This window comes from Dipodomys merriami, unplaced genomic scaffold (assembly GCF_024711535.1).
Source record: "Dipodomys merriami isolate MVZ:Mamm:240054 unplaced genomic scaffold, mDipMer1.0.p SCAF_25, whole genome shotgun sequence".
NCBI lineage: Eukaryota > Metazoa > Chordata > Mammalia > Rodentia > Heteromyidae > Dipodomys > Dipodomys merriami.
In genome coordinates, this window is record NW_027203937.1 from 15,012,501 (window position 1) to 15,420,000 (window position 407,500).

General features: G+C 41.3%; 3 protein-coding genes and 1 non-coding gene across 5 annotated transcripts in view; 2 read left to right on the forward strand and 2 right to left on the reverse strand.

Annotated features, from left to right (window-relative positions):
- The first annotated feature begins 25,255 nt into the window (after window positions 1-25,255).
- On the forward strand, window positions 25,256-44,688 carry Wnt11 (Wnt family member 11). Its single transcript, XM_070034662.1, has 6 exons — window positions 25,256-25,520; window positions 28,845-29,025; window positions 36,851-37,086; window positions 38,532-38,809; window positions 41,386-41,678; window positions 43,918-44,688. Exons 2-6 carry the CDS (start codon window positions 28,943-28,945, stop codon window positions 44,090-44,092), a joined length of 1,065 nt encoding a protein of 354 aa, XP_069890763.1. The 5' UTR covers window positions 25,256-25,520; window positions 28,845-28,942; the 3' UTR covers window positions 44,093-44,688.
- A 30,057-nt stretch (window positions 44,689-74,745) lies between these two features.
- LOC138836655 (U6 spliceosomal RNA) lies at window positions 74,746-74,852 on the forward strand. Its single transcript, XR_011374976.1, has one exon. It is a non-coding gene; the product is annotated as a U6 spliceosomal RNA (small nuclear RNA).
- Window positions 74,853-79,884: 5,032 nt separating this feature from the next.
- Window positions 79,885-396,514, reverse strand: Uvrag (UV radiation resistance associated). Of its 2 annotated transcripts, XM_070034982.1 has the most exons (16): window positions 396,210-396,514; window positions 356,342-356,459; window positions 350,907-350,941; window positions 329,713-329,805; window positions 327,799-327,960; window positions 315,969-316,043; window positions 293,077-293,159; window positions 241,152-241,257; window positions 230,736-230,862; window positions 215,146-215,230; window positions 212,017-212,104; window positions 210,655-210,715; window positions 203,079-203,244; window positions 155,421-155,499; window positions 112,015-112,106; window positions 79,885-81,777 (listed from the first exon to the last, which is right to left on the reverse strand). In XM_070034982.1, exons 1-16 carry the CDS (start codon window positions 396,324-396,326, stop codon window positions 81,075-81,077), a joined length of 2,190 nt encoding a protein of 729 aa, XP_069891083.1. In that variant the 5' UTR covers window positions 396,327-396,514; the 3' UTR covers window positions 79,885-81,074. The 2 variants fall into 2 exon arrangements, with proteins under 2 accessions (XP_069891083.1, XP_069891084.1); XM_070034983.1 differs by lacking the exon at window positions 329,713-329,805.
- A 10,383-nt stretch (window positions 396,515-406,897) lies between these two features.
- The window catches only part of Dgat2 (diacylglycerol O-acyltransferase 2), a 35,057-nt gene continuing 34,454 nt past the window's right edge, over window positions 406,898-407,500 (reverse strand). The window contains exon 8 of the mRNA XM_070034984.1: window positions 406,898-407,500. This exon is cut by the window's right edge and continues 457 nt beyond it. The gene's annotated coding sequence lies outside the window, so the exon portion shown is untranslated.

Genomic DNA, 407,500 nt, shown 5'->3' on the forward strand with positions numbered 1-407,500 from the left:
GTAGTGCAATGCTCTGGCGATGATCTCATTAGACAGAGGGGCGGCAGGGCAGGAGCAGGCCCCAGTAGGTGAGAAGGTGACTTTTCACCCAGAAGGGTTCAGGCTCTGAGTTCTCAGTATCGAGCGAGCAGTCTAGTAGAAAGGCTAGTGCAGTGGTTGAGAGCATAGAGAGGGACCACCTCGGGTGGGTGCCCAGTATGTGATCCCCTAAATGTGCAGAGAGAAAGGTGGGTGTGCATATGTGCTGGGGACAGAGGGACACCCCTCTGTGGGCCTGTTGAGCCAGGAGGTGGCTGAAGGCCAGTCCTCCAGGAGAATTGGGCTGCTTGAGGGCCTCTTGAGTACATGGCGTGAAGTAAATATTTAGGTCCCAGGGGCTGTTTTCGTTGCACTCTGGGGAGGCCTGGAGACTTCACAGATGCAGGGCTCTGATTGATACCATGCGCTTGAAGGCGGCTGGAGAAGTGCCTGGACCTGGCCAAGCAGAGAATTAGGAGATTCTTGGCCCAGGAGCAGAAAGGGGAGGCAAAGGGAGAGAGAGAGAGAGAGAGAGAGAGAGAGAGAGAGGAAGGAAGAAGGTATCCTTCCTTCATTTGCCTCTCATTTGTATGTTCCTTCAGCTCAGAGCCCCTTGAGAGACAGAGCTAATGAATTCCAAAGGGGCCAAGGTGCTGTGATCCAGCCAGAGTTCACGAGGTCCAGAAAGGAAAGAAGGGAGAATGAAGGGGAGAGGGAGGAAGGGCTGGGGAAGGGGAGGGAGGAGGAAAACCCAGCCTGTTGGTGGTTTCTTCTTCTTCTTCTTCTTTTTTTAAAGAGCCACAAGCTGAGATCAAAGGTGATATTTTTACAGCAACTGAAATAGAAAACCACTGGACACACAGTGGGAGGTGAGTGGCGGGGACACAGGCCCCTTTATGTAGGCGGCCACAGCAAACAACTGCCCATGGGACATGGGGGACAGTGGTGAGCTTCCCAGCTCAGGTTCAAGGAAGAAACAGGGATGCACTATACCTCTTGGTGCTGGGAGAAGAGAAGGACAGCCATGAGGATCATAGTCAGCACTCAGGGCCAGGCCCCTTCCTCCCAAGTCTACTCTTGTCGCCGTGCTGGGGTATATTAGGTTGTTTCCCTGTGGGAAAGGATTATTTTTGCTCTTTTTGTTGTTGTTGTTTGTTATTGTTGTTGGTCATGGGGCTTGAACTCAGGGCCTGGGCACTCCCCCTTAGCTTTTGTGCTTAAGGATAGTGCCCTTCCACTTTGAGCTACAGCTCCACTTCCAGTTTTCTGGTGGTTAATTGGAGATAAGAATCTTGTGGGCTTTTCTGCCTAGGTGGCTATGAACTGTGATCCTTAGATCTCAGTGTCCTGAGTAGCTAGGATTACAAGTTTGAGTCACCAGTGCCCGTGTGTTGCCCTGTTTTATGGAAGAATAAACCCAGGCTTCATGGTCAAGTTGACCTGGGCCCACGCCATACAGGATCTGGGAGCAAATTTAGGACAAGATGCCAAGGGCTGCTTGTCCAAGGGTCTTTTCTGCTCTCCCTAATCTCTAAATCCCTAATCTCTCACCCACCAACAACATACCGAATCACTTACTGGTCCCAGCCCACCCTGCCATCACAAAAGCCACAGTCCCATTCACTAGATTGGTACATCCCATTCCCAGGAACATGCTGGAAATACACCTTGTCTGGTCTCACTTAACCCAGACAGCAGAACCAGAACCTGTGGAGTGGGGTGGAGTCTTCAGAACTTTAGCAAACTCTTCAGGTGGTCTGGATGTACACTAAGATTGAGAATCACTGTTGAAACAAGGATACAGGTTGACCCATTGTAACAATGAGATGTACAAGACACTATGTTGAAAATGAACTTTATAACTTTGGTGGGGGAGGAGTTCGGGAGGCTGGGAGGAAAGGGATGGTAGGGGAAAAAGGAGGGGGTAACAATGCTCGATAGGAAATGTACTTATTACCTTACTCATGTAACTGTAACCCCTCTGTGCAATATCTTTACAATAAAAATATTTATTAAAAAAAGATTGAGAATCACTGAACTGCATGACTTCAGTTTCCACATATATACTCTGGGGCAATGAACCCCAACCTCACAAGGTTGAGCCTACAGTAGCTAATATACACACTGGATGTGCCAAGCATCCTTCTAGCCCATAATATAAATATTAACTCACTTTACTGCCCTATGAGATAGATAGGAATTGCTGGCCTCATCTCACTGATAGAGAAACTGAGGTTAAAGGGTCACATAGCTAGCTAGAAAGCTGTAGAGCTCTAGAATGCAGGCTCTTTGCAGCTAACCAGGGGAAAGGCCCCACAGTAGCAAGTCTGGCTCCTAGACCTTGTATTCTGGGCTCAAAGGAGAATGTGATGATGGCAGTTGTTACTTACAACTTCATCTGAACTTAGATGATGATCCTCCCCACACACATACTTTACAAATGGGAACTCAGCCTTGTCAAGATCCAGTGAGTCAGCTGCACCCCAGCCTCTGAGCAGAGCCTGGAGGCTGGAGGACCACTGTGCAGGGCAGTGGAACTCCCCCTCCCCCCACTTGCCACAGGGATTCTCATGGGGGTGGGGAGAGGGTTGGACCCTCAACTGGCCATTCAGAGTCTTACAGGCCATTCAGAGTCTTACAGCATCTTTGAGCCTCCATTTCTTCTTCAGTAAGCTGATGGATGATAAGCCACAGGGTTCCTTTAAGGTGGGAGGGGGTGACATTTGTCCCAGCCCAGAGCACTGCAGAGCCGGCTCTCAGCAAGCTCCTTACCTCTCTCTTCCACCTCCCTGCTGCTAATTCAGAGAACACCAGCCACATCAGGACTCTGAAAAGGTCAGAAGAACTAAATTTCCAGATGCTCTAAATGCATTTGTTCCCCCATCCTTTCTGTTCCCTTCCTGACTCCCCTTTGGCACAGTCATCTACCCAGCCCAGATGTGGGCTTTCAGTATGGGGTGCCTGCTGCCTCCATGTCATTTCAGTCACCTGCAGAGAGCAGCAGCTTCCTCTCCAGCCCCACCGGCCAGGCCAGGCATCCATCTGCAGTCAGTGAGTATCTGAGTACTGCACGCTGCCAGGCCGTGGACATCTGAAGCTCGTTAGTGGCCTGCTCCCGAGGGGCTGACCCCGGCTTGGCTTGGTGAGAATTACTCCAGACAGAGCTACAGAGGACTCGGCAAACAAAGACCAGGTGAGGGGTGGCCATGGGTGGGGGTAGCCTCTGGAGACCTGCGCAGAGTGCATGGAGAAGGTTGGGAGGGAGCCAGCTCCAGCTTGCAGCTCTGCAGATCCACAGTGGGTGGGGGGACTGGAGTAAGGCTTTCCTTCTCTAGGCCTCAGTGTCCCCATGTGTATACCACTGGGCAAAGACAAGCAAGGAATACACAGAGGTCTGACCTTGCAGCCCTAACATTGCAGATTCCTGCCTGACCGAAAACTCTAGGCTCTTGAGGTCTAGCTTAGTGCTGGCAGGGGATGAGCAGGGGGGTGAGGGAGGACAACCCAGGGGGTAGGGAGTCAGGATCCCCACTCAGACCTCTAGATCTAGAGATTGGGGTGGAGCTGGGAGGGGAAGACTAGCCAGGGGTAGCACAGCTCAGAACAGTCAGATGGGTGTTCTTGAGTTCAGGGCCAGTGTGCAGCACAGACAGCCACAGTGGCTGGAGGTAAGAGAGGTGTGAGCTAAGCCTTCCAGAAAGTGGGATTTCAGCCGTGTGTGGGCCAGAACTCAGTGGCCACACCTTAGGACTTACTGCTCCACCCTGTTGTCCAGACAGACCACAGGTGATTTTAAATTTAACCAAGCAGGGTGTGTGTGTGTGTGTGTGTGTGTGTGTGTGTGTGTGTGTGTGTGTGTGTGTGTGTGTGTGTGTGTGTGTGTGTGTGTGTGTGTGTGTGTGTGTGTGTGTGTGTGTGTGTGTGTGTGTGTGTGTGTGCATGTTGGTCCTAGGGTTTGAACTCAGTGCCTGGGCACTGTCTCTGAGCTGCTTTTGCTCAAGGCCAAAGCTCTACCACTTGAGCCACAGTGCCACTTCTGTTTTTCTAAGTGGTTTATTAGAGATAAGTGTCTCACAGACTTTCCTGCCCCAGCCGGCTTTGAACAGCAATCCTCATATCTCAGCCTCCTGAGTAGCTAGGATTTACAGGCATGAGTCACTAGTGCCCAGCTTACTTCCAGCTGTTAAAAAATTATTGTATAGGGGGCTGGGAAGGTAGCTCAGTGGTAGAGTGCTTGCCTTACATGCATGAGGCCCTGGGTTCGATTCCTCAGCACCACATAATAAATAAATAAATAAATAAAATAATTATATAGGCTAGTTAATTGGAAATAAGAATCTTACAGATTTTCCTACCCAGGCTGGTTTTGAACCAGGTTCCTCAGGTCTCAGCCTTTTGATTATAGGTGTGAGCCACTAGCACCCAGCTACCAAGGAGGTTTTACCATCACTTATTTTATTTTATTTTTTTTTATTTTTTTGGGTCCAGTCGTGGGGCCTGAACTCTGGGCCTGGGTGCTGTCCCTCAGCATTTCAGCTCAAGGCTAGTGCTCTACCACTTGAGCCACAGCGCCACTTCCGGCCTTTTTCTTTTTGCTTATGTGGTACTGAGGAATCGAACCCAGGGCCTCAGGCATGCAAGGCAAGCACTCTACCTCTGAGCCACCTTCCCAGTCCCTTATTACTTATTTTATATCAGGCTCAATTCTAAGCACTGAAAACCATTTAAGGGGCTGGGAAGGAGGCTCAGTGGTAGAGTGCTTGCCTTGTATGCATGAGGCCCTGGGTTCAATTCCTCAGCACCACATAAAGCAGAAAAATCTGGAAGTGGTGATGTGGCCAAGTAGTAGAGTGCTAGCCTTGAGCTGAAGAGCTGAGGGACAGCACCCAGGCCCAGAGTTCAGGCCCCACGACTGGCAAAAAAAAAAAGAAAGAAAGAAAACCATTTAACCTTGCTACTGGGTACTAAGTCCTGGGTGACTGACCGACCTGGTGCCTGGCCCTTACCAGACCTCCCCCCCCCAGTCCTGAGGGGCAGTTTTTCTCAAGGATAGTGCTCTGCCACTTTGAGCTACGGCTCCGTTTCTGGCTTCTTAGTAGTTAACTGGAGATAAGAATCTCACAGACTTTCCTGCCTGGGCTGGCTTTGAACCATGATCCTCAAATCTCAGCCTCCTGAGTAGCTAGGATGACAGGCATGAGCCACCAGTTCCTGGCCAACATTAATTTTTCTCAGGGCAGCTAGAGGTCATTGGGCTGACCCTCACTATGTTACTCAAGATGGTAGCACCTCTCAGTGCTGCCATACATGACATTAGCTGTGCCTTTCCCAGTCTCCCTCCCTGCTGGAAGCCAGGTATCTAGGAAGCTGTGGCCTGGTGACACTGGAATGTGCACACAGGCAGAGCCTGATGAACTCTGGCCAGCCAACCACACCTTCCTCAGGGAGGCTTGCTGTGGTGACTGGATGGGTGTCACATAGACTCTATCACTGACCTGGACAGCACCAGATGTGCACATGTCCATGGGGGCTTCTCAGAACTTTGTCTTTGCCTTACTCCTTGGCTGCTGTACCCTGTCTTTTGAGGGGCAAGCATCCCTAGTGGACTGGCTGCAGAGCTGTTTGCTGAGCTGAGTCCTTTGATTCATTTACCTCTCATGGTAGCCTTTCTGAGAAAGGCCTCTATTTATAAAGTGGGACAGGGCCAGGACCATCTTGGATTCCAGACTATCCCTAATCATACAATTTTATCATTTTCAAATACAAAAAGTTAATTATAGAGCTATAACAAAGTTAGAAAATTCAGACAATTGTCAAAGTGAAGACACCTTTGGTTTGTTTTGCAGAGAACTTTCCCACCCCTTCTTGCTCCCCTAAGCCTCACTCACTGACCTAAATCACCTTCTCGGATTCCAGCCATAATCAATATCTTGCCTGCTTTTGCCAACAGCTGTTCCCTGGGGGCTAAGCCTTGACGGCAGATCCTGGAAGACAGCCCTAGAACAGATTCTGGAAAGGCCTGCAGTATCTAGTAAGAAATCCTCCCAGCCAGGATTCCAGAGACTGCCTCCAGCCCTGCCTAGTCTTCAGATTGGCTATATGACCTTGAGCCAGTCCCTCCCCTTTCTGAACGTCAGTTTCTTCATAAAGTGAAGATTTGGACTTGACTAAGTAGTTACAACCAACCTCAGGATACTAGCTTCACTTAGGCAGAAGCTATCTCTCCTCTTTCTCCTCCTCCTCCTCCTCTTCTTCTTTTTGATGGTTGTGGAGCTTGAACTCAGGGCCTGGGCGTGGTCCCTGAGCTCTTTTGCTCAGGGATAGTGCTCTTACCGCTTTGGGCCACTGTACCACTTCTAGTTTTTGAGTGGTTAATTAGAGATAAGAGTCTGGGACTTTTCTGCCCCAGCTGGCTTCAAACCACCATCATCAGAACTCAGCCTCCTGAGTAGCTAGGATTACAGGTGTGAGCCACCAGTACCTGGCTTCCCTTCTCTTTTTAACTTTACAGAATTTACATGAGAGGCCAGGGCTGGAGCACAGTGCAGTTGCTGCCTTGCTATGACAGTGACCACAGAGAGGGCCCTATATGTCTTAGTGCCCTCCCTCTCCCCATGTCTTCATGGCACAAACCAAAGTGCTCAGCACTGTAAATTCTCTGGTGTGCTTGGAGCCCACAGGATAGATGTCCAGGGCTTTGGACCACAGCGTAAAGGATTCCTCTGGTGCCAGCCCAGCACCTGGCTCCATCCTGGCTCCCTCCTGGCTCAGGGGCCTGAGCCCAGGCTTGTCAATGGAGCTGCTGTCTGCCTGTAATGTTCACAGTGCTCTGGAAGCATGTGTGGACCCTGGCCCAGCCCACAGCACCAAGTGTTAGAAACGCTGCCCAGAGGGCCTCGGGGCCCATGACGTCGTGGACAGCAGTTTCTGTGTTGGAGCTCACACAGCTAAGGCTTTTTAAAAAACCAGCACTTCCTTTTTCTTCTTCTTCTTTTTTAATTCCCTTTTTCCATTTTGGCTGAGGCGTGGAATGTGAGAGCTACCAAGTTACTGCAGGAAAAGCTGGATTCTGAAACCAGCTCTGCTTGTTAGGCTCCTAAAAAGTCCCAGCAGTCTGGCCCCTCAACTGCTTCAAGTCCACTGACTCCACTCTAGGCTCCCCTGATAAGACAGAGATTTGGGGGCAGTCCGCAGCCATCTGTGCTCAGATGAACTCTCGGGACCTTCCATAAAGCAGGCTTAGTAGCTTTCCACCTAACTATTACTGACAAGAAGCGATACTAGCTGTCCATTAATGTATTAATTCAATTAATAAATGCCTTCTGTTACCTCGCACCATTCTAGGAACAGGTAGAGCAGTGAGCAAAGCAGGCAAGACTGCTGCCCTCATAAAGCTGACATTGTAGTAGGGAAGGACAGAGAATGACAAGATGAAGATGATGTCTCACTCTAATGTGACAGTAACTAAATGCCCAAAGATTGTGGGGATTTATAAAGAAGAGAGGTTTAAATTGGTATGTGATTTTAGATGTTGGGAATTCCAGGACTGGATAGTTGCATCCAGTCAGCTCCTGATAACTGCTTCATAACAGCTCATAGTAAAGAAGTGGAAAGGGGAAGTAGGCACTCCAAGAGCATGTGTGTAGGAGAGGGACGCACTTTCTAAGAACCCACTCTCCAGTAATTGATCTAGCCTGAAGAGACCAAGCTCACTCCTAATTCAGTTTCTGGTGAAAGTAATTAATCCATGCAAGAGGGTGGGTGTCCAGGGACCTGATCACTTCCCAGCAGATCCCACCTTTTCTTTGATTATTTATTTTTAGGTATTTATATAGTTATGTATGCATGTATTTATTTTGTAGTGGTATTGGAGCTTGAACTCAAGGCCTCACACTTTTGCTTGGCTTTTGATTAAGGCTGGAGATCTACTACTTGAACCACAGCTCTACTTTCAGCTTTCTTCTGTAACTAGAGATGAGAATCTCACAGATTTTTCTGGCTTTGAACTATGATCTTCAGATCTCAGCCTCCTGGGTTGTTAGGATTACAGGCATGAGCCACTAGCACCTGGCTAGACCCCATCTTTGGAAGGTTTTACCACTTCTCAACAACATTACCTGGAGGATCAAGCTGCCAGCACATGGCAAAGGTCATGCCCTTTCATGGGTGCACCCTACCCAAACCACAGCAGAAGGAAAGGATGACGTGTGAAGGGCGGATGGTAGCCAATGCTACAAAGGAAAAGTCCATCTGGAGGAAGAGCAGCAGGAGACAGGGAGTGGCAGGGACTGGGTGCTTTCACATAGGGTGATCAGGGCTAGTGGCATGGAGAAGGGAGACACTGAAGGGGGTGAAGAGGAGGCCCTGTGGTTCTGTGGGGGAAGAGAGGATATTGGCTGTTATGAACATGTCTCTCTACCTCATCCTCAGCTCCACTCTGAACTCAATGGTGTTATCACGAATGCATGGGCATATCTGTGTGGTAGACTCCATTAAATGCATCTCTTCTGTCAGTACCAGAGCATACCTGTGGTGCAGAGAGACTCAGCCCTGGCCTGATAGTGGCAGGTAGCAGGGGGCTTGGGCTCTACTACCAGCTCCGCTCCCAGCAGGCAAGTGATGTGACCTTAGGTAGAGTGCCGCCCCTCTCTGAGCCTTAGTGTCTTTAAAATAAGATCATTGGCCATTGCCAGGGGGTGAGGAAAAGGGAACATGGCTACTATTGGATTTGGGATTCTTTATGAGGTGATAAAATGTTCTGGAATTAGAAAGTAATGATGGTTGCACAACTTTATGAGCATTCTAAAGTAAATTGTACACTTATTAAAAATCTTATTTGAAAAGATGGCTGAAGCAGGGCACCAGTGGCTCACACCTGTAATCCTAGCTACTCAGAAGCCTGAGATCTGAGTATCACAGTTAGAAGCCAGCTTGGGCAGGAAAGTCTGTAAGACTCTTATCTCCGATTAACCACCACAAAGCCTAAAGTGAAGCTATAGCTTAAGTGGTAGAGTGCTAGCCTTAAATGAAAAAGCTAAGGGACAGTGCCCAGGCCCTGAGTTCAAACCCTAGTACACACACACACACACACACACACACACACACACCACTCACATATGATGGGTGATTAGCTAGTACACACACACACACACCACTCACATATGATGGGTGATTAGGAAACTCCCATTGTACAACTACTATATAATAATTTTTAAAGTCTTAATAAGGTGGCTGATTGGACAAGGCTACCTATAAGGAGTAAAAGGCTGATATTTTTGTGCCTACAGACTCCTAGGCTAGCTGAGGAACTTCTAATCTCTAGGTCCTCCCACTTCTGGCTTCCCAGGGTTCACAACAATGATATCCATGCCAAAGCCAAGTCATTCAGTCCAACCTGAGTTTCTTATGTGGCCCAAAGGAAGGCTAGAGATGGGAAGAAAGGACAGGCACCCAGGTTCCTCCTAAAGGGACTCAGAATCTGTGGAATCAGTTACAAGTATATATTGTGCTGGGAGCCAATTTTCTTTAGGACTTCTTCCTTCTTTTCCTTCCCTGTATAAGAAGGAACAAAGGAGCTAGGTACTGAGTTAGCTCACGACTGTCATCCTAGCTACTCAGGAGGCTGAGATCGGATGATTGCGGTTCACAGCCAGCCTAGATAGGAAAGTCTGTGAGCCTCTTATGTACAATTTACTACCAAAAAGCCAGAAATGGAGCTGTGGCCCAACTGGTAGAGTACTAGCTTTAAGCACAAAAGCTCAATGACAGTGCCTAGACCTGGAGTTCAAAGCCCTATGACTGGAACAAAAAGAATAAATAAACAACAACAAAAAAAAGAGTATTAGGTAGGCACACAGCTCTGATACCACCAGGATCCAGGAAATGATTCAGGCATTTACGCACTCCGGCCTTTGTGCTAGGTGATCAGCACGCAACAGTGGATATCACACCCAGCTTACACTCAGCCCCTGTTTAGGCAGGAACATGGACTGTAAAACAATCAAACACATACTCAAGAGTGGAGTTGTTTCTGTGATTGGTGCCTTTGCCGTGGAAGGAAAAGCATCCAATGTTCTGAATAGTTTACCGGTGGCAGGGCACTGTTCTTGGCTGAGGCTGATTTTGAGGGTGTGTAGGAAGAATAAAAGGATATGGGAAGGTGTTAGTGGTGATGTAAGCCAATATACTCCAAGAAAGCGAGGGCTCCCAGTCTCTGTAGAGGAAGGCCAGTGTAGATGAAAAACAGAACCCTGGGCATACCGCTGCTTCTGGCTTTTTGCTGTTAACATTGTCTCTGGATTGAGGCAGGTGCTGGTGGCTCATGCCTGTCATCCTAGCTACTCAGGAGGCTGAGATCCGAAGATGGAGGTTCAAAGCCAATCCTGGCAGGAAAGTCCAGGAGACTCTTATCTCCCATTACCCACCAGACAACCAAAAGTACAGCTGTGGCTCGAAATGGCAGAGTGCTAGCCTTGAATGAAAAGGAGCTCAGGGACAGGCCCCGAGTTCAAGTCCCAAAACAGACCGAAAAAAAAAAAAAAAAAAGGTCTGCCATATTTATCTGCCAGGAGGTGGCTTTGAACCTTGATCCTCAGATCTCTACCTCCTCAGTAGCTAGGATTAGAGGTGTGAGCTCCTAGGCTCCTTCCCATTCGTATCCAGCTTGAATGATCAACTACAGAGCCTCTCTTCTCACACATAAAAGACTTTGTTCTCAGTGCAGCCAGCATTCCAGGAAAGCCGGTCACTGCTCCCCCTGTCCCAGCTCCAGGCCTGACTCTGGCTCTGCATGTCAGGAGTAAGGCCTGCCAGCCTAAGGGCCGCAGCGGCTACTTAAGCAGCATGTTGGCCCTGCTTGGCAGCCTCTGGCCATCCGGCCCTGCTGCCCTCTTTCCAGGCAGACCCTGTTCCCCTTGTGCCAGCTACTGTCTGCAGGATCTTGAGGTGAGAGCTTTTCCACCACACCACAGGCCAAGTTGTGTTCTTGGCTCCAAGGTTCGGTGAGCCGGTTTCCGGCCGTCCCCACCCTCAGCTACTCCCCAAGGACCCGCTCCAGGCCTCGGCTGGGCCAGGGCCTCATGCTCTTTCCACACTTGTGTTTTATTTTTGCCTCTCCTTTGCCTTCCTCAAAATGTGACCTCTCCTTTTCTGCCAGGCCTCTCTCTGTCTTACCTTCCTTCTTTTTCTCAATGGTAGGTTGGCAGTGTAAGATCATCATGTGCCCTGGGACACGTGGAAGAGGGCTCAGACCCCAGTTCCTCTGCTGGCTGTGAGCTGCTGGGCAAATATACCTTCCTGTCTGCCTCAGTTTCCACTCTTAGGAAGTGAGGGGGCATCTCCTAACTCCTCTTCCTCTGGATATAAGGTGAGTTGAGTCCAGAGAGCCTTCTGTTAGCAGGTGTTCAACAAATGTGTGTGTGTGTGTGTTTCTTTTTAGTGTCCTTTTGCATCTCTTGCTCACACATACAATGGACCCCCCAATGACCATGTTCTGAGCAACCTTCTCCAGCCCCAGAATCAAGTGGAAACAACAGCATCACATGTAGTCTGTTCATGGCTGGCTTGGTGATGGTAGGCGTGTCTAGATATCATGGCCTGGCCTCTGCTGTGGGGCTCCCAAGTGGGAGGTAGCTTCTTCTGAGCTGTGACTCAGGCACCAGAAGTTTTTGTGCTTTTCACCAACTTTTTGTCAGTTGACAAAACTTGAACTGAGGGCCTGGGTGCTGGCCCTGAGTTTTTCACTAAAGGCTAGTGCTCTATCACTATGAGCCACAGCTCCACTTCGTTTTCTGGTGGTTAATTGAAGATAAGAGTCCCTGGGACTTTCCTGCCTGGTCTGGCTTCCAACCATGATCCTCAGATCTCAGCCTCCTAAGTAGCTAGGATTACAGGTGTGAGCCACCAGCTTTCACTTTAAAAGAACCAAGAGAGGCAGCCTGTCCATACCACCTCTTGGCCTACACGGATCCTTGACACTATATCACACTCTTGGCACTTCCCAAACACCCAGAGAGGGTCCTTCACCCTACTTTTCCTTCTCTTTTGCCTCATAGGCCTTACACTAGCTCTGGGGCTTAGATTTACCAGAGGAAAAAATTGAGGCAGGAGGGCATTGCCTTGTGGACATTTTTGAGAATGTATTCAATTAGGTATATTGTGTCCTTTCTTTCTTTCTTTCTTTCTTTCTTTCTTTCTTTCTTTCTTTCTTTCTTTCTTTCTTTCTTTCTTTCTTTCTTTTCCTTCCTTCCCTCCTTCCCTTCTTTCTTTCTTTCTTTCTTTCTTTCTTTCTTTCTTTCTCTTTTTTCTTTCACTTGAACTCAGGTCCTGGGTCACAGTCTCTGAGCTCTTTTGCTCAAGGCTAGAGCTCTACCACTTTGATCCCCAGTGCCACTTCTGATTTTTTTGAGTAGTTAATTCGAGAGTCTCAGGGAGACTTTTCTGCCCTGGCCTCAAACTGCAATCCTCAGATCTCAGCCTCCTGAGTAACTAGGTGCTTGGCGCCAGGTGTTTATGTCATTTCTTTTTTCTTTTTTCTTTTTTCTTTTTTTTTTTGTCAGTTGTGGGCCTGAACTCTGGGCTTGGGAACTGTCCTTGAGCTCTTTAGCTCAAGGCTAGTGCTCTACCACTTGAGCCACAGCACCACTTCTGGCTTTTTCTGTTTATGTGGTGCTGAGGAATTGAACCCAGGGCCTCATGCTTGCAAGGCAAGCGCTCTACCACTGAGCCACCTTCCCAGCCCCTATATCATTTCTTAAAAGACATAGTGAAATATATTGTCTGGAGTTAAATCTAGAGTTCTAGATTTTTTTTTCTTTTTTTGTCCATCATGGGGCTTGCACTCAGAGCCTGGGCACTCTCTCTGAGCCTCTTTGTGCTCAAGGCTAGTGCTCTGCCACTTGAGCCACAGTGCCACTTCCAGTTTTTGAGTGGATAACTGGAGATAAGAGTCTCATAGAGATAAAGAGTCTCATGGAGAAATTTTCTGCCTGGACTGACTTTGAACTGCGATCCTCAGATCTCAGCCTCCTGAGTAGCTAGGATTACAGATGTGAGCCACCAGTGCCTGGTGGACTCTAAATTACAAATTCTCTTTTTTTTTTTTTTTGTCGGTCGTGGGGCTTGAACTCTGGGCCTGGGCGCTGTCCCTCAGCTCTTCAGCTCAAGGTGAGCGCTCTACCACTTGAGCTACAGCGCCACTTCCGGTTTTCTGGTGGTTTATTGGAGATAGGAGTCTCACGGTCTCTCCTGCCCGGGCTGGCTTTGAACCGCGATCCTCAGATCTCAGCCTCCTGAGTAGCTAGGATTACAGGCGTGAGCCACCAGCGCCCGGCTAAATTCTCTTTTCTCTACCATACCACATGATTGGAATTGTAGGGACTCTACAGTAACTTACTTCCTGGCTACTTGTATAAGTTTATCCACATTTAGTATACTTTTGTTTGTGTGTGCTGATCCTGGGGCTTGAACTCAGGGCCTGTGTTCCTGAACTTTTTGGTTCAAGGCTAGCTGTTGAACCACAGCTCCACTTTCAACTTTTTGGTGGTTATTTGGTTATTTTTTGGCAGTTAAGTCTTGTGGACTTTCCTGCTCCAGCTGGTTTTGAACCCCAATCTTCAGACCTCAGCTTTCTGAGTAGCTAAGATTACAGGTGTGAGCCACTGGCACCCAGCTAATTTGTTAAGTTTTGTACATGTGTAAGGTAGAGTTCCAACTTCATTCCATTGTCTGCTCCTTCTCCATTGAATTATCTTGGTATTCTTGTCAAAAACAAATTACTCAGAAGGCTAAGCTCTGAGAATCAGGGTTCAAATCCAACCAGGGCAGTAAAGTCCATGAGACTCTTATCTCTAATTAACTACCAAAAAGTCTAGAAGTAGATCTGTGGCTCAAGTGGTTGTATGCTGTCTTTAGTGAAAAAAGCTCAGGGACAGCACCCAAGCCCTGTAGTCAGGACCCAGTACCATCAAACACACACACACACACACACACACACACACACACACACACACACACACACACACACACACAATTGATCAAGGTCCTGAATGTAAGTTCTTGGAAGGAAACAAAGGTGTAAATCTGCATGATCTTGGATTAGCAAATGATTTTTGTTGATATGATATCAAAAGTACGTAGAATGATGCTCCATATGATCAAACATTGATGAAATGCATATCAGAACTGTAATGAGATATCACATCACACCTATGAAGCTGACTGTAATAAAAAAAAAAAAAGACAGAAACTAACAAGCATTGTCAAGGGCATAGAGAAACTGGAACCCTCATCCAGTGCTGGTAAAAATGTAAAATGGAACAGCCACTGCGGAAAACGGTTTGGCAGTTCTCCAGAAGTCATATAGAGTTACCATATAATCCAGCAATTCCATTCCTAGGTATATCACCAGAGAACTGAAAAGATATAACTCATGTAACTCATGCATGTAAATGTTCATGGCAGCATTATCTGTAATAACCAAATGTCTGTTTTTTTTTATTACAGGCATGAGCCACTGGCACCTGGCTACCATTATTAATCTTGTTCTTTCTAGAGAGGCAGTACAGTGTGGGCACAGTGAAGGGGCTGTGGGCTGGACTATTCCCACCGTCTAGGGTAGGTAGAAACCCACTTCCGGAAAGCTCCCTGGCCTGGGTAACTGCTAGCACATGGCCGCATAGAGGCTCCAATGATTTCCCCATCTTGTCCCTATTTCTTCTTTTCCTTCTCCCTTCTCCTATCTTCCTCTCATAGCAGGGCACAGTGGGGGTCACCAGGCCTGGGCTCCCACCATTAGAGCCCACATTCCAAGGGGGCTGGCAGTGTCTCTCAGGCCTGCTTATGCAACCCTCAGACCTCTCAGTTGCTTCTGGGTCAGCTGTAGAGCTAGGAAGGTAGAATCCTCTAGAAGGCCAGGCCTATTCAGGGTACTGAGCTCTGTGACTGGCAGCTCCATAAGAACCTCAGAAAATGGAGAACATGGAGGGAGGGGTGCTTTGACCATCAGCAGTGGGATATTTATCAGCTGTCCCTTCCCACAGGGACTGAGGATGTCAGGGGACCAGCCAGTCAAGAGAAGAGGCAGTGGTGGGGTCTGGACACACAAGACCCAGCTGCTTTACTTTCTGGCTGTGTGCAGGAGGACAAGGAACCCTTGGAGCCTCCATTCCCTCAAATGCAAATGAGAACAATAACTCCCAGCTTGTAGAGGTGAAAATGTTGGAGTAAGAAAACAGTGACAGCCCAGAGCCTGGCTTACTGGAGGGGCTATGCAAAGGACTGTTGTCATTGTTACCATGGACTGAGGTTTAGCCCCGGCTGGGAGCTGAGGTTTATGAGTAGATGCTTCAGACAGTGGGGACTTCCCACAGTCCAGGTCCTTTCATGGCAGTGAGAGGCCATCCCTCCTGGGTCAGGATTACTGCCAATGTCACCTCCGTGAAGCCTGATTAGAAATGTCACTCCTGAAAGTCTTTTTTTTTCTCCCTGTGCCACTCCTGGGGCTTGAACTCAGGGCCTGGGTATTGTCCTGTAGTTTCTTCATTCAAAGCTACTACTCTACCACTTGAGCTACAGCTCACTTCTGGCTTTTTGCTGGTTAATTGAAGATAAGAGTCTCATGGACTTTCCTGCCGGGGTTGACTAAACAGTGATCCTCACATATCAGCCCGAGTAGCTAGAGTTATAGAAGTAAGCCACTGGAGCCTGATACTCCTGGGAGTCTTTGACTTAGAGATAGCCCAAAACTGCTCCAACCTCCTGGGTGACTTGGCCTGGTGACTTTGGCCTTGTAACTTGCCCTTTCTGAGCTCAGCATCGCCAGAGCCAGTGAGAATGCCCTCAGTGGCTGCTCACAGCTCCTGTTCATTTGTGGTTGCTATGGATTCAGCAGTGTCACCTCCTGAAGTGGCCTGCACTCCCTGCTTCTGAGAGAAACCAATAATCCCTTGCTGCAGAGCAGAGCTGAGCATCCGCTCTTTGCTAGGTCCTGTGCTGGGCCCAGGGATTTACTCGTAGTAGGTGACTCTGACCCAACTCTGACTCCATTGTGCCTGAAGTTGCTTGATGAACAGACTTCCTCTCCTGGACCTCAGAATCTGACTGCCTGTGTGACCTTGACTAAGTCCCCACCTGCCCCTGAGCCCCCTGTGAGGGAAGAGGTTAAAAGTAAGGACAGCAGCCTGAGGCTAGGCCCAGCCCCCTATCTTGGCTGGAGCCTAGTGACTTCATCCCCAACTCTTTCCTGTTGCCCTAGCAACTGGGGTGCTGGCTGAGGCTCCTCAGGGGAACCCAGACCGTCTGGATTTCCTTCAGTCACTGTACCTCATCCACATTTTCACAATTAAATTGTCAGTTTGGTTTAAGCGTTGTCTGCTGATGGTTGTCAACTTTCCCCTGGCTCACCTCACTCTTCCCGCAGAGTGGTTCTTGCTCCCTTCCTCAATGCTGGGGACAGATCCCTGGGCGGGAGTAACAGGGGGCCTGGGTTCCAGTCCAGCTTGGCACACACCTGCCATGTGGTCTTGGGCAGTTGCTTCCTCTTCCTGGGCCTAGATAGGTCCATCTTAAAAATGAGACTAATCAGCAGAGAGCTGGTAGTTCACACCTGTAATCCTTGATACACAAGGAAGCTGAGAATTGAGGATCACAGTTTGAAGCCAGCCAAGGCAGGAAAATCAGTGAGACTTTGTCTCCAATTTAAAAACAAAGCCATAAGGAGAGCTGTGGCTCACATGGTAGAGTACTAGCCTTGAACAAAAGCAGCTCAGGGGCAGCACACAGGCCCTGCTTGAGTTTATGCCCCCAGGAAGGGCACATAAAAAAGAGGAAGAAGGAGGAGGAGGAGGAGGAGGAGGAGGAGGAGGAGGAGAGAGAGAGAGAGAGAGTGAGTGAGGGAGGGAGGGAAGGAGGGAGGGAGGGAGGGAGGGAGAGAGAGAGAGAGCGCGCTTATCCGCAGAGTACATAGGAGCTCATAACTATGAGTAGGCTTAGAAAACTGACAGGCATCTGGGTCCAGGATGGCTAAGAAAATGAACTGGCATACCCTAAGAAGCACCTCTTCAATTCTCACCATAGAAAACCAGGTAAGGTTAGCTCCCTCTCTGTCTTCCCTGCATCTCTCTAAGCTTCAGACCTGGCCCAGATCTTCTCCCCTGGTCTCCCCACAGACTGTTCTGAAGTGGAAAGGATGCTTTCCCCACAGACACAGAGTAGAGGCACTAGGCCAGAGGCTCAAGGGCCCTGTCCTGCTTCCTCTGACAGCTGTGCCCCCACCAGCTGCTCCCTGCTGACCATCAGTACAGGAGCCTCCTGTTGCCATCCCAGCCTCCCAGGAGCCCCTTCTCACCTTTCTTTCCCATCTAGGCCCATGTCAGCCCTAGACAGGAGGCCCACACCGCACCTTACCCATCCCTCCCCTCTGCTTATCTGTCTCCCTTGGCTGAACCCAGGCTCCTGAGCCCGGCATGCCAGGCCTCCATGGGGCTGGTCCTCATCCCCCTCATTTTCCTTCCCATCACTCTTCCTGCCAGCAGCATGAGCCACTCACTTACCCTTCCCTGACACCACCCTCCTCCTCCCTCTAGTCTTCACTTACCCTGGGCTCCTGCCTCCCCTCTCCCCCACCGGCCACCTGACAGCTTCTCTCCACCTGCACATTATTTATACAGACACGAGCACGGAGCTCAGATGAGCTTTCCATCTGGAACGGTTTATGTACCTGGCAGAGAAGGAACTAACCTTTATCAAGGCATTTCACATACATCATCTCCTCTAGGCCCCACAGCAACCCTGGGCAGGAAATTTCACTCCTCTTGTTTTCCAGGTGAGAAAACTGAAGCTCAGAGACAAGAGGTGGGTGGAAACTAAAGCCCTACATGGTGTGATGGGATGATCCTGGAGGCTGGTTCTAGGCCCTGGTGGACACATTCCCTTATTTCTAGGAAGTAGCCACAGTGCTGCTCCATGAAAACACGTGCAATAAGCCAGATGGTGTTGCTTCACAAATCCCCAGGGTCGTTATATAGCAGAGGAGAGGCCCAGGAAGACAGCCAGGGTCCCCAGAGGAATGGAAAGGGAGGAGGATCCTTCCCCAGAGTGACTCCATAATGGAGGAGGTGTGAGCTCCCACCTCTGAGGAAACACAGGCAGAGGCCATATGAGCAGCATTGACTTGTTCACCTGGCACTTTGGAGCAGCGTGGATGTTTCACTTGGGGATACAGCCGTGCATGAGACAGAGCTATTGCAGGCCCCCTAGGCCTTGTGCCACTCCTAGATCACTGGAGAGACAGTATAGAGGCTTTGATGGCCAGGAACTCAGCGGGTATAAGAAGGATGGCCCACTTCTGAGATGCTAAGATTGGGACATGGCATTAGCAAATAAGCACATCTTTTAGTTATGTGTGTGTGTGTGTGTGTGTGTGTGTGTGTGAGAGAGAGAGAGAGAGAGAGAGAGAGAGAGAGAGAGAGAGAGAGAGGTCAGAACTGAGGCTTAACCCTAGGGCCTGGCACTCTTGCTCAGCTTTTTCACTCAAAGCTGGTACTCTACTACTTGAGCCCTTCTTCCACTTCTGACTTTTTGTGCCAGGCCTTGGACTTGAACTCAGGGTCTGGGCACTATCCCTGAGCTGTTTTGTTCAAGGCTAGTACTCTACCACTTGAGCCACAGCCCCACTTCTAACTTTTGTGGCGCTTCATTGGAGATAAGAATCCCATGGGCCTTCCTTCCTGGGCTGGCTTTGAACTGTGATCCTCAGATTTCAGCCTCCTGAGTAGCTAAGATTAGCTAGGTGCCCTGCTTGCTGCTGACTTTTTGCCAGTTAATTGGAGGTAAGAATCTCACGAACTTTTCTGTCCAGCTGGCTTCAAACCATGATCTTCAGATCTCAGCTTCCCCAGTAGCTAAGAGTACAACATGAACCATCAATGCCCGGCTCTCTTTTTCTTTTTTTTTTTTTTCAACTCTTAAACTCTGGTTGCTTTGTGTGTGTGTATTGACATATAACAAACCACCATACCCAGGTTTAGTGGCTGTGAACAACAAATGAGGGTGATCCTGCTTCTGTGAGTCTAATGGGCTGCTCTGCTGACCTCACTGGGTTCCCTTACTGCATTTGGCTGGTGGATCAGGCCCCCAGTAGGGTCTCTCTCTGCCTTGGCCTCTAACCAGGCTGGACCCTGACATGGCAGCCAGACTAGGCTTTGAGAACTGAAAGGAAACTGTAAGACCTTAAGGCCTGGGCTCTAGCACTGGTACCACTTGCTTCTGCCATACTCACTGGATAGAAACAACCAGCTTGCCCAGAGGTAGAGAGATAGACTTCGCCTTTGATGGAGTGTGTTAGTCAAATGTTTCATCAGTGTGGCAAGTACCTGAAAAAAAAACAAAACCTAAGGCAGGAAAGATTTATTTTGGCCCCTGGTTCTACAGGTTTCAGTCCATGATCACCAGACCCTAGTGATGCAGGACATCATGGTAGAAGGGTATATAGGAGCAAAGTTGTGCACCTCATGGAGCCAGGAGACAGAGAGAGAGAACAAAAGGTCAAGGATAAGGTCTATCTTTCCAAGATGCACTCCCAGTGACCTATTTCCCCCAACTAGGCCCCACCTCTAATGGTGCTATCCCATTTTGAATCCATCAAGGGACTAACCTATTGATTAACTCAGAGCCCCTTAATTACTTCCCGTAAGCCCATCAGCTGGCAATCAAATCCCCACCTAATGTCCCCTTCAGAGGACATTTCATATTCAAACTAATAACATGGAATCATGGCCAAAGGGGTTCCCATGTCCTGAGAAGGAAGGAATTGGTGCTGATAAAAAAAAATTTTTTAAACAAACAAAACAAAAAACTCCAACTGTCTCACTGGGTACTAGTGGCTCACTCATGCATGTAATCCTAGCTACTGAGATCTGAGGACAGTGGTTGGAAGCTAGTCTGAGTAGGAAAGTCCATGAGACTTATGCCCAATAAACTACCCAAAGAAAGCCAGAACTAGAGCTGTGGTTCAAGTGGTAAAGTTCTAGCTTTGAGCACAAAGATTCAGTGACAGCACCCAGGCCCTGAATTCAAGCCCCAGTGTGTGTATGTGTGTGTATGCTGCCTCACCAAGCCAGATACTGGTGTCTCACACCAGTAGCTACTTGTGAGTCTAAAAATGGTAGATCTTGGTTTGAGGCCAGCCTACGGAAAAAAAAAATTCTGGGGAAAAAAACAAAAATAACAAAACAAACAAACAAAAAAGTTCTTGACACCCCTTTTCAGTCCCTACCCTGTGCCCAGCAGAACATGCCTATCATGCCACCTATAACAAGAAGCCAAAAATAAGCAATGGCCATCCAAGTATGGGTCTCAGCAGAAAGAAAGACGCTATTTAAAAACTAACCAGTGAACAACAGACTCAGTGGTAGAGCTCCTGCCTAGCATGCACAGGTCCTGAGTTCAAACTGCAGTACCACAACCAACACACACACACACACACACACACACACACACACACACACACAGAGCTGCCTCACTTCCCTTCCCTACCTTTGTGGAAAAGGTCTAGAACCAGTGACAGAGGACCTGAGTTCCTTGTCTGACCCCTATTGCTTTCTATATAACGATGCACAGGTCTCTGGTCCTATGCTGGCCCTGTACCTTGGAGGGCTGTGCATTGGCAGGGGAGCCACTTGGACCACATGTCCCCTTTTCCTCCATGTGTAGTGCTACTAACTTTTATTGAAACCAGGTTAAGTGCAGACACAAGTCCCACCTGGTGACAGGGGCTTCCCCTGGACTTTCCCAGGGTCTCTCCCTGTATTGGCTCAGAGGGAGGGGCATGACTCAAGGAGCCAACCAGCCCCCTTTGCTGGAACTGACACCTGAGAACAAGAAGACAGAGCCCACTTGACTGACTTCCTAACCCAGCCTATCAGAGGCCTCATCCCAGAGGGAGGGATGGGACCTGGTGGGCTCAGAGCAGCAAGAAGCCAAACCAGTTTCTGAAGCACAGCACCCTGGGGGCCTTGACGAGCACAGCCCTTCCCTCCAGGTCTCCTGCAACAGCCTGAGCCAGTCAGTCTGTGTCAGCTTTGCTGGGGTCCGGTTTCTCTCCTGCAGCTGAAACAGGCCTGAGTTTACATAAACACTGTCGCCTGAGCAGCCACCACCACCATTAAACAATGGAGAGCTGAAAGCAGTCTTTCAAAGGCAAGGCCTCAGTAGAAGTGACAGGTAGTGTTTTGTTATGTGGTTCAGAAGAGAAACCTCTCAGGCCCCAGCCCAGGCCTATACCTTGAGAGCTATGGAGAAACAATGACTCCCCAGAGGTCCTGAGGAGGAGGACAGGTCCCTCCTGGGTGGTATGCAGAACTGGATTTGTCGCTGGTGAGGCTAGACTCACCTGGGTTGCCAGATCTTGCACAAATTCCCCACCAAGCCTGGGGTTTGGTCATTTTACCTTCAGTGCAACTTATGCCTCCTGCACCAGCTGGCACGTGTTTTCCTACTACCATTATTATCCTGTTACCATCCAATGGTTTGGTGTGTTGTTCTTTTGGCAGGGGGTGGGGTGGGGGAGAGTGAGTGATAATTGCTCAAACCAAGGTTTGCAGCAGCTGGGTGGCTTCCTGGGACCCACACACTGAGGAAGAGGGAGAGAAGGTGGCAGACCTGTCCCCTTCTATCTCCTCACCTTGCTCGGAAGATCTGGCCTCTTGGAGTATGGCAAAGGGTATGATCAGGAGACAGAAGCTTAGGCCCCTATGCTCAGATCTTTGCTTACTGGCTTTTAGGCAAGTCTTCCTCAAAGCCCGCTGAGTTCTAAACCATACCTTGGATCTTCTCCATGTCCACTTGGGTAAGTTTCTGCCCATGTTGAACAAAAGCCCAACTGAGGATCTTTTTATTTATTTTGCTGGTCTTAAGCCTTGAACTCAGGGTCTGGGCACTGTCTACAAGTTTTTTTTTTTTTGTTTTGTTTTTTTTGCTCAAGGTTAGTGCTCTACCACTTGAGCCATAGTTCCATTTCTGGCTTTTTGGTGGTTAATAGGAGATTAGAGTCTCACAGACTTTCCTGTCTGGGGTTGGCTTTGAACTGTGATTCTTAGATTTGGGCCTCCTGAGTAGGTAGGATTATAGGCATGAGCCACTGGCACCTGACTAGGACTGAGGGTCTTTAAAACATGGTTCAGGGAAGCCAGCACCTACCAAATCCCTGGGGTTGGGAGAGGGAGATATGTCAGCTTCCTTCTTTCACATTAATGGCTTGTCCTATGACATAGGTCAGAGGCAAAAAAAGGCTCTAGAGATGGGAAAGCCCTTGCAAGTTATCTAGCTTATCTCCCTCTAGCCTCTCCCTCAGTCTGCCAGCCCTCACCACCTCCTCCAGGGCTTTGGTCTCCAGGGAAGGAAGCTGAGGTGTGTAGAAGGGTCAGTAGATATGAGATGGCAAAGAGAACTGTAGCCACTCTTCTCACCGTCCCCCCCCTCCCCCCAATTCAGTCTGAGGGCTGAAGGCATGTGCAGGGTGGATCTGGAAAGGTGTGTGCCTGGCTAGTGGTGGTCAGGCAGGGGCTGTGCACATGGGCAGCCGGAAACCTGGGCATGGCTGAGAGATCAGATAACCAGTATCACCTGGGTGACTGAGGAGGAAGAAAATATCTTCATAACCCCCTACAGCAGCCACAGGAGTGTGCTAGCCCTGACCTGCCTGGAGCCTCATCCCTTCTAGAGAGGACCTGTAGCCCAGGTACCAGCACAGGCCTGCCACACAGTGGCCAGGAGGAGGCTTAGGAAGAGGGAAGGAAGACAAAACCAGGGAGGAAACATTGCGATCTCAAGAAAAGTATCAGCCTCTCTACTGTACAAATAGGGAGACCCTGGCCCCAGTTTCCCCTTGTCTCTCAGTCCAAACTTTTAGCATCACTTCCACAGAGCCCTCCAGCCCACCTCATAGCAGGTGTCTAGCCCTAAGCTGAATCCAGATCTTCATCCTCTGAACAGAGTTGAGCAGCTGGGAGATGCCAGGGCTGGCTGGGCTTCTGGAGTTCTGGGACCATCGTCTAGCCTCTTTCAATCCCATGAGACAACAGGAACTCATCCTTCACTTTGGGCACAGCTGGAGTCTACCCAGAGCTAGACAGATCTGAGTTCAGGGATTAGTTCCAAAGCTGGCCAATATCCCTTTTATGAGCCTCAGCTTTGGCATCTGTGAAACAGGACTACTAATCCTGATGTGGAAAATGGAGAGGATTCTGTGGGATTATGTAATAACCCCTTATGGATGAGCAAACTAAGTTTTGAGGGATATAAGATCACACAGCTGGGGCTGGGAAGGCGGCTCAGTGGTAGAGCGCTTGCCTTGCATGCCTCTGAGGCCCTGAGTTCGATTCCTCAGCACCACATAAGCAAAAAGAAAAAAAGCCGGAAGTGGCGCTGTGGCTCAAGTGGTAGAGCGTTAGCCTTGAGCTGAAGAGCTGAGGGACAGCGCCCAGGCCCAGAGTTCAGGCCCCACGACTGCCCACCCCCAAAAAAATAATAAGATCACACAGCGTGAAATAAATTCAGTCAAAAAAATCAACATTGTGATTTCAAATTGCTTCTCATTTCTATTCCATCTGGGAACCAGCAAATGTTTGGAGCAACTGACTTCCATTCTCAAAGGAGCCTCTGCCTAATGAGACAGAGGTCAATTGGAATGGTTCTGACCCTGGTGGACGGAATGACTCAGGACAGAGAAACCCTGGAAACCTTTGTCCCCAGCCTTTTGCAAGGGGAAAAGCTTTGCTCTTTCCCACTCCAAACCCCATTGCCTCCTAGCTTTTCTAATGGGACTAACCCCAGGACTGTGTAATGAGAGGTGGGGACGACTCAACATGTTTACAAGGGTATTTCCTGACTGTGTAGGAGTGTATATGTATTTGATGTATATGTATTTGGGAACTGTGTGTGTGTTCTGTATGTATGGACATGTGTCTTTGCACAGGAACCGGTTTGGTGCAGGTTGTGTGGTCAACCTCATCCTAATGATGTGTGTGGTCATTTCACACTCATGTGCTAACTCATGACTAACTCACCGTATGTAGTTATATTTACATGTTGTTGGGGAGGCTATGTAGGCATTGTGGTCCCAGGTGTATGTGTGTGTGGGGGGTGTGCATGAAGATGTGTGTTGCTGGGTAAGGGACAGCCTGTGAAGGTCACTTCATTTGCAGCTGCAAAGAACCGGGAAAAGAACACTGGTACTTCATACCTGTAACTCTAGCTATTCAGGAGGCTAAAATCTGAGATCATGGTTTGAAGCCAGCTGAAAGTTCAAGAGATTCCTATCTCCAATTAAGCACCCCCAAAAAGCCAGAAGTGGAGGTAGGGCTCAAGAAGTAGAGCACCAGCCTTGAGCAAAGGAGCTAAGGGACAGCTCTCAGGCCCTGAGTTCAAGCCCTAGTAACACACAAAAAAGGGAGAGAAGCAGGCATTTGAAGGTGCTCCTTAGAAGGAAGACACAAGTCCTTGGTTCCATCATGCCTGAGGAGAGGTGGGAAGAGGGGAGTTACGGGAGGGCGGGCTGGGGTTTGCTTTGGTCTGGTTTGGTGCCCTCAGCCACAGGCTGACCTAGACTTCATGGGAGGCCTTCTGTAGTCTCCTTTAATTTCTCAAACCTATTCCGAGGCGGCAACTCCTGGGGGGGGGGTGCGTTGTCCAGAGAACTCTCCAGTCACTCCCAGAGACTGGGGACTAGTGTACCGCGTGTTTCACGGAGCACAGTCCTAGCACCCCCATTCTCTGAGATGGCTAGGTGAACCAGAGGCTTTAGAGCCCCGCCAAGGGCCAGAACCCAGACAGGGAGGACAGGACTCAGGACCTCCGATGCCTTGGGAGCTAAGCCTAGGTTGCGCTCCAGCCAGAGACACCCAAGTCAGACTCCGCAGGTTGTGGTTCCTCGCCCCGTTGCTTCGAGGATTCCAGATGGCCCTTACCTGCGCCCCGCACGCCCGGCGCGATCGGCACGCGTAAACACCAGATGTGTTGAGCGACTTTTCTTCTGTAGCGCAACAGGGTGCGAATTCTTGTGGCGCGGGGCGGGCTCCGCGGGCCCGAGCCTCGGCGGGACCCCGCCCCGCCCCCGCGCCCGGCGGGAGCCACCCGGTGGGGTTTCGGCGCGCTGACGTGGGCGGATCAAAGCGGCCGCCCGCACTTTATAAAGCAGTTGGGGAGGCGGGCAGCGCAGATCTCGCCCGGCCCGGGGAGAGTTCCAGCGAGCGGCGAGCCCAGGCCTACCCCTCCCACCCCCCATAGCAGAGCTCAGCCAAAGGCAGCCCCGATCCGCACCGCCCCGGAGCCAGCCCCCTGCTTGCCAGGATCCCCGGCGTCTTTCTCCCTCCGCTTCACCGAGAGGGCGCCCTCTCCAATCGCCCGGATCCAGAGCGCTCCAGCCCACTGGGGGCCGCGCTTGCCACTCCGGAGGCCGGCCGGGCAGCGGGGCGCACGCAGGGCGCGCCCGGAGAGCGCCCGGGGAGGTGAGCAGTGGTCGTGGGCAACGGGCGGACGCTTAGCAGGGATCCGCTAGGGCCTGGGACGCCCAAGTCCGAGGGACGGGGCGACACCCCCTGAAATACCCTCTCCTCTTTGCAAAGCTCTCTCGCTTTGCCCTTTCGTGGCACTCCGAGAGTTGCCCTTAGCAAGACGCAGGGACCCTGGGCTTGGGGCCGGGGACGGAAAGGGGATGCGGGATGGGGTGGGCTGCACAGTTCCCGAGGCTCTCCCCGATCTCTCCAGCCCGGTCCGCCACCTCCAAGCTCGGCCCCCTCCCTCCCAAGTCGGTCGGCTGATGAGGTCATGCCCGAGTCATCCCGGGGGTGGGGGACTTGGATCCTGCGGTAGAGGGTTTGCGGTGGTGAGGCGGGGACTACGGGGTGGCCAAAGGCCGGAGGTGGGGGCAAAACAATCAGCAGCTCCTACCAAATCGGGAGATGGGGGGGGGACGCCTCCCAAAGGCAGCGGGGGTTAGGCAGGAACCGAATTTGTTTACAGACCTGAGCTCCAAGCTGAGGGCTGGGGAAGGAGAGAACCCTCCCCCACCCCTACCCCGGGGCACGTCTGGAGCCACCCCGAACATCTGGCCGAGCTCGACCCAGAGCCCCGCACCTCTCAGCCCCGGCGCCGCCGCCGAGGTGCCTCGGTTCCCCACCCTCTGTTTCCACTTGGCAAACACCGTGTCTCCGCGGTGACCCAGCGCCGCATCCGCAGCTTAGCAGACCCATCCCGAAAGATTCTTGGCTGGGGTCACAGCCGGGTTGCGGGCCGGGGCTCGCTGCGCCTCGCAGGTAACCTTGAAGTGGTCTCTGGGCTCCGCTTGGATCGGCCAGCTCCGTCCTCGCTCGCGCTTTGGACGCGGCCGCTCGCGCGGCCCCGGCGCCCGGCCCGGCCCCGGCGCGCTGGGGCCGGGGAAGCTCGGGCAAACGCTCACGGGCCCCGCTCGGGGGACACTGCCCCCCGCGGCGAGGTTTCTAGAGACCTCCAAACTTAAAGCCCTACGACCACCTGTTGGAGGCGCAGGGCTGGGGCGACGGCGATCGCGGTGCCCGACGTGTGCGGCTGTCCCGGGCGGGGACAGTCCCGGGGTTGCTTAGACCTGTTCTCCAGCGCCGAGAGGAAGGGACATCTACCTCTCCGCAAGCGCTTTGGGGCGGGCCCTCTAATGCGCCTGGCGCCGAGGGGGCCGCCACCCGGCTTAACGCCAGGGTCTGGGCAGTTCAGGACCGGCCAAGGCACCATAGATTGTCTTTCAGCGCCGAGAGGGCGCCCTCTGTACGCCTCATCCCAGGTCGGGACGTGGGGGCCCGGGAAGCGGAGGGGACTTGCCCCAAAGCCCCACAGCACCCGAGGCGCCTGCAGATCCCACCGTGAAGCCCTGTTTAGCGCCCCCTGGCGGGCCGGGGGCTCCGAGCGGCGAGGGCGCGCTGACCCGCAGGGAGCCGCAGGCTGAGGGTGACCCGGCGGCTCGCGTGGCTGTCCTGGATGTTCTTACATGGGACAGGAATAATCTGCAAGGCCCGCAGGCCCAGTCCAAGAGCTGCCTCCCCCAGCCACGAGCGGCGGTGGCGGAGGGAGCTTCTGGGACCTTTGAGGCTTCTCGGAAAGAGCCAGGCGTAGCTGGAGAGGCCTGGGTCCCTGTGTGACCCTGGGAGAGTTGGGCCGGACACTGATCCCCTGCTGTAAGTCCTGGAACCCGCCTCCGCCGCCCCCCCCTGCAATGCCAGTCCCCTCCCCACCCAGGAATTCTAGGCTTCTTGTGGGAAGCCCACACTTGTAGAAGAGGTACAAGAAAGGACAGTGATTGGATTTGCACGCACGCGCACACACACACACATGCAGCAGATAGATATTTTCTGATGAGGGCAATCGACATCTAGAACTACTGGAAAAGCGTTTGGATTCGGGATAGGGAGAAGGAAAGTGTTCTCATTCTTCCCCACCCAGGCTAGACGCATGCTTAGGCCAGGAACCTCCTTACTGAGCGTGTAGCTGCAGAGTGGGGTTTCGAATTGAAGTGGTGCTCGTGTGTCCGCGCGCGCGCACTGCGCAGGTGTACGGCCTGGTGAGGAAAGGCCGCGGGGAGAGCTCCGAGACGTTGGGAGATGCGTCCTTTGTGTCTATAGCAGGGGAAATGGGAGGCTGGGGTGGTCGAGGGGTTGCCCCAGCTCAGAGCCCGAGGAGTGCGCTCCTCCCGTTCCAGCGCCCCCCCATCACCAAGTCTGATGCCTCCTTTTTCCAACTCTGCCAAGCCCTTTAGAAAGGAATGCCTTTGTCTTTGTTTCTTCCTGAGGGAAGAAGGGCTGGGGGCAGCGGATGACTTCGGGGGGCGAGCGCCAGGTGTTGGTAAATTTGGGAGAAGCTGGGAAGGGAGTTAATGAGGTGAGAATGAAGAGAGAGGGGAAGAGCCGCGGAAAGCAACTCCGCGAGCCGCGGGCGGGCGGGCGGGCGGGGTAGCGGCTCCTCCACGGCTCTAGGGCACCTCTTGGTGGCCGGAGGCGGCATCGCGTGGGTTCTGAGCTCCTCCAGCGCCGCCAAGGTCCGGAGACCAGGCCAGTAGACTGCGAGATCCGGGACCCCTGGGCAGCCCTCGGTATAGAGAGCCGTGCCTTCCCCTTTCCCGCCCTGACGGAGAAACTGATGCCCAGAGCGATCTCCCATCTCCTCCTCCCTGCCCTCGTCTCACCGGGCATAGATAGACGTAAGGGCAAAGCGCCAGGCACGCAGCGACGCTCACTAGGCTGAGCGGCCCCGTTCCCATCTCCCAGCCTCAGTTTTCTCGTCTGTAAGATGGAAGCAGTGGTAGTACCCATCGGAGGACTGGTAGCTGTGAAGAGAACGTTCGATCGTGCCCAGTGCACAGAAGGGGCAAACAAGGAGCAGTGCTAAGGTCAAAGTAACGAATGAGATTGCGGGGATAACAACTCCGATCGCGGGACCCGGGGCCCGGATCTGCTGCCTGCGCCCGGGACCCCTGGCTCTCCCCAGCTTTTGGTCGGTGTGTCTGTGCCGGCTTCTCACTCAGCCTCCAGCGGCTTCCAGCTTCGATCTCTTCCACGCCGCCGGGTCTCTCGGTCGTCTCTGGTTTAGATCGTACCCTTCCCATCCCGGGCTGGTGGAGTCGTTCCTCACCAAGCGGACCCGCCCTCGGCCAGGCCCGGGCGAGCCCGGCGCGGTGCCGTGCGGGGCGGGAGGGGAGGCCCGGGACGTGCGGCCTCCCGGGTCCGACCCCTCCTTTGTAATTTGAATAAAACGCCTCCCCGCCCGGGCGCAGCCTTAACCCGCCACCCCGCTTTCCCCGACTGCAGGCGGCGTGCGCGCAGGACCGGCGGCGGTGGCTTTCGGGCGACGGGACTTCGGCGCGGCTTCGGCGGGGTGCGATCCCCGGGCGCTCCCGGGCGCAAGGATGAGGGCGCGGCCGCAGGTTTGCGAGGCCCTGCTCTTCGCCCTGGCGCTCCACACCGGGGTGTGCTATGGCATCAAGTGGCTGTAAGTAGAACAGGGGGACCCCCCCCCCCCAACACACACACATCTGATGGGACCCGGGCGGACAGCTAGGTCAGCCTTCCTGTGGATTGGGCGTGCGCGACAAAACCCGGGCGCCGGGGTGGGGTGGGAGAGGGGGGTCTCAGGCAAGTCTTCGTTAAGCTCCATTCCCTCCGCTGAGGGAATTGTCCGGTCCTGGACAGGGTTGATAAAGATTACAGATGCGTGGAAACCCTCCTCAGGGTTTCTGGGAAATGACATCCTCTCCAAGAGCCACAACCAAGAGGTTCTGCTCCTGGCACTGGGGCAGTTCAGGAGCTGGAGATCTGCCCAAACCCGCCTCACCCCTTCACCTGGGCCACCTCGGGGAAGCCTCCCTCCCCCTCCTGGACCCTTGTGGGGCTTCCATCTGTCAGAGGTGACTCTCTCTGGCTGCCTTGGATCTGATAAGAGGCCCCTGGGAGCATCCTGAACTGTTAGCGATGTGTCTGTGTCTAAGGGTCCTGTGAGTTTAAATGATCCCTGGAGAGTGTGGGTGTGTGGAGGGTCCCCCGGCAGCAGGCAGCAGGGGCCGTTCTGTTGGCTGATATGGAGATACAGGACAGAGGAGTGAAACCTAGCCTGTTCCTGGAGGAGCTATCCCTGAGCTGGGAGAGATAAGCTCAGGCTGTAAATAACTTCACCAGTGTCCCACTGCTTTGGGAGAGAGCAGTGTTCTTGGTGTGAGGGCCCTGAGGTCAGGAGACTTTCTGAGGGGTCACGCTCAGGGACCTGAGGAAGAAGATCCAGGGCTTGACTGTTGTAGAGCTGGGGGCTTTCAGCAGGTGGGAGCATGAAACTCACTCAGCAAAAGACCAGGGTGGAGAGTCCAGGACAGGAGCAGATCTGGAGCTGGGATCCTGCAGACCAAACAGTGGAGAAAGATTAAGGGGGCTAGAGATGCATGGGGTGGGGGGAGGGGCTGTGGATTAGTTAGAAGACTGGGCAGCATAGCATTGGGCCACCAACAGAGTCTCAAGGTCAGTGGCCAGCCTTCTGGGGCTGAGTTATCAATTAATTGATGACTCAGAGGGGACCCCCATTTTCCTGGGCTTCTTGTTTGAAAAGAGGTACCTGGGCCACAGGGCTCCACCCCAACACACCTCCAAGTTGTCCCTGTAAACTTGGAGAAACCACCACCTCCTTCTACTGGGAACCCATCCAGCAAGGCTCTGGTCAGGGCTCCAGAAGACTCTCACCCCATTTTGTAGACAAGGAAGTAAGATCCAGAGAAGGAAAGGGTCTCAGAGGCTAAGAATCGGGCTTGGGTGACATAGAGTCCATCAGGAAGCCTGCACTCATCCTGGCTCTGCAAAGGGGAAACTGAGGCTCTGAGACCCATGTGACTCATAGCCCCAACTTGATATGTGGTTTATGTATGCGGCCTGTCTAAATCTCCTGGTCTGGGTGGTAGGTTCTGCTGTTCTTTCTCCCTCTCCCTTTAGTCCCCCCCCCCACACCCATACACACTATGGGGTTTCTTACCTATAAGGCTGTCCTCAGTCAGTGAGGAGTAGAGGCGAGGTTTGTGTGGGCTGGCTGGCTGTGGCCTGTTGGTGGCCGGAAGCCGCAGGGTGAGTTGTACAGTGCTGGAGGGAGGCTGAAGACTCACCCCAGAGGATCAGCAGACCTGAGGACTAGGGTGCCTGGGCTTACTGGAGATGACATGGACTGAAACCATGTGGCTGACCTAAGGCACCCCTGTATTGTAGGCGCCCCCATCTGGTGGGCACCTGGGACAGACTAAGCAGGTGGGGTGGGGAAAAACGTAGAACAGATACCTGACTGCCCCCAAAATAATCTGAGACCCTTTAACACCTTACCACCGAAGCCAGCAAGGAGGGAGACAGTTCTCGGCCATCTACTCTTGGTTGCCATGATGGTATAGAGCAGAGGAGGATCACTCTGTAAACCTTGGTGGTTGCCCCATGGGAATAAAGACCCCAGGCTGGCTGGGATGCCCCTAAAGTCTGTCCTCTCTACTAGCAATGAGCTTGCTGCTCAGCAGGGGCAGGGTCTCTCTAGGAAGGGTCTCAAGTGACTAGAAGGCAGCTGCTGCCAGTCAGGGTATAAGTATTACTGGAGTCTGAGTTCCAGTCAGCAACACCAGGCCACTAGCCACTAGGCAGCGCTCAAACAAGACCCACCTCTCTGCATCTCAGCTTCTGCAGCTCCTCAGTGAGCTGGAAAGAGGCTTGGTTTGGGGTCTCAAAGGCCTGGTCTGTATATACTATGAGCAAGTCCTGCCCTTCTTCAGCCTCAGTTCCCCACTTACACACCAGGAGCTGGCAATGCTGTGAGAATTGTCTGCCAGCTTTTTGGTTGGCAAACATTACCGAAAGGGATGCACAGTGGGATTTGCATGCATAGCACTGGGCAGGGGTCTTGTAAGGTCAAGGCAGAACTGGATCTACAGGTTCCAGACCCTTCATTTGCCTCAGTTTCCTTAACTTACAGTATAGGAAAGGAGCTGGTCTAGTCCTCTCATGGCTTTGAAGTTCTGGAACAAATTCCTAGTGGAATTAGGACTCGTGTAGGCTCTGTGCTTGGAAGTTTCTCTTTCTTGGTCTTGTGCTGGCCCCTACCCAGCCTGACATGTAGGCGAAGAGGGGCAGGCATGAGGACCCCCAATTCCTAGGTCTAGGGGCTCACTGAGGAGTCCTGACTTGTCCTGAAGGGTCAGTGTCACCCAGGCCACCCAGGAGTAGCTGGAAGCCCAGAGTGGGAAGAGCATGAGGGTCAAACTAGATCCCAGGCTTGTGTTCCATCCCCCTTCCCTCAGGGCTCCAGGTTGGACCTGTGGATCAAGACAACTTGAAGAGTGGTGGGCAGGAAACAGTATTTCCACAGACTCTATTACCCTCCCATCCCCGAGTCAGCAGAACCATGGGGCCTTCCTGTGCAAGATCTAAGGGCCTCTATGCCAGTGTACAGCCCTGCCCAGGATCCTGCTCACTCTGAAGTGTAGTTATTCATCTCAGGATCTACTCAGCACCAGACTGTTGGTCTCTTTCCGACTCCCTGTGGGGGACACATGGGCCACAGAGTATGTTTCTGAGGCCTTGTGAGCCTGGCTGTGCTCCAGTGGTACCAACCTGAATGAATGGGTTGGTATCAGCACTGTGAGAGGCCAGATGGAAGAATTTTAGTGGCTTCAGGCCCTTTAGGGACTGTGAGATCTTTGGCCTGGGACCCATCACATTCCCAGGAGAGAGGGATGCTGTGGCAGGCAGGTTCAGGAAGGTGACTTTAGGGCTGGGTGCCCTAGAGCTTCCTGAGCATAGGAAATGAGCTCAGTTGACAGAGACTGGACAGGGAACGCAGGAAGGAGGCTTTATAGTATTCCAGGCCCAGATAACATCGTCCTGCCTGAGACCTTAGGCAGGAAGGCTAACCTAGGTGTGGAGATGGGCAGGCAGAGCGGAAAGGAGAGGCAGGATTGTGTCTTGGGTGATGAAGGGGTAGATGAAGCCATTTGCCCATCTGTATTAGCAAAATAATGTCCTAACCATGGGCATTGAATGTTGTGGACTGGGAAACCGAGACTGAACTTGCCATAGTCACATGGTAGGTGAGTGGCTGAGTCAGAACTTGAACCGAGAGACCCTCGACTCCTGAGTGAGGGAAGCCAATGGCCCCCTCAGAACTCCTGGCACAGGCCTCCCCTGTGAACTCTCTGTTCCCTCTTGTCCTTTCCTCCACCCTCTCCCCTATGCCCCCTCCCCTAGATAAACCAAAATGTTTCCAATTAGGGGTCTGCTGGAGCAGGCAAGCCTGGAGAGATGTCCATGCTGGTGACTCCCCCGCCTCCCGCCTTAATCCTTGATTACCTCCCCAAGGGGGATTTAGTTAGACTCGGTCATTACCACTAATCACCAGATGACCGCAGCGCCGGCCCTCCCCAGCAGTACAGCCGCTGCCTCCGCACGCTCCAAGGCCTCCTCCCTGCACACCGGCCATTGCTACCGACTGGCCAGGCCAGCACTCCTGTCCCAGCAGCAGTTTGCTGGGCACTGGCCTGGGCCTTTGCCCTGTCTCCGGCCCCCACCACCAGGAGCCCCAGAATGGATCCCACAGGTCCTCTTGCCCTCTGAGAGGAATTCTCCTAGCACCCTGCTTCTGGCTGGCTGGAGAGAGGGAAGGTGGGATGGAAGGGTTCATGGGGTCCCCACAATTTCCCTTCAGCCAATGAGATGGAGGCCTCAAGAGCCCAGACTGACCCCTCCTTGAGACAGACACTGCTCCTGGCTTTTAGGCACCGCCTGCCTGCCTGCCTGAGCTCCCTAGTAAAGGTTGGACTCCCATCGCCCTGCTTCTGAGTTGTGCAGGGGCCCAGGGAAAAGCCGGAAACATAGTGAGCTGCTTGAACACCCACTGGGCACTTGCTATGGACCAGATACTTGGTCCTCTATCCCTCGTGGGATCCTTCCATTTTAAATGGAGAAAACTGGTCCAGAGGGAAGAAAATTAGCCAGAGTGAGTCAGGGCAGGCTCGGGACAGGCTTTGTGGACAGCTCAGTGCAGATCAGGAAGACCCCCCCAAGAATAGGCTACACCCACCAGGAGGGACCACTGTAGAGGGCTGGATCTACTGGGCTGTCTAGCCTCAATGTCCTTGTCTGTGCCAGCAGGCTTGGCTAGGCTGAGCCAGGGCTTCCAGGGAGGGAGCTGTGGTACTGGGGGCTGGGCACTGCTAGCCACCAAGAACCCTGGGAGCTAGGCTGTGTGTGTGTGTGTGTGTGTGTGTGTGTGTGTGTGTGTGTGTGTGTGCAGAGCCCACCCAGACAGGGTTGTGGGGATGCTGACAGACTCTCTAGAAGGTGCAACAAGAGCCTTTGAATGGTTCCACTTAGGCTTAGAATCTAGGTAAGTCCATGCTGCAGTGGCCACTGCTGGCTGCTGGAGCTAGGGCACACCCAGCATATCCTTATTCATGATTTGGGGGTAGGGATGGGCCAGGGCTGGAGGGAAGGGGGACTGCCCAGGACACTCACAATGGGCCACAGGCCAGCTGAGTTATGGTGTCCTCACATCAGACTGCCAGCCCAGGCCCGCTGCCCTCTGTCTGCTTCCTAGGTCTACATTAGGTTAATGTATTTAGGGGGGTGATGTGTTATGGTAGGGCATCTTACAGGGAGAACCAGGAGGAATAAAACCAACCTACTGCCGGGTGCTGTTGGCTCACGCCTGTAATCCTAGCTACTCAGGAGGCTGAGATCTGAGGATCATGGTTCAAAGCCAGCTGGGGCAGGAAAGTCTGTAAGACTCTTATCTATAGTAAACCACTAGAAAACCAGAAGTGGCACTGTGGCTCTAGTGATAGAGCGCTTGCCTTGAGCTGAAGAGCTGAGGGACAGCGCCCAGGCCCAGAGTTCAAGCCCCATGACTGACAAAAAAACAAAAACAAACATACCAAAAAAACTACTAAGCCATGCACCAGTGGCTCTCTCCTGTAACTATATTCTTTTTTAAAAACTCACAATATAGGGAAGCTGCAATAAGTGAACTGCCATAGAGTGAGGGAAGACTAATCCTAGCTACTCAGAGGGCTGAGATCTGAGGATCAAAGTTCAAAGCCAGCTCACAGGAAAATCTGTGAGACTCTTATCTCTAATCAAAAGCGGAGCTGTGGCTCAAAGCAGTAGTGTGATAGTCTTGAGCACAAAAGCTTAGGGACAGTGCATAGGCCGGAGTTTAAGCCCCATGACCACTACCACCAACAAAATCAAACAGAACAACCTACTTTGTATTCAGCATAATATATTATCTCATTTAGCCCTTGCCTGCATTTTGTATTTGATGCTCAGAGAAGAGCATCAATTTGTCTAACACTATACAGTACATAGAGGGCAGGGCTTGTGCTAGAACCTAGGTCTACTCATTTACTGCAGTCCAAGATTTAATTGGCTCCAAGTCTGAGTATTCCAAACACTTGGAATTCATTATCTCATTTAAGTCTTTTCATAGAGAGACTTAAGTAGGAATGGCTATTGAAATAAATGAGGACTGTGAGACCCAGAAAGATTAGGTCACTTATCTAGGTCACACAGCTGGTGCTCAAATCTTGTTTTCATCTTTGGACCAGCCCAGAAGTTGGAACAACTGAACCTTTCCTGTTACTTGATGGCTTTATCCAGCCACTGAACTAGTAGCTCCTGGAGAAAATGATCTGTGTCACACACATTATAGATCATTTGGCTACAGGAGGAAACCAAGCATCAGGACAAACTGGATGAAGGCAGGTTGGTTGGAAAGTACCTTTTTTTTTTTTTTGGTCACGGGGCTTGAACTCTGGGTCTGGGTACTATTACTGAACTCTTCAGCTCAAGGTGAGCACTCTACCACTTGAGCCACAGTGTCACTTCCAGTTTTCTGTGGTTAATTGGAGATAAGAGTCTCATGGACTTTCCTGCCTGGGCTGGCTTTGAACCTCAGTCCTCAAATCTCATCCTCCTGAGATAGCTATGATTTTAGGTGTGAGCCACTGGCACCCAGCTGAAAGTCCCTATCTTATTTGAACCCATATTGGAAAATACTGTTTGTAGGTATAGACACTGAAGCTCAGAGACAATCAGTGATTTACTTAAAGCTCCACAGAAAGATAATGGCTAAACATGGGTTTCTAAGTTCTGGATCAACACAGAATTGAGTGTTCATTAACCCTTTAGTGGTAATCCTTTTTTGTGGGTATGAACTTGACAACATAATAAATGGGTTTAAACAACAAAGACAGAACATTGCTAACTTCTGTTGTGCAAATGGTAAGGACTCAATTAATAATACGAATAATTATATTATTATAGTCTAGCAGTTTGCATGGTTTCTAGCACAGAGCTGCCCAGTGCTGGATACATGTTGAATAAGGAGTAATAATTTACAGGTGTAAGAGAGCTAAATTAAGCAGTGGATGAGCATGCTTGGTGAACTGCAGACGTGGTCACTGTTAGTACAATTATCATGTAGGCAGGATGGGGATTATGATTATACATATGGTGAGAACTTGAGGCCCAGTCAAGGCCAGTGATGGGAGGGGGGCTCATTGCTCTGTGAGGGAAGCCTTTGCCTCCTGGTTTCCTGACTTCCTTCTAAGAACTATTCCAACGTCATCTGAAATTGATCAAGATGCATTGTTCTCACAAGCTGACATGTTGAATTGAAACCCCTTTGTACAACTACTTAAGGAGAATAATGACAATAATAATAATGAACCAGGTGCTGGTGGCTTGAGATCCTAGTTACTTAGAAGGCCGAGCTAGCCTGGGAAGGAAAGTTCTTGAGACTTTTATCTCCAATTAACCTCTAAAAAGCAGGAAGTGGAACTGTGGTTCAAGAGGTAGAACACTAGCCTTAAACAAACAAACAAAAAAGCTCAGGGCCGGGCACTGGTGGCTCACGCCTGTAATCCTAGCTACTCAGAAGGCTGAGATCTGAGGATCACAGTTCAAGACCAGCCTGGGCAGGAAAGTCCGTGAGACTCTTATCTCCAATAAACCACTAGAAAACCGGAAGTGGCGCTGTGGCTCAAGTGATAGAGCACTTGCCTTGAGCTTAAGAGCTTAGGGACAGCATCCAGGCTGAGTTCGAGCCCCACGACTGACCAAAAAAACAGCTCAGGGACAGAACCCAGGCCCTGAGATCAAGCCCTGGTCTATCACATAATATCAACAACAACAGCAACATTATATAATAAAAGTCCACCGAAGGGCTGGCTGGGACCAGTAGAGAATGTGGAGGCCTCTTACCTCTCGTTCCCTGATTTTCTTTCACTGATTGTTTTTGGGGTATGCAGGGCACTATCCAAGACACCTGCGGCCTTGGCGCTGAACCAGACGCAGCACTGCAAGCAGTTGGAGGGCCTGGTGTCTGCGCAGGTACAGCTGTGTCGCAGCAACCTGGAGCTCATGCGCACCATCGTGCATGCCGCCCGCGAGGCCATGAAGGCCTGCCGCAGGGCCTTTGCTGACATGCGTTGGAACTGTTCCTCCATCGAACTCGCCCCCAACTACCTGCTTGACCTGGAGAGAGGTAGGGACTGCAGGGTTGCTCCTTGCCTGTGGGAATGAATGAATGGATCCAGGCATAACTTCTGTGTTTGGATAGGTGGGTGAATTCACGGGTGGATGGATGAGTGAATAGATGGATGGATGTGCAGATGGACAAGGCATGGCTGGCTGGCTGGCTGGACCATGAATCATTCATGATTTGGGGAATGCATTCATGATTTGGGGAATGAATAAACATCGACGAGGGTATATATCAGTGCATATAAATGAACAACGGTGGCTGCAGTGTGCCCCAAGGCCACTGCCTGCTGTACTGAAGGCTCCCAGGAGAGGATCATATAGTGAGACTGCTACAGAGCCCACCTTCAGGCAGGCGGCGGTCCTAGGTGGTCTTCAGTCCAGCTGCTGGAAATTGCTATGAGGCACAAAGTGGTTAAGGGCAGAACAGCTGTGGAGCAGACTTCCTGGAGGAGGGAGGTTTGTGGGGAGGGGGGGTGGAGGGGGGGCAGGTACACAGTTTTAACTGCAGAAGCACCCCAAGGGATCTTGTCTCTTCTGCACGGTAAGACCTTCTCTCACGTATTTTCAGCATGGCAACTTTCCTTCCAGAGTTATCTGAACCACAGGGCAAGTCTGCAGGCTGCGTGTTATCACTGAGTTCTGCAGCTAAGGGAACTGAGGCTCCAGAAGGAGAAAGAACTGCTGGTTAAGAGACTCAGGAACTCTGGACTTAGGACTCAGCCAGGGCCCATGGCTCCCCATTTATTTCCTAGGATGATGTCACTGCTACATTGCTGACTTCAAACAACAAACAACAAAAATGTATTGTCTTGGGTTAGCCTGTGGCATAGTGCACCCCTGTAATCCTAGCAATCTGGAGGCTAAGGCAGAAGGATGATGAGTTTGAGGCCAGCCTGGGCCCTGTAGCTGCATCACATGGCCCATGCATACCTTGCCATTATGGTGTCTGTGTGTCCACATTTCCCTCTTCTTCTGAGGCATTGGTTCAGGGCATTTCCAATCCACTATAATCTCATTTTAGTGCAGTTGATCAGCAAAGAGCAGATTTCTAAATCAGATCACGCTCACCGGTCCTAGGATCCAGGACTTGAATCTATCATTTGGGGAATACAATTTAAACCCACAGCAGGCTCTCTGCATACTTGTCTGGTCCATCGGGATACAACTTCTTGAAGGACCTTAAAGTCTGGGCCTTCATTTCTATAAAGCATCCCCTGACACTGTATAGTGCACGGAGATGGGCATGCACAAGGGAGAGAGAAAAAGAGAGAGAGGGAGAGGGAGGGAAGGTGGGGGCCAGTTGTAGGTGCGGATGTAGGTGGACCAATACAATGCACCTGACCATCCTGGTGACCAACCCCAACCTGCACGGCCCCACAGTGAGGTGCGGTCAAGCAGGTCCTATGTCTGGGTTGGTCTTGCTGACCCGCACCTCGCATCCTGCAGGGACCCGGGAATCTGCCTTCGTGTATGCGCTGTCCGCCGCCACCATCAGCCATGCCATCGCCCGGGCCTGCACCTCTGGCGACCTGCCGGGCTGCTCCTGCGGGCCTGTCCCAGGTGAGCCCCCCGGGCCCGGGAACCGCTGGGGAGGATGTGCGGACAACCTCAGCTACGGGCTCCTCATGGGGGCCAAGTTTTCCGATGCTCCTATGAAGGTGAAAAAAACAGGATCCCAAGCCAATAAACTGATGCGTCTACACAACAGTGAAGTGGGGAGACAGGTAACCACCCACCCCACCCGCCCCAGAGGGTGTGCTTGGGCCATCGGCCAGAGAAGTGCCATGGTGGGCCCTATCGGGGTGGGGGATGGGCCCTGGCCACCCACACCCATTGTGTCTGCTGACCTCCCTCTGCTCTCCACAGCAGCTTGGGCTTGCTTGGCAGCCGCTGCTCCCACCCCTCTTCCTCCTCTTCTTCCTCTTCCTTCTCCTCCCCTCTCTCCCTCCCCCCCAAAAAATAAAGAACGCGGAGCTAGGAAGAGGATCAGGAGCTCTGAGTTCTGCCCTTGGCTGTCTGGCTGTAAGCTTCCTCTCTAGCCTCTGTTGTTCCCATCTATAACATGGCAATGGGGTGCTCAGCCCTTCCTGTAGAGAGAGGAGGGGGCTGGGGATGAGTGAACCTTACACCAGCAGTGGTCAGCTTGGACTGACTCAGGAGCTTCACCCATGTCCATCCACTACTAACCCCAGCCTCCAGGAATCTACTGTTACCAATGTTTCACTCATGTCCCAGCAATTGAACAGAAGCCTGGGTGATCGAGTGTGGTGGTGAATGATCAGACCTTTTTATTTTTTGAAAATTAAAAAAAAAAAGTCATGCCAATCTGCGATGCAGGCACTGTGCCAGGCACTTGCGTTTCTCTCCCCTGGTTGCAGCAACTCTGGACAGGTACTAATCCTCATCTTTCCACAGATGGGTGGGGAGAGACCCCAGGAGGACAGAGGGTTGTGTGCCCCAGCATCTCCTAGGTTTGTTAGCTCATTTTATAAAGGCATTGGATGAGGCCAAAAGGGTGTAGAGGGCTTAGCCGGGACACCTGGCACAGGAGAGCCACGTGGGTAGGGCTTTGTGCCCTCACCTCTTGATGGCTTCCCTCTTGTTGGCATTCTAGGAGTCCAGGCTAACCTTGGACAGTCTAGGAACTTGAGGCCAAATCCCCACCTTTGCTGGGGACTCAGTGCTCCTATCTCCCAGCTCTGTGAATGTCCCTATCTATGGGGACCCCTCAGAAACCCTGTACGCCCTGTTCTCACCCCATGGGCCATCCCTGAGCCTCCTCTGGAGGACCTTCCCCTACCTCAGTGAGAAGAGGGTGCTGGGGCTCAGGGCATGTCAGGCCAGCTCCTGGAGCTGCCATTCCCACCAGCGATAGGGCTATGTAAAGAGTAAATGAGACCACAAGTACAATGGCTTCCGCTGGCCCAATTGGTCTTAGGCTACTTGGGTCCTTCCCCCACCTTACACTGAGTCTGGTTTACCTTAGCCTGATGACTCACAGGCCTGAAGCCTGGGTTCTGTTCACTTCATTCCTCTGCCACTCCTAGGTTTGTGTAGCAAATTTCAGACTTCATACCCAATGCATTCTCTGGCTCCATACTAGCAGATGATGAAGGGAAAGAACTCCAAGTTTCCTTCCTTCCCTCTCTTCCTCCCTCTTTCTCTCCTTCCCTTCTTTCCCTTCCTTCCTTCCTTCTTTCCTTCCTTCCTTCCTTCCTTCCTTCTTTCCTTCCTTCCTTCCTTCCTTCTTTCCTTCCTTCCTTCCTTTCCTTTCTTGCTTGCTTCCTTCCTTCCTTCTTTTTCTTTCTCTCTCTTTTTTCTTGTGTCAGTGCTGGGGCTCTCTCTTAGCTCTTTGGCCCAAGGCTGGTGTTCTACCACTTGAGCTACCCCTCTACTTCTTGCTTTTTTGCTGGTTAGTTGGAGATAAGAGTCTCAGGGACGTTCCTGCTGAGGCTGGCTTTAAACCCACATTCTCAGATCTCAGCCTCCTGGGTAGCTAGGTAGGATTATAGGCATGAGCAGCTGGTGTCTGGCCTGAACATGAGTTTTCAGAGCCAATATTGATTTAACTTTTATAGCTTTTACCCCCTTTTGTATGTATCATCTCATTTAATCCTTTTAGCCTCTGCCAGGCAGGAATATAACAAAGAGCAGGAGAGAACAGGCCAGCTGGGAGTGGGAGGGGCCCCCAAGTACTCACCCTGCCTCTTCCTCGCTCCCTTCCCTTCCTCTCTCCTGTCCATCCTTCCCATTCCTCCTTATTGCCTTCCTTCTTGCTCTTCTTTATTGCACTCTGTCCCGGCAAGTGTTTAGTGAGCTCCAGGTTTGTGGGAGAGAAAAGGTGAGGAACAGTTAAAAGGCTGAAGCTTTGGAATCATCCCCTAGGACATGGATTAAAAAATCCCAGCTTCACAGTTTTCTAGCTGTGTAACCTTGGACCTGAGGCTCAGCCTCTCTGAGCTTTTGTTACCTCTGTTCTAAGAAGCGGAAACAGCATCCTTCTTGGAAGGGCAGTGTGATGATTAATCCTTATTATGTGTCAGTCAGGTGGCACACAGTAGCCACTTGATACGTGGAAGGTTTCAGCCCAACTAAGTCCACTCTTTCTGTCCTTCTCAGCCACTCTTGCCCCCAGAGCCAACATGACCTACAACCCTTTCATTAGAGCCAATCCCTTCATTCCTTGAGGCTGGAATAGGTGGTGAGTCTTTAAGAGCACCCAGCCATGTGGTGAGCCAGGGTCCCAGACAGGCCAGGGAAGGCCTTCTGGCTGTCCAACCAACACCCCGAATGTCTGCAGGCTCTGCGCGCCTCTCTGGAAATGAAATGTAAGTGCCATGGAGTGTCCGGCTCCTGCTCCATCCGTACCTGCTGGAAGGGGCTGCAGGAGCTCCGGGATGTGGCTGCTGATCTCAAGACCCGCTACCTGTCAGCCACCAAGGTAGTACACCGACCCATGGGCACCCGCAAGCATCTGGTGCCCAAGGACCTGGACATCCGGCCCATAAAGGACTCAGAACTCGTCTATCTGCAGAGCTCACCTGATTTCTGCATGAAGAACGAGAAGGTGGGCTCCCACGGGACCCAAGACAGGTAAGGGTTGTGCCACCCCAGCAGGCATACAATAAAGACTTCCTCCCCTGCTGCCCAGGGGAGGGAGGAGGCCTGAGAGGAGATTGACAGTCTAAGGCGCCCCCTTCAGGGCTCATAGGAAGAGTGCTCACTCTGGCCTGGGGAATGGACATTGGTGAGGTTCCCAGCATGTATTTCCCCCTGGATGAGAAGGGGTAATGACTGTGTAAGGAGACAGGGAATAGGAAAGGGCTGCCCCGCATGGAACAGGGGCAGAGGAAATGTGTGTCCAGTGACCACGTGAAGGAGAAATATCCTACAATCCATTACTGAGCAAAAAAGGATCTTACAGGCACAAAGGAAGGTAGAGGTGGGGAAGGGTCTGCCAGCCATAGCCCGTCAAGGAAGTGTGTAGAGCAGAGGGAAATGGAGGCCTCTGATCTATGCAAGCTTCTCCCATGCCTGGGCTGGAGCTAGGGTCTCCACAGCTAACCCAATCTTGGCTCTCAAATAGGAGAGAGGAGGGATCTATTGGTGACTACAGACCTACTATGTGCTCTGTGGGGCCACTGAGTATCCCAGTGGGCAACACTTCCTAAAGAAGGTTCTGGAGAAAGCTAGTCCTGAGATGAGTAAAATGAGTTCTGTGATCAGGTATTTCTGGGAAGTTCTCTTTGACCATCTACAAGGTACAAAGACGTATCAGAGGCCCTGGGGAAGCCGCAGTAAAGGACCCATTAAGCGAGTGTTTCCCAGAGATGCTTGGCTGGGGAAATCTTTTATTAAGGAGCCCCTAATAGCATTCCACAAAACTGGTGCTCGGCGAGGTTAAAGGAATATTGAGTGGAGAGCGGGTGTCTGGGAATGTGTTTGGCACATACTTGGTACCTAGCCAGCATCTGCTTCCTCCGCAGCCCACTTCCCTGTGTCCAGGAGGGGAGGGGTGGTTTGGGGCTCCATCCCCACAGGCCAGGGCAGCAGGCTCTGTGAAGAGGCCCAGGCTCCCATCTGGAGGCCAGATTGAGGGGTTCGGTGGAGTGAAGATGGAATAGGTCAGGCCAGGGAGACAGGAAAGAGCCAGAATCTGGGCTGGTGTGAGGGTGAGGGTGAGGGATTTGCAAAGGGGAGAGGATTCTAGAACACGGAGAGGCTGGGTATAGCCCACTGAATATTTCCATAGTGAAGAGAGAGTTCCCCTGGATCTGTGAATGGTTGTGTCCGAGAAGGGAGCAGCTTCAGAGCTGAGTGAACTTGAATTTGTCTTTCAGGGATCTGAGGCTCAGGCTCACTTCCTGCAGTGGGGGCAGTGAAAGTCCAAGTTCACTGTCCTAGCATCACCTCTTGGCTGATCCCAGTCTGCTCTAGGGTTTGCCCTGCACACTGGAAAAAACGAAGCTGCCCCACACCCATATTACCCTGGTTTCCTTAGCCTTCCCTCCAGGTCCCTTACAGCCCCCTCTAGGGACAGGCTTTGTGTCACTAGACTTTTACTTCAATAGCAAATACCCCAAACTTTGTATCTCTGCCTGCCCTGCCTACCTAGCTTGAGGATGACCCCCCTGAATCGCTGGCTTTTCACTACGTGGGCTGATGGCAGCAGAAGGGATTTCACAGGAACCTTTCCTGGCTCCTCCTGTAGCTTAGGGAAGGGAGTTAGGCAATTGCCTTAGTACCAGAGTTGATTGTAGACCATAGCCAAGATTGTCACTGAGAGCTTGAGCAGCCTCCACCCTGTGCTGGAGCTGCTTCATCTGTATAATGCACAGGAGTGGACTCTCAAGCCTCAGGGAGGTAAGACTATCCCTTTCTGAAGGACAGGGACACACAGGTGACTATCCTGTAGTAGATGCTTCTCCACACACAAGGACACTCTCACTCTTCCTGTGTCATGTTCGGTGTTTCAGAATTTATCCTGGGATTCTAAATGTAAAAACAGACAAGCACACACGACTTGCCCATCCATTCCAATACAATGAAAGGCTATCTATGAAGCCAAGGTTATTAGGGACACTGTTTTGTGGGTCCTTCCAATATTCAGAAGAAACAGAAATGAGATTATCTTCCAGGGAACAAACCAGCCCTAGCAGCTTATTAAAAACATTGAGGGAAAGTTAAGCACCCTTAGGGTCAGATTACCTAAAAGTTCCCTAATACCTTGCCACTTTTAAAGGGGCTCAGTGGGCAGGCTGCTGGGAGATGACCCCAGGCGCTGGGGGTAGGGGTGAATGGCACTGACCTCCTCTTCCCCCCCCACCCCCAGACAGTGCAACAAGACGTCCAACGGCAGTGACAGCTGCGACCTCATGTGCTGTGGGCGCGGCTACAACCCCTACACGGATCGCGTGGTCGAGCGGTGCCACTGCAAGTACCACTGGTGCTGCTACGTCACCTGCCGCAGGTGCGAGCGCATGGTGGAGCGCTACGTGTGCAAGTGAGGCCCCGCCCACAGCTGCTCCATCAGCGGCACGCGTGCGCTCTGGACTGGTGGTAGGGGGCACTGCCCCACCCGCAGGGGCACTGGAGCCCTATGGACTTCCTTGCAAATTCTGCATGCCCAGCGTGCTGTGCTTCTACTTGGAAGCCACCAGGAACAGAAGGCCTGGACAGAAGGGCCAGGACATCAAAGAAAACCGATAGGATTAAAAATAACCTGGCAGCCAGAGGCCCCCCGGAGTGCCCACACCACGCTGCCTTCCAGGCTGGCCTAAGGAGCCAGGGGCAGAGAGAGATGGGTGAGACTGTGCGGACTTGACCTTTGAAGTCCAGAGAGAGAGAGCAGCTTTCTGGAATGTTCTGCGGGGCCCTGGGCCCACCACATGGAACCACTAGCTTGGGTTGTAAATTTTTCTTTTTTTTTTTTTCCTTCTGGGATGTGGGAGCTACAGAAATATTTATAAAACAGCTTTTTTTGTGGGGGGTGGTGGCTCACTCCAGCTCCTCTTTATATATTTTATATATATAAATATATATAATCTATATTTTAAACAAGCTTTTGAAACAGCTGTACAAAATAAATGGTGAGCGAGCCCCAGCCTGCTCCTGCAGTCTCTGGCCTCCTCTAGTGAACCCAGCAGATCCTGAGGCTGGTGGAGATGAGTCTAAAGTTTCCAGGCAAGGCGGCTTCCGATTGATGTCCTGACAGCCACCTCCCCCTTCCTCTCACCAGGCCTTGGCCCCACTTTCTCTGTTAAGATCTCTTGGTCAAGGGTGAGGACAGACGTCTTGAAACATAAACCCAGCTGGCAGCATCTTCATTCCTCAGGGACACACACGCTGTGTAGCCACTACCGGCCATGTGGTCAGCTGCAAGAGGAAACCCATCCCAGGGGCTGGGCACCTTCAGGAGATGGTGGCAGACCCAGGTTTCAGCTAGCCCTAATGGGTTTTCTGTGCCACCCCGAGAAAGGTCCCCTGCCTCATTTCCCCATTTGTGAAACAGGGCTGGTGATGATTAAGTCTAGAAGTTGGGAAAGACCCTGGGCTCAGGCTTGGGCCAGGCTGATGGCTGAGAAGCAGTTGGATTCTGGTTCTGTTTTGAAAGTGGAGCCAACAGCATGTGTTCTCTTTTTTCCTGTGGGGGTGTGAGGGGTAAGAGGCCCGAGAACTGCCAGGGTTTGGGCCAAACCACGAGGGAGGATATCAGGCTGATTGCAAGATGGGGCAGAAAGAGGACCAGGGCTCAGAGTTGGAGGCATGGTGATGAAGGCGTGGATTAGATTCCCAGTGGAAAGTCTGATGGAAAGGCAGATGGTTGATGTTCTGGAAAGAACTCCAGGACTGAAGAGACATATTTGATGCCGTCACTAAGGGTGTGGGGTAGGCTAAAAAAGCCACAAGGTTCAAAGCCTGGGCCTGGGGTTGCCCTGTCTTAGAGGTTGGAGACATCAAGAGGAAAAGGGATGAAAGTCAGATGAACAAAGAGGAAATAAGAACCGGATGGGCACTGAGGAGAAGGATCACCTCTGGCACATCACCACCCCTGCCCAACCCTCAGAGGCAACACCTGCACATGGGCAGCTTGGCAGTGCCCTCAGGCCTGGACCCCAGAAGGTGCCCCTAAGGAGGAAGCAGTTATCATTGTTCTGCCCATAGGAAGGCCACAGAGCAAGGATATCCATAAGAGAATGTTCTGTGTAATTTTTCTGTGGGGCTCTCGCACATGGATACGGAGAGGCACCCAGGGATTGAGACCTGGAGAGAATTTGGTGAAGTAGAAATTCCAAGAAGTGGGATGGCGTGGACAAACACCAAGGGCTGGCCTGATCGCAGGGTGGGGAGAGGGTGGGCTTTTATGGCCATCTCCATACTCTGCCTGAAGTCTTGCTGTGGGGCCCCAGTGGCTGAATCATGGGCTGGAAAGAACTGTGAGATAAATCTTGTAGTCTCTTCTCTTGTTTTGTGGACAAGGACGTCAGAGGTGGGAAGGGCTTTCCCCAGCTGGGGGTTGGGGGTCAGGTGAGAACCTTCCAGGCTGATATCTCGGCCTCCACTGTGCCTGGAGTATGTTCCTTCTCTGGCCCAGGGCTCCTTGGGTCTATGGCCCTCCAAAACCAGTTCCAGCTCCCTGGCTTGGCACCTTGAACTTCAGGGGACTCTTCTAGTCTTATTTCCTGTAGTCCTCTGGTCCCCCCTCAGCTTTAGCCAGAGCACAACTCTCATAGCTGTGAAAAGATCTAGCCAGTTACCTCTGACATGGCCTGTTCCCTTAGCTGTCCAGAATATCATTGTTCCTGTTGGATTCCTCCTTCTCAGACCTCTCTGCAACGCCCAGCCAGTGCTCTGGGTGCAAGAAGGTGACTTCCTCCTTGTAACCCTTTGAACCTTGAAAGCAGCCATCATGCTCATTGTCCCATGACCAGACAATGTTCTTTCTCCTTCAAGGCCCAGGTGAATGGATGCCTCCTCCAAGAAGCCTTCCCTCACCACGGTCAGCCCCAGGAAAGCCTCCCCTAGGTTCCCCCAGCCTCTGCACTGTTCTGAGGCGGGGTATGTAGAAGCCTGTGGTGTGTCTTTATCTGCCTTTCCTGCTTTCTGGGGTTTCACTATGAGGCGGGACCAGCCTGGCGTACCTGTCAGGCCCTAGTTGTTGAGTACAAAACACTTCTCAGTAATGTTGAATTAGAGGGTAGTCTTTGGGCTTCCTCTAGACAAGGAAATAGGCCAAAGACACCCAATGGTTCTGCAAAAGGGTGGACATAGGAATATAAATGACACCATTTAAAATTCATCTCTCAGGAGCAAAAGCATCAGATACCAAGTTTGAGTCCCAGTGTCAGATCCCCGTCCCCCCTCTCCCCTCCTGCAAGAAAAAACAGAGCTCATCTTCTACCTCTGCATTTCTCAAACAAGAGGCACGTCTCTCTCCCTTCTTTCCTATTTCTTTCTATATTGTTAATATGACAGTAAGTCCTTGCTAAGACTTCACACACACACACACACACACACACAAGTGATACCATTAATTGTGCGCTTGCTATGTGCCGGTCTAAATACATTGTCCCAAGTAATCTTTCCTGGAACCTCTGCCAGGTGGATGTTATTATCATTGTTTGATTGACAAGGAAACTGAGGCAAATGGAGTGTGGCAGGAGTGGGGGGAGGGGTCTTGCTCCCAATCTCATGTGAAGGGAGGCCTCACTGGGCACACAGTCCTGGGACAAAATTCTGCACCTCTCTGGCTGGGCAGGAATTGGGGAGCAGAGGAAACATGGACAGCTGGTACCTGGATTTCTCATCCTACCAGGCAGGTCAGGCTCTCTAGACTGAAGCCACTCGAGGGGGTGGGGCTCCCTGCAGCGAGAAACCCAGATTCTCCTATAAATCACAAGTTCAGTGTGTTTGGAGATTTCAGAGAACCCTACAATCTCGGTACCTGGGAAGTCTAAGGTAGGACCCTCAAACAATGGCACTGGGAGCCTGGCTAAGGGCTCAAAGAACTTAGATTTGTGGCTAACAGATCTCTAGTGGAGGCAGAATTCTCCACACACACCAGTGGCACTCATATGGCACACAGAATGCCAAAGGTTCTGTGTGGCTCAAAGCCCTGCAGAGAGGCAAAAGCACCAACCAAGCTTCACTGAGTGGGTTTGGAGCAGTGTGGGAGGCTGGCTGGAGACATAGTTGAAATCACAGGAGAGACAGGGAGACAAGAAGGCGGCAGGGAGGAAACAGGAACTCTTGAAAAGAAGGAGAGATTAGTCTGGTGGGAAAGGAGAGAATGGACAGATAAGGCCCCATGGGGAATCTGGCTCAGGCCAAAGGAACCACTAAGGGGGGCGGGGTGCTCAAGGCCAGCCCAGAGCAGCTCTGGCTGTTGTTCTTGAGATCATAGAAGCCAGCTGCCAGGGTACAAAGGCCAGGCCTCTGGCCCAATGCAAACCTGAGTCCAGGACCTCAGACCCAAGAGATGCCAGATGGGATAAGGTGAGATCTGAGCTAACCCCAGCATCTTTTCTGTTCTCTTGCTATGCAATTCTGGGTGACTACCAGTCCTCTCTGGTCTCCTGCAATGATTATCTCATCTGATTTTCATACCATTCTAAAGGATAAAGCTCAGGATATGTTTTTATTGAGGAGGAAGCTGGTTAAATCCAAGAAGGAAGCACTTGGCCCAGGGTTACAAGGCTGGTAGTGGCAGTGCCAGGATTCGAGCTCCACACTGTCAGGCTCCAACTCCTAAGCCTGCTTTCAGCCTGCATGCTGGGCACCTGAGAGATGATTTGGCTGGTTGGGGATCGGTGCCACCCAGAAGGGAGAAGACAATCCGATATATGACAGAGACTGGGAAATGCTACCCAGTTGGGCCACAGCTCAGCCTACGCTTTCCTGTCCTGTGCACTTCAAATGAGCTGCTGGGCTTGTCCACGCCTGCTCACCAGACCAGCCGCCCGCCTGCAGAGATGGCTAGCCGAATGCAGTGCAGTTTAACAGCCACAAGTTTAACAGGTCCCCTCGCTCCCATAGACCAGATTGGTTCCCCCGGCCAGTGGCTGCTGAAGACATTTTCCCCATCATTTTCCTGGATCTCATGGCCTCACCTGCTTTCGGACTCAGGGCTGAGGTAGGACAGGAAGAAAAGGGTGAGGTTGAAGGGCAGGACCGGCAGGCCTGACACCCTCAATCAGGCTACCAGAAGGACCAGACCTCCGCTTTGTCACAATTGCCAGATGAGGACAGGGCCTTGCCCAGGGGCCTGAACGCCAGTGTTCCAGCCAGGGGCAGTTAAAATCCAAGTGTTTATTTTATGTCTTCACTGCCTTCACCTCCATAAAAGTGTTAGAGAGCCATGGAGAAAGAGGCTGTCTAAAGAGGTGTTGGGGTATCTTGGTAGAGAGGGCAACCTCCAAGCTTCCTTCCAGTTCTATGTAGACTCAGTGACATTTTCTTTGACTCTGGGACTTTATTCAGAAACACTCCTTGATCCTGGGGCTTCCAGAGGCAGGAATCAAGAACACTAAGAGTCGTATTATATCTACTGGGCATCTGTGACTCATCCCTGTAATCCTAGCTACTCAGAGAGCTGAGATCCCAGGATCAAGGTTCAAAGCCAGCCCAAGCATAAAAGTCCATTCGATTCTTATCTCCAATTAACCAGCAAAAAGCTAGAAGTGGAGCTTTGGTCCAAGTGGAAGAATGACAGCCTTGAGGGAAAAAGCTAAGGAACAGTATCCAGGTCCTGAGTTCAAGCCTTGTTACTGACACATACACACACATACTAAAGGTCTACTATATCTGCAGTTTCAAGCATTTCAATCGCCTGCTAATTTTTTCTCTACCTGCTGAGAGAGGTTTATTTTTTCCTGTCTGCCTGGTCCGTGGATTCCCCCACATCCCTTTTTTGGGGGGTGGGGGGGTCCAGTCATGGGCCTGAACTCTCTGGGCCTGGGCGCTGTCCCTCAACTCTTCAGCTCAAGGCTAGCGCTCTACCATTTGAGCCACAGTGTCACTTCCGGCTTTTTTTCTGTTTATGTGGTGCTGAGGAATAGAACCCAGGCCCTCATGCATGCAAGGCAAGCGTTCTACCACTGAGCCACCTTCCCAGCCCTCCCCCACATCCCTTTCTAAGTGCTGTCCTCATCCCCAGCTGATCTCATCCATCTGGCCCTGGTTCCTTTTGGCCCAAGCATTTTCCTGGGCATTCCTGGGCAGAAGGATGGGCAACCTAGGCACCATGTGATCCAAGGCCAACTCCAGGGTACTAAGGGATTGACCCTGTGGGCTAAGCTAGGACTTGTCCTTGGTACCCCAAAGTAACGTTCACCAGCAGCTCCAGTCCCTTGAGGCAGTTCAGCGATTGTTTCTGGCTTGCCTTTTCTCCTGCTGTCCTTAGGGGAGACCAGCAGCCTCTGAGACACCTCTCCCTGCAGTTTCTACCTGCCTAACCCAAGGCTGGATTTTTAAAAATTTCTTTTTAATAATTGCTATTATAAAGGTGATATACAGAGGGTTAACAGTTACATAAGTCAGGTAATGAGTACATTTCCTTTTGGACAATGTCACCCTTTCCCTCGTTCTCTCCCAGTTCTTCCCTCCTCTTCCCACCCACAGGTTGTATAGTTCATTTCCAACATAGTGTCTAGTATCACTGCTCTTCCCCCTTTGTCCCTCTATTTTTCTGCTCCCTTACCCTAGAAAGATAAATGAACAAACAAGAAAAAGAAAAGAAAACAAAAACAGCAAAAACAAAAACCTATTGTTTCCATTTCCTGGAGTTCTTTTTTTTGTTTGTTTGGTTGGTTTATTTGGGGGTTGTTGTTGTTGGCCATGGGGCTTGAACTCGGCCTGGGCACTGTCCCTCAGCTCTTCTGCTCAAGGCTAGTACTCTACAACATGAACCACAGTGCCACTTCCGGTTTCTCTAGTGGTTTATTGGAGATAAGAGTCTCATGGACTTTCCTGCCCAGACTGACTTTGAACCACGATCCTCAGATCTCAGCCTCCTGAGTAGCCAGGATTACAGGTGTGAGCCACCGGTACCCAGCTCCTGGAGTTCATTTTTTTGTTTGTTTGTTTGGTCATTTTTTTTGTCAGTCATGGGATCTGAACTCTGGGCCTGGGCGCTGTCCCTCAGCTCTTCAGCTTAAGGCTAGCACTCTACCACTTGAGCCATAGCACCACTTCCAGCTTTTTTTTTTTCTGCTATGTGGTGCTGAGGAATTGAACACAGGGCCTCATGCATGCAAGGCAAGCACTCTACCACTGAGCCACCTTCCCAGCCCTGGTGTTCATTTTGATAAACATTATTTTATATAAACAGATGCATATAGGCATTGCGCCTTTATGTTCCTATCCTAAGAGTATCCTCCTTTGGTCTTACTGTGTGTGAATACCTAGAGTCCTAAATAAGTCCTCATGCCCCCATGTATTTTAGATCTAGTTCTGCAGAGGAGAGAAAACATGCTTGGCGTACCTCACTTAACATGATTTGTTCTAGGTCCATTAAGGCTGGGTTCTTTGGAGTGAAGAGGCCTATGGTACTTCCAGGCCAAAGCCTAGCTTGGTTTAATATCCATTTCTGGAACAGAGGGAAACAGAAGCCTTTTCCCTCCACTACCCACATAGCACACTTGCTACTTTGACACTGGTCCTCTCCCACTAGAACACATGCAGGCAGCTTCCTGCACAGCAGGTGGGGCCTGGCCTCACAGGGACATGTGGCTCCTTACAAACTGAGTGACACTGGACACATTGCAGCACCCAAGACTCGACTTCCTCAGCTGTACGGTGGGTGAAGATGGGCTTATCCTGCCACTCACAGAAGCCAAGCATCTAACCCCACCCAACCCCCACCCTCTCCCACCCCCTGCCCAGCACTGAGCCTCTAAGCCCTGGTGTAAGTGATTGAATTCTGAAGTCTCAGTGTGTTAATTGGGAAAGCAGAGTTAGTAGCAACACCCACCTCTTTGGGTGTTTTTTGTCTTGAGGGTTTTTTTTGTTTGTTTGTTTGTTTTGTTTTTTCTGGTCGTTCGTAGGGCTTGAACTCTGGGCCTGAGTGCTGTCTGTCTCTCAGCTTTTCAGCGCAAGGCTAGCGCTGTACCACTTGACCCACAGGGCCAGTTCCAGTTTTCTGGTGGTTTATTGGAGATAAGAGCCTCATGGACTTGCCTGCCTGGGCTAGCTTTGAATCTTGATCATCAGATCTCAGCCTCCTTAGTAGCTAGGATTATAGGTATGAGACACTGGTTCCCTGGTTGAATTTTTATTTATACCCAGATTTGGCAAATTAGTGACTGAAGTGCTGAGTTATAACACCCAATTGTGATTGGGAAAATAAGTATGCTTTAAATTTGTGACATTACAAAATGAAATATCTGCAATAATGAAAGTCACACTTAGAAACAGAATGCCTACTTAGGATATAAAAACAAAGCATATTCAAAGAAGTAATACTTTTGCTGGGTAGAGTATGACAGATGCAAAAAATAGGTACATGTTTTTTAAATTTTTATTTTATTTCTTAATTTATCTTAATTTTTTAAATTAAGATAGTTTTCTTTAAGCTAATTTAAGAAAATTATAATTTTCTTAAATTATCTTGTTATTTTATTTCTTAATTTATCTGGTATAGCAGCTGTTACTTGAAATTTTTAGTGTGTCCACATGGATACTAAACTAAATGAGATGGAAAACAAAAGACAGAAGGAAAAGGAGACATTTAGAAAGAGTTTTACTTGCAAGTATTTAGAAAATCTCTCCAAATTTCCTCACCATCAATCTTCCAATCATATTCTATCCAAGTCCCTGATTATCCAGCCAAACCACTGATCAATCACAGTCTTTAGATGGACTATTCCTCCTTTTAAGCAAAGAAATGAAAATTAACTGCTTGAAGTTCTAGCCACGTGAAGGATTTCCTATACTGTTGTTTTCTGGTATGTCTCACAAAGGGGCTACAGTGCTATAGCTGTCCCCTTTTGGGTAGGGCCTACTTTTCATGCAGAACTGTCTGTAAACCATACCAAGCTTTGTCATTCCCTGTCAGGAATGAGAAATTTCAGGGAGCTCCCTGAGGCCATGCACACAGGCAGGACACTCAGCTCTTTGTATTGCTGCAAGCTTCCAGGGGCTGAAGAGAGTCAAGGTGGCCTCCCCAGAGGAGACCTATGGGTGCTATAGCCGGATCCAGAAGGACAGGGAAAGGAACCTAGCTAGGAAGGACAGAGGCACAGGCTCGGGGATGGAAGGCAAGGTCTCTCTTAGCATCTTTGGGATGATGGAGACTATAGCCTGGGAAAATCTCATGGATGGGGTTCTGCAAAGCCTAGTTCCAGCCTCCTACCTCTGTGATATCTGGGACAGATAGGAAGTCTGAGGAGAGAGAGGCTTTTCCTAATATTTGATGAGTCCTGGAATCCTCCACCTCTATTCCCAGGAAGCTGTAGGCCTGTGAGGGATCCATCTCCCCTACCAGAACCCTGACAGCAGCAGCCCCTCAAAACAGCAACCCTGAAGACACCAGCTTGTTCCCACTGACTCTTAGGCCCCAGCCCAGGCCTGGCCCAGAGTCAAAGCAGAAGTACAGGCCTGATGTGGTAAGGGCACAACTCAGGAGCCAGGGATCCCCTCCCCAGAAACTCCTACCTGGCATGTGGGGACACACATAGCTTTTGAGGATTCTACTCAGCTGGTGACTAGAGGGCACCCAGACCCCATCCTCCTCCAGGTGAGCCTGTTTACGGATAGGATCTGAATGGAGACACCACACTGGTCCCTCTCCTGTCTGCCTCCCACTGCTTTAGGCTCAGCAGCCCTGTGTGAGGCAAGGCTCTGTGCTATGCCCTGTTACCTCACTTTACCCTGGGTGACGTCTTGGGCCATGAAAGGCTTGAGGCAGAAGCACCAGAGGACAAGACATCTTTCTCTTGGGAGAAGCTTCCAAAGGAGCTCCCAAAGTCTTCCAAATTGAGAATCATAACAGAATCTCAGAGCCACCTCTTCACTTGTGGCTGAGCCCCTTCCAGACTTCCAGACTCATGCCTCATAACTCCTGAGTGTGTGCCTGCCTGCCATCCCTCCCTGCCTTCCCTCCCTCCCTTCCTCCCTCCCTCCTTTCCTGTCTTCCTTCCTCCCTTCTTCCTTCCTTCCTTCCTTCCTTCCTTCCTTCCTTCCTTCCTTCCTTCCTTCCTTCCTTCCTTCCTTCCTTCCCCTGATGTAATATTAACAGAGAAAAACAAGTCATGAGCCAGATGCCAGTGGCTCACACCTGTAATCCTAGCTACTCAGGAGGCTGAGATCTGAGGATCAAGGTTCAAAGCTAACCCAGGCAGGGAAATCTGTGAGATTCTTATTTCTAATTAATCAGTAAAAAGCTGAAGTGGTGCAGCGGAGCTGGGCTCAAGTGATAAAGAACTAGCCTTAAGCACAGAATCAGTCCTTCCTTCCTTCCTTCCTTCCTTCCTTCCTTCCTTCCTCTCTTTCCTCTCCCCCCTCTCCCCCTTTTCTGTCTTTCTCTCTCCCACTCCTTCTGTTTCTCTTTTTTATGCCCCAAGGTTTGTCCCAAAGCTTTCTTGATCAAGGCTAATGCTCTAAAACTTAAGCCAAAGTTCTGCTTCTGGCTTCTGTTGATTAATTAAAGATAAGAGCCTCACAGACTTTCTTGCCTGGACCAGCTTTGAAAATTGTGATCCTTAGATCTCAGCCTACTAAATAGCTAGGATTATAGGCAGGAGTCATTACCTCCTGGCTCTGAGTGTTTCCTGGGTTTTAGGTACCAGGCTCTCATCCATGTGTCCAGATGGCTTAGCCACTACACAACAATGGTGCCTGGTCAGACATAAGTTACCCCAGACCTGGACCAAGACTCAGCTCCACCATGTCACTCCACAGGAACCTGTGTCACTTTTATGCCTCAATCCTTTTACTTGTAAAATGGGGACTATGAGTTAGTCCTCCTGCCAGATGTTGAGAGAAGGGGGTAAGTCTCTGCCTAGGGCAGCTATGAGGCCTTGTGAGTAATGACTGTGGTGATTATGGTGTCAGCGTTATGCAGACATAACTTCCGTGTGTGTGTGTGTGTGTGTGTGTGTGTGTGTGTGTGTGTGTGTGTGTGTGTGTGCCAATAATAGTATTTGAACTCAGGGCCTGGGCCTGGGTGCTGTTCCTTAGCTTTTTCACTCAAGGCTTTTTTTCTACCACTTGAACCACAGTGTCATTTCTGGATTTTTTGGGGGTGGTTAATTAGAGATAAGAATCTCATGGACTTTCCTGCCCAGGCTGGCTTTGAACTGTAATCCTCAGATCTCGGCCTCTTAAGTAGCTAGGATTACAGGCGTGAGCCACCACCAGTGCCTGGCCAACTCTTTCTCTGTCTGGTCCTATCAGACTGCATCCCCCGCGGCCTGGGACACTTCTGACTTGACCTCATGCCACAGTCCTTGCTGCAAGGCCAGGCACAGGGTACAGCCTTACAGACAGCCCTGGGGTTTACTATTTAAAGGAGTGGGGGAAATGTGAGCAGCATTTTGGGAAAGCTCTGAGCAAGCTTGACTCTCCCCCTATAAATATCACCCTGGGGCCTCCCATCCTTCGTGAGGGATGGCCAGTGTAGTGCCACTGGATTCCCTTTTTTAATGCCACCACTGGGAGCCCTCTCTGTAAGTGGCAGCCCATGGAAGGGGTTCAGGAAGTCCGAGTCACTGGAGAGAGCTAGCGAGACTTTAGAGGGTCTGTTCAACTCTTCTTCCCCTCTCTACAGATAGGGAAACTGAGGCTCAGAAGAGTAGGACTATCTCAGGGTGACCCACTGTGGGTCAGAGGCAGCGTCCCTGGTCCTGCTGGGGCCTCCTAGAGACTGGTGTGCTGAAAGGCCCAGAGCCTGCCTGCCACTGTGTTTTCCTGCCTCCCCAGCTGGCTGCTCCAAGGAAGGCGGGTCCTCCATTCCCCCACTAGAGTGGGGCCTGGGTCCTGTCAGGCTGAGGAAGGAAAAGCCCAAATATTTAGTCTGTGTAGAAGGGAGCAGGGCTCAGCTCCTGGCCTAGTGGCTCAGTCCAGGCCCCATGCCAAGTGTCACATCATAGAAGGACAAGACTTTGTCCCGAAGCCCCATCTCATGCTCTTTTCACACAAATCTATTCCGGAAATGTCACCCCTTCATATTTCCTTGGGGTTAAGCATCATATCTGCTGTTAGGTTCCCTTTCCCTGATGTAATATTAACAGATAAAAACAAGTCATGAGCCAGGTGCCAGTAGCTCATGCCTGTAATACTAGCTACTCAGAAGGCTGAGATCTGAGGGTCAAGGTTCAAAGCCAGCCCAGGCAGGGACGTATGTGAGACTCTTATTTCTAATTAATCAGTACAAAGCCAAAGTAGAGCAGTGGAGCTGTGGCTCAAGTGGTAGAGAACTAGCCTTCAGGGACAGCGCCCAGGCCTTGAGTTCAAGCCCTAAGACTGGCACACAACACACACACACACACACACACACACACACACACACACATGCACGCACGAAGTCAAGGGTGCATAGTATGTACAGAACCTCAGACCCTGCAGCAACCCCCAAAGCTCTGTACGTTAGACACTCTGGTGGCCATTTTGCCTGGGAAATTAGGGTTGGCATGTGTGACGGAGCTGGAGGGAAGCAGGGCTGAGGTGCCTCAGTCCCAGTTCCAGCTCAGTGAGGCAATGGCAGCTAGAAGTCAGGGGTGTTGAGGAGTTCCCTAGGGAAGGAGACATCCACTGTTAGCTGGGGCTCATATCAGCCCCAGGCTCCTCCCGGGAGAGAGGCTCCAGATGTTCATCAGGCCCCTCCCCTTGTCCATTCTTCTTCTTTTTTTTTTTTTTTTGGGTCCAGTCGTGGGGCCTGAACTCTGGGCCTGGGCGCTGTCCCTCAGCTCTTCAGCTCAAGGCTAGTGCTCTACCACTTGAGCCACAGCGCCACTTCCAGCTTTTTTCTTTTTTCTTATGTGGTGCTGAGGAATTGAACCCAGGGCCTCTGGCATGCAAGGCAAGCACTCTACCACTGAGCCATCTTCCCAGCCCTTGTCCACTCTTTACTGGCCTTCTCCCTTCTCCACAGCTCAGAGATGTCAAGTCACCAACAGCTGAGAGTATCTAGCCCCACTGGACTGTGGTTGTCTCCACCCTGCCCTCAGCCTTCCAACTGATGGCCCTCAGTTTGAATCCCAGCAATAACTGCTCCTAGCCATGCAACGTTGGAGTCTCTTCTCAGAACTGCTGATAACTCTGGCATCTGTCACCAGCATGAAGGGGATAGGCCAATGATGGTTCTAGAAGGGAACCTGACTCTATAGCTCCTTCCCCTTTTCTCTGTCAGCATGTGATTTTCTGTCCCCTCTACCCCTTCCACCCCCCAGCTGCTGGGCTTGCTGTATAACTTAGAGTATTACATTTCTTCAGAAACAAGAAATTAATCACAATCATTCCACAAATGGTGGACAGGTTGTTGCCTACTCCAAGGAGTTTTGGTTTTGCCTGGGCTAATCTCAAGCATGGTCTTCCTATCTCTGTCTCCCTTATAGCTGGGATTACAGGTGTGAATCAGCACCCTTGGCCTGCATCCTTTCTTTTCAACTGCGATCTTTAGGAACTCCTGTGCTGACAATCAATACGCAGCTCTGTGCTGTCTACCTAGCCTGCTCACTCTCTTCTAAGCTGCCTAGTCTCTCCAGCCTCTCTTTGGTTGCCTCCTTTCCTGAGTGTGTCAGATATGCCTGTACTCACATACATTAGTTAGTCTGAGCCTCCAAATACAATGCCTTTCCCATCTGACCAGTGCCCACCCTCTTCCACCCCAGGATGAGTCTCTGGCATCTGCCCACAACTTCCCACCCATCCATAGCAATTTTTACCATCTACTCTGTCCTGGGCACTGTTCTCAGGCCCCTGCAGTAGACAAGAGGCAAACTCTCAGCCACCCCCACCCGAGGGAGAGGCATTGGGGCAGAGTGCAGTGAGATTGAGGGACCAGTCCTGTGCTGCTGGTGGAGGCGGAGAGCATTCCAGGCAGGGAGCCCCAGGACTAGGGGCCAGAGCTGAAGTCATATGGGGAAGAGGGCCAGTCTGGAGGAGCCTGGGAGCCACGGCAGGATAGGGGAGAGTGGCATGGTATGATTTCCTCCATGCCAGGCTCCGCTTTGGGTGCCTGATGTCCAACTTTTCTTGCTTAATCTCTTAGCCATTTGGTGATTTGTGGCTGGCTTTTACACAGATTTCAAAGAGTGCAGAGACTTCGCCAAGGTCACACAGCAGGAGGGCCCTTCCTTTTCTGAGCCTGGGGAGGGCAGGGGATGGGACTGGCTCTCAGAGTGCTTATTTTCCTCAGCTCTTTCTCTCAGGATCTGCCCATAAATCACTCTGACACCCCAATGAGGGGGGCACCGGCAGATTCAACAGCACCTCCGTGGGTGAGCAGTTCCCAGACCTCCGCACTCCACTAGGCTTGTGGTTCTTGGCTGTGGACACTGACTGCCCAGCCCAGGGCTCTGAATGCCAGGCCCAGAACACCAAGGGAGGCATATTTTCCCTGGGTTGGGAAGGGGTTCGGGAAAAAGGGGAGGGCACCCCCCCCAGGATTTCAGAGTCTGGCTACCACATGAAGGGCTGGGAGGACTAAGTCGGCTGCCCAGAGGCCTGGATGAGCCCTTCTCCCAACATTGAGTTGTGGGGGCACAGTGTGGCCTGTAACTCTCCCTCCCTGCATCACTGCCCACTTAGGCCGACAGCTCTGGGTGGTAAGAGGTGTCAGAGGTTTTTGAAGCATGCACAAGGAGATCCCTTTGAACACAGGAATCCCCAACTGCTTTCATCACAGTGGGCTGGGGGCTGTTTGGAGCAGGCCTTGTGGTGGTCCAGGGTCTCTGGAGGAAAGTGGACAAACCTGGGGGCTTAGGGACACTTGTCCCAGGCAGGGTTCTGAGCTATGCTGAGAAGTATCAGGAATGCTGCATCCACCCTCAAGGAGCCCAGTCCCCTTCTCAGCCTAACATGAAAGTACAGGCCATGTCCCCACCCACTATGCCCCACTGATAGGGAGCTCTCTGCTCTCTACCTGGCACTGTTTCCTCCTGCTATGCCTCCCTCACCCCCGGCTTGTTCATAGGCACCCGCCTGCCCCTCACCTCTGGTCTAGGCCTATGGTCACGTGCCTGGATCACATCATACTGTGGAAGGCAGCGCGGGGGTGAAGGGAGGCAAATCTGGGTTCTGCCAGCTAGCAGAAGACTCACTGGGCAAGTCTCACACCCGCTGAGCCTCGGCTTCCCACATCTTGTGACCTCAGGGGTCAGCAAGGGCCTCAGCACAAAGGTGGCAGTCATTAGTCCTTTTCACAGGTACAGCCTGAGCCCACAGGCCCAGGTGGCCAGGTTGCTCCTGAAGCCCTGTCTGCCTGGTGCATGTGAGTGTAATGTGTGTGTGTGTGTGTGTGTGTGTGTGTGTGTGTGTGTGTGTGTGTGTGTGTGTGTGCAGGGCAGCCAGCATTTCTCTTCTGTTCCAAAGACCAGGAGGGGTGTGGCTGAGCTTGACTTGGGAAGATGAGTCCAAGGTGCTACCTGATCAGCCAAGGTTACAGAGTTCAGGAAGGTTGAGGATGACACCCGCCCCTCCCCGGCGGGCCTGAATCCTCTCTACTTCCAGAGCTGAGGACAGGTAGAGGCTGACCCTGTTTGCCTGTTCCTCATGCTTGCCCCTGTCCTGCTCGGGTCCTCTCCCCCTGCTTTTCCTGTAGCTTATTTCTCAAGAAAGAAGCTGTGTCCCTGTGTCCGCTTGCCCTGTGGCCTCTTTGAGCCCAGTTTGGTGACATGTTGACCTGCCATGTGACCAGGCCAGGTGGGGAAGAGGAGCAAGCCACATCTTTATGGAGTTTGTATCACTTCTGATCCTTTTCAGATGTCCTGGGGAGGAAACTGATCTGAGCCAGCTTCATGTGTGGCCTTCTCTGGGCCTTGGTTTCCCTTTGGCTTGAGGTAGGGCCAGTCCAGGGCTATGGTGCAGTCAGTCTATCCCAGGAGCCAGAGTCTGAGCAGAGAGCCACCATTCACCTTACCTTACTCAGTCAAAGCTGTCCCATGTACTGACAGCTCTGACTGAGTGAGGTAAGGTGAAGGACAGAGGTGGTAGGGCCTAACAAGTACTAGCAGGGACCTTCTGTGGGTCTCATGGGATGACGGGAGTGAGCATGAGTGGGCAGTAGGGAATGATGAGGATGGATTGGCAGGTGGCCAGCCCCTCTGCACACTCCCCCCACCCCCCAGGATCACTAATTGACCCCACAGAGGCTGCTTGTCAAGGCCACTTGTCTAATTATCCAATCATTCCCAGATCTCTCCTAAAATTCCCCCCCTCCCACACACTCACACCCACCCCTGCTCCCAGCCTGGGTCTGCTAGAGAAGCCAGCCCCAAGGAAAGGTGGGGATCTGCACCCTGGCTCCCCCAACAAGGTTGGGGGACAACCCTAGGTGGGGCTGGTGGAGGATTAGGAGGGTTAGGAGCCAGCCCTATCTAGGGCTCCTGCCTGACCTCCCTAGGTTTGTGTGTGTGTGTGTGTGTTTTAATCTTCTGTGGGACAGTGGTTCACTTTAAATCCCTGAGGGACATCGGGGACATTAGGTTGTGCTGACTCTTTGTACCCGTCACTCATGTGCTGCGTCCAGTGCATGCTCTCACATACATGTGCACACCACACACTCCTGCTCGCATGCGCGCGCGTGCGCGCGCACACACACACACACACACACACACACACACACACACACGTAGGATCCAGCAGGGTGAGAGAAGTCAACATCTGCCCACCAGGTGCAACCCAGCTGCTAATCAGTGCTTGGAAGAAGCCCTGGTGCAGTGATCCTCGGGGAGATGAGGGCAGCCAAAGGTCACCCAGGGTTCCCACATCCCCTCACGGTGGCCACATGAAGTGAGCCAGCAGCAGCCTGTCAGCCCCTCGGCCCCAGTGGAGCTCAGAGAGGGCAGGGGCTTGGTGGATCAAACCTTGGCAGGTGAGACTGTACTTCCTGCCCACCCTTAGGGCCTGAGCCTGGACTCTCCAGCCCCAGATACCTGGACTCCTGCCTGGAGAGGACCTGTGGGGTGTGGGAGGCTGAGGGTCTTCCAGTTAGAGGGGTCTCACCAGGCCACGACTGTCACAGGTGGGAGGGAGGGAGCTCCCTGTCCCTGGAGGTGTTCAAGCAAGGGCTGGAGGCTGCCAACGAGCAGATGGTGGGTTCGGTGACCCTCAAAAGTCCTTCCAGGCATGGTGGTTCTGCCTGTTAGAGACCTCCAAAGTTGAACACTCCCTCTGAAGTTTGGATGAAATGCAATCTTCTCCCCAGACTCCCCCCACCCCTCCACTCCCGATCCACGGTTTCCTGACCCTCTGGAATCCTTATGGCCAAGCCCCACAGCACACATTAGCCTTCCAAGGACTTTGAAGCTCCAAGCCTCCATGTCTTCACTAGACAGATGCTCCTTGCTTCACCAGCAGTGGCCAGGGACAGTGTGAACACCCTGGGGGAACAGTCCACGTGCTGGTGGGCTTGGCTTCGGCCTGAAGGGCCTGCAGGAGGCAGTGTGGCTAGAGAGCTAACGGGGGGAGGGGGGGGGGAACAGATACAAGGCCCAGGAGCCATGATGAGCTGAGGCTGCTTGGGCCTGCATGCTGGACATTTATTCCTCAGCGGGATGCCAGTGGGCACACCCAGCTGTGTTGGATCTCACCAGTGTGGGTTGTAGCCTCAGAAGGCTTGGGCAGATCAAAGGGCCTGGAGGCAGTGGTGGGTAGCTGGGCCAGGCCCACTGACCTTGCTGACCCCAGTTGGTGTCTGGGACCTCAAAAAGGAGGGGAGGGGCCTGAGAATGAGACTGGGGTGACAGATTCTGGTTCAGAGAATGGAACCTTCTGGGTGCAGCACTCTGGTGGAGTTAGGCCCTTGTCATTGTATTGGACACCCACGATATTTCACACACAAGGACATAAAAGCCCTCTTCTGTCTGAGTATCCTGCCTGGCTCCCAGCCACAAAGGTGAGGTACGTCCAGGGAAATGTAACAAAAGCCTCCATGTGGCTCCGGGGGAGGGGCTGGAAGGCAAGGCCAGGGTGACGGTGGGGTGCTGCATACCAGCATAACATCTCTGGTCCTCATCATCTGCTTAAGACAGCACCAGGACCCCAGTTCCCCACAAGCCAGCTTGGCTCTCCCGGACCCACAATGGCCACAGTGGGTTTGGAGAGGTTTCTGTGGGCCTCTGTCTCCCCATCTGTCTGTGAAACGGGTGGGTGGGACTCACTGTTCCCCGAGGGGCCATCCAGCCCTGAGGTGGGAGGGGGCCGAACTGGGTTCCAGAAAAGAGGCCCCATCAACTCAGATTTAACAAGCCGCCTGTTGGGTTGTAACTGATCAAAACCAGATTGGAGCTGAGAAGCGTTGTCGCGCTGATTCGCACACACTGAAGCGGCCAAGAATGCATCCCTCAGTGTTTCCAGTAAATAATTGGGCTCCTGGGGGGTCTTAGGGTGGGCCGGAAGTCTCACCTCATCTCTTCACCCTGAACTTGACCAGGGGAAGCTGAGTAGGAAGGTGATCCACAGCCAGGCCTCTAATGATGCTCCTACAACACCACCCTACCGTGGGTGGGGGTCTGGCTGGGGGCACCACACTCATCTTACAGCCAGAACGGTAAAGACCCTACAAGGGCCCACAGGTCAGGGAGCCTGCCCTGCTGTTTCCTCATTCATGTAGTCAACAAACCTTCAGAAAGCTAAGAACGGTGTCTGGAGGTTGGGGCCTGTCCAGCACCCATTCCAGCCCGTCAGGGTCCTGAAAGGGGGGCGGGGAGTCACCTATTCCTCCTTGTTTATAAAGAAATGTCCAAGCTTCAGAGTGACAGTGTGTATGGCACACAGTCATGGGGATCCCAGTTTGAGAGATAGACCTAAAAAATTCAAGGCGCCTGCACTACTTCTCCCCCCACCTCTCTCTCTCTCTCTCTCTCTCTCTCTCTCTCTCTCTCTCTCTCTCTCTCTCTCTCTCACATACACACACACACACACACACACACACACACACACACACACACACACACACATACTTTGTGTCAGGATTGATTCATATACAGGATTTCTGGCCAACCTAGGAGGGTAGGTTAGGTCTAGGAGGCTGCAATTACAGCTACTGGGGCTTGAACTCAGGGCCTGGGCACTTTTTTACTCAAGGCTGGCACTCTATCATTTTAGCTATAGTCCATTTCTAGTATTTGGTAGTTATATGGAGATAAGAATGTTAAGGACTGTCTTAACCAGGGCTGCCTTTGAATCTCAATCCTCAAATCTCAGCCTCCTGAGTAGCTAGGATTACAGGCTGCCTTTCAATGAGGGTGATTCTCCCTCCCAGCCCTGTTTGGGAACTGGCCTTAGAAGGATGATGCTCTATTTCTAGGGCTATACGCTTTGAGATCTATGGCCCTCATATTCATTCTTTTTTGGTCTTCAAAAAATAAAATAATATAATATAAAACTAAGACCCACAAAACGTGTATTTCCAGGCATTCGTTTTGAGTGCCAGTACATGAGGTTCTGGGTCACCCAATGTGTGAGCCCCAGATTGGGGCTCTTTTTGGCAGGGACTCAGAAACCCAGCTCCCCCTTTAGTGCTTCCACCCCGAATAAGTCTATGTTTCCAGTGGACTTCTTGCCCCGTAGCCTGATATGAGCCCCGGCGGCTGCTAGGGGAGCCCAGGGACTTCACTTCCCAGGAGCTAGCCTGGTTTTGCGTCATCTGCACTTTAACCTGTAGCCAGGTGGCAGACCTGGTGTCTTGGCCATCTTCCTGTCTTCCCTAGGCCCTGCCATAGAAAGACACTATCTTTATTGTTTGCTTTGAGGTAAGGATCTATGTAGCCCAATTTCCAATTCTTCTACCTCAGCTTCCCAACTATTGGGATTACAGGCATGCATGCACAGCTAAGTTGCTAACTTGTAAGTATGTGGCCAAGACATGAGATTCTGGGTCACCCAATGTGTGTGTGAGGGGGGCTGCCAGGCTGGGTACAGCTGGTATATAAAGACTCACATGTGACTTCACCCAAGTCCAGGCCCACCTCTGGCGCTGCAAGACAGGCCTGTACCTGCCTTTGGGCTGTCTGGCTCTGATCCTGACATCCTCTGATCACAGCCATACTCACCAGGAGGGGAAGGAAGGACTCTGCCAAGGTTAGTTTGAGCGAGGGTGTAGGAGGTAGACTAGGAGAAGACATTGTGGTTCCCAGGCTGCCCTACCACTTCCAGCCTGCAGAGATGTTTCCATGACAGATCAGGTCCTTACCCCCTCACCTCCACCCTGCTCCCAGGGGTGGCTCTGCTCAGAAGGCTGGCAGGTGGCTTCATGACAGGCCCTGGCCAATCCTGCAGAACATCACAGCCTGCAGGCTTATACCCAGATTCATGATTATACCCAGTGCATGATTCCACTCACCATTTGGCTCCTCTTCCATGAAACATTTTTATTTCCTTCCTTCCTTCCTTCCTTCCTTCCTTCCTTCCTTCCTTCCTTCCTTCTTTCCTTCCTCAGTGTGTGTGTGTGTGTGTGTGTATATGTGTGTGTGTGTGTGTGTATGTGTGTGTGTGTGTGTGTGTATGTGTGTGTGTGTGTTGTGTGTATGTGTGTGTGTGTGTGTGTGTGTGTGTGTGTTGTGTGTATGTGTGTGTGCTGGGTCTGGGGCTTGAACTAAGGGCCTGTTCCCAAGGTTTTTTGCTCAAGGCTAGAACTCTACCACTTGAATCACAAGCTTCACTTCCAGCTTGTTGGTAGTTAATTGGAGATAAGAGTCTCATGAACTTTCCCATCTAAGCTGGCTTTGAACCACAATCCTCAGATCTGATCCTCCTGAGTAGCTAGGATTATGGGTGAGAGCCACTGGCAGCCAGCTTCACCAAACATTTCTAAGCCTTTCCCTTTGCCTAGCCCTTACAGACCTCATAGAGAAAGAACTAGAATAAGGACTGACTTTGCAACCCTGGATCAGACATAATTGCTGTGTGACCTTGGGAAGTCACTGTCCTCTGGTTCTTACTAGATTCTGGGTCTATTCTTCACATTCCACCTTGTGAGTAAGCAAGACTTTAGTCTCGCTACTTAACAGGTCTGGGCTGGGAAGGTGGCTCAGTGGTAGAGTGCTTGCCTTGCATGCATGAGGCCCTGGGTTCGATTCTTCAGCACCACATAAGCAGAAAAAGCTGGAAGTGGCGCTGTGGCTCAAGTGGTAGAGGGCTAACCTTGAGCTGAAGAGCTGAGGGACAGCGCCCAGGCCCAGAGTTCAGGCCCTCAACCGACAAAAAAAACACAAAACCCTACTTCACAGGTCTAGGGGTGGAAGGAAGGTCCAGTGGGCATTGCTCTAGAGGTTCCTCACAGAGAACTAGATCCTCTGAAGGCTAGATCAAAGATTCCATCCCAAAGACAAGCCCATGCCTCCAGGGGTTAATGCCTAGCCACAGCAGTAGTCAGCCAATAGAAGGGCCTATTGCAATGGATGCCTAAGTGCTCTATAGTGGCAAGGACTCATCTTTGAACACTGAGGTCCAGAGAGGGGCAATGATTGGCTCACTGGGTGGCTACAAAGCTCCCAATTCTGTGTCTTAGAAAGTGTTGCCACCTGCTCCTCCCCTAGCCTAGTTTCTACCCCTGAGGATGGAGCCAGCCTGCTGGCTGGCTCTGGTCCAGACTCTCCCTGCATCAGGCAGCTTTGCCAAGCAAGAAGCCAGGAGGGTGACATGGGTATCCCCCCCCTCCCCCAGGCTCTGTGGTCTTTGATAGGTCATTCAGCTCTCCAAGTCTCCTTTGATCACATAGGAATGTTCCCTTAGACATCACAGTTGGCTCCAAAGTTTGAGTGAAAGAAGATGCACAAGGGTTCTAGGTCACATGCTGCATTTTCAGAGAGAGGAATTTTGGAGAAGAGTTGGAACACAAGAATTCTTTGCCTGCTGCCTTTTGAGGGACCACAGACCTCAAAATCTAGGGCTGGTCGAATTCAGTGTCCTCCACTGTACTCTCCTGTAGCAGGTGGTATGAGAGCTCTGGATCCCTTCCCATGCTCCCACTATAGTAATCCCACTGCAGTGCCAAAGTGCATGTGCACAGGGATGCTGGTCCTACCTCCATGGAGGAGGAAGCTGGACAGACCTTCATCACTGATGAGGTGAAGCTAGCCCTGAGAGTTGGAGGTGGGACTGAAGGAGGCAGGGCATACCTCCATGATAAGGAGAAGTGACTTCAGCTTCTCAACCCAGCCTGGTGCTTATGGTACAGTGTGCTCATCTGTCTCAGCTTCGCTGTTGTATGAAACATCCTTGTGGGAGGTCTTGGATAAGTTCAAGAATAGGGGAGAGGAACTGATCCTGGTGTCTCATAATGGCAATCGTAGCTACTCAAGAGGTTGAGATAGGAGTGTTCAGGTTCAAAGCCAGTCCAGGTAGGAAAGTCTATGAGATTCCTATCTCCAAGGAGCCACCAAAAACTCATATGTGGAACTTCTGTGTCTCCATTTTATTTTATATTATTTTATTTTTTGAAGCAAAAAAGAATGAATATGAGGGCCCATAGAATGCAAAGTTTACAGCCCTAAAAGTAGAGCAAAATCCTCACAAAGCCAGGCTAATAATATCAATAAGGGAAAGGCTTAGAAATGTTTCATGAAGCTGAGTGCTGGTAGAGTAATAAAGCAAAAGAGCTAAGGCATCCAGCCCAGGCCCTGAGTTCAAGCCTCTGTACTGGCACATGAGTGTGCATACATGAGCACACACACACACACACACACACACACACACACACACACACACACACACACAATAAAGGAGAGCCCTGGACCTTCCCAGGCCTTTCTCTCTCTGGGTCTCTAGCTGTCATCTGCTCAATGGGGAGATTGGGTGGAAGGATGCAGAAGGCTGTCTCTTGCTCTTCAAACTTACCTGTCAATTTTGCTGGCCTGGGAGCCTAGCAGAACTGAGGGGGAGGATCCACAGAGCATTAGGGGTTGCTTGGGTCCCCAAGAGTGAGATTCTAGGGCCTTCTTAAAGTCTGAAGAGTCCACAGAACCCCTCCCATCTGGGGCAGCCTGGAGCAAGTCCAAACTGCCTGCTGGAGATGAAAATGGCCCTGGGGTCTGGGCTGGGGGCTGGGAGGAATGGGGGTTTGTCACCCGCCGGGCGGGCTGGATGAGCGAGTCTAAATAAATCACTAACACACGGGTGGAGAATTCCTTGAACGGGCGCCCAGGATTATGAACAACAGAACAGAGGAAGGGGGTGGGGGGGGGACAGACTTTCAGGGGAGCGATGCCTGCATCCCTCCCCCTCACGCACAAGACCTGGCCCTCTCCCACTTCAGGGTTGTGACTGTCTGACTACAGGCTGTTGCAGGCTTGGGGCGGTCTCAGTTGGGGGGCCTCCTCTGGCCAGGCCCAGCCCCTTGATCCATGCGTGAGAAACTCCAAAAGCCTGCGCCAGTCCGAGGGGAGGGAGGTGATGAAAGCCGCATCCTGCTCTGAGGGCCGAGCCTGGGCCAGAGATAACATCATGCGTGCGCTGGGGAGCAGCAGGCTGGGCTGGGCTGCCTGCACCCCTCCTCATCCCCAGCACCGGCCCCCTCCCGCACCCTGCCTGCACCCCTCCTCATCCCCAGCACCGGCCCCCTCCCGCACCCTGCCTGCTCCTTGGACTGGGGAAGTGGCCAAGCTCTCCCCTGTCTGGGAGGTGGCTTGGCCCCTGTCTCAGTGGACTTTAAGCCAGAGAAGTCCAGCTAGCCAGGGCAGGGGCATAGATGGCCTGGAGGGCAGACAGTGGTCTGAGGATGAGAGAAAGCCCCTCCTGCTCCTGTCTGATGATCACTTCCCATATTTGGGAAATGGAGTGCCCCCTCCCCCCACCAAGGTCAACTCTCAGTGTCCCCAAGTTGCCTATAGTCTGCACTGGGGCAGCCCCATTCAGCTTTAGCTGCAGTTCCTGGGCAGGGCTTGGCACCGCAGGATGGACAAATGGCTGGCTGGCTGGCTGGATCAATGAATAGATGGATCAGTGGATGGATACATTGATGGATAAATGGATGGATAGATAAACAAAAGGCAGCAGAGTCTGCAGCCAAGCACAGTAGGGGATGAGATGCAGAGGAAAGTGGCCCCATTGCCCTGTGTGATAATACATATACCTTGCACTTCACAGTCGACAAGGGACTTTGGAAGGCAACCCAGGGAGGATCTGTCATCCCCTGTAGCAGACAAAGAAACTAAGAAAGTTTTACCCATATTCAGCTCCTAAGCAGCCTACATGAGGTGGCCGTGTCCTCTGTCCTGAGTGCCTGGGGACCCAGAACTGAAAATAGGTCAGCACCCACCAGCCCTGACTTAAGAATGATACATGCATGCCCAGGGAAGGCCAACCCAGGGGACCGAAGGCCAGCCAGCATCCAAGCCTGGCTCCGTCTAGGTCCTTTGTACCTGCTTTGGGAGATACTGAAGCTGAAGCTGACGATTTCAGCCTGGTCAGGGCCCTCCAAAGAGGCAAGCCCCAGCTCTCTCTATAACCAGTTCTTGCTTAGGCTCTAAGCATAGTTTCATGCCAATTTTTGTGACATGAAAGTGCTCATGGAGGAGGGGCTCTCAATGCATTGTCACACAGACCACAACCCAAGCCACTGATTCAAACTTTGAGTTCCCTGCCATATTCCAGGCCCTGAGAGGCTCTATGAGTTTGAAGAAAGCCTGCCTTGGAACTATGCCCATATCACTGGGTGCTCTGGGTCTGTCTACTACCTTTCTCTGAGCAGGTTTCTTCATCTATAAAGTGGGATGAAAAGAGAGATGTATATTGGGCATCTGTGGCTCATACCTGTAATCCTAGCAACTCAGGAGGCTGGGATCTGAGGGTCATATTTGAAGTAAACAGGCAGAAAAGTCTGTAAGGCTCTTACCTCCAATTAACCACCAAAAAGCTAAAAGTGGAGATGTGGCACAAGTGATAGAGTGCCAGCCTTGAGCAAAAAAAGAGGATGCACTAGTGATGTGTTCACATCTCTGTGTGTGTGTATGTGTCCTGAGGCTTGAACTCAGGGCCCCGGTGCTGTCCCTGAGCTTTTGTGCTAAAGGCTAGCGCTCTACCACTTGAGCCACAGCTCCACTTCCAGCTTTTGGTGTTTAATTGGAGTTAAGAGTCTCACGGGTTTTCCTGTACCAGCTGGCTTTGAACCATACTCAGCTTCCTGAGTAGCTAGGATTAAAGGCAGAAGTCACTGGTACCTGGTAATGTTTCTGTTTTAACAATGCTCAGTTAAGACTCCTGTCTCTCCCAGAAACACAACAAATCAAAGAAAGGTTGTACAGATGGGATTGCATGAAGCTGCAGAGCTTCTGCATGGCAAAGGACATAGCTAGTGAGATCAATAGAAAGCCCACGGATTGGGGGAAGATCTTCACTAGCTGTACAACGGACAAGGGTCTCATATCGAAAATATACTTGGAACTCAAAAAATTAAATCCCCCAACAACAAATCCCCATGGCTGGGAAGGTGGCTCAGTGGTAGAGTGCTTGCCTTGCATGCATGAGGCCCTGGGTTCGATTCCTCAGCACCACATAAACAAAAAGACAAAAGCTGGAAGTGGCGCTGTGGCTCAAGTGGTAGAGTGCTAGCCTTGAGCTGAAGAGCTGAGGGACAGTGCCCAGGCCCAGAGTTCAGGCCCCACGACCGGACCCCCCCCAAAAAAAAAAGAAACAACTGCCAAATAAATAAGTGGGCCTAAGACTTAAAGAGGAACTTCTCTGAAGAGGAAATAAGAATGGCCATTAGACACATGAAGAAATGCTCAACCTCTCTAGCCATAAAAGAAATGCAACTCAAAACAACATTTACATTCTACCTCACCCCAGTTAGAATGGTTATAATCAAGAAATCTAATAACAGATGCTGGAGGGGATGTGGCCAAAAGGGAACCCCACTGCATTGTTGATGGGAGTGTAAATTTGTTCAACCACTTTGGAAAGCAGTATGGAGGTTCCTCAAAAGACTCCACAAAGAGCTCCCCTATGACCCAGAAATCCCAGTTTGGGGCATATACCCAAATGATCACAAACAAGACCAAACTAAAGCTACCAGCACGACTATGTTTATTGCAGCATTATTTACCATAGCTAAGATATGGAATCAACCCAGATGCCCCTCAGTAGATGAATGGATCAAGAAAATGTGGTATGTATGAATATATATATATATATATATATATATATATATATACATATGTATTTATATATGGAGGCATAGAATTCCATTATATATATATATATATATATATATATATATATATATATATATATATGCCTCCATCAGAAAGAATGATATTGCCCCAATTGTTAAGAAATGGAAAGACTTGGAAAAAATTATATTAAGTGAAGTAAGCCAGGCCCAAAGAAACATAGGTCCAATTGTTTCCCTTATTTGCAATAACTAGTATATGTCTGGGACAAGTAGAAAAGGTCAAAAGCTATGTACATATGACCAGATAAGATGAAGTTAAACGAAATGAACCCCAAGTTAGGGACATAAGTGGTTTTTTTCTTTCTTGCTATTGTTTCTAACATATTTATAAGGTACCATGTGATTTTTTTTGTTGCTTTGTATGTTCCTTCCCCACAGTACAACCCCTGTTTTCTCTGTATTTGATGTCGGTATAATTTGAGGAGGGGAAGGGAAAAAACAAAATGTTTAAATAGGGATACAGGTGGACCCATTGTAACAATGAGATGTACAAGGCACTATGTTGAAAAACGAACTTTACAACTTAGGTGGGGGCGGGGGAGAGTGTAGTTGTGGAGGTGGGAGGGAGGGGATGCTAGGGGGAAAACAAAGGAGGAGGCAACAATGCTTGATATAAAATGTGCTCATTACCTTACTCATGTAACTGTAACTCCTCTGTACAGTATTTTCACAATAAAAAACTTATTAAAAAAAGACTCCTGTCTCTCTACCCTGACATGCTTAGTGCATTCTTCTCCAAAGCAGCTGTAGGTATTTGGGCATTGGGCTGGGAGAGAGTGGAGCAGCAGAGCCTCTGGTTTAGATGCATTCATATGGTCACAGTTATTTGTGTCCATGGCTCTGTCACTGCTAGTGTGGAGCAGCTACAAAATATTCCTCTCTCACCCAGCATCATGACACCATGGGGAGAACCAATGGCATCCTGTGGGTTCAACATATCCAACATACCCAGAAAGTAGGAGGGAAGCAAAGTTTGGAATGGACAGAGCCCACGCTGCCCTATGGTGTCTTAACATCCGCTTGTGGGTCGGGTTCCAGTGGCTGATACCTGTAATCTTAGCTTCTCAATCTCTGAAGGTTGAGGTTTGAAGTCAGCTGGGGCAGGAAAGTCCATGAGAGTCCGATCTCCAATTAACCACCAAAAGGTCAGAGGTGGGAGTGTGGCTCAAGCTCCAACCTGACACATAAAAAGCTAAGGGACATTGCTCAGACCTTGCATTCAAGCCCCAATACTGGCACAAAACAAAAAGCCATCAGCTTGTGGAAGTGCTTAAGGGGCAGCTTTGGTTCTCTCTGTTTGAGTCCTGTCAAGGATGCACTTGGTAAATGCACTGGCCATTTCTATGGCCACTGCACCAAATGTAATTTATCAGATTGCTGCCTCTCTGCTCATACTCTCCTCTAATCAGTGCTAATTCTCTGCCCAGGCAGTCGCAGTCATCTAGGAAGCTGCGTCTGCACACTTCCTCCTCCACAGCCTGCATACCTTCCTCACTAGGCCTCTTTGTGCTGGAGGACAGCTTAGCAGGTAGTACCTCTCTGGAAAGGGCCAGGAGAGCAGGGGTTATGTAGAAGCAGATGTGAGTCCAGCCCCCCAGCCTCTGCAGCTGGGCTGCACGTGGCCCAGGGAATCCCCCGAGTGCAGCCTGTAGGAAATGAACCTGGCAAGGCGGACAGCAGTGATTGGCTCAAAGGCCAGTGTGCTGCTGTTGTCAGACTCCTGTGGCCTCCCTCCTCTCTGCGCTCAGCCTCAGCCCCCACACCTGTCCACAGCTCCGTAGATGAGTGCTTGTCCCCTCGCCAGGAAGGCTCTCACACCCTGTCCAGCCACAGCACTGAGAAAGCTTGTGCAGAATGAGTGTCTGCCTCCTGGTGTCCTGCATCATCCACCTGTAGCCCTCGCGCTCACTGTCTGGAAAGCCTGCACTCCTTCCTCTTCATTTGTCTCAGCTTGAACCAACCATTGCTCCTTGTTATTCACCCACATGTCCCAGACTGGGAGCCCCAGGGTAAGAGCCAGGAGAGTCTTCTCTATGTCCCAAGGACCAAGCAGCAGAGGCTGATCACTAAGGATCGGCTCAGAGAGTGTTGGCCAGCTGCCTGCCTACCTGGTAAGCATGCCTGGTTAAGGGTGTGGCAAGGGCCACACTGAAACTCCTCAGCACTCTCCAGGACTTACCCATCATCCCCTGAGGCAGATGCCTGGCTCCCATCTTCTGCCTCCCACAGCTCCAGGCTTAGACTGGACTTCTCAGTGCATTGCTTACTGCTGACCACACTTGCTTCTCAAAACTCCTTTTCTCTCTGTCACTGTTTCTCTCTCTGTCTGCCTCTGTCTGCCTCTGTCTCTGTCTCTGTCTCTCTGTGACTCTGTGTCTCTCTGTCTCTGTCTCTCTGTCTCTGTCTCTGTCTCTCTCTCTTACTGTATGTGTGTGTTTTAACATGGGATTTCCTGTGCTGTCCAGGCTTTTGAGCTCAAGTGACCCTCCTGCTTCATTATCCCAAGTAGCTGAGATTACAGGAGTGTGCTACTACTCGGCTCTCTGATTTCCTCTTGATTCCTTAGCTCCTTCCTGGCTCTCTGGACAGTTTTTTTTAGTCCCCTAGGATAGATTTTCTCCCCTCTTCCTTGCACATTTGCATCCCCAAAGGAAGCTCAGTTCTATGAACACTCTGCCCTCTCTTCTGCACATCTGGCCACCAATGTTTCCTTTCAAGTTCCATAGGCCTTTCAAGCCTACCACATCCAATTCTGACATCGGAATCTGTTTCCATCTGCCTTTCCTCTTTGCTCCATAGCCCCATCCTGAGCCAGGATACTTCCCTGTCTACTCTTCTACCCCAGCATCCACTCCACTTTCTTTAAAAAAAAATCAAGCAGAAACAGGGAAACGGGAAAACATATAACAGTGGGACCCATCAGCTGCACTGGACGTTGATCAAAACAACCTAAGCAACTCAATGGCAGTGATAGGAGGGAGGGAATGAGCAGAAAAAGGGAACAGCTGACACTAAGCAAAAGGAAAGAAATGTACATATCATCTGATGTGGAAGAAATAACTGTATTGTCAAAGCTCATAGAATTCACAAACTTTATAGACAACGATAAAGACAATTTGCCCCATGAAGGTTAGAATGTGTTTGTGACTTTAACTATCACTATCCCACAATACTGTGAAATTTATGTAATCACTTAATCACAATAAAATTGCTATAAAAATCAAGCAGGGAATGATGGTGTACACCTATAATCCCAAGATTAAGGAGACACAGATAGGAGGATCATGAATTTGAGGTCAGCCTGAGTGCTACATAGTGAGACTCTATCTGGAAAGAAATGAGCAAAAATCAACTTAACTGAGGCATATTCTATATACAATAAACTATCCATTTAACACATACATTTACCATCTTTATACTTTTCAACATATTGAGCTTTTTATTGTTGTTACAAATACTCTTTTTGCCTAGTAATATCCTTATTCTCAAGTTCTCAAGACAACAGATAAAGATCTGTTGTCTCAGATTTGCATAGGGTTCCACATTCCATCTTCCTAATTCATCCTGTTTGTATCTTTGCAGTTAGAGTATATCTCTCAGGCAAAGTAGGTCTTATTCTTTTGTTAACCCAGTTGGGCACAGTGGTGCCATGTATAATCCAAGCACTTGGGAGGTAGAGGTAAGAAGATCATGAGTTTGAGGCAGCTTGGGCTATGTGGTCAGTTGAAGGCCAGTCTGTCCGTAAAGTGCCATACCATGTCTCAAATGTGTACACACACACAGAGAATCCAGATTTCATAACTGATGTGTGCAGAAAGATTCTTGTAACACTTTACATTGCTATTATTATAAAATGTTTCTCATACTGTGTTCTTTTAAACACATTTACTAGAACATGCCATTCTCCTTGCTTAAGATCCTTTGGAGATTTCCCACTGCCCTGAAGATCAAGTACAAAATCCATCATGAGACCTCCACCACCATACAAAATGTACAGATTCTTTTACAGTTAAGCATTCCTGCAGCCCTCCTGTCCCATGGTTAAAAACTTGTTTTTATTTGTAATGTTGCCTAATAAGCCTATGCTAGATTGGCTCTTTCCTTCTCCATTTTCTTCCTGGGGCCTGGCACACACTGAAGCCAGACACAGAGTGGGGCTTTGGGATCAGAGCCAAGGGAAGCGAAAGATGGACACTTTTGGCATAATAATGCTAGCAGAGGCACCATTTGTTTCTGAAAATGGTCAGTGGGTCTGGTGGATATTCCACCAGCAGGACCCAAAGCTCCTTTTTCTGCTTGACCTCTCTCAGGGATGACGGGAGGAAGCCTGGCCCCACAAGGTGAGTGAGGTTAATGATCTAGAACACTGCTCTAAGGAGCTAGAACAAAGACCAAGGTTCGGGATAGGTAAATTCAGCTCCTCCTGTGACCACCTGTTTCCTGTTGCCTAGATGGACAGGTCTGCCCCAACACTGAGGGAAAGCCTCCTTAAATTTCCTCCTGAGTCATTGTTTTTATCAGGCAGGGAGAGGGAGAGAGATGGTAGACAACTTCAAGGAAGAATTGTTCACGTAAGGCTCCAGTGGCTCAAGCCAGTAATCCTAGCTACTCAGGAGGCTGAGATCTGAGGGTCGAAGTTCCAAGCCAGCCCAGGCAGGAAAGTCTATGAGACGCTTATCTCCAATTAACCACCAAAAAAGGCAGAAGTGGAGCGGTGGTTCAAGTGAAAGTGAGTCAACCTTGAACAAAAAAGCTCAGGGACAGTGCCCAGGACCTAAGTTCAAGCTCCAGTACTGGTATCAAAATTTAAAAAAAGAATTGTTGTGTATGGTACTTGCTTCTGCAGCACCTAAACTAAACTTAGTAAGATACAGAGAAGATGAGCATGGCTCCTATGCAAAAATGACATGCAAATTGGAGGGCATTCCTCACTTTTCATTTATTTGTCTAAAAGCTCCATATATCCTATTGCACCACTACTCATTTTCACTCTTAAGCATATTTTATTGTTAAACACCCCTAAATATAAATGGTTTATAGCTCTCCTACAACCACGAAACCAAAACAAGTATACAAATTAAAACCACACAAAAGTACTAAGTGAATTAAATTTGTCTTAGCCATATTAATTTAATGGGATGGATGATGCTTTACTTAAACCAAATCATCCATCCATGTGTGCCTGCCCGCCTTGTCACACGCACACATACGCACACATGCACATGCTGTCCCCATGCACCAGGCCATGGCTTCCCCCACCATCTCCCTCCCTCTGACTTTTGGGATTTGTTGGGACTGCAGCCTTCACATCATTTGCCCTTCACTCAACAGGGGTGCCTTCCTTTCTATCTTTCTCCCTCCCTCCCTCCCTCCCTTCTTTCCTCCCTCCCTCCCTCCCTCCCTCCCTCCCTTCCTTCCTCCCTTCCTATACTGGAGTTTGAACTCAGGGCCTTGTGCTTACTAGTCAGATACTCTTACCACATGAGCCATACTTCCAGTCCTTGGTTTAGCTGTCTTTTGAATAGGGTCTTATGTTCATGTCTGGGCCCAAATCTTCCTATCTATGCTTTCTGCATAGCTAGGATGACAGGCATGAGCCACTATGCCAAGCTGATGTAACACTTTTCTGATGATGGGGTTCTTATCTTTAGGAATAAGACATAGTACTTGCAAACTGATTTTTATCAGTTTTTCAGTATTTCTTTTCAGTACTGAGGATCAACCCAGGGCTTCATGCATGCTAAACAGGTGCTCTGCACTTGGACTTCTAGTCCAAGCTGAAAGTTGTTGTTGCTTTTTTTAATGGTCCTGGGGCTTGAACTCAGCCTGGGCACTGTCCCTGAGCTTCTCTGCACTCAAGGCTAGCACTCTACCACTTGAACCACAGTACCACTTCCGGCTTTTTTTTTTGCTTAGGTGGTGCTGAGGAATCAAATCCAGGGCCTCAGGCATGCAAGGCAAGTGCTCTACCACTGAGCCACCTTCCCAGCCTCTTGTTAATATTTTTACAAGTCTTTGTGTTAAGGATTTTGAGAAAGCGGCAGCGTGGTGTCTATTCTGGTACTGCAAACCCTGTTCAGAAGCAAGCTGCCTGTTAATTCTTCATAAACAGGGAGAAGAGCAAGTCAGTTCTCTTTTGCTGGACCCCAAGGCAGTCTGAGGCAGGTTCTGAAGAACAGTTACAAAGAGGCAAGAGGAGCCTCTGTCCAGGCTGAAAGGAAATCCTGATGTGGTTTTATAGAGGAGCCTTCCAAGCAGGCAAGCGCCTTTCTTGGCTCATACAGCTCAGTGGCTGGCTGCACTGGGTGTGAAACCTCTTGACTGGCTCTTCTAGCAGGCTGTGGGTTTCTCCCTTCTCCCTCAAGTCTCTGGCTGTCCCTTTTGTTTGTCATAGTCAGGTTATCCAATATTTTACCTTTCCAACTTGTTGCTGTAATGGGGACTGAAACAAGTTGTTTTATGTATAGCAGTGAGAAGGCTGTGAGCTAGCCACCCTCTTCTGATTTTGTGACTGGGCTTATCTATAGCTACTTGATCAATTGGCTGTCTTTTTTTCAGGTCCTGGGATTTGAAGTCAGGGTCTTGCTTTGGTTGTTTGCTTGGCTGGAGCTCTACCACTTGAGCCATGGCTCCAGGCATGCTGTCTGGTGGTTATTTTGGAAATGGAGTCTCATGAACTTTTCTGCCTTAGCCTTGAGCCAGACAGAGCTGTCTTCTGAGTAACTAGGATTATAGGCACAGGTTACTAGCAGCACCTGGCTGTCATTTTCATTTTTGTCTATCTGCCTGATCATTATTTTTCTGGCTTGCTGACATAACCAGTCTCTAAAACACTGTAGAATTATTTTTTTAAATAGATATGTAGTTTTTCCTCAGTCATTTAAAATCCACAAGGCTGAGCTGTCTACCTACAAAATGAAATTAGATGCGCTAAGAGGAAAAAGAGAGAAAGTCATTGACTTTGAACAAAAATCTAAAATTCTAGGCACCAATTCAGTACCCAGTCAGTAGTGAGAAGCTGTGCTGGTGAGCATTTAGGGACAAGACAGACGCTCATTTGTGGGTGTGTGACATGAACACCAGGCAAGCAAAGCTTAGCCATGTGCAGTTCCGTGTCCACCGCACGCTCCCATCCCTCCGAACATATCCTATCAGTTGAAAGCTTAGTTTCCCGAGTTAGCACACAGAGAAAAATGTCAGTGACTCGGCCGAAGCCTGATGCAACCCACACAAGAAATCTTGGTTGAATGACTATTTCCTTCTCATGGCAGGGTGCTTGTATTCAAAGGTTTATCTTTTGTATCAACTCTGGGCTTGGAGATATTATTTCTATGTAACATTTAGAAGCCAGATTCAGAGAGATGGAGTCTTCAGAGAGGTTAAGTAGCTGTGTTTGTTACCACGGGGGAAAGCATGACCAATCCCCTCAGCCATCTTTACTATCACTGTGAAGTAGCCACCTACTTTCTACACTGCTGCTAGAGCTTCAGGGAAATGACAGGCTGCCTTGGGAACTTCAGAAGAGCTTCTAAAGAGAAGCTTCTCTGCCATAAGGCACAGTAAAACCCAGCTGTACTCAACCTGCACCCTGAAAATGAAGGGACATTATGATGCACTTCTGTGTCCTGAACAGAAAGGAAAGGAGAATAACCAGACACAAGCTAGTCTCACTGGAATCTGGCCTCTGCTGGGCTGCCAGGCATGCGCAGGTCTGACCCAGCTGCTTTTCTGCTTTAAAATCTGGGGAAAGGAGCTAGGCACCTGTAATCCTAGCTACTCAGGAGGCTATGATCTAAGGATGGTAGTTTCAAGTCCACCCAGACAAGAAAGTCTGTAAGGCTTTTATCTCCAATTAACCACCAAAAAACTGCAAGTGGAGGTATGGCTTAAGTGCTAGCCATGAATAAAAAAGCTCAGGGACAGCAACTAGGCCCTGAGTTCAAGTCCTAAGACCAACATAAAAACAAAAGTTGGGAAAAGATACTTAGCAAGACACACACACACACACACACACACACTTAGCAAGACACACACACACACACACACACACACACACACACACACACACACACACACAGTTTTGCCTCTGGGCCTTAGTTCATGTGCTTCCCTCCACATAATTTCCACCAATCTTCAAGTTTCAGTTAGAACGAACAGTTTTTTTCTGTGCTGTGCATTTTCTCCATCATACTCCCATCACAGATCACATTGAGTTGGAATTGCTAATAAACCTTTGCTTCCACTAGACAATGTGGCCAAGGGCAAAGGCCAAGGTCAGATTTCTGTATTAGTTGTTTGGTCCAGCCCATGTGCACATGTGTACACTCATGTGCATGTGTATGTTCACCCACACTCAGTGTGCTCTATATATGCAGGATGGCTGACTGGTTGTTTAAGAACAAGGTTTTCATACTTAACTCAGTTTCAGTATGAAATTCAAAACAATGAAGACAGGGCTCAAACACAGCAGGGAAAAAACATACGCTTTTAACTCTCAAAATAAATACTAATCAATTTTATTTTATAAATACAGATGCTAAATTTTCTTCCAATTACCAAAAGATCAGTTTCACATGCCATTTATTATTGGTGGTGGTTTAAAAAATTATTTAAATAACCAGTTAGGTCAGGATAAATGGGCACCATTAGAACCACTAAAAAAATATAGCTGGGTACACTCTTCCAAAACTAATATTCCAAAGGGAAAAAAATTCTGGAATTTTTAAAGTGGTTAAGGGGAAATGGAGAGAAAAAACACAATCAAATATTCATTTGCTAATATTTGCAGGCTGTTAAGAGTGTCCCAGCTGTATGAACATTCAGAGTGCTTAGCAGCTCAGAAATGGACAATGGTGAGTTTCCATTTCAACTTATATCTTTGAGAAAACTGTTTTAGTGATTTACAAGACTAGTTACAAAGATTAGCAAGACAGATTATACTGTACTTTGCCATGGCCACTTTAAATAGAAGCAAAATGGATTCTGAAGCTTTTCGTTCTATCCAGCTCATGGCAGAAGTGGCAGATATCAACTAAATGCAAATGAAGACCCCCCCCAATCTAAACCTACTTGGTGTTTCCATGCAGTTATCATTGGACAGTGGGGGTCCATGTAAAAGTGAAGCAAGTTCTGATGACTTCTAAGCAATCTGATCAGTCAAGAGCTGTAGAAATACAAATCCATGAAGTCCAGACCAGGGAGCCTATGGAGGAACTCAGAGCTGTAGGCTCTATTCCATTGTGTGGAACCCGTGATGAACACTAGCCAGGGGGTTCTCTATATATGGTCCTCCTGCTCAATGCATGTAGTTTGAATTTGCATAAAGTTTAAAGTTTACTCTTGCATCAGGGAAAATCACAGATCATTTTGCAATACTAACTGACCTTCAAATGCCCTTTAATTTTTCAGATATCACCTAAGTGGAAAACTCTACAGCATGATGTCTACATCTAAGACAGAGACTCTCTCCACCTATTAAGACTCGAAAATGAGTAACAAGACCTAGCAAAAAGACTCCTCCAAGCCATGGCTGCAGATCTCAAGTAGACAGACATGCATCTTTGAGTGGAATAAGATAACTTTCATCAGACTGAGTTAAAGCTTCCAATTGTATGCAGGTTGGATCTGTCTGCTATGTAGTGGCTCGTGAACTCTACGCAGGATAACTACTTGCATGAGTCCCTTGTACAATGAAGCTATCAATTAAAACTGAGCCCAGGGATGTTTGAACATAATATAGACATAACTGTGAGACCCCTATGCTAGGTAGGACAAACGGCTATGGAGAGCGCACATGTGAAGCATATGTGCTGCTATCCATAGGATTTGTAAACTCAAACCAAGTCATCAGCATCAGTTTAGATGCAGCCATGGCTTTTGTTCCGGCTAAGCCTGTCATGATCTATCATAAGGAGATATAGGATTAAGAATTCCAAAACTGAGGGTAAAAAAACCCCAAACAAAACTAAGTGAAGTAAACTCAATTTTTATTTTTCTATACAATACATGGATATATGGATAAATTTTCCTTAAAGAGCTTGCAACCCTGAGGCATCGTCCTTGGGTACATAATGTATAAAGCAACAGCAAACAAATGCAGGAATGACAAATTGGACTTCAAAACCATAATTTAACACTTTATGAAATTGCACAATAACACTCTATGCCTCATATAGTCTCTTAACTCACCCATTTCAACTCCTTTGCAGTGGACAGCCTGACTCTCTACATATATTTTGTCATATACAATGCCTTCCTTCAGATTGAAATGTAATAAATTAATATGGAGTTTACATTTAAAGCTTTTTTTTTTGTCTGGTGAGTAGAGTGCTAGAAGGCTTGCCTAATTTTTGACCAACTACATCTACCCATGTAGAACTTTGGACCCCACGGGAAACTGGATGCCATCTGACTATGGTTAATTCTTGGGAGTCTCTTGGGCCCACCAAAGGAATGCTCATCCAAGGGTACAGCAGTAGGGGAATGGTCTTGGCTGAGTAGAAGAGAAGGAATGACCTGATAATAGTTTGGGCCTGTGAGTGTTGATGTCCTGGGGTTTAGGAGGCATAGTCCATCCACTAGGAAGACAGGCCAACAGTGGGTCTCTACTTGACTGGGGTGCTTGGGAGCAAGGGTTGGAGCACAGGACCCTGGGTAAAGGGTAACACTAACTTCTCATTTATCAACCTGATGGATGGTCATAGACGCTTACGAAAATGGTCGAAAGCTATTCCTGAATATCCCATCTTTCCAACGTTTTATAAACTGTGGTGAACGCCAATGCTTATGGGAAACTAAAGGTGAGTTCATTATATTATTTATATATTATCATCTTCCCTCTGAGGATAACATAGAAGTGTAAATAAAAAAGCAGACATATAAGGTGACTCGAGCTGTAAGCTCTTTCAATTAGGGGGTGACTTTTGCCTTAAAACAATCATCAGGCCTGAAAAGCAAATCTTGAAAGCAAAATCTAACTTTGTCTGGCCCACTGATACACAATGATCCTGAGTCCCTCTTTTCTTCCCAAAGTTGTTTTTGCTGAGGAATATCCTCCATTAATATTCATTTTGTATCATAATTATGAAAAAGGGTGAGTGCAGCTTTATTCTCACTGAGCCAGTAGTTCTGCTCTGGTCCTCCTGTCTGGTCTGCTCACTTTATTTATCAGAACTCCTGCGTGGCCGCCGGAAGCTGGATACATTTTCATTCAGTGCATAGATCCTTCGGGAGAACTCTTCAAATTCTCCCAGAACTTGCTCGTCACACTCAACTGCCACGGCACTGTCCACAGGGATGCAGTTAAATGCTTCTAGCTGATCGCCTGACGTGAAACCTGTGGCTTCCAGCCCGATGATTTCTTCTGCTTGCTCCACGGCACAGCAAACCTCAGCCCCTGAGGCCAGGTGAAACTCACCAGGAAGCTGGACACTGGTGGGGCCAGGCTGCTCACTGGATGGCAGGGTGCCATTTACTGTGGCTGGGTGCCCAGAGAGGGCTTCTCTTTGTTCTTGGCTAGTGTCCACACTCACATGGCCTCCGTGTAAAGTGTCACCCAAATCCACTCCCTTTTTCTTGTTTTCTTTGGAGAAGTCCAAGGAGGTGTCCAAGGAAGAGGACAGAGATGCTGTCTTTCTCTCGGACTCTCTCATGGGAGGGGTGGCGGTCCCAGGCTGTGCTAATGCTGAGTTGTAACTGGGTGGAGGGGTTTTGTACTGGAGTCTTTCGTTCTCTGAGCTGGCCCGTTTTCGATGTCCTTTGTCCGGTGAGGGGATCTCCCTAGAGAAGCCCACATCTGTGCCCCCAAAGATGGAACTTTGTCTCTTTGGAACAGGGATTGCACTGGAGGTGTGATGTCTGTCACTAGAAGACAAACAAAAAAAAAAAATGAGAAGTTACTTTCTGCATTAGAATTCAGCTTATGTATTCTGGGTCCAGACATAGGAAATAGCATCTTTTAGGTGTGAGACAATAAAATTAGATGATAACCAATCTTAGCGTTTATTACAATGAATGCATGCAAGAATGGGCATGAAGCATGAAGCTGGGTCCAACCTTTGGAGCTTCCTTCAGGAAAAGTACAGATATAACAATATACTTAAAAGAAGGCCGTAGGACAGGGTGGGGCACCGAAAGCGTGTCACCTGGGGAACAGTTCACCGAACTGGATGGACCAGACCTGGAAATGAAAACATGTGAAGGCTACTCAACCTCATAGATGTCTGCGGGGCTATCAGAATTCTTGCTTTTAATAGTTCATTGGTATTTTATCTTCGAAAGCAGTCACCTCACTCGGCAGAGTAGTTCAGTGACTTGCCGATGATAACTCAGGAAGGTAGGAACACACCAAGTCCTGTGACTTGTGACCAGCTTTTCAAGCTCCCCAAATATTAATCACACTGCATTAAGAAAACCGGCAAAGGAGAGAGAGAGCATCAAGGGGGATTTTTTTAAAAGGAAAAATTAATTTGGAAATGTTTTCTCTTTTATGAGACTAGCCACACACACGTTTTACAACACTGAATCCTTGGTGCCTTCTTTCGAGCCTGAGTTCCTTGTCAGGAAGATTTCTTTGAGCCAGCAATAATAATCACTGTTCAGCTAGACAAAGCTTTATAGGTTCTGAAGTCATTTCACAAACATCCTTTCACTTGGTCCTTACAAAAATCCCATTAAAAACCCTGCTTTAGTACATTTAAGTCAGAAATAATAAATAATAATCAGTTGATGGAAACAGAGTCTCCAGACCAGGGAAATGATGGTTATATTATATTCTATGTTAGTTAAGCCACTCCCAGAGTGTTGATCATAGTTCTAGATGTTATTATTTGCAGATGAAACTATCTTTAATACAACCTTATGAAGACTGGGTTGAGAGGCACAGGGAGGTACAAACACAAGAACCAACTGACTTGTTCTAAACAGGAGGAAACTCTGAGAAGTGGCTGGTAAAAGAGCAAATCAAGGCAGGAATTGAAATGATACACAACTAGAACTTTCTATGCCAGGCTGTGGGAAGGACAGATGGAAAGCAGAGGAGGTCCTGCCTCAGTTTGCAAAACTGTAAGAAAAAAATTTGCAATAAAGGCCCTGTTTCCAAGGAGATTCCAATCCTGCAAGAGAAAGATAACCTAATAGGGGCTGGAGGTGTGGCTCGGTATTAGAGAGCCTGCCTACCAAGTATGAGGCCTTGAGTTCAAACCCCAGCACTGCCCAAGTATGTATTATATTAAAGACTTAATAAACCAAATAATATTTTAAAAGATAGTTACAATAGCTTCAATAACACATTTTCAAATTACAATTTCAGTAAGTGCCCTGATAAAGAAGAATATGTAGGATCCCTTCTACCTGTGACCACAGCCACGACAGCCACAGCCCTGGACCTAACTCATTCCCTCTTCCCTCTGATGTTTTTCTGAGCTGGATTATACCTGTGGTCTCAGATAATACAGAAACATTCTTCCTCTTGAGAAAAAGCACCGGGAGGCTTCATGGGCTGCCACACTTTCTCACTTGACCCTAAGTATTGGTGCCAAAAGATTAGGGGTGGTCCCTGGGATGCAGATCAAACTGGGCAAGTAGAGCAGCAAATCGCTGTTTTTCATGCTCAAGAAAAACCGAAGAAAACAGAGCAACATCTGCAGGCCTTAATCTAGGTTTTCAGTTATTGTGTGGTCAAAACTCATAGTAATTGGGTTGGCCGCATATTTTGCCAACCTTTGCTGACAGTGTCCTTCTCTAAATGATTTTGCAGGCTGACTGGGTAAGCACACTGAAAGACAGCATTAGCCCCATCCACAACCATCTATGCAATACATACAGCCAAGGATACTGGGAAACTGGTGAGCCCGCCTGAAACCCTGGAGGAGGTTGCTCGGGTATGAGCAGGTATCACTGCTACTTGTAGGTGAAAGATGATGCTTTTCACTTCCCTTCCTGTTGTTCTTCTCTGTAGGGCTTCCAGTGGGCTGAGAAAAGGCACAGCCAGCCTCCAGGATCAGACTCAACACACCTAGGAACAGGGGTCTTCATAGCCCTGTTTTCGAGACTCTCTTTAGACCTTTTTTTCGTGTGTGTGTGTGTGTGTGTGTGTGTGTGTGTGTGTGTGTGTGTGTGTGTGTGTGTGTGTGTGTGTGTGTGTGTGTGTGTGTGTGTGTGTGTGTGTGTGTTGTTGTTGCTTTTTTTCTTTTCTTTTTGACTTGTTTATTTGTCTTTGGGAGGGTAAGAGGGGACACAGAAATGGAAGAACAAAGGGTGAACAAATGCAATAGAGGTTTTCAATGGTCACTATGTTAACTATACAACTTATGGGAATGGGAGGGAAAAATCTGGGAGAGAGCGAGGGAAGGGTGACATTGTTCAAAAAGAAATGTACTTTTTACCCGAGTTATGTAACTGTAACCCCTCTGTATATCACCTTTATAACAGCAACAACAACAATAATAATAAAGCTTAGGGACAGCGACCAGGCTCTGGGTTCAAGCCCTAGGATCAGTACAAAAAGAAGAAAATAAAAAGAATACTAAAATTTGAGCCAAGTAAGGTGGGCACATGTCTATAACCCCAGTACTGAGGAAGCCGAGGCAGAAGAATGATGAGTTCAAGGCCAGCTTGGATTACAAAGTAAGAGCCTGCCTCAAAAAAGTTATTTTTAGGGGGTGGGGTGGGGGGAGATGGGAAGGGGAAACAAAGGAGGAGGCAACAATGCTTGATAAGAAATGTACTCATTACCTTGCCCATGTAATTGTAACCCCTCTGTACAGCATTTTCACAATAATAATAAAAAAGAATGTTTATAAAGATAAAAAAGTTATTTTTGATAAAGAATTACAATGTTTCTATGTCTAATGTTTACTTTTTTATCAGTACATTCTCAGTTTTTCCTCTTTTCTGCTATGTAAGATAAAACTTAATTTTTAATAATAAAGTCTTACAGTTTTAAAAAGCTGAGCAGCCCCCCCCCCCCACTTTCTTAATTAACTTCAAACCACAGAAACAAACATGGATCATGAAGTGATGCCTCAATGAAGGATGTGCAGGATTTCAGGGTCATCAGCTCTCAGGACCTAAGTTTTCTGTGTCTCCACTTACTGTGGGGGCTTGGTGTGGCAGTTTTGGGGCTCCTGCATGCAGTGTCTTCTCTGATCTGAGGGTGATGTCTGGAGACCTGAGTGCAAGGGAAGTGCAGGCAGGGAGCACATGATGGGCCTGAGGATTTAGTGAGAGTTCTGGGCAGTAAACTACAGGAGGTCTTGGGGATAACAAACTGTATGAGATGAGCTTTGTAGCATTGGTTTGGGCTGTTCAGAACTGATTTGTTTAAATTACTTCCAGGATCTTAGCTATAATAGTGCAGATTTTTTAAATAGCCGAGACCTAAACAGCTGAAGGAGTGTAATTATTAGATTAAAGATTTATATATGTATAAATACACATGCATCTTTAATTAGTATAATAATTTATACTCACAGGAAAACTAAAAAAGTAAGCTATATAAAAAGATAAAAACCATGACAAGCCTATTACTCATCAAACAACTACTATTAACTTTGGAAATTTTCCTTTTATGCTTTGATTTTATGTATGTATGTGTGTTTAATAAAATGAAAACCTTACAGTTTTGTTTGTGGTTTATCTACATAATTCTGTATCCTGCTGTTGTATATTATTAAAATATCTGGGCAAACATAATTTTAAGTGGCTGTTCTACTGAATGGAATATCATAATTTGCTTAATTATTCCCTTATTTTTTAAGAAACAGATTTAAGATACCTTTGAACTTTTACTGTTCAAAAACTAACTGAATAGCTCTGTATAAAAACACAATGCATAGATTTTTAATAAATAATCTTGTTTTTTTCATATTTAATAGAAGGTTCTGAGAGCCTTTTCATTACATGTTTTAGTACAAGTTAAAATTTAAAAAGAGCACTTTATTTCTATGATTGCTTAAAAGAAATACTGGCGTGCTTGTAATCCCAGCACTTTGGGAGGTTGAGAAAAATGATTCAGGAATTCAAGGCCAGCCTGGGCTACATAGTGAGACCCTGGCTCAAACAGCAAAAACTAAACATAACTGATTACAAATATGAGCCAGGTGCCAGTGGCTTACGCCTGTATTCCTAACTACTCAGGAGGCTGGGATCTGAGGATCACAGTTTGAAGACCACGAGACTCTTATTTCAAATAAACTACTTAGAAAAAGCTGGAAGTAGTGCTGTGGCTCAAGTAGTAGAGTGCTAGCCTTGAGTACAAAGAGGCTTAGGAACAGTACTCAGCCCCTGAGTTCAAGCCCCAGGACTGGCACAAAAAAAAAAAAAAAAAAAAGAGTACAAGCATGTTAAAGTAGAGCCTGGCCTATCTCTTGTTATTACTAATCCATAGGCCAAAGTTTATAAGCCTAATAAATTATAGCATGAATAAGAACATAAAGTTTCTTGATCTGGGGGCGGGTGGCTCACGCCTGTAATCCTAGCTATTCAGGAGGCTGAGATCAGAGGACTGCGGTTCAAAACCAGCCCGGGCAGGAAAGACCGTGAGACTCCTATCTCCAATAAACCACTAGAAAACCAGGAGTGGCGCTGTAGCTCAAGCCCCATGACAGACAAAAAAAAAAAGTTTCTTGATTTTAAAAGTAATAAAGATACCAAAATTAAATGATATATCATTCAAAAAGGGCTAGTAAAAGCATTATTAGTTTTTGTAGCAAAAAGATAAGTTTGAAGCATGGTTCAAGTGATAGTGTGACAGTGAAGCAGTTAAGTAAGCCTGAGATCTGGCAAAAAAAAAAACCCAACAACCCCCAAAATGATTTTTTTTTTTTTGCCAGTCGTGGACCTGAACTCTGGACCTAGGTGCTGTCCCTCAGCTCTTTAGCTCAAGGCTAGCGCTCTACCGCTTGAGCCACAGCGCCACTTCCAGCTTTTTCTGTTTATGTAGTGCTGAGGAATCGAACCCAGGGCCTCAGGCATGCAAGGCAAGCACTCTACCACTGAGCCACCTTCCCAGCCCCCAAAATGATTTTTTTTTGGTATATAATCTGATTATTCTGAAGCAAACAACTTGACCAGAGTAATACGTGGCTCAATGAAAAAAAAAAAGGCCATAGAGATTAAAAGAAAAGAATGCTGTTTTTATATTTTTGTCTCTCAAATCTTGTTTTATGATTATTTTATTTCAATGAAGTTTGAAATTCATATTCACCAATTATAAATATTTGAAAATGCTGTTGATGATGTACTTATCAAATGAAATGAGTATATTATATAAAGTGTGATGAAAAACTTACAGAGTTTTTACTTGTAAAACCAACCTCAGGGCCTGGGAAGGCAGCTCAGTGGTACTGTGGTAGGGTGCATGCTAAACATGGGTGAGGCCTTGAGTTCAATCCATATATAAAGGAGGGAGGGAGAGAATGGGGAGGGGACAGGGGGGAAGGAGGGGGAGAGAGAGAGAAAGAGAGAGAGAGAGAGAGAGAGAGAGAGAGAGAGAGAGAGAGAGAGAGAGAGAGAGGAACAACCCTGAAATGTGGGTATAGCAGGAAATATGGTTGCTCTCCCTCGCTCTCCATGCCTGTCACACACGCTGTTGTGAGGCTCTAGGTTTAGGGGGTGCAGAGCCTGAGATTCAAGAGCTGAGTGGACAAGGTCACTGAACACTTCTCCCTCCTCAGTCATTTGCCTGGTTGGATGTCTTCCAGCTTGGAGGAGCCCCAAGTTGGAAACCTGCTATCTGGGTTCAATGCTACAATGAAAAGGAATTCATTAAAAACAACAGGCCACAGATATGAAAACTGCAGATTTACTAGGCTACAGCTTATTGAAATAGGGCCCAGACAGTGGGATAGCCGAACCCTATCAGGGAAGGTTACCTGACTCAAAAGTAACCTCTTGCTGTAGGTGAAAAACAGGGAGAGGTAGGGAAGGTGGGGGGCGGGGGGGTATCAGAAGCCAAGGAAAGCAGTCTGGTTTAGATTTGTCTTTCTTGGATCAAGTTTTTTCTGAGCTTTCTCAATTAGGGTAATTAATTTCTTGCGCATTCTGCGAGTCCTAATTTATTACTTTCAGTTACCTTTTCATCTCTATCTAAAGAGTGCGCTCTGAAGAAGAGGGTTGCAAGGCCTGGAACCTACTCTCAGCATGACAATCTCATGTATGTGGAGCTACAACTTCACTGTTTATTGGCTATATGACTGTGGCAGTTTTCTCCTTTGCACAATAGATCACTGGACTATGGTTAGGATTAAATACAGTAATATACTTCAAATTGTAAGGTCTGCCCCCAGCCGTGCAGGCCCCGTGCAGATACCTCCCTACCTCTTGACTAAGTTTCCACCCAGTATCTGTTACCTAGGTAACTGGCAGTCACCTCCCCCTCCTGCTAGGTTACATCCTGGGCCACCTCTGGTCACACATCCTAACTTACCATAGGAAGGTCCCAGGTTGCTTCTTCTATGTCATTGAAGAATGAGGTTGGAATATTGATAGGTATTGCATTGAATTTGGCAGTGCCATTTTCCCAATCCTGGAGTATGGGAGGTTTTTCCACTTCCTTAATTCTTTAATTTCCTTTTTCAGGTTTTTAAAGTTTTCATCATAAAGATCCTTCTTTAGTTAGGCTAACTCCTAGGTATTTTTTTTGTGGGGCTATTACAAAAGGAATTGCTTTCTTGATTTCAGCCATGCTCTTCTCATTGTTGGCAAACAGAAAAGCCATTGATTTTTGAGGGTTAATTTTATACCCTGCTACTTTGTCAAAGTTTCAGATCAGCTCAAGTAATTTGGGAGTAGAGTCCATGGGGTTCTTTAAATACAAGATCATGTCATCTGCAGAGAAGGAGAGTTTCACTTCATCTTTCCCTAGTTGGATCCTTTTTATTTTTGCATCTTGGCTTATTGCTGTAGCTAGGCATTCTAATACTAAATTGCAGAGAAGTGGAGAGAGTGGGCATCCTTGTCTCGTTCCTGAGTTTAGATGAAATGGCTTTAGTTTTTCACCATTAAGTATAATGCTGGCTGTAGGTTTGTCATATACAGCCTTTATTATATTGAGGATTATTCCATGGATTCCTAGTTTTTCCAGAACTTTTTATCAGAAAGGGTGTTGGATCTTGTCAAATGCTTTTTCAGCATCTACTGAGATAACCATGTGGTTCTTATCCTTGCTCTTGTTGATGTGATGAATTATATTAATTGATTTGCATATATTGAACCAGCTTTGCATCCCTGAAATGAATCTTGTTTGATCATGGTGTATGATTTTTTTTGATGAGTTGTTGAAGTCAATTGGCCAAAATTTTGTTGAGAAGTTTTACATTGATGTTTATCAAAGAGATGGGTTTATAGTTCTCTTTCTTTGATGAGTCCCTGCCTGGTTTTGGGATGAGGTTACAATGGCTTCAATAAAAGACTACCAATTATATTGAGTGAAGTAAGCCAGGCCCAAAGAAACATAGGTCCCATGGTTTCTCTTGTTTGCAGTGACTAGTATATGTCTAGGACAAGCAGAGAAAGTCAAAGGCCATGTACATACAGCCACATGAGATAATGTTAAGCAAAATGTACCCCAAGACAGGAACACAAGAGGTTTGGTTTTTTTTTTTCTCTTTCTTGCTAGTGTTTTTAATATATTTACAATGTACTATGTGATTCTTTTGTTTCTATTGTAGGTTCTTCTCCCATGGTATAACCCATTTTCACTGGATTTGATGCCTGTGTTCTGCATCTTGTATATACATTTTTGTAATTTGGGGAGGGGAAGGGATATTGCAGAACGCTTAAATGCTGTGATGATGAGATATACAGGACACTATATTGAAAATGAATGTTACAATGGGGGGGTGGGATGAGTTGTGGAGGTGGGGAGGGAAGTGAAGGTAGGGAGAAAATAAAGAAGGAGGTAACAATGCTCGCTATGAGATGTATTTATTACCCTATTCATGTAACTGTAACTCCTCTGTACAACATTTTTTTTTTTTTTTTTGGGTCCGGTCATGGGGCCTGAACTCTGGGCCTGGGTGCTGTCCCTCAGCTCTTCAGCTCAAGGTTAGCGCTCTACCACTTGAGCCACAGCACCATTCCGGCTTTTTTCTTTTTTCTTATGTGGTGCTGAGGAATCAAACCCAGGGCCTCAGGCATGCAAGGCAAGCGCTCTATCACTGAGCCACCTTCCCAGCCCTGTACAACATTTTTATAATAAAAAAATTACCAAAAAAAAAAAAGACTACCAATAGCAAAAACAATCCTTAACAGAAAGAACAGTGCTGGAGGGAATATCTATACCAAATTTCAAACTCTACTACAAAGCCATAGTAACCAAAACAGCTTGGTACGGGCACAAGAACAGACCTGAGACCAATGGAATAGAACTGAAGAACCAGAAATGAACCCACAGACCTATAGCCACCTAATCTTCGATAAGGAGCTAAAAAAATAGAATGGAAGGAAGACAGCCTCTTCAGTAAATGGTGCTGGCAAAATAGGTTAATCACCTGTAGAAAACTAAAGCTAGATCCTTATATATTACCCTGTACCAGAATCAACTCCAAGTGGATCAAAGATCTTCAAGTCAAAGCAGACACCCTGAAAACATTACAGGAAGGAACAGGAAAATCTCTAGGGCTCCTTGGCACAGGCCAAAATTTTCTTAATAAAGACCTGGAAACACAACAAATCAAAGAAAGGTTGGATAAATGGCATTGCATGAAACTGAAGAGCTTCTGCATGACAAAGGACATAGCTAGCAAGATCAATAGAAAGCCCACAGATTGGGAGAAGATCTTCACTAGCCATACAACAGACAAGGGTCTCATATCTAAATATACTTAGAACTAAAAACATTAAATCCCCCCCAACAACAGATCCTCAAAGAAACAACTGCCTGATTAATAAGCAGGCTAAAGACTTAAAGAGAAACTTCTCTGAAGAGGAAATAAGAATGGCCATTAGACACATGAAGAAATGCTCTCTAGCCATAAAGGAAATGCAAATCAAGACAACACTGAGATTCTACCTCACCCCAGTTAGAATGTCTATAATCAAGAACTCTAATAACAACAGATGCTGGAGGGGATGTGGCCAAAAGGGAACCCCACTGTATTGTTGGTGGGAGTGTAAACTTGTTAAACCACTGTGGAAAGCAGTATGGAGGTTCCTCAAAAGACTCCCCAAAGAGCTCCTCTATGACCCAGCAGTCTCACTTTTGGGCATTTACCCAAATGTTTACAAACAAGACCACACTAAAGCTACCAGAACGACTATGTTTATTGCAGAATTATTTACAATAGTCCAGATGCCCATCAGTAGATGAATGGATCAAGAAAATGTGTTATATATATAACGGAATTCTATGTCTCCATGAGAAAGAATAACACCACCCCATTTGTTAGGAAATGGAAATACTTGGAAAAAATTATATTAAATGAAGTAAGCCAGGCCCAAAGAAACATAGGTCCCATAGTTTCCCTTATTTGCAATAATTAGTATGTGTCTAGGACCAGTAGAAAAGGTCAAAAGCTATATACATATGACCCTATAAGATGATGCTAAGGAAATGAACCCCAAGATAAGGACAAAAGTGTTTTTATCTTTCTTGTTGTTGTTTTTAATGTATTTATAATGTAACGGGTAATTTTTTTTTGTTTCTTTTGTATGTTCTTCCCCCATGCTATAACTCCTGTTTTCATTGTATTTGATTCCGCTATAACTCCTGTTTTCATTGTATTTGATTCCAGTGCCCTGTATCTTGTATATATGTTTTTCTAATTTGGGGAGGGGAAAGGAAATAACAAAATGCTGAAATAAGGATACAGGTTGACCCATTGTAACAATGAGATGTCCAAGACACTATGTTGAAAACAAACTTTATAACTTGGGGTGGGGGGGGGGAGGGAAGGAGTTGGGGAGGGAAGGGATGGTAGGGGAAAAACAAATGAGGAGATAACAATGCTCGATAGGAAATGTACTCACTACCTTACTCAGGTAACTGTAACCCCTCTGTACAGTATTCTTACAATAAAAAATATATACAAAAAAAGGGGGAGCTGGGAAGGTGGCTCAGTGGTAGAGTGTTTGCCTTGTATGCCTCAGCACCATATAAGCAGAAAAAACTGGAAGTGGTGCTGTGGCTCAAGTGGTAGAATGCTAGCCTTGAGCTGAAGAGCTGAGGGACAGAGCCCAGGCTCAAATTTCAGGGCCCACAATCACCACTACCACCACCACCACCAACAACAAAAGTGAGGTCTCAGGCCCTGAGGTCACATCCAGATCCAATGTGGCCATACCTTTCACTGGCCTAGATAAGTCTTGGCCTGGAGGTGGGTCTCCCCTTTTGGCCACACCTCTCAAGCATTCTTGGAGGGGGCAGCAGTTTGGTAAATAAACTTCTTTTTGTGACCGAATCGCATGTGGTGTTCTCTTCATCGGTTAACTGATGAAACCTACCTACTTAATGTACCTTATACAAATCTTTGGCAGAATGCCTAGCATATAAACTGCTTTTTTTTTTTTTTGGTTGGTTGTGGGGCTTGAACTCAGGACCTAGGCACTGTCCCTGAGTTCTTTTGCTCAAGGCTAGTTCTATCTCTCTGAGGTACAGGGCCACTTCCCTGGCATACACACTAAGTGGCGTAGTAGCCAGAATTACGATTAGTGCTTATGCGCTTCACAATTCCAAAAGTATTATCCTTATTTTACTGAAAAAGGGGCAACTGAAGCTCAAAGACTCTCGCGTCTGCACAGTTGCAGTGACAGAGTGGAGTCTTAACCCTCTTTCTGATGTTCTTGCCCAGGGCTGGGAAGGTGGCTCAGTGGTAGAGCGCTTGCCTTGCATGCCTGAGGTCCTGGGTTTGATTCCTCAGCACCACATAAGCAAAAAGAAAAAAGCCGGAAGTGGTGCTGTGGCTCAAGTGGTAGAGCGCTAGCCTTGAACTGAAGAGCTGAGGGACAGCGCCCAGGCCCAGAGTTAGGCCCCATGACCGGACCCAAAGAAAAAGAACTCTGCTGTGTGATGTTCTTGCCCAGCAGTCTAAGCAGGAACAGGACACTTGCTACCACCTACAGCTCCAGGAGCTAATGTGAATAAATAAATACATAAATAAAGGAGCTGGGCATTGGTGGCTCATGCCTATAATCCTAGCTACTCAGATGGCTGAGATCGGAGGAGCAGGAAAGTCTGTGAAACTCTTATCTCCAATTAACTACCAGAAAAGCCAAAGTAGTGCTGTGACTCAAAGTGGTAGAGCACTAGCCTTGAGCAAAAAAGTGCAGTGACAGCACTTAGGCCCTGAGTTCAAGCCCCAAAATGAGACCAAAAAAAATAAACAAAAGTAAAAAAGGCAAGGGTCAAAGAGCATTACAGAAAAAAGTTTCAACCAATCAATTTATTCTGCCTGCCGTGAATGGGCATTTAGTTTTTTCTTGATGGTATGAGGTAGGGAAAGCTCTGAATAAAAAAAAAATACTCAAACTGTTCCCTTGTAAGATGATCTGACCTACCAACTACTTAGGGACCACAAGAATTTCCAGGGTATATAACTGCAGAAATGTATATCCTTTAGGATACTCCAATGGTCCCTAAATCCCTGATGCATCATTTTCTTTCTCTATGAATTTAGCTTCAAAGAGACTTTTTATAAGAGAGGGACTTCCTTTATTGGTTAACCTAAATGATGAGAATCATGGTCAGTACTTCCTAAACTATGAATTCCTTACCATGAAGCTGGCCCAAGAAATGGCAGAACCAGTTCACTCTACTCTACCATTTTTTCCCTACCACCTCTTTTTTGCCTCTTCATTTTTCTGCCTGAAGTAGAAAGTAAGAAAGGACAGGTGATGTTCTCTACAGGCAGCTCCACCCCTGGGAGACTTGGAAAAAATGGGTCACTGGTAAGGCACCATGTTCTGTATAATGGGCATGTTGTCTCAGGATTAAATGAGACATATAAGTAAAATTCTTAGTACAAGGAGTAGGTTCATAAATTATTATTCAAGAAGCAAACAGTTTAAGTAAGTACCCGTCAACAGTTTTGAATGCCTTGTCACATTTAATTCTCCCAATGCAACTATGAAGTACAAACATCCCATGCCATAAATGAGGAAGGTGAAGTCCAGGGAGTAGGTAACTTGCCCAAGGTCACAAAGCCACCAGGAAGTTTAAAGCTGTGACATAACCAACTCAACAGATGTTACCTTCCTTCTTTGGCCCGATCCCAAGGGCCTTTAAGGTTTCTGGTGCCACCAGAAACATCTAGTGAGGGAGGGATGAGGTTAAACACTGTTGAGGTCCAGTGGATTGGAACATTTTTCTTCTCCTCCTGCCTATGTTAGTTTATCTGGCTTTCTGGACATTGTAGGATTAAAAAAAATACTTTCAAGCATTTTAGACATCATTATTACCAAAAAAATTCTATAAAAAAATGAAGCAGGGACAAATTGCAAAGATTCACCACATCAAAAGTATTGATGGGGCTGGGAAGGTGGCTCAGTGGTAGAGCGCTTGCCTTGCATGCCTGAGACCCTGGGTTCGATTCCTCAGCACCACATAAGCAAAAAGAAAAAAAGCCAGAAGTGGTGCTGTGGCTCAAGTGGTAGAGCGCTAGCCTTGAGCTGAAGAGCTGAGGGACAGCGCCCAGGCCCAGAGTTCAGGCCCCACGACTGGACCAAAAAAAAAAAGAAAAAAAAAGTATTGATGCCAGGCCCTGGTGTCTCATGTCCATAATCCTTGCTACTCAGGAGGTTGAAATCTAAGAATTGTAGTTTGAAGCCAGGTCAGATAGGAAAGACTGATGTTCTTATGTCTAATTAACCAGCAAAAATCCGTGGAAATGGAGCTCTAATGCATGTGGTAGAGCACCACCTTTGAGTGAAAAAGTCAAGACCTTGAGTTTTTAGCCTTAGTATGAGAGAAAGAGAGAGGGAGAGATAGAGACAGAGACAGAGAAGAGAGAGAGAGGAGACAGAGCAAGACACAGAGAGAGACAGAGAGAAAAGAATTCCTGAAGTGGAGATGGATTAAAAAACCCATCTCCTACAGATTCTTTCTGATTCACTTGGGCCTGTTTTGTGGGTAGAGCTCACACACACTGCACAGTTCACAGACTCCTCCCCTCCGAGCGTTTCCTCAGAGGACCTCACTGGATCACAGCTGGTCAAAACACTAAATCTTGATTGTCTGGATCAATGCCAAAATCTACAGCTACAACTTGGTGGAATAAGAATACTTAAAATTTAAAAAAAGTTTTTTAAACAACATTTGATCTTCTTCTTTCTCTCCCCTATAGCAAGCCATGACCTCATGGCAGCAAGGCCTCTACCCGAGGTGTTTAGGTTGGTTTACAGCCATCAGGAATGTTTGAAGCTCTAGGTACTAGCCCACGCCAATATCATGTCAACTGAGCTAAAAAGCAATAATAGTTTCTCACCTTCTTAAAGATTACTGCTTAAATAATGCAGAGCAATGACAGGGCTGTGCAGGGTGCCAAAAGGAGGTTGCCAAGGCATAGCTGAAGTAGAATTACGTCTCTTGGCAGCTAAGAAATTATGACATAAAGTTAGTTTTTTCAAAAAACAACCTCCATAAATTAGGCTACTATCCTTTTTCAAAATGTAGCAAAGGGGTGGGGGTTTTTATCTTCCTTCTTTCCCTCTCTCAGATCAAATGGAAGCACTGAGCTACCTTTTGGAAAAACCAAAGTTAATAGTTAGAGCCCATCTCCCAGGAGGTAGCTAAGGTTAATAGTTTGAGGTAAGTATCTCCTGGCCATAGCAGGTGATCTAAAGACCTCTCACCATTACCAGATAAGTACAAGCACTTAATCTTTGCTCTGCAAGTTAACAAAAGCACTGAACAAAACAAAAATAGAAACAATCTTGAGGCCCAAGGCAGAGGCTGTGGTCACCTTTCCCGAGTTCAGTTTGGAAAGTTTCTTGCCAAAGTCTGACTAAATAAAAACAAGAGTATGTAAAAAGGCCTAACAAGGGAACCTTTAGATTTTACTTAAGCTGACTAGTGATGGAAAGGTGAATCTGTGAAAAAGTTCCACAGGCAGAGGACAAAATAAGTAAGCTAAGAGGGCCTAGACACAGGGTCTCTACAGCCATGGACATCAGAGACCAGCTTAGAGAAGCACAGGCCAGGGCCCAAGGGTGAGGGTGCACCCCCAGCCCAGGATCCACCAGAGCCAGCTTGTTTCCAGGCAGAGCTCCCTGGGACAGGGGAACACACAGTGATCTCTCAGGGGCCAAGGAGAGGTCGTGGGAAGGGTCAAGTCAACACGTCACCCATCAGCTTTCACTTTGAGAAATCATCACACAAACGAACATAGTGAAATTACAGTCAGGCAACCATCATTATGAGGACTATAAAATGGTCTGTAGAAACAGACATAGCCCATCTTGATGTCATTTATACTGCGCGTGAGGAACATCGTACAAGAGGACACGGGAAAACGAGGGAAGCGATGCCAGGAAGGTTACCTGGGGACCCCTTGCAGTGTCTGGACAGCACAGGGGACTTGGGAATAATAAATTGTTTATGCTGAAAACTAGAAAAATAGAAAGCTCTACCTTTGCCAGGGAAACCAGAGAAATAGCGATCTCACAGAACCCAGACCCAGAAAGAACTCAACAGGGAAATTAAAACCCTGGTCAGAGAATGCTTTAGGAATTTTAAAACTTGACTTGGAAGGAAGCTAAAGGAAGCGTGAAGCTCCTGAGGCCAATGACAGAAACTGTGAAATGAAGTCTTTGAAAGATGCTGCTAAAGCTCAGCTACCATCCAATCTCTAATAAACTCTGACATGAGTCAAAACTACGGGACTTTAGTTTGTTGTTTTAAAAGAAAAACGATGGTGCTTCTACCACCATTTTCAGAGACTCTGTGGTCAGTCATACGAGTGCCCAAGTTACAGTGGCTGCCCACTAGCCACTGAGATAGTTTTAGCCACTGATGTGTCAGAGACTGTGGGTCTCTCCTAAGAGACCTAGTGACACTATTGGGGTTTCTCCATACTGCTAAAAGAGGCATGGCATAAGACAGTGATGGGACATTTACAAATTAATTGATTGGCTCCCTTCTTCAAGGATGTATCATGCTTCAGGTGCTGTACTAACTCTGGGGACATAGTTGTGATGGAAAAGCCAGAGATCCTACTTCCACGGAGCTTATTGTCTAAGGGGGTGGGCAGACACGTGTCACAAAACCCCAGACACAAATGTAAACCGACCACTAGACACACGCCACACAGGAGAGGGCCTGGGCTGAGAGCCTACAATGGAAGGCTGAACCAGAAAAGGCTAGGGTTCTTTACTGGGTGAAGGCTAGGCTGGTTGAGTATTTTCTAGCAGAAAAACAGCAGATGACAAGACTCTGTTAAGAAAAATGATGGTGGGGGACCCAAAAGGGCAGTGAGTGGAGAGGGATATGTTGAAAGGCAGATGATGCAAGAGTCTAGAACATGCAACAGTCCACAATACATGTTTAGATTTTTTATCTTTAAATGTAAGTGTGCTATAATATGGATTTGTAATGCCCCTCATGTGTTAAAGGCTTGTTTACCAGCTTGTCACTACTGGGAGGTCTCAGGTCCTTAAAGGTATAACCTTGAATGGTTTAGTAGGTCCTGGTCCCTTCCTCTTTCTCTTTTCTACATCCACATCTTGATAAGAACAATTTTGCTATGCCACATGCTCTGTCACTGATATTCTGTCTTATCCCCCAGCCCTATCAAAGACCCAAAAGCAGCATATCTGCCCTACATTGATCAAATTCTCCAAATAAACCACCCTTTCTCTTTTAAGTTGATTTGTCTCAGATTTGACACAGTGACAGAAAGTTGATTAACACAATGTGTATCAGGCAAGTTTGTGTCTGTGTATTGGGAGGGGAGAAGAAGACAGAGATACTCACTGATTTTGGAAAGTAAGCTCTGGTTGCAGTTAGAAAACAGAAGAGGCAGGGGGAACAAGAGTGGATGCTGGGAGACTTTAGGCTACTCAGTTGTACAGATGAGAGATGATGGAGGCTTCTGTATTTAGGGAAGTTCAGCTATGGACAAATAGAGTGGGAAAAATAGGCAGGAATCACCAGAGTTAGACACAGGGTGAGAGGGATGAGGAGAGAAACCAAGGGTTCTGCCTGACTTTCTGCTGGTGTAAGGGAATAGATGCAGGTTCCATGTACTGAAAACAGAGTCCTACAGACCACTAGGCTTATGGTGCCTAGGATGGGATGATAGGCAGATACTCCCCCGACCCCTGCCGAGTATGCACTATGTACTGTGAAGATGTATGTATACAAGGCAATTTATTTTACTTTTAATTTTTGGTGGTAGTAGGGTTTGAACTCAGTGCTTTATGCTTGTTAGGCAGGTGCTCTACACTTGGGCCATACTTTAGCCCTTTTTGCCTTATATTTTGAATAGGGTCTCATGTTTCTTTCCTGGGCAGGTTAGGATTGTGATTCTCCTGTTTTGCCTCCTGTATTACTGGAATTACACAAGTGAGCCACTGGGCCCAGCCCCAAAGGCAATTTAAATACAGCTCTGCCACCAACTTATATGCACAAAGAATAATGAGGAAAAAGAGGACCCATGACTGATGCTTAGAAACCCTAAGATGATGAGACTATGAGGGAGGAGCATCCAAATGACCTAAAAAGGAGCAGGCTGAGAGGAATGAAGAAAACCAGAAGGTGGTAATAACAGGACTCTTTTTTTTTTTTTTTCTGAAAATGCCAGATGTTAATGATCCCCTGGGTACAACACCTGCTCTTAATACAGTTATGAGATACTGTACTGTGTGATTTAAATCAGGGGTTCCAAAACTGTTCTTGCCCAGTTTCAACTCTTGGCTCCCTTGCTTGATGGCTGTGATATCCTTATATTATTCTGACCCTTCAGTTCCTCAGATTCTTCATTTGTAAGATGGGAGAATATGATGGGTCCTAACCACAGGATTATTGAGAGGATTAAGCAAGTTAAGTAAATAAACACACTTAAAGTGCTTTGGAAGAGGGTCTGGCCACAGCAACAAACATTCACTATTAGCTATAATGCTGTTACTTCTCATGTATTCTGCTACTAACAGGAAAATGGTGGGATAAGCAACATTAACAGCCTCAACATCAACACTCAGAAAATCATATCTGAATCATCCCAAAGGTCAGTGAGCAGTGTCATTTCCAGTGCTTGTCAGTTTTAGTGGGCAAATATCTTATTGCCTAGGCTTCTTGACACTCAGTATAGGAATTAGATATAGAAGAATGGCTATCTACTGGTACCTGTTAGTACATGCTATAGAACACCTCCTAAAAACAGTGACTTTTTAGTGCAGAGTAGCCAAAGGATCTTCTGTTAATTTCCTCTCCCTCTTCACTTAAGCATGCCCATCTTCAAACACCCAGCTCAAGTTCTACCTCTTCTTTAGCCATGACAATCTAAAGAGATCTCCTTGAACTCGGAATAGCAACAGTACTTATGCTTGATATGATTGCTTGTGTTTCAATACATATTTCAGTAGACATTACTGACACTCACTTGACAAGTCTGAGAGGCTCTGCTGTACAAAATAATGTTCCTATCATTAAGGAGTTCCTCCTTTGTGTACAGTATATAGCTTTGCATATTATAATGGAGGAGGGAGTCAGTAATCAATCATCTGATGGCTCAGCAGAGAAGGCTGTATTTGGCCACTTAAAACATGTTAACAGTGCAGATTTAGTGACTTTATGTGTGTGTGTGTGTGTGTGTGTGTGTGTGTGTGTGTGTGTGTGTGTGTGTAAATGTGTGCAGGGGGGTGGAAAGGAAAGGGAGGATACTTTTTTTTTCTTTCTGGTGTGGGGCTTGAACTGAGGGCCCGGGTGCTATCCTTGAGCTCTTTTGCTCAAGGCTAGTGCAATACCACTTTGAGCCACAGCACCACTTCTGATTTTTTGATAGTTAATTGGAAAAAGAGTCTCATGGACTTTCCTGCCAAGGCTGGCTTTGAACCCTCAGATCTCAGCCTCCTGAATAGCTAGGATTACAGGGATGAGCCACCAGTGCCTGGTTTAGGCAGGGTATTTAAGGCAGAATTAAACACAGTATGTATGAATCCAGCTGTGATGCCAGGTCTTATAAAGTGTATAGGAAGGACCTAATCTTCTTTTTCACCAACACAATTCCTGTTGACAAGATATGATTTTGGATATAACATAATTTGGATTTTATTTGGGTTAAATAAAAAAATGTTACCAAAGTGACTTATTTTTTGCTTTTTCAAATATGGCTGTCATGGTCTGGGAATGTGGCTTAGTGGTAGAGTGCTTGCCTAAAATGCATGAAACCTGGGTTTAAACCCTCAGTACCACAGAAAAAGCTGGAAGAAGTGCTGTGGCTCAAGTAGAAGAGTGCTAGTCTTGAGCAAAAGAACCTCATGGATAGTGCCCAGGCCCTGAGTTCAAGCCTCAGGACTGGCAAAATAAATAAATAAATAAATAAATAAATAAATAAATAAATAAATAAATAAATAAATAAATAAATATGGCTGTCCCATGTGACTCACTGTATTTCTGCTCAATAACACTGGTATAGAAGATTGGATTTTAGTTAGATAAGAAATATCTAGGGGCTGGGATGGTGCTCAGTGGTAGAGTGCTTGTCTTGCATGCATGAGGCCTTGGGTTTGATTCCTCAGCACCACATAAGCAGAAAACGCTGGAAGTGGTGCTGTGGCTCAAGTGGTAGAGTGCTAGCCTTGAACTGAAGAGCTGAGGGACAGTGCCCAGACCCAGAGTTCAGGCCCCATGACTGACAAAAAAAAAAAAAACCCAAAAAACAAACAAACAAAAAACCCCCCCAAAACAAAACCAACCTAGCTGGGTGCTGGTAGCTCACACCTGTAATTCTATTTACTCTGGAGGCTGAGATTTGAGGATCATGGTTCAAAGCCACCCTGGGCAGAAAATCCAAGAGACACTTATCTCCAATTAACCACCAGAAAATTGGAAGTGAAGATATGGCTCAAGGTTGTAGAGTGCTAGCCTAGAGCAGAAAAGCTCAGGGAGTTCCCAGGCCCTGAGTTCAAGTTCTACAATGGATGAAAAAAAAAAAGAAAAAGAAAAAGATTAATACCTAAATACCTAGAAAACTGGTTTGTGAGCCTGTTCCCCTGACCCTCACCCATTTTGCTTTTTTTTTTTTTTTTTTTTTTTTTGGGCCAGTCCTGGAGATTGAACTCAGAGTGAGTGATGCCCCTAAGTTTTTGTTTTGTTTTTGGTCAAGGCTAGTGTCCACTGTTTGAGCCACAGTTCCATTTCTGGCTTTTTGGGTGCTTAAGTGGAGATAAGAATGTCAGACTTTCCTGACCAGGGTAGCTCTGAACTGCAATTCTTAGATCTGAGCCTCCTGAGTAGTTAGGATTAGATTATAGGCATGAGCCGCCAGCCCATGGCTGGCTCTCTTTTGCATATTTTTACAACTTCCCAATTTTATTCATTGGATATATTATTTTGTAATCAAAAAGGAGAAATAAAGAAGACGGAGAACAGAAAGGAAAGATCTGGGTTTGGCTCCAAGGCTTGCTTACTGGAGGAGAGGAGAAGTGGCCAGGGATACCCAAATAGCTCCCTGTCACTGGTAGGTTAGTGCACAAAAGGATGTTAGACAGCTGTTCTCCATCCTGACTGAAGACAGAAAAAAGCGGAAATGGGTGTTAACCGCAGGAGGGGGCCTGTAAGTTAAATATAGGGAAGAATTTCCTGAAGGGAGGGTGTTTAAACTCTGGAATGAGTTATGGAAGAAACCTGGTCCCCCAAGGTCTTTTAAAATACTACAGATACCCATATGCCTTGTGTGTTCTTGTCTAGAGGCAAGGAGATGACTTGTCACGGTTCCTTCTAAAATAGCCATCTTAAGAGTAAATAACTCCAATAAAACTTTCTTTTTCATTTACTTTTCACTAGGTTGTACTTCTGTATTAGAGATGCCAGCCTCAAGCCCATGTAATATGTAAGTAGGACTCCTGAGACTTCAAAGACAATGCTATGTGACCAAGTTTAAAAGCCCATGGGCAATGAGACTTGTTTTTTTAAGTTCCTCAGAGGTCACCTGCCAGAATTCAGTTCTGTATTCAGCAGAAGCATGATGGAGGGGAAGGAAAGGAAGACTGATTTTTAAAAAGTAATGCTTTTAGCAGCTTTTAATATTAGATTTTCTCATTACTGTTCCATCATTGCTGTGACTTTAAAGAATGCAGGCTGGCTCACTTATTTTAGGTTTTTATTATTCTTAGAAGACTGAAAATAATTTTTCTAAACTCTTACTTTCTTTTTCTACACATTTACTTGAAGCTGATGAGTTTGATCCTCTCTATTTTCAAAAATGAAAGGAAGATGAGATCTGAAGCACAGCATCAGGAGCACCTCATGGAGAGTCCAGCACTAGGGTGAGAGGCCCCTCCCACTACTCCTATTGCAAAGGGTTTTTCAGAACAGCTTGCAACACTACTGTCCACAGAATACCACACAGGTCTGGAGGAATGTTCTAGCACACTCAGATGGCCAGGGATTCTCCTCAGTACTCAAGCCCTGTTTGGCTCCAAGGTCCACTCAGTCTCCTGAATTAAGTCTGTCTTCTGCTGGCCTCCATCACTGTGGTAAACTGCCCACTGAAGCTGGGGCTCAGGTGCTGAGAATGAACACCACATAGGAATATTTCTGTGCGTGACATGATCCTTCAAAACATTTCTTCAGAACATTTCATTGTTTTATCTGTTCCTTTAGATAAGAAACTAAACAACTGTCTACTAGCCAAAGGCAGGGAAATCTTATACATTTGAATCTCCCTTGTCCCTTGAACAGTACTATATGCAGGAAGACAATGAGTTGCCAAATGCATGAGTAATACTTAATAATACATTATATAGTTCTTTTCAGTTTATAAACACTTTTATAAACATTATCTTATTGGTTCCTTACAGTTATGCTTGGGAAACAGGGTGAATGCTATTAATTTCACTTAAAAAAACCTAATACTTGTGGTGTACTGATAACTCCCATCTATAATCCTAGCTACTCAGGAAGCTGAGATCTGAGGATTATGGTTCAAAGCTAGCCCAGGCAGGAAAGTCCATGAGACTCTTTTCTCCAATTAACCAGCAAAAAGCCAGAAATGGGGGTATGGCTCAGATGGTAGTACCAGCCTTGAGGAAAAAGCTGATACACCTCAAGGCCCTGAGTTCAAACTTCAATACACACATACACACAACCTACCCCCAAACAAAAACACAAAACAACTGATATTTAGCTACCATACAAGCTATATCCCAGTTATAAGGGAGGTATAGGTAGGATCACAACCTGAGGCTGGGAAAGAAGAGAGCCTATCTGAAAAGCAAAGCAAAAAGAGGGGTGGGGCTGAAGACATGGTTCAAGGGTTACAATACCTGCCTATCAAGTGCAAACCCTGAGTTCAAACCCCAGTAATATTTCAAGAATACCCCCAAAACGGATACACAAAAACAATTTTAAAACAATGATATTATAGCTAAAATAAGAACCCACATTTTCTGTTCCCAAACTCTAGTGTTCCCTCCTTTATATCACACACTGCCTTGCATGATGATGTTAGTTTAAGCTTGCATTCAGGAAAGAGTCACAATTTCCACCAATACAATCAAGCGGAGTGCTTGGAAATACTGCTTTTTTTCCTCCTCCTTTTTAACCATTTCTTACTTTGAGAAAAGAACCAACTATTCATGGAAGATAGAAACTATAGGCAACTAACCTCCTTTTTAGATCACTCATCCAATCCCAATGCCTTCTTTCCCCCTGTTCTTGCTTTTTAAGCAATAGAGCTGGAACAAATAAGCATTTTTTCTTTCAGTGTTAAGACTCTTAAATTCTTTTCCAAGTCTTATGACTTGCAATTTCCTTTCTCCCTGAGGTAAATGGGGTAGGACAAGCAACAGGATGCTTTCACCAGAACCACTGCCTATACTTAACGTTGTCTTCCCAGTGCTCTCAATGATTCTGGTGGGTGGAAGACGATAGGGCTGAGATAGGAGATCTGCTGAGGGGCAGAGAAGGAACAAAATGACTACTAACATACACAGGCCATCTTCTACCACATCGTGGTGGAGAACAGGGACCCAGAAGCCTGGGTTTCTGGCCCCAGTTCTATCACCGATTATCCTCTGATCTTGGCAAGTAATTTTGTTTTTCTGAGTCTCAATTTTCTGACCTGAAAAATAGTGCTCATGGTCACTGCCTTACTTTCCTCATCAAGGTGGTACTAGCCTGAATAAGAACCAAAAAATTTATAAGTAAGACATTTTCATAAATCATAACTTTTAGAATATGCAGAGAGTAAGAATGCAAGTGCTAAAAATGTTGTAGGCAAACAGATCTGTAGGTACTATCTTTCCACCTTCAGAAGGCCTCAAAAGGACTTAGAGAAAGTAAGTGGGAAATGGTGGTGATTTTGAACCACTAATGTACAAGAGACTATGAGCCACTATATATAAAAATGTGACAAAAGCCAGGTGCCAGTGTGGTTTATGCCTAAAATCCTAGCTACTTAGGAGGCTGAGATCTTATGACTGTGGTCCTAAGCCAGCATGGGCAGAAAAATCCAAGAGACTTTTTATCTGTAACTAGCAAAAAAGTCATTAGTGGAGGTATGGCTTGAATGGTAGAGCACCAGCCTTGAGTGGAAAAAGCCAAGTAAGAAGGCAAAACCTTGAGTTCAAGCCCTAGTACTGGCACAAAAAATGTGAACAAGAACCATATTTTATATCTATTTCCAAGGTGACTATAGAATTGAAAAAAAAACCAAAACCCCATATAACAAAGAGTGGATTTAAATTTTAAAACAGATAACACCTATGATTCATTTATTCATTACATTTTTATAATAGCTACCATTTATTGGGTATGACTAAGTGCTAGGCTGTATGTTATGCACTTAAAAACTTAATCTTATGGCACTATCACCAAATTGGCACTATTATCTTTGTTTTATAGGTAAAGAGGGTGAGGCAGACAATCCACCTCTGCCTGAAGTCACAGACACAGTAAAGTGTTGGTATTGATATTCAAATTCCCAGTCTTACTTGTTCTATTTAACTGGGCCACTGTTTCATACCCCAGTCCTCAAACCCTACCACACAGTTCTTATACTTCAGTCCATTTAAAAATGTCATCTCTGGAGCCCTCAAGCTATGAAATAAAGGGCTGCTTCTCAGTATTGGAGATGACATATTTCTTCCTTATCTCACTTTATACATTCTATTACTTGTTTGTTACTATTTTATTCAAGGAGCTATAAGCTCCTTGAATGCAAATTCAAGGGTTGTATTCCATAAAAATAAGAGAACTGATGACTTCTTCATTCACTTCCCAGGTGGCAGGTTGGAACTACAGAGATGAGTAAGATACATCCAAGCTCAAGTTGCTCACAAGTCTCAAGGTTAATATGTGGATGCAGAAGTGACCTAATCAACTGAGGGAACACCTTTGTGTCTAATGTGCCATTCTGCCTGCCCACAGAGTGGATGGATGGATAAGGGAAGACATGGGCTGGACTGAGAAAGCATCTCCATAGGGCAGACAAAGGGGTGGACTATTTTGGGTACTGGGAACTCATCAACTGAAGAACTGAGATCAGAAATGAGTGTTATGTCTGGGGGTCAGTTGAGTCAGACTGGAAGGGTGGTGGGAACATAATTGAGGCACTGTCTGGGGACTCGGATGTGAGGCCCCATCACACAGCAACCACAACACATCATCTTTTCAGCTCAGTGCTGGGCTTATCATCTTTTGGCAGCCATCATCAACAGCTTTCGAGTACATTCTTCCCTGAACATAACTCAGCACAAGCAGCAGATCTGGACAGGGATGTCAACTTGGACCTTAGACCACTTCGAAGTCAGTAGAAAAAGAAAGAAAAATGGAATATTTAAGTGGCATTCTGATGAGTTTTAACCAAAGTATGCAGGAACACAGGATCTGAGCTGAAATTCTGCTTTGCAAAACTGTGATGCTTGCCCATCTAACTGGGTTCGTGATCCTGGGATGAGAACTGGGGACTTCTTTTGGAAAAAGCTGGTATAAAACAGCTGAGAACTGGGTTCATGCTACAGTGTGTGTCAGACAAAAAGGAGTCAATTTTAGGATGAATCAGGTAGGAAGATGCTTCTAACACTGGTTAAAAATTTTGTGATGTGCAAGAAAAAAATCATTTTGTTACAAGACTTTTATCTTTTCTTTACAAAACAAAAAAACCCCAGCTGTCCTATTAACACCAAAGCTTCACCATAAGGAGGAACTCAGTGAATGAAGGTGCTGATCTTCAGCCAGTTTGAAATCCTCAATACCAAAGAACTAACAACAGTGTGCCTCCACAGGGAGCAATCTGTGAATGGAAATGACCACGTGGAAAATGGGAGTGTGGCCTTCCCCAAGAGATAGAAGAGCCTCCCTTAGGAGCTGAGTTTTTTTACCCTTTGCCCTAAGGAGCACAGGCTGGGGAGGTAACTCCTCAGTGTAAGGCTGCTTTCGGAAATTCTCAGATTTCCTTGGAGGCTGGAAGTGCTTGTTTCAGCTTTGTTTAGATTTGTAACTTCCAGCCTGACTTCCTGCAGTGGTCTTGACTCAGAGCCATTCCATAGCATTCCTTTTCCCAGTACTTTGCTTGGAAAAATAGTAGCTTGTTTCTATCAGAGCTCCATAAAGTGGCTATTACTGTTCACTCCTGTTAATGTGCTTGGCACAGCAGGTATTGAAGGGCACAATGGAAATGTGTAAGTCTGGGGCATAATGGATTTTTTTTTTTTTGGTTCCAGTCATGGGGCCTGAACTCTGGGCCTGGGCACTGTCCCTCAGCTCTTCAGCTCAAGGCTAGCGCTCTACCACTTGAGCCACAGCACCACTTCTGGCTTTTTTTTCTTTTTGCTTATGTGGTGCTGAGGAATCTAACCCTGGGCCTCATGCATGCAAGGCAAGCGCTCTACCACTGAGCCACCTTCCCACCGGCATAATGGATTTTATATCAATGTCAGGTAACCTAAATTCTAGTATTATTGTGACAGGTTCATGGGTCAACCATGATCAGAAAGTCATTTAATTTCTCTATACCTAAGAATTGAGGGTTACTGGAAATTATAGAAAGGGTAGTCAGGCTTCTGTGAGGAGCATTTCGATGTAAATATTTTGGTTATACTGTCTAAAGACATCTCAGAAAAAAGGGGCCTTATCTGTGTGGTTTCAGTAATTTGTTCCTCATAATACCTTTTCTAATTTTATGTTGTACTCATCTTAAAAAAAAAAGATTGGAAAATTATATAAGCTTTGTCATACCCAGGTCCTAGGCTTGAACTCAGGACCTGGGCACTGTCCCTGAGCTTTTATACCACTTGAGCCACAGCTCTACTTCAAGCTTTTTCGTTGTTTAATTGGAGATAGGAATCTCATGGATTTTCTGCCTGGCCTGATTTGGAACCTTGATCCTCAGAGCTCAGACTCCTGAGTAGCTAGAATCATAGGCATCCTTCCACCCTCCGCTTCTCCCACCCCCCTGGTCTTTATTACTAAAATGAATGTGTACTCTAGCTTTGCCAATAAAACCTGTGTGTGTGTCTTTTCTTAAGTTTTGATGAAGTGCTAGGATAAGGAGGAAGATGTAGGATGATGAGGAAGAGGGGTGGCGGGATGAGGAGACAGAAGTGGAGGAGTAATGACAAGAACTTTGGACAGAAGGAGCAGTAAGGAGGACAGTTCAGACAGCAAAGAGCTGCCATGTCACTAAATGAAGACCAATGTAGCAATGACCACCAGAGTGGAGAAGAGTGAGGTCACATGAGACAGGGGACAGGAAGCCCTTGGGGTGTGGGGAGGGAGTCTTAGAATTATCTCAGAATGTGATATCCAGTGAAGCTACAGAGTAGTTAAACCATATGTAGAATTTAAAAAGCTCACTCTGCTCCTAAGGAGAATAAGTGGATGGGACAAGAGTAGAGTCAGGGAGATGAATGGTGCTAGCCCTGCTGTCTGAATTAGGGAAGGTGGCAGCCTAGACTGGGTGGTGATGACAGAGGAGGTGGGAAGCAGCCAGAAAGATAACCTATGGTTATGTACCTGGCAGGTAGACATGGAGGGTTTGCTTATGAATGTGATTGGGTTTGGTAGGGATAAAGAAAAAAGAATCAATGATAACTTCCCAGAACAACTAAGCAGACTGGATGTCTGTGCTGGGAGGAAGAGGATGGGAAGCAGGACAGCTGAGGCGGATGCCTGTGACACTGTAAGGAGTAGTGTCCCGATCATTTATTTATTCATTTATTTAATTTTGAGATGGTGGGAATGAATGAGAGGAATACAAGACAGAGAGAAGCTAAGATGCAGACCTAGAAAACTGTGCCACTTGGCCATCACGTGGAATGAAAGAAATATGCCAGAGGGAGAAAAAAAACATTTCAGATGAGGAGGCCAGGAGGGAGAACTGTGGAAGTCAGTAAGGACTGTGTTCCAAGAAGAGTGGAGGCCTTGGAGACACTGGACAGGATGAGGTCAGAAAAGGGACCTTTGGGTTTGGCAGCAGAGCTGAATAGGCTCCTGGCTAGATAAATGGAACCTCAGCAGAATGACAAAAGGAACCAGACTGCAGTGAGGTAATGGGGTATTAAACATCAACTTAACAGAACATAAAGAGATCTGTAATCATTACAGAAATTGAACCAGTAGTTAAAAATCAACACTGCCCCAGCAAACAAAAAGCACCAGGTTTTTGCTAAGTTCTCTGAGACCTTCAAGATACTGATAATTCCTATCTTCTATAAATGATTTCAGAGAATAGAAGAGGAAGATCCTCCATTTAGCTCATGGCACAGACTGCCTCATGTTTGGTCTTGTGAAAGCCAAGATCAGACAAGGATTTTTAACTAAAGGAAAAAAAATTATAGGCCAGTTTCAGTTTGCAGATTTAGACATTCTAAAAAGTTAGCAAACAAATCCAACAATGTAAGGAAAAAACTGCACCAGGACAAGTAGAGACAAAGATGGTTTTACCTTAGAAAACACACTAATTTCAATACATTAGCATGCTATAGTAGAAAAAATATAGTATACTTCCAATAGATTCAGAATAAGCATTTAATAAAATTAAAAAAATATATTCATGATTTAAAACCAACTTTTAGCACACAAGGAAAGGAAAAACTTCTCTTCATTAAAGGGTATCTATTAGATCTGTAATGAGCATAGTCTTTAATGGTGGAAAATTAGATTTTGTGAAGTCAAGGGCAAAGCAAGGAATCACTGTTGGTTCTATTTCACAGTAAAATGCAAGAAAAAAGCTGCAAAAATGGAAATAGCACTGCCACTGAAATTATAACTGTATACAGAAAATTTAAGGGCACTAAGATAAGCTACTGTAATCAATGTTATTAATTAATAAAAACCAGTGGTATTCCTGTACGTAGTCACAAAAAAGTTGAATAGTTTAATAAAACATTGATAATAGTAGAGAAAGTTGTAAGGTACCTAGGACCTAGGACCTAATAAAAGATGTATAAGATCATTGTGAAGAGGCGTGTTAAAAAATGACTAGACACCATGTTAGTAGGAAAACTCGTAAAACTTCCAAATCACTCAAATGATTATATATAAATATAATATATAACTAAATATATTATATTATATTATATTATATTATATAATATATATATATATATATATATATATATATATATATAATTTGCTAGACAGGAACTCTCACTTGAGCCACATTTCTAGTCTTTTCTTTTTTCATGATTATTTTCTGGGTAGGGTCTTTCATTTTTGCTCAGGGCTGGCCTCTGACTGTAATCCTTCTACCTATACCTCCTTAGTAGGGGAGTTTCATGCCTAGGCTGTTTGTTTACATAGGATCTGGCTAATTTTTTTTTTTTTTAATTCTAGTTGGCTTCAAACAGTGATCTTCCTGATGTGTGCCTCTTGAGTAGCTGAGATTGCAGATGTAAACCACCATACTCGCTTTAAAACAAGATTCTTAAGAAAAGGCATGAGTTTTGAAGAGGCACTTAGTAGAAGCTTCTCCCTGAAGGTTAGCAAGAAGGTTGGGAACATTTTCCTTTTCTCTCCTATGAGAGTCTGGCTTAGGAATGTCTCTCCATCCTCTGGCTAGAGGAGGACTCTTCTGTTGGTGACTTAGAGGCTCAGCAGGATCTGGGTAATTTTGGCTCACGTCTCCTGCAGAGGAGCCAGCCAAACACTCTCTGCTCTCTGCAGTGTGTTAAGGCTTCCTCTGCAGGGGAGGCAGTGGCTCTCCAGCTCACGTGGTGATGGTGAGAGTGAGTTCAATTTTGAGTGATATCTTCCTAAGCCCCTTTTATTACAGATCTAAAGCCACATTTTCCAAGTGGCTTTATCAGTACTAAAACTGACATTTTGATTGTACTAGTCTGTCTTTTGTATCCTCTCTCTAAAATGGTTCCAAATGTCAGGGGAGAGGAAAGTTACATCTTTCAACTTCAATGACAATGATAAAAGTTATGTCTCATAATAATTAAGAATGTGGTACTAGCCCAGCCCATGGGCAGACAGATGAAACAATGCAGAAGAACAAGGGATCTGGAGACAGAGAGTTGTATATTAGGGAACTTGGAGCTTGAGAGGAGTCAGAAAATGATACAGGAACGATCTTCCATTAGTATTGAGCAAGCTTCACTTATTGACTCATCAGGTAGTGCTGTGGGCTGTCCCTTTCTTCTTTATTTCAGGTAATTTACCAATTGTGTTAGGAAACATTCCGTTTCCAATCAGACCACAACTTCCTTGAGTGCAGGGAGGAGCTGGATACCTCTCATCACCTCCCAGAGTGCTTAGCTCAGTGTTTGCTTAAAAGGAGTTCTGCCTGCATCCAGATGTCTGAAACCTGTCATTTTGAGAATCAGACTGGACCAAAAACAAATTAAAAATGTCAGATGTCACTTTCTTATCATCCTTAAAGCCCATCCTTATAGAAGCAAAGTTTTATTCTTTTCTCCTCACAGTTTTTCTACCTCATACCTTGTTTCATCCTCACAATTAACCACAGAGGAGCAGGGAGGAATTACAAGTAAGAAAATCAAGTTTCAGAGAGGCAGGATTTCACATTAAGCCAGCAGATGAGAACAAAGGTCTGTGATCAGAATCTCTCTTGCCCCCCTCTCCCTCTCTTCCTATCTTACCTTTCCCTCCTTCCCTCCCTCTCTGTATGTGATCAGAATCTCTTTTTCTCTGTTTCTCTGCTGGTACAGGGACTTGAACTCAGAGCCTCACATTTTCACTAGGACTGTTTGCTCATGGTTGGCAGTCTACTATCTGAACCAGAATCTCAGCCCAGCTTGTGTGTGTGCATGCGTGTGTGCGTGCTCTAAACTAGGGCTTGTTGGTTAACCAAAGGTAAGTGTTACCTGGATTTGTCTGCTTGGGCTTGCTCTAAAGCTTGATCCTCAGATCTTAGCCTTCTGAGTAGCTAGGATTATAGGCTTGAGCCATTGGAGTCTGGCCAGCTCAGCTTTTTGCTGGTTAATTGGATGGAGATGGAGTCTAGCAGACTTTTCTGCCTCAGCTGGCTTCAAACCTCAATCCTTCATCCTTGTGGGAAGCTAGGATTATAGGTGTGAACTACTGATACCTAGCTTCCCTTGTCTTTTCTCTCTCTCTCTCTCTCTCTCTCTCTTTTTCTCTCTTCCTTCCTTCCTTCCTTTCTTCCTTCCTTCCTTCCTTCCTTCCTTCCTTCCTTCCTTCCTTCCTTTCTTTCTTTCTTTCTTTCTTTCTTTCTTTCTTTCTTTCTTTCTTTCTTTCTTTCTCTCTCTTTCTTTCTTTCACCAAGTCTTGAAGATTCAGTGTCTATTCAACTCTCCAAAGTTCTTTGCTCTAGATGTTCTCTTCCTCAAAGGGTGTACTACCTACTTACCCAGCCAAGCTCAGAACTACCCAAGTAGGACAGTTCCCTTTCCTTTACTTCAGACATCTCGCTGCAGAAGGATATCCAGAAGGCTAGTGAAGAGCAACATGGAAGTCAGGGAAGTCTCCCAGGTTCACTACCTACATGAAAGATTCTGGTTCTCAAAGATACTCACCACCTGACCATCAGCCCATGCTCCATGAAGTTTTTCAGGTTAGGAAGGGTTTGCCTCAAGTCTGGAGTCCCTAGTCCATGTTGGTATCTTAGCTGCAAAAGGGAAGAATAGAATTAGAAGACATTTTGGCAGACAGTTGGCAACAAAATAGAAAAGTGAACTACTCAACACTTTTTTGAACTCTGAAAGAGGAGATGTAAATGGATGATCTCCATTATCAAGCACCCTCTTGGGATGGTATTTTTTTTTATCTACTGTTCCCTTGTGTGCTAAAAACACGGTGTCTGTATACTTCAATGGCTCAGGTATCCGGTCTTCTAGTCAGTTCTCAGAGCATGGGAGTGTTTGCTAATACCACTTCCAAGCACACATACCATAAAACCATAATTTCATTTTAGAGACAGTGGCTTTCTTTGTTTCTCTAGCACTTTCCTTTGTGCAAACAAGGATAAGGACTATCTTGTACCCATCTCTGAAACCATCTGTCTGTCTGGTGTAGGCAATGTGTAGAAATCAAGCATTCATCCTTTTCTTTTTTTTTTGTAGTGGAGGTCTAAATTCAGGACCTCAAGATTGCTTAGCTTTCTTGGCTGATTGGTGCTTTTACCACTTGAGCCATGACTCCAAGCTGGCTTCTTGCTGATTGTTTTTGGAGTCTCACGAACTTTTCTGTTTGAGCTGGCCACTGTGATTCTCCAGCCTCCTGAGTGGCTAGAATGGTGCTCGGCAGGAAGTCATTTTGATGGGGCTATGCTTTATAATTTTCTTCAGTCTCCACCTCTCTTTTTTGTCCAAAATCGGAACATAGAGCTAAGAATCTAGTAGGAAGAAAACTATAGCTCTCCCTCTCTTGGGACTATTTCTGTCAATGGCATTAAAAAAAAGAAGTATCCTTTATACCTTGGTGTTTACTCCTACCTCCTAGCAGTTTCTCACCATTTGCTTCCTCACCTGACCATAGTGGATGGGCAGACACACACAGTGCTCACCTACACATTAGATGTGCACAGACTATAAACCATACTCTTGCATCTTTTCCAGCCATATACTACATTTAAAGATGTTTATAAAGTGTAGATGAGATTGAGTATATTCAGTATAGCATGGCCCTAGATGAAAGTTGGGTGTGTAAACATGAAGGGGTAACTTTCTTGTTTTACTTTTAAGTTCTTAAATTTAAGGGTGTCTAAGTAAAACTTCAAATATTTTCTTTTCTTAAAAATTAAAAACTAGGCTGGGAAGGTGGTTCAGTAGTACAGTGCTTGCCTCCCATGTATGAGGCCCTGGGTTCGATTCCTCAGCACCACATAAACAGAAAAAGCTGGAAATAGTGATGTGGCTCAAGTGGTAGAATGCTAGCCTTGAACTGAAGAGTCGAGGAACAGCGTCCAGACCCAGAGTTCAGGCCCCACAGTCAGCAAAAAACAAAAACAAAAGCAAAAAACTAATGAGCTGGGTATATGTGGCTCATGCCTGTAATCCTAGCTACCCAAGAAGCTGAGATCTGGAGGATCATAGTTTGAAGCCAGCCCTTGTAGAAGTCAGAGAAATTCCATTTCTGATTAACTAACAAAATGCTCGCTAGGGGTATGGCTCAAGCAATAAAGTATCAGCCCAAGCAGGAAAACAGAACAGTAAGGGCTCCAGGCCCTGAGTTCAAGCCATGGTATTGGCATACACAATGAAATTAGAACCATTTCAAGCCTGCAAACCTAGCTACACAGGAGGCTGAGATCTGAGGATCATGGTTCAAAGCTAGCCTAGGCAGGAAAGTCCATTGAAACTCTCATCTCCAATAAACCGCCAAAAAAATGGAGCTGTGGCTCAAGTAGTAGAGCCCTAGTTTTGAGCACAAAGCTTGGAGACAGTGGCCAGCCCCTGAGTTCAAGCCCCAGCTCCGGCACACACACGCAATGAGAACAATTACTAATAAGAGTAACTTTTCTCTAGCATGAGTCTATTACTTATTTGATTTCTGTCTGTCAGTGACTGAAAACTAGCAGAGAGATTTTGGTATCTGTGAATTGAAGCCCAAACATAGCATGGGCTCTGCAGCCTAAATGAACAATGAATACACACATTAAACAAGGAGGCAGAAACATTCACTGACTGGCCTACACATTGAACAAGCCCTATTCTAATCACCAAGAGTAAGATACTACATCTCTACTCAGCTCTAAAATGGAAATAGAAAAAGATGGAAAGGCAGGTGGTGCTGGTGGTTGGCTCATGCTTGCAACCCTAGCTACCCTCAGGTGGCAGGATTATGGTTTGAAGCCAGCCTGAGTAGAAAACTCTGTGAAACTCTTATCTCCCATTAACTACCAAAAGCCAAGCAAGGTTGCATGGCCATGAGTTCAAGTCCCAGTACTGGTGCAGAACCAGCAACAACAACAACAACAACAACAACAACAACAACAGAGAAACCAAAAGCAAAAAGGTACCACGAATACTATGTAAACCAATCCTTTCCTTCTCCAGATGGGGAAATGGAAGTGTATGAAGGGAAGTAAATTCTCCAGGGCCACAGTGTCCATTACACAGATAAATTAAGCCAGGGCCACTTTCATAAACCATCCTACCCTCCATCTGCCCCAAAGTATGAGGAGGAAATTGGTAACAGTACATGAGAAAGACAAGGAAAATATTATTTTCCTTTTTCCAATCTAGCTTGGTGACCTAAATTACCTCCTGAGATTTGCTAACCTTGAATTATAAAATCTACTCCATATTAAATGACATCATTTCTTGTTTTAATATAAAAGTATTTCTCCATACATTGATAAAAGCAAAATGGCCGATATTTCAATATGACATTCCTGAATTCATTGTTTCAATAAAAAAGTGAAATTGTTTACACATGGCATGAAAATTTCACCTGTGATTCATACTGAAAAATATTAAACATTAAAAAAAGCCAATACTAAAGTAACAACAAGTGCTGTGTCTCTGAGCCAGTACTTAGTCAACTGTAGGCCCCTATCCCCAGGCTCCACAATGGAGATGAATTCTTCTCAGAGACCATAATGAAAGTTTCTCTCCAGGTTTGATTTCAACCAAAAAAGGGAAAATGCTAACCTTTGAGCCGCCACCCAGGTTTTAACTCTGTAATTGCTGTATAGCCCTGTATTTTAATCACAGGATTTTTACAGCTTAAAGACATCTTGGAGCCAAGCATCAGTGGCTCACACCTGTAATCCTTGCTACTCATGAGGCTAAGAGCTAATGATGCTAGTTTCAGGTTAGCTTAGGCAGAAAAGTCTAAAAAACTCTAGCTTTAATTTAAAAAAATAATCAGGTTAGAAGCTTGGCTCAAAGAATCAACCAAACAAGTATTCTGAGCAAGAGCTTGAGCCACTGAATTCAACCCCAAACTTGCATAAAACAAAACTACAATATGATATTGATCTAGGTGTATCATATATATCAGTATCAGATAATTTATCAAGTCCATTTTTCCTTTAGAGACTCTTTATCCTATCATCATTCTAGCATTCAGGTTAAGCTTAAACTTGGTGCTCAAAATGGTTAATTACTTACTAATTGGAGTGGACTCAGAAAAGGAGGAAAAAAAATGAATAACTTCAAAGGAAAAAATATTAAGTATATTGTTCACTTCTTTTAAATGCTAAAGCACAGACATATGTCAGTATCTTCAAAATAATTACACAGGGAATGGAAAGATTGACGAAGTGGGTGGTGGGAAAAGCTGAGTGACAAACCTAGCTCAACTTCGTGGCCATGTGCAAATTCCTTCTTTGATTGGGCTAGTTAAAAAGTTTTCCAACTTTAACAAAGGAGGAGGCTACAATGCTTGATAAGAAATGTACTCATTATCTTGCCCATGTAATTGTAACCCCTCTGTACAGTATTTTCACAATAAAAAAAAAAGTTTTCCAACTTTTTAAATTAAGTACTTAAATTTTTTTTTGGTGGTACTGGGATTTGAACTCAGGGCCTCACACTTGCTAAGCAAGTATCCCACCACTGAAGCTTGTATTATTATTATTACTTTATTGTTGTTTTAGAGGTGACATACAGCAGGGTTACCTTCACATACCTCAGGTTAATAAGTACATTTCTTTCCTTTTGCTTACTGTCACCTGTTCCCTCATGCTCTCCCATTCCTGCCCCCCCATCGCAGCCCAGGAGTTGCTTGGTTCACTTCCATCAATGTTTAGTGCAGCTGGTGGGCCTCCTGCTGCACTTTTTCCACAAGCTTTCCACTGATTCTGTGCCCTCCCCCACCTTCCCTCAGATGTGCACATGCATACACCATATATGAAGTAAAGAATAGAGAGTCATCTAAAAACAAAAAGACAAATTAAGAAAAGGTCCTTTGTTTCCTTATCTTTGGAGTTTGTTTCAGTATGCATAATGGTTTATAGTCATATGAAGAGGCACTTGGGTATTACAACTTGGTGTTTTTTCCTAAGACTATCCTCTTTTGGTCTCACGTTAGTCTCTTTTTGAGCTGGTTATTTTTAAGACATTTTAGGCCTGGGCTGGCCTAGACTGCAATGATTCTCCTATTTGGGCTTCCCTAGGTTGCTGGATGACAGGCCCCCAGCAATGGACTGACAATCAGTCTAGCAAACCTTTACGCCCTCACACCACAATCGCCAGATCGCCACTTCTCCCTCTCACTGGGCCTGGGCTGTGAAACTGAAGAGTTCTTTATCCTTCTTGTTAACAGTCATAGCTGATTCCAGGGCTCTCAGGAGAGAATGAGAGAGAACAATTCCAGAGGCAGCTGTGAAGGACAGCTTAAAAAGATGAAGTTCTCTTTTCACTACAAAATCTCAATGCAGCTCCACCCAAATCCATGTTCCACATTTCTCTAAACCTGGAAGTTTAAACTTGGACACTGCCCTTGCTTCTCACCCAGGCAAATAAAATATTGCTTAGGGTCTAACTGCCTCAAATTAGTCTCTGAAATAAACACCTTTGGTAATAACTTCCTATTGCACCACCAACCAGAGTGTAATCAATTTTTAAGGGGAATTTTGGTTTCAATTAGCTTGAAGTTCAGCTTTTTTCTCACTGGTTCAGGATTCTATGGAAGCAATTATTTTTTTTGTCTCACTTAATGCTTAGTAGGCAACTAGGGTGAAAGCTACATGTAGATGATAAATTAGCTGGGAAGTAGGAGAAGCAATGTTCAGTGATTTCCTTGGAGAACATAACATGTGGTATTGTCTAGTAGCAAAAGAGAATCCCATATAACAATAGCCAGGAGGATCTGGCTTTTGAGTTACTGGAACAAGCAGAAAGAAAACCAGAGCAAAGAGCACATCAACCTCAATAGACAACTACAGCAATGTCAATTCCATTAACTATCTTGTTTTTCTCTCCTACACCCCTTTTAATAGAGAAAAATACAGCATTTTTCCAAAGCCACATGCTGGTCTCATTGCAAATCACTATACACCCACTGTGAGTTTCACCAAATAAGACAGATCAACTACAATTCTACACATCTTCTGGCATGGAAGTAAGCCATGCATGCTTAATGCTGCTCTGACTAGGTGAGACCAATTGCAACCCTATAGGTCATATTTAAAAATAAAACATGGTTGTACTTCTGAGAAATAAATGCTGAGTTCTTCTTCCTATTGAGCTGAGAAGTCTAATTTAATATCAAAGCACTCCATTTGATTTTTATTTTTTAACCACATAAATTTTCCAGGCCAGGAAAGACTCTGGGGGTTCAGGAATAATTTTGTCATTTAGGATTTGGCAATGGTGAAATTCACTTTGGACAATGCACATGTGTGTGTGTGTGTGTGTGTGCGCGCACACACACACACACAGCGCACACACACAGCGCGCGCGCGCGCACACACACACACACACACACACACACACACACACACACACACACACACACAACCTCCTCAAACTCCATTCATCCATACAAGGCCACTTATTGAGAATCTTATTAATTCCATATGGTGCTTGAACTAAGCAGCATGGTATGTTTGATACAAACCGTCTGTTACCGTGAGGGAATGTGGATGAATATAATGCTTCAATAAAGGTTACTAAAAGATCAACACTTTCGTGATGGGATTACAATGAATTTGACTACAAAGAGAATTGGTCTGGAGGAACTGAAAAATAAGAAATTAAAAATGTACATATGCATCAAAGACTTAACTTTAGAACTCAGGCTTATGTAGTCAAAGTCTCTGCAGTTCTGGTTACCAATATTTCACTTCATTTTTAAATACTAAAGTTTCAATGACATGAAAAACTAGATTATGAGCTTTAAAAAAAGGATTCCATCATGTCAAAAATAAAATCTGCCTTTCTAGAAGAAATACAACTCTTTCAAAGATGTGGAAAAACTACTTAAAACATATTTAATATAAGCAATAATGTTGTTTCCTTTAGTGAGTCATTGCAATATATACCTCTGAGGAAAAGAATAAAAACTTGATTATGAGCCTCCTGTTGCAAAGAACAACTTAAATATGTTCCCAACCCCATCTACAAACACTTTTGTCAGTGTTTTCCAGTAGAGATATATTGTAACATAAACACCGGATATGGCTAAAGCGTGCCACCATGAGGTCTAAAGACAGAGTACCAAATCTAAAAGCTCTACGGTCTAAGAAGTGGAAAGGCTCCTGCCATTCCTCTTCCCTGCCACACTTATAGCTGCAGTCACAAGTAAGGAATTAATATTAGAGGCAAGCCAGGTGCAGTGGCTTATGCCTGTAATCCTACTTGGGGTGGGAGGTTAAGAATAGGAGGATTGAGGTTTGAGGCCAAGGCAGGCAAAAAAGTTCACATCTCAATTAATAAGCTGGGTGTATTGGTGTGCTCTTATCATTTCTATTACTTAAGACATGTAAACAGGAAGATTGCAGTCCAGATAGCCTGGGCAAGAAGGGAAACCTAAACACTTCAAAAAATAATAAAAGCAAAACAAAAAGACTGGGGGCAAGGCTTATAAGTGATAGAGCATCTGCTTGGCAAAAGCAAGCCCATGGTTTTAGAGATTCTTGTGTATGATCAAGTGGACTCACTGCTTTTGCCTCTGTTGAGGCAGCATACCATGGTGGAAGCATGTGGCAGAGCCCTGTTAGTCAGGAAGCCTAAAGAGACGATGAAGAGACAGGAGTCCCATAATCCCCTTCAATAGGATTCCTAAGATGCACCTCAAAGCTCCATCTCCTAAAGATTCTACTCTTTGCCAACAGTACCACCTTGAGGACCAAATCTTTATTACTTGGACATTTAGGGCTAGTCACCAAATTATTGCTATACTGAATATGCACTACTTATAAGGTTTGTGTGGTATAACGGAATATCATAAAACAACTTAGCATAGCCTTCTGTAAGAACAGTGGGTGGTAGGTATAACTTTTAAAATGGTCATTATCACCCTTATGGTGTTACTCCTGATAATTTGTTTTTTGGGGGGGTCCAGTCGTGGGCCTGAATTCTGGGCCTGGGCGTTGTCCCTCAGCTCTTCAGCTCAAGGCTAGCACTCTACCACTTGAACCACAGTGCCACTTCCGGCTTTTTTTTCTTCTGCTCATGTGGTGCTGAGGAATTGAACCCAGGGCCTCATGCATGCAAGGCAAGCGCTCTACCACTGAGCCACCTTCCCAGCCCCCTCCTGATAATTTTATGTGTATAGTAAATACAGATTAATTGGGTGGGCCTCACCAAATCACATAAACTCCTTCAAAAGTAGTCTTCTCTGGCTGATAGAAAAAAAAAAGTCAGAGATCTGAAGCAGAAGAATGGCTTGAATCGTACTGATGTGAAAAAGAATATGGATAGCTGCTAGGGCCAAAAAGTGGCCCCTGAGTGAAAGCCAGCAAGTAAATGGGAACCTCAGACCTACAGCTGAAAGGAAATGGATTCTGCCAACAATTCCAAGGAACTTAGGAGTAGATTATTCCCAAGAGCATCCAGATAAGAGTTAAGCTTGGCCATCACCTTGATTTTGGCCTTTATGACCCTAAGCAGAGAAATCAGTTGAATCTACCCAGACAGCTGACCACAGAACTTGAGATAGTATGAGAGCTGTTTTAAGTTGCTAAATTTTTGACAACTTGTTATGAAGCAAAGCAAACTAATACAGGTGGAAATTACTTCTGAAGCCATCAGGGGAGAATTCATAAGAACGTGACCTGAGCAGTTCCTTTATGGACAAATAATACTTATATGTGGAGAGATTGGGGGAGAGCATTCTGGAACTTCATTCAACACTTTGAACAAACATTTTTGTGTTTGTATCTATTATGCATCAGGCACAATGGAGCTAGCTCTAAGTAAGAGAATAGAGCTTTTTAGTTAGCAAGCAACGTTTTACATGCTCAACGTATACCTGATATACTATATAATGGCTAATTTAAGTGCTCCTGGAGTAGGGTTTGAAAACATTGAAGAATCATCCCTAGTTTTATTTTGGGAAACCAAGTTCCTATTCTCTATAGGTTATTCTTCTCTAAAATATTATTAAGAATTTTGTCAAGCTAAGAGTCAAATTTGGATATTCAAGTCATGGAAGACAGATTGGACAACTTAAAACCACGGAAATAATTGGCTCAGAACAGAACAAAATTGAAGCCCAGCAATAAGTTATCCTGCTCATCAGAAGGGGACAGCTCAACATGTATAATAATCTTCTTAAGTATAATAGTTGCAACAAAAATCACTTCATAAATAAGAGAGATATTTACTATTATCATTATCAGTATCAATTAGACAATACTCGTTGGAAAAGAGAAAAAGTTAAAAGCCATAAAAATGAAAATAGACCAGGTGATATACATTATTATATATAAAATAACCAAGTAAAACAAGAGAAAACTCACCATAAACTGCGAGATAGTTCAGTAAAAAATTAAAAATAGTATTATTTTATATAAATAACAATGAACTAGATTATATGGTACCAGTATAAATAGCAACAAAGATAAAAAGCTAGAAATGAAAATAACAAAAAAGACAAGCTTCATATTAAGAAAATTTTACTATTCCATTATAGAAGGTCTTATTAATAAGTAGAAATTCACCCTTATTCTTGGCTAGGAATATATTATAAAGATGACATTTCTGTATAAACTAAGTATTTACTATGTTTTTTTTTTAAACTTGAAAACAAATTCCAAAGCCTAGATTTTTATGCTGATGAATAAAAGTACTTCTACTGCATTTTAGGCCATATTTTATCAATTAATTTAATCATAAAAACTTTAACAGGAGCTGGGAAGGTGGCTCAGTGGTAGAGCGCTTGCCTTGCAAGCCAGGGGCCCTGGGTTCGATTCCTCAGCACCACATAAGCAAAAAGAAAAAAGCCAGAAGTGGCGCTGTGGTTCAAGTGGTAGAGCGCTAGCCTTGAGCTGAAGAGCTGAAGGACTGCACCCAGGCCCAGAGTTCAGGCCCCACGACCGGACCCCCCACAAAACAAAACAAAACAAAAAAAACAAAACAAAACTTTAACAAAGGCAGTATTATCTTCATACTACAGAAGAAACTGAGGTGCAGCAACATTAAATAATTTACTCATACAGTCTTTATACAAGACCTACAAGATGATAATAAATGTTTAATGGCAGAGAAGTTATCATACTTACTGTTAGGTAAGTATGATAGTACTTAGGTCAGCACCTAACACAAATCACATGCATGGCAGTTAATACACATTTTTTGCAGTACTGGGATTGAACACAGGTGCATATGCTTGCAAGGCTGGTGCTCTACCACTTGAGCCATGACTCTAAGCTTAAAATACCTTTTTTTGGGGGGGGATTGAATTGTAAATTGCAGATGTGAAATGCAATTTCTTTACTTGAATTATGGAGAGTAACTGTAGGAAAAACTTTCATAAGGCATGGGACCTATGCCCTAATTTGACATGAAGCAAGCTGAACTGGGTAGTTAAACAGTGATCTTCTATATGAAAATTATCACTTTCACATTTACTCCCTTGTTAGCTTCCTTTTAAAATTTGTATTCTAGCTAGTTTCCCTTTGTGTGTGTGCTGGGTTTGATCTCAGGACCTTGTGCTTACTAAACAGATGCATTACCACTTGAATCTATGTCTACATCCCTTCTTTTGCTTTAATTCTTTTTCTCAGGCTGACCTAGACCATGATCGTGTTTATGCCTCTTACAAAGCTGACAGGTGCATACACCATGCCCAGCTTATTTGTTGACAGGGGGTCTAGCTAACTCAATCCTCCATTTTTCTCTCCCAAATTGCAAAACCTTATTCAAAGTTAGCAAACATCTGTATTCCCAGCACCTAGGAAGCTGAAGCAGAAGGACTGAGATGTTCAAGGACAGGCTGGGCTCTTTAAAGAGAACCTATTTCAGAAGAAAAACAAACAGCAAGAAGAAAAAGTAAAGCCTGTTCACAGGAAATGGCACAGTCAAAATAAAAAACTGACAATGTCTTGGGTTGGAATTCTAGGTTTGATGGCTACTACTTGTGGTGATCTTGGGCAAGTCACTCAGTAACAGCCTCTTCTCCCTCTAGTGCCTGTCCTATATAATAAATAAAATAATATCTGCTTCATATAGTTATTGTGTGGGTAAATTAAAATGCTTTATGTAAGCTTCCCAATAGTCTGTCCTTGTCTCTTTCCTTCAATAGCTATTTGTAAGCTATTTATCGGTTTTCACACTAAGCCGTTAATGCTATACTTTTTCTATGTCATACATCATTTGTTTTTCTAACTTCCTATAGTTAAGATCATATATTGCTCTTATGGTACTTGATTTGACCAGACACGTCTAAAAAGATAAGACCAACTAAAAAGACAACATCTAGGATAAACAATAAAATTCATAGCACTTTGAAGATAAATACTAAAATCCAGTGAGAGGAGACTGCAGTCAGAGGATTGTAAACTGGCAGAAAAATGCAAGTAGGATGACAGTGGCAGGACTATCAGGGAGAGAGCATAAAACTATAGGAGACAAAGGGCAGGCTTATATGTGGAACCTAAGTTTTATATATATATATATATATATATATATATATATACACACACACACACACATAAAACATATCTCTCTATATAATGTATGTATGTATGTGTGTATATGTATACACATACATATATATGTTTTTTGGTGTGTGTGTGTGTGTGTGTGTGTGTGTGTGTGTGTGTGTGTGTGTGTGTGTATGTGGGTATGTGGGTATGTATGTGTGTTGGTACCGGGACTTGAGCTTGGGCCTGGGTACTGTCCCTTAGCTTTTTTCCTCTATCACTTGAACCACACTTCCACTTCTGGTATTTTGCTGGTTAGTTAGAGATAAGGGCCTCTCAGTTTGACTGCCTGGCTTCAAACCTTAATTCCCCAGATCTCTATCCTGAGTAGCTAGGATTGAAGGCATGAGTGACCATTGCCCGCCTTATTATATGTATTTTTAAAGCAAATATGATACTCATATTCATGTTTAAAACAGAACTTAAAATTAGCTATATCAACTAGCTGTGCTAACCACAAAGCTAGTTGTTCTGCCTTCAGTTCCATGAAAGCACAGATAAGACAAGCAGCTAGAACCACCTGTTCATCCAGTCCAGTCACTGAACACTTTCTAGTGTCAACCTACGGACTCAATTACAAAGAAGAAAACAGGCAGTTCCTGCTTTTAAAGTAATCAATGTAATGAAAAAGGTATTTAAAAATCCAAAGCATAGTTATATTCAAAACAGTATTGATTAAAGAAAAATCTAGGATCTCAGAGGAGGGACCACTAACTAAGTCCCTGGGAGATAAGGAAGTTTGAGAGGATAGATAAACAGTATTCCTCAGAAAAGACACTGCACTTGCAAATAACCACAAGCAAGAAGAAACATGTGATCAGCAAGGAGCTTGGTATAGGGGAAGCAATGCAGATTACTAGAGAAGTAGCAGCTGGGATAGGGAAACCTTAAGCAAGGCTCCAAAGGGATCTGCTTAGGCTCAGATCATCTGGAGTGGAGCATGACCTTCAAAGGCACTTTGGTTTTAGGGCTCTACAGCATCCCTGATAATCACTGAGCTTCAGCATGCACACATTATTGTGATGACTTACTGACTTAATTCACCCCAGGCTTCTCACTACATTGTTTGGCAGCTGTTAAAAATGTGATCTCTCTCATGAGCTAAAAACCTTCCCTTTCTGATCTGTAACCATTTTTATTAATTCAGTACCTCACCAGTTTAACTTTACTGCCCTCCCCCGCCTTTCAAATATGAAGATAGCTATCTCCTTCTCTTAGATGCTTGATGCTTTTAACTTGTCTGGAATAACCTGCATTTCCAGGCTTATCAATAAGTTCCATTACACTTTCATTCTCCATCAGATTAAGCTGTTACAGAGCCTCACTAAGGAAATTTCAACAGAGAGGGACCCCTGATTCCCCAGTGAGTCTTTGTTTTGTCTGTATCTCTCTGAGTGGTGCAATATGTGAGAACATTAGTTGTTGTTTGCCAAACTGCCATGCCAAGACCCCAGCCTCGCTTGCATGACACTGTGTCCCATTATGGGTCTACAATAAAACATCAACTTGCCATTTTTGAAAGAAGCCTCAGACATCCCTTGACACAGTTTATGTCATGCTACTCCTGGAACATCATTCCTCATTCTTTCCTGGCCGATGTGGCTTGAATGTTTGTGCTCTCCCAAATTTCTATGGCGAGTCCCTGTTCTACATTACGATGGTATTTGGAGATGCAGCCTTCGGGAGATAATTAGGTTTTGAGTGTGGGGCCCTTGTGGCACGATTAGTGCCCCTGTAAAAAGAGGTGGGAGAGAAATGCTTCATCTGCCTATCTCTTTTTAATATTGTGTCTATTTACAGTTCATAAAGCCTTCAAAGTATTGCCATCTTTGCTTTTCAGACAACACTGAGGTTCAGAGGATTATACAATTCTTTAGGTTAAACAACTGTCCATAGGTAAGATGATACTCAAACACTGGTTTGATTTCAAGCCCGTGACTATCAGCACTGCTGCTCCCACAACATTCTAGGTACTGTATATTATGGATAAATACTATAGAGACACTACTATTGCTTCAACATGAAGAACCAACCTCCCTCCCTCCCTTTCTTCCTCCCTCCCTCCCTTTCTTCCTTCCTTCCTTCCTTCCTTCCTTCCTTCCTTCCTTCCTTCCTTCCTTCCTTCCTTCCTTCCTTCCTTTCTTCCTTCCTTCCTTCCTGGCACTAGGGTTTGAACTCAGGGACTTACACTTGCCAGGCAGGCACTCTATTTTCAGATATAGTCTCATGCCTTTGTTTTGCCACTGAGGTCTGGCCTCAGACCCCCAACCCTCCTATCTATGACTTTCAAAGTAGATGGGGCTGTGGGATGTATTCCACCATGCCTGCCTTATTGGCTGAGATGGTGTCTTGCTAACTTTTTGGTATCTGGGTTGGCCTCCCAATCTCCACCTCCAAAGTAGCTGGGATTACGAGTGTAAACCCCTGTACCCAGATCCTCCTTTAGTTTTGATTGTAGCCATTGGATTGTGATGTGCCTTGGTGTGTGTGTATGTTGTAGTTAGTCCACTTTTAGTTTCCTGAATCTATACATTTAAGTCCTCCTTAAAATCAAATTAGGAAAAAAATGACCATTTTATCTTCTAAAAATTTCTTTGTCCTCATTCTTTTTTTCTTCTGATCACATATGTGCCAGGTCTTTCCATACTGCATACCACAGCTACCTAGAAATCTAATCAACATTTCTTTTCTGTTTTCATTTTCTTCCTCCTCCTGTTGCTTGTAGGTGAGATGTTTTTATCCTTGTTCCATCGGCCCCTGGGGCTTTAATTATTTAATTTTTACTTATTATCTTTTCATTTTTGTTTATTGCTTTATCATTTAAGTTCACTGAGTTGACTTTGTCATCTCTATTTTGCTGTTAAACTTATCTAGAGATTTTATTTTAGATATTGTTTATTTTTCAGTTTCCATATTTGTTTCTTGTTTTTTTTTTTTGTTGTTTAGAGTCTGTTTCTCTGCTGAGGATTTCCTTGTCCCCCAGGATGCATGGGAGATTGGTTTCAAGATTCCAAAATCTACAGACACCAAAACATGTGCATGTTCAAGTCCAATGTATGCTATGGTACAGTACCTGCATCTGACATCACCTCTAGTTCATTTCTAATACTAATACAAGTACTACATAAGTAGCTATCATACTGTATTGTTTAGGGATTAATGACAAGAAAACAAAATCTTGGGGCTGGGAAGGTGGCTCAGCAGTAGAGTGCTTGCCTTGCATGTATGAGGCCCTGGGCTTGATTCCTCAGCACCACATAAACAGAGCACTGTGGCTCAAGTTCAAGCCCCACATCCAAAAAAAAAAAAAAAAAAAAAAAGTAGTATTCAAAGAAAACAAAAGCATGCACATGCTCAATATAGATGCATGTTTCTTTCAAATGTTTTCTACCCATGGCTGGATCTGTAGATGTGGAACCTATGGATATGCAGGACCAACTATATCTACTTTCATTAAAAGCATATTCTTCTATATCCTTGATCATCATTATAATAGTTGTTTTAACATTTTCGTCAGCTAATTCCAACATTTGGGTCATCTTGGGGTTGGTCTTCATTGATTTCTCTTGAGAATAGTTCAAATTTCCTGTTTCTTTGTATGTTGAACAATTTTAAGTTAATATCCTAGACATTGGGACCACATTGAATTTTTAGTTTAGTTTAGCAGGAAATTAACTTGGCTAAACTCAAACTGCCAACTCTGTCTTCCTTATAGCAAAGGTAGGGGATTTTTCAGAGTCCAGACTGCATGAGGGCTCAGTTAGAAATTTGGGCAGAGGTTATATATAGAAGATGGGACTCCTTTCTCTAGTTCTCAACTTTATATAATTTCTCCTTTTATTTCCCAGTAACTGTGGTTCCCTGGAATTCTGTTCTCCAATGTTTCAAGACCTTAAAGACTGTTAAGTGTCTAAAAATTTTTCACTTTATTTATTTATTTAGGCTGATCTTGGGGTTGAACTCAAGGACTGGGCACTGTCCCTGAGACTTTTTGCTCCAGGCTAGTGCTCTACCACTTGAGCTATAGCTCCACTTGACCTTTTTTGGGGGAGTTAATTAGAGATAAGAGTTTCACAGGGGCTGGGAAGGTGGCTCAGTGGTAGAGCGCTTGCCTTGCATGCATGAGGCCCTGGGTTCGATTCCTCAGCACCACATCAGCAAAAAGAAAAAAGCCGGAAGTGGCACTGTGGCTCAAGTGGTAGAGTGCTAGCTAGAGTGCTAGAGAGCTGAGGGACAGTGCCCAGGCCCAGAGTTCAGGTGTCATGACCGGACCCCCCCGCCCCCCCCCCCAAAAAAAAAGAAAAAAGAAAAAAAGAAGAGTTTCATAGACTTTCCTAACTAGACTGGCTTGAACAGCAATATTCAGATCTCCTCCTCCTGAGTAGCTAGGATTTTATAGGCATAAGTCATTGGCACTCAGCTTTTTTTCTTAAAGTTTATTTTTATTTATTTTTCTTGAAGATCCCTCACTGGTCCTTCTTCCATGAATGGTTAAGATCAGGAGCAAGGAAGAAGCATCAGCATGGGAAGAGAGGATCATCTAACATTCCATTTATTTATTTATTTATTTATTTTTGGTCCGGTCGTGGGGCCTGAGCTCTGTGCCCGGGTGCTGTCCCTCAGCTCTTCAGCTCAAGGCTAGTGCTCTACCACTTGAGCCACAGCGCCACTTCCGGCTTTTTTCTTTTTGCTTATGTGGTGCTGAGGAATCGAACCCAGGGCCTCATGCATGCAAGGCAAGCGCTCTACCACTGAGCCACCTTCCCAGTCCCCTAACATTCCATTTATAAATAGAACTAAACAGACAAACACAATCAGTATTATGATTAGAAATTGGCAGTGTGGGCCAGGGGAGGAACAGGTGGGAGTAGGGGGTGTCTTTAAAACAACAACAGTATCTAAGAGAATTTTAGCTGTCCTGCAGTATTACAGATTAGGGCTTGCTCTCAGGTTAAGAGCTATGCAAATGAGACACTTACCACATCCCCTAGAGGTTTACTCTCCCCTAGTAATTGCTTCCCATTGGCTGTTCTCCAGTATTTGTCTTTATTCTTTTATCCAATATTTGTGTTTTTTAATCTACAGAAGGGGTGATCTGATAAGAGCCACTTTGTAATACCAGAAGTAGAACTTTCAAGGGATTTTTAAAATAAAATATGCTTACTTTTATATGTATTAAGATTATATATATGTATATATATATATATATATATATATATATATATGAATAAAACAAAGACAGAGAAGATACAATAACAAGAAAATTTTGCAAGTTAAAAAGCAAATGGACAAGTGGTAACTAACTTAGTAGACCAAAAGTGGGGAAAATGGAGAGGCAATCTGAGCTATACCTCAGAATCCCCAAAGGCTCAGGAACTGATGGCCCCAGGCACTTCTTGAAGTGACAGTCAAACTAGGGTCAAGAACAGGAAGACTGGCTGGAAGTCTATAATCCAATTATATCCCCATATCCTCTCCCAGCTTCATGAACCAACAACTTCTGTCTTATTCTGACAAATATGCTAGAATTTTATTCTCTGGAGAGGAAATGTCTGACACAATTAAAGGTAAAGGCACTGTACTAAAACCAGGATGATTTAGTGAACACACACATATTAAATAGGATGAACCTCTAGTCTTTTTCCTCAATTATACTTGCAGAATGCAGGATGATTGTAAAATCATGGACAAGCCCAAGAAAAGTCTAAATAAGACATTAGTTGTTCCTCAATGAAAGAGACAAGCCATATAATCCTAGAGTGAACTCTACTATGAATCCTAGTAACAACCCTTATCTACTCAAAGTGCTTCCAACTACTATTCAAATCACTCTTTACAATGCTATACAATCAAATATCACTAAACTTTTTTTTTGTACAAAGCTTTTAATACAAATGATATGTCAAGACAAAAACAAGGATATAATTTTTAAAAAACAATGACTATGTTGACATATATAAAAGAAGACATTAGTCACATGAAATAACAACAGGCTGCTAGTCAGGAGAAGCATTCTTAGAACTTCAAATGAAAGAAGAAAAAAAATGGAAGAGTAAGACAAAAGCAAGAGAATCTCTTAGAAGGTAAAAGAAAATGGAAAGAGATGGAAACTAGGAGAGAAGAGAGAAATGAGAGGGTCAGTGCAGAAAACCTGAGAGATTTGCAAAATAAAGGGAAGATATTATTAATGAAAGAATTCAAGGAAATTTCCTAGAATGTGAGTATCCAGTCTAATAGATAAATAAACCATCAGTCTGCAATTTCAAGTACTGATGACAAGTTTTTGAGTCCCTACAAATTTTCAGGAAGAAAACAAGGCAAAGCAAAATAAACAAAGGAAATAGGACATACACAAATAAGAAGGAAATCAAGAGTCACTAGATTTCTCAGTAACCCTGGAAGCTAAAATACTACTTAACAATGACTTCAAAATTCTTACAGAAAATGGTTTCCAGCCTAAAATCCCATATATAGCCAAAGACTAATACAGATATTTTCAGGAATTTACCTCTATGTTCCCTTTCATAATAAATTACATACGTATGAGCTCCAACAGAATGTAGGAGTGAAATGAGGAAGAGAAAAACAAGGACTCTATCTAGGATACAGAGATTTCAATATAAGAAAAATTATGGGAATCCCAGGATTATGATAAAGACAGAATAATATGAAACATTAGAACAGATATGAAGGTTGCAGGAGAGAATTCAATCCAGTTCAACCCAAGAATGATACTGTTTAAATCTTATGTGTGTATATATATGTATATCTATATATATAGATATACATATATAATTGATTATGTATCTGAGATATCTGAATAGCTTGAGATTTATTAAACTGGTAGATAATTGGAGATAGAATTAATTGTTTACATATTAAAAACTAAAGAGAATCAAGAAAAAATAAAACTAAGCAGACAAAAAATTAAATAAGAAAAAAGTAAGTACACTACATACTACTTGCTTACTATTAGTTATAGACAGAGCAATTTAAATAATAACTATTGGTAGAATGTGGGAACTGAAAGGGCCTATGAATGTGGTAAAAGGGAGCTCAATTCTCATTCTCTACTGAAGAAATCAGTGATAGTCTAAAAACAAAATTCAAGAAGTAGCCATCCTATCTATTATTATTTTGTGACTTGGAGGCAAATTCTTTTTTCTTTTGTGGTACTGGGTTTGAACTCAAGGATTTATGCTTGCTAGACAGGTACTCTACCATTCGAGCCACATGCTAGACCCTTTTTAGTTTTAGTTATTTTTCAGGAGGGTCTTCTATGTTGGCTTGGGGCCAGCCTCAGACCTTGATGCTTCTAATTGCAGCCTCTTGAGCAACTGGGATGCTAGCACCATCATGCCTGACTTACTGAAATGGAGAGTCTTGCTTGCTAACTTTATACCTGGCTTGGAAGCTTGATTCTCCTAATCTCTAATTCCAGTGTAATAAGAATTATAAAGGTGAGCCACCCAGCCCAGCTATGCAGGCAAATTCTAAGAGAATTTCCTAAAATTGTTGAAAGTGATTCAGTTTAGAAAATACCACAAACAAAGTACTGATGGGGCAGAAACCTAGGTACAAATGTGTGAATTGATACTTTTAAGTCCAGGTGGGAAGGGGACTGATTCAACCTACCTTCTATGTTATGTGCTAGGCCCTGTGTTAGGAGAAAGGGTTGAGTAAGTTCTAATCTCTGGTCCTTAAGGAACTGACTAGGGTCAGGAGGGAAGACACACAAGAAAAACAAGAGAAATATGATTAAGACTGATACATTTGATTGATTGCTTGGTTTTACAATAAGTCCTGCCAGGAGAAAAGATGACAACTGAGAATGCTGCAGGAAGGTTAAGTGAATTTTCATAGAAGAGCAGAGGCCTAGTCAGATAATGAGTCAGAGAATGAGTGAGTGTTTCAGGCAAAGGCAGTATAAAAGCAAAACAGAAGACTGGTCTTTCCATGAGTAGATCAGCTTCTGGCATAAGGGGCATTGCAGGAATCTTGGGGGTGGGAGGAAGTAGTATTGGGATTCTGAGCTGTGATAGTAAGGAAGAAGATAAGTGATCCAAAGCCTTTGCATTGCTCCTCTGCATTGCTCAAGAGTTTATTTGAGGGAGAGAAGAGGATGGGGGAATGTGGCATGTGGAAAATTATTAGAAGGCTTTAAACGAGGGGTTGACATGAATAGATACACCAGGCTGTTTCCCCATACTGCTTTCTCTCCTCATAAAACAGCTCACTTAATGACATGTATGTGAGCAGGCAATTCACTTGGGAGGCAATAAAGAAGCTCTTTACTGACAAAAAACAGCCAATGGGAAAGTACAGGAGCACTACAATAGTGTGACTGACCTACACATTTTTACAAATGAGTAGTATCAGGGTTCAGAGGATATCCTTGGACTGAACCAAGCATGCTACAGTGGCCAAGGGTAAAGTACTAAATCTATACTCGGCTCTAAAATGAGAATAGAAAAAGATATGAATCATCCACTTCAAGGACTGTTATCAAATCAATAACATACATAAGCTGGGTGCTGGTGGCTCACACCTGCAATCTTAGCTACTCAGGAGGCTGAGATACGATTATCACGGTTTGAAGCCAGCTGTCAGAAAGTCCATGAAACTCTTATCTCCAATAAACTACTCAGAAAAAGGTAGAAGTGATGTTTTGGCTCAAATGGTAGAGCACTAGCCTTTATCATCAAAGCTCAGGGACAGCACGCAGGCCCTGAGTTCAAGTCCCATGACTGGGAAAAACAACAATAACAATAACAAAACCCCAACAAAAACCATACATAGTAATTTTTGTATTAAAGTATCCTGATCTTCTGCTTCAAGTGTCTAACTTGTACAAGTTGTTTAATTTTTCTGAGCTTTAAGATGACTGTAAAGTATAGACTATTTCATCTCTGCTACTGGGCCGAGAATTGAGGACTTTGCTGACAGTCACCATGACTATTACTATCGCAGTATCTTAGCTATATGTGGTTTAAGGAATAGTGACCATAGTGGCTATACAGTCAAAAAGCATTGTCTGAGAATATGTAACATGATCTCATGGTCTCTGATTTATCAGAATCTTTAAGAAAAATAAGCACAAAAGGGACAAGATTTAAAAAAACAGCATAATACTACCTATGATAAGGTCAATTTTAGAACAAAATGACCATTATCTATAAGTGTATTTCTCAAGAATTGCATGTAGGGATTTACCAAACATATATCTAACTTTGGTCATTGGCATTCCAGTGTACCCACACACATTCACAAAGGTGTGTGTGTGTGTGTGTGTGTGTGTGTGTGTGTGTGTGTGTGTGTGTGTGTGTGTGTGTGTGTGTGTGTGTGTGTGTGTGTGTGTGTGTGTGTGTGTGTGTGTGTGTGTGTGTGTGTGTGTACGTACATATGCACACATATAGAAACATTAGGACTCACAAAGGAAAAATAAATCTCTCACACTTGAAAATTAAGGAACTGTGCAGGCAGCAAATCTCTGAGTGAAGCTGATGCTGTAGGTTATACAAGCCAATAATTTATGTTAGGGTTTCACAAACTGCTAGACACTAGGAAAGAAACCAAATATGTCAAATTACATCAATAAAAAGGTATGACTAGCTGGGCTGTCTCAGCTGGGATGCTGTTTCTTGCAATAAACAGCAATGGCTAGAATTGAGATGACTAATGAGGCAGTGCGATAACAAAAGCAAAACATGGGATAATAGTTGCTGCTAGATCTACAACATTGGGGATCAATGAAATAATGCCTGTTGCCATATTTACACAATCTTGTGGGGTTATTTTGGCGGAGGGGAGGGAAGAGGGAGAAGAAAGTTCAAATCATTTCTAAACTAGCAATTTGTCTGCCTAGATTTTGTTAAGGCTGTTACAGTTACAATAAAATATGATCTTTCATATAAAATCACTTATGACCTTGGTAAAATATTGCTTTATATTAACTGGCTCTTGGGGCACTTTAATTTTATGAAACATGCTCTTTAAGTTTTCAAAAGTATGAAAGCTAAACTAGATATTCCTAGTCTACCACATCACATTAACAAGCTATCAAAGACATGGGAACACACACAAAAAAATATGTCAAATCCCCACCTAATTAGTTTCAAATACTAAAGGATACTTAACTTACAACTAAAAGCAAAGTACTGTCAAGAATTTAAATTCTAAATACCTAGGGGATGGATGTGAGTATCTCCCAGACCATGGAAGAAAGTAACCAAAATGAAAGATTGTTGGAAATTCCCACACCCCTTTAAGACAGGATGAAGCAGTTTTGAAGATGTGAAATGGGAAGTATTTGTAGAATGCCTGGTGAAAAGTGCTAAAGAAAGGTTCAAGTTTGCAGGTTAAGTGGGAGGTATTTGTAGTTCAGAATATGTGCCATAAACAGGCCCACGTTTTAAACTACAAATATATAATTAAGAGGAGAGTCACCTTTGTATGACTTACTTAAGTCATATTATCTTCCTTGTAAGCTAGTTAGTTTGCTATCTTCTTACTGAGAGAATGGCATTTTGTGCCTTTGGACTGATGAGGGAAAGTGGACTGTGCTGAGCATACCTGTAGGGCTCAAGACTGTAAGAACAGCCTGTTTTGCTTACTATTGTTAATGAAATACATATTATTTAAAGCTCACAATAATGCTGTGCTGGATTTCAGAGAGGAGCTATACTCACATAAAGTCATGGAAGCCACAACATGTGCTCCTTGGATCTCCCACAGAGGGAGTAGGACAGATGACAGATGGCTACGGATCCTGACTGCATTCATGCAGTGATGTCATTGTAGTCATTTGCTAAGGCAGGGCTTGAGAGACATGAGAATCTAGCTTGAGGGCTTTAGAAAAACTTGGAAGAAAAATTCCTAGAACTGAATTATAGTCTGAAACTCTTCCTACTCAGTCCTCCTTCCTTTTCTCTCATTCTATAGGTAGCTATATGCATTATAGTCTGAAAGCTCTTCGGAACTACAAGAAATGTTTTGGATAGCTAACTATTCTTGGAGTCTACTTCTTATTGGATCCAAATAAATGAAGATAAGAGTCTGACGCAAAGGTCCACTGCCTGCCTTCCTCTTCCTGAACCCCAGGTTCACACTGGGAGTAAGGACTCAAATATGGAAGGAAATGATGCTGGGAGATGAGAGGTGTGCATGTCGGCAGTTTTGCAAAATTGTTACTTCTTTATTTTATTTTATTTTTTTTGTCAGTTGTGGAGCTTGAACTTTGGGCCTGGGCACTGTCCCTGAACTTTTTAGCTCAATGCAAGTGCTTTATCACTTGAACCACAGGGCCACTTCAGGTTTTCTGGTAGTTAACTGGAGATAAGATTCTCATGGACTTTCCTTGCCTGGGCTGGCTTTGAACCGTGATCCTCAGATCTCAGCCTCCTGAGTAGCTAGGATTACAGGAGTGAGCCACTGGCACCCAGATAAATTGTTACTTCTTGTGGTCCATTAGGAACTTCATAGCTCTAGTTCTAAACAACAATAAAAGCAAAAACTGATAACACAACAAAAGGGTACCACACTACCAAGGATAGCCCTAGTGTCTGAAGGCAGTCGTTTATCGATTCCTCAAATGAAAAAAATCACATTGACATCTTTGGCAAATGGCCCAAAGGGAGACGATAATGAATTAAGGAGATGTTTAGTCAATAGATACTTTGGTTAAGGTAATGTGGCAGGCAATTCATCAGAATAATTAGATTTCATACAGATGTGAACTATTTCTCCTAAAGAGAAACTTTGTTTAAACTCCTCCATGCCACCCAGAGCCTATTATAATACTTCTGGCTCACATATCTAAAAGGCTCACATTTCTGGCTCACATATACAAAACTCTGTATATATTCTGAGTTTCAGATTAAAATTGGAAAATTAAGATAACATATATAAGTATATATTACTTATAAAATATAGGGAAAGTAGGATGTCAATTTTTTTTTTAAAAAAAGGGTTCTTATATACATGTAAGAAATGAGTTAACTGAAAATAAATGATATTAAGTATATCATAATCACTATGTTTTAGAGAAGGAAAGAGAATAAAAATGACAACATAATAATGAATGTCTTTGGCTTTTCACATCTTTTACATCTTAACCAGAATAAAAGATCTTAGACCATTACTAAAAGCTCTGCATTCTCTGAGACTCTTAAATCCAGATATTAATACTACCTTTATAGAAATAAATAAAAGAGCACTGATGGAGGACATAAAGTGCATTAGTGCTAGTGTTATCTCTCCTGGTATGAATTTAATGGGTATCTTAATAAGGAGATATAAACTAATGTCACTGATTAGGAAATATATCTACTCACATCACTTAGTAGCCTCCAGTGGGGCTTGATGCTCATGTCTGAGTGGAATTACTATAAAGCAAATGATGAATTAGTGTCAGGGGCAGAGGGACACATAAATGTGCCTCAGAGATGAAGCAATTACATTCTGGTACATCACAGGCTACAGGTCAACTCAAAAGATCATGTAGTCGATCCTCAGGCGGCCCTCACCAACCTGGCTAAGCCCACTCACTTGCTGAAGCTAAGCTGTTTTGATAGCTGGGCTACAGGCTTCCTTGGCTATAATAATCTGAAAGAAACATTTACGTGTTTTAAGTCTCTTTTAATCTCCTAAATACCATGAAGTGATGTTTATCAGATTTTAAGACACAGGCACATTCCGCTCAGATGATTTCATTCTCAGGGGATCCTGTCATTATGAAGTCTTATTAAAAGAAGGCAAAGGGTCATGTCTAAGAATCTTAAGTGACATTACAAACTCAATCTAAACCAAAAAAAATTGGCGTTGGCTACACGAAGCAATTTCCTTTTTGTGGTTAGTTTAATGGTCAAAATTCAGCAAACTTTGAATACAGTGACCACCACAATTAGTGTATCAAAAATGTGGACACTGTCTCTCCTACTTTCTCTTCTAATTAGGTTTGATTTCAACACTCAGTGCAGAGGTTTGACTTACAAGTGGTAAATGCCCCCAAATACCCACAAATGCTTTACTACTAGGCATTGGGGAAATCTTACATACGTTTAGGAGCACTGGAAAAGACATCTGTCCAAAATTCAGTCTACTCATTTGTTTAGAGCTTGTTTTCACATTTCATACCCTTAAAATGGTCACAGATGTTACTTCCCATTTATTTTTCTGTAACATGAAAGAGAAAAAAATACCAAAAGTATTCCATACAGATTTGTTTCAGTGATTTTATTTTTTTATTGTGCCAGTACTGGGCTTGAGCTCAGGGCCTGGGTGCTGTCCCTTAGTGTTTACTGCTCCAGGCTGGCATACTCATACTTGAGCCACAGCTCTACTTCTGGCTTTTGGGTGATTGACTGGAAGGTAAGAGTCTCACAGCATTCTATGCTTCCATCAGAAAGAATGGCATTGCCCCATTTGTAAGGAAATGGAAAGACAGAAAAAATTATATTCAGTGAAGCAAGCCAAACCCAAAGAAACAGAGGCTGCACGGTTCCCTCATTTGCAATAACTAGAATATGTCTAGGATATTCCTAGCAGAGGATCACAATAGCTCAATAACTATGTGCGTATGACTACATAAAATGATGCTTATTGAAGTGAACTTCAAGAAATGGAAACAAGACTATTTTTTTCTTTTTTTTTTGTGTGTGTGTGTTCCTTCAGTTTATCCCCTGTTGTTACTGTTTTTAATTTCTGTACACTTTGTCTTGTATGTAAGTTTATCTGATTTGGGGATGGGAATCATACAAACAGTGGGACAAAGGGGAACCAATACAACAGTCATATGAACTTTATAATTTGGGAGTGAAGGGAGTTGGGGGAGGGGGTGGATGATGATGTAACTGTAACTCATCTGTATATCACCTTTATAATAAAATAAAATTTAAAAAAAAGTCTCACACACTTTCCTCCCTGCTTGGCTTTGAACCATGATCCTGAAATTTCAGCCTCCTAAATAGGATTAGAGGTATGAACCACTGGCAAACAACTTCAGCAATTTCTTTAAAATTCCTCCATTTCTGAATTTATTTCTGTCAAATGAAGGCAACAATAAAAACCCCAAGCTCTATTGTGAATATTAGGGAAAAAGAGTTTAAAAATTTGCTCTGTATATAGGCAAAATAACATTAGATATTTTTATTTGTGAAGCTAAGACAAATGAAATGCTCTAGTTCAAAGTTCTTTCTTTTTTGATATACAACAACACAATATGAAGCCACTGGTAATGGCAATTATTTCTCAAGCAATGACAAGAATTCAAGGATCCAGGGCTTAGGAAGAGTGTGATTAGCCTAATGTTACAAAGAAGAAGAAGCATGTTGAGTTAGATAATCAAACGGAGGCAACTCTGAGGCTATAACACAATCTCAAGCGCTTTCCAAGATCTTGTGCTACTTTGCAAGACAGTCTGGAAAGAAGGTAAGACTATTGGGGTTGGAAGCATGGATCAGGTGGTAGGACACCAGTCAATGAGCAAAAGTGTCAGATACGGAGTTTGAGTCCTGGTCTTGGGCCAAAAATGTGAGACTACAACTAGATGAAGACAGAAATGCTTGAGAGCAATTCAGAGAAATCTAACCATATTACAGTGTACAACAGAGTTGTGAGCCCCTAATTACTTAAATAGGGACACTGAAGCCTAGAGAGAAATTCCTTGTACAGTACCCCTCACCAAATGGCATCGCTGGCCAGAAAATAAACCCAGTTCCAGCTGTGTTGTGTTCCTAGCCATATACACTGCCCAAAGACGTGCTCAGTCTTGGTAATATGGCTGTAATTAGAATGTAGAGGAAAAAAAATCACACTGATAGCAAGGTGATAGTGGCTCCCGTAACTCCAGCTACTCAAAAGGCTGAGATCTAAGGATTGAAGTGCTTTCTGTTTAGTTATTGCCAGTCCTGGGTCTTGAACTCAGGGCCTGAGTACTGTCCCTGAGCTTCTTTTGCTCAAGGCTAGTACTCTACCATTTGAGCTACAGCTCAAGTTTTTCTGTGTATGTGGTATTGAGGAATCAAACCTATGGCTTCATGCATGCTAGGCAAGCACTCTACCACTAAGCCACATTCGCAGCCCCAGGATTAAAGTTTGAAGCTCAGCTAGGCAAAAACCAAACAAACAAAAAGTACATGACTGATCTCCAATTAACCAGTAAAATGCCAGAAGTTGAGGTATGACTCCAGTGGTAGTCTCAGCTTTGCATAAAAAAGCTAAGCAAGAGCATGAAACCCTCAGTTTAAACTCCAGTACACACACACACACACACACACACACACACACACACACACACACACACACACACACACGCACGCACGCACGCACGCACGCACGCACGCACGCACACACACACAATTTTACTATGAACTAATGAATTTTAAACGTCAGCTTTGAAGAGGTTTCTTCAAAGTAGAAATCTCTGCATCTGCTGGCACATCCTACAGTTTGATAGTTGTAGCCACATGCTAACCAACAGATGAAGGAGAGAAGTCTGGCTGCTAGGCCCAGGTTTATCACTGAGTATTTGAGTCATAATTATATACACACATACACAATTCTACTATGAAGCAAGATGTGCTTAATAAAAAAGTCAGGAATAAAAAGACAAGTAGAAAGATTATCTAAATCTCACAAAACAAATACTGTATAACAATTTTGGCATGCACTCTCTACTTCCCCCTACAGATAGGAAAAATAGTTTGGTGCCTAAAGGTTTTATTTTAATAACTATAATCAGAGTATGTTTTCAATTCCATCCTTTCCTTCCTTCACTATTAAAAAATATTTCTGGGCCACATAATTATTATAAAAATTTAATTAAAGTGGATGCCCTCTGTTTATTTAATCTACTTTAGATAATTATTTTTGGCTATGATAAACATGTTCAACTGTTTTCAAGAAGTTATATTTCTTCATGATAGAGTTTCTAAGAGGAACTATTAAATCCAAGTCAAAAGCTCTGATCAAATCTTTCTTTCTCAAATAAGAAATTCTGAGGATAACTGCTCAGTTTTTTGTGAAAGGTTTAAGTGCTGAATAAAATGCAAGATAGTATTATCATTATTTAAGTCCATGTTGGATTGGGCATACATTGTGATGTTACATACCTGACATAGTCATCCATAAATCTCCGAATAGAGTATGTGGTTTGTAAGTTAATCTTTTTAATCAGTGTGTTGAGTCAAAACACTTGAAGGCAATTTTAAAAAGTAATGAACAGATTCAATGAATATTGAAATAATGACACTTAGGGTATATTATGCCCAACTCCTTTATTTTTTTCTGCACTACTAGGGTTTGAAATCTGCGATTTGCACTTGTCTGAACCTCACCTCTGGCGCTCCTTTACTTGTGCACATGTGTGTGCTGAGCACAGCTCCTGGGCACTGTCTCTGAGTTTTTGTGTTCAAGATTAATGCTCTACCACTTGAGCCACAGATTTACTTCTAGCTTTTTCCTGCCTGGAATGGCTTTAAACTATAATTATCAGGTCTTGGCCTCTGAGTAGCTAGGATTACAGGCATGAGAACCAGCACCCAGCTTCTTCTTTATTTAGATTGAGAAGACAGGCACGGTGCAAAGAGACTATTTTCTATCTGCCACATTTATTCTGAGAATGTGTATATGCGCAGAGAGACAATTTACATTGGTTATCTATCAAAGCTATTAATGTAAATAGAGAATAATAATAATTATTATTTGGATCCATTCAGCAATAACTAGGATTACTAGAGAAGATAGGTTTTCATTTTTTAAAGAAATATACAATATCATTAGAAGTGCCAAAATCTAGAATTTCAAGTCAACTTTGCTATTCTCTTTTAAGCGCTAGACTTTGGGTTTGACTGGGAAGACCTAAGTTCAAGTTTTTGCTCTACCACTCAACAAATCTGTGTGACCTTGGAGAAAAACTTTACCTTTCACAAGCCTAGTTACTATGTTAGTAAAAAGACAACAGAAATTCTGTATCTCAGAAAAAGAAAAATATCCTGTAGTGTATACAATGGCTTGCTATAAGCATGTTGTTACTATTATCTGTATAACTATTATACTGGGAAAGGTAGAATGCAAAACCCAAAATACCATGGTCAATCCATGTGAAATTGTTTCATTTCTATTTTCATAGTGATGAACAAAACAAAGGTGTTTCTTGAACATATATTTTGGATACAAGATCTCCTGATAGCTCAGGCTGGCCTTGAACTCACAATCTTCCTGCCACAGTCTCCTGAGCATAGCATCCATTTCTAAATTCAGTTCTAAAATGGCCTTACTTTATTTCATTTGGAGTTAAAAATATTGATTAGTTTTGTAATAGCAAACAAAACATACTCCCAAGTTTTTTAGGGGAGCCCTAAGAATACAATATTCCACTTGACTATAATACAATGCTCTAGAAAAGGGCATGTATTAGCCAGGAAATGTAGATGAAGCGGCAGTGGGAAGGCAACATTATTGTTCCAGAACAGAAAGCAAGCCACATGGTGAAGAGGTTTAGAGGGGTGATGCTGACCCACCCTAGTGTGATGCTTCCTCTAGGATTCACACACACCAGCCCTCTCTGCCTGAGTGTCTTCACCTTCCTTCTCTACCTCTCTTAGAGCCATCCCTGACTCAGCCTTTATTAAAGTCACATCTTGTGCATTACCTCTAGGAATATACATTTCCCAAGAGTTTTAATAGATCCCTATTATTAGCACACACTACAATGTAATAGTTAAAAGGTTAGTCCAGAGTTAGAAACTAAGCCACATTCTGTCTCCCAATGGCCTAGCACAGCACCTGATAGCGTAAACCAGCAGTCCTAGTTGGAGCCACAGAGACACAGAGAGAGACACTAGTCATAAGACTTAGGGATGAAAAAAGGAAACCCTCTAGAGCAAGATACCTCTCAGCAATGAACTGTTTCTAGTCCAGGGGCCGGAGGTAGGGGAAGAAGGCTAGCCTAGAGCAATAAAAGGCTGGTAGAGTGTATGATTTAGAAAATTCTACCCACTTAGTTGCAAGATATATGTGTTATTTTCTTAGCTCTTCTATTATTTGAGGGACTCCAGCCTGTGTATAATTTTCAAAAAGCATATCAATAAAAAATAAATTTGATTATTCACAAAATAAATTAAACATCAAATAAATACATGAAATGTATAAACTTAATATTCACTAGTAATAAAAAAACTACAAATCAAAAAAGGTTAATAATAAAAAATTATTTTGAGGACAAAGAGCCAGATACATAATATCTAAGTAAAAGATGCTTACTCACTGTATTGGTGTTCATAATAGGATATGATCTAAATGTCTATCAACAAGGAAACTATTAAATAAATTAAATTTATTTAATTAATTATTAAATAAATATACACATTGGTATATAGTATATCATTTACATAGAATTTTACCTGTATGTGCACATATGCTTATTGATAGCTACTATATGTATAAGTATATTTGATTAGATGTTCAGAAAAATATTCACCAAAATATTAACAATATCATTTCTAAATAGTAAAGTCTTAAGATTTAAATTTTTTTCTTAATGCTTTTCTGAACTTATACTCAGACTAGATCATTTATATGATATAAATGCAATTTCTATTTTGGAAAAAAAAGAGGAACAAAAATATCCTAACTTGAAACTAAAGGACCAATAGTAATCCATAAGATGCCAAACATTTTTCCTTTCCTTTACACAGTATCTGAGTCCTGCAGGTAAACAGGCAACCTTCCCCATCTCCACCTCTAGGTTTGCTCTTGGCTTGACTTTGGCTTGCAATCTGCTCCCACATATTTTCATCTCATTTCCTAATGGTGGGATATGGGATTTCTTCGTCACCAAAGAAGCAGTGTACTTTGCATTTCAATTACCCAGTCAAATACTTGCCCATACCTACTGTCCCAGGCATCACTTCTTTAGGCTTACTCACATAGACAGAAAATACTCCTATCAACTCCAAGAGGTGACATCAGAAACCCTTTTTATACATGAAAACGCTGAGGTAGAGAGAGGCTAAGTAATTATTACCAAAACAATGTAGCTAAGGTAAAAGAATAGGGATTTGAACCCAGGCAGATTAGATGCAGTGTAATAAGTTATGTAGCTCAGACTGGCCTGGAACTCATGATCCTCTTTGCTTCAGCTTCCTGAATTCTGGGATTACAGACATGTGCCGCTATAACTGGCTGAGTATTTGCTTTTGACCACTTGGCTATGTTAGTTATTTTTATTCTAGGATTTTGGCCTTTCACTCACAAAATTTACATTAATTGGGATACTAATTTGATTCTTACTGAAAACCCAAGTCCGCAAGTTTCAAAATGTCCTTCTCTAGTAAGAACTAGAATTTACATACTTTTATTTTCTTGGAGTTCATTTCTTTGAATAGCTTATATCTAAGCTATGCTGGTCATTTTGATGCCAACAAAAATCAGAACAAATTCATTTTTCATATAACTCATAATTCATTTCATAAGGCTTAATCGTAAAAAATGTATTTAGAATTTATGTCCCACCCTCTCTGAACCAAGCACTAATATTTCATTTCAGTTGAGGTGCATTCTTTACATAGTTTCTTCATGGTGGGGCTTTGGAAAAGGCTAATAACCCCATTATTAAGTAAAAACGCTGAAGTGAATTTCCTAAAATGACTAAGAGAAAGGAAGAGATCAATGTTATAGAGAGGCTAAGTATGGAAAGATGCGGAATTGGTACTTAGCTCTCAGACAGTGAAAAGAGAAAGTGATTATGCAGTATGTGCCTTGCTGTAAGATCAAAGGAAATGGCAAGTATGACCTCCTGATCTTGGCAGCTATCAGTGTCTTCAGTTACCCAGTAGCTGTGCCATGGTGACCAAAGAACTTTCCCTTCAGAGGCTCAGTTCATCTCAGTGTAAATGAAACACAATTATACAAACACTTCTGAACATTTGCATAATAAAAGAAAAAGGGCTCTGTACTCTAAAATAAGGAAGACGGACATGTTATACACATTCTAGATTTTATTTGGCATGTTATTCCTGGCAATGGATTTCTAGTTTCAGTTTAAAATGGAAAAGAATGTCCAATGAGGTAAAAATAGTAAAATCAATTTATCATTTTTATGTCAAAAAAGCATAGTGATTACAGCCAATATAACACTGCATAGGAAGTTGATTAATAATGATGACAGTCCTTCATAAACTATAAAATGAATATATAAACACCAAACTAATCATTTTAAAATACAAAAGGATAGCATGTGGGGCTGGGAAGGTGGCTCAGTGGTAGGGTGCTTGCCTCACATACATGAGGCCCTGGGTTTGATTCCTCAGCACCACATAAAGTAGAAAAAGCTGGAAGTGGCATTGTGGCTCAAGTGGTAGAGTGCTGGCCTTGAGCTGAAGAGCTGAGGGACAGCACCCAGGCCCAGAGTTCAGGCCCCATGACTGACAAATTAAAAAAAAAAAAAAAAAAAGGTAGCATGGTACTTCTTTTAAGACAAAATGAAAATTTCAGAGAATTATACATTTTTTCTATCTTGAGTCTGTGTGTATGTGTGTGCACTGGTCCTGGGGCTTAAATTCATGACCTGGGCACTGTCCCTGAGCTTTTGTGTTTAAGGCTAGCGTTCTACCACTTGAGTCACAGCTCTACTACCAGCTTTTTGTAGTTATTTGGAGATAAGAGTCTCAGACTTTCCTGTCCAGGTTGGCTTTGAACCTTGGTCCTCAGATCTCAGCCTCCTGAATAGCTAGGATCACAGCCACCAGCACCGGCTTCAATTAAGTATTCAATTATGTAAACATTATTACTTATACATATCTATTTGAATAAATATTTATATACACACCTATATATACATATATATACACACACATATTGTGGATTAGTTTGGTAGGTAGGTGAGTAGGTAGGTAGATGGATGGGATAGATAATTATCAGTCTTAAAAAAGAGAGTACAATTTTCTATCTAACTAATTCACTATTTATTCTTTCAATAAAAATGTATTAGCCAGGTGCTGGTGACTCTCACACCTTTTCAATGCCTACCTACTTGAGAGGCTAAGACTCTATTTCAAAAACCAAAAGATCAAAGGCGTGAGGTGTGCTTCAGTGGTAATAGTGCCTGACTAGCAAGCACAAGGCCCTGAGTCCAAACTGCAGTACAAAACAGAAACAGAAACAAAACAAAAAAGTTATTGTATAACTGAAACTTGCCCAGGGAGCTCACAAAGACCACAGTTAGGTCTAAGTGTATTAACTGATAACCATATAGTTCTAAGGCCAACATTAGTCAGCCAAACCAACCTTGTATCTCCACTTTCCTAGCTGTTCTGTGCAAATAGGTAATGATGTGCCAGAAGCAGTCCTCCTTCTGTATCTTGACTCCTCACCCCTTTTACTTGCCAGATACAAGTCCTAGGGCTTGAACTCAGGGCCTGGGCACTGTCCCTGAGCTTTTAGCTCAAGGCTAGCACTCTACCACTTGAGCCACAGCACTGCTTCTGGCTTCTTCTGTATATGTGGTGCTGTGGAATCGAACCCAGGGCTTCATGCATGCTAGGCCAGCACTCTACTGCTGAGCCACGTTCCCAACCCTAGCCAGACACTTTTTAATCACTGACTTCACAGTTTGTATGTCATGTGTATTGAAGCAGTACCTCTCTACATCAGTCTAACAGAAATGACGCTTATTGAGTATCCTTCGTGTAATCCCAATTTTCAATATTACCTCAAATATGTAAGGTAAAGACAGGAAGCTTGGAAGATTCAGAAGGTGCCTGGGAGTGGCAGGACTGTAGATAATTTAAAACACCCTGTTCTAACTTCTTCAGTTATTCCCAAAATTGGTATATATTATTTTATATTATATTGCTATTTTTATTTTATTTTATTTATTATTTTCTTATTCATTTATTATATTATTTTTCAATTTAGAATTTCTTCCTTTCTTCCTTATTTCTTTTGTTCCACTTAGAGCCTGGCAAGTGTTCTTCCTAGCTATATACCTGGTCCAGAAAATGCTTTTAATAGCTAAAGCTACAATGTGATACTAGTATAAGGATATATATAGCTTAATGTAAGAGATTTCAAAGTCTAATAAAAGTACTTAAACTTAATTTTGTCAGTAGTGTTAGGACAACTGGATGAGTAGAGTAGTATGGAATAGTCTTAACACATGTGTCTGGGACAATTGGATATCCATAAAGATTAAATATTAACCTTTGCTTTACAATAGGCATAAAAATTAATTGTCATGGATCACAAGCCTAAATCTAAGAGCTCAAACTACAGAGAATGAAAACTAAAAAGTGGCTCTTCACAATCTTGACTTAGTCTTCTTAGATACCAAAGAACAAATAAGAAAGGAAAAATTCACATAAAACTAGACATTATCAAATTATAAACCTTTGATTTTATAACTATTTTCTCCATTCTGCAGGTTGTCTTTCTCTGAAGTACAAAGGTCTCTTTGAATTAAATTATAAAGACATTTAATCCAGTTTGAAAATGGGCCAGCAATCTGAATTGATATTTCTCCAAAGAACATATAAAAATGGTCAGTAAGTACTTAGCATCATTAGCTATCAGAACAGATTCAAATCAAAACAATAACGAAGCCAGGCAAGGTGACACAAGCCTGTACTACGTGACAGGTGGAGGCAGGAGGATCATGAATTTGACTCCAGCCTGGGCAAAGTTACGAAGAACCTACGCTTACAGCAAAATATAAGGAAAAGGGCTGGGATTATGGCTCAAGTGGTGGAAAGCTCCCTAGCATGTATAAAACCTGGATTTGATCTCTAGTACTGGGGAGAGGGGTGAAGTCTGACAATTCCCTAAGATATCAAACACAGTTTATGGCCCAGCAACTATACTTCTAGCTATACACTCAAGATTAGTGAAAACATATGTGCCCACAAACTTGTACACAAGTATTTCTAGGTCTATTATTCATAATAGCTACAACGTGGAAACAATTCACATTATTTATCAAGTCCTAAACGAATTAAGTGGAGGCACAATCATATATATCTAATTGCCAACATGATTTGGCACTAAAAAGAAATGACTGACATAATGTTAAAACATAGATGAATCTTTAAAAAAAGGACCCAATTACAAAAGACCTCATATCTTATGGCTGCATTAGTAGAAAATGTTCAGAATAGACAAATGAACAGAAACAGATTACAGAAATAGAACCCTGTGGAAGGTGGGGGTGGCACGGGTTAGAAGAATGGGAGAATGGCTAAGGGCTTCTTTTGGAGATAACAAAAAAGTTCGAAAATTGATTGTGAGTAAGTGCAGTATTTGGTAAATAAATACACTAAAAACCATTGAATTTTATACTTTAAATTGATGAACTGTATGGCATGTCAATTACATAACAATAAAGTTTTTTTTGGGGGGGTGTCCGGTTGTGGGGCCTGAATTCTGGGCCTGGGCGCTGTCCCTCAGCTCTTCAGCTCAAGACAAGCACTCTACCACTTGAGCCACAGCACCACTTCCGGCTTTTTTTTCTTCTTATGTGGTGCTGAGGAATCGAACCCAGGGCCTCAAGCATGCAAGGCAAGTGCTCTACCACTGAGCCACCTTCCCAGCCCCTAAAGTTTTTTTAAAAAATGTAAGATTCTAGTATATTACTGGCAAATTTTGTGGGCATCAAGAGGTACACAGAATTTTGGCTATCAAAACATCCTTGGAATTTGGATTCTTGAGGCGCTCAAGAATTACAAAAATGAAAATTCATTTTCTCCCCATGTGTCATACACATTGGACTGTATGCTAGAGGAATATGCATGAGTTCAAGAGTCTAGGTGCAAGCTGGCATCAATCCCTTCTAAATAGCTGTGCACTGTGGGATCTAAGAGTAGTCAAGTTTAGAGAAAGACCAGGTCTGTGGCAGAATGGGTCATTTTGGAAGGAGAGGTAACTTTTACTTTTTCTGAAGTCTTAAAATAACTTGTAGAAAAAGAAAGGTAATGAATACTCAGGGTGTGTGTGTGTGTGTGCGCGCGCACGCCCCAATACTGGGGCTTGAACTCAGGGCTTCATGTTCTTGCTTAGCTTTCTCATTCAAGGCTGGTGCTCTACCAATTGAGTCAACAACTCCACTTTGGACTTTTTGGTAGTTACTCTGCCTCCTGAGTAGCTAGGATTGAAGATATGAGCCACTGGTACCCAACTATATTCACAAATTTTAATCCTAGTTCTACTTCACTGTGGGCCTCAGAGGGCTCATGGTAAGATTAATATGTATAAATCTGTCAATACATTATTCTCCTCATAGGATTGTAGGATGACCCAAATTTAATAGAAAATAAAGAACGTTAAAAAGTGGGTTATAAAATTGTTTAAACAGGGATACAGGTGGACCCATTGCAACAATGAGATGTACAAGGCCTTATGTTGAAAAAACGAACTATACAATTTTGGCGGGGGACAGGGTGGGGTGGGAAGGGGAAACAAAGGAGGAGGCAACAATGCTTGGTTAGAAATGTACTCATTACCTTACCCATGTAATTGTAACCCCTCTGTACGGTATTTTCACAATAAAAAAAGTGGGTTATAACTGGACATAATCTTAGAGGATGTGTCTCTAATTGTCTTTAGCAATTAACAGCTTTAGCACAGGAACAGCTTGATTTCTTATATCTAAAGATAGACCTGGTTAGTAAACTTTGTAGAATATAAAATGAGCTACAGGAGAAAAAGTATACCAAAGCACTTACATCAATGAGAATGCTTGTCATTATCATTTACAAAGTCTGTCTTCAAAATACCAATCCTCAGTGTCTGAACTTTTAACAAAGGAGAGATGAGGACTGGCTTAAGAAATGCCAAAAGCAATAGTGAAGAAGCCTCAAAGGGCTTCTGACTTTATACTTTGTAGTAGTACTGGAATTCAAACTGGCAGGTCTCATATAATGTTTCCACATTTGGGTAACTGACACATGTGACTTTGTTTATCACACTATGAGCAACTGAGGACTTTGCTAGGAAAGCTGGATGGCCACACTGTCTAGGCCAACCGTTCTCAAACTTTTTGGTCTCAAGATTCCTTCACGCTCTTAAAATCATTGAGGACTCCAGAGAGCTTTTGTTTAAGGGGGTAAAAGTATACTAACTTACCAGAATATAAATTATACCAAAAGAGAAATGAAGAAAGCTTGGGAATTCATTCACTGGTTTAAAAATAACAATTGAAACCTATTATTTGTAAATATAAATATTTCTAATGAAAACCAAGCATGTTTTCCAAAGAGAAATTTAGTGAGATGAGTGACATTGTTTTTTATTTTTGCAAGTCTCTTGTAATGTCTAGGCTTAATAAAAAGCAGCTGGAGCCTCATATTTTCTTCAGCATTCATGTTGTTTTGTAAGAAAATCCAGCCTTATACAGAGATATTGTTGGAAAAGGAAGTTGTTGCTTCATAACCTTTTTCAGATAATTGTGGACATTCTTTTTGATAGTACTCCTATATCAAGTAATAGTTGTTTAAAGTAGCAATTCAGAATTTGAAACCCTGTCAAAAGTTCTTCACACTCTACTACACTGAAATCCATTAGTCTTTCTGGCAATCTGAAGGGATCTTTACCGATAATAATATATATTAGTTGTTGTGAAACTGCTCACTCACTGAGTTATATCTTTATACCTACGTGTTGATACACTGTATTTATTATAAAAATTTAAACACATACATGTATTAAAATCACTACCAATCTTATCAAAAACATCTGGAAGGACTAAGAAGCTGTCAATCTCATGGCAGATATGTGTCCTAAAGTTCCATTTTTCAATGAAAAATCTTGTTTTATCATTAGTTAATTGGCTTGAAGAGACAGGCTCATTTCATCCATTTCTGAGATGTTTGCCAAAGTCTGAAGTCTGAATCACTTTGTTAGCCATTCTCTCAAGCAAAGACAATTCTTCCCAAGAAGGCAGCTAGTTCAGGCAGCTCAACCACACAAATGCCTTCCCAGTATGTATTGGTATGCAGTAGGAGGGCTAGGCATGCCAAATATTGATGTACATTAAAAAGGACCAAGATTTAGTATAATCAATACATTTTACAGCTTCATCATGGACATTCCTCAGCAAAATTGGCTTTTTTTAAAAAAACCATGAGTGCATGGTGCAGAAGACTTATACTATTAGCAATGTTTTATATTTCTACTTTGATTTATTCAAAAGGCTAGTGGATTTAGCCACGTTCATTTATGTATCATTGTGCAAATGTCTGCACCATGAAGAAGGCAAGCATGTTTCAGACTATGAAAATATCCCTGCCCTCCCAAACCCCGTGAGGAGCTGGGAATCCCCCAGAGAAGCAGGGACAAGATCTCACTAGATGTCGGGCCAGCCACAGACTTATGATCAAGGAGCTAGGGTTACAGGCTTGTACTACTGCTCCCTAATACCACTGCTTTCTTTCCTTCTTTCTTTTCTTTCTTTTTCTTTTCTTCCTTCCTTTCTTTCTTTCAATAATCTTTTGGAAAGAGGTGGGAAGGATAGCTCAATGGCAAAGCACTTATTTAGCTTGTTTTAGGCCTTGATTTTATTCACTCAGTACTGAAAAAAAAAAAGAAAGGAAAAGGAAAAAAGAAAGATTACTGTTTCATTAGGCTTATGACCTAGTGGGAACAGACATACAATAAACAATGAAAATAATGTTAAATTGTAGTAGATAAGCGCTGTGATGGAAATTAATTAAATGACAGAATAGGAATGAATTAACTGAAGAGGGACTACTTTAGAAACAGTTGTCAAATAGGCCTTATTGAAGAAGTGACTGTTGAGCTAAGCCATGGACAATGATAAATAACCAGCCATGCAAAGAACTAGGAAACAGATCATTTCCAAAAACCATGGGTACAGCAAGACCAAAGGCACTGATGTAGGAAAAGGTTTGTGTTTTGGGTAACAGAAGGTTAATGTGGCATGAGCACTGTAATTGAGGGTCAGAAGTAGCCAAGGAGTATTCCCTTCAAAGCTTAGTGATCACAGGACAGTTTTAATTTTTATTCGTACAAGTGGAAAGCATGAAAGAATGATTTAGGAATGATTTAGCCAATGATAGATAGAAAAGTAGTATGGCTGCTCCAATAACCTGCAGAGAAGCAGAATTTAGCTAAGTTATAAGTAAGTCAGCTGGCTATTTCAGAAGATCTGAAGAAGACTGAAGGTGGCCTGGATCCTCTGCCTGATTCTCTGCCCTGTCACAACCCAACTCACAGCCATGGTAGATGCTCAACAAACCAAATTAATTTTAAGCAAGAAATTTAACTGTTAGAAAAATTATCTCTTATTGTGTATATTTAAAATACATATATATATATATATATATATATATATATATATATATGCATGTGTGTGCATATATATAACTTACTTTTTTCCCATAATACTAGGATTGGAATTCAGGACGACAAGCATTCTACCATTTGAGCCATGCCCCCAGCCCTTTATACTTTTTTTAAAAAGTCTCATGCTTTTTGTCCAGGGCTAGTTTCAGACCACAAACCTCAGCCATGATACATACATACATACATACATACATACATACATAACACACACATTCAGTAGAGTGATCACAAGTCAAACAAATGAACCTACTTATCACCCTTTTTACAGACCACAAACCTCAGCCATGAACACACACATACACACACACACACTCTCTCTCTCTCTCTCTCAGTAGAATGATCACAATAGTCAAATAAGTCAACCCACTTATCACCCTTTTTTGGGTGATAAATCTACCCACAATACACTTTCAGCATACAATTCAGTATTATTGACTATAGTCCTCATGCAGTATATTACCTCTCTAGACGTATTCATCATACCTCACTTCTAATTTATGCCCTCTGACCTACTTATCCATTCTTTCTCTATCTCACCATCTTGGTAACTATTGGTGATACTCTATTTCTACTTACTTGACTTATTTTTGAGACATCATTTCACTATGCAGCATAGCCTGGCCTTGAACTCACTTTGTAGCCCAGCCTTCTGAGAGTGGTAGGATTATAGGGGTGCACCCACACCTTGCAATAATATATCGTATTCTATGTGTCACTGAGCTAAGTCCCAACCTTTACCCTTTTTTGCTTGTTTTGTTTTTGTGCTGGTAGTGGGGCTTGAACTAAGGGTCTTTTTTTCTTTTTTGGCTTTTTTGCTCAAGGCTAGTGCTCTACCACTTGAGCAACAGCTCTACTTCACTCTCTCTTTCCCTCAAAGATTCTAAGTAGTGGTGGTATTTGTTTTTGATTTTTTTTTTGTGGGGGAAGGAATAAAAGGGGATGCAGAAAAGAAAGGAGGAAGGTTGAGCACATGCAGTATCTTATTCAGCATATACTATGTGGAAAATGAACCGTGTAACTTGTGGGCAGGGGCAGAATAAGGAGGGGAAGACTAAGGAAAAGTGAAGGAAGGAGTGACATTGTCCAAAAAAGAAATGTACTTATTACTTATAAAATGGTAACATCTCTGTACAATATCTTAATGATAATAATAAAACTACACTCAAAAAAAAGATTAAGCTTTTAAAAGTGACAATAAATTATCTTCTATCTGAGTATGACTATTTCACTTAGGGTAATGTTATCCAGATTCATGCCTGTTGTTGCAAATGGTAGTTATCTACTTTGTAAAGGGTTGTACACATGTTCAACAATTTCTTTTTCCATTTAAGTCACTACTCCATGTCCCAGTTTCCTGTTATTATCATGGCGTCCTGTCAATATTCATACCATTCATTTATTAAACATGTCTTTAGGACTTAGTGTTTCAGACCTTGTCTTTCTAATGGAAATATCACGATGTTAAACATAGTTATTGTCTGCTCTCAAGGCACATTCAGTTCTTTTTCTATTTGAGAATATCAACTCTGATTTGATATCGTTTTAACAGAAATATAGTAGAACAATGGGCATATGGAAGTAGAAGCCATTCTTGTCTCCAAATCCATTTCATAGTTCCTGCCTTTTTCTTTTTCCTTTTTACAGAGTGATGAGGAGGGGTGTATGGATTCAAGCATATATTGTTTGAATTCAAACTATAAAACTCTCCATATCTAAGATAAACTATTATAATTTCTGCTCTATTATCTCTTACAGGCCAACTACTGTGCTCTGCATAAATTTGAATACACTGGACTTCCAAGTTTTCTGATATAAATGATTGCAGGGCCTGATTTTATAAAATCATTGCTAATGACAGTATCCCTGATTTCTGACAGGTTCCCTTCTCTAACATTACCTAATGACCATCAGGGTAGGCATTTTCCCACCGAAGGGGCTGGCACCTGACCAATCTTAGTAGCTGGTGCTGAAAATAGGCATTCTGTTGAACTCACTTCCAATACTAATCCAGTGCACACACGCCCTCAGACAGCAGTGACGTGTATGCGGAGGGTAAGCATGCCTGATCAGCGTGCCACTCTTTAAACAACACCAGAGGAGTTCTACTTGATGGCCTGCCTTTCTAAGCCCATGCTTTCAAAACATGGGCTGGACTGATCCCAAATACTGAAGTAACAAATATTACTAAGTTCTGTCATTTCCTCTACCAAAAAAAGCGATTTTACTACTACTTCTGGTTGTGATGAAAGGTCCTATTGACTATTCAAATCCTCAACCAAGTTATAAACGTAGTATTAAATGACTTCACTCCTTTTTCTCTGGCACTTCTACACATGCCAAAGCTTTCATCCACCTCCACTAATGTGGCTTATAAATTACTGAGGTGGGCCTTTGAATACTATGATTTGTTCACATCTCTGGAGATGAGGTACAAGTGAAACTGGCTGAGAAGACAAACTCCCTTTGACAACATGTATTCGTCTATGTAGGTAAACCTTCAAAAGCTAGAAATACCTTCTTGCTATCATACTTGGTTAGGAGCCATTATAATGAATGGCTCTTTGATTTGTTACAAATTAAAATGTGAAAAAGTGATGGCAGTAAGGTCAGAAACAAAAAGAAACTGTCTCTAAGCTTCTTGGGGTCAAAAATTTGCTGAAACCTTCTAAATGTGTAGAAGGGGTTTCTTGAATAAATCAAAACAAATCTAAGATTTGTCTTGAAGTTTCTTGTCTCTTCCTTTTTCTTTGGTGTCAGTACTAGAGCTTGTACTCAGGGTCTGGGCCTTTTGTTCCTTAGCTTTTTTGCTCAAGTCTGGCTCTCTACCATTTGAGCCACATTTCCATTTCCAGCTTTTTGGTGGTTAATTGGAGGTAAGAGTCCTAAGACTTTCCTGATTGGACTGGCTTCAAACTTTGATTCTTAGATCTCAGCCTCATAAATAGCTAGGATTACAGGTGTGTGAGCCACTGGTACCTGGATCTTTTAAAACTGTCACAACAGTAGTGAATAAAAATACCAGAGAGCAAGGTATTGCTTTGTATGAATTTAGAGTGTTTAATCTATTCATCATTCACAAACACAAGTAACCTATCAGCTTATGAAAAGACTATCAAGATGAAAAGGATAAAATGACTACCAATTCACTTCTTAAAACAGATGAACAAAACTAGTTTAACATACCTGTACCCGTGGCTCAGTCAAAAAGTCAGAGGCTATTTGGGAAGTCCTCCTAATAGGAAGCCATACAGGTGCTAAAGCTGGGAATCTGATATAGAGCATTGAATTCTTCTTTCCTGTTGCAGTCAGTCTCTATTTGGTCATGTTCTCAAATCAAGCAGGGCTATTCTCAGCACCTCTTTAAGATATCCTTGAATTCATTCTGGGCTTTGGCTGAGAAAGAGGTGACTGTGCCTGTACAGTGTGTGTTGATGCGCATGAATGTTTGGGCATGTGCACACATACTGTGTACATGTGCTTGTGGTTTGCAGCTGAGATTTAAGGGGAAAGCCAGGCAAGGGCAAGTTTCACCAAGAAGATTCCAATAGCCTTCCAGTATTAGGACTGATGTTCATAGAATGAGGAAAAAAATAAAGTCTGAATTCAGATCAAAACTTAGTTCAGCTAAATGAAAATTGGACCCGGTCGTATCCATGGGATCTTTCTACTACAGCTGACCTCACTGGAGATGATGTCGAATTCATTTACTAATTTACTTGTCTTTCTTAATGCTGTCTTAGTCCGGGCACTACTTGACCAATTCTGTCAGAGCACTGCCTTCTCCTTGGAAAAATACAACCATGATCCTAGACATGTGAGCTTGACAGCCTTGACATTAAAGCCCCATTCCTTTGGCTATACTATTTATCTGCCAAAAGCAGAAGAGAGTAAGTACTCATGGGAAGAGTGGCTCATGTGAAGGTAAGTCATGCATAGGCCAGAGACAGTGCGCAAGGCTGCTTGCCTGGATCAGAGGACAAGCCGGAACAAAGGAAACTAAAAGTACTATAGTCAAGAGGACTCTGAATTTGGGGTTAGGAAGTAAGTGATTGGTGCAGGGCTGCAAACTAGAAATTTGATCCAATTTGAGAAGAAGGATAACAATCTTAATAAAAAACAGATGAAAAAAACCATCATTACATAGCGGTTGGTTAAGGGAAACAAGACAAAGATAACACCATATGGAAGAATAATTTTTGATTGATCACACATAAATGAGAAAATTGTTGAGGAAGACTTTAGATTGAGATGGATGAAAGGAAACTGACAATGCCACAAGCTTTATTACTTCTCTAAAGTGGAAAGGTCTAAGGAGATAGCTGATCATGTTCATAAACAACAGCCACGTTGTGGATTCTCATCCACAGACTATTCTAATTGGAAAGATATTCAAATAAAAAGAAAGCACTGAAGCTGGCCTTCCTTTATAAGTAGAGCCAAGTATGCTAAAGAAATACTGTTACATATTTTTTTCAGGAAAACACAAACTCAGGCAATTCAGAGTCTTACTGTGGCATGTGGTTAAACATTACTCAAGTGGGGCCCTAAGTGATGTGATGATGAAAGCGCCACAATAATCCAAGATGGGCTGGAAGGAATGTATGTTTGGTCTTTTCCTTTGGGTCTGGATAATGAGGTGAGGAGACCATTAAGGAAGTGCCAAAAGCACTAAACTTTTATTCCTTAAACAACAATGCAATAGGAGTCCCTAGATGTGGTCTACAGAAAGAAAGCTATTATGATTCGAACTGTAGAGCCAAGTGATTATAAAGTCTACACATTCAAGTACAAGGCTACTAGCAAGTATGAACACAGTGGTTAGCTTCTAACTACTGCTTCTAGTGGTTAGCAGGAGGATTCCAAACTGTACCTGCTGCCTCTTTATGGTCATTACAATGGCACGGAAATTGATTATGATCATAAAATAATTTTGCATTATTCAGGTAACTGGTTAAATAAGAAGGTTCACTATAATACTTATTTAGGAAGATAGCCAATAATTCAAGGAAGTAGAAGTGAAGAACAGCTACTTACCTGTGCTATGTTTTTGTTTAGAAGATAGACACCATAATCAAACTGTAACTTCTCCCCTCCTTTTGGATACAGTGGAAACCTAAGGAATGAAAAATGACAAGTTTTCTAAAAGTGAGCAAATACAATCTCCAAGTTGTTGACAGAGACTGAAGTTTTCTTAGGTATTCCACAAATGTCTCAACATTGGACTAACTCACAGAGTCACTACAGTCTACTAACATTTTTGTAATAGGAGTCAAGTCAGATTGGTTGCTTCCTTTCAAGGGAAAACCGAATAGGAGTTGATCCACCAATTACAAGTTGAGGTGGGCTGGGAAGGTGGCTCAGTGGTAGAGCGCTTGCCTTGCATGCCTGAGGTCCTGGGTTCGATTCCTCAGAGCCACATAAGAAAAAAGCCGGAAGTGGCACTGTGGCTCAAGTCGTAGCTGAGGGACAGCGCCCAGCCCCAGAGTTCAGGCCCCACGACCGGACCCCCCCCCCCAAAAAAAAAAGTTGAGGCACTGCTTCCTATTTATTTATATGTCATAAACTTGACACCTTAAGATTAAGAGTCCCCCCTCCCAAACATTCTTGCTAGTATCTTGTATTTGATATTTCAACTTTTATGAAATGGGAGAAGGAGATTCAAGGAATAACAGTTAGGGGAAAGAAAATCAATTTAAAATGCAACATACAAGTGGGGACAAAAAAGACAATAGGGGAAGAATGTGACCAGAGTATATTATGCATATGTATAACATATCAACATGGAACTCATCATTTTATAAGATCAATATATTACTAATAAAAACAAGAAAACAAGACATATATAAGACTTTTGTTTCTCTTAACATGGCCAGTCAAATTAGTGCTATATGAGCTAAAAATCATTAAAACATTTTCACATTTACAGGGATGACTATGTGGATATGACGTTGCCACAGCAACACGTTCGTTTATACCTTAAAACTCTCATGAACATAACAGAGGCATGATATCTTTATCTATATAAAGAGGAGGAGTTGCTTTAGGAGAACTTGCCTCACTATTTTCCTTTTATTATTTCTATAACTGAAGAATAAAAGGTTAGCGCATATGTAGATTCTAGTCATTTACTTCTTATTCTCAAGATCAGGTCATTTATTCTTATTCTCTAGATCAAGTATAATAACCAGAAACAGATTTCTCTACAAAAGATCAATAATAACTGAGATAGGATCATGAATGTCATCTCCCTTAGCTTTGAAATATACAATTACTCTCAGGAATAAAGTTATCTTGGAAATGGAGCTGTGGCTCAAAGTGGTAGAGTGCTAACCTTGAGCACAAAGCTCAGGAACAGCACCCAGGCCCTGAATTCAATCCCAGGGACTGGTGCACCCTCCAACCCCCAAGAATAAAATAATCTTATTGAAATGGCTGGTAAGTGACAATTACTAGATAACCTTCCTTTAAATTGTCTTAATTGAAAGCAAGGAGGACAACATTTTGGGGGGACATCAAAGAAAAATAGAATTTAAAACTTCACGTTAAAGTCACAAGAGTTGCTGGTTTCATAGTATCTAAAAGGTAAATTTGTTGTGGTATAAAATTATAAGCATTTAGGAGTGAGCAAGCTTATGAACTAAAACAATCAACTAGAGGAAACCAAACATTTAAGATGCCTATCAAGAAGATATAGCTTTCTATTTAATTGAAACAGTAAAAAATAAAGTAGAAGGACATGTGGGTCTGGGTCCCAAACAGAGATGAAAACTGAAAGCAATGTAAATTCAGGAAAAGCAAAATGCATCATCAGGCTTTTGCAAGGTATCTGGGAATCATTCAAACTCATACGGGGTCTTGTGCAAAGAAACTTCATATTTGCAAAGACACAACAAGGCACTTTAGACAGATATACTAGAGTCCTGAAACTCTGTACTGTGTAGTTATTTTATAAGACATCCCATAGCTCTCCAAACCCAAAGCAATCTCGATCTTCACGTTATATATTTGTTTTATATATTTAAAGGGTAAATTGAAATCAATACACATTGAAAACCAAACCTTTACATTTATAAAAAAAATGTGTATCAAAACATTTGACTTTATTATGACTTCATCAGGACTTCTTTATGAAAAGAGCCACAAGGTATATGTGTAACACTAAAACAAACTGGAGAGTGATTCAAGGTTCAAACATGGTTCAAACATGGCGATGCTAAGACAGATCAAGTATTAGGATACAGCTCACATGTTGTGCTGCTTTCAAATTGTCTTCGAGTTGAAGGGTTAACAGTTTATAACTATCACACATTCATCTTACTTTAAAAAGGCACATGAGTTTATAGGTCTATTAAGCAATTTAGAAAAATGGAATTTATTTTAGAGAGTAAAACAATACCATCAGATGCAAGATATAAATCAAAGGTATTTTATTTCAGTTAGTGATGAGGAAATACATTAGCTTAGATAAGAATATGCCATTCAAGTTCAACCAAGAGAAAGATTCTTAATACCACAAACAGAGCTCATTAAAGGCTAGTATCTCCCTAAGTAACTGTAGGATTAACTATGCACTTCCTATTCAATGCACTCAAAGTAACTTATTAATGTAATAATTAATGGCAAATATTTAAAAAATTCAATTCAGTTTCCAAATTCACTGTGCATGATGAAAATCACAGAAATAGAAGCAATGAACAAATTATGTTGTGAAAGAATTCTGAGGCCTTCTGTCACTGCTGCCTCTGACAAGGGTGGTGGGAAAACCAGTGGGGAACTGGAGCCCGTCAGCCTTAATTCCTGGAGCCCACTTAAAAAAATAATGTATTAGCTTGGGCACTGATGGCTCATGCCTATAATCCTAGCTACTCAAGAGGCTGAGATCTGAGAATCCTGGTTCGAAGTGAAGCCAGGCAGGAAAGTCCATGAGACTTGTATCTTTAATAAACCACTTAGAAAAAACCAGAAGGGTGCTGTGTCTCAAGTGGTAGAGTGCTAGTTTTGAGCATAAAGAGGCTCAGGGATAACACCCAGGCTCTGACATCAAGCTGCAGGACCAGCCAAAAATAAATACAATAAATATATGTAATAAATTATATATATATATAAATCTTTAAGTAGTTCCACAAAGGAGTTACCAATGCCTCTTGATGTCACCCTTTTCATCATTCTCTTCCATCCTTCCCATCCTAACCCTTCCCCTCAATTTTCTTAATTTCAAAGGGTATGCACTAAATGTTATTATTGCATTCTCCCTTCCCACTCCTCTCTTCATTTCTTTCCTACCTCCCCTGACACACTCCCACCTTTCAAGTGCAAGTTTTTGGGTATTAATTTTAGATTTTGCTCATTTTTCTAAGGAATTACACTGTTTGAACACTCCCCTGCAAATATATTGGTATTTGTGTGTACTTGCATACAACTCCAATGTGTTTACTTGTATATTTATAAATTAGTTCTAGCTTTCACATGAGAGAAAACATACATGCTTTGTCTCTCTGGGCCTGATTACTTAACATAATTTTTTCCAGGTCTATACATTTCTTTGCAAATGATGTAATATCATTCTTCCTAATGGATGAGTCAAATTCCACTGTGTATGTGTACCTCCTTTTCTTGATACAGTTGTTTACTGGGGGACATTTGGACTGTCTATACTTTGGCTATGGTGAACAGTGCAGCAATGAATGTGGTTGTACAAGTGACTTTACTGTATCCTGAATAATAATCTCTTGGATAAATGCCCAAGAGTGGTATTGCTGGATCATAGGGTAGTTTTGTGCTTAGTTCTGGGAGGAACTATGGAGCCCACTTTTGTCTACTGCAAATGTCTTATCTCTATGAACTCTCAAATTGGCCCAGGTCAGTTTGTCTCAGTTTGCAATTTTGTACTTTAATTTACTGTTGACTCCAATGAGACAGAAATAAGTTTTACTTCATTCTTCTTTTGTCTTGCTAGTCTTCTTGTTTAGCACTGTTATTGTCACTCAATAAATAGTTTTTGAATTAAAAAAATAGATGTGTGAATAAGATTTGGAGCTCTGTAGTACCTAGCAAATTCAATCTGAGTAAAGAATTATGATATGACTCCTACAAATGCTAATGTGATTCCAGGCTGAATGAGCCAAAACAGAGCAGCTGAGTTTGGGAATGTGTGAGTGACAACTACTTCTTACCAGTACTATTATTTAAAAGAAAATGGTTTGCTTTGGTCATTTATTACTTAGTGAGGAAAAGAGACACAACCTTGTATCTTCAAAGATCAACTCTGTTCTTTCTGATATAGACTGAGGACAATGAGTGGACAAGAGCCACTGGTGACTGAATGAACCAGACAATGGACAAAGGTTGAATGGAGCCCTCTAAAATATGTGAATATGACCTTATTTGGAAAAGGGTATAAAGTATTCAAGGATCCTTATCCAGAAAGTGCCAGGCAGAGGAGAGGTAGAAAGGTCATGTAAAGGTGGAGGCAGAAATAAGATTATGTAGATATAAACCAGAAAACGCCTAGAGACACTGGGTGGACCTGATGACACCTTAATTTTGGACTTGTGGCTTCCATGAGGGAATACATTTCTGTTTTTTTTTGTGTTTTGGGGGGTGGTAAAAGTGGTGGTGGTATCACTGGTGGTGGTGGTGTCAATACTGGAGCTTAAACTTAGTGCCTCAGGTTCTCATCTGGCTTTTTTGTTCAAGGCTAGCAACTCTACCACTGAAGCCACAGCTCCACTTCCAACATTTGCTGGTTAACTGTAAATAAGTCATTTACTTTATCTGCGTAGGCTGGCTTTGAACCAGGATCCTCAGATCTCAACCTCTGGAGCAGCTAGGATTACAGATGTAAGTGACTGGCACCTTGTTCACGTTTTTGTTGTTTAGAACCATCAAACGTGCAGCAATTCATCACATCCTAGAAATTAGCATACGAGGAACCAAAATGTGATTCTCACTGACTGAATGAGACATACTATTTCCTCCAATGCTAACGCTGTATAATTCTCAATGCTAAGATTCTATAATTCTCAATGTTTAAAATTAAACACACTGTCTATCATTTTGCTTTTCCTTTGGAAACCAAGAAAACATTTCAAAGCTACACTGCTGACAGGCCATCATGATAGGCATCAGCCAAGTAGACCTACTGAGTACTAGTAGGTGCAGGGTCAGAAAAAGAAATTTGTAGATATGGACTGAAGGTAACAATATTTTTTCTAAATTCATATATACATAAAACAACCACAACTATATAAAGCATGAAGACCATATGACACTCAACTAGGAAAAATAATTGTAAGAGAAACTGATTAGGCATGGTAGTATATTCCTATGATTCCAAAATTTGGGAGATGTAGGCAGGAGGATTATGAGTTTTTAGCCAGCTTATACTCATAGTGAAATCTTGCCCTAAAACAACAACAGCTAGGTACTGGTTGGTGGCTCATACTTGTAATCCTAGTTACTCAGGAAGCTGAGATCTGAGGATTGCAGCTCACAGCTAGCCCAGGCAAGAATGTCCTTGAGACTCTTATCTCCAACTAACTATATACCTTCCCCCCCAAAAAAGGCTGGAAATAGAGCTGTGGGTCAAATGGTAAGCTCTAGCCTTGAGCCAAAAAGCTCAGGGTCAGAGTTCAAGCCTCAGGACCTACACCCAAAACTCCAAAATCCACAATAATACAAATAAGAACAAAACAAACAAAAAAAGGTGGTGGGGGCTCCCCGAAATTTTGACTCCTTTTACTTAAAAACAAAAAACAATGATTATAAACACTCCCTTTTCCCACTTAACTCCTGCATTTTTTGCAAAGGACTCCAAGTTGGTGACAGTTTCCTGCTTGTTCCCTTCACAGCCTCACACGGAGGCTGGGTTCTTTGATGGCAGCTGGGGGTGGGCATGTGGCTGTAGTGATTCAAAAAAAAATTTTTGTAAAGGTGATATACAGAGGGTTTACAGTTACATAAGTAAGGAAGTGAGTGCAATATTGCACATATTAAGATCATTTCTGTGTACTGTGTTTGTAGAAATGTGATGACACTTAGTACGTTCTGAGGACATAACTTTACCTCATACAGAACACATTTCCCATCCAAGTTAGCTTTCTGCTCAAACTTTTCTCATTTAGTTACTGGGACTTGCAGTGACCTTGTTTTTACTCAAAGCCTTTCACACACAGTGACTGACCCAGCTGTCAGTCATTTTCCCTTGGAAACATTCTTATCTCCCCATTCCCATTGCCTCTCTGGATAATTCTTTGTCAGGGGTGGGGGATTTCCTGTGCATTGTAGGATGTTTAGCATGAAAATATCTGTCCTCTACCCATTAAAAACCAACAGCACCCCATTCTTGTAACACTTGGCATGTCTCCAGACATTGCCAAATGTTGCCTGAGTGGGAAGGGAGGTGGATAAAACTCTCCAGTCGAAAACCACTAGTTTAAGTGTAAAGACTTACAACTGAGTATTACTGTTAGCATCTTCAGTGTCCAACCCCTTTCCATGCTTCTGACAGATTGAGCGAGGCTAGTCTGAGTAGGTTTTTTTTTTTAAATTAAAAATTTATTAATTTAAAAAATGATCATTTTATTATCTTTAAGTAGCTGTACAAAGGGGTTACCATTCAACATGATTGTTTATAAGTACAATGCATGTTGATCAATATCACTCCATCCATCATTCATCCCCATCTCTCCCAATCCCATTGAGCCCTTCAAGTTACCTGGCTCAATTTTCACAGGTGCACATTGAATATTGACCTATTGCTCCTCCCTCCATTCATCTGTCCTGCCTTTCTTGACATACCCTCCTCTAAACACATTTTAATTTTTTAAGATATATATTTTTTACTTAGTAGGTTTTTAAAATGTGAGTTACAAAGAAGACTATAGGCGCTTTTGAGCCTCAAGACCCACAACTTCCTTGTTACATGAACTTGAGTAAATTGCAACAGTTGTAACACTGAGCTCTCAAACTGTATTGCACAGAAACTACCATCTTTCCTGTCTCATTCATCCATCTCTTTTTTTAGGTCTGACACTGATACTCAAACTCAGTACTTGATGTTTATTTATTTTTTTTTTCCAAATCTACTCTGTGAGGATAAAAAAAAAAATCAGACTGAGAAAGTCCACTCAAACTGCACTGCATGCTGTAGACAGAACTTATTTTCCCTTTAGACCTGGTGTCATATCACTTCTCAGTCCTGCTGCCTAGAAATTCTGAATCTTCTGTTTAGCTTTCAAGGTCTAAATGGCCTGGTCTGTCTCCCTAATCATCTGCTGCCTTTTACTCAACTGGTGTCATCCTCAGTGTCATGATCAAACCAACTCCATTATCCCTGGAGATGGCTGCCTTTCTTTCCTCCCTATCTAAATACAGAAGATACAGTTCAAGTCACCACATTAATTTTCTCTGACTATTCCAGGCCTCAACTGATTTTTTTTCCTTGACCTTCTTGTTACCAATTTAGTGCCTAGAGATTGGTTGCTAGTTATTTCCCTAACAGTTTGACTCCACTAACAGTGAACGAACTCCCCTACACTTGACAATTTGTGAGTGCACCATTCTTGTTCTGGGTGCTTCATGCTTTATTTAAGGAGAATGTCATGTTTAAAGATATCAGAACATAAAATGCTTTTGTTTTTGTTGCTTCCCTTGATGTTGGTCCTGGGGTTTGAACTTAGGGGGTCTAGGTGCTGTCCCTGAGCTTTTCTTTGCTCATAGCTAACAATCTACCATTTGAGCCCCAGCTTCACTTTTGGCTTTTTTGACAGTTAATTTAAGGTAAGAATCCCAAACTTACTTGCCCAGGCTGGCTTTGAATTGTGATCCTCAGCTCTCAGCCTCCTGAGTAGCTAGGATAATAGGTTGAGCCACTGGTGCCCACCCATAAAACTCATTTTAAAAGGATTTTTTTCAAAAGTTTCCTTCAAATCAACTCTACTAAATTGCGAGTTAACTTGGGTATGCTTGGGGATTCAGAAATTAGGCTAGATTCATACATTGACATCTATCTGACTCTCACTGCATAAAGTCTAGAAAACCAGTAGTGGGGGATAGTCTACCATTAAGTGAAATAGTTATTGGCTTTCTAACTAAGGCTACCTGGATTCCAAAGTAGCAGCTTAAAAATACAAAGCCAGCCAGCAAGCAAACAAACAATAAATCCTATTCCACCTTCCAGGGAAGACAAAAAAATTGTGAAAAATTTTGGAAATGTAGAATGCCACTAGTATGCCCCTAACCTTTCTTTACCCAGTGACGAAGAATGGGGTCTGTCCACAGATAACTAATAAACTGACACATTTAAACTGAAGATCCATCCTAAAATATTTAGCTTCACAACGTGAATAAAAGTAAAGAACTTGGCAATAAATAAAGGTTACATTTTATTCTGTCATGACGAACAAAAAAAGAAAACTCTCCTACGTTATATACTATCTTTGAAGCTTCAACTATAACTCACTGCAAGTAGACAATAATGCACTAAAACCAAATGCAGATCATACATAGAAAATAGCTAGCTGTGGGGTTTCACTAGGGATTGTGAAAATATTTGAGCATCTGTTCCTATGTTAAAAAGTTACATTTATTAACTAGCCCAAAATGTAGGCTTTAAACATCAAGTCATTTTAAAAGAACATTTCAATTTTCATTTGCCATCTGCTATTCTAACTGCATTCAAATATATTTTCAAGTTTCAATTCTTTGGTTTAAAATTTTACTCTAAGGACCATTTAACATTCCCATGTAAGTGATAATCTCATTTTAAGCATGATAATCAACTTAAAGTAGCAGAAAATGTAATAGATATTCACTGGTCTGGGCTAACATTACAGTTATAAAGAGTACAACTGTATAAAGGTCACCTTTCCCCTTATTCCCTAGAGCCAAAAAAAATCAGATCTGATCATAGCACTCATTCTCCCACATATAGCCATGGAAAAACTTTCCCTACTACATTTGGAATAAAATTTAATCTACATAGAATAGTATACAGGGCCCTGTATAGTCTGATTCACTGCTACCTCTTAAATTTATATTATATAAATTTCCCTTGCACTCTCGAAGGCTCAAGTCACGCTGGCTCTTCTTTCTAAACATGCCAAATCTGTCCCTACTTTGGGGCTTTTGAACTTGCTATTCCTTATTATTTTAGTTCTTTGTCTTAAAATCTTCACAAAGCTGACAACCTGTTGCCATTGGGCCACTGATTAAAGTCACCTGTAGAGAAACCATCTCAGACCACTCAATCTAAAATGGTTCCTTAGAAACACTCCGATGGACACAAGAGACTAAGACTGGCCAGGTGTAGTGATCAATTTTAATATCACACACAAAAGAACTAAGTAGATATGATATGTTTCCAGATGTGATACAATAGGAAGCATTAGGAATGCCTATGAGAATATGATCATTGAGATTTTTATCTCAGGAAACTCAGGGGAAAGTGAAATATGTGGGATGATAACAAGAGAACGCAATCAGCAAAATCCAAAATGTGGGAAACTCTATGGGGAATCTGTAAATTTAGTTCCTTTAACAAGTAAAAAAAAAATGAAAGAAAAAAAAAAGAGACTTCTGAGCTCATATACATTGTCTGGGCAGTATAAAATGTAAATGTTATGAAAAAAAGATGTAATTGTTGCTTACAGAACCAGACAAATGTGTCACACAATGTAGCAATTCTAACAAATGAATTCTAAAAAGTGAATATAAGAAAAAACAAAAACATTTGTACACCAAAAAATTGTGTACAGAAATGTTCATAGCACCTTTGGTCTCAAGAGTAAAAATCTAAAAACAACTTCAACATTTACCCTTAGGGAAATGGATAAACAAAATGGCATATTCAAGCAGTGGAATACTTCTCCATAAAAGGAAATAAAATACTGGCATGCAACAGCATGAATGAACCTACAAATATGCCAAGTGACAGAAAAAGTATTATACAAAAGTTTGTATCATGTGTTCTCCTTTGTGTGAAGTTCTAGGACTGATAACAATGAATATTTAGCTGACCTTTGTGTTAAGTTCTAGAACAAGCAAAATGAATCTATGGCCAAACAGTGATTGCCTGGGACTAGGAAGATGGTTATTTATGAGAAAGGAGACAGAGGAACATTTTTGAGGAGATTGAATATTCTGTATCTGAATAGAAATTTGATTGCATGGATATTTGCTTCTGAGAGAACTCATAGAATGATTCAAGATTGCTACATTTCACCATATGTGAATTTTACTTCAAAAGAAAAAGAGAGGGAGGGAGGGAGGAGCTGGGGAGGTGGGAGGGAAGGGATGGTAGGGGAAAAACAAAGGAGGAGGTAACAATGCTCAATAGGAAATGTACTCATTACCTTACTCATGTAACTGTAACCCCTCTGTACAAAAATAAGAAAAGAAAAAGAATAATAAATACAGAGTACTTCAGTTAAGCACATGCATGATAAAGTATTGGGAGGAAGTATAACAGTATCTGCAACTTAACTGAAATGCATCAAAATAAATGGGTTGATAAACAGAAGTGGGATAAATGAAAAGATAAATAACAATGCAAATATACAGTAAAATGTTCATTGTGTGTATGCACTATAGAACTCATTCAATTCTTCTGTATGTTCAGAAATTTTCAAAATAAAATCTTCCGATCAATTGTAAATAAGCCAACAAAAGGTTTTGCTAGTGGTAAATGCCAAGAGAAAAATAAAATAGTATGATAGAGAATGGCATTTTCCAACTTTTGATACTATACTATTTTGTCAGTAAAAGACTGTGAACATATTTACCACTTGTTGAATGTTACTAATTATTATGTAAGTACTATTGAATAAATAGAAAATATAAACAAAGTAGAAAATTAAGATGACAATATAATAAATAGCAAAGGAAAATGCCTTTTAGACTTAAGGAGGGTCAGATGTGACGGCTCATGCCTGTAATCCCAGCTACATGGAGGCAGAGGTAGTAGGATCATAATCTGAGGGTAGGCAAAAGTGTGAGACCCTATCTGAAAACTAAACTAAAGCAAAAAGGGCTGGGAGCATGGCTTAAGTGGTATAGTGTCTGCCAAACAAGCACAAGGCCTTGAGTTCAAGCCTCAGTATGCCCCCCCCCCAAAAAAAAGATATAAGAGATTTTAGCAACTAAGGAACTATGAGGACTTACTTGGATTCTGATTTGAAAAAAAAAATCATAGTTATGAAACCAAGTTATGAAACAGCCTGTTTTCAAAACTATGAGTTTCTAGGTAGTTATTTAATGACATTAAGAAAATATTTAAGGTGTGATACTAATATAATTGTTAAAACTTATCTTTCAGAGAGATACTGACTGAAGATTTATGGAATAGGATGTTATAACATTGTTATTCACATAAAAATAATCTACTAGGACAAAGACAGCAACAGAGATAGAGATAAAATAAGATTAATTATAGTTTCTCATTATTAAAGCTGAGTTTATAGGGTATGTTATACTATTTTTTCCAGTTTTGCATATGCTTAAAATTTTCCATACTAAAAATTTAATTAAAAAGAAACAAAAGAGAAAATGATAGCTCTGTAGTCTCTATCTTATCATCTGCTTCTCATTTGTTTTGGGTCTGTTTCCTCAAACCAGAAAATTAAGTCCAAGAAGATACAGATTTTTATCTATGTTGTTTACTATTGTGTTTCCAGTATTTAGAACATTGTCTGTTATAGTATAGAACTTCAATAAATGTTGTTGGATAAATCAAGGCATCAAAAGCCATTTATACCATAATTATCTCCTGTACTATATCATTCTCTTTCTCCTAAATTTCATAATTATATTTCTAATCGCATACCGGATATCTTCTTCTAAGTGTCCCATAAACATTTCAAATTCTCCATGTTCAAAGTCAAGAGTATTATCTTATCCTTCAGATCTGCCCTGCACTCACTAATCAAAGAGCTGGAATAGCTACACTAATATTAAATCCACTTTTTCAAATTCCATTCACTCATATGTTCAAGCTAGAAATGTTTCTCAAGAATGACCTTTTCTTTATTCTCACTACATTAATTTTTACTCATCCTTAAAGAATCAACGCAGAAATCATTTACTCTGGGAAGCCTTCTCTGACGTCTTTCCTTATTGTTGGAAGCTGAGCTAAGTAAGGGCTTTTCCATATTGGTGTTCCTGCAGCACCTTGTGAGTAGTTATTCCCATACCTTAGAATAAAATAACCAGTTTTTACATGTCTATCTTAAATCTTACTGTTCGGAACCCATCATACACTTCCTTACTCTAATTTGTACTGAATACAGAAATGTGAAATCAACCTTGATGTTTCTCCTCTATATCTAATTGATCAGTAAACCCCACTTAGAAATTAAGAAACGCAAAACAATGGCCAGGAACTGCTTTGTAAGCAGATGGGTAGGAGGAACCAGAGATAAGATTAACCAATCATAAACAGCTTCCTAGAGGTAGAAATTTTAAAAGTATGAAAAAAGTACAGTCAAAAATTGGACAGTTAGGGGCTGGGAAGGTGGCTCAGTGGTAGAGCGCTTGCCTTGCATGCATGAGGCCCTGGGTTCGATTCCTCAGCACCACATAAGCAAAAAGAAAAAAGCTGGAAGTGGTGCTGTGGCTCAAGTGGTAGAGCGCTAGCCTAACGAGACATAGTGACTAGATGGTATCTCAAGATGTATAAGACACTATGTTGAAAAGGAACTTTACAACTTCCGTGGGGGCAGGAGGGATAGCTGTGGAGGTGGGAGGGTAGGGGAAAAACAATGCTTGATAGGAAATGCACTCATTACCTTGCTCATGTAACTGTAACCCCCCCCCCCCCGTACAGTATTTTTACAAAAAAAACATACAAAAATGCAACAAAAAAGAAAACAAACAACATATGTTGATGAGGATTAGGTGAAAGGTGCCTTATACACTGCTAGTGGGAATGCACATGAGTGCAACCATTAGAGAAATCAGTATGGAAGTTCTTAAAAAAGCTAAAAATAGAACTACCATTTGTTCCAACAATACAACTCCTGGGCATATATACCTGAAGAACTCTAAGTTAGCATACAATAGAAGTAACTGCAGGGCTCGGAAGGTGGCTCAGTGGTAGAGTGCTTGCCTTGCATGCATGAGGCCCTGGGTTCGATTACTCAGCACCACATAAGCAGAAAAAGCTGGAAATGGCACTGCTCTGTCTCAAGTGGTAAAGTGCTAGCTAGCCTTGAGCTGAAGAGCTGAGGGACAGCGCCCAGGCCCACATCAGGCCCCACAACCGACAAAAAAAAAAAAAAAAGTAACTACATACCCGTGTCTTTTGTAGAACTGCTTACCATAGTCAAGTTATTGGATCAGTATAAGTGTCAGTCAATGGATGATTGGTTTGCACAATGGAGTGTTATTCAGCCATAAAAAAGAATGAAAGAAACCCTATCATTTGTGGAAGATATATGGAAGTGGAGATCAATGTGTCAAGGAAAATAATTAGAAATCAGAAAGACAAATACTCCATATATTCTCAGATGCAGAATGTAGATTTTTTTTTTAAAATCTGAAAATAGAAGGGCCAATTATTTGAAAAGAGGAAGGACAGAAAGGGAGAGGGGCCAAGAAAGGATAATGAGAAGAGAAATAGACTATGATCACATTGGAGTTATGCACGAAAATGTCATAATGTAACTCATTTTGTACAACTAATATTGTAAAACTAATAAAATGACTTTAAAAAGATTTTCATCAAAATACTTTTTGCCAATATTAGATATATTTTTAGACAGAGCTGTACCAAAGAGAATGGAATTTTAGAGAAATAAAATGCCACATAATTTTAATAAGAAGGTAAAAAAAACTTTTTCCCCTCGTTCTGAGGCTTGAATTTAGGGTCTAGGCACTGTCCCTGAGCTTTTTTGCTCATGGCTAGCACTCTACCACTTGAACCACAGCTCTGCTTCCAGCTGCATGGCGATTAATTGGTGATAAAAATCTCACGGACTCTCCTGCACAGCTGGCTTTGAATTGTGATCCTCAAATCTCAGTTTCCTGAGTAGCTAGGATTATAGGCACTTGTCTTAACTGGCACTTGTCTTAACTGACACCTGTTAAGGTTGGTTAATTGTAGGGTTAAAGAAATTGTTAAATGAATTCAGTTCATCTTCCTATAGGAATCTCCAATATTCCACACCTTTTTGTAACTATTGAAAATCAGTCCATAGACCAATTTCAGTAGCCCAATTAAAGGATGGAAAACATGATTTTAAAACATAATTTTAGTTTGTAAAACTAAAAATTCTGCCAAAAAAATTTCACATTCCACAACACTAACAGCCATTCTGAATTTGCCTGGTGTTTAACAGCACCTGTTTCCCACAAAAACCCATGAATGTTAAAAAATACACCTAGTAAAAAACTCCTACAATTGAAGCATGTAAGGTACATAAATACTTGGTAATACCAGAAGATATTTGCATCTGGAACATAAGTTTGGAAGAAAAATATTCACCATTTTACATTTCTAAAGACAACTCTTCACAGTGTGTGTATGTTTAAATAAATCCACATGCCTCATGATATACTCACCATAAGCCACTTCCTTACATATGTGCTTCATTGGGGGGGGGGGGTGTGGTCGGTCATGGGGCTTGAACTCTGGGCCTGGGTGTTTTCCCTCAACTCTTCAGCTCAAGACAAGCACTCTACCACTTGAGCCACAGCACCACTTCCTGTTTTCTGGTGGTTAATTGGAGATAAGAGTCTTATGGACTTTCCTTCCTGGGCTGGCTTTGAACTGCAATCCTCAGATCTCAGCCTCCTGAGTAGCTAGGATTATAGCCGGTGCCCAGCAAAATGCTTTATTCTTTATGGTCAGGTTTTTTATTTAATATCCACTTTAGCACGGAGGAGGAACAAAATATAAGAAGAGATCTAGTAAATTAAGGTTTTGAAGGCAGCTGCTTTGTTTTTTACTTGGGTGTGGATGTATCTCCCAAACTCTATTGGATTAACTATTCCAGTCTAGAAGATTGTTGAAAGAATTCAAACAAGAAAATCTACACTAGACACTATGTTGAAAATAACTATACAACTTGGGGGGGAGGGAGAGGGAGCGAAAAAATTGAGAAAAAATGAGGGAGGGGGTATCAGTTCAAAGAAAAATACTCATTACCTGACTTATATAGCTATAACTCCTCTGTATATCACCTTTACAAATTTTTTTTTAAAAAAGAAAATCTAGACCCAGCAGTTATTCAATACAGTAGGCATTCAATTATTATTACCTTGTATGTTTTATTTCCCACCTCTTTCCCTTCCATTCCTATCAGCTAGCCCCAAGAAGGAATATTTGATTCATTCTGTAGCCTCCTAAAAATCACAAATCCTTTTTAATACACCTAATACTTTCATGATATCTTATTTTCTCCAGGAGAGTATAATCTTAACACTCATATGAGTGTTAAGCTGAGATTCTTATTCACAGTGGGTATCTTAACAAATCTATTGAAATAAATTATTTAATGAATAAAGCAGATAACTAGGTATCAAATGAGAAATATCAAAGTAAATGCTATAGGCCTGTGGATTATAAAACACAGGAATGTGTGAATGCAGAAACATTTTCATCATTCATTCTTTCTTGGTTTTCATACATTTTTCCACAACTCTCATTTTCAGAAGTGTTTTAAAAGTGAAGTTCACGAACAGAACAGAAACATTCTTTGGTGGGAGAAATGTCCAGGTTTCAAAATGGATTAGCTGGAGGTAAAGCCTTCCAGCACTAAAGAAAAGTCAGTGAGATGGGCTAGCCCAACAACAATGCCTGTAAGCACTGAATATCTCTGCCAGCACTCAATAGGGACCATCAAGCTCACGCCACCTCACCTTACTCCTGCTCCAGGGTCTATCAGTTTTTTCTTCCCATATGCCTTCTCAGAACCCCCTATAATCCCTAAACCCACACCACTCACAAGCTATCCTCATTTCCTTGTTTATTTCTTTGAGTGTCACAGGGCTGTATAAACTATGAGCCCAACTCTTATCAGAACTGAAGAGAAGGAAGTGGCACTGTGGCTCAAGTGGTAGAGTGCTTGCCTTGAGCTGAAGAGCTCGGGGACAGTGCCCAGGCCCAGAGTTCAAGCCCCACGACCAAAAAAAAAAAAAAAAGATCAGAACTGAAGAGAAGAGGGGGAGAACTAGTCAAGAATCTAATATAGATCATACAAAATTAAGAAGAGTGAGAGAAGGGTAGGTAGGGGAGAGATGGTAGAAAATGGTGAAAGGGGTGACGCTGATCAAGACATATTGTATTTATAAACTGCTTTGTTAAATGGCAACTCCTTTGTACAACTACATAAAGATGAAAAAACAAAACAAAAACTAGATGCCAATTCCTCAATCAGTATGTCTGGAACATGGTTCTTTATGGAAGAGAGGGAGGAGTAAATGAATAGATGAAATGGGAGAGCTAAAATTCCAATCCACAGCCAACTCCAAAGTCTCACTTTTTGCTCTCTGTTCCCCTCTAGTAAAATTTTTAAATTGGTCCTTTTTCTAAATTTTATTTTTGATTTCTATAAAATTTGTTTGTCTTTCCTATGAACTAGATGTTCATACATCAAATTATTACCAAAGTCATCAACTGATTTGATAAGCTAGCACTCTGAAAAGCTTTTACAACATTTTGGGTTTAGAGCTAAGTCAAAATGGCAGAGATTGTCAACACCAATAACTGTAGGACTGATTAAAGTCCAAAATGTAGCTTCTAAAGTCATAGTAATAATATTATACACATTATAACTTTAAAGATTTATATGAATAAAGTGAACAAAAGATTTGACAATAAAGTCTACTTAATTTCACTAAATCAAGTTTTCAATAACTGTACACATAAATCTGTTAACTGCTTAAGTTTTAAAGGCTAATTTTAAATGATCTAACATAAAGGCTAAAGACTTTTACCTGCTTTCTGGAATGTCAAAGCTCAAAATTACACACATAAGTTAGCCTAGTCAGTTTTCTAAGCAAAGAGGCTGTCTAGGAATTCATATATTCAGAATATATTTGAGAAAGGTATATTTCAATTATGAAACAGCAAATGGAATCACTTCCAGTTATCATCTTACCCGATTTCAGAGCACAAAAGACAAGTTAAAAGCTCCTAATGTCATTGTATTAAGTCTGGATGTAACACAATGCAAGGACCATTGATCTGACAGCAACCAATGCAAACATGTAGGATGTCATAATCAATCTGCTTTAATTATCAACAAGTTTTCCCCGTTTCTGACCAGTCATTTAGAGCTGACCTCTGACAAGTACTTACAAGTCATCGAAATCTCATTTTATTTTATAGCCTCATATTTGTTATTGGGCTAATCTTTACCTGTTCTACATCACACAACAGCTCCAATATTTGAATGGCCCCACAATAAATTTCCATGGTCCCCCTGGGTCAGTCAGATGTTAGCTGTTAAGTAAAGCTAAAAGGATCTATGCTTCATAAATTTCCTTCAGGGTCCACATTTGCTCTTACAGGCTAGGCTTTCAGGCCCAAACATCTTTATAGCTATGCACAGTGATTTATTAACTCCTCCTTGTTTTTATCCAAAAAGATCAATCACATATGTATCAATAAGCTGGTGTGCTGGTGACTGCTTTTTATTGTACATATAACCACCTGCCTTTAATACAAGCTTGAAGCTAAGGCTTTTGTAAGCACTTGCTGGATTTTAACAACCTTCACCTGTTTCTAATTTGGAATAAAACATATGGTTTAGCTCTGCCATTTAGTTCTAAGCCAGCCTTTCCTCTTTTGGACCTAACAATATAAACGAAAACAAATCCAGAGCACAAAACTTTAAATTTGGAGAATGTCACACACACACACACACACACACACACACACACACACACACACACACACACACACACACACACACACACACACACACACACACACACACACACACACACACACACACACACAGCGTACTTCTTTGCATAATTACTACTAAGAAGCATTTCCACAAAACTTTAAATTTGGAGAATGTCACACACACACACACACACACACACACACACACACAGCATACTTCTTTGCATAATTACTACTAAGAAGCATTTCCACAAAACTTTAAATTTGGAGAATGTCACACACACACACACACATACACACATACACACACACACACACACACACACACACACACAGCGTACTTCTTTGCATAATTACTACTAAGAAGCATTTCCCACAAATAACAGAGAAGTACTTTGTACCAATGAAATTGTTTCATTTCTTTCAAAAAATTAGATGTGCCCTACATCACTCTCAAGGGTTTTAAAAATTGTGTTCCAACTGTAAAAATGACAGTTTAATCTCAGTACCTCAAAAAAAAAGATAATAGCGATATCTAGCTGCCTGTGAGGTCAGGGAAGAGAGTTCCTATCTTTATATGCAGGAACTTACATTTGCCCAGGAGAAACAAAGATTTTCTTTTCCCTCCCCTTATCCTTTTCTAAATTAAACTAAAGTTTAAGAGGCAGGGAGCCAGAGGAGGGAGAACAACAATCTAACCCAGCATGGTAAAGTCAATATGAAAATTAAGAGTGTCTGGGTACGAGGGCAGGAGGAGTAAATCCTCAGGAAAAAGTGACTAATAGAAATGTCTAGCAGAAGCACAGAAGTCAGTGCAGCCTCCCATAGCTCTCCCAGACTTCTTTCCTGCACACGTCTCCTCCTCTAGCCACAGGGGACTTAACAAGGCTGGCCACAGCTGGCACTGCATCTCCGATTCAAATTCCCCTTATCCTCTGAGGCCCTGTGCAAATGCTCTGCCTCTTGATACCTAGGACTAGTCCCTAGTTAGTGTTGAAGTGTTTCCACAGACTGATCAGTAAGCTTTATTTTCAATCACATTTACATGTCTGCTTGTACCAGGTAATGAATAAGTGTTCACTGCAGTGTATTTAATTCATTTACAAAACTGGCATAAATGGAGCCATGAAAGCATGCTGAAAACCTGTTGTATACATGATTTAAAAAGTCAAAACTGGGGCTGGAAAGGTGGCTCAGTGGTAGAGTGCTTGCCTTGCATGCATGAGGCCTTGGGTTCGGTTCCTCAGCACTACATAAGCAGAATAAAGCCGGAAGCAGCACTGTGGCTCAAGTGATAGAGTGCTAGCCTTGAGCTGAAGAGCTGAGGGACAGCGCCCTGGCCCAGAATTCAGGCCCCACAACCGACAAAACAACAACAACAACAACAAAAAGTCAAAACTGGGCTGGGAAGGTGGCTCAGGAGTAGAGTGCTTGTCTTGCATGTATGAGACTCTGGGTTTGATTCCTCAGCACCACATAAGCAGAAAAAGCTGCAAGTGGCACTGTGGCTCAAGTGGTAGAGTGCTAGCCTTGAGCTGAAGAGCCGAGGGATAGTGCCCAGGCCCAGAGTTCAGGCCCCATGACCAACCCCGCCCCCCCCCCCCAAAAAAATAGAAAAGTCAAAACTGTTCTACAAGTCCAATAGTAAAGACACTAGCTCCCATGTTTAATTAGCTAAAATACCTCAGCTTCTACCTTCCATTCCTAGATTCCCGGGCTAATTTCCCCACTGGTATGCCCTCCACCTTTCTACTGAAATATCCTTTCTGTCCTGTTCCTTGATCATATGATTTTAAAAACAATCTATTGAAAACCAACCAAGAAGATGAGAATTTAGCTCTTTTACATATTGCTTCTCTACCGCCTCCACAAATACCTACACTTCCCCTTCCTCTCCTAATCTGAGGAGGGTAAACATCTCAAGGTTCGGTTAAACTAACATGCAACATCACAGTATAAAACCCACATAATTATTATTTTGAGTTGAGCCAATAATATATAATAATTATATTTTATTTCTTTTAAACTTGGTTTTCCTGGAGTTAATAACCACCTAGTTTTTTTTTTCATGTTCTCAAAATTTATGTATGTGTCTGTCATTCTTTTAGTTCTGGACTCCCTGAAAGCAATGACATTCCCCTCTTAAATCCATGAGATAATCCATCGGTTTTTCTCCCTCTGGTGCAACCCTCTGTGCTCTGCTCTGGCTCTGCAGACAGCTGGTGGGGAGCTGATGTGAAGTTGCTCTTCACCCCCAGACACCTCTGCTGCTCAGCTGTCAGATATCTTCCTGTCCATGAATGATGTGGGTTTTTTTTTCTTACTTAGTTTATGCCTTTATGTTAATACAACCCAACTTTTAGGAGTTTCTAGGAAAAGTGCATAGATTTTTTTTTTCCTTCCAGGACTTGGATGTCTGAAAAGCTGTTTTGGTTTTAAACAACCCTTATATTTGATCAGTTGATAAATAAATCTAAGCTGCAGAAAGAAGTTCTCCTTGGAACTTCTGACGGCATTGTTCCATTGCTTTAGCTTTCAGTGTTGCCTTTCCATAGTCAGGTATTATGAATATTATATCATTGTTTCTGTTCCCCTCTGTAAGCCTTTAGAATCTTCATTTTACCTTTTGAATTACATAATTTCACCGCAATGTGCCTTAGTGTGGGCCTTTAAAAATCCCTTATGCTGGTCCTCACTGGACTCTTCCTTTCTGAAACTAAATCATTGCTTAGAAATGTTTTTATATTATTTCCTGCATAATTTCTGATCTTCTGTTTTCTTCTATCTTTTCTGTTCACTGATATCAGTATATTGGGTCATCAGGTATTTGAGAAGTACCTCTAATTTCTTACCTTCTTCAACCTCACCATCCATTCTTCTGTTGAATTATTGTTACTGTTAGTTTTTGTGCCTCCCAGTCAGTCTTTTCACTCACAGCTGGCATGTTAGCCCTTGTGCCACAGCTCTAAGACTAGAGCTTTTTCCTTGTTAACTGGAGATAAGAATTTTGTATTCTTTTGTCTGGCTAGCTTTGAACTTGATCTTCTGGGTCTCAGATGAGTAGCTAGGATTATAGATATGTGGCACTGGTGCCTGTATCTGTAATTTCCTAATTATATAATTTTAATTTTCTATTTTACTTTTGGGAATGCTCATTTTTATATAATCTTGGTTTGGTTCTTGAATATCTGTCTTTCAATTGATTGATCAATCTGTTCTACCTACCTACCTCCTACCTACCTATCTACTTATATACTAAGGTACTTATCTTTAAGAACAGTGTCTCATTGTGTAGCCTGAGCCATCCTGGAATTTGCTATTTAGTCCGGGCTGGCCTAAAGCTTGTGATCTTCCTGCTCCAAGCCTCCTGAGTGCTGGGATTACTGGCATGTGCTACCATGTTGGACTCTGTATTTGTCAATTTGTCTTTAAAAAACTTTGTTTTAAACTTACCCTTACATTCTTCTTTTGCTTCGCATTTCTTTGATTATTAATTTTGGCTTCCATACCTCATTTGAGAGGTTTCCTAAAATGTCCAGTGATTCCATTCATTTAAAAAAGTGAAAACACTGAGCCAGGCAATGTGGCTCTGATTCTAGCTACTCAGAAGGGTGAGATCTAGAAGAGTGTAGTTCAAAGTGGGACCAAGCCAAAAAGTTCATGAGATTCCATACCAAAACCAAAACAAAAATAACTAAAAGCCAGGCTGGAGGCATGGCTCAAATAGTACAGTGCCAACTAAGCAAGCAAGCCCAGCAAGCACAAATGCCCTGTGTTCAAACCCTGATACTGACAAGAAAAAAAAAAAAAGCAAAGCACTAAAAGTGAAAACTATACAGGGATGGCAAAATTGGCAGCTTCCTTTGCTTCTTTCTGTGTCAGATCTATATGCTGGACTTATATGTACTCCTACAGCACTATGACAGAGTCCTGATTCTACCCCAGCACCCATTCTCATTCTCTTCTGTAGTTTAGACAATCCTTAAAATTTAGTAGGAGACCCAGAATAAACACTTCAACTTACATTTAGGCTAGAGAATGCAGTCTGTAGAAGAAAGAGGGAGCATCACTCCACTGGCTGCAAATGACTGTCACTGCCCATCTTGAACCTTGAGGGAGGGCCACACTCTAGACATAGCCAGAAATCTTGAAAGGCCCTTTCTGAAGCACTTATAGAGCCTTTCTATCTCTGACTACTGATCTTTACATTTTATGCCTAATAGTAAAATTTTAACGACTTAAGTCAATGTTAATTTGTGATTTCTATCACAAACAAACTACCTGATATGACTTCCCATATTAAAAACGAGGAGGCAGTGGCTTCCCAAGGGGAACAGGGAAAGGAAGAGCTAAGGTTCTAACTCAGGTTTATAACCACAGGCTTTCTTCAGATTATTACATCTTCGAACCAAGAATGGCTACAAGCCATAATTGAAGGAATGAGCATGACCAATATTTCAAGAAAGAACAATACAAATTTAGGAGTCAGTTTTGCTCACTATTCTACTAGAACTAAGAATAATTTAACTTTTGGATTTTACTAAGATAAATAATAGGAACAAACATGTTCTATATAAACAAAAATATTTATGGTCACAAAATTTGGATATCATTTTTCCATAACTGAATTTGCAATGCAAACTTGAGCCTGGCATATAAAAGTTATCCTTTAAAATATAAAGCTTGCTATTGAAGACATGCACTAAGGTATTAAGACACTCATTATGAATAAGCACAGTGATTTCTAATGTGAGCTCCAAATTGGGTGACATAGTGGCTTGCACCCTGAAAAAGCCAACTCAGCATGTGTTAAACCAATACCAAAAAATTTATAAAAAATATTTCCCGGTTGCTCTTCAACTGACAATAATTATTTCCTCACTGTGTCCTGACATTTCTATAACTCATGTAGCACTCTTTGTCTGTTTTAAATGTGAGGATATTTAAAATAGTAGAACCCACTTCATCTTAAAATTAGAGAATGACCTGTGTGCCTACTACCCATACCTAACAAATATTTTGCTTTTTTTGTTTTGAAAGTTAACATAAGAACAGTACAGACTGAGTGAGCCGTCTTTATTTACAATTCTACTACTCTTCTTTGTTATTTGGGACTTTTTCAATCTCAAATATGGCAAACTCAAATCACTAATTTAAATAAGAAGGACAGAGACAGACTAGTTCCAGCCTACCTCACAAAATTGATGACTTTATATAGGGTCTAGGCTTTCCCATCTTTTAAAAACCTGTAATTATTTTTTTAAATTTTTATGAACTTTATAAGGTTATAAAAGGGTATTATAATTTACAAAGTCCATATCAGTGTCCAGTGCTTCTTGCTATTCTATGATTCTCTCTCATCCCATCTGTTCCCTTCCTCAGACTCATTTCATATTTCCACCATCTCAACACATGTATACTGAGTATTCTTGCTGTATTTTCCCCTTTTTCATTCATCCACTCCCTCCCAGCACAATCTCCCTCCCTGCCAACCCCTGCCAATAAGACCTCACTTATTCAGCTATCTCTAGAAGACTAAAGATAGTTTAGGCCAATTCATGATCAAAAGATGGCTGTTATACATCAGGTCTTTTGTAGAGATAATATCTAGTAGACAGTGATGGACTTTTCTCCTGTGTCTTTCTTTTAACGTCAGATTAAGTAAACTTTAATTAAAGTAAAAAAATTATAGAAAACAGGGCTGGGAAGGTGGCTCAGTGGTAGAGTGCTTGCCTTGCATGCATGAGGCCCTGGGTTCAATTCCTCAGCACCACATAAGCAAAAAAAAAAAAAAAAAAAATTATAGAAAACATACTTTTTTAAAATTTTTTGGTCGGTTGTGGGGCTTGAACTCTGGGTTTGGGTGCTGTTCCTGCACTCTTCAGTTCAAGGTGAGCGCTCTTCAGCTAGAGCTACAGCGCCACTTCCAGTTTTCTGGTGGTTTATTGGAGATAAGAGTCTCACAGACTTTTCTGCCTGGGCTGACTTTGAACCACGATCCTCAGATCATGTTAGGATTACAGGCATGAGCCACCAACGCCTGGCTAACATACTTAATTTTTACAGAATTAATATTACCATGAACCTTGCACCCAGATCAAGAAACAATATCATTTGCATCCCAGCTTTGTGTAAAATTACTGCTCAAAGTGCCAAGTAGATCTACCCAGAACTATGAATGAATTCTAAATCAATCACTAGTGAGCATACAGGAATTATCACAACTGGTAAGAAGCCAGTTGTGGTTAACTCCTGGAGCGGAGGCTGGGCTCACCTTCCATAGAGCACATAGAAAGTGAATAACCAATAGAATGGAATGCTGCTGAGAGGCAAAAGTCAAAAAATAGCTGGCTAAACAACTAACATGCAGCCATAGTCCCACAAGCCAACGCTTTTATAAATTTGCAAAGTCTGTCTCTCTCTTTGCTCTTTTGCTATTAAAATACAAGTAGAGAAGCCTATGGAAGGCTATTGCCACTGCATCTGGTAGTTGGGCTGGAGTTGCAATTGGTCAGCAGAGTCAAGAACTAGAGGGAGAAAAGTAGTGCAAAATCCTCATGGAACCTACCAGCAGCCATGTATATGTCTCTTACTATATATAGTTACCATGCTGGTTAATTGGAGATAAGAATCAAACATACTTTCTTGCCACGGCAGGCTTCAAATTTCTATCTTCAGATGTCACCTTCCTCTGTAGTTTAGGATTGCAAGTTTGAACCACCAGCATCTGGCTAGTACTTAAAACTAAGACATGCATGGCCCTATTCACTGATTCAGTAGTAATGACATCTAACAGTGTATGTGCTGTACACGTGTACACACCCATGCATGTCTGTGTGTTGGGACTTGAACTCAGGGTTGTGTGCTCTTGCTTAGCTTTCTTGCTCAGGGTGGTTCTCTACCACTTGAGCCATACCTCCTGTCTGGCATTTTTGCTGGTTAACCGAAGATGGAATCTTGAGGACTTTTCTACCCAGGCTGCAGGGCTGGTGGAACTTCAAACTTCTAGTTATTGGTCTCCTGAGTGGGTAAGACTATAGGCATGAGACACTAGCACCTGGCTTGCTAGCACTTTTTGGTTACCTGTCATGTGCTAGGAACTAGCTAGCCTAAGAAAGTTTTATGTGTAAATTCATATAATCTTCACAACAGCATCACTATGTATGTATTAATCAGAAAGAGAGATATTTAGTCATCTTTTAAATTGTAGTAATAATTCAAGTAAAGCAAACAGCAATGGCAAAAATGGCTCCCACTTGTAATCCTAGCTATTCAGGAGGCTAAGATCTGAGTATCATGGTTCAAAGCCAGCCTGGGTAGGAAAGTCCTAGAGACTCTATCTCCAATTAGCCAGAAACAAACAAAAACAAACACTGGAAGTGGAGCTGTGGCTCAAGTGGTAAAGTGTCAATCTTTAGCAAAAAAGCTGGCTAGTTGCCAGTGGCTCATGCTTGTAATCCTAGCTACTCAGGAGGCTGAAATCGGAGGATCTCAGTTTGAAGCTGTCCTGGGCAGAGAAGTCCCTGTGAAATCTCCAATTAACCACTCAAAAACCCATAGTGTCACTGTGGCTCAAGTCTCAAGCACAAAAAGGCTCAGGGACAGTGCCCACGTCCTGAGTTCAAGCCCACTACTGAAAAAAGCAAAACTATAGGATAGCACCCTGGTCCTGAGTTCAAGCCCCAGTACAAGTACGTGCATGTACATACACACAAACACAGGGCAAAAGGCATAAAACAATGTGGGACATTCAGGAAACTGAAGTTCTATATGAGTTTGTGTAGGATATATCAACAGATGCGATGAGGGTCTGGGCAGTGTGCCTAGATGCACCCAGGGTTCAATTCCCAGTACAACCCCCAATTTCCTCCCAAAAGAAGGGATGACATCACACAAGACTATACTATGAAATTTTTGGATTCTCTCTTAAGACTTTGGAGTATGAACTGTAATCACTAAGGAATTTTAAATATAACAGTAACATGGTAAGATTTTCATTTCATTGAGTCAATTGGAGGGACAGGTAAAGAGTTTAGATAGGAAGTTTCTGGGACAGTCTGGGTAAGATAATGAAAGTATTGTAAAAGAAGTGTGGCTGAGGGGAAAGGAGAACTTTGAGATATTCAACATTTGAGGGAGGTAAGAAAAGGGGCCTCTTGAATGATTCCTTATGTTTTTGGTCTGGATGACTGAGTAGAAATAGAATGTGTTCACCAAAGAGAAGAACGTGGGAAAAAAAGCAGATTAGAAATGGGAAGAAAACAGAAGTTGTACTTCAGAAATGTTGATGCATGTTCAGATGTTTATTCTATGCAACTGATTATATGGTTTATAAGCTGAGAAAGGATGATCCTTTTAGTTGGAACTTCAATTTTCAAGCTGATATTTTTAAAGATCTTTTAAAAGTATACTATATAAATAACAAGTAGAAACAAAGTATCTCACATCTCTCAGTTAGCATGGGTTAAAAAGGACATAATTAAAATCCCTAGAATGGGGTTGATATAGTAGTTTAAACTGTTAATCCTAGCTACTTTGGATGCTGAGATTGGGAGCCTCAAGGTTCAAGGATAGCACAGGCAAAAAGTTCATGAAATGCCATCTTAATTAATAAAAAGGTGAGTATGGTGACTCCTAATGGTTAACCTAGGGACATAAATAGGATGCATAAATAGGATTGTGGTCCAGGTTGGCCCAGATATGAATGTAAAACCCCTCCCCCATCTGAAAAATATATAAAGCAAAAAGGGATGGGGGCATGGCTCAAGTGGTAGAGTATCTGATTGGCAAACACAAGGTCTTGAGTTCAAACACCAGAACTGCAAAACACAAAAAATAAAATCCTTAGAAAAGTTTCATAAGAGATTAAAGTTGTAAGAATCAAGCAGACAGGCCCACACTTTCAATTGGCACATATTTACATATTTAGGCATAATGATGACCAAACTGATTGGTAGTATCTTCTAAAGGCTCCACTTTTTGAAACATCATAGATAGGGATATTTTTCTCAAAAGATATCTACTGAATGTAATGACTGGCTAACTTCTAAGAACCTCTTTATTGTCTAATATTATGTGAGATTTTCTACATGTGTATGCTTGTAATCACTCATACCCTCCCATACCCACATGTGAGTTCATGACATTGAACCGTACATGGTATGTCAGCTGAAATATTTTAACCTTTATTCATTGGCTAGACTTCACTGGATAAACAGTATTACTTCTCTGATTCAATATTGACAAAAAATATGTCTTGATAGTACATTTTTGTACAGAGCAAAGTGACTTTTATCTTGGTTCTAAACCTTATTTTTCTCTTTTTTAAATTGTCAAGGTGATGTACAAAGAGGTTTCAGTTACATAAATAAGATAATAAGTACACTTCTTATCAACTTTGTTACCCCTTCCCTCAATTTTCTACTTTCCCTCCCCTCAACCCCCCCCAAGTTGTACAGATTGTTTCCCACATGTATCTTGTGTATAGCACTGTTACTTGGTTCCCCCTTGTTCTTTGTCTCACCATTCTGTTGTTTTCCTTCCCCTGCCCCTAATTCAAATAAACATATTCACAATACCAGGGTAACAAAATCAAATACAGTAACAACAGAGGATATACCATAGGGGGAAGAACATACAAAAGAAACAAAAAAAAAATAGTACAGTACATTAAAAACAACAACAACAAAGAAAAAGTTCTTGTGTCCATGTCTTGGAGTTCATTTTGCTTAGCATCATCTTTATGGTCATATGAATATAGCTATTGAACTATTCTGCTCATCTGCTAAGATTATCCTAGATGTATACTAATTATTGCAAATGAGGGAAACCATGGGACCTATGTTTCTTTGGGTCTGGCTTACTTCACTTAACATGATTTTTTTCTAAGTCTTTCTATTTCCTTGCAAATGGGACAGTGTCAATTCTTTCTGAAAACATACTTTCTAGTCAGGTATTTGGATTTTACTCTTTTATGGGAGGTGAGTGTAGTGGGACTTGAACTCAGGGCCTCATGCTTGCCAGGCTGAGTCCTGCCTCCAGTTGGGCCTTGACTCTTAAAGACAAATGGACACTCAAAGCTGCCCCCAAACCACCTCTTTCTGATCAAAATCATATCTTACTTCTTTTCCATTCCTGCAATTTGTTCACAAACAAGATAAAGAAAGGACTATACTAAATAAAAGGCAAGAAATGAGGTGACTTTTATTGTCTCTGAAGTTAGGCAATAAGCTTACATAAAATATGCATTTCCTCAGATGACAGACATGTAATACATAGCAGAATTGATTTTCAAATAATTTCTGTTTCTTTCAAAGATTTTATTTTTAAATGTTATTGCTCAAATACTGTCTTTGCTTAAAAGCTATAACATCACAAAGGCTTGAACCAGTGTCTACTACATACTATGTACACTAAGCAATCACTTGATGAATGAATGACTAGATATAAACAAGTTCCCTTGCGTTCTTATAATTCTAATGCCATAAGCCTGATTCTGAATGAGCATTTATAGTACAAAACTGAGTTAAGTGTCTTTTTCAAATTATTTACTACAAAGACAGGCTAGATTCCAATAGAAGTGAAACAAAAATGGGAGGGGAAACTTCTTTCAATGAAATCTGACCAACCTAATGTCCCCCTAGATTTTCTGAGGGAAAATAAGAAGCAATATACCAAATTCCTTTTCAACCAATTTATGAACCTCTCATTTTGTAATTTATATAGAAACCACAAATGCAGAAACCAGAAAATAAAAGTTAAAAAAAACCCAAACCAAAAAACCAAAAACCATTCATGTGTCTCTCATAAAATCTTATTTAGCAAATTCAGTATTAGAGGGTGGCATCTAAAAAGCTTTTCCTCCAACAACATTATTTAAGCTGGAAATGACAAAATCATGCAGTAGACACTGAAAAATAAACATTCTCTGTATGGAATATTTTACAACAGAAGTTGTCTAAATAAATTTATTCATCATCTATATGTTTAAAAAAGTTTAAATTTAGATGTCAATCAAACACCAAGAGACCTGCCACTTCTCATTAGGTTACCAACCTTATATTTATACAAATTAAAATAATAAAATGCTTCAGTTGCTTATTGGTGTGTTTAATTAACTTACAAGGGTGAATTCCTATAACATACTACAGTTAACACTTCTTGTATTTCATCACTAGACTCCACATCATAAACCTGGGAGCCATCATTTATATTAATGGGAGTTACTAACAAGTATCTTGGGAAGAATTAATTCTTTTTGCAAGTCTTTTAAAAAGGTTCCCAATAATATGAGTAGTACTAAAAATTCTAGGCATTCTTAACAGCAATCTTTGCGCCAAAGGAAATAGGGAGAGCTGATACTATAAATTTAAAACCAATCAAGAAGCAAAAACTGGTATATGAAAATGATATAAATTATGAGGAAAACTAACCACCCACATCAGTCCTATGTTAATAATGAAAGGAAAGAAGCTAAGTACAGAGAAGCATGGTTTCCAAACTAAGTCTCTTTAAAATAATGATGCATCCGGTGGCTTGCAACCTATATATACATTTTTGTAATTTGGGGAGGGGAAGGGAAATAACAAAATGCTGAAATAAGGATACAGGATCACCCATTGTAACAATGAGATGTACAAGATAGTATGTTGAAAACGAACTTTAAAACTTTGTGGGGGGTGGGGGAGAAGGTAAGAGAGGGGAGGGAAGAGTTGGGGAGGTGGGAAGGAAAGGGATGGTAGGGGAAAAATAAAGGAGGGTGTAACAATGCTTGATAGGAAATGAACTCATTACCTTGCTCATGTAACTGTAACCCCTCTGCACAGTATCTTTACAATAAAAATATATATTAAAAAAGAAAAGATGCAAAGAAATGGAGATGCTGAAGGACTAATATGAAAGACAGAGGCACTTAAAAGTTAATTAGCTATATAACTCTGAGCAAGTCCAGTATGAATAAATAGAGGTAATAAGGAGAATATCTGAGAGTATTGATACGCAAATAATTGTAGAAGTAGGTAATCCTCTTGTGGGAGCCTCCTGAGTGCTGGGATTATAGATAGGTGTGCAGCCTGAATAAATCGATTTAGATATTAGCCATTAAAGCTAATAATTTTTTAAAATAATTGAATTTTTATTTAAACTGTAGAGTAAATTATTATCACATCCTTCCTTTATTTATGCTAAAAGGAAACTGTTGAGCAACTTAAAGTAAATTTACTAGCTGTTTATGCCAATGCACTGGTCCTTTGGTGGCACAGAGTCTTTGCTTGCACAGCTCCTAATTCCTTCTACATTCACCAGCTTAGATGTTTAGGTGCCATCTCCTCAAACATACTTTACAGGCTAGCTCAAGCCAGCCCTGTACTCATTGCAACCACACTCTTACTATGCCAAATAAAGCTGTCTGCAGACATCTCACCAGCAGCAGAACAATTTTACCTCATGTCAGCCTCTCACAACATGACTCGTATGTATTATTGCATTTTTTTCAGAAAACTTTCAATAAATACCTTGCAGATACTCATTCTTGGATTACCAAAAAATGAAACAAAACAAAACCCCCAAACATATAAGAGTTTAAGGAAGCTGGGTGCTGGTGGCTCACATGTGTAATCCTAGCTACTCAGGAGGCTGAGATCTGAAGGGTCATGGTTTGAAGCCAGCCTAGGTAGAAAAGCCTCTGATACTTGTACTTTAAGATGGTCCAATTAACCAGCTAAAACTATGTTAGAGGTCTGGCTCAAGTGATAGAACACCAGGCATGAAAGCAAGCCAAACAAATGGGAGGGCCTGAGTTCAAACCCCAGTACCAGCAAAAATAACAAAAATTAAAGAAAATAAAGGAAAGAACAACAATTCTGTCCATACAACATCAATAAAATAAAGTCCTCAATGATTAATTCTTATCAGAACCCAAAGCATCAATGCAGTCATATGGAAAATGTTAATAGCCTGCAAAAAGCCACTTCATGGAATATATGGAAAGCTCACTGCTGCTCCAGGAACTGTCTGTTGACAAACACTAATCTCACATAATCTAACAGTGTAATAAGATTTAACTCATGACATAGTCTACTATTAACTAAATTTACTATTTCTACATCCAATCCCCCTCCAAGAATGACATTGCACCTCTAGCCTGACTTTGGTACACTGCAAACCAGAAAAGCAGTAAGTTCAGGATGGGGTCACATGTCACAGTCATCTGGTTTTCTTTCTTATCCCACTGTCCCATTACGTTACTGTATTTTAATTTAGGTGGTTGCAGAAAGCTGAGATGACAATAATACTAGAGGAGACTTCCTCATCCAGATAATAACTTCAGCACTATACAAGCACAATTCATTAAAAACAAGGCATACAACAATATTCTTCCAATGTCAGCCGTGAAACAGTCACACAATTACTTCTGACTCATTTTCCACATTTCCCTTTTCTCAGTGGAAAGTCTAATCTTCACAAGGTGTTCATTTCCTGTCTCACCCAGCAACCACCTTCTGCATTTTTATTATGTTGATCTCTCTGCCTGAATTTCCATGGGGATTCCTCATTTTAAAACATGCTATTTGCTCTCATTCCAGAACACAACCCCATCAGAACTGTTGCCTGTGCCTTGGATTACAATAAGCACAGAAGTTAATAGCCTGCTGTAGTCCTAAGGGACTCTGTGAAATAATGATGGTCCTGGCCAGAGCATCTAGAATTAAAACTATAGGCCACAGTGTAGAGTGTCAGATTACCTAATAGTATTTGCAAAAATTGAACATTCCTTTTGCTCTTCTAACTCAATTCAAGAAATATTAAGAGTGTCTACATAATATAAGGCTCTCTGTGAGGCATGAAGATCTTTTATCCCAGGTAAAATGCAGTTTCTACATTGAAAATGTTTTATATGAGAGTAACACAAATAACTCAAATAAGATCTAGGCTCTTAGCCAGATGTAGGGGGCATACACCTGTAATCTTGGCCACTCAGGAGGCTGACATCTGAGGACAGTGGTTCTAAGCTGGTCAGGGTAGGAAAGTCCGTGAGACTCTTATCTCAAATTAACCACCAAAAAAGCTTAAAGTGGAGCTATGGCTAGATGGAAGAGAGCTAGTCTTCAGTAAAAAACAAAAGCCTTGGGACAGTGAGTAGGTCCTGAATTCAAGCCACAGGACCAGTGCACACATGCACACACATGCGCCCGTACACGCACACGCGCGCGCGCACACACACACACACAATGAGAGTAAATACATATAAAAGCACTTCGTTTCTGAGACAGTGTAAGAGAGTTTTGTTAATCAGACTATAAAAGACTGTGAGAATATATCAAATGGTGGGAGCTCAAGAGGTATGTTTCAGATATCCTAGAGGAAGGTAGAAAGGCACACAGAATAACATGGCAAGCAGAATAACATGGTGCCATAGTAGGAAACATAATGCCTTTAGAAAACAGTGGTTCAGTTTGACTGAAGCACAGGTTATAAGCTCGGAGTAAATTGGTGATAAAACTAAAACAGCAGCTGGCTTGGCTGAGAATCATTTAGTTCCACACACCCTGCATTCCTTTCAAGACTGAAGACCAATAGTTACTAAGAGTTTCTAACACAGATACTTTACTCAGTTGCCTGGAGTGTCTAGGGCTAAATTCCACAATGTACATGGAATAATGATTGCAAAATTTTGTTAAACATCTCTGTATACCAGCCACTGCTTCCTGCAATCCTCATCATAATGTAGTGGTAATGGCACGGTGTTAGGATAGCAGACAACAGCTTAGGAGAGATCCTTGCCTGGTGACGAGAAGCCAGCCTGACTCCAAAGCCTTATATAATTGGCAATTAAAAAAAAAAAAAAAAGACGCCTTATGAAGTCTAAATAACTTGAGGCAATACAGAAGGAAAAGACAATTACACTGTATCTTTTAGAGAGAAAAAGAAACGTTAATTGAAGCAAATGATCAATGTGATTTAAGAACATTTTAGTGAGAACTGAGTCTAGTGACTGTGTAACACACAGGGATTTGTGTTGAGTGTTCGCTTGATCAGGAAAAGGAGTATTTTAGTCTCAGATAAAGGCCCATCCTGATAGACACTTCCTGCATCTCCTATTTGTTTGTATTTGAAATTAGCAGTTCATGCTCTAGCCTTTCCTATCACCATATCAAAGAGAATACTTAGGTTAACTTTCTGTACAAGCTCCCTGTATTGCTCAACCTGTTTCTTCATTTGTGAAATAAAGGGTTCCATCAGATGTTGTAATAAAACATAATATATCTACAATCTTACGTGGACACTTTTTTCCTCCACCTTTCTTTCTGTTCCATGGTGAAACATTACTTAGTAATAGTAGAATTAAATTACAGAATTTAGGGGAAATTTTCACACAGAAGTTCTTCCACTTAGGTCATATTAAAGTGGAAAAACTGAAAGAACTAATTTCATTAATTCAGTAATAATAGTCACCCTGAAAAAAAAAAACAAACATTTTTGTTTTCCACACTTCAGAACACTACATTAATTGCTCAGTTTAAAGATTTAAGGTCTGGGTCTACTGAGTCCTCTAAATGCCAGCATCTAAGCAACAATGTATAGTAAAGATGAAAGGCTAAAAGAAATGTTCTAACTTACAGGAAACATGTTAGAAGAGTTAGAAGTTAAAGCCACAGCACTTAGGCCTAAGCACAATGTGGAAAGCTCTCACTTCTGGAAGGAGGCCATCAGAGCTCATGGGCTGCCACTAGATGCCATGAAAGCCAACAGATGCTAATTTAGTGAAAAGAGCCATCATTTCCAAACCCTTCAGCAACTTGATTAATAAACAGAAGCCTGAGAATTTTACAGAAAGGAATCTATAATTCCTAACATAAGATGTTGTCAACAGGTGTTTAAGTATGCCTAAGGCAGGTAATAATTGAAAGGAGAAGTCAGATTTACAGCAGGCTAAAAACTAGAGCTCTGGAATTTTCACTTTTGTTTTCAACATGAGTTTTAGAACAATGAAATCTCAAGAGACCATCATACTTATACAAATGAAATCCAGGGGATTCTAATTGTTTCAACAAGATGGCACCAGGAAAAAAAAAATCATTTGGGGCTGGGAATATGGCTTAGTGGTAGAGTTCTTGTCTAGCATGCATGAAATTCAAGCACTGGGTCTGGCCAAAAAAAAAAAAAAAAAGCATTCACTTAGTAAGTCAGTATTGCCAGGATAGGAAGTAGGCTGATAGACTACAGTGATAAGGAATCAGTCTGTCCTCTACTACTACTTGGCAAATTCCTTTGCCTTCTCTTTTCTGGAAAAATTAACCTAGTTAAACTGAAAGCAATAGATTTCTAGACTTGCATATGTAGCTATGAGAAAAATAAATAAAAGATTCAAGTTGTAAGGTGTGGAGACCTGCCTGGTCAGCCCCTTTATATATAAGGATGTGTGACTTCCTTCCTCTGGTCAGGAAAAGGGAGGCAGATCATTAAAACAGACGATTTCACTCTCTTAAGGAACAGATACACATGCAAGGACTGTAATGTTGACCCAAGATTATCTCAATTTGGAAACATCACAATTTCTTTGTACTTTAGAAATTTTATCTCTGAAAGAAACCAAATTGAAGCAGATAAAAGGTTTTAGTCTTGGTCCTCCATGGAAATAAAATTAAGAACACAAAATCATGGACCTGACTTATGAAACTATACTTCACCTTTATAATACCAATAATATTTTTAAGAAATTAAAAAACACACAATCATGGAAATGGGAATAAGAACACTAATAATTCTCTCATTTCTATAAAACCAGCTTGTCCATCTTTTAGAGATTTGCAAAATATTAGTATGGATAGGCCAGGAAGTTTCCAAAGTCCAAGCTGGGCACTGATGGCTCAAGCCTGCAATCCAATCTATTCCAATCTATTCAGAAAGCTGAGATCAGAAGACTGTGGTTTGAAGCCAGCCTGGGCAGAAAAGTCTTGACTCTTATTTCTAATTAACCAGCAAAAAGTCAGAAGTGGAGCTGTAGCTCAAGTGGTAGAGCAGCCTTGAACAAAAAAGCTAAGGAATAATACCAAGACCCAGTATTGGCACAAAAAAGTGGTGGTGGTAAAAAATGCCCTTTAACTTTTTTTGAGACTAAAACAAAAAATTTCAGACATCTTTGAGGGCTTGAGAAAGCCATATGGTGTGATGAGCTCAGGTCTAGTACAATGATTATTTTAGTAATCTATTCCAAATGTAGTATCCACCACCAGACAACTTAAGTAGCACAATACCAATGACTAATAAATTTCATTCCAAAAGTCATTTTAAAACCCTCTTCAGTCTTCGGTGAAAGGAGAAGGGACACTGCAGCTGGACCCTAGTCACATTCCTTCATGTTTTGTGGTCTGAGTCTCATAGTGAAAAGCAGCAAACATTTGAGAATTTCCCTTTACAGTGTGCAGGTGTACAAGTAATGGTTTAAGCAAGGCCTCAGTCCAGACTTGTGTTTTTAACAAGCCAGACAAAGGGGAAAAGGCTTTTCCCCCCTTCCAGAACAACTGGCTAAAAGTTGTTTTGAACTCTATCTCAAGTGCCAGCCAGCTAAGGCAGGTAATCAGCAAGGGCAGAGGCTGAGAATTCTAAGGCCCCTATTACATTAAGTATAATTTGTCCAATGAGTCATTCAATTCCTATTTTCCATCTCCCATGAAGGCCTGATTCTATTTAATACCCTGGAGAGGTTTATATCAAAATTGAAAACTCAGGAGAAAAGAAAGCCATGTCTAATCTGCTCTCTCAGTGATCCAAACTAGAATAACTGAAGCTGATTCAATCAACAAGCATAATCAATAAATGTGTAATTCTAGTTATATATCTATGTTGTTCCAAAAAGGATTTGAAGAACTTTACAGAAATACATGAAACCATTAAAAACACATACATACACATACACACACACACACACACACACACACACACACACACACACACACACACACACAGCTCAGAAATATCTGATGGGGGGCTGGGGGTAAAGGTGGGAGATGACGAAGGAAGAAATGACACTGTTCAATTAGAAATATAGTCATTAACTGAAGAAAAAGAAACCCCACATTTTCTAGTGCAAAGAATCTCTATAGAAAACATCAATATGTCTAGACACTGTTTTTAAGAAGAGTGACTGCTCTGTTATGTTCTATCATGCCAAAAACACATACTAAATGGTTTTTATTACTATAAAAAAGAAAAAAATATGAGAGCATTAGTTTCAAAATTCATCACTGATTCATATTTTAAATCAGACTAAAAATTTGATAGAAATCCAGAGACATTTAATTTCAATACGATAGAACCTACGGAAGGCTCCAGTTTAGAAGGAAGATCTCTATGCATATCTAACACTAAGAAAAGATAAATATGAAGCATATATGACAACAAATTGTTGTAAGATGTATCCAATTTTTAGTGATATTGAAATGTTCTAAGGACTATACAATTGAGTCAATATACAATAGATATTTCAGCAAAAGAGAAAAGAGATAGAAGTAGTATATAAAATTCATTCATTCACAAAAGAATAATTCCTGGAGTTCTGGCTGCCAAAGTTAAAATGGGTAAGATAATCATCTAAACTTAGCTGGTCTTTCCAGATGGCTTGAGAAAATCAAACAATAGGTGAGCCACAGCTGCTGCCTTTGCTGTAGAGAACCTTGGAGCTGCCCACATGTTAAACAGCTCCTTCACAAATCACAGCACATAGTGATCTGAGGAAAGAATATTTATCATTCCAAGGGACAGCCTTCCTTCAAGCTCCCATGGTGCTTTTCCTATATACTTTATATTTTAAATTAGATTATCATGTAAAATTTGATAAAAAATCTGGAGAGGTACTTCATTTTAATAATATAGAACCTAGGGAACGTTCCAGGGGTCGGGGGAACCTCTCTCCACAAAGCTCTAAGGTGCTCTTTCTCAAGTACATGTCTAGTCATGGTAGTCTCTCTTGCTTAAAATCATGTAGAAGTCCCTTCATCTCTTATAAGTAATGTTTTTCATCACTAAACAAACCAAATGATGTCAGTGAAAACAGTGGAGGTGGTTGTTCTAAGGGCCTGCTCCTCTAGAGAAATACATTTTTTTTTTAATCAAGCAAAAATTGTCAAAATCAACTTTGTCAAAACCCTGGAAAATAGTCAAAGGTTTACATCAGCCAAGTAAGCATTAAATCAAGAAAAAGGAAACTGAAAACTGAAGGAAAAGTCTGTAGCACTTTTCCTTGGCCCGATCCTGATCCTATTTCCTGGCCTTTTGGCCAGGCAGTGGTTTGAAACAGCAGCCTGTATCCCCAGAGTGAGGTTTTCAGTTCTTAAGGGAGCAGAGTAACCTTATTCTAAAAACCAGTATCAGCAACAAAATAACCTTACATTTTCTAACTTCTTTGGGGGCTACCTGAAGGGCAAATGTTCTAGTCAGAACCTGCTGCGTGTTGAAAGCATCTAACACTGTTTATACTATAAGGCAAACAAACTACACACAACCACCTGGAAAAAAACCTGGAAAAAGTTTCTTAACAAAATTAAGACATCCAAAAGTGTGTAAGTATATGGGACAACTTAGCAGCTACATATATACCCCAAACAAGAATTATGCTCAAAACATGCTGACAGGCCCAAAGAAACATAGGTCCCATGGTTTCCCTTATTTACAATAATTAGTATAGGTCTGGGACAAGCAGAAAAGGTCAAAAGCTATGTACATATGACCAGATAAGATGAAATTAAGTGAAATGAACCCCAAGATAGGGACACAAGTGGTTTTTTCTTTTGCTATTGTTTCTAATGTATTTATAAGGTACCATGTGATTTTTTTTGTTGCTTTGTATGTTTCTCCCCCACGGTATAAACCCTGTTTTCACTGTATTTGATGTTGGTATAATTTGGGGAGGGGAAGGGAAAAAACCAAAATGTTTAAATAGGGATACAGGTTGACCCATTGTAATAATGAGATGTATAAGACAGTACGTTGAAAATTATATTTAGGTGGAGGTGGGGTGGGGGGATTTGGGGGGCAGGGGGGATGTAGTTGTGGAGGTGGGAGGGAAGGGATGGTAGAGGAAAAACAAAAGAGGAGGCAAAAATGCTTGATAAGAAATGTACTCATTACCTTGCTCATGTAAGTGTAACCCTTCTGTACAGTATTTTCATAATAAAAAACTTATTGAAAATTTAAAAAACACAAAAACAAAACAAAAACAAAAAATACGCTGAGAAGATCCTAAGCTTTTACAAACTCTGTATGCTAGGCTCAGTGAAAGGAGAATGTGAAGGCTAAGGCCATTTACAAAGGCAAATTAAAAAGACATAATGAATAAAAGGTAACTTGTCACAATAACAATATAAAGGGGGCATAAATGTATATAAAAGCTGAATTTTTATGTCACAGAGGGTATGTTGGTATTATCAAACATCATACATTGTTGTAAATGTTGTAATTCCCATCAGAATCATTAAAAAATTTTGTAAAAATATATGGGAAACAAAGCCTGGTATAATGGCTGAAGTCTATGATCCAAACTACTTGGGAAGTAGGGATAAGAAGTGTGGTTTGAGGCTAGCCTGGGAAACACAGACACTATCTTGACCAACATCTAGTTGCAATGGCACATGTCTCTAATTCCAACAACCTGGGAAACACAAATAGGAGGACTACAGTCCAGGCTAGTGCAGGCATAAAGCATAACCTCATCTCAAAAATATTCAGCACAATTTTCACAATTAAAAAAAAAGAAATTGAAGAACAAAAAAAAAAAAATTCAGCACAAAATGGAGCTAGTAAAGTTCAAACATTAGAGTATATGTCTAGAAATATGAGGTCCTGAATTAAAACACCGCATCACTAAAAAGAAGTATGAGAAATGAATCAAAATAATATAATACAAAAAGAATCTGTAAAGCATCCAGTCACAGAGAAAATGAAGCAAAATAGTATATAAGGTGTACAGAAAGTAAGTAGCAAAATGGTAGAGATTTCTCCCAAATGGGAATTACACTAAGTATAAGTGTATAAGTACTTGAATCAAAACGCCAAGCTTGGCAGAATGGATTACAAATAAATGCTCTCGCTACATGCTGCCTTAAGACACTCTCTTCAGATGAAAAGATAAAAGACAGAAATATTCAAGGCAAATGGTAAACAAAGGAGTAATAGGGTAACTATATGAATATCAGGCAAATAGTCTTATTTTTTTGGGGGGGGGGGGGAGGTCCAGTCTTGGGGCCTGAACTCTGGGCCTGGGCGCTGTCTCTCAGCTATTTAGCTCAAGGCTAGCAATCTACCACCTGAGCCACAGCGCCACTTCTGGCTTTTTTCTTTTTGCTTATGTGGTGCTGAGGAATCGAACCCAGGGCCTCATGCATGCAAGGCAAGCACTCTACCACTGAGCCACCTTACCAGCCCATCTTGTTCTTATAAGAGGAAAAAAGCTATTATATACTGATACGAGAATCATTCCAAGGGCTGGGAAGGTAGCTCAGTGGTAAAGTGCTTGCCTTGCACACATGAGGCCCTGGGTTCGATTCCTCAGCACCACATAAGCAGAAAAAGCTCAAAGTGGTGCTGTGGCTCAAGTGGTAGAGAGCATTAGCCTTGAGCTGAAGAGCTGAGGGACAGCACCCAGGCCCAGAGTTCGGGCCCAATGACTGACAAAAAAAGGAATCATTCCACCAAGGGTCAATATATCAAGAAACACATGAGCAAAAAACCCAAGGTACAACATATATAAAACAAATATTGACAGAATAGAAGAAAGATATTGACAGTCCTACAATAATAGTTTGAGAGTCTAATAACCCTCTTTAGTAAAGGATAAGAAATCTAGACAGAAGATAAAGAAATAGAGCACTTGGTGACTCTGTAAGCCAACTAGACCCAAAAGACACATATACAATTCTGAATTTAACAACATCAGGATAAATATTCTTCCCAAGTACATGAGACTATTCTCCAGGATAAACCACAAGACATGTCTTAAAGAGATACTGAAATCATAAATAGGTTCTCTTCAACAATACAATGAATGAGGTATTAATAATGGAGAAAACTGAAATTTACATACATGGAAAAAAATCTTACCATGAATGAAAACTAGGATATAGAACATGTAAAGATAGATAAGACATGGAGAATTATTGGTATAAACATCAATATTAAAAAAGAAATATCTCAGGCTGGGTGGTGAAGTTCATGCCTGTAATACAAGCTATTTTGGAGGCTGGGATCTGAGGATCATGGTTCAGAGCCAGCTTGGGCAGGAAAGTCGGTGAGACTTTTATTTTCAATTAGCCAAACCAGAAGTGAAGGAGTAGAGTGCTAGCCTTGAGTGAAAGAGCTCAGGGACAGCACATTGGCCCTGAGTTCAAACCCCACAATGAACAACAACAACAAAAAAGATCTAAGTAATCTAACTTTCTTTCCTAAGAAACCAGAAATACAGCAGAAAACAAAACACAGAAAGTAGCAGCATGAAAGAAATATTAAAGAATGAGGAGAAACAAAATAAAGACTAGGAAAATAATAGAATCATTCCAACTAAGTTTAGTTATTTAAAAAGATCCAGTGAAACTGATAATTCTTTAGGATAAACTATGAAAAAAGATACAAATAACTAAAATAAGAAACAAAGACACAAATGGAGTATTACTATAGATCTTATAAAAATAAATAGGATCATAAGCAAATACTAAGAACAACTATATACCAACAAAGAAGCTAAACTCAATGAAATGGACATATACCTAGAAACATGGGTTATCTAAATCGACACAGAAATGTACACAAATCTGAACAGATGCATAACAATAAAGAAATCCTACCGGGTATTTAAAAAGAAAAGTCTATATAGTTCTACTGTTGAATTCAAATATTTAAGAATTAACAAGAATCTTCAACTCTTCTAAAAAAAATTGGAGAAACGATTCTTACTTTATTTTAGATAATATTACCCTGATATTAAAGCCAGGCAAATGTATCATGAAGATAACTACTCTAGTATCTTATAGATAAAAATTTTCCACCAAAATACTATCAGCCTGAATCTAATAGCAGATCAAAGGGAGTATAGACCATGAGTATAGACCAAATGAGATTTTTCCAGGAATCTTAGGTAGTTCAGCATACAAAAACTAATCAATGTAATACACTGCATTAATGGAAAAAGGATACAACCACACAATCATGTCAATTTTCAATGAAAAAGCACTTGCACTTGACAAAATCCATCATCCTTTTATGAGATACAGACTCATAAATCTGTCAATAAAGACCTTTCTGAAATGGTCATTTGTGGAAAAGTCAAAGTTAACATCATGACAAATACATGGTGAAAGAATAAATGCTTTCTCCCTGAAATGTAGAATAAAACAAGGATGCTTGCTTTCACTACTGTTAATCAATACATGTAAGTTTTAGCCTTGTGAGGGGTGTTTAGGTTTAAGGGTCACTCTAATGAGAGCGATAATGCACTACAAAAGGCTGCCTCACTCAACTCAGTGCTGTAAGTTATAGTCAGAACAATTAGGCAAAAAGAAAATGCAAAATCGAAAAAAAATCAATAAAAACTATCTGCATTCACACACAATATGATCTAATATCAGAAAGTTCAAACAATTTGTGAAATACGAGTAAAATACACAGAAATAAATTTAACCAAGAAGGTACAAAACGTGTACAAAAACTACAAAACATTTCCCAGTGGAATTGAAGGAGATCAAAATAAATGAAAATAAAACAACCCACGAAAAGATTTAATATTAATAAGATGGCAATATTATTCAAAATAAACTATGGGTTCAATATAATCCCTATCAAAATTCCAGCAGTCTTTTTTGCAGAAATGGAAAAGCTAATCCTCAAATTCATATAGAAACACAAGGGATCCTGAAGAGCCAAAACAATATTAAAAAATAAGAACAAAGTTGGAACACTTATACTTCCTCATTTCAAAGCTTAATATGGTACTGGCTTAAGAATAAACACACAGAAGTGAGAGTCCAGAATAATCCACAGCCAGCTTTTTTTCATGAGTGTCAAGTCCATTCGGGGAAAGAATAGTCTCTTCAACACATCACCTATGAAAATTAATTCAAAATGGAACAAATTCTAAAAGTACAGGCCATTATAAGAAAACATACAGACAAATCTTTACAACCATGGGCTTGGCAAGCAACTTTATATCTGATGCCAATAGCATGGGAAACAACAAAACAGACAAATTGGAATTCACTAAATTAAAAAAAAAAGCTGGTATGCACTAAATGGCACTACAAAGAATGTGAAGTAATTATTTTAATTTGTTCTTCTTCATTCCATTGATGGGAGGAGATTTTGCTCTAGGGAATCTGTCCTAGGTGTTGGTTAAACTCTCACTACTTAACACTGGACAAATGAAATGAGGAGCAGATTATTAGTCTCATGTACTCATAGCCACATGCCAGGCAAAGGGATCATACTTAGGAAAAGAATTAACAACCAAGATGGTGTGATATAAATAATCAGGAAACTTAAATTCAATGCAAATGTGTTGGAGGTGGCCTTTTGGGGGGGGTGGTTAGGTATTTAAGGGCTTTCCCTTGTGAGAGGTTAATACATTACAAAATGGCTCCTTTATACCCCTCTGTCTCTGCTGCTCTTGATGACACATTCTTTCCCTCTGGAAGATGCAGCAATTAAGGATCCTCTTGGAAACAGACAAAGAAGCCCTCAGTGTTCATTCAGTAAGACATTAAACTTCTGCAACTTCAGCTTAAACATCCCAGCCTCCAGAGCCATCAGATTTTTACAAATTACGTAGTTTTTGTTTACTACAAATTAACTACAAATTATGTAGTTATTGTTTACAAATTATGTTGTTTGCAGTATTTTATTATACAAATGGCAGCCTACACATAGGGTCTAGACAAACAGGCTTTATAATATCAAAAAGCAGAGGTGACCTGTGGAAGGTGTGATTAGTGTCTCCCATGATTTTCTAATTGGCATGGAACTGAAGTGAGGGCCACTGGAAGCCTTCTTGCCTCCATATGTTAAGCATCATATAATACTGATGGACAGTATTCATTAAAAGTACAGAATTAAAATGAATTAAATTTTGGCTTAAATTGCAACAACAATCAGGAGACAGTATTTGCACATTGTGTATCTGATAAAAGTCTAATACCTAGAGGACATAAAGAAGTTTTACCATTCAACAACAAAAGAAACAACTCAAGGAAAAAATAGACAAAGGATTTGTGTAGCTACTCCTCCAAAGAAGATATTCAAATGGACAGTAAGGAAAGAAGAGATAAAAGCATCACTATTAGATAAAGAAATATGAATCAAAACCACAGAGAGCTATGATTTCACATCTGAGAATGTAAACAAATGGTACAGCACTATGGGAAACAGTTTGGTGGTTAAAAAAATGAACACCACAGAATTACCACATGAGTCAGCTATTTCACTGATAGGTACATACCGCCCTTAAATTGAGAATGAATGCTTTAAGACAACTGTACATAAATATTCATAGCAATATTATTCACAATAGCTGAAAGGTAGAAATAACCTAATGTCCATCAAGAAATGAATGAATAAACAAAACGTGGTATACACACTCAATGGAAGATTATTCAACCATAAAAATGAATAAAGTACTGATTACGCTACAACATAGACCCATCTTGAAAACATTATGCTAACTGAAAGAAGCCAAGAACAAAAAGGTCACATGCTGTATGGTTCCATTTATATAAAATATCCATAATAGGAAAACCCATGAAGACAGGTTGCCAGGGGCTAAAGGAAGATGGGGGTTAGGGAGTCACTGTTTAATGGATACAGGGTTTTCCTTTGGGGTGACAAAAATATTCTAGAACTAGACCGAAGTGTAAATATACTGAATACCACTAAGGTTTAAAACATCTAATTTTATGTTATGTCAATCTCATGTTAAATTTCAAAATTAAAAAAAAATCAAATAAAGAGAAGAGAGTGAGAATGCAGTCAAGAATCCAATTTATATTCTACAAAACTAAGAAGAGTGAGGGAAGGTGTAAATGGGGGGGGGGGGAGTTGAAAGGGATGACATTGACCAAGATATATTGTATTCATTAACTGCTTTGTAAATGGCAACTCCTTTGTACAACTACTTAAAGATAATAACAATTTTTAAAATGCAAGACAAGAAAGCAAACTTAAGCTCCTGTTCTTAAATCAAATATACATATTACAGGTTCCCATTCACTTTCTTATATTTTTGAAACTGAAAAGAATACTTGGGTTCAAATCAATCATAATATTGGCCAAGGCACAGAGCAGCTACATAACTGAGAGCCATTGTTCTCCCCAATATGTAGTCATCCTTCAGCACATGAGGAGTTGGTTCCCACCAGGCCACATGGATGTCCAAATCTGTGATTCCCAAGTCCCTTATATACGAGCACATAGCTGGGCACTGGTGGCTCATGCCTATAATCCTAGCTACTCAGGAGGCTGAGATCTGAGGATCACGGTTCAAAGCCAGCCCGGGCAGGAAAGTCCATAGGACTCTTATCTCCAATAAAACCACTAGAAAACAGCAGTGGCGCTGTGGCTCAAGCAGTAGAGTGCTCACCTTGAGCTGAAGAATGCAGGGACAGTGCCCAAACCCATAGTTCAAGCCCCACAACTGACCAAAAAAAATAAATAAATAAGGAAAGAAAAATAAAAAGAATATAGTGTTTGCATATAACCTTCTGACATCCTTCTGTATATTAAAGTTATGTAAATAGTTGCAATACTGTATTGTTTAGGGAATAATGACAAATATTCAACAAAGACAATATTTCCCAACTCCTAATTTAATGTTAGTTGAATCCATGAATGTATCAGAACTCACAGACACAAAAGACTATGTGTAGAATTAAGGTCCTCCAGTAGTGCCTCCCTTTCCTCTATCCCACCCTATTTGCTTCTAAATGCAATGAATCTTAACTGCAGCTTCCTAAATATGCTTGGGGATATTTCATTGCTTCATGCCATGAGCACAATCTTTGAATCTAGAACAGTGGTTCTCAACTGGAATTGCACATCACAGCTACTTCTGAAGCCTTAAAAAAAAAAGTGATCTCTAGGCCTTATCAAATGGAGCAGAATCTCTGGGGAGGGACTAGGAATCTGGAGTTCAAGAGCTCATATTTAAATGCTTTCCAGATGACTTTCATGTGTGGCCAGGTTTGAGAAAAAAAATGTGTCTATCAAATTCTATATTGCCTTTCCTTCAGCCTAGTGTGGTGTTTACTAAACTCTAATTAATCATGCATCAGTTGTAAAAAAGTAAAATGTTAGCCATTTGATTTAAATTTTAGCCATTTGACTTCAATTTCAAATTTATTAATAAAGTTGTCCAGGAAGTGGTGCTTCTGGCTCAGAGTGGTAGAGTGCTAGTCTTGAGTGAAAAGCTCAGGGACAGTGCCCAGGCCCTGATTTCAAGCCCCATAGCCAACAAGAAATAAATGAAGAAATGAATAAATGAATAAATAAATAAAGTTGTCCATAAGATCATATTCTCTAATGTCTGCATGTTTGTTTGTAATGTTCCTTCTTTATTCATCATATTTGTCATTTTGTTTTGCCTTTTCTGTTTCTGGATTGGCCTTTGGGCTTACTGATCATCCAGCTTTTGCCTTCATTCACTACTTTCCCATTGCATAGTTGTCCACTTAATTTATGTTCCTACCCTTCTTTCCCTTTTTTTAAAAAAATTTTTTAGTCTGAGATTGACACTCAAACTATATATCAGAACTTTTGCTGTTTGTTTGGTACTTCATCACCTGAGCCACACCTCCAACTGCTCCTATCTTTATTATTTCCTTCCTTTTCCTTTTCCTTTCACTGTTTTGTAGTTGATTGAGATGGAGACCTTAATGATCGATTTTGCTTTTATTTCCTGATGATTGATGTGTGTGTGTGTGCATACACAAGCTTGAGGATATACGCTTTCCTCTGAAAACTTCAGAAGTGGCTGTAATGTGCAATACCAGTTGAGAACCACTGTTCTAGATTCAAAGAATGTTGTGCTTATGGCATGAAGCAATGAAATATCCCCAAGCACACTGAGTAAGCTGCATTATCTTCATTGCATTTAGAAGCAAATAAGATGGGAAAGAGGAAAGGTAGACACACAGATTTAGCTGTACCTTACAAATGTTGACATGTTGTATTTTTACTATTATTTAGTTTGAATAATTTTAAACTTCCTTTACAGTTTCTTGTTTGAGCATACACAATACATTATTTAGGACATTTATTTTTTATTTCTAGTAAGTTCTAATGGGACCAGTGAACATTTCCTGAATTATCTCAATATTTCAGTTTCTTGGGCCCAGCATGACTGATTTCAGTACGTTGTATGTACGTACTAAAAAGGCACATGTACTCTGCAAACTATTGGCATAATAATTTTTTATACATATTTATGTCTAATTTATTAATGATATTGTTTAAGTCTTTAGATATTTATTGTTTTACCTGTTATTAACACCATTCTTGACCTAACAGTTACTGAAATGAAAATGAAAATCTTCTACAATTAGATTTCTTTGTTGTTATGTGATTTTTTTTTCTGGCACCAGTATTTGAGCTTGAACTCAGGGACTGGGCAGTCTCTCTGAGCTTTTTTGCTTAAGGCTGGTACTTTACCACTTGAGCCACTGCTCCACTTCCAGCTTTTTTGCTGGTTAACTGGAGATAAGAGTCTCATGAATTTTCCAGCCCAGTCTAGCTTCAAATCATGATAACTCAAATCTCAACCTCCTGAGTAGCTAGAATTATAGGCATGAGCCACCCCAGGCTTACGTCATTGTCTCTTGAAATATGTTTCCCTCGTGTTCTTTCCAGCTTTTCTGTGACTACAATTTTGCACATGTTAGACATTCATATTGTTTCCGATTTGTCTAGTACTTTTCTCTATTCCATCCCTTTTGTGTTTTATGCTTTGGTCAAGATACAGATGCTCCTTGACTTGTAATGAGGTTATTCTCTGATAAACACATTGTAAGTTGAACACATCTGAAACAGAACATGCATTTAATATACTTAAGCACACTATAGGGTATTGGCTGTCCTCCCTTGTGATCTCATGGTTGACTGGGGTAGAACTCACTGTTGCTACCATTGAGCATTGCACAAGTATTCTCTCTATTCCTGGCACACTAAAATTCAACTCTAAGTATGTTTTCCACTGAAAGGCTATCTTTGTGCACCATTGTAAAGTTGAAAAATGCTAAATCAAATCATCATGAGTTACTCACTGTCTATATATTTTTTTCTTTTTTGTTGGTCATGGGGCTTGAACTTGAGGCCTGGGTGCTATCCCTGAGCTCTTTTGCTCAACTACCACTTTGAGCCACAGTTCTACTTCCACTTCTATATTTTCTACTAACCTATCATTAACTTCACTAATCTATTTTCCTGCTATGTTCTATCTACTACTAAGCCTTTTATCCTTTCCTTAGTTGGCTCTCTGACAAATCTTTTAACCATTTTACTTGCTGAGTGGCAAGCAACAGGTACTACGTGAATATTTTCAGGGCATGTATTTGTCCTCAAAAGTAAAAGAAACACACTAAGTTTAAATGAGTCAATTTTGCTAAAACTGAAAAATTTTGTAAGTATGGTAGTTGAACCATTAGAATCTAGTTGAACAATTATATTTTATTTAAAAGAAAATGGTGTACTTTACGGAGGTTAAGAGGCGTAACAATTTAGGAAACAATTTATATTGGTAATATACCCTATGTTCTATCCATAGTTCAAATTAGCTTGGTGTTAAAAACATTTGGAAAAAAAAAAAAGACACTTACTCTCTTTCCTTTTCAGTCAGCTTGTCATTGATATTATCTTTGATTGTTGATCTAGACCCCTTATGAATTATAGGGTATCTGAGGGGCACTTGTAGAAAAAAGGAAATCATGGAGACCAAATGTGCAGTATAACCAAGGGCAACAGCAATGCTTCCATCATCTTTTGCTGTAAATTCAAAAGCAGAGGAAAAGAAAACAACCATTTACCTTATAAATGTAGCTAGGAGATAAAACAAATCAATTTCAGAGGAGAGCTAATAAGAATTCAGTGATAAATAAAATCACTTATATATAGAAATGAATTTTATGCAAATCTAAATGAATTAACAAAACTAAACTTGATCCACTAATTATATTTAAAGCTATTTCCCAATTATTAGTGTATAAGAAAACTTTTCACATATATATCTTAAGAGTTATTAGTGTGCCAAAGCATCCATTACCTTCTTTCTTAGCAGTTGTTTTTTTTGTTGTTTGTTTGTTTGTTTGGGAGGGGGGCGTGTATTGGTATATCAACGTAGAGCTTCACATTTGTTAGGCAGATGCTCTACCATGTACTTGATCCATGCAACCAGACCCCTTCCCAGCAATTTAAAGCCAAGAATTAATACTTAAGTCAATTACATAAAAACTGTAAAAATTACTCAGAGGCTTAAATACAGAATACTACATAAGCATTATACGTATTATTAATTAATAATTTTTAGGCAACATTGTAATACTGTACTATTCCACATTATCATTCATTTTGAAGAGAAGTAAAATGAACAATGCAGCTTTAAGGGATATGTTTTGATACTGACCAAGACAGTGTTGTATACGTAAATCTGGGAAGTTTAAGATGAAATAAGGGAAGATATAAGGCCAAATCACATTGTTCATGTGCTATCCTATTTATGCAATGTAGGTAGAAGTAACTAGGAGAAAATGCATGTGTCATTCAGTCAAACATAAACATCTAGCATTTAACAAGTTTTAGACAATCACATTACAACTTAGCATCATCATCATCATCATCATCATCATCATCATCATCATCCAGATTTCTTAGAGTAGCATCATAGAAAGTTCTAACTTTCCTGCAGAAGAAAGGCAAAATGGCCTTGCACAGGCAGGTATTTAAGGTATTTCACAAAATACCTTAAAAAGTGTATATGCACACATGTGACACATGTACTCACACTGAAAGGTTTAACACATAATCTCAATACCCCAGCTGGCAAGAGATGGGCTTAAAATGATTACGATGATCATAGCTTGACTACTTTCTGAGTTTTCTGTGCTTGTAATTAATTATCTATGTACCACCTTCTTAAGCTAGGAATGCCAACAGAGGCACCCATTCCTCTGTGAATTCTCTACCTATGCACAACACAAGAAATTCTTGGTTTCTTTTTAGTCATTCTATAAAACCAGTAACTTTTACTATTATAAAGTCTTCTTCCTGAAAATGTAGTACATTATATTTGATATTTATTCATTAACAATTTTTATACCGAGCTCCATTTTAATGCTATTTCATGTATTTTACAAGTAAACTAAGGCTTAAAGAAATTAAAGAACCTGTCTAAAGCAGTACAGTGGGTACACATATTGGCCTGACACTAAATCCGCTATTCTTGACTATTCTATCATACTGTTGTAGAATTTTAGGGTTAAAAAGCCAATTTATAATAAATAACATTTAAATGTGGGAACCTAGAATATACCAAGCATATGATCCAGGTACTACTTTAGTTTCTACACTCTTTTCTAGTAAAACTAAAGAATGCATAAAATGTCTGAGTCCCTGATCACTTGGATAGTGATTGACAAAAACAGGCTTCTCAATCAATGTCATTATCTCAAAATAAACTCATGAGAATAAAACAACATTCATTTCAACTGATTATTGAATCATACCCTCAATAAATAGCATCCTAATTATTTTCAGAGGCCACATCTTCCCATCTAAATCCCTTAATTACTACTACAACATTCTGCTTCTGTCAAAACCTATATATCATACAATCCTAGAAACTGAAAGTACTTTACATTATAAATTCAATGTCATATAGTATTTGAGCTAAAGCAATCCTACAGATCATATAATCTGACACTATCAACTTATTGATGAGAATAAAGGTATGGCTTGGTCAAAGGCACAGTTATCACTGGAAGAATTGTATCCACATTTCAAAATACTATGAATGCAGAATATTTAGAGGTGAAGTCACATCTGGGCCTGAGTTCCTTCATAGTCTCCTGAATGCTGCCTCCTTCATGCTATAGACAGGCTTAGCAAATACAAAGTACTCCTATGAGTCAGGCACTGGTGGCTCAAGCTTATAATGCTAGCTACTCAGGAGACTGAGACCTAGAGGATGGAGCTATCCTGAACAGAAAAGTCTTGGAGACTCTAGCTCCAATTAACCAGAAAAAATTCTGGGCTCAAGATGTGGTTCAAGTGGTAGAGTGCCAGCTGTGAGCAAGAAAGCCAAGGGAAAGCAGAGCCCTGAGTTCAAGTCCCAATGCCAGCCCCCCCCCCCACATGTTCCTCTGAGTAAAAGAACTTGGTTTTTAAGAACCCTCTTTTGAAGTAGAGAGGAAAAGGAAGAAGAGGACTTAGAATAAAGAAAACTAATGTTATGCCTTTTCATATAACCTGGTAGAAAAGGACTTCAAAACTTGCAGAAAGAGCAAAAGGCCTCTTATTTAATCAGTTTTCCAAACAGGTCAAAAGCAAACTGATTTTTTTTAAAGCTTGTCTGGTACTAACTTCAAGCATCCACTTTTTAAAAATATTATTACTAAGGTAATATTAAAGAATTTTATTTGCATATTTTGAGAGACATATGCATTTTTATTAAAAAAAAAAAACTATTTCTCTAACATCTCCTCCCCTATCCCAGTGAAAAGAATAATTTTGTTTACATTTAAAGATCAAAAAGCATCTCTAAGAGAAGTCTATGCACAGAAGTCAGAAAAACAAAGATAAATAATAAACAATTAAAATTAGTAATACTGGAAACCAGCTTTGATTGAGGTTATTCTCACTCACCATCATGGTCACAAGACTCTTGCTCCACCTATTAATACCCACTCCAGGCCACAGAGCTCCATCCCAGCCTTATGGTTAAACACTGTGGTGTTGGATTTCCAATATTGCAGCTTTATATTAAAAAGAATTTTAAAAGGACCATGGGTGAAGCATTACAGGACCCTGGGGTATTCCAATGCCCTCAAAAGGAAAACCACCTCCTGGTAGGGAAGTCACTTTCATCACCCCGAGACCACTGAACCTCCAGTGGGAAAATGTGAGCTCATGTGGTTAATTATGGCTGTTGCAACCTCACATGTCACATTCTCTTGCCAATCACTTTAGTGAAAAAACCAAAAGGTTTAAGGTTTCTAACATTCCAAGATCTGAAAGACTTTTTACCTGCCAAAGCCAAAACACAGCTCTCTGGGGTGTGCTTTTCCAGTAAGCATTAATGACGTCCACAACACCTAATGCAGAGCAGAGGTTTGGGTTTCTTATGCTGCTCTGGGGGTTAGGAGGGTCACAGATGAGCGTTGTATGGGTGAGAAGAGGCTGGAGGGGGAGTGCAGGGGTCCAAGGAGGAAAAGCAATGAGCTGTAAAACTCAGGTGTGAGACAAAGATACTAATACAATGTTTCAAGGGGCTTAAGAGCAAAATAAAAGGCCAGAGTTTCTCCTGTTTGTTTTTAAATATAGGAAGCCACTCAAAGCTGAAGTTTTCGTGTAATTTTTTATGACAATCAATTCCACAAACACACAATGGCCATTACAACATAATAAATTAATCAGCTGTTCCTTTGATTTATATGTTGGCAAACTATTTATATTCAAATGCATCCAAGTACAATAAGTGATCTAAAAGCTCTTACCATCCTGCCTTCCCAATCACTGAGGCAGCTGATCTGTAAAGGAATCAAGCACCCACTGATCCAGACAGGACAAAATATTTAAGACTCTAATCACTGCCACAGCATCTATGGACTCATTCCATGTTCTCAATGAGACACTGTTTGACATATGGACTCTCCTTTCCAAGAAATCATGCCTGCATAAAGGGATACAGACACAGAAGGAAATCTGGGTCTCATTACCACAAAAGGCTCTCGTGTTATGGATTACTTAAAAACACACACGCACAAACATTGTCTTTTGTTGTTCTAAAACTAAATGTCTCAGTCAATGGAACTCAGATGAATACCCTACTGCTGGACAAGTTTCTCTCCTTGTGTCCAGGTTTCTCTTGAACACTCTAACAATAACTTACCCATTTAGCAAAGCACAATAAAGCTGGGGCCCAGGTAGTTTCCCAAACAGTATTAACTCATGCAATGTAAAGCCTATCTAGCAAAGTCTCAGGAATATTAGGGAATAAGCAGTCTGGAGTTCCTATACTAGATTCTCCCACAGTGCAGCTACTACAGGATAAAAAAAAAAATAAAAATAAAAATACATAAAAAACAAAAAAAAAACCATGGTCAGAGGCTTAGAAAAGGTTATTACTCAAAGCAAGGGAGGAAACTATACCATGACAGGAACAATATGGCCCTTAGAATCAGGCCAAACAGAGATAATCTTGGCTTTACCACTGGCTAATATGAGACCTTGGAAAACATAACTAATCTGGGTCTTGGTTTTCCCTATCTTAAAAAAAAAACCCAGAAGTATTTTTTTCTTCACAAAAGAAACTGATTCTCACAGTTCCAAAAGTGACAGTAATAAATGTGATAATGCCATGTACAGTTGTTACTGCTTCATCTCTACTCATCAACCTACCCTTTATTCAACAGGGGACACTAGTTATCTCTCAAGACAGTACACGTATCTTTGCTTCTATATAAAGGTTTTCCTGATAACCATCTGGTAAAACTATCTCTACTTCTTTATGTTCCACATACCTGGTATAAACTTCTAAGTGCCTAATTTGATACACTATGGATTCAACAAACACTTTCTGATTGGTTTGATTATAAATCTGATGCCCTGGATAGGACTACAATCATCCTGAGACTACAGAGATTCCTTAATTCCTGGTATACAGTCAACACTTGACACAGCAAATAACAAATCCAGGGCACTCAATGTATTTACTACATGTTAGTACCTTGCAGAATGCTAGCTGGATTTTAAAGTCCAATACTACCATATACACTTCTTAAAACTGCTAACTCCAAAAGAGGTATGGGGAAGTGATGGGATCTTACAAGAAAATTAAACATTCACTAAATTTCCCATTTCATTTTACAGTAACTGTGCTAAAAGGCTGCACTAGTTTTTTTTTTTTTTGTAAGCGGACCCACCTTATAGGACATTGTAAGTGTAGACAGCTATAAAAGCTATGAAAAACTAGGATACAAGGCACTTCAAAGAAAACAAAAATAGAACCAAGAAACCTCCTTGAGTGGATTAAAGTAACAGACCACACCACTAATGCTATTCCCGTTTCTCTTCCTGCTTCTTTCAGATCATTCTGTATTTAGAAGCTAGAGTGACTGTTAACAGCATAGCTGAGCCCAGGCCAGGTCCTTTTCTAAGCCCTCAGGACTGCCCACTTCACTGGGAACAAAATAGAACCTCTTTACAGTGGCCCCAAGGCCCTGAATGACCTCTCTTCTTTCCTCTAATATAAATCTTCCTATACACACCATGTTCCAACCACACAGGTCTGGTCTACTCTGTTCCAACTTTCTTCCTTCCTTCCCTATCTTTCTCCTACCTTCCTTCTCCTTTTGCCCTATTTTTTCTTCCTGTCTCCCCCATTCCCTCATGTTTTCCTTCCTCCTTTCCTTGCTTTCCCTTTCCCTCCCTTTCTTTGTTCTCTCCTTTCTTCCCTTCCTCCCTCCTTTGTAATTAATTCAATTATATTTATTAAGTATCTCCTGTAAGAAAACTCATGTCACTTTCATTCCACCACAATAAACTAGAGCTACAAATATTTATTCAGTATACAGGTGAAGAATTAAACATAGCTTGCTAAAGTACAAGTGTGTTTTCCCACACACCTGACCCTGCTTTTTTCAAGTATGACACTCCATTCCTCCTTCATCATAACTCTATATTTCTTGCCCTATCTTGCAGCAGTGTTTTCCCCTAGCAATAGTATAATGTGCGTTTAGACTTCCCAATCTCTATTAATGTTTCTAGAGAGGTCTATTTCCTCTGACTAGTATCTAAAGTAGGTTCACTCATTTTCTATGATAGGACATTGTTTTATTAAGAACTTGCTAACTAGTTTCCTGTTTACTGGCTGTCTCCTTTAAGGTGTCATAGAAGGAAAGAACATGTGCTTTGTTTTTGTTTTTTCATTCTTATGTCTTCAAGCCCTAACCAAATGCCTGGTTTATAGGTGATTGATAGTTTTGTTTTTTTTTTAATGAATCAATGAGGAAAATGATGAACTATGACCTTCAAGGCACTACAACTTTGCCTTAAATTAACTCCAAAGCACACTTGTATGATGTGTAGAGGTTTGAGGGTCACAGACCACATAAACCCCAGCTAGATTACTACATAGCTTTTAGTCCCAAAAAAGTCACTGAATATCACTTTCTCATGGGCCTGCTTTTGGATTTGTAAGGATTTAAGAAAGGCAAAAATCTCTTACTTTTACAGATATTGCTATATCTCACTTATCTCTTACAACCATCATGTAACACAGATAGGGCACTGCTTCGGAAGTCAACTCAAAAGACTGTTTATACAAAGAAACCAGGACAGGAATAGATTTTGAAATGTTTCATTTGTTATCTTCCTTGTTTTATGTCTCAATGACTTACTTCTTGAAAGGGCATTATTTAAAATAGTACTGATTGCTTACGAACCACATACAGAAATCATTTCTTTCTAGGAAAATGGTGTTAAGTCCTGACCAAAACTAGTAATGCTCTCTTCTTGAATAAGTTCTTCCCACATAGATAACATACATGCTACTTTGGGAATAATATAGGTTAAGATATTTAGAAAGTCTCAAATCACCCTTTAGGCTAACAGTATCATTTTATTGCTAATAATAAACATTTCTTTGGCATATTTGCAAAGAAATCAGGAAAAGATTTTAAAAATATAGGAATTATTATGAATCATATATCATGATACCTTTAATGTGATGAAAGAAATTATAACAAATTAAACCTATAGTAGTGAAGATGCATCAAAATTAAATTTTCAGATACCTTTCTGGCTAGCTGGAACAGATTCATGTTTACTGTTCATTACAACTACACATTTTCTCCCCCCATGAAACTCAACGCCAGAGGATAGGGAGAGTATAGTAATTCCTAACCACCATACTCCTTGGTCTGTTCAAACCTCATTTAAAAATGATTTTCTTTTAAACTATAAGTAAAAGATTCAGTAATTGTTTTTTTATGATTAAGCTAAATATTTTTATTAGGTTTCCCTATTAAAATAGGAAATCTGACTATACATACTTCCAATAAAAAAAGACAAAAAGGTAACAAACTATTTTGGACAAACTGCTAGGCATCCAGCATTTTATGGTGACCCTATTCATATATAGATACATATATCTTTTGAAGTAAAAAAGAAATAAGATACCTTGAAAGTCCTCAGAATTAGGCAACCTGACACCGCATACAAAGTAATCCTTATGATCATTCTGCAAATTTAACCAAAGAATAAAATTAATTTTTATGTACCTAAAGTAAGAAAATTATAAGCAATTCTCTAAGAATTTGGCAGGTTGTACTAAGACTCAAAACAATATCTTAGCTGGTGAAGCTGGATGTTCACTCACTATATTATCTTTCTTAATTTATATATATTTGAAATTGTCTATAATAAAAACATGTCCAAGAAAATGTCATGTTAAAATGTTATCATAAAAAATACCTTCTGAGCCTGGCACCAGTGGTTCATGCCTATAATCTCAGCTACTCAGGAACCTGGAGATCTAACTAGCCCTGGCAGGAAAGTCCACAGAGACTCATCTCCAACTAACCAGAAAAATGCCAGAAGTGGAATGGTAGCTTTAGTTGTAGAATGCCACCCTAAGCTAAAAAGTGCTCAAACCCTGATTTCAAGCCCAAGAACCACTCTCTCTCACCCCTAAAGATAGATCTATCTATCTATCTATCTATCTATCTATCTATCTATCTATCTATCTATCTATCTATCTATCTATCTATCTATGGATTATGGATAGATAATTCTGTTTAATTCCTATCTATAAATGAGAAAATGAGAAAATTCAAACTCTATTAGTTTTTTCCCCTGAAAACTAAATTTTAAACACACTTCCATTAACAAGAGAATTGGATTTAAAATTTAAAATTGGATTTAAAAAACATTTTATTTTGGCAATTCTGAACTTGCCTCAGCAAGTGTTCTACAACTTGGGTCCCACCTAATCCTTTGTTTTTTAGTTTATTTTCCAGATAGAGTCTCATGCTTTTGCCCGTGGCCTGGACAATGATCCTCCTACCCCAACCTCCTGACTGGGCTAGATTACAGGCATGCACCACCCCACTTACAGATTTGGTTTCTAAGAAAAATCCTAATCACTTTTCCTGAAGGATTATTTGTTGTATGTATTTTAAAAGAAACTGGATTCAAAATGTAACATCCTGATAAGTTATCCCACCAAAATCTTAATAAACATGAATAAGCAATTACCAATGTATAAGCAGTACACATATACCTGCAGGTATTGTCAGAAAAGTTACTAGAGGATAATGTGAATGAATAAAAAGATTATAAAGAAATTAGAAATAATTTGGCATTCTCAGGAGAAATCCTACCACCAAAGCAATATAAAAAAATCAAAGTTTTCAAATAGAAATTAGTATCTGAATGAGATCATATGATTAAAATCAGAACACTGAGTTTTGCATTAAGAGGGAATTCCAAATGGAATTATCTTTTTAAAAAGAAAACTCTTTTTGGAAAACTGAAACTTACCAAATCAATAGGATAAATGTAGGAAAGCTCAGAGAGTAATTGCCTGCAACGAATTGTTAACTGAGCATTGGTCTTCAGAAAGAGTTCTCTAATGAAAAAACAAAACAAAGTACATTCATTAAAAAAAAATGCTTGCATGCTTTTAAACATTTATTGCCACATAATTTGTGAAGGAGGAGATTAAATGGTCTGTAGTAGGTCACCGACTTTCACAAGAAGAGGCAAGAATAATAGCTATCTTCAGTCCTACCTATCTTTTTCCTTAAGGTAACTACAGTGTATTCATTATAGTTACACACTAAATAAACTAAGCTAATGTGTGTGCAACACCATGCTAATGTGTGTGCAACACCATCCTACCTATCTTTTTCCTTAAGGTAACTACAGTGTATTCATTATAGTTACACACTAAATAAACTAAGCTAATGTGTGTGCAACACCATGCTAAGAGATGAAAAGGTACATATAGCCATTCATTGACACCTGCTAATATACAGAAGGAACATTACAAATGGCTTTATTCAATTATTTCAACAGCTCTACTAGGTTGCTATTATTATTCCCATTTATAAACAGGGAAGACAAAAAAACTATGCCTCTGTAGAGTCCTAGTAAACTAATCAAGGTTTAATATTCATTATCTAATGAGGACAATTTGACTTCAAGAAAGATACACATGGTATATCCTTAAAATAGTCTTTGATTCACAACTATGTGCTATAACAAGCTTTTGCAATGTTAGAAAAATTATAAAGTAAAAAGAAATAAAAGATATAGTAAAAGATGACTCAGTTCTTCTCTAGAACTACTTTAAAAACAAGACCAGTATGAAGTACCACAGAATAAATTAACTACTGACACTGTTATCAATTTGAGAAATAAAAAGATATAGAATATATTTTAGGTGTAATGCAAAAGTTGCAGAGTATCTGGATTTCTTAAATTTGAATAGACATATATAAATTAAGTTTCTGCCTTACAACAACAAAAAAGTTGTAGAATGAAGTAGAATGCTTAGATGTTCTAAATAAAAGAAGTATGTGGTGTTTGTTCTACATTCTAATCACAGAGAACCTAAAACCTTCAGAATTTTCCAAGTTACTGCAGTGTTTTTATATTCACAATAAGCCTCATTTGATAATACCAGAGTTTATAATAATGAGGTGAGTTGATGTGGGACCTTTAAGACAGACTAGAGCTAGACTGACTACTAGAAAGATCAAGTAACTAGAGCCCCAAGCATCAACTTCTAAGAAGAGGTACAAGGGGAGCTGTAGATCAAGGAGTATGGAGAATGGCCTACCTCGAGAGGCCACCCTACCTCAACCCTTATTCTTTGCTCTGTCTCTTCCATCAGGTTGCTTACTTGTATCTTTTGCAATATTCCTTATAATAAAGGAGCCAACATTAGGGCTTCTCTTAATTTCTTTTTGCCATTTTAGTAAGCTACAAATTAACTGAATCAGCCAAGGAAGGATTTGTGAGAAACATAGGTCTACAATCTGGGACTTCTGACTATATGCAATCAGTGGGAGATTATATTCTTGTGAAACCAAGTAGGAATAGATATATCTCCTGGTAGACAGTGTCCAAATTGAATTAAATTATAGTGTATTCAATTGGTGCTTGCTGGAGAACCTGGTGTCAAAAATGTTGTATATAAGGATGAGAAAAACACTGAATGCTCTGATTTAAACAGCACTAAAGATTAAATGGGGTCTAGTTCTGGCTTTGCTTGTGAACCAGATAAACAGAAATTTTCCATCTTCAAACTGCGAGGATTAGAAGTGGTGCTGTGGCTCAAGCGGTAGAGCGCTCACCTTGAGCTGAAGAGCTGAGGAATAGCCCCCAAGCCCAGAGTTCAAGCCCCACGACCGACCAAAAAAAAACAAAAAACAAAAAAACAAACTGTGAGGATTAAAGATCTCAAGGTTCTTTCCAGATCTAGTATTCTTAAGGCCTTAGTTACCAAGGTGGTTTCTCAAAGAAAAAATGCAGGCTGGCAGAACTTTCCAGGAAAATGAGTGAACATGAAAGAAAGTATAGAGGTGGTAATGCATTAAGAATGTAGTAGGAAAAATAAAGAGAAAAACTAAAATTAACTATAGTTGTATAATGTCAAACTTCCTATTAAAGGCTATTTGAAAATTAGCAAAAGAATCATTATAGTAAGAAGAGGAAAAAAGAATGGCAATTTAAGAGGAAAGGCCTGACAGCATATAAAAAATGAACTAGAGATGGAGGGATTGAGGATACAGAGATTTTCTAGGGGACTGTTGAGGTCATCCAAAATACCTTCAAGAAATATAAACAGGACCAGGTGCCAGTGGCTCCTGCCCGTATTACTAGCTACTTTGAAGGCTGAACTCAGAATAATCATAGCTCTTCGCCAGCATAGGCAAAAAAAGTTTGTGAGAACATATGTCAGCAGAAAAAGTTGGGTGTAGTGGTGTGTGCCTGCCATTCTAGCTATACATATAGCATAAATAGAAGAATAGAGGACCATTCCTGTCCAGGGCTGATCCTATCTCACAAATAGCCAGCACAAAAAGTGGTGGAGACATGGCTCAAGTAGTAGTGCCTGCCTAGCAAGCATTAAGCCCTTTGAATTCCCTATATTAACAAAAACAAAATAGCAAGAAGAAGAGAGAGATGGGGGAGGGAGGGAGGAAGGGAGGGAGGGAGGGAGGAAGAAAAGAAGGAAGGAAGGAAGGAAGGAAGGAAGGAAGGAAGGAAGGAAGGAAGGAAGGAGATAATGATGACAGAAAGTGAGAGAGAAAGAGGAATTAGTCTAAAAATTATTTAAATAAAAATTGTAAGTGAAATTGCATGCAGAAGACAGGAAGAGGGAAAGACTCCAATATTAAGTGACAGTGCTATATGTCCTGGGAGGCTAGAACAATGTTGGTGTTTCTGATTATAATGACATAGTAGAAGCTTTTGTAACTGGCTTCTTGCACAGTGTATGGCACAAAATAGATATGAATGACTGCTTTGTGGAATAAATAATGGCATTCTGAGATGAATGGAATATATATTAATACCAGCCTTTTAAAGAATACTTCACTTTCAAACATACCATCACAGCATACTCACATTCAGAGCAACCTTTCTCCGCATTGCATTTACCTTTTGGCGGTGCACTCCTTCCTCAACTCATCTAGGGATTCCTTCTGGAGTTGAAGCTTGATGTGTTCAGTTGAAAATGTGCTGCCTGGAGGGAGAGAGATTGAAGGAGATAATTCCAGATGTAATATTGCAGACAGACAGGACTGCTCAATCATATCTTTTCTGGCAGAGCCCAGTCCCCTAACTGTGAGAGGGATAGAAAAAGACTCAGAAGGAAAAGCGCATCAAAGTGTAGAGGTCCCTAGAGGGATTAACCAGAACAAACTTCCTATTGATTCATTCTGCGTACAAGTCCAGCCCCTAGCAGGAGCCAAAGAGCAGGATTCTAATACTCTCTGCCCACAGATTTTTGGAGAGGTGACTAAGAAACCTTGATCTCAAAATTCAGATTTTAAAAAAAAAAAGGACTGGATAATTTATTCTCAACCACAAATGCTATATAAGAACATTACTGAAATATAAAGTGTAGAGCAGGAAAAATTATCTGCCTTTTGATTACTATAATATAGTTCATACATACAAGTAGTTTTTATGAACTTCCATCTTGGTCATAAACATAAGTAGTTTTAGTGAAAAATCACTGGGTACAGGAAATGTGTATTCTGATTTTTCCACATTATGTCATAAGCAGTTTTACATGTTGACAGTCTGAAGTTATAGCTGTATAAAATTTAACTCCATAGATGTGATTATAAGAATATTCCACATTTTATCTGATACCCTCATACACCAATCCCATTACAGAACATTTAATTTCCTTTAAGTGTTTGCTTTAGCATTCTAATGATTAATACTTATATTTATATGCCTAAGTTTAGTGTTTCTATCAACTTTTTAACCCCAATTTTGGTCATAAAAGCCTTTTACATCTTCCTGCTCTGAGAAAATGAGAGCTCTTACATTCATGGAGATCCAGGCCTGATTGTAACACCAGAGACTCCAATACACAAAGTTTCAGATTACTTACAAAGGAGCTGAGTTTCATGAATTGTGATCCAGTAAGAAAAGACACCAAAAACTCTACTCCTACAGGAAGAGTAAAAAGTAGGTTTATCTGAGCACAATATCCACTACCTGAGTAGTTTTATTTTCCAATGCTGATGATGGAATCCAGGGCCTGGAGCAGGCTAGGCAAGTGCTCAACCACTGAGCCACACTCCAATCCTAACGAGTGTTGCCAATGCATTCATAGGTAGGTTTCATACTCCTCTCTCTCAGTTGCACTTTAAAGACCCATAAGTGGGAAACTCTACACCCACTCCCTAAACAGAACTTAATGAAGGAACACCATTTATCTTTGTTAGCTCTTAATACAATGCCCCCCCGCCCAATCGTCATCTTACTGATTTCATAAGACATTAAGGTGAGTATTTAATACTCAAAAAGGTGAGACCTGACTCTGCATTCTATGCAACTGTATGTAATCATTAGGGATTTCACCATGGAGACACTCTTCAATCTGTCTCCAGCGCCCTTGTGACCTATTCCCATCATGTTTAAAATGTCATCTTATTATCATTTGCCTGTCTGTAGGATCTGAAGTGGTCTTCTGTCATTCCTGACATTTGTATGTCCTCCAAGTAAAAACTTGGTCAGTCTGACAGCAGTTTAACAATTCTAGTGATCTCTTCAAATAACTAGCTTTGGCTTTGGTGGTAGCCAATGTTCTTTTTGTGTTATTTGTTTCATTGATTTCTGCCCTTTATTATTTCCTTCCTTCTGCTTGAATTGGGCTTAATTTGTTCTTTTTCTGTTAAAGCACAAGCTTAGATTATTGATTGCAGACCTTCTCTTTAAATGTGAGTTTTTTTAATGCTATAAAATTTCCCCTAAGCTTGCATGCCTCCAAATATTTAGATATTCATTTTCATTCAACTCCAAATATTTTCTAACTTGTCTTGTTTCTTTTTTGACTCATAGTTTCTTATATGTACGCTGTGCAATTTCCAAACAGATGAAATTTTCTAGCCAACTTTCTGTTAGTGGTTTCTAGTTTATTTATGCTTTAGTGAGAGGATAACTTTAGCGAGAGTATAATTTTAATAATTTTTATGTTTGTTTTATAGTACCAAATATATTCTAACTGAATGTTTCATGTATACTTGGGGGAAAAAGTATATTCTGCATGGCTCAGAGAAATGGTATACTTGCACTATGAAGAGCTTTCTTTTTTTCTGGGTATTTGGGGGTAGTAGTATGAAGGTTTGATTTAAGGGCTGCTTGAATCATGCCTGGAACACTTTTGTTTTAGTTATTTCTTCAGGGTCTACATTTTTGTCTGGGGCCGGCTTTGGACCATAATCTTTCTACCTCAAGCGTGTATGTTTGGTATCATAGGTATGAACCACCACACATGGCTTATTTGTTGAGATAGTAGTCTTGCTAACTTACCCAGAATGATCATGAACTATAGCCCTCCCAGTCTGGCTTCTGAGAAGCTGGGATTTATAGGCATGTAGTACTACACATGACAGGATCTTTTATTCTAACTAATTTTTTCTTTACTTGTTCTATCAATTACTGAGAGATGAATGTTGCCGTTTCCAACTATAATTTGTGCATTTGGCTATTTTCCTTACAGGCACAATAGGCTTTCATCTGTCCCTGGAATTGCAGAGTATGTATCTCTTCTCCTAGAGACTTAATATTGTTGTTCTAAGTGAAAGATTATGCTTCTCTTATAAGAATAGCCACTCCCCTCCTCTAAAACTAGACCTCTCCTTTCCTGGCTTGTCTGCAATCTTTCATGTGAACCTAAAATGAAGGCATATGCAGAAGGTATGAGTGGCCTTATTATTTAATGTTTCACACTAGAACAAACTTGGCCATGAATGATCTCTGCAAGGCTTTTGGTGAAGCCGGGCACTGGTGGCTCATGCCTGTAATCCTAGCTACTGTGGAGGCTGAGATCTGAAGATCACAGTCCAAAGCCAGCCGGGGCAGGAAAGTCCATGAGATTCTTATCTCTAATAAACCACCAGAAAACTGGAAGTACACAATGGCTCAAAGTGGTAGACCAACAGCCTGGAGCAAAAAAGCCCATATACAGCACCCAGGCCCTGAGTTTAAGCTCCACGACTGGAAAAAAAAAGCTTTTGGTGACTCATTTTACCTTCTCATTCAGAAGCCCCCACTTCTTCCCATTTTATGCCACTTGTGGTAGATACCATCCTCCTTCCTTGTGCTTTCTTTGTACAGCAGGCTTCTTGGCTGCTCTGAGATCTTAGCTCTCTGAAAGTTAAGAACTTGTACATTACCCAGCTTCTTATTTGTGTAGACATCAAAACCTTTCCAGCTTTTTTTTTCTTTTTGGTTCTGGCCCTGTGGCTTGAACTAAGGGTCTGGGTGCTGTTCCTGAGCTTCTTTTGCTCAAGGCTGGTGCTCTCTACACTTGAGCCACACAGCTCTACTTCTGGGCTTTTTGGGTAGTTTAATGGAGAAAACCTTCCTTTCCAGGCTAGTTTTGAAACGTGATCCTCAGATCCCAGCCTTCTGAGTAGCTAGGATTACAGGTGTGAGCCACCAGCACCACACTTATCCTTCCAGCTTTCTACATTAGGTAGAGGAGAGAAGTCAAATTTATGGGAATTCTTTTTTTTTTAAGTTCTTCCCCACTTTTTGTATTTTCCTGTTCCCCCACTGCTTTGTTCAACTTGGACTTGTTCATTTTGTTTTCTTCAAATATCTGATGCCCTTGTTCTCTCTTCCAATCCAATGAGTAAGTGCTTAGAATGATTAGTATAGACCATGAGGATATATATATATGTTTCTTTGAATCTGTAAGGACTCTTTTATACAAGAGATTTCACTGCTCAGTGCCAGCTCAGTATAAGTGATCAGGCCTGTTGACAAGCAGGCTTTATTTTAGGATGTATATGTTTGGAGAAGGCAGTTCCTTTTTTAAACTACCACAAGGGTCAAATAAAAAGACGTGATTTTGAGATTGTGTTATTTCAGGGTATTTTGCTCCTAAGTACAGCCGTCTTTCATGTTTTCCTCTGGATGGGTATAAAGGTTCACAGTCACTTTAGGTTCTGCTTTCTACCTTTGCACCATGCCAGACACTTACACCATAGGACCTACCCAGGTTAGGAGTCCATTATATTCAAAAGTAGTGAAAGTAAGTATTTTAAGAAGTTACTCAGATACACAGAGAATGAGCCAGGAGACATACCCACTCTGACTACTGTTCTGGTTGGTTCCTGATCTTTCCACTTGGAAATTTCAAGCATGAAGCTTCTAAGGACGCTCCGCCAGGAACCTTCACTGCAGCCTTTTCCGTTTCTGTTCTGGACCCGATTTTCTCTACTCTATTTTTCTCACCCAAATAGTCCTATCTACTTAGTGTCAAAATGTTTGCAGATCCCTCCTTTTGTTCTCACAATGGCCATGGAATTATTCTAAATGTTCTATTATGTCAAATGGGGAGAAGGAAAGCAAATGTATGTGCTTCGTTTGTCATCTTCCAAAAATGCTTTCTGAAATACTTGGCTCTGTCCAGGTATATATCAATGTTCCAATCAAGTAAGACAGTCCTTCTATTCAACATGAACACAGTAAGCCACCATAATTTTAATAACCAAATATCAATGTTGGCTCCTGTAAATCTAATAACTAAAGATTATGAATCTTGCTTCCACCAACAAAACACACATGAATTCTTCAAGTTTTCTCTCCCCAGAGAGTTTGGTCTCAGATTGGCCAAGAGCCAGTTCCTATCAAAATCACAGTTAAAAGCAATGAACAATCATTCTTCTGGGTTTTCCATATCATGTCAGATGACCCAAAAGGAATATATTTGCACTACTCTGGTTTCTCTCCCTTCTAAATTGCCTCTTCTGAACTATGATGTATTATGCTGCCTTTCTCAAGGGCTAATAGATATTTCTTGCTATAACTTTTGCAAAATTGCAATGGACTATATTTCATTATGATGTTTAAACTCTTGGACATAAGAAATAGCATGTTAAATTCCTCTTAGAATTTAGTGCTAAGAGAATTTTTTCCCTCTCATTAAAGAACTGATAAGTTCCCTTGTAGATGGGAATGGGAAGCAATTGATACCTTTCACAGCTCTCTCTATACAACTGGTTTGACTGCTGAGGTCAGAGCTCATTTTACTTCTTAAGAACAAAAGGCAGGCCTTGAGGGGCCAGTACACTATACTCAGACAGTGTACTGTCTAAAATTTCTGATGTAGGAATCAGAAATACATATATTGAAATCCTGACTTTCAAGACTCCTCTCTTTTGCCTTAGGGGAAAAAAAGCTCAGGGGCAGCACTCAGGCACTGATTTCAAGACCCAGGACTCCTATATGCATGAGTAACATGTAATGATTATGATTTGAAGCTTGGGTAGGAAAGTCCACAAAACTCTTGTCTCATCCAATTAACCAACAAAAAAGCCAAAAGTGGAGCCGTGATTCAAGTAGCAGAATACCATTCTTGAGTGAAAAAGCTAAGGGACAGCATTCAGGCCCTGAGTTCAAGTCCCAGTACTAATAATGAATCAAGCAAAAAAGAAATAAAGAAATGTAAGGCTCAAAGTGGTAGTAGCCTTGAGCAAAAGAGCTGAGGGAGAGTACCCAGGCTTTGAGTTCAAGACCCATGACTAACAAAAAAAATGTAGAGAAGTAACTTTTTGACTCACAATCTTTTGATATAAACTGAAGCAGCAAATCAAATCCACTATGATGCTTGTTTTAGAGAAGATGCAGGCCAAAAGAATACAGTAACTTATTAACCAAGAAGAAGATAGCAAAACAGAAAAGAGCCACCTTAACTCTTAATTTCTCAGAATGGATGAGAATTTCATATAAAACATTTGTTATTCTGGCAATAACTTCTTATTCTCTGAAACTATCAAGAAAATTTATTTCTACAGAACTGAGCAATAAAAGCTGAGACAATGGTGCTGAACATTGTGTCATCCAAAGAATGTATTTGTGTTCTTGCTTGCCACAAGGAGCTCAAAAACAAATAAAATAGAAGGTACCACATGACAGGTATGAATATACTGGGGTTTGAACATTTTTTGTTGGGAGGGGGAGATTTTTTATCATTGGAAAATATATCATCATCATACTTTAAGTATAAGTACACTTTATACTTTAAAGTATAAATATACTTTAATACAGAGATTCCTTAAAAAGGTGAATGCTTCCTCATGATCTTATCTGTCTGAAACAATCAGAATTGGAAACCGTTAGAGCTGAAAGATATCGTAAGTGAATAATCCAATTTTTTTTTACCCTTAAGAATTGAGGAAGGAGCCAGATACTGGTGGCCCATGCCTACAATCCTAGCTACTCAGGAGGCTGAGACCTGAGGATCTCAGTTCAAAGCCAGCCTGGGCAGGAAAGTCCGTGAGACTCTTATCTCCAATAAACCACTCAGAAAACCAGAAGTGGTGCTGTGGCTCAAGTGGTAGAGCACTCACCTTGAGCTGAAGAGCTGAGGGACAGTGCCCAGAGTTCAAGCCCAATGACAGCCCAAAAAATAAAAGAGAGGAAAGAAAGAAAGAAGAGAAAGAAAGAAAGAAAGAAAGAAAGAAAGAAAGAAAGAAAGAAAGAAAGAAAGAAAGAAAGGAAGAAGAGAAGAAGAGAAGAAGAGAAGAAGGAAAGAGTCTAGCCTGTGCCATCTTGGCCACATTGTAGATGATAGGGAATTGGGTTTAACTGGCACCATTTTGTCTTCACGGTGGAGGCAGGAAAGTCCCACCTCCTAGGTGACTGGGCATGCCTGAATTCCTAGAGGTGGGGTGGGACTTGGACAATAGGTTACTGGACCTGCCAGTCTTGGGTGGTGAATTCTCAAGCTCCCAGTGGCCCTGCCCCTTGACCTGACCCTATTTAGTACCAGACCAGCTCAGGTGCAGGTACAACATGCCTCCTGTTTTCATGTAATGTCTCCCTGTCTCCAAGCCCTCCTCCCAGTGAACATGGCATCCTACTTCAGCTCTCCACTGGAGCTGATCTGGTTTGTTGGTGATACTTATTTGCTCTTTTTTTCCTCTCCAGCTCTCAGTTTTCTGACAGTGTTAAGTGTATTTACAGGAATGCAGGTCTTTGAAAAAGAATCCCAATTTGGCCTCTCAAAATGTGGCTTCTCTATCTTATCAACTGGATTGATTGGATTTTACCTTATAAGAGAATAAGTAACTTCAAAAAGATTAACTTCCTAAGGACACACAGAAATAGCCTCTTTAATCCATATTTTTATTCCAGATTGCTGAATTAGTTAAAAATGCCACCAAATCAAAGTAATTGTCATGAAAAATTCATTTCACCTGTACTATAATAAAAAACAACAGAAAAGAAGAAAATTCTCTAGCTATAGAAAAAGCAGTAAGAGCTCTCTCTGCTCTTTTCTAGCTCTTTTCTCTCTCTTTCCTCTCTCTTTCCCAGCTCTCTCTCTTTCCCAGGCCTTTCCCAGCCACGTGGCGTGCCAGCCTTGCCTGGGCCCAGCAGGTCTACTGAATAAACCTACCCCTTACCTGAATACCACATGCATGGTGCTGTTCTTACTTGGCTACTTCTTTTTAAAAACCTAACATAAATGGTGCTGTGACTCGGATAAAAGCCTAAAGTCAGGATAGGTGGGATTCCTCTGGGTTTCTTTTCCCTCTTTTTTCCTTTTTGTTTGTTTTTCCATTTTTGCTCTGAGGAATACCCACAGTTCTGATGCCTTTTGGGAACCCGTCTGTCTGCTGCGGACACAGCACATCGATACCATTGCTGGCCTTCACCTCCACATCCACACTACTTCTCTATTCTGGTGAGTGAAACTACTCTCTACGGCTCTCTCTCTACTCTCTACTCACTCAGTCTCTGTCCAGACGTGGTGCCACGCCAGAAAGCTCCTACGGCCTTTAGTTGAAAGGCCGGTTACCTCTGAAGCCAAGGACACTTGGCTTTGGGGACTTGGCCATTTCTCTCTAGAGGACTCTGGGGGAAGTCAGGAAATATCTTTTTTCTTTTTAATAAAATAATAAAAATTTAAAAAATTTAAAAAAAGAAAAAGCAGTAAGAATATTAACTTTGCTCCCTATTGTCTGTGTGTTCCTAGTGAATTTATATACATTCCAGTACCTCTTATATAAAGTGAAGTGAACATTTTAGCTTGTCTTCTTAGCTTATCTTCTATCTGGTTTTCCTGATTCCAGATGACAATCTTTTTGCAAGCACTTCCTAAGTGAGAAACAATCTGTGTATGTTAAACTTAGTATTTGAAAATCTGGTGGTAGGTTTGAGGTATGGCTCAAGTGGTAAAATGCTTGTCTAGCAAGCATTAAATCTAAGGTATCTTCAAAAACCAAACACAAAAGCCTATTTGCATGAAAAGTAGTTTCCTTCCAGCTAGGATAGGACACATTGGTAAAGCCAGAATACCAGCTAGCAGGAAGTAATTGGCAAGGAAAGGATTGAGGGCTCAGGTCTGTCACTAGAAAAACCAAGACCCCGATAAAAGAATTGAGTGAATGGCTCAAGTAGTAGAGTCAGCAAGAGGCTCTGAGTCAAACCTCCAAAAATATCAAAATACCAAAAACTATCAAAAATATTTTTAACTAAATAAATAAATGCAGTGTCTTCTATTGGAAATGGCTCAGGATGTTGGGTGTCACACAAGGAACACATTACAAAAGGAATTCCACAAGGCGAAGTTTACTTCTGTAGAGGGTACATCATCAGCCAAAATCTGGCAAGCAAACACATAGAACAGGCAGACTGCTGCCTATTTATCCCTAATGCAGTGAGTGGGGTTTAGTCCTCTGCCCAGACTGGTTGAGCTCAGGTTCACACTTTGCTAGGATCCCTAGTTTGAAGAGTGTAAGAAGTATTTTTAAAAATTGATCATTAATGGGGCTGGGAATGTGGCATAGTGGTAGAGTGCATAGCTAGCATTCATGAAGCCTTGGGTTCAATTCCTCATATCATATAAGCAGAAAAAGCTGGAAGCAGTGCTATGGCTCAAGGCTCAAATGATAGAGTGCTGGCCTTGAACAAAAGAAGCTCAGGGACAGTACCCAGGCCCCTGACTTCAAGGCCCAGGACTGGCAAAGAAAAAAAAAAAAAGTGACCATTAAAAGACTTTGAATCAAGATTAACAGAACAGAAGCAATTTCCAGAACATACCACACCCTTGCTCACTTCTTGAACAATCTGACAATCTGTGGCATTTTTTTTTTTTGTCGGTCGTTGGGCTTGAACTCTGGGCCTGGGCACTGTCCCTCAGCTCTTCAGCTCAAGGCGAGCGCTCTACCACTTGAGCTACAGCGCCACTTCCGGTTTTCTGGTGGTTTATTGGAGATAGGAGTCTCACAGTCTCTCCTGCCCGGGCTGGCTTTGAACCGCGATCCTCAGATCTCAGCCTCCTGAGTAGCTAGGATTACAGGTGTGAGCCACCAGCGCCTGGCTTCTGTGGCATCTTTTGAAGTCTTAATTCCATCTTGGAACAAGCAATTAAGACAAAAAAAAAAAAAAAAACCTTTCATTTAAAAAAAATCTTTCCTTATCCCAAAGCATTTCCTCTTTCCTGTATTTTTTTTTTCCTTTTTCTTACTTGCTAATGTTGCCAAGCCACCAGGACAATGCAGGAAATCTTAAGCGAACCACTTTGATAGAAAAGAAGGTTTTTCTCACAATTCCTACTGATAGTAGAAGATTTTCCTTCAATAAAATTAATACCAATTCCCAGGATCACTAACATATACTAGATTTTTATCATCATCTGTTCATAAAAGTCCTAGATTATACTGAACACATGTCCTTAAGAAAAATGTTTCACATCCTTGTTTCTGAAACCAACTCCCAGCAAACTAATTTTTATACAGTATTGCTTCTCAAAAAGATTTGGGGGTTGAGTTAGGACATAAGTAAATCCCTACAAAACAATAAAATTAGTTAGTTAAAAGGTTATGTGGCTTGAGACAGTAATGAGGAAAAACTGCTTTATATTAACCACTTTAAATTAAACTACTAATATCTTCCAGAAATGAAAATATATACATTAGTAAACATTAATTCTGAAAAGATCAGTTCACCAGCCAGCTGGAAGTTGCTTAGATGGCAAACTGAGAATTACTGCCTTTAAGGCACAGGAGTGAAAATCCCACTGGCATGGAACAACAAGTCCCTTTGGAATCATGTGGACACTCAGCAGGTCAGCAGCAGAGATGGAAACTATCTATCTTGCTTCTTTCTACATCACCTTGTTGCAAAGGATTTTTTGTAAGTATAAAATACCTCCTAAGAATTTGACACTATTTTTGACCAGCTAGCTATCCTTATTGAACAGATGTGTTTCAAGATGAAGTAATTCCTTTATTATAATCAGTAGCAAAAAATCATATATTACTGACTATGTATCCTGTGTTTTTGAGGTATGAATCAAGTATCTAAATACAAAATAAGTATGTCTCTGGTTATTAAGTACAACCACTTTGAAAAACATGGTTTCCCCAAAAGATGAGTAATAAATGTGGTTGTCTATTGGCCAGTGCCCAGTGCTTCCTTCTACTCACAAGAGGGACAGAGTGTCAACAGTAGGCCCTATGGAGCCTTCTAATGATTGTAATAGTTCAGGGAAATGGAAACCAACTCTCATCTCAAAAATATATATAGACCAGGCACCCATGGCTCATGCCTGTAATCCTAGCTACTTAGGAGGGTGAGATGTGAGGATCTGGGTTCAAAGCCAGCCAGAGCAGGAAAGTCTGTGAGATTCTTATCTCCAATAAACTACTCAGAAAAAGCTAAAAGTGATGCTGTGACTCAAGTGGTAGGGCAATAGTCTTGAGCACAAAGAAACCCAGGGACAGCTCAGAGTTGAAGCACCAGGACTGGCAAAATACATACGTACATATATACATATATACATAAATACATATATACATATATGAATCAAGCATGTAGCTCACTGATGGCATGCTTAGCTCAAGTGGTAGAGCACTAGTCTTGAGCTAAAGAGCGGAGAAACATCACCCAGGCTGAGTTCAAGCCCCACAACTGACAAAAAAAAAAAAGAAAGAAGAAAGAAAAAAGGAAAAGGAAAGCTGTGAGTATGTACACACTCAGAATATAGTGTAAAAATAGTGCAACTTCAAAAACACCATAAAAAATGTACTCATTACCTTATTCATGCAACTATAACCCCTCTCTACAGCATCTTTACAATAAAACTTTAAAAAAATTAAAATAAAAAAGCACCAAAAAAGTTAGGTCTTTTTGTTGGGCCCCAGTGGCTCACGCCTGCAATCGTAGATACTCAGGAGGCTGAGATCTGAGGATCGTGGATCAAAGCTAGGATGGGCAGGAAAGTCCTTGAGTTCAGTTAAACAATAGAAAACCAGAAGTGGCACTGTGGCTCAAGGGTAGAGTGCTCACCTTGAGCTGAAGAGCAGGGACAGTACCCAGGCCCAGAGTTCAAGACCCACAATGGGGGGTCTTTTCAGAGGATGAGACCTTTTTTATACATGCATCCATTTACATCCATATGTAAATATGTCTATTTATAGTCATTCTAAAAGAGACCTTGTGAAAAGGAACTTCACTCACCATGTCTTATGAATTCCATCAAACTCTCATTTACAAATGTCAGTATAAAAGCTGTACCAGAGGCAGGTATGTCATGTTAAATCACCACCAAACAATAGGTGTTTTTTTCCAGCACCATTTCTAAGGATATACTCTAAGTCTTCCCAAATAAAACTACTAGGGAAGTCTTTATGATGACATTGAACCACAAATCTGATCCAGCTACTCAACAAATACTTAGTAATTCCTAGGCACTACATCATCCTCATAGGATATGGTATTTGACTTTGTACTTGGGCTGGTGCCTGCTCCCAGAGATGACACAGTGTAGAGAAGATGACAGTGCTCAGTGCTGATGGAAGAAACACAAGGTGCTATAGAAGCACACATCCATCTAGGCTGGTAATAGGTAGAAGGAGAAGAACCCATCTATTTTATTCCAAATGTTCTAGTATCACTTAATCCTCATCCTGATTATACAAAGTAGAAGGACAGTTCACAGAAGCACTATTCATGAGACTCAACAGTGAAAGGATGGGGCTGGGAAGGTGGCTCAGTGGTAGAGCGCTTGCCTTGCATGCATGAGGCCCTGGGTTCAATTCCTGAGCACCACATAAGCAAAAAGAAAAAAAAGCTGGAAGTGGCGCTGTGGCTCAAGTGGTAGAACGTTAGCCTTGAGCTGAAGAGCTGAGGGACAGCGCCCAGGCCCAGAGTTCAGGCCCCACGACCGGACCCAAAAAAAACCAAAAAACAAAAACAGTGAAAGGAATATACATTTCCTCCAACTTAAGAATGGATAAATAAATTAGGATATATTCAATATTTAATTTGGCCATAAAAACTAAGTACTGGTATATGCTAAATGAAAGAAGTTGGTTCCACTTATATGAAATACCCAGAATAAGGAAATCTATAGAGATAGAAAGCAATTTAGTGGCCTGTTAGTACTGTGGAGAAAGAGAATGTACAATGACAAATAATTTTGCTTTTAGAATTAGTAGAAATTAGAATTCTTGTCATCGTTGTAAACTAAAAGACTCTTACATTTGAAAGTGAAAACCTACATAATATGCAAATTACAGCTAAATAATCTGTTTTACAACTTTCATAATTTTGTTATAATTGAGCTTGACTGAATATAATTTTATTATTAGATTACAATGATACTAAAATATAAATAAATACTCATAGCAAGGTCTGTAGCTGGAGAGCTATAACTCAAATGTAAAAAAAATTGTTAGTTTGTCTGAAATGCTTTTGGTGAATTTTTCCATGAACATATAATAATAAGAATACAAATTATAAAAATAATATAATAAATAATAACAATAACGAATATAATATATAATAATAAAAATTAACTCCCCTTTAAAAATCAACTATCTATCTATGTATCAGTAACAAGTAGAAATAAAATTTAAACATAGTTATATTATTGAAAAACATCAGAAATAGAAAAAAATAAATGAATTATGAAAATGGTCCATACACTAAGAATTCACCTTAATAATGTCTGTAAAGATCTAGTTACTCCTTCCTTGAGACAGAAGACAGCAAACAGTTTAATATTCACAAAAATATTGATAAATATTTCAATACAGTTTTAACAAACTCCTAGCAAGTCTCTCTTTTTGGTGTAGAATTTCATAAGAAAACATACAAGTACGGGCTGGGAAGGTGGCTCAGTGGTAGAGCGCTTGCCTTGCATGCTCAAGGCCCTGGGTTCGATTCCTCAGCACCACATAAGCAAAAAGAAAAAAGCCGGAAGTGGCGCTGTGGCTCAAGTGGTAGAGCACTAGCCTTGAGCTGAAGAGCTGAGGGACAGTGCCCAGGCCCAGAGTTCAGGCCCCACGACCGGACCCAAAAAAAAAAAAAAAAAAAAAGAAAACATACAAGTAAACAATCAAGATGGTTTTGAAGGAAAGCAAGGAAATCCAAGAATGTTAACAGGTATCAAAACCTATTATAGTGTGAAAAAGAATGAAACAGTGTGATAATGGTTGGAAATTAGATGAATGGAACATAACCAAAGGCCCATAATAGATGAAGTGGGTCAAAAGTCATGTGATTATGCAAGGGGAAGTTCATGCAGTGGAGGAAGGATGATCCTCAATAATGGTGCAGTGTCAACCAACCATCTCCAGGTGAAAACAGAATCTTGATTCTTATGTTATATACCAAAACCAATCCAAAATGAAATAAAGACATAAACATTAGAAAGTAAATTAGAGTACTAACTCAGAAAACACAGACGACTAGCTTTATGATTTTCTTTTTCCTTTTATTTGCCAGTCCTGGGGCTTGAACTCAGGGCCTGGGCACTGTCCCTGAGCTTCATTTGCTCAAGGCTAGCAACCCACCACTTAAACCACAGCGCCACTTCTGGCTTTTTCTGTTTATGTCGTATTGAGGAATTGAACCCAGGGCTTCATGCAGGCTAGGTAAGCACTCTATACATTCTCAGACCCAATCTATGATTTTCAAATAGGCAAATATTTCTTAAACTAGACACAAGCTTCCAATGTAAAAGAATGATAAAATGAAACTTCTGTCCATTTAAGGTACTGTTAAGGAATGAATCAGCAGGCCAGAAAAATGGAAATACACACACACACACACACACACACACACACACACACACACACACACACACACGAGCGTGCGCGCGGCGCGGAGGGGGGGGGGGGTCATTCCATCATTCTTCCTCCACTGCATGAACTTCCCCTTGTATAACTCACATGACCTTGACCCACTTCATCAATTACAGGCGTGCGTGCGTGCGTGTGTGTGTGTGTGTGTGTGTGTGTGTGTGTGTGTGTGTGTGTGTGTGTGTGTGTGTGTGTGTGTGTGTGTGTGTGTGTGTATGGGCTCATATATATATATATATAATTTACTTATTTTATTAAACCAAAAAAAAAGGAAACCTGGGTACTGGTGGCTAATCAGAAAGCTGAGTCTGGAAGGAACGCAGTTGGAAGCAGCCTAGGCAGAAAAGTCTGTGAGATAGCTGTCTATTAACTAGCTAGTATTAATTAGCTATTTACCAGCAAAAAATCAGAAATGAAGGTGTGGTTTAAGCGGTATCTACCTTGCAATAAGCAAGGGCAAGAGGCCAAGTTCAAACCCAGTACTGCCCAGAAAAAATACACGACATTAATTTTTTTTTAATCTGTAACACTGATATTTCACAAAAGAGACACATGAAATGATGGTCAATTTTATTAGTCTTCAGGAAAATACAAATCAGAACTGCAAAAAGATTCTTTAACCCACCAAATAGGACAAAAAAAAAAAAAAAAGAGTATCAAATGCTGACAAGGATGTAGGACCCAAGCACTAATAGACAGAAAGAATCAAAAACTATTTTGAAAAACTTTTGAACACAATCTACTAAAGCTGAAAATAGATATGTACAATCTGTCTAACTAATTCTACTTCTAATCTTTATCCAACTGAAATACATCATTAACTTCATTAGAAAATGTGCACTAGAACAGGTACAGAAGTGTCAACTATAATAGTGCCAAGCTTAAAATTACTGAAATCAACAGCAAGAGTAAATAAATAAATACAAACACAAGTATATAATGGAATAATAGTAGAGGAATGAGCAATAAATAAATCACAACTAATATGAAGGAAAGGATGAATCTACCAAACGTGACAGCACATAAAATGTATATTTGTGATTCTATTGCTATAAAGTTCAAAATTAGGCAAAACCAGTCTTTGTCTGGTAAGTACAGGTAGTGTTCAGTGTGACTACAGGGAGCCTGGAGCAATCAGGATGTTCTGGAACCCAGGGAATGCCATGTCTTGTTGGACAGTCTGCCGAAGTGGCTGTTGGCACTTGGTAAAAATTCAGGCTATACATTTATATCGAGAGAGATTTGTGCAGTTTGTTTCAATGTCAAAGTATTTCAAAATTTACTTCCCAAATTAAAGAAATTCTATCAAAATATTTACACAAAGATGTCAATTTGAACTTATAGAAAAGAAGAAAGGAAAACTACTGAATGGTGTGGTTAGGTTGCTTACATGGAGCTCCCACTCACCTTCATCCTGTAATGCAACCTGCTGCTTCTGCAGAAAGGCTACCTCACGTCCCAAGGCTTTCTTCTGTCTTTCCAGTTCATTTCGAAGCACCAAAATTTTTAATTGTAGGCATTCACTTTCTTTTTTCTAAAGGAATAAAATCAATCATAAGGAAATTTAGAAATATAAAAGTCCTGACCATGAATAATTAAATATTTACAAGGTTTTAAATAAGTAATGGTTTCATACTCCTCAAATATATAAATCTCAGTAGCATATATATGGAAAGAACATAGAACTAAGCAAAGAATAGACTACTTTTATTTGTAACTGGAGCATGAACTCAGGACCTCATGTTTGCTAGGTCAGGAAGGCAAGTCTGAAGATCCTCCTAACCTATGATCCTCCTACCAATGGCTCTAACTATTTAAGTCCCACACCCTAGCCCGTTTTTCCTTATTCATTTACTTTTATTTCTACTCTGTGGCAGTACTTTTTGTTTTTTGGGGTTTTTTTTCAAAGTGTTATTGTAAAGGTGATGTACAGAGGGGTTACAGTTACCTAAGTAAGGTAATGAGTACATTTCTTTTTAAATAATGTCACGCTTTCCCTCGCTCTCTCCCAGTTTTTCCCTACCCCTAAGTTCATTTTCCACAAAGTGTCTAGTACCATTGTTACATATGTTCACCCTTTGTCCCTTCATTTCTGTATTCCTCCTTTGCCCTCCCAAAGACAAATAAATGAACAAGAAAAAAAGGAAAAGAAAACAAAAAAAGCAACTAAGGGGGGGGGGAACCCTCTTGTTTCCATTTCCTGGAGCTCATTTTGATACAAATTATCTTATATGATCAGATGCACATAAGTCTTATGCCTATGTGATCCTCTCCTAAGAATATTCTCCTTTGGTCTCACCCTGTGTGAATGCATAAAGACCTGCATAATGTCACAGTGCATTCTATTTATTTTTTAACCATTTATTTGTAACTTTATAGGCACATTGTAGGAGTGGGGTTTCTACAGAGAATTTTTACAAAATAGTAGGGCAGTTACTCTACTACTTGAGTCATGATCCCAGACTTTCTACTTATTTTTTAAATAGTCTCAGTTTTATGCCTGGGCCTGGCTTGGAGTACAATCTTTCTACTTATGCTTCCCACATAGCTAGGACAACAGGCACAGATTTGCTTTTATTGGTGAACATGGAGTCTTTTGCCTGGTCTGGCCTTGAACCTCCATCCTCTTGACCTCTAACTCCCAAATAGCCATGATTATAGGTATATCCTCCAAGCTGGCTGCTTTAGCTTTTTTGCAGGCAGGGATACATTTTGCCCTGGCCTGGCCTTAGACCATGATACTCCTAACTATGGTCTCCCACACTGCGGGACTATATACATATACTACCAAGCCTGGCTTCTTAATTGAGATGAGATCTACTAATCCCTCTACCTCTCAGGCTGGCCTCAAACTGTGGTTCTTTCAATCTACCCCTTTTCTCTCAGGAGCTAGGATTGTAGACAACACCTATTCAGCCTGGCTGTCAGGGGGCACAATTCTAACAAGAGAAAGGACACTAGAAATAACCAAAATCCCTTTCCAGATATCACAATATATAAAACAAAAGTCATTATGAAAAAATAGGAAAAAAGCCATTATCAAAATATTAAGCATAACAGTAGCAAAGGACCCAGAAATTCCACTCTTAAGTATGTATCAAGGGCACTGAAAACAACTCCACACCAAAACTTGAACAAAAACATTCAAGCAAAATCATTCCTAATAACTAAGAAGTATAAACAATCCAATGTCCACCAATTGAGGAACGCATAAATAAAATGTGAAACATTCATATAGTCAAATATCATTTTGCAATAAGAAGAAATTAAACATTTGGGATGTAGCTCAATGGCACAGTACCTGCCTCGAATGCGCAAGCATTCGAGCCCCTGTGGCTCATGCCTGTAATCCTAGCTACTCAGGAAGCTGAGATCTGAGGATCGCGGTTCAAAACCAGCCCAGGCAGGAAAGCCCATCAGTCTTATCTCCAATAAAACCACTAGAAAACCGGAAGTGGTGCTGTGGCTCAAGCAGTAGAGCGCTCGCCTTGACCTGAAGAGCACAGGGACAGCATCCAAGCCCAGAGTTCAAGCCCCATGACCGCCCCCCAAAAAAAGAAGAAATTAAGTACTGAAAAATGCTCCAACAGAGATAAAGCTTGAGAACAAAATTTTATACATAAGAAGTCAGTTTTTAAGAAGTCATAGACTATACCAGAGAATGCTAGCTAAGAGCTTTCAATGCCTCCTTGGTAGTTCCAATAAGGTCCCAGTAGTGTTGGTAAACATCACAATTTCTTGCCTTCAGAGTGAACACATACATGTCTGCCTAGGAATAGACACAGAACACACTGCAGATATATGCACCCTTCTCGCCTGGCATTTTCCAAATGGTGTCAAACAATATGCTTTTCATGGTTTTCCATGACATAAAATCTTGACCAAATAGTAATTTGGCTGTACCTGGTAAATTCTTATGCCCTTCCAAAGGTATAAAATAGCTAATTAAAATTGTAATAGAAAAAAAATCTACTCACTAAATAAATTACCAAAACCTGGAATTAAGCTGGCGGAAAACTTTACAAGGAAAGAGTTGGGACTTGATTTGATTTATAGACAGTAAGGAAACCTGGGGACCAAGTGAGGTGCATCATTGAAGTAATGGCAGGGAACAAGATTTTGGCACTTGAGTTGAAAGTACTTTATAGCAACCATTTCTCAATCCAAATGCTTTCTTCTTCATCCCTGAAATACTGATTCTAAACAGATGTTGTAATAATCTATTAAAGATACATAAGCCAAGAAAACAAGCAAAAAACCCTCATTTCTAATAATTATATTAGCCTTGAAAAGTCTATGAAATATGTCTTTACAATGAATATCTCTAAATTATTTTTCTAAACAATGTAAATACTGACCAAAAGCCAGTGAGGTTCAAAAATATAAAGGCAATAAACTCGTATCCATTACCATATGAGTGGAAATGCATACAAACAACAAAATATTATTCAGACTTAAAAAGGAATTTGTAATCTGCAATAACATGGATAAGCCTTCAGCACATTATGCTAAGTGAAATAAGCCAGGCATAAAAGACATACTGTGTATGAAACCACGTAAATGTGATACTTAAAGTAGTCAGAATCAAGACAGAAAGAAGAATGGTAACTGCCAAGGGTCAAGATATGAGAGAAGCAGGAGTTAGTGTTTAATAAATACAGACTTTTCATATTATGATAAAAGAGCTTTGAAGATGGATTGTAGCAATAGTTCTAAAATATTATGAGTATGTTTAATACAACTAAACTACACATTTAAACATGACTGAGATCAGAATTTTATATTAAAACATTTTCTCCCCTGGTCATGGGGCTTGAACTCAGGGCTTCAGCACTGTCCCTGAGCTTTTCACTCAAGACTAGCACTCTACCACTTTGAGTCACAGCGCCACTTATAATTTTTTGGTGGCTAATTGGAGATAAATAAGAGTCTCACGGACTTTCCTGCCTGGGCTGGCTTTGAACTGTGATTCTCAGACCTCATCCTCCTAAATAACTAGGATTACAGGTGTGAGCCACCTGTATTACAATGTATTTTATAATTTTAAAAACTGAGCAGGGGCAGAGGTTAGGGGAAAAGTGAGGTTGCTTATCAACTAAGAAAAAAGAGTCAAGACCCATTTGGGTTTTCTTTAGCAATTTACAAGTATGATCAGAAGTTTAGGGTCTTGTATTACTGAAAGAAAAAAAACAGACAGGGAAGTAATCTTTTTCCATAAAGAGCTAAATATTCAATTTAACTCAAATTTTCCCACAAAAATACGTGAATGGACTTGCTACCTGAACAGAGAAAGAAAATAAAGAAAAAGAAAAGCAATTCTTTAGAAAACACAGATTATGTCTGGTTGGGAGTAGGGAGGAGAGGTTAACCTGTTCTGTTCCAGGCCACATACTCAAATTCAAAATGTTTTCTAGATTCAAAGAACTACAGTTACAAGTTAATCCAAATACTAAGCTAATACAGGAAGGCGTGAGTACAATGTGTTTGTGTTATGGTCCATGTGCGGAAACTGGCCCATTTACAGAAATATATCAAGTCATTCAAAGCCAGGATTGCTGGCTTTCATTTCTGATGAGTAAACAAATCCTGCCTATGTGGGATCTGGTTCTGCTTCCTTCTCAATGCTTCAAAGACATGTCGCTCAAAGATCTTCATGTTCTCTAAGTAGCTTCTAATGAGTTTCTGTGTTCTGTTTATCAGTTTATTCCAAGTATAGTTAATGTCACGTATTGATGTCTTGTATCTCATTTTAATTGGATTTTAGCATTTCATAACACACTATCAGAAAATCACATACATTCCTCTATTTGCAAGCACACACATTTCTATTTATGGATCTTTACCAAAAAATCATGGGTAATGCTAAACATTCACTTGAGAATGACAGATTAATCTGTAACATTAATGGAAAACAATTTTCTCATAGATTTACACTGGAGTTAAAGAACCTTAAGCCAAAATTCTTCAAGCATGGTCTCAAAAATTATGAAGATCCCAAATATATTCGTAATAATTCTTTTGACTTGCTCATAAATATCTGGTGACGTCTAGAAGATTTTGATATTACAACAAAGTTATGGATGTGTGAATCCTGGTGTTTTTTAATTAAGCTAGAAATTAGCATAATAGAAAAAAATTTAAAGCAATTTTTAAAACTTAAAAAATTTTTAAACTCAATTTCAACAAAAAGCTATTTTTCATAAAAGACATTCTATTAACACAATAGATTTATTAGTGGATTTTAAAATGAATTGGGATATTAATATTTTTTAAAATTTCTCAGATTTAATTTCTAGTATAAGTTTCAACAGTAAACATAAAGCACTTTGAGATAATCCCAACTTTGAAGAGTATAAAAGGGCTCTCTTTATAAACCAAAAAATTGAAAGAATTGGTGGTTTAGTGCACTTTTTATCCTCATATATAATAGTCCTCCACACTCAGAGATATTTGAAATAACCAACAATCTGAAAAGTTTCAGAAATATGGAAGATGTCCTAAAAGCCAACAAATTGCTCTTAAACATTATTTGTAGGATCTCTTACACCTATGTCTAATTAACTGTTGAGAATGGAATCTGAGCCAAAGTCCACTACAGTAATGTTACCTAGTGGTAACATTAGATTTATAACTGAAGTATAGCTAGTAGGACATACAGGGGTGGGGGGGGGGGGAGAGGGGTATGGGTGTGTGTAAGAGTTCTACACTTAAAGAGGCTAAATTCCTGACCAACTGGTCTTCTAATAAGACTAAAGACTGATAAAATACAAAAAGCTACTTCTTGAGGGTTTTCCAGGGTTTTGGATTGTTGTTTGCTTTGTTTCTTTATTAACTTTGAGACAGGGTCTCACTGTATAGCCTAGGCTGATCCCAAGTCCACTGGTAGCATACAGTTTGCACCTAGCCAAGTATATTACCCGCTAAAATGAAAACTTGTTTAGAGCAAAGCACTGAAGTCTAGAGATTTTAATAATGACATTCACAATGTTTAGGAGACTATACAATTTTACTAAATGTAGAAAGAGTCAGAACAACATGACCCACTCTCTAGCTAAGGATGACTGAACTTAGAGCTTTGTACTTGCTAGGCAAGCACTTTATCATTTGAGCCAAGGCCTGAATCCAAGAGACTATATATTCTAATCAATTCAGGTTTATTCCAGATATTTATATGGAATATTAATATTTAATATCACATAATATTTAACATCATATACAGTAACATTAAAAATATTTGAAACAAAGCTAATGTAGCTTATTTTATTAAATGAATAAAATAACATTATGATTGTTTCAATATATGCAAAAAAATTTGACAGAAGTTCAACAGTCAATCATTATTAAAGAAAAAAAAAACAAAAACCTCTCAAGCTGGGTGCCCAGTGGCTCCGGCCTATATTCTTAGCTACTCAGGAGGCTGAGATCTGAGATGGAGGTTTGAAGCCAGCCAGGGTAGGAAAGCTGTGAAACTCTAATTAACCACCAACTCCCTGCCTTGAGTCAAAAGCTCAAGGACAGTGTCCAGACCCTGAATTTAAGCGCCCCCAGGACCAGCACAAACAAACAAACAAACAAAAATGCTCTGAAAATAAGAGAGAATTTGCTAAAATCATTAAAAAGCATTTCACATATAGCTATATTCACAGACACATACCCCCATACCTGGCTTATGTGTTCACATGGGAGTCTCACTACCTTTTCACCTGACTGGCCTTGAACAATAATCCTCCAGATCTCTTCCTCTCAAGTACTTGGGAGTACAAGTGTGAGTCATTATACCCAGCTATGATTCCATTTTTATCACTTGGCTTTCACTGATATTCTAGTTATTGAAATAGGCAGAAAAATTAAATAAGGGCATAAAACTGTCCAAACTTCTAGATATGATTGTTTACATAGACAGCCCCCAAGAATCTACAGGTTTCCTGATGGGATTCTGAGATAAAAGAGGGACATAAGATAAAGGCTAAGGAAATTATAATGAGATACAGACTTTGATGAATGACAATTTATCAATATGGTTTTGTTCATTTTGACAAATGTAACATTAAAATAAGATAATAATAAAAGAAATTGGGTATGGAATATTTCAAGGTTAAATACCTATACTATCTTTATGATATGCATATAGATACCTATATTCACAAAGGTGTTCTAAAATAAAAAGTCTAATTATTTGGCTACAGGCATGACTCAAGTGGTACTCACCTAGCAAGTGTAAAGTTCTGACTTCAATCTCCAATACCTTTGATTTCCCCCCCAAAATAAGATTACTTTAAAAAAAAAACAAGTTTAATTATTTTAGAAAGGGCATTAGTGGCAAAATCTGCAGTCAATAGTTAATAATAACATGTCAATGTTAAACTTAATTTTGACTCTGTATCTCATCAAATGCACCATGAGTATTTAAGATTTTTACTTTAGGAAAGACTGGATAAAGATACAAAGAAACTTTCTGAGTTATATTACAAGTTCCTGTAAATCTAAAATATTTGCTTTAATGGGAAAAATATCAGAGCTGACACTCCTCAGAAAATACACAAGTGGCTAATAGGATATGAAAAGTGCTCATCATAGAAAAGACAGTAACCATTCGAATGGCTAAAAGCAAACATCTGCACCTTAAATGAAATGGATACAATATTGAAAGACACAGGCTACCAAAGACAACTTGAATAAGAGCATAATTATTAAAGAAACTTAATTTCTAGTTCAAAAACCTTCCCACAGAAACTCCAAGCCTAGATACTTCCTATGATAAATTTCTACCAAATATTTACCGAAAAAAGTTCCAATTCTGCATGTATTTCTACAGAAAATAGAAAAGCAAGAAACATTCCAATAGTAAATTATGCGGCCATTACATTGACAACAAAATCAGATCAAAGTGCTGGTAGCTCATGCCTATAATCTTTACTACTCAGGAAGTTGAGATTTAAGGATTGCAATTCTAAGCCAGCCTTGGCAGGAAAGTCCACGAGACTCTGCTCTCCAGTTAACTACCAAAAACACTGAAGTGAGCTGTGGCTCAAGTGTTAGAACACTAACCTGGAACAAAAAGGTCAGGAACAGTGCTCATGGCCTGCATTTAAGTCCCACAATCAGCATAAAAAAAGTTATTTCAATTTTTAATGAACTGATCTAGTATGCAGAAAAAGAATAATTTATCATGAATTAACCGATTCTCTTTTGAAATGAAAGTGAACTGAAGACCCCCAATGAAAATGACACCTCCAGTATATTTTGTCCCTATTTCTGCTTTCTTTTTCCCTATAGTATTTGTTATCATCAAATATGACATGTGGTTGATATATTTTTCTCTCTACTACACTGTCTTAGGGGATCTCTTGATATCATCCTCTTGCTCCCTTCATGCTCCCTTTTTTTCTCCCTCTCCATGTCTCTCTTCCTCCCTCCACATTGGAGAATCCCCAGGGTCTAAACAAGTGTTTGACACATATTTGATACTCAATAAATATTTGTTGAGTTTCAGAATGAATCAGAATAAGAGTTGAAGGAGGAAAGCAATTTTCCCATAATCATTTGACAAATAGAGATTCTTGCTATACTTGTTTACTTTCAGGATATAATGCCATCTACATGTTAATCACTTTAAGATTTACCTGTGATACTAGAAATATTTACTGTTATCTTTTTTCATTCCCAATCCAAGTTGGTCTAAGGCCAACATACTCCAAGAAATTCCAATATATAAGAACTCAGTTTACATTAAGCCTAATTAAAAATATAGTGAGAAGGTATATTTGATGTTGAAATAAGTCAGATTGCCTTCTAAGACCAATTCTTAATTAGTTCTAACCAATTAATTGTTATGAGAAATTGGGCTTAGACTTGATGACTTGCAAAGATTTGGCATCTTCTCACATTACATCAATGCCCAACATTTTCTTTGGCATTTAACTATGTTTCTCTGAAATTTCTGCTGCCATCATCTTAAGTTTTTACTTCTATGTGTTAGACTTTTGTCAGAAGCCTTTCCTGGCATAATGGTATGTTTTTTCTTCTAGTATACTTTCTTTTTTCTTCTAATATTATGCCTCCCTTCTAGTGAAATACGTTTATTTTTTAGTGTTAATGTAAGTTTGCATTTCTAGTTCAGGGGAGGGTGGGGGGAGGGGGGGAGAGAAGAAGGAGGAGAGATATTAAGAGATCTCCTAAAAGAGTTTAGAGAGAAAAATATATTAAATATGTGTCATGTTTGATGATAACAAATACTGTGGAGAAAAATGAAGCAGAAATAGGGACAAAATATCTACGGGTGTGCTTTTCAGCGGGGTCTTAGGAAACTAGATGATTTCTAAGTTCACTTTCAGTTCAAAATTCCAATGACTTCCTTCTACTCTGACGAGGCAGCCATAAAAATACACAGTGACCTTTTTAAAACTCGTACATTCTAGCACCACACTGTGTGTGTCACCACTTACATTTTAGAAAAACAGGATTAAACATACATTTTTCCATCCTGAGACAAAGCATATGCTGTCATTTAATGAAGCAAGTAATTTCCCAGTCTTGCCTTGGGAGAGGAAAATAAGAAAAATAAAACCTAGCAATTTCTCCCCAGACAAAGGTTTTAAAAATGCAGCATTTATGTGCATTACAGAAAGGGATTAAAATTAGTTGTTTTCCTCCCTTCCAATATATTTATGGCCTGGAATTTGGTCCTTTATTGGTCCTAAGTTACAACAAAGGTGGTTAAACAATGTCTCTGCAATGGGAGGTTTTCTATAGACAAGGGATATGAATAAAAAAATTACTAGCACTGCGGTTGCAGCTTACCACTTATGTATACCTGGTATGTTCCAGGTACAGCATTCACTATTGTACACATGAGGTTGAACAATGAGACACTGCCTTTACAGGTCAAAGTCAACAATTTCATACAGCTTAAGCTAACAGATTAATTTCTAATTCCATGAGAGAGAGAAGCCTGTGTAGATGACTGGCATTGCTGCTTTTCTATAGTTCTTGTATCCCATTATTATCTTGGGCAAATCTTCAGCCTGCAGAGTAGCTTTTGTTTGAGGATCCGCAGGTCCTTTGCAAAGGTGCTAGCACAAGGGACATCTAGAGGACACTGCCCACCTGTGACATACTTCTGCAGCACAAACTTGATTCAAGTATAACTTCATTGGAAGATGCCATTTAAAAGGAGCATAACCAAAGCACAAATTTCATTGCAAGCTACTCAAAGACATGTGGCTCCATCTTTTTAAAAAGCTTATTTATTAAAAACTACTTATAAAGACAAAACCTTCATTTCAAAACTGTCATTTCCCCCATCCCCTCCTCAGATATATACAAAGCAACCCAAGATTATCCTAGTCTCTGAAGTCTGTTACTTGGGTTGGATTTTCTGCTTCTTTGGAGATGTTTCACTAAAAGAACACAACTGCCAAAGCAATTCTGGCCAGACAACCTATTATGCTTCAACATACATAAATTTTAAATGCATCTTTAAAAAGTTGATTAGTTCCTATAGTTTATTTTCTTTCTCCTGAAAGCTAGTTTTCATTCTCTGTACAGTTCAGGTTTAGAGTTCACATTTATAAGACATTAATAAGACATTCTGTTAATCATCTTCTAAGTAATTACATATAATCTAAAATCTCATCTTACAGAATAAGGCACCTTGTAGGCTACATTTTATTTCCAATATTGAAAATATGCCAACAGACATCTCATTATTAAAAAAATAGTATAACTATCTAAAGATTTTTGGGAAGGAATTAATTAAAGAACAATTTGATAACTCTCTTAAGAAATCATGGTATTTAAACAGGTAAACACTTTAAAACCTACCAGTTCATTGCTTGTAGATGTGAGTCTTAGTTTTTCTTCAATTTCCTTTCCAATTTTCTGAACAGTTACCTGAGTCTGTTTAATTGCACACTGGGCTCTATGAAGCCTAGAAATATAAGTTGTAGAAAAATTTAAGTGAGTTCATTATAACTTCTAACAGAACCATAGACATGAATGTTACTTTCCAGGGTAAACAAATACTGAACCCACAATGATTGTTTTTCAATTCATATTTATAATGAAACAGGTACAGCAATTAAATCCTAAAACAGTAATATTAGCTCTGAAACCCCTCTCTGCTTGCCTCTGATATAATGAGAGTTAGATTGCTACGCTGAAGGACTCATAAGAGTTTGAGAAAGCCCTTATAAAATAATCAGGTGAACCAAGAGGATTTGTAAAAGACCAGTCATAGAAAATTTTTTAAAAATTGAGACATACTCATACAGTTCAAGGCTAAATATACCCAAGAATATAGATAAATCTCAAAAATTTCCTGTTCAGTAAAGAAAACTAGAAGCAAAAAAGCACAAAACTATATGTTTATTATATAAAGTTCAAGATCAAGTAAAACCAACCTACGGTGACAAATGAAGAGTAGCTAGCTGTTTTTGTGGACTGAGGACTAACAGGAATAAGGAGAACAAATAGCTATCTGAGTTGATGAAACATCAGATATCTTGACCAGAGAAAAGGCTATGCCAAATCTCACAGAGTTTATACTATGACCTACCCTATGTAATTTTTTAGCTTAAGAAAATTGGCTACTGACTGTATCCCCGTTGTACATCACCTTTATAATTTTTTTAAACATTTATTTATTTATTTATCTATCTATCTATCTATCTATTTATTTATTTATTTATTTATTTTGCTGGTCCTGCTTGAACTCTGGGCCTGGGTACTGCCCCTGAGCCTCTTTGTGTTCAAGACTAATGCTCTAACCCTTGAGCCACAGCACCAGTTCTGGCTTTTTTGAGCAGTTTATTGGAGATAAGAATCTCACTGGGACTTTTCTGCCCAGGCTGTAATCCTCAGCTCTCAGCCTCCTGAGCAGCTAGGATTACTGGTGTATACCACCAGCATCCAGCTTAAAACAAAAAATAAAAACAAAAAAAACTGGCTACAAATCTTAACTAGAGTGTTAAGATTACACATGTGCATATACACACACACTCATTTAATTAAGGAATTAATGGCATTAGTACCACTGGAAGCATTATTATGGCACAACACACAAAAATTACTCATGATACATTCTGCACATTTGTAAATAGCCAGATAGTTTTTGAGTATTTCTTGGGTAATCTAAAAAGGGATAAATAAGTTGTCATTACAGTTACTTTGCTCATGAAATCCAAAATTCAACAACTTCCTCGGAACATCTAGGGAATCTAATAGAGGAAGTTATACTACTTCTTGCTCTAGGTGTCTATACTTGTTTAATTTCTAGCCACAGTACCACTCTCTTACAAGAGTACCACTAAACAAATATTCAAACAAGGGAAGGACCTTTTGTGATATGGTCTCTGCCTCTATCTCAGGCCCATCTCATTTCCTGATATTCCTTATCTTATACCTTCAATTTCATCAGTATTATCTGCTGGCAATTCTACAAACATATCATGCCCTATCTTGTCTCTATGCTTTTGTATGAGTATTACGGCATCTGCCTCCAAGTTCTCCCTGCCCATTAGCAGGTATGTAAAGTTTTAAACCCTTAAGAGACAACTCAAGCATAAGCTCTTCTTCAAAGGCCTTCCCTGATATAGCAGTAAGCTTGACCCACTCACTCTCCTCACATGCTACATCATGTACAGGACATCATGACAAGTCGTGTTCAAGAACCACATCTTACAGCAGCTACTTCCTTGTCTATCACTTTAGTAGGTCTCTGTGGGAGAGAGGGGGACTCATTTTCTCATATGTATCCTGAATGTATCATATAATGCTGCACAAAAGAAGCACTGAAAATAGATTTACTGACTGTCTAATGGTTCATATATAAAAATCATGGTCCCAGAGTTAGATATTTTGATTCATATATTAATTTAAAGGTCAATATGATGCCTACATTTCTACTTTCAAAATATTATGTCAAAAAAATCATAAGGGCTGGAAAGGTGGCTCAGTGGTAGAGCGCTTGCCTTGCATGAGGCCCTGGGTTCAATTTCTTGGCACCACATAAGCAGGGGAAAAAAAGCTAGAAGTGGCGCTGTGGCAGAGCGCTAGCCTTGAGTTGAAGAGCTTAGGGACAGCACCCAGGCCCAGAGTTCAGGCCCCATGACCGGACAAAAAAAAAAAAATCATAAGGTAAAGACCATACATTCAGGACCCTGCCTGAATGATCAATTTTTACTAAACCTGATAGGTATTATAGACTTAGAGAGGAAATCAACAACAACAACAAAAAAGTTCTGTTACTTTAAAAGGGAGAAAGCACTGCAAAAAACTTCACTGGTACTATGCAAACAACCTTGTCAAATGGTGAAGACTTTAAAAATAAAAATGATTCATGACCATAATTAATGTATGACTTCAACTATTTGGCTCTCACTGCCCCAGACGCTTTCTGATCTTACCTTAGGGGCTTAAAACATACAGACAGAGTCACATTTCCTCCAATCTTCAGTGTTATCCAAATAGACTTTCAGAGCCCCTGCTACATCAAGACAGAGCTAATAATGTCCCCCTTACAAATCCAACCAGAGAATAAAAGTTTGAAGTGCTAGGTGTTTCAAATAATGTGGGCCATCCCAATTCTCCTGGGAGTGAAGAAGTGAAGGACTGACAAGAAAAGAAACAACTGCTCTACTTCCAAACTGCCTGGTTAGTTTCAGAGTAATGTTTCTTTATTTCACAAACTGTGATGAGAACTATAAGGAGCTCTTTCTGTATACAGAAAGCACTATATACCATCTAGTCCTCTGGTGACTGTTCAACACCAGTACTTACACTCCCCACTGAAAGAAAACTTGTCACCAGTGCTAAGAGGAGAAATCAAGTTGCTATCTAATAGACTCTGAGATAGTAATAAATAGAAAATGGCTTTAAAAGGGCTATTATTGTGAACATAAGTACAAATAAGGTCAAAGGTATTACATCAAATAAATGTTTATAAAAGATTGAGACCATGTCAATGAGATATAATCTCAGTGAAGAAATTATATGAAAATTTTCCATCTTAATGTTAATCCTATAACAACTGAATCCTACAGGCAAATTTAAAGATGTACAATCACAAATCAGAACACTTCTAGAAAGTCAGTATAGTTCCCTATGGCTTGCAAAATGGAGAAGTAAATGCAGGAAGAATAGAAGTCTACTGAGAACAAATGGATAACTTATCATTAAGGGATTTGTACACCATATGAAGGAGCTCAGGATTTTATTCTGAAGGCATTAAGAAACCAATAAAGTGATAAACTGGAGGGCTGAGGACAGAATTTAAGTGGTAGAATGCTTGCCTAGCATGTATAAGGCCCTGGATGCTTAAAGAGGGGAAAGGGAGGGAAGTTAGAAGGGAGGGAGGCAAAAAGGGAGAAAGGGGAAGAGATAGAGGTGGGGAGAGAGAGACAGGAAGATACACAGAGACACAGATTTAAACTGAAAATTTTTTAACTACACGTTTATATTTTAGAAAGCTACCAGAGGTCAAGCGGAAAAAGTCAGATAATTTGATGTTAGGAAAATGAATCCTTAGATAGGTATTTTAATGTTTTTTTTTCTTTCATGCATGTGTTTCTAATGCATTTATAAGTTTATTTCTTTGTTGCTTTGTATGTCCCTCCCCCACAGTATAACCCCCGCTTTCAATATATTTGATGTCAGTATAACTTATGGAGGAGATGGGGAAAAACAAGTCATTTAAGGATTCAGGTGGACCTGTTGCAACAATGAGAAGTACAAATTGTCATGTCAAAAAGGAGCTTTACAATGTCGGTGGGGGGGAGCGGGGTGGGGGGGAGGATTGGGTGGGGGGGGAGGTTGGGAAGGGAGGTGAAGGGTAAACAAAGGAGGATGCTGCAATGCTTGGTAAGAAATGTATGCATTATCTTGCCCATGAATTGTAACCCCTCTGTACAGTATATTCACAAATAAAATAAAATTAAAACTTAAAAAAAAAAAAAAAAGAAAGCTACCAGAGGAACTATTGGGGACTGAGAAGAGGGATAGGGAGTGATTAGAGGGTAAGAGAGGGAAGATGGGAGTGCAGATACAAATGCTGGAATGCACTGATTTATATAACTAACACACAATAATAATTATAATAAAAAGAAAACTTTTCTTATAATAAGGTGAATGGGACACAGAAAAAAAGGACTACCAACAAGGCTGGCATGAAATTATTCCAACAATAGAGCAACAAAAGGCACTGTCTGAAATTAAAATGGTGACAGAAAACATGGTATAAACGTGAAAAGTAAGAGAGAGGAGAGATGAAAATGTGAAAAGTGAGAGAGAAGAGAGATAAAGACTGATGCGTGAAATAAATTGGTAACTGCTATCATTTGAATATGGTTTACACGATTAAAGGCAAGATCTTCAGGGTGCTGGTGCCAGTAGATGATAGAACCTTTAAAACATGGGGCCTGGTAGGAAGGCATGGAGTGACTAGAGGTGTGCTCTCAAATGGTAAATCTCATGAAATCCCTTGGGTTTTTGAGATAGAGCTGTTACAAAAGGAGTAAGCCTGTCCCACTTAAGCTGTCCCTGCTCCTGATTTAAGATGTGATTCTTAATGCACTCATTACCTGACTTGCGAAACTATAATTCTTCCATAAAGCACCTTTATAATAACAATTTTAGAAAGAAAAAAATGTGATTCCTCTTCCCACACATACTCCACCATCTGCCCACTATGGGCCTGTGTCAGAACCTGCACTGTGCTGGAGGTGTGAGCTAAACAAACCTCTCCACTTCATAAAGTATTGGGTACTGCATTAGTAACAAAAAGCTAAAACAGCAACACTGACATGAAAGAGAAGACATCACTAGAGATACTTAAAGGAAATTAAGTGGAAATCATGAACAACTTTGCACCAGTTTAAGACAGGCTAGACTAGGGAAGAGTCAGTAAGATCCTATCATCAAAGCTAAGCTGGGTATGATAGTGCATGTTTGTAATCCTATCTACATGGGAAGAATAGGTATTAAGGCCATAGTCACAGAAATGGGAAAAAAGCAAAAAGTGCTAAATGTGGCTCAAGTGGCAGAGCACCTACCTTTGAGCAAGCATGAGGCCCTGAGTTAACTTGAATATCACCCCCCCCAAAAAAAAAATCAGGACAATATATATCAAAGCAAGCTTACATAGCAATTACAAAACTGACAATGCCTACAGTGTTGACAAAAAGTAGAGCAACTCCAATTTTTACATATTCCTATAAAACTATAATTTAGAAAACTAAGTGACAGTGTCTAATAAGCCAAATATATACCTCTTGTAAAAAGCTGTTAGGTCCACTCATAGATATAAAAGAAATGAAGGTACATGACCACAAAACACTTGTATAAGGTATTGGATAACTAACTACCTGAGACAGTTAACAGATGGAGAAAAGAGGTTCATTTAGCTCACAGCTCTGGTGGTTCCAAGTTCAAGATGAAAGGAATCTCACTGATTCCACATCTAGTGAGGGCAGTAGGTAACATAACATCATGGCAGAAGCATATGGGGGAGCAAGTAATCACATCTCAAACCATATGGGATGTGGGGAGCTTGCTCTTTTATCTCCTTAAGAGAACAACCAATGGATCAAGAGGATCAAGAGTTATATTAATCCTCCCAAGGGCTCAATGACCCTAGGATTTCCACTAGCCCCACTGCTAAAGGTTCCACCACTTCTCAGCATCACTTCCCTGGGGGCCAAGTTCCAATACATGAACCTTTGGGGGAGGCTTAGACCATATCTAGACCAAAAGTGATCTTATTATTCTTTATAGCCCCAAAGGGGAAAGAACCCAGAGAAGGAGCTACCACTCCATATTTAAAAAGAAGAAACTATGGCTCCACTCAACAATTTGAAAAGCTGTCTGTTTACAGAAATAGAGGGAAACAGGGGAAAACATACAACAGCAGGACCCATCAGCTGCACTGGACACTGATCAAAATGAACTAAGCAACTAAAGGACAGCGATGTTAGGGAGGGAAAGAAGGAACAGGCAATACTAAGCAAAAACAAAGAAATGTACATATCACCAGATGTGGAAGAAATAGCTGTATTGTCAAAACTCATAGAATTCATAGACTTTATAGACCACGATAAAGACAATTTGCCCCATGAAGGTTAGAATGTGTTTGTGACTTTAACTAAGTATCACTATCTCACAAGACTATGAAAGTTGTGAAATTTATGTAATTACTTAATCATAATCACTTAATCATAATTTAAAAAATCTAAAAAAAAAAAGAAAGAAAGAAAAGTGGTCTGTTGGCAAGAGAGCCAGACACCAAGAGTACATGTATGGGCCAGGAACCAGTGGCTCACATCTGTAATCCTAGCTACTCAGGGGGCTGAGATCTGAGGATTGCAGTTCAAAGCCAGCCCAGGCAGAAAAGTCCCTGTGAGACACTAATCTTCAATTAGCCATTCAAAAACCAGAGGTAGAGCTGTGTCTCAAAGTGGTAGAGCACTAGCCTTAAGCAAAAGAGTGACAGCACCCAGGCCCTGAGTTCAAGCCAACAAAGAAAAGAGAGAGAGGGAAAGAGAGGGGGGGAGGAAGGGAGGGAGGAAGGAGAGAAAGAGAGAGAGAGAGAGAGAGAGAGAATGCACATATGGTTCCACTTACAAATTCAAGAAGAAAAGTTAATAAAGAATAAGGCAATAAGAAGTGTTTGACTCAGCTAGGGATGGGTGTTGAGGGTGTCATGCTGACTGGCAAAGGAGAATATGAAAGAACATTCCAGATAATGAGAATACTATACATTGAATAATAACATAGGTATATATTCATCAAAATCTGTCAATCTGTAAAAATTAATTCTCCATTTTATTGTATACAAGTTATAGTGCAAAAAGACAACAGAAGAAAAATATAGTTGGAAAGTGAGGAAAATGGTGACATTCTTTATTAAGGTGAGCCTAAGAGGAGCAGTCTAAGAAGTTTGATGCACCATCCCAGAGTGGTGTTGCCTATGAGTTGAAGCAGATCAGGAGATCTGGAGGCAGAGATAAACATGGGGCAATTGCTAGCACACAGATTCTGACAAGGTCGTGGGACATTACAATATTTCATAACACTATTAACACATGGGAGTGAATGAGCTCACCCTGCAAGACTGTGAGAATGAGAGAGAACAGAGCCTAGAACAGAATCCAGGGAGTGTCAGTATTAAAAGGATTAGAAAAAGAAAAACCTGCAAAAAAATAAAAAGATTCTAAACCAGAACATGGAGAAACAGAGAAACAGCTCAGAGTGATGTTAGGACAGTTTTAAGAAAAACAACAGGGGCTGGGAAGATGGCTCAGTGGTAGAGCGCGTGCCTTGCATGCCTGAGGCCCTGGGTTTGATTCCTCAGCACCACATAAGCAAAAAGAGAAAAGCCGGAAGTGGCGCTGTGGCTCAAGTGGTAGAGCGCTAGCTTTGAGCTGAAGAGCTGAGGGACAGCGCCCAGGCCCAGAGTTCAGGCCCCACGACTGGACCCAAAAAAAAAAAAAAAAAGAAAGAAAAACAACAAAACACAGAATGTCTCAGGAAGCAATGACCACCATTGTTTCCAAATCACAGGACCTAAAGTCTGGACTGTCTCCTCAGATTTAGCAACACTGCCTTGATTCAAAGGCCATTTCAAATCTGTTCATCTCTCAATCATGGCCTCCATCATCTTTACTGGGCCAATAGCACCCTGCCTACTCAGCTGCAACTCCTACTCTTCTCAATTCCACTTCCTACTTAATACTCAGCTGACTTTCCCACCCTGCTATGTGTTCAGATACTTACTGTAACTCATCTTCCCAAACAGCCTCCAGAAAATCTGATCTATAAAGATTTATCTACACATAGTTTGAAATCACCTCTATTACTACTTATATTGCAGTTAAACCAAAATTTTCACAATTTTAAAAAATAGAAAGGGAAACAGGACATAAAGACTAAAAACTGTCTGATCAGCAACATGGCCAAGTATTGCAGGTTTCTCTTCTTATAGGCTACAAGAGATTTTAGGCTAAAAGCTTGTGGTTCACTCTATAAATCCTACTCAGGAGGGCTGAGATCCAGAGGACTGCAGTCCAAAGCCAGCTCAGGTAGAAAGGTCTACCAGTGAGACTCTGTCTCCAACTAAACAGCAAATAGACTGGAGGCCTGGTACAAGTGGTAAAGCACCAGCCATGAGCAATAAAGCAAAGTGAGCGCCAGGCCCTGAGTTAAAAGCTAAGGAGGAGGAGAGGGAGAGGAACAGGGACTTTATTTTTAATTTTCTTATTATAAAGATGATGTACAGAGGGATTACACCTGCATAAATCAAATAAAGAGTACATTTCTTTTGTACAATGTCACCCCTTCCCTCACTCTCTCCCAGTTTTCCCCAGCCATCCCCACCCACAAGTTATATAGTTCATTTCCAACATAGTGTCTAGTGAGAACCATGGCTAAGGGGAGGATTTTAAATGTTCTCATTTACATGCAATTACAGAGGTTTTGACACATAAGTCCAGGTTTAAATTTCTTTGAAGACAAGTAAAAATATTATACCTAAGCACTTTATCATTCTCAGCCCCTGATAAATGCTATTTTGGATACTCTAGGCCTCTCCAGTGAAGGTTTGATTACTTTTATAGTCCTTTTCATTCTGAGATGTGTCTAAGGGAAGTTAGCTCTGCGTATACTTCTAGTCATGATGGCACCCCTCCCACTGATGATAAAAGGTTTTTCTGGTAACTAAAATTAATTATATATTAGAATTCTTCAATCAACCAAATCTAGACTCTCTGACTTTGGGAGTCCTGCAGCACTGCAACCTGACAGCAATACAACATAGGGCTACTCTCTGCTTTTTCCTTTTTCTCCTTTCCCACATTCAGCCACCTATACTGTTGACTCTTCTTTCTGGATGTTCTTATCAGACCATTTCCCTCTTGTTATTCCTACTATAAGCACCCCCACTCAGCATTAGTAAAAGGCTTTCCTCTCTCTGACCCCATCAGAATGCCGTTCTAAAACACACATATCAGCAGCAGTCTCCAGAGGATCACAGCACTGAACACTCTGGTCTTAGTGTAGCAATCATTCAGAAAACAAAATATAAAGAATTTTTTATATGTAAACCAGGGTCACGTACTAGAATAAATAACACAATTTACAAACTTCTGAAGATTAGATATAATTCACTGATCAAAAACAATCAATGACAGAATGTTTTAAAATACTTTAAAGGCCAGGTATAGTGACACCAGCCTATTTTATAATACTCAAGAGGTTCAAGCACAGTTTTTAAGTCCAAGGCCAATCCAGGCAATGTCTTGGTAAACTGGCTGCTTTATTTGATTAAAACAGATGAAACTCTTTGTGATGCAACCTGCAATTTAGATTCCAATAAAATGGAGATCAAGCATAGTAATATATTAAGTTATTAAACTCCTGAGACCTAATTGTATCTGGCATATAATATGCATTAATTTATTTAGTAACTATTGCTGAACAAATATACATTTTATTTAATGCTTTCTATGTACCAGGCACTGGACTAAAAGACTGAAATGTAGATTTCATTTAATCTTCACTATCATCCTCATACTTTGTACTGTCATTCCCATACTACATGTGAGAAAATTAAAGCTAAAAGAATGAGTAAGAGGCAAATTAGACCTCAACCCAGATTTTTGAACTCTAAAGCCATGCTTCTTCACTGCTATGTTTTCTATCACAACCCACTATTCCCACAACTTCCCCCACAACAAACCTCAACATCAATACAGTATGTTAAACACATTTTTAGATTCCAAAATCTTTTCTTCTCAGGCACATTGTTGGTGAGCCTTCCAAATATATGGGTCCCAGAGTTTAGTGTTCTTCCCACTGTACCAGGCTCTGAGTGCCTTCTCTGTATATTATTCTACCTACAATATACCCCATATCTCAACAAAGTGTGTTGTATCCTACAATACGTATAAGAGGCAGAATAATTTTTTTAAAAAAACCTTGCCAATAGTCCCTGGTGTACACATGCACTGTATAATCTCCTCCTCTGAAGTGTTAGCAAGACTTTTGAATATGAAAGGATACTATACATCATCTGAAATATATTATTCTACACAGTGAAGGGATTTCAATGATATAAGGACCCAAATCACCTAACAGAATGAGAAGATAATCCTTCTTTCCTCTTTCCTCTCAATCCCATCTCATGTCTCCACTAAAGAAGAAAAGAAAAAGAAAGGATAGGAAAAAAGGAAGAAGAAAGAAGGAGGGAGAGAAAAGCTATGTGAGAAAATAATGAAAAGGTATCCATTTCAAGCCTAGATGAGAACCTTCACCAAAAATCTAAGCTGGGCTGGCCCCTTTGATCTCATACTTCCTGCTTTCAGATCTATGAGAAAATGTATGTTCTGGTTGAACCTTCCAGTCTATACTGGGCTGGTCTGAGCTCATCAGGTAAATTCTTAAAAGAGACTAGCCTAGCCCTTCCAGAAAGAAGAGATTTGAATCACTAGAGGGCCTAGGGAGTGGCCACATGTCAAAGAACTACAGGCAGTATCTGTGGAGTTGACAGCAGCCTAGGAAGACAATTAGTAGGAGGACAAGGGCCCTGACCTCATAAACCAGAAGGAAGTGAAATGTGCCAACAACCACAGGAGCTTGAAGAAGGAGAGTAAGCACCAGAAAGGATCACAGCACAGCTCATACTATAATTTCTCACCATATGAGACCATAAGCAGAAAGCTCAAATTGACTGTGCACCAATATTTGACCTTAAGACATCGCAAGATAAAGGATTCAAATGAAAGAGCATTTGCCACCCAGCATCACAAGTAAATTTACTAAAGAAATCAAAGGTCACAAAAGGGCATTGTTTTAAGCCACTAAATATATGCTAATACATTATGTAGTAATAAAAAAAAGACTCTCTTCCAATCCAAAACCTGTCTCTCCCTTCTACTTCAAATATGATTCATACGTGTAATCCTAGCTACTCAAGAGGCTAAGATCTGAGGATCTTAGCTTGGACAGGAAAGTTTGTGAGACTCTTATCTCCAATTTAGCACTAAAAAACCCAGAAGTAGAGCTGTGATTTAAGTGGTAGCACACTAGCATTGAGCAAGAAAACCCACAGACAGTGCCCCAAGCAAGGTTAAGCCTCAGGACTCCTCCCCCCCCTCCCTGATACACAGATACAGACACAGACACAGACACACACACAGACACACACACAGACACACACACACACACACACACACACACACACACACACACACTGTAAAACCATCTTTATAATTCCACTTACTGAGCTTATTAATACAACAACCAAAGTAATAGCTGTACTTTATAAATCTTTAGCTTAATTCCTTATCTGACAATGTCTAACATCTTTATTTTTTATTAATAAGTTTTTTATTGTGAAAATACCGTACAGAGGGGTTACAATTACATGAGCAAGGTAATGAGTACATTTCTTATTAAGCATTGTTGCCTCCTCCTTTGTTTCCCCTTACCATCCCTGCCCTCCCATCTCCTCCCCTCTCTCTACCAAAGTTGTAAAGTTCATTTTTCAAAATATCATCTTGTACATTCATTGTTGCAATGGGTCCACCTGTGTCCCTATTTAAACAATTTGTTTTTTCCCTTCCGCTCTCCAAATTATACCAACATCAAATACAGTGAAAACAGGGGTTGTACCGTGGGGGAGGGACATACAAAGCAACAAAAAAATCACCTGATGAATATGTTAGAAACAATAGCAAGAAAGCAAAACCATTTGAGTCCTTATCTTAGGGTTCATTTCGCCCAACAGCTGACCTTTTCTTTCTTTTTTTTTTTTTTTTTTGGGGGGGGGTGGTCCGGTCGTGGGGCCTGAACTCTGGGCCTGGGCACTGTCCCTCAGCTCTTCAGCTCAAGGCTAGCGCTCTACCACTTGAGCCACAGTGCCACTTCCAGCCTTTTTCTTTTTGCTTATGTGGTGCTGAGGAATCGAACCCAGGGCCTCATGCATGCAAGGCAAGCGCTCTACCACTGAGCCACCTTCCCAGCCCCCAGCTGACCTTTTCTGTTTGTCTCAGACATCTACTAGTTATTGTAAATAAGGGAAACCATGGGACCTATGTTTCTTTGGGCCTGGCTTACTTCACTTAATATAATTTTTTCCAAGCCTTTCCATTTCCTAACAAATGGGGCAATGTCATTCTTTCTGATGAAGGCATAGAATTCCATTGTATATATATACCACATTTTCTTGATCCATTCATCTACTGAGGGGCATCTGGGTTGGTTCCATATCTTAGCTATGGTAAATAATGCTGCAATAAACATGCTTGTGCTGGTAGCTTTAGTATGGTCTTGTTTGTGATCATTTGGGTAAATGCCCAAAAGTGGGATTGCTGGGTCATAGGGGAGCTCTATGTGGAGTCTTTTGAGGAACCTCCATACTACTTTCCAAAGTGGTTGAACAAATTTACACTCCCACCAACAATGCAGTAGGGTTCCCTTCTGTCCACATCACCTCCAGCATCTGTTGTTGTTAAATCCCCCAACAACAAATCCTCAAAGAAACAACTGCCCAATAAATAAGTGGGCTAAAGACTTACAGAGAAACTTCTCTAAAGAGAAAAGGATGGCCAATAGACACATGAAAAAAATGCTCAACCTCTCTAGTCATAAAAGAAATGCAAATCAAAACAACACTGAGATACTACCTCACCCCAGTTAGAATGGCTATAATCAAGAACTCTAACAACAGAAGTGTACAATTTCTATTCATGCCACAAATTCGCCAAGTACTATACACCATATCTATGCTTTATACTGGGTAGTAGAAACAGAGATCAGAAACATCCGTCTTCATAACTATGTGGATAAATGGGCATATAAGCAATCATTATAGTATCACCCCTTTTCTAAGGAGATGGGTGGAAACAAAAGTATTTTGAAGAAAGTAAAAACTAAGCTGATATCACAAAGAAAAATAGGAATCGGGTAAGAGAAAGAGATTGCAGAAAAAAAAGAAGGAAAATCATGTATAAAAACAGGATGAAGAAAAGGCAGTACATTTTCAGGAAACAGAAACAATTTATCAAAGTCAGAGCTTGTGGTCTTATGAGTCATAATGACAAGATGAGCCTACAAAGGCAGGCAGTGCTCAGATTATGAAAACCTGGGAAGTGAATCTAAGAAATCTCATTTCTGAAGCAAAGGGACAAGTATTAGATTAAGAAACCTGGTCAAATGTATGATTTAAACTTAAGAATATTTATGCTACAATGTGAAAAGACCACAGTACCTCCAGGCACAGACCAAGAAACTCAATTTGGAAGAAAAGAAGCTTGATAGAAACCCCAGAGCTTAATATTTAGTAAGAGTACTAGCCCCTTAACTGAACTATGGTCCCCTCTTAGTAGCACTTGGAGAATCATTTTATAATCTTTTTTGTACTGACTTCTCAACACTAGTTTCGATAGGCCTTAAAACCAAATCTACATCTTATTAGTGCTGGTTTTGAGATCCTTCTAGTATTCATATACACAGACCAACAATAATAGATTTTCAATAACTATACTCTTCCCCCATCCAAAATGGGCGGGGGTCATCTCACCCTACTCTTAAGATTCTCAATGCACAGTACACACGTGTATATATAACAAGTGACTATTTTAAGATTTCTTCTTATTCTATTTCTCTAAGATTCTATAAAATGTTCATTGATAAATTTAGTTTTGTTCTATTATAATGTGTTAGAAGAAACTCCTGGAAAACTGCCTTGAGAACACTTTTTGAAGTCTGTGAAGCAGAAAGGGTTTATCATTTCTCATTCTAGATACAACATGTCTGTCAATAAAACATTTTCGGGCAATTAATAACTCACTGATGATTAACAATGATGACTGATAACTAAATACATATCATATTTAATAAGGCTGTTGCTCATATGGCAAGCTTCCCTCTTCTCAATCAGTTTCAGGATTCAAGTATATCCTAACCCCAGTCAAAATTCATCTTGAAATCCAAATCTCTTAAGTCACTTGTCATCTCTAACAGCTTCACATGGCTGCTGCATTTTGCTTAGTAAATTTCTTCTCTCAAGTGTTTAGCTCTAACATCCTCAAAAAGAAGAACCATATCTCTCATGTTCACAATTATATCTTAAGCATATTGCAACTTCTAATCTGTAGTACTCAATAAACATTTGGCAGATGAATAATTGAATGAACAGACTTGTTGAACAAGACCAGATAAAACAAACAAACAAACAGAACCCTGTGCCATGTAGTTGCAAATTTCCCACTAGGCTGATAGCAAGTCATTAAGCAGTTATCAATCCACCCATCTTCCTATCAATTAGCTCATATTTCATCTTGCTCCCAAAGCAATCATAGCATATCTTCTCAAACACTTCAGTGGAATTATCTACATGGGCAAATCTAATTATTTCTGCAAAGTACTTACATTAGTCAGTGATAACTGGCTCTCTGAAAAGAATCACTTAAAAGAGAGTAGGTGCTGGTGACTGAGGCCTGTAATCCTAGCTATTTAGGAAGTTGACATCTGAGGACTAAGATTCAAAGTCAGCCTGGAAAGAAGCTTGTGAAGCTCTTGCCTCCAATTACTAGCAAAAAGCCAGAAGTGGAAGTGGGGCTCAAGTGATAGATCACCAGCCTTGAGCAAAAACAAAGACAAGTAAGAGTATAAAGCCCCTGAGTTCAAGCCTCAGTAGTGGTAAAATGTAAATAAACAAACAGGCAAGATTTAAGCTGCAATTTGTTTTTTGTTCTTTGGTCAGTGATGGAGCTTGAACTCTGAGCCTGGGTACTGTCCCTCATCTCTTCAGCTCAGGGCAAATGCTCTACCACTTGAGCCAGTGTTACTTCTGGTTTGCTGGTGATTAATTGGAGATAAGAATCTCATAGACTTTCCTACCGGGCTGGCTTTGAACTGAGATTCTCAGATCTCAGCCTCCTGAGTAGCAAGGATTACAGACATGAGCCACTGGCTCCAGGCTTAAGCTGCAATTTGAAGGAAGGGCAAGTAGTACACCTATATTCAAGCAAATAGCCATGTAGGGTACTGGGATCTGCTTTTGAAGATAGGCAGTGTGCTAAAACAATGGGAGCAATGGCCTGAAAGACAGCCTGGGAAGGTGGGCCAGAACTACACTGTTATGGACTCCACAAAAACCTCTGTATGTCTACAGCACCTACAGCAGTCTCCACCACAAAAAAAAAAATGACTCAAATACTTGTTGATAGGCTTATGAAATATGATAATTTCCTAAAAGACCGGGAGTCTACCCTAAAGCTTCTACATTCCTCTGTCTAGACCGTACACATAGTTGAGAACACATAGTCTCATGGTAATGGCTTCCAATAGGACAAAATATCATTGGTACTTTCATGAAGAAGAAAATGGTAGCATCGTGGGTGGGAAAGTTCTATTGAGGAGAGGGTAGGTGGTGTAAAAGCATGTGATAATCAGAGTGTCAAGTCTAACCAAGATGTCCTCTCAGAACCAGCAAACAATACTGATGAAGCAATACTCTCAGAACAATAATCAAGTCTTCACATTTCCAATTTACAACTCACATAACTCACTACAGACATGAACCACATTTGGCATCAGAACAGGCTAAATCATTCCCAGATCTTTTCATAATACCATCCATGTGCCTTTTAGCAAGTTTAATTTAAAATCTACTCATTGCACAATAAACATGCTTGAGGAAGTACACAGAAAAGTACTTCAGAATTAGAAACAAGAAACAGGACAAACTACAGATATAGACAAGATTTTTTTTCTATTGAAAAGGAATACTCTATATAAGTTTATGCCAACAATTCAGAAAAAAATAGTTAAATGATTTTCTAGCAAACATATAAATTGCCAACTCGCCAATTGTTTCAACAAGAGATTGAAAACCTGAACAGATCAATAACCACAGAGAAATGAAAAAGACGAACAAAGCAGAAAGGGCGGGGGTTACAATAGGCTACGAAGGTTTTACAGATGCTATGGTTTGAACGTCCTTTCCAAAACTCAGGTTGAAGCTTTTTTGACAGTTTTTGGAGATAAAACCTCACTCTCATAAATGGATTAAGGCCATTATCTTGGGATTCGGTTCATTATAAAAGAGTGAGTTTGTCCCTCTTCTCTCCCTTGGGTTCTCTGTCCTCTGCTGTTGACACCTTCCAACATGATAAAATGTATCAACAAACCTTTTGTTATAGGCTAGTGACTTGGTCTTGAATTCCAAGCCTCTTGAACTGAGGACTAATTTCTATGCACTATAAAAATTTCAATCTCAGGTATTCTGTTAAAGCAACACAAAGAAAACTAAGAATATTGGTACCAGGAGGGAGGGGTTGCTATAATAAATAATTGGAAATGTAGAAACAACTTTGGGACTTAGTAGAAGCTAGAAGAATTTGGGGGAGCAAGTTAGAGAAGATCTGATTGCCATGAATAGAGAGCAAAGGGTGATTCTGGAAAGACCTCAGAAGATGAGGAGAGCTATAATGAGGGCCTGAATCATTTTAGAGAATGTCTAAGTAGTCATGATCTGAATGCTGTTATGAATCAAACAGTAAAGACAATTCTGAGACCTCAAAGTGACCAAAGCAATGGAAACTATAGGAAAGACCAACTTTTTTACAAAGTGGCAAAGAACCAGCTGAACTGTTTCTAAGACCTGTAAGGGGTGGGGATGGGGTAGTATGGGATGGGTTGAGTATAGAGGTATGGAAAATGAACCTTAAAAACAGCAAACTTTTATATCTCCAGATATATTCAGTGAAAAAAAACTCCATTTGCTGTGTGGTTTCTTTTAAGAGCATATGGTAAAATGCTATACATGGAGAGAAATGGCTTAAAATGTAGTTTATCAGTTAAAAGAGAAGTAGAACATAAAGATTTGGGGAGGAAAAAAAAACCCTTCAGTTTGACCAAGAATGCTCAATAGAGAATACAGAAGGTATGGCTAAGCAACACTTTAAGGAGGTTAGGGGGATGGAAAGAAGCCAGACAGATGCTATTCATCAAAACAATGAGAGAACCATCCTGAAGGCTTTTCAAAGAGTCTCCATTAGGGCAAAGCTGAGTGGAGACACAGGGGAAGGGCCAATGTAGAGTCCCCACTAGAAAATGAAAACCAAAGGGTGGGACTGCCCCCAAGACTCCAGAAGTATAGCCATTAACAAGAGACTCCAACCTTGCTATACAGACTGAGCCTAGCAAAGCCAAAGGGGCCAGGCCCCCTGAGGCCTGGGGACTAATCTCAACCTCAGGCTGTCTAAAAGATAGACATACGGTGAAAGAAAATTATTGTCAAACTTTACCATTTAGTATTACTTGTTCAGTTGGGTTTGGGACATGCTTGGGATGTGTTACCCTTTTTTCTTTTCTACTTCTCCCTTTATGATAGAAATTAGTATCCTATGGCTGTCCCACCACTGCCTTTCAGAAGCATGCAACCTACTTGATATCACAGGATCACAGCTGAAAGGAAGGAAGTTTGCCTTAAAAGTGGCGTATACCGTGGCTGGGAAGGTGGCTCAGTGGTAGAGTGCTTGCCTTGCACGCATGAGGCCCTGGGTTCAATTCTGAAGCACCACATAAGCAGAAAAAGCACTGTGGCTCAAGTGATAAAGTACTAGCCTTGAGCTGAAGAGCTGAGGGACAGTGCCCAGGCCCAGAGTTCAGGCCCCACAACCAACCCCCAAACCAAAAAAAAATGGCATGTATCTTGTGTTTTACTTACTCCTATGTAATTTAGATGAGACTGGATTCTAGAGTTTAGGCTGCAATGAGCTAAGATTTTTGAGCAACTGAGGATGGAATAAATGTGTTTTGTATATAAGAAGGACCTGCATTTGGAGAAGCCCAGGAGGGATGCTATGGCTGGAATATTGGCCTCAAGTCTTTTATAGCAGTACAAAATGAGCTACAATAACAGGTGATATCTACAGCTTGTATCTAAATGATGTAAGTTGTTTCACATGATGGGGAAAATATACAGTGCTTCTCAATTCATTTTACATATAGAAAAAAAAAGAAACTATAAACCGTCTTACAAAGAATTACAAAATTCTAATTATCAGCAAGTCTAACTCAGTGCTTAAAACACACACACACACACACACACACACACACACACACACACACACACACACACACACACACACACACACACACACACACACACACACACACACACACACACACACACACACACACACACTTCATCCCAGAAATATAAGGATGGTTTAAATTTGATTAAGTCTGTGTAATTGATACCTTAGGCATAGTCTTTAACAGGCCTGGAAACTTCTTCCCCTCTCTGAGCACTCACTCTGGGAAAAGCCAGCCTGTATGTAAGAAATCTGATTACCCTGAGAATGCCATATGTGAGGAAGCTCAAGCAAGCTATGTGAAAGCTTGCTTGGAAAAAGAGAGATGCCTGGCCAGCCCCCACTGCTCCAGTCTTTCCAGCTGAGCTATGAAACACATGAGGGAAAAGCATTCAGATCTGAAGCCCAGCAGAATCTTTAGATGACTCCAAACACAGCTGATTGCAACTGCATGCAAGGCTTCTTCCAAGTCTGAGGACCTGAGGAAAATCACTATTTTTTCTGTTTTGACAAGGTCTTTCTATATATCCAAGGCAGTCCTCAAACTCTCAATCCTCCTGCCTCAGCCTCACAAGTACCACATTATAGGTGGTTTATCAATCACCATGCTCAACTAATCTACTGACTACTAAATTTTGGGGTAGTATGATATGCGACAATCCAACATGCATTTTGGAGGATTTAGTCATAATAATAGAAGGAAGAAAAGAAACAGGAGTATGCACTCAGAGAAAAAAAGCCATATGCAAATGTCACTATTATCTACCTTACATGCACAAGGGAGTCAATTAAAAGCCATTAGGACACACAGTGCATTATACTTGTAGTACCAGCTAGTTAAGATGGTGAGATAAAAGGATGGTTTGAGATCAGGAATTCCAGACAAGCCTGAGCAGTAAAGCTAGATCTTGTTGAAAGTGGAAGGAAGGGAGGGAGGGAGGGAGGGAGGGAGGGAGGGAGGGAGGGAGGGAGGGAGGGACAAGAGAGAAAAACTATTAGGATAAGAGTACGGGAACCGGGCTGGGAATGTGACTTAGGGGTAGAATGCTCACCTAGCATGGATGATGCTCCAGATTCAATTCCTAAGTACCACAAAAAGAGAAAAAGCCAGAAGTGGCACTGTGGCTTAAGTGGTAGTGCTAGCCTTGAGCATAGAGAGGCTCAGGGACAGTACCCAGGTTGAGTTCAAGGTCCATTACTGCCCCACCCCCCAAAAAAATCCAAAACAAAGAGGGAACCAGCATACATATTCTTTCATGCCTTTAGTTTCAAGAGTGTATTTCTTGTATAATAATAGGAACATGCTGAGTATCTCAATTTATGAAAACACAGGTACCAGAGTAGTATTCATTTTAATATCATTAGCACAATAAAATTTCATTCAGGGCTATTTGTCTTTGCTTTGGCTCAAGGCTATAGATTTTATCTTTTACCCAGTTAATCAGCTTATAAATCTAAGTCTTTGATCTCAAAAGAGATGGAGCTAGAAGAATGTATCTGAACCAGCATTTACTGGTTGCTACAAATACTATTTAAATATCATCACTCTCAGGGCTCATTAATAACACACTGCTCCAACACTGCCTTATTCATCAAATCAACACTTCCCAGTCTGAATTTCACTGTCCCCACTCTGTGTATAGTTCCAAGAGGTTCCTTCTACTCCAGAGGAGCCTTTCTATTAAATTTATCCTATAAGCCCCTCAAAACGCATTCTAAGCCCACTGCTTTCCTTATCCCTCCTCTGAAGACTTCAGGACGTCATGCAGCTTCTCTTTTTTCTAATTCTGTTTTAATATTCACAAAACTAAGGATACTAAGTACCTTATCTGATTCAACAAGCCTATGAACTACAAAGTTGGGTGCTGGATGATTTTGTCTTACTAAGTCTAAGTAGGCAGAAAAGCTTGTCTAATTTTCTTTTTCTTTTTTTGGTCAGTCATGGGGGCTTGAACTCTGAGCCTGAGCCCTGTCCCTCAGCTCTTCAGCTCAAGACTAGTGCTCTACCACTTTAGCTACAGCACCACTTCTGGTTTTCTGGTGGTTTAGTGGAGATAAGAGTTTCACAGACTTTCCTGCCCAGGCTGGCTTTGAACCTCGATCCTCAGATCTCAGTCTCCTGAGTAGCTAGGATTACAGGCATGAGCGACAAGCACCTGGCTTGTCTAATTTTCTTGTATCATCTCCTTCACAGTATGTACTTCAAAATCAAATAGCATTTATTAATTAATTAGGTTTCCTGAAAAGCGCATATGGGCAGCAAGAATCAAAGGGTTCTATCATCAATGTGAGGGATAGGAAAGAAAGCCATACATTTAATTTAAGGACAGTAATAAAATATTTCAAGGTAAAATGACAATAAATTTTAAAAACTCAGACTCATGCTATCAAATATACAGAATTCTAATTCATTCCATGCATCTTTGAAGAATAGAAAGTTGTCATTCTACTCAAAATAACGGAATGCAGTAAAGAAATGTGGTTGATACCTTAGCTACCTAGGATTTCCCCTTAATCTTATCTATTTAAAAAATTGTTCTTTTACAATGTAATCTTCAAAAGTGAACTAAAACTGGCATCCTATCTCTTTTAACACCTCATATTGTGGATTTTAGGACTCCTTATCATTAGTTTTCATTGCCCTGATCTTACATGATCAAGAAGTCTCAAGTTTCCTCATAGAGCCCTCTACTTTGTTCTGAGCACCTTTTCTGGGATTCTGCATTTTCAGGCTGCAGTGGTCAGTTTAAAGGCTCTTAATGAATTTAACTCAGACTTGAAGCACTGCCATCTAACAAGTTCTCCTGGACTTCTATGACTTTCAGCAAAAAAATGAGGCGTCCTGAGAAATCAACTATGGAAAATTGACATTTCCTTAATTTTAATTTGATATATTACACTAAAAGAAATTATTTCAAGTTGCAGTGTGAGATGTTATATTTGGCAATAGTAATGATGAACTTAAAAGAAGGCTTACTACAAAGATTACCAGCTGAATTAAATAATGTGTTCAATAATGATGTAGATGAAATCATTCTGTCACAAATTCTTTTCTTCCCCTCAGAAAGTCAAGAACAGTTCAGACTGATAGGCATGCATCAGAATCACAGAACTGCTAGCTGATATTGTGAAAGGACTCATTCTTATTTAGAGTCTAGCACAGTGAATGTGGCAATTATCTAAAACCACACCAAAATAAATAATAATAACATCACAGGACTCAAAAAGTATCACTTGTGTTTCGAGTGGTAGAATGCTAGCATTGAGCACAGAGAGGCTCCTTGTGGAAATACAATAGGCAATTTGATGTTTGATTATATAAATACAATAGATAATAAAGTATATATAGTTGACAGGAGAGCGGGCAGTGGCAATGATGGCTGGAATTTAGCTTTCCATTAACCGCATGACCTTGTCGAAGGTATCTAACTTTTCTGTCCATTGTTTGGGAAATGCAGATAAAAACTACACATTCTTCAAAGGTTCGTTCTGATGGTTAGAAAGCATATGCAGTTTATCACTAGGCTTTGGCTATTCAAATATCAGAAATAGCTGAGTAGAAGAATTATTATTCTTCCTTATATTTACCCCAGCAAGAATGCTATTTCCAAAACACTTTGGAAAACCACCCATAACACTTATTATATCACCTCTGAATAGCCTCAGTAATGACAAGTCTCTGACTAGCTGAAGGCCTGTAAATTTCAGGAATTACTAAGATGAATCTGAAGCTGGGCACTAGTGGCTCATACCCTATAACACCCTAGCGACTCAGGAAGCTGAGATGTGAGGATTGCAGTACAAAGCCAGCCTGGGCAAGAAAGTCCATGAGACTCTTATCTCCAATAAACTACCCAGAAAAAGCCAGAAATAATACTGTGGATCAAATGGTAGAGCACTAGCCTTGAGCACAGAGACCCAGGAACAGGCTCTGAGTTCAAGCCCAAAAACTGGCATAAAAAAATTAATCTGAGACTATTTATTTTAATTAGATGGGTAATCAAATTGGATAATGACCTTGTTGTAAGCAGAAGAAAAAAATGCGATAATTATCTCTCCTGAAGTCCACATTACTTTCTTTTCTTTCTATCCACATGTGCCATGTTCTATTTAGAGTTATACAAATAGCCTTATTACTGGTATTAGAAAGCAAAAATGTTGCTCTCAGAAATTGAAACCTTTTCAGAGAATCCCCTATCACAACACACATGATTAAATGTGCTCATTTTGCTTTTGGGTATAGTGTTTCAGGACTGGCTGAACAAATTTCTCCATTTGGCTTACTATCTGAAGAAAATGAACATGTACAGAATTCCTTATATATTAGCAGTTTTGTTGCAGTTTTAGCTGGACACAAATCCAAATTACTACAGTATCTCCAAAGACAAGTTTCTAGAACTTAGAACTCCTGAAGTCTGTTCCAAAAAAAAATAGACCATCACACTCTCAAAGCTCCCACTGGAGCTAGTTCATTTCTAGCCTCACAAATTCTCAAATCCCTCCCAGTCTTTTTATCACTGATAAACAAAATAAAATCTACAGAGGGCAAACATATTTTTAGACTACACATTCATGAAGAGTCATGATTTATACAGGGTGTGTTCACATGCATGCACATAGGGGTATATAAACGTTGATATGTGTAGGGGAGTACATAAAGATACTTGGCCAGAGTGAGGGGGAAAAACACTCAAATGGAAGCCAAAAGGTCTAGTTAAAAGGTCAGTTCTGTCAACTTAAGACTAAGATTTAAAGAACACTAGGTGGCCTCTCTGAGCAACTCTAAGTTCTAAGGTCTCCATGAAATGGAAATAGATAGGGTTACTGACTCCAGTTGTGCTGTGCCTGGCCCAACTATAGACTTTCCATTAAATGGGCTCAGTTCAAATCCGAACAGGAACAAAGGGAGAAAAGGAAAATGATACAGAGGTAGGCACTTTCCACTAAGATAAAGTAATGTTATCCTGAAGTCACTGAGATACTACTCAGGACAACAAAGAAGACCACATAATTTGCTCTGTTTCTTGCCAAAATAGAGTAATTAGAGATAAACTTAATTTCTATCTGAAATAACAGAGATTTAAAATTTGTAGCTAAAACAAACTAAGAAGACATATGAAAAAATTTTTCTTTATGACTCTTCTTTAGACCAAAGAAGAGTCATATATGGAATCAGGGAAGTATGAATGGTAAGTTCCATGATCCCAGTTTCAAGGTTTAGGAGCAGGGACAAGAGTCCTAATAGAGCAATGAGGGAGAAGAAAAAGGGATGAAGGGATGGAGTGCAGGGAAACTTCCAGTCCTCAAGTTTTTTGGGCTCTGCACTAAAGATGAAAGAGTTACATAGGGCAAACTACAGATCTGTGCAGGGTCGCACTACATTAATTCAGTTGAAGACTCATCAGTGAATCATCTGAGGAAATCCGAGGCCAGGAAAAGAACCTGAAGAAACAGTAAGCAGATATTTCACCAGGAACTGTGACTATTCTCCAAAGCTAGAATATGGCTTGTAACTCATGAGCCATGAAATGAAGTGTAAGAAGAATTTTTGCTTCACAAGCTGATAAAATCAGCCCTAAATGCTGCTCTGATCCAGTCTAATGAAGCCTAAAGGCAAAAATTGAAAGCAACAAGTAACTAATAAATTCCAAGAACATTTTTAGGAATATTAAATAAACCTCACAAGTAATAAGGTAAAATTTATCATGTCAGACATCCAATTAAAATTTACTATATATGCCAAAAGGCATAAAAATATAATCCAAAGTGAACAGCAAAATGAGTAAATTGAAACTGACCAAGAATTGAGGGAGTTGACAAATTAGTAGACAGAGCCATTAAAAGTTATTGCAACTATAAGTCATATGTTTAAAGCTAGAGAATAGAATGAATATATCAAGTAGAAACATGGAAAAAAGACTCAAAACATTTTGAACTCCTAAAAGCTGAAAAGAACAATGTCTAAAATGGGAAAGGACATATGTAATATTCTTGTGAGCATGCAGAAGTGCATGGATGCCCACTCATGTGTGTGCATGTGTATATGTGTGTAGGTTGGATGAATGGAGGATGAACAAAACCAATATTACAGAAGAGATTAGTAAGCCTGATGACACACTAAGCATCTGTGGGTATTTGAACAGGAACTATTCAAAATGAAACATTGAAAGAAATAAGACTAAAATAAAAACAAACCAAAGAATCAGTGTGGTGGCTTAACTTCAGAAGCCCAATATGCTGTAATTGAAATCCAGAAGGAGAAAATACTCGAGGATGAGAAAAAAAGGCTTCAAGTTAACAGCTAAAACTTTCCAAATTTAATGACTGTAATAAGCCCAGAGATGTACAAATCTCAACCAATCCCAGTGATAAAGAGAAAAACCTTAAAAACAGGCTGAGAAAGATACACACTACATAGATGGGAGAATAAGTTAAAATGAAAGGTTTCTCACTGGAAACAATGCAAACTAGAAGACAACGGGGCAACATCTTTAAAAAATTAAAAGGGGAAAAAAAAAACTTACCCTACATTTCCATGCCCAGCAATAATATCTTTCAAAAATTAAGATGACATAGAGATGTTTTCAGACATACTGAAAGACTTCAATTACCAACTGAAATGCACCACAAGAAATCTCCAAAGGAAAAACTTCAGACACAAGAAAAATGATACCAGATGGATCTACACATGGGAATGAAGGGACCATAAATGGCAAATATGTGAGCAAAAAAGAGAGTTTTCTTATTGCCATCATTCACTACAGAACAATGTTTTGGTCAACAATGGATTCTATATAAAGTGGTGGTCCCATAAGATTATAATGGGAACTGGAAAATTTCTATCTCCTAGTGACTTCCTGGCCTGTAACATACTATCCACATCTTCATGGTGATGCTGGTGCAAACACACCTCATGCACTGCCAGTCATATAAATGATTAATACATGTAATTATGCATGGTACATAACATTTGTCAATAATGGTAAATAACCACTACTGGTGTATATACTTACTACACTATAATTTTCAGCACTACTTAGAGTATACACCTTCTATTTTATTATTTTAAAAAGGCTATCACAAAACAGTGCACTGTTTTGTGCCAAAAGTACTATCAGTTATCCCTAGTCACCCTGTTTCTTGAATGCAGAATGACTGATTCATGCCATTTGGGTTTGTGTATGATGTTGACACAATAAAAAAATTACTTAACAATGAATTTCTCAGAATATCCCATTGTTCAGCAAGTTTTATCTGTACTGAAATCTCTTTAGAAGAGAAGCAATTATGCAAAGCAAAAATAATGTCAATTATTATGATGTTTATAACAGAAAGAAAACATGTGACAATATAAAAGGGCTGGTTGTTAGTGCTCTCTCACTATGACAAGAGACCTGAGATGAGTCAACTTACAGAAAGAAACGTTTTTATGTGGGCTCACAGCTTTCCAGTCTCAATTCATGGTCACTTGGCACGTTTCTTTTGAGACTATTTATTTTTATGTTATATTTACTCTCATTTGGCAGAAAAGGGAGATGGGGGGGGAAGGGCAACAAAAAACTATCCTCATTTGTCCTCTCTCCTAGTCTCCCTCAAAATTAGAATTTACACAATAATTATCCAGCAGTTAGGAAATCATTCCAGATAATTACAGGCAGAAATCTGGGGAATATGAGGGGAGGTCTGAATGCTCCGAAGTGACTACATAAAGTTTATCAAATCTGTTGAATGTGTTAAATTTGGGAAACTTTCTTAGTTTTCGTTTCACTTGATCTGTGTAGACTCAGTTGAAATAAGTTTAAATCCTCAGATATTTTTAAAAGGCATTTTAACTTCACACACAAAATTAATAAAAACCATTTTTAAGTTAAAGCTTCTCATTCTGTTCATTAATTTGTAGAAGGGAAAGCAGTGTTTTAAGGAAGGCCTGGAACGTACTGTGCCAAAGAGTCAAAAGGTACTCAGAGTAATAGTACTACATCAAAATACTGCAACAGAGAAGCCAGGGGTTCACATGGCCAAATCTGGACTAGTTTGATTATCAACATAAATAGCTTTAGCACTATAACCCACAGGATAAAACAGAAATCCATGTATACATACTATATAAATAAACAAGCAGAAAGAAAAGTAAACTTTTCTTTACAATGGATGTTAACTGATAAGTCTAAGAGAGATGATGGAATTAGAAAATAATCATTGACAACCATCACTTTAATAATTAATTCAGCCAAGAAAAATAAATTTGATGAAAAATTAGGTATTTGCATAATCTAAAAATATCTCCCCACAAAATATTTTTAGTTTACAAAGTCAAAAATGATTAACTCCATAGAGATGAAACTTGGCAGATGCTATTTCTAATAAAGGGTTCACAATTAATATCACTATTAATGGGACAAATTAAAATATATACCATCTGATAAGGTACCATAAGACTCACTTTTGTTTTATGCCTTCTAGAAATGATAAACTTCTTCAAGAAGAAACAAGAGGCACACCAACATTAAGGGACATTACAAAATAACTGGCTTAATTAGTAATCAAAACAACTTGGTACTGGCACAAGAACAGACCTCAGGACCAATGGAATAGAATTGAAAATCCAGAATCCAGAAATGAACCTCTACAGACCTATAGCCATCTAAGCTTTGATAAGGCAGCTAAAAAAAAAAAAAATGGAAGAAAGACAGCCTCTTCAGTAAATGGTGCTGGCAAAATTGGTTAATCACTTGTAGAAAACTAAAGCTAGATCCTTATATATCACCCTGCACCAGAATCAACCCCAAATGGATCAAAGACCTTAAAGTCAAAGCAGACACTCTGAAAACATTACAGGATGGAATAGGAGAAACCCTAGGACTCCTTGGCACAGGCCGAAATTTTCTTAATAGAGACCCAGAAACACAACAAATCAAAGAAAGGTTGGACAAATGGGATTGCATGAAATTGCAGAGCTTCTGCATGGCAAAGGACATAGCTAGCAAGGTCAATAGAGAGCCCACGGATTGGGAGAAGAACTTCACTAGCCATACAACAGACAAGGGTCTCATATCTAAAATATACTTGGAACTCAAAAAATTAAACCCCCCAACAACAAATCCTCAAAGAGACAACTGCCCAATGAATAAGTGGACTAAAGACTTAAAGAGAAACTTCTCTGAAGAGGAAAGAAGGATGGCCAATAGACACAAGAAGAAATGCTCAACCTCCCTAGCCATAAAAGAAACGCAAATAAAAACAACACCAGATACCACCTCACCCTAGTTAGAATGGCTAGAATCAAGAACTCTAATAACAACAGATGCTGGAGGGGATGTGGACAGAAAGGAATCCTACTGCATTGTTGGTGGGAGTGTAAATTTGTTCAACCACTTTGGAAAGTAGTATGTAGGTTCCTCAAAAGACTCCACATAGAGCTCCCCTATGACCCAGCAATCCCACTTTTGGGCATTTACCCAAATGATCACAAACAAGACCATACTAAAGCTACCAGCACAAGCATGTTTATTGCAGCATTATTTACCATAGCTAAGATATGGAACCAACCCAGATGCCCCTCAGTAGATGAATGGATCAAGAAAATGTGGTATATATACACAATGGAATTCTATGCTTTCATCAGAAAGAATGACATTGCCCATTTGTTAGGAAATGGAAAGACTTGGAAAAAATTATATTAAGTGAAGTAAACCAGGCCCAAAGAAACATAGGTCCTATGGTTTCCCTTATTTGCAATTACTAGTATATGTCCAAGACAAGCAGAAACAGTCAGATAAGTTGATGTTAGGCGTAATGAACCCCAAGATAAGGATTCAAATTTTTTTTTCTTTCTTGCGATTGTTTCTAACACATTAATAAGATGATTTCTTTGTTGCTTTGTATGTTCTTCCCCCATGAAATAACCCCTGTTTTCACTGTATTTGATGTTGGTATACTTTGTGGAGGGGAAGGAAAAAAACAAATTGTTTAAATAGTGATACAGGTGGATCCATTGCCAACAATAGGATGTACAAGACATTATGTCAAAAAACGAACTTTACACCTTTGGCCGGGGTGGGGAGTGAGGGTGTGTGTGTGTGTGTGTGTGTGTGTGTGTGTGTGTGTGTGTGTGTGTGTGTGTGTGTGTGTGTGTGTGTGTGTGTGTGTGTGTGTGTGTGTGTGTGTGTGTGTGTGTGTGTGTGTGTGTGTGTGTGTGTGTGTGTGTGTGTGTGTGTGTGTGTGTGTGTGTGTGTGTGTGTGTGTGTGTATGTGTGTGTGTCTCTTGAACTCAGGGCCAGAGCACTGTCCCTTAGCTTTTCACTCCGGGCTAATGTGCTACCACTTGAGCCCCTTGCTCCACTTCCTACTCTTTGGTGGTTACTTACTTGGAAATAAGGGTCTCACAGACTTTTCTGCCCAGGCTGGCTTGGAACTGCAATCCTCAGATCTCAGTCTGCTGAGTACCTAGGATTAAAGGCATGAGCCACTGGCACATGGCTTGAAAGTCTTTGAAAATGTCAAGGAAAGCCTTGGAATTATTTCTGACTGACAAAGAAATGAGACATGATAACTAAATGCAATGTATGTGAGTAGACCTTTGTGTTATTCTAAAGGACACTGGGATAACTGGATAAACTTGAAACCTGAATAGGATGTCTCGGTGAGATCACAGTAATATGGTGATGTTAATGTAATAGTTATGCTATGATTATCTAAGGGAATATTCTTGGTGGCAGAATACACTTCCTTGACTTGGCAATGGCTGAGAGATCGTCTTAGTAGCAATTTACTTTCAAATGGTAAAAGGAAGAAAAGCGCTCTGCACTATTTTTTCATTGTTTCTATAAATCAAAGGAAAAAGCCACAAAATGCTCAAGAAATTAAATCAGGGAGTACTACTAAGGTTGTAATAAACCAAACTAAGACTTCCACCAATAAGTATACTCACTTACGTCCTGCACATCCTGTGCAATTCCTGGTCTGTGGAAACAAAAGTCAATCCAATGACATCATGGCATAAAGCAGGGGGTGGGGGAAATCACCAGCAAGCTCCTTTGCACTAGTGACATATTCCACAACAAAGTCAACAGTTGTCTTACAGTAATAATTCAGAGAATGGCTAATTTGCTGGAACTACATTTTTAAAAACTAATACAGCAATTTCCACCAATATCCCAAACATGAAGAGTATATATCCAACTCCTGTCACCTCAGAAAAGATCTTCCACATAAATCATCTTTCCAATCAATTGAAACTTGAATATCTTTTTTTAACTGGTCAAGAGATTTTTCAAAATTAAACCATTTGGATAGAAATAGATCCTTGATGTATGGCTTCTGACCTTATGTACAATGATAACACTGACACATTTTCTTAGAAACTGATGATTACCAACATCAGAGATGCTGAGGCTCACAGAACTTGCTGGATCAGACACCTCACAGCACAATGCTCTTTAAAATAAGATGCTAGCAACTTTTCAGAGCTTTCCCTGCCTATTCTTCATATCAGGCTTTCACACAACAATTATTAGGGTTTACAATCACTAAATTGTAACATTTAACCTACTATGGACTTAAAGACTAGAATATCATGATTTATGGAATGGCACATAAAATAAAGGCAAAAAGTTTCTGGACAAGACTTTGCAGATTCTTCCTCTGCATACAACATAGAACTGTACTATATGATATCTAACTTGTAGGTTCTTATATGATGGTTATACATTGCAACCCCTCCCCAAAATGTACTACTCTACTTGAATTCTCAAGTAACATATTAAATGGCATTTACCAAAAAAAAAGTGTACTTATACAATTACAGGTAATACTCCATCTTTTATAGACAGACAGTAATAACAACAACAACAACAATAGCAAAATCTAGCCACTGGCTCAACCATTTGATTATGAGTTCAGCACATCAATTTACTTGTATCTATAGTGATATTATAAATGACACCTCTCTGTGGCTCAATGTTCTCTTATAGACAAAGGTAATAACTGATTACTGCAAAATGTAAATTTTTTAATTCTTTTTTAATTTGATGATATAAAAATGATTGCTAACAGAAATGACAAAGTAGAGGAAGAGAGGTCACAGGAACTATAAATGTGCTAAATAACTCACATTATTGTCCAAAGTCATGAGTCATGAACTAAAGCTTACTTATCATACAACAGAAAGAAAGTACATTATATCAAGTTTTTAGGATAACCACCATAACAGAAACCAAAAGCGGTAAAGGTGGCCATTGCAAAGGAGTGGGGCTAGGGCAAAACAGGGGAAGGTAAAGCAGGAATTTTTACTTTTCATCTTAGAATCTGATTTTTTTAAGTGGCTACAGAGGCTATAGTTTCATTTTTAACACTGTGCCAGGGAAAGACAGGAATCGTATCTTTTCCAAAAACTTCCCCATTTCATCTTGGGGCCTTTTCTCACTGTGTTCTTAGAGAAGCAAGCCTGGACTACTGGTAGAGCATGTATTACCATGCACTATGTTTTGTGCTTGGTTGTCTGAGCACTAAACTAAACTCTCCCTGAAGCCTGAGAACATACCTTACTTCACATTTTCTGACACAACCAGTACAGTAACTAGTAGAGTAGTAAAAATTAAAAATCTAAATGAACAACCTATGAATGATGATAACAGTGATTAAAACTAATCATATCAATTTGCTCATTGGAAAACAGTACTGAAAAAGAGGAAAAGCCAAAAGCAATCAGAAAATGTACATCAACATTTACAGTTGTAATTCAGTAATTCTATCTCACTAAACCTTTCATTTTGAAAAAGAAAAAAAAAAAACTTCTGACAAATACCCAGGAAAAGTTAAAAGAAATTGAAAGAAAAAATGCCGCCTTGCCCATTTGCTTTCTATCAAAGGTGCTTTCACCACCTCTTCTGCAGAACGTAATCTTAGGATCAAATGCAGGCTGACTAGCAGATGCCAGTGCACTGGGTCTGTTCAGGGTATCTCTCAGAGTGTGGAATTTATTTATGCATAAACAGTGTTTCAAGTCTATTCAAATGGCTCCACAAAGTAATTCCACATGACAACTTCTTTCCATCATCAAAATCTACTTATTAAAAAGAAAACTAGCTTAAAATTGAGCATGAAGAAGTTTTGGTTTCCTAGGCTACAGTAACAGCTTAGGATTGAAACATCAAAACTAGAATGCCTAAATTGTTTATCTTTTCTCAAAGAAATTATAAAGCTTTCTATTTCTATTTAACTAAATAAAAATAGTTCCGTAGCAATAGTTGACTGTATAAAAGAATCTGTAGGGGCTGGGAAGGTGGCTCAGTGGTAGAGTGCTTGCCTTGCATGCATGAGGCCCTGGGTTCGATTCTTCAGCACCACATAAGCAAAATAAAAAAGCCAGAAGTGGTGCTGTGGCTCAAGTGGTAGAGCGCTAGCCTTGAGCTGAAGAGCTAAGGGACAGCGCCCAGGCCCAGAGTTCAGGCCCCACGACCGGACCCAAAAAAAAAAAAAATCTGTAAGTTATATATTCACTTGTAGCCTTGAAATGTGACATCTGAACCTAGCTATTTCATCAGTTCTGTTGTACAACTTCAAAGTATGAAGAAGTGTCAGCATTACAGGTTTATTGAACAAATGACAAAAAAAGAATGTAGTCATGATGAGGTCTAAAAAGTATAAAAGACACTCATAAAACATAGATTCCACTATAGCAATCACCCTGTAAGGCAGTAGGAAAGGTTCCAAGCTGTAGATAACAGGAAAGCGTTAAACAATCTTGAGTAAGTTATTAAACATCCCTAAGCATTAAATGAGTCATTTGCCTCATGTGTAGAATTGCTGAAATAAATAGAATACTAAAATACATAAAGCACCTAGCATACTATTTGTACATAACAGGTATTTTAAATAGCAGTAACTATCTAGGTACAGCTGTAAAAACCTGTAGTCCCAGCTAGTCAGGAAGCTGAGGCAAGAGGATTATTTGAGAATAAGAGATCAAGCTCAGCTTTGGCAACATAGCAAGAACCTGTCATATGTAAAGGTAATCCTGCTGTTATATCACCTCTAAAACAACAATAAAGTGATTTTTAAAAATACATTGTACTCATAAAGTGACATGTTGATTTGAAACCTCTTTGTAGAGCTAAAGATAATTAAAAATAAATTCATTTTTAAAAAAAGAATCTGTCTTTAAAGAAGAGTAATTAATGTTGAGGGGATAAGATAACCTATAGAAATAGATAATAATGCAGAGATAATTAAAAAAAAAAAAAGCTAAGTGTTCTGGCAGGATGCTTGGTAAATGCAAAATGGGTACAAGAAATGAAGTGCAGGGGGCTGGGAAGGTGGCTCAGTGGTAGAGCGCTTGCCTTGCATGCCTGAGGCCCTGGGTTCGATTCCTCAGCACCACATAAGCAGAAAAAAAGCCGGAAGTGGTGCTGTGGCTCAAGTGGTAAAGCGCTAGCCTTGAGTTGGAGAGCTGAGGGACAGTGGCCAGGCCCAGAGTTCAGGCCCCTCGACCGGACCCCCCCCCAAAAAAAGGATAAAATATTTACACACAGGCAAAACAAAAACAAGTGGAAGGGTTGGGAAGGTAGCTCTGTGGTAGAGCGCTTACCTTGCATGCCTGAGACCCTGGGTTGGATTCTTCAGCACCACATAAGCAAAAAGAAAAAAGCCGGAAGTGGCACTGTGGCTCAAGTGGTAGAGCGCTAGCCTTGAGCTGAAGAGCTGAGGGACAGCGCCCAGGCCCAGAGTTCAGGCCCCACGACCGGAAAAAAAAATGAAGTGCAATCCAAGATTTTCTAGGTAGAGGAATGTAACCTATGTCTGAAAGTATGGAGTATGTTAGGCAAGTGAAGTATTCCTTACCTTTTGCCTCCAAGTACAAATCTTTGTACTACCTGACATGATCATGTTTATTCTTTGTTAACCTGACACCTACTATGTGCCAGTGAACAGGCTAAACACTGATGGCTATGCTACTGAACAAGATAAACCAGAGTCCCTGTCCCTACAAGGATTACAACCTGCAAGAGTAAATAGAGTATTTAAACAGAATTATATTGGTATGTGTGATGGCTAATTCTGATTGTCAACCTGACTGGATTGAGAAGCACCCAGATTAGTAAAGCAAACTAGATGTGTCTGTGAGGTATTCCAGAGAAAACTAAGGGGAAAAGACATTCCTAAATGTAGGCAGCATCATCCATAGGCTGAGGGCCCAGATGAAATAAGATGGATATAAAATCCAGCCAATTAGTAGAGGCATCCCCTTCTCTCACTGGGCCCTCTCTCTCCCCTTCCTGGCCACCATGAGGCAAACAGCTCCTCTACATTCTCTCACCTTGCCTACAGTCCACAGTAACACAGCCAGTGACCATAAACTAAAACCTCACTTTGAGCCCAAATCAAGCTTCCCTTAAACTCAGGCATTTCTCTCAGATATTTTGGCCACAATGACAGCAGAGCTAACTAACACACAATATAAAGTTTTAGAATAGAATGTGACCAAGTGCTTGTTTCTTCCTCACCAACACAAACTCCAAAACAAAGATAAGGCTGAGCAAGCTGCAATCAAGATTCAGGTCTAAGGGTGAGGTAAAAGGCTCCATTAGGCTAAATCTCTCTGTGCTTACACATCCTGTATCCACAGTTACACTGAATGAAGTTGGCCTTGTGCAGCTTCTCATGGAGCAGCACTGGGATTTGCATCCTGCTTCTGTACACTGGGGCAGGGCTCCCAGTGGAACAGACTGGATGGAGCAATGACTGACAGAGAGGCACTTGGTCCTACTAAAGCAGATGCTCAATAAGGGTTTGTTGTTAATGACTTTCAGGTCATTGACTAACATTCTTTTTCTATATTAGTAGACTACTAAACCTTTATCCTAAAGTTCACATCTACAATATTTATGACACAGCAAGTGTGCTGGTTGCTATCCTTTCAATCAAGGCTGATGCTCTATTACTTGTGCCACAGCACCACTTATATGATAAAGTTCTTGACTGATAATATCTTGACTGTCTTTTTGCAATCATAATAATTGACTGGCAAACAAAAATGCTGTAAATCCTGCAAACATGGTCTAACAAGAAGAAAGACATCAGACATCTTTACATGGGCATTCTATAAAATACCTCAAATCTGTCAAGGTCATCAAGAAAAACCTTGACATCATCTGAGAAACCTTGAGAGCCAAGAGTAATCTAAGAAGACACAATGGTTAAATATAATATGGTACCAGGATGAAATTCTAGAAGAGGACATCTGAATAAAGTATGGACTGTAGCTAGTAACATATTGATACTGGCTCTTTAACTGGAATAAATATACCATACTAGTTAGTAAAGGATATTAAGATTTTGTACTATCTATTTGTATTTGTATTTGTATTTCTATCCATCTAAAATGATTCCAAAATTTTTTGAGGTCAGAAAACACACTTGACTCAATAGTAGTACTTTGTTGAAGTACCAAGTTTGTACTAAGTTTGTAAAATAAGAATAGATATTTTAAAATAAATATCTAAAGCCAGGAGTGGTAGCTTATGCTTGTAATCCTAGTTACTTGGGAGGTAGAAATCAGAAGGATAGTAGTTAAAGGCTACCCTAAGAAAAAGGAAACACTCCCATTTCAATCAATTAGCCAATACAATGATGCTCTCCCAGCTACTCAGGAGTGCAAAAATAGTAGAATTCAGTCTTAAATCAGCTCTAAGCAAAAATTATATGCCTTTCCTGGAAAAAAAATCTAAAAGCGAAAGGGCTGGAAGCATGGCTCAAATGGTAGAGGGCCTGCCTGAGAAGTGGAAAGCACTGCTTTCAAATTCCAATACTGACAAAAAATAATGAACAGTTAATTTGTTATAACATCAGCCACAAGACACTTTTGAAAAATCAATGCCTAAAATACTAATGAGAATTTGCCAGAAAAAACCTGAACCAACAGCCCCTTTTGTTTAAACAAAGGAGGTGGTTTGCAAAGAAATTCTGCAAGATTTTAGTTAAACTTAACAGAAACATAGCAACCCTCTGCAAGATCAGCAATCATGAGCTACTGTCACTAGACCACTTCCCAGGAGATTTAGTTGACAGGATGCTATTTTAAAATACCAATCTAATCCTCCTCCAGTCATTTCTACACTAACATTACAGGTCAAGGTAGAAGATCTTGAAAACTGAGCAAAGTGGGCTGTCTCAATGAAACACTGAAGAAAAGAAGACTCTGGGAAAATGTCTGGACCCTGCTCCCTAATATAAGAGCACATAGCCAGACCCCTGTGTGCTCTTTCTCTTCAGATGCTCAAGAACATTTGCTCACAGATGCTCACAACATTTAACATGTCCTGCCATGTGTGATTTGTGATCTCTTTATACACAACCATAAGTATACACCCTCCATTTCTAGCTTCAAGAAAACCATCACTCTTCTTTTACTTCATTGTACAGGAAGTGCTTCATGTGTGATATTCTGAAGGATGAATCACCAGTACTTGAAAATGGAAATAATGAGCTTAATCAGAGATGCATTTAAATTGAGGACAAATTCACAAACAACTATATTATTAACTGAACTTTAAGCTGTTCAATTCTGTGGCCTTTGGTTCATTCACCATGCTGTATAATCACCACATAACCTAAGATTCTTATCTTAGAAAAAAATGAATTCAACTAGCTCCCTCCTTGCTCTCTTCTGTAATGCTAGTTTCTTCTTGTTCATTTTTGCTGCTTTTTTCCTGCTATCATTGTAGGATTCATTTATAGCTATACTCGTGAGAGAGATTCACTCCAGTGACAGGAAGCTCACCTTTTCCTCCAAGGAACACTCCCACTGGTACACACCTCCAATTATTAAAGAGTACCCTCTCATGGTGAGTCAATAGTTGGCTGTCACTAGGCGCTCACATGATGCCACCTCCAGTATTCTCAAACTATGACTGTCAGGCCAGTTATTTTAAGCCTCAGTTTCCCAGCTGTACAAGTGAAGATAACAACACTTACTGTAACAGGACTGTTGTGAGAAGTAAGATCATACATGCCTCAAATGAGACTCTAATGTGTTAGCTCATACCCCACACAATACTGAGCTTTGAGATGAAGTTAATTAGAAATCTTACTTACTACTCCCCTGTTTTCCAGACCATTCATCACTACTTTCCAAAAATTCTTGGTCCTTTCAAGGTACATATTATATGATTATGCCAACTTCTCTTCTTGCTATCATTACCTACAACCTTCCTATGATCATTCTAGCTTAGTGAGTGAAGATTCTAGCTTCTCTTCCCTCTTTCAACCTTTTCCTTCCTCCCTTCCTCTATTCCTCCTTCCTCCCTCTTTCCCTTCCCCTTTCTTTCTCCCTGTGCTACTCCATTATTCTTGATCTTCCACATTCATTCAATATTCCAACCTCTCAAATTCTTCACTTCCACTCAGTTCAGCCATTTATCCTCATACAAAGATGAGGAACCTTTTTTTCTTCCAAGGGCCATTTGGATATTTATAACATCATTTGTAGGTCATACAAAATTATCCATCTAGGTTGACAGCTGCAGGAAGTGAATGAGCAGTATAAGAAAGGCATACATGTCTGTTTCATCATGTACCAAATGATTCCACAGGCCTTATTCGGTCTGCAGGCCAGATGTTCCCCACCCCTGCTTTAAATCAGTCAGTAACTTCAGCAGCTAATTTTAAAACCTTAATTTCAAGCATCTCAACCCCTATCACCTGCCATTTTCCCAGATCATTTCAGCACTGCATCCAATTCTAAGGATCATCATCAACTTCCAAACCCATTGAGCTAAATAGTTTTCACTAATCTTGACTTCTTTTCTGTCATTCAGCTTAGGTTCCAGGGTCCAACCCTCTTTTGTCCCTTGAATTCATGTGGCAAAAACCCCAATTCTGAATAAATTGAACTCACTGTCTTCTCTACCTCTGTACCCCAAGTAACTAAATATTTGTGGAGAAATAAATTCAACATGGCACATAAATGGCCCTTTTAAATGTATAGTCAAAGGATGATTCCTGCACCAGTAGCATTATGGGCATGTAGAAGAGTTAGAAATACAGATTCCAAGGAATTCCCAAATACAGGAATTCTAGAGTAGGGCTCAGCAGTTGTATACCCATCCCTCCAGCTGATTCTGATACAGACTAAAATTTGGGAAATATCAGCTTGGTCAATTCACTCTCTCATTTTCTAGGTGTTATTTTATATTTATCTTTTATCAAAGTCCCTCCATTTCCCAATACCCAGCTAGTAACCCTACTGAAAACATCCAATCAGAGGATAATTTGTTCACTCTTCCACCCCCCAATCTAGCAAATGATTCCATACCTGTACCCATATGCATGCCTTCCACTGTGACAACACACATACAAGCCTTTCTTCCTGAGACCAAACCACTGCCCTGAACAATGTATGTATGCCAAGCTACTACTGAGCTACTCCCTCATCTAGTTGTTTTCTTTTAAGTAAAACTCTGATCCTATTACTCTGTTGCCCCAAATCCTCAAACAGTTTTTTATTACACTTAGGGAAAAAAATCTACAATTATATAATCTCACTTCTGCCAACTTGCTCACTGTGTTCAAACCAGGGCTGACTTCCTAGCTACTGCTGCTGTTCTTCAAACAAACCAAGCACACTCCCACTGCAGGGCTTTGATATTTGTGATCTCGTCTCTTTGGAATGTTCTTCCTCCAGATGCCCATACAACTTGCAGCCTTATCTTTCCAAGGCTTTGTTCAAATATTTTCTTCTCAGTGAGGCCTTCCTTGATCTGCAATAACTCATCTTACTATCCTCAGTGCTCTCTAGCCTTCCCTGATTTGGTTTGTATCATAGTACAGATCACAAGAGAGGAGTGGGGAGGAGGAGGGAGAAAAAGTATATGAGAGAGTGTGTGTGTATGAGAGACAGAGACCATGCAAAAGGGAAAAAAGTTGTTTTTTTTATTTTCTGAATTTCCTAGTACAATATAAGCTCCATAAGAACTTAGGCCGTGGTGGCTCATGCCTGTAATCTATGTACTCATGAGCCTGAGATCTACAGATCACAATTCAAAGCCAGCATGCAGAAAAATTTACAAGACTTTTATCTCCAATAAACTACTCAGAAAAAGCCAAAAGTGGCACTCAATTGGGAGAATGCTAACCTTGAGCAAAAGAAGCTCAGGAACAGTGCCCAAGCCCTGAGTTCAAGTCCCAGAACTAGCAAATAGATAAATAACTTTTCTAGCTACTGAAGAGATAGAGTTCTTTAGTAGCTAGAAATCAGAAAAATCAGTAGCTAGAGATCAGCAAAATCATGATTCAAAGCTAATATGGGCAGAAAAATCCACCATTAACCATTTCTAATTAACCAAAAAATGCTAGAAAGAAATTATGGTTCAAATGCTTAAATACTAGTAATAGGCAAGAAAACCAAACAAGAGTGTGAGACTCTGAGTTCAAGCCCCAGTATCAGCACAAAATAAAAGGAATATTAAGAAGGTATGATATATAACAAACAATATAAGTAGTTATAACCATCAATTCTCTGGAATATCAAACCTCTATACTTTTTCTCTTCCAAGTGATTCCCCTTCAGAAGGACCTCTAATTCTTTAGAATGTGAGTGGCAACATAGGAAAAGGAAGGAAAATGGAGTCATGGAATCGTAATTCTTACAATGCTACTTTAAGCAAGTCAACTCTTCCTGTCATCTTGGCTTCCTTACTGGTAAATATAAGGAAGGCTCCCATGGGTGTGCTAGAAGAAAGGACTTATATGGCAGATAGTATATATTCAATAAATGTGTGTGTGCTTTTTACTATCATTACCCAAAATGGCTTTGCCAAGTTAGCTAAATCCCTGTTTAAAAACAGCAACTATCCCCAAAGTCCTTCTTCCTTCAGGATAAATATTGTCTACCCCAACTAGTCCTTATATGATTACTTACAAACAGTCATCCTGGCCATTATTCCCTGGTTCCCTCTCATCAAAGTAAACTGGGACTCAAACAGAGTATTTCCAAATATGACCTAATAAACAGAAAGTCCAAGAAGACGATTACTTCACCTAATCTGGACAACATATTTTAATTAACGCAATAGAAGACAATCTTAGCTCCTTTTTTTAAAAATGTTGCTGAGTCAATTTCCTGGCTTACACTGGATTTTTCACAAATTCAAATCTCCAGATGTTCTCCCTATAAATCATTTAAAAACTAGTTTTACTCCAAAGTTCAAATCTGACTCTGTCACTGGAACCAAGAAATCTGAGAAATAGAAAAAGCAATGCTACTAATGGAAAGATCATTTTTCCTCAATGGTCTGTGCTTCTTAATTCAAATTTAAGGAATAGAAGACTGAGAAGAGTCAAGGATGTCAATTATGGAAAAATCATGTGTCCAACCATTTCACATTATAGAAATCAAAAGAGGTGGGGGCCATGCAGTCAACCATGGACTTTAGTTAACATCTCTTCTAGAGGAAAGCACAGATGTAGGGCATGAAGACCATACTGTGGCAGGCACTGGCAAAGCCTATTATGAAAGTCTCCTTTGTGTAAGTGTCAGAAGACTCAGAAATGTATGATGCAGCACCAAGGACTTTCTGCAGCAACTATGGGTTTGAGCAACTCTAACAGTCTCAACAATAGAAAGGAATATCCAATGCTTCTTCAACATGAAATGGAGAAGTATAATGGCAAGGTCTCTGACACGACAGATCTGGGCTCTGCATGAACTATTAGCATAAGACTTTCAAACAGAGGTGTGTTCAACTTTTCCAAACTTCAATTTGCTTCACAGTAAAACTGAACTATCCTGATAGTATGGTTACTGTCAATATTACAAAGATATCCATACAACGTTTTAGCCATGAAGTACTTCTTATATTTTACATATTCAAATATTACTTTCCTTCTTGAACTCCTATTAGGCCCCTTTAGAAAAGGAACACATTCTGATCAATACCTAGAATATGAAATACTTGGAAATTATTATTAACTTCTCAGTGAATGAAAGAGCCTTTGCATGCTGTATCTGTTTATCTGTTTTACTAGGATATAAGTCTGCAAAGTAGGAATTTGTCTCTCCTACTACTAGCAGAATATTTCCATTCACAGAGAATCAGCTACAGAAATAAGGTCAAAATGCAGTCCATACTCAGTAGATAAATGTGCTCCACTTTGGATCCACAAAAGTGAACTCTCACCTTCAGAAAAAGGCTAGTTCCAGGGCCAGGTGAGATCCTATTGAGTAAAATTTATTAATTCCCTTAAAATCTCTGATAAGTTCTCTTAATAAAACAGCATGTAAAAATCAAGTTCTGGGTGGGGTAGGTGTTTAGTGGTAGCTGGTTATTTTTATTGGCATAGGCATTAGGGTGAAATCACTAACCCTTGGAAAGTTGCCTTGGAACATGCCTGGCACTGGTGGGAATGTAGAAGTTACAAGGCAGCCATGAGTGGTGCGATGGTAAAGCCTTAATTCGCAGTGACATCTTAAACAAAGCAGTCTTAGTAAAGTAACCCTGTGAATTCAAGCCAGAACTGAAAGACCAGGGGAGACAGAGAACATCTCTTAGGCAGAAGACTACTCACAAACTTGACTGCCTCAAAGGATGCTCTTTACTTCTTCATGCCTATTTTATTCTTCATTCACCATTTTAACAACATCTGAAAGTTAACTTCTGCACTAAGAAAGCACTTCAGAATATTGTTTGTGGGAAGGCTCAATTAAGTCAACCATTATATTGATGGACTCTTTTTAACAGTCAGTAAACTAGAGAAAATGGACTTAGAAGCCTGAACAGCCTAGAAGACTTCCTAGTTAAACACTATGAGATCTATCACTAAGTCTCATACTCATGCACTCATTTAATAAACTGGATTCAGTATAATTTTATACACAATGCTCTCACATGATGTTTTCATTAGCAACTACTTTGTTCAAAATGAAATGCTGAGATATGTGAAGAATATGCCATAACTGGGGCAAACATATCCAATGCAAATATAATCATCTTTGAAGAGGATAATTACAAAATCTGTCCAAAAGTCTGTTATTCAGTTATTATCCAACCAGACCATATTTCACCCACGTGGTTTATTCATCCATTCATTAAATATTGAGCATCCACTCATAGCCAGGTTGGTGCTATATACGTTAGAGACAAAAGTATAAATTACAGCTATAAGATACCAAAACATGTGGACTTTATATTCTCAATTCTTATTCTGAGAATACTTTAAACACAAAAAGTACCTCAAATATTTCATTTTTAATAAAAAATTGCTACAATTTCAGCATTAGAAAGCATCCTATTGGATGAAAATATGAGATCATAATATATCAGTATTTCTAGCTGAAATCCTAGAGCACTTTTCAAGTTGAAATAGAAAATGTGCTCCAAAGTATTGAAATGATTAAAGAATTCCAAACTAAAACTATATACACTGTTACAGCAATAATTTTTAAAGTCTAGAGGAAACAAACTAGCCAAAACAAACAAGAAAAAGAAGGAAAAACTGATTACAACAAATAGCACCAAAGGGACTCAAAGAGATTTAACATCATAAAAACATCTGAGCTCGAATTAATAGTTAAGTTCTAATATACCCTTAAGAAAATAACAATCCTCAAACTTATTTATTCTGTTTCAGATGATAATGATGCTAATTGTTAACAAATATAATGCTTGGGGCTGGGAAGGTGGCTCAGTGATAGAGTGCTTGCCTTGCATGCATGAGGTCCTGTGTTCAGTTGCTTAGTACCACATAAACAGAAAAAGCCAGAAGTGGTGCAGTGGCTCATATGGTAGAGTGCTAGCCTTGAGCTTAGGAGCTGAGGGACAGTGCCCAGGCACAGAGTTCAGGCCCCACAACCAACAACAACAACAAAAAAATATATATATATATTATATATATATAGTATGTACATATATATAATGCTAATCATTAACAATGCTCAGATATTGTACTAAGTATTCTTCATTAATTTGTGTAATCATCCCAATACCCCAACAAATTAAATGCAATTATTAACATCTTTTTTACAGATTAGAATCAAGAGGGAAATTTTTATCATTTATTTTGAAGGTCTTTGGAGAAAAATTACTAACCCCTCCAAAAATACCTACTACAAGAAATAGTGTGTATTATTGTCACTTATAGTAATAATCAAAAGAGTAACCTATAGCTAATTGGTAATCAAATACCAAGAAATGCAGATGCCTTATTAGTTTAAGTTAAAATTTAAGGAAGGGGCTGGGAAGGTGGCTCAGTGGTAGTGTGCTTGCCTTGTATGCATGAGGCCCTGGGTTTGATTCCTCAGCACCACATAAGAAGAAAAAGCCGGAAGAAGTGATAAAGAGCTAGCCCTGAGCTGAAGAGCTGAGGGACAGCGCCGAGGCCCAGAGTTCAGGCCCCATGACTGACCAAAAAAAAAAAAAAAAAAAATTAAAGAAAAACTACAATGTCAATAGTAGAAAGGCATTTCAAAGCATTCAGCATCTACCCCTAATAAAAACTTGTAACAGATAGAAATAATTACTTAATATACTCAATGTACACTATTTAAAAAATAAACAATAAAACTAGTGACCAGGGACATGAGGGACAACAGGGGAAAAGGAAAGGAAGGGATAACAATATCCAAGAAAAATTGTACTCATTACCTGACTTATGAAATGATGGAATTGTCACACCTCTGTGAAACTCTTTAGTAACAGCAATAAAATTATATTTTAAAAATTAAAAAAACAAAATAAAGTATTCTGAAAAGCAAAATAGTGAATTTTCCCACTTCTGAGCTCTCAGAAGTAAAAAAAAAACATAAACATAGGTGTATATATATATATATATATATATATATATAAATGTATTCATATATAGGTCCTCATTTATATTGACGTATATATTTATAGATATAGTAAACATGCAAAACAAATTTGTATTTCAAAAACAGCCCCAGGATAAATACCAAATGTTTATGAACAGGCTGATGGCAGAATAAAGACTGGCACCCAATATACTATTATTAAACACTTAAAAATGAATTGGAGAGATTTTCATATAAAATGTTGGACAAGAAAAACATAACTAAGGAGAGAGTGAAGGAAGGGTGACACGTATACTTTACCTGACTTATTTAACTATAACCCCTCTGTACATTGTCTTTATAACAATAATGAAAAAATTAAAAACATGATAGAGAATCATGAACTGCGTTATCATTTCTACTCCAATTAAAATCACATATATATATATATATCTCTATAACACATATATATGACACACATATATATATGATATATATATATATCATTTCCACTCTAATTAAAATCACATATCTATCTACTATCTATCTATCTATCTATCTATCTATCTATATATATATATATATATATATATATATATATATATATATATATCTGTAGATAGTTTTAAAAAGCATGGTAAAACACAGATGGATATGAATGGGACTGGAGATTTGAGCATGGATGAGCAGGTAACTATAGGTCATCTGGAAAGACATTGTGTGTGTCTGGTGGGTTTCTGGAAGGAAATAGGAAAAAGAGTTTGAGGAAGAAAAGCCAAAAAGTACAAGGAAAGGGAGAAAAAAAATTACTTAAGATAACTCCATCATTTTATTTATTTATAGTTTATTTCTGCAAAACCGTGTGCTTTTATGCATATGAACACATAGATATATCTACACAGGCAGAAAAAAAAAAGAGATAATGATCAGTTTTCTATTTTACTAACAAACCAGCACCAATATTCTCTCTTATGGGAAGAAATATACAGGCACTAGAGCCTGGTAGACATTTATTCAAATCTCCTCCAGCACTTACTATGGGCTGAGGCAAGTCTTTTCACATTTATGCCTTGGTTTCCTCATCTGTTAAGTGCAGATAGCATGAGTGAAAATACTTGGTGATGGTCTCATCACTAACTTGAATATAGAATACAAACTGGAGATGAGTTTGGGCAAAGATGACTGCTCCCACTCAGGACACAGCTAGCTATGCTTTCCAATCTGCCTCTCAACTCCTCTTACACAGAATAGTGAGGCAAGTCTATTTAACAATTCAGTCAATAAAGCCAGGCGCCAGTGGCTCACACTTGTAATCCTAGCTACTCAGGAGGCTGAGACCTGAGGATCTTGGTTCAAAGCCAGCCGGGCAGGAAACTCTGAGAGACTCTTATCTCCAATAAACCACTAGAAAACTGGAAGTGGCACTGTGGCTCAAACTGTAGAGTGCCTGCCTTGAGCTGAAGAGTGCAGGGACAGCACTCAAGCCCAAAGTTCAAGCCCCACAACTGACCAAAAAAAAAAAAAAAAAGAATTCAGTCAATAGAAACAGAAGACTAGCCTAATAGCTAATAAGAACCATCACAAAGCCATATTTCAGAATCAGACTATATTACAGAGAACAAATTACCAGCTTTCACTTCTTGCTGTCAGTAAAATTATCTTAACAGTAACCCTCCTAACTCCCTTCCTTACTTTTTAAAAATAGGCACATAGACACCAGGTAAGAATCTGGCCTCTGTGATGAACACAATGTGTACATTTAGTTCTATAAACATTGTCATCTGCTTACCATGGTGCTCTTGGCTGTATAGTTTTAAATTGCTACCTGACAGAGTGTTAGCAGAGATAAGGAAATAAAACTCCTCCTGTTCCCTCTAAGTCAGTTATTATATCTGAAACTGAGATTATAAATGTAGTTAAAACCCTTATTACACATTCATCCTTTTTCCTAAAACTGCCACAAAGAAAACTTGTGGAACAGGTCTCTTCTCAAACAGAAAGTTAAAAGTGAAAGTATTTTCTGTCAAATATGGGAAGGCAATTTGCCTGTAGACCACAAAATCAAGATCTCTCAAAAAGAAAAAAGAAAAACCTCTATAATGAATCAAATTAAGTCAAAACAGCCTGAAAAACCTCACTAAATGACACAGAATGAAAGTGACAGAAAGAAGAGCCAGCTGAAAGCTAACAGAAATGTCTGTCAACAGTTTTTATGGAAAAGCCTAGAAATTTTTTTGCAGTTCTCATTTTGACAAATGCAAACAGAAATATATGTAACAAAAAAATAATAACTTGCTCTCTGCAACCTTAGAATAGTTGAATTTGATCAACGCAAACAGCATTTATTATCTATTTAATCTTTATGACACATATATGACAGAGCTAATAGAAAGATCAATAAAGCAAAGAGAAGAGCCATGGAAGAATTAATGAGAACACAGTAAGTACTCTATAAATGCTAGCTATCCATCACACAGGTTAAGAGACGGAGACTGGAAACAAGGTAACAGTTCCTATGGGAGTGTTTTGAACAGTGTCCTTTAAATACTATGATCCTGTACATAAAAGCTCAAAGATTTTTAAATACAACAAATGGCCAGACAGATGCAACGTTTTTTAAAGATGGGCCACTGTGGCAGCTGATGAAAATAATGTGGTGCTCGGCATTTATTAAAAAACTATAAAATCAATAGATTAAGAAAATAGGGTATGCAGCTAGGCTGCCTGGGTTTCAACACAGGTTCTCATGCTACTTTGCTGCTTTGGGGCCTCAATTTTCTTTCTTTTTTTTTTTTGTTTGTTTTTTGGGTTTTTTTGGGGGGTCCGATCGTGGGGTCTGAACTCTGGGCCTGGGCACTGTCCCTCAGCTCTTCAGCTCAAGGCTAGCGCTCTATCACTTGAGCCACAGCGCCACTTCCAACTTTTTTCTTTTTGCTTATGTGGTGCTGAGGAATCGAACCCAGGGCCTCAGGCATGCAAGGCAAGCGCTCTACCACTGAGCCACCTTCCCAGCCCAGAGGGGCCTCAATTTTCTAATTGAAGAATGTTTCTTTCATACACAGATGTTGTGAAGTACTGTAAAGCATTTATAATAATTCCTGGCACAAGGTAAGTGCTATACGAACTATAGCTACTAATTGCATACAAGAAAAACTGGAAGTAGAAACTACTTAGGAGGTCAAACAAATAGTATAGGAAAACCAAAAAGAGTAGAGACATAACCAACTAAACACATCTCTGAAGGAAGAAGACTAAGAAAATAAAATAAAATAAAATTATAATTACTAAAGCTTGGTGCTAATAAAAAAAGAAGAGTAGGTAAGAGGAGGAAGAGGAAGAGGTGAAAGGAGAGAGAAGGAGGTAGGAGGAGGGAAGAGGGAAAAGGAAGAGGGAGAAGGAAGCAGATTAAATCAATGAGTGTAGCTCTGGCCATGGTGGGTCCAGGGCTGAGACTCCTGCAGGACATGGAAATATAATTTATCCAGTGGCCACTGGAAAATATACACCAGAAATCAAAAAAATAGGTAGGAGCAAGAAATACTGGTAATACAGAAGAGTCCTAAAAAAGGAGACAGACCTCCAAAAATTACTAACCTATGACTGTTTAAGATGAATAAAGGTAATTTTGACAGCAGGGGTAGTAAACATTAGAACAACAAGAAGACAACAGGAAATTAAGCTTAACAGCAGAACAGCTAACAAGGAAACTATTTTTTTGTAGAAAAGGAAATTAATTCCAAGATGAAAGAAATAAAAGCAAAGAAGAAAACTATTATTTGTTGAATATTATATTCCTATAACTGTCTTAACTAACTTAACTAACTTAAAATAATTCACCTTATTCATTTCTCACAATATTCCCAATAGAATGAGACAAGTGTTATCCCCATGTTATAAGACTAGGCTGGATTAAGGAATTAACCCAAAGTCTAGCTTCGTAATCTACTTGTACATGATGTCTTAGGACTGTAAACTAGAGGAAGAACTAAAGCCTACTGGCAAAAACAAAACCTTTCAAAAGGAGGAAAGAAACACAGTAAGTACAATGGAAGAAAACCATGGTGTCTATCACATGGCTCACTACAATATAACTCTTTTAGAAAATATGAAAGGGGGAAAGAGTATTTTCACACACAAAAAACTAACACAAACTCTCAAACTGAGAGAATAGGTCAGATCAGAGATGACTCTGTACCTCCAGTGCCAGCTCCCTGGCTATCATACATTGGCATGATAGTTACAATTCTAAATTGCAACTCTACCTTGCTACTCCTTTCCTCATAATCATTCAATTACTTCCTATCACTAATGAACTTTTCAAAAGGAGGCGAAAAAACACAATCAAAAGAAATTATCTAATTAGCTTATATTCCTCAAAGTAGAAGGAACAATAATATTTTTAAATGCAGCTTCTAGAAATTAGTGATTATTTTATAGCTTTTCAGAACACTGCTTTATATTCCACTGAAGTTTTCCACTTTTCTCATCTAAAAATTGTAAAATAAATGACACTTTCAATGCCAGCTAAAGAACAACATTGACACCTTGTGGTGAACATCCTAAAGTATCAAATATAACAATGACTAAAGGGCTCTTAATTAAATGTCTGCTTACCTAAAAAGAAACCTTTAATTTGGAAGTTTTTAAGAATTAAGATGGAAAAGTTCAACTACTATCACATACTAAATGTAAATTTGAAAAGAGCTGCTAATAGTTTGGGAACACTGAAACTGTCCTAAATTCTCAGCTCTGAACCACAAGACAAGAATTTAATCTCAGGTCATTGTTTTGCTGCAAAACAGTTCAATAGGTCTATCTGAAGAGGCCCATTTTAGTCCTTGCTTCCATCAAGATTTCCTCTTTTTTTTTTCTCTTCTTTTCTGTGATTCTCACTACAGAGGGAACATACGAATACTAGGGGCCTACTGCTACAGAGAAAGTTGTTAACTAGAATACAATCTCAAAGCAAACAATTCAGAGGCCTAGGTTCTCATCTTGACTCTAACCAGCTCTGAGAATTTTAGAGCTAAGTAATAGTAAAGAATTCAGGCTATGTTTTCAAATATAATTGCAGACCAATTAGCTACAATTTTATAAGCCAAGAAAGATCAGGAAAGGAAAATGTATACATTTGTAACTGTCCCCATCCAGAGACAATGTGCCTGAGGGAGAGGAAACAGTGAATCACAGAGTACAGTGATTGATAGGCACTCAGGTTTCCCAGCAGGCACTTCGAAATCTGTTATGGCAAAAACTACAGGAAAAGCAAAGCTGTGAGTAGAGCAGATGAGGGGAACTTGTTCCTCATGGCTGAGAGAAAAACTTGTTTCTCTAAAATTGACAAGTGCAATTTAAAGTGTCTAGTTCAAGGACTATCTCTATAGGTTCAGGTTATTTGGTTGAAAAACAGGCACTTGAGCTGGTTCTGGAAAAAAAAAAGTCTATCTGTATTTTTAGCTCTAAATGAGTTGTGCAATGGTGATGAACAAGCCAGTATTTAAAAGCAGTATGAACTATTGCTATTATGGAATAATCTGGAAGGTGATCTAAAAATTAGATTCCAAAACCTAACTACTGCAAGATCAATGCTCAATAACTCTGTTACTATAGGACTGGAAGTTCATCCACAATACCTGATGCTTTCACATTTCTGGAAGTCACTGTGCTCCACAGAAAACTCCCTCAGTTCCTGTTATCTGTACCTTAACCACCAGGCAAGGAAAACAAGACAATGAAAAGAACTTCCTAAACATACTTACCAGAAACCTTTCGACCAATCTCCAATCTGGTTCTCATTTGCCTTGTGCCTTCAGAAAATAAGTCTTTTACCACCTGGCAACATCAACTCAAGACAAAGACAAAGCTTAAGCACTGATAGTAAACGAAAGTTTCTAAGAGAATAAATAACTGTGAAAATGCTTGTGAATTTCCCAAAATTTTAACATCACTGTTTCTATTTCCTTGAAGAAATCAGAGCCATTAAGTAAATTCAGAGAGAAGACTACAGGCATCCAGTTGATCAGAGCATTCTCTAGGACAGACAGCATGGTGCCTTGCATTCATAATATCCAACAGCTTTTGCTCATCTCCTTTTCTTCTGAATAAGCCAGTTCTCCCTTCATATCCTTTAAACCAGCTTTTTAGATTCTCCAATTTCCACTATCCTCCATCCTCTTCTTCTCTAAGACCTCTGGGTTTTTTTTTCTTTTAATTCTACTGGTTTCTATAAAAGGATCACGCAATCTAATAATTAGAAAACATCTTTAAAATAAACACATCTTACCCTCATTTTACTGAGGGGGGGGAAAAAGTCAACATAAATTAGTGGCTTATTCACATTTCAAACTATATCTAGTCATTGTTCTTTGCGATACTTAAAACTCAGCCCAAACTAAATAAGCTCAAAAATAAGCATTCATATTAGCAACTTGTGCTTTGTATCTCCACCCTATAATGAGGAAATCCTATCTGTTTTGTTATACACTCTAAACAATCTAAGTGAAGACACATCTAAAATATGAATAAATAAATAAAATTATCAAATGCAGGTCATTAGGTTAGTCAAAATTTAACAACGTACAAAAGAGAGTCTTCGCAGGAGAAGAAGTAAAAATGGCCAATAGACACATGGAGAATTGCTTAATATCTCTGCAAATCAAATCAATATTGAGATTCAACCTCAACCCAATTAGAAGGTCCATTATCAAGAAAACAAATGATAACAGATGCTGGCAAGGATGTAGACAAAGGGGAATCCTAATACACTGTTGGTGGGAATGTAAGCTTGTTCAACCACCGTGGAAAGCAGTGTGGTGGTGCCTCAAAGTATGAAACACAGAACTACCCTATGATGCAACAATTCCATTCTTGAGCATTTACCTAAAAGATTACAAATAGTATACAATAAAGCCACCAACACCATCATGTTTATTTCATCACTAGTCACCATAGCCAAGGGATGGAATCAGTCCAGATGTCCCTCAATGAACAAATGGACTAAGAAAATGTGGTATAATACACAATGGAATTTACTCATCCATTAGAAAAAAATGATATTGTACCACTTGTAAAGAAATGGAGAGACCTGGAAAAAATTACATTAAGTGAAGTAAGTCCAGGCACAGAGAGACAAAGGCTGAAGGTTTCCTTTACATATGGAAGCTAGATAGATGTGGCTTATAAGGAAATATGTTGGGTAGTATGCATGTATATACAAACATATTAACCAAAATACAGTAGATTCAAAGAAAAACTAAAATATTATAAGTCCTTGGAAAGGCAAAGTTAAGGTTCAGCAAAATATAGCATCAGGACGCGGGCACTCAAAAGGGGTGCAACAAGGAGAAAGGGGTGAACAAATGAAGAGGAGATGAGAAGGAGAATGCTGTCAAGAGCCCAATGTATATTCTATGAAACTAAGAGTTCAAGCCCCAGTACTGGAAGAAAAAAATTAAAAAGGAGGATGAGAAGGAGGAGGAAGAGGAGGAGGAAAGAAAAAAAACCCACTGACTGACAACACCTCTCTCTCTCTCTGTTTAAGGAAAGGAAATATCTTTTCAAAGGTTTTGTTAAAGAGATAAATCACTACAGCTAGAAAAATTATGAAACTTTCACAAGAAAATGTTAAGCCTGCCAAGCGCTGGTGGCTCACGCCTGTAATGCTAGCTAACTCAGGAGACTGAGATCTGAGGATCACCGTTCAAAGCCAGCTCGAGCAGGAAAGCCTGTGAGATTCTTTTTTTTGGGTCCGGTCGTGGGGCCTGAACTCTGGGCCTGGGCGCTGTCCCTCAGTTCTTCAGCTCAAGGCTAGCATTCTACCACTTGAGCCACAGCGCCACTTCTGGCTTTTTTCTTTTTGCTTATGTGGTACTGAGGAATCAAACTCAGGGCCTCATGCGTGCAAAGCAAGCACTCTACCACTGAGCCACCTTCCCAGCCCCAACTGTGAGATTCTTATCTCCAATTAACTACCAAAATACCAGAAGTGGCACTGTGGCTCAAGTGGTAGAGCACTAGCCTTGAGCTAAAGAGCTGAGGGACAGCACCCAGGTCCAGAGTTCAAGCCCCACAACCGACAAAAAAAAAAAAAAAAAAGAAGAGAAGAGAAGAGAAAAGAACAGAAAAGAAAAATTAAGACTGAGTAACAGCTCCCAGTGCTCCTAAATATTTTTTTGCAATGAAATGTCATAAACATAATAAACAAGGGTCTTTAAAATTCAAAAAGACTTAATATGATTTTTTCCAAGTCCTTCCATTTCCTTACAAATGGAAGTGTCACTCTTTCTGATGGAGCATAGAATTCCAAGGACTTGGAAAAATATCATATTAAATGAAACATAGGTCCCAATCTCCCTTATTTGTAATAATTAGTATACATCTAGGATAAAGCAGATGAGCAGAATAGCTGAATAACTATATACATATGATCATATAAGAAAATGCTAAATGAAATGAACTCCAAGACATGGACACAGAGGTTTTTCTTTGTTGTTGTTGTTCTCAATGTACTACATGATTTCTTTTTTCTTTTGTGTTTTCCCCCTATGGTCTATCCCCTGTTGTCACTGCATTCGATTTTGGTGCCCTGAGTATTGTATATACGTTTATCTGAACTAGGGAAGGGAAGGGGAACAACAAAATGGTGAGAAAAGGACAAGTATGGAACCAAGAGAATATGTTGGAAATGAACTGTATAACTTGGGGGTGGAGGGGGATTGGAGGGAGGATGGAAAGAGGGAGAAAAATTAGGGAAGGGATAATAAGTTAGACAAGATATGTAATTACTACTTTATTTATATAACTAAAACCCCTCTGTACATCACCTTGACAATAAAAATTTTTTTAAATTCAAGAAGACTAAGAAATTTCTTACCGTAGCAAAGAAAAGACATCATAAGAATTGCGAACACAGTTCTGATCCACCTGAAGAATATTCTTCTGAGCATTTGAATAACCCTGAAAAACATTGATCAAGAAAGCAATCACTGAAAACAAAATAATATTGTGCATACATTAGTCATGTTTTGCCTTTAAAAAGTATCACTTAAGCTAGGATCATGCTTGTAATCCTAACTATTCAGGAGACTGGGGTCTCAGGAGCAGTTCCAAGTCAGACTAGGTAAGAAAGTCTATGAGACTTATCACCAGCCAATAAACTACGAAAAAGCCAGAAATGGAGCTGTGGCTCAAGTGCAAGCCTTAAGCAAAAAAGCTCAGGTGAGACCAGGCCCTGAGTTCAAGCCCGAGGACTGAGGCATGCATATATAATTTTTTTTCACTTAGGCATGGTAGGCATGGTGGCTCAAGCCTGTAATCCTAGATACTTGGGAGGTGACAATCAAAGGATCATGGTTCCAGACTAGACTGAACATAAGTTTTTGAGACTTCATCTAAACCCATATGTTGAGCACAGTGGTGCACTCCTGTCATCCTCAGCAATATGAGGAAGCACAATCAGGAGGATGGCAACCCACACACACAAAGGAGTTAGAGGCACAGCTTTAACTTTTTCTCACATTTTCACACAGAAACAATGCTTCACACTATAAATTGTAGTGAACTCTCCAGGAAAACGTAAGAAATCTCTGTGTGTGTGTGTGTGTGTGTGTGTGTGTGTGTGTGTGTGTGTGTGTGTGTGTGTGTGTTGCTCATGCATGGGGCTTGAACTCTGGACCTGGGCTCTGGGCCTGGGCATTGTCCCTCAGCTCTTCATCTCAAGGCAAGCAGTGTGTGTATGTGTGTGTGTGTGTGTGTGTGTGTGTGTGTGTGTGTGTGTGTGTGTGTGTGTGTGATGCATGGGGCTTGAACTCGGGCATTGTCCCTCAGTTCTTCATCTCAAGGCAAGCAGTGTGTGTGTGTGTGTGTGTGTGTGTGTGTGTGTGTGTGTGTGTGTGTGTGTGTGTGTGTGATGCATGGGGCTTGAACTCGGGCATTGTCCCTCAGTTCTTCATCTCAAGGCAAGCAGTGTGTGTGTGTGTGTGTGTGTGTGTGTGTGTGTGTGTGTGTGTGTGTGAGATGCATGGGGCTTGAACTCTGGACCTGGGCATTGTCCCTCAGTTCTTCATCTCAAGGCAAGCAGTGTGTGTGTGTGTGTGTGTGTGTGTGTGTGTGTTTGTGTGTGTGTGTGTGTGTGTGTGTGTGTGTGTGTGTGTTGGTTGGTCGTGCATGGGGCTTGAACTTCTTCATCTCAAGGCAAGCAGTGTGTGTGTGTGTGTGTGTGTGTGTGTGTGTGTGTGTGTGTGTGTGTGTGTGTTGGTTGGTCGTGCATGGGGCTTGAACTCTGGACCTGGGCATTGTCCCTCAGCTCTTCATCTCAAGGCAAGCACTCTACCACTTGAGCCACAGCACCACTTCCAGTTTTCTGGTGGTTAACTGGAGATAAGAGTCTCAAGGACTTTCCTGTCCTGACTGGCTTTGAACCATGATCCTCAGGACTCCGCCTCCTGCATAGCTAGGATTACAAGTGTGAGCCACTGGTGCCCAGCTTACAAAGTCTTTTTTAATACATTATGTGACTGAAGAGTATTAATATTTCAACTATACTTCCCATTATTTGTAACTTTGTCTTGGGGAAAAGGAAATCTAAGTGCCACTCAGAAATATAAAACAACAACCAAACACAGAGGGACAAAGGGGCAAAGGGAAGAAAACACAACTCTTGTCTAACAACATATAATAAAAATATCTCAAAAGAAATTAAATACCTATAAAGCTTAAAAGCTCATGGGAGGTGGTAGTATATGGATATGCCTCCCAGCACTTAGGAAACTGAAGTAGGAGCATCAGAAGATCAAGACCAGCCTAGGCTACAGAAAGAGCTCGAGGCCAGACTGATGAACATAATAAAAGAAACAACAACAACAAAAAAAAAAACTAGTAGAAAAAAATACAGGGGTAAACTATATATCCTGAAATTCCAAGGGGATTCTTAGCTATGGCACCCAAGGCATGAGCAACACATTATTAAGTTGGATATCACTAAAATTTCACAAATCATATATCTGACCAATACAAATATTAAAAACACATAAAGTACTCTACTCTTACAACTTAACAATAAAAAAGAAAACAACTTTCTGAGGGCATTGCTCATGTAGTAAGGTACCTGCTCAGCAAGGATGAGGCACCAAGTTCAACCCCCTCACCCCCCCAAAAAACACCCCACTTTGTGTGTGTGTGTGTGTGTGTGTGTGTGTGTGTGTGTGTGTGTGTGTGTGTGTGTGTGTGTGTGTGTACACACATGCGAGTACTAAGGTTTGAACTCAGGGCCTCACACTCTCCCTTATCTTTTTTGCTATAAGCTGGTACTCCCCTACTTGAACCACACCTCCACTTCTGGAATTTTGTTGGTTAATTGGAGATAGGAGTCTCTCAGATTTGTCTGCCTAGATTGGCTTTGAACCATGATCCCCATATCTCAGCTGCCTACGTAGCTAGAAATACAGGTATAAGCCACCAGCATCTCACTAAGACAATCTAATTTTAAAATTGGCAAAGAATAGGAAGAAATGTTTCTCCAAAAACAATATACCAGTGGCCAGAAAGCACACAAAAAGATACTCATCACAAGTCACTAGAGAAATGTAAATCAAACTACAATGAAATATTGTTTTATGTCACTATATTTACTATGGCTATAATAAAAACAGTAATAATACTAAACAGAAACACATGTTGGCAAAGAAGAGGAAAAATTAGAACTCTCATATATTACCATTAAAATGTGAAATGATAAATCACTGTTTAACAATTCCTTAAAAAGTCAAAACATAAAATTGTAATGTCACACAGAAATTTTATACCTAAAAAAACGGAAAACAGACATTCAAGCCAAAAAGAAGAACTCAACTGTTTATCAATGGGTAAATGGGAAAACTACAGTGTATATACACACACTGGAATAATAGTCCTAAAAAGGAATGAAATAATGATAAAAAGCCACATATGCTAAATGTGAGAAGACAAAAAAGACCACTTATTGTATGATTCCATTTATGTGAACTACACAGAATATGTAAACCTATAGAGATAGAAAGAAGATTGATTGGCCAGGCACTGGTGGCTCATGATAGTCAGGAAGCTGAGATCTGAGGATGGCAGTTCGAAGCCATCCCAAGGAAGGAAAGTACATGAGACTCTTATCTCTAATAAACCACTCAGACAAAGCAGTGGTGCTATGGCTCAAGTGGTAGAGTGCTAGCTCAGGAACAGGGGCCCAGGCCCTGAGTTCAAATCCCAGGACTGGCAAAAAAAAAAGAGAGAGATTGATGTTTTCCAAGGGGTTATTCGAAGGCAAGAGTGAGTGATTACTGAATGGTACAAAGTTTTGTTAAGGGTAATGATTATGTTTTAAAACATGGTAGGCGGATGCTTGTACAATATTGTGAATGGACTCCATGGCACTGAACAGCACTTATGTTACATAAATGTAACATGAATACACTAATGTTACATTATGTAACATGAATTTCTCCCGGAATTAAAAGAGAGATGGCAATGAAATAATCTATAAATTCTGAGGGCAATTCTGCTAAGTGACTACAACATATAAATAAGACAGTAGATGTACATTCAAGATCCTCAGGAGAGCCAGGATCCAGTAAGTGACTATTAAGTGACTACAACATATAAATAAGACAGTAGACGTACATTCAAGATCCTCAGGAGAGCCAGGATCCAGTAACTCAAGCCCATAATCCTAGCCAGCTAGTCAGGAGACTACAATCTAGAGGATCAAAGACAACAAGGAGGAAAGTCACTGAGACATCACCTCCAAAATAACCAGCAAAATTCCAGATTAGGGTGTGACTCAAGTGGTAGAGCATTAGTTGGGAGCAAGAAAACCAACCAAGAGCTCAAGGCCTCAAGCTCAAAACTCATTACTGACAAACAAAACAAAAATAAAGATTCTCAGGAAAATTGATCAGTGGTTTTCTACTTCCTTTTTTTTGTTTTATACAAAATAAGTTTTATGCAAAAAGTTACCGAACATTTCTCTCTATTAAAAAAAAAAAAAACACCCAACTCTATTAATACAACTGAAAGCAACCCAAGAGAACAGGGAAGGAACATTCAACTGAAAGTCTAGAATCAGGCTTGAATATACACAACCTGTCCCTTTCCTAAGGAGCAGCCCATAACCCTTGTGCCCTCCATTTCTTAAAGTATGCTGGTGCTACTATCAAGACAAACACTAACAACAAACAGCAGTGTTTCTGAGCATCTCCAGCACTGTAGGCAGTACTGTGCTCCCCAAGTTAACAGTCTGATGTTACTCTGTTCCAGGGTTGAATGCTCATGCAGCCTGTGAAACAGGTCCTATTATTAGCCCCACTTTCAAGGTAAGGAAACTGAGACAGGGTGGATTAGTGGGAGAGCCATGCAGTCTGGCTCCTTGCCTGTGATTTCAATGGCCGCACTATACTTGATGATCTTGTAGACCTTTCCACAATTGTAAAATTCTGAGGCCATGTACACTTAAGGCAACTTAAGGACAGTATTAAAGCCTCACTTAGCAATTAACATTCTTGAAATATGCTAAGTGCCTTGTTCTGAATGACATCTGAGGACCAGATATGTCATCCTGACAGAGCTCTGGCAAAGGATTATAATGGAAAGAAACAACTCATTTGTATCTGGTTATCTGTGTGAGATACAACAAGGGCCAAAGAGCCCAGAAAAGGCTCACTTGTCACTCAAACTCCTCTGAAACTCGGGCCTGACAATTCTTTTTGAAGGAAGAGAAGAGTCGCCTGTCTAGTGAGAGCCTGTTAAATGGTTTAGGGAAACAGATAATTTCCCAGCTACAACAAGCACAGTAATTCCAGACAAATCAGGTGTATTTCGAGATCAGAGGCCAGGAAACTATTTCCATAAAGGGACAGATAGTATTTTTGGCTTTGTGGGCTGTATGTCACCTCTGTGACATAGTGTTTTTTCTTTCCACTTCTTTTAAAACATAAAACCCGCTCTTGGATTGCAGGTTATATAAAAGTACGCGTCAGCCTTTGGTTTGTTTACCCTTGTACTAGCTCACCAAGTCACCTTCAAAACCATGGTCCTGTCAGTCCATTTTGAGGCTTTTTAGCTAATCCAACAGTCACAATTCTAAACTATCCAAGTTATATGGAAATAACTTACTTAATAGGAGAATCAATTGTGAAACACATAGTATTACACACACATATTCACTGCAGTGTTCATTGCAGACTTAACCCATAGAAGATGTTAGGCAACAGCTCCTCACCACCCCCATCAAGCACATAACTCAGTAAAGGTTCCAAGTGAAGCAAACAATGTACAAGTGTCATAAGAAGTGTTTTTAGAAAGAAGCTATGGGAAAGCGATGTGAAAGGCTTCAAGGGTGGCAGTACTGGGATGGATTAAGTAGCACTGAAAGGCTGGATGACTGGGCAGGAAAGCCCCACACAAACTGAACACCTTTAGCCAAAGCATGACAGTGAGAAACACAGCTGCATTCAGAGAAAATTAAATAGTGATCCAATTTGTTCAGCCTCAATGATATGGAAAGCATTTGGAGCCTGGAACTGGAAAGGAGAGGGAGATGGAGCTGAAGAAGTAGTCTGGGAGGTCCCATGCAGAGACAGCCCAAATACCATGCTGAAGGGTGAAGACAACTTACAGCAACAAAGACTCATGAAGGGTTTCTGACTCTGTATGGTAATGATCAGGGCTGTTCAAAGAAGGTTACTTTGGTAATGACAGATATGATTAATTGGAGGAGGCACAATGCCCAAATACCAGTTAGCTGGCTATTACAAAAATTCCCCACATAGTAGACAGACTGAGAACTTAAACTTCAAGGATAGCAATGGTAATGAAAAGGGAAGAGGGAGAAGCAGACAATAGAAGCAAAAGTACTATACAATGAACTCATCTGAGCTAACAGAAGAGATTTGGAGACATCTAGCAGACACTGGCAATTTACACAATTTTTTAATAGTACTAAGATTTGAACTCAGTGTCTTATGCTTGCTGGGCTGACACTCTACTACTTAAGCCTCCCACCCTTTTCAGTACCATTATTTTCTTAATAGGATTTCACTTTTTGCTCAGGCTAAAGTGAACTACAATCCTCTTATTTATGCTTAGCACACAGCTGGGGTGATAGGCACCCCAGATGAGAGTCTCACTAACGGCTGTTTTTGCCAGGCTGGCCTTGAACTACAATCCTCCTGATCTCTGCCTCCCAAGCGGCTAGCATTACAGGTGTGAGATACACTTTTAAAAGAAAAGGAATAAATGAAAGTATGCTTTAACAAGATTTATCAAGCAGTAGTGAGCAAGACAGAACAGATGCAAACAGACCAGAGTCCACAGTCCTGCCAGAAAACTACTACAGTAATCCAGCCCTTTGGGGATACTGGTCTGAGCTTGGATTATGATGATTGAGATGGAAAAATAGCTGAAGATACCAGTTATTTCAAAGAAGGACTCAATGAGTTTAGTAGCTAACTGAACAGAATGGATTAAAGAAAAAAGTAATTAATAACTGACTTGATAAATGGAATAAAGATATGGGAAACTAGACAAGAAAACAATCAGCATAATAATTCAAAAATAACAGCTGTCTGTGTAGAAATGGTCAGAAACCAGAGACAGTAAGAATTAGAATTTTTAAGTAGTAGGCTATATACTAAGATGACAAGTCAGTGGAATATCCCAATAGAACTTTCATTGATCCACTGCTATAGAAACTTCATGCACTCATTCAACAGCTATTTACTGAGTTATTGCTATATGGCAGGCATAGCGCTAAGCAACAGGGGTAAATTCTAGTAAAGACAAACACTCTTCCCACCTTCACACAGCATAGGAAAGAGAGGGGAGCAAATGGGAAATCAGAATGAAGATTCTGATGGGATAAATAAGATGAAGATGAGGGAAATGTAATGCCAGGTATTATTGGAGCATGAAAGAGACACCTCTAACATAGGAACATAGGAGGAACACAGGATTTTTTAAAAAGCCTTTCTATGGAAATGTGTCTATACTAAGGCTGACAAGGACATATTTTAGCATAAGAAAATGTTAAGGATGTGGTGTTTAAACGTAAGGAGTCAAGATTATAGAAAGATTGCACACCATTAATTACTAAGAGTAAATGTTACCGGTTTGAAGAAAAGAAAAGAAGGAATATTATTAACATTTTAGAAATGTCAAAAACCAGTAATGACGTGGTTACATGGCAGCCACTATCAGTAGCAATTTCAAGAGAAAAAAAGATCCAGGATCACTCGTCTGAGCTGACTTCAAAAGGAGGATGGAAACTGGAAACCTTGACTAAAGAAAGGCACACAATTGGAGAAAGCATTCTGAGAAGAGAATTAGGTTCAGCCTGCACCCATGAATGCAGGAGACTCTGAGCCCAGGCACTCATCCTATGTCCAGCTGTACAGAACACTGCACTGGAAATGTAGACTAAGGGGAGATGTAAAACATCTAAGTACAATGCTGGAAGGAGAAGGGAAAGGGCCTAAGCAAAGCTGGGAGAGCTAGTTCAAGGGATCCATTGAAAGCAGTCCCAACATTTCCCATAGTGCTCTATGCCTCAAATTGTAAGTGAGCTTTCCATACATGCAAAGTGAGCTTCTGCATAAAACCATTCTCCACTTTATCAGAGACAGTAACAAGTCAGGATGGGTAAGGAAAACAAAACAAAACAATGGCTCATTCTTCTACCTGGGCACATTTTCAGATGCAGTGAATGTATTTTTTAAAAACAAAGTATTTATTTGTATGACAACTCCTAAAATAGCTACCTGATGAATCAACAGCCAGCCTGTGAGCCAGTATATTCCTGGACATTAATACACTTTTAAGTGTTAGCCAAGTTTAAACTGAGAAAACCGTGCAAGTATCTCTGCTAAGCATCAGCGGGCCTTGGACACGCTGAGCCTGAGTTCTGATGAAGCCCAGATGCTGAGCTGTTAAAGAGAGAAGGTGAGACCTCTTCCTACACGCCGAGCTCAATAAGAGCATTCCCTTCACTTGGCCACAATTGCAGACTTGCTTTTCCTCTTCCCAAACAGTGAGAAGCAGTGAGCAATAGAAAGACGGCAATGAAGCAAAAATGTAAGGATCTGAAAGCTAAAATTAGTTCCTTTTGTTGAAACTCGAATCAACAGGAAAGAAAAGGTTCTTGTTCGCAGGTCAGTGGGCAATCACAATTATAATCACACACTCCCAAGGATGATGTGACTCAGGAACTTCAATTGACATGCCATAACAGAAAGACAGAAAGGGAAATCTCTTTTACAACAGAGCCCTGATAAGGATAATATGATCCTAGTAGACCTCATTCACTCATAGAAAAGAATTCACTATGCCAATTGTGTGTAGGGGGGTGGGGGGAGAGGGTGGTGCAAATTGCTGAATGTGAGAAGCCAGCACAAGTGAGGAGAGAGAGAAGGGAAGAGTGATAGCAAGCTAACTGGCAAGAGTAGAAAGAAAGAGCTGGTGGCAGTAGTCCCTAGCTTGTAAAAGAATAATCCTAGCTACTTAAGAGGCTGAGAACTGAGACGTGTAGTTCAAAGCCAGCCTAACCAGGAAAATCCATGAGACTCTTATGTCCAATTAACTACCAAAAAGCCAGGATGGAGCTGTGATTCAAGTGGCAGAGCACTAGCCTTGAACAGAAAAGCTCAAGGACAGCATCCAGGCCCTGAGTTCAAGCCCCAGGACTGGCACCAAAAAAAAGAATAGCTTAAACTGAAACTGACTTATCAGGAGAAAATGAAAGTCAAGAATGTCCTCATTATAAATCTAATCTAAGAGAGAATAGTAAGAATGAGTTTTCAAAATTTGAAACATAACAAAATGTTGAACTCCAATCCCCTGGTAAGAACAAATCTAAAGCTGTTTCTGTTTACTTTTGAAGAATCTAAAACATCCATATGAAAAAAGCATGCTTGGCTTTCAATCTTCCAGTATTAAGACTCTCAAAAGCTCAGAACTTGTGCTAAAAAGACAAGAACCTCCAAACTCATAACAGGAAATGTGGCATTTTCCCAGATTATTTTCTGGCTTCAGTGAAGAGAGAGAATGGGGACCACACTGCAGCAACAGGATTTATAAATACGAATTACAGGATAAGATGATTTTCCAAACATCTGTCAAAAGTTAATTTGATCCAAGAGAAGGGGGGGGGGGGGCGGGAAGCTAGAGGAAAGCCAAATATAATGAGTAATATGTGGAACTTTTGTGAATTTGGGTGGGTTGATGGTCTCATGGGCATGCATGCCTCCTCTCCAATAATAAATACCCAAGGTTGTAGATTGAGGCACATTATATACTGCTCCAAGTGCTTGCCTGCATCACTTACTTGACTACTACAATACATAGCTAGTGGGAACCTCTGTATCAAGGCAAAGACTCAGTACTCTGGGGCACTATAAGAAGCCCAAAGAAGGGACTGGGAATGTGGCTTAATGGTAGAGTGTTTGCCTAGCATGCATGAAGCCCTGGGTTCAATTCCTCAGAACCACATAAACAGAAAAATGCCGGAAGTAGTGGTAGAGCGCTAGCCTTGGCAAAAGAAGCTCGGGGACAATGTCCAGGCTCTGAGTTCAAGCCTGGCAGAAAAAAAAATGGGGGGAAGAAATGCAGAACTATCGTGTGGCACAATGGTTTAAAAAGAAAAAAAACAAAAACAAAAAAACAAGCTTGTGGAGTGTGGTGGCTCACACCTTTAATCCTAGCTACTGAATCTCAGAGGACTGCTATTCAAAGCTAGCCCAGGCAGAAAAGTCCCTGAGCCTCTTATCTCCAAAGCAAAGCCAGAAGTGTAGCTTTGAACAAGTGTAGCCTTGAATAAAACAGCTCAGGAACAGCACCCAGGCCCTGAGTTCAAACCCCAGGACCAGAAAAAGAGAAAAAAAAAAAAAGCTTTGAAATGTGCTAGACCTGAATACAAACTATTGTTTTGCTGCTTACTGGTGATTTTACCTGGAATCTTAATTAAATTAAATGTTTTCTTCCAGGGTACTTCATTCAGGAAATGAGAACTAACTCATGGAATTGTCACAGAGATTAAACAGAAACATGAAATACCTAACACATTTTAGGTACTGCACAAATGAAACTATCAGTGACAGTTTTTAAAAGCTCTGTGCACATCTGGTGTAATATTGTCCCTAGGAGATTACACCAACTCAAGTTTTATTCTGGATTTAAAAATGGGCTCAGATGCCTAAAAGCTTTATAATAGAGGAGGTGAGGCAGTGTCAGAACACTGGTTGGCTCATAGTTTGTAATCCTAGCTACTCAGGAGAGTAAGATTTGGAGGATGGAGGATTGAAGCCAGTCCAAGCAGAAAAGTCCAAAACAGTCTACCTGTAATTAACCAGCAAAAGACAGAACTGGAGGAGTGGTTCAAGTGGTAGAGCACCAGCAAAGAGCAAAACATCTAAGTAAGAGTATAAGGCACTGAGTTCAAACCCTAATACTACAAAAAATAATAATTTTTAAAAAGCATCCAGGCGCCAGTGGCTCATGCCTATAATCTAACTACTCAGGAGGCTGAGATCTGAGGATCATGGTTCAAAGCCAGCCTGGGCAGGAAAGACCTTGAGACTCTTATCTCCAATAAACCACTCAGAAAACTGGAAGTGGTGCTGTGGCTCAAGTGGTAGAGCGCTCACCTTGAGCTCAAGAACTGAGGGACAGTGACTAGGCCCAGAGTTCAAGCCCCAGGACTGGAAAAAAAAAAAAAAAAGCAGGTGGGGCTGGGAAGGTGGCTCAGTGGTAGATCGCTTGCCTTACTTGACGCCCTAGGTTTGATTCCTCAGCACCACATGAGCAGAAAAAAGCCGGAAGTGGTGCTGTGGCTCAAGTGGTAGAGTGCTAGCCTTGAGCTGAAGAGCTGAGGGACAGAGCCCAGGCCCAGAGTTCAGGCTCCATGACTAACCAAAAAAAAAAAAAAAAAAACTAGCAAAGATTACAATCACTGATAGTTTGTCCAATCTGTTTCTTCTCTTTGGTAATGAAGAGGGGAGATGATGTATGTACAAGAAAAGAAGTTTTTATCATTTTCCAACTTTTCCTTGATGATGTACTAAAAGGCCTATCCAGCTCTGTTGTTAAAATAAAAGCTATACTCAGGACACTTGATCCTTATTCTGAATGTTCTGCTTGTGTGATGGACAGGCTGTGCTCCGGAAACAAGTTAGCTCCATTAATCTGAGGACCAAGAAGAAATAGGCATTTGTTTAATTCCTTGGTTTTATTTATAAAGTTAGCTGAGTAAAAACTTCTTAGCTTTCTGCGTTTTAGCACATTCATCCTGAAAACAAAAACACTTTTTCTACTTGCCTATTTGAATTGCTGTAAAATATCTCCAACAGCATTTCATCACAATAAAAGAAATGAAATGACAGAAGAATGTCCAGAAGAAATTAAATGATAAAAACCATCTAGCCCTTTCCTTTGCAGATAATATAGTACAAGAAAAAAGAAGACAGGTGGGCACCGGTGGCTCATGCCTGTAATTCTAGCTACTCAGGAGGCTGAGATCTGAGGATCACGGTTCAAAGCCAGCCTGGGAGGAAAGTCCGTGACTCTTATCTCCAAAAACCACTAGAAAACCGGAAGTGGTGCTGCAGCTCAAGCTGCAGAGCGCTGGCCTTGAACTGAAGAGCTGAGGGACAACGCCCAGGCCCAGAGTTCAAGCCCCACAAATGACAAAAAAAAAAAAAAAATGACAGAGAATATGTGCTCTGATGCCAACTTTTGCCACTAATTCAAGTCAGTATCTTAGACATTCTTTTATCCCCCAATTATTTACCACATACCTATAAGATACCAACTCTGAGGCTGGTGTCTGAAAAACAAAGATAGTTTGTGCTCCCTAAAAACTAGAGAGATATAGATTCCAAAAACTATACTAAACAGACACATACTTTGGTAATATCTTTAACAGTAAGTCCAAAGGCTTCAGAGCAAAGAGCGAACAGCAATACACTGCATAGAAGTGACTGAGTCCACACAAAGTAAGTCACTTCAGCTCCCACAGAGTGACTTTCCCTTCCAGCAAATGGAGGGAGGGAGTGAAATCATTTTTGGGAAAATACTTAAAGATAAAAGAGAGGTGAAAATACTATTATGTTAATGTTAAATATTATGTTAATATCTGTTAATATCAGCAATGTCTAAATTATCATCTGCAGCATGTAACTAATTTTCCATGACAAGTTCATGCAATGCCGGGTGCCGCTGGTGGCTACTCAGGAGGCTGAGATCTGAGGATCATGGTTCATAGCCAGCCTGGGCAGGAAACTCTGTGAGACTCTTATCTCTAATAAACCACTAGAAAACCAGAAGTGGCACTGTGGCTCAAGCAATAGAGTGCTCACCTTGAGCTGAAGAGCTGTGGGATAGCGCCCAAGCCCAGAGTTCAAGCCTCATGACAGACCCAAAAAAGGAAAAAAAAAAAAAAAAAAAGAGGTCATGCGGTCCCCTAGGCCTCAGTTTCTTCATCTATGGGGGTATGGACTAGATACTCCAATGTTTTCTACATGACATGGGAGTGTTGTTGTTATTCTGGTTTTCTTTTGTTTTGCTGGAGACTAGGCTGGCCTCAAACTTCAATCCTTCCTCTATGAGACTCCCACCGCACCTGCTTTATAAGAGTACACCACCTAATAGGCTTCCTAAAGTAGTAATTAGTTACTTAGGATTTCCTTACTTGGGGAAAAAGGAGCCTAAAACTAAGAGAGACCATGTGGTTTGCTCAAGAAATACAGCAAGAGTATCTGGGATAAGAATTCAGGGGTTTTGGGCCAGGCAAGGTGCCTCACATAATCTTGGCTACTTAGGAGGCTGAGACAGGAAAGATAAAAGTCTGAGGCCCGCTCAGGCAAAGTTAGCAAGACCTCATCTCAACAGAAAGGCTAGACATGGTGGTATATTCTTGTAATCCCAGCCATTGCAGGAAGCAAAACTATGAAGATTATATTCCAGGTAGATTCAAGGAAAAAGCAAGACTATTTTGTTTTATTTTTTATTTTTATTTATTTGGTTTTTTTGGGTCCGGTCGTGGGGCCTGAACTCTGGGCGTGGGCAATATGTCTCAAGTAGCTGAGTATCTGCCTAGCAAGTGTCAAATCCTGGATTCAAAATCCAGCACACTGCCAAACAAATATAAAAAAGAGTCCAGTTTTCTAGTTTTAAAAGTGCTATGACTTGAAAAAATACAAAATAAGGAACTTTCATTTGTACAAGGTCTTAAATCCTGAGCTTGCTGTTGTTCCTAAATCTTCAATCTTGAAAATGTACTTAAGATGATCAAGTTATGTGGTTACTTTTGTGAAGTTCATCATTAAATTGCTATTTCAATCTCCTGAGAGTTTCACTAGAAAAGATTTGATTCCTTTGACTTGAATTCCATTCCCTGTTTTTCCCCACTAAAATGAGAAAGCAGTGCCATCTAGTGGACTGTAGAGATATTGCTGCTGTAGTTTTTTTGGGGGGGGTGTTGTTTTGGGGGGTTTTTTTTGGTTGGTCGTAGGGTCTGAACTCTGGGCCTGGGCACTGTCCCTCAGCTCTTCAGCTCAAGGTTAGCGCTCTACCACTTGAGCCACAGCGCCACTTCCGGCTTTTTTCTTTTTGCTTATGTGGTGCTGAGGAATCGAACCCAGGGCTTCAGGCATGGAAGGCAAGCGCTCTACCACTGAGCCACCTTCCCAGCCCCTGGTGCTATAGTTTTAAATATGCAAAAAGATGCCAAATCTTAATGCTTTCTAAAAACTATTTTTACAATATTTAGCAAATCAGTTTATACATACAATGCATCTTCATTGATGTTACCCCTTTCATCATTCTCCCTCATCCCTCCCAATCCAACTCATCCCCTCAATTTTCCTAGTTTCCTACTTTCATATACATTGAATATATATTGAATACATTGACCACATTTTCTTGAGCCATTCATCCACTAAGGGCATCTAGACTAATTCCATTCTGTGTCCATGGTGAGCAGTACTGGAATAAACATGTGTAATCTTTTGGGTAAATGCCCAGGAGTCAAATTGTTGGATCATAGGGTAATGCTACATTTAATTTTTTGAGGAATCTCCACACTGCTTTCCAGAGTGGCTGAACAAGTTTACAGTGTATTAGGATTCCCTTTCAGCCACATCTTGGCCAGTATCTGTTATCATTTGTTTTTGTGATGTTGGCCATTCTAACCAGGGTTAAATGGAATCTGTGTTGTTTTGATTTACATTTCCTTTATGGCCAGAGATGTTGGGCATTTCTGCATGTGTCTACTGGCCTTTTTTTTTGGAGGGGGGGGGGAGCGTGTAGTCATGGTGCCTGAACTCTGTGCCTGAGTGCTATCCCTTAGCTCTTCAGCTCAAAGCTAGTGCTCTACCACTTGAGCCATAGTACCACTTCTGGCTTTTTCTGCTTATGTGGTGCTGAGGAATCAAACCCAGGGCCTCATGCATGCAAGGCAAGCACTCTACCACCGAGCCACCTTCCCAGTCCCTCGACTGGCCATTTTTACCTCTTCTTTTGAGAAGTCTGTTTAGTTTGTTTTCCCATTTATTAATGATTGTTGATTCTTTGAGGGTTTAGTTTTTTGGGTTCTTTGTATATTATGAATATCAGGCCATTGTCTGACATATAACTGGCAAAGATATTCTCACATTCTAGAGAACTACGTTTTTTTGCTGAGCAGAAACTTCTTAAGTTTTATGAAATCCCATTTGTCAATTCTCTAACTTGCCAAGCCCCAGGAACTTTACTTGGAAAGTTCCTGCCTGTGCTGGGAAGTTCTAATGTTTCTCCTACACCTTCCTGTTGTAGTTTCAAGGCTTCTGGTCTTATAGTGCAGTATTTGATCCATTTTTAACTGACATTAGGAGGTGACACATAAGGATTCAGTTTCAGTTTTCTGCTTATGGATATCCAGTGGATATCTTCCCAGTACCATGTGTTGAAGAGCTATCTTTCTTCCAGTCTATGATTTTGGTTCCCTTATCAAATATTAGTTATAGGTCTGTATGTTGATTTCTGGGTCTTCTATTCTGTTCCAATGGTCCCCAGGCCTATTTTTGTGATCATATCCAGCTGCTTTCATTACTATAGTTCTGCAGTAAAGTTTGAAGTCTGGAATTGTTATACATCCCACAGTACTTTTTGGATCCAATACTGCTTTTGCAATTCAGTGCCTTTTGTGGTTCCATCTGAATTTTTGGATTGTTTTCTCTATCTCAGTGAAGAATGACATTGGTATTTTGATGAGTATTGCATTGACTTTGTGGATTGCCTCAGGCAATATTGCCTAGCCTAATGTTTTTTATACTTTTCAATAGCCCAAGATCTAAAAGTTATGCCAATATGGGTTTTACAAAATAATTACTAAAAGTAGAGGGTAGGGGGAAAATAATGTAGAATATCTAAAATTTTTATTCCTAATAATTGTTCTAAACCCAGAAAGCATTCACTGATGATGTTTTATTGAGCACCTAACACCATATCAGGTACTGTGCTAGGGTTACCATCTGACACATCGGTAAATATCAGAGCTGTTAACACTCATCAAAGGGCTTACAGCTCAGTGAATACTAGTTCCCATACTGAACTCCAGTCCCGTGCCAGGCTCATCATATACATTTATGCTATTAATATTCAAAGTAACTTAGGATGACAGACTGCTACCTGCATTTACATATGAGGAAACAAACTCAGAGATGGCCAAATTTGCACACATCTTATAAATAAGCAGTAGTCATATCTAGAACTACCACCAAAACTGTGCGTGTCTGTGTGTGACTGTGTGTGTGACATTGGCCTTGTGCTTAAGCTAAGTCACTAGCTCTTTTCAAAAACAAAAGCCAGTTGGGCACCAGTGGCTTACAACTGTAATCCTAGGTACTTAGGAGGCTGAGACATGCAGATCATAGTTCCAAGTCAGCCTGGGCAGACTCAAAGTAACCACTCAAAAATCAGACATGGCACTGTGGCTCAAGTGGTAGAGCACTAGACTTGAGCACAGAGAGGCTCAGGGATAGCGCTCAGGACCTGAGTTCAAGCCCCACAACCATAAATGAATGAACCAATGAATGAATTAATGAATAAATAAATGAATGAAGCCAGTTTTTGACATAGGATTTCAATAACTTTTCAGCTAGCCACAAACCATAATCTTTCGGTCTTCACCTTCCAAATAGCTGAGATTACAAGCACATGCCACTATAACTAGCTCAAAAATCCACATTCTTTTTTGTTTGTTTTTTGTGCCAGTCCTGGGGCTTGAAAGGGCCTAGGTACTGTCCCTGAGCTTTTTCCCTCAAGGCCAGCGCTCTTCCACTGGAACCACACCCCCACTTTCATTTTTTTGGTGGTGAATGGGAGAAAAGTCTCACAAACTTTGTTTCCCAGGCTGGCTTTAAACTTTGCTCCTGATCTCAGGCTACTGAGTAGCTCAAATTATAGGCATGAGTCATCAGCACCAGCCAAATATCCACGTTCTTAAACACTATAAAGTGTACAGTTATCCAAAATAGTTGACAGCAATGCTCCAAAAGAAAGAGTGACTGCCAAAAGGATGTTAAGACCAAAATAACCTTATGTGTAATTAAAGGAAAAATCTTAAATTGGGATCATAAAAATGTTTCTGGCTTTTTAGACCAAAAGCTTTTTATTTCTTGCCTACCCCAGTAGCCATCCTCTCAGGTAAATGCACCTGTTGAACATCTCTGAGACATGCAGCTAGATGCACCAACCTCCTCTCACCCCAGTCTCAAGCTACAATGTTGCTCCTCCTCTTTGATTCTCCATAGTTTCCAAACACTAAAACCTCTTCTTAGGTACTCTTCAAGTTAAAAAGTTCCACCTTCAGGTACCTGCAAGACCTAAACAACTGATATCAAGATGAATTTTCCAAAATCAGCCAATTTATAAACTGGAATACACAGTCTTATTTTTTAATAAAAATATAAAGTCACCAATCTGTATTTTAAATGTTTTGGTTATTTCTCGCAGTATTTAGTTTAATAATAGGTATGCAGTAGACACTTGATGTTTATTGACCAGAGAGAAAAAAACACTATCAAGAGTTCATTGTCACATATTCAATTCTTTGTCTGTAATTGATTTGTCAAATATATAAAATTTTACTGCACAAAATTAAGAAACTCATATCATTATCTTATAATGCCAGCAGAGGCTACTAATAAAAGATTAAAATTCTTGGGATATAATTTAGTCCAAGATTTTTTTTTTTTTGGGTCCAGTCGTGGGCCTGAACTCTGGGCCTGGGCACTGTCCCTCAGCTCTTCAGCTCAAGGCTAGTGCTCTACCACTTGAGCCACAGCACTACTTCTGGCTTTTTTCTTTTTGCTTATGTGGTGCTGGGGAATCGAACCCAGGGCCTCATGCACACAAGGCAAGCACTCTACCACTGAGCCACCTTCCCAGCCCTAGTCCAAGATTTTAATTGTATTAAATAGCTTCCAGTTAGGACACAGTAATTCATGTCTGCAATCCTAGCTATTTGAAGCCAGTGGGGGCAAGACAGACCATGATACTCTTTTTCTCTGGCTCCAAAAGAATTTTTTTTTATTATAAAGGTGATGTACAGAGGGGTTATAGTTCCACAAGTAAAGTAATAAGTACATTTCTTTTCAAACAGTGTTATCCCCTCCCTCATTTTCTCCTGCATTCCTCCCCCCCTCCCAGTTGTAAAAATGATTTCTAACATAGTGTCTAGTGAGTATCACTGTGGCACTGGTTCACCCTTTGTACCATTTCTGTAGTTCCCCTTCCCTTCCCCAAATCAGATAAACTTATATACAAGACAAAGGGTATGGATATCAAAGAGAGTGGCTACCAGGAATAAACCAGGTTGGGTGTTTGTTTTTTTTGTGTGTGGGGGGGGGGTGGGAAGAGGGGAGAGGGATAACTGCAAACAACATACTAAAAAACAAAAATCTCTTGTTGCCATATCTTGGAGCTCATCCAATTAGCATCCGTTTATATGGTAATATGTATATAGGTATTGAACTGTTATGATCCTCTCTGCTAGAGCTATCCTAGGAGTATACTAACTATTACAAATGAGGGAAACCATGCAACCTATGTTTCTTTGGGTCTGGCTTACTTTATTTACTTAATATGATGAAAGCACAGAATTCCATTTTTTTTTTGACCATTCATCTACTGAGAGGCATCCGAGTAAACTACTCAGAAAAGGCTGAAAAGTGGAGCTGTCACTCAAGTGACAGAGCACTAGCCTTGAACAAAAGAAGTTCAGAGATAGAACCCATGGCCAGAGTTTAAGCCCTAGGACTTGAAAAAAGCTAAGTGAGAACATGAGGCTCTACGTTTAAGCCCTAGAACTCATGCGCGCATCCACACGCACACATGCACACACACGCACGCACACACACACACACACACACACACACACACACACACACACACACACACACACACACACACACACACACACACACACACACACACACACACACACACACACACACACACACACACACACACACACACACACACACACACACACACACACACCCCTCTATTCAATTCTAACCTCAAAAGAATTATGTAGCATAACAGAACACAGCTACCTTACGTTTTCCAAAGGAATATAGCCTGGATTTAGAAAAGATTAATTGGAATGGCTTTATATCTTTTTTTTCTCTCTCTCTTTTTTTTCTTTTTTTTTTTATTGTGAAAATACTGTACAGAGGGATTACAATTACATGGGCAAGATAATGAGTACATTTCTTATCAAGCATTGTAGCCTCCTCCTTTGTTTCCCCTTCCCATCTCTTTCCAAAACCCCCTACCCAATCCTCCTCCCCCCCCCCAACAAAGTTCGTTTTTCCACATAACGACTTGTACATCTCATTGTTGCAATGGGTATACCTGTATCCCTATTTAAACGATTTGTTTTTCCCTTCCCCTCCACAAATTATACCAACATCAAATACAGTGAAAGCAGGGGTTATACCATGGGGGAGGGACATACAAAGCAACAAAGAAATCATCTTATAAATGCGATAGAAACAATCACCTGAAAGAAAAAAAAAAAACATCTGAATACATATCTTAGGGTTCATTTCTCTAACATCAACTTATCTGACCTTTTCTGCTTGACTCAGACATATACTAGATATTGCAAATAAGGGAAACCATGGGACCTATGTTTCTTTGGGCCTGGTTTACTTCACTTAATATAATTTTTTCCAAGCCTTTCCATTTCCTAACAAATGGGGCAATGTCATTCTTTCTGATGGAGGCATAGAATTCCATTGTGTATATATACCACAATTTTCTTGAGCCATTATCTACTGAGGGGCATCTGGGTTGGTTCCATATCTTAGCTATGGTAAATAATGCTGCAATAAACATAGTTGTGCTGGTAGCTTTAGTGTGGCCTTGTTTGTGATCATTTGGGTAAATGCCCAAAAGTGGGATTGCTGGGTCATAGGGGAGCTCTATGTGAAATCTTTTGAGGAACCTCCATACTGCTTTCCAAAGTGGTTGAACAAGTTTACACTCCCAAAAATGCAGTAAGGTTCCCTTCTGTCCACATCCCCTTCAGCATCTGTTGTTATTAGAGTTCTTGATTTTTGCCATTCTAACTGGGGTGAGGTGGTATCTCAATGTTGTTTTGATTTGCATTTCTTTTATGGCTAGGGAGGTTGAGCATTTCTTCATGTGTCTATTGGCCATCCTTCTTTCCTCTTCAGAGAAGTTTCTCTTTAAGTCTTTTGCCCACTTATTTATTGGCAGTTGTTTCTTTGAAGATTTGTTGTTGGGGGATTTAATTTTTTGAGTTCCAAGTATATTTTAGATATGAGACCCTTGTCCGTTGTATGGCTAGTGAAGATCTTCTCCCAATCCGTAGGCTTTCTATTAATCTTGCTAGCTATGTCCTTTGCCATGCAGAAGCTCTGCAATTTCATGCAATCCCATTTGTCCAACCTTTCTTTGATTTGTTGTGTTTCTGGGTCTCTATTAAGAAAATTTCGGCCTGTGCCAAGGAGTCCTAGGGTTTCTCCCATCCTGTAATGTTTTCAGGGTGTGGTGTCTGCTTTGGCTCCGAGATCTTTGATCCATTTGGGGTTGATTCTGGTGCAGGGTGATATTTAAGGATCTAGCTTTAGTTTTCTTCAAGTAATTAACCAATTTTGTCAGCACCATTTACTGAAGAGGCTGTCTTTCTTCCATTCTATTTTTTTAGCTCCCTTATAGAAAATTAGATGGCTATAGGTCTGTAGGTTCATTTCTGGGTTTTCAATTCTATTCCATTGGTCCTGAGGTCTGTTCTTGTGCCAGTACCAAGCTGTTTTGATTACTATGGCTTTGTAGTAGAGTTTGAAATTTGGTATTGATATTCCTCCAGCACTGTTCTTTCTGTTGAGGATCGTTTTAGCTATTCGGGGTCTTTTATTGTTCCATATGAATTTTTGGATTGCCTCTTCTATTTCCTTAAAGAATGAGGTTGGAATATTGATAGGTATCATATTAAATTTGTAGATAGTCTTGGGAAGTATTGCCATTTTCATGATGTTGATCTTTCCAATCCAGGAGCATGGGAGTTTTTGCCACATTCTAAGTTCTGTTTTGATTTCCTTTTTCAAGTTTTTAAAGTTTTCATCATAGAGGTCCTTCACTTCTTTGGTTAAGTTAATTCCTAGGTATTTTATTTTTTGTGAGGCTATTACAAATGGAGTTGCTTTCCTAATTTCAGCCACACTTTTCTCATTGTTGGCATACAGAAAAGCCATTGATTTTGGGGGGTTAATTTTATACCCTGCTACTTTGCCAAAGTTTTTAATCAGCTTGAGTAATTTGGGAGTGGAGTCTGTGGGATTCTTTTTTTTTTGGGGGGGGGGGTCCAATCGTGGGGCCTGAATTCTGAGCCTGGGCGCTGTCCCTCAGCTCTTCAGCTCAAGGCTAGCGCTCTACCACTTGAGCCACAGCACCACTTCCGGCTTTTTTCTTTTTGCTTATGTGGTGCTGAGGAATCAAACCCAGGGTCTCATGCATGCAAGGCAAGCGCTCTACCACTGAGCCACCTTCCCAGCCCTCTGTGGGATTCTTTAAATACAAGATCATGTCATCTGAGAAGAGGGAGAGTTTTACTTCTTCTTTTCCTATTTGGATCCCCTTTATGTTTGCATCTTGTCTTATTGCTGTAGCTAGGCATTCTAATACTAGATTGAAGAGCAGTGGAGAGAGTGGGCATCCTTGTCTCACTCCTGAGTGAAGAGGAAATGGCTTTAGTTTTTCACCATTAAGTACAATGCTGTAGGTTTGTCATATATAGCCTTTATAGTATTGAGGAATGTTCCATGGATTCCTAATTTTTCCAGAACCTTCATCATAAAGGGGTGCTGGATCTTGTCAAATGCTTTTTCTGCATCTATTGAGATAACCATGTGGTTCTTATCCTTGCTCCTGTTGATGTGATGAATTATATTAATTGATGTACGTATATTGATCCAGCTTTGCATCCCTAAAATGAATCCTGTTTGATCGTGGTGTATGATTTTTTGGATCAATTGTTGAAGTCGATTGGCCAAAATTTTGTTGAGAAGTTTTACATCAATGTTCATCAATGAAATGGACCTATAGTTCTCTTTCTTTGATGAGTCCCTGCCTGGTTTTGGGATGAGGGTTGTTATGATGGCTTCATAGAATGAGTTCGGTAGTGAACTTTCTCTTTCAATTTTATTGAAGAGTTGGAGGAGTATTGGTGTGAGCTCTGCTTTGAATGCCTTGTAGAATTCCACTGTAAAACCATCTGGTGCTGGGCTTTTCTTAGATCGAAGGTCTCTTATTGCTGTTTCTATTTCAATACTTGATATGGGCCTGTTAAGATGGTTTAACTCATCTTGGTTTAGTTTCAGCATGTCAATATTTGCTAGGAAAAGGTCCATTTCTGCCAAGTTCTCAAACTTATTAGCATAAAGTTTTGAGAAGTATTCCCTTATAATGTTCTGATTCTTTTTTGTTTCTGTGGTTATGTTTCCATTCTCATCTCTGAGTTTGTTTATTTGGGTGTGTTCTCTTCTTTTTCTAGTAAGATTTGCTAAGGGTCTGTCAATTTTGTTAATTTCTTTTGAAGAACCAACTCTTTCTTTTATTGATTCTTTCTATGGTTTTTTTGGATTCTAATTCATTTAATTCTGATTTAATTTTAATTATTTCTTTCCATCTACTGTATTGGGGTTTATCTTGCTGCTCTTTTTCAAGGAGGCTCAGATGCCTCAAATTGTTGGTTTCAAATCTCTCCAATTTGTTGATGTAGGAACTCAGACTATAAACTTGCCCTGAGTACTGCTTTTGCTGTGTCCTAGAAGAGCTGGTAGTTTGTATGTTCATTTTTGTTGAATATCATGAACATTTGAATTTCCTTTCTAATCTCTTCCATGGCCCACTCGTGATTCAGCAGTGTATTGTTCAGCCTCCATGTGTTACAGGACTTTCTTTGGTGTTGAGTTCTAATTTTATTCCCTTTTGGTCTGAGAACATGCAAGGTATAAGTTCAATGCTTCTGAATTTGGACAAGTTTGCTGGAATGGCTTTATATCTCACAAAACAATTTTTACCTTAAAAAGATTCAACTCATACCACAGTAAATAAGTCTTACAGAGATCCTTTATAAAACATAATTGTGTTTACAGACAGTGTCTCAGTATTCTATCAACCCAGGTGACATGCACACCTGCAGTAATCAACCCCACAACATTAAGAGAATCCTCTTACCTTATGTTCTAAGGGAGCACCGTAGTAGCCATCATTTAGCCCAAAAATTATTTCATTTTGGTTTCGGGCATGAATCTAAGAAAGGAGGAAAGCACACTATTAGTTCTCATTCCAATCATGTATTGGGGGGGGGGGGGGGGTTGCTTATACTGGAGTTTCAACTCGGGGCTTTGCACTTCCAATCACATTTGAATGTATTGGAGAAACAGGACTCATTTCAACGCTGAAAAAGAGGCTGGCTATATCTAAACAAACTAGCAGAAAACAAATTAGCCAATTGTAAAACAAGAACAAAAACAAAAAACAGGTGATTGTTGGAGCATTTACTTCTTTAGTCAAAGGTCTCACAAAAGTACTTCAAGATTCCAGGTCGTATTTACATATAATTTTCCAGACACATCTGGAAAATTATTTTTCAGAAGCATCTCTGAAGGGTGTCAGAACAGCTGTGGGAAGAACAGGGGATTCAGAGGCATGCTCTTATCTCAAAGGAAATAAGCCAGTAAGTCTGTATGAATGCTTTAAATATGCATAAAATATGAATACTTTCCTGTTTTTAAGAAAACAGCTAAAGAAAATAATATCATAGAGTCTTAATTGTCTGCATACCAGTTCTCTTTGAGATACAACTGATTTAACTAACAAACACACAACAGCGAGAGGAACATAACTAAAATATTAAAGACCTAGCTGTGCCCATCCTTTAATCCCAGAATAATCCCAGCAATCAGTAAAGCAGAGAAAGAAGGATCACAAGATCAAGGCCAGCCTGGGCTATCTAATAAGACCCTGTATCATAAAAACCAGGAAGGGTGGTAGGAGGAAGGGGGGAAAGAGCTGGAAAACAAAGAACTAAAATTAAAATCCTAAGATAACTCAATATAAGGTGTCCAATGTGAAATGCATAAATATAGTTATTTTTCTCAGAAAAGTCACAGCCTTACCACCCCCCCCCCAAAATAAAGCTTCTGCTGTGAAAGATTCAAATGAAAGTTCATAAGCTGACAGAGTGGCTTTAAGGCAGAGCACTTGCCTAGCAAGCATTAGGGGCCCTGGTTCAATCCCTAATACCACAAAAAAAAAACTACTTAGCTAACTAGTTAATTAATTAAATAAAGAGAATTCAAGCATTAGAACAAAGGGAATACTCGAATATGTGATCCCTTCACTAACTACCGAAAGGGCTACCAAAGTTATCAACAAAATAGCCCTGTGAACATTTATGTGACTTCTACATTTCCTACTCTATCATAAAAGCAAACTTAGCCCCATGTTTCTTGTCCATCCATATCATTTACTGAATTTAATACACTAGTGAAGATGAGTCTGCAATCACAGATTTCTAATGAAAGCTATAATCAATCTCAGGAAGCTTTTCTTTTTTTTTTTTTTTTTTGGTGGTCCTGGGGCTTGAACTCTAGGCCTGGGCACTGTCCCTCAGCTCTTCAGCTCAAGGCTAGCACTCTACCACTTGAGCTACAGCGCCACTTCCGATTTTCTGGTGGTTCATTGGAGATAAAGAGTCTCATTGACTTTCTTGCCCGGGCTGGCTTTGAACCTCGATCCTCAGATCTCAGCCTGAGTAGCTAGGATTACAGGCGTGAGCCACCGGCGCCCAGCTTCAGGAAGCTTTTCATCTTTAAAAGGAAACAAGAAAGCATTATGAAATGAGTTGCAAGATTAAGTGGGACTGAAGTTTTATAAACATAAAATATTTTACCCACTTATTTACCTAGGGTAAAAGTCATATTAAAAATTTCAGTAATTGCTATCCTCTACTAATTAAAGATAACTGACTATAATAATAATGCTAGAATTCCAATATGGAAACTACAGATTATAGTGTTATATCAATCTAATCACAACCTCATATCTTGATATAAAAACCAATACAGCTGATCCAAATTAGCTTTTTTTTTTTTTTTGGGGGGGGGGGGAGTCTGGTCATGGGGCCTGAACTCTGGGCCTAGGCCCTGTCCCTCAGCTCTTCAGCTCAAGGCTAGCGCTCTACCACTTGAGCCACAGCACCACTTCCGACTTTTTTTTTCTGCTTATGTGGTGCTGAGGAATCGAACCCAGAGCCTCATGCATACAAGGCAAGCGCTCTACCACTGAGCCACCTTCCCAGCCCCAGCTGATCCAAATTAGTAAAATGAGGAACAAATACAATCTGTGCCAAGGAAACAGTAATTACATAAGTCCACTAATCACTGTGTAACCATCAACAAATCATTTAATCTCTCTGTGTTCCTGTTTTCTCACTTAAATACTGAGGAAATAATACTTGGACTCTTGATTTTCAAAAAGCTCCCAATCATTATGTATATGTAAAAAAAAAAAAAAACTGAACCACTCCATGTGCTGCTATTGTAAACACAGCTCTGAAAACTGAACTAAACATAAGGATTCTGTTATCTCATATAAGTTAAGATACTACAATGGTCCGTGCAAGCAATATCAACAAACTTTTTCCATCTTGACTGTTTCCAAAATCCCCTGACTCTGTCATCAAAATGCACATCCAGCCCAGCTTAGTTCAGGATTTCTAAGGACAAAGTAGTGACAAGCTATAAAGACTGCAGGAAGTGTGGGTTTCCTATGTAGCTCTGGCATGCGTATGTGACTTCTGACAAGTTCTAGTATCACTCAATTGAAAATGAAGGGAGTAGATCTAGCTCTGCTACATCTTATTTCTGATCCTACTCTCATCTTTATTTCTCTCCTTGATTTAATGCATCATTCAGAATTTAATCCAGACCAATATATCCTAACTAGTATTGTAAAACACTGCATTCAGCCATAGCAGAACCTACATAACACAAACATGGAACCTTCACCAACATAGAGTAAATACCTGGAGTCATAAAATAAACCTTTTAAAAGTAAAAAGTATTGAAATTATACAAGGAATTTTCTCTAAACACAGCAGAAATCAACAGCAGAAGCAAATCTGGAAAGTCCAGAAAAGCTGGAAAATTAAACAACATGCCTCTAAATATTGTCTGATTCCAAGAGGAAACAAAGAAAAATTAGAAAATATTTAGAATTAAGTGAAAATATAATATCCAAGTTTGTGGGATATATAGCTAAAGCAGTGCTTATAAGAAATGTTTAGTATGTGCTGATCCTAAAAACGAATGAAGTTTCAAATTGGTAACTCCCAAAAGAAACTAGCAAAAAGTGAAGTAAGCCTAAAGCATGCAAATAATATTATATAAAAACAAAATCAATGAAATTGATAACAAAGACTATCAATGAAGTTAAATATTAGCTTTTGAAAAGTTAAAAGTTGATAAATCTCTAATAAAAATGATCAAGATGAGAAGGAGAAACAAAGGAGGCTACAATGCTTGATAAGAAATGTACTCATTATCTTGCCCATGTAATTGTAATGCCTCTGTACAGTATTTTCACAATAAAAAAAAAGTGATCAAGACAAAGACAAAAAATATGACAGCAAGAACGAAACAGGAGCATTATAGATCCTACACACGAAACAGGAGCATTATAGATCCTACACACATCCATAAGACACAGACATACTGTGAAAAACTATACCAATACATTTAAAATCTCAAATGAAATAGCCTACTTTGAAAGAAAAACCACCAAAACTCCCCTAAGAAGTCATAGATAGCCTAGATAGCTCACTCCACAGTCTATGAAGTAAGGGCAGGAAAACTCTAAAACTCTTACCACAGAGAAATCTTAACATCCAGATGGTTTTACTAAATAATTCTGCCAAACATCTGTGGAATATGTAACAACTCTATAAAAATTCCTCCAGAAAAATGCAAGTAAACACTTTGCATTCCATTTTATGAAACCAGTATTAGTCTAATAATAACAAGCCAGATAGACAAGTACACTTCAAAAGTATAGACAATAACCCTCCTGAATATAGAGACAAAAAAATTAACAGCCAGGTGCCACTAGCCCAGGCAGCAAAGTCTGTGAGACTCTTACCTCCAATTAAGAAAGAAAGAAAGAAAGAAAGAAAAGAAAGCCAGGTGCCAGTGGCTCATGCCTGTAATCTTACTAAAGAGGCTGAGATCTGAGGACCATAGTTCAAAGACAGCCTGGACAGGAAAGTATGTGAGACTCTTATCTCCAATAAACCACCAGAAAACCAGAAGTGGTGCTGTGGCTCAAATAGAGCGCTAGCCTTGAGCTGAAGAGCTCAGGGACAGAGCCCAGACCCACAGTTCAAGCCCCACGACTGACCAAAAGAAATAAAAAATAAAAAAATCCAGAAGTGGAACTGTGGCTCTAGTTGTAGAACAGGAGCAAAAAAGCTCAGGGATAGTTCCCAGGCCCTGATTTCAAGCTCCAGAATCAGCACCAAAAAAAAAAAAAAAAAAAAAAAAAAATTAGCTGCTCAAATCCATCAGTACATAAAAGTATGTGTTTATGTGTGAACGTAATACATATACACACATATATACATACATACATACATACATATACACACATTAAAAGATAATGAAAATAGTCAACTGTCAATATTCACAGATAATATATCTGCTTATAAAAGAAATCTAAAAAAAAAGGTACTTATACCCTAGAAGTGAATTAATCAAGGTCAGAGACTGAAACATAAGTTGCTTTATATGCACACACACAAAAAAAAAAACTGCCAATAAGTTTTTTCAAGGAATGTCATTAAATTTACATAAACATACAAAATCTGCAGGTATAATTATAATAAAATATGTGCAAGATATATACAAAAAAAACTAGAAAATACTGATGAACAAACCAAAGTTTCTCATAAATGAAGAGATACACAGTACTAATGTCAATTCTTCCTAATTTTTCTTAGATTCAATAGCTATCAAAATACCTGCAGGATTTTTGTAGAAATGGTAACAGATTCTAAAGTGAAAATGTAAAAGGCAAAAAAAACCAAAAACACAAAAATATTTTGCTTTTGCTTTTATTTAATTTGTTTATGTTTTAATTGATATCTAGAATTGCCAGGAAAATTCTCCAAAAGGAACATAGTTGGAAGGCAAATGTTATCTGAATTCAAGACATACTATAAAACTATAGAAATCAAGACAACTTGATATAACTATTTAGGGTAGATACACAGACCAAGTGAACTGAAATCCAAAAATAGGTGTATACAAATGACTCTTTTTTTTTTTTTTTTTTTTTTTTTTTTGTCGGTCATGGGGCTTGAACTCTGGGCCTGGGCGCTGTCCCTCAGCTCTTCAGCTCAAGGCGAGCGCTCTACCACTTGAGCTACAGCGCCACTTCCGGTTTTCTGGTGGTTTATTGGAGATAGGAGTCTCACGGTCTCTCCTACCCGGGCTGGCTTTGAACCGCGATCCTCAGATCTCAGCCTCCTGAGTAGCTAGGATTACAGGCGTGAGCCACCAGCGCCCGGCTTACAAATGACTCTTGACTATTGATTTTTCAAGAATGATGACAAAGTAATTCATGAGGAAATAACAGCTTTCATAACAAAGAGCACAGAAGGAGTTGTTCACATATCTGCAGAACAATGAAACTTGTACTTCATATGAATGTCAATTCAACAGATAAATGTAAAACCTCAAACTATAAAACTTGTAGAATAGTTCAGAAAGAAAAGAATAGGAATAAATCTTAGTAGCATTTAGGTAGGCAACAGACCATGCATACAAAGCATAAAACACGAAAGAAAGAAATGATAGTGGAGTTAATTAACATCAAAAAACACATGTTCTATTAAGAAAACTGTTTAAGCTTAGCTAGCAGGAAAATTTGAAAAATGTATTTCTTATAAAAAACTGACAGTATCTAAAATACATATAGAATTTTTAGGTCACTAGTAAGAATTCTAGCAATCAAAAAAGGAAAAAAAAACCCTAAACAACACATTCACACAAGAGGCAGAGACTGATTACACATACATATTTACATATTTTACAATGCCAAACATGATTTTTTTTCCTTAAGAAAATGAAAATTAAGGGGTGATATTTTCCAAAAGAAATGTACTCTTTACCTAACTTACACAACAGTGACCCCTCTGTATAACACCTTTTTTATAATAAAAAATTAAAACAAGCTGGAAGTAGAGCTGTAGTTCAAGTGGTACAGTGTGATCCTTGAGCGAAAAGAGTTCAGGAACAGCATCCAAGCCCTAAGTCCAAGCCCTACAACTTGCACAAAATAAAAATAAAAAAGCAAGGAGGGGGAAGAAAATGGAAATTCAAAATACAATGAAGTATCACTTGGAATCCATTAAAATGGTTAAACTTGAAAAGACTGACAACAAACTGTGTTAGCAATGCTGTGCAACAAATGGAACTATTTTCCATTGCTGATAAAAAAAAATGAATAATGTGCTGGGCGCTGGTGGCTCACGCCTGTAATCCTAGCTACTCAGGAGGCTGAGATCTGAGGATCGGGGTTCAAAGCCAGCCTGGGCAGGAGAGTCTGTGAGACTCCTATCTCCAATAAACCATCAGAAAACCAGAAGTGGCGCTGTAGCTCAAGAGGTAGAGTGCTCGCCTTGAGCTGAAGAGCTGAGGGACAGCGCCCAGGCCCAGAGTTCAAGCCCCACGACCGACAAAAAAAAAAAAAAAGAATAATGTTACATTCGCTTTGGAAAACTGTTGGGCAGTCTTACACATTTCAATATATGTTTCACATTAGCCATTCTCAGCTATTGGCCAAAAAGAAATGACAGCCTATGTCAACACAAAGACCTACATGAAAATATTCAGTGCTAGCTGAAAGCAGCCTCCTAAGCAAGCAGAGTTAAAAGGATCACTGATAGAGGTCAAACCAAAGCAAAAGTGAAAATATACCTTAAAAACAAACTAATCAAAAAGGGCTAATGCAGCCAGGCACCAGTGGCTCATGCCTATAATCCTAGCTACTCAGGAGGCTGAAGATAATAGTTCTAAGCCAGCCCAGGCAGATTCTTATCTGTGAAATTCTTATCTCCAATTAACCAGCAAAAATCCAGGATTGGAGCTAGTAGAGTACCACCTTGCGCCAAAAATGCTAAGTGACATCGCCCAGACCCTGGGTTCATGCCCTAGTATTGATACAAAAATAAATTAAAACAAACCATTGTAATTCCATTTTACTTATTACAGCTATTGCATAAATAGCTGTTTTGACTTTCTACAATGACATTTAGTTTCCTGTTGGCTTACAAAAATTTGTTTTCCTTTTGTTCTCTGAAGCATGCTATTCTCAGCATTCTATCTTCCAATTGCCCACGTTCTAAGAAGATGTCTGTTTGCTGGCTCTGAAACTAGGGCAGAGATTAGACATAAGCATAGCAAAGTACTTTAAAGCAAAGTACTTTAGGATCACCACCAAGATGTGTACAGATGTGTACATCTGCAGTTACAGCACTCGGAAGTCGGAGGCAGAAGTTAGCTTTTTAAACATTTGAATCTAATTTTGATTTGCATTTTCCTTGTAAAAATTCATAACGAACTGTCTGTTATCATTTTACACAGTATAAATTTTAACAATAACAACTAAAATAGCTGGTCCTGGGGCTTGAACTGGGCCTAGGTACTGTCCCTGAGCCTCTGGGTTCAAAGCTAACTCTCTACCGCTTGAGCCACAGTGGCACTTCTGGCTTTTCTGAATAGTTTATTGGCGTTAAGAGTCTCAAGGGGACTTTTCTGCCCAGGCTGGCTTTGAACCATGAACCTCAGATATCAGCCTCTTGAGTAGTTAGGATTACAGGTGCGAGCCACCAGTGCCCAGCTCTGAAACAGCATTTTTGAAATAATAGGATATCACCTATAGAACAGAAAGAATTAAACCTAAGGACCTCTTAATTCCACTTGCCCTAAAGGGTCATACTGATACTGACTTCCCCCTGACCTCTGTCTCTTCCCCTCCAACATTGGATCAGATAAAACCATCTGGAAAAAGTTCATCCCAGCAATGAAGAACCATTAAAAACTACACGGTGACTAAATGGGAAATGGAAGAGGGGGTGCCACCTGTTCAGAGACAGTTTGCCAAAAAAAAACAACAAAACAAACAAACAAACAAACAAAAACCTGCTCAGAAAAGGAAGAAAGTTGTTAGAATCCAAATGGAGTCACTAGTGCCAACTCTCCCAAAAGTAACCAAAGCTATGAGGCTGGGAAGAAGAGATTCATAAGCAAGCTATCTAACAAATCACTAACAGAAGGCAAACTCCTATTTTTTGGTCAAGGTTTTCTATTTAAATAAAGATAAAAATGTCTAATTCTAGTAGCTTCAAACATATCCTTTTAGTAGTCCAAAGAGATATTTAATTGGAGGCCTTGTGACTTTTACTCCCTCTTATATTCTACTTTATAATGGCATTGCTAGTTTTAAACAAGTACTTTTGACTTCAAAATACTTCAACTACTACAAATAGCTATTTGTGATAGTAGCTATTTGTCCCCTTTCTGATATATAGATTTCTGTCCAAGAAATACAGAAAGCCAGATGAGCCAATACTGTAATTCCTCAAGACGGAGTAATGTGGAAGCATAAGGGGTGAATTGTAACAGGTCCTTAAACTCCCTTTGCTGAAAAACACTGATTCCATACTTGGGTCCACAAATTAATTAAATGCAGGAGAAAAGCTTGGCATCCCTGCCTCCATTTTTGTGTCTTCTCCTTGTTCTGAGTCATTACCCTTGCAGCCACCTCCAATCCATCTTAATGGCAAGAGACCAAAACTAGTCCTGAGAAGGAATAAAGCCTTGTAAGACAGACTCTGCCCCTAAACAAAGATAATTACCTGTAATGATGAGCCTTCACTGTGGAGCAAAAGTAATCATCTTAAGGGGATCAGATTGTTACCCTAACATGCTTACCGTAATAACAAATCTTCTGGAACCCATGGCAGACTAGAACTGAGTTAATGACCAAACAGACCACATTTGTAACTAGAACTGTTACTATGCAGACTTTTTTGCTGTCCCAACCAACACTGTCTATACAAAAAGCCCATGTCTGTAGCTCAAAGAAAGCTAAAGATGGGCCAAAGTGTTTACTTTGCCTTCTCCCATGACTACCTATTCCACATAACAAGTCTTCTTCCTCTGCCCTCCACCATTACTGTCTTTTATTTTTTTTATTGTGAAACTACTATACAGAGGGGTTACAATTACATGGGCAAGATAATGAGTACATTTCTTATCAAGCACTGTAATCTCCTCCTTTGTTTCCCCTTCCCATCCCTTCCCACCCTCCCCCCCCCCCCGCCTCCCCCAATTACTGTCCTTTAATTTGGCATATAAGAGCAAGTGGTCAAACCTAACATGTGGAACTTAGAAGTTGGGCCTGGGATCCAAAACTCTAGCTTCAAGAACATGACTAAGACAATGTATTCAATTTTTTAAAAAGAGAACACATGGAAGTAGAGAACAGAATAGAGGTAAACAGGAATTAGGGTATAGTTAGTGATAGGGTAGGTATTGGTCAAAGGATATAATCTTTCAGTTAGAAAGTTCTCCAGACAAGGGTCTCATATCTAAAATATACTTGGAACTCAAAAAATTAAATCCCCCAACAACAAATCCTCAAAGAAACAACTGCCCAATAAATAAGTGGGCAAAAGACTTAAAGAGAAACTTCTCTGAAGAAGAAAGAAGGAGGGCCAATAGACACATGAAGAAATGCTCAACCTCCCTAGCCATAAAAGAAATGCAAATCAAAACAACATTGAGATACCACCTCATTCCAGTTAGAATGGCAAAAATCAAGAACTCTAACAACAACAGATGCTGGAAGGGATGTGGACAGAAAGGAACCTTACTTCATTGTTGGTGGGAATGTAAACTTGTTCAACCACTTTGGAAAGCAGTATGGAGGTTCCTCAAAAGACTTCACATAGAACTCCCCTATGACCCAGCAATCCCACTTTTGGGCATTTACCCAAATGTTTACAAACAAGACCACACTAAAGCTACCAGCACAACTATGTTTATTGCAGCATTATTTACCATAGCTAAGATATGGAACCAACCCAGATGCCCCTCAGTAGATGAATGGATCAAGAAAATGTGGTATATATACACAATGGAATTCTATGCCTCCATCAGAAAGAATGACATTGCCCCATTTGTTAGGAAATGGAAAAACTTGGAAAAAATTATATTAAGTGAAGTAAGCCAGGCCCAAAGAAACACAGGTCCCATGGTTTCCCTTATTTGCAATATCTAGTATATGTATGAGTCAAGCGGAAAAGGTCAGATAATGTGATGTTAGGAAAATGAGCCCTTAGATATGTATTTTAATGTTTTTTTTCTTTCATGCATGTGTTTCTAATGCATTTATAAGATTATCTCTTTGTTGCTTTGTATGTCCCTCCCCCACAGTATAATCCCCGCTTTCACGATATTTGATGTCAGTATAACTTGTGGAGGAGATGGGGAAAAACAAGTCGTTTAAGGATTCAGGTGGACCTGTTGCAACAATGAGAAGTACAAATTGTCATGTCAAAAACGAGCTTTACAATGTCAGTGGGGGGAGGAGGGGGGGAAGGATTGGGTGGGGGGGAGGGGGGAGGCTGGGAAGGGAGGTGAAGGGTAAACAAAGGAGGAGGCTGCAATGCTTGGTAAGAAATGTACGCATTATCCTGCCCATGTAATTGTAACCCCTCTGTACAGTATGTTCACAAATAAAAGAAAAAAAAAGTTTCACTAACGCTAAAAAAAAAAAAAGAAAAAGTTCAAGAAATCTATTGTAGGGTTCTATAGAGTGTGCCTGCCTAATGTGAACAAGGCCCTGGGTTCAATTCCCAGCACATCAAAGAATAGAATGGGATAATAAAATAAATTAAATTAAAAATAAAAATAAAGAAAACTGAGTTGCCGAATGTTTCCACTATAAAAATGAAATTCAGAATTAATTTGTTTATTCAAAAGAAACATACCAACACATATATGTTGAAAAAAATTCAGAAAACATCTAGGCTGTTCATAAATAGTATAAGACTAATACTTAGGGTTATTCTTAATAATAGGACCATAAGAAATATAAAACAGAAATGGTATCTTGCTAGGTAGAGAGTTATCAAGGACCACATGTGTCCATCAGTGTGGCACAGCATAAAGAGAATTTTTTTTTTAAGTTGGCCTAGATATAAATCTTAGCTCCACCCTGCTGTATGATGTTGAAGACTTTCTTACTCCTTGAAGCTAAATTTTCCTATCTAGAAAATAAGGGCAGTAATATCAACCTTCACAAGGTTGCTTTAAACATTAATTATAGTAACATTAATGTCTGAGGATCATAATTAGGCAGGTTTCATTCATATACAATTCTAACTGATTGCTAATAGGAATGCTATCAGAGAGGATTATGGAGTTATTGGAGTTCAAAGAGAACATTCTGATCTATGGACTGTAACATTCCTACGTACAGCAAAGGCAGAGAAGCCAGGTAGCTGCATAAAGCCAGACACTTGTCATCTCTGTACTCAACAACTTGTAGCTCTTCCTATTCCTGTAATAACCCAACTCTTCTCGTCAAAATAGATGTGTCTAGTGGTGTATTCCATATTTCAACTTAATTTTTAGAATCTACAGGACATCCAAAGAAGAGACAAAACAAAATGAGACATTGTATCTTTTTTTTAGACACACAAGCAAAAATCTCCTTAAATTGGCACTTTGGGTACTTCTGCATAAATGTCTTGAGTTAAAAAGTATTTTTTTTAATTAGGCAGCAACTCAAACATAATGACATAAATAAGTAAAATAAGTAAACAATCACGGAGTTCTCCCTTTAGAATAGAGAATATAGACATAAGAATCAATAGGATGGTTAGACAGATTAATTTGGAGATGGTAACCACTTGACATTGTAGTCTGAAAATTACCTGCTGACCCAAGTATTTCAGTCCATCCAAACAGACTTTCCATTCAATCAGCAGCTGGTAGGTGTCCTCCTTTCCACCCCAGATCTTTACCACAAAGCAAGACACAGATGTGTCAAGACAGTCAGGCATTATTCCAAAATCAAGACTCCGCCAAGTTGGATTCTGTTGGTGGAAATTGAAACATATTTTAGGAAGACTACCTTGGGTTTGCAATTATTTCAATCATTTTGTCTTTAAAAACAAAGACATCATAAATAAACTAAATTGTTTCTTAAATGTAGTATGCATAAGATTAAACACAAAGATGATAATAATATATGGTCATTATTAGAAGAAATATATATTTCTGTCACTCAATGACATAGCTACACATGGTAATTCACCCATTTACTCAACATTTCTATCAAAGCCAACATACGAACAAGGCCTCCAAAAGAACCTCCAACTTATATACTTGGGTTTAAATATCTATTTAAAATAATCACATCACTGGGGAGATATAGTTCAATGGTAAAGCATTTGTTTAGCATATGCAAGGGTTCAATCTCCAGCACTGCAAAGCAAAAATAAATAAAAATAATCATATTATTTCACAGAGAGTCAGTAACAGAATAATGCAAAAGGTTCCACAGTGGCACAGGAAGAATAATAAACTGAAGGTACAGGGACAACATCAGAGACTGTGAAATTTGACTTTTAAAGGACAAGTGGGATTTTACCAGATTCAAAGAAAGAATTCCAGGCAAAGGAACATGATATACCAGGGCTCAGAGGTGTGAAACAACAAAGTGGTAGAGAACTGAGAACAACTGTTGGCAGGACTAGCAGAACACAGAGCTAAGGACAGAAACAGGGACTGAATAAACTGAAGGCTGTTTAATGCACTGCCAAGCAGGCAAGACTTTACTTACAACATGTGGGACCACTGGAAGGTTTAAACAAACATTTCCATCTAGATAACTGAAACACTTTGAAAAGTCAGACTGTGAAGAGGTTTAATAACATAAAGAAAAACTAATTACAATACAATGACTACCTGCTTTAACATTGTTCCCTTAAATACTGCTAAATGGAAACAATCTTAATTTAATCTTTTTTTTTGGGGGGGGGGGGAGAAGGGGGGGGGGAGAAGGCGGGGTGGGTCCTGGGGCCTGAGTGCTGTCCCTGAGCTTCTTTTGCTCAAGGCAAGCTCTACCACTTAGCCACAGTGCCACTTCTGGCTTTTTTTTTGTTGGGGGAGGAGGGAAGAGAGGGGCAGTTGTGGGTTTTGAACTCTGGGCCTGGGCGCTGTCCCTGAGCTCTTTCAGCTCAAAAGTAGCACTTTACCACTTGAGCCACATTGCCACTTCCAGTTTTCTGGTAGTTAATTAGAGATAAGATTAAGATTCTCACAGACTTTTTTGCCTGGGATGGCTTTGAACTGCGTTCTTCAGATTTCAGCCTCCTGAGTAGCTAGGATTACAGGTGCCCAGCATTACTTCTGGCTTTTTTGAGTAGTATATTGGAGATAAGCGTCTCACAGAGTTTTCTGGTGTAGGTTAGCTTTGAACCACAATCCTCAGATCTCAGCCTCCTGAATAGCTTGGGTTACAGGCATGAGCCACCAGCACTCAGCTTAATGTAATTTTAATGTTACACAAATGAGTGAATCAAAAGGTCTTTATAGAAGGGCAACGTAAATGATTTTGGGCTTTGTGTTATTTTCCCTAAACAAAGTGAGAAGGGGCATGGGTGGACACCAAGTCCAGAGGGGAATGATGGATACATGGCATGAAAGTTACATAGCAAGAATAATCCTGCAATTCATTTTCTGCAATTCGTTTTCTAGTTGATGTTTAAAAATTAAATCCAGAACCCCCCGAAATTCCAATCTAAGATCTACAATGGAAAATGACCTAAACTAAAAACACTCACCTTTCCCCAATGGACATATCTTAGAACTGCCCTTGCTACCAACTTCGCTGAATTGTCTCCCTTCTCTTTTTCACTCCTCAAACATACGCTGTGCTGTAAAGAGATAACCTGTGAACTGAGGGCCACACTATTTGTTGACATGTCTGCTAAAGCCCATGCTGTTAAAAAACAAACAAACAAAAACCTTTCTTGTAATTCAAGATGATTCATCTCTGCACAAAGAGCCCTTCCTCTGTTCCTATCTTGCCCTCTGGTGACAAACTACCCCAGCCCACTGCCCCACCTGAATTCACTTTTCTACCTAATAAAAGAGACCTTCATTGTAAGGGAATCAGTGGGGCTGAAGAAAACATGGTCACCCTTCTCAGATTGGAGCAAATAAAACCTGTTGGCCTGTGAGTTTCTGTCAGATCTTTTCTTTATCCATACTCCTGGTATGGATACTCCTTAATATTTCCCAACATATGATGCTGAAAACTGGGACTTAAAACCTGGAAACGAAAAATATTTCCTTACAACTATCTCACTGAAATTGTTTTAAGAGCCCTGCTAACCAAGGGCAGAGTTTCATTCAAATATGAAGATAACATTAAAGTCTAGAAATAACTATGTAGACCTGCACTACAAGAAATGCTAGTTCTTCAGGTTGAAGAGAAATGGCACCAGATGGAAAAACTAGATCAACAAGAAGGAATGAAGAGCATTAGCAATGAGAAATATGTGAACTATAAATATAAATGCTCAAGATGAGTGAAGAGCAGCTACTCATTTCTAATAATGGCAGGCTAGGCATTCCTCCAATAAGTATGCTAGAGGAATTTTTTAATAATAATAATTATTAACATCACAGAACTATTTCCAAACCAAGAAGGAAAGAACATAAAGGAAAAAAAGGAGCGATCTAGAAGGCCTTTGACTTGAAGCCACTGCCAAACCATACAAACTTAAGGCTTTGGTTCTGGCAGTCTTCAAGAGAGAAAAGGACAAAGCGCAAAACTTAGGTTCAAGCTGAGGCTCAACAAGTCCAACAAGTCCCTCTGCACTGAGCTCCAACCACAAAAGCATTACACAGAATGGTTCATGAAATAAAACTAAATTTTAACAACCTCCTGCCCATAAATGTCCCTAGGGAAAGTTCTCATGAGAAGTAGGGAGAAATTTCCTTAGAGGAAGAAATTACACAGAAAGGAGCTCAGAAGCTGAGCATAGTAGTGAACACCTGTAATTCCAGGACTTGGGAAGCTGAGGCTAGAAGATAGGCAATCTAAGACCAGTTTGGGCTACATATCAAGAATCTCACACAACAGAAAAAGTGGGGAAGGGGGAAATGTGTGAAAGCAGCACAGATCAATGAGATAACAAATATAGATGGAGAACAGTTCCAAAAACATGCATGACAGAATGAAAATATCTGATAGCCATTTATTAAACAATTCAGAGGGAGAAAAATGGATTCAAGAAGGGGGCAAAGCATTATCTGAGAAAATTTCCTAGACGAAGAAGACCAAGACGAAGAAGAGGAGGAGGAGGTGGAAGAAGAAGACGATGAAGATGAAGAAAGTGGAGGGATGCCAATGCCTCACATCTGAAATTCTACCTACTCAGGAGACTGAGATATTAGAATTGAAGTTTAAAGCCAGCCTGGGCAGAAAAGTTCATGAGACTCTTTTTTTTTTTTTTGGTTCGGTCGTGGGGCCTGAACTCTGGGCCTGGGCACTGTCCCTCAGCTCTTCAGCTCAAGGCTAGCGCTCTACCACTTGAGCCACAGCGCCACTTCCGGCTTTTTTCTTTTTGCTTATGTGGTGCTGAGGAATCGAACCCAGGGCCTCTGGCATGCAAGGCAAGCGCTCTACCACTGAGCCACCTTCCCAGCCCTCATGAGACTCTTATCTCCAATACTACCCAAAAAGCCAGAAGCTATGGCTCAAGTGGTAGAGTGCTAACCTTAGCAAACTAAACTCAAGGAGAGCAGCCAGACCCTGAACTTGAACCCTAGACTAGCACAGAAAAGAAAATGAAAATGAAAGACTACTTGGCACCATGGTATACATCAACTCCACAGAAAGTATAGATAGATAGGAGGTTCATAGTCTGAGGATGACCCAAGCAAGAATCACAAGCTCCTATCTGAACAGTTTAAAGCAAAAAAAGCTGGAGGAATGGTTCAATTGGTAGAATTCTTGTTTTTATTTTTTGTTTTTTGTCGGTCATGGGGCCTGAACTCTGGGCCAGGGCACTGTCCCTCAGCTATTCAGCTTAAGGCTAGTGCTCTATCACTTGAGCCACAGTGCCACTTCTGGCCTTTTCTGTTTATGTGGTGCTGAGGAATCAAACCCAGAGCCTCATGCATGCAAGGCAAACATTCTACCTCTGAGCCACCTTCCCAGCCCCTTCATGTGGTAGAATTCTTATACAAGTATGAGATTCCAAGTTCAAAACTCCAGTACTGCCAAAAATTAATTTTAAAAAAACTCATAAAAGTCACAGGTAGAAAATACCCAACAGGTTCCAGGCAAGGTAAATAAAACTATACCAAAATACATAAAATTAAAAAGTGAAACTATAGAACCCCAAAGCAAAATAAGATCCTAAAACCCACCTGAGTAAAATTATCTTCCAAGGAATTAAAATAGTCTGAGCACTGAATTCTAAATAGCAAAAACAAAAGCCAAATAGCAATGGAATTTACTTTCAATGTGCCGAAAATAAAACAATTAACTGAAAACCGAGGCTCAGTAGAATACTTTTCTCCAATTAGAGTAAAACAAGTACAATTTCACATAAGGAGACATGTATGTGAGTGTTAGAGTATATTAGACTTTGCCAGAAAAATCACACAGACATCCAGGTACAAAGAACAAAGAAAAGGTTTGTTACCAATCAAGGGACCAGCAAGACCCCTTCTCACAAGAGAGAACAAGTACCAGCTATTGTCTCAGGTGTCCTATATAACCTTGGAGGTTTAGGAGGGGCTAGAAGGGGCTAAAGAGGCAGAGACCCTGGTGTGGACATGTGGACCAGAGGCTTCATCATGGCACACTAGGATTTATGGCTGCTGCCCAAGTAGTAGATCAGGGTCCTGCAACTGCCCAGACCTGAAGGTCACTCTGAGGGGCTCTTGCTGCCTTATATGGTGGTAGCTGCCCCAGAGAAGTGTCATCTCAAGGTAAAGGGGTTTGGAGGCTGATTATTTACTGCCTTTACTAAATGGGCCTAGTGATGCTTAGGAAAGAAGCATGCTAAGCTGTGGGAAGGGAGCTCATTGGGCTAACAGTGAGATACTGTCATTCAGGAAATTTTCAAAGGATGCACTTCAGGGATATGGAAAGTGAACTTAGTTATCTATGCTTCAAGAATGAATGAACACCGAAGTGGCAAATATAAGAGCAAATCTAAAGGAAGGGAAGGATTTCTAATATTGCTGAGTCGTGCAACAATCCTCCCTAAAACAATAGTGAAAACGGACAAAATTATCAAAACAACAATTTCAGGGCTCTGGATATCAACCAAAGGCATATGTCAAATTTGAGAGTTATTTGGTGGGTTTTTTTGTTTTTGTTTTGTTTTGGGTTTTTTCATCAGTCGTGGGGCCTGAACTCTGTGCCTGGGGTGCTGTCCCTCAGCTCTTCAGCTCAAAGCTAACACTCTACCACTTGAGCTTCAGCACCACTTCAGGCTTTTTCTGCTGATATAGTGCTGAGAAATCAAACCCAGGGCCTCATGCATGCTAGGCAAGCACTCTACCACTGAGTCACCTATTTGTTTTGTTTTGTTGTTGTTTTGCCAGTCCTGGGGCTTAAACTCAGGGACTGGGCGCTGTCCTTGAGCCTCTCTCTGCTCAAGGCTAGCACTCTACCACTTGAGCCACAGAGCCCTTCCAGCTTTTTCTGTTTATGTGGTACTAAGAAATCGAACCCAGAGCTCCATGCATGCTAAGCAAGCACTCTATCACTAAGCTACCTTCCCGGCCCCATCTGTTTATTTATTATCACTTGTGGAGCTTTTAACTCAGGACCTGGATGCTGTCCCTGACCTCTTTTCCTCAAGACTAATGTTCTTCCACTTTGAACCAGAGCACCATTTCCAGTTTTTCTGGTAGTTAACTGGAGATAAGAATCTCACCAACTTTCTTGCCCATGCTAGCTTTGAACCTTGATCCTCAGATCTCAGCCTCCTAAGTAGTTAAGCATGAGCCTGCAGAGCCTGGCCCAGTTATTTATTTTTTTAAAAAGCCAAACAAACAAACCAACTTACTGACTTCAGATTAAGAACAGGAGAGTGGGTGACATCTTATCTGGGGCTGCTTTTATCCCTAACCCCAACTCAATCTGTAAAGTTTTTCTTCTTTTTTCTTTTTTTTCTTGCCAGTCCTGGGGCTTGAACTCAGGGCACTGCCCCTAAGTGTCTTTTGCTCAAGGCTAGCACTCTATCACTTGAGCCACAGCACCACTTCTGGCTTTTCTGTTTATGTAGTACTGAGGAATCAAACCCAGGGTTTCATGCATGCCAGGCAAGCACTCTACCACTAAGCCACATTCCCAGCCCTGTAAAGTTTTTCTATTTGGGAGAAAGGGGCAGGTTAGAAGAATCAGTTTGCTACAGATGAGGATAAACTACATTTGAAATGGAACATGGAAAACCCTGAGCTTAGAGGCAAATGAAGGAGGAAGACTAGTTTCACCATCTTGGTTAAGATAAGAACAGATGAGCAAGATAAGCAGAGATAGCCAGAATTTTAATGAAGAGATTCAAAAAGGAGAAGCTATAGGGGCCTTGACATGCAATCATGCATCCACATAGGACACTCCAAAGAGAATCTACACAATCTATATATTCCTATCTGACATGGTCTGCATGCACATGCAGAAGAGATCTGAGAAGGCCCCACAGACAGCAATACCTGCAGAGAATTAAAGGCGGGGGAGGGGGAAAACAAACCTACCAATCCTTTGGACAAAAGTTTAACCCAATACCAATGGCCACTAACCTATAAAGACACTGCTGACCACTAAGTTAGAAAGACACTGGAGCACCATTAGAAATCTGGATGGATCACAACCAGCAACTATCAATCAGATAGACTATTGGCTTGTGGGATGGCATTAAGAGTCACTTCAGCCTTTCTTCTCAATGAAGAAGGCTTTGAGGCTGTCCAGTAAAAAGGAAAATAGTAAATCACACTCCAGTGCTGAATTACATAATCAAACTTCTGTGTCTCATAATCTTCAGTTATAAAAAAAAAAAGTGAAACACAGCTTTTACAAAGCTTAATAGAAGAGTAACAGTTATTTTTAGTGATTGGTACTATTGGAAGGTAGAAGACACATGAAAAGGACATAGAAGAATGCTTCATCTAGCACAAAGATGTATTGAATGCATTGAGAGAATTAGTCCAATAGACCTCCAACAAGTGCACATAAAATTAGACAACTTGTCAACCTCAACAGTTAAAGGCAAAAAGAGCCCATTTACTAAATCAAATAAACAACTCTAAAACATTATAAGAAAAAAACAGGAAAATTAGATTTTAGGGTACCTCTATACTCCAGCGATGTTCCATGTTTAATTAAACTGTAAATAATTTAAATGCTGGATTGAGATGTAAACTTTATAACCAGTGAAACATAGAAGCCAAGAGTTTTGACTACGGTTGACTATTTAAAAAAAAAAAAAAATAGAAACAGTACCAGAATCTGAATCTGGGCCTCTAGAATTTGTTTTGTTTAGGTTTGGGGTTGTTTCTCCCCATTAAATGATGTGAGAATTTAGAACAAAAGAGACTTTAACAGACTGTCAATAGTTCTCATAGTTAGACTTGAAAACTTCACAGAGCTCAGACTTGCTCTTGCTGGTTAATCACATACTACAACTGGCTATTGGCAAGAATACAGTATGGCCAGCCACCGAGACCTCATACTACAAAACTAGCTACTCAAGAAGCTGAGATTGACAATGGCTTTTCTGTATGCCAACAATGAGAAAAGTGTGGCTGAAATTAGGAAAGCAACTCCATTTGTAATAGCCCCACAAAAAATAAAATACCTAGGAATTAACTTAACTAAAGAAGTGAAGGACCTCTATGATGAAAACTTTAAAATCTTGAAAAAGGAAATCAACACAGAACTAAAAAAAAGGCAAAGCCTCCCTTGCTCCTGGATTGGAAAGATTAACATCGTGAAAATGGCAATACTTCCCAAGGCTATCTACAAATTCAACGCAATACCTATCAAAATTCCAACCTCATTCTTCAAGGAAATAGAAGAGGCAATCCAAAAATTCATATGGAACAATAAAAGACCCTGAATAGCAAAAACGCTCCTCAGTGGAAAGAACACTGCTGGAGGAATATCAATACCAAATTTCAAACTCTACTATAAAGCCATAGTAATCAAAACAGCATGGTATTGGCATAAGAACAGACCTCAGGACCAATGGAATAGAATTGAAAACCCAGAAATGAACCTACAGACCTATAGCCATCTAATCTTCGATAAGGGAGCTAAAACAATAGAATGGAACAAAGACAGCCTCTTCAGTAAATGGTGCTGGCAAAATTGGTTAACTACTACATGTAGAAAACTAAAGCTAGATCCTTATATATCACCCTGCACCAGAATCAACTCCAAATGGATCAAAGACCTTGAAGTCAAAGCAGACACTCTGAAAACATTACAGGATGGAATAGGAGAAACCCTAGGTCTCCTTGGCTCAGGCCGAAATTTTTTGAATAGAGAGCCGGAAACACAACAAATCAAAGAAAGGTTGGACAAATGGGATTGCATAAAGTTGCAGAGCTTCTGCAGGGCAAATGACATAGCTAGCAAGATCAATAGAAAGCCCACGGATTGGGAGAAGATCTTTACTAGCCATACAACGGACAAGGGTCTCATATCTAAAATATACTTGGAACTCAAAAAATTAAACCCCCCAACAACAAATCCTCAAAGAAACAACTGCCCAATAAATAAGTGGGCGAAAGACTTAAAGAGGAACTTCTCTGAAGAAGAAAGAAGGAGGGCCAATAGACACATGAAGAAATGTTCAGCATCCCTAGCCATAAAAGAAATGCAAATCAAAACAACATTGAGATATCACCTCATCCCAGTTAGAACGGCAAAAATCAAGAACTCTAACAACAACAGATGCTGGAGGGGATGTGGACAGAAAGGAACCTTACTTCTTTGTTGGTGGGAATGTAAACTTGTTCAACCACTTTGGAAAGCAGTATGGAGGTTCCTCAAAAGACTTCACATAGAACTCCCCTATGACCCAGCAATCCCACTTTTGGGCATTTACCCAAATGTTTACAAACAAGACCACACTAAAGCTACCAGCACAACTATGTTTATTGCAGCATTATTTACCATAGCTAAGATATGGAACCAACCCAGATGCCCCTCAGTAGATGAATGGATCAAGAAAATGTGGTATATATACACAATGGAATTCTATGCCTCCATCAGAAAGAATGACATTGCCCCATTTGTTAGGAAATGGAAAGGCTTGGAAAAAATTATATTAAGTGAAGTAAGCCAGGCCCAAAGAAACATAGGTCCCATGGTTTCCCTTATTTGCAATATCTAGTATATGCATGAGTCAAGCGGAAAAGGTCAGATAATGTGATGTTAGGAAAATGAACCCTTAGATATGTATTTTAATGTTTTTTTTTCTTTCATGCATGTGTTTCTAACGCATTTATAAGATGATTTCTTTGTTGCTTTGTATGTCCCTCCCCCACAGTATAACCCCTGCTTTCACTATATTTGATGTCAGTATAACTTGAGGAGGAGATGGGGAAAAACCAGTTGTTTAAGGATACAGGTGGACCTGTTGCAACAATGAGAAGTACAAGTTGTCATGTCCAAAACGAGCTTTACAACGTCGGTGCGGGGGGTAGGGGGGGTGGGGAGGAATGGGGGGGAAGGAGAAGGATTGGGTGGGGGAGAGTGGGGAGGCTGGGAAGGGACGTGAAGGGTAAACAAAAGGAGGAGGCTGCAATGCTTGGTAAGAAATGTACACATTATCCTGCCCATGTAATTGTAACCCCTCTGTACAGTATGTTCACAAATAAAATAAAATTTAAAAAAAAAAAAGCTGAGATTGAAACTCGTACATCCAAATAACCTCCAAAAAGCTAAAAAGTATAGGTGTGGTTGACTGTCAGCCATAAGCAAAAAAGTAGAGTAAGAGTTTGAGGCTTGGCATTCAAGTCTCAATAACAGCAGAAAAATAAAACATAAAAAAATAAAGTATGCATCACAGATCAGCTAGGAAAAAAAAACTTGGCCTTCACCAGTTTACTCAGCTCACTATCTAGGGCTTGAAAACCTGGGAGCCAGGAGTTCTGAGCCGAGCTCTCTGGTTCCTGAGTTTGAGGATGGGCCTGCTCCGCCCAGGATTTCCCTTCACCACCTCAACCTTACAGGAATAACTACAATCTGTTGTGGGCCGTTATGTGGCAAGCATTGTACTTAACATGGATGATAGTGCAAATGAAGAAGCTGCATACAACCAAGAGCCAAAATTGGGGTGTCCACCTAGTTTATACATTCCAGAACTGTTAAGAATAAAAGGGAACTTTGAACTTGTCAGTTTAAGTTTTGAAATGAGGAAGCTGAGGTCTTCAGATAGAGCCTTTCTTTCTAGCCTCTGCCCTCAACTGCAGTTTTCCTAGTTAATGTTTCTCTGACCACCAGGTTTGAGTTTAAGCGTTTCTTGCTCAAAGAAGATTCTCTCCACTGCCAGGCCTTCTGTGAGCCTGAGTCTTTTTGCTTTTCCTGAATGATAATATAGTACCTTGGAGACACAATAAGCACTCAAATACTGAATAAACAAAAAAAAATGTCCTCCTAATGACAATAAGACCTAGTTAATCTGGGAGCAAATAACACTTTTTGTGTTCCTGCAGGAATCTGTGAGCAGCTAACTTTCTTAAGGCACCTGCCACGATAAATCACCATGTTTTGCTTGCCTGTCCTCCCTCCTCAAAGGAAATTTCTACTGTGTTTTTAATTTCTAACAATATTTGGTACCTAGTTACTAAAAGTTTAGGGTGTTAGGCACCATGCCTCTAGTAGGACTACACATTTTTACTTATCTTCACAAAACTCAAGAGTCCTGCCGGGCACCAGTGGCTCATGCCTGTAATCCTATCTATTCAGGAGGCTGGGATATGAGGATCACAGTTCAAAGCCAGCCCAGACAGGAAGGTCCATGAGACTCTAATCTTCAATTAATCATTAGAAAACCAGAAGTGGCACTGTGGCTTAAAGTGATAGAGCACTAGCCTTGAAGAAAAGAGCTTAGGGACAGCACCCTGGCCCTGAGATCAAGCCCCATGACCAACCCCTTTAGCACCCCCCCAAAAAAAGAAAGAACATCTAATAGTCAATAAATACGGGGGGGAAAAGTGCTTCACTGTAATAATCTGTGAGGAAGTATAAAGTCATAATATAATACCAGGATTGCACCAGAATAGCTAAGTAAGTTATGTATTACCAAGCTTAGGCATGAATAATTGAACAACTAAAAAACTCACACTGCTGATAAGATATAATTGGTACAAATACTTTGGCAACTATTTGGCAATACTTATCTGGTAAAGGTGAACATAACCTATAACCCAGCCCATAATTCCACTCATAAGTACATTCTCCAGTGAAACGCTCAAAGGAACAATGTTCCTTAGAATTAATAAACTACTACATGTTCCATCGTGGATGAGTCTTACAAGTATGCTGAACAAAAGAGAGAATGCAATCTAAGAGTCAAACCAGACAGAACTAGTCATACAACAAGAAGTCCAGGGTTGTCTTTTCACCTTGGGAGGTGACACTGACTGGAAGAACAGAAGAAGAGCCAATCATGTTCCATTTCTTGATCAGGTGACACTGACTTGGTTCTCTTAGAAAAGGGACCAAGCTATCTGTGCATTTGACTGACTATAAGTCTATCTAATAAAAGTTTCAAATGATTCAATAATGAAAAAAATGGGAAGCTGCCTGCAGTGTAGAAATAAACGTCTTCTCTTGCTGATGATATTTCAGGCTCTTAGCAAATTATACCACCTAAAGAGATACCAATTACCCCCCTGTATGAAGATCCCTGCTCAATAACAGTACCTGTGTTCTGGAATATAAAATAGTATAATTTCATATTCTATCTATATGGTAAAGTACCCCCAAAAAAGCATGAAATAACCACTTCCTTCCAAAGTGAGAAAAAAAATGAAGACTAAATACTTTTGAAGGGCCATATAGCATTGGTGAGAAGAAGAGATGCTGGGGGAGGGGCGATATTGCATTACACACTCTTAAATACTTCATTATGAAAGAAATCAAAAGCCTCCAGAGGAGAGGGGTTTTCTGAAGTCATTTCAAGTGGATGAATACATGGCCCAGGTTTCCCTTTCTAAGCCAATACATCAGTAATACAGTAGAGCTATTGTAATCTTCTCATCACAGACTTTCCTTTATACTTTTACAAAATAGCTACCAGACAATGAGCAAAATCCCTGAGTTGGTACATTCAGATACAGACAGATACAGCCTGCCACATACTCAAAGTGTTTATTGCCATATATATATACATACACATATATATGTATTTTTTTTTTTTTGGTTGGTCGTGGGATCTGAACTCTGGACCTGCGCGCTGTCTCTGAGCTCTTTAGCTCTAGACTAGTGCTCTACCACTTGAGCCACAGTGCCACTTCTGGCCTTTTCTGCTTATGTGGTACTGAGGAATCGAACCCAGGCAAGGACTCTATTACCCAATATTTTTATTATACAGATACAGATCACTTTTAATTAAATTTTAAAACCAATTTCTGGATGGAAGGAACTTTTCAAGGGCTAATATCTAGGGATCTAATCTATACTCACTGATAGCCCAGTAGCAGAATATTAGGATCTTTAAAGCTTTAAAAAGTTCAGTCAGGGTTTGTGGCATGGCTCAGGTGGTAGAATGCCAGCCAATAAGCAAAAGGATCAAGACACCAAGTTCACGTCCCAGCCTCAAACAAACAAAAAGAAAAAGTCACTGATGGCTGGATGTCAGTTGCTTACATCTGTAATCCTAGCTACTCAGGAAGCTGAGATTTGAGCTTCTTATCTCCAATTTGCTACCCCAAAAAAACCCAGAAATGGAGCTTTGGCTCAAGTGGAAGGAGGACATTAGCCTTGAACAAAAAGCTCAGGACACACACACACACACACACACACACACACACACACACACACACACACACACACACACCTTGAACAAAAAGCTCAGGACACACACACACACACACACACACACACACACACACACACACACACACACACACACACACACACACACACACACACACACACACACACACACACACACACACACACACACACACACACACACACACACACACACACCCTAACTACACATCAGAGGACCTCTCCTTTGTCTCAAGTGGAAGGAGGACATTAGCCTTGAACAAAAAGCTCAGGACACACACACACACAAACACACACACACACACACACACACACACACCCTAACTACACATCAGAGGACCTCTCCTTTGTCTCATTCATCTCTATTCAGACTTCATAACTCAACTTAGGAATTACTATTGTTAGAAACCTTTCATAAATCCTCCCTCCAAACAGAGATACTATACTTTTCATAGCCTCCTGTTCTTGCCTGATCCTATCATTGCATATGTTGATTACTTGTCTCCCTTCAAGTCATGTAAGTAACCAGAGGAAGTTGAGGAACCTTGAAGAAGGTGCAACTTGACACAGTGTAACATAACTTGACATAAACAATGCAGTCTTGTACATACAAACACAAACATTATGTTAAAAGGTAACTCATTCAGTTATAATTCAAGTGAAACATAAACTCAGTTTGATAATTACCCAGGTGAACTACTTCTACTGTTCAGTTAGTTGGGTGTGGCCTCTAAAGATTTTAAAACCATTTAATCACAATTCCAGAACTTTGTCATATTTGATAAATTATGTCTCATTCCTTCCCTAAAAGTACATACTCCAGGGGCTGAGAAAGTGGCTCAGTGGCAGAGCGCTTGCCTTGCATGCCTGAGGCCCTGGGTTCGATTCCTCAGCACCACATAAGCAAACAGAAAAAAAGCCAGAAGTGGTGCTATGGCTCAAGTGGTAGAGCGCTAGCCTTGAGCTGAAGAGCTGAGGGACAACGCCCAGGCCCAGAGCTCAGGCCCCACGACTGGACCACACCCCCCCCCAAAAAAAGAAAAAAGTACATACTCTAAAACTTTTTTGGAGGGTAGGGGGGTGAGGCCCGGTAGTGGGCCTGAACTCTGGGCCTGGGTGCTGCCCTGAGCTCTTCACCTCAAGGTTAGTCTTCTACCACCTGAGCCACAGTGCTACTTTCAGATTTTTTTTTTTTCTGCTTCTGTGGTGCTGATGAATTGAACCCAGGGCCTCATACATGCAAGGCAAGCACTCTACCACTGAGCCACCTTCCCAGCCCATTGTTTATTCAATTATAAGGTTCACTGACCTCCACTGGACTTATAGTTGTGAGAAAAGCTGTCTTTCCTATCAAAGGGGGTTACTTAAAAGTTCCTACTTTGTGGTGCTGGGAAGGTGGCTCAGTGGTAGAGTGCTTGTCTTGCATGCATGAGCCCCTGGGTTCGATTCCTCAGCACCCATAAGCAAAAAGAAAAAAGCCAGAAGTGGGGCTGTGGCTCAAGTGGTAGAGCATTAGCCTTGAGCTGAAGAGCTGAGGGACAGCACCCAGGCCCAGAGTTCAGGCCCCACGACCTGCCCAAAAAAAAAAAAAGAAAAAAGAAAAGTTCCTACTTTTGCCTGGTGGTTTGGCTCTAGTTGATTATTCTAAGACTATCATAAGCAAGAAAGCAGCAGGGGGTAGGAGTAATTAAGACATTCTTCAAGTTCTTCAAGAAAGTAACAGAAGATGTGAGTAATTAAGATTTTCCTACCCTCTTCAAACTAGCCAATCAGGAACACATTGTGAACCTGAGCTCATCCAATTCAAGCACAGGAGCAGAGCCTGCTGCATTAGGGATAAAAAGTAAGCAGCAGACACACTCTCATAGCTTGTTCACCAGATTTTTGGCTGAGGGTGCACCGTTCTGCAGAGGTAAATACTGCCTTGCCCAGTTGCTTTTGATTTGGTGCCCTTATTCCTAGGTGACATGCCAAGGTCCCAAGCCGTATCTAACAACATGGTAGCTCATCCAGGATCTTTCACATCACCTGAAGAAATCCTAGAAGACCATCCTTAGGAGGAGACTCATCCTGCTGCCCCACTGTGACACCTTCCGGATCAGGCTAAATACAGCATTCTCTCCTAGCCTGACAATGGACTCAAAACCAAAGTTAAAGCTGCAACCCAACAAAGGGGCCCAGCTACAGAGGCCCAGACAACCCCTCTGTTTTTATAATAACTTAAAAAAATAATAAAGAGACTTGGACAAAGAGGCCCAAATTAAAACTGCAGCAAGCAGGTAAACAACTTTGTGCACTGACCAAGGTAGGGAAAACTCACGTTTATAAGTCCTGTCTTGGTGGCTGGGTATTTTGGGGGATTGTGGGTGTGACTAAGACGTTTTAGACACAGAGAGAAAGCAAAGTCTTTGGTTTTTTTGTTTTTTGTTTTTTTGGGGTCCGGTCGTGGGGCCTAAATTCTGGGCTTGGGCACTGTCCCTCAGCTCTTCAGCTCAAGGCTAGCACTCTACCACTTGAGCCACAGCGCCACTTCTGGCTTTTTTCTTTTTGCTTATGTGGTGCTGAGGAATCGAACCCAGGGCCTCAGGCATGCAAGGCAAGCGCTCTACCACTGAGCTACCTTCCCAGCCCGAGAAAGCAAAGTCTTTATCTGTAGTTTCATACTTCTGTTAGGGAAGACCAAAATACTGGAGATGGAGGAAGCGATCACTGGGGTGCAAGAAACTTACAGCAAGGGGGGTTGAGTACAACAGGAAAGCTTTGTCACAGAAAACTGCTGAAAATGGGAATAACAATTCTATGGCTAGGGAAAGAAAGGTGGAACTAAGGAGATTCCCTTGAACATTCCCATTAGTCTGTTAGGTAGAATGTTAAACTCAGCATGCTAAGGTGAAATTGAGTTCTTTACCTTGGTTATCTTTCTTAATACTGTGTGCTTAGTAGAGACTCTGTTGTAGACTTATTTTGGTCACATGTGTCTGGCCTGTTCAAGACAGCATCTGGGTACCACTCTGCCATGGCAAGTGTTTTGTTGGTCTTTATTGCTCTCTAGATGGACTTTGCTCTGGGAGGGACAGTCATTTCATGCCAGTTGTCAACCAGACAGGTCTGTCTTCATCTTCAAAGAGCTAGATCTCCCTATTTTGGGAAAGAACCTTCTTGTCTTGGTTCTATCCCAGGGTCCAGACAGAAAGGTGTACATTTCTAAGTTATCTGTGTTCTATGTTCTGTATTTTTGTGTGGTATGTTAGTTTAGGAGAGAATGGATCAGATAAAATAACACAGATGGAAGGGGGGGGGGAAGGAGGGGGGGAAGAGACAGGTGCTCAGCTTTTATCTTGCTTTCAGTTAATCTATGAGTTTAGCATAACAAGTTTTGGTTTGGTGTTTTTTTTTGTTTTGGTTTGTTTTGTTTTCAGTCACTGGGCTTGAAGTTAGGTCCTGGGCACTGTCCCTGAGTTCTTCTGCTCAAGGCTAGCAGTCTACTGCTTGAGCCACAACAACACTTCCAGTTTTCTGGTGGTTATTAAAGATGACTGTAACTTTTCTGCCCAGACTGGCCTCAAACCATGATCCTCAGATCTCAGCCTCTTGAGTATCAGCTAGGATTACAGGCATGAACCACTGGTGCCCAGCCATAAGAGGTTTTTAATTTGCCACTTAGACTAACTCCTATCACTGGGAATTTGGTGAAACATTTTTAGACCTCAGGCCCAAACCACAGCACTTTTAAATTTCAGGCCCAACAACTCATTCCTCTATGCTCCCCTACAAAAATAAAAACTGGTTATGGGAAGAGAAAGTTTACATGTGGTAGCCATTGGAAGATGGCACTTTAGTATATTTCAGGGGCACAGACATCAACCTTAGGCTAAGTGGGGAGAACTGGGGACAGGAATGAGAAGGTAAAATAGTTAAAATATTCCCATGTGGGTTCAGGGTTGGTCAGAATTAGCACCACGTGATCAAACAATTTAACACTTTTGAGTTCATTTTTCCATTTCTCTTTAACAAGAGAATGACAAAACCAAGCTACACTGGTCTAAAGACTAAGCTCAGAGGGGCTGGGAAGGTGGCTCAGTGGTAGAGCGCTTGCTTTGCATGCATGAGGCCCTGGGTTCAATTCCTCAGCACCACATAAGCAAAAAAGAAAAAAGCCGGAAGTGACGCTGTGGCTCAAGTGGTAGAGCGCTAGCCTTGAGCTGAAGAGCTGAGGGACAGCGTCCAGGCCCAGAGTTCAGGCCCCACGACCGGACCCCCCCCAAAAAAAAAAAAAAAGACTAAGCTCAGAATATAAACCTAAATTTTAAAGTCAAAGGAGTAAAACTGAAACTCATAAGCTCATCAGAGATCAACCTCATTCACTTGAGGGGAAATTATCCAAGCCTTGGTAGAAATAAAGTATTTAAATTTAAATAAAGAACTTTAAATTGTTTCTTAATCCTTTCATACCTAATTGAGGACTTTCAAGGTTTCAGGATATAAGTTATAGAAATGTGGGCTGGGAAGGTGGCTTAGTGGTAGAGTGCTTGCCTTGCATTCATGAGGCCCTGGGTTCGATTCCTCAGCACCACATAAGCAAAAGAAAAAAGCCAGGAGTGGTGCTGTGGCTCAAGTGGTAGAGCACTGGCCTTGAGCTGAAGAGCTGAGGGACAGCGCCCAGGCCCAGAGTTCAGGCCCCACGACTGGACCAAAAAAAAAAAAAAAAAAAAAAAAGAAATGTACTCATTACCTTACTCATGTAACTGTAACCCCTCTGTACAGTATCTTTACAATAAAAGATATATACAAAAAAAGTTATGGAACATTTATGGAGGAATTCATTTATTCAAGGAACATTTAATTATTATTTTTTATGGATCTAGTGCAATTATAACCAATATGGATCAAAACATGTAAGCCACAAAGTCCACTCAGCAAAAATCAAATTTGCTTACGAAATGCAAAATCCTAAGTAGGGGGAAAGAAATCAACAAATTTGGCTCCTGGAGGCCTGGCAGTGGTCCTTCAGAAACAGCAAGAAGCAAGTTAGCCATGTGCTGTGTCTGGAATATTCTGGGGTTTGCTGACTCCTACGGAGCCCAGAGCCATTAATCTGAATCAATCACAAGACTTAGCAAAAAGTCAAAAGAATAAATGAATTTATAGAAACTATATTAACATACAAAAGAAACAAAGAATTTAGGCCAAAAACATAATGCCAAAGAATATCCTTAAAAGGAATATGAACAAATTAACACTAAACAACCATACAATAGAAGTATACTGGGGCTTCCAGGGGCTCAACTTACTTTGGGAAACAATGTTTGTAAACAATTATAATTTAAGTAAATATTAAAGGAAGTATACTAGAAGCCTGGACTTGGTATCAAAAATAACTAACAAAAAGGTCAGCTTGGAGGCATGGGTCAATTGGGTGAGTGCAAGTCAAGCAAGCAAGCCAGCTTAGCAGCAAACTTGAGGCCCTGAGCTTAAACCCCACCCAGTACCAGAAAAAAAAAAAGATACAATTACTGTTAAGTACGGTACATTACAAAGTGTAAAATGGAAGAGACCTAGGTAGTCTTTGGGTCCAATCTTCTCCTTTATCTTTTTTTAAGTTGGTCAGTTTTTGTTTTCTTGCAATGGTAGAGATCAAGCACAGAGCCTTGTTCGTGCACATTCCCAGCCCTTCTCCCCTGTTTTGCATCCATCCTAAAATACGCTTCTGCAACAGTATTCAACACTTTGCAGGAAGGTATCACAACTCAAGCAGTTCCAAAACAACTGAAAATAGGAGCCAAAATGTGTTAGAAATAGTAGTTAACATTCAGAGATGAAGTTTAGAAATTGAAACTTGGAAGTTGAGTAAAAACAACTCTAATAATAATACAGAACAGTACACTAAAATACCAATGTGTAACAGAGCCCATTATGAGACAAATCCTAGTGAAAAAGCAATGGGATATTGTAAAATTATCCCCAACTAGAGAAACATTTGACCATCTGAAAGGAGATCAAATAAGGGCAAAATTCAACTCTAATCCGACTCTCAACTGTCTTCGAGAATGCCTCTATTTCCACCTGAGCCAGGGAAGGAGAAAAAACTAATATTTGCCAAATAGCTATCCTGTGAGACATGGCATTACGATTTAAAACTTGGCAGAAGAGCTTTCTAGTCATTGGGCCTCCCCAGAGATGTGCTCATTGAAGCCATCTTTTCTAGGATCCCAGTCTATTTTGACAGATTTAGAAGACAGACTGAAGAAAATGGAAGAGTAGCAGTGACTTGAAGACCAAAGCATGGACTAGGCTCCGGTCCTACAGCTGTGTAACTTGGCAAGTCATTAGCCTTCTCTGGGCCTCCATTTCTTAAGATCTGTTTATCTAGGGAGAGATGAGAAAAGGATGGAAGAATGATGGAGGGTGAATAATACCAAAATACATTGCACCAATCTCAGGATGTATTATACCTATAACCTGACTTCTGGAATTAAAATCCAGGGCAACATTCTCCAAGCATTATACTCATCTGAGTTATGGAATTGTAACTCCTTTGTACAATCCTTAATAATAACAATAAAAATAAAGGCACAATGCCTATGTGCCTCTGATCATATAAAATATATATCATATAAAATAATATTTATCAAAATGAACTCCAGGAAACGGAAACAAGAGATATATTCTTTGTTGTTGTTTTTTGTCTTGTTTGTTCATTTATCTGTCTTTGAGAGGGGGAGGGGGACACACAAATGGAGGGACAAAAGGTAAAGAAATGCAGCATAGACATTATGTTGAAAATGAACTATACAACTTTGCGTGGGGATAGAAAGGAAAAACTGGAGAGAGATGAAGGGATGACACTGTTAAAAAAAAAAAAAAGTACCCCTCTATACATTACCTTTATAATTACAAATTAAAAATAAAAAAAAAAAGAAATCTTACTGAAAAAGAGGATAGGAAAAGAGCAATAGCAACAGAAATAGAAATAGAAAGAGCAATACTCAGGTCAAAATATATATGCACATGCAAAACAAACAAGCTCCTTCCTATCTACCTGACAGATTGCACCGTACTCAAGGTCAAAATGGGATAGCCTAGGATTCTATAATATAAGGCATTGCTGATATCAACATATTCATTTAACAAATAGTCACTATGCATCTACTCTAGGCTCTAGAGTTACAGTGGTAACCAAGACCATCAAAGTTCCTACCATCATGGAACTTACATTCTAGGAACATAAATGCAAAAACCAGGTAGTTGGGAAACAGTGATATTTTCTAAGCAGTGATATTTTCTATGGAAAATAAAACAAGAGTGATATGAAAAACAATGACTAGAAGAAAGGTACCACTATAGATGGAATGGCCCAAAGGTCATGCTGTAACGACATGACTGAGACCTGAAAGACCTTTCCAACCAAATGAGGACCAGAAGAAGTGAGTGTCCACTCAAAGGAACCAGACAAGCTGGCATGGCTGAGCACAGTGAGGAAAAATTTAGGAAAACAAGGGTGAAAAGTAGACAGGAGCCAAATCATTAAAAGAATATTTTCATTAAATCATTAAAAGAATACTTTCATAATGTGGTGTATGTGTGTGTGTGTGTGTGTGTGTGTGTGTGTGTGTGTGTATATATATATATATATATCCAATGGAATTCTATGTCTCCATCAGGAGGAATTACACCGCCCCATTTGTTAGGTAATAGAAAGACTTGGAAAAAATTATACTAAGTGAGATAAGCCAGGCCCAAAGAAACATAGATCCCATAGTTTCCCTTATTTGCAATAACCAGTATACACCTAGGATAATCTAACCAGACAAGTAGAAAAGGTCAAAAGCTATGTACATATGACCATATAAGATGGTGCTAAGAGAAATTAACCCCAAGATAGGGACACAGGTTTTCTTTGTTGCTATTGTTTTTAAGGTACTTATATGGTACTTATAAGGTATTTTATAAAGTACTTATAATGTATTATGTGATTTCTTTTATTTCTTTTTATATGTTTTTCCCCCATGGTATAACCCTGTTTTCACTGCATTTGATTCCGATACCCTGCATCTTGTGTATACATTTTTCTAATTTGGAGAGGGGAAGGGAAATAACAAAATGCTGAAACAAGGATACAGACTGACCCAATGTAACAATGAGATGTACAAGACACTATGTTAAAAACTAACTTTATTTACATCTTCGGGGGAAGAAGGAGGAAGGAGTTGGGGGATCAAAAGTATAGCTGGGGAAAAACAAAGGAGGCGGGTAACAGTGCTCAAGAAAAAATGTACTCATTACCTTACTCATGTAAGGTACAGAATCTTACAATAAAAAAATTAAAAATAAAAATCATTTAATCCCTGAAAAAAAAGGAATACTTTCATTACCAAAAGATCTTTTTTTTTTTTTTTGCAGTACTAAGGTACTAAGTACTATGTTGAACTCAGAGCCTCATGTATGCTAGACAGGGGCTCTACAACATGAGCCCCTCTGCTAGCAGTAAAAGGGAAAAAAAAAACTCTTCTTTGAGAGGGGGAAAATGGCAAAGAATGATCAAGATGCATTGTATTCATAACCGGACTTACAGAATTTAAACTTCTTTGTGTGACTACTTAATAACTACTAATAGGGCTGGGAAGGTGGCTCAGTGGTAGAGTGCTTGCCTTGCAATGCATGAGGCCCTGGGTTCGATTCCTCAACACCACATAAGCAGAAAAAAAAAAAAAAGCCAAAAGTGGCGCTGTGGCTCAAGTGGTAGAGTGCTAGCCTTGAGCTGAAGAGCTGAGGATAGCACCCAGGCCCAGAGTTCAGACCCCACGACCGGACCCAAAATAGTAATAATAATAATAATAATAATAATAACAACTACTAATAAGCTCTGTATTTCAGGGTTGGGAAGGTGGCTCAGTGGTAGAGTGCTTGCCTTGCATGCATGAGGCCCTGGTTTCAATTCCTCAGCACCACATAAGCAGAAAAAGCCAGAAGAGGAGCTGTGGCTCAAGTGGTAGAATGCTAGCCTTGAGCTGAAGAGCTGAGGGACAGCGCCTAGGCCCAGAGTTCAGGCCCCACGATTGACCCCCCCCAAAAAAAAACAACAACTCTGTATTCCAATAAACTGAGACATTTAAGCATATATCCAGTGCACACATTATCAAAAGTAGAATATTTCTAACTTTCTAAAGTTGAAATAGCACTGCCAAAATCAAGGGACCATAGCCAAAGACCTAAATAAAATCTTAACTATAGCTTAACAAGCTGGGCATGGTGGCTCATGTCTGTAATCCTAGGTACTCAGGGGGCAGAGATCAAGATCAAGGCCAGGCCACACAAAAAGTTTTTCAGACCCCCCATGTGACCAACTAAAGTTGTATGCAATGATATACAGTTGCATGAATGCATAAACACAAGATTCTATTCAAAAACTCAATCACTAAAGTATATAGCCAGGTGCCTGTGGCTCATGTCTGTAATCCTGAGATCTGGAGGGCTGAAGGAAACTAGTCTGGATAGAAAAGTTCTTGAGACTACACATCAAAAAAAAAAAAAAAAAAATCTGCAAAATGCTGGGCTGGAAGTATTATTCAAGAGGTAGAATGCCAGCCAATGAAGCAAGCATGATAAATCCCAGTACCACCAAAAAAATAAATAAAACCTACTATATCTAAACAAAGATACCATTTATTATGTTTAGCAAGTCAAATAATCAAAATTTTCTTTATAGCAAATGGAAAAAATAGCATGAGTTTTTAACAACTTCACTTTGAAGTTTTCAACAGAAAAAAAATTAATTCTTTCAGTAAATACTTATGAAGTATCTATGTGCCAGGCATGTTCTAAGCAGAGGGTAAGGCAATGAGCCAATCAGTGATGAGTAAACAAAGAAGCAGATTTGCCAACATGCCAGAACACAAGAACTGAAACATAATTCTTTATCTCTGCATCTTCTAAAATAAGTATCATAGGCTTGATCATATACCTGTCAGAAAGTAAACTTACCAAGGAATTCTTAATCACTTCACTTCTATAAAATTCTGGAAAAGAAGAAAGAGAACAATAAGTGAAATGAAAGAAATTAAGCTCATTAACTCACTCATAATCCTATAATTTCTGAACACATGACTTAGTAAATCACACACTGAAGAGTTCTATTCTCTTGGTTATCTTTATAAAATAAAATTTTAAAAGACTAAATAAAAGTTTTAAAGGGGAAAAAATCAATAAAGGTTAAAATCTTTCTGATTTAATGATTGTTATCTAGTTGCATCCTTTTACCATATATTCTACTTTGAACTCTAAAAAACTCAAACTTTCTGCTTCCTTCCCTATTTCCACTTCATACAACTGATTCAATCTGCTCTGTCTTTCCCAAAACATCTCTAATGAATATCCCTGTAACTCTGTGGAATAAACTCTGACTTAGTAACCCCATAACCTAAGCTCTCCACCCATCTTCAACATTCCATCTCTGTAATTTCTATAAGCCCATTTCTTCACTGGACAACTTACAAATTAGACTCATGATTGAAGGCTCTGTGTAAGCATTAACATCTCATGATTCAACAAACTTACATGTGTGTTGGTAAATGTTGCAAAACTCAAAGACAAAATTAAAATATATTAGAAGTTGCAACCAAGGATGGATCCCAACAACCATCCAACATTCCTTCTGCAAACTTTCCGACTTGCCTCCATGCCTTCCTGACAACTGCAGACCCCACAAACACTCCTACAGCCTCATGCTGTTGTAGGCTGACATTTCCTATGTGATGCACACATCACTGACACTGAGATGGATTCTCTTTTTTGGGGGGTGGGAGTTAAAAGGGGACAGAAGGAGAGCTGAGGAGCTAGGCCACCTGAGATGATTTGAGGTGATGTATGCACAAACCATTTTTCTAATATATTAAAATTTATGCCTCACATATTCCTCCCCTAATACCCATGAAGCCAGCCATGTTTGTTCTGTATAAATACTACTTTCTCAATCCCTAAAATAATCCACAAGTAGATAGATACTCCACATTTTGATTAAACAATTTCACACATTACACTTACATATAAATTTTTAAATAATGAAAAAAAGATTAAGAGCCAGTTGCCTATGACTCATACCTGTAATTTTAGCTTTTCAGCTCAAGGCTAGTGCTCTACCACTTGAGCCACAGCACCACTTCCAGTTTTCTGGTGGTTTATTGGAGATAAGAGTCTCATGGATTTTCCTGCCTGGGCTGGCTTTGAACTGTGATCCTCTGATCTCAGCCTCTTGAGTAGCTAGGATTACAGATATAAGCCACCGACCCCAGCTTTAAATTTTATAAATTTTTTTTTTTTTTTTTTTTTTTTTTTTTGTCGGCCGTGGGGCTTGAACTCTGGGCCTGGGCGCTGTCACTCAGCTCTTCAGCTCAAGGCGAGCGCTCTACCACTTGAGCTACAGCGCCACTTCCGGTTTTCTGGTGGTTTATTGGAGATAGGAGTCTCACGGTCTCCCCTGCCCGGGCTGGCTTTGAACCACGATCCTCAGATCTCAGCCTCCTGAGTAGCTAGGATTACAGGCGTGAGCCACCAGCGCCCAGCTTAAATTTTATAAATTTTTATTCCATCAAGTTCAACAAATTCATTTGACAAGCAAATTTTCAAACAGTTATCATCCAAGATCTGTTTCTATACAAAAAGGGCCATCAGCTGCAAATGCTCTACAGATATCCCTGCAAAGACCTAAAGAAACACAGCAGTCAGGAGACTACATGGCTTTTATGCTGAATTCCATTTGTTCAACAAATGTTTTAGTAATGCCCAACCTCATTAAAAATAGAGGAAATATAAGCTTCAACTATACAGAATAATCATTTGTACCTATCAGATTGGCAAAACTTCAGTAGTTTATAGTCTATTGGCGAGGCTGTGGGGTAAAGGTGCTCATACACAAATATCTTCCAACACAAAGGTTACATAATCTCTTTGTCCTAGTTTCCACATCTTGGAACTTACCCTAAAATTATGCTAACTCCCATATGAAATAATGTAGTTGCAAAATTATTTAGGATGATGCTATGTGTGTAGTAAAAGACTAGAACAACCTAAACTCCCAGAAGAAATTGCTAATTAAACAAAGTGAGATACAACTATTCATAGACAGAAAAAAATTACACAGCCAGGCACCTGCAGCTCATGCCAATAATTCTAGCTACACAGGAGGCTAAGATCTAGGGATTATGGTTCAGAGCCAGCCCAGATGGATAAGTCTGTGAGAAATCTTATCTCCAATTAACCAGCAAAAAAAGCCAGAACTGGCTGGGCGCCAGTGGCTCACAACTATAATCCTAGCTACTCAGGAGGTTGAGATCTGAGGATCACAGTTCAAAGCCAGCCCAGGCAGGAAACTCTGTGAAACTCTTATCTCCAGTTCAAAAACCAGAAGTGGCGCTGTGGCTCAAATGGTAGAGTGCTTCTTGACCTGAAGAGCTGAGGGATAGTGCCCAGGTCCAGAGTTCAAGCCCCATGACTGACAAAAAAAAAAAAAAGCCAGAACTAGAAACATGGCTCAAGTGGTAGAGCACTCAGTTCAAGGACCACAGTTCAAGTCCCAGTACTAGCAAAAAAAAGAAAAGAAAAGAAAAGAAAAACTAGGGAGTCTCCCTAAGAACCAACTGTCAAAATTTGTAGAGTTCACAAGCTTTATAGACTATGATAATGACAATTTGCCTTGTAAAGGTAAAAATGTGTTTGTGACTTTAGCTAAATATCACTATCCCACAACACTGAAATTTATATAATCACTTAATCTCAATAAAGAATTTTTTAAAAAAGAAATGAATAATACTGTACTGGCTATCATGATAGGGTGGAAACTAGATGATGGGACAAAGGTAAAAGGGAAGTTTCAATTTAAACCTTTTTTTTGGGGGGGGGGGTCATGGGGCTTGAAACTCTGGCCTTGGGTGCTGTCCCTGCGTACTTCAGCTCATGGAGAGCACTCTACCCCTTGAGCCACAGCACCACTTCCGGTTTTCTAGTGGTTAACTGGAGATAAGAGTCTCACAGACTTTTCTGCCCGGACTGGCTTTGAACCGCTAGTATTACAGGCGTAAGCCACCAGTGCCCAGCCTTCAATTTAAACCTTTATATAAATATTGAACCATAGATCACATAACCTATTCAAAAAAATTAAGAAGAACAATGTATTAAGGGCCTAGTATGTGGCAAGCACTGTTACAGGTATCAGACAGACAAAACAATGAGGAAAAACTAATCTAATAACATCTTCCCTCAGGGGGCTGCCATTCAAGTGCAAAAAAATACATATTAACCAAGTAACTAAACATACAGATGTCAGTGATCTTAAATATAGTGGAGAAAAAAATAAAGCACAGAAGAAACAAAGGGCTAATCAGTGATGGAGGAGTTCTTCTGAGAAGCAGGCAGAGAAAGACATGCAAGAACATGGATGGGCTAGTGAGCCAGATGGCTATCTACAGGAAAGGGCTCAGGCCAAAGAAACAGCAAGTGCAGAGGCCAAAAATGAACAAAGCCTGGACAGGTAGGTCAGAGAGGCTGCAAGAAGGAGCTTGGGGGTGGCAGAAGATGAGATCTGAGGGGCAACAAGTCAGAGGATGACCTCAGAAACTAAGGATCTTGGCTTTCACTCCAAATGAGAGGGGAAGCCACTAGAAAGGATTAACAGGATCCCCACTGAGAGGATGCTGGGGCCTAAGGGGACAAAGTTATTAGAATGTAGGCAGCAGAGGACAAAGGTTGGAGAAGTGATCAGATTATGGGCCTACTATGATAATGATGGACCAAAGGATTTGCTACATGATTGGATGTGGAATATAAAAGAAAATGAATAATCTAGGATAGTTTTAAAGTTTTTGGCCAAGAAAATGGAGTTGCCATTTTCTGGCAGAAGACAGCACCACAGGTAGATCAGAGCTAGAACACCAGAAACTCAATTTTGAAAATATGGAGTAGATTGGGTGTAGGTAGGTGCAGTGTATAAAACTGGATATAAGAGTTCAAAGGAAAGGTCACAGAGATTTTGATATGAGACTTGGATAAGATCATAAATCTCCTAACTTGGAATATAGAGTTCTCCCTTGAGTAGATCTAAGCTAGTCAGTATCCAGCAGAGGAGAGGCGCTTAACATGTAATAGGTAAGAAAATAACTACTCTGAAAAACAATCTGATTTTACAAAAACTCCAAGTTTAAGAGGGAACCAGAATTAAAATCTAGTTCCCCATCCACTGACATGGGCTTTATTCTCTGGATAGAATAATTGATATTTAATATGAACTACTAAAAATGTAGACAATCTCCTAAGGGCACTAAAAAGATGACTAGCTCAAAATATTTTCAGACAGCATGATAATTTAACTTCCCAATAAGCAATAATTGTGGAAGGCACTGGGAATCAATGTATTACAAAATAAAAACATGAAGGCTGAGCACAGTGGCTCACACTTGTAATTCCAGGTACTCAGGATTGAGATCAATCCAGGCAAAAAAAAACCCCTGAGATCCCCTCATCTCAACAAAAAAGCTAAGCATAGTGAAACATGACTAAAATCCCAGCTATGCTTACTGGACACTGTGTTGAAAATGAAGTATAGTGGGGATGGGAAGGAAAAACTGAGAGAGAGCAAGGGAAAAGGTGACACTATCCAAAAAGAAATGTATTCTTATGCCGGGCGCTGGTCCTAGCTACTCAGGAGGCTGAGATCTGAGTATCACGGTTCAAAGCCAGCTCGGGCAGAAAAGTCTGTGAGACTCTTATGTCCAATTAGCCACCAGAAAACTGGAAGTGGCGCTGTGGCTCAACTCGCCTTGAGCTGAAGAGCTGAGGGACAGCACCCAAGCCCAAAATTCAAGCCCCACAACAAAAAGAAATGTATTCTTTACCTGACTTATATAACTGTAACCCCTCTGTACATCACCTTTATAATAATATTAATGAAAGAAACCCCAACTAGGCAAGATACATAAGTAAAAGGATTATAGTTCAGCCTGGCCCAGGCAAAAAATCAAGACCTTATCTAAAAAAATGAAGCTAGGGGCTGGGAAGGTGGCTCAGTGGTAGAGCGCTTGCCTTGCATGCTCGAGGCCCTGGGTTCGATTCCTCAGCACCACATAAGCAAAAAGAAAAAAGCTGGAAGTGGCGCTGAGGCTCAAGTGGTAGAGTGCTAGCCTTGAACTGAAGAGCTGAGGGACAGCGCCCAGGCCCAGAGTTCAGGCCCCATGACCGGAACCAAAAAAAATTAAAAAATAAAAATAAAAAAAGAAGCTAGAATGTGGTTCAAGTGGTAAAGTGCTTGCCTAGTAAGTAAACACAAAGCCCTGTGTTCAAACTCTGTCTGGTACCACCAGAGAAAATTTTTTAAAAAAGGAATAAACAAACATGAGATACAGCAATGAGTAGGTCCACAGAGGCCTTACCTTTGCATATTTTTTCACTGCTACACAGATGAAGTGTGAAGAAGGTGTCAAGTAGCTGATGGCCATTTTTATTAACAATGTTCCGGGCAGCAATGTTCCGAAGATGTCGAAGTCGCCGCTAAAAAACAGTAACACAAAGATAGGGTATTCAGGTTTTACCTCTATAAAATGTTCTGAATGTTGCAGTTCCAAAATGAAACATAACAGGTTGTCTAGATTGGTTCACTTATTGAGCAGGCAACTATGACCTAGCCTATTAGTCATGTCTCAGTATCCCCTTTGTTAAACAGAAATTACCTCTGCCCTATCTCATGTAGAGTTGTTGTAAGTATGAAATGAATGACAACAGATGATATATTTTTGGAACACTATAAATGTAAGTGCAATACACCTGCAGAATATCCTTCCTATTTTCTAGCACATAAACCAAGCAATCACTTGCATTTTCCACAGAAACACTCGAGCAGACATGCAAAATCTATTGAATACAAATAGAAAATCAGCAGTTGCTGATTGTTGCAAGTTCAGTCTAGAGAGTGGATCATTTGTACAACCAGGAGAACAGGCCACAGCCAAAAAAACTAACAGCAGTTAACTCACCAGGACTCCATTCAGCCAGTACCATAACTATTGTATTTCAATTCTCATTTCCCCAGCACCAACTAGTCTCTATTTCCTAACAGCCTACTCCCTATCCATGTTTTATCTGGGGCCACAACTGTTGCTCCACAAGAAACAGCAGAAATCAATAAAATTACAAAATGATAATTTTGGGGACAGCCATTTTTTTTTTTATTGGAAAGAAAAAATGTTAGCAATACTGAATTCTTCCACAACAGATTCATCCCCAAAAGCTAGTTCCCCCGGCTGGATAATTATCTTCAGACTTCGAGACAGAAACTTCATGCTGTTTTCAAATATGCTTCATGAAGGCCCCTGGGGCGGAAGGCAGTCCATCCCTACCCATCCATGCTCAGTTCCTCTCCAGCCAGCCAGGAGGGCCCCTGTACTTCCCTCCATACTCACACAACTGAATCCTTTCTCCCAACCTAGAGATTAACATTCTTTGACACAGAAGGTTATTGTCTAATAAATTTGCGTAATCTCCTAAGTATGAAAAGCTGCAATGTATTTATAAGAATTCCCTAGGCTCACTCTGAAAGACTCACTTTTCCACAATCAGCCCAGTTTCCATTTTCCACCTTAGATTACAAGTGTTTGCTGCCACTGCTGCTGCTGCTGCTGCTGCTGCATACTTCTTAGCCCTCTCAGTCAAACAATTATTTATCTACCTAGGTGTTTGCTTGTTTATGTTTTGAGATGAGGCCTCCAAAGGTCTCTAACTCAAGATCCTCCTACCCCAGCCTCCCAAGGATTATAGGTATACACCCAGCTTTTTTCAGTCAAAATTCTTAGCCTTGTAATGGCAGTTGGTGGCTTACAGTTACCTACTCTATTCATCTAGCAGGAAGACTTGATGACCTCTCTACCACTGTACTAGCAGCATTTATGACATACCCTGGGCATATTCTTGGCTAAACACTTCACACATATCTTCGTTTAATCCCCAGAAGAGATGTTAGCTACTGTCATAATTATTTTTTTTGTTTTTCTTGTTTTGTTTTGTTTTTTTGTTTTTGCAGTACTGGGGATTGAACTCAGGGCTTTGTGCCTGCTAAGCAACTGTTCACCCACTTGAGCCACACTTCCCACTTATTATTTATTTCTTTACCTCAACATTTCTAAGAAACCAAATATAGACAAAGGAATCATGAATAATAAATGAAAGGGAATGTATCAAAAGAAGGAAGGAGAGCAGGCTCAGTAAAGCTAAGGGATTATACCTATATTGTACTGTAGGTATGTATTTCCAGCTCCATATTATGTATGCCTGATATATAGCTTGGTCTTTAACCTCCTTTAAGCTACAGAGGACAAGACTATCAAGCAAAGAGCTATCTTCAAGTCAACAAAATTATCTATCATAAATGCAATCATAATGGAACTGATTGCCTTTCAAAGCAATATGCAGGACTTGGACAGAAACTGATTCTCTAATGGATGTACAGCTGCTATGAAGATCTTTGTGTTGTGGAGGTAATGAGGACAACCACCTCCAGGGTACCTGCTCAGCCCAAGCTCTGCAATTCTCAGCTGAATGGAGAATAGATCACATCAGGGCATTTTATAAGAAGACTTGAGAAAACCAAAAATTCTTCTACAAATTAACCATCTGAACTCAAAACAGTGACGTTAGAGTATGACTATGAATTTTCCTTTGATTTATTTCAAGACAATTAGGGTGAGTATTCTCACTATATCATGATTAATTAACATACAAGGTCATATGCATATGCATGCAAACAAATTGGCTAAGGTATGGTTTATACAGGAGTATTCCAATGGTGTAACTCCTTTGCTCAACTTACAGTTTAACAAAGTAAACATCAGAAGCTGAAACACAATTTGTAAGAGGGGGATGATTGATGGGGAGAGGGGACAGATAAGTGAACAGAGGAAGAATTAGTGAATGACATGCATAATATTCAGTGTACATAAGTGAAAATGGAACCTGGGAGCTTGAAGGGATGTGTAGGGTTGGAACAGATGGGAAAGAATGATGGAAGGGTAAACACTGATCAAGATGCACTGTACTAATACACTGCCATGCTGAATTTAAACCCCTTTATGCAACTAATGGTAATTTTAAGTAGTACTAATGGTAATTTTAAGTAGTACAAGAGTACATTTTTGATAGCACATGCCTAAAATCCCAAGTACTGGAGAGACTAAGACAGGCTGAAAGCAAATTCAAGGTCAGGATGGGCAACACAGTGAGACCCTATCTGAAAAAAATTAATTTGTGGCGTAAAAGCAGCATCTAACAAAGCACTGCTTTTGCCCTCTGAATAGAATTAAACATAAGGTCATTTCTTGAAATTTCCATCCATAAACAATTAAAACCAAATGATCTAGGAAGTGCCACTGTGGCTCAAGCGGTAGAGTGCTCGCCTTGAGCTGAAGAGCAGCAGGGACAGCACCAAGCCCAGAGTTTAAGCCCCACGACCGACCAAAATTTAAAAAAAAAAAAAGCAAATGGTCTAAGGTTCTAAGCTGATACAAGAAACCATAAACATTCTGGAAATACTCTATTATTCCCAGTCATCTCCTCAGCCTTTCCCAAATGCTCTACTCCACTTCCAGTTATAAGATGCTGTGTGCCGGGCTGGAATGTGGCTTAGTGGTAGAGTGCTTGACTAGCACGTATGAAGCCCAGGGTTCAATTCCTCGGTTCCACATAAACAGAAAAAGACAGAAGTGGTGCTGTGGCTCAAATGGTGGAGTGCTAGTCTTGAGCAAAAGAAGCTCAGGAACAGTGCCCAGGCCCTGAGTTCAAGCCCCAGGACTGGCAAAAAAAAAAAAAAAAAAACGCTATGTGCCATATTACAGTGGCAGTTTCAGGCAGCTGGGTGCACTTTAATGATATCCATTGCCAAAAATAAATAGGAGACTTCATATTTTTGGGGGGGGTTCGGTCATGGGGCCTGAACTCTGGGCCTGGGCACTGTCCCTCAGCTCTTCAGCTCAAGGCTAGCGCTCTACCACTTGAGCCACAGCGCCACTTCCGGCTTTTTTCTTTTTGCTTATGTGGTGCTCAGGAATCAAACCCAGGGCCTCAGGCATGCAAGGCAAGCGCTCTACCACTGAGCCACCTTCCCAGCCCCGAGATTTCAAATTTTAAGTTGGGATACAATCTCTGAAACAATATCTATAAAACTTGCTATGTAAAGATTAAAAACATTCACTGACATATAAAACTAAAACTTACTCATCCTTTGAATTTAGGGACTGACTTACAGCACAACTCAATTACCTGACATGGTAACAGTAGGTAAAAGGGCACAGGACCCTAATTTCTTCATTTTTTTGTCAACCTTTAAAATGTAAATTCCAACATGAAATGCATACACAATAAAACTGAAAAAAATAACAATTACTCAGTAAGAACCAGAGCTTCTAAAGAACTTAAAGTAGCCGGGCTTCAATGGCTCATGCTTGTAATCCTAGCTACTTGAGTCTGAGATCTGAGGATTGCTGTTCAAAGACTGCTGGGGCCAGAAAGACTGTGCGACTCTTATCTCCAATTAACTACTAAAAACCTGAAAGTGGTGTTGTGGCTCAAAGTAATGGAGTACTACCCATGGACTGAGCACAAAAAAGCTCAGGGCCAGCACCCAGGCCCTCAGTTTAAGCCCCAGGACCAGCACAAAAAAAAAAAAAAAAAGAACCTAACATAGCAGTTTATCTTGTTAATGTTACTAATTTTCTCAAAAAACTGCTTTACAGTTTAGTAGTGGTATACTGGAATTTGTGTGTATATGTGCGCATGCTCTTGTTTTGGCCTGCGCAGAATCTACTTTGGTTAAAAAAAAAAAAAACAGTATTTTTTTTAAATCCTTAATAATTTCCTTTGTAGACCTACCAACTCTCACAATCAGACTTGTAGTTACCTGGACCTCCAGCCTCAGAAATGTAAATATGATTCAGAACGGGCCAATCGGCACACCTAATTTTACTGATCATGTGATATGATTCAATGAGGGCCAATGAAAGGCCCAGAAATTATACTAAGCTGTTAGCAGTCCTCTAATTTGCCCCTCTGATCCTAAACACGACTAGAGATGATACTGGCAAACAGATATCTGTCTTTTACTGTGAAACTGAGGTTGGACTCAATAAGAGCACAGTGAAGTCAAGACATGTGGGTTTCAGGTCCTGCTGACACAATTTAAATCTGGATCAAACCATACCTAAAATGAGCATTTTAATAAGAAATACCAGCCTCTCCTTGTAAAACTGTCCAAGAATATAACTATAGAGATTTAACTATAACCGTTCATTAAGACCTTATCCAAGGCTAAGGATGTAGCTCAGTGGTAAAATGCTTGCCAAGTGTGAGTAAGGATTATGGGCTCAATTCCCAGCACTGCAATAAATAAATAAATGTTTCACAGCAGATTAGTCGTTAAAGAGTAGTCTTTTTTGTTGTGGTTATTATTTTGTTTTGTGCTGATCCTGGGGCATGAACTCAGGGCTTGACCATTGTCTCTGAGCTTCTATGCTCAAGGCTAGAATTCTACCACTTGAACTACAGCTCTATTTCTGGCTTTTTTTTTTTTTTTTGAGCATTTTATTGGAGATAAGAATCTCACAGACTTTCCTGTCCAAACTGGCTCCTAATCCAAGATCCTCAGAGCTCAGCCTGCTGAGTAGCTAGGATTACAGGCATGAGCCACCTGTACCTGGCTTGTTATCTGGACCTTTAAAGCGGCCTTACTCTAAATATCTTCTTATTTTAGAAAATGCTATCATCCAAATGGTGGCAGGGATGGGGGGGAAAAGAAACTCTAATACACTGCTGGTGGGAATATAAAGTTAACACAACCACTCTAAAAGGTAGATCACACTGTGATCAATCTAGCAATACCACTCTTGGGCATCTACCCAGAATATTACAAGTCAGGATACAGTGAAGGTACTTGTATGTCCATGTTCACTGCTGTACTACTCGTGATAGCCAAGTCATAAAAACAGCCCAGATACCCTATAATGGATGAGTGAATCAAGAAAATGTGGGGCTGGGAAGGTGGCTCAGTGGTAGAGCGCTTGCCTTGCATGCCTGAGGCCCTGGGTTCGATTCCTTAGCACCACATAAGCAAAAAGAAAAAAGCCGGAAGAGGAGCTGTGGCTCTAGTGGTAGCGTGCTAGCCTTGAGTTGAAGAGCTGAGGGACAGCGCCCAGGCCTAGAGTTCAGGCCCCAAGACCAGACCCAAAAAAAAAAAAAAGAAAAAAGAAAAAAGAAAAAAGAAAATGTGAGATATATAATGGAATCAGAATAATATGTCATTTGCAGAGAAATAGATAGGCCTAGAAATAAGAATGTTAAGTGAAACAAGTTAGGCTCAGACAGAAAAATGATGAATGTTTTCTCTCATATGTAGAAGCTATATCTAAAATACATATACATAATAATATATAGGATTTTATGTATATACACAAAAACAAACTGACTAAAGGATGATATATTTAGGGGAAGAGTCCAATGGTGTAACTCCTCTGAACAACTAATGAATTGTTTAACAAAATGAATACCAAAAAGCTGTTTGGGGGAGGAGACAATGAGAGGAAGGGTATGCAAATGTAGTCATTATATTCAGAGTACGTAAAATATGAATTACAGGACTTAAGGATAGGGATGTGAGAAGGCCAGATGTTGGAAACAATGGGAAAAGTGGCATTGATCAAGTTGCACTGTACTCATAACCAACTTCTAGAACTAGAACCCCTTTGTACAACTACAAGAAAGAAAAAGAAAAGGAGGGAGGAGGAAAGAGAAAAACAAAAAGAGAGAGGGGGCCAGGCACTGGTGGCTCACGCCTGTAATCCTAGCTACTCAAGAGGCTGAAATCTGAGGATCATGGTTCAAAGCCAGCCCAGGCAGGAAAGTCCATGAGACTCTTATCTCCATTTAACCACCAGAAAATGAAAGTGGCGCTGTGGTTCAAGTGGTAGCGTGCTAGCCTTGAATTGAAGAGCTCAGGGACAGCCCCCAGGCCCAGAGTTCAAGCCCCACGACGGACCAAAAAAAAAAAAAAAAAGAACTATTACAAATCAACAATATAATCAATAGTCAATTACCTATATCACAATAAAAAAAGGATAATGATTTTTTAAAAGGCAAGTCATAGGGAAGGAAATGGAAATGGTAACTGAACACAGAAAAATGTAAAATCAACCCCATAATCAAAGATATGCACATGAAAACCAACATTCTGTCACATGACAGACCTCAGTTTCAAGCCTGAATAATATATCCCAACTTATGTCTCTCACAAGCAATGTGACCAGGAAGTGAGGTATACGTTCCCTTTTCCTAAAATGTGGCTAGTCTGTTAATTATGGCATAAATGATTCTGGGTGACTTCTGAGGGTAAATCATAAAAGTAATATGACCTCCATCTATCTGATTCTCTTAGGATGCTCTTGCTTGGATCCAATGAGTCTGCCTGGAAAGGACCTCACAGGTCTTCCCCACAGCCCCACTGATAGCTGGACACACGGAGTGTCCTGAATCACTGAACTTCAGAAATGAAATTAAAGAAGATCTGTTCTCACTAAGTCCAGACCAAACTTCAGATTCATGAGCAAAATAAATGATGATGTTTTAAGACATATTTTTTATCTGTTACACCACAATAAATAACTAAGGCATCTTGTATGATTGCATACACGGCACAGGCTACAACACCACTATTATTAGTCACTGTCAAGGTTAACAGAAATAAGGAAATGTAAACTGGTCCAATTTGGACCATAGGCAATTTAGCAACAACTACCAAATTTTAAAATTCATATAATACTCAAGCAAGAAATTTCACATATTATAAAAATGTGCACAGGCTGGGCACTGATGGTTTATGCCTGTAATCCTAGATACTCAGGAGGCTGAGACCTGAAGGTCACGGTTCAAAGCCAGCCCAAGCAGGAAAGTCAATGAGACTCTGATCTCCAATAAACCACCAAAAACCTGGAAGTGGTGCTGTGGCTCAAGTGATAGAGCACTCACCTTGAGCTGAAGAGCTGAGAGAAAGCGCCCAGGCCCAGAGTGCAAGCCCCATGACCAACCAAAATAAATAAATAAAGTGTACAGATGTTTATTCTGTATTTCTATTAAATCAGAAAGTTGATAGGCACTCCTAAATTGTAGTACATTCATATAACAGAAAACTATATAAAAGACCATTTAGCCAGGCACCAGTGGCTCACGCCTGTAATCCTAGCTACTCAGGAGGCTGAGATGTGAGGATTGTGGTTCAAAGCCAGCCCAGGCAGGAAAGTTTGTGAGACTCTTATCTCCAATAAACCACTAGAAAACCGCAAGTGGTGCTGTGGCTCAAGCAGTAGAGCGCTCCCCTTGAGCTGAAGAGCACAAGGACAGTGCCCAAGCCCACAACCGACCAAAAAAAAAACAAAAGACCATTTTAAAATGTGGGCATGAGATACAGCAAGAAATTTTAAATGTTCACCTAAAGAAATACTACTATATCTGCTGAATAATGTAGACCAGGGGTTAGCAAACTTGAAAGGGTGGGAGAGTAAATACTTTGAATATTTCGAAGTTTTTCAGAGCATATCCAGTCTTTCTGCATATTCCTCTTTTTATTTATTTATTAGTTTTAACAATGTAAAAACCATTCTTAGCTCATTAGTTGTTTCAAAAACCTGTCACTGGCCAGCCAGGGGCTCACACCTGTAATCATAAGATTACCTAGCTTGTCCAGGAAGCTAAGATCTGAGAATCATGGTTTGAAGCCAAAGCCAGCTGGGGCAGGAAAGTCTGTGAGATTTTTTTTTTTTTTTGGGGGGGGGTCCGGTCGTGGGGCCTGAATTCTGGGCCTGGGCACTGTCCCTCAGCTCTTCAGCTCAAGGCTAGAGCTCTACCACTTGAGCCACAGCACCACTTCCGGCTTTTTTTCTTTTTGCTTATGTGGTGCTGAGGAATCAAACCCAGGGCCTCAGGCATACAAGGCAAGTGCTCTACCACTGAGCCACCTTCCCAGCCCCAGTCTGTGAGATTTTTATCTCCAAAGTGTGGAAGTAGAGCTGTGGCTCAAGTGATAGAACACTAAGCACAAGTGGTAGAGCCTTAAGCTCAGGAACAGCACTCAAGCCCCAGAACCAACACACATATACACATACACAAAAACCTGTCACTGTTGTTTTGCTGACTCCTGATGTAACTAACCAAAGCTACTGTGTGATCATTTTTTCAGTATTACTTGCTTGAAAAATATAGTCTAACTTGACCTGGACACCTTCTCTCATTCGTACTCTGGACTCCTGGCTTCGTTTCTTTTTTAGTTTAGGCATTTGTTCTCAACCCAGGACCAGGCTCAAGGGCAGGTAAAAATTAGGACTTGAGTGAATTAAGATTACTGTTCATTGTAACAAATGTTCATATAACAAATAACTTTGTAAGAAGGATGCAACACAAGCAAATCTGGAAGAAAATTTGTTTCCCACATTTGCACAGAAGGTAAACATGGATTTTTACTTTTTTTTTTTTTTGCCCGTCCTGGGGCTTGAACTCAGAACCTAGGCACTAGTTCTGAGCTTCTTTTGCTCAAGGCTACTACTCTACCACTTGATGACAGCACCACTTCCGGCTTTTTCTGTTTATGTGGTATCAAGGAATCAAACCAGGGCTTCATGCATGCTAGGTAAGCTCTCTACCACTAAGCCACATTCCCAGCCCAACATGGAATTTCTGAACCAGGAATTTAACCTCAGTAAATTCAAATCATATTTTTAAAACTAGAAACAGAAAAGTCCTTTCTACAGCATAGCACTCCCAATCATCTGTTTTTCCCTAATCCTCCCACCCAATCTGAAAGACTTGCTGTGAAAAGCTTTGAAAGAACACAGAATGCTTTAAAAACTATTGCCTAGTCCTAACTAGATATAAGTAAATGGTGCCAACAATCAATGTTACAGATTTAAACAAACAACCCAACACCACTAATCTCTCATGAAGCACTTCACAGTTCTTGTTCCTAACCAAGAGCTTTTGCTGGCACAAATTATACAATCTTAGAACTGAAGCTTTTATTTTCACATTAACTCTACCCTCCCTCATCTTCAAATCAGTCCAAGAATTTAATAAAGTCATTTACTAAGTACACTAAATTATAAAACAGGCTTCTCAACAGCAAAAGCCCAAATCATCTCTGAATTTTCTACATTTCTTATACATGACCTTATTTACCCTCAGTCTTGGGAGGGCAAAACAAGTGCTTTCTTTCCTTCCACTTTCCTTTTTTGCTCTAAGAAAATATAGGCCTCTATAGTGACAGATCCAGTATGCCCCCTTCTTTGTCTCTTTCACCCTCCCCTCCCTTGCTTGCTCCCTCTTCATTATATCTTGTTGATATTTTTTTTTTTCAGACTCTGCTTATGAGCTGGAGGAATACAAGCATGGTATTCTCTAACTTCACTTTAGGAATGTGAGTTTTAGCTGTCCCACAGTGGCTCATGCCTAGCTACTTAGGAGGCTGAGATCTGAGGATCACAGTTCAAAAACAACCCAGGCAGTTACTCTATGAGACTCTAATCTCCAACGAAGTACCAAAAAAAGCCTGAAATGGAATTGTAGCTAAAGTGATAGAGCACTAACTAACTTTGGGCAAAACACTCAAGGACAGCACCTAAGCTAGGAGTTCAAGACCTAGGACCAGCACACAAAATAAAGGTGAGTTTAAAGCTGGGTGTGATTTCAGCACTCAGGAAGCTATGATAGGAAGATAACAAGCTCAAGGCCAACACAATATATAGCAAGTTCAAGGTCAGTCAAGAATACTTATGAAGGAGAAAGAGGGCACTAGGGTAGTGGATTACACAGGTATAATCCTAGCTATTCAAGAGACAAAGGTCAAGAGGATCAAGGTTCCAGGCCAGCCTAGGAGAAGTTTGCAAAAACCCAATCTCAACCAATAAATAAAATATTGGGGCACCGTGACACACATCTGTGCCCCTATCTATGTAGGAAACAAATAGGAGAAATGCAGTCCAGGACAACACAAGCAAAATTTAAAAAGCAAAACCTTGGCTGAAAAATAACAAAAGCAAAAGGGAGTCAACCCCACATTAGTAGCCAACATTCAAGCTACTTGAGAAGGTGAGACTTTTCAAACTGAGATGCAAGTCCAGCCTGGGCAGAAAAAAATTAGTCCTCAAGACCCCTTCTCTTTTTTTTTCTTCTTTCTTTTTGTTGTTGTTGGTGGTGGTGGTGGTCTTGGGGCTTGAACTCTGGGCCTGGGCGCTGTCTGTTTTTCAGCTTTTTCTTTTTTTTTTTTTTTTTTTTTTGGGGGGGGGGGTCTGGTTGTGGGGCCTGAATTCGGCCTGGGTGCTGTCCCTCAGCTCTTCAGCTCAAGGCTAGCGCTCTACCACTTGAGCTTTTTTCTTTTTGCTTATGTGGTGCTGAGGAATCAAACCCAGGGCCTCATGCATGCAAGGCAAGCACTCTACCTACCACTGAGCCACCTTCCCAGCCCCTATGACCCCTTCTCAATAGAGTGGTAAAAGCATGGTCAAGAAACAAGATCATACCAGAAGGAGAAAGAAGGAACAGAAGAGGGGAAGGAGGGGACAGAGAATAGGAAGGAGGAACAAAAAAAGGAAGGTTGGCTATTTAGAAATACAATATCAATACAATATCACAGTGGCACTGTGAATCAAAATGGTAGGGCGCTAGCCTTGAGCAAAAAGCTCAGGGACAGGGCTAGGAAGGTGGCTCAGTGGTAGAGCGTTTGCCTTGCATGCCTGAGGCCCTGGGTTCAATTCCTCAGCACCACATAAGCAAAAAGAAAAAAGCCGGAAGTGGTGCTGTGGCTCAAGTGGTAGAGTGCTAGCCTTGAGCTGAAGAGCTGAGGGACAGTGCCCAGGCCCAGAGTTCAGACCCCATGACGAGACCCCCCCCAAAAAAAGATGTGGGTAAAACTGGATGGGATAAAAATTGGAAAACAGAAGAGAAAATTCCCAGTAATCCAAGTGTTCAGTGTAATATCAGGCCTATAATCTGCTCTGCTTCAACAAAATTATGGAGAATAGGCATATAGATTAACCAAGACCCATCTGAAATAATAATTATGGAACCTGGGTAATGGGTAACTGAAAGTCCATTCTCTTCAGCTCTTAAAACCTCTCTCTAAAATATTTACAATGTTATCTTATATTTGCTTTTTTTTTTTTTTTTTTGGTCTTGGAGCTTGAACTCTGGGCTTGGGCACTGTCCTTGAGCTTCATTTGCTCAAGGCTAGCACTCAACCACCTGAGCCACAGCAGCACTTTCAGCTTTTTCTGTTTATGTGGTATTGAGGAATTGAACCAGGGCTTCCTTCATGCATGTTAGGCACTCTACCACCAAGCCAAATTCCCAAATTATGATATATCTTCATATATCATAATTTATCCATATATGCTGATTTATGAGCAATATACAGATATATATAATATGTATTTCAGTATAAGTTGAAATTTCCATAATAAAAAGTTTTAAAGTACTATCAGTGAGAAATAGAAATAAAGACAAGGGTACACAGGTATCTAAATAAAAGTAAAGTTAATGGAGCAACTAAACAATAGACATGGTTGAAGATAAAGATCAATAAGAATGGCAAAGAAAGTTGGAGAGCTACTAGGGAAATGTGAAGTAATCAATATAGGTGTTAGGGTAATCATCAAAATACACACACACACACACACACACACACACACACACACACACACACCCATACTCTGTATCAATTAAAGATGGCTTATAACTATTTAAATACATATACATGGTGGAGTAAGAAGTTTTTTGGCTGGGCATCAGTAGCTCATGCCCGTAATCCTAACTACTCAGGTGGCTAAGATCTGAGGATGGAGGTTCAAAGCCAGCCCAGGCAGGAAAGTCTGTGAGACTCTTATCTCCAATTAACATTAACAAACCAGAAGTGGTGCTGTGGCTCAAGTGGTAGAGCACTCACCTTGAGCTAAAGAACACAGGGACAACAAACACCCAGGCCTAGAGTTCAAGCCTATGATAGACAAAAATTAAAAAAAAAAAAAAATGTGCCGGGCGCTGGTGGCTCACGCCTGTAATCCTAGCTACTCAGGAGGCTGAGATCTGAGGATCACGGTTCAAAGCCAGCCCGGGCAGGAGAGACCGTGAGACTCCTATCTCCAATAAACCACCAGAAAACCGGAAGTGGCGCTGTAGCTCAAGTGGTAGAGCGCTCGCCTTGAGCTGAAGAGCTGAGGGACAGCGCCCAGGCCCAGAGTTCAAGCCCCACGACCGACAAAAAAAAAAAAAAAAATGTGGCATACTATTGCAAAGTAGGATAACTACAGATAATAACAATGTTAATTAGATAAAAATGTTTCAAATATTTCCACCATAAAGAAATATTTAAAAATGTATACATGTATAGAAACATTACATGGTCCCACCAAATATGTACAATTTTTATGCTTTTATGTATTGATTAAAAGTTAAAGTTTTTTTTTGGGGGGGGGGGTCTGTCATGGGGCCTGAACTCTGGGCCTGAGAGCAAGCACTCTACCACTGAGCCACCTTCCCAGCCTTAAAGTTTTATTTAAAAATTTAAAACATCAAATAAAAATAATAAAATGTAAATCATTAAAGCATAAAAGTACCCAAAGGGGGCAGGAACCAGTGGCTCCTCAGGAAGCTGAAATCTGAGGATCCTTGTTTGAAATCAGTCTGGGCAGGAAAGTCTGTGAGATTCTTACCTGCAATCAATTACCAAAAAGCTGGAGTGATAGAGTGCTCACCTTGAGCTCAGGGACACTGGCCAAGCACTGAGTTCAAGCACCAGCAAAGAACAAAAGAAAGTGCCCAAAAGGAGAGAAATGGAGTGGGTAAGTTTGATAAAGATACATTGCATTAATGTATGAAAATACAACTAATACATGCTAATAAAATACCCTCTAAAAAATACCCCCCAAAAAAATGAATACTTTTGTAACCCCAAAAGTCTAAGAGTGACAGAAAACCCAGAAGCTATGAAAGTAAAAGTCTGTAAAACTGTACATGGAGGGGCTGGGAACATGGGTTAGTGGTAGAGTCCTTGCCTAGCATGTATGAAGCCCTGGGTTCAAATCTTCAGTACCACATAAACAGGAAAAGGTGGAAATGGTACTGTGGTACTGTGGAAGTGGTAGCCTTGAGCAAAAAAAAGAAGCTCAGCAGCGACAGTGCCCAGGCTCTGAGTTCAAGCCCAAGGACTGGCCAAAAAAATAAATAAATAAATACATGGAGAAAACTATCATATACAAAGTCAAAGAGAAAAATAACCTAAGAAAACAATTTAAGGGCTGGGAATGTGACTCAATAGTAGAGTGCTTGCCTAGCATGCATGGGTTCAAATCTTCAGTACCCATACACAGAAAAAGCCAGAAGTGGCACCATGGCTCAAGTGATAGAGTGCTAGCCTTGAGCACAAAGAGGCTCAGGGACAGTGCTCATGCTCTGAGTTCAAGCCCCAGGACTGTCCCCCCCCAAAAAAAAAAAATTAATTCCATAGCAAAGGAAATTTCACTAAAACAGAAGGAGCTCCTAGAAATGAGTAAGAAAAATTCCAGGGGGGAGGGGAGGGAGATAGGAAGGGATGGGAAGGGGAAACAAAGGAGGAGGCAACAATGCTTGATAAGAAATGTACTCATTACCTTGACCATGTAATTGTAACCCCTCTGTACTGTATTTTCACAGTAAAAATTTTTTAAAAAAAAAGAAAAATTCCAACAACCCAGCAGGATAAAACAACAAAGAAAATTAAGAGGGCTGGGAAGGTGGCTCAGTGGTAGAGTGCTTGCTTGCACACATGAGGCCCTGGGTTCAATTGCTCAGCACCACATAAGCAGAAAAAGCCAGAAGTGACACTGTCGCAGAGCTGTAGCCTTGAGCTGAAGAGCTGAGGGACAGTGCCCAGGCCCAGAGTTCAAGCCCCACGACTGACCAAAAAAAATAGTAATAATAATATTGAGAGAATTCTCAAGAAAGGAAATATAGAATTCTCTTAAACATGAAAAGATCCTCACTGCTAAGAGAAATGCAATTAAAATAACAGTAAAGCTGGGCACTGGAAGCTCACACTTGTAATCCTGGCTACTCGGGAGACTAAGATCTGAGGACTGAGGTTCAAAGCCAGCTGGGGCAGGAAAGTTTGTGAGACGCTTACCTCCATTTAACCAAAAAACTGGAAGTGGCCCTATGGCTCAAAGTGATAGAGCATAGCCTTGAGCAAAAGAACTGAAGGACAATGCCCAGGACCCAAGTTCAAACCTAGACTGACAAAAAATAAGATAAAATACGTAACACTGAAATTGGTAGATCAGAAGGTTTGATGACATATTTCAAGGTCTTAGGCTAAGGCAAAGCAGTGACAAACAGGCCCTTTTCTGAAAGGAGGATAATTGGTACAATTGTTGGTAGCAATCTGGCAGGACCTACCAAAGTGACACATATGCTTGATTTAGTGGCTCCATTTCTACACTGTGCTAAAAATACTCTTGCAGAAAAGCAATACAACATATTGCTGCAGTTTAGATGTTTGTTTTTTGAAATCAGTCATATATATGTAGCTCACTCTAACCTCAAACTTGTGACCCTCCTGTCTCTACCTCCTATACTTTGAATCTTAGAAGACCACAAAAGGACCATGTATGAAAGTCTTGTTCCCCACAGTGGGAGCTGAGAATAAGGTTCAAGTGATTCAGCACCTGTCTAGCAAGTGCAAGGCCCTGATATCAACCCCAGTACAACAACAACAACAAAAAAAACAGGTAGTGAAAACTATGAGAGGTAGATTCTGGTGGGAGGTTTAAGGTCATTTGGGACATGCCCTTGAAGGGGACAGTAGAATCCCAGCCCCTTCTCCTCATCCTCTCTCTTGAGGATCATGAATGATCCTCCCTCCTGATCATGAATGAAGTAAATGCCAATTGCTAGAGCACCCCACTATGGTGTACTACTGTTCCACAGGACCAAAAGTAATGGTGAGCCAAAGTAAACCTTTCTTCTTTTTTTAAGTTCACTATCTAAGGTTTGGGGATTTTTTGGGTTTGGGGGGGATTTTTTTGTTAGTCATGGGGCTTGAACTCTGGGCCTGACTACTGTCCCTTAGCTCTTCAGTTCAAGGCTAGTATTCTACAACCTGAGCCACAGCACTTCTGGTTTTCTGGTGATTTATTGGAGATAAGAGTCTCATGGGGCTGGGAAGGTGGCTCAGTGGTAGAGCGCTTGCCTTGCATGCATGAGGCCCTAGGTTTGATTCCTCAGCACCACATAAGCAAAAAGAAAAAATCTGGAAGTGGCGTTGTGGCTCAAGTGGTAGAACACTAGCCTTGAGTTGAAGAGCTGAGGGACAGTGCCCAGGTCCAGAGTTCAGGCCCATGACCGGACCCCAAAAAAAGAAAAAAAGAGTCTCATGGTCTTTCCTTCCCAGTCTAGCTTTGAACTGAGATCCCAAATCTCAGCCTCCTGAGTAGCTAGGATTACAGGCATGAGCCACCAGCACCTAAGGTATTTATTATAGTAACATGAAGCTAAGAAATGTATGTAATAAGGTATTGCCTATATTAGCAAAAGACTGGAAATAAATGTCCATCAGTAAAGGACTCACTACATTGTGCTATATCCTACAGTGAAAATATGACCATAAAGAATACATAATGTGGCATGTCTTTTGGCACTGATATGACACAATATCCTAGATACACTATTAGTTGAAGAGGGCAGAATTGATATGATCAGTGTGTTTAGCATGTTTCACAGAAAACAATACGTAATTATTGGAAAGTAACAATCTGTAAGTGATCACAATCTTTGCTCCCCAGGAAAGGGCACAGGTATTTGGAGCAGAGTAGTAGGGAGAATGCTCACTGTATCCCCTGATTACCTTTTGGATTGTTAATTATAGAAATATAATATCTATTTTTAAGTAAAAATTAGGTTTCTATTTTTAAGTAAAATTAATTTTATAATTTAAAAAAAGAGATGGCAACCAATATTTAAACACAGGTATATGTGGCAGCTGTTCCTGGCAGTAGTGACAGAGCGGTGAGAGCTCAAAGCAGAGTAAATAATCCTGAGCTGCTGGGAGGGAGGGAGAGGAAGGGGGTTAACCCTCCCTAGTGTGTCACTGCTTCCCTTTCCATCAAGTAGAGATATTTTTTACCTGCCCACCCTTGTGGGTTACTGCAGAGATAAAATGATATAATGGACATAAAAGCTCTCTGAAAAACAGAAAGGACTTTTATAAAGATAAGGTATTACAGAAATAGGGATGTCAAGAGAAGGATGTGGTTATCAGTGGAAATGATGAATTGATTTAGGCATTTCTAATTGAAGTATAACAACAGATTTAGAATTCATCTATCTTAATGGAGGTAGGACAGGCAGAAAGGTAAAATAGACCTCTGCAGTGGAAACATTTCATAAACAGAAATGTACAACTGCAAAGCTGAAGGTCATCTAAGTTTTTGTTATACTGTATCTTCTAAAAATGCATTAAAAATTAAGAATTTCTGCCAGGCATCAGGGGCTCACACTTATAATCCTAGCTACTCCTGGTAAGGATCTGAAGATAGTAATTTGAACCAGCCTGGGGAGACATATCCCTGATAACCAGCAAAAAAGCCTTGAAATGGAGGTGTGACTCAAGTACTAGAGTATAAGCCTTGAATAAGAAAAACAAGAAGGAACAAAAGGCCCTGAGAGTTCAAGCCCCATACTGGTACAAGAAAGAAAAAAAAAAAAAAAGAAGGAAGAGAAGAAGGGAGAAAACGCAGACCCTCTCCAACACAGATCTACTCAATTAGAATCTGTATTTTAACAAGATTCTATAGAATTTTTAAGTTTCAGTAGCACTAAATGAAACTGAACACTGGTAGCTGACACCTATAATCCAACTACCAAGGGTCTGAAACCTGGATGACCTCGGTTCAAACTCAGATAGGGCAGAAAAGTCTGAGAAACTTTGTTGTTGTTGTTGTTTTTGTTGTTTTGGGGGGGTCCGGTCATGTGGCCTGAACTCTGGGCCTGGGCGCTGTCCCTCAGCTCTTCAGCTCAAGGCTAGAGCTCTACCACTTGAGCCACAGAGCCACTTCCGGCTTTTTTCTTTTTGCTTATGTGGTGCTGAGGAATCGAACCCAGGGCCTCAGGCATGCAAGGCAAGCCCTCTACCACTGAGCCACCTTCCCAGCACATGTCTGAGAAACTTTTATAGCCAATTAACTCGGGGAAAAAAACTAGACTAGGGGCATGACTCAAGTAGTAGCAAAACACTTGTGAGCAAGAAAGCTGAGTGTGAGAAGCCTAGAGTTCAAGTCCTAGAACTGACATAAAAGGGGGGGAAGGGGAATAACATAAACACACTTGCACATCCATATTCATTGCGGCATTATTCACAATAGCCAAGTTACAGGAAAAATCCAGATGCCCTACAATAGATGAGTAGATCAAAAAAAATGTGGTACCTATACACAATGGAATTTTACACAGCTATTAATAAGAATAATATTTCATTTGCAGGAAAATGGGTGGATCGAGAACAAATCATGTTAAGTGAGGAAAGCCAAACTCACAGAGACAAATGATGCATATTTTCTCTCATATGCAGAATCTAAATCTAAAATACACTAGGATGTGATAAATTATACACACAGTGAGACCAAAGGAGGGTATTTTTAAGAGAGGAACCTGATCATACAAAATAATATTTATCAAAATGAACTCCAGAAAATGGAAACGAGAATTTTTTCTTTGTTACTGTTTTTGTTTTCTTTTCTTTTTGTCTTGTTTATCTATCTTTGGAAATGTAAGTGGGAGGGCACAGAAATGGAGAGACAAAGGGTAAACAAATGCAGCAGTGGTACTCAGTAGACACTGTTGGAAATGAACTATGCAATTTATGGGTGGGAACAGGAAGGGAAAACTGGGAGAGCGAGGGAAGGGCTGACACTGTCCAAAAAGAAATGTATTCTTTACCTGACTTATGTATTTGTAACCCCTCTGTACATCACAATTATTGTAACAATTTTTAAAAGATTTAAAGTGGAGAAGGATAGGAGGTCACTGAGCATGTGCTTTGAAAGCAAAGTCCAGCCCTTACTCTTCCTCTCTTGCCAGCCATGAGGTGAATGGCTCTAACCTACCATGCATTCCCATTTCCACCACACTGCCTCTCCATAGGCCCCAAACAACTGGGCCAAACACTCATGAACTGCATGTCAAAATCAATTTTTTTCTTTAAGTTTATTGTCCTAGATACTTGTTAAAATTAAGGGAAATTAACATAAGAGGGAATTTCCAGTAAAGAAAGGCTGGCAAAATTGGAATGTGAACAGCTAGACTGCTTCAGTAGGGACTGCTTCAGAAGGCTGAAACTTCCTGTCCCAGCCCCTGACCTCCACAGAGAGTAGAGGGGCTGGAGATTGGGCCAGTCACCAATGACCATGATTTAATCAATTGGGTGTCCATTACAGAATCTCCATTAAACTCGAGTGAAGAGTTTCCAAGTTGGTAAACACTTTAAGTTGCCAAGAGGGTAGCAAACCCAGGTTATAAAAGTTTCACTCTTTCCTCCATACCATGTGTTAGCCCAAGGAGCTCCCTTCCCATAACTTAGCACTTTCCTTCCCCTTTCCACAGCTTGGCATGCTCCCTTCTTAGGCAACACTAGGCCCATTTAGTAAAGGCAGTAAATAATCAGCCTCCAACCCCCCATTGTCTTGAGATGGCACTCCTCTGGGTAGCTGTCCACCAAATAAGGCAACAAGAGCCCTTAGTGTGACCTTCAGGTCTGGGCAGCTGCAGAGCTGCATGGGAAGCAGCCATAAATCCTAGTCTGCCATGATGAAGCCCCTTGGTGCTCATATCCACACCAGGTTCTCCGCCTCCTAGCCCCTTCTAGCCCCTCCTCAGACAATAGTCAGCACTTCTCACTCTTCTCTTGTGAGAAGGAAGTCTTGCCGGCCCCTTTACCAGCAATAAACCTTTTCTTCATTCTTTGTACCTGGATATCTGCAAGGTTTTCTCGAAAAGTCTAATTTACTCTAACACCTTGTCTTATTAACCCCTTCCATTTGGCAGCTCCTGAGTTGGATCTTTTCTAATAAACCTGTAACAGTAAGAAAATCATATTTTCTGAGTTCTGTGGGCTAATCTAGCAAATTATTGAACCTAATGAAAGGGTAGCAGGAACTTCCTATTTATAGCTGGTAGGTGCATTGAACAGGAGGCCCAAGACTCATACATGAAGTCTGAAGCAGGCACGATCTTGTGGGAATCATTCCTCAACATGAGGAACCTGGGGCTAACTTCTGTTTGGAAGCTAGCTTAGGAACACAAATCTGTGATAACCAGCAGCTTGGTATCTGAGGCAGACAGTGTCAGAACTGTCTTCAAGCCCCTTAAACTCTGGTCTCAGTGGTCCACCATTCTCTTTACACCTTATTTGTTTCTTGGTTGTAATCTTAGAGGTAAGAAAACTATAGCCCATAGGCCATATTGCCTATTTGTGCACATTCTGTAAGAACAGATTGTACATATTTAAATGTTTAAACTTAATAATAACCAATACAAATATATCATGAAATATGAAATTAAAATTTTCAATGACCCATGGGGGGAGGATGGGAAGGGATGGGAAGGGGAAACAAAGGAGGAAGCTACAATGCTTGATAAGAAATGTACTCATTATCTTGCCCATGTAATTGTAACCCCTCTGTACAGTATTTTCACAATAAAAAATAAATAAAAATTGAAAAAAATTTTCAATGACCCAAGAAGCACTGTACTTACAATCTGACTTGTTGAAGTGAAACCCCTTTGTAACAACTACTTAAAATTAAACAACAACTTCATCTTCTGGATTTCACCCATGCTCATTTGTTTACATATTATATAGGTCTATTTTAATAAGACAACAGCAGAGCTCAGTGTTGCTACAAAACTGTAGGGCCTGAAGCAGCTGTAACACTTAGTATCTGGCCCTTCATAAGGAAAACACTGCCAACCCTCTGTCCTTAAGTCAGAAGTAAGGCCCATCTATGTTGAAAATGAGCTATACAACTTGTAGGTAGGGATGGGAGGGAAAATCTGAAAGAGAGTGAGGGAAGGGGGTCAGCAAAAGAAATGTACTGGGCTGAGAATGTGGCTTAGTGGTAGAGTGCTTACCTTGCATGCATGAAGCCCTGGGTTTGATTCCTCAGTACCACATAAACAGAAAAAGCCAGAAGTGGCACTGTGGCTCTCAAGTGATAGAGTGCTAGCCTTGAGCAAAAGAAGCTCAGAGACAGTGCCCAGGCACTGAGTTCAAGCCCCAGGACCGGAAAGAAAAAAAGCACTTTTTTGGTTTTGTCAGTGTGGGGCTTTAACTCTGGGACTGGGCACTGTACCTGAGCTCTTCAGCTCAAGGCAAGCACTCTACCACTTGAGCCACAACACCACTTCTGGTTTTCAGCTCAAGGCAAGCACTCTACCACTTGAGCCACAGCACCACTTCTGGTTTTCTGGTGGTTTATTGTAGATAAGAGTCTCACAGACGGGTCTGGGAAGGTGGCTCTGTGGTAGAGCGCTTGCCTTGCATGCCTGAGGCCCTGGGTTCGATTGCTCAGCACCACATAAGCAAAAAGAAAAAAGCCGGAAGTGGCGCTGTGGCTCAAGTGGTAGAGTGCTAGCCTTGAGCTGAAGAGCTGAGGGACAGCGTCCAGGCCCAGAGTTTAGTCCCCACAACCGGACCCAAAAAAAGTCTCACAGACTTTCCTGCCTGGGCTGGCTTTGAACCGCAATCCTAATATCTCAGCCTCCTGAGTAGCTAGGATTATAGGCATGAGCCACCAGCACCAGGCCTAGAAATGCACTCTTTCCTGGCTTATGTAACTGTAACCCTTTTGTCTATCACCTTTATAGTAACAATATAGACAGAAAGAAGTAAGGCTCACAGGACAGGTTCTTTGTCTTGAATACTACTCTATCTGCAGGATCTAGAGTGTCTCTGGCATTTTTCTTTTTCTGTGTTGATGCTAGAATTCAGGGTCTCACACTTACATGACAAGCACTCTACTAGGAAGCCATGTCTCCAGCCTTGCCTTTGTCATTTATACACACTTACATTTGTGAAATGTTGACAAGTCAGGTATTACTACAATTAATTCTAAGAAGCCAAACAGAAAGGATGATAGCTGAGAAAGTCCTTCATATTAGTCAGCTTCCCATTACAATAACAAATACTTAAGATAAACTTTATAGGAGGAAAGGTTCATTTTAAATCACAATTGTAACTGATTGTCCAGTTGGTAAGGCATCATTGTAGGACCATGTGGTAGAGATTCTGCTCACCTCATGATACTAGGAAGCCCAAGAAGGAGAAAAAGGAAGTTGCAGAAACCCAATACTGGCCTAATTTCCTTCCACTGGATCCTACCTCCTGAAGTTTCTGCCACTCTCTAAGAATGCACATGCCACTGAGCAAGCCTTAATACATGAGTCTTTGGGGAACATTTATCCAAATCGTAACATTCTTCAATTACAGTGACTCTTCCAGCATGGCTAATGAACAGAAGTTGTCACAATATCACTGAGATGAGTGGTACTACATTAAGCCATTACAACTACACTAATAACTAGGTTTATATGAGAAGCAGCTTTCTAATGGTACAGTCATTTTCACATCATTTTTAAATGGCTAGATTTTTATAGTATCAAAAATACAGCTCATATACAATTAAGAAATTCTGCAGTTTTACAATGCTCTCATCTAATTAATATAAATATATTACTGTCTCCAATTACTCCAGATTACTTGAGCAATGGCTCTTTATCATTCCGTGTGTGTGTGTGTGTGTGTGTCTGTGTGTCTGTGTGTGTCTGTGTCTGTGTCTGTGTCTGTGTCTGTGTCTGTGTGTCTGTGTCTGTGTCTGTGTGTCTGTGTGTTTTGGCCAGTCCTGGGGCTTGAACTCAGGGCCTGTGCACTGTCCCTGAGCTTCTTCTGTTCATGGGTAGCACTATACCACTTAAGCTACAGGGCCACTTCTGTCACTCTACCACTAATCCATATTCCCAGCCCCTTATATTTAAAAAAAAAAAATTTAGGCCAGGTATTGATGGCTAACACCTGTAACCTTAGCAACTCACGAGGCTGAGATTTTAGGATCACATTTCAAAGCAGCCCAAGCAGGGAAGTTCTTGAGACTCATTTTCAGTACCAAAAAGCCAGAAGTAAGCCAGGCGCCAGTAGCTCATGCCTGTAATCCTAGCTACTCAGGAGGCTGAGATCTGAGGATCACGGTTCAAAGCCAGCCCGTGCAGGAAAATCTGTGAGACTCTTATCTCCAACAAACCACTAGAAAACTGGAAGTGGCACAGTGGTTCAAGTGGTAGAGCGCTCGCCTCAAGCTGAAGAGAGCAGGGACAGTGCCCAGGCCCAGAGTTCAAGCCCACGACTAACCAAAAAAAAAAAAAAAAGCCAGAAGTAGAGCTATGACTTTAGTGATAGTGTTAACCTTGGGCACAAAAATTCAGAGACAGGGGCTGGGAAGGTGGCTCAAGTAGAGTGCTTGCCTTGCATGCATAAGGTCCTGGGTTCAATTCCACATAAGCAAAAAAAGCTGGAAGTGGCTCTGTGACTCAAGTGGTAGAGCACCAGCCTTGAACTGAAGAGCTGAGGGACAGCACCCAGGCCCAGAATTCAGCCCCACAACCGAAAAAAAAAAAAAATTCGGAGACAGCACCTAAGTCTTGAGTTCAAGGCCCAGGACCAGCACAAATAAAAAAGAAAGAAAAAAAATCTGCTATGAAAAATAAACTCCATAAAGTCAACTTGTAAAGAAAAGCTCTAATTGCCATTTGTATACTTCGACTATGATATAAACTCTTTCCTATAATGAGTATAGTCCTGTAAAATATCCTTGACCTTCACCAGCCCACCTCCCTACCTATCTTTCTTGGTGACCTATTTTCTGAATTAAATTTTTAAAACCTTTCATTATTTTTTCAGTAACATTTTAGTGAATGAAAGCAGTGTCAATTTTCTCAATGACATTCTTTTATTAAAGGAGAAAATTTTTACACATTTTTCTTAATTCTAAATATGAGTAATTTCATTTCAAAAAAAGTTCAGTTTTCTAGATTAGCTCTCACACAAAAGAATGATTCAAATTGAGGAAGGAAATAATTTATAATCCTCTGAAAGATATAATTAGATTGACAAAGCAAGATAAACAGTTCTGAGTCCTCGGCCTAGCACTCAAAGAAAGTACTTCCTAAGTATCTATTAAATAAATGGAAGTTGGGCACCAGTGTCTCATGCCTGTAATGCTAGGTACTCAGGAGGCTGAGATCTGAGGATTGTGGTTCAAAGCCAGACCAGGCAGGAAAGTCCATGAGACTCTCATCTTCAATTAACCACCAGAAAACCAGAAGTGGCTCTGTGGCTCAAATGGTAGAGTGCTGGGTTAAGCTGAAGGACAGGGACAGCACTCAAGCCCAGAATTCAAGCCCCACGACTGACAAAATTAATTAATTAATTAATTAAATTAAAAAATAAATAAATGGAGTCAGCACTAGTGCCACACTCCTATAATCCCAGCTATTCAGAGGGCTAAGATCTGAGAATCATAGTTCAAAGATAGCCAAGGCAGAAGAAATCCACAAGATTTTTATTGCCAATTAACCATCAAAAATAGCTGGACTGGCCGGGCGCTGGTGGCTCACGCCTGTAATCCTAGCTACTCAGGAGGCTGAGATCTGAGGATCGCGGTTCAAAGCCAGCCCGGGCAGGAGAGACCGTGAGACTCCTATCTCCAATAAACCACCAGAAAACCGGAAGTGGCGCTGTAGCTCAAGTGGTAGAGCGCTCGCCTTGAGCTGAAGAGCTGAGGGACAGCGCTCAGGCCCAGAGTTCAAGCCCCACGACCGACAAAAAAAAAAAAATAGCTGGACTGGAGGGCATGGTTCAAGTGGTAGAGGACTAGCTGTGAAGACAAAAGCTGAGTAAGATCTTGAAATCAAGTGCCAGTACTAGCACAAAAAAAGAAAAGAAATAGAGCTGCCTCAGTTTTCTACTCTAAAGTTAGCATAGTTTTAACATAGATTGATTGATATAACACATTACTTCTAGTTCAGAGTTACAAAAAGTACAGTCATTTTATAGATTGCTAAGGTTTTTGGCAGTTGGGAGAAATAAATCTGATTCCCACTTTCATTTTTCTATCTTCCCTTACCTAAGAAGAATACTGACAAAAAATAAAGGTAGATTCTAATGTCAATTTCCTGATAGCCCTCATTAATCTCAAAAAACAAACAAACAAACAAACAAGCCTGACTACATCTTTTTTTTTTTTTTGGGGGGGGGTCCGGTCGTGGGGCCTGAACTCTGGGCCTGGGGGCTGTCCCTCAGCTCTTCAGCTCAACGCTAGCACTCTACCACTTGAGCCACGGCGCCACTTCCGGCTTTTTTTTTTTTATGTTTGCTTATGTGGTGCTGAGGAATCGAACCCAGGGCCTCAGGCATGCAAGGCAAGCGCTCTACCACTGAGCCACCTTCCCAGCCCCTGACTACATCTTTTTGGGCATTATATAATTCATTAACAGGAAGTTATCCCAGATATTACAAGAGATCACTAAAATGCTGGATTCAAATGTTCAACTTTAACATTACCTATCTCAGTCTCTAATATACTTAACTAGAATTTCACAAAGAAAGAATAAGTATAAAGGTTAAAAATGTCACATCAGCAGTCAGTGCTAAACATTACACAGAATAAAAATGCTACCATCCAAAAAGCCCCACAATAACCAGATGGTTGTTGTTTGGGAGAAGTTAAAAAGGCAAAGAATCAGTTGTTCTTCAGAATATTGGAAACAGGACAAACATCCAGGGACTAAAAGGAAGATAGACCACTGGAACTTCAGAGTTTCACTAATTCACACAAAAGTGGGGTGGGGAGGATGGAACCCTAAAGAGAAGTTTAAACATAGCCAGTACCACAACTTTAATGCTAGTCTGAAATCCCCAAATGGCTAAAGATAACAAGTTCAGGTGCAGAGAGAAGCTGAAGAATCAAAGTCTCCACCCAGATAGCTGGGCACAGTAGCTCTGGTCATTTCCCTGTCCCCAGCAGCAATATCAATATTCAGCACAAATAGTTCCATCTCTGAGGACTTCAGCTTTTACATGTAGAAAATTCCATGGTTGGAAATTCATGTTTTTATCATAAGGACAGAAAACAAAGCTATATGTTGAACAAAAAAAAGTATACCACGAATGTTTTAAAAATCCAATGTTAAATTCTGCTTCTGTGTTCTTTTACCTTTATAGCCTAAAGAAGAAAACTGTGAAAACATAATGCATGTGAATACGTTTAGTTCTAATAAAGTGAGGTATTACTGGAGTGTTTAAACCTAAAGGATCTAATCTAAAATGTTTCAACCACTCTCTGAAAACAAGTCTGCCTTTAATTTTTCTAAAATGCCTTAGTTTAATAGCTACACATATTCCACCACACTAAAAATGACAAATATTTCTTGTTCTCCACCCCAGTACTATATCTGACAAGTGAAAATATACAGCCTATCAAAAACACCCATTTGGAAGCTATGAAAATCTAACTTTTTCATTTTACCACATACTTCTGGCCCAGCTTATTAGTTTCAGTTCTGCTCCTACTCTATTTCCAGTCAGTTTCACTTCTAAATTTTCTGCCACAAAACAGAATTGTGACTCTGTGGAGAAAGTTTTAAGCAAACACTAAGGAAAACAAACATTTTACAGGTAATGCATAAACAGACAAAAATCCCACATACTTGAATTCTTGATGGTATTTTGTCATATAAAAATAATGATTTTAAGCTGGACGCTGGTGGCTCACGCCTATAATCCTAGCTACTCAGGAGGCTGAGATCTGAAGATCGAGGTTCAAAGCCAGCCCAGGCAGGAAAGTGTGAGACTCTTATCTCCAATTAACCACCAGAAAACCAGAAATGGCCCTGTGGCTCAAGCAGTAGAGTGCTCACCTTGAGCTGAAGAGCTCAGGGATAGCGCCCAAGCCCAGAGTTCAAGCCACACAACCGACAAAAAATAATAATAATAATAATAATTTTAGAACTGGGATGTAACTCAGTGGCAAAGCACTTGCTTAGCAAGTGCAACATACTGGGTCCAATACCCAGTATCAAAAAAAAAAAAAAAAAAAAAAAAAAAAGCCCAAAAAATACAGTTTAAAAAGAAAAACCCAAACCAAAAAAAAAAAAAAAACAATAATGATTTTAGGATGCTGATGTCTTAAGTTTCCAAAGCTCCATCATGTTTTTATTCCAAAGAAGTTCAAAAGTTGCTATGATTTGATTTTCCATACCCACAACTATATAGGGAACTTTTATTTTTTTGGGAGGGGGGTCTGGTTGTGGGGCCTGAACTCTGGGCCTGGGCGCTGTCCCTCAGCTCTTCAGCTCAAGGCTAGTGCTCTACCACTTGAGCCACAATGCCACTTCCGGCTTTTTTCCTTTTTGCTTATGTGGTTCTGAGGAATCGAACCCAGGGCCTCAGGCATGCAAGGCAAGCGCTCTACCACTGAGCCACCTTCCCAGCCCATATGGCACTTTTTTTGAGTCACAAAAGGATTGAGGAAAGAATAATGGCACATAGTATGGTACTGTGCTGCATGGTGTATGCGTTCCCTAGAAGCTACAGCCTTTTCTCCACCTTCAGAGGCCTTACAAACACAGGTGAGGAAAAGAGACAGAATAGGGAAAGGAGAGGGGAGAAGAGAAGAGGGAAGGGAAGAGGAGAGGGAAGGGAACTTGGGAGGGCAGGGAAAGGGAGGGAAAAGAAGGGAAAGGAGGGGGAAGGAGGGAGGTAAAGAGGAAAAAGAAAAGAAAAGGGCAAGATAAGAGAGTGAGGGAGGAAAGGAGGAGGGAGGGAGCGAGGGAGGGAGGAAAGGACATTAAAGTAAATTTTAAAAATAAGGTTTCTATACTCTTAGGGGAGAAACACAAAAGCTCGATGCCTATGTGCCTCTGATTATCTAAAATAGTATTTATCAAAATGAACTCCAGAAAATGGAAACAAGAGGGGGCACAGAAATGGAGGAACAAAGAATGAACAAATGAAGCAGTGGTACAGAGTAGAAACTATGCTGAAAATGAACTATACAACTGTAGGTACAGACAGAAAGGGAAAACTGGAAGAACGAAGGAAGGAGTGACATTATCCAAAAAGAAATATACTCATTACCTGACTTATGAAACAGAAACCCATCTGTTCATCACCTTTATAACAATAAAAATAAATAAAATTCAAAAATAACAATTATCTTTCTAGCTGAACACCCACCAGTGGCTCACACCTGTAATCCTAGTTACCACTCAGGAAGCTGAGATCTGAGGATTACAGTTCAAAACCACCCTAGCCAGGAAAGTCTGTGAGATTTTTTTTTTTGGGGGGGGGGGGTCCGGTCGTGGGGCCTGAACTCTGGGCCTGGGCGCTATCCCTCAGCTCTTCAGCTCAAGGCTAGTGCTCTACCACTTGAGCCACAGCGCCACTTCCGGCTCTTTTCTTTTTGTTTATGTAGTGCTGAGGAATCGAACCCAAGGCCTCATGTGTGCAAGGCAAGCGCTCTACCACTGAGCCACCTTCCCAGCCCTCTGTGAGATTCTTATCTCCAATTAACCACCAAAAATCCAGAAGTGGAACTATGGTTCAAGTGAAAGTTAGTTTTGGGCAAAAAAGCTTTAGGGACAGCACCCAAGTTCAAGCTCCAGACAAGGCACCAATAAATAAACAAATAAATAAGTAAAGTTTCTAAATAGGTACAAACATGTAAAGGGAAATTAGATATACATAATATTATATAACATATATGTTATATATATAGTATTATATATTAAACTAATCTTTGTATCTGCTTCTGTCAAATGGCTCCTGTTTCCCCTTCTCTCTTTCAGCTATAAAGTTCTGCAAGGGAAGTCTGGGAATGTGGCTTAGAGTTAGAGTGTTTGCTTAACAGGCAGGAAGCCCTGGGTTCAACTCTTCAGTACCACATAAACAGAAAAAGCCAGAAGGGGCACTGTGGCTCAAGTGGTAGAGTGCTAGCCTTGAGCAGAGAGAGGCTCAGGGACAGTGGCCAGGCTGAGTTTGGACTGGCAAAAAAAAAGTTCTTCAAGGGAAGCTCCATATGTGAAGAAAATTTGAAAAAGAGGGGCTGGCAATACATCACTGAAATACAGAAAACAGTCCAAAAATTCATATGGAACAACAAAAGACCTAGAATAGCCAAAACAATTCTAGGGGATAAAGACAATATGGGAGGGCTATCCATGCCGAACTTCAAACTCTACTACAGAGCTATAATAACAAAGACAGCATGGTACTGGCACAAAAACAGACCCGAAGACCAATGGAACAGAATAGAAGATCCAGAAATAAATCCACAGGCCTACAGCCAGCTGATATTCGACAAAGGAGCCAAAGACATACAATGGAAGAAACACAGCCTCTTCAACCGCTGGTGCTGGGAAAACTGGGCAGCCACATGCAGAAAACTAAAAGTGGACCCCAGCCTATCACCATGCACCAACATCAACTCAAAATGGATTAAAGACCTTAACATTAAACCTGAATCTCTGAAACTACTGCAGGACAGAGTAGGAGAGACACTTGAACTAATAGGCACAGGAAGGAACTTCCTGAACAGAGTCCCAGAGTCACAACAAATTGGAGAGAGACTCGACAAATGGGACTACCTTAAAATAAAAAGCTTCTGCACAGATAAAGCTATCGCAACCAAGCTAGGAAGACAAACAACTAATTGGGAAAAAATATTTACCAGCAATATATCAGACAAGGGGTTAACATCCTGTATATACAGGGAACTCAAGAAACTAATCCCTCCCAAACCCAACAAACCAATTACTAAATGGGCAAGGGAACTAAAGAGGGACTTCTCAAATGAAGAAATAAAAATGGCAAAGAAACACATGAGGAAATGTTCATCATCCCTGGTGGTGAAGGAAATGCAAATAAAGACAACCCTGAGATACCACCTTACCCCAGTCAGAATGTCCCACATCCACAAATCAGCCAACGACAAATGCTGGAGGGGATGTGGAGAACGAGGAACGCTATTACACTGCTGGTGGGAATGTACACTCATACAACCACTTTGGAAAGCAGTCTGGAGGGTCCTTAGAAAACTAAAGATTGACCTCCCTTACGACCCAGTCATACCACTTCTAGGCATCTACCCTGAACAACAGGAACCAATATACAAGGACACCTGCACCTCCATGTTTATTGCAGCACTGTTCGCAATAGCTAGGATATGGAAACAACCTAGATGCCCCACCACAGATGAATGGATCCAAAAATTGTGGTATCTATACACAATGGAATATTATGCAGCCATTAGAAATGACAAAATAATGGCATTTGCAGGGAAATGGATGGAGCTAGAAGGAATCATGTTGAGCGAGGTAAGCCAAGAACGAAGAGACAAACAGTACATGGTCTCCCTGATAAGTGGATGATGAATCCAAAATGTTAGGTGATATGACAAAACTAACAGGACTTAAGAAACAAAGAACTCCCACTCATCTGGTTGAACCACTACTAAATATCCCCATGCTGCTGATCACATATATGGTATATAACATATGAGCACCGTTATATATTACAGACTGTGATAGACAATTTGCTCCAGGAAAGTTAGAATGAACTTGTGACTTTAAATGAGCATCATTATTCCACAATACTGTGAATTTCCGGAAATTAAGTAATCACTTAATCACAATCAAAAAAAAAAAAAAAAAAAAGAACCTTGGGGAAGGGAGGGAGGGAGGGGATGGTAGGGGGAAAACAATGGAGGGGGTAACAATGTTCAAGAGGAAGTGGAAGTGTACTCATTACCTCACTCATGTAACTGTAACCCTCTGTATAGTATCTTTACAATAAAAAAAATTAAAAAAAAAGAAAAAGAAAAAGAAAAAGAGGGGCTGGGAAGGTGGCTCAGTGGTAGAGCGCTTGCCATGCATGCCTGAGGCCCTGGGTTCGATTCCTCAGCACCACATAAGCAAAAAGAAAAAAGCCGGAAGTGGCGCTGTGGCTCAAGTAGTAGAGCGCTAGCCTTGAGCTGAAGAGCTGAGGGACAGCGCCCAGGCCCAGAGTTCAGGCCCCACAACTGGACCCAAAAAAAAGAAAATTTGAAAAAGAAATCACACTATCAGTTCCTTCTATATTATGGGCACAGTGCTAGGTACAAGGGCTGCGGAAGGTAATTTAACACTTTTGATCAGGTGAGTGATAGGTAATAACCATAAAGGAGAATGGAAGGCCTAGACTGAAGACCTTGGGTTGAGGTCAAAGTATCTTTTAAAAGTTACCCAGACTTTCGATTCCTCTTCTGTAAAGTAGTTACTGATATAAAGCTTCATGCAGAAAAATTACAAATAATTTATGTAGATACTCTGTCCCTAAGGAGGTAGAGTATGGGCTATAAATAGTGGCTGGCTTCCAGCGAGCAGTACAGGCAGGGGTGAGGTGTGAGGAGGAAACCTGCAGCACAGGGACCTGACCTGGCAGATACTCCATGTGGTATGTGTGGTACTGTAATTTATAATAAGGAATATGAATTCTGGTCTCAGTCCCTATTCCTAGCACAGAGCTCCTGAAACCTTTACAAATTCCTAAGCAATAGGGGTGCTAGGAAAAGCTTTGCTTCTAACATTTGGTGTTTGACCCTGATTACTGACATAACCCACATAACTCCATGGCGTTTCCTGGGCAATTGGAGAACTTCTGTCCTAAAAAGGTGACTCTTTGTAGGCTCTTAGATCAACAGGAAAACCAAATTATGATTAGAAGATTGGAACTTTTAAGCCCAACTCCCACCAAGAAGGGGAGAAGGGCTGGAGACTAAGTAAAAAATTAATACTGCTTACTAATGAAGCCTCCAGAAAGAAAAATCTCAGAAACCAAGAAGAGTGAGGTATCCTCAGAGGGCATGAAAGTTTGGCTCCCTTCCCCCATTCGGTTCCTCTAGCTGTCTACCTATAACCTTTGCAACATCCTGTAAGGAAAAAAAAAAAAAATCAGGAAATTGAAGTAACATACTTCCCTGAGTCTTGTGAGCCTCTGTAGCAAATGACCATGGAACCCAAAATTTACAGCCATTGGCCAGTTCTGGAGGTTCAGACTTGAAACTAGCATGTCAAGTGGGGATAGAGTCTTTACCTATTTAATAGGATGCTAACTGGTGATAAGTGTCAGAATTGGAATGACTTCTAGGCAACCATGTATGATCCAGTGGAGAACTTCTTCATGTGTGTGGAAAATCCTCCACATCTGGTACCAAAAGTTATGCTGAGAAGAAAAGTTTTTACTATTATACCCCCACTTTAGCTGGTGATGACAAAAATTAAAATGAATGATGAAAAGCCATGTTAACTATGTATACATTGGAAATGATGAAAATTGTACTTTATTTCTAAGGTCTTGCTCTCTACAGCCCATATACTTCATCCAATTATGAGAGAGGGAAAAAATAAAATTAGACTAATTCAATATACATGCATCCTACTACAACACTAAAGAGACAGGACCACTATGCCAGTAGTCTGGCAGAGAAATATCCATCAGGTAAAAACTAAAAAGGATTGATGGGAACCAGTGGCTCACTGTAATCCTAGCCACTCAGAGAGCTGAGATCTGAAGATCAGTTTGAAATCAGCCCAGACAGGAAAGTACTTGAGACTCTTATCTCCAATTAACCACCAAAAAACTGGAAGTGGAGTTATGGCTAAGTGGTAGAGTATCAGCCTTGAGTGGAAAAGCTAAGGGACAGCACCTAAGCCCCAAGCTCAAGCCTCAGTATTACCCACCCCCTCAAAAAAAGGGATCTCTAGCTGGGTACTAATGGCTCATGCCTGTAATCCTAGCTACTCAGAAGTCTGAGATCTGAAGAACAGTTTGAAGCCAGCCTGGGCAGAAGTCCATGAGACTCTTAACTCCAACAAACTACTCAGAAATGGCCAGAAGTGGCTTTTTTCTGTGGCTCAATTGCTAGAGATCTAGCCTTGAGCAAAAGAAGCTCAGGGACAGCATCCAGGCCCTGAGTTCAAGCCCTAGGACTGGCACCATAAAAAAAATATTCTGAATAGACATATTGAATTTTTAAATGTAGTCTGTACAAACAATGGAATACTATTCAGCCTTAAATGAGATGAAATTCTGACACAGCTACAACATGGTGATCCTTGATAACAGTATACTAACAAAGCATAAAATTCTACTCTTTTGAGGAACCAAGACCAGTCAAATCTATAGGAACAGAAAGTAGAGCTGGGCACTGGTGGCTCAGGTCTATAATCCTAAATAGTCAGGAGGCTGAGATCTGATCATGGTTCAAAGCAACCCTGCACAGGAAAAAGTCCCTGAGACTCTTATCTCCAATTACTCACTAGAAAATGGGAAGTGGCACTATATAGCTCAAAAGGTGCTAGCCTTGAATGAAAAGGCTCCAGGGACAACACTCAGACCCTTAAGACAGACAAATATAAATACAAAAAATAAAAAATATGGGGGGGGGGGGCTGGGAAGGTGGCTCAGTGGTAGAGCACTTGCCTTGCATGCTTGAGGCCCTGGGTTCGATTCCTCAGCACCACATAAGCAAAAAGAAAAAAGCCGGAAGTGGTGCTGTGGCTCAAGTGGTAGAGCGCTAGCTTTGAGCTGAAGAGCTGAGGGACAGTGCTCAGGCCCAGAGTTCAGGCCCCACGACCAGACCCCAAAAAAAAAAAAAATGGGGGGGATAAAGGGATTTAAAGTAGGAGAAAATGGAAAATGAGGGAAGGGATAATGCTTGCTGAGAAACATACTTATTACCTTATTTATGTAACTGTAACCCTCTATACATTACCTTGACAATAAAAAAAAATTTTTAATCAGATTTTAAAACCATGATCTCACCAGGCTCCAATGGTTCACACCTATAATCCTAGCTATCTATTCAGGAGGCTAAGTTCTGCGAATCACAGTTCAAAGCCAGCCCGGGCAGAAAAAGTCTAATAAACCACCAAAAAAACAGAAGTGGCACTGTGGCTCAAGTGGTAGAACTCTAGCCTTGAGCTGAAGAGCTAAGGGACAGTGCCCAGGCCCAGAGTTCAAGCCCCATGACCAACCAAAAAAAAAAAAAAATGATTTCAAGGAGTAAATTATAGTAAAAAAAATTATATAAATTATATTAAAAAATTATATATAAAGTCTTGCTCCAGGGAATTCTTGTCCTAAACCCCTGATTGCTCCCCTATCTTGCTTTTGATAGGTTTAGTTCCTCATACCAATAATGTGATTTTTGCCTTTATAAGCTTTGTATTAACTGCATTCTAGGCTAAGAGTTCTTTGGGACATGAGTCCATGCACTGTCACCGTAAAAAAAGACTCGTAATAAAGACTTCAGATTCAATCTCTCAAAAGTAATTAATAAATTAATTGAAAATGAAAAATAATAAAACCCACATGCAAAACTATGGGCTTATGTATACATTTTCTATGAAAAGTTTGTAACTTGCTCTAAATTCTTAAGTAATGTGTGACTTTGTTAAAGGGTCACTATGCAACCAATAAAAAACTTCCTACAACGGGCTGGGAAGGTGGCTCAGTGATAGAGCAATTGCTTTGGATGCCTAAGGCCCTGGGTTCGATTCCTCAGCACCATATATGCAAAAAGAAAAAAGCTGGAAGTGGCGCCGTGGCTCAAGTGGTAGAGTGCTAGCCTTGAGCTGAAGAGCTGAGGGACAGCGCCCAGGCCCAGAGTTCAGGCCCCACAACCGGACCAAAAAAAAAAAAAAAACTTCCTACAAGCCGGGTGCCAGTGGCTCATGCCTGTAATCCTAGCTACTCAGGAGGCTGAGATCTGAGAATCATGGTTCAAAGCCAGACTAGGCAGGAAAGTCTGGGAGACTTTTTTTTTTTGGTCAGTCGTTGGGCCTGAACTCTGGGCCTGGGCTCTATCCCTCAGCTCTTCAGCTCAAGGCTAGCGCTCTACCTCTTGAGCCACAGCACCACTTCCGGCCTTTTCTGCTTATGTGGTGCTGAGGAATGGAACCCAGGGCCTCAAGCATACAAGGCAAGCACTTTACCACTGAGCCACCTTCCCAGCCCCTGGGAGACTCTTATCTCCAATAAACCACTAGAAAACCGGAAGTGACACTGTGGCAGAGGCGGTAGAGCACTCGCCTTGAGCTGGAGAACACAAGGACAGCACCCAAGCCCAGAGTTCAAGCCTCACAACCGACCAAAAACTAAAAAAAACTTCCTACATTCTGAATTACTAGAGTGTGGCTGGTTTATACTATACAAAGGCTTGAAGCCTTTGGAGAAGAAAGAAATTCTCTCAATCGAGGTTTTAAGGACAAGAACATATTAAATGTCTTCAACCACAAAACACAAAGATCTCAGGATTCGAAAGGCTAAGGGTATGAATATAAAGGACCTTATTCTTCAGATGAGCCTATACTGATGCACAATGAATAATGAACTGCAACTAAAAATTAAAGAGCAAACATCATCTTCAAACTACACTAGGCACTCTGGGCTCACATTTAATCCTTCAATCCTAACTATTCAGGAGGCTGAGAGCTAGCGATCAAAGTTCAAAGCCCAGCCTGAGCAATAAAGTCAATGAGACTCTTATCTCCAATTAAGCATCAAAAAGCCAGAAGTGAAGCTAAAATGCCAAGAGACAGTGTCCAGGCCGTGAGTTCAAACACCAGTACCAGCACCAAAATAAAAAAATTTTTAAAAAGTACTTTAGCTAAATGCAGAAGAAACTGCTTCAGAGAAGGGACAAACAAAAAAGGCACAGGGTGAATAATTTTGAAATACACTACAACAACATAGGAAAATAGCATTTTAAAAAACTCAATGGGGCTGGGAAGGTGGCTCACTGGTAGAGCACTTGCCTTGCATGCATGAGGCCCTGGGTTCAATTCCTCAGCACCACATAAGCAAAAAGAAAAAAGCCGGAAGTGGCGCTGTGGCTCAAGTGGTAGAGCGCTAGCCTTGAGCTGAAGCGCTGAGGGACAGCACCCAGGCCCAGAGTTCAGACCCCACCACCGGACCAAAAAAAAAAAAAGAGAGTCTCACAGACTTTCCTGTACAGGTTGAGTTTGAACCATGATTCTCAAGTCTCAGTTTCCTGAGTAGCTAGGATTACAAGAGTGAGCTACTGATACCCAGCTTGAAATCATACTTATTGTCAGAACTTTGAAGGTGCTGCTGAAATCTTGGGAGCATCCACAAATGTGACTGACATCCTCTGCTCAGCTCCTAAATGTCAATAATACAGAGAAATAATACTGCTGGCTGAGAAATCCAGTCTCAAGTAGGCTGAGGAACCACTGATTTCCACTTTTATCACAGCAATCCTAAATCAATAATAAGGTTTGTTTGTTTAGAAATATCAACACCTTATAACTACAATGAAATGAATGGCAGACATGCTTAATTTTTAAAGTGATATTCAAAAGAAAGCTGCTGAGGGCTGGGAAGGTGGCTCAGTGGTAGAGTGTTTGCCTTACAGGTATGAGGCCCTGAGTTCGATTCCTCAGCACTACATAAGCAAAAAAGGCTACAAGTGGCTCTGTGGCTCAAGTGGTAGAGCGCTCGCCTTGAACTGAAGAACTGAGGGACAGCACCCAGGCCCAGAGTTCAAGCCCCATGACCGGAAAAAAAAAAAAAAAACAGGAAGGAAGGAAGGAAGGAAGGAAGGAAGGAAGGAAGGAAGGAAGGAAGGAAGGAAGGAAGGAAGGGAGGGAGAGAGGGAGGGAGAGAGGGAGGGAGGGAGGGAGGGAGGGAGGGAAAGAAAGAGCAAGCAAGCTAGCTGCTGGGCAGTAATGGCTAATGCTTTGTAATCTTAGCTTCTTGAGAGGCTGACAGTTCTGGGACTGAAGTTCAGGGTGAGTCCAGGCAGAAAAGATCCTAAGTCTCCTCAACTTACACATGAAACTAAGATTGGGACGATAGAGGTGCAAAACCAGGCCAGGTAGCAAAAAAGTTAAAAGGATTCCACCTCCCTAGAGGAAAAGCTGGATCACACTTATGATCCCAGCAACAACCAGAAGCTTACTTGGGCAGATCAATGCTCAGATGCCAGTTGGGTGGAAAGAAAGACCATATATCTTGCTAGACACCTGTACTGGTGGCTCATGCCTCTAATTCTAGCTACTCAGGAAGCTGAGAACTGAGGATCATGGTTTGATGCCAACCTGTACAGAAAAGTCTGTGAGACACCTATTTTTTTGGCCAGTTCTGGGGCTCAAAGCTCGCACTCTACCACTGGAGCCACAGCACCACTTCTGGATTTTTCTGTTTATGTGGTACTGAGGAATTGAATCCAGGGCTTCATGCATGCTAGGCAAGCACTTTACCACTAAGCCATATTCCCAGTCCCTTGTGAAACTCTTATCTCCAATTAACCACCAAAAAGCCAGAAGTAGAGCTGTGGTTCAAATGGTAGAGTGCTAGCTCTGAGCAGAAAAAGCTAAGAGACAGTGCCCAGGCCCTGAGGTCAAGTCCCAGTTCCTACACAAAAACAAACAAAAAGGCCCAGTCTCAAAATTAGCCATTGAAAAGCAGAGCTGTTGGTGCAGCCTAGCAAGCACAAGCCTGTTTAATATTACCAAGAATGAAAGCTAATGATGGACTTTTGGAATTACCTAAACATTTGAAATTTTGCAAAATATAGGCAAACAATTTAAGGCTAAATATGAAAAGCTTTATATGTACAAGTGTGCACAGGGCTGGGAAGGAGGCTCAGTGGTAGAGCGCTTGCCTTGCATGCCTGAGGCCCTGGGTTGGATTCCTCAGCACCACATAAGCAAAAAGAAAAAAGCCAGAAGTGGCGCTGTGGCTCAAGTGTGGTAGAGTGCTAACCTTGAACTGAAGAGCTGAGGGACAGCGCCCAGGCCCAGAATTCAGGCCCCATGACCAGACCAAAAAAAAAAGTGTGCACACACTTGATTCTCACAAACAACACTAAAGTTAAAAAAAGACAAACTGAAGAGTATATTTAGCATAATTCCACTTATATAAAATACAAACACAGGCAAAACTGATCTCTTGTGTCAGAAATCAAAAAATAGTTATTTGGGAAGAAGAAGAAAAGTAGAAAGAAAGTACACAAAGAAAACTTCTGGAATGTTCATGATTTTGCATTTCTTAATCTAGATAGTAGTTATATAATCATTCACTTTGTGACAATTCATTAAGCTGTACACTAATCATCTGTGCTTTAGACAGATAATCCAACCACAGAAATGCTTATTGTTTAAAATACTACACATTTATATCCCCAAAAGCTGAATATTTTGATCCAGAAAGCTAATTATCAACTGCAAAAATCAATAGGTTTTGTTATATAGGCTGCCTTCCAATAATTCCAGAAAGATGACACCCCAAGAAAGCTGCAAATAGCGTCCTCCTCAGTGTCCATAGAGCTTTCAGCTGTCCACTGAAGCCACTGTATGTCCCTTAGCACCAATATAAAAATTTGGCAGACACTGACAGATGCACTTGAATTCATTCCACGGACACTTTGTGTGCATTACTTCTCCAGGGGTTAAACTGTGAACTGTTATCAGCAAACTGGCTCTATGAAGTAAATGATGCTTTCTTTCTCTTTCCTAAATCCCATGTGTTCTCAAAGCTCCCTTCTCCAGGCTGGTTTCAACAGTGCCCACTACCCCTTCCCCCTCCCACTATCCATCCCCTCACATTCGTCCTCCCACACGGAGCATAATTCACATGAATGCTCCATCCACACTAGGCTGTCTGGCCATGCTCATCACTGCCCTGGAACTCCTAGTGTTCGCTACCAACTTCCTGCGGCAACACAAAACCAGAGCACACGTTAGCCTACCCTTAAATCCTCTTGCACCACCAAAAGCCTGCCATCTGCAAATCCCTCTGCCTATCCACAGCCACCACTGTGGTGGCTATTAGCTCCAACTTTTCTTTTCCCCTTAGCGCTCCCTCCTCCCACACACACACACATACACACACACACACTTTTGACACATGGGAATCCACCCCACTGCCCATGCCTTCGTTCCTCTCTCTGAGATTTCTTTAGGAATCCTTTCTAAGTCTCTCTGGTAGGATGGAAAGTTCCAGGCAGGATATGAAGAAGGAACTTGCTCTGTCCAGTGTGGAGGTAATGGAGAGAAGATTGCTCAAGTTCCCAAGCAAACAACAGAGTGAAACAGCTACGGAGTCAGACTGCTCGATTCTGAAACCAGCTCTCCACAAACGAATATGCTTCGGTTTCTTCCATTACAAAACAAGGATAATAAAAACAACCATCCCGGGGAACTGGGCACTAATGGCCATTGGACACTTCGTACAAATCCAGCACGGAAAGTTCCCAAAGACTGACAGTTTGCCGGGTACTTCAACTCTAATGCTAGCATTCCTGCAAAGTCTGCCCCGCCGAGCCAACAGGAAGCAATGGATGAGGGGGAATGAGTAGTCTACAGAGAGATAATCGGGTATTTCATCTCTCCAAGCTCTGGGTTCCCTCCTTATCTCCCGACAGGGTGGATCCCAGATGCCCTCAAAGCCCTTGCTTGAAGGATGGGAACGACACGAATAGATAAAAATCCTCTTCCCAGATACTGACCCAAAGGAATGAAGTCGAAGACTGTTCTCATTACTAAGATGCGAACCTGGGATCTGCGGATTAGACAGGAACCCCCAAAACCCAGATACATTTCTCTACAAGGGCTGAGGGAAGTAGCTCAAGAAGCAAGTGCTGGAAACCCCAACTCTTCCCGGCTTCCGCAGCCGGCGGGGGGGCCGGGGGGGGGGGAGAACGGGAAAGCCGCGCTCGGGCTGGTCTCGAGGGTCACAGGGACTCCTCGGGTGCCTTCCCTGGAGGAAAGAGGGGCAGGTCCCCTCACGGGGATCCCCGGCTGCCTGCGGGCGAGAGGCGGGCCCTGGGGGAGTTCCACTGCCTCTAAGCGGGCGTCTCACCAGCCCATCTCGATAACGGGGTCTCCCAGAGATTCGGCCATCGCGGGACCCCTCCCCTCGCCGGCTCCCCTGACAGCGCTCGGCGGCGCGGCGAGCTCTCCCGGCCACCTCTCGGGGTCTCCCGATTGGCCCGGGAGGGGGGGGTCAGCCCACGCCACCGGGTCCCCACGCGGGGCCTCCGCGGTCCCCGCCGAGCGCCGCGCGCCGCGCGCCGGCGGGCTTACCTGCTGAGACGGCAGCTCCACATGCAGGGCCCGCGCGGCAGAACCGGGCGGCAGAGCGGTGGCCGGGCCCGGGGGCGGCAGCGGGACCGGGCCCCCGACCGACGCTGAGGCGCTCATCTCGACCCGGGAGCCGCCGAGCGGCGGGGCGGACCCTCCTCTGGCATCCGCCTCCGCTTCCGAGCCACGACCCGCCAAGCCTAGAAACTCCCCGCCCGAGAGGCACGACCGCTCGGTCCCCGCGCTGGCCGCCGCCGCTGGCTAAGGAAGAGCCATATTACCGCAGTGCAACCCCCCTCCACCCGGCCGAGAATTAGCTCACTCATTGGCTCCTCTCATATAGGGGCGGGACCCAGAAGCAGCCAAGGGACACGCTATTGGGTAGTAGGTCAGTCCATCGCCACCCGGAATGGGCTGGAGGCGGAGGGACTGGAGGCTGGCCTCAATTGCGTCTGTCAAGCCGGGGTGAAACCTGGGGCGTTGCTTCTTTTTGTTCCAGCCTGATTGGTTCTTCCTCAATGAAGGGGCGGGGTCTTATGATGGAGTCGCAAGGGCTATTGCTCGAGATCACTGTCAATTGTCAGTGATAGGAGGAGAGGTGGAGTCTTGATTAGACTGAGCGCGCGCCTAGGCTCTCGTGTCACGTGCAGAAAGCTGGAGAGTCACCTGATTCGTGAGAATTAGTCTTCAGAGCCACTTCCGCCCTAACCTAGTTGCCTTGGTAACAGGCCTCCGGGGCAGGGCGAGGACCCCCTTGGCACCCACTGAGTCTGGATTGGTATAGTCTTCCCTTGCAAGCTCCGGGAGGAGTTTTTTTCCCCCCCTAACTGATCTCCTCAACGAAACGAGCACTGAAAAGGAATGCTCTGTGGCTCAGCAGAGAGCACCACGCAGGATGCACTGAGACCCGAGGACCCGTCGGACGGTCACGTCCGCTCTGCCACCTCCAACCCTCGAGTCCTCCCTGAACACTAACTGACAGGCTGCGCGCCAGGTGTGCCGGCGCCCGCGAGGGCGTCATCGCTGTGGGTGGGTTGCTTACACTACTGTCTCTAGAAAGCCTTTCCATTCTCTCCTCCAGACCCATCAATCTCGGGCTGAGATATATCTATCTCTATCTCTCTCTTCCTCTCCTCTCCCCCTTACCTTCTCTTTCTCTCTCAAGCACACGCATATAAACGGAATTCCTCAAGCAAAATGACCTGATCTGATTCATCACCATATCCCCACTGCCTGACTGAAGAAAATTTAAAAAAAAATTGTCTTCATGAAAGACTTATTTGATCATAATAATAGGATTGATAACAGTTGCTTTTATTTCTTGTGCCAGTCAGTACTCAGGGCCTTGCTGTCTCACTTGGCTTTTTCCACTCGAGGCTGCTGCGCTACAAATTGAGCCACAGCTCCCCTTCCAAGCAGTTGCTTTTGTAAGTAGCACTAACTCTGAGTCATTTTGAAGGATATTGATCTGTGGGAGACACACAGAGAGAGAGAGAGAGAGAGAGAGAGAGAGAGAGAGAGAGAGAGAGAGAGAGAGAGAGAGAGAGGGAGAGGGAGAGGGAGAGGGAGAGGGAGAGGGAGAGGGAGAGGGAGAGAGAGAGAGAGGGAGAGGGAGAGGGAGAGAGAGAGAATTCTCCACCACCAAAACTGATTTAACAGAACACAGCTTTCAGAGTCAGACACAGCAGGACTCAGGCATTTCTGTAATCTACCTACTCTGCCTCCTTTGGCTCTGAGTCTCTGCACAAATTAGCTCCCCACCCTCAGCTTTAGTTTCCCCATCTGTAAAATAGTAATAGCATTACTGTGGGAATTAAATGAATCAACAGATATGCAAAATCGATGGATTAGAAACATTTTTAGTGGGCTGAGGGTATAGTTCACTGGTCATGTGGATGCTTAGCATTCACAAAGCCTTTACTCAATCCCTAACACAAAGAAAGAAAAAGAAAGAAAGAAGGAGAGAAAGGAAAAAGAAAAAGAAAGAAAGAAAGAAAGAAAGAAAGAGGGAAGGAGGAAGGAAGGAAGGAAGGAAGGAACTGAATTAGGGCAGGAAGGTGGCTCAGTGGTAGAGTGATTGCCTTATATACATGAGGTGCTGAGTTCAATTCCTCAGCACCACATAAGCAGAAAAAGCCAGAAGTGGTGCTGTGGCTCAAGTGGTAGAGCACTAGCCTTGAGCTGAAGAGTTGAGGGACAGCACCTAGGCCCAGAGTTCAGGCCCCACAACCAAGGAAAAAAAAATCCTAGCTACTCAGGAGGCTGAGATCTGAGGATGGCAGTTCAAAGCCAGCCTCCGAGGCAGGAAAGTCATGAGACTCTTATCTCCAATTAATCACCAGAAAACTGGAAGTGGTGCTGTGGCTCAAGTGGTAGCCTTGAGCTGAAGAGCTGAGGGACATCACACTAAAAAAAAGTGCTATTTTTTTTGCTGGTCCTGGGGCTTGAATTCAGTGCCTAGGCACTGTCCCTGAGCCCCACGACTGACCCACCCCCCCAAAAAAAAATTATATATATATATAGCTGGGCACTGGTGGCTCACACCTGTAATACTAGCTACTCAAAAGGCTGAGATCTGAAAATCCATGACACTCTTACCTCCAATTAACCATGAGAAAACGGGAAGTAGTGCTGTGGCTCAAGTGGTAGAGGGCAGAGGGCTAGCTTTTAGTACAAAAGCTCAGGCCTGAGTTCAAGCCACATGACTGACAAAAAGAACAAAATCCTAAGTAGCACATAAGCATACTAGCTTTCAGAAAAGCTCCAAAAGTTGGATCTGATTTCATAGTGGATCATGTGAATTGTCACACTGTCTCGGGTTCTGGTTCTGAATGGCCCCTCCTGGCTGGAGCCCAGGAAGTGAGGTCAGGTGTTTTTGTTCAGACAGTAGTTGGGAAATCCCAAATCACCATCTAGCTCAATTCATGTGGTGCGGATCTAGTGGAATTTCACAGAAAACACCTTTCTGTGTTTAAAATGTCTTTGTTTCCTGAGACTGCCATATCAAATTACCATGACCAAAGCAGCCTAATCCAGCAGATATTTATTCTCTCATACTCTGGAGGCCAGGAGTCAGAGACCAAGGTTTCAAGAGAACACTTCCATAGGACACCAGTAGCTACTGCCTGTAATCCGTGCTACTTAGGATGCTGAGGTCTAAGGACCAAAGTTCAAAGCCAGCTCAAGCAGGAAAAGTCTATGAGACTCTTCAATTAACCAGCAACAAGCTACAAGTGGAGCACTAGGCTCAAACAAATCTCAGGGGGCTGGGAAGATGGCTCAGTGGTAGTAGTACTTGCCTTGCATGCCTGAGGCCCTGGGTTCGATTCCTCAGCACCACATAAGCAAAAAGAAAAAAGCCGGAGGTGACGCTGTGGCTCAAGTGGTAGAGCACTAGCCTTGAGCTGAAGAGCTGAGGGACAGCGCCCAGGCCCAGAGTTCAGGCCCCACTACCGGACCCAAAATAAAAAATAAAAAAAATCTCAGGGACAGTGCCCAAGCCCTGAGTTAAAGCCTCAAGATCAACACACACACACACACACACACACACACACACACACACACACACACACACACACACACACACACACAACTTTTGCTTTTCCTACTAGTAGTGGCTTCCAGAGTTCCTTGACTTATGACTGCAGAAGTCAAGTGGTAGAGTGCTAGCCTTGAGCACAGAGAGGCTCAGAGACAGAGCCTAGGCCCTGAGTCCAGGACCACACAAAAACAAAAACAAAAACAAAAAAACCTCTGTTTTTCCTTTGTCCGTTGTGGGGCTTGAACTCGGCTTGGGCGCTGTCCCTGCGCTTTTTTTTTTTTTTTTTTTGGGTCCAGTCATGGGGCCTGAATTCGGGGCCTGGGCGCTGTCCCTCAGCTCTTCAGCTCTACCACTTAAGCCACAGTGCCAGCTTTTTTCTTTTTGCTTATGTGGTGCTGAGGAATCAAACCCAGGGCCTCAGGCATGCAAGGCAAGCACTCTACCACTGAGCCACCTTCCCAGCCCCTGTCCCTGCGCTCTTTAGCTCAAGGAGAGCTAGTGTCACAGTGCCACTTCCGGTTTTCCAGTGGTTTATTGGAGATAAGAGCCTCAAGCACTTTCCTGCCCAGGCTAGCTTTGAACCGAGATCCTCAAATCTCAGCCTCCTGAGTAGCTAGGATTACATGCTTGAGCCACCGGCACCCAGCTTTAGCCTCTGTTTTCACAGGGCCTTTTTCCTCCTCTTCCTGTGTCTTTTATTCCTCCTCTTATAAAGTCTTTTAACATTGGCTTTTAGAGCCTAGCCAGATAATCCAGATTTCATCTTAGGATCCTTCATTTAATTGCATTGACAAATGCCCTTTTTCCAAGTAAGATCATCTTTATAAATCCCAGGGGCTAGAATTACAAACTGGTGGAACATTATTCAAGCCTCTATACAAGTTAAGAAAAAAGACCTAAAGAGAAAACAAGAAATCACTTCTCCCTCCTGTTTATTAGCCAAATTTATTACTTTATTCACAAATGTCCACTGAGGACTCTTTTATGTCTAGCTCTTTGCTAGATGCTAAGAAATTACACCCAGATCATCCCTTCCATCCCCATTAAAGCTACCCACTCCTTGTCAGAGGACCCAAACAATCCTGTACCTCAATGCTGGGTCTGAAGGAAGCCCAGGGACTAGTGAAGCCAGAGAAAATAGCTGAGAGTCAGATTTCACAGTGTGACATTGAAACAGGATATTGAAGAAAGTTCACTGGGGGAGGGGGTCAGCAGAGACAGCTGGACCCATTCTCACCACAGCTATTACTAAGGTTCAGTTCTTCAGAAACTGACTGCTGCATGCTGTGCTGAAAATGCAGACCTAAGTCCACACCCACCTTAGTCTTCTCTGACACAGTATAAACCCTAGGAGAACTGGAAATATGACCTCTTAGAGATAGGGGAAAACTCAGCCTGCTGCTTGTATTCAAGAAAATGTATGACAGGTTAGAATGTGGCTTAGTAGTAGACTGCTTGCCTAGCATGCATGAAGCCCAAGGTTCAATTCCTTAGTACCACATAAGCAGAAAAAAACCAGAAGTGGTACTGTGGTTCAAGTGGTAGAGTGTTGGCCTTGAGCAAAAAAAGCTCAGGGACAGTGCCCAGGCCCTGAGTTCAAGCCCTGGGACCAATACACATACATATAAGTAACCAAAGAAACCAGGGCACCATGGCTCAGTCCTGTAATCCTAGCTAATCAGGAGGATGAGATCTGAGGATCATGGCTCCAAGCCAACCTGGACAGGAAAGTCTGTGAGACTTAGTGACTCATTTCTAATTAACCACCAAAAAGCCCTAAGTGGAGCTATGGCTCAAGTGATACTACCCTTGAGCAAAATAAAGCTCAGAGACAACACCCAGGCCCTGAGTTCAAGACCCAGAACTGGTGTGCACGCATGCGTGCGCGCGCGCACACACACACACAGGTGCACGCACACACAATTTCTTGGTGGGTTTTTTTTTTTTTTTTTTTAATAAGCAGTGTCGGGGAAAGACTAGAAGCTGGGCCAGTACCTGGCAGGGAATGTCAACCACAATGGAGTCTATATTTGTGATGGTATAGACATGAAATAATTTATGTTTTGGCTGCTGCATTGAGGGGATTCAGGGCCAGGGGGAGCAGAGAAAATGGAGTAATAAATCATGATGCTTCTCACTGAGTTTGAGGACAGTTGGAACAAAGAACTGGCTGAGTCCATAGGAGTGAAGGGGTAAATGGTTCCTGCTTTCCTTGGTTAGGCTGCATCTGTGACTGGGGTCTCTCAGGCAGGCCTGGCATTCCCAGGTCCCAGAGAAGAAACACCTCAAATGTAAAATGGGGTCACTGGGGCAATCAAACTGGGGTCAGACGTTCAGGAGCAGCCTAAACTGGTAGCTTAGGAGCTGCTGTTACTTTAGGCAAATTAATTCCTCTCTGAGCCTCCAGGTTTCAGGGGCGAGAGTGAACTAACATTTGCCAAGGACTTCCTGTACAAATATCATCTGGCCAGTCCCCCTGGGACCTTGTAAAGCAGGTATTATCCTCTCTGTTTTATAAATGCCTGCAAAGGGACTCAGAAATGAATGTGACCTGGGGCTGGGAATGTGGCTTAGTGGTAGAGTGCTTGCCTAGCATGTATGAAGCCCAGTATCACATAAACAGAAAAGGCTGGAAGTGGCGCTGTAGTTCAAGTGGTAGAGTGCTGGCCTTGAGCAAAAGAAGCCCAGGGACAGTGCCCAGACCCTGAATTCAAGCCCCAGAACTGGCAAAAACAAAACAAAATAAACAAGAAATGAACATGAAAGGTATTGGTGTATGTACATGGAGGATCTAGACATTCATGTCCGCCTGAACTGCTTGTGGCAGTAATATTTTGTACTTTGCGAATATGTTTTCTGTAACGCACATGTTAAATAAAGGTTATTAAAAAAAAATGAACATGACCTGCCCAAAGTCATGTGTTCTTAGTAGTAAATTGGTATTGTGAACCCAGGACTCTTGTCTCTCATGCACTAATTAGGATATGTCATTTAAGACTCAGCAGTTAAGAAAAGAATGAGTAACTGTAACCCCTCTTTACAGCACCTTTACAATAAAATTAATTTAAAAATTTTTTAAAGAAAAGAATGAAGGCTGGGAAGGTGGCTCAGTGGTAGAGTGCTTACCTTGCATGCACTAGTCCCTGATTTAGATTCCTCAGCACCACATAAGCAGAAAAAGCCAGAAGTGGCACTGTGTCTCAAGTGGTAGAGCACTAGCCTTGAGCCTTGAGCCTTGTGCCTGGAGCTGAGGGACAGGGCTCAGGCCCAGAGTTCGGGCCCCACAACAGACCAAAAGAAAAAAAAAAAAGAAGAAGAAGAAAGAAAAGAATAAGAAACTCCCTCCCATCAACAGCAGGGTAACTGAAAAAACCCAAGGATAAAACTATCTAAGCAGTGCTTCTTCCTCTTTCTCAACCTAAATAGTGAAGTCTAAAAATCTGAAGGGAAGGGCTAAGAATAAAGCAGTGTCAGCTCCAGGGCAGTGCAGGGAGGGCTTTATAGCAAAAAGAACCAGCACAGTGTGAGAGGCAAACCAGGTTGTCAGGAAGGGTAGGAACTTGAGGAGAGGAGGATCTTGGGAGGGGTTGATTGGAAACAATTGGCAGAACTCAAGCAAGATGAGGAGCAAGACTGACTGCATAATTTGTGGCCAGAGTCCATAAATGAAAATGAAAATTCACAGTCTATTCAAATATTATTAAAAGTCCAGCCAGGGGAGTAAGGTTTGGTAGTTCATGCCTATAATTTCAGCTACACAAGAGACTGCGAAAGGAGGATGGCTATATGAGGTGGGCTCAAGGCAAAAGTGCAAGGCCCTCTCTGAAAAATAAACAAAAAAGGAATGGAGGTGTGGTTTTTGCTTGTGGTTTAAATCCCACCTGAGCAAACCCACAAGACTCTGTCTGAAAAAAACAACAACAATACAACAGCCAGTTAAAAGCAGGACTGGAGGTGTGGCTAAAGTGGTAGATCACTTAGTAGATGCAAAGATCTAGTTTAAATCCCAGTGTTAACAACAAAAAATGATGAATTCCAGCACTAGTGGTTCATGCCTCGAATTCTAGGTACCTAGGGGGCTAAGATATGAGAATCATGGGTCAAAGCCAGCCCAGGCAGACAAATATGAGAAACTTTTATCTCCAATTAAACAGCAAAAAGCCTGATATAGATAGAGCTTTGGCTCAAGTGGTAGAGCACTAGCTTTGAGGATAAAAAGCAAAACACTTCCTAATCACATTGCAAACACCTAGGAACAAGGAGTATCAGGTCTGGAGAAAGCATGCAGTGAGCTGTGTAGCTAAAGGCAAATCCCATGGCTTTTGTGTGTGTGTGTGCCAGTTCTGGGCTTGAACTCAGGACCTGGGCACTGTTCCTGAGCTGCTGCTTCTTCTTTTGGGGGGGAGGGGGAGGCCTGGAAGCTTGAATGCATTTATTATTATTATTATTATTATTATTATTATTATTATTATTATTTGGGTCCGTTCGTGGGGCCTGAACTCTGGGCTTGGGCGCTGTCCCTCAGCTCTTCAGCTCAAGGCTAGCTCTCTACCACTTGAGCCACAATGCCACTTCCGGCTTTTTTCTTTTTTGCTTATGTGGTGCTGAGGAATCGAACCCAGGGCCTCAGGCATGCAAGGCAAGCGCTCTACCACTGAGCCACCTTCCCAGCCCCATGAATGCATTTATTATTATAACATCATTAGCACATTTGTGTTCTAGGCCCAAGTCCCACAAATTGAACAAGGCAGCTCCTTCAAGCAGGTGCTGAGACCTTCAGACCTGGTTCTCCTGAGCTTCTTTTGCTCAAGGCTAGCACTCTACCATTTGAACCACAGTGCCACTTCCAGCTGTTTCTGTTTATGTGGTACTGAGGAGTCAAACCCAGGACTTCATGCATGCTAGGCAAACAGTCTACAACTAAACCACATTCCTAGCCCATCCCATGGTCTCTCTCTGCCAAGTTTCCTAAATATTTGCTCCAGATTATTTCTAAGTTTCTGTCTAGTCCTGAGCACTTATGAGTTTGCAATTTTTATCCTAGTTGCTAGTCCAGGGCCAGAATGGATAAAGGTCAAAATGTGAGAAGGCTCTTGGAAGCCTTATGACATCTGCCTAAGAACCATCCTCAGTGCCCCCTAGTGGTCATGTCTGGGAACAACAGGCAGAATCATGTAAATGATAATCAGTGGGAACCACCCCATCCCTAGAAGGAAAGTCTTTTGGTAAGAAAGTTCTAGTTCCCTCTCCAATGTAACCCCTCCTCTGCCAGCATCCTCTAAAGTCCTTCAGGCAACACTTAAAAGAAAAGGTGGTTCACTGTTGTGGTGGGGGTATCCTCTAGAATTTGGGCCCCAGTTATTAGTGATGCTTTCCATGTTCACATAAAATTAACGATGGAGAATAATGGCCTCCCTTGATGGGATGACCTAAGTTAGGGTCAGGGCTCAGCCTGAAGCCAATGGCAGAAGCTGCTACCAAATATGGGATCAGCCTCAGACTTGGGAGCTAAGAGTGGGTATGGGGCCGAGCTTCTCTTTAAAAGAAAACAAAAACCAGGCTTTACCTCTGCGCTAGAAGAAATGAATAACTGACCTGAGCTCTCCTTCCTGAAGCTTGTCTGCTTCACAGTGTGACAGAAGCCAGGTCCTGTCAAATCCTATAGAACATTTTCTTTTAAGCCCAGCATGGTGGGGCATGCCTGTAATCCCAGCATTCCAGGTGATGAGGTAGGAGGATTGAGTTCCAGTGCAACCTGGGCATGTATGAGATTGTTTCCAAAACAGACCCTCCCAGCACTTTTTCTCTCACTGCTCTGCTTTCCTCATTACCTAGCAACTCTGAAGAAACCAAACCCCTGCTCTTCCAAGCCAAGCCGCACTACAGGCCCTGCCTCTACCACCATTTGTTCTTTCAAATCAGCAGTGCTGATCCAGGAGGATCTTTGCACCTGCCTCTCTGCCCTGGCAAGCTTCCAGCTACCCTTCAATGCTAGCTCAGGCATTATCTCCTCAATGAGGCACTCCAGATCAAACTTGAGGTATCTCTGTCACAGCTTCTACCACCCTGAGTATTCTCAGCTGTTTCCAGCATTTGTCTCCGCAGCTCACTCCCAGTTTCTGGCATGGAGGAGCTATTCCTAAGGCAAAAATGGCAAGGATGGACAGTGGACATTGGAAGGAAGTTGGTGGCCCTTTGGTCTTAGGTGGGAAGGGGTTCAAGCTTAGTACTTAATGTACTTAGAACACACCAAACTGAGTAGAACAAGAACAGACCAGCATGCTGGGTGCTGGTGGCTCATATCTGTAATCCTAGCTACTGAGGAGGATGAGATCAGAGGACTGCATTTCAAAACCAGCCTGGGCAGAAAAGTCCCCATGAGACTTTTATCTCCAACAAAACACGCAAAAACCGGAAGTGGCACTGTGGCTCAAGTGGTAGAGTGCTAGCCTTGAGCACAAAGTGGCTCAGGGACAGTGCCCAGGCCCTGAGTTCAAGCCCCACAACCACCACCACCACCACCAACAAAAACCCAGAGCGGCAGTGTCTCATGACTTTGTGTCTAGGGTGACAGTAGTCTAGGTGGTCCCTTTTTGCTACAGCTGTGGTAGGGAACATGGTTTGGGTAGCCCCTCTGCCATTCTGCAGAGCCGTCCTTTGACAGCTTGCCTTTTAGCATTCATCCCCTCCTCTTTTGTGTGGGATGGACCTACACACTCACATCTATGAAGAGAACTCCAGGCCCTGCCTGAGACATCAGTCCTGGAGGCTAGTTACAAAAGGCTGTGTCCTAGAATCACTTCACCCTGGCTTTTCTCATCTATCCTCATGAAGCCTGTTTTTACTCCACCTCTGTGGGAGTGCACTCATGACAAGGAACCCAGAATGGCCTCTGGTCGATAGCCCAGGAGGAAGAGATAATCTCACCACTCACATGAGTATCTTGGGAAGTGGTTTGGGCTTGAGCCACCTGTGGCCTGGGCCAACACTGGGACTGCAGACTTGGGCAGAGACCGAGCAGAGGACCCTGACTTAGGGCTGGGAGAATAAATGTAAAAAGCTCCTAAGTTTTGAAGCCACCTGTTACACAATAGACAAGCAGAACCCCAGAGGGTCCTGCAGGCAGCCCCAGCCCCAACGATGACTCGTGGAGGGTTCTAGTTTCTGTTTATTTGTCTAGGAATATACAAAAGTCTGACATGGTACAGCAATCTCATGGAGAGAAAACACACAGGAGGGACCCCAATACTCTGAGGAAGGCACACATATGGAAAGCTAAGGATTGGGGGCCTCCTGTCCTGGACCCAGTTTATGAACAGAACAGGGGCCGGTCCTCTCACCAGACTTCAGGTGGGCTCAGGAAAACCAAGGCATCTGGGAAGTATGTGATTCTCCAGGCCAAGGCTGAGCTGGGTGAAGTCCAGGCTGTCAGCCCCTGGAGCAAAACCAGTCATTTCCAGTGTGTGGTGAGTGAACAGTGCCTTGGGGAGAGAGCCCCGTCCCCAGCACAGTATCGCAGGGGGCCTGTTCGATTTGGACAGACTTGTGGGAAAGGTGAGGAGGCAGAAAGAACACCCAAGCTGGAACATTCAAGATGCTTCTACTGTCCTCCCCAAGTGGGAGAGCTGTGTCCTTTGTGTCCTCCCCCGAGTCCTGCAGCCCCATGAGGGGGGTAGGAATGGAGGTGTTTATGGCTTCTGCCTTGCAGCCCTGAGGAAAAGAGTGGATCGTCTAACCAGCTTGGGTTTCTAAG

Bases quoted from the DNA above. Each gene is read 5' to 3' on its own strand.
- Wnt11 (XM_070034662.1), top strand. From the start codon at position 28,943: ATGAGGGCGCGGCCGCAGGTTTGCGAGGCCCTGCTCTTCGCCCTGGCG. The intron at 29,026-36,850 runs GTAAGTAGAACA...TGGGGTATGCAG, and splicing joins TGCTATGGCATCAAGTGGCT to GGCACTATCCAAGACACCTG. The intron at 41,679-43,917 runs GTAAGGGTTGTG...CCCCACCCCCAG, and splicing joins TCCCACGGGACCCAAGACAG to ACAGTGCAACAAGACGTCCA.
- Uvrag (XM_070034982.1), bottom strand. From the start codon at position 396,326: ATGAGCGCCTCAGCGTCGGTCGGGGGCCCGGTCCCGCTGCCGCCCCCG. The intron at 210,716-212,016 runs GTAAGTTTCAGT...TTAAATTTGCAG, and splicing joins ACATTTATCCTATTGATTTG to AATGATCATAAGGATTACTT. The intron at 112,107-155,420 runs GTAAGTAGCTGT...TCCCTTTTGCAG, and splicing joins TAAACAAAAACATAGCACAG to CTAAGATACCAACATGGACT.